At 43.6% G+C, this 573,911-nt stretch overlaps 4 protein-coding genes and 1 pseudogene across 4 annotated transcripts in view; 2 read left to right on the top strand and 3 right to left on the bottom strand.

Annotated features, from left to right (window-relative positions):
• LOC115461991 (pro-interleukin-16-like) overlaps positions 1-93 on the top strand; it is a 121,274-nt gene extending 121,181 nt beyond the window's left edge. The window contains exon 16 of the mRNA XM_030192043.1: positions 10-93. Within this exon, the coding sequence (XP_030047903.1) occupies positions 10-93 (84 nt within the window). The remainder of the gene's footprint in view (positions 1-9) is intronic.
• Positions 94-19,299: 19,206 nt separating this feature from the next.
• Positions 19,300-20,237, bottom strand: LOC115461980 (annotated as a pseudogene).
• A 73,212-nt stretch (positions 20,238-93,449) lies between these two features.
• Positions 93,450-234,215, top strand: IL16 (interleukin 16). The gene is given in 21 exon segments (XM_030192022.1): positions 93,450-93,854; positions 116,143-116,285; positions 119,111-119,243; positions 140,910-141,018; positions 141,361-141,503; positions 151,135-151,245; positions 157,393-157,507; positions 160,425-160,498; positions 163,473-163,689; positions 166,759-166,876; positions 167,015-167,147; positions 169,631-169,718; positions 170,805-171,283; positions 188,415-188,550; positions 192,937-194,041; positions 196,408-196,591; positions 205,648-205,749; positions 210,734-210,896; positions 210,899-210,982; positions 218,616-218,747; positions 233,253-234,215. Coding segments are annotated over 21 exon segments (4,380 nt in total). The 3' UTR covers positions 233,459-234,215.
• A 13,018-nt stretch (positions 234,216-247,233) lies between these two features.
• On the bottom strand, positions 247,234-270,576 carry STARD5 (StAR related lipid transfer domain containing 5). Its single transcript, XM_030189631.1, has 6 exons — positions 270,413-270,576; positions 267,624-267,673; positions 262,287-262,419; positions 256,569-256,686; positions 254,781-254,874; positions 247,234-248,531 (listed from the first exon to the last, which is right to left on the bottom strand). The coding sequence occupies exons 1-6, from the start codon at positions 270,500-270,502 to the stop codon at positions 248,384-248,386; spliced, it is 633 nt and encodes a 210-aa protein (XP_030045491.1). The 5' UTR covers positions 270,503-270,576; the 3' UTR covers positions 247,234-248,383.
• A 7,017-nt stretch (positions 270,577-277,593) lies between these two features.
• Positions 277,594-363,999, bottom strand: TMC3 (transmembrane channel like 3). The gene is made up of 22 exons (XM_030192011.1): positions 363,887-363,999; positions 362,898-363,044; positions 362,370-362,445; positions 343,532-343,613; positions 339,215-339,321; positions 334,484-334,582; positions 334,237-334,379; positions 331,204-331,351; positions 321,172-321,215; positions 318,298-318,445; positions 316,550-316,659; positions 315,684-315,756; positions 315,045-315,302; positions 311,426-311,554; positions 302,883-302,950; positions 300,465-300,593; positions 297,523-297,633; positions 288,100-288,225; positions 285,499-285,577; positions 285,312-285,354; positions 280,661-280,922; positions 277,594-278,471 (listed from the first exon to the last, which is right to left on the bottom strand). The coding sequence occupies exons 1-22, from the start codon at positions 363,997-363,999 to the stop codon at positions 277,619-277,621; spliced, it is 3,348 nt and encodes a 1,115-aa protein (XP_030047871.1). The 3' UTR covers positions 277,594-277,618.
• Between the last annotated feature and the right edge of the window lie 209,912 nt (positions 364,000-573,911).

Genomic DNA, 573,911 nt, shown 5'->3' with positions numbered 1-573,911 from the left:
TTCTCGCAGGCACTTCATATATTTGGAATGAGGATATCCAGTAATGAATTGGAGCACATCAACTGGAGGAAAGAAACTGATGGAGAAGTCTAAGACTACTTTCTGGAAGTCTGCGAGGGCTGCATTAGTAGTAATGATTGAACTTTGTTTCAAAATAGGGACACCTAAACAGAAAATTTAAAAAAGCTGACAGGTGCCCTCAATTCTTTGTCTAGATTTCAGCCTATTTTCCTCGTTTCATATGAGGCCTTCCAAAATTAGGGTTCTATATGGCTGCAGGGGTTGGCACTATAATTATATCTCGGAGCAATCCTCTTTGCGCTTAATTTCATTGCTGCTGTATCATACATTGTTCTTGTATAACACAGCAGCTGGATCCCCACAATGTCTAAAGATGAATGAAAGCTACCTGCTTTGTTCAAGGTACAGGACGTCTTGGAGAAACTTCTGCCTAGAAACAAAATCTTGAAATTAGGCAGATCCATATTCCAAGAAGGGTTTCTTCAGTGGCGTACCTAGGGTATTTGACACCCGGGGCCGGTCATTTTTTAACACTCTCCTCCAAAATCCAGTACTAGGCATACTGAAAATACAAAACACTCAGGACCTATAAATCAATTCTACCATACCATAAGCAGTAATTTCTATGAGTCACACAAGGATATACCTAGGAAAAGGAAGCATGTAAACACTGCAGTGAGCACTAGAACATCAATTCACCTATTGTAAAACGAAGATCGTCGATCCTGCACAGTCAATGCCACCTGAAAGCCATGTCTTTTTCATAGACACAGATACACCCTAATCCACTATAGGATAAGTAACCATAAACTTTCTATTTAGACAAAAATTAAACTGAACACCCAAGAAGCCAGATTCTGCATACAATGCAACACCACAGAAACAACATGTCCCCTAGTACTGTTCAAAATATAAAGATAGCAGATGTAAATTTCACCACTTTACAAATTAACAAATAGAAATAAAACAAATATAGAAAATACCATTTTATTGGACTAATACATTTAGCTTTCAGAGGCCAAAACCTCCTTCCTCAGGTCATTACAGTATACTGCTGTTAAAATATCCTCTCCTGACCTGAGGAGGGGGGTTTTGTTCTCTGAAAATTAGTCAAAATGTATTAAAATTAGTCCAATAAAAAGATTACCTTATTTCCATGTGCTGGAGGTTGACTGGAAAGCTATCGTTTTTCCACCACCACTTGGACCCTGAAGCAGCATTGCTCTACTAAGCACAAGCGAAACGCTGGCCATCGTCAGTCTGGAGGAATGTTGGCCGTTAAGCAGCTTAAGAGACTGCAGGAAGGACGATTCTTTCAAAAGCAAAGCTAAGTGCTTCAAGTTTTTCAAGCGCACTAAGAATTTTTCTTGATACTTAACATTGATAGGTGAATGGGAAGGTTTTTTGCCCATGATGAGGAGCAGATCCGTTTTTTTGACCACTTGATAGGTCAGCAGGATCTGTAGCTCTTTAGACTTGTTGTTCAAGAGCTCCGTGATGCTTTTTCCTCCCATTAACCTTAGAGTTGAATTGTTACACTTGTTACTTTTTGTGGAGTATGTGAGTTGTTTATTTTTCAGTTATTGAATTGTTGCCTCCACAACCACATTGCTTGTTATTTAGTGTAAACCCAGATATCCAGAGACAGAGCTGTAAAAATGTATGTATGTTTTTGGATTTATAGAATTATTTTCTACTGGAGCTCTAGGTGATGTCCAAAATTAGATATAAATCAGAACATCATGATAAAATGAACACAATTACAAAAAAAAAAGTAAAAATTTTTTGGCTAATTTTGCTTTGACTAAGAACAAGGTCCTGTTTCCTTCAGCAAAGCATATTATTGTATAAACTCCAATTTTATATGATCCAAATTGAAGATGCCATGTGTGTTTTGTATTCAATCTCCAACTGAAGTTTCAAGCAGATTCATTTGAGTCTTCCCCCCCCCCCCCCCCCCAAAAAAAAAAAAATCATTAACATAACGAACATTGTGCATATTAGTCCTCTGAATATCTGGGACTGTAGAAAGAGCTAGCAAAGAGCATTTAGGTTCATAAAGAAATAACACTTCAGGCACTGAGGGCCATCCCCTCAAATGAACCAAATACAGCATTCCGTAGTGTCCTCCTAGACTGGCACAGATGGGTTATGCACTCCGACCAGCAGATGGAGACTGAGAACAAACTGAGCTTCAAGTGAGCCTAAGTGGACTGTGCAATCCTCGGGAAACCAGTCTGTTCTCAGTCTCAGCAGATGGAGGATTGGTAAGCCTGTGCAGTCAGTTACTTGTGGGCCCTGAGATTTCTTTTTTGTCTTGAGTTTTCTTCCTGGGGCTTCTGGGTAAGAGAAAACACTCTCTTTATTTAAAAAAAAAAAAAAAAAACATAAAAAAATAGGGAAAATAAAAACGTCAAAGGTAATTTCAGGTTTTGCTTCTCTGTTGTCTCTGCCTGTTGGATAGGGGTTGAGGCCCACTGGGGTCTTTTTTTTTTTTTTTTACCCCAGGGGTGTTAAACCCAGGTGGCCAGCTCCCCCCACGTGGACCCTGCTGCGGGTACCTTTGGTTTGTGAGCCTCAGCTGTCTGGCTCTTTGGGCAGACCGGCAGTTTGGAGTACTGTGAGATCTGCCTTACTACTTCTTTCTGGCCTGAGTGTCGGTAAAAAACCCCGTAAGTGTCACCAGAGCTTTACTGCAGGGAAGCCGTGTGCAAAAAAAAAAAAAAAAGTAGCAGACTTTTTTTTTTCTTTCCCTTCATCAGTTGTTTTTCTTCTGCCTTGACACTTCTTCAGGAAGCTGCGGAGTACCCACTGTTTTTTCTTTCTTGGCTATATCTCTGCACCTAAGTGCTGTGCAGTTTGCCAGTGCTGGTGGGGGGAGGGGTGTGGATGCAGCAGGGCATTGTGGCCTTTGCACAGCTCTGGAGCGCACCGAGTTGGGATGTGGGGAGTCCAGACAGGTGACTGTGCCAACTCCAGGGTTTCAGCGGCCCCATCCACGGGGGAGCCCATGGTTGCCTCATTTTGTCCCCGATGTCTGGCCTTGATCTCCCTCTGCGCTTGGAGTCCTTTTCTGTCCTTCGACCCAACACCGCAGAGAGCTTTGGCCTTTTGCCTGAAGCAGGCTGGGGCTGCTCCGCAGAAGGGAGCTGTGCTGCAGGGAGACTTCTCTTCCTTCCCCTCTTCTAAACACAAGCATGGGGTGTGGGAGGAGGAGGAGGAGGAACTCTTGGACTGTGCTTCTTAGGGGTCGGAGGATTTACCTGGCTGGTCTGAGGAGAATGACCTCGGGGACCAGGAGCAAACCGGGAGGGGGGGGCACAACTTCTGGCAGGATGGAGCTACATCCAGGGGAGGACGCTTTGGCTGTCCGCATTTTCCATCGGGAGGTGCTGCAGGAACTGATTTCCCAGGTGTCTTCCATGCAGTGGTCCAATGAGGCTCCCCCAGAGGCTCCTCAGATGGTGGATCCCTTGCTTAAGGGGGTTCTCGGATCCTCCTGCTTTTCCCCCATGCACCAGGACATTCAGGATGTCATCCAGGTGCAATGGACTTCTCCCAACGCCCCTTTTTGGGGTTGCAAAGTCCATGTTTGCCTTTATCCCATTCTGGAGCAGTTTCAGGAGTCCTTGTGTCCCCCCACAGTGGACACAGTAGTCTCGGTGACCACCAAGAAGAATATGGTGCCTGTGGATGGTGGCTCCGCCCTTAAGGAAGTGTTACTTAAGCAGAGTTTCGATGTGTTGGATAAGGGAGGCAGTGGTCTTGGCCTATTTACTTTGGAAAGAGTCTATTCCTTCCTTCTTGAAGGCCCATTCTACTCGGGCTTTGGCAGCTTCATGGGCGGGAACATTCATTGGTTTTTCCAATGGAAATTTGTAAGGCTGCAATCTGCTCTTCGTTCCTTTATATGCCATTATCACCTTGATGTGTTTGCTCATCAGGATGCACCATTTGGAGCCAGGGTGTTGACAGCGGTACTCCGTGAGTCCCACCCGTGATGGTCACTGCTCTGGTACTTCCCATCTGTGCGGGTCTAGAGGGATGCTGTAGAAGGAGGAATTAGATCTTACCTGCTAATTTGCTTTCCTTTAGACCAGGGGTTCCCAAACTTTCAGTTTGTGGCACCCCCATGGCCACAGGGGTCTTCGAGGCACCCCCAGCCACATGGGTCTCCGTATCCTCCCTGGCCTGGCCACATGGATCTCTGAACCCCCCTGGCCACATAGGTCACCCTGCCTGATCTTTGAACTGATTTCATGGTGGACCTGCTCTCTTATGAGGGACACACAGGAGAAAGGTGTTAAGTGCATAAGGGGGCAAAAGGGGATGTCTAAGATTGGTGTCTAGAGTTGGCATCAGGGGTATACTGAAGGATTCAGAGAACAGCCTCTGCCACTCCCACCTCCATGGCAGATAGAAATTTTTTGTCTGTGAAGCTGGGAGTAGGTGAGCATGACAAATAGTGTACTTAATGTTGCCATGCTGCTGCCAATCCCATCCGTGCCTAGGTGTCAGAAAGGAGAGGCCACCCGGGCCTAGTCTGACTAATTTTTCTGCCAGTCTATTTTAATTACCTCACTAGTTACTCTCATCTCTAGGTCATTTATAAATATGTTAAAAAGCAGCGGTCCCAGCACAGACCTCTGTGGGACCCCACTTACTACCCTTCTCCACTGAGCATACTGACCATTCAGTCCTACTCTCTGCTTCCTATCTTTCAACCAGTTCTTAATCCATAGTAATACCTACCTCCGATCTCATGACTCTCCAGTTTCCTCTGGTGTCTTTCATGAGGCACTTTGTCAAACGCCTTTGAAAATCCAGATACACAATATCCACCGGCTCCCCATTGTCCACATGTTTGTTCACCCCCTCAAAAAATGCAGTAGATTGGTGAGGCAAGACTTCCCTTCACTAAATCCGTGCTGACTTGTCTCATCAGCCCATGTTTTTGTATGTGCTCTGTAATTTTATTTTAAATAATAGCCTCTACCATTTGCCCGGTACCGATGTCAGACTCACCGGTCTATATTTCCCGGATCTCCTCTGAAACCCTTTTAAAAATTGATGTAACATTGGCTACCCTCCAGTCTTCCCGGATTTTAGGAATAGATTGCATATTACTAACAGTAGCTCTACAAGTTCATTCTTCAGTTCTATTAATACTCTGGGATGAATACCATCTGGTCCTGGTGATTTACTACTCTTCAGTTTGCAGAATTGACCCATTATATCCTCCGAGTTTACAGTGAATTTGTTTAGTTTCTCCAACTCGTCCGCTTTTGCAAATAACGTGGAATGCATCTGGTCTGGGCTTCCAAAGTGGTATTTTTGAATAATGTCCATGCCTGATTTAGTATCCTAACTTTTGCAGCCAATCCTTTTAGCTTTTTTTTAACCATTTTCCTAATTATATTATAGTCGCCCTTTTGAAAATTAAATGCAGCTACAGTACAAAATGCCTTCCCCCCTCTTGTCAGTTCCTGGACCAGTTGCTCCAAGAAGCAGTCATTTATTACTTATGGAAATTTTATTTCCCTGGCACTCCCTAATGTAACATTTATCCGGTCAACATTGGGGTAATTGACATCACCCGTTATTATAGTGTTACCCAATTTGTCAGCTTTCCTAATTTCTGTAAACATTTCTTCATCCGTCTGTTTGTTCTGTCTGTCGGATGGTAGTACACCCCTACAAGAATACTCCTTCCCTTCACACATGGAATTTTTATCTATAATGATTCCATGTGGAATTCTTATTTTATTTGACTCAATTCCCTCTTTAAAATGTATCGAAACCCCTCCTCCAATTTGATCCTTTCAATGTGATACAATTTGTACCCTGTTAACAGTGTCCCCATTGATTGTCCTCTTTCCACCAAGTCTCTGAGATTATATCTAGCTATTAATTTAGTGCTATATACTCTCCCATCTTATTTGTTAGGTTTTTGGAATTTGTATACAGGCACTTCAAATTGTGTTTTTTCCTTTGATCTACAAGCTGCTTAGAAGTTCACGGGGATAATATGCATTCTTTATCCTGCTCTCTCATTAAGCACACCTAGCTTACTTTCAGCATTGTTGAAACATCTACTACTTGGATTCCCTAAATGTCCTGTTTCACTAGTAGCCTTCAAGGATATTCACTGTGAACCATGCACTCATGGGCAACTATCTGCTCCCCCCCCCCCCCCCCCCCCCACCATTCTTACTTAAAAACTGCTTTATCTCCTGGTTCCATCCCGGTTAAGATGGAGCACATCCTTTGGAACAAACTCCTCCTTTCCCAGAATGTTGCCCATTTCCTAACAAATCTAAATCTCTCATCCCTGCGCCATCGTCTCAACCATGCATTGAGACTTCAGAGTTCTCCCTACCTTTTAGGTCCTGCGCATGGAGCAGGGAACATTTCTGAAAATGCTACCCTGGAGGACCTGGACTTTAGCTTCTCCGAGGACAAGCAGGCTGCTTGTTCTCGCGATTGGGTGACGTCCACGGCAGCCCCCAGGATCGGAAGATCTTCCTAGCAACAAAAGTTTGCTAGCTCTCGCGTGATCTGTGCGCATCGTGCATGCGCGACCGTCTTCCCGCCTGAATGCGAGCGTGCCCGCTAGTCTCTCTTTTTCCGCGGTCAGAACAGACGTTTGTTCTCTCCCCCAGAGAGGCCCCCGTCACGTTCTTTGCGTGGTTTTCGTGCCTTTTTGGCATCTTCTTCTTACTCGTGTGTTCCTGTAAAAAAAAAAAAAAAAAGTAGGTCCGCTACGTTTTAGAATTTTTTCCCCATAAGTTTCCTTTTTTCTTGCGTTAGCGGCTTTTTTCGCTGCCCGTACGGGTTTTCCCTTTTTTTTGTGCCTTTTTCCGGCATTATTGCTTTTGACCTCGCTGGCGCGATTTTTCCGCCCATGTCCTCGAAGCCTGGCAGCGGCTTCAAGAAGTGCATGCGGTGCAATCGGACGCTATTGTTGACTGATAGGCACGTTTCGTGTCTTCAGTGCCTCGGGGCTGGTCATCGCCCTAACGCCTGTGCTTTGTGCCTCCAGCTCAAGAAGAGGACCCAGGCAGGGAGATTGACTCAGTGGAACATCCTGTTCGGAGCCTCGTCTGGTATTTCAACGTCGACGGAGCCAGTGGTACCGAGGTCATCGCCGGTATCGATGTCGGCATTGGAGGGAGCATCGACGTCCGGAGCGCAGGTGATGGCTGTCCAAAGATCCCACGCTGGTAGCAGTGAGCCATTGAGTGGGTCTCTGCCTGCCTCGAGGGATCCTGCGGTGCTGGCCCCCTGGGACCGACCACCTTCGGACCCGGCCCCAAGGAGATGTTTGGATTCCACGTCTTCCTCATTGGTACCAGGAGGTTCCGATGCCATGCTTCGCGCGAAGGAGCACCATCATCGGTCACCTTCCTGACACGGTACCGAGAGCTCCGGGACACCGAAGGATTCGGTACCCGTGAAGCGTCGACGCCGGGAAGACCGCTCGCCTCCATACAAGAGGTGTCGATGCACTCTGCTCCGGACAGCCCGGTACCGCCTCCGCGCTCCAGACAGGTTCTCAGCTCGCCGCCGGTACCGGCCCCTCTGCCTTGCTCGACAGCCACTCTGGACGAGCGCCTCAGAGCCATACTTCCAGAGATTCTGGAAGGACTGCTGCGACCTTCTGCTCCGGTACCGCCGGTGCCTGCGCTGGTGGTACTGTCGAGAGATGTGGCAGTTGGCTCTCCGCTTGCAGCATCGGTGTCTGCTGCCACCCAGGAGGACTCCCCGCCGACGTCGCTGGAGGGAGCTTTGTTGCTGCCGGTGCGGGAGTCTTCTTCTCGGCACCGCCATAGAGGACTGGGTTCCTCGGCGTCGAGATGGGCTCGGCTTCAGACTGAAGTTCATGAACTTGTGTCCGATACCGACGGTGAGGCCTCGTGGGAGGCGGAGGAGGACACCAGGTGTTTCTCTGACGAGGAGTCTTGTGGTCTTCCTTCCGATCCCACTCCACCTGAGAGAAAGCTTTCTCCCCCCGAGAGTCTGTCTTTCGCCTCCTTTGTTCAGGAAATGTCTACGGCCATTCCCTTCCCAGTGGTTACTGAGGACGAGCCCAGGGCTGAGATGTTCGAGGTCCTGGACTACCCTTCACCACCTAAAGAGTCGTCCACTGTTCCCCTTCATAATGTCCTCAAGCAGACATTGATGGCGAACTGGGCAAAACCGTTAAGTAACCCCCTCATTCCCAAGAAGGTTGAGTCCCAGTATCGAGTCCATGGGGATCCGGAGTTGATGAGGACCCAGTTGCCTCATGATTCTGGAATTGTGGATTCGGCTCTCAAGAAAGCCAAGAGTAGTAGAGATTACGCCTAGACTCTTTTGGGAGGAAGACTCTAGACTCTTTTGGGAGGAAGGCGTACCATTCTGCTATGCTCATGTCCAAGATCCAATCCTACCAGCTCTACACGAGCATCCACATGCGGAACAATGTGCTGCAGTTGGCGGACTTGGTCGATAAGCTCCCGTCGGAGCAGGCCAAGCCTTTTCAGGAGGTGGTCAGGCAGCTGAAGGTGTGTAAGAAATTCCTGTCCAGGGGTGCCTACGATACTTTTGATGTAGCGTCCAGGGCTGCTGCTCAAGGTATAGTGATGCGCAGACTCTCATGGCTGCGTGCCTCTGACCTGGAGAATAGGGTCCAGCAGCGGATGCTCCTTGCCAGGGGGATAATATTTTTGGTGAGCGTGTCGAACAGGTGGTAGAACAGCTCCACCAGCGGGACACCGCATTCGACAAGCTCTTCCACCGGACACCTTCAGCATCTACCTCAACAGGTAGACGTTTTTATGGGGGAAGGAGGAATGCTTCTTACCCTTATAGTAAGCATAGGTACAATCCACCTGCTCAGCCCCAGCGCGCTCGTTCACGTCAACAGCGTGTGCCTCCTCAGGCCCCTGCAGCTCCCCAGCAAAAGCAAAGGATGGGCTTTTGACTGGCTCCAGGCGAGCATAGCCGAGATAAAAGTGTCTGTGCTGGACAACCTGCTGGTCGGAGGGAGGTTAAAGTTTTTTCACCAAAGGTGGCCTCTCATAACCTCCGACCGGTGGGTTCTCCAAATAGTCCGGCTAGGGTACACCCTCAATTTGACCTCAAAACCTCCAAATTGTCCTCCGGGAGCTCAGTCTTTCAGCTTCCAGCACAAGCAGGTACTTGCAGAGGAACTCTCCGCCCTTCTCAGCGCCAATGCGGTCGAGCCCATGCCACTGGGGCAGGAAGGGCTGGGATTCTATTCCAGGTACTTCCTTGTGGAAAAGAAAACGGGGGGGGGGGGGGGGGATGCGTCCCATCCTAGACCTAAGGGCCCTGAACAAATATCTGGTCCGAGAAAAGTTCAAGATGCTTTCCCTGGGCACCCTTCTTCCCATGAGTCAGAAAAACGATTGGCTATGCTCTCTGGACTTAAAGGACGCTTATACTCATATCCCAATACTGCCAGCTCACAGACAGTATCTTCGATTCCGTCTGGGAACACGGCACTTTCAGTACTGTGTGCTTCCATTTGGTCTCGCACCCAGAGTGTTCACGAAATGCCTGGCGGTAGTGGCGGCGTCTTTACGCAGACTGGTAGTGCATGTGTTCCCTTATCTCGACGATTGGCTGGTAAAGAACACCTCGGAGGCAGGAGCTCTACAGTCCATGCAGGTGACGATTCAACTCCTGGAGTTACTAGGGTTTGTGATAAATTATCCAAAGTCCCACCTTCTCCCAGTCCAAAGACTAGAATTCATAGGAGCTCTGCTGGACTCCCAGACTGCTCATGCCTACCTCCCCGAGGCCAGGACAGACAATCTTCTGTCCTTGGTCTCCTGGGTACGAGCGTCTCAGTGGATCACAGCTTGGCAGATGTTGAGATAGCTCAGCCACATGGCCCCCACAGTTCACGTGACTCCCATGGCCCGTCTACACATGAGATCAGCTCAATGGACCCTAGCTTTCCAGTGGTTTCATGCTGCGGGGGATCTGGAAGACGTGATCCAGTTGTCCACAGTTTTTCTCCAATCCCTTCATTGGTGGACGATTCGCTCCAATTTGACCTTGGGACGTCCCTTTCAAATTCCTCAGCCACAAAAAGTGCTGACTACGGATGCATCTCTCCTGGGGTGGGGAGCTCATGTCAATGGGCTTCACACCCAGGGATGTTGGTCCCTCCAGGAGACAGGTTTCTAGATCAACCTCCTGGAGTTACGAGCGGTCTGGAACACGCTAAAGGCTTTCAGAGATTGGCTATCCAACCAAATTATCCAAATTCAGACAGACAATCAGGTTGCCATGTATGACATCAACAAGCAGGGGGGCACCGGATCTCGCCCCCTGTGTCAGGAAGCCGTCAGGATGTGGCTTTGGGCTTGCCGTCATAGCATGTTTCTTCAAGCCACGTACCTGGCAGGCGTAAACAACAGTCTGGCCGACAGGTTGAGCAGGATAATGCAACCTCACGAGTGGTCTCTCAACTCGAGAGTCGTTCGCAAGATCTTTCAAGAGTGGGGCACCCCCTTGGTAGATCTTTTTGCCACTCAGACCAATCATAACGTCCCTCAGTTCTGTTCCAGACTTCAGGCCCACGGCAGACTAGCGTCTGATGCCTTTCTCCTGCATTGGGGGAAGGGTCTCCTGTATGCGTATCCTCCCATACCCTTGGTAGGGAAGACTTTGCTGAAACTCAAGCAGGACCGTGGAACCATGATTCTGATCGCTCCATTCTGGCCGCGTCAGATCTGGTTCCCTCTTCTTCTGGAGTTGTCCTCCGAAGAACCGTGGAGGTTGGAGTGTTTTCCAACTCTCATAACTCAGAACGAGGGGGTGCTTCTGCATCCCAACCTCCAGTCCCTGGCTCTCACGGCCTGGATGTTGAGAGCGTAGATTTTGCCTCCTTGGGTCTTTCTGAGGGTGTCTCCCGAGTCTTGCTTCCAGGAAAGATTCCACGAAGAGGTGTTATGCTTCCAAGTGGAAGAGGTTTGCCATCTGATGTGACAGCAGGGCCCTAGATTCTCGTTCTTGTCCTACACAGACCCTGCTTGAATACCTTCTGCGCTTGTCTGAGGCTGGTCTTAAGACCAACTCTGTAAGAGTTCATCTTAGCGCAATTAGTGCTTTTCATTACCGTGTAGAGGGTAAGCCTATCTCGGGACAGCCTTTAGTTGTTCGCTACATGAGAGGTTTGCTTTTGTCAAAGCCCCCTATCAAGCCTCCTACTGTGTCATGGGATCACAATGTCGTTCTCACCCAGCTGATGAAACCTCCTTTTGAGCCATCTGAAGTACTTAACCTGGAAGGTCATTTTCTTGGTGACAGTCACTTCAGCTCATAGAGTCAGTGAGCTTCAAGCCTTGGTAGCTCATGCTCCTTATACCAAATTTCATCATAACAGAGTAGTCCTCCGCACGCACCCTAAGTTTGTGCCAAAGGTGGTGTCGGAGTTCCATCTTAACCACTCAATTGTCTTGCCAACATTCTTTCCCCGTCCTCATACCCGCCCTGCTGAACGTCAGTTGCACACATTGGACTGCAAGAGAGCATTGGCCTTCTATCTGGAGTGGACAAGCCCACACAGACAGTCCGCCCAATTGTTTGTTTCTTTTGACCCCAATAGAAGGGGAGTGGCTGTCGGGAAACGCACCATCTCAAATTGGCTAGCAGATTGCATTTCCTTCACTTATGCCCAAGCTGGGCTGACTCTTGAGGGCCATATCACGGCTCATAGTGTTAGAGCCATGGCAGCGTCAGTGGCCCACTTGAAGTCAGCCACTATTGAAGAGATTTGCAAGGCTGCGACGTGGTCTTCAGTCCACACATTCACATCTCATTACTGCCTACAGCAGGATACCCGACGCGACAGTCTGTTCGGGCAGTCGGTGTTGCAGAATCTGTTTGGGGTTTAGAATCCAACTCCACCCCCTAGGCCCATTTTTATTCTGTTCCAGGCTGCACTCTCAGCTAGTTGTTGTTGTTTAGGTCAATCTCAGTTATGTCCTCGCCGTTTTGAGGCCCAGTTGACCAGTGTTTGTTGTTTTGAGTGAGCCTGGGGGCTAGGGATACCCCAATCGTGAGAACAAGCAGCCTGCTTGTCTTCGGAGAAAGCGAAAGCTACATACCTGTAGAAGGTATTCTCCGAGGACAGCAGGCTGATTGTTCTCACATAACCACCCACCTCCTCTTTGGAGTTGTGTCTTCCGTGGTCTTTTGCTTTCTATTTGACTAGCGGGCACGCTCGCGTTCGGGCGGGAAGACGGTCGCACATGTGCACGGATCACGCGAGAGCTAGCAAACTTTTGTTGCTAGGAAGATCTTCCAATCCTGGGAGCTGCCGTAGACGTCACCCAATCATGAGAACAATCAGCCTGCTGTCCTTGGAGAATACCTTCTACAGGTATGTAGCTTTCGCTTTTCCCCCTAAGATCCTAGATTTGGCTTCCAGAACCTCCATCCCATATTTACCTATGTTATTGGTACCCACATGTACCAAGACAGTTGGCTCCTTCCCAGCATTATCTTAGATCCTGTCTAGATGATACGTGAGGTCTGCCACCTTCACACCAGGCAGGCAAGTGACCATGCAATCCTCATGTCCACCAGACACGCAGCTGTCTACATGCTTAATGATTGAATCACCAACTACAACAGCTGTCCTAACCCTTCCTGCCTGAGCAGAAGTTATTGGAGACATATCCTCAGTGTGAGAGGATAATGCATCCCCTGCTGGGCAGTAGCTCCTGCCTACAGGAGTACTTCCTACGTCACTAGGGTGAACCTCCCTTTTCCAAGGCAGCACAGTGGCTGCCAGACTGGAGGTGTGACTTCTCTACAACGTCCCTGTAGGTCTCCCCTATGTACCTCTCTGTGTCCCTCAGCTCCTCCAAGTCTGCTACTCTAACCTCAAGAGAACGGACCCATTCTCTGAAAGCTAGGAGCTCTTTGCATTGGGCGCACACACATAAACTCTCACTAACTGGGAGATAATCATACATATGACACTCAGTGCAAAAGACTGGGTAGTACTCCTCTTGTTGCTGGACTGCTATCTCCATCTTAGTATTTTTGAGTTTTCAATAATTTAAAACTTAATAAGGTACTAAGGATATTAGTCTCATATAGCTTATACGGAATATTGTGTGATTTATTTAGTGTTTTCTTCTTAGAAAGTAATGACATATAATTAAAACTCTGTAAGAGGACTCCTTCCTTGTTATCCTAATTAGAATAACTGACTAAATGAAGAGTTGTGGGAGGGGTAGGTGGGAGTTGTTGAGTGTAATACTTGGTAATTTTTGAAATTGCACAAATATAAAATCAATAACTAATATTTGCTTAACACGAAGGAGAAATTTTTGCCCAGCACTAAAAATTTTTTTTTAATTTTTAATAAATAGCCTCACAAGCCCAGGGTACCAAATATATATAGGACACCCTTTTATATGGCTATCATCATTGGCCCCACCACAAACCTAACCCACCACAGAGAAAAACTCTCCTAACTAGCTGAGAGAAAAGTCTGTGGTGAAGGGTCAGTAGGGAATACAAAATTTTTTTTTATTTTAGTGCAAATAGCAAAATCCATTCATTATATTTGCTGATGCAGTATTGAATTTTTGACAAATATAAAATACATTTTTATATAATAATTGTAAAATGTTTTCTATTCACAGTGTAATATATATTCAGTTCTAGCACAATTTAATGACTTTGAATATTTCTACATTAGGTTTTTGCTAAAGTGAGCTTATGACAGATGCAGATACAGTGAACTCAGTTGGAATTACCCAGAGGTCCGGAGCGCTGTCAGTCTGCCCCTGGTTTGGACCTTGCATAGTTTGCTGATGCCTTATCTGGCTCTGGTTCTGGATCCTAAGTGCTTCTCCCAATTCCTGGCTGGCTGGGAGGATTGAAAGACAGGATCGAAGGTAATGCAGCAATGCTGTAAATACAATGCATTTTGACCTCTCAGCCCACCATCACCTCCCAGCAATAGGCTTTAGTTGGCAGCATCTGGTTTCTTATCAGATTCATTCAATGGTGGCTATGGCAGTCACTGTCTCGCCAAACTTAATTCAATTTAATTTGGCATTTATAATCTGCTTAGCCAGTCTAAGGCACATTACAGTTGCAACCATAAAAATAACAAAAAAATATAAAAATACAGTCAATACAATCTCCTAACCACTAATACAGTAAGTTCTCAAAATAATAAATATACAATCAATACACTCCCCAAATAAAATTAAAAAACAACAAATCCTTATAAAAATAAACTATCTAAAAAATAGCATTTGCCAGGTTTAATATTTTTAGCTGCCTAAATACCATTACAGTCTGTTCTAGCTATTCACTGGTGTTGGGTTCCTAGAAAACCCTTTGAATACCAAAAATGCAAATACAAAACAATTTAATCCTATGGGAAAAAGGGGGTAGGTTCTTGTGCAACCCTGTTCACTATACACCTTTGCTACCTAACACCATAAACTCATCATTTCATGTACTCTTCTTATATTGTGTATTTTAAAAATGTATTTTATATACGATATTTCTTTGTAAAAATACAGTAAATGCAGTTTTTTGGTGTAACAGTAATCATGTACAGTTCTATGAATATCTTCATCCTCATGGGAACACACTCATTTACACTTGCACTACACTGTGCATGGCCATGAATAAGTGAAAATGCCCGTGACTAGCGAAAATGAGTGATACTTTATTTTGCTTAAATATGCAAATCCATGAATTCAGAACATGCGGATAGCGAGAATGCACTGAGCTTTCGTCCCTAAAAGTCAGATACTGTAATTCAGCTCCAATTTAATATCAAAAGGAAGAGCATTCAGATCAATAGGGCTTGTCCTTGTTCATACAGTGTTTTGCAAGGAGATGAGCCTAAATTATTTAAGGGCGGCAACTCTAAACAAAGGTCTTGTTGAGACCCATATTTAATATATCTTGGAGATTTTTTTTTAAAAAGAGGAGTTTAAAAATAATCCTTTGGTCAATGCAAACTGAAAAGGAAAGATGTGGCCCTTTTCCATCGCTTACTGCCAGAGATAATCTCTGCTGAAGTATTTCTGGTTAATTGTATGAAAGAGCACTTCAAACAATATCACACTCCTTTTCAGGGACTTAAATATGAATATCAAAATTGACTGCAAGTAATATTTTTGAGATGTTGAAAGACCCAAAATTTCATTGCCGTTTTCATTTCACTTTTTTACTTTTTTTTTCTTTTTTTGGCTTTTTTGCTTCGGAGGAAAAGGTCTCAAAATTGCTCCAGTACCAAGACGAACTTCGTCATCAATGTATCCCAAGGCACACTCTGGGCTGAACTCATCAAAGACCAGAAAAACCTCTGTTTTTTTAACTGTGTGGTTTTAATTAGAATGTACTACGGTTTCCAAAATTTTCATAACAAAATTATAAACCAATCACTTAGCTTTTTCGCTTCAGATGCGAGTCTGGCTGTCAAACATCTGATCATAAGCCTTTGGGGGGTGAAGCTAGCAGTACCCCAGCCCAGCACAAATAACTACAGCCCCTAACTCTGCTGAGTGAAATGAGAGGTTTTCATGAGGCAATTTTAAAAGCCATTTAGCCAGGTAAAGAAACTTAAAATTTCCCACCATTTACCCAGGGAAAAGTAAGTGCAGGGATCAACCATTGATGCCCTTTTACCAATGAGAAAAGTAGGTGAGGTTGGGGTGGGGTTAGACTGAGGGGACAACACCACATGGGGTATTGGCATTTTTGCATTTTCAAAATTGCAAGTTGTTTTTTTTTTTTTTTGAGAAAAACATGTCTGCCAAAAAGGAGCGGGAAATCGGTGTGAGTACATGTTCCTTAGGCAAATTTCAAAGGAAAGATATAAATAAATAATACTTCCTTTTGAGAACTTGTCCCAGGTTTGTTGGCAAAAGTAGCCATGGGCTTTGCAGCTACCTGTGTCGTTTTGAAAATCTCCAGATCTCTGTCTCTTTCCCTGAAAGGAATTTCCTGATAGGGTTTCTAGTTTTAAGCTATGTTATTTTTTGTTTTATAACACTTTCTATCTATATTTTTACTTTTTATTTAGAGGAGTGTGGTAGCCGTGTTAGTCCACTCTTAAGGTTATCAATAGAAATCAAACAAAATAAAACATGGAAAAGAAAATAAGATGATACCTTTTTTATTGGACATAACTTAATACATTTCTTGATTAGCTTTCGAAGGTTGCCCTTTTTCCTCAGATCGGAAATAAGCAAATGTGGTAGCAGATAGTATATATAAGTGAAAACATTCAAGCATTACTATGACAGTCTGACAGGGTGGGAGGATGGGGGTGGGTCGGAGGTATGCATGGGGACATCAAAGCATATCATTGATATTCTAACAGGATGGGTGTGGATAGGTGGAGGGGTGGGGTGATCAACAGAGACATACAGCTTTATGGTTTATAATGGGCTAGGAACCGCAGATCCTTGTTAAGTCCTTTCTGTTGGGTGTTAAAATATTCAATCATTCTGACTTCAAAGGTCTTACGTTCTTGTATGGTTTTAAAGTTACCTTTCAGGATTCTCACTGTGAAGTCACTGGTACAGTGTCCTGGTCCTGTAAAATGTTGACCAACAGGCGTGGGAACCCTACTGGCACCAGTATTGTTCATGTGATGTCTATGTAAATTGAATCTTGTCTTAAGCATCTGGCCTGTTTCTCCAATATAGCATCCTTCGTTACATTTTTTACACTACATAAGTACATAAGTAATGCCATACTGGGAAAAGACCAAGGGTCCATCGAGCCCAGCATCCTGTCCATGACAGCGGCCAATCCAGGCCAAGGGCACCTGGCAAGCTTCCCAAATGTACAAACATTCTATACATGTTATTCCTGGAATTTTGGATTTTTCCAAGTCCGTTTAGTAGCGGTTTATGGACTTGTCCTTTAGGAAACCATCCAACCCCTTTTTAAACTCTGCTAAGCTAACCGCCTTCACCACATTCTCCGGCAACGAATTCCAGAGTTTAATTACGCGTTGGGTGAAGAAATATTTTCTCCGATTTGTTTTAAATTTACTACACTGTAGTTTCATCGCATGCTCCCTAGTCCTAGTATTTTTGGAAAGCATGAACAGACACTTCACATCCACCTGTTCCACTCCACTCATTATTTTATATACCTCTATCATGTCTCCCCTCAGCCGTCTCTTCTCCAAGCTGAATAGCCCTAGCCTCCTTAGTCTTTCTTCATAGGGAAGTCGTCCCATCCCCGCTATCATTTTAGTCGCCCTTCGCTGCACTTTTTCCAATTCTATATCTTTCTTGAGATGCGGCGACCAGAATTGAACACAATACTCAAGGTGCGGTCGCACCATGGAGCAATACAACGGCATTATAACATCCTCACACCTGTTTTCCATACCTTTCCTAATAATACCCAACATTCTATTCGCTTTCCTAGCCGCAGCAGCACACTGAGCAGAAGGTTTCAGTGTGTTATCAACGACGACACCCAGATCCCTTTCTTGGTCCATAACTCCTAACGTGGAACCTTGCATGACGTAGCTATAATTCGGGTTCTTTTTTCCCACATGCATCACCTTGCACTTGCTCACATTAAACGTCATCTGCCATTTAGCCGCCCAGTCTCCCAGTCTCGCAAGGTCCTCTTGTAATTTTTCACAATCCTGTCGCGAGTTAACGACTTTGAATAACTTTGTGTCATCAGCAAATTTAATTACCTCGCTAGTTACTCCCATCTCTAAATCATTTATAAATATATTAAAAAGCAGCGGTCCTAGCACAGACCCCTGAGGAACCCCACTAACTACCCTTCTCCATTGTGAATACTGCCCATTTAACCCCACTCTCTGTTTCCTATCCTTCAACCAGTTTTTAATCCACAATAGGACATTTCCTCCTATCCCATGACCCTCCAATTTCCTCTGTAGCCTTTCATGAGGTACCTTGTCAAACGCCTGAATGATATATACCACATTGGAAGATGAGCAAGTGAAAGATCCCTTTATGTTGAATATCTTTCCTTTGTGGATGACTTTGGGGTCCTGTGAAATATTTTGGCATAGTTTGCAACTGGATAAATTACAGGGAAGTGTGCCCTTCTGTTCCTTTTCAGTCTGTGATGGAAGTTTACTTGAACATGGCTACCACACTCCTCTTACATTTTGGAAAGTGAAAGTCAATATTTCTGCATATTTATTAGGACATGAACCATTTTAAAAAAATAATTTTATTGGTGATATAGAGCACAAGAATCAAGTATAAAATAAATTCAAACTTAATAAATAAATGAAATGGTCTATTTCACGGGACTCTAGTTTGTATGTACCCCCTGACAGTCCTATCTCTACCATAGTCATGGCCAGGTAACAATGCAATTCATTATAGGGGTCCTTTACTAAGATGCTCTAATGGATTTAACATGCGCTAAATGATAAGCCACCCAATATAGTCCTATGGGCATCTTATCATTTAGTGTGCACTAAATATTTTAGTTCACCTTAATAAAAGGACCTTTTTGTGACTGTCAATGCTTTTTAGATCTAAATTGTTCTGTCATCTATTCTGCCCCTTTAAAGAGTGTATGAGATCAGAGACAACCAGTGGCGTAGCCACAGGTGGGCCTAGGTGGGTCAGGGCCCACCCACTTAGGGCTCAGGCCCTCCCAACAGTAGCACATGTTTAGTGGTAGTTGGTGGGGATCCCAAGCTCTGCTAGCTGAAGTTTTTCCCCTGATGGTAATGAAAATGCTACTCTCCATAATACTGGCATCTGCGCTTGCTCAGTTTTCAGCGCATGCCTGCTGCAGACTGCCAAGATGGAAAGAAGAATTTTTCCGCCAGCTGAGATATTTTTTGGGTAGTGGTGGTGGGGGGGGGTAACACTTGGTCCCCAACCACTTCTTGCCTAGGCCCACCCAAAATCTGTTGTCTGACTACGCCCCTGGAGACAACAAGATAGTCTCAGAAGTGAGGGCTAGAGAGACACTCAGAAGAACAGTCTATAGCTCCCCCCCCAGAAGACTTAGGGGCCTCTGAAGAAGATGCAATGTTCAGTATTAATACAAATTATGTTAAATACTTACATTCTATGCCTTATAGTTCCAGGTTTGTAAGGAGGGGCTGTGCCAGCCCTGCTCCCCCCCATTGTAATTATGGCCTTTTAGTTCATGATTCATAAGACACAGGAACTACAAGTTCCAGCATGCAACAGGCAAGAAAAGCAGGACTGGCTCGGCCTCTCCCTCCAGCTATAGAGCTAGAAGGTAAGCCTATTGCGAAGTTACCTTCTTCATTGTGAGTTTGGTCAAAGCATTTTTCACATCCTTGTTTCTCAGACTATAGATGATGGGATTTAGCATTGGAGTCACAACACTGTAAAACAGAGTTGACATTTTATCCTGCTCAGAATGGCTGCTTGACCCAGGTCTCATATACATAAATATAATAGTGCCATAGAATAAAGTAACTACAGTTAGATGAGAGGCGCAAGTAGAAAATGCTTTCTGCCTCCCTGCTGCAGAACGGATCTTCAGGATACTGGCGAGGATGCGGATGTATGTAATCAGGATTAGGAAAAAGGGGATCATTACCACCAATATTGCACATACAAAAATTACAGTTTTATTGGTGGAGACATCGGTGCAAGCCAGTTCTATCACTGCTGGCACCTCACAAAAGAAATGGTTAATCACATTGGGACCACAGTAGGGTAACAGCAATGCAAGCACCGTGTGTATCGCCGAGTTCAAAATTCCCCCTAGCCAGGAACCAACTGCCAACTGAATGCAGAGTGAACTGTTCATGATATTTGTATAATGTAAGGGACTACATATAGCAACGTACCTATCATAAGCCATTACCATCAGAAGGTAGCATTCTGTTCCTCCCAAGGCTAGATGGATGAACATTTGGGTTGCACACCCTTGAAAGAAATGCTCTTCCTCTCAACCAGGAAGTTTACCAGCATTTTGGGGCTTATACTTGACGTGTAGCAAATGTCTAAGAAGGAGAGGTTGCTTAGGAAAAAGTACATAGGTGTACCAAGTCGAGGATCAACTTTACTTAACAAGACGATGAGGAAGTTTCCCAATAAGGTTATCAAGTAGAAGATGAGAAACACCACGAAGAGAACAGTCTCTGTCTTTGGCTGAGTGGTAAGTCCCAGCAGAATGAATTCGGTCACCGAGGTGAAATTTTCCATGTCCATCTCATTTGCTAGGCTGTATCTGGAAGGCTAAAAAAAAAAAAGACCAAAAATAATGATATACTGACTGAGATTTTTTTCTTCACATATACTTCTAACATATGTTCTTAATTATCATCCATCTTTAGTTACCTGCTAACTCATCAAATATCTGCGCTAGCCAACCACAGTCTAGCCATAAACAAGCAAAAAAAAAAAAGGAAAGAGAAATGGTTTATATAATGTATTAAAAATTAGGCAGACAGCAAATTCTGATGTCATCAAGAAATGCTTTCTTCATTTCCTGATCACATAGATAAAGTTACAGGAAAGAACTTGCATCACTTATCTCATTCACTGAAAGAGGTAAATGAAATCTTTTCTATGGAAAGCCTTACCCTTGGAAGGATTTTAGTACTTGAGAAATAAGTTCTGGTAACCCTATTGATCCTGGAGTAAATTGGAGTCTTTGTAGGCTTTGATACCTTTCTCTTCAATCTGTATATTTGTCCAGTTACTTCACTGATTAAGGTCATTTGATCTTCAACCTTACATCTAGGCAGTTGACATACAGATCTTTCTTTGCTTAGTTGAGAATGTATCTGAGAACCTAGCCTTGTTAAACAAGTATCTTTCTGTACTCAACAGCAGTTTGACGTTATTAGACTTGCAATTAAATATGGATAAAACTGAAGTGATGTGGGGAATGCTTTTATTGTCATTCAGTTGGAAGTTCAGGAGCCCTTTTGCTAAGCAGCGTAGGCACTTGCGTACGCCCAATGCACGCCAGTTCTGAACTACTGCCCGGCTACCGTGTGGCCATGGTGGTAATTTAATTTTTTACACACATCCACTATGCATGCTGGAAATTTTCCGATGCGTAGCACTAACTGGGTGGTAATCGGCAGTATACGTGTGCTGATAATTACTGCCTGGTTAATGTGTGAGACCTTACCGCTAAGTCAGTGGGTGGCGGTAAGGTCTCAGGCCCAAAATGGACACACACCAATTTTAATTTTCCTGCGTGTCCATTTTCGTCCAAAAAAAGGCACTTTTTTGCAGATGCGCTGAAAAATGGACCTGCGTGTGTCCCATACATGCATCTATACCAGCGCAGACTATTTTTCAGTTCACCTTAGTAAAAGGACGCCTCACAGTCTAAGAGTGATCTTAGGTTCTTTTATGACCACAGAACCACACAGATTTCTGCCATAGTCCAATAGGCATAATTTCAATTGAGGCTGATGTGCCTACTACAGTCAGTGCTTAATCCCCAACATTTCAAAATGACTATGCAGCCAGTGGTTATCAGCAACCTTCACTTTTCTACTTATCTGTTTGTAATTTTAGCACAATTGTGCAAGCTTCAATAAATTCAAACGTTGGCTACCCACAGTAGCTGATGAGGCAAGGTGATCCCTTTCCTGTAAGCCGATGGGTTTCCTTCAACTTCCTTGTGTTTGGCATTTTGGGTTACACATGAAGGAAGACATGATTATTTCAGGGACAAATTTTCAAGGCACATTTCTATATGATATTTTATCTCTTGAACATGCTTTTAATTTGTCATTACTGGGTCCTAAGGATTTTGGAAAGATTACCACAGCGATCCGGACTTTTACAGAGCATGCCAGACCTGTGGAGCCAGCTGTCTCCTGTTTTGGAATTAGAATGCAATACGTTAGATTTCACTGTGTTTTGATACCTGGGATCTTTGGTCGATTACCTCAGAAGTATTTGCTTGTGGGATCAACGAAGGGTTGTACTATGTTTTGATTAGGCTTTTAAGCATTTTTATATACTATGTGGCTGTCTTGTTTTTATATTGTATGAATTTTATACCACTCTATTCTCCTATAATCTGCCCTTGTGTACCCTACTGGATGAATGGGTGAAATAGAAATTCTTTTAAATAAATTAAATTAAACTTTAAGGATCAGTTAAAATTGGGTTGTAGTATGGGAACTTTTGAGACCTCACCTGTTCCTCTTTATATCTGCTCATGTTTTAGAAAGGTCATTATTTTATTTATTGTATTTCTTTGATTCTAATATGCACCCCTCTTTGAATACAAGGGGGAAAAACACTCGATTATAAGATACACCCTCTGGTACTACTTAAGGAAAGGATCTGCTGCAATTGAGCCTTTTCTAAAATAAATGCAGGAATGGATGTGTATGTGCCGGCTACATATGGCAGCAGCCCCCATTTTCCAGTTGTCGTTGTCTAAAACATCAATGAAAGCAACACAGCAACATACATATCTAAGCAGAAATCGGCCACCTTTTCTTGGTATTTGAGAACATACCTGTCTGGGTTCTGACACTTAGTTGTATGTATATTTGTTCAATTGTGGATTAAAAACTGGTTAAAAGATTGAAAACAGAGAGTAGGGTTAAATGGTCAGTATTCTCAATGGAGAAGGGTAGATAGTGGGGTTTCCCAGGGGCCTGTGTTGGGACTGCTGCTTTTTAACATATAAAAGTACATAAGTATTGCCATACTGGGAAAGACCAAAGGTCCATCAAGCCCAGCATCCCGTCTCCAACAGTGGCCAATCCAGGTCACAAAAACCTGGCACGATCCCAAAAAAGTACAAAACATTTTATACTGCTTATCCCAGAAATAGTGGACCTTCCCCAAGTCCATTTAATAATGGTCTATGGACTTTTCCTTTAGGAAGCTGTCCAAACCTTTTTAGAACTCCGCTAAGCTAACCGCCTTTACCACATTCTCTGGCAACAAATTCCAGAATTTAATTACACATTGAGTGAAGAAAAAATTTCTCCGATTCATTTTAAATTTACTACTTTGTAGCTTCATCGCATACCCCCTAGTCCTAGTATTCTTGGAAAGCATAAACAGACGCTTCACATCTACCCGTTCCACTCCACTCCTTATTTTATAGCCCTCTATCATATCTCCCCTCAACCGTGTTTTCTCCACGCTGAAGAGCCCTAGAGATGGGAGTAACCAGTGAGGTAATTAAATTTGCTGACGACACAAAGTTATTCAAAGTTGTTAAATTGCAAGAAGATTGTGAAAAATTATTAGAGGACCTTATGAAACTGCGAGACTGAGCATCCAAATGGCAAATGACATTTAATGTGAGCAAGTGCAAAGTGATGCATGTGGGAAAGAGGAACCTAATCTATAGCTATATAATGCAAGGTTCCACATTAGGAGTCACTGACCAGGAAAGGGATCTAGGTGTCATCATTGATGATACGTTGAAACCCTCTGGTCAATTTGAGGTGGCAGCTAAGAAAACAAATAAAATATTAGGTATTATTAGGAAAGGAATGGAAAACAAAAATGAGGATGTTATAATGTCTTTGTATCGCTCCATGATGTGACCACATCTCAAATATTGTGTGCAATTCTGGTCACCGCATCTCAAAAAAGATATAGTGGAATTAGAAAAGGTACAGAGAAGGGTGACAAAAATGATAAAGGGGATGGGATGACTTCCCTTTGAGGAAAGGCTAAAATGACTAGGGCTCTTCAGTTTGGAGAAAAGACAGATGAGGGGAGATACGATAGAGGTCTATAACATAATGGCCACTGCTGGAAACAGGATGCTGGGCTTGATGGAATTTTATCTGTGCCAGTATGGCAATGCTTATGTTCTTAATAAAATGTATTGAGGCCAATATTTGGCCATAATGATCCTTGTCATGTCTGGAAAGTCAGAAGATGTTAAGAAGACTGGAACAGAGCACCTACAAGTGACAGGAGATCCTCACAACAGCACAGCACCCAAAAACGTTATAAGAAACCCTGCAAGTGGGACACTAGAGAAATGTAATGAAAAATTGAGCCGTCCCTAAAAAAATTGTTTTTACAACCCATTCCCCAGGGTTTATTGAGCACATAAAAATATTTCTTACAATGGAAAAATGACTGCTATTTGAATTGTTCAAATGAATAGATCTTTCAACTAGATTAATAAGTCTTTATTCTTGGAACTTAACCATCAGTGATTTGGAAACCACACCTAAGATGTCCAGTATATTGATTTCCGGTGGTCATCTGGTCAGTTTGGGCACCTTTTTGAGGCTTGGTCGTAAGAAAAAATGTACCAAGTAAAGTCGCCCAAGTGCTCATCAGGGACGCCTTTCTTTTTTCCATTATCGGTCGAGGACGCCCAAGTGTTAGGCACGCCCCAGTCCCACCTTCGCTAGGCTTCCGACACGCCCCGTGAACGTTGGTCGTCCCTGCGATGGAAAGCAGTTGAGGATGCCCAAAATCAGCTTTCGATTATGCCGATTTGGGCGACCCTGGAAGAAGGATGCCCATCTCCCGATTTGTGTCGAAGATGGGCACCCTTCTCTTTCGAAAATAAGCCTGTTAGTGGGGTTTTAAAAAAGCTTGGATAGCTTCCTAAAAGAAAAGTCCATAAACCATTATTAAGCTGGACTTGGGGAAAATCCACTGCTTATTTCTGGGATAAGCAACATAAAATGTATTGTACTGTTTTGGGATCTTGCCAGGTACTTGTAACCTGGATTGGCCACTGTTGGAAACAGGATGCTGGGCTTGATGGACCTTCGGTCCGTCCCAGTATGGCAATACTTACGTTCTTATCTACATGTCTATGTTCTCCCAGTTAAGTATAGATCTTGCAATCATGTTGTGATTGGAAATAAAAGCACTGGTGGGGGTGGCGGTGGGGGTAGCATCCTCTAATCCTAGATGTCCCTGGTTGTAAATCCTGCGTTGGTGTTAAGATTATAGACTTGCATTGCTCTTCTGAAATGATGAATACAAGAGTATTTTTTGGCCTTGTACAAAACAATCTTCTTTGCGATATGCTTGTATTTACGGTTTATAGATGTGAATTCTGGTTCTCTAAAATTGGGTTTTCTATATATATGTGAGAGGCACATGTAAATACCAGTATTGTATGTATAAATCACGAATATGACTTCTAAATTAATCACCTTAATGTATGCGAAACCACAGGAAGAATATGAAATGATATTTAATAAAATCTGAAAAGTAATATTTAAATGAAAAATGCCTTAGGAGAGTTTGGACCTCACAGGTTTAAAAAAACCTTTTTTTTTTTTTTATTAAGAGGATGTACAGGATGTTAGTTCTTCTAGGATGATGATGTCTGTGACTTTAACATCTGAGAATGATAAAATATTAATTCTGAAATCTTATTTAAAACAAAAGGATTCTGTTTTTTTTTTTTTTTTTGGGGCTAAAGTTCAGATATTTCCAGACATGGCAAGGACAGGAAGGCTTTTATGTTACTGAAAGCTTGCGTGCTCTACGAGAGGGTTCAGTAGTTGTAGCTGGTAAGGAGTTACATATTTATTCATCCTGTGAAACATGAGCAGCTCTTGATGAAACCTGTGAAAACTGTTTCTGGGAAAGTGTCTTAATTGGAGGATTTAGGATATTGACGGGTGTAGCTGTTGGGTGGGAGACTGAAATTTTCCTTTTTTTCCCACTATGCTTTTCCTTTTTTAAATTTTCTGTTCTTTTTTTGGTCTGTGTCTTTCCTTGATGTGGACTATTTTTCTAGTTCTGTTATAGAATGTATAATGTTTAAATACTCAATTAAAAAATGAAAATTATATTCAATAAAAAATGAAATGAACCATGCACAGATCGTCTCTGTCCCCCTTCTTCAGACACTGCATTCCATGTACATCCAAGGGGTGCCCTGGGCATGGAATGTGCCTGTGATGGGGACAGTGGCACTAATGAAGAACCCTGACAATCGTGTAAATATGCCTATTTCTTAACAGAGTGCATGAGTGTGTAATGCTCTGTTTCTGCAAAAATCAGAGGTGTGCAAAAATAATTCACAGGTATAAATCCAAAGCTGGCACCATTAACTTATTTGTAGCATGAAACTAAATGGACATATAGGACCATTGACCTGGCTTAGGAATTGAGCAGAATAGAAGCATTTAAGGAAGCCCAATTACACCCAGTGTTCCTAATTTCTGTGTGCTGAAAACAAAATTCAATAAACAATAAAATAAAACTCCACCAGTCCCAAATATAGCCAGATAGCTAAAAACAACTAACAGTAATAATGCAGAGTTTAGTGGATTTACTTCTTGATTACACTCATGAATAGTCTGCACAATAATTCAGTTTGATTTTTTTTTATTCATTTTCAACTAGCAAAAGGTTTGTTTTCAAGAACAGACTGACTTTATCTCTCTTACTGCTGCAAAATGAAAAAAAAAAAAAATCAGAAACCAGCATTATTTAATGTGCAATCGAGGCTATAGGTTTAACGGCATCCTGATGAAGGTGGTGGAAGTGAAGACTGTGTCTGAATTCAAGCAAGGTTGGGAAAGGACATAAGATCTCAAAGGGAGAGGAAGGGACAGTAGACTGTATTGATGGGCAAAATGGAGGTGAATTCTATATATGGCGCTGAAAAATTGCTATTCTATAAGTTGCACTTAAAGGTAGGCATGTTTATAGAATAGTACTTATGCCTGGGAATCTCACCTAACGTTTGGCGTGGCCATTTGCACCAACTGAGCAAATGTATGCACCTAAATTGGGCATGTACTCCCCCATGTTCTATAACAAAATGTGTAAGTGCTAGGAATGCCCCTGTTCTACCCATGCCCCTCCAATTTCTGCACCCATTTTTTTACTCGCGCGTAAAATTTAGGTGCAGATCCTGCATTTAAATTTATGCATGTAATTTTCAATTAAATTAATTAGTGCCAATGTCAATTATTGGAGCTAATTAGCTTGTTAATCAGTTAATTGGCACGTGCAATCTGTGGTGACTTTTATAGAATTAGGGGGATGATCTTTGCCTTCATCTTTCTATTACCAAAAACAAAATTACAGAGCACATCCGAGGACATGGATTACTGAGACCAAGTCAGCACGGCTTTTGTGTGGGGAAATCTTGCCTGACCAATTTACTTCAATTCTTTGAAGGAGTAAACAAACATGTGGACAAAGGGGAGCTGGTTGATATTGTGTATCTGGATTTTCAAAAGGCGTTTGACAAGGTACCTCATGAAAGGCTACAGAGGAAATTGGAGGGTCATGGGATAGGAGGAAATGTCCTATTGTGGATTAAAAACTGGTTGAAGGATAGGAAACAGAGAGTGGGGTTAAATGGGCAGTATTCACAATGGAGAAGGGTAGTTAGTGGGGTTCCTCAGGGGTCCGTGCTAGGACCGCTGCTTTTTAATATATTTATAAATGATTTAGAGATGGGAGTAACTAGCGAGGTAATTAAATTTGCTGATGACATAAAGTTATTCAAAGTCGTTAACTTGCGACAGGACTGTGAAAAATTACAGAAGGACCTTACGAGACTGGGAGACTGGGCGGCTAAATGGCAGGTGACGTTTAATGTGAGCAAGTGCAAGGCGATGCATGTGGGGAAAAAAGAACCCGAATTATAGCTACGTCATTCAAGGTTCCATGTTAGGAGTTATGGACCAAGAAAGGGATCTAGGTGTTGTCGTCGATAATACACTGAAACCTTCTGCTCAGTGTGCTGCTGCGGCTAGGAAAGCAAATAGAATATTGGGTATTATTAGGAAAGGTATGGAAAACAGGTGTGAGGATGTTATAATGCCATTGTATCGCTCCATGGTGCGACTGCACCTTGAGTACTGTGTTCAATTCTGGTCGCCGCATCTCAAGAAAGATATAGTAGATTGGAAAAGTTGCAGCGAAGGACGACTAAAATGATAGCGGGGATGGGACGACTTCCCTATGAAGAAAGACTAAGGAGGCTAGGGCTTTTCAGCTTGGAGAAGAGACAGCTGAGGGGAGACATGATGGAGATATATAAAATATTGAGTGGAGTGGAACAGGTGGATGTGAAGCGTCTGTTCACGCTTTCCAAAAATACTAGGACTAGGGGGCATGCGATGAAACTACAGTGTAGGAAATTTAAAACAAATCAGAGAAAATATTTCTTCACCCAACGCGTAATTAAACTCTGGAATTCGTTGCCGGAGAACATGGTAAAGGCGGTTAGCTTAGCAGAGTTTAAAAAGGGGTTAGACGGTTCCTAAAGGACAAGTCCATAAACCACTACTAAATGGACTTGGGAAAAATCCACAATTCCAGGAATAACATGTATGTTTGTACGTTTGGGAAGCTCGCCAGGTGCCCTTGTCCTGGATTGGCCGCTGTCATGGACAGGATGCTGGGCTCGATGGACCCTTGGTCTTTTCCCAGTGTGGCGTTACTTATGTACTTATGTTTCTGTCTATAACCTTTATGTCAAAGATGTTTTAGGGGCCCTTTTACTAAGCTGTGTAAGCGCCTTCATGCACCCAATGTGCACCAATTCCAAATTACCACCCGGCTATCGCATGGACCTTGCGGTAATTTCATTTTTGGCACGCATCTGCTGCGTGAGTCCGAAAAATATTTTTTATTTTCTGGCGCGCGTCAGCTATGCGCACCAAGTGGCATTTGACACATGTAGGTTATTACTGCCCGGTTACCGCGTGAGACTTTACTGCTAGGTCAATGGCTGGCAGTAAGGTTGCAGACCTAAAATGGATGCCTGGCAATTTTCATTTTGCTGCAAGTCCATTTTTGTCAAAAATTTTAAAACGGCCTTTTTTTACAGGTGCTCTGAAAAATGATTCTGCGCTGCCCAAAACCTGTGCCTACACTACCGCAGGTCATTTTTCAGCGCACCTTAGTAAAAGGACCCCTTAATGAATCAGTTTTAGACGGCAAGTAATTCAGATATTTGTTAATAGTATGAAATTACTGCTGCTTTATTATAAATATTCTTGCAAAAATGAAACCTTTAGTCCTACAGTGCAATAACTCTTCAGTTAAGGTATGAAGACAAAATAATAGAGAATCTGTACCCTCAATAGACAGGACGATGATCTTAACAGGGTGAACACGGAATCGATCATTGAGCTATTTTGTATCCATAATTCTGCTATTCTATTTCATGCTCATGGACAGTGGATATGTTCAAAGTGATGTACTCAATAACTTGCTACCTTCAGACCACCGGCTTCAGCTCCAAGGACAACTGCCTGGGGTGCAAAAGGTATCCTATAGGTCCCTTCCCTTCTGTACTTCAAATATTTTCTTGGAAACACACAAATGATACATGACAAAAAAAAACAGCAATCCAGGATGTACATTAGATGGAAAAGATTAAGGCAATGCTTCTACTATATTATTTTCTCCATTTGCTGTGAATAATAATTTCCAATTTGGTAAATGACTACAATGATGAAAACATTACAACTTGATAAGAATAATGTAGTATCAATAAAAAGTTTAAACTTACTTGTCTCCATTGTTGTCTTCTTACAGTAAAAAAAGGGGGTCAGTAGATCTTGTAGATAAAGCGGTTCTGATTAATGTTAATTTTTGGAGGTTCATCACTTCCTTATTGTTGAAAAATATAACTAAGCAAGTTTGTGTGTTTCGTAATCAAAGTGAACTGAAAATAATGAGATTTTTAAATGTGCTGTTGTAATACAAATTATGAAAAAAAAAATACTGTCCTGTGCTTATTACCGTTTGAGGCTTGTGCTCATCTTAACAGGTTCGTGAAATGGAAGAGGTCTAGATTACCAGAGCACATTATAAAGAAGATCAGCAAAGCTGAAGGAAAACTGGCACGCTTTGAAATATAGATGCAACTCTTCTTAGCAGAAATTCTGGCTCTCACCGATTCAAATCGCCCAGCCTTTGTCATACTATGGAAAACAACTTTTGTTGCTGACTTCTAACGATCAATGCTTTGATCCAGAAAACTGTTTAACATATCCTAGGCAGCTCTGTGCCCCCAAGGTAATTTCAATATTCATAGTCAATATTTTAAGACGGGCACAGTTTACTAACTTTTTGGTGCTGTAGGGATTATCTCCCCTATCACACAATTAACACAGAATCAACAATTAAAACAAAGTTGGCGTGCACTAATATGTGTGTACTTAGTTTTGAGCGTGTGCGTATGCTTTTTGTTTTTGAAAATTTATTTTTCTTGGTTTGAAAATAGATATTAATGTCGAAAACAGAACTGGATGTTTTTTTTTACATTGTTATGTGAAATGTAGGGGGTTTCACACATGCCTTTTCCCTATATTTTTAGGGAACTTTTTTGGCACAAAATTCTGGTAGAATGTCATAGAAAACCAGAAATGAATTTAGAAAAAAATCATAACGGTTCAAAGGTACATTTTCTATCAAACCGTCATGAAGCAAACCATGGCATTTCTGTGCTATCTTAGGGGCCTTTTTACCAAAGGTTAGTGTGCTCTAACCAACATTAGTGCATACTAAATGTTGCGTGTCCTATTTTATGAGTCATGATGCTCTTAGTGCATGCTAATGTTTGTTACTGCGCTAAGCTTTAGAAAAAGGGCGCCATAGCAATACATTTTTAAGACCATGTCATCTTATATTTCTTATATAGCACCATCAGCATATTTGGCACTGTATAAGTGAGGCAAAATAAACATTGGGACATTGTTATCTCCTGGCTTGCACGGTCAGGAGAACATGGGCAATGGATAGCAAAGCAGGAGTGACCTTTCCTTGGGGAGGGGGGGGAAGGCCAGAGAACAATGGGTGCCTCTGATAGTGCATAAGAGCCAACAGTATGTGTGTATGGTATCCCGTTGCCTGAGGAAAGGCTGTGTATAAAGAATTTATTTAGATTTTGCTCACATCTTTTTCAGTGGTAGCTCAAGGTGGGTTACATTCAGGTACACTGGATATTTCTCTGCCCCAGGAGGGCTCACAATCTAAGTTTGTACCTGAGGCAATGGAGAGGGTTAAGTGACTTGCCCAAGATCACAAGGAGCAGCAGTGGGATTTGAACTGGCTACCTCTGGATTGCAAGACCGGTATGCTAACCACTAGGCCACTCCTCCACTCCAGGTAGCTAAGTTGCCCAACATTTAGGAATTATGTAAAGTATGCTGCATGCTGTTTTCTTGATGTTATATAAAAAGCAATTGTAATTTGTGTTCCTGGATGCAGCCTTAATAAACTTCCACATATTCTCGAAAAAAGTCTGTTGTCTCTGAATTTTGAGCAGGGCCGAGCATGTGACGTGTGCCCAATTTGTGTATTTTAAAGACCATGTCATGTTATAGTTTTTATATAGGACCATCAGAATATATGGCACTGTAGAACAGCAAAGTCAAAAAGAAAAAAAACAGGAACACAACCTCTACGGAGATCCAAAAGGGAGGACGACGCAATGATTTCTACTCGAAGAGTTGCAAAACATACAAGTTTTTTTATTTTGGCAACCACGATGAGAACTGACATGGGTCAGGGTTGCCAGATTAACAATGGACCTTTGCTTGATAGAGAGAGAGATTAATTTTCAACAAATTGGGTTAAGTGGTCCTTTTAACCTATCTGGCACTATAGGCCCCTGACGCAGCCCTTATATCTATTTATTTATTAGGATTTATTTACCACCTTTTTGAAGGAATGCACTCAGGGCTTCTTTTACAAAGCAGCGCTACCGATTCCTGCATGGCAAATGAGGGGAAGCCCATAGGAATTGAATGGACTTCCACTCATTTTTTGCATCATGAATTGGTAGTGCGGCGTTGTAAAAGAGGCCCTCAAGGCGGTATACAGTAAGAATAAATCAAACGTAATCAATAGACAATTACAGTAGTAAAAATATTCAAATATCAATACAAAGCATGGCTTAGTATGCTACTTACAACGTCAACACAATATGTAATAAAATATTTTAATAGACAGCTTTGGGTTTAAGCAAAGATGGAACATATAGATAGGCAAGAGAGTCCCCGTCTCTTCAGCCCGCAATCTCGGAGTCATCTTCGACTCCTCCCTCTCCTTCTCTACCCATATCGAGCAGACAGCTAAGACCTGTCGCTTCTTCCTCTATAATATTAGCAAAATTTGCCCATTCCTCTCTGAACAGACCACCCGAACCCTCGTCCACTCGCTCGTTACCTCTTGTCTTGACTATTGCAACCTTCTTCTCGCTGGCCTCCCGCTTAGCCACCTATCCCCCCTTCAATCTGTCCAAAATTCCACCGCACGGCTTATCTACTGCGTGAACCGATACGCTCATATCACCCCTCTCCTCAAGTCGCTTCACTGGCTCCCGATCCGCTACCATACACAGTTCAAGCTTCTCCTATTGACCTTCAAGTGCACTCAATCTGCAGCCCCCCATTACCTCTCTACCCTCCTCTCCCCGTATGTTCCCACCCGTAACCTCCGCTCTCAGGACAAATCACTCCTATCTGTACCCTTCTCTACCACCGCTAACTCCAGACTCCGCCCCTTCTGCCTCGTATCACTTTATGCCTGGAACAGACTTCCAGAGCCCATACGCCATGCGCCCTCCCTCCCCATTTTCAAGTCCTTACTCAAAGCCCATCTCTTCTCCCTTGCTTTTGGCGCCTAATCACCCTCCCCATTCATGTTACCTACACTGACTACATAGTTTGTAACCTTTAGATTGTAAGCTCTCTTGAGCAGGGACTGTCCTTCCCCATGTTAAACTTGTACAGCGCTGCGTAACCCTGGCAGCGCTATAGAAATGCTAAGTAGTAGTAGTAGTAGTAGTAGTAGTAGAGTTCAAAAATAAGGGGATTAATTTACAGAAAGTTGCACATGAGGTCTGAGATATGATTAAATATTATCTCAGCTAGGGTAGGAGAGGATAAACATGTCCTGCTGCAGTATGTGCAGCCCGTGTCACTCCTTGTGTGTGTGAGTGAGACTAAGGAGTTAGTTACTTCTTCCATTAAAGGCCTGGTTGAAGAGCCAAGCTTTCACCTGCTTCCTGAAGTAGAGGTAGTCTTGTGTTGTTATAGGGTGAAACTTGGACAAGTCGAATGCAGTTTTTACCCCTTTTGCTGCTGTTCTTGCTGATAAACCTTTCTGGATCATCTTCTGGACTTTTGGCATCTCTTTTTCTGGCCGTTGTAGATTGTCTGCCTGTCTGCTTTCTGGGTTTGCAAAATGGGACAGCTTCACATGGAAGTAACTGCCACTTGCACACATAAAGTGCTGCCACCTCTATGTGGAAGCTGCTGGGTTTGTGACAGTCATGTTTTCAACATGTATATTTGTAAAATGGCTGCTTCTGCTGACAAATTCACATAAGTACATAAGTGTTGCCCTACAACAAATCACACAATTCAATTATGCAGACATTGCCAACCCGTTTTATATGATCCAAAGTGCCTTTCTAACTTTATCTAACACAACCAAACTAAAGCACGTAATGGACATAACACAACTCTTCCGTTCTCCGATTCCCTAATGTGGCTGTGCCACATGAACTTGATCTTACCACAACATCACCCTATATTTGTTCACACCGGAGCCTGCAAAGGCCTCTCCGGTACTATGTAAGCCACATTGAGCCTACAAATAGGTGGGAAAATGTGGGATACAAATGTAACAAATAAATAAAATAAACAAATCCCAGGAAAGGAAGATGTACACACAGTGTTCCTACTTTATGCATACATATACCCCCTGGAAATTTTACAAACTCAGATGAGTTCATATACAATGCTGTTTTATATGTAAACGTTCTTATAAAATTATCTCCAGACCCCCAGATTCTATATATGGCACCCAAAATTGGGCACCAATCAAAGATGTGCACCCAACTAACACCCCCTTTTACAAAGCCACACTAGAGGCTGCCGCGTGGCAATGCCGACAAAGCCCATTCTCTTTGAATGGGCTTTGTCGGCATTACCGCATTGGCAGCCTCTAGCATAGCTTTGTAAAAAGGGGGGGGGGGGGGGGTAAATTGGCTAACAAGCCAATAGTGGCCTAGTGGTTAGGGTGGTGGACTTTGGTCCTGGGGAACTGAGTAACTGAGTTCAATTCCCATTTCAGGCACAGGGAGCTCCTTGTGACTCTGGGCAAGTCACTTAACCCTCCATTGCCCCATGTAAGCCGCATTGAGCCTGCCATGAGTGGGAAAGCGCGGGGTACAAATGTAACAAACAAAATAATGAGCTGATAATTGGCACTAATTGGAGCCAATTTGAATCTGCACACACATCTGGATACACTCACAATGCACACCCAAATCCCATAGCGTGCAACCCAAAAGGGGCATGGCCATGGGAGGTGCATAGACAGATCGGGGGCATTCCTAAAATTTGTGTGCAGTGTTATAGAACCGTGTTTCCCAAGTCCAGTCCTGGAGCATAGGAGCAAACGTTTCAAAATGTTTGGGGTGCTGAATTATTTTTTTTTTTACAGGTGGTGCATTCCCCACTCCCCCTTGTCCCCCCTCTCCCTCCCTGTCCCTCTCCCTCTCTCCTTTTCCCCCTCCCTTGTCCCCCTCCACCTCCCTCCGAGTTCCAGGCCCCCCTCCCTCCCTCCCTCCCAGTTCCAGGGTCCCATCCCTCCCTTCGAGTTCCAGGCCTCCTCCCTCCAAATTTTAAAAGTCATCTATTTTACCTCGTCGGGGTTAGGGCGGCAGCAGCAGTAAAAACCATGCAGGCTCGGCTCAGTGCTTAGTTCAGTTTTCCCTTCTGTCTCTCTCAGATCTGGACCCCGCCCTTGCGGAAACAGGAAATGAGGGCGGGACCAGAGCAGAGAGAGATAGAAGGGAAAACTGAACTAAGTACCGAGCCGAGCCTGCATGGTTTTTACTGCTGCTGCCGCCCTAACCCCGACGAGGTAAAATAGATGACTTTTAAAATGGAGGGAGGGGGCCTGGAACTCGAAGGGAGGGAGGGAACGAACTTCCAGTGGGTGCAATATTGGGGGTGCTCGAGCACCCACAGCACCCACAAAGTCAGCGCCTATGTCCTGGAGTATCTCTTGCCAGTCAGGTTGTCACAGTCAATATTTATGAAAGAGATTTGCATATAATGTAGGCAGTACCTGATTGGCAAGGGGTACTCCGGGACCAGACTTGGGAAATATTGTTAAGGAATATCAAGGATATGCGCCCAAATTGGGTGCTGGGAATTACCCCTGATTTCAGCAGGCATCAGTTCTACTGCCCAAATTTGTGCTTTGGAATTGGTACTCGATGCTATTCTATAATGGGTGCTCATTTTTGAGTGCCCATTATAGAATTAGCTACTGAATTTAGCCATAAGTGTACATGGAAAGCAGTAGCCCCTACCTTAGTGGTCAGTTGTGATATAAAACCAGTGCAACCACCATACTATAGAATGTTCTTAACAACTCATTTTATAAAAACAGTTGATTTCATTAACGTATTTAATAATTTCAGTGAACCTCCTGGCTGCTCTGGGACAGATTTGTTATGGTTTTCTCCAGAATTCTATATAGGTTGTCCAAAGTTGGGCGCCTAGGGCAGATGCACGTGCAAAGTAATTAGTTAATGACATTAATCAGCAACCATTTATAGTTACGCAGGCATCTGCCTAGGTGCTATTCTACAACATCTGTACCTAAATTTTATAGTGTTATTGTAGAAGCATGGGTGGATTGGGGGTGCTCCCAGAAGTTAATCATAATGTTATAGAATACTAAAAAATGCTTGCCATTTGCCTTAAATTGGGCACCAGCGTTTATAGCAGGTTTCAGCAAGTTTAAGTACTGGGGCGTAGCCAGACTTCGATGGGAGGGGGGTCCAGAGCCCGAGGTGAGGGGACACATTTTAGCCCCCCCCCGGTGCCGCCGACCCCCCGCCATTGCCAACACCCCGTCGCCGCCAACTTTGACCCCCCTGCCAACGAACCTCTTGACCCCCCTCCCGCCGCCAACTCTCCCCCGCCGCCACCGTCACCTACCTTTGCTGGCGGGGGACCCCAACCCCCGCCAGCCGAGGTCCTTTTTTTCCTTCGTTCTGTTTCTGTGAGTCTGACATCCTGCGATGGCGAGTTGGCGGCAGGAGGGGGGTTGAGAGGGTCATCGGCAGGGGGGTCCAGGGCCCATGTAGCTATGCCACTGCTACTGATGCGCAAAGTTAGGCATGAAGTCCACACTAAGCTAGCAGTCAGCAAATGGCACTCAGCACCAAGTACTCCTTGCTGAATACGGTCTTAGGGGTCCTTTTGCTAATGCGTGGGAGGGCTAACACGTGGGTATCATGTGCCAAATCAGCAGTACCATTAGGCTAGCACATTCACCCAGTGGTAATTCTGAGTTTAGCAAGCGCTGAATCCCATGCTATAAAATAAGTTTCTATTTTCTACTGCAGGGGACATTCCCGATGGTAATCAGCAGTTGATGCGTGCTGCATGGTTACCTAGCGTGAGAGCTCTTACCGCTAGGTCCAATGAGTGGCAGAAAGGGCTCAGGCCATAAGTAGGTGCACTCTAGTTTTAATTTCAGTGCACACCAATTTCCTGGCCCATTAAAAAATGGTCCAGCAAGCGCAGAAAATGCGCTCCCACACTACCGCAGGCCACTTTTTACCACAGCTTAGTAAAAGGACCCTTAGTGCATCAATAACTGAATCCCCCCTTTTCAATGTTACATAAAAACATAAGAGTAGCTATACTGGATCAGACCAATGGTCCATCTAGCCCAGTATCCTGTTTCCATCAGTGGCCAAGCCAGGTCACAAGTACCTGCCTGAAACCCAAATCGTGGCAACACTCCATACTACAAATCCCATGACAAGCAGTTGCTTCCCCATGTCTGTCTCAATAGCAGACTATGGACTTTGCCTACAGGAATTTGTCCAAACATTTTTTAAACCCAGATATGCTAACTGCTGTTACTACATCCTCCAGCAAAGAGTTCCAGAGCTTAACTATTTGTTGAGTGAAAAAATATTTCCTCCTATTTGTTTTAAAAGTATTTCCATGTAACTTCCTCGTGTGTCCCCTAGTCTTTGTACTTTTAGAACGAGTAAAAAATTGATTTACTTCTACTCATTCTACACCACTCAGGATTTTGTAGACCCTCAATCATATCTCCCCTCATCCGTCTCTTTTCCAAGCTGAAAAGCCCTAACCTCTTCATCCTTTCCTCAAATGAAAGGAGTTCCATCCCTTTATCATTTTGGTTGCTCTTCTTTGAACCTTTTCTAATTCCACTATACATTTTTTGAGATACGTTGACCAGAACTGAACATAATACTCAAGGTGCGGATGCACCATGGAGCGATACAAAGGCATTATAGTGTTTTCAGTCTTATTCACTATCCCTTTCCTAATAATTCCTAGCATCCTGTTTGCTTTTTTGGCCACCTCCGCACACTGAGCAGAAGATTTCAGTGTATTATCTACTATCAAGCTTATTTTCAAAAGAGATCGCCGGCCATCTTCCGACACAAATTGGGAGATGGCTGGCCATCTCCTGAAGCCGGCCAAATCGGTATAATGGAAAACCGATTTTGGCCGTCTCCAACTGCTTTCCGTTGTAGAGCCAGCTAAACTTAAAGGGGGCATTCCGGCAGGGTAGCGAAGGTGGGACGGGGGCGGGATGGGGCGTGGTTACAAGATGGCCGGCTTCGCCCGATAATGGAAAAAAAATGGCCGACTCTGACGAGCATTTCGCCGGCTGCACTTGGTCCATTTATTTTTAGGACCAAGTCTCAAAAAAGTGCCCCAATTGACCAGATGACCAACGGAGGGTATCGGGGATCACCTCCCCTTTCTCCCCCAGTGGTCACCAACCCCCTCCCACCCAAAAAAACACAACTTTTTTGCCAGACTTTATGCCAGCCTGAAATGTCATACCCAGCTCCCTGACAGCAGTATGCAGGTCACTGGAGCAGATTTTAGTGGGTGCAGTGCACTTCAGGCAGGTGGACCCAGGCCTATCCCCCCTACCTATTACACTTGTGGTGGTAAATGGGAGCCCTGCAACCCCCCCAAAAAACCCACTGTACCCACTTGTAGGTGCCCCCCTTCACCCATAAGGGCTATGATAATGGTGTAGAGTTGTGGGGAGTGGGTTTTGGGGGGGATTTGGGGGGCTCAGCACCCAAGGTAAGGGAGCTATGCGCCTGGGAGCTATTTTAAATTTTTTTTTTAATTTTTAGAAGTGCCCCCTAGGGTGCCCAGTTGGTGTCCTGGCATGTGAGGGGGACCAGTGCACTATAAATGCTAGCTTCTCCCATGACCAAATACCTTGGATTTGGCCGGGTTTGAGATCGCTGGCATTAGTTTCCATTATGGGCGAAAACCGATGCCGGCCATCTGAAACCCGGCCATCTTTGACATTTGTCCAGCCCCAACCGTATTATCGAAATGAAAGATGGGCGGCCATCTTGTTTCGATAATACGCTTCGGGACCGCTTTTTGTTTGATTATGCCCCTCAATGACACCCAGATCTTTTTCTTGAGTGCTGACCCCCCAAGGTGGACCCTAGCATCAGGTAACTATGATTCAGATTATTCTTTTCAATGTGCATCACTTTGCATTTGTCCACATTATATTTCATCTGCCATTTGGATGCCCTGTCTTCCCTCTACCATTAGTGAGGGACAGGCGGAAACTGCTTGTCCCTTTGAATTGAAACCACAACATTGAAGCACCCCCCCCCCCCCCCACCACTGGCAACAATGCAGTTGGTGGACTCCTGTTCCGCTTAGAGGGAACAGTGATTTATGTCCATGGGAAAAAGCTTAGCAAATCCAACCCTTGGTGAGCCATAACTGAAAAAAAAAATAGATGTATTGGCACATGCCAAGTAACTTATATAAATGGGATCCTTAGTATCTGTATGTGATGTGAGTATAAATTACATATAATCTGAAAGTCCTATGCAAACTATGACTAAAAACAAAGACTGCACAGAGGGAGTAATTTTATTACAGTTTTACAGAGTGTAAAGCAAGTGTTCCGCATGAAACAGACTCTTATAATATTGGTTAGCTAAATGTATGTACAGTGGTGGAAATAAGTATTTGATCCCTTGCTGATTTTGTAAGTTTGCCCACTGACAAAGACATGAGCAGCCCATAATTGAAGGGTAGGTTATTGGTAACAGTGAGAGATAGCACATCACAAATTAAATCCGGAAAATCACATTGTGGAAAGTATATGAATTTATTTGCATTCTGCAGAGGGAAATAAGTATTTGATCCCCCACCAACCAGTAAGAGATCTGGCCCCTACAGACCAGGTAGATGCTCCAAATCAACTCGTTACCTGCATGACAGACAGCTGTCGGCAATGGTCACCTGTATGAAAGACACCTGTCCACAGACTCAGTGAATCAGTCAGACTCTAACCTCTACAAAATGGCCAAGAGCAAGGAGCTGTCTAAGGATGTCAGGGACAAGATCATACACCTGCACAAGGCTGGAATGGGCTACAAAACCATCAGTAAGACGCTGGGCGAGAAGGAGACAACTGTTGGTGCCATAGTAAGAAAATGGAAGAAGTACAAAATGACTGTCAATCGACAAAGATCTGGGGCTCCACGCAAAATCTCACCTCGTGGGGTATCCTTGATCATGAGGAAGGTTAGAAATCAGCCTACAACTACAAGGGGGGAACTTGTCAATGATCTCAAGGCAGCTGGGACCACTGTCACCACGAAAACCATTGGTAACACATTACGACATAACGGATTGCAATCCTGCAGTGCCCGCAAGGTCCCCCTGCTCCGGAAGGCACATGTGACGGCCCGTCTGAAGTTTGCCAGTGAACACCTGGATGATGCCGAGAGTGATTGGGAGAAGGTGCTGTGGTCAGATGAGACAAAAATTGAGCTCTTTGGCATGAACTCAACTCGCCGTGTTTGGAGGAAGAGAAATGCTGCCTATGACCCAAAGAACACCGTCCCCACTGTCAAGCATGGAGGTGGAAATGTTATGTTTTGGGGTGTTTCTCTGCTAAGGGCACAGGACTACTTCACCGCATCAATGGGAGAATGGATGGGGCCATGTACCGTACAATTCTGAGTGACAACCTCCTTCCCTCCGCCAGGGCCTTAAAAATGGGTCGTGGCTGGGTCTTCCAGCACGACAATGACCCAAAACATACAGCCAAGGCAACAAAGGAGTGGCTCAGGAAGAAGCACATTAGGGTCATGGAGTGGCCTAGCCAGTCACCAGACCTTAATCCCATTGAAAACTTATGGAGGGAGCTGAAGCTGCGAGTTGCCAAGCGACAGCCCAGAACTCTTAATGATTTAGAGATGATCTGCAAAGAGGAGTGGACCAAAATTCCTCCTGACATGTGTGCAAACCTCATCATCAACTACAGAAGACGTCTGACCGCTGTGCTTGCCAACAAGGGTTTTGCCACCAAGTATTAGGTCTTGTTTGCCAGAGGGATTAAATACTTATTTCCCTCTGCAGAATGCAAATAAATTCATATACTTTCCACAATGTGATTTTCCGGATTTAATTTGTGATGTGCTATCTCTCACTGTTACCAATAACCTACCCTTCAATTATGGGCTGCTCATGTCTTTGTCAGTGGGCAAACTTACAAAATCAGCAAGGGATCAAATACTTATTTCCACCACTGTATGATCACCACAAAAAATATATCTCTCTTTGTATAGATTGCACGTATACTACTATGTTCCTGTGAAGTGCAAAAAGGAGATTTATGAGAAAGGGAGAAAGCCTCTGTACCCAAACCTCCATCCACTATAAATCTCAAAAAGGTGAAAAGGAATTACCATGGGTCACTTTTCTTCATCGGCATAAAACTCTCTTATACTCCATATTGCTAAAATCTTCACAGGAATACCAAACTCCTGGATCCAAAAAAAAAATTTTTTTGAAAGTGAAAAAATACTTAGCTTAAACTTCCAAATCAAGTAGACACAAACATGCAGAATAAGTCAGTCACACATGCATACACCCCTTGAATTTTACACACTAAGGACTAGATTTAGTAAGTGACACTCAAACATCAGTGCTGGAAAAAAATTGGTGCTCAATGCCCACTTATAGAAAATAGCATTGAGTGCCAATTTCAGCGCCCAAATTTGGATGCCAAGACTTATGCCTGATGAAACCAGATGTAATTCCCAGCACCCAATCTGGGCACACATCCCTGGTATTCTATAACCCTGTATCAAATTTTAGGAACCTCCCCCCTTTACCCACCCATGCACTTCCCATGGGGGCACTTTTGGGTTGCATGCTATGGGATTTGGGTACACATTGGTATAGAATAGCACAAAGCAAGATATGCATGCAAATTCAAATTGGTGCCAATTAGAACCCAATTATTGCCACATTAGCCATTTATTTGACCGCCCTTTCATGCCTGTGACCTGTAATGTTGTTTTATTTTTCCCCTTCAAAGCATTTCCCTTGTTTGGCCAGAAGATGCTGTCTGTCCTCTGCTTTATAACTGTAGCAGAGTGCTCTGGGCCATGGTTGGCCCATACTCCAGTTTCAGAGTGGTAGTGTGGAGGGAGTAGACCTCTGTACTGAGACCCTGTTCAAATCCTATGAGCGTTTTTTTTTCTCCTGAACTCCCCAGGTACTACTTAGGTAGCAAGACTGTTTAGTTAGTTTTAATGTTGATTCCTATTATTTTTACCTGTTACTGTTTGTTGTTTATACCTTTTTACCACTCACTGTTCTACCTTTTTTTTGATAATGAATCTAATAGTTTGTTAGCTCTGTTGTCATGGACTGACTAAGAATCCTGGTGGTTGGTGTTCTTGGTCTGTTGGTGTTTTCCCAGGAACTGTGAGACCCCTGGTATTGTGACCCCAGTGTAGGAGCATATGTGCAGGTGTGAGTGGGCCTGGGTAGTGCTGGGACAGACCCTCTAGGTGGCTGCAGGGTTATCCCCAGGTGAGTGCTAGGGATAGCAGGCATTATGTGACAGGCACCCATCTTGGATGGGCACCCAAATAATGGCACTCAAGTGTGAGCACCATATATAGAATCTGGGGATTGATGTGTTATTTTTTAAATGTATTTATTTTAGCACAGAGCCATTAACGCTGGAGCTGTTACCTTCACCTATTTACTAGGTGGTAAGGGCTCCTGCGCTAAACTCATGCTAATCTGTGGCATATGGTGATTTGCCAATTAGCGTAGGGTACATCTACTATCCACCCCCAAAACACCCCTGCGTTAATGCTTACCACTGTTTACTAAAAGGGCCATTAAGGCTTCTTTTCTTTTTGGTGCCTATGGGAAGACAGCTTGGTTAATCAGGCTTTTAAGGTCTTATGATTCTCATGATTTCTGTAGCACATGCCAAATGTATACAGTACCATGCACAGTCACAAATCAACAGTCCCTACTCTGGAGCTCACAGTCTAGTCAAGGTAGATGTACAGGACATAAGGGACAATAAAGATGAAACATTTAATTAAACAGGGGAGGACTGAGAGTACTCTAGGCCCCCCCCTGCCATGCTGCTGCTGCTGTCCCCCACTGCCACCAGTGCCCCCACCCCTGCCATGTTGCCTCCCTCACACTGTGTTGCTGCTGTCCCCCCTACCTTGAAGGGCCCTGGTGATCTAGTGGCTGTGGCTTCTTTGGGGGCAGGAAATAAATCCCCACTTTCCTGCCCACCCACTACCTCCACTCTGCTCAGCACAGAGCAGTGCTTACAAAATGGCTGCCGAGACATTTTGTAAACACAGTGGTGCAACCAGGGAGAATAGTGGCAGTGGTCACTAGACCACCAGGGCGGCGTGGGGGCTGTAGTGTGTGGCCACGGGCAACTGGGCAGAGCCTCTGGCTCCTGAGCGCTGCCCAGTTGCTCGAATGGTCATTCCACCCCTGGAATTAAGACGCTAAGGTCGTGATGATGCAGTAAATGATGGCAGATAAAGACCCACAGAAGGTGATCTCTCCACAGGAGAAGCAAAGCCAAACACACAAACAGTGGATCCAAAAAAGAATCCTCTCACAGTTGGTGTCTTTCCAAACAAGGTCTTTATTCAAATCAATAAAAACAACCCGACACGTAACGTGTTTCGGCTGTAAAGGCCTGAGTCAGGGGTCAACTGCTTTACAAGTTATTTTGCATCAAAGATCAATAGACCCCTGACGCAGGCCTTTACGGCCGAAACATGTTACGTGTCGGGTTGTTTTTATTGGATCCACTGTGGCAGATAAAGACCAGCATGGCCCATCCAGTGTGACCAGAAATGTGGCCAGGAATGAACCTGTCAATCCATGCAAGTTACCCCTCCTCCCCACCATGCTCTCTTTTGTGAGAATCAGTTACATTATACTGAGCTGAATTACTCTATACTTTTATTCCATCCTCTTCCCATATAGGGGTCCTCTGTGTTTATCCCATGCCTTTTTGAATTCTGTCACTGTTTTCATCCCCACCATGTCCTACGGAAGAACATTCCAGGCATCCTCCAGTCCTCACCATGAAAAAATATTTCCTGATGTTGCTTTTCAATTTACCCCCTAGTGGTTTCATTTCATGTTCTCTATTTCTATTTCTTTCCCATTTTTTAAAAAGGTTGTTTTGTTCCTTACTCTCAAGAATTGAAATGTCTGCATCATATTTCCCATATCCCTGCTCTTCTCCAGGGAATACGTGTTTCAGTCTTCAAGTCTCATTTCATGTGTCTTCTGGCAGAGATCCCATACCACTTTACTAAGTGCAGTCTCACCAATGACTTGTACAGGAGCATTATCACCTCTTTCTTTCTGCTGGTTATGTTTAATGGTATTAATACAGAAACAAATTTTGTTCAGAGGTGAGGAAGCTGTAGAAGTAAAGGATATGAACTGAAGTTGCAAGGCAGTCATTCTGGATGACATTCTGTAGAAGTGTTTGGAATTTGGTGATGGCAGGTGATTTTAATATAAGAACATAAGCAATGCCATACTGGGATAGACCGAAGGTCCATCAAGCTCAGTATCCTCTCTCCAACAGTGGCCAATCCAGGTCACAAGTACCTGGCAAGATCCCAGAACAGCAGAACAGATTTTATGCTGCTTATCCTAGAATATGCAGTGGATTTTCCCAAGTTCATCTTAATAATGGCTTATGGACTTTTCGTTTAGGAAATTATCCAAAACCTTTTTTAAACCCTGCTAAGCTAACTGCTTTTACTACATTCTCTGGCAATGAATTCCAGACTTTAATTACTCTTTGAGTAAAGAAATATTTTCTTTGATTCGTTTTAAATTTACCACTTAGTAGTGTCTTTGCAGTCCTAGTATTTTTGGTCAATGAACCGAGGGTTGATAGATTTCCCACATTAGGAAAAAGCAAGCAAACAGATGCAAAGGGCCTACGTTACTTAAGTGCTAGTTTGGGTCTAGTAGATGTATGATGGATGCTGCATCCACTGGAAAAGGGATTCATTTATATAGCTCATGCCCATGATATGGCCTCCAGTCTGAATTACATTTTAATATCTCAGGACTGGTTTGAAAGGGTCATAGACCCAAGATATGAGAGAGTTGGTGATCTCTGATCATGCCCCCATTTATTTTATTTATTTAAAAGGTTTCTAGCCTCCCTATTCCTAGGCAAGTTATAATAAAAAGTACATAAAATCACTAGACCGGGGGTCTTCAACCCAGTCCTTGGGGCACAACCAGCCAGTCAGGGTTTTCAAGATATCCTGAAAACCATGACTGGCTGGGTGTGCCCTGAGGACTGGTTTGAAAATCTCTGCACTAGACCAGTGTTTCCCAAATTCAGTCCTTGAGTACCCCTTGCCAGTAAAGTTTTCAGGATATCCACAATGAATATGCATGAAAGAGATTTACATATAATAGAGGCAGTGTATAAAAATCAAGTTCATGCATATTCATTGTGGATATTCTGAAAACCTGACTGGCAAAGGGTACTCCAGGACTGGGACTTGGGAAACACTGTACTAGACAGTACAAACACAAATGTATACTAGCTTCAAAATCCAACACGTTAAGAGCATCAATAAAATAGATGCCTGAATAAATAGATATTGGATAGATAAAAATGAACAGACATTGAAGGGGATTTAGGATATCAGGTAAAGTGGCATAGGATATTCCTAAAATATTTATAGATAGATCAAAGGGTTTATATATATTTAGTTAAGAAATGGATAAAAGCAGTTCTCAGGGAAGGTATTATTTCCTATGTAGCCCAAAGAAGATTGGAGAGTTATTTATGGAAGGCCAAAAGAAAATTTGAGGAGGCCCCCACAAAGGCACACAAGGGTGGATTTATGACAGCACAAATACTGATTAAGAAAACTATGACTTATTACAAATATGGACTGTTTGAGTTTGGTTATAGGGCAGGGAAAATGATAGCAAGATTGGTCAAGCCATGGTTGGGTTCTAAATTTATAGACATGATACAGTATGGGAGACAGAGGGTTTTAATAGAGATTACAGATATCGAAGAACATTGTATGGGACATTATGAACAATTATATGAAGTGATGGGGGGGGGGGGGGGGGGGCGGGCACCCAGGGAGTTAGAGGCATTGGGACTTCTGCAGTTGATACAGGAACAGAAGAAGTGTTTAAATGCACCCATACGGGGGGAAGAGAATAGGAACACAATTCATAATGCAGCAGATCCAGATGTTTTTTCTGGAGAGTGATATCATTTACTGGAACTCCAGCTATGTGGCTCCTTGGAAAGTTACTATTCTCAGGTGATCAAGCGTGAGCAATTTCTCAGGGAGACAAGCAAGGCATTGGTGGACGTTTTATCAAAGCAGTGTGGGGACGCCATGAAGGTAGACTCCTATAAGCCTATATAATTAATGAATATAGACTGAGAAATTTTAGCAAAAGTGTTTGCAGAAAGATATGCAAGAATACGCCTAAGGGTGGTGAAGGAGAACCAAGTTGGATTTTTTGGAGGAGAGTGGTGGATTCCTGGGGTACCCTACTCAGCTTTGCAATGGTAGAAGAAAGTAAATCCATTCTGCAAGTGGGAAAATAGATTTTTAAAAAACATGCTTTGCTTGGTATTTCTGCAATGATCTTACTGCCTTTTGCCTCTGAAATATTGGGATCCTGAAGGGACTATGCAGAAGTCCAATATACATTATGATAGGACATAAATACAGATAGGTATTTAACTTACTTTTGAGCATAAGTTGACTTAATTCCTTCTGCCATTGTAGGGCAGCACTGGAGGTGGTGGGGATAGGAGCATTGATGGAATTGAAAAAAAATGCATGAGATAAACACAGAAGTTCCCTATACAGTAAAAAAATGGAAACAAAGCAAATTTTAAATGGCCTTCACACTTTAAACAAGGAAGGATGTGACCTGCACGAGCTCCAGGTACAAGCTCAAACAAGGGCACAAAGGGATGTAATTTGCACAGAGTGGCAGGTACAACTCTATCACCTTACTGGGCATAGATGGGCCATACTTGAGTGGAGGAGTGGTGTAGTGGTTTGGGTGGTGGACTTTGGTCCTAGGGAACTGAGTTCAATTCCCACTCCAGGCAGAGGCAGCTCCTTGTGACTCTGGGCAAGTCACTTAACCCTTCATTGCCCCATGTAAGCCACATTGAGCCTGCCATGAGTGGGAAAGCACAGGGTACAAATGTAACAAAAAAAATACTGGTCTTTATCTGCTGTCATTTACTATGTTATTATATATATGGTCCCAATTAAGTGGGAAAGGAGAAATTTAATTGAGCAAAGTTGCAAGAACTTTGGTTATTGTCCCCATGACCACACATGGGGTGGGCGAGGGATGGGATGAGGGTCTCCAGTCATTCCTTTGTAGGTTAATAACAACCAGCTGCCTTCCAATAACACTTTTGCACACAATATTGCAACATATTGCGAAGCAGCTTTTGTTTCAGATAAATACCTGATTGAACACAACTGAATTGGGACTTTAATATTGTAAAAATGTGATAAAAAAATGTCAAAATACTAAATAAATACAGAACCAATTTGATAGGAGGGTTTTTTAAGGACTGATGAAGAAATAGGGTGGGTCATTTGTCCAAGTTATATTTCAGGTGTGACCTAAGCCACTGAAGTCCTTTTTCCTCCTTTTCCTCTTATTCTTAGCAGATTGGATGTTACTTGCTAGTACTTTATAGTAACACCATTTAAACAAACTCCTACTTTATTAACCAAGACAAAAGCCAAATCTTTACATCAAACCTTTCAGATTTTGTATTTTCCTGTTTCACAGCTAGATGCTTTGAAAACACAGGGTCTTCCAAGAGCAGAAAGAATAGCTTTTACATAGTAGGTTTCAAAGAGCTAGCAAAACAAAGAAAATAAATAAGTAATAAATAAAGACCTCAAGGCCTGCTGAATGGGACCTACTGCCAAGCATGGTTAATGCCAAGAGAGACCCCAGGCACCTTCTAATAAATCTCATCCCTGAGCGCCCATGACAATACAATAGAGAATTAAGTACAGTACATGGTTTTACAGTATTTTGAAAGAGAAAACTTTGATAGATGTTTGCAAGAACTTGACAATGTAACTTTAAACTTTTAGCAGACCCATATATTGCCATGTAGGGCCAAGACTAATGCCCTGAATGTTGTTAATTATTGAGTTAAATCACACTGGGCCTTATTATAAAACAAGTGATTTTAAGCCAGGTGGTACTAAAAAGTACTAATAAGATACACTGGGTATTATTACAGCATGTATAAACAAGTTGACAATGAATAATTAAAAGTTTTTTTTGTTGCCTTGAAGGCATTTAAAAAGTATGTATGCACATCATGGAACGTTTAATGTGGTTTGGAAGTACCCCGCACCATTAATTTCCAATTAAAAGAAGCAGACAATATTCCCCTGTTGCAAGGTCCTGACAGAGCACTATAGAAAGATTGGGCTGTACTGTAAACATCTGAGTCTGCTTTAGACATCATAATTGCATCATCTTTTTCTAATTAATTAGAGTTTTTAAGGGGGAGGGTTTGACCTGGTTGGACTTCTAATTCAGAACTGGGATCTACGTCAGAACTGGGATCTGGCCACTGTTGGATACAGGATGCTGGGATAAGTGGACTCAATATATGAGTCTGACTCAGCATGGCTTATCTTATAAGAATAGCCATACTGGGCCAGACCGATGGCCCATCTAGCCTAGTATCCTGCTTCCGTTAGTGGTTGGTCCAGGTCATACATATCTGGCACAATCCCAAACAGTAGAAAGATGCTATGCTATCACTTGGGGATAACTAGTGGCTTCCCCCTTTGTCTGTCTTAATAGCAGATTATGGACTTTTCCTCCAGGAACTTGTCCAAACTTTTTTAGAAACCCAGATATACTAACCATTGTTACTACATCCTCCAGTAACAAGCTCCAGAGCTTAACTATTCATTGAGTGAAAAATATTCCCCCCTGCCCTATTCATTTAAAAAGTGTTACAATGTAACTTCATTGATTGTCCCCTAGTCTTAGTACTCTGTGAAAGAATAAACAAACAATTCACGTTTACCTGTTCTACACCACTCAGGATTTTGTATTGTAGACCTCTATCATATTTCCCCTCAGGTGTCTCTTTTCAAAGCTGAAGAGCTCTAACCTCTTTAGCCTTTCCTCATATGAGAGGAGTGTCATCCACTTAATCATTTTGGTCGCCCTTCTTTGATCCTTTTCTAATTCCACCAAATCTTTTTTTGTGATACGTTGACCAAAATTGCACAGAATACTCATGCATCTTCTTATGCATCTTCATTTACCAGTTCCCCGGGCTATTTTTCCGTGTTTGATATCACCTTCCAGCTTAATGTTTGTCCAGTCACTCCAGTGACAGTCCTCGGTTAGGAACCATGCACCAGAGCTTCTTCTGGAATGCTGAATCATAGACTCTAGACTCAGCCATTAAATGTTGCCATTGTGCAGCAGCTATGACTTCCTGCTACCTGCTCTAGGGACTGTGAATGCTGTCGCTATAGCATCCCTGAAAGACAAACACATGGAAATTCTGAAAAGAAAACATAGTAAATGACGGCAGATAAAGACCTGTACGGTCCATCCAGTCTGCCCAACAAGATAAACTCATTTACATGGTATGTGTTACTTTATATGTATACCCGAGTTTGATTTGTCCTTGCCTTTCTCAGAGCACATACCTTAGAGGTCTGCCCAGTACTGTTCTTGTACTAAGTTCTGAAGCTAACATCGAAGCCCCTTAAAATGTACACTCCAGCCCATCCCTATCTATTCAGTCATGATCAGGGCGTAGACCATACAAATCTGTCCAGCTCCCGTTTTGTTTACAATTACCAGCGTTGCCACCCAATCTTCGCTAAGATTCCACGGAACCATTCCTTCTAAACAGGATTCCTTTGTGTTTATCCCACGCATGTTTGAATTTCATTACTGTTTTCATCTCCACCACATCCCGCGGGAGGGCATTCCACATATCCACCACCATCTCCGTGAAAAAATACTTCCTGACAATTAGTCCTGAGTTTTCCCCCCTTCAACCTCAATTCATGTCCTCTAGTTCTACCGCCTTCCCGTCTCTGGCAAAGGTTTGTTTGCAGATTAATACTTTTCAAATATTTGAACGTCTGTATCATATCACCCCTATTTCTCCTTTCCTCTAAGGTATACATGTTCAAGTCAGCAAGTCTCTCCTCGTAGGGTTTGCAATGCAAATCCCATACCATTTTCATAGCTTTTCTTTGCACCGTTTCCAGTCTTTTTCCATCTTTAGCAAGATACGGCCTCCAAAACTGATCACAATACTCCAAGTGGGGCCTCACCAACAACTTGTAGAGGGGCATCAACATCTCCTTTCTTCTGCTGGTTATGCCCCCTCTATGCAGCCCAGCATCCTTCTGGCCACGGCCGTCGCCTTGTCGCATTGTTTCTTCACCTTCAGATCCTCCAACACCAACACCCCAGGGTCTTTCTCCTGAGTCGAGCTTACTAATCTCTCCCCTCCTATCCGGTATCTCTATTTTGGGTTTCCGCACCCCAAATGCATCACTCTACACTTCTGGGCATTAAATTTTAACTCTGCTTTTGTCTATTAGAAACCCTTGTGTTACTTTTTTTCTTTTTTTACACATGCTCTTAATTATTATTATTATTTTCATGTACAATTGTTGATACTTAAATTTAAATTTAACAGTGCTCAGTTGTGCATATTACATATCACTCCAAGTGCTTGACTTACCCACACATCACTGCACTGTGACCCTCCCTACCTCCTTATAATCTCTTAATGATTTCTTTTGCTTGTAGAATCTCCTTCACTTCATTAATATTTATGATTTGCAAATGTACTTATCTCGAGGTGGGCCTTCGGGTCAACGTTTTTCCGTTTTCGTGATGTGATAAAATCTTCAGAGTAGATAATTTACGTGACGTTGTGCTCGTGCCGCTTTAAAAAGCTTCCTCTTAACATCTAGAGTCCATATATTCTGCTCACTGTGTACAGTATAAACATATTTTATTACCGTCCACTCAACTCTTATCCACACTGAGCCTTAATTTTCTTTATTTCACAATATTTCTTTAAACCACCTCCTCACTCCATTATTTCTTCATTATTCTTTTATCATTTATCATACGAATCTTGGCATACCTGGTGCGGATCATCCTCTCTACTCATGACTCTCCAATCGAAAAGACGCCAGCTCGTGCGCTGTGCTCCTTATTTTGAATTCTATTTTGCTCCTCCCTTACGCTTATTCCTGTAACCAATCAATCTCTCGATTTAGGCCCCATGGTATTACCGTATCCCATTGAAAAATCATTCTTTGTTCTTTGTTTTTCAATGCTTTTGCTATATCACCATCATAAGGTAAACTGATTTGAGTTAATACGGTATATTTTACATCCTCCAAGCTATGATTCATGATGTTCCAATGTTCTACCAGAGGGGCTTCCCTCTTTTGAATCCTCAGGTTGCTGATGTGTTCCGTTGCTTAATGTTTCCTGGTTGTGTAGCCTATGTACCATTTCGTACATGGACATACTATACCATAAACTACCTGGGATGATTCATAATCCGTATCGGATAAAATCTGATAGGGTTTTACTGATACAGGATGCAGTACCTGTTGTGTTTGCCATATGAATCTGCAATAAGCGCATCTTAAACATGGTCTGTGTCCTCCTTCAGTCGAATTCATCATCCTGCTAGCACCCCTTGAGCCATTGAACACAGCTTGTGTTGGGAACAAACACAGTGAGCGGAATATAAGACTCTAGATGTTAAGAGGAAGTTTTTAAAAGCAGCATGAGCACGAGCACAACGTCATGTAAATTATCTACTACAAAGATTTTATCACATCACAAACACGGAGAAACGTTGACCCGAAGGCTCACCTCGAGATAAGTACATTTGCAAATCATAAATAGTAATGAAGTGAAGGAGGTTGTACAAGCAATAGAAATCATTAAGAGATTATAAGGAGGTAGGGAGGGTCACAGTGCAGTGATGTGTGGGTAAGTCAAGCACTTGGAGTGATATGTAATATGCACAACTGAGCACTGTTCAATTTAAATTTATGTATCAACAATTGTACATGAAAATAATATGTAAGAGCATATGTAAAAAAAGTAACACAAGGGTTTCTAATAGACAAAAGCAGAACTGAATACATGAAACCAGAAGGAAACAAGATACCCCAGGAATAACCCAATTAAATTTTAACTGCCAGACCCTCGACCATTCTTCTAACGTTCGGAGATCCCTTCTCATCGTTTCTACTTCCTCCAGGGTATCCACTCTATTAGCTATTTTCGTGTCATCCGCAAAAAAGCACACCTTTCCTTCTAACCCTTCATCAATATCTCCCACAAATATATTAAACAGAATAGGCCCCAGCACCGACTCCTGAGGAACTCCACTGCTCACCTTCCGTTCCTCCGAGCGGATTCCATTTACCACCACCCTCTGTCACCTGTCGGTCAACCAGTTTCTTATCTAGTTCACCACTTTCGGTCCTAAGTTCAACCCATTCAGCTTATTCACGAGTCTTCTGTGGGGGACCGTATCAAAGGCTTTGCTGAAGTCCAAGTAGATTACATCTAGCGCACATCCCTCATCCAGTTCTTTGGTCACCCAGTCAAAAAAGTCAATAAGATTCATTTGGCAGGATTTTCCTTTGGTAAAGCCATTTTGCCTCGGGTCCTGTAATCCGTCGGTTTCTAGAAAGTTAACTATCCTTTCTTTCAGCAGCGACTCCATTATTTTTCCTACCATCAACGTGATGCTTACCGGTCTGTAGTTTCCCACTTCTTCCCTGTCTCCACTTTTGTGAAGAGGGACCACATCCGCTCGTCTCCAATCTTGTGGAACCTCTCCCGTCTCTAAAGATCTATTAATAAATCTTTAAGAGGTCCCGCCAGGACCTCTATGAGCTCCCTCAGCATCCTCGGATGTATTCCATTTGGCCCATAGCTTTGTCCACCTTCAGATTCTCAAGCTGTTTATAAACTCTTTCTTCTGTAAATGGCGCAGTATCCACTCCATTCCCAGATGTTCCCTCGGCAGCCAACCGTGGTCCTTCTCCAGGATTTTCCTCCGTGAACACCAAAGGCACGTAATCGTTTAGCATGTTTGCTTTATCTTCATCACTCTTTACATAGCCATTCTCATTATCTTTCAGTCTCGCAATTCCATTCCTATCTCTTCTCCTTTCTCCAATATATCAGGAAAAAGGTCTTGTCACCTCTCTTTACATCTTTAGCCATTTTTTCTTCCACTTGCGCTTTCGCTAGCCTTATTTCCCACTTCACTTCTTTCAGTTTCAAAGGACATGCAGAACTTATCTTTCATAAACAGGCACCTGAATATCTTGTAAAGTTCACATATCTGTGAGACCACTGCTTGTGGATGTCAATGAGGGACAAGTTAAAAGCAGAAGATGACTACATTTCCTAGACTGGAAATATTTTGCCTTAAAACAATAATAACAGAAAGAATGGGTCCCTAAACATGAGCCCCTGAAGAGAGATAATAAGACAAGAGGGGGCACACTAGTATCAGCATAGTAAATACATGCATCGGAGAAAGCAATAACTCTTTGAGATTGGTTTTCATAACACATTACTGACCTGAGGGAAGAAACGAAAGATTGTGATATTTGAACTAGCCACTAGATGTCAGCACTTGATTGTTGCTTATTCGCTTAAGTATTTTTGCCAGATGGTAAATGGTCTTTTTATTTATTTAATTTTAGCTAACAGGCAAATTGTGATCTCTCTATGTCTCATTTTAAACAGCAGGCTGTGTACTGTATGAACTATATTTGTTAAAGTGTTATTCTTAAAATTACAGCTTCTCTGAATTATCGTTTTTTACTCCTTTGGGACAAAACAAAAAATGTGAAAACGGTGCCATCTTTTCTATCAAGGGCAGCAGAACACTTTTTTGTTGTTGAAGGGACCAAACAAGCCAAACTCTAGCCTGGCCCCAAGCTTTTTAGTTGTTGATGCTGTGTTGGCCAAAATATTGGTGGGGCCATGGCCCCAGTGGCCCACCCTGCTCCACTGCCTATGCTCGCAATGGTTTGAACTGGAGAAAACCCAAAATGCGGAGCTTCTGAAACACACACATTCTGACATGTGCAATGTATTATGATGTGCACAGAAGCACCAAACACAGAGTTGCTGGTTCACCCAAGGCTGATAGGACAGACCGATCCAGTTCTGAGTTTGCCACATTGGAGTCACGGATTTGTACCTCTGATTAAGAGAAACCACTTGGAACTTCATGCTTGCAACAGGGCAAAATTAGGACTGAATGAGCCTGTTTGGTCAAGATTGATCACCTGACCCCCCCACCAAGCAATGCAGTCCCTCCAGTGGTCTTTGAGCCTCATACTGTCTCCCATGGTCAAAAATTCCAATTTCAACCACCTTGTAAAACTACCATTATCATTGTTTGATAGCATCATTCGACAAATTCTTCTGTGTGGCAGTGAAATCTGAATCCTGTACAGGACTGGAAAGAATGTAAATACGTTGAATCTTATACCTCTAGTTCTTTAATGCATATTCCACATTCTCCAACAATGACAGTAGGATGTTTCTCCTTCTAACTCAGCATACAAACATATTTAAATATTTAAACTGTGCTATCATCTTGGGGATGATAATACCGATACAATACCAGCAGGGCTTTTTTCAGGGGGTACATAAGTACATAAGTAATGCCACACTGGGAAAAGACCAAGGGTCCATCGAGCCCAGTATCCTGTCCACCACAGCGGCCAATCCAGGCCAAGGGCACCTGGCGAGCTTCCCAAACGTACAAACATTCTATACATGCCATTCCTGGAACTGTGGATTTTTCCCAAGTCCATTTAGTAGCGGTTTATGGACTTGTCCTTTAGGAAACCGTCCAACCCCTTTTTAAACTCTGATAAGCTAACCGCCTTCACCACGTTCTCCGGCAACGAATTCCAGAGTTTAATTACGCGTTGGGTGAAGAAAACTTTTCTCCGATTTGTTTTAAATTTACTACACTGTAGTTTCATCGCATGCCCCCTAGTCCTAGTATTTTTGGAAAGCGTGAACAGACGCTTCACATCCACCTGTTCCACTCCACTCATTATTTTATATACCTCTATCATGTCTCCCCTCAGCCGTCTCTTTTCCAAGCTTGGGGGTACTAAGTACTGGCACCTTTTCCATTGCTCACTAATGGACCCATGGTCCCCAAGTTTTAATGGAAGACCCAAGGCTCTGCACACCAGGTCTGCCTTTTCAAAGATTTTGTAGCTGGTTATAGAAAACCTGACTATTTTGGGGCAGGTCCTCAGTGATTACTCTACCCCTGAAGGATGGCCTGGTATTTGAGTACCGGCATCTTTGTTTACTAGAAAAAAATACCGCAACTACCAAATCTTTGCTTCATTGCAGATTTGCAATCAACTGTACCAGCCATTTCTGGGAATATTACAGTACTTCCACTAAAATCGGATATTTTAATACTTTGAAAATAAAACAGTTTTTAGTTTTTCATGAAACTTCATATAATTAGATTCAGACAATGGTAATATATTCCAAAGTTTTGCAGCTGGTAGGAAAAAACAGTAGAAAATTTTTGTTTATATTTTATGTTTTTTTTGCAGAGGGAAAATTCAAAATGAATTGATCCCTTGAACAGGCTAACAATCTATTTACTAGAGGTGTATTTACCATCTGCGAAATGTATGATGGTGCTGTCCTGAACATAATTCCATATACTAGAGAGCAGATCTTAAAATTAATATATGCTTCTATCGGTAGCCAATGTAACTTAATCAAAAAAGGAGTTCACATGTTTGAATTTTCTAGCTGAACAAGTTAGTTTTGCACTTGTGTTTTGCAAAGTTTGAAGGCGCTTAAGTAATTTATGGAAACAACCTGAATTTAAGACATTACAGTAGTCTGTGATAAATAGAAACCATGTGTTAACTCTCTAAAGCAGGGGATCTCAACCCAGTTCTCGGGACACACCTAGCCTGTCAGGTTTATAGGATAACTAACTACTATAAACGTACTCTAAATTTATATCAAACATAGTTTTTATTTGTTAATACATGTACATATAACAACTTTCCCTAATCAGATTTCCAGTGCGCACCCATTCAGTCTACCTGTCACACAATCACACATTCATCATATTTTCACAAGCCAATACCCCTTCCAAATTCAATAGATGATGGATGTATTTTTGACTATAGTTAATGGTATCTTATACAGTTTCTCACTATTTTCCCCGCTCTGACGGGCATCATAATGTAGAGACAACTTTCAACATGGTTTCTTTTTTTTTTTTCATATCTTCCAAAGAAGGCGTCTTTATAATGAAAAGTCAACCAATACACCACCAACCATCTTTAAGAAAAATTTCATCCGTATTGAACTCAATTCAAGCAGATGTAGATCCAACTTTTTTCAGTGTTAGGCAGTTCAATTGGACTGAAGGGGAAACTCTGTGGAACCCATTCAAACCCAGGCCAAGGACCTTCAACGATGGCTCAAATTCAAAAGTCCTATATTTTAAGTGAGGTGATTAAATTTGCAGATGACACAAAGCTTTTCAAAGTTGTTAAAATGCATGCAGACTATGAGAAATTACAGGAAGACCTTAAGGTTATCAATAGAAATCAAACAAAATAAAACATGGAAAAGAAAATAAGATGATACCTTTTTTATTGGACATAACTTAATACATTTCTTGATTAGCTTTCGAAGGTTGCCCTTCTTCCTCAGATCGGAAATAAGCAAATGTGCTAGCTGACAGTGTATATAAGTGAAAACATTCAAGCATTACTATGACAGTAAAATAGATACCATTGGAGATTCTACATGGAATGTTGCTACTATTGGAGATTCTACATGGAATGTTGCTATACCACTAGCAACATTCCATGTAGAAGGCTGCGCAGGCTTCTGTTTCTGTGAGTCTGACGTCCTGCACGTACGTGCAGGACGTCAGACTCACAGAAGCAGAAGCCTGCGCGGCCACGTTGGTGATCTACAAGGGCCGACTTCTACATGGAATGTTGCTAGTGGAATAGCAACATTCCATGTAGAATCTATAGAAATCAAACAAAATAAAACAAGGAAAAGAAAATAAGATGATACCTTTTTTATTGGACATAACTTAATACATTTCTTGATTAGCTTTCGAAGCTAGCACATTTGCTTATTTCCAATCTGACGAAGAAGGGCAACCTTTGAAAACTAATCAAGAAATGCATTAAGTTATGTCCAATAAAAAAGGTATCATCTTATTTTCTTTTCCATGTTTTATTTTGTTTGATTTCTATTGATAACCTTAAGAGTGGACTAACACGGCTACCACACTCCTCTACTTAGGAAGACCTTAAGAAACTGGAAGACTGGGCACCCAAATGGCAGATGAAATCTAACATGGACAAGTGCATAATGATGCAGATCGGACAGAATAATGCAAATCATAGTTACTTGATATTAGGTTCCACTTTAGGAGTCATCACCCAAGAAAAACATGTACAGAAGGTGTCATTGTGAGCAATATGTTGAAATCTTCTGCTCAGTGAGTGGTGGCAGCCAAAAAAAAAAAAAAAACCCCAAACAGAATGCCAGGAGTTATAAGGAAAGAGTAGAAAATAAGACAATTTATAATGTCTCTTTATCACTCCATGGTGTGACCTCACCTTGAATATTGTTTACAATTTTGGTTGCTGTATCTCAAAAAAAGAAGCAGCAAAATTAGAAAAGGTTCAAAAAAGAGCAACCGTAGAGCCCCTTTTACTAAATCGCGCTAGCGATTCCTGCGCAGCCAATGTGATGAAGCCCATTGAATGGACTGTGTTGCATTTGCTGTGTCGGGAATCACTGACACGGTTAGCAAAAGTGGCCCATAATGATTAAGGAGATGAAGCTCCTACCATATCAGGAAAGGCTTAAGAGGTTAGGACTCTTCAGCTTGGAGAATAGATGGCTGAGTGTGTGTGTGTGTGTGGGAGGGAGGGGGATATAAAATGCTGAGTGGAGTAGAATGGATAAACGTAAAGCGATTGTTTACTCTTTCAAAAGTAAAAAGACTAGGGGACATGCCATGAAGTTACATGGTCATACTTTTAAAAGAAATAGAAGAAAATCATTTTTTCACTCAATGAATAGTTAATTGCCGGAACTCATTGTCAGAAGGTGTGGTAACAGCAGTTAGTATATCTAGGTTTAAAAAAAGGTTTGGACAAGTTCCTGGAGGAAAAGTCAATAATCAAGCAGTGACACGGGCTGAACATACTGCAGTAGGACATGTTTATCCACTCCTACCCTAGATGAGATAATTAGGAAAGAGATGGTGAATATGACCAAAAATACTATAATGCCTTTGTATTGCTTCATGGTATGACTGCACCTTGAGTATTGTGTTCAGTTCTGGTCACCGTATCTCAAAAAAGATATAACGGAAATAGAAAAGGTTCAAAGAAGAGTGACCAAAATGATAAATGGGATGGAACTCCTCTCATGAAGAAAGGCTAAAGAGATTAGGGCTCTTCAGCTTGGAAAAGAGACAGATGAGGGGAGATATGATTGAGGTCTACAATATCCTGAGTGGTGTAGAAAGAGTAGAAGTAAATCGATTTTGTTTTTACTTGTTCCAAAAGTATAAAGACTAGGGGACACTTGAGGAAGTTACATGGAAATACTTTAAAAACAAATAGGAGGAAATATTTTTTCACTCAGCAAATATTTAAGCTCTGGAACGCTTTGTCAGAGGATGTAGTAACAACAGTTAGTGTATCTGGGTTTAAAAAAGGTTTGGAAAAATTCCTGGAGGAAAAGTCCATAGTCTGCTATTGAGACAGACATGGGGACGCAACTGCTTGCCCTGGGATTGGTAGCATGGAATGTTGATGCTAGTTGTGTTGCCAATTCACACACCAACCAGCAAAGCGCATAAAAAATGGTGCATACTTTTCGGCCAATCAGTATCTTGTAAGAGGTCTGTAAGAGCTCTTAGAAGGAATACAATGGAAGGGTAAATCTGGCTAGTGGATCCCAGTAATTGTATACATGTTATACTTTGTAACTACCCTTAGGTGTTGATGCCTAAAGATATACAGTAGATTCCGGTTAACTGGGACACATTGGGACTCCTATATTTTGCCCCAATTAAGTGGCTGCCCCAGATAAATGAAGTTGTCAGGGTATCATGAAAAAATGAGTACACTGCAAGCACACAATAAAAGTACATTTTTCATTTATTCTGAAACACAACCTAGCAAACACAAAAGTTGAACATAACCAGATGCGGTAGCATTTTTAGTGTGTGCTAAATGCTAGAGATGCCCATATATTCCTATGGGCGTTTCTAGCGTATAATGCATGCTAATCATTAGCGCACGCTAAAAAGACTACCCTGCAAAAAACAAAGCACAGATAAATATAGGTATTCACTGAAAACAGTATTAATTTGGCGCTCCAGTAATCTCTGCCAGTTGGTGTTGACTGGTGTTTGGCAGTTGTTTTTTCAGTTGTTCAAGCAAGTCAATTTTGGGGCCCTTTTACTAAGGCACGCCTAAAAGTGACCTGCACTGGTGTAGGTGCGTGTTTTGGACGCAGGCAGGTCCATTTTCTCAGCGTGTTTAGAAATAAGGCTTTTTATTTATGGCCGAAAATGGATGTGTGGCAAAATTAACCAGCATGTGTGCATTTTCGGTCTGAGACCTTACCGCAACCCATTGACTTAGTGGTAAGGTCTCATGTGCTAACCGGGTGGTAAGCAGCCAGCACGCGTAAACTGCCGATTACTGCCGGGTAAGCGGCATGGGGTAGAAATTAGAAAATATTTTCTACCACGTGTTTTGGACACGCGTCAAAAATGGAATTACTGCCCAGGGCACGTGGTAGCCGGGTGGTAGTTCCAATTTGACGTGTGCTGGATGCGCGTTTGCGCGTTTGTAAAAGGGCCCCTTTGTCTGTGAGTGTTAGATCTTTCCTAGGCATTTTAAATGCACACGTCACAGGTGGTAAATAGCGCCATGCTCCAAGAAAGAGAAACTTTCTCCCCTTTTAATTGTGCTTTTATTTTTGTTCTCCTGGGTTTGGACCAAATACACAGGTGCCCAATTAACCAGAATCGACTGTATATTTATAATTACCTAGCTCTACCTGGTCACACGTTCATTTATCACTTGGCTGTCCTTCTCGAAGGGACAGATCTCTCTGTAAGGACTTCCAGTGACTAAAGGTTCCTCTACAAAATCAATATACTGGACATCTTAGGTGTGGTTTCTAAATCACTGATGGTTAAGTTCCAAGAATAAAGACATATTAATCTAGTTGAAAGATCTATTCAGTTGAACAATTCAAATACCTAGCAGTCATTTTTTCCATTGTAAGAAATATTTTTATGTACTTGATAAACCCTGGGGAATGGGCTATAAAAACAATTTTTTTAGGGACGGCTCAATTTTTCATTACATTTCTCTAGTGTCCCACTTGCAGGGTTTCTTATAAGTTCTTTGGGTGCTGTGCTGTTGTGAGGCTCTCCTGTCACTTCTAGGTGCTCTGTTCCAGTCTTCTTCTGACTTTCCAGACATGACAAGGATCATTGTGACCAAATATTGGCCTTAATACATTTTATTAAAAAGATAAGACCATAAGCGTTGCCATACTGGGACAGACCGAAGGTCCATCAAGCTCAGCATCCTGTTTCCAACAGTGGCCAATCCAGGTTACAAGTACCTGGCAAGATCTCAAAACAGTACAATATACTTTATACTGCTTATCCTAGAAATAAGCAGTGGATTTTCACCAAGTCCATTTTAATAATGGCTTATGGACTTTTAGGAAGTTATCCAAACCTTTTTTTAAAATCCCGCTAAGCTAACTGCTTTTACCACATTCTCTGGCAACAAATTCCAGAGTTTAATTACACGTTGCGTGAAAAAATATTTTCTCTGATTTGTTTTAAATTTACTACTTTGTAGCCCCCTAGTCCTAGTATTTTTGGAAAGAGTAAACAGGCGATTCACTTCTACCCGTTCCACTCCACCTATTATTTTATAGACCTTTATCGTATCTCCCCTCAGCCGTCTTTTCTCCAAGCTGAAGGGCCCTAGTTGCTTTAGCCTTTCCTCAAAGGCAAGTCATCCCATCCCCTTTATCATTTTTGTCACTCTTCTCTGATACCTTTTCTAATTCCACTAGATCTTTTTTGAGATGTGGTGACCAAAATTGATGTATGATCCACTAACTATATTTTGTGTGGGGAAAAAAATAACTGGAATAATTCAAATTTGTCTTTGAAATAGTTATTCCATAAATCTCAGTCCTGTGACTATTAAAATAGCCTCTTTGTTTATTGACTGCGAGACACCCACTAGGCGCAATGCATCATGGCCTTTGGGGAGCCGTGAAGTAGTCAGTGTGAACATCCTACCCGCACAGACTCTCTGTATCATGTGATAAAAATTGGGAACATTTTAGAGAGCTGACTATCCTCGCTGAGCAGAGATTTACAGAAACTCCCCACACTAGTTTGAGCTTCGTCTAAAACGAGCTTACAAGGGACCAATCCTTTGTATGAATATCTGTAACTTTTTCCCTTCCAGCAATTATTTTGCAGAACACAGCAGGCATTCATTCCAGGAAAGGAGCTCAGGGAAAGCTGATTTGCCCATAGTATCAGATCTCTGACCTAACACTGAGTTCTTTACATTAACAAATGAAACACCACGTCAACCTATGTAATACAACAGTCTCTTTATGTCTCTGACAACCTACAGTGCTGCAGCGTGGGCACCATTTACAAGTTATGAATTCAGAGCCGGCCTGACAAGATGATCAGCATTTAAAAAAAAAATACCTCAAATATTGTGAACATTAGTCCCTCTTTTATACATATGAGTACTGCCCATCCGGTGCCAGATTAATTTGTAGCAAAAACAATTCTTTAACATGTTACCTGGCTTTTATCAGTGAAAGTAATCTGGAATACGATTTGATGCTCAGGCAGCTCAAGTTCTTTCCTTAGCTGAAATAGGCAGTTGCTTGGAGTGTCTTTTTCTTATGCTTGACCCAAGGCTTGATGCCTCAACTACCTCCCACCTCTTACATCTCTCTTCTTATGGTCTTCCAGACCACCCAACCACCCTTAAAGCATGACCCTGGATAAAGAAAAAAAAATCTCCTCAGGTCTGCCACCCCCACCTCCCTGTCCTCATGCCGCCCACTTAGCCAAAGTAAGAAAGCTCTACTGAACCACCCAACACTGTGCCTCCTGCCTTATCAGATGCTTCACATGTCCCACTTGTGACCACCAGAGGAATGGGTCTGATATGTCTTAAACTGTTCCTCCTCCTACTACTAGTGCCTGCTTTTGAGACAGACATGGGGAAGCCACTGCTTGTCCTGGGATTTGTAGCATGGGATGTTGCTGCTCTGAGATTCTGCATGGAATCTTGTCACTCTTTAGGGTTCCAGAATCTTACTATTCTTTGGGGTTCTACATGGAATATTGCTACTATTTGAGATTCTGAATGGAATCCTGCTACTCTTTGGGGTTCTACGTGGAATGTTGCCACGATTTGGGTTTCTGCCAGGTACTTGTGACCTGGCTTGGCCATTGTTTGGAAAACAGGATACTGGGCTACAGGGACCATTGGTCTGACCCATTATGGCTAATCTTATGTTCTTATGCCTCTTCTCTCCTTTTCAGGAGAGGACAGGCTGATGACAGGAGGAGCAGTAGAGTTGGGACCACTAGGCAGACAAGAGGTGAAGGAAGAAAAGGACAGAGAGAGAGGCCAAGGAGGCAGGCAGGAAGAAGCAGCTATGAATTTAGGTGGGAAGACATGGGGGATCAAGGTAGTGATACTTAACAACTGTGGAGGACAGGGAATCTGAGAACTCCAGGATTAGGTAAGAGAGGAAGAGAATAGGAACTTGGGAAATGGGATGGGAAAGGGAGAGAGTAGGGGGCAGAAGACTGGTTGGTGGAGGAAGGAAGGAATTGAGGAGTCTGCATGGGAATGTGGGAAAGTGGAGATTTGGATATGGGGAGGGCAGTGGAGTTTTGGGAATTGTGGCAATACATTTCTGTTTCTGGTGGAAATTCCTCCAAAACAGTTTATACATTTTTAAATTAAATTAAATTTCTGTGCTGTTGCATTGTATGCAGAGTGTCATGGAGTTTAGAATTAGGAGTTATCTTTTAGGGGCTTCCAGAGAGCAAACCTTAGCTGATACATTTCCTATTTTAGTCTTAGGTCACAATGGACAGACAGAGCCAGTCCTGGTTCATTGTACACATGGAGATAGAGTACTATTTTTAGTTTAGTTTAGTCTAGTCTTATTACAGTCAATATACCACCTACATTTCCATATCAAAGTGGCTCACAATGATTAAGATACATAAGCAGACCATAGGCACTGTCCCCTCTAAGCTGAGTGGGAGTCCGCCACCTAAAGTCCTGCCAGCGGGAGGTGCTGTTTCACTATCACATTTTCAATAGTGAAGGACTGGCAAGCTCTTCAGGACTCCAAGGAACCTGCCTGTCCCTATTGACTGAAAACACAATATTGTGGCATCACCTCCCACTGGCAGCAATGTAGCTGGAGGACTCCAGCTCAGCTTAGAGTAAACAATGACCATGGGAAGTGGAATGGTGACACTGGGGCTGTGGCACTATCAATATTTTTCACAATACTGCATCAGGAACTAGATAGCCTAGATCAGGGCCAGAGGTTGGTCATGCTGCCACTGAAGCAGACACATACCAGCCAATTTAGAAAGGGAGCTGAGGAATGACAGTCCATCCCCAGATCATCACTACATAGGGCAAACGGACCAGAAAGGAAGCTGGTGGTTGGGAGGCGGGGTTGGTGGTTGGGAGGCGGGGATAGTGCTGGGCAGACTTATACGGTCTGTGCCAGAGCCGGTGGTGGGTGGCAGGGATAGTGCTGGGCAGACTTATACGGTCTGTGCCAGAGCTGGTGGTTGGGAGGCGGGGTTGGTGGTTGGGAGGCGGGGATAGGGCTGGCCAGACTTATACGGTTTGTGCACTGAAGAGGACAGTACAAATAAAAAAGTAGCACATATGAATTTATCTTCTTGGGCAGACTGGATGGACCGTGCAGGTCTTTTTCTGCCGTCATCTACTATTTTACTATATGGAGATCAAGTGCTACTTTTCTGAAGGAAATAGAATTAGAAGTCCATGCCTGGAGAAAGCCAGAATTGATTTAACCCTTTTCTTGTCACATGGAACTATTGGTAACCTTAGAAATACAGCAATAAAATGCCACATTCTCAGCACAACAGGTATCGGCTGCTTCCTTTCTGGTCCGTTTGCCCTATGAAGTGATGATCTGGGGATGGACCGTCATTCCTCAGCTCCCTTTCTAAATTGGCTGGTATCAGAGGATAATTTAACTTCTACTGCCTACATTAGAGATGGAAAGGCAGAACTGCTGAGTTGCTCGGTTCCAGGAGGGGAGATGTTCATAATATGTTATATCCCAAAGTAATGTGGTATGGTAATTGTAGTCCCTAATTCTAAGTATTGAAATCAGTGCTGCAGGTCATAGTGCACCAGGATGGGGCAGGACTGACTCGAAATCTCCCTTCTTAAACTGGGACGCTCACAGCTCTGGAAATGATATCTGGCATGGTGTTCTAGAAATAGATGCCATGTTTGTATTCAGTGAGCGGACCAGGAATTCCATCTGTGCTCCAGTGGGTGTGGTACATGTCATTTTTCTGGGCTCAGAACTTTATAAGGGTGTTTGGGGACACAGTGCTGGTTACTGGCTTCACTCACACAGTTCTAAAGCCCAAACTGTGGGAAGCATTTTTGGGAATGGTCTGCAGAGTTGACAGCTCTCCAGCTTTAGAAAAGGAACTTAAAAATTATTATTTTTTTCCACTGGAATTGAACTGCATATTAATAAAGAAAATTCTAACAACTCTTCATGAAAATTTTCACTCAGCAATCAGTAATCATCATCATATATAATCTCTGTGTTTTTTCACGTCCAGCAGAAGGTCTGAATTCTTGCTTTGTCCGCTATGGGTTAACTTTTTCCCCTAAAGTAAGCAGTGCTGTTCACCACACAGACTTAATTCACAGAGAGATCTCTCCCAGAACTCTTGCAGACTCTATGAAAGTGTTTCCACTTTGGTATAAAAAAAGAAAAAGAAAAAAAAAGAACTGAATGAATCATTTTAACTGAAGCAGATAATTTAGGTAACTGTTCTGCTGCCTGAAATTATAAACATATTAAGGAAGCCCGTTATCCAATAGCCATTAGGAATTTAAGCCTCTGAGATGATCTAAATATCTTAGCACATTTTCCACATCCTGTTGGCGTGTGGGGCAGCTCAGCTTTGCTTTCTGTGGCACAAGTTAGAAAAAGCTCAAAGGGAAAGTTTGAATTTTGGCATTTCTGCATGTGGTACAAGCAGATGGTTTGCTCTCGCTGGTGGAGTTTGGTGAAATCACACCTCCTTTATACAAGCAAGGCAACAGTTGGAATACCCAAGGTGAGGTGTTCATGATTTTTCTAACCGAAAATCTTTCCAGCTAAGGAGAAAGAGTTTCTAAGGCTGATACTTCATGGACAAGAAACACTCAGCATCATACCAATACTGGCAATGTGGAACTGCATAGCGCCTGACAGAACTGGCTGAGAGATCCCGGGAAGTTACTGCAGTGGCCGACAAAAATGAAAACAAACTGATATATCGAAAGTTGAACTGGTAAGTACTGTTTCTGAAACAATCATGAATAGAAAAACTGACTGGGATGAAGAATGATATCCTGCAAGTGATTTATTTATTTTAGTAGATTACAGAAGTGTAATCAAGGCGATCAAGCTTCTTAAAGGAGGCAATTCTACTATATAATGGCCCCCAAAATTTAGGCATGCCCGTTTATGCCCGTTCTAGGGCTGGTGTAAATGGGCATGCCTAAATATGGCATTTACTCATGCAACTTACAGTATTTTGTAAGCAGCCTGCATAAATGTCAGCCCTCCCTAGGGCACGCCCGTGCCCTCCTCTGTCAATGTCACCTTGTATTTATAAGCTAATAGCGATTAGGTGCACTACTGTCATTTACATGAGTATGTCTACAATTATGTGCATAATGGCAGTATTCTATAAATGTAAGCATGCAAATGAAACTTAAATATAGGCAGCCTGTGACTGAGAGCTGGCTTGAAAAGTGTAGAGTGAGCAAGCAGGCAGACTGATGGGTTAGTTTGTACTTATCTGCTATCATCTGTGATGTCACAGTGCTATCTGTTACTATGCTTCCTTTAGAATTTAACAACAATGGGCCCGTTTAATACACTTATTTAATGTTCTACTTCAGGAGCAGATGCTCAAAACACCGCTATTATACCACCGAAAAAGAACTTCCCAATGCTCAGCATTAATGATATGCAAATTTTATGCATGCTGTTCACGCCGAGCATTAGGAAGTAAGGAGGAGGGGATGTGCCCAGCAGATGCGTACGAGATCTGTGCGTCCTACTGAACAGCTCCTTCCGCAGGGTTTGGTGAGTTGGTTATTATTGGCAAACTTTCTATTTCCCTTCTTGTTATGGGATTCATCAACAGATCGTACATGTAAAACAAGAACTTAATTCCAATCAGAAAGGGAAAAGTACCCCTCCCAGTCCTAGGAACCTGAATTCCAATCCGACATTTAAATGACAGGCATCCCAAGGGGAAGGGCTAGGGACAAGCAAGTCCCTGTCGGAGCCGTGACTTGAAGGATCCCGAACTGCTCCAAACCAGAGCCACTTTCATTGTATGTATCCAACGGGCATGATGGTGGTCTAAGGACAATCACCCTCTTTCCTGCTGCTGAGGCTTCCCTGCTTCTTCAGAAACCCTAATGCCAGCTCCGACCTGGTGTAGGGTTTACTGCTTTGTTTTTCAAGCCTGAGGGGGGATAGGGAATGGCCTCATTTACATGTGATTTGAATGCGACTTGTGCTATCCCTTGGCGTATTCGTTATTCCCTGCAGTGGGGGCCTTTCAGCATGGTGAACCGGCAAACGCAGGTACTAGTTCAGCGCTAATGGTCTCTAGTGCCCGCATTTGCTTCTGAGCATTGGGGCCTCGGGGACGCTTTAGATGAAGAGGATCTTCTCTGTGCAAATTTATGTTTTGATGTGCATTGGACTACATATCTGGCTGCCCCCATGGTAGCCCATTTTAGGGTGTAGTAAGCATGCATTAATGCTTACCACATCTTAGTAAAAGGGCCCCCTTTAGTAACATGAATGTGTGAAATGAACCGAAGTTAACAAAGGGGATAGGTTGTTCCCACACACTAAGGCCATTTTTTCTACAGCAGTAGAATGCCTGATTTTCCATTTTTTTGTATTAATGTCCATGAACTGATGTTGCCATTTGAGCACTAACCAACACCTATTTTGTAGGCAGTAAGGGAACACGTGGTAATCCTGCGCTAACCAGCTGGCATGCGATAATGTAGCTGCCCTAAGTGATTAGCGCAGGAATGCCCACTCTCCACTCTCTGACATGCCCCCTCCATATATAAATCACCATTTGACACAGAACATAGTAACATAGTAGATGATGGCAGAAAAAGACCTGCACAGTCCATCCAGTCTGCCCAACAAGATAAACTCATATGTGCTACTTTTTGTGTATACCTTACCTTGATTTGTATCTGTCCTTTTCAGGGCACAGACCGTATAAGTCTGCCCAGCACTATCCCCGCCTCCCAACCACTAGCCCCGCCTCCCACCACCGGTTCTGGCTGTACTTCTCCTACCACTTGACTTGACAGCTGCCTTTGATCTAATTGATCACAATCTTTTACTCATTCGACTACGAGAACTAGGAATCACGGCTACAGTTTATGACTGGTTTTGTTCATACCTTAATAACCAGACTAACACAGTTGTATGGCAAAACACTCAGTCGGAAAGGTACACTCGTCTCTTCCATGTGGGGTGCCACAAGGGGCCATACTCGCCCCTATGCTTTTTAATATATTTATGTCACCCCTGCTCACTCTAGTACAATCATTAGATTTAACTTCCTATGTATAAGTGGATGACATACAAATTCTGGGCATTCTTGACCACATCTCGCCTTAAGATATTAACGCACTAAATGCTAAATTAGATCTTATCTCTCAGTGGCTAACAACACAAAGGCTAAAACTAAATCCTGGTAAAACCCAAGGTTTTCTGTTCTCTTGGAAGGGTGATCCAAAACCAGCTATAAACCTTGGAGCTGGGACCCGTTCTCCACCAAGCCCCCCCCCCCACCCCATCTTCCCCCCCTCCCCTTCACCGTAATAATTCTCTTGAAATCATTGTTGGGAAAACTTAGGCCACAGCTTACTTTATTAACAATTCAAATTAGTTAACTTGTACAACTTATCATCCCCCCTTCACCCGAGCTACGTGGGTCCGGCCATGCCATAAGCCTGGACCCCCCCCCCCCCCATCCGCTGATCGCCCGTCAGCAAATCGGCACGCTCGTCTAAGCCCCGCCCTCGCAGCAGGGGCCGACTCTGTGTGGACCTCCACACTTGTCTCCGGGTCACCCGACCCACCTTCCATGCTCCGGCTCAGCTCCCCCATGAGCCATGTCTTTTGTAGCTCGGGTTTTCGTTCTTTATTTTTGCAGCTGCGACATCACCTGCTCAACCTGAAAAACAAAAGACACACACATCCCCCTACAACACATCCCCCTCCCCCCTGTCACCTGAGGGCGGGTGGGTGGGAAACAGCCTCCGCGGATCACCAGCACCCTGGTATCCGACGTCTCACTCCTCCCTTTATGTCCTCGCCCAGCCCCGCCCCCTTCCCGGACAATCAGCAGCCTGCCCTGCCCCAGAACCCGACTGCATTCTTTGTTTTAGCCAATCCGAGCTGGCTGCTCTCCTGCATGACCCCTCTCCCTCCCAGCATGCTCATCGCTGGCTCGAACAGGCCCAGCCCGCGTTTAACTGGGCCCTTCGAGACCAGCTCTCGGGCCTCTCATTCTTATCAGTATAACCAGTACCGTTGTGACACTTCAGCCCACCATTAGAGTCTTAGGTGTAACTTTAGATCAACACCTTACATTTAGGCCACAAATTTCTGCTACTACATTGCTCCTGCTTTTTTAAGCTCTGTATGTTATATTCTGTCAAAAATCTATTTTCATAAGCAGCTCTTCGGGTGCTAATACATGATGTTGTTATTAGTAAGCTCGATTACTGCAACACCCTGAAATACGATCATGTAACTCTACTATTGAGCCAGGAACACTGGCTACCGGTTGTTCATTGAGTGGGTCTTTTACTAAGCCTTGGTAGCGTTTTTAGGCCGTGGTAGAAATCAGCTGATGGTAAATGCTGAGACACCCATTATATTCTTATGAGCTAGTTGATTTCTACTGCAAGCTAAAATGCTACCACGGCTTAGTAAAAGACCCCCTGAATAACCTATAAAATCTTGACCCCCTATTCACAACATTCATCATTCTGAACAACCAATGTACCTCTTCCACCTGTTGACCTTCTCATTCTCGCCGGTTGTCTCAACAATTTCACTTTGTAATTCCTTCATTCTGGTATCTTAGACCAGACACTATTTGGACCCAAATCTTCAGTGTGGTGGCCTCCACCTTGTGGAATTCATTGCCATTGCACTTAAGGTTAGAAAAATCCCACTCCGCTTTTAAATCGGAGCTAAAAATTTCTTATTTAGAGATGCTTTTCCCACAAACTAATCTGACTTTCAAACCTGCCTTTCGGCTTTGGGCTCCTTTGTCTTGCTCCCTGACGAGTGGGGCATCAACCACCAGCAGTATGTTTTCAGTGGATGTATTTTTTAAAAATGTTATTATATTCTTATTTTATCATACTACTTTCTTATCATTATTTGCAGTTCCTTTCATTTTTATGATTGTACTTTACTTTAAACTGCCCAGACTTCCTTTCCCACCTTACTCCCCTCTCCATTACCTTTTTCTACCTTCTCATCTCATCAATTATTCTGGTATAATTAACTTTTACCCTCTCTAACAATATTCTGTATTCCTTTTACTATGTAAGCCGCGTTGAACCTGCTTTGAGTGGGAAAGCGCGGCATACAAATGCAATAATCTCTCTATATAAAACGCACCTCCAACGTTCTAATGAAGCCTCACTTTCCCAACGTTCTAAAAGTGAGGCGGCAGAGACCGATTTTAGTCCAGGAGTGTCTGCCCCGCCCACGCGTCAAACGTGATGACGTCGAGGGCGGAGCTATGACACTCATCGACCGTGTTGCACTGCTGATTGGCTGTGCCTTGGGTGAAGCCTCGGATGACGTCGTAAGCACAGACGCAAAACAGAAAATCTCCCAGGCAGGGGGAGGAGTAGTTTCCCTACTCCTCACCCTGCCTACGAATCAACTGTCAGTGCCCCCCCCCTCCCTTGGCGACAAACCGCAAAAACAAACCAGTCACTGAGTCGCTCCAGGCCAGCCAGAAAAAGTCTATCACACTCCTCCACAGTGTACCAGCACGGGGATCAACCGCAAAGAAAGCGCAGGCGAAGACCACAAGTAACCCACCTCTACATCGCCGCCCTTACTCTGGAAGCTCTGTCTTGATGCGATGATTCTCCAAGCTGGCGTTCACGCGACCCAGGAAGGAAATCAGCTGACAGAGATTCCTGCAAACGCCAGCACTACCAGCTCGAGCCACCGCATCCGCACCCAGTTCAGCTCCCCCTCCCAAACACTCACACGGACTTCTAAACCACCTTGCTTTAATCGGCGCCACAGAGGAGCAGGAGGAGGACAGGAAGAAAAAGCAGCAGCGGCGTTTAGATAAAAAAAAAAACACAAGTCCCGCCCCTTCAAACAGGGGAATGCACGGCTCCACTCCCACATGTGATTCAAAATTCGCTGTCCAGAGACGGAGGAAGTTTCGATGGCCCCAGCACTACAGCAACCGAACCAGACCCGATGTACAGCAACGGAGCATGCCCATCTGCCGGGCCGATACAAAGAATTCAGTACAGAAGCAACAAAAGAGAAACAGCTCTCCCAAGCCTGACAAAAATAACGATACTGTCTCCAAAATACATCCAAGACCACCTCAAGGTCCCAGACAGTGCCAGACACAACCAAGCAGCACCAACATGACTGCGTGACAGAAGAGGGAGGAGGAGGAGGGGGGAGGGGTACTGAGACCACAGAGAGGGAGGGGGGGGGGGGAGGTATCTCTAGAAGCAGCAAAAGAGAAACAGCTCTCCCAAGCCTGCAAAAAATAACGACACTGTCTCCAAAATACATCCAAGACCAGCTCAAGGTCCCAGAGAGTGCCAGACACAAACAAGCACGAACATGACTGTGTGAGAGAAAGAAGAGAGGGGAGGGATACCGAGACCAGAGGGGGAAAGGGGGTGTCCAGAGACATGAGAGGAAGGGGAGAGTGGAACCAGAAGGGGGAGGGGTCCTGTGACCGCACAGAGGGAGGGGGGAGGTATCTCTGCCACACACACAGTGTCTCTCTCACTGTCATACACTGACCACCACACACTCTGTCTCACACTGTGTCACATTCACACACTCGCATACACTCTCATTCTCACACAAACACTCTCTCACAGACACACTCACACCCACACTCTCTCTCTCACACACACACACATTCACACTCTCATTCACACACAATCACTCTCAAACACACTCTATCAAACAAACACACACCAAGGAAACCCTTGCTAGCGCCCGTTTCATTTGTGTCAGAAACGGGCCTTTTTTACTAGTAAATAAATAATGCGTTCTAGGGCGGTATAGCAAGACTGTTAATGCATGCCGATTTGGCAGTTACCACAAGACACCTGAGTACATTCCACAGTATACCAGTTTAAGCCGTAGTGAGGGGCCCTTTTACTAAGGCAAGGTAGGCCTACCGAGCGGTAAAAGAGCACTACCATGGGACGTGCTGAGGCATCCAACGGTAGTGTTCTGCTTCGCTCACGCTAATCCAGTGCTGGAAAAACATTTTTTATTTTCCAGCATGGAAGGTGTGTCTGGGGGGGGGGGGGGGGCAGAAAGTAGATGTGCCTGCGCTAATTGGGTAGCGCGGACATGTTACCACGCGCTGCCTGATTAGCTTGGGATCCCTTACCGCCTCCAAACTAGGTGGCGGTAAAGGCTCCCGGCCATAATGGTCACTCGCTAATGGGGAAATTAGCATGTGGCCATAACACAAAACACCCAAATGTGGCCATTTTACTGCCATGCTAAAAGTGGCCACAGTGTGTGGGAAACCCACATGCTGACAGCACCACTGGCCACTTTTTAGCGTGGCTTAGTAAAAGGACCTCTAAGCGTGCAGTAGCGCTTACCACAGCTTAGTAAGAATCAGTGGCATACCAAGGGGGGGCGGTCCGCCCCGGGTGCACGCCACTGGGGGGGTGCCGCGGCGCGCGCCTGTTGCCCTGTTACTTCCTGTTCTGGGGAAGACTCAAAGGGAGCAGTGAACACATGTGAATTGCGAACTTGGAGACAGGGCAACAGACGCGCGCTGCGGCACCCCCCCCCCAGCGGCGTGCACCCGGGGGGGTGTCATTTCACCGGGGGGGGGGGAAGAGGGGTCATTTCGCCGGGGGGGGGGGGGGGGGTCACGCGGCACCTGGGGGGGGGGGGGCGCATCGGCAATCCGCCCCGGGTGTCAGCTAGGGTCGGAACACCACTGGTAAGAATGCCCCCAAAACTACAAAATAAAATGTTGTGCCTGTGGAATCCCCTAGAAGGAAGGAACACGTTTAAGGTCCTTTCCATACAGAGAAGGTTGAGAAGCAACTCCTTTCTGTGCCCACATTTCAAAGAACACTCCGGTCTGGCTCTCTCTCTTGCTCTGGTAGCTTCTGCAGAGATTTCAAGGCATTACATCTGGGAATACTGGTATATAAAATGAAATTAACTTAAAACAGAAAAGCCCTATGGTTCAGAGCACACACATACATTCCACAAAACACATTGGTCTAAGGTCACACACCATACGTGCTGAGACTGAGCCTGTATGATACGACACCAGTACCACTGATTTCTTTTCACATGCATGCAAATTTATATTCCATGAATCCTGCATGCATGAACACAGCACATAATACAATAAACCTGGTCTTGGAGTAATCCCTAGCAGGACTGAGTTTCAGGACATCCTCAATGAATATGCATGAGGTAGATTTGCATACACTGTCTCCTTTGCAAGCAAATCTATCTCCTGCATATTCATTGTGGATCTCTTAAAAACTAGATTGGCTGGGGGTGCTCAAGGAATGGCTTTTGAATCACCGCTGCCTGCAACATAAAAAACAAACAAACTCAGTGCATGAAATTCACAAGTACTATAACCCTCATACCTATAGGCAGATTTTCAAACACCAGTTATCCTAGTAAAATAATGCATGTCCTTGCGCCTGATGCTTGATCAGTTTAGAGCCAGAAATAAATGACAAGTTGATTTTTTATGTTTGTAGTATGTTCTTGTGTTATCATTCCATTTTAATTTAGCTTTCTTTTTCTGCTCAGATTTTTCAATGTCTTCATCTTTGAAATTTTACATTTTTTGATATTATGTTTATATTAACTGTCGATGTTCATTTTTTATTTTATTTTGTTGAGCTTTCTTTTCAATTTTATGTGACGTTTTAAAGATTTTGTCCATTAATTATTGATATAATCCCATTGCAGTGTGTGAGTGGAATTCAAATGTTAAATTTGAATTAAATGAAAATTTGTTGAGTTGAATTACTTGGAAAATACTATCCCACGGTTTTCTCTCTTGTTGTAGATGCCTCCAGGTACCCTTATTTTTAAGAAATGCACATTGGGGCTCTTTTACTAAGATGCGTAAGGGCCTATGGGCATACAGCATGCGCCAAATTGTCACTTCTGCCTGGCTGGCATGTGAGCCAGGCGGTAATTTTGAATTTGGCGCTTGCTGAATCCCGCTGTAGAAAATAATTTTCTATTTTCTACCTGGGCTGCTTACCTGGTGGTAAACAGCAGTTGGCGTGCAATGCATAGCTTACCGCGCGGCTAGCACATGAGACCTTACTACTAGGCCAATGGGTGGAAGTTAAGGTCTCGGGCTGAAAATGAATGCACGCTGGTTTCAATTTTAGTGCACATCTATTTTCTGGCCCCTTAAAAAAACACCCTTTTTCCTAGATGTGGTAAAAAAAATGACCCAGCACATGCTCAAAAAGTACGCTCGCATTACCGCAGGCCACTTTTTACCGTGGCTTAGTAAAAGGGTCCCATTGTGAAGTACATTCTTACTTTGCACCTATTAAGTGGAGTTAAATTTTCTTTTAGTTGACTTTATCCATGTAACACCCAAAGTTACACAGGTAAAGCCCAACTAACACTTTTGAAAACTGTCATTCATACATTATCTATATCTATAGGTCTAGTCTGCCATGAGCCACGCTCACATCCTGTTGATACAATGTGTCTGTATCTATATAAATACTGTACCAACAGGGACCCTAGACCCTTTTATCCAATCCAGTTAGTGTTGTGGGGATGAGACATGAATATCTCAGGCTTTACTACTTAAAGAGAAGGTCTAAAACACTCCTTTAGGTGCAGAATTTGAAGGAGCAACCATGATTTGGGCTGAAAGTGTATTTATTTATTTGCAACACTTGGACCCCATATTTTCCCACCTATTTGCAGGCTCAATGTGGCTTACATAGTACCGTAGATGCGATCGCCAATATCGGTATGAACAATTACAAAGTGAAGTTGTGGTAGAGTAAAGTTCGTGCATGACAGTCAGATTTAGGAATCATAAGGAGGAAGAGGTAATTTATGTCCAATCGAGTTTTGGTTTTGTTGTGTTGCAGAGTTGAGGCATTTAAGTTGGGTTGTTCGGGTATGCCTTTTTGAACAGGTAAGTTTTTAGTAGTTTCCGGACGTTTATGTGGTCATATCTTGTTTTCACGGCACTTGATAGTGCGTTCCATAATTGTGTGCTTATACAGTATAGGAGAAGCCGGATGCATAGGTTGATTTGTATTTCAGTCCTTTGCAGCTTGGGTAGTGGAGATTTAGGTATGTTCGTGTTGATCTTGTTGTATTTCTGATTGGGAGGTCTATGAGGTCTGACATGTATCCTGGGGCTTCAGCATTGATGTTTTTGTGAATAAGGGCGCAGATTTTGAACACAATATGTTCTTTGATTGGGAGCCAATGTAGTTTTTCTCGTAGAAGTTTTGCGCTTTCAAATCTTGATTTTCCATATATATATTTTTTTATTTTTTGTTACATTTGTACCCCGCGCTTTCCCACTCATGGCAGGCTCAATGCGGCTTACATGGGGCAATGGAGGGTTAAGTGACTTGCCCAGAGTCACAAGGAGCTGCCTGTGCCTGAAGTGGGAATTGAACTCAGTTCCTCAGTCTGGCTGCTGTGTTTTGGGCAGTTTCGAGTTTCTTTATGATTTGTTCTTTGTATCCCACATAGATTCCATTGCAGTAGTCTAGGTGGCTTAGTACCATTGATTGTACCAATTTGCGAAATGTTTCTCTCGGGAAGAATGGCTTCACTCTTCTGAGTTTCCACATAGAGTGGAACATTTTCTTTGTTGTGGCTTTCGCTTAGCTTTCAAGTGTGAGATTATGATCGATTATAACTCAGAGTATTTTCAAGCTATCTAAGATAGGGAGGGTGTAGTCTGGGGTGGTTATGTTGGAGGGTATGTTTGTGTTATATTGGGATGAGAGGATTAGACAGTGTGTTTTTTCGGTGTTTAGTTTTAGTTGAAATGCGTTCGCCTATGAGTTCATGATGTTCGAACTGAATGTGATTTCTTTGGTGATTTCTGTTAGGTCATGTCTGTAAGGGATGTATAGTGTGACATCATCTGCATATATGAAGGGGTTGAGACCTTGATTGGATAGGATTTGGCTAGTGGGATCATCATTAGGTTGAAAAGGAGTGGTGAGCCTTGAGGTACTCCACAGTCTGTTTTCCATGGTGGTGATATATTAGAGTTTGATTTCACTCGATAAGTTCTAGTTGTTAGGAAGCCCTTGATCCAGCTAAGTACACTTCCACCAATCCATAAGTATTCTAGTATGCTTAGTAATATATTGTGGTTTACCATGTCGAATGCACTAGACATGTCGAATTGTAGGAGAAGTATGCTTTTGCCTGTTACTTGGCTAGTAGAGTGATTAGTACTGTTTCGGTACTGTGGTTGGAGCGGAATCCTGATTGTGATTCGTGTAATATTGTGAATTTGTTTATGTAGTCAGTAAGTTGTTTGGTTACTAAGCTTTCCATCAGTTTGACTACCAGTGGGATTGATGCTACTGGTCGGTAGTTGGTGACATCATCTGTTTTTTTCTTGGTATGACAACATCCACAGCCCAAATCCTACAGTTGATTAATCCCCACCTGCTGCTATGCATTTTAGAGGTCTATAAATTTAACAAAATACATGAAGCCAGTTTAAAGGTTCTGATTGGCAGCTGTAGCTAAATGTCAAAAGAAAACAGGGGTAGTAATTACGGGGCAACACAATCAACTACTCTCACTGAAAAAAAACATTTCAAATTTTAATTCTTATTTTTATAACTACTTTTTATATTATTTTATTTTGTGAATACAAGGCAAAGGGGCATCGGATGTTCATAACAAAGTAGGCTATAGGATCTCCTACAGCGCACAGCTATTCCAGATCCAAGCTCTTAGAATTTCATCAATCATTTGCCTCAGTTGTCTTATTTTTCCTTAAAACAGGCACATCATAAGCCATGAACATTTCTTGCAAAGAAAATTAAAAAAAAAAACTACCAAAAACCTCTACAAAGAGAAACAAGAAAGTAACTACTTAACTTATCTGTATATAATTCACAGCACTTTTAGAACTTGTTCATAACAAGTCCCACATCAGACAAATGGCATTTCAGACCACAAGACCTGCTTCCCCATTTGCAAAAAGATGCAGCTCAGGGCTTTTTGCAAACGGTTTTACATGTGATAATTTGTGTGTTGAGATGCTGTATGTTGATTATTTTATGCATGGTTTTACGTAAACCGTATTGAATGAGTACTCTGTGTTAATATAAGTGGTATACAAGAAATTTAATAAAGAATATAGGTAAAGATAAAGTACAAAAGACCTTTTATTTTTTATTTATTTGTAGCATTTGTATCCCACATTTTCCCACCTATTTGCAGGCTCAATGTGGCTTTCATGTCTTCTCTAGACTGCTCTGGGACACTTACATCCTTTGGAGAGTTATGAGATATGAACCTCCCCCCCTCTTGGTTTTGTTTCTTTGATTTTTGCGAGCATGTTGCTTCATTACAGTACAACAGGCGTACAACAGGCGTACAACAATGTACTGAATGGGATTATTGAAGGCACATCATGTGAGTGTGCGGGTGTGTTTTCAGTTCTGCACTCTTTCATGCTTAATCAAAGCCAGCTTTCTTCTCAAGTTCAGGCTTTCGCTTTCCCGGTCGGTCGTGAGTCCTGAGCATTTTGTTCTATTTGGTTTCTTTACAGTAACAAGAGCCCTCCAGTGTGAAAAGTAAACAGCCGATGTCTTAAGTCCACACTGTAATGGACCATAAGCCCGGAGAGAAAATGAGGGTGCAAGAGATCTTTTCGTTAAGACCAGGTATCCTGCATCTTGTTTTCTTTCTAGAAGTAATTAAACGCAACTGTTCTATTTAATTTGTGGAATTAATATTGTGGCACAAGCTAATTCTTTCTTGTAACAGCGTTGAATTGATATTTGCCAAAGGTAATCACACTACATGACCACACTTCATAGTCTTTTAACCGCTGCATCCCTGGACACTTTCTTCCAGTATAGGAGCTACAGTTCAAAGCACTGTGGGATTTGCTTCAACTGACTGTCTCATTCCAAGAAACCGTGCTTTGAGGAGGTTTTGTTTGAATAGCTTATGGAGTACCATGGAGTATGTAACTTGTCCGTAGGGGATTCTAATATGCCCAAGCTGCAGATCTGAATTTACTGGGATATGCAGGGTTTTTTTTTAATGTTGTTTTTGTTTTCATTTGATTGATGGGGTGTTTTATGTTGTTTACCTAATTTGTTTTTCATTTATTTTTAGAGCACTCTGTTTTCCAGTAGCAGCCACAGACCATCAAGCTCCATGAGGAGACTGAAATTTGGTCTCAAAAGCTTTGGTTTTTAAAGTGTGTTGATTTGATGGGAAATGTGTAGGTGGTAGTTAATATGCTCATCTAAAATAACTAAAGGGTTAGTTACTAACATGCATTAAAGGGAATAATACGTGAGGTTTTCCCTTAATGTGCATTAAATGGCAATGTCATGCACTATTTTAACATAAAGTACTTCCCACTGCTTATGTATGGAAGAAAAGCAAAGAAAACCTAACCAAAGTGGCTATATATTATATACACCACCACGCCGGTATCGAAAATTGGGGGGAAAAAGCCTCAAGGTGCTGCAGGATCAAAATCTGATTTCACCAGCAACACGTACTCCCATTGACCAATCGCTGATCATAAGGGGATTCGTACCTCATCATTGGCAAAAAAACACCCCAATATTTTCACTCTTTAATTCAACAAAATGGAGCACTTGTCATGCTTTCTAATTTTAAGAAAAATTATCGCTTCGTAACTGTTCCTAAACAAATTCAAACAAGAAGTTCATAAAACACTTAGCTTCTTGTTCGGTGTTTTGATACTGATGGTTGCCTCTTCCTCCTCTTCCTTGGCAGTCTAGACACTCATACCCCTTGTAGTCCTGGGTTCAACATGGTGCTGAGACCCATATCTCTAGGGGTCAAGCTGAAATATAAGAGATTACTAATAATACAGCACCAGACCCTTTAAGACTGCTTCCCTGGAGCACCGGGCTGCACATTAGTGGCCCAATGCTCCCAGGGAGCAGAATAGGTTGACCACAAGTTGTGTTATTCATTTACTGTAGGAGTCACTAACGTGCAGTATTAAGAGCCCCTTTTACCAAGCTGTGGCAAAAGGGGGCCAGTGCAGGCGTCGGCGTGTGTTTTACACATGTGCCCAGGACCCTTTTACTACAGTTGGTAAAAGGGAAGTCTCCTTCCTGCAGGAAATGGCCATGCAGCAAGTAAAGCATTTGCCGTGTGGCCATTTCAGGGGAAGCCCTTACCACCACCCATTAAGGTGGCTTTAAGAGCTCCCGTGTTAACCCAGCAGTAACTGGGCAGTGCGCAACACTGCCCGATTACCGACAGGTACATAGCACGCTAGGGGTGGGAAGTACCACTGGGCTGCTGCGGTAGCCTGGCGGTATTTCCTGTATAGCGAGCGGTAAGCCTTCATTGGGTTTACTGCTGCTCAGTAAATGTAGCCCTAAGTTACCACAGTTAGTGATTCACATGGCAAATTTTATCGCAGTTTTATAACTTTCCCTCTCATTCTCATAAATACTTTTATTTATGGTGAATGAACATGTATGTGTGTCTGTGTAATCCTGTCAAGATTCAAATCAATTACAATCAAGGAGTCAGTTTTTATTTGTGTCATACTATCCACTGACAGAATTAATTAAATTACTTTTATTTATTTACTTTAAATTTTACATAGCACAAGCCTAACAAACTTGTACAGAAAGTTCAGTTAAATACGATTAAATTCAATTGAACAAAGTTCAAGGAAAAATATAAATAAAAAGGAAAAAAAAGAAGAAAACTTAACCTCACATAAGTCCACAAGTGGAGTCCAATAATGCTTTGTTGGAGTTAGAGGAAAATAATTAAACACTAAACATCGGTTGTGCTCACATTCGCATTGAAATAAACAAAGGTTTATTTATTTCTTGCATTTGTACCCCACATTTTCCCACCTCTTTGCAGGCTCAATGTGGCTTACAGTACATCATGACTAGTGGAAATATATTAGAAAATATACATTTAGTGTTACAGAAGGATCATTGGGCAACATGATAATGAAGAAACATGATAGTAGTATAACAAGCAGATATTATAAGACAGTCCTGAATATACGTGGAGGAGTTGTGTATGTTCACATTGGTTGATCTTTGTGGTATGCCTTGTTAAAGAGATAGGTCTTCAGCAGTTTGCGGAAGTTCATTAGTTCGTCAATCGTTTTTAAGTTTTTAGGTTGTTACTCTACTATATTAATTTTTGATGTTATAAAAGAAGAGAGTTGGGTAGGATCATAATATACATATTTCGTTGACTGATGTGTGACCAAGCATTTACATGGATACTTAAGGGAAAATGTAGCTCCAATTTTCAGTGTCTCTTGTTTCATCTGAAGAAATTTCTGACGTCGTTTTTGCGTTTCCCTCGAAACATCCGGGTATACTCAAATTTTTAGTCCTTTAAAGATTTTGTCCTAATTTTTAAAGAACATCTTTAATATCCAGATCTTATCTGGTGTTAAAGCTAAAGTAGCCACCAAAGTAGTTGCTGTTATTTGATCTATATCAGATGTTTCCAACAAGGCTGTAACATTTAACCCTTGATTATCCTGATTGTTCTGTTTCTGTTGATCCATTTTCTTCATGGGAAGGTAAAAGACCTGTGAAAATGGGGGGATATTCTCTTCCCCTATTTCCAAAACTTCTTTAAAGTAATTTTTTAACATCTCACGGGGAGAGATCAGGGATTGTTGTGGAAAACTTATAAAACGCAAATTATTGCTCCTTGAGCAATTTTCCAAAATCTCTGTCTTTCTCCTAAGATTAGTTAAGTCTTTAAGCATAGTCATTTGTATTGACTGCACATGTTGCAAATCAATCTCCTGCTTATTAACTTGTATCTTCACTGATTTTGTATCATTTTCTATTGCATTTACTTTTTTTTTTTTTGTTACAGTTGTACCCTGTGCTTTCCCACTCATGGCAGGCTCAATGTGGCTTACATGGGGCAATGGAGGGTTAAGTGACTTGCTCAGAGTCACAAGGAACTGCCTGTGCTGAAGTGGGAATTGAACTCAGTTCCTCAGTTCCCCAGGACCAAAGTCCACCACCCTAACCACTAGGCCACTCCTCCACTTTCTTCTACTACTACTACTACTACTACTACTACTACTACTACTACTACTACTACTACTACTACTACTACTACTACTACTACTACTACTACTACTACTACTACTACTACTACTACTACTACTACTACTACTACTACTACTACTACTACTACTACTACTACTACTACTACTACTACTACTACTTAACATTTCTAAAGCGCTACTAGGGTTACACAGCGCTGTACAGTTTAACAAAGAAGGACAGTCCCTGCTCAAAGGAGCTTACAATCTAATGGACAAAATGTGCAGACAATCAAATTGGGGCAGTCTAGATTTCCTGAATAGAGGTACAATGGTTAGGTGCCGAAGGCGACATTGAAGAGGTGGGCTTTGAGCAAGGATTTGAAGATGGGCAGGGAGGGGGCTTGGTGTATGGGCTCAGGAAGTTTATTCCAAGCATAGGGAGAAGCGAGACAGAAAGGGCGGAGCCTGGAATTGGCGGTGGTGGAGAAGGGTGCAGACAGGAGGGATTTGTCCTGTGAGCGGAGGTTTCGGTTAAGAGCGTAAGGGGAGATAAGGGTAGAGAGGTAGTGAGGGGCTGCAGATTGAGTGCATTTGTAGGTTAGTAGGAGAAGCTTGAACTGGTTGCGGTACCTGATCGGAAGCCAGTGAAGTGACTTGAGGAGAGGGGTGATATGAGCATATCAGTCCAGGCGGAAGATAAGACATGCAGCAGAGTTCTGAACAGATTGAAGGGGGGATAGACGGCTACGTGGGAGGCCCGTTCATTATCACCATATCTTCATTAATTTTCTTTATCTGGGGACATAACGCCTTCCCTAATTCAGCTATTAACAGCCATAAATTGTCTACAGTCACTTCTGGAGGTTTAAAAAAAAAAAATTGCAAATGAAATGTTCACTGCCTCAGTCTGTTGTAAAGTTTTCGCACCTTCAGCCAGCTCTCTTGTCTCCTTCATTGAAATCTCTGCCAATTGTGCAGTTGAATTGGGAGTTCGCAAACTTCTCAATTCCTCCGGCGTGATTGAATCTGCTCCCTGTCCTGCTTCACTTGACAACTCTTCGGTATTCAGGTTTGCAGGTGCTGCCATTGGAGAACTGCTTCCACATGGCTGTGGAGGAGGGACTCTGTCGTCGGGGCTTAGTGAAACTTCCAGCCCAAATCTCTGCCGTGGGTCTCCAACCACCCTAGGCTGAGTTAGCAGGCCGCTCACCGACGCTAACGAATCTGGAGTTCTCTGTAAATATAAATCCATCGGACCCGAAGCAGCTGGGGATCTAAGCTTCAGCTTTTCTCCTTCTCTTCGGCATTGAAGGAAAACGAAATCAAACTCTAACGCACGTCCGATTCATATGGCAGCCATCTTGGACTCCCTTTGTTTTTTAAATTAACAAAGGGGCCCTTTTACCAAATGGTGCTAAAAGGTGGCCCACGGTGGTGTTGGCACATGGGATTGCCGCACATCGAGGCCACCTGTTACCGCCGCTGGTAAAAAGGCCTCTTTTTTTAAAGAGCTGGTAAATGGCCATGTGACAATTAAAAAATTGCCACTTACTGCTGGAGTCTTCACCGCCTCCTATATAGGAGGCGGTGAGGGCTCTGGCGGTAACCCAGCAGTAATCAGGCAGCAAGCAGCGCTGCCCGATTACCACCAAGCATGCCCCTTGGCAATAGAAAATAAAAAGGTATTTTCTAGCACCAGAAATGGCTTGTGGAAGATCTGGAACTACTGCCGGTCTCCTGGGTGAGTTCGGTAGTAGGGCCGATTTGCCTCATGCCAAGCCGGCGGTAACCCTACCGCTCTTTAGTAAAAGGGCCCCAAAATTTCTAGGCCACTGTGAAAAATCCAAAGTGGTAATACAATATAAATTAAAAAGTTATAAAATATGTGAGCAGTTAGGCACGTAAATGATAATATTCTATAACATGAGTGCCTAACTGCCTGACACGCCCCTGACCTGCCCATGCCCCTCCCATGCCCACAACCCCTTGAAGCTGCACACTGTGGAATTTGAGCAGGCAACCAGTGGCGTTCCTAGGCTGGCTGACACCCGGGGCGGATCGCCGATGCGCCCCCCTCCGGTGCAGCGTGGCCCCCCCCGGCGAAATTACACCCCCCAGGTGCAGTGCGACCCCCCGGGTGCATTTTTACCTGCTGGGGGGGGGGGGGGGGGGTGCCGCGCGCCTGTTGGCTCTGAGTCCGCTCGTTCCCTGCTGCTCCCTCTGCCCCGGAACAGGAAGTAACCTGTTCCGCGCAGAGGGAGCAGCAGGGAGGGAACGAGCGGACTCGGAGCCAACAGGCGTGCGGCACCCCCCCAGCGGCGTGCACCCAGGGCGGACCGCCCCCACTGCCCCCCCCCTTGGTACGCCACTGCAGGCAACTTCTAAAATAGTGACAAAGGGAAGTTACATGTATAACTACAAAGTGATGCCAATTACAGCCAATTATTGAATTAAGTTGCACACATAAATGATTTTATTCTATTAATTCCACCTGCAACTTTGCATGCTAAGCATAAATTTGAGTGTCCAGCTTTATAGGCTTTGGGGGTATATGTTCATATCCTTTTATTCACAGTTTCAGAGGGCAGTTTTCAGAAATAGCATTCCACCTGTGTAAATGCTTTGAAGATTGTCCTTTGTGTATATTTCAACATAATAAATTGATTTCCTTTCTTAATAGATGGATATCCCTGTCATTCTGAAGTAAATGCATGTTATTCTGAAAGATTGCAATTTGCCACAGAATACAGTTTCCACCAGGAAGCAGTTTTGTCAGCAAATCTTGCATATGTAAATTCTAATTAATAATGTAGAAATATTCTGGTGATGGCACTTGGTTAGGACGGGCACAGTGCTATATATTAATGAGATTGTACCATATTCATATACAAAATGCAGATATGAGATAAACAGTGGGCATGTTAAATAAGTATTGTATTTATCAATCAATACATATCCCCTGTTCCTCACAGTTTCTCTGAGCAATTTCAACTTCCCTTGTAGGCCTAGGGTTAGAAATGCAGGGATGGATTAACACTATACACTTGCCCCTACCATAGACCTCTATATACTTATTTTCTTAAACAACTTCCCTCATACCCAAATCACATTCATGCTTTCCTAGCCCCCCGTTGAGGTCTTTTGTTAATGGACTTCTCCCAACACTTCAGCTGCACTGCGGATGAAGTTGCAGCAGACAAGTCCCTCAGGCTGGCACAAAGCAGGAGTCAAGGCAAAATGAACCAAGGCAGGAAATGAAGCAAGGCTGGAACCTTGGCAGGAACTGACATCAGACAGGAACTTGGACTGGAACTGAGGCTAGGCAGGAACCCCGGCAGGAACTGAAGCAAGGCTGGAACTGTGGCAGGGATAAGACTAGGCCAGACAGAACTAAACAGGACAAGATAGATGAGACAAGGCAGACATGACTAAGCAGGACAACAGGACAAGAACTGAATTTGGACAAGTCAAGGCAAGACAGGAACCGGATACAGAAGAGGCAAGGAAGGTGAGACAACAAGGCTAGAACTGAACCCAGTCAGAACAAAACAAGACAAGGATACAAGGCTAGAACTAGTTCCAGACAAGGCAAAGCAGGATCTGGACCTGACAAAACACTACACAAGACAAGGCAAGGCTATGACTAGAGAAGACAAGGTGAAACAGATATAACAGGACCGGCAATGGGCAAGAACTTGGAGACAAGGCAGGGCTGGAACTTGGCAGGAACTAAGACAATGCATGACTGCACCTTGGCAGGGTTGGAGCTTGGCAGTAACCTGGAGACAAGGCAGGAGCTTGGCAAGGCAGGAACTCATAGACAAAGTAGGGCTGGAGCTTGGCAGGGACTCAAAGACAAGGCGAGGCTGGAGCTTGGCAGGAACCAGGAGACAAGGCAGGAGTTTGGCAAGGCAGCAACTTAGAGACAAGGCAGAGCTGGAGCTTGGCAGGAACTCAGAGAAAAAGCAGGGCTGGAACTTAGCAGGAACTCAAAGTCAAGGCAGGGCTAGAAATTGGCAGGAACTCAGAGACAAGGCAGGAGCTTGGCAAGGCAGGAACTCGGAGGCAAGGCAGGAGCTTGGCAAGGCAGGAACTCGTAGACAAGGCAGGAACTTCAAAGCAAGGCAGGGCTAGAACTTCAAGGCATGGCAGGAACTCGGCAGGACAAGACACACAAGGCTGGAAGAAGACCTTGTTAGCAAGGTCCAAGCAGACCCATTGCAAAGGCACTCAAGGAGGTCTTGGGCTTCCCTTAAAAGAAACCTGGCTCATGCCATCGCTTCTAATGCACCCCTCAGAATTTCTGCCGCTAGCCCTATAAACAGTGGACTGCAGCATGTGCGTGCCTTAGGAGGGTGTCGCACGACAGCAGAGGAAGAGAAGATGCCATCCATTAAGGCACCGCCAAAGCAGTAAGTCCATTGGGGTGGTGGGGGGAGGTTGGGGCAGAAGTCATGGCAGAGCCATGACATCACCTCTACAAATTTAAGAATGAAAAACTACAGGGTCAGTTCTGGGTGTAGTGGCAGTAATAGGTTGTGGTTGTAATTGGGCATGGGCTCATGGAGGCACACCTAGCTAATCATGTTTTCAAGATTACCACAATGGATCTGCCTGAAATAAATAGGCACATATTGGAGATCCATTGAATGTCAGTCCAGCTCATGCATATTCATTGCTGTGATCCTGAAAACCTAACTGAATAGGGGTGCCTCCAGGAGAAGATTGAGAATCACTGGCCTAGTGGTTAGAGTAGGGGTTCTCAACTCAGTCCTCAGGACACACCTAGCCACAATGAATATGCATGAGATAGATTTACATGCCTTACCTCCATGAAATGCAAATTTATCTCATGCATATTCATTATGGGTATCCTGAAAGTTTGACTGGCTAGGTGTGTCCCGGGGATTGGGTTGAGAACTCTGGGTTAGAGCACTGAGCTAAGAACCATTGCTTCTGGGACAAACTGAGATGCTGATGGGATGGATCTCCTCAAAGAATGAGATTTGAAGACAATGTGCCCAAGATATGTCTAGAAAGATTTAAGAGTCAAATAGTCTTCACAAAAGAAACAACAGAAAATGAGATTTAGCTTTCTTTGGTGCCTCTGAAAAGATATAGACAGAATGGGGACATTATTAGGATAGTTTTCAAATGTAATAAAGGCATACATGCACAAAAAACCTTTGCAAAACTACCTTTTTAAGGCTCCACCTCTTGTCAAAGATTACGTTCATGGCAAAACATCTGATCATGCTATTCTGTAATTTATATATTAAGCAAAGTACCGGTATCATGTGCTTGAAAAGTGGAAAAAGCATGGGTAGGTCTGAGATTTCAGTCATGAGTTTCAGACCAGGGAGGCATTCCACACTGACTGAACCCACATGTCAGACTCCGACTTTTATTCCATCCAAAAATAAAACAAGTCTTGGACAATCCAGTGAGCCTAATGTGCCAGGCTGAGGTCTAAACCTCAACTATTTGCTTAATGTTATTAGAAACCCCTAAACCCAGTCAGTTTTGAAAGAAGCTTGCACACTGTTATGTAGAAAGGAAACCGTGATTAGCAGTATCAATATCATTTGAATATATCCCGATTTCATATGTGGTTTTGGCATCTAAACAATAGAAAATACAGGTCTCTAAACACAGTTAGGTTAGTTAGGTGGTGAATGGAAAGGCAGAACAAAGATGTGTAGAGTAAACTTTGTTATGGAAGTTTATTTATCTGCTAAAACTCAAAAATGTCTGTAACAAATGGTAACAAGCTATAAAAAAAAAATTAAAGAATTTAAAACTACTATTATGGCTATATATAATTTTTATAAATTTTCTCACAATAAATACTCAAATGTTAAATAGTAGTAGTAGTAATAACGGTCTATGGACTTTTCCTTTAGGAAGCCGTCCAAACCTTTTTAAAACTCCGCTAAGCTAAGCGCCTTTACCACATTCTCTGGCAACGAATATAAACTTGTAATGAGGACTCATTTTTTTAATTTCTATTCATCATTGTGATTTTTAGTTGACTGATAATGATGTAACTGGGACAGACTATGTTGGCACCCTTAGCATATTGGTATTTTCCCCTTTCTTCAGAAGGCTTAGGGGCCCTTTTACAAAGGTGAGCTGAAAAATGGCCTGCAGTAGTGTAGACACGTGTTTTGGGTGCACCTGTAAAAAATGCCTTTTTAAAAATTTTGCTGAAAATGGATGTGCGGCAAAATGAAAATTGTCACGTCTCCATTTTGGGTCTGAGACCTGATCTAGCGGTAAGGCCTGATGCAGTAACTGGGTTGTAATGGTCTATGTGCATAGAATGCCAATGATCTCCCGATTACTGCCTGTGCACCGGAAAATAAAAATATTTTCCGGCACGCATTTCGGACAAGCATTAAAAATGAAATTACCACAAGGGCCACTGCGATTGCCAGGTGGTAACTCAAAACTGATGCGCATTGAGCACACGTAGGCACCTTCGCAGCTTAGTAAAAGGGCTCCTTAATTTCTAAAAAGTCAGTTCTATCAATGGGCACCTAAAGATAGGCACCAAAAAAATTGGTGCTGAAGCGAATAATGCCTACATTTCTGCACGGTTTATAGAAAACGCTGAGCGCCCATCTGCATGACTAACTAAGAAACTTCAGACCGCACAGAATACAGCAGCCGGACTGATCTTCGGAAAATCAAAATATGAAAGTGCCAAACCCCTTCGTGAAAAATTGTATTGGCTTCCCACCAAGGAACGTATTGCCTTCAAGGTTTGCACCCTGGTCCACAGGATTATTTACGGCAAAGTTCCTGGATGCATGTTGAACCTTATAAATCTACCACCCAGAAACAGCACCAGTCTATCCCGAACTTACTTAAATTTGCATTATCCAGACTGCAATGGACTTAGATACAAATCAATTTATGCATCCAGCTTTTCTTACATAAGTACACAACTGTGGAACGCTTTGCCCAAAACCGTAAAATCTATCCACAACCATCTTAACTTCAGGAAGTCCCTGAAAACCAACTTGTTTAAGAAGGCCTACCCCCATGACCCAAATTAACTTAGTAACATAGTAACATAGTAGATGATGGCAGAAAAAGACCTGCACGGTCCATCCAGTCTGCCCAACAAGACAACTCATGTGTGCTACTTTTGTGTATACCCTACTTTGATTTGTACCTGTGCTCTTCAGGGCGCAGACCGTATAAGTCTGCCCAGCACTAGCCCCGCCTCCCAACCACCGGCTCTGGCATAGACCGTATAAGTCTGCCCAGCACTATCCCCGCCTCCCACCACCGGCTCTGGCACAGACCGTATAAGTCTGCCCAGTGCTATCCCTGCCTCTCAACCTCCAGTCCCGCCTCCCACCACTGGCTCTGGCACAGACCGTATAAGTCTGCCCCGCACTATCCCCGCCTCCCAACCTCCAGCCCCGCCTCCCACTACCGGCTCTGCTTTCTACTTCCTGCAACACAGCAAAACTATGGCCCGTATTGGACTTTTATTACCACCCCCTCTTTATTTCTTTGTTGTTTTTATTTATATTTCTTATATGCCTACTACTATATTGTGTATTTGTATTTTACCGAACTGGAGCCTGCCTCTACGGTATTGTGTAAGCCACATTGAGCCTGCAACTAAGTGGGAAAATGTGGGGTGTATAAATGTGTTAAATAAATAAATAAATTTAGTTATGGGCAGTTATGTCAAGTAAAACTTGGTGTAGATGCTGATGCCTCACATTACCCATGATCCGTCCATTCCACGCCCTTGGCCCCCTTTCAACCATTGCTTGTTGAATGACAATTATTGGAGCTGATTGGCTTGTTAACTAATTAAGATGCACGCGCAAATCCAGAATACAACTGGATTTGCATGCACAAATGAAGTCGTGCTATATAGAGTCCGAGGGCAATTGGTGTCTTGGCTTGTGTGTGATTGATATTTTTACATGCATAAGTGTTAGGTGCTATGTTCTATAACATATGAGCCAAAATTGCTTAGTGTGTAAGTCTGGTGGAGGTGAACATGTGGGTGGGTCATAGATATGTCTCTGAGATCCATGAAGAACTAAGGGGCCCTTTTACTAAAGTTTTGCCGCACGTCAATCCGGAGCTGCTGCCTGGCTACAGCAGAAGGCTGACAGTAGTTCCCAACCCCAGCGCATGCCATTTCTGGAGCTACAGTAATTTTTTCGATTTTTGAAAGTGCTGGAACATAACCGGTGGTGGTAAGGGCTCCCCACTGAACTGTCCAGCCTTTTACACACTGCGGTAAAAGGGGGCCTCAGCGCACATCAAAAACATGAACTGACGCTAGTGCAGGCCCCCTTTTACTGCAGCTCAGTAAAAAGACCCCTTATAGAGTACTTAAGTTATGCGCACTTCAGGGCACACTTAGGCACCACCAATTACGACTACCACTGACTTGGCATAACTGTTGGCGCACCACTACTGACTTATGCTTGTATTTTATAATAGAATCTTGGCACCCAGATACCATTATAGAATTAACACTAATCCCTAGATTTTATATGTGGTGCCGAAACTTGCACATGGATCAATGATCCACATGCAAATTAATTAGCTTACAAGCCAACTAATTGTAATTGATGTAAACAATCAATTATTGCAGTTAATTGGCAATAATTGAAATGTGTGTGCACATCTCCCCATGCCCTATTCTATAACTCCCTAGCATGGAACTCAAAATGGGGTGTGGCCAAGGAAGTGACAGGGGTATTATGAACAGTTGCGTGCAGATTATGGAATAATGCCCAGATTTGAGTGATGGTATTTACACCAGGTTTCAGCTGACATAAATACCAACGCCCAACTTTTGGTGCAGAAATGGGCCCTAAGCGCTATTCTATAAATGGCGCTGAACCTGGAGCACCATTTATAAAACAGTGCTTTCTGCCATTTTTTTCCAGTGCTGAAATCTTGGCACCATTTCTAGAATGCCCTCCTAAGTGAATGGCATTGGGGTACCGAAGTCTTGGCAACAATTGATATAATTGCAACCTGAGGGGCCCTTGTACTAAGATGTGCTAATGGATTTAGCACACACTAAATTATAAGACGCCCATTATATTTCTACGGGCATCTTATCACTTATTTATTTATTTATTTATTTTATTTGTTACATTTATATCCCACATTTTCCCACCTATTTGTAGGCTCAATGTGGCTTACATAGTACTGGAGAGGCGTTACAGACTCCGGTGTAAACAAATACAAAGTGATGTGTTGGTAAGATAAAGTTCACGTGGCACAGCCACATTAGGGAATCGTACAACGGAAGAGTTGTGTTATGTCCATTACGTTCTTTAGTTTTGTTGTGTTGCAGAGATCAGGCATTATATGTGGGATCGGCAGGGTATGCCTTTTTAAACAGGTTAGTTTTTAGTGTTTTCCGGAAGTTTAGGTGGTCGTTTGTAGTTTTCAAGGCTTTTGGTAATGCGTTCCACAGTTGTGTGCTTATGTAGGAAAAACTGGATGCATAAGTTGATTTGTATTTGAGTCCTTTGCAGCTTGGGTAGTGCAGATTTAGGTACGTTCGTGTTGATTCGGATGTGTTTCTAGTCGGTAGGTCGATCAAGTCTGTCATGTATCCTGGAGCTTCACCATAGATAATTTTGTGAACCAGAGTGCAGATTTTGAAAGCAATGCATTCTTTGATTGGGAGCCAGTGAAGTTTTTCGCGAAGGGGTTTTGTACTTTCAAATCGCGTTTTTCCGAAGATAAGCCTAGCTGCCGTGTTTTGAGCCGTCTGTGTGCGCTAATCATTAATGCTCGTTAAATCTGTTGGTGAACCTTAGTAAAAGGAACCCTTAGTTTCTATCTGAGGCAATGGGTGCTTAAGCAAATTGTCCAAGACCACAAGGAGCAGCAGTGGGATTTGATTTGGTCATTGTTGGTTGCCAGCCTGGTGCTCCAACTACTAGCCCATTCTTCCACTCCTTAGGTGCTGATGCTCAGAAGTAAACATAAATATAAAATACTATATGTCCCAAACATTTTATCTTATATGCAGGATATTAACAACATCTCCACATCTCTGGGGAAAATCAGATTAACTGCTTACCACAACCATATGAACACTCATGTTCTATCGCACAGGCGAAATGGTGTGAGGCAAATCCTCATATATTTCCCCTTTAAAATATTTTAAAGGGGAAATATATGAGGATTTGCCTCACACCATTTCGCCTGTGCGATAGAACATGAGTGTTCATATGGTTGTGATAAGCAGTTAATCTGATTTTCCCCAGAGATGTGGAGATGTTGTTAATATCCTGCATATAAGATAAAATGTTTGGGACATATGGAGGGGCATAATGGAACAGAAACGCCTATCTCCATGGGCGTTTATCTCCGAGAACGGGTCCGTGAAGGGGCGGGGCGGATCGTATTTTTTAAAAGAAAAAGACGCCCATGTTTTATTCGTCAAGGTGTGAGCTGGGCGTTTTTGCTTTTCAGCGATAATGGAATATGAAATCGCCCAGCTCAAAAACGAATAAATCCAAGGCATTTGTTCGTGGGAGGGGCCAGGATTCATAGTGCACTGGTCCCCCTCACATGCCAGGACACCAACCGGGCACCCTAGGGGGCACTTTTACAAAAACCAAATAAAAGGTAAAAGAGCTCCCAGGTGCATAGCACCATTCCCTTGGGTGTTGAGCCCCCCAAATCCCCCTCAAAACCCACTGCCCACAAGTCTACATCATTACTATAGCCCTAAGAGGTGAAGGGGGGCACCTACATGTGGGTACAGTGGGTTTGGGGGGGTTGGACGACTAGTAGCATTAAGCAGCACAATTGTAACAGGTAGGGGGGGATGGGCCTGGGTCCACCTGCCTGACGTCCACTGCACCCCCTAACAACTGCTCCAGGGACCTGCATACTGCTGCTTGGGAGGAGGGTATGACATTTGAGGGTGAAAGTAAAAAGTTGTGAAACATCATTTGTTGTGGTGGGAGGGGGTTAGTGACCACTGGGGGAGTCAGGGGAGGTCATCCCCGACTCCCTCTGGGGGTCATCTGGTCATTTAGGGCACTTTTGGGGGCCTTATTCGTCAAAAAACAGGGTCCAGGAAAAGTGTCCTAAATTCTAGCTCAAAACTGTTCCATTATCGGCGAAGGGCGCCCATCTCTGTTCGCCCGATAACCACGCCCCAGTTCCGCCTTCGACACGCCTTCGATACGCCCCCGTCAACTTTGTCCGCATCCGCGACGGAGTGCAGTTGAAAGCGTCCAAAGTTCGGCTTTCGATTATACCGCTTTATTTGTTTTTGTGAGAAGAACGCCCATCTCCCGATTTAGGTCGGAACTTGGGCGTTATTCTCGTTCGATTATAAGCTGGACAGTATTTTATAGCTATTTTTGGTCCCCACATTGTGTGATTAGGGTAATAGTTTATTTAAGATCAGAAGTAAACATAGGCACTAGCCAGATTACAGCCTGCATTTACTAGCGCAAAATGCTCAGAGCCGACGAATGTGGGAACCAGAGGAAGGAGAGGCATTTCTGAACCCGCTGATGAAGTCTGTAATTGTGTCAGTTTTATTTCCCCTTGTTTAGCAAAAATCAAAGTCAATCTGCTTTGAAGGCCCTGAAGTGCACCATCAAACATGATTTGTGTGAGAGGCTACCCATGTTTAAAGTTTCAAGTTTATTCAGAAATTTACTACCCCGCCCATCAGAAACATCTAGGCAGCTCACAATCTAAAATTTAAAGTGAGAGCAGAAGAAACACAATCACAAGACAAGAGAAAAAAGAGGGAAGAAAGAGGAACTACAATGTAGATGGGAAAGAGGGGGAGGGGAAAACACACGAGGGGTACTGTGGTACACAGGCACCCTACACAGGTAAGCTTTCAAAAATAAGTGAGTTTTAAGGTCGGCCTTGAAAAGCGCAAAAGTGGAATGAAGCCTAAGCGGGAGGGGGAGTGCGTTCCACAGTTCTGGGCCTTGTATAGAGAAGATAGAGCATCTAACAGACTCATGAGAAATTTTGTGAAAGGAAGGAATCACAAGTTTATTCTTCTGGAGGGTATGAAGGTTGCGGGATGGACAGTAAGGAATAAGATACTGAAAGAGAAACGAGGGATAACCAGTGGTACAAATCTTGTATACCAGGAAGAGCTTGAACAGGATGCGGTGAGAGACAGGCAGCCGGTGGGCATCTTTCAAGAGTGATGTAACATGGTCGTATTTTTTATACTCATGCTCACACTCAATTTAATATTCCTCATAACTCAAATCTTCTCCAGGCTAAAACTGGATAAACTAGTTTATTTTTTTTTCCATCCACACAATTCTTAACACTGCCCTTAGATTAAAACAAAATAAACACACCACAGAACCGTACTTATGGAAAGGGCATGCGTACAAGAGCTGTGCTTGATGTACAATTCTTGAGCGCATGCGCCAGGCACAATCTCCCCCCACCCTTTACTCCCTAATGCTCAATGCTAATAGTGCACCTATATTTGCATATAATTAGCGTCGAGCATTACAGAGTAGTTTCGCCGCGCTGTTCCGGCAGTAAGTTTCTGGCACTGTTCTGTACAGCGCTGGAAGTTTTGATCATCAGGCCAGCACTATGTAGCTGAAATGATGTCATGAAGCACTTTCACTTATAACAGAAGATTTTTGTGATGTTTTACAGATGAATTCATCTGTTTTACAAGCTCAGGAATTAAACAATTAGTCATCAGATTTGAAATAATGAAACATTTGTAAAATCATCACAGATTTATATTGGAATTGCCTATTTATTGTGAGGAAATTTAAAAATCATATATAGACATAATATTAGTTTATTTAACTAGTCATGAGACCTCATGTACTTGCAAAAACATTGTAAGCTCATTGTAGATTTTTTTCGCATAGTATATACTATAAATATATAGAAAGCTACACTAATTATCTTTGCTATTTTATTTCAAGGAGAAGAGGTTTAATGAAGAAAGAAGAAAGATCTGGCAAAGACATGTCAGCTAAATATTATCAGGAGAAGAAGAAGGGCAGCCTGAGACCCTCCTCATTAAAAGTAGAACGGCAAAGCAGTGTGGGGAGAAAGAGCCGGAAATCAAAAAAGTTACGGTCCATTTCTAGGTCTCTCATGCTTTGTCATGCCAAGAACAGCGATGATGGCTCCAGCCTGGAGGAAAAATATTCAGATTCCACCGAGTATTCTAGTGATTGTGCTGGGGAAAGAGCTTTGCGTTGCCCTAAAGTACAACTTGGTCTCACATCAAGTGCAGAGATGAAAGTTCCTAATCCCATGATGCCCTCCGTGACATTTCAGTCAAAGACTACTCCAGGTGACTGTGGCAGAAATACAAGAGGAAAATATTCGCTCAAGGTAAGGACTACAACATAACCATAGAAAGGGAATAGAGAATCTACTGCATAAAGAGTTAACTGATAGAAATTGGACCCATTTGCAGAAAAGTTGCTTGAATAGAGAAATGCATCGTGATAGATTTTCAAGATGCTTTGCAACTGCTACAATCACGTACGTCATTATTAATCACAGTAAAACACAAAACAGAACAAAAAAAACCTGGCTCTTTCTCCATCGACTGAGTGAATATATGGAGGGGCACTTTTGAAAGAACTTCTTAGTCAGAATCGGAACGTCCCGCTCATAATGTCCAAAAAAACCTGTCCGTTTAACGGGGGTTTCTTGTTCAAAAATAAGTGAGGACATCCACAATGAACAGCCATTTTCCAAAATAAAATGATCACATTATGAACACCAACAAACCAGGGAAAATGGACAAGGATGCCTGGCAGCCTTTGTACAAAATTGGCCACACAGACATCCCTGCAGAGCAGAGGGGCAGCCTAGTGGTCAATGTAGTGGACTTTAATCCAGGGCGCCCAGGTTCGTATTCCACTGCAACTCTGTTATTTTAAATGGTGAGCTCTCCAGAGACAGGGAAATACCTACTGTACCTGAATGTGCACCATCTCAACAGCCCTCAGGCTTGCAGGCAGTGGTGTGCTGGAGCCGGCTCGCACCGGCTCGCAAGAGCCGGTTGTTAAATTTTGCACTGACTTGCGAGCCGGTTGTTTCCTAGTGCGAGCCAGCTCTCCTCCCTCCCACCCGCCCGCCCGATCGATCGATCGCCCGCCCGCCTGCCCAATCCGGTCCCTCACTGTCACCGACCTGACTCTTCTAATTCTTTGGGGCAGGCAGTCTTGCCTGCCCGCTACCAGCGCTTACTCTCCCCTGCCGGTTCGCGCTTTAAAAATGGCCACCGAGACTTCCAGAGGCGGCCTCGTGAGACTTCTGCTGAAGTCTCGGAGGCCATTTTGAAGTGCGAACCGGCAAGGGAGAGTCAGTGCTGGTAGCGGGCAGGCAAGACTGCCTGCCCCGAAGAATTAGAAGAGTCAGGTTGGTGAGGGACGGATCAGGAGGGAGGGAGGAGAAGTCGCCGGTGAACAACTCGGGAGGGGTGGCAGGGGAGAGAAGGGAGTCGCTGGGCATGGGTGGATGGAGGGGAGAGAACTAAGGGTCGTGCTGGGTATGGGTGCATGCAGGGCAGGGGAGAGGAGAGGAGGGTCACTGCTGGACATGGGTGGATGAAGGGCAGGGGAGAGGAGGGTCACTGCTGGACATGGGTGGACGGAGGGCAGGGGAGAGTAGGGTCACTGCTGAACATGGGCGGATGGAGGGCAGGGGAGAGGAGGGGAGAGAGAAGAAATGCTGGACATGGATGGAGGGGAGGGAAGAGTGAGGAAGGAGATGAGATGAGGGAAAAGGAAGAGAGGAGAAAAACTGCACATGGATGAAGAAAATAGGCAGCAGCTGAGGACCAGAAATGAAGAAGAAAGGAGGAAAGGAAAGAAATAAATGGAAAGGAAGCCCTGGAAACGGAGTTAAGAGGACAGATAGCAGCAGAATTGGATTCTGGGCCAGCATGATCAGAAAAACAGTCACCAGACAGCAAAGGTAGAAAAAAATCATTTTATTTTCATTATAGTGTTTGGAATATGTTCACTTTGAGAATCAGGTGCTCAACATTAAAAGTTTATATTTATTTACTTATTTATGGCATTTTATCACATATTAAACATGAATTAGATTGGAATCTGGGATCATTTCATTTTTTTTCCTGGAGTAATGCATTGCCACCCCCCACCCCCAGGCTCTCTCCCCGGCTATAGCCAGCTCTGCAATTTGGGGGGGGGGGTACAGAGGGGGAGAGGGGGACTGGGGAGAGAGCCTGTTGTTAAACATTTACCAGCACACCACTGCTTGCAGGTGTCTTTAATATTTAGGTACAGTAGGTATATCTCTGGTTCTGGAGGGTTCACAATTTGAAAGTTAAAAAAAAAGAGCAAGACTTGAAGTGAGATTTGAACCTGGGCTCCCTGGTTTACAGTCTACTACACTGACCACTAGGCTTGCTGCTGTGTTCAGAATGCCCATAATACCAGATGTTGTCAGGGAGCTTTCAGGCTTATTTTTGAAAGAGAAGGGCGCCCATCTTTTGACACAAATTGGGAGATGGGCGTCCTTCTCCCAGGGTCGCCCATATCGGCATAATCGAAAGCCGATTTTGGGCATCCTCAACTGCTTTCCATCGCGGGGATGACCAAAGTTCATGGGAGTGTGTCGGAAGTATAGCGAAGGCGGGACTCGGGTGTGCTTAACACATGGGTATCCTCGACCGATAATGGAAAAAGAAGGGCGTCCCTGACGAACACTTGGACGACTTTACTTGGTCCTTTTTTTTTTACGACCAAGCCACAAAAATGTGCCCTAAATGACCAGATGACCACCGGAGGGAATTGGGGATGACCTCCCCCTACTCCCCCAGTGGTCACTAACCCCCTCTCACTCTAAAATACATTTTTGTAAATAGTTTTTCCAACCTCTATGCCAGCCTCAAATATCATACCCAGCTGCATGACAGCAGTATGCAGGTCCCTGGAGCAGTTTTAGTGGGTACTGCAGTGCACTTCAGGCAGGTGGACCTAGGCCCATCCCCCTCTCTACCTGTTACATTTGTGGAGGAAACAGCGAGCCCTCAAAAACCCACCAGAAACTCACTGTACCCACATCTAGGTGCTCCCTTCACCCGTAAGGGCTACGGTAGTGGTGTACAGTTGTGGGGAACGGGTTTTGGGGGTGGGGGGCTCAGCACACAAGGTAAGGGAGCTATGCACCTTGGAGCTTTTTCTGAAGTCCACTGCAGTGCCCCCTAGGGTGCCCGGTTGGTGTCCTGGCATGTGATGGGGACCAGTGCACTACGAATGCTGGCTCCTCCCACGACCAAATGGCTTGGATTTGGTCGTTTCTGAGATGGGTGTCCTCGGTTTCCATTATCACCGAAAATCGGTGACGACCATCTCTAAGGTCGACCTAAATGTTGAGATTTGGGAGTCACCGACCTTATTATCGAAAGGAAAGATGGCCGCCCATCTTGTTTCGATAATACGGGTTTCCCCGCCCCTTCGTGGGGACGTCCTGCGAGGACGCCCTCAGGAAAACTTGGGCGCCCCGTTTGATTATGCCCCTCCACGTTTCCCTTTCTGGTGTCACTTTCAGAGGTGAGGGAGGGGGGCAGTATCTACTGGAGGATTAAGGAGGGGCCATGCCTTAATCCCTCCAGTGGTCAGCTACTCTACTACTACTAATCATTTCTATAGCGTTACTAGACATACGCAGCACTGTACACATTATATGCAGGTACTTTCTCTGTCCCTAGAGGGCTCACAATCTAAATGTTTGTACCTGGGGCAATGGAGGGTTAAGTGACGTGGAGGGGCATTTTCGAAAGAAATGTCTAAATCAGAATTTGAACGTTTTACAAAGATGTCCAAATTCTGAACAGGAAAGAAGGTCATTATCGAAAAAGATGAACATCTATCTTTTGTGTTTAAAATACTATGGACGTCCTGTGATTTGGACATCTTTGTGATTTGGACGTCCATTTTTTGGGTTCATATTCGAACAAAAGACATCCAAATGGAAGATGTCCAAAACAGAGGAGGAGTGACTTAATGGTTAGTGCTGCTCCTTGTGACTTTGGGCAAGTCAAATGCACAAGGGGCATTTTTGGATATGACATCTAAGTCTGAATGTGAACATTTTTTTTGTAAAACATCCAAAAATCAGAATAGGAAAGGTCATTTTCTACAAAAATAGTCTATCTTTTCCTTTTGAAAATGCTGTTTGGAAAAATGTTTTGTGATTTGGAGGAGTAAGGGAAAGTGATTCCCGAGTCCCTCCAGTAGTCATCTGGTCATTTGGGGGACCTCTTGTGTGGCATAGAGGAGTAGCCCAGTGGTTACGGCAGCTGACTTTGATCCTGGGGAAGTGGGTTCAATTCCTACTGCAGCAAATTTTTTTTAATAAAAACAGATCTAGCTCAAAATGTCTAAGTTTTAGTCTTGGACATTTTTGTTTTGTTCCATTATGGCTGAAGGACGTTCAAGTCTTAAGAACACCCAAGTCCCACCTTGAACACGCCCCTGACACACCCCCTTGAGATTTGGAAGTCCTTTTGACGAACTTCAGAGAAAGACGTCCAAAAGAGGTTTCGATAATACTGATTTGGATGTTTCTGTGAGATAAACATCCAAATGTTGACTTATGTCACTTTTTGGACGTCTATCTCTTTTGAAAATGAGCCTGTTAATAACATTGTTTTTGTGTCAGTGTAATAAGGTTGATCAATTATTAGTTTGTATTTTTTTTTTAATTTTAATATGTATGTAAAAGTGAACTCTGCTTAGAATTATTAGATAATGTGGGTTATAAATACATTTTTTAATTAATATTATTATAATTGTTATGGTGAGTCTTATTAGGGCAGGAAGCAAGTCCCTGGAGTAGTCTAGTGGTCAGTGCAGTGTACTGTAGAGAAGGAGATCCAGGCCCATAACCCACTCTGTTACTCTTGTGGTGGAAAGTATGATCCCTCCAAATCCCAATCAAAAACCTACTGTACGTACATATAGGTGTCACCTGCAGTCATAAGGGCTATTGTAGAGGTGTATAATTGGGTACAGTATGTTTTTGGTAGGCTTTGGAGGGCTTATCATAGAATATAAGATGGTAATGGTGAGATGTATACCAGGGACGTTTTATGTGAAGTTCACTGCAGTGCCTCCTAGGGTGCTCCACAGCTCTGCTGGGATGTCTGTGTGGCCAGTCTACTAAGAATGATGGCTCCTCCTACATCCCAATGGCTTGAATTTGTGCATTTTCACGTAGTTGTGTTTTTTTCTAAATGGTCCAAAAAGATAGATGGACCGAGCACATCAACATCTAGGAAATGGCCATTTTCGAAAATAAAGATGTTTTTCTGGTTCAATTTTTTTCTGTTTGCTACTGGATTTTTGGATGTTTTCCACAAAATGTCCACAGTTGGATTTAGACGTCATATCAAAAGTGTCCCTCCACATGTGGTTGGCATAGTGGCAAATTACTAATTGTCATATTTCTGATGTCAGTATTTGATCATGAAGGAATGTAACCTGTATGGAGTGGCAGCTGTGGCTCTGGCCACCCTGTTGGGCAGACTGGATGGACCATGTGGTTATCTGCCATCATTTATTGTGTTATTACTTTTATGTATAAACATTTACACCTGTTTGTGAGCAGGTATAAATGTCCATGGCTTCATTTCAGCCATGATTTCTGTGGGATTTGTGCTGGTAGGTTATAAAGGTATGTAGGTGCCTATGGGGCTCATTTTCAAAAGAGAAAAATGTCTAAAAAGTGGCATAAAGCAGCATCTGGATGTTTTTCTCACAAAAATGTCCAAATTGGTATTTTTCAGACGTTTTTCTATGCTGTTCTTCTGCAGTGCATCCAAATCTCAAGAGGGTGTGTCAGGGCAGTGGCGAAGGAAGGGGGAGCGGTGGGGCGGTCTGCCCCGGGTGCACGCCGCTGGGGGGTGTTGGCTCTGCTGGTTCTCTGCTTCCTCTGCCCCGGAACAGGTTACTTCCTGTTCCGGGGCAGAGAGAGCAGAGAACCAGCGGAGCCAACGCAGCTCCCAGCGACATGCACTCGGGGTGGTTCGGCCCTCCCACCTATCCCTCGCCGCTTTCCCTCATAAGTACGCGCTCCGGGGGGGTGCACTCTGGAGGGGGAGGGTGTGCCGTGCTGCACCCGGGGAGGGAGGGGGGTTGCGCAGCGGCGACCCGCCCCGGGTGTCAGCTGCCCTCACTATGGCACTGTGTCAGGGGCATGTTAAGGATGGGAATTGGGTGTTCCTAAGATGTGGATGCTTTTCAGCCATAATGGAACAAAACAAAACCGTACAGGACTAAAACAACGAAGATGTTTTGCCCTAAATGACCATTGGAGGGAATCAGGGATGACCTCCCTTTACTCCCCTAGTGGTCACTGACCCTCTCCCTGTTGGAATGTAATTGTATTTTACATGCATTGCCTGTCACCTATTATTTCTCTGTGATTACTCTGTGACCTCTGATGTGAATTACTTAGAGAGGTCACACAGCTATGCAACTTCCTGTGGGGGTTAGATGCAGCACATGGAGCACATGGAGCTCATGATCTCTCCTAACCTGAGAGGATCTATGGTGGTGTGAGCATCCATTACCATCTAAGCACATGGAAGGAGCTGATAATACAAATGTATAGTAATATGTATATATAAGCCTGTCTGATTATAATCTAACTACAAACTGTGAGTAAACAGATGTTTTGTTACTTCAACTTTAAAGTGACTCAGCAGTGAATTATTCAGGGGTGAATGAGAGAGAGATGAAGAAAGAAATTAACATTTCTAAAGCTGAAGCTGTGTGTACTAAAATCTGCTAATTATTTACTACAAATAATCCAACAAAAGGGTTATGGGCCCAGGCCCAGGAATTGAAAAAGAAGAGAAATATTACCAGGCAGAAAAAAAGGCCACATTTTTCTCTTAAGTTTTAAAGGAAAGATTCAGTCTGTCTCTCTCTCCCCCCACACAGCAGACAGAAGGCTAAGAAAATGGCTGAGGGAAGAAATTCACCATTGTTCTATTCTCTCAAGGTGCCTAAATTAACTGAGTTTAATTATCGGCAGTGGGAACTAAGATTCATATGTCTCCTTCGAGCAAAAGGATTAAATATATGCTTAGACCAAGACAGAACAGCTGAAAATATGGCTGAATGGGACAATGCAAACTATTATGTGAAGTGCATGCTTTTGGAAGCTCTCTCAGAGAAACAAGCCATATTAGTGGAGGGAAAAGATACACCAAAGGACATTTTATATAAGCTGAGAACTATGTATGCAACTACATATGCAAAGCAGCAACCAATTTGGTTGGCAGAGTTGAATGAAACCAAATTAAGGGATAAAAGTAAATGTAATGATCACATTATGCATCTTATGTCTTCATTTCAAAAGCTAGAACTTTCTGGAATTCCCATGTGTGATGCATTGAAAAGAGCATTTCTTTTTACCTCACTATCAAAGAAGTTTGATGTTTTTAGGTCTGTAAATGAGGCCATTGAAGGGCAATCTTTTGAACAGGCAACATCAAAACTAAGGCAGGAATGCATAATAAATGATTCTGAGGAGATGTGTTCTCAAAGCAAGTCAGAGAGAAATGAAACAAATTTCTTGGCAAAGAACAGAGGAAGGCGGAGCTATGGGAAAACTCCACCCAAGGGCAAGCTGATTTGCTACTCATGTGGAAAGGAGGGACATGTATCTAAATGGTGTAAGGAAACACAAAACACTCCCTCTAGCTCACCTAAGCCAATGGAACTAAAGAATTTTCAAACCAGGAAATGTATGAAGGACAAAGATAAACACAAGGGTTTTCTAATGGCAGAAAAATCTTTGACTATGGTAAATAATAATTCAAATGAAAGTACTTGGATTTTGGATTCGGGGAGCACAAGCCATTTAACCAATTGTAAGAATTTCTTTCAGGAAATGTGTCCAGAGGAAGGTATTCTTAAAACTGCAAACGCAGGGACTGCTAAGATCCAAGCAAAAGGGATTGGATTCTTAAAATGCAAAGTGTCTAATGAAGTTAAAGAAATTCCTGTAAGTGATGTCTTGTATATTCCCCAAGCAGTTTGCAATATGCTTAGTGTATCTACATTAGATAAGAAGGGATTTGTGATTCATTTTGAAAACAGTAAGTGCACAATCTCTAAAAATGATGAAGTGTATGCTGAAGCTTTTATGCATAATGATGTTTATAAACTGAGCATTTCAGGTGAAGCCTCACATCTGGCGCAAGTGGGGAAGAATGATGGTAAATGTAGTCTGGAAATCTGGCACCGCCGCCTGGGACATCGTGATTCTAAGGTGATCCAGGATCTTTACAGTAAGCAACTGGCCACCGGCATTCAGATAAGTGCAGATGCTGGTAAAATGGAGAAATGCATAGACTGTGTTACTCAAAAAGGTGTAAGACCCTCATTTCCTGCATACACAGGAAATAGGAGTAATAAAGTGCTGGACTTAATACACAGTGACTTATGTGGACCGTTTAATATCCCATCATTGGGAAATAACAGATTTGTGCTAATATTCTTGGATGATTTCTCTAGATATTGTGTGGCCTATTTGCTGAAAGAAAAAAGTCAAGTCACAGACATGCTGAAGAAATACGTAGCCATGGTGAGAAATAAATTTGAAAGAAAACCAAAGGTTCTTCAGACCGACAATGGTGGTGAGTTCACTTCACAAAGCATGCGCACATTTCTAGAACAAGAAGGCATTCAGCATATCACAACAGTAGCTTATACACCAGAGCAAAATTCTGTTGCAGAGAGAAAATTTAGGTCACTTGTGGAAATAACCAGATGTATGCTGTCAGATAGCAATCTCCCTAAAAGACTATGGGGGGAAGCCATTCTCACAGCAGTGTACCTACAAAACAGAATGCCAACTAAAGGCGCTGAGCGCACACCACATGAGACATGGCATGGTAGGAAGCCAAACCTGTCACACATAAGAACATTTGGAAGTACAGCATATGCTCATGTACCAAAGCAAAGAAGGCATAAGCTGGATTCCACAACAGAAAGGGGCATTTTAGTTGGCTATGCTCCAGGACACAAAGGATATAGAATTTTGAATCTGAAAACTGGCATTGTTGGCATAAGACATGTTACATATTTTGATGAAAACAAAAGGGTTGATAAAGGCTGGATTATCCCAGATGAGCCTTATCATCCAGAATATGAAACTAGAACCATAATAGACATGCCAGTGTATATAAATGCCATACCAAGGCAGATGTCTGAAAGCAACTCACCTGTATCTAACGAGGAACAGGCAGAGGAAGCAGACACAGAAAGGATCATTGAAGAAGACAGTACAGTTGGAGAAGGGGAATCAATTGGAGAAGAACTCTCAGATTTAGAGGATGCGGAAAGGTCAGACCAACCTGTTGTCAGACGCTCATCCAGGGAAAACAAAGGTGTTCCACCCCCAAGACTGTCTTACCTAACAAAGTCAGCAGAAGCTCAAGAGCCCTTAACATGGGATGAGATTGAGAAAATGCCAGCAGAAGAAGCTGCTGAATGGCATAAAGCTGCACAAGAAGAAATTGATGCATTGGATAAAAATAATACTTGGATTCTTACAAAATTACCTCCTGGCAAGAAAGCTATAGGATGCAAATGGGTATTCAAGTTAAAAAGGAATGCACAAGGAAAAGTGGAAAGGTATAAAGCCAGATTAGTGGCAAAGGGATATCTTCAAAAATATGGAGAAGATTTTGATGAAGTGTTTGCACCTGTAGTGAAACACACGACAATCAGAACACTTCTGAGCATTGCAGTCTCAAAAGGCATGCAAGTCAACCACATTGATGTGAAAACAGCGTTTCTTCACGGAGATATAACTGAAGATTTGTACATGGAACAACCAACAGGTTTCATAAATACAAAACAAAGACAGCTAGTGTGTAAATTAAACAAAGGTCTTTATGGATTAAAGCAAAGTGCAAAATGTTGGAATGATAAATTGCATGAAATATTGACAAATTTAGGATTTAAGCAAGGTGAAGCAGATAAATGCTTGTACACTAGGTGCACAAATGGACAATATGCATACATTTTAGCTTTTGTTGATGATCTGCTCATTGCAAGCGAAAGTGAGCAAGAGTACAAGGACATTGTAAAGTGTTTAAACCACAATGTTGAGATAAAAGAACTTGGTAATGTGTCATACTATCTTGGTATAGAAATTGAGAAACAAAATGATGGTTCTTATCTTCTAAGCCAGAAGCAGAAAATAAATGAGCTTATTGAAAGTTTAGGTATGCAAGATGCCCAAGTTGTAAGCACTCCCATGATCACTGATTTTCTGAAGGATGAAACAGTAAGAGAACCTTTACCAGATAACATCCAATATAGATCAGCCATAGGTAAGCTTTTATATCTAACTACCACATACAGGGCTGATATAGCAAATGCAGTAGGAATTTTGAGCAGAAGGGTCAGCTCACCTACCAAATCAGATTGGACTGCAGTTAAAAGGATGGTAAGGTATTTAAAGGGTACCATTGATTGTAAATTAAAGATTTCAGCCAATAGTAATCCAAAACTAATATGTTACTGTGATTCAGATTGGGCAGGGGATCATTCTGATTATAAATCCACAAGTGGATATGTGTTTATGTATGGAAATGTACACATTTCATGGGCCAGTCATAAACAAAGTATTGTGAGTTTGTCTTCTACAGAAGCTGAATATGTGGCCGTATCGGAAGCGTGCAGAGAACTGATGTGGATTGAAAAACTTTTGCTGGATTTCGGAATAGCTGAAAAGAGACCAATCCAGATAATGGAAGATAATCAGAGCTGCATCCGACTGTCACAGAATGACAAGGTTCAGTCACGCACCAAGCACATCGCAACGAAATACCACAACGTGCGAGAGTTGGCGAAAGAAGGGGTCATCAGTCTACACTATTGTCACACAAGTGATATGACAGCTGACATCATGACCAAACCGTTACCCAGAGAACATTTTGTGAATTTGCGTATAAAGCTTGGACTTTGTATGAATAAATAATTGCATGACAGTTATGCATGAGAAGGGGTTTGTTGGAATGTAATTGTATTTTACATGCATTGCCTGTCACCTATTATTTCTCTGTGATTACTCTGTGACCTCTGATGTGAATTACTTAGAGAGGTCACACAGCTATGCAACTTCCTGTGGGGGTTAGATGCAGCACATGGAGCACATGGAGCACATGGAGCTCATGATCTCTCCTAACCTGAGAGGATCTATGGTGGTGTGAGCATCCATTACCATCTAAGCACATGGAAGGAGCTGATAATACAAATGTATAGTAATATGTATATATAAGCCTGTCTGATTATAATCTAACTACAAACTGTGAGTAAACAGATGTTTTGTTACTTCAACTTTAAAGTGACTCAGCAGTGAATTATTCAGGGGTGAATGAGAGAGAGATGAAGAAAGAAATTAACATTTCTAAAGCTGAAGCTGTGTGTACTAAAATCTGCTAATTATTTACTACAAATAATCCAACACTCCCACCCCCCAAAAATGTGATTAAAAATATTACTTACCAGTCTAGTGGAGGGTGAAGTACACTGCAAACAGGTGGACCCAGGTCAATACCTCCCCTTTACCTGGTACACTTGTGGTGGAAACTGTGAGCCCTCCAAAACTCACTAGAAATCCACTGCACCCACATATAAGTGCCCCCTTCACCCATAAGGGCTATTGTAGTAGTGTACAATTGGCAGTAATGGGTTTTGGGGGGCTCAGTAGACAAGATAAGGGAGCAATTGTGAGATGTGTACCTGAGAGTATTTATTTGAAGTCCACTGCATTGCCCCCTAGGGTGCCCCATTGCATTCTGGGATGTCTGGGGGACCAGTCTGCTAAAAATGCTGGCCCCTCCTACATCCCAATGGCTTGATTTTCTATATTTTTCATTTGGACTTTTTTTTTTTTCAAAAATGGTCCAAAAAACAAAACATACAAAGCACAAAACCTTGTTTGAAATTATATTTTTGAAAAAAAAAAAAGACATTTTTCTTTTTTTGAAAATGACCTTTTTTATTTGGATTATGGACGTTTTGTGCAAAATGTCCAAAGTTGGACTTAGACATCATATCGAAAATGCCCATCCATGTGTCGTTATACAATCGGGAATGCCTTTAAAAAGCCTTTTGGTGAAACACGTGTCGGCACTGCATCCCCTTTGAATTCTTATTGAAAAAAGACAAGTGAATTCATATCCATACAATTTTTTAAAAAAATGGAATATTAAAAAAATGATGAGTTTTTCAAATAAAAAATTAGACCGATGAAAATCTTGATGCATGTTGACTCCCTTAAGCATATATGGGATATGCATCATAATACTGATGGTCCATATCTAATGAATATATTTAATTATTATGGTATGGGATTTGCATTACAAAACGTATGAGGAGAGACTTGCTGACCTGAACATGTATACCATGGAGGAAAGGAGAAACAGGAGTGATATGATACAGACGTTCAAATATTTGAAAGGTATTTTTTTTTAATCATTTATTTATAATTTTTTTCATTTTACAAGGATCACTTGCAAAACAGTAAAACAGAGATGATTGTACATTAAAACAATATTAGAAGAAAACAAATCTCAACAAGATAAATGGATTTTATACAATCTTTCTCTTTCTTAGACCACAAAATAAATAGGGAGAGTGAAACAAGACAAGGAGATCAATTTAAACAACAGCAAACAAAGAAAATGTGGTATTAACCCGATTATCCCCAGTTATTATTTATCTAAATCATTATTCCACATTAATCATCTGGCTGGTTTCTTCAAGACCATAACGGTGCATAGTCCATCAATTTCATTGAAAACATACTTATTGTCCAATATTAGTGAAAGTAATACACCTGATTTCATTTTTTTCCCTTTTAAAACCAGAAATTGTTTAACAATACAAACCCTTGAATCTCCAATCCAATTCCTGCTGATTAAAGTAATCCCAGTTTCACAGGCTTCACTCCTTTTGAATTAATATATTAAGAGGAATCATTTTAGAGGAAAAAAAACATTAGGAGTCATACCCGGAACTCTGGGAAAACAACAATCTCGATATTAATCATCTGTAACAATATTAATTTTGTTCAAATTTTTCTGGTCTTTTATCATTTTCAAATCTTAACCGTTTCTACCTCAGTAGAACTTCATTTGCTGTATATTCTCAAAGGATTCGATTAGATTATCCATGTGGCTCATTAACAAGACTATCTGAAGCAAAGTCATTCTCTACCACCGTCAGGTCCTGGAGCACCCTCCAGATGACATTCAATGCAACCTCCACGGGAGCCAAATACTCCAAGCTGATAACTCTTAAGGGTTTAGGAGTAGCACCGCCGACATGGGTTCAGCTGTAAACGACTTCCGTTTCAGCATACACTCCTGACTCACTCCTCCACTCCTTTGGGCATGGTGGTTAAATGATTTTTGAGCGATGAAGTTGTTTCCAGGTCCAAGAGCATCGACGCTCCTTCGTCGGCGCTAATCAAAGGACTCATCAACCCAGTCATCTATGGGCAGCTCGTCACACAGCGGTCCCACACTTGCTGCACAGGGGACAAAATGCTGGTCATCGGCGGCTGACCCCCCATTGTCCCCTTCCTCTGTTAAGACAACTGCGATGCAGAGAGGAAATTTCAAGTGAACAAAAACTGAACTTCAGAGGACAGCTGGGCCGTTGAGTGTACAAGCTTCAGGTCACCATCTTTCCCCTCTCCCTATTTGAAAGGTATTAATCCGCAAATGAACCTGTTCTGGAGACGGGAAGGCGATAGAACTAGAGGACATGAAACGAGGTTGAAAGGGGGCAGACTCAAGAAAAATGTCAGGAAGTATTTTTTCACGGAGAGAGTAGTGGATACTTGGAATGCCCTCCCGCGGGAGGTGGTGGAGATGAAAACAGTAACGGAATTTAAAAAATGTGTGGGATAAACATAAAGGAATCCTGTTCAGAAGGAATGGATTCTCAGAAGCTTAGCGGAGATTGGGTGGCAGCACTGGTGGTTGGGAGGCAGGGCTAGTACTGGGCAGACTTCTACGGTCTGTGCCCTGAAAATGGTAGATACAAATCAAGCTCAGGTATACATATAAAGTAGCACATATGAGTTTATCTTGTTGGGCAGACTGGATGGACCGTACAGGTCTTTTCCTGCTGTCGCTTACTATGTTGCTCTGTTAATTATGCTCTATATTGTCAGTTGATGGGATTCTTGTTGAGTATTTTATACAATAGGTGTCATCTTGCCCTCTCAGTCTAAGCAACACGTCATAATATTACCCTGCAATGTTGACTGAGAAAATATTTTCTAAGATTTGTTTTAAACTTATTGTTTATTAGCTTTGGGGAGTGTCTCCTAGTCTTAGTTCTAATTGAAAGGGAAGTCAACCATTCTTTATTCATCAATTTGATTCCACCCATGATTTTATAAACCTCTATCATATTTCCTTTCAGCTTTCTCTTCTCTATGCTGACAAGCCTAATCTCTTTAGTCTTTCTTCATAGGGAAGCCATTCCATCCTCTTTATCATTTTGGTTACCGTTTTCTGTATCTTTCCTAGTTCTGTTATATGTTTTTTTTTTAATGATGCAGTGACCAGAACGGTACACAGTACTCAAGGGACAGCTGCACCATGGATGGTTACAGAGGCATTTTGATGTTCTCTGTTATTCTCCTTTCCTTTCCAAATAATTTCTAATGTTTTGGACAAGTTCCTGGAAGAAAAGTCCAAAAACAATTATTAAGGTGGACTTGGGAAAACTCTGTTGGTTATTCCTGTGATAAGCAATATTGAATCTATTTGCTTTCTTTGGATCCTGCCAGGCACTCGTGAGCTGGATTGGTCACTGTTGGAAATAGCATACTGGGCTTGATGGACCTTCCCAGTATGGCAATGCTTATGTATTTCTGTAACAGTCTATTTGTTTTTTGGACCTTTGCCACACACCACACTGAAGATTTCAACATATTGTCTGCATGGCTCCAAGATGCTTTTCTGTTATATTGTGAGTGCTTTGCTGCTTTGTGACTCTTAATATGTAAATCTACTTTTAGAATTGTGTTTCTTCAGTTAGAATTACATTTCCTTCTGTGCATGACTTTGTACTTGTCTGGAAAAGGTTCAACGAAGAGCGATCAAAATGAGAAAGAGGATGGAATATGAGGAAAGGCTAAAGAGGTTAGAGCTCTTCAGCTTGGACAAGAGATGGTGGAGGGATATGATTCATATCTATAAAATCTTCAGTGGTGCAGAACGTGAATCAATATTTCACTCTTTTAAAAAGTACAAAGACCAGGGGACACTCAATGAAATTACATGGAAATGCTTTTTAAAACAAATAGGAGGACATTTTTTCACTACACGAATAGTTAAGCTCTGGAACTCGTAGCCAGAGGATGTGGTAACAGCAGTTAGCATATCTGAGTTTAAAAAAGGTTTGGACACATTTATGGAGGAAAAGTCTATAATCTGTTATTGATGGGGGCAGCCATTGCTTGCCCCGGGATTGGTAGCATGGAATGTTGCTATTCTTTGGGATTCTGGAATGTTGATTCTTTTTGGGATTAGTAGCATGGAATGTTGCTACTCTGTGGGATTCCGGAATCTTGCTACTATTTGGGTTTCTGCCAGGTACTTGTGACCTGGATTGGCCACTGCTGGAAGCAGGATACTGGGCTAGATGGACCATTGGTCTGACCCAATATGGCCATTCTTATGTTCTTATGCTTTTACATCATCTGCAGATTGGTATTCCCAGGGATAGGCATAAATGTCTATTGCTTCATTTTATATTATATATTCCATTGTCCACTACTATTTTTATTTTATAATATATATGTAGAGTATACAGAGTATATAACATTCTTCAGCTCAATCATAATCTTTGTGGGTAAAAAGACACTTATCTTTTCATGGCCATCCCAACGGGGACCCGTTTCACTCCTGCTTCGTCAGGGGATGTCAATTTGTGCCTTTATCTCTGAAACATAATACAACATCTTAACCCATTTTACCAAGTTTTAGATACCAAAAAGAGCTGATTGTATTTATTTATTGCATTTGTATCCCACATTTTCCCACCTATTTGCGGGCTCAGTGTGGCTTACAATATTTTGTGAATGATGGAAATACAATTTGTTGCATTACGATTATGGGTTACATAGTGAAGAGTAATGGGAAGACAAAGTCAAAATATCATTTGGGAATGGAACAGTGGAATATAACAATGGGGAATTGATAGGGCGATAAAACAATAGCAAGAGGGTAGAGTATTAGGTGTGATGAAAATGCGGGGGAAGAGAACTCAGAAGAGAGTGTACTGATGCATTTCTATTAGTGTGTGTGGTCTTCATGTGTTTTGGTCCTTGCAGTATATTTTCTCAAAGAGATGGGTCTTCAATAGTTTGCGGAAGTCGGTAAGTTCGTAGATCGTTTTCAGGTTGCGTGGTTTCTAGCATAGCACTAGCTTCTTAGTACTTTTCAGACTTTTTCCCGCTTGCGATAATGTAAAATGGTTCCTGCAAGTTTAAATAAACGCCAGAACATGTGCAGTTCTTACAGTGGTTCTTAATATATATGGAATATCTAATATAAAATGAAAGCAGTCATAGAAAATGAATAGATGATTGAAAAATATTGTTGTAGATTTGTATTAGAGGTTTTTTAAGCCAATGAAAGAGACTAGACTAAAGAAAGGAGAGAAGAAAGAAGGATTTGTGACCTGGATTGGCCACTGTTGGAAACAGGATGTTGGGCTTGATGGACCTTTGGTCTTTCCCAGTATGGCAATACTTATGTACTTATGGCAATTTTCTCTTAAGATGCCATTGAGTATTTCCAGCTTTGACTGAGGCTTTTTCCTCCAAATACATACAACAAAAGTTTTATGAATGAAAATTAGATGACTATCCAGCTTATTTTCGAAGGAGATCGCCGGCCATCTTCAGACACAAATCGGGAGATGGCCGGCGATCTTCTGATCCTGGCCAAATCGGTATAATCGAAAGCCGATTTTGGCTGGTGCCAACTGCTTTCCGTCGCAGAGCCGGCCAACCTTCCAGGCAGGGTACAGAAGGCGGAACGGGGGTGGGGACGAGGTGGGGGCGTGGTTATGAGATGGCCAGCTTCGCCCGATAATGGAAAAAAGATAGTCGGCTCGGACGAGCATTTCGCCGGCTGCACTTGGTCCATTTATTTTTAGGACCAAGTCTGAAAAAAGTGCTCCAATTGACCAGATGACCACCGGAGGGAATCGGGGATGACCTCCCCTTACTCCCCCAGTGGTCACCAACCCCCTTCCACCCAAAAAACATTTTAAAAATTTTTTCCCCCAGCCTGTATGCCAGCCTCAAATCTTATACCCAGCTCCCTGACAGCAGTATGCAGGTCACTGGAGCAGTATTTAGTGGGGGCAGTGCACTTCAGACAGGTGGACCCAGGCCCATACCCCCCCTACCTATTACACGTGTGGTGATAAATGTTGAGCCCTCCAAACCCTCCCCAAAACCCATTGTACCCACATGTAGGTGCCCCCTTCATCCCTAAGGGCTATGGTATTATTATTATTATTATTATTACATTTGTATCCCACATTATCCCACCTTTTTGCAGGCTCAATGTGGCTGTGGTGTAGAGTTGTGGGGAGTGGGTTTTGGGGGGCTGAGCACACACGGTAAGGGAGCTATGCATCTGGGAGCAATTTTGGAAGTCCACTGCAGTGCCCCCTAGGGTGCCCAGTTGGTGTCCTGGCATGTCAGGGGGACCACTGCACTACAAATGCTGGCTCCTCCCACGACCAAAGGGTTTCCATTTGGCCGGGTTTGAGATGGCCGGGCCTTGTTTCCATTATGGCTGAAAACCGAAGCCGGCCATCTCTAAACCCCGGCGATCTCAACATTTGACCTAAATGTTGAGATTTAGCCGGCTCCAACCGTATTTCGATAATACGGTTGGCTCCGCCCCTTTGCGGAGCCGGCCCCAAAGATGGCCGGCGCTGTTCGATTATGCCCCTCCACGGAGCTCATTTTCAAAAGAGGAAAATGTCCAACAAGTGGCATAAATCTGCATTTGGACATCTCTTCCACAAAAACATCCAAATTGGTATTTTCAAAACCAATGTTTAGACGTTTTTCCTATGAAGTCCAGTAGAAGTGTGTTTGAATCACAAGGGGGTGTGTCAGGGGCGTGATAAGGGTGAGGGTCTGGGCATTCCTAACACTTGGATGTTTTTCAGCCATAATGGAACAAAACAAAACTGTCCACTACTAAAACTAAGACATTTTGAGCCAGACCTGTTTTTATATTGAATAAGGCACAAAAAGATGCTCTGAATGACCAGATGACCACTGAAGGGAATCAGAGATGATTTATTTATTTATTGTGCATTTATATCCCACATTTTCCCACTCATGCAGGCACAATGTGGCTTATAAAAATTAACCTGATCTCTCCTTACTCCCCCAGTGGTCACTAATCCTCTCCCACCCCCCAAAAATGTGATTTAAAACATTACTTGCCAGCATTTATGCCAGCTTCAGATGTTATACTCACGTCCATTAGAGCAGCATGCAGGTCCCCGGAGTAGTATAGTGGTGGGTGCAGTGCACTGCAGACAGGTGGGCCCAGGCTAGGGTTACCATATGGCTACAGAAAAAGGAGATAAAGCTAGACCCAATTTTCTCTCTCTTTGATCCTCTCACTTACATGCAAGTGGAGTTTTCAGACCAGTGATAAGAACGGAGTCGTTTCAATGCTGGCACTGAGTGCTACGGTATTATGACACGCAGTCGTTTTTCTCCACTTTAAATAAGAAAAAAGTGAAACTCATTTCATTGATTTTGCACATTTTTGAACAAGACTGGGATAGTCAAACACTTTTCAGCTTGCTATTAGTACAGAAAAAGGAGGACAGATTGAGCCAATCTGGGTTTTATTTCCATTGCTTTCAATGGCTGAAGGGGTTGAAAGACTAGGTTCTCGTTTTTGAGACATAAAGGGGCACACCTTGAAAAAGCTGAACAAGTGAAGCACGTGTCAGTTTGCAGCCCCGATATATAGCCTGATAAGATACCAAGACCAGTTAAAAGATAAGTAAAGATGATTTTTTTCTAGACGTGAATGGCATTTAAAGAAATCTATTTATGAAAATTATACAGTAAGAAATACATATAGGTATTCTATACCATGACCAATGACGAGAAAGGTGGGAAATATTCACCATATGAGAATATATAACGGTGTACCGCCAACAAACGGAGTACCGCCTCTGATGGTACAATAATAATCAAGTATATATATAGCAGTGTATCATATACAGTATCGTGATTACTGAATAGATAATTAAAGTGGGCATTTGACTTGGCTCCTTTTTCTGGAGCCATATGGTAACCCTAACTCAGGCCCATACCTTCCCCTATCTGTTACACTTGTGTAGGAAACTGTGAGCCCTCCAAAACTCACTAGAAATCCACTGTACCCACATATAGGTGCCCCCTTCACCTGTAAGGTAGTGGCATAGCCACAGTGGGCTTGGGTGGGCCAGGGCCCACCCATTTATGGCTCAGGCCCACCCAACAGTAGCACATGTTTAGTGGTAACTGGTGGGAATCCCAAGCTCTGCCAGCTGAAGATTTTCCCCTGATGGTAACGAAAACGCTACTCTCCATGACAACGGCATCTGCGCATGCTCAGTTTTCAGTGCATGCCTGCTGCCAAGGTGGAAAGAAGCACTTTCCCACCAGCTGAGATAATTTTGGGTTTTTTTTTTTTGAGGGGGGGGGAGAACACTTGGTGCCCACCCAATTCTTGCTTAGGCCCACCCAAAATCTGTTGTCTGGCTACGCCCCTGCTGTAAGGGCTATGAGTAGTAGTAGTGGTGTACAGTTGGGGTTACAGGGCTTTGGGGGGGGGGGGGAGTTGGGGGGATCAGGAGACAAGATACGGGAACACTAGTGAGATGTGTACGTGGCAGCATTTTATGAAGTCCACTGAAGTGCTGTCTACTACTACTACTACTACTACTACTTAATATTTCTAAAGCGCTACTAGGGCTACGCAGCGCTGTACAATTTAACATAGAAGGACAGTCCCTGCTCAAAGAGCTTACAATGTAAAGGACACGTGAGCAGTCAGTCTGATAGGGGCAGTCAAATTTGGGCAGTCTAGATTTCCTGAAAGAGTTAGGTGCCGAACGCAGCATTGAAGAGGTGGGCTTTAAGCAGCGACTTGAAGATGGGCAGGGAGGGGGCTTGGCGTAAGGGCTCGGGAAGGTTGTTCCAAGCATAGGGTGAGGCGAGGCAGAGTGAGCGGAGCCTGGAGTTGGCGGTGGTGGAGAAGGGTAATGAGAGGAGGGATTTGTCCTGTGAACGGAGGTTTCGGGCGGGAACGTAAGGGAGATGAGGGTAGAAAGGTAGTGAGGGGCGGCAGACTGAGTGAGTCTAGGGCGCCCTATTGCTTTCATCCAAATCACAAAACGTTGTTCGGAACAGTATTTTCGAAAACAAAAAGATTTATTTTTTTTCTTTTTTGAAAACGACCTTCTTTCCTATTCGGAATTTGGGCGTTTTTTTTTTTCAAAACGTCCAAAGTCGGACTTAGACGTCATATCAAAAATGCCCCTCCATATGAACAAAGTTCTAAGAGTTATATGCAGGGTAAACCAATCCTATAAGAGACAAATTTATAAATTCCACATTGTTTCATTTGAGTTAATATTGAACTGAGTGGAGTGGAATATACTGTTCAGTAACAAATTGTATTGCGTCATTTTTAGTCATGATTTCTGCAGTTTTTATAGGCACTTTTATAAAGACAAAAGGTTATTTTATAACAGGGCTCCTAGGTTAATTGGGCAGGAATGTGCCTACTTTTGGCTTATTTTATAAAGGAACCACTAAACAAGCAATGGGCGAAATGGGAACAACAAGTCGCTAGAATATAATAATAGAATCTGAACTGTCCCCAGGTGATATGAATAAACAAAAAGCTGCCTGAACTGACTATTATTCAGAAGGAAAAATGGCCTCAAAGAGCTCACGGATATAATGTATCTACAGAGCTGAACCGGATCACAAAGATCCTCTCTTCATCATCGGCACGTAGAAAAACCTTCAGAAATGGAGTGTACACCACGAAACTAAAGACGTGGCAAAGCAAACATTAATTGTGCAACTTAGATGAACTCCATTATTAGCTAAGCTATATAGTTCAGGCTGAGCAATCAATAGAATGTGCTAAATACACGAAAGGCACTTATCTTAATGGCTAGTGCCAACAGGCTTATCTTGTGCCCTTGTCTGCTGAACGAGTCCGTGTGCAATGAGTGCACTGTCTGCTGCTGCGTCAGTTTAAGTCTTCACGCCCCAAGCCGACGGTGGCCAGTGTTCCGTTTTTGCTGCATCAGGGTCTTGGAGGCTAGGATACTGCTCTACTGTGTCAGACAGCGACCAAAGACAAGTGCTGTATGGCGTCATTTGCAATTACATAGTAACATAGTAGATGATGGCAGAAAAAGACCTGTACGGTCCATCCAGTCTGCCCAACAAGATAAACTCATATGTGCTACTTTTTATTTGTACCTGTCCTCTTCAGGGCACAGACCGTATAAGTCTGCCCCACACTATCCTCTCCTCCGAACCACCAGTCCCGCCTTCCACCAACGGCTCTGGCACAGACCATATAAGTCTACCCAGCACTAGCCCCGCCTCCACCCACCGGCTCTGCTACCCAATCTCGGCTAAGCTCCTGAGGATCTATTCCTTCTGAGCAGGATTCCTTTATATTTATCCCACGCATGTTTGAATTCCGTTACCGTTTTCATCTCCACCACCTCCCGCGGGAGGGCATTCCAAGCATCCACCACTCTCTCCGTGAAAAAATACTTCCTGGCATTTTTCTTGAGTCTGCCCCCCTTCAATCTCATTTCATGTCCTCTCGTTCTACCGCCTTTGCATCTCCGAAAAAAGTTCGTTTGCGGATTAATACCTTTCAAATATTTGAACGTCTGTATCATATCACCCCTGTTTCTCCTTTCCTCCAGAGTATACATGTTCAGGTCAGCAAGTCTCTCCTCATACGTCTTGGAACGCAAATCCTATACCATTCTCGTAGCTTTTCTTTGCACCGCTTCAATTCTTTTTACATCCTTAGCGAGATACATCCTCCAAATCTGAACACAATACTCCAGGTGGGGCCTCACCAACGACTTATACAGGGGCATCAACACCCCCTTTCTTCTGCTGGTCACACCTCTCTCTATACAGCCTAACAACCTTCTAGCTATGGCCACCGCCTTCTTTGGTCGCAACATTAAGTTGCACAATTAATGTTTGCTTTGCCACGTCTTTAGTTTCGTGGTGTACACTCCATTTCTGAAGGTTTTTTTACGTGTCGATGATGAAGAGAGGATCTTTGTGATTCGGTTCAGCTCTGTATATACATTATATCCGTGAGCTCTTTGAGGCCATTTTTCCTTCTGAATAATAGTCAGTTCAGGCAGTATTTTTGTTTATTCATATCACCTGGGGACAGTTCAGATTCCATTATTATTTTATAAAGGCATTGGTAAAACATGAAGTTCTGGGACATATAAATTGTTAACACTATATTACCTGTTCTTGTGTCCCTTAGGCACAGGATAACAATATCTGGAGACTGTGTATTCCTGCAGGGAAGGAAGGTTTGGGTATCCAGATTTCAAGAAATACCAATTGTACCTCTTTTGAAAAATGCTTCACTGTCAGCCATCTGATTAATGGAGGGGCTGCTCACAGGTACGTACTTTGCTTATTGTTAATTTATTGAAACTCAAACTGAAGAGCGTCCACATGTTGGCAGCATTCTTCAGAGGTCAGATGAAGGGTGCACAAAGGTCAATTTTCAACAGGTTCTAACCAGTTAAGCAAGACAGCCAGATAGATCTGTCATTTCCCTTTGCCGAATGGCTATATATAACCACCTAGAAAAGTTAGGCAGGCTCAAAAAATAGGTTAGCTGCCTATTCCTGTGAGCAAGGATAGAAGAGTTACATCTGTTTAAATTTAATGGGCTATAACTGGTTAAAACCCAGCATTCAGCAGCTTTTCTAAATCTTATTCCTATAGTTATAAGTTCAGAGGCTCTGGAAGTGTCCTCACTTGTGGAGCTATAAATTAGCAACTGGAAGGAAGGGACTAAACCTATGATAAACAAGATAAGAAATAATTCAGAGCAAAACCCCTTTTATATGTTTTGATATTACTGGCACCAAAACCTGTTTTGAGGCTTTGAATCTAAATCTCCTCATAACTATTGGGGGTGACTAAATAGCCCACCCAATGTGCTAACAAACTCTGGCCTCCTGCGCTAATTACTCCTGAGCTCACCCTGCCTATCTCGTTGTCCCTAAAAATCCTGGGTGTCCTGGTTGATCGAACTTTGTCATTGGAGCAGCATGTGAACTCTACAGTCTAGCAAATGTTCTACTCTCTCTGGAGACTTAAGCGTATCAAGCCATACTTCCCTCAGGGTGTTTTCCGCAATCTAGTCCAGTCCCTGGTGATTAGCCGTCTTGACTACTGCAATAGAATCAACGGAGGATGTGCAGGTAGGCTCCTAAAAAAATTGCAAATGGCCCAGAATACAGCTGCCCGGCTCGTCTTTTGGAAATCCAGATTTGAAAGCTCGAGACCATTGCGTGAACGGCTGCACTGGCTTCCTGTGAAGGACCGCATCGCGTTCAAGACCTGTGCATTGGTGCACAAAATTATCTATGGAGATACCCCTTCCTACATGGACCCTCTTGTTAACCTACCCCCCAGGAACTCCCGAAGCTCAGCCCGCTCGTACCTTACTCTCCATTACCCTGCTCCCCCTGGCCTCAAATATAAGGCCATCTATGGCTCCTCTTTTCCTTATCTCAGCACTCAACTGTGGAATGGGCTGCCTCGTGAGATCAAATTCACTTCAGATCACCCGACCTTTAAGAAGCGTCTCAAGACCTTCCTTTTTGGCAGAGCGTTTACCACGAGTCCTGCTGGAGCCGCAGCCTTTTAGCCCACAGCTCACTCCGTGATACCCTATCACACACCTTCTCTTCCTTTCCCTTATCAGTCATCTCTTTCTCCCTCCTGTGGCCCTTGTCCACTGTACTTTATGTTATTGTATTATGGTTTGTTTATTAACTATTGTACGCCACATTGAGCCTGCCCATGGCCGGGAATATTGTGGGATATAAATGTTATAAATAAATAAATAAATAAACATGGACACTTTGCGTATATTAGACCAGAGGTGGTTAGAAGGTCATGGTCTATATCACTTTTGGTAAAGCTGATGGGTTAATGGAGGCAGTACCAGATCACATTCACTGCCAAAGAGCATCAGAATTTATGGGTAGTTAATGTAGTGTTTTATTGCTGCCAGTATGGGTTACTACTCTTGCATAGTTACACCTGTTGTGCAGCTCTGCATGTACTCTATGCAGGTATACATGCATATCTTGCAGCTCTGCCCCAGTTCCACTCAAATGCCACAATCGGAAATACCCATATGCCGTCTGCATAAAAGTATGGGTGCTACAGTCAGTATGGGGGTCTTTCACTAAAGGTTAGTACATGTCATCTACCACAGGACCCATTTTATTCCTATGAGCCCCAGTGGCGTTCCTAGGCTGGCTGACACCCGGGGTGGATTGCCGATGCGCCCCCCCCGGGTGCAGCGCGGCCCCCCCGGTAAAATTACACCCCCCCCGGGTGCAGCGTGAACTCCCCCCCAGGTGCATTTTTACCTGCTGGGGGGGGGGGGGTGCCGCGCGCCTGTCGGCTGTCAATCCGCGCGTTCCCTGCTGCTCCCTCTGCCCTGGAACAGGAAGTAACCTGTTCCGCGCAGAGGGAGCAGCAGGGAGGGAACGTGCGGACTCGGCGAACAGGCACGCGGCGCCCCCCCAGCGGCGTGCACCCGGGGCGGAACGCCCCCTCTTGGTACGCCACTGATGAGCCCCGCTCTGGATAACATGTGCTAATCTTTAGTAAAAGACCCCTATTTATACTTATACATGTGATATACCTGTGCAATTTTATGAGTCATTTTCCACATGAAAAACAAGTTTCACATGCGACAATGCTTTATAACCTTGCTCCCCCCCACCACATGTGTTATTTTTTAATCTGAAATGTCTCAGGAGGACATCCTCTAAAGTGGAGCAACGTGTCTTCTTTTATCCCTATAGATGGAGGGTAATTTTCAGACAACTAATGTACACATTTAAATTTCTATTTACCTGAGTAAAGAACTGTGAAAATTGTCCTCAGAGATATTTTTTTTCTTTGAAATGACGATAAATACAAATTTTTAGAGTTGGACAAAATTACCTTTTGGCACCGATTTCAGTTTGTTTTCTTCATTGAGCGGGTTTATAAACTCTATTGGTTCTTCTGCCTGTAAGTTTAAGGGAGTATATATTTAAAGTCCTAAGCTTGCATTTTGAGAGACATATGGATAAGGCATCAATTATATTAAGAATAAGAGGAAGGTGGGAGAAGTTTGTACTGTGTATATTGTACATCAGCATCTCATGCAACTTGATTCTGGGACTCTCCTGCAAGTTTTCTCTTTGCAGAGATGGGCGCCTGGCACAGGGAGATGAGCTGCTAGTGGTGAATGGCCAATCCCTGAAGGAACTTCCAAGCAAAGAAGCTGAATCGCTCATTCAGTCTGCAACAGGCCTGGTTGACTTAGTTGTTGCTGTGAAGGTAAGTTATAAGGGGCTCATTTTTGAAAGAGAAGGGCATCCATCTTTCGACATAAATCGGAAGATGGACGTCCTTCTTCCAGGGACGTCCAAATCGGTATAATCGAAGCTCGATTTAGGACGTCTTCAACTGAATTCCGTTGCAAGGATGTCCAAAGTTCAAGGGGGCATGTCGGAGGCGTAGCGAAGGCGGGACTTGGGCATGCCTAACACTTGGACATCTTTTACCCATAATCGAAAAAAAACAAGGACGTCCCTGACGAACACTTGGACGTTTTCACCCGGACCTGTTTTCTCACGACTACAAAATGACCACACGACCACCGGAGAGAATCAGGGATGACTTCCCGTTACTTCCCCAGTGGTCACTAACCCCCTCCCACCCTCAAAAAACATCTTTCAAAATATGACGTGTCAGCCTTTATGCCAGCCTCAGATGTCATACTCAGGTCCATGACAGCGCATGCAGGTCCCTGGAGCAGTTTTAGTGGGTACTGCAGTGCACTTCAGACAAGCAGGCCCGAGCCCATACCCCCTCGTATCTGTTACATTTGTGGAGGAAACAGTGAGACCTCTAAAACTCACTGTACCCACATCTAGGTACCCCCCTTCACCCGTAAGGGCTATGGTAGTGGTGTACAGTTGGGGACAGTGGGTTTTGGGGGGGGGGGGGGGTTGGGGGGCTCAGTACACAAGGAAGGGAGCTATGTACCTGGGAGCAATTTATGAAGTCCACTGTAGTGCCCCCTAGGGTGCCCAGTTGGTGTCCTGGCATGTCAGGGGGACCAGTACACTACAAATGCTGGCTCCTCCCATGACCAAATGGCTTGCATTTGGTCATTTTTGTCATGGACATCTTTGGTTTCAAAAATCACCAAAAGTCAGAAACATCCAAATCTAGGGATGTCCAAATCTAGGTACGTCCCAATTTAGGGATTTGGACGTCCCTGATGGTATTTTCGAAACGAAAGATGGACGTCCATCTTGTTTCCAAAATATGGGTTTCCCCTCCTCTGGATTTCGCCGTTTTGCAAGGATGTCCAAATCTCAACTTGGACATCCCTGTCGAAAATGCCCCTCTAAGGGTCTGAATTCACAAAATGGTTTATTGGTTTCTATTTTGTATACCTTTACATGAGACACATAGCATGTAGAAACATCTTTCTTTCCTTCCTTGCAAAATACATCATGTTTTCAGCTGTAATCCCTGTTCGACTATAGAGGGATGAGTCTGGGCTTGTTGTACATGTGAGGATATGGCCCCTTGATAATTGTGGCTGAGAACATGAAATGAATCTGCAGTTAATATGTATTTTCTTTGTAAATAGGAGTACACCTATATGGTCAGAGTCAGGCTGTACATTCAGACCATGTATTGCCTTTTTATAATCAGTTCTGTGTGCTCTGTGCAGTTTGGTGACATAAACTTTTAAAAGCAGAAGGAAGGTTAGTTAGCTTTTAATGAGAAATTGAAAATTAATTGAAAAGGAAAACAGACATTTTGCTTGCACATCTACTTTCTGGGGTGAGCTAGTTCACTGGTAGCAGGGAGTCAGTACTGTTCATCAGTTAAATGCTCAGGAAAATGTAATTTCCTGCCTTATGTTTTACGATCTGAAAACCTTCTGTGTGCATCTGGTTTCAATCCTGGTTGGACTATTGATTTTAGAATTCGAGGTCAGCCTGCAAGTAGTCTGTGGGCAAGTCATGGTGCTTGAATCAACAATTGTGCTATTCATCCATAGTATGATGAGGTACATGGTGAGGTGGTTTGTAGATTCAGTTGTGTATTGGGAAGACTGAAATGAACAAGATTTGCATTTTGTGAACCATCTGTCCTGTTTAACTTGATGTATTTATTGAAAGGTGGCATAGCAAACCGAGAATTTATTTCAGCGATCTTAAGTTTGATAGGAGCAGGGTTTCTCTTTTTTGAGAACTAAGAGAAAGTAAACTGCAGCCCCTAGGAGGATAGGAGCTACTGGTATAGTATGATCTTACTTTGGCTGAGTTCATTATGCTCTGCAGTTTTAATATTTTGTGTTATTTTACATAAAAAATGCATGATTAATTGTACGTGTTGTGTTAATATGTTATATGTGTTGCTTCAACTGGTGAAAATCATGAATCTGACCACTTCTTTGCTTGATCCCCTCCCATCTAGATAGATGGCTGCTGTCATCTAGGTATGGTTTATTACCTCTGGCACTACATATGGTTTGTCAAAGCCTGACTCTGAGTTCAGTTCCCGCGATCTGGAAGCATGCTGTGTGTACACTCAGTTCTTAAGAAGGTATCACTAGATCCCTCCCTTTCTGAGAACTACCCATCCAAACTCCAGTCTCTGCTTCATGTCTAAGATCTTGGAGAAAGATGTTTTTGTTGCTATTAAACTAGAAGGTGGCGGAGTATCATATAACAAGGAAGCAAGAACAAAAGGAAACTCACTCATTAAATGTCATAAACTCTACTTGCAAAGTAGAGTGAGGAGAAACCTCTGTTTAATCTATCACCATAAAGGAATGGTGGGGGAAAAGACCTCAGGTGATTGCGGTACCCTTGCAGATGTCCAATAATGTAATATTACGGCATCCAAGTCGCAGGTCACAGCTTCTATCATCGGTCATAAAACTCCCCAACCAAACCCCCAACTACTCAACTGTGGCCGCCGCAGCAACACAAAAGACTTGATTGCAGTATTCAGTCCCCTGACGAAGCTGCTCGGTGAAAAGGGTCTCCGTTGGGACCAAGATCCTACTGCCTTAGACTGCCACACAAGCTAAGTTCAACTTTCAGTTCCCTTTTAATGGGTTATATTAATGTCATCATATACATTTTTGTTCATGAAATTTGTTTGCACCATTAGTAAAAAAAACTTTTTTCTGATAAAATTTGCTCATTGGTTTGGTTGGGGGGTTTTATGACCAATGATAGAAGCTGTGAACTGCAGAATACCATATAAACCATAAACAAGAACCCTCACACCAAGAACTTCAAAGTGGTGTAATAGTCACTCATTAACTCAAGAAAGTGAAAAAAGGAGAAAGAAGTCTTAGTGTGCCCAGACTTGTTGCTAAACTGTAATGGGTCAATAAGGGCTAAGTCCAATTATCGGCATAAAAACCTGCTATACAGTCAGTTTTCATATCTTCAGCATTTAGCTTCAATTGTTTATTTTATTTGTATTTTTAAAAAGCACAAAGTCATATACTTAGCTTTCAAACTGAATAGAACTCTGCTGAACTTCACCAGAAATGTCCTCATTTTTTCACTTTTTTGAATTAATGAGTGATTATTGCACCACTTTGAAGTTCTTGGTGTGAAGGTTCTTGTTTACGGAAAGTTGTTTTTGCTCAATTGTCTTTGCGGGTTGAGCAACGCTGTACTTCACTCTAGTCAAACCAGTTTTCATTCGATACACAGCACTGAAACAACGGCTTTAATCAGTAAACTACACTCTTGATTCTGGGGCAATGGTTATTATCACTCTCTTCTCTCACATCTTCACTTTTTGGGCTTCCCTGGATCAATGGATGTCTGACATTAAACTTATCTTAAATCCCTCCGAGACCACTGCCTGTTGGGTCTCTGGGATTCTAACCCCTCCATCGTTTGTCGGGTACTCTTTGGTGTTCCTATTCCGACAGGCTCTTCTTTCCGATACATTGTGGTTATCCTAGACTCATGCCTTTCTTTTGTTGATCAAATTTTTCAGGTTCTCAAATGTTGTTTGCTCTCATTGCATCATTTATGTGCCATTCGTAATCATTTAGATTTTCAGTCCCTCCATACCCTTATTATTTCACAAATTGATTACTGTAATTCTATTTATACAGGTATTCCTCAGTCTCAATTACATTGATTACAAAATACCTGTGCATGCTTCCTCTGCAAGGCAAAGAAGTCTGATCATGTTTCACTCCTCCTGATATACCTCTACTGGTTACTTGTTGAGTTTCATACTTGCTTTAAGGTTTTGTCTTTAGTCCAATTCTTATCTGTCCTCAGTGATCATTTCATACACACCCACAAGGGCCCTATGCTCTCTTGACTCCAATCATCTTGTTCTGCCTCCACCCAAACGAGCCCAAAATGAAACAACACGGAAATCTGCCTTCTTTTTTATTGCCCCAAAACTCAGGAATGATCTTCCATCTGAGGTTCGTTCTGAGTTGTCTTTTATTAAGTTTAAGACTTTGTTAAAAAAAACATTTTTTTTCACTGTGCATTTGGTGTTCCATTAGATGTACATCAACTGTGAACTGAATAATCTCCTGTAACCTGCGAATTATGATTTGTTATGATTGTTTTTATGAGTTGAATTTTACTCTGTTCTGTCTCTTGCCTTCACCTAATCTTTGCTCATATCATTGGCGTTCCTTTCCTTGTTTTATTTGTTGTTTTTATTGTGAACTGCTATGTTCCTCCTTTTGGTAATTGTGGTATATCAAATATTTTAATAAACATAAACATAGTAAGTATTGATAGATTATTGTGTTAATATATTTTAGTGTGATGTCCATAATCAGCTCAGAACCTTTGGTCAGGGAAGACTAGAAATGCTGGAATTAAATTATATATTCAAGGTTCTTGTGTATGGTAATTGGTCTTACAAGCAAAAATACATAAAGGCAGTTCTGTAATTGAACAGGATGAGACGTTTAGCCCATACCAGTTATCACATATAGTGGCTATAGACTTTGATGGATGTTCTGTAGTTTTTTCAAGTGACCCCACTGTCTTGTTGATTTGATAGGTCCCTCCAAGTTCCAACCATTGTTACCTTTGAACATAGTGAAAAGAAAGTTGGTTCGAGGTCATGGGGCAATATAGCTTTTAGTCCTCCTCCTGTTGATGGCTGTAATGATCTGGTTAGTGTATGTAGGTTCATATCAATTACTTGTGTACCAGAAGAGTATGCTGAAAGGTTGATGATATGCCTCTTGGTGAATATTCACTGTTAGAAAAAAGATGATCTTAATTGATCTTATTGTGGATTCTGGTATGGATGTGGCTTGTTTTATGGAGTTCTAGTTGCTGAATCAGGACTTTGTTATCTCAAAACAAACTCTACTCAAATGGTTTTGCAGTCTTTTATACAGCACAAGAATAGAAGAGAAGTGGAGAAGTGGTTCCAATTGTTTGAGAAACACTTAAGGGTGTGTCTCTTCCACTATGGAAGATGAGAAATGCTGAATGCTTGTTAGTATTTTACTTGCTTAGGGAGCTCCAAATAGTAATGTAGTGGATTCCTATATATAAAGAAGTTGAATCAAAACAATACTTAAATGATCTCGTGGCTGCTGATGTGTTATGATGGACCGTAGTTAGGAAGTAAGACTAGTGTTGGGCAGACTTCTACGGTTGTTTAAAAATACTATCTTGAAAGCATAGACTTGATGCATTCCAAAGAAAGAACAAATGAATGGCAGCAAGATTAAAGAATGAGATGAAAAAGAGTCTTAAAGCTAAAAGGATAATGGGAAGCAGATTTAAATGATGAAGATAGAAAAGAAGATAGGCACTGGCAAGTATGGTATAAACCATTAAAAAGGAAACTCATTGTAAAAAACATTTCAAAGTTCATTAGAAGCATGAAACTGTGAGAGGGTTGGGCCATTTTATAAAAATGGGGAAAAAGGGGCATTTAGGGAGGATATTGGGAAAACTAAATTATTTGCTTTAGTATTTACTGAAGAGGTTTGGAAGATACCCATTCTGGAAGGAGTCTTTGATGGTGGTGATTCAGAAGAACTCAAAAAAATCATGGTGAACCTGGAAGATATAGAGGATTATTTTCAAAGCAGATAGACTTACATAGGTTACCACATAACTTTTTTTAGTTTATGTGCTTTGAAAATAAGCATAATAATAGAACAAATTGACATAATAAAGACTAGAAAATCACCTGCACTGGATGGTATATACCCTAAGATTCTGAAAGAACTCAGAAATAAAATTGTAGACCTATTGGTAGCAATCTGTAACTAATCATTAAAATCAGTAATGGTACCCAAGGATTGGAAGGTAGCCTATAGAACACTAATTTTTCAAAAGGGATTCAAAGTGGGATCCAGAAAACTATTGACCAGTGAGTCTGACAAATGTATCAGGTAAAATTGTACAGGCTATTCTGAAAAACAAAATTACTAAACATATGGATAAACTTGGTTTAATAGTTCAGAGCCAACATGGATTTAGCAGAGCAGAAGTCTTGCCCCAAATACTTTTGATGGCGGTTAATAAACATATGGTTAAGGGTGAACTGCTTGTTTATTTTATTTATGGGGTGATGAATTGATCTTTGAGTTTTACATATTTTGTTATTTACTCTTTATTGCTCATTGCATCAAGTAATAAGGGAACACGGTTAATGAGTCTAAATCATTGGTTCTCAACCAGTCCTCAGGACACACCTAGTCCATCAGGTTTTCGGGATATCCACAATGAAAAAGCTTGAGATAAATTTGCATGTGCTATCTCCATTCTATGCAAATCTGTCTCATGCACATTCATTGTGGGTATCCTGAAAACCTGACTGGCTAGGTCTGTCCTGAGGATTGGGTTGAGAACCCGTGATCTAAATATACAAATAAAATCTTTCCTTGCTGTGCTGTTGGTCCATGGTGGTGGTAGGAGCCTTTTCTGTCTATGATTCTTCCCCTTCTCTTTTATTCTACCCCCAGCATGATCTTGTCAGCAGGGGAAGAGTAGCATTTCCTACCTGCATGTGCTGCCCCTTCTACAGGCTTCAGTCTGAATCTGATGCAAGGTCCTAGAAGCTCCTGTGAGACTATTGTAAGCTCTTTGAGCAGGGACTGTCTTTCTTCTATGTTTGTGCAGCGCTGCGTACGCCTTGTAGCGCTATAGAAATGCTAAATAGTAGTAGTAGTAGTAGACTATCCAGCTTATAATCAAAAGACAAAAACGCCCATATTGCGACCTAAATCGGGAGAGAGGCGTTTATCTCCCAAAAACGAATAATGCGGTATAATCGAAAGCCGAACTTGGACGTTTTCAACTGCACTTTATCGCGGAAGCATACAAAGTTGATGGGGGCGTGTCGAAGGCGTGGTGAAGGCGGAACTGGGGCGTGGTTATCGGCCGATCAGAGATGGGTGCCTTTCACCGATAATGGGAAAAAAATATGCGTTTTTAGCGAGAATTTAGGGCACTTTTCCTGGACCCTGTTTTTCCACGAATAAGGCCCCAAAAAGTACCCTAAATGACCAGATAACCACTGGAGGGAATCGGGGATGACCTCCCCTGACTCCCCCAGTGGTCACAAACCCCCTCCCACCACAAAATATGCCGTTTCACAACTGTTTATTTTCACCCTCAAATGTCATACCCACCTCCCTGGCAGCAGTATGCAGGTCACTGGAGCAGTTATTAGGGGGTGCAGTGGACTTCAGGCAGGTGGACCCAGGCCCATCCCTCCCCTACCTGTTACACTTGTGCTGCTTAATGCTTATTAGTCGTCCAACCCCCCAAACCCACTGTACCCACATGTAAGTGCCCCCCTTCACCCCTTAGGGCTATAGTAATGGTGTAGACTTGTGGGCAGTGGGTTTTGAGGGGGATTTGGGGGGCTCAACACACAAGGAAAGGGTGCTATGCACCTGGGAGCTCTTTTACCTTTTTTTTTGTTTTTGTAAAAGTGCTCCCTAGGGTGCCCGGTTGGTGTCCTGGCATGTGAGGGGGACCAGTGCACTACGAATCCTGGCCCCTCTCACGAACAAATGCCTTGGATTTATTCGTTTTTGAGCTGGGCGCTTTCATTTTCCATTATCACTGAAAAACAAAAACGCCCAGCTCACAAATTGTCGAATAAAACATGGACGTCTATTTTTTTCAAAAATACGGTTCGGTCCACCCCTTCACGGACCCATTCTCGGAGATAAACGCCCATGGAGATAGACGTTTTCGTTCAATTATGCCCCTCCATGGGGCTGCAAACATTGAGATCGGAGCTGGAAGAAGGGGTAGACTCAAGTAAGACGTGTAGATCTACTACTGCTGGTGGGAAGGAGGAGAGAAGACTGCATAAGTACATAAGTATTGCCACACTGGGACAGATCAAAGGTCCATCAAGCCCAGCATTCTGTTTCCAACAGTGCCCAATCCAGGTCACAAATCACTGGCAAGATCCCAAAAAAGTTCAATACATTTTATGCTGCTTATGCCAGAAATAAGCAGTGGATTTTCCCCAAGTCATTTTAATAATGGACTATGGACGTTTCATTTTGGAAGCCGTCCAAACCTTTTTTAAACCCCGCTAAGCTAACTGCCTTTATCACATTCTCTGGCAACGAATTCCAGAGTGTAATTATATGTTGATTGAAGAAAACTTTTCTCAGATTCATTTTAAATTTACTACTTTGTAGCTTCACTGCATGCCCCCAAGTCCTAGAATTTTTGGAAAGAGTAAACAAATGATTCATGCCGACCCGTTCCACTCCACTCATTATTTCATAGACCACTATCATATCTCCCCTCAGCCGTCTTTTCTCCAAGCTGAACAGCCCTAGCCGCTTTAGCCTTTCCTCATAGGGAAGTCATCTCATCCCCTTTATCATTTTCCAATTCCACTATATCTTTTTTGAGATGCAATGATCAGAATTAAACACAATAGTCGAGGTGCAGTCGCACCATGGAATGATACAAAGGCATTATGATGTCCCATTTTTCTTTTCCATTCCTTTCCTAATAATACCTAACCTTTGCACCTGGAAAGGTTTGTTGGTTGGGAGAAGAGATGAAGTGGGGATGGGGGAGGGGTTAGAGTTCTGTGGATAAATCTCTCTTGTCTGTCCCCTTCTCCTCTACTGCTAATTCCAGACTCCTTTACTTTTATCTCGCTACACCTCACGCCTGGAATAGACTTTCCGAGCTTGTACGTCTAGCCCTGACTGTGGCCGTTTTCAAATCTAGGCTAAAAGCCCACCTCTTTAACGCTGCTTTCGACTCCTAACCACTACTCACTTGCCCTGTACCCTTTTATCCCCACCTCTTTAATTCCAATGCCTCTTCGCTGTTCTGTCTGTTTGTCTGTCCTATTTAGATTGTGAGCTCTTTGAGCAGGGACTGTCTTTTCATGTATGGTGTACAGCGCTGCGTATGCCTTGTAGTGCTATAGAAGTGATAAGTAGTAGTAGTAGTAGTAAGTGAGTTTTAGGGGAGGATAGAAAGGTACAAGTGTGTATGTGGGTGTATGTGTGGGGGTGGGGGTGGGGATGGGGGGATAGGGGAGAGAGGAGAGTGAGGCCCCATACAGGCTCATTCATCCTGGGACCTGGACCCCAGCACAGTACACCCTATGCACTTGAGACTTCAAGTGACTGCCAATGTGGTTACAAAATGTTTAAATCATAGATTAAACCTTTGGAAAAAAAGATATATTTCAGCTGCAGCTAATTTGCATGCATAGATGAAATAGTAGAATATAATAAAAGACCTTATCAGTTCCAAGAACAATAGACATGGTTTTTGCTAGATCTGGTGGTGTGTGAAAGATTATTCAACAGGATATTCCTGGAGGATATAAAATTCTTGAAGGTAACTGCTCTCTATAGATCTATACATCGTGTCTGTGGCCATCTCTCATCATCTCCCCAGCATAAGAAATGGGCATGTAGGAAGGTTTGCTTCCGGACTGCTAGTGTGCTGGCTCTGGAACTAAAGTAATTTGTTTCTGTAAAGAGGTTATTGCCATTTTGGTAATAAGAATATGAAGAGAAGGTGTCTGACTAGAGCTAGAGCTACAACTGAGTTGTGAGTTAAGGTTCTCTCTGGTACTGAGCGATTACAGCCTTGACAAAGGAAAAAGATGTCGTTGGTGTATCACTTCCATAAAGGCAATTTGTTAGGGTAAGCCTTTTCAAATTCTCCACAAACAGATTCATAATTATTTATTATTTGTTACATTTGTATCCCACATTCTCCCACATATTTGCAGGCTCAATGTGGCTTACATAATACCGTGAAGGCATTCGCCAAATCTGGTATGGGATAGGTACAAAATGTTGTATTGGGTAGGGAAGATAAGATTCAATCAAGTTGGGTTGAGGTAAAAGAGTTCATTAATGTCCAATACGATCTTTAATAGTGAAGTGTTGCAGGGTTGAGTCATTTAAGTTGGGTCATTCGGATATGCCCTTCCGAATAGGTGAGTCTTTAATGACTTTCTGAATTTTAGGTAATCATAAATTGTTTTCACCACTTGTGGCAATGCGTTCCACAGGCACGTGCCTTTGTAAGAGAAGCTGGATGCATGGGTTGTCTTGTATTTTAGTCCTTTGCAATTTGGGTAATGGAGATTCAGATAAGACTGTGATGAACTGGTACAATTTCTAATTGGGAGATTGATTAGGTCAATCATGTAATCTGGGACTACTCCATAGATAATCTTATGGACTAAGGTGCAGATTTTGAAAGAGATGCATTCTTTGATAGGAAGCCAGTGCAATTGTTCACAGAGTGGTGTGGCACTTTGGAATCATGTCTTACCAAATATCAATCTGGCTGCTGTGTTTTGTGCTGTTTGGAGTTTCCTTGTGAGTTGTTCCTTACATCCTGCATAGATTCCATTGCAGTAATCAACGTGGCTTAATACCATTGATTGAATTAGATTGCGGAAAACATCTCTTGGGAAGAAAGGTTTTAAACGCTTGAGTTTCCACATTGAATGAAACATTTTCTTTATCCTCAGCCATGGTAGCTCCCATGGGCATAACTTTGATTGGTGTGAAAAATATATTGTGAAACATTAAGAAAAAAAATCTCAGTAAATGCATTTGCTGCTAATTTACAAATAGACAGTAGGAATTCATTAATGCCCTAATTCTATGCATGGCACTCAAAATTACATGAACAAATACTGGTGCGCATCCAATTTGTCCCCACAATTCAATTGATAAATGAGCCTATTAGCACTGATAATTGAATGCTAATCAATTATCGGTGGTAATTGCCATTAATTTAAATTTACGTGTGCAACTTTAAGCACCAGGATTCACACATAAAAGTTACATGTGGAAACCAAAAGGAGGCATGGCCATGGGTGAATCTATAGAACTGTGCTTCCTGGAATTCACACGCAGTTTATAGAATAAGGGAGATCTGTGCCTAATTTAGGCATGAGAAGTTACACCAGGCTTTTACGTGGTGCAAATCCTCACGTCCAAAATCGAGTGCAGATCCTGACACCTAACTATATTCTATAAATGGCTCCCATCTCTGAGCAACCTATCAAAATTACGTTTGCCCTTAAGATGAAGAGAAAGGACACTAATTGACATCATAGTCTTTACCCAAATGAGCCTCAAATGCTCGGGGAAAGTCCTAGACCCAACCACTTAAGGGCTAACTCTCATCGGCTCTTGTGATTAACTGCAAAAACTATAGCGGAAAGCAACTCCCCATGAGGAGAAAAAACCACTGTAGAAAAAAGCAGTCTCTCACAACACACAATACACAAAGCAACTATGGTGGTGTCCTCTCTACTTAATCTTCTATCATTATAAAAAACAGTTCCATAGGATAGAATTAGGCATGCCAAAAATCTCATACTTAACTTATATTGCTGTCGTTCTTGTAGCTTTGCTATGTCTGATGCACATCTCAAAATCAAAGGGCCTGCCAACTATTCAAATCCAAAACCCTGACAAGGGCCCCCTTGTTCTGTTGATCTGCTTCAGGAACAGAAACTTCCACGTGGAATAAAGTTCCTCTTTATTATTGATATTCACACTGTCTTTCTCCAGGTAACACCTCTAGTCTACAAAGTCAGAAGCTTTGTCTCAATGGTTTTAGTATTGTGCTCCAAATCAGAGAATTTATTTTTCAAAGCCAATGTTTCAATCACAATTAAACTATGGTGTGAAGATAAGTTCTGTATCTGAGCTCTCGGTGACAGTGGCATATTTATTCAAGGTGTGTGTGTTGCATACACACCTCCAGTCAGACCCACCCCCTGCCCCCGGTACCTTAAAATCATCCCTGCTCCAGTCTTCTCCCAGGCAGCAGCAGTGGCACTCATAGGCTGCCTGTAGCCTGCACCGGGACTTCCTCTCTGAACCATCCTGCCTCTTCTGACATAACTTCCTGTTTTGTGAAGAGTGGGATGATTCAGAGAGGAAGTCTCGATGCAGGCCGCAGGCAGCCTATGAGTACCACTGCTGCTGCCTGGGCGAAGACTGAAGCAGAGATGATTTTAAGGTACTGGGGGAGGGGGAGGGGGGAGACAGGGGGGACATGGGAGATGTACCCCCCTGTAAAAAAAATCCTGGCTACACTATTGTCCAGTGAGGACTGAAGGGAAAAATTGCCTTCCATATTGATTATCAGTGCTAGTTTTCAATTTGATTTTAGCACTTGGGGTCCCAGCTTATGTATTACAATGGTGCTAACAAATGTGTGCTAAAAGCTTAGGAGACATTTTTCAACAAGCTGCTCAGGAGCAGCAAAGCAAGATATGTTATAGTCTGATAAGTTTAGGCAGCTAGCTAGCCAGGCTGTGGCTGAAAATCTTCTGAAATCTAGAGGGTTTTTACATACCTGAAGTCACCTAAATGTAAGCCGATCTATGTATATAAATAAAGGTGCTGAAAACTCATAGTACCTAGAAAAAGTTTCTCCCTAACCAACCACACCTTGGGAACACCTACTCCTCAGTAGTTAGATAGAACTGCCTAATGAAAAAAGTGGTTATATTTAGCTGCTCGGAAAGCAATTTAACCAGCTAAGTCTGAAAATCAGGAAGTTAGGAGCTTTTGAACGGTTACCCCTTACGCATACATTTCAAGACATATATGTTAAAAAGAAAGGATAACCACCTATTTACCAAGTTTTGGAAAATCAATGCTGCCTTGTGTGGCAATCACAGACATACCAGTGGTAATGTTATGATGATGCCTATCAGGCTCATTTTCGAAAGAGAAGGACACCCATCTTTTGACACAAATCGGAAGATGGGCGTCCTTCTTCCAGGGTCGTCCAAATCGGTATAATGGAAAGCCGATTTTGGACATCCCCAACTGCTTTCCGTTGCAGGGATGGCCAAAGTTCAAGGGGGTGTATCAGAGGCGTGGTGAAGGTGGGACTTGGGCGCGCCTAACACATGGACGTCCTCGACCCATAATGGAAAAAAAAGGACGTCCCTGATGAGCACTTGGATGACTTTACCTGGTCCTGTTTTTTTACGACCAACGCACAAAAAGTTGTCAAAAATGACCAGATGACCACCGGAGAGAATTGGGGATGACCTCCCTTTACTCCCCCAGTGGTCACTAACCCCCTCCCACCCTCAAAAAACATCTTTCAAAATATTTTTTTCCAGCCTCTATGCCAGCCTCAGATGTCATAGTCAGGTCCATCACAGCAGTATGCAGGTACCTGGAGCAGTTTTAGTGGGTGCAGTGCACTTCAGGCAGGCGGACCCAGGCCCATCCCCCTCCCTACCTGTTATGTTTGTGGAGGAAACAGCGAGCCCTCCAAAACCCACCAGAAACCCACTGTACCCACATCTAGGTGCCCCCCCTTCACCCGTAAGGGCTATGGTAGTGGTGTACAGTTGTGGGTAGTGGGTTTAGGGGGGTTTGGGGGGGGCTCAGCACACAAGGTAAGGGAGCTATGTTCCTGAGATCATTTTATGAAGTCCACTGCAGTGCCCCCTAGGGTGCCCGGTTGGTGTCCTGGCATGTCAGGGGGACCAGTGGCACTACAAATGCTGGCTCCTCCCATGACCAAAGGGCTTGCATTTGGTTGTTTCTGAGATGGGCGTCCTTGGTTTCCATTATCGCCGAAAATCAGAAACGACCAAGTCTAGGGACGACCATCTCTAAGGATGACCAAATTTTCAAGATTTGGGCATCCCCGACCGTATTATTGAAACGAAAGATGGACGTCCATCTTGTTTCGATAATACGGGTTTCCCTGTCCCTCCATCGGGATGTTTTGAGAGGACGTCCTCAACAAAACTTGGGCATCCCTTTCAATTATGCCCCTCCACGTCTAATAGCAAAAAGGCGCCTGTTTTATAAAGGCAATGTAAATGGATGTGCAGGTTTATAAATCAGCATTATGCACAGAAAATCCTTTATAAAATTATGCTTATACAGTGGGGGAAATAAGTATTTGATCCCTTGCTGATTTTGTAAGTTTGCCCACTGACAAAGACATGAGCAGCCCATAATTGAAGGGTAGGTTATTGGTAACAGTGAGAGATAGCACATCACAAATTAAATCCGGAAAATCACATTGTGGAAAGTATATGAATTTATTTGCATTCTGCAGAGGGAAATAAGTATTTGATCCCCCACCAACCAGTAAGAGATCTGGCCCCTACAGACCAGGTAGATGCTCCAAATCAACTCGTTACCTGCATGACAGACAGCTGTCGGCAATGGTCACCTGTATGAAAGACACCTGTCCACAGACTCAGTGAATCAGTCAGACTCTAACCTCTACAAAATGGCCAAGAGCAAGGAGCTGTCTAAGGATGTCAGGGACAAGATCATACACCTGCACAAGGCTGGAATGGGCTACAAAACCATCAGTAAGACGCTGGGCGAGAAGGAGACAACTGTTGGTGCCATAGTAAGAAAATGGAAGAAGTACAAAATGACTGTCAATCGACAAAGATCTGGGGCTCCACGCAAAATCTCACCTCGTGGGGTATCCTTGATCATGAGGAAGGTTAGAAATCAGCCTACAACTACAAGGGGGGAACTTGTCAATGATCTCAAGGCAGCTGGGACCACTGTCACCACGAAAACCATTGGTAACACATTACGACATAACGGATTGCAATCCTGCAGTGCCCGCAAGGTCCCCCTGCTCCGGAAGGCACATGTGACGGCCGTCTGAAGTTTGCCAGTGAACACCTGGATGATGCCGAGAGTGATTGGGAGAAGGTACTGTGGTCAGATGAGACAAAAATTGAGCTCTTTGGCATGAACTCAACTCGCCGTGTTTGGAGGAAGAGAAATGCTGCCTATGACCCAAAGAACACCGTCCCCACTGTCAAGCATGGAGGTGGAAATGTTATGTTTTGGGGGTGTTTCTCTGCTAAGGGCACAGGACTACTTCACCGCATCAATGGGAGAATGGATGGGGCCATGTACCGTACAATTCTGAGTGACAACCTCCTTCCCTCCGCCAGGGCCTTAAAAATGGGTCGTGGCTGGGTCTTCCAGCACGACAATGACCCAAAACATACAGCCAAGGCAACAAAGGAGTGGCTCAGGAAGAAGCACATTAGGGTCATGGAGTGGCCTAGCCAGTCACCAGACCTTAATCCCATTGAAAACTTATGGAGGGAGCTGAAGCTGCGAGTTGCCAAGCGACAGCCCAGAACTCTTAATGATTTAGAGATGATCTGCAAAGAGGAGTGGACCAAAATTCCTCCTGACATGTGTGCAAACCTCATCATCAACTACAGAAGACGTCTGACCGCTGTGCTTGCCAACAAGGGTTTTGCCACCAAGTATTAGGTCTTGTTTGCCAGAGGGATTAAATACTTATTTCCCTCTGCAGAATGCAAATAAATTCATATACTTTCCACAATGTGATTTTCCGGATTTAATTTGTGATGTGCTATCTCTCACTGTTACCAATAACCTACCCTTCAATTATGGGCTGCTCATGTCTTTGTCAGTGGGCAAACTTACAAAATCAGCAAGGGATCAAATACTTATTTCCCCCACTGTAAGTGGCAGATAACTTTATATTGATAATTAGAATGACTGAAATGTGCTTTTTTGTGGATCAGTTATGAACAGTTTGGTTGTAAAAACTGCTTGGTATTAGCTTTGGGCCTCTTTTTAGAAAGCAGCAAATCAGCCCTACCACTGGGCTAGTGCAGGTTCCGGTCTATTCAGTGTGCCATTAATGGTGCTCAGAAAAAAAAAAAAATTACCACTGGGGTGCTGCCTGGTTAGCGCTGGGAGGCGGTAAGTGCTCCCACAGGAAAGGAGGGCCATTTCCTTTTTTAAAAGAAAAAAGCCTTTTACCCGCTCTGGTAAAAGGGGGCCTCGTTGCACAGCAGATCCACATGCCGATGCCACCACAGGCAGCTTGATGAAAGGACCCCTTAGTTAGAAAAGGTGCTCTATATAGTTGGAGGAGTAGCTTAGTGGTTAGAGTGAAAATTATTGGGATGTTTTTCTGCTGTAATTGATTGTGGACAAACAGTGGGGTGGAATGTGTTAAGCTCTGGGACAGAGGCAGAATTACAAGTTTTTTTTCTTCCTCGGCACTGAATTCTTCTGAAAGACTAGCAGTGGTATTTGGAGACCTGCAGAGAATTAGTTTAATTTAATTGAATATAAGCACTTCACTTTACCATGAAATTCAAGGCGGATTCTAAAAAGTGCAGAGCAAAAATACAATACATTCTTTTCGGAAATTCTTTGTATAAGCTTTTACCAGGAAAGGCAGAATGCATAATAAGTTTCACAGGTAACTTGCTTATATCACCTCCAGCTGTTTTGAAAGATAATTACAATCCGATAGCAACCCGTGGATCCATCCTTCAGTTAGGTCTCAAGATGTGTGTTTTCCTTTCCTACCCAATTCTTTTGTCATGTCATTCCCCACCCAAGAAAAGAAGGACCACCACAAGGGTGGAGGTACACTGAGATCCTAGGGAAAACGATGCACAAAACAGAGAATAGGAAGGGTAGGCTCTTCCAATGACAACCGGAGACGACGTATGTAGGAAATCAATTCTTTATTCAATTAAAAACACTGACATACTTGACTCTGACTCGACACAGATGTGTTTCGGCGCAAAAACGCGCCTTCATCAGGAGTCTTGTAAAATACAGTGGATGGTGTCTATTCACTTGGCAACTGTATGAAGATGTAGCGTGCAAATGCCTCTGACGAACCGCTACGCTGGAAAATCAGATGCAGGAGATAGTTTTTATATCTGGGGGTTTTTTTGGCACTACCGTTTTAATGCAAGAACATTTTTCTTTTCAATAAATTTGATTGTGAACGATTGTGGAGCCAGAATGCTTGTAAAATTGGGTTAGATTTTGGCTAACACAAATTATTCTCAAATTATCCTTTCCATTAATTCTCTTTGTACAGCAGACAATATCCTGAAAATGTTACCAACTCATACAATAACATATTGTGTCAACAGCAATCATATTTGTAGCTATTCTGAGATGCATTTCAGTTATAAAGTACATTGGGTTTATATTAGAGTCTTTTGCTGACAATGTATAAGCTACTTCTCTAACTGAACACTCAGTAGCTCTAAGGTCTGTTTGGAACCATTACCTATGAGATATTTCTTAGGCTGTTTATACCCATGGTTTCTTCATATATTATTTATTTATTTATTACATTTGTACCCCGCGCTTTCCTACTCATCGCAGGCTCAATGCGGCTTACATAGCAACAAGTGAATACAATCAATAGTAACAGAATCAACAAAGGGGTATGTGATAGGGCAAATGAACAAGAAGTAAATGGGATAGAAGAGGTATGAGAAAAAGGATAAGGATAGGTAAGGCAGAGGAGCAATTAAGGAGAGGATGGGAAGAGCATGGAGGGTAAGAAGGTTGGTAGGAGATGTTTCTGAGTCATTGTAGATTAGAGCTAAAACTGGGCTAAAGGCCTACCTGTTTGATGCTGCTTTTAATTCCTAACTTGTCACCTGCTCGTAACCTTATCTTGTCTTCCTCTCTTCAATAGTCCCTTTCCCTATGTGTCCTATCTGTCTGCCCTACCGTTATTCCTTATTGTCCTGTCTGTCTGTCCTGATTTAGATTGTAAGCTGTTTTGAGCAGGGACTGTCTTTTTTTCATGTTCAACTGTGAAGCGCTGCGTACGACTGGTAGAGCTATAGAAATGATTTGTAGTAGTAGATTGTCATCCAAATTATGAGAACTTCGATGGACATTGTAGAGGGAAGTTATGAGTCAACAGGGGCTATTGTTAAGACATGTTATTTTATTGTTAACCCCAGTTATTAATAGCTAGGTCTCATTGCATAAAATAACATGATGGTCTTGAGCAAGACCTTTGTGATGTACAACACGAACAAACAAATCAGATTTGTATGTTTATGTTGTACATCATTGTCAGGATTGCAGGAGGTCAAAGGCCTTTCTCAAGACCATCAGACTGATTTATTTTGAATATACCAATTCTGAAGATTTAGAAATCCTTTTATTAAGAAACTCCTGATGCAGGCCTTTTGGACCGAAACACAGCATTGTGTTGAGACTTTGACCAATAAAGCTTCCTAAGTACAAGATTGTCCTTTTCATCTCTGGAGTCTGTGATCATTCTCCTAGTTCTCTTTTCTTTTGGTATACATACATGTGTGTGTATGTGTGTAAGCTGGTGCATGTAGCCACAACATACATATGCATTTCTGCATATATCTATTTCTAAAATATTTCCAGAATTGTATGTGTCCAATTTTTAAAATGAGCCTTCATACTTTTAGTAGGAAAGATATCTCAGTGTCAGGTAAAAGGATATCTATTCCAGGGTAATTCTTTCATGGAAGGTCAAGAATTTAAATCAGTTTTGCCTACTTAGACAGTATCTCTATCTTCATCTCTCTTCCTCTCTTAATTATCTACAATGTTCACTTAGACTGATGGAGAGGACAATGGAATAGTGGCCCTGCTCTATGGCAATTCAACAAGAAAGCAATCATGGGTCACAAGAATCCGAGCGAACAGTACAATATAAGGGGTGAAGTGCTTCTGTGTACAAAGGGAAAGTGGGATTTGGGGTTGATTGTGTCTGATGACTTAAAGTTTCCAAAAAGGCAGAAAAAGCGATGGTCATAGCCAGAAGGATGCTTGGGTGCATAAGGAGAGGGATGACCAGCAGGAACAAAGAGGTGATAGTGCCCTTGTATAAGTCTCTGTTGAGGCCCCATTTAGAGTATTGTGTGCAATTCTGGAGACCGCACCTAAGGAAGGAAATAAACAGGATGGAGTCGGTCCAGAGGGCGGCTATGAAATTGGTAAACAGTCTTGGGCATAAAACATATAGGGACAGGCTCAGGAACCTCAACATCTATACGCTGGAAGAGAGGAGGGAAAGAGGAGATATGATACAGATGTTTAAATATCTCAGGGGCATTAGTGTACAAGAAGTGCTTTTCCAAATGAAGGAAAACTCTGGAATGAGAGGGCATATGATGAAGTTAAGAGCAAATAGGCTTAGGAGGGATCTAAGAAAGTATTCATTCATAGAAAGGGTGGTGGAAGCGTCGAATGGCCTCCCGGTAGAGGTCGTGGAGACGAGGACTGTGTCACAATTTAAGAATGTGTGGGATAAGTACTTGGGGTCCCTTAGGAAAAGGAAGAAATAGTGGTTACGGAGGATGGGCAGACTGGATGGGCCATTTTGCCTTTATCTGCCGTCATGTTTCTATCCAAATCGTTAAGGCCTTTAACCTATATTCCATTAATGTTTGATTAAATGAGGTATAAACTGTACATAATATGATTATGAGAGTCTATTTCCAATTCACAAAGCATGTCTGTGTGTGTCATTCTCTTGTTAGTCTATCTAGATGTGGAGAAATGTAGAGGTCAATATTCTAAAGCACTTATGGAGCCAGCATAAGTACTTTCATCTGAATTTGCTGGCAAAGACAATGGATAAATTTTGGCTGCATAAATTGCTACGTAGCCAAAATGTATCTGTATAAAGTGGGATAGAATTAGAGGCAGATCCAGAAGACATATGGGTGAAAGGTACTTCTATAACTGGGCATGTGCAGTTATGGGTGCCTCACACACATAAGTGCACAGACAAGCAGCACTTTTGCGTGTAAGTGCACTATGCGCCACTCTACATGATAACAGGTAAGTGCTATAATGGGCAATTCTATAAATTGGTGCTTCAGTCTAGGCAACCCAATGCCAGGTACTTAATGCCAATTTTATAATGGCATCTTAGTGCCAAGATTCTATTATAGAATACTAGCGTAAGGTTGGCATAGGTGCGCCCATCTGTTGGCATACTTTCATATATCATATCAATGGCAGGCATAGGTCGGGGTGCTAAGTGACATAGGTAATTGATAGTATGCTATTAGCAATGCGTATAACCTGAAGACATGCCCATGGCCTGCCTATACTCCGCCTAGGTGTATGCTCCCTTGCAGTTAGGAGCCCATAGGTACCTAAATATGAAGTTAATGGCAGCTTTGATACATATAGATGGTCCGTACCTCTAGGTGTAAATAGCATCTAAAATCTAGATGTATCTGATTAATGTGCCTAGCGTTACTCTATATAATGTGCCTGTGGTTCGGCGCGGTATATAGAATAGCACATAGGACTGAGGCGCAGCCATTTATGTTACTGAAAACCTGGTGTAATTCCCACAGCTAAATGTTGGCATGTTTTTCTGAATTCTATAACAACACACATAAATTTGAGTAACACCCCCGACATGCCCACACTTCTGCTATGACCACACCCCCTTTTCAGCTACACACGGAATTTAGGCCTAAAAAGAAGCACATGTAAATTTCAATTATTGCCAATTAGTGATGATAATTGGCTATTAATGGCAAATTATCATCACTGATTGGTTCGTTACTCAATTGAGTAGCATGCGTAAATTGGCCACCCACACAATTTAACACACCCTACTCATGTACCTTATATAGAATCTGGCCCTCTGTATGTAAATGCAAGTGGGCATACACATGAGTAGAGCATGAGGGCATAGGCGTGTCTCCAACTTATGCACATGACTTACATAAGTACATAAGTAATGCCACACTGGGAAAAGACCAGGGGTCCATCGAGCCCAGTATCCTGTGGTGCTCATAGGCACTCCTATTTACGCCAGCCATAGACCTAGCATTAATGCCCAATGGTGGTTTAAGCTAGTATTCCATAACAGAATCAAGGTACCCAGATGTCGTTGTAGAAAAGTATCTGCCCATGCTGCACCGGGGCAGATAAATGGAGGTGTCTTGTTATAGAATTGCCCCCATAATGGTGATATTTATGGGCTATGCATACAACTTATACACAGCAGACTGAATGCAGAGTGCAGGCAGAACATTATATAAAAATTATATGTATAAAGTTTAGTTTAGCTTATTATTCAACTTGATTTCTCACTTTTGATTCCACAAGATCTCAAAATGAATCACATAAACCAGTACAAAATACGATCAATTGATATCTTGGTGGATCCCTGAGTTTTCTATCATCTCTTTCTTTGGTCATCACCACTCCTTTGGTATCTGCAGAGACTTCTCCTCTTGTTCCTTCTGGGTTACTGACTGGCTTCAGATTTTCAGGAACAGCCTGATTCAGACCTGGTTTTATCCCACTGCATGCAGAGACATGCAGTCTTACTTTTCTTAGGCAATGCAATCAGGGAATAAGAATTACAAGTCCCTACATGCACTGAAGTAAAGCTAGGACTGGATTCTCCAGTCTTGAAAATCTGGAGCCAGTTAGCAATCCTAGCTTTCTGCAATCAGAAACATACTTACATGGAGTTTTTACTGAGACATTGGTCATCTTGCTCCAGTAGCACAAGAATCCTGTTCCTTTCTAATTCTGTAAAATACATTTGATAAGCAGTAGCAATTTTAGAATGAGCAATTTTCAATGAACAGATAGTTCTGTACTGAAATTGTTGTTATTTTTTTCAGGATGGTAGTGCAGCTGCTTTTAAGGACAGAACAAGTAAGCTGGAAGCACGGAGTCCAAACGCTTTCCATCCCAAAGCCACCTGCCTAAGGACTCGAAGCAATTCAACAAGTAAGTCTGCCTTCTTGTCTCAGTATCCTCAGTGTTTCCAAACCTTTTCATGATACACAAGGAAGTGGGAACAGAGGAAGGCTAGACAAACCTCAGGAACAATACAATTAAAATTTATTACTGAAAGTATGTGTAAAAGTAACATAAAATCAATGCTCAAAAAACCAATATGTATAAAAAATAATACAAAATAAAATAATGTCAAGGCTCAAAACTCGACATGGCACTTGTTTCGGCATTCTGAACTGTTGAGTCAGAAGCGGAATAAATGAAATGAAAGTTCAGATTCAGAAATATTTTAGAAAAGTAATGTAGTATATTTTGTATCCATTCTTATTCCAGGTGTAAATCCTTACTGGATTAGTGAAATTGGATCTCAATTTGCAAAGAAGCCAACCCTATGCAGAGATAGGCAAACACATTGTCTTCACAGTGCGCGGAAATCGTTGTCTCAACAACTGGCTGGCTCTGGAGGGGACGTACAGGTACTGTACAGTGTGAAAGGCAGGACGCCCATCATGTAATCTGTCATTCCATAAACATAGGAGGCCTGATAGTCAGCTGGCGGTGATGAGCTTAAAACTACACGCATCCATTTACACCAATGAAAATGGGGCATAAATCCCAGTGCGTAGATTTACGTGCACTGGGCCATATTCTATAACAATGCAAGTAAATTTTGGAACACCCACAAAATGCCCATTTCCCTGCCCATAACCATGCCCCTTTTGAACTGCATGCTTTAGAATTTAGGCGCAGTTCATTACAGAATCCGCTTAGTGACCTATGTACGTAAATTCTAATTATTGCCAATTAGTGCTCATTATTGCTTGTTAAGTGCTGTTAAATACGCTGATTGGCTTGTTAAGCCAAATTAAGTTACACGCGTTGTTATAGAATATGCTTGGATTTTGGTGCGGATCTCTAGGCACGCTATATAGAACCCGGCAGTTAAGGGCTGAATATCAGCACTTAAGCAGTCAAGTGCTGACTCTAACCCTGGAATGCCCCAACATAGTCAGCTTTGAGTTAGGCGCTAACCACAAATTTCAGCGACACTTAGCTGGTTAAGTGTCACTGAAAATTAGCGACTAGCCCCTAGTCAGCAGCCAGCTAAATTTCTTTGAATATTGGCCAGATGGTTCTTGTACAGATTACTAAGAAGCCTTTGACTAAGCTGTGCTGGTAAATGGGCTTAAAGTCCTTATGCAGGTTTTTCCCACACACTAAGAACTAGATTCTATAAATGGTGCTGAAATAATTAGCATTTAACCATGCTTACAGTTAGGCGTGGTTTATAGAATAGATCTTACCGCCGGGAACCATGACTACATTAGATGCAGCCACTTACACCAATGAAAACCTGGTTTAAATCCCCATGTGTAAATTAAGCACGGATCTTGCTAATTCTATAATAATATGCATACATTTTAGGAACATCCCTGGCCTGCTCATGCTCCTCCCATGGCCATGCCCACTTTTCAGATTCACGCACTAGAAATTATGCTCCCCTCTTTATAGAATACACCTAAAAAGATGAGTGCGTAAATTCTAATTATTGCCAATTAGTATGAATAATTGCTTGTTATTGTCCAATTATCAGTGCTGATTGACTTGTTAATCAATTAAGCTGAACACAAAAATTGAATGAGCGTCCAAATTTGCATGTGCGACTCAAAACGCCATGTATAGAATCCTGGGTAAGCCCATTTCTAGTGTGGCTGTCAAAAAGGGCTTTTTTCTGTATGTTGCCTTTCTGACCATGTGCTAATGTTAGTATTAGTGCAGCCATTTAAAAAAATTAAGACAGAAACACTTACCATCTACTATTTAGGAGGCACTACGGGTTCCTGTGGACCAGTTAGTGCGGTGGTAATGTCAGCATGCTAGCTGATTAACGTGTCCACAGCCATCCTCCACCCTTGACATGGCCCCTCCAAATAAATAAATACTACATGCTTAGCATACACAGATGGCAAGTCTAACGCAGAATGCTTTATTTAGCACATCCTGCATTAAGGTCATGTTGCCTGTGTTAGGTGCACATTAGTATCTATCACAGCTTATGTGTTATTCCACACTTAGTAGAAAAGCACCAAAGGTAGGGTCTGGGAAAGCAGATACATTAGCAACACAGTCTGGGACTTTCCTATTTTTACTTCACATTTGTGGATCTAATCATAGCAGTTGGGGAGTACAAGCCAATAAACTGCGGTTAGCTTGGCAGAGTTTAAAAAGGGGATGGACGGTTTCCTAAAGGACAAGTCCATAGATTGCTACTAAATGGACTTGGGAAAAATCCACAATTTTGGAAATAACTTGTATAAAATGTTTGTACGTTTGTGTAGCTTGCCAGGTGCCCTTGACCTGGATTGGCCGCTGTCAGGGACAGGATGCTGGGCTTGATGGACCTTTGGTCTTTTCCCAGTATGGCATTACTTATGTATGTATGTACTTAAGTAGATATGGGACAGTTCCCAGACCTGAGGCAGAGATGGACTAGAGGGGTAGAGTCAATCCCCATACAAAACAAATGCCGGTAGGGATGAATTTCCTGCAGACAGTGGCAGCCCTTACTCCCCTTTACCGAATTAAGGGCCCCTTTTACTAAGATGTGTAAGCATCTATGCGTGCCCCACGCGTGCCAAAATGGACTTACCGCCTGACTACCGCGTGGCTCTTGTGGTAATTTCATTTTTGGCGTGCGTCCGCTATGCGCGTCTGGAAAATATTTTTTATTTTCTGGCACATGTAGCGGATGCACGCCAAGTGGCATCTGACGCACGGAGGTCATTACCGCCCAAATTCTTTACCACTAGGTCTATGGCTGGCGGTAAGGTCTGAAACCCAAAATGGACGTGCGACAATTTTGATTTTGCCACTCATCCATTTTGGGGGAAAAAAAAGAGGCCTTTTTTTTTACAGGCACACTGAAAAATAATTATGCGCGTGCCCAAAACCTGCGCCTACACTACCGCAGGCCACTTTTTACCGCAGGCCACTTTTTACCGCGGCTTAGTAAAAGGACCCCTAAGTTTCTCAAGGCTGAGAAGTGCGTTTTGAACTGCTTGAGGGCCTGAGACTAACGTATGCAGTCTTTGATGGAAGGGGTGGAAGATCTGAAACCCCGCAGTTTTCCCACATCATTGAGGGGGCAGGGCTGAGCCCCATATATAGCTTACACCAGCAAAAGTGTTGTGCCAAAGAGGCAAAGGGGCATGTTTTTATGTGCCCTTTCCTGCTTATAATTGAACGAGAAAAACGCCCAAGCTCCGACCTAAATCGGGAGATGGACGTTTATCTCACAAAAACGAATAACGCGGTATAATCGAAAGCCGAACTTCGACGTTTTCAACTGCACTCCATCGCGGAAGCGTACAAAGTTGACGGGGGCATGTCAGAGGCGTGGTGAAGGCGGGACTGGGGCATGGTTATCACCCGAACAGAGATGGGCGCCTTTCGCCGATAATGGAAAAAAAGTATGCGTTTGTAGCTAGAATTTAGGGCACTTTTCCTGGACCCTGTTTTTTCACGAATAAGTCCCCAAAAAGTGCCCTAAATGACCAGATTACCCCCAGAGGGAATCGGGGATGACCTCCCCTGACTCCCCCAGTGGTCACTAACCCCCTCCCACCACAAAAAAATGATGTTTCACAACTTTTTATTTTCACCATCAAATGTCATACCCACCTCCCTGGCAGCAGTATGCAGGTCCCTGGAGCAGTTGTTAGGGGGTGCAGTGGACTTCAGGCAGGTGGACCCAGGCCCATCCCCCCCTACCTGTTACAATTGTGCTGCTTAATGCTTATTAGTCGTCCAACCCCCCCAAACCCACTGTACCCACATGTAGGTGCCCCCTTCACCCCTTATGGCTATAGTAATGGTGTAGACTTGTGGGCAGTGGGTTTTGAGGGGGATTTGGGGGGCTCAACACACAAGGGAAGGGTGCTATGCACCTGGGAGCTCTTTCACCTTTTTTTTTGTTTTTGTAAAAATGCCCCCTAGGGTGCCCGGTTGGTGTCCTGGCATGTGAGGGGGACCAGTGCACTACGAATCCTGGCCCCTCCCATGAACAAATGCCTTGGATTTATTCGTTTTTGAGCTGGGCGCTTTCATTTTCCATTATTGCTGAAAAACAAAAATGCCCAGCTCACAAATTGTCGAATAAAACATGGACGTCTATTTTTTGCGAAAATATGGTTCAGTCCACCCCTTCACGGACCCGTTCTCGGAGATAAACGCCCATGGAGATAGACGTTTTCATTCGATTATGCCCCTCTTTGTGTGCCAGTTTGGTGACCTTTTGGGGGTTCCTCTGGGGTTAACTCTGAGGAATGTATGAGTGTGATCGATTGTAGTTAAATGTGAGTGATGTCAATTAGATTTTTTGGGGAAGGGCTGGAGTGAAGGAGTTAAGCTCTATTTCTATATGTCGGGGAAGGAGGAGATGTAGGGCAGTTGGGTCCTTAGATGCAGTGAAGGAAATTGAAACGTAAGAGGGCATGCTTAAACATGGGCACGCCTATGCCAACTTAGTATTCTATAATGCAGTGGTTCCCAAACTTGGTCCTTGAGGCACCCCAGCCAGTCAGGTTTTGGGATAGCCACAATAAATATTCATGAGAGATATTGCACTGCATGCAAATCTCTCTTATGATGCTGGTATGCGATTCGATTTTAACTCGCTTTGAGCATTATTTTATTTATTTATTTATTTGTGACATTTATATCCCACATTATTCCAAACAAGTTTGAGTTCAATGTGGTTTACAATAAACAGTATAGGATACATAACAAAGAATAATGCATAAGAAAGTAATTTGTTGTAAGAATCCAATTTTACAATACAGTATCATAAACATACTGGGATAACTATGGATGTTTAACATTTAGAAAATCTATTATGAATGAGAAATTGTACGTGAAGCAAAGAGAAAGTTCATGGTAAATAGAGTAATAACCAATTCAGGTAATAATTAGTTGTTTGAGATATGGTTGTTCTATGTGAGGGTTTGTTTGAATAGGAACAATTTGCGGAATCTAGTATATTCCTGTATATTTCTTATTTTGGGTGGTAAGGTGTTCCACCATTTGGTTCCTAGGTAAGTGAAGTCTGCAGAGTGGACAGTTTTGTATATCACTTTTTTTTTGCAATTTGGGAGGTGTAGTCTGAGATAATTTCTTGCCTCATATTTAATATTTCTGGGGGTCTTTTTCTTAGGTGTGCTGGTGTTTTTAGCGTGCGTTAAAAATAGACGAGTGCTAAAAGCTAAAGGCGCCCATAGGAATACATGAGCATCTTTAGCATTTAGCGTGCGCTAAAAACACCAGCACACCTAAGAAAAAGACCCCTTCTTTGAGGTAAGTTTATTAATGGTACCATATAGTCTGGAGCTTTGCCATTTAGGATTTGAAAGATAAAGGTACATCATTTGAAGGTGATTCTCACTTTGATGGTGAAGAATATAATCAAATGTAGTAAATGAATAAATTGCACCCAAACTGCAAAAGAAGAATTATTCAGTGAAAGTTAAGATAAAAACATACTCTATGAACTTCTGTGTCAACCAAGAACATATGTGTTTTCTACTGTCCTCCATGATTTATAAATGAATGGCTCTGTGAGGTACAATTACAAGGTAGAGTGTATGGCCTCAGTTATTTTCCAGTGGAGGTGATGACCATGATAGAATTCAAGAAGGCGTGAGATGATGAGGCTTGAGAAGATGTTAGGTTGCAGCTTAAAATCGGGCATTGCACATCTAATGAGCAGGCTAGATGGGCAGTGTGACACATAGTTTCTGAAGTCACTTCGCTGGCTCCCTATCCGTTTCCGTATACAGTTCAAGCTCCTCTTATTAACCTATAAGTGCATTCACTCTGCTGCCCCTCACTACCTCTCCACCCTCATCTCTCCCTACACTCCTTCCCAAGAACTCCGTTCACTAGGCAAATCTCTCCTAATCGCTAACTCCAGACTCCGTTCCTTTTATCTCGCCACACCTTATGCCTGGAATAGACTTCCTGAGCCATTACGTCAAGCTCCATCCCTGCCCACCTTCAAATCCGGGCTAAAGGCCTACCTGTTTGATGCTGCTTTTAATTCCTAACTTGTCACCTGCTCGTAACCTTTGTCTTGTCTTCCTCTCTTCAATAGTCCCTTTTCCCTATGTGTCCTATCTGTCTGTCCTACCCTTATCCCTTATTTGTCCTGTCTGACTGTCCTGATTTAGATTGTAAGCTCTTTTGAGCAGGGACTGTCTTTTCTTCATGCTCAATTGTGAAGCGCTGCGTACGACTGGTAGCGCTATAGAAATGATTTGTAGTAGTAGTAGTAGTTGCTGTCATGTCTATTGCATTGTCCAAGTCTTAGAACAAAGCCACTTCGTTTTGTAATACTCTCACCCTTGCACCAAGAGCCATCCTCCTCATAAGTTTTCCTCTGATGGAAAGAGAAATTTATTGTATAGAACAGCACAAACATCTCGTCTGCTCATTCAGCTGCTGATTACATAAACACCTCCTTCATGTACTGTCACTTTTGCCAAACAGATTTTGTAGATGTTTGCAAGCAGTGATATATAGACCTATTGCATCTCAAATTGTGTGCCTTTTTTTAATTATTATTTTTGCTAGCAAATGCTGCAGCTCTATCAGAGACAGGGCTTCTACCCTGCTACATTTTTATTCATTAGTTTCTGTCCTTTACATACACAGATTTATACCAAATTGGAAGTCTGTAATAAATATGATATACAGTTTCTACCTTGCCTATTTCAGTACGTTCGCATTGCTGTAGCGATGGGTCATAACATATCGCATAGCTGAAAAGAGATTTTGCAGTAACAGTTCAGTGAGACTTAATGAGGCTTCAGGATTCCGCATCACTAAATCATTCTTAGCTGCTGAGTAAAACAAACCATGTCTGCTGATGTGGAATCAGTGCTGAAAAGGGTTATTATGGCTTTCAAGGAAGCGTGAAGGAATCCAATGCCAAGGTGCCCATGGTCACTGCTCCTTGGCTCTAGATTTTAAATGAAGTTGTTGAAAATTTCTTGGGTCTTCTTAAGGTGTGTGTTTAGTTGTATGATATTACTTAAAGAGAAAACAATTGACCTTTAACCTCAATTCTGCTTCATAAAGGAATTACACTCTCTTACTATGCAGATCTTGGGATCTCAAATAGGTCTGGCTTTCAGGACACCCCCAAAGATGTATGTAAATGTATTTGAAATATCTTACTAAGCTGCGTTAGGCACTAACACACACTAATGCAGCAAAAATGGCCTAAATGCAGGATACATAGTTTTGCCATGTGTGCTTGCTAATCACATGATAAATATCTTTTGCATTTTTGATGGGGCATGTCAGGGGCAGAGAGTGGGCATTCCTGCACTAACCAGTTAGCGTATCTACATTACTGTGGGCTAACTGGCTAGTAAGTGCTGCTGCAGTCATTTTTTTAAATGACTATGTACTAATGGCAACATTAGCACACAAACGTCCAAAAAAAAACCAGGAAAGTACCCTTTATGGAAAGTCTGAAGAAATCGAAGAAGTAGAGGATAAACACAATGACTTCCAATGGAGAATGTAGTCAAAATTATTCTTTATTAGGCAGCCATCTACCTAGCACTATCTCGCCTCTGATATTCATGATATATGGGGCAAGCAGTAGTGCAAATTCTGGCCAAGTAGTCCCTGTGAGCCAAATATAGGGCAATCAAGCCATTGCGACATCACTGATGGGGTTGGCTCTTATGCATTGGTGGAATGAGGCATTATGACATCACAATATCAGCTCTGGTTACCAGAGTCTGAAATTTTGCACTCTAAGGTGTGTAGTTATCAACATGGGCTACTGTTAAAAAGACATGTTATTTTACCTCTAACTCATGTTATTTTAGCACAGGTCTCGTTTTATACAATGAGACCTAGTTACTAATAACTGGGGTTAACAGTAAAATAACCCATCTTAACAGTAGGCTACATTGATAACTTCCCCCCTTAATTAAAGAAAAAAGAAATGTCTCTAGAAATCAAAATCACTGTTATATGTAATAACTAGTAAAAAAGGCCCGTTTCGTTATGAAATGAAACGGGCGCTGGCAAGACAATCCCCCACCCTCCCTCGCTGATCACTCTGTCCCCTCCGAGTTCCAGACCCCCCTCCCACCCTCCCTCCCAGTTCAAGGCCACCCTCCCTCCCTGCCTTTCTCCCTCCCTCCCTCCCAGTTGAAGGCCTGCCTCCCTCCCTCTCTCCCAGTTGAAGGCCCCCCTCCCTCCCACCCACCCACCCACCCACACAGTCCTCCCAGCCTCCCACCCACCCATTTCAAGGCCCCCTCACGCTCCTCCCACCGAGTTCCAGACTCCCCCCTCCGTCCGATTTCAACACCCCCCCTCCGTGTTACGGACCCCTGGACCCCCCCTGCTGCGACCCCCTTGACCCCCCCTTCCTGACGAAAACACTCCCCCGCTGCCGTCACGTACCTGTGCTGACGGGGGACCCCGACAGCCGAAGTTCTGTTTTCGTCTGTGCCGGCGTGTTGCTTGCTGAATGATTATCTGTTGAAGTTTCTGTGCGTGTGTCTGATGTCAGACGCACACACAGAAACTTGAACAGCTGATCATTCATGAAGCAACGCCCCGGCGCAGCCGAGAAAAGAACTTCGGCTGTTGGGGGTTGGGGTCCCCCGTCAGCACAGTTACGTGACGGCGGCGGGGGAGTGTTTTCGTCTGGAAGGGAGGCTCGAGGGGGTCGCGGCAGTAGGGTCCAGGGGTCCGTAACACGGAGGGGGGCTGTTGAAATTGGAGGGAGGGCGGAGTCTGGAACTCGGTGGGAGGGGCGTGAGGGGCGCACGTCATGATGGTGCCTAGCAGACCACAGGAGCCACAGTTCCAGGCAGGACAGAACGTTGGAGGTGAGAATTATATATGTAGATAGTGAGCCAAGTATAGGGCAATCAAGCCATTGTGACACCATTGATGAGGTTTGCTCTTAAGGCATTGGTGGAATGAGGCATTATGACATCACAATATCATCTGGTTACCAGATATTTAAACTTTTCACACTACGGTGTGTGTGTGTGTGGGGGGGGGGGGAGTTATCAATATAGGCTACCATTAAGAAATGCTATTTTACAACTAGCTAGTGCTATTTTAGGACAAGTCCATTTTATGCAATGATCCCTAATTACTAATATCTGGGGTTAACAGTATTGATAACCCATGCTACAAAATTCCCCACTTAATGAAAAAAAAAGAAATGTTTCTAGAAATCAAAATCACTGCTATGTAATAAAGTGAGCCAAGTATAGGACAATCAAGCCATTGGGAATTGGTGGAATGAGGCATTATGACATCACAATATCAGTTCTTGTTACCAGAGACTGAAACTCTTCACGCTAAGAGGGGGAAGTTATCAATGTGGGCTACTGTGCTACTTTATCACCAACTCGTGCTATTTTAGCACAGGCCCCATTTTATGCATTGAGACCTCGTTACTAATCACTGTGGTTAACAGTATAATAACACATCTTAATGGTAGGCCACAATGACAACTCCCTCATTTAATTAAAGAAAAGAAATGTCTCTAGAAATAAAAGTCAAGTATAGGGCAAACAAGCCATTGTGACATCACTGAGACTTAGTTACTCATGACTGGGGTTAACAGTGAAATAATATGTCTTAACAATAGGCCATGATGATAACTCCCCCCTAAGCACTATTCTGTAAGAGCGCTCATATGTAGTGTAGCGCATTTTCACATGGGTGGAGCACAGGAGGGGCATAGGTGGTGCTACCACTTACATTTGCAGCTTACAAAATACAGTATAGTGCCTACAGTTATACCAGGTCTATAGCTGGTATAACTGCAGGTGCTTACATTTTAGATGCACTGATGTCATTATAGAATAGACTCGCACTACATAGCATCAGGATGCCTAAAGGATGCACCCACTTACAGAATTTTCCCCATAGAAGACATAAAACACCATTCTTATACTTGGAATGATTGAAAACTTGATGTTAGAAGTTACCAGGCAAAAAAGTTCATGTATTATATGACAGAGTTGCCAGTGTCTGCTCTGATTCTGGCTTTCTTGGATGCAGGCTGTTTGCAGTCCCACTCGATCGCTCAGCACAGCTCAGCTAATGACTGTATCCAGTGGTTCACAAGCCTCAGTCATTTCCAACGTGGTTTTAATGAAAGGCCAAGGCAAGGTAAGGACTGAATTCCTTGCTTATAGGGTTATAAAGATTTACAGAATTACATAGGCGGTGCTTGAGTTGTAACTTGCAAAAACGCTGAGATTTCTAATGAATGCCTGCACCGCAAGATCCTGTTATTAACAATCTGAATGTTGTCTTATAAACGCTGCGAGGCCCAGTATAACACTTACTTGGGAGTAATTTTATAACAAGATACCTATGTGAAAAGTCCAAAAAGGCACCTATTTAATAAACCTTTGTGCCTTTATAAAATAGACTAGTACAATGACCCCCAGTACTGCACAAATGACCTCGCACAAATTTACACCTGGTTTGATGCAGGTGTAAACATGGATGTGCCCCTGCTTCTCTACAGGTTGCCCAAACTTGGATGCCCAAATTTGGGTGCAGAGCTCAGATGCATGCAGAAATGAATTAGTCAATTGGATGCTGACAACAATTAGAATTAATTGGCACTAATTTAGATTTATGCACACATCTGCCTACAAGCCACTCTGTAACACTGTGCACCCAAGTGTCTTGGGTGCAACTCAAAAGGGGATGTGGCCATGGAAGGGTCCATGGGCAGGTCAGGGTCATTCCCAGAAATTAAGTGCAATATAATAGAATACCGGGGTTGTGTGTCCAACTTATGCACCAGGATTTACACCAGGTTTTAGCAGGTGTAAGTCCTCATGCCCAAATTTGGGTATGGGAATCAGAGCTAAGCGCTATTCTATAAAAGGCTTCAGCCTGGAGAGTTCTTTTTAGAATAATATTGGTATGCATTTTTCCCAGTGCCCATTTTTGGTGGCCATTTATAGAATTACCCCTATAATGGCAATTCTATAACTAGGAGGTTGCATTTATACGCCACTTGAGTGCATAATTCTACAGGATTTTGCTACTTTCACAGGTAAGTGTACACTTATGAGTGTGAGTGGTGGCAGGACGACTAAGTGCTATTCCGTAAGGGTGCATTTAAGTGGCAGAGTATGTAAATGCAAGGGGACATTCACATGGGTGGAGCATGGAAGAAGCATGGGTATGGCTACCACATATATGCATAATTTACAGAATATTGTCAGTTACATGTACATCTGCCATGTTTACACAAGCCCAGTTATGCCAGGTCTATGGCTGGTATAACTGTGGTGGCATACATGAAGGTACACCAGTGCCAGGTTACTATAATATTCTATATTGGAATCCAGTCACCCAGATGTCTTTATAGAATAGGATCTCACTGCATGGCGTTGGAGCACCTAAAAGGAGATGCCCACATACACAATTCCCCCATATCCCCTAATTCCATAATTGGATGCCTATGTGCACAAATTTACAGAACTCTAGTACTTTCATGAGTAAGTGCATACTCACCATGCTTAGACACTTCTTCTCTAAGGGCATACAGAAGTGGCATAGCCTGTAAATGCAAGGGGGGGTACACATATGAAGAACATGGGTAGGGCTCTCATTTACATGCAAAATTTACAGAATACTGTACGTTAGTTACATAGCCATCTCCTGCATTTTTGCATCTGCATGTCTCCAGGTCTGTGGTGGGTGAAAATGTGGGCATGTAAATGTTACACATTAAGATACTGGGTTATGCTAGCATTCTGTAACTGAATTTCAGTGACCAGATGCTGTTGTGAAATATGTCGCGTCCCTCACCGGTGGCACGCTCCTCGCTCCCGATCCGTTCTCTGGCTCCACCCCAGTAGGGGGGAGCATCGGCCGCTTCGGCCAGGCTGGCTGGGCCGATGCTCCGATTCCCCCTTTCGCTCCTGGCTTGCCTTTCTGGGCGGTGTGGTGGTGCTGACGCCCGTGTTTGCCCTGCTGCTGTGGGGGAACACCGGCCATGTTGGCAGCGCCAGCGACCCCAGGGGGAGGGTTTCTCTTCTAGGCGCGAAGCCCGGGGACCTGGGCCACACCTCCAGCACCTGGATTGGTCGCCCGTGGCTTGTCGCTGCCTCCTTCTTTGGGCTGACCAATTTAGGTCTCCTAGCCTGCTGATACCTGTCATCCGGTCTCCGGTCCTCCCTGCCTCCTGTCAGCTGTTACTTACCTCCTTAACTGTAGGGGATATTTAAACAGCAGCATTTCCCCACAAACCTTGCTTCAGCTTCTACATTGGTAGAGTTACCTGTGCTTCTGGGAGACATTGTCTACTGCTTACTGCTTGACTTGACTTGACCTCTGCCTGGAACCCGACTACCCTCTGCTTGCTGCCTGACCTGACCTCTGCTTGGAACCCGACTACTCCCTGCTTGCTGCCTGACCTGACCTCTGCTTGGAACCTGACTACTCTCTGCTTGCTGCCTGACCTGACCTCTGCCTGGAACCCTACTATTTCTTGCTTGCTGCCTGACCTCTGCTTGGAACCCGACTGCTCTCTGCTTGCTGCCTGACCTGACCTCTGCGTGGTCCTGATCATCCACCGCTTGCTGCTGGACCTGACTGCTACTCGAGCCTGATTCTCCTTTGCTGGTTACTGGACCTAACTTTCGCTGTTGTCTGAGCCCAGTCTTGCCTGCTGTCTGCGGCCGTCTGACCCCGGCAGTATCTGGAAGTCCTGCGGGCCGCCTGCACCTGGGGGCTCAACCCTCAGGGAACGGTGGTCCTCCCAGGTGAAGCCTCGGGGTTTGCTTGGCTGCCCGACAGGGCACAGGCTAATACTTCATCACTGTGCTCCGTCTGGGCACAAGGGCTCACAAACATGTCAGAATAGGCTTTCATGTTGCAATATCAGAGCACTTAAAAGGGAGTGCCTAGTTATAGAATAGCCCCAGGTCTGTGTATATGCTCATACTTGATAAAAATATATATGCAAATAAAGAGTTCTGCCCCTGCTCCTCTGAAACAATGCCCACAGGAATGCCTATATACAGATCATGTAATAGTAGATGCTGTTTTCCACTGTGCTTACCTTTTGTGTTAAAATTGTCATTTTATGGGCAACTCTATAACTAGGTGACCCAATTTAGGTGTGTGCTAATTCTACAACAGTATCTGGGTGCCAAGATTCCATTATAGAATTTTAGCGTGAATCAGCATCAACATGCTTTCATTTATTTAGATTTAGCTCACACCTCTTTCAGTAGTAGCTCAAGGTGAGTTACATTTGGCTACACTGGATATTTCTCTGTCCCAGAAGGGCTCATAATCTAAGTTTGTACCTGAAGCAATGGAGGGTTAAGTGACTTGCCCAAGATCACAAGGAGCAGCAGTGGGATTTGAACTGACCACCTCAGGATTTCAAGACCAGTGCTCTAACCCACTAGGCCACTCCTCCACTTACAGCATGTCAATAGCAGGCGTAAATGAGCACACCTAGAGGTGGCACTTTAGTGTATAACTTAAGTATTCTGTAATTTAAACACCTTAATGGTCTTACCCATGTCCCACCCATGCTCCTCTTCCGTGAATGCCCCCTCCCTTGCATCTATGCATTAAGGGATCCTTTAACTAAGGTGTGCTAATGGATTTAGCATGCGCTAATGAATCAGTGTGCATTGAGACATGAAGCCCATTGGTATGCAATGGGCTGTGGGGCATTTAGCATGCCTTAATCATTAGTGCTAAATCTATTAGCACACCTTAGAAAAAGGACCCTTAAGTGAGTTGTGAGTGTCATTTATAAAATAGTGCTGAGCACTCACCTAGCACTTACATGGGAAAGTACACACTAGCGTAAGTGCTAGTGTTCTATAAATTTAAGTGTGTAAATGGTCCTTAAATTTAGGTACCAAGTTATACAATGAGGGGCTATATATGTGGAAAAAGCTTGATAAAGTAGCCCCCAGTATGACAAAGCATAAAGCGAAGGTTCTCACTGTGCAGCTGGTCCAGGGCTGCAGAGAGACTGAGCTGGGCCCACCATCCCCTCCAGAATCACTGCTGCCCTCCCAGGATTGCCGCCGCTGTCGCCCACCCAGGATCGCCACTACCGCCCCTCCCCCCCCCCGCAGCAACTCCAAATACCTTGGCTGGCGGGGATCCCCAGGATCCGCTAGCAGAAGGAGTCTTCCTCCAACATTGGTTTTCACTCCACCACATTGCCTGTCCTGCCTCTGTGCAGCTTCTTTTTCTCTCACATCGCACACGCTTGGTTTCAAAACCGAGCATGCGCCACCTGAGGGGGAAAGCAGCTTGCTTGGCAGGCAATGCGGCAGAGTGAAGAACATCACTGGAGGAAGACTTCTTCTGCTGGTGAGGCCTGGTGACCCCCACCAGCCAAACCAGAGGCTCCAGGCCAAAGCACAGTGTCTGCTCCTCCCCAGCTTCCAAGGGTTGGCCCGGCACTGGAGTTTTCTCTCTTATGCTCCTGTTGGGACGCAATCACCCGGGTCCCATGATGAGAAGGAGAGAGAGAAAGAAAGAAAGAAAGAGAGAGAGACCCCCAATGCCAGGCCCCCTTTGGAGGCCGGGACCAAGGTAATTTTGCCCCCCCGCTCCCCCTCTCGGCAGCCCTGAGCTGGTCCATTTTTGGACAATGATAGTGCTAAGCCTTGGGCAATTGTATAATTATGGTGCTCATTTTCAGAGCAGATGGACATCTCAAAATGCCCTCAAAACCCATCCATCTGCCCAAAACATCCAAATTGTGATTTTGGAATGGCTGAATTTGGACGTCCTGCACTGCAGGGCGTCCAAATAGCAAAGAGATGTGTTGTGAGGAGGGCCTAAAATTATGACGTCCAACAGTGATAATCAAACGGGAAGAAACGTCTTGCCTCATCCTTGGCCACCTTTAAATCTAGACTGAAAGCCCACCTCTTTAACATTGCTTTTGACTCATAACCACTTGTAACCACTCGCCTCCACCTACCCTCCGCTCCTCCTTCCTGTACACATTAATTAATTTGATTTGCTTACTTTATTTTTGTCTATTAGATTGTAAGCTCTTTGAGCAGGGACTGTCTTTCTTCTATGTTTGTGCAGCACTGCGTACGCCTTGTAGCGCTATAGTAGTAGTAGTAGTAAGAAATGTCCAACAAGGATGTTTTTATCTAGACCTGTTTCAGTCACGTCCAGGGTAAAAAAAAGAGTTCTGATTGAGCAGTTGACCATTGGAGGGATTAAGGTATGATCCACCATGAATCCCCCAGTAATTACTGTCCCCCTCCCTCACCCCTGGAAAGGGAAACAAGGGAAACGGCTCCCTGACAACATGTGGTGTTATGGGCAATCTGAACACAGCAGGGACGTCTGTGTGGCCATTTTCATACAATTTATTTATTTATTTTATTTTGCTGCATTTATATCCCACATTTTCCCACCTATTTGCAGGCTCAATGTGGCTTACAATATAATACAACTACAATCACATTGATGGAATAGAGAATCAGAGTATATATAACAGATAAGGTGCATAGGAATATTATGGCAATCATATTAACGGAGAAGAATTTCAGAATTATTGCTATTATGTCTTGTCCCTGGTGTTGATGTTTATAATTTGGACATTTTATTTTGGAAAATGACTGTTCATTTTGGACTTTCTCATGGATTTTCAAACCCTGATATTTTTCCTGTTCAAAAATGTCTGTGAGATAGACTTTTTTTTGGACGTTATGAGCAGGATGTCCCAATTCTGTCTTGGATGTTCTTTTGAAAATGCTCTCTATGTATGATGAGGGGAAGATTACCCACCTACAGCTGTCTATGAATGGGTAGCACATAAATAAAATCTACTATAATAAAATTCACCCTCAACGTTCTGAGGACACTGACGTCAGTGAAGCCAAGCCCTGACTTCCTTCAAAAAGGTTCGAAGGTTCGTGGTGGTGAAGCCACCAAAACCGCTCTGGGCTCCGCCCTCGAGGGCGGAGCAATGGCAGAACAACGAACGGGTTGGCAGGGAGGGAGGCAGGGAGGCGGGAGGTGAGTGGGAAATCGCTCCGGCCCCGCCCTCGCGTCAAACGTCATGACGTTGGGGGCGGAGCAATGGCAGAACAACGAAGGGGTTGGCCAGGGAGGGAGGGGGGGGTGTTGGCGACGAAAACCTTGCTAGCGCCCGTTTCATTTGCTCTGAAATGGGCCTCTTTTACTAGTTATAAATAAAACAATTGATGTTATTGTTCAATATTCAGCTCCACCCAGCTACATAAATACATTAAAATATATCTATTTTCTTTCTTCTCCATAAATTAGGGACTGGGATTCAGCATTGTTGGAGGGAAGGACAGCATTTATGGACCTATAGGAATCTATGTCAAAACCATTTTCCCAGGAGGAGCGGCAGCTGCTGATGGGCGACTGCAGGAAGGTGAGGACTTGCTTACAGCTGTTTGTAGACAGGGTTACAGAATATTTCTGAATTTATTATAGACTCTACTCTTCTACTTTTTGCTATCTCAGATTAATATCCAAAAGTGCTGAGCTTTTTAACTTCTCTTCACTGGTAACCTGGATGTCTACAGCGTGCATCATGCTTTCAGAAGACTCACATACTTCTATTCAGCCCCTTTACCAGCTCTTATACTGACTTATTCTGGTATTTTATAACAGAATCGTAGCACCCAGATGACGCTATATAATTAGGGCAAGATTCAATAATTCAAAATAAATCGGCGTTCAACGCTGTTCTATAATGGACACTCAAAGATGAGCGTCCATTATAGAATAGCATTGAGTGCCAATTTTGGTGTGTAAATTTGGGCACCATGCAGTGGCGTAGCTATGTGGGGCCACGGGGGTCTGGGCCCCCATAGATTTGTCCCTGGACCCCCCTGCCAACGACCCTCTCGACCCCCCTCCTACCGCCAACCCTCCCCCGCCTTCGGCTACCTTTGCTGGCTGGGGACCCCAACCCTAGCCAGCCGAGGTCCTCTTCTTCCGGCGCAAGGCTTCGTTCTGTTTCTGTGAGTCTGACGTCCTGCATTGGCTGTCGGCTCTGCAGCCGCTCCTCCTCTCGCCTCCATGTCACTGCCCCTGGAGTAAGACCCCGGAGGAGCGCAGCAACGTAAGAGGCGAGAGGAGGAGCAGCTACAGAGCCGACAGCCAATGCCTGATGGCTGTCTACGGTGCCACGTTTCAGGTTTGAAAACATTTATTGCTTTTTTTCTTTTCGTAGCAGCTGCTGCTGCTCAACAGGAGAAGTAGCAGTGGCCGGACAGTGGCAGCTGCGGGTGGTGAGGGGGTTTGATGCGCCAGGGAGGGTGGAGAAGGGGAGGGGAGGGTTGCTGGACATGGGTGGCTGGAGGGGGGCAGGGGGAGGGGAGGTCCGCTGGACATGGGTGGCTGGAGGGGGGGCAGGGGGGAGGAGGAGGGTCGCTGGACATGGGTGACTGCAGGGGGGACAGGGGAGAGGAGGGTTGCTGAACATGGGTGGCTGGAGGGGGGAGGAGGAGGGGAGGGTCGCTGGACATGGGTGGCTGTAGGGGGGGCGGGAGGAGGGGAGGTTCGCTGGACATGGATGGCTGGAGGGGGTCAGGGGAGAGGGAGCTGGGGAGGGGGTCCTGAGATCAGAGAGGTGGGGATGGGGAGGGAGGGGGGCCCTGTGAGGGGGGGGGGGGAACACAGTCACTCACTGTCTCTCACATACACTCTCTCTCTGATACACTCTCTGTCTATCACACTCTATCTCTCTGTCACACACACAGTCTTACACACACAGACACTCTCTCACACACTCTCTCTCTCACACAAACACACACACACACACACACACACACACACACACACACACACACACACACACACACTCTGTCTCTCTCTCATTCTCTCTCTGACACACATACTCCATCTCTCACACACACTCTCACTTTCAAACATACACACTCCGAGAAAAACCTTGCTAGCGCCCGTTTCATTTCTGTCAGAAACGGGCCTTTTTGTTTTTTACTAGTATTCTATAAAGGAACGTAGGTACCTACTTTCCTCTATAGAATAAGTGCAGTGTCATGGAATTACCCCTACTGCATTCTTCTAGTTGCAAGTATTCCTTTTTTGCACCATGTCAGTTTTCATTAAATATTTAAGGGTTAGTATATTAAGTAGCAGTATAATCATCTGTTAATGCATGCTAATGGATGATTTTACATGGGTGTTATCTCCCAGAATATATGGCATTAAAAGTTTGATGTACTAAAACGTATTAATCTGATATTCTGCAGGAGATAATGCTGATGCATTGCTGCCAACAATAATGCATTCAAATTAAAGAGACCTCTATTCAAACGTGTGGAAATTATACATCAACCCTTCTGTAAATATCTCAAACACTATAGTTAAAAATTTCTTCCAGATTAGTCAGTGGCATTTCTCTTCTCTCTCCAACGTATATTCATAACACAAAACTAAGCGATAAATGTGGATCTTCAGATTTAAACTGGCAGCATACACCTTCTAGGAGACTTGTTCCAGCATTTTTGGTGTTCATTAATCACATCCTCATTGATCCGACATTTAAAATTTTTCTTCAAATCTTCACGATCTGTTTTTTCAAAAACTCCATCTTATTCCCCTAAAAGACTTTTTTTTTTACTTTCTTATTTTAGATTTTATACAAATATGTAATAATCATGACACTTAGCTTTTAAATAACATTCAGCAGCGATTTTTCTCCTGAGTCAAACCCCCGCCAACATGGCCAGGTTTCGAATATCTTCGTCAGGGAAGAGGTTCGCATTTGAAAACTTGTAAACACATATCGAAAAAAATGGCTGCCATTTGATGGAGTTTTTGAAAAAACAGATCGTGAAGATTTGAAGAAAAATGTTAAATGTTGGATCAATGAGGATGTGATTAATGAACACCAAAAATGCTGGAACAAGTCTCCTAGAAGGTGTATGCTGCCAGTTTAAATCTGAATATCCACATTTATTACATAAGTGTTGTGTTATGAATATATATTGGAGAGAGAAGAGAAATGCCACTGACTAATCTGGAAGAAATTTTTAACCAATAATGCATTGGCATTAACATCACACCCAACACCATCTAACAGCATCCATAAGGGGGGGGGGGGGGGGAGGAATGTTATCTCCCCCTGTCTGCCAATCAAAATGGTGCCAGCTGACCTTCTGCAGGTCCACTGGGTTTAACAATGGGTTTTCTGTTACAAAACCTGGAAGATAAAAAAAAAAATCTGTGTCTAACATTTATTAATTCACAACAGAATGCTGTGATAGACAATGCGGTGTTTTATACTGATTTTTACATGTTCTGTTGATTCTTTGCAGGTGACGAGATTCTGGAACTGAATGGGGAGTCTATGTATGGGTTAACGCATTATGAAGCTTTACAAAAGTTTAAGGTCATTGTTGGTTCTTCTTATATAATGACTTTATCTTCCTCAGTTTCCCAATCTTTTAAACCACATGCCCCAGCTGGCCTGTCCCGGCAGCTCTTGTATCCAGAGGCCTGGGGAAGGAGAGAGAGAGATTTTCTCTGCCATGAACCCTCAGTATTGCTCACTAAGGGCCAGATGCACTAAGGTCCTCGGAAGAGCCCTTCCCTTACCGATTCCATAGCGAATTGTTAGGGAACGGTCATGCATCAAGGAAATGGAATGCAAATGAGCTGCTCGTTGTAGCTCACTTGCATTCTCTATTCCCTCGGAAGCCAGTTGGCTGGTCGGCCGGTCAAGCATGCGCAGAGCAACCAAGCGTTATGCTGGCTGCTCTGCGCATGCCAAATACGTCCAAAAAGGATGTACCTGATGATGTCCGCCTTTTCCGCTTTGCCTGTGGCTGTCCCTGCGCCTCCATGTGGTGCCCTGGAAAGGAAGGCACCGCGCCGCTCACCCCCTCCATGGCCTGCTGCAGGAAGGCTCCGATGCGGCTCGAGTTTCTCCCTTCCTTGATCCTAGCAGGAGAGTGCAGTTGAGGACGTCCATTGTCCACGTCTTCGACACCCATCCATCTTCGGCCCCCAGGTCTCTCTCAGCCAATCACAGCGCGTTTAGCTCAGCTAAACATGCTGTGATTGGCTGAGAGACCTCCAGGTCTCTCTCAGCTGAGCTAAACGAGATCACGCAGTGAAGGATGTCCAAAAAGGGCGTCTTTTTGGAGTGAGGTTTTTATTATTATAATAAGTGAAGGACGTCAAAAAAGAACGTCTTTTTGGAGTGTTTTTTTTGTTGTTACAGGTGAAGGATGTCCAAAAAGGACGTCCCTGACAACATTTTTTTTCTTCCGATTCTTTCCTTTGCCCCAACGAGAGGTGTAGGCCTCCCATTAGGTTTTCCACGGTAAGGGAATTGGAAAACGGTAGTGCATCTCATTATAATAGCCTTGCAACGGTAGTGTAGCTCATTATAATAGCCTTTGGATCATTTGCATTCCGTTTTTGTTAGCTGCTACCGTGACAGGAAAATGCCCTTTTGTGCATGTCCCCGGTTTACTACTTGCACGTTAAACTGGCTAAAACCAGTTTAAAACCCACGTTGCTGGCTTGGAAAGCTTAGTGCATCTAGCCCTAAGGCTAGCAAGATCACCTTTCCTCCCTTTCTGCACTTGATTATGAGTTCTTACAGACCTGTCACACTTGATTCAGCTGCTTTTCAATGCTACGAGCTCACCCAGGGATCTAACCTCAACTCTTTTATCTTTAACCATTATCAATAGAAATCAAACAAAATAAAACATGGAAAAGAAAATAAGATGATACCTTTTTTATTGGACATAACTTAATACATTTCTTGATTAGCTTTCGAAGGTTGCCTTTCTTCGTCAGATCGGAAATAAGCAAATGTGCTAGCTGACAGTGTATATAAGTGAAAACATTCAAGCATTACTATGACAGTAAAATAGATACCATTGGAGATTCTACATGGAATGTTGCTACTATTGGAGATTCTGCATGGAATGTTGCTATTCCACTAGCAACATTCCATGTAGAAGGCTGCGCAGGCTTCTGTTTCTGTGAGTCTGACGTCCTGCACGTACGTGCAGGACGTCAGACTCACAGAAGCAGAAGCCTGCGCGGCCACGTTGGTGATCTACAAGGGCCGACTTCTACATGGAATGTTGCTAGTGGAATAGCAACATTCCATGTAGAATCTATAGAAATCAAACAAAATAAAACATGGAAAAGAAAATAAGATGATACCTTTTTTATTGGACATAACTTAATATATTTCTTGATTAGCTTTCGAAGGTTGCCCTTCTTCCTCAGATCGGAAATAAGCAAATGTGGTAGCAGATAGTATATATGAGAGAAACATCAAAGCATTACTTTGACTGTCTGACAGAGTGGGAGGGTGGGGGTATGCATGGGGACATCAAAGCATTTCATTGATATTCTAACAGAATGGGTGTTGGTAGGTGAGAGGAGGGTAATAAACAGAGAAATAAACCGAGAAATACAGCTTATGTTTTATGAGTTAGAAAACCCAGATCCTTATTAAGTCCTGTTTGTTGGGTGTCAAAATATTCAATCATTCTTATTTCAAAGGTTTTACGTTCCTGTATTGTTTTAAAATTACCTTTCAGTATTCTTACTGTGAAATCACTGGTGCAGTGTTCTGGTCTAGTGAAGTGTTGGCCCACAGGGGTGGGGGCCTGACTGGCACCGGCTATTTTCATGTGATGTCTGTGATGTCAAAAATCAAGAAATGTATTAAGTTATGTCCAATAAAAAAGGTATCATCTTATTTTCTTTTCCATGTTTTATTTTGTTTGATTTCTATAGATTCTACATGGAATGTTGCTATTCCACTAGCAACATTCCATGTAGAAGTCGGCCCTTGCAGATCACCAATGTGGCCGCGCAGGCTTCTTCTTCTGTGAGTCTGACGTCCTGCACGTACGTGCAGGACGTCAGACTCACAGAAACAGAAGCCAGCGCAGCCTTCTACATGGAATGTTGCTAGTGGAATAGCAACATTCCATGTAGAATCTCCAATAGTAGCAACAGAATCTCAATAGTAGCAACATTCCATGTAGAATCTCCAATAGTAGCAACATTCCATGTAGAATCTCCAATGGTATCTATTTTACTGTCATAGTAATGCTTGAATGTTTTCACTTATATACACTGTCAGCTAGCACATTTGCTTATTTCCGATCTGAGGAAGAAGGGCAACCTTCGAAAGCTAATCAAGAAATGTATTAAGTTATGTCCAATAAAAAAGGTATCATCTTATTTTCTTTTCCATGTTTTATTTTGTTTGATTTCTATTGATAACCTTTAAGAGTGGACTAACACGGCTACCACACCTCTCTATCTTTAACCATAAAAGTACTCTTCAATGCTGCTGCATACTGACTCTCCTTTTCTTCTTTTAGCAAGCAAAAAAAGGACTTCTTATGCTGACCCTCCGGACAGGCCTCAGTCCTCCCCACTCTCCATTAGGCTATTTTCCTGCCCAGCTGAGCCGCTCCCTGAGCTCCAGTACTTGTGCAATGAAGGAAAACTGCTCTTTCACCTCAGAGAATGCGGCATTTTTATTAAGCTCTGCTAAACCCAATGACAGGATCCTAATGGAAGTTTCTTTGAACAAGGGTAAGAGCTCAGTGCTAGGACACAGATGAACAGTTTTTAGTGATTTAGTGATATGATCTCAACTGGGAGATTTAATGTAACATTTCAGTCTAACCAGCTCAAAGGTCAGCTTCCTCAATGGTGTGCAATGAGGACAAATAGTGTGAAAAGTCCTTCAAAGTGTTTTCACACTGCAAAAGTCACTTTGTGAGACCTGACAGAGGAAAGTTTGGCCTCCTAAAGCTAGTTAAAAAAGTATTTGCTCAGTCAAAAGGGTATCACTCTTTCTTTTGTTTTATTGTTATTTATTGACCTTTTTGAGATGAGGTACTCTGGTTGTCTTTTACACCAATGTGTTTATGGACTTGTGGTGAACGGTCCTTCCAGGCTGCACAGGCGTTTTCCATTTGCATTCCTGCCAGTGGAGGGGTGGTGCATTTTCAATAGCAAGGGATAAGCACATAGAAGTGGGCCAAAGGGGCCATGACTCACCAATATTTTGCCCCAAACAGCATCATCAATTACAGAGCTTTGGGGCAGGGATAGAGATTGGTGTGTTGGTCTTTCCAACCAGAAAGATGTTGTGCTGCCCCTGATGCAGGTTCTGCAGGACTTCTAGGATACTTCATGGTCCCTTGGTATGTTATTGATCGGAATTTTGTTAAGAGATGTGTGAAAAACGTAAATAAAAAACAAGTGATATTGAAGCTGGAATTTTGTTAAGAGATGTGTGAAAAACGTAAATAGAAACAAGCGATATTGAAGCTTTGCTGGCAGGAAAGCGGGTGGAGGACTCCCATGCAGCTTAGCCGGAACATTGCTTGTAATGCTTTACTTAGAACTGGAATATTTTTTTTAGAGTGTACAGCACTACATTTTAGGGAAGGATGTCAATCAGTGATCTCTGAGCCTTTTAGGTTGAAGTGCTGCTTTAAAAGAACTTGTCTTCTCATTCCTATATACAAACATCATGGAGATTTTGTAAATTCTACTACTACTAGTAATCATTTCTATAGTGCTACTAACAGTGCTGTACATATTATACACAGGTATTTTCTCTGTCCCTAGGGGGGGCTCACAATTTTTTTTGTACCTGAGGCAATGGAGGGTTAGGTGACTTGCCCAAGATCACAAGGAGCTGCAGTGGGAATTGAACCCAGTTCGCCAGGAGCAAAGCCTGCTGCACTAACCATTAGGCTACTCCTCTGCTCTGTTAAGGTGCCACTTCTCATGAGTTTTAATTCCTATATGTTGATGGTGCTTCTGTCCTGCTATCTTCTCTCTTCATGTCTCTCTCTTTATGTTTGACCGTACAGCGCTGCGTAAGTCTGGTAGCGCTTTAGAAATGTTGAGTAGTAGTAGCAGTAGTTCTTTTCCTGTGTTGATGGATGTTGTTATGTAAGTGAAGTTGCATTCACATGTAAGTCATGCTGCTATATACAGTTAGACCAGGGGTTCTCAACACAGGCCTTGGGATACACCCAGCCAGTCAGGTTTTCAGATACCCACAGTGAATATGCATGAGAGAAATCGGCATATACTACCTCCATTGCATGCACATCTATCTCATACATAGTCATTGGGGGTATCCTGAAAACCTGACTGGCTAGGTGTGTTGTGAGGACTGGGGTTGGTAACGCCTGAGTTAATCAACTGATTGCTACCCTATTTCTCTGTAAAAGATATACAAGATGATTTCTTCCATTAGTACAGTGAATGACCAGAGCAGGCTGGCCCAGTGACTATGCAGAGGGACCTGGGTTTGATTCTTGGCTCATCGCTTCTGCTCTCCAGGATAGGGATACTACAGAGGCATTCACAGCTCTTAAGGGACAGAGGCACAGCAATCACACAGATGCCTGATTTAGGGCCCGCAACTGAGAAGTTCTAGAAGAAGCCATGGTGCAGGGCCCTGGCTGAGGAGTGTTGTTGCAATAACTGGACTAATGCAGGGCTTCTCAAACCTATCCTTGGGACCTTCAGTCAGTCACTGTTTCAGGATACCTATAATGAATGTGCATTAAATAAATTTGCATGCATTGGAGACCAGTATATATGGATGTATATCATGCGTGTTCATAGTAGGTATCTTGAAAATCTAACTTGCTGGGCTCCCATAAGCAGGTTTTGAGAGGCCATGCTTTACTCTTCCGGAACCTTCTAGTCATGGACCCTAAATCTAGCCATTGAGATGGTAACTGTTTTACTATATCACCCAGAGGACACTAGTAGGAGTCTACTCTATAAAGGAATGCAGACCCCCTGCTTTCCTTTATAGAGTACCTACATAACAGGTCAGATATTTGCCAATGTTTTAGGTGCGAGCACTTACGCTGGCCATAGGTTTGGTACCTAAATGCTCATGTTGAAGTTAGCCATTTAACCTATTGTATGCTATAACTGTGAGTGCCCCATCTATTTCCTGCCCATGTAAACACCCACCTTCCACTTATGCACTATTAAGGATATGTGAATAGTTATAGAATATTGTGTTTGATGCTTACATATATAGTAACATAGTAACATAGTAGATGACGGCAGAAAAAGACCTGCATGGTCCATCCAGTCTGCCCAACAAGATAAATTCATATGTGTATACCTTACCTTGATTTGTACCTGTCTTTTTCATGGCACAGACCGTATAAGTCTGCCCAGCAGGATTCCCCGCCTCCCAACCACCAGTCCCGCCTCCCATCACCGGCTCTGGCACAGACCGTATAAGTCTGCCCTCCACTATCCTCGCCTCCCAACCACCAACCCCTCTTCCCCCCCACCTTACTTGTGCACCTATGTGGGCAAATACTGATATTCTATAACTTATGCATGTCTATAGTGCCTAAGTGCCCTCTTTATTTAATTGTCCCCTATATGTTGCTATTGTGTGATAACTGTGATTCCCCCATTCCTAGAGGCAGTGAACCCTGCCTGCACTCATGGTGCCAGCCGAGCTCTGGTTCTGATTAAGCCAGAAGCCACAAAGCTTGAGCAACAACAACAACAAAAAGAATGATCATAGTCAAGACCATAATTCATAAAACTGTCAGTGGATACATGTACTTGGTCTCGTTCACTGTGTTTGGATTCTTTCAGAGGCTGGTGTGGGTCTAGGAGTGGGCTTGTGTAGCATTCCCTACTGCAGAGGAATTGCTGGGATATTTATCCATACTCTCTCACCTGGTTCTGTGGCTCATATGGACGGAAGACTCAGGTATTGTGTATTGCTATCAGCACTATATTAAATAAGACATGTTTAGGTTGTGCAGGGGAACAGGAGAGGGTGATGCCAATCATGAGGGCAGGTGCAGAATGCATATGCCATTTCATGCAACTTGTGTTACTTTGTCAGGTGTGGAGATGAAATCATAGAAATCAATGAGGCATCAGTCCAAAATATGACCCTTAATGAGGTGTACGCCATCCTAAGCCACTGCAGTCCTGGTCCTGTTCAGATCATTATCAGCAGACATCCGGATCCACAGGTAAAAATAAAAGATGTTCCTTCATTTAAATGTATCAAATGAGCTAGCCTGATGGCTGAATGGTAGCAGTGGGTGCTCAAAAAAAAACATGAGCTAGAAACATAAAAACGAAGCTCCCATAAATAGTTTTTATAAATCTGCCGCTCAGCTTCACCTAACCCGATATTGGACCAAAACCAGTCCTAGAAAACATCACAAAAGGTGGAGAAAAAAGACCTCAGCTTACCAAATGCTTTAGCACTTCAGCTCTGTGTCATATTTCACAGAGTCTGCTTCCAGAAACACTCATGCAGCAGCTTCAAAACGGTGTTTCTTTTAAAATATGCATGTTGCAATATCAGCAGCTCTTCTGGGGCAATTTTATAAAGACACATACCCCCCCCCCCCCCCCCCCCCCCCGTTTACTAAGCCGCACCAGTGGCTGCTGAGCGGCAATGCCAACACAGCCCATTCAAAGTGAATGGCCTGCGTCAGCATTAGCACACAGCAGACGCTAGTACGGCGTAGTAAACAGGAGGATAGACATCTATGTATCTTTATAAAACAGGCTAAAAATAGATGCCTGCATGACTTCCAAAGTTAGGTGATCTATGTTATACTGACTGCTGTGCTTTTAGGACATGAAGACAGATTATCAATGACCGATGGCATTGCAATAGTCTGTAATACCATCCCACAATAACAACCTACATCATAAAATCAATCACCCTGCAATTCAGCCAGTGGCAGTGGCGTACCAAGGGGGGGGGGAAGGGGGGGCGGTCCGCCCCGGGTGCACGCCGCTGGGAGGGTGCCGCGCGCCTGTCGGCTCTTCGTTTTCATGCTCTCTCTGCCCCGGAACAGGTTACTTCCGGCATTTACACTAGCATTTACACTAGCTTTTCATTGGCATTTAATGGCTGTGCCTAAATCTAGGCACATCCACCCAGCCTATGTGCTATTCTATGATCCGCATCTGAATGTAGACATGGCTTATAGAATACCACCAGGCACATGAATTGGACGTGCCTACATTTTAGTCGCCATATATAGAATCCAGCCCACTGGGGGTAATTCTATAAAGTACAACAAAAGTTAGGTGCCAAAACGTGGGGCACTATACACGGATTTTATAACGGCATCTGGGCACCCAGATTCTATTATAGAATACTTGTATGTCAACATTTAAGCACCAAATCAGACAGAGGAGTAGCGTGATCAACAATACTTTTCCAATAACACCAGGGAGACCGAAGATGTCATGTATACTTTATTCCATAACATTCTTTCATTTGTAGAATAAAGTGTATATGACATCTTCCATTCCCTGGTGTTACTGGAAGAGTTTTGTTGATCATGCTACTCCTCTGTCTGATCTGATATATTCGTAATAGATTTTGTTCCTCCCAGAAGCATAGCTAGGTTGAGGGCACGGGGGAATGGAGAGCAGACTACCGATGGCACCGGTGCTTAATTTAAACGTGACAGATCGCATAAAAAAATTGGCTTTTGCACCATCAGAAGTCCATTTGGTGGAATAGCCGTTCCCTTGGCGACCCACCTAGCTATGTCTATGGTTCCTCTACCTTGGTGGTTGACCTCAACATTTAAGAACAGCCACTTATGGCATGTCTATGGCAGGTGTAAATGTGCGAACCTAAGTACGGCACTTCAGCATGTAAATGACAGTCTTCCATAACACTATTCAAAAAAATAGAAGGAAGTGGAGTACAAAATATATTGAATCATCTCATAAACAAGTCCTCACACTTATCAAACTAAAGAACACATTATAATCTGTTATGCATTAGGAGGAAAAAGCCTCAGTACACCTAGACCTACACAACAGATTATAATGTGTGTTTTTTTATTTGATGAGTTTGAGGACTACTCCATAACATAATTGTGGGAGATGCCCATGACCTGCCCATCTGAATGCCCCTTTGCATTTGCTCGCTATGCAAGTTGCGCACTAAGATTATAGAATACTGCTTAGGGGGCCTTTTACTAAATCTTAACGCATGCTAATGAAAATTAGCGTGGCCCATAGGTGTAAAATAGGACATGCAGCATTTAGCACGTGCCCAACTAGCACTTACATGTGAATATGTAACATTCATGTGCGTAAGTACTAGTGTTCTATAGACCGAGTGCACAAAGGCACTTACATTTAAGTGTTCACAATATAGAAGGAGGGGGATTATTGGACAATAGGGGACACTGTTTAAGCAGTAGTACATACTACTGATAAAATTGCCCTGAAACAAAAACAAAACAAGAAACATCCCCATAAATGACATGGGGCACTAAGCAAAATGAAAATGTTTGGCCTTTACATGCCTGATACTCATTCTCTCTGTATGCCAGTGCAATTTCTGCTTGGTTTTCTGATAAAGACTGACAGAAACACCTTGCTACACATATTGAAAAGTGGAAAAATAGGACAAGAATTAAATAGAGACCAAGCATAATTGAACTGATGGTCCTCTCTATGCATTCTATAGGTTTCTGAGCAACAGCTGAAAGAAGCCGTGGCCCAAGCCACTGAAAGCAGTAGGTTTGGAAAGGAGCGGCATCAATGGAGTATCGAAGGTAACAAAAGGGAAGAATTTTCTAAATTATCCTAGGATGTACCATGCCCGGAGTGATCTCTACTTTCAAATTTCCATCAGCTGTTAGAATGCATGAAAATAGAAAGTAGATTTACATTGTTAATAATGAAATCTTTTCTCCAATTGGGAAGTCTTGTTTCCAATTAGAATGGATCACTTTACAAATGGCCTGAATTCAGTGAACAATATCTCTCTTTGGGTGGGTACTCGAACACTTAGCGCTCACCTAAGTGGTCCCCTTCATGTCTGTTGATACAGTACAAAGATCTAGTATGCTGAGAATGGTTGAAAAGGCCATATGCATTTGCTACCTGCTCAGTGGGTCAGGCAGGGGCTTAAACAAGAATTTAAAACCAAGCTTGCTAAACCTTAATTCACCCAGGACATTAGGAATCATTCATTCACTCTTACCTCTAAGGATTCTGGAAGTCCTGCATCTCTTTTCCTGTCTCATAATAGCTCTCTAGTCAGGGGTGTGCTGGTAAATTTTTAACATCGGGCTCTCTCTCCGGACATAGCCGGCCCTGAAATTTGGGGGGAGGGGGGAATACATGCCTCTCTCTCCCCTCCCTTGTGCGGGCACACTAGGCATACCTTTGCCGAGCCCCACCAGCCAATCAATGGACTGCCACCATTCTCTGCTGCTTGTTTCTGGCTCTGAGCAGCATGATGGAACCTTCTTGCGCTTGCATGAAAAGTCCCAGCCTGATGCTCAGAGTCAGAAACAAGGAGCAGGGAGCAGCAGCAGTCTATTTACTTGGCTGGTGGGGCCAGTATCACTGCCAGCAAAGTAAAAGAGAATTCAGGAGGGGGCCCAAGCCTACATTTTGGGAGTCAGTTGTTAGAATAGCCATGGGGAGGCCTACTTTAACAACCGGCTCCCCAAATTCTTAAAAACTTAACAAACGACTCTCGCGAGCCCGTGAGAGCCCGTGAGAGCCCGCTCCAGCACACCACTGTCTGTAGTCCATTATGTTCTCAGGTGTAAATATTCACAACAGCTTTAATTGAATGGGTATTTTTCATAAAGATATTTTAAATATACTTATTCCTACCCCAAATACAGGTATTAGAAGGTTAGACAGCTGCTGGCATGGAAGGTGTGAAAACTGTGCCATGAGGAATGCTGCCTTCTTGTACAGAACGCCGAAGACAATGACCCGTTCCAGCAGTGATAGCAGTTCCAATCTCCGATCTTCTTACAGCAATGCTGCCCCTTACCAACTCTCCGGTTTGACCTCAAGGGTTCGTAGTGTTGATGTACCGGTTACCAGACAGCCAGACCTGTTGCTTTCATGCTCCCGGAACAGTTTGGAGACTCATTCCCCTGTGAGCAATGAAGCAGGCCGTTCACCCCAGAACTTTAAAATACCCAACGGAGATATGGCAGGCATAGTTGTTAAAAAATCTAAGGTATCAAAACCAAAACCTCCACCCAGAAAGTATTTTAAACAAGACTCAAGAGACAGTGAGCCATGTAGCATTCATGTGACAGCAGACAGGACTTCAGAAGAGGAAAAGAAGCTTTCTACCATAAGTATTCAGGTAAGACAAATCTACTACTACTACTACTACTTAACATTTCTGAAGCGCTACTAGGGTTACACAGCGCTGTACAATTTAACATAGAGGGATGGTCCCTGCTCAAAGAGCTTACAATCTAAGAGACAAGTGAACGGTCAGTCCGATAGGGGCGGTCAAATTGGGGCAGTCTGGATTTACTGAACGGTAAGAGTTAGGTGCCAAATGCAGCATTGAAGAGGTGGGTTTTAAGCAAAGACTTGAAGATGGGCAGGGAGGGGGCTTGGCGTAAGGGCTCAGGAAGGTTGTTCCAAGCATAGGGTGAGGCGAGGCAGAATGAGCGGAGCCTGGAGTTGGCGGTAGTGGAGAAGGGTACAGAGAGGAGGGATTTGTCCTGTGAACGGAGGTTACGGGCGGGAACGTAAGGGGAGATGAGGGTAGAAAGGTAGTGAGGGGCAGCAGATCGAGTGCATTTGTAGGTAAGAAGGAGAAGCTTGAATTGAATGCGGTATCTGATTGGAAGCCAGTGAAGTGACCTGAGGAGAGGGGTGATATGAGTATATCGGTTCTGGCGGAATATTAGACGTGCAGCAGAGTTCTGAACAGATTGAAGGGGGGATAGATGGTTAAGTGGGAGGCCGGTGAGGAGTAAGTTGCAGTAGTCAAGGCGAGAGGTAATGAGAGCGTGGACGAGAGTTCGGGTGGTGTGTTCAGAGAGGAAAGGGTGAATTTTGCTGATGTTAAAGAGGAAGAAGCGGCAGGTCTTGGCTATCTGCTGGATATGCTGGATCTGATAGAACAATAGAAAAAAGACCCCATCAATGGGGTACTTAGGCAAAGCTTTCAAGCCGTTATGCGGCTTCATTTTCTTTAGCCAGCTGTAATGTCACATATGCTCAAATTCTATCAACAATCTGACATGACAAGTGGATTCACAATTAGGAGTGAATCATGAGTATATGTAACACTCATAATTAGAGCAGTGTGCATGGGTGCTTCTTCCTTGCTGATCTTAAAAATGATTAGGGAGAGCTGTTAACACTGGAAAAGGGATATCGGTGCATTTATGGAGTCCGAGTGCCTTGCCAGTGATTCTAGTAGTGACAGAGTTTAAAAAGGGGTTGGACGGTTTCCTAAAGGACAAGTCCATAGATCGCTACTAAATGGACCGGAAAAATCCACAATTTCGGGAATAACTTGTATAAAATGTTTGTACGTTTGGGTAGCTTGCCAGGTGCCCTTGACCTGGATTGGCCGCTGTCGGGGACAGGATGCTGGGCTCGATGGACCCTTGGTCTTTTCCCAGTATGGCATTACTTATGTACTTATGTACTACTACTACTTATCATTTCTATAGCGCTACAAGACGTACACAGCGCTATACATTTGAACATGAAGAGACAGTCCCTGCTCGAAAGAGCTTACAATCTAATTAGGACGGACAAATAAGAGATAGGGAATTACTAAGGTAGGAATGAAAAGAATGGGTACTGAACAAGTGAGTAAGGGTTAGGAGTTAAAAGCAGCATCAAAAAGGTGGGCTTTTAGCCTAGATTTGAAGACGGCCAGAGATGGAGCTTGACGTACCGGCTCAGGAAGTCTATTCCAGGCATGTGGTGCAGCAAGATAAAAGGAACGGAGTCTGGAGCTAGCGGTGGAGGAGAAGGGTGCAGATAAGAGAGATGCACTAGGGTGGTAAGTTCATTCACACTAATTGCAACAGTGACAGCATGCAGTAAAGTACCATGTGCTAACGGTGGATGCAGTCCATATGCATTCCCTGCCTATAACCCTTTCCATTTCCTGCCCCATAACAGGCTCTGCATTTAGTATGTGGAGTAGCATGCACTGTAATGCCACCAGTGCGTTAACAGTTGATGCCTTCTAATTCACAATCAAGCTTCTTGGCACACTTTAGTAAAAGAACCCCATTCACTGCTATATAAGGTTTGACCCATAGTATAATTAACACTGGACATGATCAGGGGTAGGCAAGTGAAGGGCAATTCTATAATTTATATGCCCATATTTAGGTACCCCTTTTGAGGTGTAGATATCTAGAATGCTAGTGCTTATGTGGCTGCAAACCAGGGGCATAGCCAGACTTCGGCGGGAGGGGGGTCTGGAGCCCGAGGTGAGGGGGCACATTTTAGCCCCCCTGGTGCCGACGACCCCTCCCCCCCCGCCGCCACCACCACCACCAATGTTGACCCCCCCCCTGCCGACAACCCTCTCGAGCCCCCCTCCTGCTGCCAACCCTCCCCCGCCGCCTACCTTTGCTGGCGGGGGACCTTAACCCCCACCAGCTGAGGTCCTCTTCTTCCGGTGCAAGGCTTTGTTCTGTTTCTGAGTCTGAGGTCCTGCACGTGCAGGACGTCAGACTCACAGAAACAGAACAAAGCCTTGCAGATCAGCCAGCAATGTGGCCGCTGGCTGATCTGCAAGGCTTCGTTCTGTTTCTGTGAGTCTGACGTCAGACTCACAGAAACAGAATGAAGCCTTTCGCTGGAAGAAGAGGACCTCGGCTGGCGGAGGTTGGGGTCCCCCGCCAGCAAAGGTAGGCGACGGCAGCGGCGGGGGAGAGTTGGCGGCGGGGGGGGGGGTAGAGAGGGTCATCAGCAGGGGGTCCAGGGACAAATCTACGGGGGCCCAGGCCCCAGTGGCCCCACGTACCTACGCCACTGCTGCAAACACTTACCCATGGCACATGTAATTTATATAGTGCATAAATGCAAAGGTATGTACACATGGGCAGGGCTTCTAGTTAGACATGTAACTTACAGAATTCTGTAAGTCACACATGTTTCTGCTGCATTTAGGCTCCTGCACGTCTGCTAGTTCTATGGCTGGTGTAACTGCAGGTGTATTAAAATTGAGCAAGCTGTTTTTCAGGTGCTGATCCTGGCCAGATAAATGCTTTTTGAATATCGGGAGGCAAGAGTTCCTTGATCTTAAAGCAAAGTACTAACAAAACACTCAGCATGCCATGCTTGAGATTTTATAGATAGATAACACACAGAGTTATTATGAATTCTGTAATTCACTTCGTTCTTTGCAAGGCTTGAAAAGGAGGAATGCAATTTTTTTAAAATTAAATTACATAATTAAAATTTACTTGCCAATATTTTTAATATAATAAATCCATATAATGAAGTAAAACCGGAGAGGACCTAACTTTAGAATGATGTGCATCAGAAGCATTATTAAATCCATTATGAAAGGTAAAAAAACCACTATGATTCATGCCTCATACACTTTCTTTGCAGCGATATGACTATAGTTTCAACCCAGCTTTAAATACATCAGCCTGCATTCTTGTTTGTTTGTCTTGGATTCGTACTGAAACCAGTCTCCAAGTTATAGAAGTTAAATAAGGGATCCTGTGCAAAGCAGCATGGATTATAGTTTCCGAGAAAGACTGAACCTCAGCAATGTGTTTTACTGCTAATCTTTAATTTATGTAGTTTTTTCTTCAGCCTTTTGCATATATATAAAAAAGTCTCCTTGACATGCAATTTTTTAAACTTCTGGAGTCTTCAACGCAGGTTGGTGTAGGCACTTTGAAGCAACACGAGGATGTGGTTGGGTTGAAGAGGAAATGCACATTGGTACAGGCTCTTTGCACAATGGTTCATGTCAAATGGCACAGAAGTATCATGCAAATACTTGTTAGGCTGCTCTGTTTGAGCACCTGCCATGAACTCTGCCAGGTTGCAGTGGCCTGACTGCAACCAAACTGGTATACTATATTATCAACGGTAGAAGAGCAAACCACAAAAAATAAAGCTTGTACACCCAATTGCTGAAGTAGCAGGCTGTCAGAATGTTATGTCATTGCATTTGCAGACAGAAAGTTCAGGCCCCTGCTCCAGAAATCAGATGTCAATCAAAGAATAATAGTAGGTGGTCCAAGCAGAAACTCTAATCCCAATAGGATTTAAATAGGAATTTCAAAGGGATGTATAAAATCCAGTTCTAAGGGAGGAGCCATGTCTTTCCTTTCAGGAGGGAGTCCAACTAAAAAGGATGTAGTAAAGCAGTGAGTGAGGAACAGGGCCCACCATGAGCTTAGCTGCCAGGGGCTGCCAGTTTGTTTATCAGCTGTTCCCTGGAGCCTGAATTTGTTTCTGTTCTGTAGTAAACTGTTCAAAGAAGTTGGTCTGATCCATAGCCGCTGAGAGGGGGTGGGGGCAGGGGGGACAAAATTCCCCTTGCCCGGGCCTCCAAGGGGGGCCCGGCGCCGCACTCCCACCCGCCCTCCGTTGTCAACCGCCTGGCACCGGGCCAGGCCCCCTGCAATGAAATCACAGCGCCTCTCACCTCCGTGTGCAAGTGCTGCAGGCAGCAGGGCAGCAGATCGCCTCCCTTCGGGCCTCCTTCCCTCCCTGTGACCCACCCTCGTCTGACGTAACTTCCACGAGGGCGGGACACAAGGAGGGCCAAAGGGAGGCGATCTGCTGCCCTGCTGCCTGCAGCGCTTTCACACAGAGGAGCTGTGATTTCAATGCAGGAGGCCCGGCCCGGTGGCGGACGGAGGGGGGCGGATGGAGGGGGGAGGCCCCAGGGCCGGCCTTGCCCCGGGCCCGGCCCAGTCTTCTGGCAGCCCTGGTCTGATACACAGCTTTCCCTCTGAGGCAAAGACTGCCCCAAAGCATTAAAGGGGCCCCTTTTACAAAAGGGTTGGAGTGCGGCAAAAGGCTTGCCGCATGCCAATCCGGAAGTACCGCTGGGTTACTGCAGCATCTTGGTAGTAATTCTGCCCCAGTGAGCGCCATTTCTTGCAGTATGTAAATGTATTTCCAGTGGCAGCACCGTGCACTGCTTGGTTACCATTGGGTTAGCATGGGAGCCCTTTCCGCTACCTCAGTGGGTGGTGGGAAGTGCTCCTCACCGAAATGGCCATGTAGCAAGTGCAAACTTACTGCAGAGTCATTTCTTTTTTCGGCCTTTTAATCTCTGCAGTAAAAGGGGCCTTGGTGCACAGCAAAAAGACGCTCTGCCACTAGTGCAGGGCCCTTTTACCCAGGGCCGCTGAGAGACTGGGCCAGGCCTGGGGCAAGGCCGCCCCCGAGGCCCCGCCCCTGTCACTGCTGCCACCCCCCCGAGGTTGCCACTCCCCCCCTCCTCCGTCCCCCTCCGTCTGCCACTGGGCCCCCTGCATTGAAATCACAGCGCCTCTCACTTCCATGTGAAAGCGCTGCAGGCAGCAGATCGCTTCCCGTTGGGCCTCCTTCCCTCCCCGTGTCCCGCCCTCGCGGAAGTTACGTCAGACGAGGGCGTGACACAGGGAGGGAAGGAGGCCCGAAGGGAAGCGATCTGCTGCCTGCAGCGCTTTCACACGGAGGTGAGAGGCACTGTGATTTCAATGCAGGGGGCCCGGCCCGGTGGCAGACGGTCGACGACGGAGGGTGGGTGTGACTGCGGCGCCGAGTCCCCCTTGGAGGCCCGGGCCCGGGGAATTTTGTCCCCCCTGCCCCCCTCCTCTAGGCAGCCCTGCGTTTACCGCAGCTTGGTAAAAGGGCTCCAAAGTCTGGTGACAGGGAAACTGTATCCCAGACCTTAGAGAAGAGCAAAGGTTGAAGCTGCTGACATAGACTGTGAGTACTCCAGGGGCAGTGGCGTAGGAAGGGGGGGGGGGCGGTCTGCCCCAGGTGCACGCCGCTGGGGGGGTGTTGGCTCCGCGCTGGTGCACTGCCCTCTCTGCCCCGGAACAGGTTACTTCCTGTTCCGGGACAAAGAGAGCAGTGAACCAGCGCGGAGCCGACACACCTCAGCAACGTGCAGTCGGGGCGGATCAGCCCTCCCGGCCGTCCCTCACCGCAGGTATGCGCTCCGGGGGGGGTGCACTCCAGCGGGAGGAGGGTGCGCCGTGCTGCACCCGGGGGGGGGGGGGGGGTGTGCAGCTGCGACCCGCCCCGGGTGTCAGCTCCCCTCGCTACGGCTCTGTCCAGGGGCAGGGAAATATTTCCTGAACGAGAATGTAACTCACCTTGAGCTACTACTGAAAAAGTTGTCAACAAAATCCAAGTAAATAAATCATCTGTAGAATCCTGTTGGGGAAGGATTGAAGGCTGGAAAATTTCTCATATCTTGTACATACAGTGGGGGAAATAAGTATTTGATCCCTTGCTGATTTTGTAAGTTTGCCCACTGACAAAGACATGAGCAGCCCATAATTGAAGGGTAGGTTATTGGTAACAGTGAGAGATAGCACATCACAAATTAAATCCGGAAAATCACATTGTGGAAAGTATATGAATTTATTTGCATTCTGCAGAGGGAAATAAGTATTTAATCCCTCTGGCAAACAAGACCTAATACTTGGTGGCAAAACCCTTGTTGACAAGCACAGCGGTCAGACGTCTTCTGTAGTTGATGATGAGGTTTGCACACATGTCAGGAGGAATTTTTGTCCACTCCTCTTTGCAGATCATCTTTAAATCATTAAGAGTTCTGGGCTGTCGCTTGGCAACTCGCATCTTCAGCTCCCTCCATAAGTTTTCAATGGGATTAAGGTCTGGTGACTGGCTAGGCCACTCCATGACCCTAATGTGCTTCTTCCTGAGCCACTCCTTTGTTGCCTTGGCTGTATGTTTTGGGTCATTGTCGTGCTGGAAGACCCAGCCACGACCCATTTTTAAGGCCCTGGCGGAGGGAAGGAGGTTGTCACTCAGAATTGTACGGTACATGGCCCCATCCATTCTCCCATTGATGCGGTGAAGTAGTCCTGTGCCCTTAGCAGAGAAACACCCCCAAAACATAACATTTCCACCTCCATGCTTGACAGTGGGGACGGTGTTCTTTGGGTCATAGGCAGCATTTCTCTTCCTCCAAACACGGCGAGTTGAGTTCATGCCAAAGAGCTCAATTTTTGTCTCATCTGACCACAGCACCTTCTCCCAATCACTCTCGGCATCATCCAGGTGTTCACTGGCAAACTTCAGACGGGCCGTCACATGTGCCTTCCGGAGCAGGGGGACCTTGCGGGCACTGCAGGATTGCAATCCGTTATGTCGTAATGTGTTACCAATGGTTTTCGTGGTGACAGTGGTCCCAGCTGCCTTGAGATCATTGACAAGTTCCCCCCTTGTAGTTGTAGGCTGATTTCTAACCTTCCTCATGATCAAGGATACCCCACGAGGTGAGATTTTGCGTGGAGCCCCAGATCTTTGTCGATTGACAGTCATTTTGTACTTCTTCCATTTTCTTACTATGGCACCAACAGTTGTCTCCTTCTCGCCCAGCGTCTTACTGATGGTTTTGTAGCTCATTCCAGCCTTGTGCAGGTGTATGATCTTGTCCCTGACATCCTTAGACAGCTCCTTGCTCTTGGCCATTTTGTAGAGGTTAGAGTCTGACTGATTCACTGAGTCTGTGGACAGGTGTCTTTCATACAGGTGACCATTGCCGACAGCTGTCTGTCATGCAGGTAACGAGTTGATTTGGAGCATCTACCTGGTCTGTAGGGGCCAGATCTCTTACTGGTTGGTGGGGGATCAAATACTTATTTCCCTCTGCAGAATGCAAATAAATTCATATACTTTCCACAATGTGATTTTCCGGATTTAATTTGTGATGTGCTATCTCTCACTGTTACCAATAACCTACCCTTCAATTATGGGCTGCTCATGTCTTTGTCAGTGGGCAAACTTACAAAATCAGCAAGGGATCAAATACTTATTTCCCCCACTGTATTAATTAAATACTGAAGTGCCCGTTAAAGGGGCTTTTTTTTTTTTTTTACCTTAAAGGCATTCTGGTTTCTGTGCCTAAATTTTTACTATTACCTTAGTAAGCTATGTAACTAGCAAGGGAATCTTTTATGGTCAGGTTTAAAGAAAAGAGGGAAGATGAATATTGTAGGCCACAGACATTAAATTGATAATTATGAACCCACCACCTCTGTGGGGACCCTGATCATGATTATTGAGGAGGATGGTAAACTAACAAAGCAGTATTTCCTCTATTCATTGATCTGAAGGAATGTCACTATCTCCCAATTAAATAAAGAATTCAATTCAGTGTCTTAGGTTTTGCTAACTAATATGTGCCATCGCGTTCTTTGAGATCAGTTAATTTAATCTTACAGATGACCTCATCTTTATTGAGTGTCCCTAGAATTGCATGTAGTTACCAGGCTCCAACTCTATGGAACTCTCTGTGGACTAATTTACGAGCAGATTTGACCTACTTTGTTCTCTGTGCCAAGATAAAGCTTAGCTATTTACGCTTGCTCCTATGCATGACGAGATATGTTTGTTTTATGAAGTTAATTTGTTTTATATATGTATGTGCGATTATAGATGTTAATTGACTTGTCTATAATGTAATAAATAAATGTAACCCTTACTTTTTATATGGAATTGTAATTACTTTTATATCTTTCTTAGCCTTCTGTCATTTGTGAGCACTTTGTCTTTATTATACATCTCTTATGTCTCCCTTGTAAACCGCCTTGATGTTAACTACTAACTACAAACCTAATCCTAAGCCTAAACACCCCCTCCTTCTGGAGACCTTGTGCTACATGTGTGCCTGAGATACTCTTGCTTATGTGTTTTGGAGTCTTGGGAGATTTACTGCAGAATAGTTTGGTTCTGCATAGTGTACAATACTGTCATTAGCATAACCATTTCAGATATTTAAATAATCCTGTTTAAGTATTCAAACTGTCACTGTAAAATATGCCACAGTTCCCTTTAGCTCTATTTAAGAGCCCTTAACTTTGCCACTGCAGCCTAATAGCATCAAGACTGCAGTGACTATATTTTATAGTGACAGTAAAGATCTACAGCATGCCAAATAGATAATCGGAAGGCTGTACTCTATAACCAGACGTCTATCAATTTTGCCTTCAGTGTTAACCCTTCCTTAGACAAGCCTTAAGAAGGGTCTACCAATGGGAACCTACATTAAACTATAGCATGGTTCTCAACCCTGTCATTGGGGAACACTCAAGTCAGTCAAGTTTTCAGAATATCTAAAAAGCAATATGCTTGAGATAGATTTGCATAAAAAAGGCAGTGCATGCAAATCTATTTCATTCGTATTCATTGTGGTTATTCTGAAAACCTGACTGGCTATGTATGCTCTGAGGACCGGATTGAGAAACGCGGAAATATGGCGCAATATGAGAAAAAAATGCAGTGTTTTTACCAGGAGTAAAAGGATTTCGTTAAACAAGAAACAGAAGCCAAGAACCAAGTATGGCCTTAAAACACTGAAAAAAACCATGCCGGGTTCCCTTTTACTTGTTCTTCTAAATGCACATATGGACTGCATTAAGGGGACAATTTTATAAAGTCATTTTATCACATATGTGGCAATAAGCACACATAAACTCATTATAAGGAAAGGCTACAGCAGCTAGGGCTCTTCAGCTTGGAGAAAAGACAGCTGAGGGGAGATAGAGGTCTAGAAAATAATGAGTGGAGTGGAACCGGTAGATGTGAATCACTTGTTTACTCTTTCCAAAAATACTAGGACTAGGGGGCACACAATGAAGCTACAAAGTAGTAAGTTTAAAATGAATCAGAGAAAATATTTCTTCACTCAATGTGTAATTAAACTCTGGAATTTGTTGCCAGAGAATGTAGTAAAAGCAGATAGCTTAGCAGGGTTAAAAAACAAAGGTTTGGATGGCTTCCTAAAGGAAAAGTCCATAAACCATTATTAAAATGGACTTTGGGGAAAATCCACTGCTTATTTAAGCAGCATAAAATGTACTGTACTGCTTTGGGATCTTGCCAGGTACTTGTGACCTGGATTGGCCACTATTGGGAAACAGGATGCTGGGCTTGATGGACCTTCAGTCTGTCCCAGTATGGTAATACTTATGTACTTATTTCTATAAAATAATGAGTGGAGTAGAATGGGTAGTCGTGAATCACTTGTTTACTCTTTCCAAAAATACTAGAATTAGGGGCATACAATGAAGCTACTAAATAGTAAATTTAAAACAAATAGGAGAAAGTATTTCTTCACTCAATATGTAATTAAACTCTGGAATTCGTTGCCAGTGAATGTGGTAAAAGCAGTTAGCTTAGTGGGGATTAAAAAGGGTTTGGATAACTTCCTAGAAGAAAAGTCCATAAGACATTGTTAATATGGACTTGGGGAAAATCTACTGCTTATTTTTTGGATAAGCACTATAAAATGTATTTTACCGTTTTGGGATCTTGCCAGGTACTTATAACTTGGATTGACCACTGTTGGAAACAGGTTGCTGGGCTTAATAAACCTTTAGTCTGTCCCTGTATGGCAACACTTATGTTCTTATTTATTTGTTGCATTTGTATCCCACGTTTTCCCACCTATTTGCAGGCTCAATGTGGCTTACATATTACCATGATGGCGATCGCTAATTCCGGTATGAGAAATACAGAGTGGTTTTGCGTTAAGGTTCATAAGTGACAGAGTAAATTAAGTAGTCAAGGAGAAAGAGTTAAGTTTTGTCCAGTTCATTTGTCCAGTTCTGGTATGAGTTTCGTTGTGTAGCAGGATTCAGATATTTAGGTTGTGTTATGACTGGGGAAATGTGAGCCTTTGTGCCCCGACTGAGCACGGCTAGGATGGAGTGACACCGCACTCGGTCAGGCAGCCAGACAACCCCTAGCTTCACCTGGGGAGTGACTGCCGTTCTCTGGGAGTTGAGCCCCCAGGTTCGGGCAGCCACCAGGACTTCTGGAACAGGCGGGGTTGCACTACCACTGACCAGACAGGCAGGCAAACAGACAGACACAGTCCAAAAGCCAGGTAAATCCGTAGGGTAAAGAGTAGTCAAAAACATTCCAAGGTCAAGGCAGGCAGCAAAACAAGCGAGGTCCGGGAAACAAGCCGAGGTCTGGAACACTGGAACTGAAAGCAAGGAGCACCGGCGTGGACCTCAAACACAATTGAAGCCGAAGCAACGAAGGACTGAAGGCAGGGCCTTAAGTAGTGGAGGAATTAGGCTCAAGCATGTGCAGCTGATTCAAGATGGCTGCCCCCATCAGCAGAGGTGCCTACATCCAAATATGGGCTTCCTTCCCATAGGCGTAGTTTGACTGTTTCATTTGGGGGGGCAAAGAATGGGCGGAGCATATTAGCATATCATTTGCATATATAAATATGCAAATGAATATGCTAATATGGAGGAAGGAAATGAAATTTACAGGCAAAATATCACAGATGCACATTTCAAAAAGCTGACACATTTCATTTAATAAATTATGAATAAAATACTTTTATTTACCTTTGTTGTCTGATCATTTAGTTTTTCTATTCGCTTTGATCCCAGTGTCTTCTGTTTTATGCAGTGTCTTCTTTCCAGTAGGCTTCCCTCTGCTCCCCACCCTCCCAGTCCCATCCATCTCTTGCTCCTTCCCTCTGCTCCCCAACCCTCCCAGTTCCATCCATCTTCTGTTCCTTCCCTCTGCTCACCATCCCTCCGTCCCATCCATCTTCTGCTCCTTCCCTCTGCTGTGCCTGACCTCTCCCAATCCCATCCATCTCCTGGTCCATCCCTCTGCTCCCCACCCCTCGCAGTCCCATCCATCTCTTGCTCCTTCCCTCTGCTTCCCACCCCTCCCAGTTCCATTCATCTCCTGCTCCTTCCCTCTGCTTCCCACCCCTCCCAGTCCCATTCATCTCCTGCTCCTTCCCTCTGCTTCCCACCCCTCCCAGTCCCATCCATCTTCCCTCTGCTCCCCACCCCCCACCCCCCCCGCGAGGTCCAAGATGGGACTCCGTTTACCCCCTCTCTTCCTCCCTCCCTCCGGCGCAGGCAACAGTCTTCAGCTTTTTCAGCGTTCCTGGCAGCGGTAGCGATGTACACGCTGCCTTCGGTCTGCCCCGGAAGCTTTCTCTTCAAGTTCCTGTTCCCACCTATGCGGGAACAGGAAGAGAAGGCTTCGGGGCAGAGCCAAAGGCAGCGTGTACAACGCTACCGCTGCCAGGAACGCTGGAAAAGACTGCTGCCTGCGCCGGAGGGAGGGAGGAAGAGAGAGAGGTAGACGGACACACTCCTCTCCATCCGCTTGGCTTCCCTGCCCTCTCTGTCTGCGTCCCGCCCGAAAGGAAATGATGTCAGAGGAAGGCGGGATGCAGATAGAGAGGGCAGGGAAGCCAAGCGGATGGAGAGGAGCGTGCCTGCATGTTTTTTTTTTTTTTTTTTTAAACTAATGGCGCGGCGGCGCCTCGCGTCGTTTGGGGGGCAATCGCCCCCCCCCAGTCTACGCCTATGTTCCTTCCTGACCTCGTTACTCCAAGATGGCTGCCCCCTCCTGAGCTGGCCAAGATGGCTGCTGTCCTTGATCCAACCAAGATGACAGCTGCCAGAAACAGGAAACAGAAACAGACCCATCCTGGAGAAACCACCTCCAAAATAGCCGGCTATCTCAGCCGGACCGCACCTCGCCAGCGAATCAGCCGTGCAGGCCTGGAACCAGGTGAGGAACGTAACAGGTTGGATCATTATGGTATGCCTTTTTGAACAGGGTGTTTTTTTAACGTGGTTTTACTACATCAATTCGTCATCAGTTAGATCGCAACAGATCGTCAGCATTTGACCTAGTAGACCATACTCTGCTTCTAGATAGACTTTCTTCAGATAGGATTAGGGATTTAGCTGTTGAATGGTTTAAATCTTACCTTTCCTTATGACTCTATATATGGTGTGCAAATTTCCATGCACAAAATTGCATACTGTCCTGAGATGCACACACAACTAAATTGGCTAATGAGCCAATTAAAGCCAATAATTTGGAGCTAACAATCAATTATTGGTGTTAATTAACAATAATTTGGATTTGTGCGTGCATCTTGCTACATACTGTTCTATAAAGATCCATGCACAGAGCTTATAGGACTCAATTCTGTAAATGGTGCCCAAATATGGGTGCCAAAAAAAATAGAGTGTTAAGTGCTGTTCTATAAACGGTGCTCCAAGTTGGACGCTGTTTATAGAATAGCGCTTAGCGATCGGATCCGCGCCCAATTTGGGGTATGAGAATTTACACCAACTGAACTATGGTAGAAATCCTCATGTCTAAATTAGGCATGGATCCCCTGAATTCTATAACACTGTGTGCAAATCCTAGAAATACCCCTGATCTGCCCATGACCCTCCCGTGGCCTTTTTGGTTCCACGTGGAAAAATATGTGCACACATCTTTATAGAATAGCCACTATAAAGATGCATGTGTAAAATAAAATTATTACCAATTAGAGCCAATAATTGATATTTTTACTGCCTAATTTTTGGTGCTAATTGGCTTGTTAATTAAATTGTGTGCACTGATTGAGTGCACATCCAAATCTGTGCATGTCATTTTGAGTGCTATATATAGAGGGGGGTCTTTTAGTAAGCAGTGGTAAGCCCAACATGGCTTACTGCTCACTAAACCGGAAGTACTATAGGGCTACCGTAGCAGCCTGGCAATAGTTTCTTCCCCCAGCGTGCGCCATTTCCGGCGCTACAAATGTATTTTTATTTTTGTAGCACTGGTGTTTACCCAGCAGTAATCAGGCAGTGCTGTGCACTGCCCGTTTACCACTGGGTTACCACGGGAGCCCTTACCACCACCTCAATGGGTGACAGTAAGTGCTCCTCCCAAAATGGCCACCTGGCAAGTGCTTTACTTGTCGCATGGCCATTTAAGCACATAAGCACTGCCACGCTGGGAAAAGACCAAAGGTCCATCAAGCCCAGCACTCTGTTTCTGACAGCGGCCAATCCAGGCCCCAAAAAACCCAAAATTTAATAACGATCAATGGACTTTTCCTTCAGAAATCTGTCCAGACCCCCTTTAAACTCAGCAAGGCCAGCTGCCATCACTACCTTCTCTGGCAATGAGTTCCAGAGTCTAACTAGGCGCTGAGTAAAGAAAAACTTTCTCCGATTTGTTTTAAACCTACCACATTCTAATTTCATCTTGTGTCCTCTGGTTCTATTATTGTTAGAAAGCGTAAACAAACGCCTCTCATCTGTCCACTCTATCCCACTCATTATTTTGTAAACCTCTATCATTTCACCTCTCAGCCGCCTTCTCTCCAGGCTAAAGAGTCCTAGCCATCTTAACCTCTCCTCATAGGGTAGTCGTCCCATCCCTTTTATCATTTTTGTTGCCCTTCTCTGCACCTTCTCCAATTCCTTTATATCTTTTTTGAGATGAGGCGACCAGAACTGAACACAATACTCCAGGTGCGGCCGCACCATGGAGCTATATAATGGCATTATAACATCCTCATGCCTGGTTTCTATCCCTTTTCTAATAATACTCAACATTCTGTTCGTCTTTTAGCCGCCGCAGCAAATTGAGCTGAAGATTTCAACGTCCTATCCACGATGACTCCCAGATCCCTTTCTTGGTCCGTAACTCCTAACGCGGAACCTTGCATAACATAGCTGTAATTCAGGTTCCTCCTTCCCACATGCATCACTTTGCACTTGTCAACGTTGAACTTCATTTGCCATTTGGACACCCAATCCCCCAGTCTCACGAGGTCTTCTTGTAATTTTTCACACTCCTCCCGTGACGAGATGACCCTGGATAATTTTGTGTCATCTGCGAATTTAATTACCTCACTAGTTTCTCCCATCTCGAGGTCATTTATAAATATGTTAAAAAGCAGCGGTCCCAGCACAGACCTCTGAGGGACCCCACTAACCACCCTTCTCCATCGAGAATAATGGCCATTTAACCCTACTCTCTGCTTCCTATCCTTTAACCAGCTCTTAATCCATAATAATACACTGCCTCCAATCCCATGACTCTCCAGTTTCCTTTGGAGTCTTTCATGCGGCACTTTGTCAAACGCCTTCTGAAATTCTAGATATACAATATCCACCGGCTCCCCTTTGTCCACGTTTGTTCACCCCCTCGAAAAAATGCAGTAGATTTGTGAGGCAAGACTTCCCTTCACTAAAACCGTGCTGACTTTTTCTCAGTAGCCCATGCTTTTGTATGTACTCTGTAATTTTATTCTTAATAATAGCCTCCACCATTTTTCCCGGCACCGACGTCAGACTCACCGGTTTATAATTTCCTGGATCGCCTCTGGAACCCTTTTTAAAAATCGGCGTTACATTGGCCACCCTCCAATCTTTCGGTACCACACCTGTTTTTAGGGATAAATTGCATAAAATAGCCAAGACTTTTACCCACTGCACTAAAAGGGGACCTCAGCGGATGTCAAAAACAGACGTTAATGCCAGCGTAGACCCCCTTTTGCCACAGCTTAGTTTAAGGACCACAGAATTATGGAGATAGTATGCAACTCGAAAGGGGGCATAGCCATGGGTGGGGTATGGGCAGGTCTGGGACATTCACTAAAGATGCATTGCAGTATTACTGAATACCAGAGATCTGTGCCTAAGTTATGTACCAGGATTTACACTTGGAGTATTGTGTCCAGTTTTGGAGGCTGTATCTTGCTAAGGATGTAAAGAGACTTGAAGAGGTTCAGAGAAAAGCGACAAAAATGGTATGGGGTTTACGTAGCAAGATGCACATGGAGAGACTTGGTGACCTGAATATGTATACTCCGGAGGAAAGGAGAAATTGGGGTGATAGGATTGAGGTTCAAATATTTGAAAGGTATAAATTCGCAGACAAACCTTTTCCAGAGATGGGAAAGTGTTAGAACTAGAGGACATGAATTGAGTGGAGTGGAACGGGTAGATGTGAAGCGTCTGTTTACACTTTCCAAAAATACTAGGACTAGGGGGCAAGCTACAATGTAGAAAATTTAAAACGAATCAGAGAAAATGTTTCTTCACTCAACATGTAATTAAACTCTGGAATTCGTTGCCAGAGAATGTGGTAAAGGCGGTTAGCTTTGCGAAGTTTAAAAAAGGTTTGGACGGCTTCCTAAAGAAAAAGTCCATAGACCATTATTAAATGGACTTGGGGAAAATCCACTATTTCTGGGATAAGCAGTATAGAATGTTTTGTACTTTTTTGAGATCTTGCCAGGTATTTTTGACCTGGATTGGCCACTTTTGGAAACAGGATGCTGGGCTTGGTTGACCTTTGGTCTTTCCCAGTATGGCAATACTTATGTACTTATGAGATTGAAAGGGGGCTGACTCAGGAATAATGTCATGAAGTATTTCTTCACTGTGAGCAAGTGCAAAGTGATGCATGTGGGAAAGAGGAACCCGAATTATAGCTACATAATGCGAGGTTCCACGTTAGAAGTCACCGACCAAGAAAGGGATCTAGGCGTCGTCGTTGATGATATGTTGAAACCCTTTGTTTTGTGTGCTGCGGCAGCTAAGAAAGCAAATAGAATGTTAGGTATTATTAGGACAGGAATGGAAAACAAAATGAGGACGTTATAATGCCTTTGTATTGCTCCTTGGTGCGACTGCACCTTGAATATTGTGTTCAGTTCTGGTCGCCGTATCTCAAAAAAGATATAGTGGAATTAGAAAAGGTACAGAGAAGGGCGATGAAAATGATAAAGGGGATGGGACACCTTCCCTATGAGGAAAGGTTGAAGTGGCTAGGGCTCTTCAGCTTGGAGAAAAGACGGCTGATGGGAGATATGATAGAGGTCTATAAAATAATTGAGTGGAGTGGAACAGGTAGATGTGAATCGTTTGTTTACTCTTTCCGAAAATACCAGGACTTGGGGGCATGAGATGAAGCTACAAAGTAGTAAATTTAAAACGAATTGGAGAACATTTTTCTTCACTCAATGTGTAATTAAACTCTGGAATTCGTTGCCATAGAATGTGGTGACGGCGGTTAGCTTAGCGGGGTTTAAAAAAGGTCTGGACGGCTTCCTAAAGGAAAAATCCATAGACCATTATTAATATGGACTTGGGGAAAATCCACAGCTTATTTCTGTGATAAGCAGCATAAAATGTATTGAACTTTTTCGGGATCTTTCCAGGTATTTGTGACCTGGATTAGCCACTGTTGGAAACAGGATGCTGGACTTGATGGACCTTTGGTCTGTCCCAGTGTGGCAATACTTATGTACTTATATCTGCCTTTTTAATTCTTTTTCAGAGAAAGGTTGTAACTCGAGAGATTGGTTACTGCTGCACAGTTCTGCTTATGTTAGGAACAAAAGAGTGAAAAGTGTCTTTCTTTACATCTGTGCTTTATGTGGTTTGTGTAATGATATTTTAACCTGTCTCTACTTCCTGCTGTTTCTTTAACAGGAAGCAGGAAATACGCTATTGAAGGGAAATAAAACTCTTGTAACTCACAGCATCTCTGCAAATTCTTCAGCATCAAGATCCCCAGGAGAGTCATTTACAGAGCGCGTGGAGACAATCCAACAGGTGACAAACTCAGGTAGGAGCAGTATGAATTTGTTTAGACATTTTAAATGTAAACAATATTATTTAGTTGCACATGGAAAACTAATGATTGTTTATCACTTCTGAAATGGGTTCAAAAAGACCCTAAAGCTTTAGGGCCTTTTTGAACCATCAGTATTACATGACCTGGGTTGTTCTTTTGTATCTTTCTCAATGGCCAGTAATATCTATGAAGAAATTACTGGCCATTTTCTGGGGGCTGTTTACTAATTTGCACATTAACAGCCAATACTAAGGTATGTTAAATGTTATTTATTTATTTTATTTATTTGCATTTGTATCCCACATTCCCCCACCTATTTGCAGGCTCAATGTGGCTTACATAAAATTTGTTAGCATTGTCAAAACAGGATATCAGATACAGTTAGTAGTGTGGAGCGACTGAGGAAGGGAAAAGTGAAGAGGGAAGAGAGTTGTTAGGGTATTTATAGAGGTGGGTGTTCGTAGTTGAGTGGTTGTTGAGGTGACTCAATTAGGTTGTAGGTTCTCGTTGTAGGCCTTGTTGAAGAGGAATGTTTTCAGAGATTTTCGAAAGATAGTTGTGTCTTTGATTGCTTTCAGGTCTTTAGGTAATGCATTCTACAACTGCGTGCTCTTGTAAGAGAAGGTAGTGTCATGCACCAGCTTGTATTTAAGTCCTTTGCAGCTGGGGTAGTGTAGGTTGAGAAATTTGCGGGATGATCTTGTGGCGTTTCTGGGAGGTAGGTCCACGAGGTTTAGCATGTAGATTGGTGCATCTGCATGAATGATTTTATGTACAATCGTGCAGATCTTGAATGCAATGCGTTCCTTAAGTGGGAGCCAGTGAAGTTTCTCTCTTAGGGGCTTTGCGCTTTCATATTTAGTTTTTCCAAATATGAGTCTGGCAGCTGTATTCTGGGCAGTTTGGAGTTTTTTGATTGTCTGTTCTTTGCACCCAGCGTACAGTGCATTGCAGTAATCCAGATGACTTATTACCATTGATTGTACCAAGGTACGGAAGATGTATCTCGGGAAGAAAGGTTTTACTCTTTTCAGTTTCCACATGGTGTAGAACATCTTTTTTGTCGTGTTTTTCACGTGGGTGTCAAGAGTGAGGTTTCGATCAATGGTGACTCCAAGGATCTTCAAGTTTTGTGAGATCGGAAGGGAACAGTATGGTGTGGTTATGGTGTTGAAGTTTTTTTGTGTTATGTTGTGATGTGAATACAAGACATTGTGTTTTTTCTGCGTTTAATTTTAGTTGGAATGCATCTGCCCAAGTATGCATTATTATTATTATTGCATTTGTACCCCACATTATCCCACCTTTTTGCAGGCTCAATGTGGCTTACAGAGTGTTGTTATGATGCAGTCATTACATGATCTTAGATAAAGTCGAAAATAAGTTAAGGTTGGTAAATTTAGAAGTAAGAGCTAGGTAGGTATTGTGAGAGGTATTTTGGATGCACCTGGGTAGTTTGGGAATAGTCAGTTAGTGAGGATGTCCTTAATAGGCTTTGTTAAAGAGGTGTGTCTTCAGAGATTTGCGAAAGCTGGTTAGGTTGTTCATTTTTTTCAGGGCCATTGGTAGTGTGTTCCAGATCTGTGTACTTTTGTACTCAAAAGTGGTAGCATAGTAAAAAACATAGTAACATAGTAGATGACAGCAGAAAAAGACCTGCACGGTCCATCCAGTCTGCCCAAGAAGATAAATTCATATGTGCTACTTTTTTATTTGTACTGTCCTCTTCAGTGCACAGACCGTACAAGTCTGGCCAGCCCCATCCTCGCCTCCCAACCACCAACCCCGCCTCCCAACCACCAGCTCTGGCACAGACCGTATAAGTCTGCCTAGCACTATCCCCGCCGCCCAACCACTAGCCCCGGCACAGACCGTATAAGTCTGCCCAGCACCAGGGGCGTATCTGCGTGGGGCCTCAGGGGCCTGGGCCCCCGCAGATTTTGCCCTGGACCCCCCTACCGCCATCAACCCTCCCCCGCTGCCGTTCTTACTTTTGCTGGCGGGGGACCCCAACCCCCGCCAGCCGAGGTCTGCTTCCACCTGCCGCTGCCGTAAAAACTTCTTCTTCAGCCGGCGGGGGACCCCAAACCCCCGCCAGCCGCCCCGCGGTGTTTAAAATTCATCTTCGGCCTCCGTGGCCGTGCTGCTGTGATAGGCGCTGTTGAAATCCACTTCGGAGTCTGACGTCGCAGCACGTACAACGTACAACGACGTCAGACTCCGAAGTGGATTTCAACAGCGCCTATCACAGCAGCACGGCCACGGAGGCCGAAGATGAATTTTAAACACCGCGGGGCGGCTGGCGGGGGTTTGGGGTCCCCCGCCGGCTGAAGAAGAAGTTTTTGCGGCAGGTGGAAGCAGACCTCGGCTGGCGGGGGTTGGGGTCCCCCGCCAGCAAAAGTAAGAACGGCAGCGGGGGAGGGTTGGCGGCGGGAGAGGGGTGGAGAGAGTCATTGGTGGCGGTGGGGGCTCGGCGGCGGGGGGGGGGCTAAAATGTGCCCCCTCCCTCTGGCTCTGGCCCCCCTACCGCCGGAGTCCAGATACGCCCCTGCCCAGCACTAGTCCCGCCTCCCAACCACCAGCCCCAGCACAGACCGTATATGTCTGCCCAGCACTAGCCCCGCCTCCCAACCACCAGCTCTGCCACCCATTCTAGGCTAAGCTCCTGAGGATCCCTGTTTGTATTTGATTCCTTTGCAGCTGCACTAGGTCAGGGGTAGGCAACTCCGGTCCTCGAGAGCCGCAGGCAGGTCAGGTTTTCAGGATATCCACAATGAATATGCAGGAGATAGATTTGCAAGCACTGCCTCCATGGTATGCAAATCTATCTCCTGCATATTCATTGTGGATATCCTGAAAACCTGACCTGCCTTCGGCTCTCGAGGACCGGAGTTGCCTACCCCTGACCTAGTTCATCTTTTGGAGATGTTTTTTTTTGTCTCTATTGATGTTTCAAAGTTTGTTAAAAATTGGGAAGTTTATATACAGTTGGTTAGAAACATCAAAACACTACATTTTTAGTTTGTTGTGCTTAATAATATTGACTGAGGCTTTTTCCTCCTAAACAAAGTTACATTCTCATAGTTAGAGTATGGTTTGGTTGATCTAGGCTGTCTTTGATATCATGAGATTCCATATTAATTATGATTTCACCTCTCATATATATTTGAAATACAGGTATAAAGCTAAGTAAATGACTATTGGTGGTTCCTTCTCCTGGCATGCAGTATGGCCTTTTCAATTGCTGGGCCACAAGTGTGGAATACCTCTCTTTAGATATTAGTGAGAATCTAATTATCTAATTTCTGAAAAAATATTAAAAGGTCTTCTTGTTATGGAGGCCTATGGTACTGACTCAGCTGTTATTTTTCCCCAGCCTGATGGTAGGGAAGTTCTTTTTATAGGTGGTTAATTTAGAATGGTTTATAAGGATATGTTTTTTGGTTTTAAATATTTATCTTATTTTAATCTATTTTATTATTTTACCCAGTTTGTATGTCTGCTCCCTTCTTTGTATCCCTTCTTTGGCTATAGTTATATTTTTGTTCAATTGTATTCCACTTAGAATTAGTTTAATCCATGCCCCCTGATATTCAAAATCATTTAACCGTCCAAGAATGGCACCTAGTTGGTTAAATGGCACTTAACCAGATATCCAGAGATAGTTAGCGGGGGATAGCCGGTTATCCCCTGCTGAAAGTTCCTATTTAGCGCATAGGATATAACCGGGTATATTGCGTTATATAGCTGGCTATCTCTGTATATGCAATCCATATTCGGATATTGTAAGTAGCCAAATCGGGCTGCTTAAATAGCTGGTATATGTTTAGCTGGTTTAAAGTTAACCGGCTATCTTTGAATATTGATGTAGCTGGTTAACTTTAAACCAGCTAAAAATAAACTGGATATTCACGGTCTAGCACTGAATATCTGGGCTGACGCCGACTGCGGGAGTTAGCCAGGTTTCCTCCCCTGTTCTGAATATCGGCCCCATGTTCTTTTTACCTGTAATTTTCAAAGTTGTACAGTGCAGGGTACAACATAAAAATAAAAATATAATCCACAACAAACGATTCCTCCTTCCCCTCCTCAACCTTCCAGAAATCAACCCCACACCCCACCTAAATCCCTCTCACTTACCCAAGATTAGCATAAAAAATACTTACAAAAGAGTCAGGTTTTAAGTTGTTGCCTAAAACAAACATAATCCTGAGCAACTTTCAGTTCTAATAAGTTTTCTTAAACCAGGGAAATATAAATATTTTATACATAGCAAACACAAACGTACTTGTAAAAACTGTGAAGTGCCCCACAGTGCAACCCGTTTCTGTTTATTTACAGTGTGCTATAAATATCATTATTTTTTTTCAAATTTAGGAAATCATATTGCAAGAGCTAATAGGCCATTACTTAGAAGACAAGCAAAGGTTGATTATAGTCCTGACCCGACAGCAGAAGACCCTTGGGTCAGAATTTCAGACTGCATCAAGAGCCTGTTCAATCCGACAATGAGCAACAACAACAACCATTTGGCTTTGGAATCTAACATTGACACAAATGAACAAACTCAAAATCTTACATGTCCAGATATATCTGTGCAACGGCAGAAATCAGAATCTGGCATTATTCTTCAAAAAGCATACAGTTCAGATGATGCTGCCAGCCTGAAGAAGGGTCCTCCAGTGGCACCTAAACCAGCCTGGTTTCGCCAGAGTTTAAAGAGTTCAAAGAGTGGAAGTACAAATACCAAAACATTTGGAGATAGAATCTTAACTGGACAATGCACGGGTTCAAGCAGAAAACTGGATTCCGATTTGCCTACTTCAACCCGAATTTCACCAATAAAGGAAAAGATAAGTTCCTTTGAAACCTTTGGCACATCTCAGTCACTGGAGAAAGGAAGCAGGAGATTTACTCCTAAGATATCTGTATCTACAGCAGAAAAATGGAAATGTAGAAAAGGACCAGAATCAATTTCCTGCTTAAGTGAGGTCACTGTTAAAAAGGAATCTCATGATGCCAAAGATATCCAGCATCAATTAAACCTTACTCCAGCATTGGGCACAAAGTGTGCAGAATTGACTCCCTCTCTACAACAGAATATTTTGCCTACTCCAAGAAGGAGCAGTAGCACAAGTGATGAACTGCCTTCAGACTTATTACACTCTCACTCAGATGATCTTGTAGTCATAAAGGCGCCGAGCCAACGAACAAGGAGTTTCCCATTGACTACTACCCAATCTATGGAGCTGATGAAGACAAATACTGAAAAATACAGCAAAATCTATTCCATCAGCAACCAAGTTTCATTTGCTTTAATGAAATCATTTCTTTCCCTTCCCCAGTCTCCTGCAGCATCTTTTTGCAATAATAGTCCATGGAATACTTCGGTAGAATCATCTGAGTCCTCCACAGAAGAAGAAACCACTCCTAATTCTCCTACTACGGAAGGACAACACTTGGACACAGGATTTTCTGTTAAGTAAGATGCACAGTTTTGATCATTTGTAGGGTTTGTCTACTACCTATTCCTGAATTTAATGTTGTTAACCAATGAAGCAGGATGCATAATTGACAGGTACAATTATTGATCACTAGTAAACACCACTAGGTCAGTGTCAGTTGGACAATGTACTGTTTAGAGCCCTATTGGGCATTTCGGCATGTCCTGATGGACTGAGTTCTACCAGGATTCAGGCCGAAGAGCACCTGAAGGCTGGGCTGCCAATGAAAAATCAAAGAGAATGTTAAAAATAAGTGTGAGGCCCCTGTATTCCTGCAAGGCTCATGGCCATGCCATATTTCCACTTTCTCCTGCAGCATGGACTTACTGTATTAGTAACATCATTGGGATTCTTCTGGTCGAGGGTGAAAGGTGAGGTAAAGGGATGGGCTGGTTTGAAAAATAATGTCCTGGGTTGGTATTTTGGTACAGACCACCTCTGCACACTATCAGGCTTATTTTTGAAAGAGAAGGGCACAAATCGGAAGATGGGCGTCCTTCTCACAGGGTCACCCAAATTGGCATAATCGACGACCAAAGTTCACAGGGGCATGTCGGAAGCATAGCAAAGGCGGGACTGGGGCGTGCTTAACACATGGGCATCCTCGGCTGATAATGGAAAAAAGAAGGGCGTCCCTGATGAACACTTGGATGACTTTACTTGGTCCTTTTTTTTTTACGACCAAGCCACAAAAATGTGCCCTAAATGACCAGATGACCACCGGAGGGAATCGGGGATGACCTCCCCTTACTCCCCCAGTGGTCACTAACCTCCCCTCTAACCCTAAAAAATTTAAAAAAAAAAATATTTTCCCAGCCTTTATGCCAGCCTCAAATATCATACCCAGCTCCATGACAGCATTATGCAGGTCCCTGGGTACTGCAGTGCACTTCAGGCAGACGGACCCAGGCCCATCCCTCCCCTACCTGTTACACTTGTGTTGGTAAATGTGAGCCCTCCAAAACCCACCAAAAACCCACTGTACTCACATGTAGGTGCCTCCCTTCATCCCTAAGAGCTATGGTAGTGGTGTACAGTTGTGGGGAGTGGGTTTTGGGGGGGGGGTTGGGGGGCTCAGCACACAAGGTAAGGGAGCTATGCTCCTGGGACCTTTTTCTGAAGTCCACTGCAGTGCCTCCCTAGGGTGCCCGGTTGGTGTCCTGGCATGTGAGGGGGACCAGTGCACTATGAATGCTGGCGCCTCCCATGACCAAATGGCTTGGATTTGGTCATTTCTGAGATGGGCGTCTTCGGTTTCCATTATCGTCGAAAATCGGGGACGACCATCTCTAAGGTCGACCTAAATGTTGAGATGTGGACGTCCCCGACCGTATTATCGAAATGAAAGATGGCCGCCCATCTTGTTTCGATAATACGGGTTTCCCCGCCCCTTCGCAGGGACGTCCTGCGAGGACGTCCTCAGGAAAACTTGGGCACCCCATTCGATTATGCCCCTCCACATTTTTCTCTAATGATATTTATATAGCTGTGATGTGTGCTTGAGACCCCTACAGTTGATTGGATTTATCCCTGGTTTTCAAAAACTACTTTTCTTTACATTATCTGCTTTTAAAATGTTCTCCCTACAATCTACATGTAGAAATTCTATATCCAGAATCAAGATTTGTGCTTGACATCCAGTAGCTATCATAAATGGGCAGAGGGCAACATTTTTAACATAGGGCATGAGGCTTAACAGGTCCCTTAGAAGGTGAATGAGAGTAACCATCTCTTGTCTAGTCACAAACTGTGGGAAATATCTGTAGCATTTCTTTTCTGATGCAATGCCCATAAAATTGCTTATTCTGTGCAGTGCTAATGTTCTCATAATAAGTGAAACCTTTCAGTTGCATTCCTTCATTTGGCTGTAACTGATAGGTGATAGTTCTTTAATTCATCAGTTAAAGTCAAATTTTGCACACAAAGAAAACACCTCACCTACAGCTCATGATGCAGTCTCCCTGCTTTGCTCCACTGTGCCTACAAAATGGTTGTCTGAAGAATTTATGTGCAGAGCAACCAGTGAGCTGAAGAAAGAGTGAATTTTAACTAGTCCACCTATGACCTTAGTGAATCAGACTCCAACAGCAGGAAATCAGAGAAAAAAAAAAGACAAATTATGAACCTGATTATCCAATTTTATTGCTACTTTGATGAAGAGGACTCCTTTCTTTTTCCTTGCAAAGTACAAATAATGTACAGCTCTTTGAGCAGGGACTGTCTTTCTTCTATGTTTGTGCAGCGCTGTGTATGCCTTGTAGCGCTATAGAAATGCGAAATAGTAGTAGTAGTACATGGGCACAGGCAAATCCTGGTTCTTAACTCTGCTTTCCTACTCTTTCAGTCTTTCCAAACTGAGGGAATATAGTGTAGGCCCTTCAGATGAGGGGAAGGAAGAAGATACACGGGAACAGTTTTCATCCCTGTCTTCTGGTATATCCGGTCAGTCAGTTATCTCTCTGCTTCCTCCTGAAGAACTGGAGAAGCTTATTGAAGAAGTGAAGGCTCTGGATGAGGAGACCTTAAAGGTATGTGCTTTGTATGAAGTGCATTGCAAATCCGTGAAGCTTGCTTAGTCTGGGTACAACACATGTATTTTGGGGACCAAAACTATGATTGGGCGTGATTTGTCTTAAGCAAAATTTAACTTAAGAACTTAAAAAGAGGTAACTCGTTTATACAAATAGCAGTAATCCTTCAAGTTCCTCAGCCCACGACTTAAAGCAGTTCATCTCCAGTTAAACCATAATTGTCCCCAAAACAGGTCTGTCTTTCAAATTAAGTACCTGCCTGACAGTGGCGTCGCGAGGGCAGCTGACACCCGGGGCGGGTCGCCGCTGCGCACCCCCCCCCCGGGTGCAGCGCGACGCACCCTCCCCCCTCCGTAGCGCAACACCCCCCCTGCCCGCGAGAACATACCTGGAAGGCGGTGAGGGGCGGGTGGGAGGGCCAATCCGCCGAGAGCACGCCGCTGGGGGGGGTGTCGGCGCCTCGCTGGTTCCTTGCTCTCTCTGCCCCGGAACAGGAAGTAACCTGTTCTGGGGCAGAGAGAGCAAGGAATCAGCGAGGCGCCGACACCCCCCAGCGGCGTGCACCCGGGGCGGACCGCCCCACCGCCCCCCCCCTTCCTACGCCACTGCTGCCTGATATACTATTTCATGGCAATGGGGAAACTATTTTGTAGATATATGTAAGGAGTATTAGGGATTTGCATTTGTTTGAAATGACATAGGAAATGTCAATGACATGTACCATAAATCCAATTTAATTAGGCGAGGGCATCAGATCAAGAATATCAAAAATATATCCAAACATCCACACACATTAAATTCAACAGAAAGCACATGACTCCTCAGTGGTGACTCATTTTATTTATTTATTGCATTTGTATCCCACATTTTCCCACCTTTTTGCGGGTTCAGTGTGGCTTACAATAAGAAATGAATGATGGAAGTACAATTTGTTACAGATTGGTTATGGATTACATTGTGCAGAATTATGCGAGACAATCGAAGTGTCGTTAAGGAGTGCAACAATGGAACACAAACATTGAACATTGGAAGGAGACAATGGGAGCTTGAAGGGCAATATTAAGGCGTAAAGACATATGGTATACATATTTCTGTGAGTGATGTGGGATTACGGGGGATGAGAGTTCAGAAGTGGATTTATAGTGCATTACTAAACAGTAAGTGTGGATTTTATGTGTTTTGGCTCTTTCCGTAAATTTTTTCAAAAAGATGGGTCTTCAATGATCTGCGGAGGAAGCTTTCTATTTATTTCACATGAGCCTACCACTCATGGCTCACCTTGCCTCTTCATAGAACTAGATTTTATATATCACACCTAAAAAATAGATGCCGAAATGAAATACTCCTAAGCACATTCTCTAAAGTACAACTTAATTTAGGTGTACTTTATAGATTAAGCCTAAATTTCCACGCAGTACTCAAACAAGTTAAGTGCTCCTGTTTTCGAATTAAGATATTTATTTATTTTAAAAACTTATACCCTGCCTATAACCTAGGTGGTTTACAAAAATACATACCCAATAAAAACATAAAACATACAGCTGAAGACTTTCAAATTAAACATCAATACTGCTACACTTTCTACAAGTCCATTACATAGAAATACTCAAAAGAACGCTGCAACAAACAGGTGTGTCTTGAGTAATTTTCTAAAGTGCAGTCTATCTGCACATTAGCGCATCTGATCAGACAACTCAGGCCTAGCTGCACAAAACTCTAACGACCCTTTAATGACCCTCTAACGACAACATTTGCGACCGTTGCATGCATTATAGGCCTTTTTCTGAAGCCGCTAGCAGATAATGAAAACGGAATGCAAACCAGAAACTACCATTGAAATGTGGACAATTCGCTATGCACTAACCATACCGACGATTCTAACAAATCATTTAACGTGACAAATTTAGCGAGCTCTCAGACCTGTTGTTCAGGCCTCAGCTGTCATCTCCCCGCTCCCTCCTGCACCTTAAAAATGCAAGCTGGCATGTAAAAAAAAAAAGTTATATAAAAACGCAAACTGGTAGCTCCCCACTTCCCCCTGCACTAACCAAAACAAAAAAAAAATTTGAATAGTTCGGAAGGGGGCAAAGGCGCTCGTCAGGAGCGTCCTGTATGGGCGCCCTTTCCCCCTCCGAGATCGCCGCTGCTCCCCGCTTCAGCCGGTTTTAATAAAAACAAATCTCCACATTTTCTCATCCCCAGTCCCCCTCCCTTCCTGTGTTTCCTGTCCCTTGCTCCAGGGCTCCACCTCCCGCCATCCTCCACCTCCGCCCCCGTGCCCCGCCCCCCTTGGATCGTTGCCACCGCTCCCACCCTCCACCGGACCCCCCCTCCGCATTACCGTCCCGCGCAGCGCCTTTCACCTGTATGTGGAGGCACTGCACAGGATAAAACATCTGATCGACAATTGCTTCTTCCTTCTCCGACGTCAGTCTGTTGTTCCTGGGCCCGCCCTCCATTGACGTAAGTTACCTACATAGATAACTAACGTAGGTAACTTACGTCAATGGAGGGCGGGCCCAGGAACAACAGACTGACGTCGGAGGAGGGAGAAGCAATTGGTGATCAGATGTTTTATCCCATGCAGCACCTTCGCATACAGGTGAGAGGCGCTGCACGGGACGGTAATGCGGAGGGGTGGTCCGGTGGAGGGTGGGAGCGGCGGAGACTATCCCAGGGGGCGGGGCACGGGGGCAGAGGCGGAGGATGGCGGGAGGTGGAGCCCTGGAGCAAAGGACAGGAGACACAGGAAGGGAGCGGGGATGAGAAAATTTGGAGATTTGTTTTTATTAAAACCGGCTGAAGCGGGGAACAGCGGTGATCTCGGGGGGGGGGGGGGCAAGGGCGCCCATACAGGACGCTCCTGACTAGCGCCTTTGCCCCCTCCCGATCTATTTGGATTTTTTTTTTGTTTTGGTTAGTGCAGGGGGAAGTGGGGAGTCATGTGTTTGTGTTGTGGTTTTTTTTGGACGTTTGTGGCATGCGCAGAGCAGCCAGCATAATGCTTGGCTGCTCTGCGCATGATTTAGGGGCCGATTAACGACGGGGATTACGATTCATTGATACATTGTACTTCTCGATACCGCAACGAACATGTTTGACCTGTTTTTTTGGTGCATGCTTCGTTTTTTCAAAATCGTTAAGGACTTTAACGATTTAGATTTTTTTACGTTTGTTTGATGCATCTGGGCCTCATTCCTTAGGGAAACACCAGCAGTACTCTTGTGTCCGCATAATGAACTGAAATCACTGCATCTACAGATAAACATACTCACACCTTCCAAACGCAATGCAAACAGACAACATCTTTAAAATACTGCGGTGCTTGAGAATATATATATATATATATGCCTAATGGCCAATGAATATTTACTTAAGTCATCTTCTATATATATAAAAGGCAACCCCAACGTTCTATGAAGCCTCCAGCCGGAAGTGTGAAGCGCCAGAGATATCCGGTTTCCCCATGAGTGAAGGAAAACAGCACAGCACGAAATCCCTCTCTCTGTAACAGTGAAGGACTCAGAGGGGGGAGGGGAGAGAGACCCCCTCACTCTCTCGGTAATACAAACACAGCACAGCAGGAAACGTAACACTGAAGGACTGGACTCGGAGGGGGGAGGGGGGAGGGAGAGAGGGCAGAGGGCAGGGACACTCCCACATGCACACTCTGAAGAAAACCTTGCTAGCCCCCGTTTCATTTGCATCAGAAACGGGGCTTTTTTACTAGTATATACATATTTTTAAGAACTTCACTGCTTAAGATTTATATATAAAAATTTGGGTGAAATACCTATTCCCCAGATTCTATATAGCGCCACTTAATTTGCGAGTGCAAATGCTGTCGTATTCTGGATTTGGTATACAACTTAATTAGTTAACAAGCCAATCAGCACTGATAATTGCCAGTTAACAAGCAATTATTGAGAATAGTATTAATTAGAATTTACGTGCAAACCCATCTAAGTATATTCTATAACGTGATGCACACAAATTCTAAGTTGAAAAGGGGACATGGGCATGGAAAGGGTGGGTCATGGGCATTTCTAAAATCTATGCACATGGTTATAGAATACACCCAGTCCGTGTGTAATTTAGGAGTCTGCACTTGCACCAAGTTTTACTTGGCGTAATTGCCCGCGACTAAATTTAGTCACGCGGATGGGTACTCAGCGTATTCTATAACCTGTGTGGAAATTTAGGCTTATTCTATAAAGTACATACTTTATAGAATATGCCTAGGTGTATTTTTTGTGTTTTTTGGTGCTGATTTTTTTAGGCGTGATATATAGAATCTAGTTCTATACAACCCGATGAAGAGGCAAGGTGAGCCATGACTGGTAGGCTTATGTAATATGAGTCACCATTGAGGTGTCATGTGCTCTCTGTGGGTGTTGGGATATATTTTTGATATTAATGACATATACCATGTCATTTCATGTCACTGGCAAATGAATGTGAGCAGAAAGAAAGCGCAAATTTCATGTTTTTTTGTGCAGACTCTTTCAAACAGTGTGGACTCTGCAAAGAATGTGTTCTCTTTCTATAAGAGCATGCTTTCTTAGCAACATTTTTCCCATCACAACAAAATAAAAAAAACAAAAGAAAACAACAAAAGAACATTCCCAGAAACAACATGGGAAACAACATGAAATTACATTTTCTGGCTGCAAAACCCTAATGAATATGCAAGATTGATATCTTGAAGGTGAAACAATATACCGTAGAGAAGTGTATTGCTCTTTAAATTCTGACCAAAAACTGTAACCGATAGCATTATAAAACATTATAGGAATCATTTACTAAAAGCACATGCTACCCTCATTAATATGCATTGTCACAGGGCCCATCGCATAAAATAGGTGCTGCAGTAGATAACACATGATAATGACATTATAATGAGCTGTTAGTAAATGTGCCTGATCTATTAAAATCCATTTGCCATAGACACAGGCACTGAGAATAAAGAAATCAAATTCAAATAACAAATTGTGGGGTCCTTTTACTAAGGTGTGCCGAAAAATGGCCTGCGCTGTTGTAGACGCATGTATTGGACGCACACAGGTCCATTTTTCAGCACGCCTACAAAAAAGGCTTTTTTTTTCTCCTTTTGGCTGAAAATGGATGTGCGGCAAAATGAAAATTGGCCCGCGTCCATTTTGGGCCTGAGACCTTACCGCCACCCATTTATTTAGCAGTAAGGTCTCACGTGTTAACCAAGCAGTAATCGTCAGCGTGTGTACAATGCCGATTACTGCCCGGTTAGTGCTGCATGCCGGAAAATAAAATATACTTTCTGGCGCGTGTACTAGATGTGCGTAAAAAATTAAATTATCATTCGGGCCATGTGCTGAATTGGCACACGGGCACACGTAGGTGCCTACACGGCTTAGTAAAAGGACCCCTGTAAGTAATACATTTTTGTTAAACTTTATTTTTGTTATATATATACATATATCCAGCCCTTCCTGAACATGGGGGGGATCGTCGGGGGGGGGGGGGGGTTTGGTGGGTGCCACTAGGCCACCAGGGACCTCTTGCTGGGGGAGTTAGGGGGGGCTGGAGACCCACTGGATCTCCAGTCCTTCCTGAACCTGGGGGAAGATCGTCGGGGGGGACTGGAGGTCCAGTGGATCTTCAGCCCCCCTGTCACTAGGGGGGGGGGCGGTTTGGTTGGTCACCACTAGGCCACCAGGGACCTTTTGCTGGGGGAGTTAGGGGGGGCTGGAGGCCTCCAGCCTGCTGTCGCTGGCAGGTTTGCAGTTGGGGGGAATGGGGGCCTGCCAGCATGCAAATGCATGCTGGACAGGGCTCACCATTCTTTCCCAATTATCTGCAAACCCTAACGCCAGCTCGGAGCTAGCGTAGGGTTTGCCACGGCCAGCGACCCAATCTTTGGCGCGCTGGCCGCTGATCATTGGGGATGAATATGTTTAGTCCTGTTTAGCATGCATTTGCATGCTAGTTGCGTTCAGAGCCCTCGAGCGCGTTGTTTCACATGCTCGAGGGCTCTGATCATGGAGTGTTAGGAAATGCTGGTGCTAGTATGGCGCTAACAGCCTCTAGCGCCGGCGTTTGCTTCTGATCATCCCCTTGTCAGCGTCTAACTGGATGTTTAGCACTTAAGTTTGACCGCATAAATAGCAGTCCTATTTTTAACTACTAACAACCAGCTGAATATCAGCATAACCAGTTAACTCTTTGGCGACCAAAACCCCCAGATATTCAATGCTGGCGGCCAGATGTGGCCTAGCATTGAACATCTGGATTTAATGCTGGCGTCGAACAGCAAAAGCACTGCATATTGCTGGCTGAATATTGGATCCTATATTATTATTACTTCTCCTTAGCTGAAAAATACTGCATGATAATGGAATGCCATGGTTGACATAAGCTACATCCTAAAATGAGAAATGTGTGCTTGAGCTGTTCTTAAAGTTACTTTTGTTCTGAGCTGAGAAATGCAAAACATGTTTGCCACTACACAATCTGCTCATAGTTCTCATTTCCTGTGTTTGTATTTCGGAAACCTCTGCTAACCTGTATGTGTGAAAACAGAGCTGCTGTGGCTTTGTTTCAAGCTTTTGTTCACCATGAAGTCTTACCTGAACTTTAATATTAACTTGAGAATTGGGGTGCTGAAAACCCTTTTTGATTTCTACATCATGAGAGCCAGTGCTGTTTGCAGTTCACCAGGTGGTGCCAGGTCACCACTCCAAGTGTCAGCACACATGGTAAAACAATTCTACCAATCAACAACCACATAGGCGGTCGGTGGCCCAACTGTTTGGGGAGGCTAAAGGGGGTGGGGTTAGGGGTGGGGCCAGGGGTGGAGCTTAAATCCATAATTGTCTGATAACACACAGAAAAAAATAAATAAATAAAAATAAAAGTCACAATTAATACCTTTTATTAAATTTAGATATTAGATATGTATCATATGTCAAAGAATAAAGTGGTTGCTCAAGGCATATTCTAAGCACAATCGCTCAACTGCAAAACACTATGCACAACTTTGTGCAAAAACACACTCAGAACCTTACTGTACCATAAATATTACACTGGGCAGAACCTAATACACCAATATACCACCCATACGGAAAATGCAGACCGTCAACTATATGAAACAAGGGATCATATCATCACAATTCTCATGTAGAGCCACAAAACACCCTAATTCATGTTTAATGTGGGATAAAATGCCATAAATAAGTAAATAAATATAAACTTTTAATGTTGAGCACCTGATTCTCAAAGTGGACATATTCCAAACACTATAATGAAAATAAAATGATCTTTTCTACCTTTGTTGTCTGGTTGTCCGATTCTGCTGCTATCTGTTCTCAGTGCAGGTCAGGGAGTCATCCTCCTTAAATATCTGCCTGGCAACCCAGCTAACCCCCCCTCCCCCTGCTCTTCCAGCAGTAAGGTAAACAAACCATAAACCAATTTCTACAATTGGTTACACAAGGCTAGAGGGCTTTCACTGCAGCTCCTGCTGTGAGGATGGAGGTAAATCAACAATTTAAACCTCTCAGAGCACAGCAGGGGAGGCTTAGCCTGTCCAAGCCTCTTATACCGGGCGCCTATGAACAACCATACAAATCATCTTACAAAAGCACGCTCGTGCATTATAGACCCCTAGGGAATATGATCAGAGTTAATCACACCCAAATATTGCAAAGGATTGCCTGACAAAACAAAAAAACCCTCAGGAAACCAAAACTCTTAAAAAAAAACAAACCAAAAATTTAAAGCAGTGTTATTTGAACTTCTAAAAAATTTATAAGTAAACACGTGAAAAAGTGCATGCAGTGAGCTTGTATCCAACGTTTAAAATGGATGTCAATGTCTTAACTGAAGAGACAATCCAAAGGATCATGAGCCTTCTTTTAAATATCCAAATGGTTTTAATAAGCATCCAATAACTAATTTAGAATTCTTGAAGGGTTCTGACAAAGGGAAGTGACATTCATGGGAACTGGGATAAGAACATAAGAATAGTCATACTGGGTCAGACCAATGGGCCATCTAGCCCAGTATCCTTCCAACAGTGGCCAATCTAGGTCATAAGTACCTGGCAGAAACCCAAGTAGTAGCAACATTTATGCTACCAATCCCAGGGCAAGCAGTGGCTTCCCCCATTTCTATCTCAATAACAAGACTATGGACTTTTCCTCCAGGAACTTATCCAAACCTTTTTTAAACTCAGATACGCTAATTTCTGTTACCACATCCTCTGGCAATGAGCATCACTGTTCTCTGAGTGAAAAAAATATTTCCTCCTATTTGTTTTAAAAGTATTTATATATAATTTCATTGAGTTCCCTGGTCTTTGTACTTTTGGAACGAGTGAAAAATCGATTTACTTCTACTCATTTTACACTGCTCAGGATTTTGTAGACCTCAATCATATCTCCCCTCATCCATCTCTTTTCCAAGTTGAAGAGCCCTAACCTCTTTAGCCTTTGTTCATATGAGAGGAGTTCTATCCCCTTTATCATTTTGGTCGCGCTTCCCCTGTTTGCAAAGCCGTGCGGCAATGCCGACACAGCCCATTCAAAGTGAATGGGCTTTGTCGACATTTCCGCACCACCAGCCTCTAATGCAGCTTTGTAAACGGGGGGGGGGGGGGGGGGGGGGGGGGAGTAAGTGACTGAAAAGTATTATAAGGGTTCTCTTCAAGAACAGCAGCCAAATATCTAATAAACAGTGGAAAAAGGGGTGCGTCCTTGCTGATCAGCAGTGACCAGTTTAGGTAGAGCAGAAGTTGGTATATACCACTTGGTTTTGATGCATCTAGAGCACTGGTAGCATAACCCATAATAGTGTATTGGTCAATCAGAACTATACCAAGTTATTCCATTCTAGAGGAACTATATCAAATAGTATTGAAAAGCATAGTAACTGATGGCCTTCCTGTTACTAAGCAACAAAAGAATGGATCATATGTTCTAGTAGGGTTCGATGATTCTGATTAATCTAAGAATTTCAGCATATTGTTTTGCTATTTTCTTAATGCAAGCTATGTATGTGTGTGTTGATTTGCACAGCAATTTGATGATATTCACGTGGTAATTCTACATAAAGAAGAAGGAGCCGGTCTTGGATTTAGTCTCGCTGGAGGAGTCGATCTGGAAAGCAAAGCTACCACTGTAAGCACCAGTGCGGGCCAGGTTTGGGAGAAACTGATTGGCTTTACTTTGTGCATGCAGTTTTCAAAAACAGGGGGCAGGTTGTATTATTTTCTTACTAGTAAAAAAACCCCGTTTCTGATGCAAATGAAACGGGGGCTAGCAAGGTTTTCTTCAGAGTGTGCATATGGGAGTGTGTGTGTCCCTGCCCTCTGCCCTCTGCCCTCTGCCCTCTGCCCTCTCTCCCTCCCCCTCCCCCCTCCGAGTCCAGTCCTTCAGTGTTGTTTCCTGCTGTTCTGTGTTTTTATTACAGAGAGAGTGACGGCATCTCTCTCCCCTCCCCCCTCTGAGTCCTTCACAGTTTTGTGGGATTTCCTGCTGTGCTGTTTTCCTTCACTCATGGGGAAACCGGATATCTCTGGCGTTTCACACTTCCGGCTGGAGGCTTCAGTGGTGCCTTTTATATATATAGATAATTTTTCACTTATTTTGGATACATTGTTTACCAAAACAGAAATTTTTGTAGGGGTAAAACTTTTTCTTGTGTACAAATTTTGATAGTTTTATCAGTGATGGACTTGAACTTGAATTAAGGAGGACAGACCAAGCCCTATTTTTAAAATTTAATTTCTAAAACTTCTAAATGGATGGATATTCTTTGTCCTGCGGTAAAAGTTCAGGGAATACTGGATCTGACTGAATTTCAAAGTGCAGTTCTGTAGCTTTTACTTATATTGAGTTGTAGGATGCCTGGTCTGGAGATTTGCAAGAACTCCCTTAGCATTTTAACATTTCTCCAGAAATATACTTGAATACCTCCCTTAATAGTAACCACAATTATATTTTATAAATTTTTGTTACATTTGTACCCCACACTTTCCCACTCATGGCAGGCTCAATGTGGCTTACATGGGGCAATGGAGGGTTAAGTGACTTGCCCAGAGTCACAAGGAGCTGCCTGTGCCTGAAGTGGGAATTGAACTCAGTTCCTCAGGACCAAAGTCCACCACCCTAACCACTAGGCCATTTACCTTTTTAATTTCCACTTATAATATATTATTTATGTTTAACAATTTCCCATCACCATATCATATCCATCTTTCCTTCAACAGTCACACTATGTCCAATCATTCCATACTCCTTCAATTATACTCATTCATCATATACAATCTTATTCAATCCTTTATAATATTTATCTATGATACCAAATCGTACAGGGTTGACAGAGATAAAAGTCCAACACCTTGTTATCTCGTTCTCTAACAATTTTTCAACAATAAGATATATCAACATTGAATTCTCTATGTTCCGTGAAAGATGTTGAACCACTTGCTGTGGTGTGTTATCCAAAACTTTTCTTCTTTTATACATGCGCTCTCAGCTCATGTCCATATGATCTCATAATGATCCGCAGTCCTTAGTCATTAGACTCAATGATTCAAATGTCTTTCGGATCTGCTGAGTAGCTCCTAAAACTGTAACCACACCCCGCTATCGCGGATAGCAAATTCCTCCAAATTGTTATTAAACTTTCCTTTGATTCGTCAGTCCCATGCAGCATTGGTATCCAAGGTACCACCAACAACTTTCCATGTGTTCTTAAGCTCTCAGTTGGTCAATTTAACATCTTCTTCCAGCACCGTCAAACCCAACGCACTCGGCGCGTTTCACCCGAAGGCGTCATCAGGGGTTTAACTGCGAGGAAAATAGATTTGATACATGGGATTGTATCTATTCTAACTAAACAATGCTACATGTTACACATTCTCAAAGTTACTCAACATCTTTATACATAAATTGTACCTTCAAGATTATATCGGCTGCTCCCGCAGGTCAGACCCCACTCAGGAGTCATAGAGTAATGGCACTGCTGCTGTGAAACGCCAGCGCTTGCGCTCATCCTGATTAAATACGTATCCGGGGCTAGTTCTTCCATGCTAACTCCAAGCACAGTACCGTGTACTATCCGCAAATTTAACATGACACTTATGACAGTAAACTCTCCAGTGGTTGCCACATTAAATTTGCAGCTACCACATGATCAAGTCCTGTTTCCAGACACAAGTACTGCAAGTTTTACTGCTGCTTAGTAAAAGGGCCCCCAAGTTTTTGATTCTGAGCCCACTTTCTGCTTCTTAAGTTGAACAAGGTTTGACTCAACTGGAGGTAGCGTTCACAGCCACTGTGAAGGGAGAGTCTGCCTTGTCCGACATGATCCCCTGGATTCTATAAACTTGCTTGTCCAACTTTACACTTAGCACTGAAATTTGCATATGAAAGTTAGTTTAATAAAGAGCTGATAATTGGTGTAAATGAGCAATAATAGGCTACAATTGGCCTTAATTGCCACCAATTAGCTCAATTGCTCTTAGTCAGTGTTCTTCAATCTATGCACGCAAAATTCTATCAAGTGCACCTAGCAGAGGGTGTGGCCATGGAAGGGGCTTGGGCAGGTCAGTGGTTTACCTTATAGAATACTAGCTTATACATGCCTAACTGCCTTCAATTAGGCGCGCCTACTTCCCCCAGCCTTTGACATGGCGTAAGTGTTCACGCCTAAAATTAAACACATATATGCAGACTTGCACTAGTATTCTATAATGGCAATTGCATGCACAATTGGCATTATAGAATTTGCATTTAGGGGTGACTTTTATAAATCACATCTAAAAAATCAGCGTGGAAAAACCCTGCTTAATCTCTATTATATAAGTCCTGCCTAAAGTTAGGCACGGTTTGTACAATAGTGCTTAAGCACAGGGGTTGTGCATAAATTTAGGTACGTCCATTTGCACCAGCAGGGGCCTAAATGTACATGTGGAACCCGCTTATTCTATAATTGTGCATGTAATTGAAATCCACCCCCACACTCTGCCCTGAAATGACCCTCCCATTTCCATGCCACCTTTTCCAGGACACGTGTAAAATTTAGGTGCGGATCACTTGCCAAACTTTTTGCATGTACATGTTAATTGAGTTCAATAAGCACCAATAATTGCTTGTTAAAAAGCCAATTATTGGCACTAATTGGCTCATTATTCAATTAAATTGTGCACACAAATTGGGCACATGCCCAAATTTGCATGCACAATTTTTAGCGACTTTTATAGAATTCAGGGGATAGTGTGCTGTATCCCGGTGCCTAAATTTAGGTGGCCTTTCTTGACTCTACCCCTATATTTGCACCAGGCTCAAAAGGGAAATGCAAGCGATATGTCTCTGTTGAGCACCAACGTTCTTTCTAAGCTGCGTGGAAGTCTGCCTATTTCCTACCATCCGTGCTGCAATTTCATGGAGCAAGCAGGTTCCCTGGGAGTCCCAAAGAACCTGCTTGTCTCGTACAATTGAAATCACAAGATTGGAGCACCATTTCCAACAGCAAGAACACTTTGGCAGTGGATTTCTGTGCTGTTGAAAGGGAATGCTGTTGAAGGTTGGTGTTGATGCTGGCAATCTGGAGAGAAGTGAAGGAGTGGGGGAAGGAGGGATAAGGAGGAAGAATGCTGTTAGCTGCACAAAATGAGAAAAAGACCTTAGTAAATCTGGCCCATAGAAGCTTTGTGAGACACTCTTCATGAACAATCATAGAGTCTACTCAGAGTGTCTCACAAAGCTTCTATGGGCCAGATTTACTAAGGTCTTTTTCTCATTTTGTGTGAGTGGGCAAAATGCTTAGGCCCCGATGCTCAGTGGCGATCCTGGGTCGGTTGCCACCCGGGGCGGATCGCCGCTGCGTACCCCCCCCCCCCCCAGGATGCAGCGGCGTCCATCCCCCCCAGGGTGCAGCAAGACACCCCCCCGCCCGGTGCAATGACACCCCCCTCCCCGGTGCATCAAGCCCCCCCCCCCCGGCGCAATGATACCCCCCCTCCCCCCGGGTGCATTCTTGGCTGCTGGAGGGTGCAGAGAGCAGCCGCGCGCCTGTTGGCTCCACTGGCTCCCTGCTTCCTCTGTCCCGGAACAGGAAGTAACCTGTTCCGGGGCAGAGGGAGCAGGGAACCAGCAGAGCCGAGAGGCACGCAGCTGCTCTTTGCACCCTTCAGCAGCGTGCACCCAGGGCAGATTGCCCCGCCCTTCCTACGCCACTACCGATGCTCAAAATTAATCGTGGGTGCTAGAGGCCATTAGTGCTGTAATTACTTGTGCAGAATGTGTAGGGGAGCAATGCAAGTAGCATGCTATTGTAGTCAAGCCCATGTCAATGAGGTCATTTTATATTCCTCCCCAAAAAAAGAGCGCCTGAAACAAAACTGCCTTACTGCTGCAAAAAATAACGCTAGGTAAGAGCAGGCGTTAGGCTGTTGGAAAAGAGGATTTCTCATGATTCTCATGCTTCTCTCATGAATCTTTCTGCAAAATCTGCTGGTTTTGATTGCTTTTGGAAGCAGAAGGAAGCCTGCGCAAGCCTTTAAGCGATGGTCGTGAGAAACAGTAGACTCATGCGAAAGCACGCATTGGTGTCTGTTTCTTGCATCTAAATTTAAAGCATCCATGCTAAAAAAAAAATTAAAAATACCCAAAGTGAAAACATACATTGGTGTCTGTTTCCTGCATCTAAAAATAAGCATCCAAGTTTTAAAGAATTAAAAACGTTTTATTTAGGCCGCAGAAAACAGACGCCAATGTGTACTTCACATTTGGGTTTTACCAGGCGCATGTGCACTGGAGCCGAGCTTACCACGGAACTCTTCTGCGCATACACCAATCACAGTCTTCCCGCGCCAAAGCACAATCCTTCTGCCGAACTCCCTAATGCTCAGTGCTATGAGTGTGCCTACATTTGCATCTCATTAGCGTTGAGCATTAGGCCCTTGTTCTTCTGTGCTGTTCCAGCGATATTTTTACAGCACTATTCAGAACAGCACTGGAGTTTTGAGCATCGGGCCTTAGTAAATCAGTCCATCAGGCGCTGAGGTGAAATATTTACATTTCTTATACACCAAAAAGATGAACTGAAACTTATGCACTGGTAATGACAAACCATTCTTTCCCAAATACTGAGCAGGTTCACAGGGTGTTTCCTAATGGCCTTGCTTCTCTGGAAGGAACAATTCAGAAAGGAGATGAGATCTTATCGATCAATGGGAAGTCTCTCAAAGGTGCCACTCATAAGGAAGCACTGGCAGTTCTGCGCCATGCTCGACATCCAAAGCAAGCAGTTGTGGTCATTAGAAAGTTAAGGAGGGAGAAGGGGGCCTCAGCACGTCAACTGATTCAACTTCTTCCACAGTAACCGATGTCTCAACAGCTTCAAGTGAGTAATTCATTCATTCATTCCCACTGTGGTTTTATATATTGTGAGCATTAAAAGAAAGTCCTGTGTTTGGAAGTATAGACTAGTGATACAGTATAAATTCAATTTTAAACCTTTTATATAAAAAAATTGAGATTGAAAAATATCAGAAGCTTTCTGGACGTGGCAGTGGCGTAGCCACAGGTGGGCCAGGGCCCACCCACTTAGGGCTTAGGCCCACCCAAGAGTAGCACACATTTATCAGTAGCTTGATGGGGATCTCAAGCTCCGCCAGCTGAAGACTTCCGCCTAATGATAATAAAAACGCTACTCTCAACGATACCAGAACCTGCACATGCTCAGTTTTCAGCGCATGCCTTCTGCAGACTGCCAAGGTGGAAAGAAGCGTTTTCCTGCCAGCTTAGATAATTTTTTTTTTTGGGGGGGGGGGGGGGGGGGGGAAGAACACTTGGTGCCCACCCACTTCTTGCCTAGGCCCACCCAAATCTGTTGTCTGGCTACGCCCCTGGTACATGGGAAGTTATTTGAAACGATATCAGATCTTGCTGCTGCGGAACCTTGTACTTACAAATCCTTTCCTCTTCTAAATGGCTTTCCCTTATTCCTGAGTATTCAGCCCTGACTTGAACAGTAGATGATTTGGAATGGTACTATATAAATACTAGGAAAGAAGGCCCGTTTCTCAGAGCAATGAAACGGGCGCTAGCTTTTGGGGGGGGGTGGGGTAACTCACATACGGAGAACAGTGGCGATTTTCCTGGGCCGCCCCGTGGCTCATCGCGGTTGTAGCTGGTTCGTGCGCCGCCGCTGTTGTTAGCATTGTTGTAGCTCTGTGTGGGTGGCGATTTTCCTGGGCCACCTTCGACGTCATCGCGTTTTGACGCGAGGGTGGAACATAGGTACAGTAATAAAACTCACCCTCAACGTATTCTCCGCCTTCGATGTCATGACGTTTGACGCAAGGGCAGGGCCCGGTGGCTTCACCACCACGAACCTTTGAACCTGAAGTCAGTGTCTTGGCTTCACTGACGTCAGTGTCCTCAGAACGTTGAGGGTGAGTTTTATTATAGTAGATGTGAAATAAATAAATATCAGATACAATATGTAATAGGATTGAATAGGGAGAGCTCCTTTCATGACCTGCACTACCTACACACAGGGTTGATAATAAGGTGCACCCAGAGACAGAATAACGATTGCACCCGGGCAGAACATAAACTGTTCCAAAAATATCTGTTACAACAGCACACCAGCAGATGTTGTTGTACTTTTTAGAGGTACAGAGTGACTCTTACGAAACAGCAGGTCTCAGCAGCAGCGTTTCTCTTGGGAGTGTGCATGGGACAGGGTGAATTCCGGTGTAGATAGGATGAAGCCGCAGAGTGATACTGAACTGATGCAGAACAGTGTGGGGAACTTAATCTTAAATTTTCATTCTACTTTTATGAGAGAAGTTTATTGGGTAGGTTTTAAATAGTATTAATACCGTTTTAAATGTATTAATCAAGAAAACAGTTCACTGGAAATGACAACTAATTGAAAGAAATACAAACAGAATGAAAAAAGAAACAGTTAATTCAATTAGGTGCCTTTTTACAAAGGCGTGGTAGGCTCTGCGCGCATGCAGCGCACGCCAAAACGAGACTACTGCCAGGCTAGTGCGCCCTCCTGGCAGTAATTTTGGATTTGGCACACGCCCATGCCACCAGGACAAATTATATCTTATATTTCCTACTGTGCGTGGTGTTTCTGGTGTTAATCGGCAGTTGGTGCTGCAACTGGTCATCGCGTGTGTAGTGTGTGAGCCCTTACTGCTAGATCCGTGGGTGGCGTTAAGGGCTCAGGCCGTAAATATTTTACCGTAGTGCCTTTTCCCGGCCCATTGAAAAAAAGCCCTTTTTCCCAGACGTGGTAAAAACCGGTCCGGTGTGTGCCAAAAACATGTGCCCACCCTACCACAGGCCACTTTTTGCTGCGGCTTAGTAAAAGGACCCCTTAATGTCCCATCAAGCTCATTTATAAAGATGAGGACAACAAGACAAAAGAAGAACTAAAAAATAAAGTTACATTTGGGGAAGCACTACAACTACCTATAGTACAGAGAGCCTTAATAATGATGATCGAAATCACACAGGGCTGTGTCAGCTGATTCTGGAGGTGGATAACTAATAGGTTTTCTTCTGAAAAGAAATTATGAACTGGGATGGATCAAATAAGTGTTGCCATGGAAAATCAAACATTTGCAAAGAAATCTGAAACATTTGGGTACTGTTGTGTACTACTTTTAACCTCAAACCCAAGAGAAAAATCTTTTATGCTTTTTCTGTATAGTCCTAGCTGGCGGTGGTTGGTGACCCTGCCAGTCAAAATGTACAGCGGCGGCGGTGAGGCAGTGGCGGTGGAGGGGGTGGCGGCGGGGCAGCAACCAAAATATGCCCCCCCCCACCTAGGGATCTGGCCCCCTCCCACCTCGAGGTCTGGCTATGCCCCTGTGCCTAACACAGTTTAAGTTCTTGCTCCTGCATCACAACATCCACATCAGTGCTGCCTTTACCTTCTCTCCCCTCCCCTCCAAAAGATTTTCTCGCCACGACTCAACCAGGATGAGAATGAAAGGAAACTGAGGGAAACGTCTTGAGAGTTCCCAAATACCCTAAGTTCTACAGAACGCAAAATCGAGAACAAATACGTGTAGCAGTTAAAAAAAAAAATCAAAACAAGAACAGAACAGGGTAAGTTAGACCAGGAGACATTCACTAAGTACAGAATAATAAAGGCACAAACATGAAATTTAAAAAAAAAAAAAAAGAAAGAGATGTTATGCATAGTCACAGCGATCTTCAAAGCTTCCACTCATGTGATATTAATGAAAACAAATTCAGTGTTCGTGCTTTCATCTTGCCTTCCACAGAATACTGCAACTCTACTTCCCTGAGGCAGACAGAAAATACTGTGCTAATTTACCAGAAATAGGATTGTTTAAAAGAATAACAAAACTCAAGAGTGCTTAGGCAGATCCGATACTTTGAAGTTGTCCATCTCTCCCAGTGCAGTTATGAGTTTGTCGGCCGCTGGTCTTCATAAAGAACATTTATCGCAAATGCAAAAGGTTATTTTCAGCTCCATAAGTTATTAGCTGTGCTAGTCTAGTGCCAATCCACACAACCCCCATGCAGATGAGAAGAGCAGAAACCTAATCAACCAGTGACTCAGTCTGCAGGGGAAAGTGAGTCTAGTGGGTTTGGCTTGTGGCAGAGGAAATGATTAATGCCAGTGAGCCTTCTCTTTTTGCCAAAAAATAAAAATAAACATGAAAGAAAACACAATTACTGGAGAAAGCTTAGAAGAGTCATTCTGCATTGCAAACCCAGCCGCATAGATGTTCCAAAGCATGAGAGCCAGCTGTCTGGGTGCAGTGCCGATCACCCCATTACAGAGCAAGCTCCTTCAGTATGTAAAAAGATGTGTAATTTGTATTTAGCACTCTCAATCAATGCCAAAATTTGGCACCTATGTCCCAAAGTGAGCCCGTGACATAGTCTGTTATGAAATGCATATCAGGAACAATGTGCAGTTGGCTTTATGGGATGGGGATTGGCAAGTCAGAGGAATCAGAGAAATCAGCATGACAAACTAAATTGCCTGTTCCCTCTTTTCTGAATCAGCTTACTTGAGCCAAGCCTCATCTTCTCGCCTCAGTCAATGTTGTAGCACAACGAGGTAACCACAGTCCTCAATGGCACAACCCAGCCGGGTTTTTAAGATTTCCACAATGAATATGCATGAGATTGATTTGCATGTAGTGTTTCCATTGTATGCAAATAGACCTCATGCATAGGCATTGTGGAAATCTTGAAAACCCGACTCGGCTATGGCCCTTGAGTACCATGATTAGCCACCTCTGCATTAAGGAACACTGATAATAAGCAAGTCTGTGCAGACCAGCAACCATTTATCTGGTACCAGGTTAAGGCAATGCTTCTTAACCCTTTCCTGGAGACACATCTAGGATCACCACAATAAATCTGCATGCATGAGTGATATTTGAATACAAGAGGCCTCCGTTATATGCAAATCTTTCTCATGCATATTCGTTGTGGATATCGTGAAAAATGACTGGCTAGGTGTGCCTCCAGGAAAAGGTTGAGAAGCATTAGTGAAGGTCTCAAAAATCGCTACAGAGCCCACGATGAGACAGATGTTGAGGCCTCAAATGCTATAAACAGGCCAGATTTTCAGGATATCCCTAATGAATATACATCTATCCACTCTTAAAATCTATTCAAAAAACTTTATTAAACATTTCTTGTACCACTTACAAAATATATGTATCTTTATAAAACACAGTAGTCTCCTCACTGCTCACAACCTTCATTCATACCACTCACACTCAAACATCTCTCTTCAGAGCTCCAGATCAGGATATTTCTATTCAAACATTTATAATTCAATATCTCCTCCGATTTACACTGTGTTAATATAAGAATTAAGCATTTAAGCTGAAGAAAGTTAGTCCAGCGTCACATTAACTCATTGGACAATATTGTTCCCTTCATAAGTTGTTACACAGGATCACTAATAGAAATTGTTCATTCATGCTCCCGAACTGTGCTCAGAAATTCAATTCAATTAACCACTGTGTCGCAATTTAACTTCTTACAATTCGTAACACTGCGAGTTGCCAATCCGAAAAGCACCGCCAGATAAAGTTCGACAGTGTTACTTCATTGCTTAAATCCTTGCACTGGCTTCCTGTCCCTGCTAGGATAGATTTCAAGATTCTGTGTTTGATCTTTCAAACAATAACCCACTGGATTCTATATATGGCACTCAAATTTGCACGCGATCCTGAGATCCATGTGTAAATAAATTAGATAGTGAACTATTAACAATCAATTATTGATATTAACTGGCACTAATTTGGATTTTACACAGATCGGGCTGGGTGTGATTCTATAAAGATCTGCACCCAAATCCTCTCATGGGAGGGGCATGAGCATTCACAAAAGATGTATGCAGTGTTACAGAATTCCAGGGATCCGTGCCCAACTTACGTGCCAGGATTTACGCCAGGTTTCATTTGGTGTAAGCCCTTGTGCCCAAAGTTGGGTGCATAAATCCCCACTAGGCGCTATTCTATAAAGGACGTTCATCCCAGAGCATCCTTTATAGAATAGTGCTGCATGCTGATTTTTCATGGCGCCTACCTTTTGGTGCCATTTACCGAATCCGGCCCCAAATGGATGGATACTGTCCTGAATACTTGGATTCTTCAGTTTCCATCTGCTCCATATAGATTGTGTCACGGCTTCCGCCATGACTTGCACCCCAGCTCACTTTCTGGGGCTATTGAGGCGTCGGGGTTGGTCGTGTGCTGTTCTTTGGCACTCCTCTGGCTGTAGCCTGCTTTGGTATGTCAGCTTCCTGCAACTTTGACCTCTCTAGGGTGCACACACATGCTGATGATCTGTCCTTAAAGGGGAAGTACACTGCAGTTCCGGTGTCACCTGCTGAGACACTTTTATGACCTTGGGGGTATTTGAGGGCAGTGCCTGCCTTCTTCCAGCGTCTTTGTAATGAGGTCCCCAGCCATGTTCCTTTTCCAGCCTTGCCTGTTTTCTGACCTTGCCTTGGACCTTGGACCATGGACATTGCCTAGCCTTGCCTTGGACCCAGCTTTGCCCTGTCTTCTCTCCAAGCTCCTGCCAAGCTCCAGCCCTGCCCTGCCTCTGAGTTCCTGCTAAGCTCCAGCCATTCTTTGCCTCTGAGTTCCTGCCAAGCTCCAGCCCTGTCTTGCCTCCAAGTTCCTGCCAAGATCCAGCCCTGCCTTGTCTATCTTGCTTATTGCCTTGTCCAGTCCTGTCCAGTTCCAGTTTTTGTCTTGCCCTCGTCTTGCCTGTCTGGACCCAGTTTTAGCCTAGTTCCTTGTCTTGCCTTGTGCCGTCTGGGTTCCAGTTCTAGCCCCGCTGCCTTGCTTTCCTTGCCCTGTTTGAATCCAGTTCTTGTCCTGTCTAGCCTTGCCTTGTCCTGCCTTGTCTAGCCCTGCCTTGCTCAGTCTAGCCCTGTCTTGTCTAGTCTTGCCTTGACCCCTGCCTTTTGCCAGCCCAGGGGACTTGTCTGCTGCAGCTCCGGCTGCAGCCCAAGTGCTCACTGCCCTATGGTTGTGACAGATTGATACATAGAAACAAATTGTCAGTTTCCTCACCGTTTTCCATAAGGTTACTATCTTCATGTTAGAAATTACTTTTTTATGCACCCGTTTTAGTATAGAATTCATTACCTACAGAGTGTGATTACTTGAAATTTTGCAAACAATTGAAATTTTAATTAGGAATGTGTTCTATTCAGTTAGCAAATTTGAGATACTTTGAATTTATTGCTATGTTTATTGGTTTTAATTGTTATAACCTGTTATTACTTTGTAAACCATCCTGAGCTATTGGTTGTGACCTTATATAAAATCCTACTGGTCAATATTCAAAACAATTTAACCAGCCAGAAACAGCTACTGACCGGGGTTATCCATTAATTTGTTCTGGGCTATCCATTAATTTTCAGCAGTATTTAATCAGTTCTCGTCACTGAAAATTAGCGGTTAGCGCTTAAGTGAAAACCAACTATTTTGGGGGCTTTCTGAGGGCAGAGTCAGCACTTAACCGGCCAGGGTAGCTGCATAAATGGGACCACATAAAACACAATTTTATGTTTATGTGATAGCCCATGGACAGTTAAGTTCTGAATATCAACTTAACCGGCTATGTGTTAGCCAACACCACATAAACTGGATATTCAGTGTCGAAGCTCAGACATGGCCCCGGCATCGAATATCTGAGAATAACACTGGCAGTGGTCAGCAAAATGCTCACCACTAGCAGCTGAATATTTACCCTCATATGTTACATTATTTATTTATTTAAAAATTTCTATTCCTCTTATAACTAGGTGGAGTACAAATCAACATACACAATAAAATCAAACAAAACATTCAAAAGCTGATCAAAAACCGTCCCTCCCTAAACAACCAAAAGCTTAACCGAGATTGGATAGCAGAGCCGGTAGTGGGAGGCGGGGCTGGAGGTTGGGAGGCGGGGATAGTGCGGGGCAGACTTATACGGTCTGTGCCAGAGCCAGTGGTGGGAGGCAGGACTGGAGGTTGGGAGGCAGGGATAGCGCTGGGCAGACTTATACGGTCTGTGCCAGAGCCGCTGGTGGGAGGCGGGGATAGTGCTGGGCAGACTTATACGGTCTATGCCAGAGCCGGTGGTTGGGAGGCGGGGATAGTGCTGGGCAGACTTATACGGTCTATGCCAGAGCCGGTGGTTGGGAGATGGGGCTGGTGGTTGGGAGGCGGGGCTAGTGCTGGGCAGACTTATACGGTCTGTGCCCTGAAGAGCACAGGTACAAATCAAAGTAGGGTATACACAAAAGTAGCACACATGAGTTGTCTTGTTGGGCAGACTGGATGGACCGTGCAGGTCTTTTTCTGCCGTCATCTACTATGTTACTATGTAATCTAATGCATTTTAGTTCCAACTATCCTTTGTGCTGCTACTAGAGTGTTTTTCAGTATAACTTGTACAAACATAGAGTTGTGCACATGTGCCACCCTTGTATTCTTTTCTGCATTTGACAGCAAATGAAAGTACAGCTTGCACTATCACCGTCACTGTGGAAAAGACGTCGGCCGGGTTAGGATTCAGTCTAGAAGGAGGGAAAGGCTCTATACATGGAGACAAGCCTCTAACTATCAACAGGATATTTAAAGGTACAGTATGGAAAATATTTATTTATTTATTTATTGCATTTGCATCTCACATTTTCCCACCATATGGTAGATTCAGTGTGGCTTTCATATTGCCAAAAAGCGCTTACAAAAAAAATTTAGTTTTTATGATGTTTGGCGTAGAATACAGATGTACAATGATCGCTTGGGTTAGAGTAGTATAGTAAGATTGGCATTTTGTGATATCGGGATGGTGTCGTTGTTTTCCATTTCTTGGCGGTTCGTGATGTTTGGAGGTGTAGAGACTTTAAAAAATCCATGGGGTTGATATTCAGTGATTTAAACGGCCAACAGAGGCTTCTGTCTGCTTAAACCATGCTGAATTCTGATATTCACTGGCACTGCCACTGAATATTGGATCTTACTGCCTCGGCGCAAGCCAGGCAGTGCTGGGGTGGCCCGTAGTGGAGTTGGGGCAGACTGGGAAATTTTGTGGGCACTAGCAATATTCACTGCTGGGGCCTGGATACCTACTTGGCAGATAGGAGCACATAAACCTCCTAATTCTGTAAAAGGCGCCATAAATTAGAGTGCATGCACAATTTGTATGTGCGATTTAATCAAATACCATGTTATTTAGCCCCAATAACTGTGTTTTTAAAAAGCAAATATTGGCACTAATTAAATTGAATTGAAATTTACATCTGTAAATTTAGGTGCGGTATCCACGCCTAAATTTTACACACAACTTGAAAAAGGGGGGCACGAAAATGGGAGGGTCATAGGCAGAACAGGGGCGTTCCTAAAATTAAAGAATAACAGGGATACACACCTAATATAGGCACATGTATTTATATCATGTTTCAGTTGGTGCAAAATGGTCATGCCTAAAGTTAGGTGCGATTCCCGGGCGTGCTATTCTATAAACCGCGCCTAACTTTCACAGCTTATATAGAATCAAGCCCAAAATGCAGTTCTATCTTTGCCCAGTTACATATGCAGATACTAGCACTAAATATCGGATGGTACTCACATAATTTCTGGGTTTGTCAAAGATCCCAAGTTTCCCTGCCAGTGCCTGGACATGGCCAGGCACTGAAAATCCAGGTCTAATTTAGCTAATGCTTACCACCGCTGGATGACTCACGGATCTGTAAGTGTTTGGTGAATGCAGTTCAGCCACTGGTACAGTAGCATACAGCTTGGTGACACAAACTCATTTTTGATAATGCCGTTATCAGCAATGTCAACTCTACCATTGAGTGACTGTATTTTTTTTCCACTTGGTCCTGATTTTCTGCCCTTTCTGTATAAAATAAATTCAAAATAGGACACTTGAATAAAGTAAATAAAATATACATGTCAGAATACCATACAAATGATAATAGGTGCAAACAAGCCACCCATTTAACTGTGAAGAATTCACAGATTAAAAACTCAAAATAACAAATCAATGCAAACTCAATCTGATTCCCACCTCAAACCATGCACCCCTTCAGAAATAATTATTTAAACTTCATGGATTCACTTGACTGACAACAGTTTCCTCTGATTGTACAAATGAACTCCACTGAAGATTACATTTTCTTTCCTCCTCCAAACTATCTGTTCCTCTGATCCTATTCCCATCCATCTATTTAGCACTGTCTCTTCTACTGTCATCCCTTCTATCCAGGGGAGTAGCCAGACTTTGGCGGGAGGGGGGGTCCAGAGCCTGAGGTGAGGGGCACATTTTAGCCCTCTCCCCAATGCTGCCGACCCCCCGCCACTTTTTACACCCCCCTTGCGCCGCTGCCCCTCCCCCATCCCTTTCAACCCTCCTGCCGCTAACCCTCCCCTGCCACCGCCAGGTACCTTTGCTGGCAGGGGTCCCCAACTCCCGCCAGCTGAAGTCCCCTTCAGCGCCGGTCTCTGAGTCCGGCGCATTCGCTGATCTGGATTCTGTTTCTGTGAGTCCTGACGTCGTGCAGGATGTCAGGACTCACAGAAACAGAATCCAGATCAGCAATGCACCGGGCACCGGTGCTGAAGAGGACTTCGGCTGGTGGGGGTTGGGGACCCCCGCCAGCAAAGGTACCTGACGGTGGCGCCGGCGGAGGGTTGGCGGTGGCGGAAGGGGGGGGATCAAATGTGGCGGGGGAGGGTCGGCGGCGGGGGGTGTGTGAGGGCAGGGGGGCCAGGGCTAAATCTGCAGGGGCCCATGCCCCCGTGGACCCACCTAGCTACGCTCCTGCTTCTATCTGTCATATCCTCAATCTTTCACCTTCCACTGCACCTGTTCCCGATGCCTTCAAACATGCCGTAGTTACACCACTCCTCTAAAAACTTCACTGGACTCTAGCTGCAGCACATCTGAGAATGCATCAAGCAATAAATCCCCCAAACGTGTTTGTCTAGACTTTTTGTCTATGCACATGTTTACAGATGCATTCTCGGACGTGCTGCAGTATCTACAGTTTCCTACAAGTTTAAATAGAACACCGTTCACCAGTTGTGTTCTCAGATGGCAGATAAGGTCCAAATGGCCCATCCAGTCTGCCCCTCCTCAGTAGCCACTAACTCCTCCTTTTCCTAAGGGATCCCACATGTCTGTCCCACGCTTTCTTAAATTCTGACACAGACCTCATCTCCATGACCTCCACCGGGAGGCCATTCCACGCATCCATCACCCTTTCCGTTAAAGAATATCTTCTTAGATTCCTCCTAAGCCTATTTCCTCTTAACTTCATCCTATGCCCTCTTATTCCAGAGTTTTCCTTCATTTGAAAAAGGCTCATCTCCTGTACACTAATGCCACTGAGGTATTTAAAAGTCTCTGTCATATCCTCTCTCTCCCGCCTCACTTCCAGCGTATACATGTTGAGGTTCATGAGCATGTCCCTATATGTTTTATGACCGAGACCTCTTACCAATTTTGTAGCCACCCTCTGGGCTGATCTTTCTGTAGGTGCAGTCTTCAGAATTGCACGCAGTATTCTAAATGGGGCCTCACCAGAGACTTATTCAAGGGTACTATTACCTTTTTTTCCTGCTGGTCATCCCTCTCCTTATGCACCCAAGCATCCTTCTGGCTTTGACTATCACCTTTTCTACTTGTTTGGTTGCCTTAAGGTCATCAGACACAATCACCTCCAAGTCCCGCTCTTCTTTCGTATACAGAAGCACTTTACCCCCTATACTGTACCGTGCCCTTGGATTCTTGTAACCGAAGTGCATTAAATCTTGGTTGCCAATTATTGTACCATTCTTCAAGCTTGGCTAGATCCTTCCTCATGCTATCCACACTCTCCGGAGTGTCAATTCTATTACAGAGTTTGGTATCATCCTCTAAGAGACAAACCTTACCAGACAGTCCTTCCGCAATATCAGTCACAAAGAGGTTAAAAAGAGCAGGCCCGAGGACTGATACCTACAGTACACCACTGATAACATCTCTTTCCTCAGAGCAAGTTCCATTTACCACTACCTGCTATCTCCTTCCATTTAATCAGTTTTTAACCCAGTCAGTCACTTTAGGTCTCATACCGAGGGCACTCAGTTTATTAATCAGTCGTCTGTGCAGAACTGTGTCAAAGGCAGTGGCTTAGCCACAGGTGGGCTTGGGTGGGCCCATTTATGGCTCAGGCCCACCCAACAGTAGCACATGTTTAGTGGTAACTGGTGGGAATCCTAAGCTCTGCCAGCTGAAGATTTCCCCCTGATGGTAATGAAAACGCTACTCTCCATGACATCGGCACCTGCGCATGCTCAGTTTTCAGTGCATGCCTGCTGCCAAGCTGGAAAGAAGCATTTTACCACCAGCTGAGATAATTTTTTTTTTGGGGGGGGGGGGGTAGAACACTTGGTGCCCACCTAATTCTTGCCTAGGCCCACCCAAAATCTGTTGTCTGGCTACTCCCCTGGTCATAGGCTTTGCTAAAATCCAAGTACACCACATCTAGCACCCCTCCCACATCCAACTGTTTGGTTACTCATTCAGAGAAATCAATCAGATTCATTTGACATGACCTGCCTGTAGTGATGCCTCGGGTCCTGCAGTCCATTTGATTCAAGAAACCTCACAATCTTCCACTTTAGAAGCATTTCCATTAGTTTACTTACTGCTGAGGTCAGACTGACAGGTCTGTAATTCCCAACCTCCTCCATACTCTGCTCTTGTGCAAAGCGACCATGTCCACCCTTCTCCGGTCCTCCGGGACCACTCCAGACTCTAAGGAAGCATTGAAGAGGTCAGACAGCAGAGCTGCCAGAACATCTCCGAGTTCCTTGAGTATTTATTTATGACATTTATATCCCGCATTAGCCCGAGTAGAACTCAGGCTCAATGTGGCTTATATAACAATTAGAAAAGTATGAACAAGTTCAAAATTTATTAACAGAAAGTAAAATACATAATATAACATTAGAACAATAAAACTTGAGTTCGGAATAGATGTAAATAAATATTTAGGGCCCTGTTTACTAAGCTGTGCTATGGTGCACTAGTGTTTTTAGCGTGTGCTAAAAATTAGCGCTCGCTAATGCTACAGACCCCCATAGGAATATATGAATGTCTCTAGCATTAGCGTGCACTACAAACACTAGCTCACCTTAGTAAACAGGGCCCTTAGTGATTTAAGCTAGATAATTGAAATATGGAGGAAAAAGATAAAGGGCTAGGATTAGCTGGGATACACAGGAGTAGTGGGAGATGGGATGAGGTAAAAAGTAATGCCATGAGTTTATTAAAAAAGAGTGCTTATTTTCTTAAAGGCTAGACTGAAGAAGTGAGTTTTCAATCGACTTCGGAATAACAAATAATCATCGGTGGTTTTGATGGTTTTAGGTAAGGACAGCGTGTTTTTTCTAGCAAAAAAGGTGCCGGTACTCAAATGCTAGGCCACCCTTCAGGAGTGGGGTGATCACTGAGGGACCCATCCCATAATAGCCAGGCCCCCTGCAACCAGTCATAGAATCTATGACAAGACAGAATTGGTGTGTAGAGCTTGAGCTCTATCATTAAAACTTGGGGTCTATGGGTCAATTTTAGCAGACAGTGGAAGCCGCATTGAGCCTGCCATGAGTGGGAAAGCGTGGGGTACAAATGTAACAACAACAAAAAAGGTGCTGGTACTCAGTACCCCCAAGTACTCCCTCAAAAAAAGCCCTGGGTAAGGAGTTTCAAATTTTAGTGCCTTGATATGAAAATTTAGCAGTATGGATTGTTTTGTAGGTTACTTTCTTACGATTCAGGAAATGTAGGATAAGATATTCTCTAGATGATTTAGAGGCATTACATAAAGGCAGTTCAATGAGGTTGTTCATGTATATTGGGGCCAAACCGTACTAAATTTTGTGAATGAAGGTATATAGCTTGAATGATATTCTATTTTTTATTGAAGGCCAATGCAAATCATACAGAAGGGGGGTTGCTTTGGCAAAGTGTGGTAGTCTGAATATGAGACATATGACAGTGTTTTCAGCGGTTTGTAGTTTTTTCAGGAGATCCCCTTTAAGTCCTGTAGTAATCAAATTTTATTAGGACTATGGATTGAACTAGGGTACAGAAGACTGATTTTGTGAAGAATGGTCTTAGTCTCCTCAATTTCCATAATGGATTGAAGTAGGGTTACCATATGGCTCCAGAAAAAGGAGGACACATTGATCCAGTCCGGGTTTTGCTTCCATTGAAGGTAATGGAAGTAAAACCCAGACTGGCTCAATCTGTCCTTTTTTCTGGAGCCATATAGTAACCCTAGATTGAAAACACTTGAGACTACTTAGGAAATTTGGTTATCTAGAGTGAGGAATTGGTCAATTTTGACTCCTAACATTTTCATACTTGAATCAAGGGGATATGTGATGTTCTCGGTGGTAAATGATTTAAGATTTATAGCGTGATAAGGATTAGTAACTGTTAAGAGAGATGCCCAAGATTCCGTTAGAGAGATACCTACTCTGATGATATGAGTAATTTCATTTATTTCTTTAGTGAATGGAATATAGATGGTAACATCGGCTATATGAATGTTGGGAGGCCATTTTTATCCAGTAAATTGCCTAATGGAATCAACATGATGTTAAATAGGATGGGGGATATTGGAGAGCCCTGGGGCAATCCACAAACAGGGGACCATGCCGATGAAATTGTACCTGATTGTTTCACTTGGAATGATCTAGACCTTTGGAAGCCTAAGAACCATTTTAATACTTCTCCACAGATTCCGTAATGGTCAAGGTTGTTTAGAAGGATATTATGATCAACAGTGTCAAAGGCACTGGACATATCAAACTGGAATATTAATATTTTATTCACAAAGCTAAGTTCTCATCTAAATTTAGTTAGGATGGTGGTGAGAATAGTTTCAGTGCTGTGAAAAGGTCTAAAACTGGATTGTGAGCTATGTAAAATGGAGTGAAGTTGAAGATAGTCCATTGGTGCGTGACTAACCCCTCCATTACCTTTATCAATAATGGGATTGAAGCCACTGGTGTGTTGTTAGAAACTACACTTAGGCTGGTTTGGGTATTCTTCGATATGCGAGTCAAAATAATGTTGCCATTTTGAGGGGGGAATAGGCCCTGAGATACCATTAAAGTTATGTTTGACTGCAAATAACTTATGAGTAAATTAGGGGCTGATTTGAGAAGGTAACTAGGGCAGTTATCAAGTAGGCATTGTGATTTAGCGTATTTGTGAAGAGTGCATTTGACTCGGTCAGTTGAAAGTGGCCGACCAGATTCTGTCTGCTTGGAAGCATAGTGGTGAAGGATCATATAGATTAAGAAAATGATCTATTGATGTTAGGGAGTTATTTATTTCTTGTCTGATTTTAGTTATTTTCTGCTTGAAATATGACACCAATTGATCAGTTGTTGGAGTGGGTTCATTTGTAGTAGTTACAGGTTGAGTATTCAATTGTTTATTTACTAGTGTGTAATGTTTTCATGGATTAATTGCTTTTTTTACCTATAAGTTTTGAATAGTAATTGATTTTTGCTTTGATAATCATGCTCTTGTATCTGAGTACCCTCAGATGTATCCCATCAGGCCCCATTGCTTTGTCTACTTTTACTTTAGCTAGCTCCTCACAAACACAGTCTTCTGAGAATTGGTCCTGGTCTACCATACATCCATCCCCATTTCCATTTGTTTTCTGCAGTCCTACTCCAGGCCTTTCATCTGTGAACACAGAACAGAAATAATTGTTAAGCAGTTCAGCTTTATCCTTATTGGCTTCTACATATTTCTCTCCCTCAGCTATGAGCCTCACTCATAGCATTATAGCACTTCCTCCTGTCACTTACATATCTGAAAAAGTCTTGTCCCCCAATTTTACTGAGTCAGCTATCTTTTCTTCCATTTGCCTCTTTGCTTTCCTGAGAGCTTTTCCAGGTTCTCTTAGTTTTTCCAGATATTTTTGCCTGTCTTCTTCTTTCTGAGTCCTCTTATATTATATGAAGGCTAATCTTCTTTCCCTTATCTTTTCAGCTACTATGTTTGAGAATCAGAGTTGTCTTCTTTTCCTCTTACTTTTGTGTAATTTTCTAACATAAAGGTTTGTCGCCATTAAAATGGCTTCTTTCAGTTTCGCCCACTGCTGTTCTACTTCCTTCAGCTGTTCCCATCCAATTAACTCTTCCTTGAGAAATTTCCCCATCTCAGCAAAGTTAGTTCTTTTGAAATCTAGGACCTTCAATCTTGAATAAGCCCTTTCCTCCTTTGTCTTAATATTGAACCACACCATTTGGTGATCACTAGATGCCAAATGATCTCATAAGTACATAAGCACCGCCACGCTGGAAAAAGACCAAAGGTCCATCAAGCCCAGCACTCTGTCTCCGACAGTGGCCAATCCAGGCCCGAAGAACCTGGCAAAAACCCCAAATTTAATAATGATCAATGGACTTTTCCTTCAGGAATCTGTCCAGACCCCCTTTAAACTCAGCAAGGCCAGCCGCCATCACTACCTTCTCTGGCAATGAGTTCCAGAGTCTAACTATGCGCTGAGTAAAGAAAAACTTTCTCCGATTTGTTTTAAACCTACCACATTCTAGTTTCATCTTGTGTCCTCTGGTTCTATTATTGTTAGAAAGTGTAAACAAACGCTTCACATCTGTCCGCTCTACCCCACTCACTATTTTGTAGACCTCTATCATATCACCCCTCAGCCGCCTTTTCTCCAGGCTAAAGAGTCCTAGCCATCTTAACCTCTCCTCATAGGGTAGTTGTCCCATCCCTTTTACCATTTTTGTCGCCCTTTTCTGCACCTCCTCCAATTCCTTTATATCTCCCACCGTAACATCAGAAACATTGTCCCCGTTTATAAGCACTAGGTCTAGAATAGCTCCATCCCGTGTCGGTTCCGTTACCCACTGCTGAAACAATTCTTCCTATAGAGAATCCAATATTCCTTTGCTTCAAGATGACCCTGCAGCAGGGACACCCCAATCGATGTTTGGTATATTAAAATCATCTAATAGTACTACTTCCCCTTGCCTAGCTATCTTGTGGATGTCTTCAATTAAGTCTCTGTCCATTTCTTCTGAGTATGAAGGTGACCAGTATATTATACCAATGTAAATATATTTTCTTTCCCGTCTTAACAGTTTAACCCACAGCGCTTCTTCCTTACCCTATATGTCCTGCGGTTCTGCCACTTTAATATTATTCTTAACATATAATGCCACTCCTCCACCCTTTTTACCTACCCTGTCCTTCCTGAATAGATTATAGCCAGGTATTACTATATCCCAGTCATGGTACTCCATGAACCATGTCTCCGTGACTGCCACTAAATCCAAATCTGCTTCTATCATTGCAGTCTCTAGATCTAGTATTGATGCAAGATGTTTATTACTAATCTTACTAACACGAGGAAAAGACCTCAATACACCCGAACGCCGACTTAAGTTCTAGCGTCTTTCACTGGGGTTGTGGTGATCGTCATTGGTCTTAAAATCTCATAGTTTATTTTTTCAATTTTTTGAATCCATTTTTATTTATTAAACTTTAGTCCTTAGTTTAAAACATATATTTGTATTTTTGTATATTTGTTTCAGTTTCTTACTGCAAATAACTTTTATTCATTATTTATTCCAAAAACACTTATGTCAGTCTTATTTCGAAAAGAAACAAAGTCGAGCACTTAGCTAAGTGTTAGTAAGATTAGTAATATATATCTTACATCAATACTGGACTCTTCAACATTTTTGTCTAATTTGATTCTTTAGAGCCACAGTTATTTGTTTCTGTTACGGAGTCTCTAGATCTAGACATTTGCTTACCATACTATAGGCATTGGTATACAAGGCTCTTTTTTCCCCTTTCTTTGAGGGTATTGATGTCTTATCTTCATGATGGTTATTAATGCCTTTGGGGCCTTTCTCACCCATCCCCAGCAAATTTAAAGCCCTCTTTAGTACTTTAGCCAGTCTGGTACTGAAGACATGTTGTCCTTTCCTTGAAAGATGGACACCATCACTGCTAAGTAGCTCTTGGAAAATCATCCCATGGTCCAGGAAACCGAAGTGCTCACTTTGGCACTTTCCACACAGCCACACATTTAGCTCTAGGATGTGAGCTTCCCTCATTCAGCCTTTACCTTCAACAGGAAGGATAGATGAGAACACTGCCTATGCACCTAGGTGTTTTACCTTCTGACCCAGAGCCATGATGTTCAGTAGGATACCTAGCAGTATCATTTGTGCCAACTTGGATGAGCAGCAATAATTCAGGTGAGACAAGATAGTAGCTTCAGCAACTAGTTGCAATGCGTCTGTTCTAAATGTGGTATAATTTGATGTCTTTTGTTCAAATTATAGAATATTTTCTGCACTAACAACCTAACTTGAGAATCTTTACACAGACTAGAGTTCAAAACAATACCATGAACCTTGGATTCACTACACAATAAGACTTTAGCTTTGTCAGGGTTTAATTTCAAGGCACTCATCTGCCTTCATCATATTATGCAGTTAATGGAAGTGTATATACACTCAAACGTTTCTTGTAGAGTTGTCATTAATGAAAAAAAAAATCAATAGAATATCTTCTGGCACTCCCAAAGGTTTCAAAATCAAACCCAGTGGAGTAGAGGAGTGGCCTAATGGTTAGCGCAGCGGGCTTTGATTCTGACAACCTGGGTTTGATTCTCACTGCAGCTCTTTGTGACCTTGGGCAAGTCACTTAACCTTCCATTGCCCCAGGTACAAAAAACTTAGATTGTGAGCCCCCTAGGGACAGAGAAAGTACCTGTATATAAGGTGTACAGTACTGTATATGTCTAGTAATGCTATAGAAATGATTAGTACTAGTGGAAATTAAACGAAATAGGGGATAAGGGTGGACCTTGGGGAACTCCCTGATCTGTTGGCCAAGCTGACAAATAATTCCCATGCCAGTTAATCTGAAATCTAGTGAACCAATTCTAGACTGAACTAGCAACCTTTGCTACACTAAATGATAAAGCCATGTTTCATGAGGAACTAAATTAAAAGGCACAGACAAATCTAGCTGCATTATGAGTGCCTAATGCCCTCCATCAACAAGAACCCTTAACTCTGTTACCAATGCAGCTACAGCTTGAGCTATGAAACTCAGACTGAGTTCAGCCAAATAACTCTTTATCAGATAGATGTTATAATTGGACTGCAACTATAGCCACTGTCTACCAGATAATGTAAGTTTCTTAGATACTAATAAAGATTTAATCCAACTGGTTACAATTCATCTCATCCATCTGGCCCTAGTGACTCCAAATTAAAAAATGATGCCGTGCGACCTCATATGGTAGCATAAAGTTACTGGGGCCAGAGACAGTAGTGGCCCTTACCCCTATTGTCATTGACAGCTTCAAATGGGGCAGACAGGAGCAAAAAGTAAAAGGCCAGTAGAAGGGAAAGATATAACTTGCCATGGGGGTCCTCTGATGTTTAACAAGGCACGTGGTGGAGAGGGGGGGGGGGCAGGATATTCAGCCCAGAGGAGCAAGAGGATGCAGAGTATCACCACTGGCAAAGTACACTTGTTACCAGCAGCAATAATTCATACACATTAACCCCCAAACTCTATAAATGGTGTGCAAATTTACACCTACAAAATTACGCACTAGTCTGATATGTGCTTGCAACTAAATTGGCTAATGAGCCAATTAACACCAATAATTGGGTTTATATACTAATCTAAACCATATTCTAATAATAAACACATTCTTTATTTAATACAAAAGAAACTTGAAAAACAGATGATGCGGTGACCAGAATTGAACACAGTTACACCATGGAACGATACAAAGGCATTCTAAAACAGAGTGGAGGAGTAGCCTAGTAGTTAGTGCAGCAGACTTTGATCCTGTGGAGCTGGGTTCAATTCCCACTGCAGCTCCATGTGATTCTGGGCAACTCACTTAACCCTCCATTGCCCCAGGTACAAATAAAGTATCTGTATACAATATGTAAACCTCTTTCAACATAGTTGCAAAAACCACAGGAAGGTGGTATATCAAGTCCTATTCCCCTAATTTCTATTTTCCATTCCTTTCCTGGTAATACCTAACATTCTGTTTGTTTTCTTCGCCACCACCGCACACTGAGCAGAGGGTTTCAGCGTATCATCAGTGATGGCGCCTAGGTCCCTTTCCTGGTCAGTGACTCCTAGTGTGGAACCTTGCATTACGTAGTTACAATTCGGGTTCCTCTTTCCCACATGCATCACTTTGCACTTGCTCACATTAAACACCATCTGCCAATTAGCAACAAATTCTACAGGAAAAGTCCATAGATCATTATTAAATTAGACTTGGGGAAAATCCACTATTTCTGTGATAAGCAGTATAAAATGTTTTGTACTTTTTTGGGATCTTGCCAGGTATTTGTGACCTGGATTGGCCACTGTTGGAGACAGGATTTTGGGCTTGATGGACCTTTGGTCTGTCCCAGTTTGTCAATACTTATGTACTTATGTGCAGGCAAAGGCATAAGGTTAAGGTCAAGGTCACATAGGCTAGGGAAGACAAGCAAGATATCATTAGTGAATTAATAGAAATTATTACCAAAACCTTCAATGGAAGTTGTCAATGAACTAAGAAATTTATTAAAAATTAGGGGAGACAAAATGGAGCTCTGAGGAACACTACACTGCAAATAGTAAAAAGCAGATGGAACTTAAGAACAGAGCCGGGCAGACTTCTACAGACTATGACACAGAAACACCAAAGAAAGACCATGATCACGTATATAATCTCACTTTCATTGTTGATTTAATCTTGAATTGATAATGAATGTGACTATTGGGCAGACTGGATTGGACTTTTCAGGTCTTTATCTGCCATCATTTACTATGTTACTATGTAGATGTAATTTAACATAAAATACAGACAACCCTAACCACACGCCATCCTCAGTCCCATAGAGACAAAAATCCAGAAGATACAGTATGACTCCAGTACTTATTTTAGCACCAACAAAAGTCCAAGAAGGAAACAATAAACGACAGCATACTTGTACAAGAAAGCCACAAACACTGCTTGTCACAGAGCCAGCTCCATCTTCAGCTCTGCCATAAAGTTTCAAATCATTCTGGCTTTATCCAAACACCACAATTCTCCCAGCAAAAATGCCAGGAAGCTGGGGATATGAAAGCCATATTAGAACAAACCAAGGAGCACAACATTCAGTGCACAGCTAATCTTCAAAGAAAAGTCCCAATTTGCCTTGCCTCAGTTTGGTGCATCAAAATAAAAGCCCCAAGGTCCAGGGAACATGCAGGAAAGAGTGTCCTCAACTGGATTCCAACACGACTGGACTCAACACAGACCTATGTTTTGCTAAAATATTGCATCATCGGGAGTACAAGCTGGAAAAAAAACATACACATAACACCATAATAACACCAATAATTGGGGGCTAACAATTATTGGTGTTAATTGGCAACAATTTAGATTTACACGCACATCATGATAAGTGCTATTCTATAATGATCCATGCACAAATCTTATAGCATACGATTCATAAGGGGGGATGGGCATGGATGGGTCAGGGGCATTCACTAAAGATGTGCACAGTATTACTGAATACTTACGTGCCAGGATTTACAATAGGTTTCTGTTGGTGTAAATCCTTGCACCCAATATGTGGTGAGTTGGCTCTAAACGCTATTCTATAAATGGCTTGCAACTCAAAGTGCTGTTTATAGAGTAGCACTCCGCACAGATTATTTTTGGCGCCCAAATTTGAGTGCCATTTACTGAATCTAGTCTGAATGGCATTAAAAGCTCCACTTAACACAAGACTATCTGTACTTCAGGAAGCAGGTGAAAGCTTGGCTCTTCAACCAAGCCTTTAATGGAAGAAGTAACTAACTTGTTAGTCTCACTCACACACACAAGGATTGACTCGGGCTGCACAAACTGCAGCAGGACATGTTTATCCACTCCTACCCTAGCTGAGATGATATTTAACCATCTGTCTGACCTCATGTGCAACTTTCTTCAAATCAGTCACCTTACTTTCTAATTCTTCCTACTTTTTTACTCATCTATATGTTACAACTTTGCCTTACCCTTCACTACCAATTATAATGTTCTATTACGTATTGTGTTGTCATTGCAAGTAGTATTGGAACCTATGATAGTAATGGACTCCATAAATTATAAGGATAGATCTTAATACACAAGTATTTCCCTATTTGGAGATTTGAGGTTCCTATTTGAGTAATTTAGTTATATTGATTCCCGTGTTGGAATCCTTAAGCATACTCCCAAAAAGACCTGCAAACTGATGTTGATATTTTCAAACTTCTTTGAGGGGTTTTATAAGTAGTATACCATGCCATACTTTGTATTGTTACTTGAATATTTTTACTGTTGTAATTGCCTATTGCTCACGTTTGATCTATTCTTACTGTACACCGCCTTGAGTGAATTCCTTCAACAAGGCGGTAAATAAATCCTAATAAATAAATAGTCCTAAGTCCATTTTAAAGCATTACAGTATTAAAAGGGGTAATTCTACTTATTAAATGGGGTAATACATTAGGATCAGGCATTAATGCTCTTACAGGCCCTTTTACTAAGCAGCGGTAGGGCTAATGCATGGGTAGAATGCGCCAAATTGCCACTGCAGCAGGGGTAGTGTGCGCACCCTGCGGTAGTTTCAAAGTTGGCGTGCGCTGTTTCTTACGGTAGAAAATAATTTTCTATTTCTACCACCGGGACATTCCCAGCAGTAATTGGTAGCATGGCCACATTGGCGCGGGTTGCATGATTATTGCACTAGTAGCATGTGATCCCTTACCGCTAGGTCAATGGGTGGCGGTAAGAGCTCAGACAATAAATAGCCGTGCGCTACTTTTAATTTTAGCGCACAACCATTTACCGTCCTCATTAAAAGAAGCCCTTTTTCCTAGCCGCGGTAAAAAATGGCCCAACGTGCGCCAATTTCGCGAGTCCACACTACCGCAGGCCACTTTTTACCGCAGCTTAGTAAAAGGACCCCTTAGTAAATAGACCTTTTAGTCATGATTTAATCAAATGGAGTCAAAATAAATCTAACCTTTTCTCCCCTTAGGGTCTTTATCAGAATACAGTGGCCTTATTCGGCCTGGAGATGAGCTCCTGCAGCTGCACACAACTTCCCTGCAAGGGCTCACACGATTTGAAGCTTGGAACATCGTCAAGTCCTTACCCGATGGACCCATCCAGGCCACCATTAGGAGAAAGATCCTGGATTCTGTTCCAGTCACTGGTACAGGAACCGCCCCGAAAGAAAACTGAAATATCTGAAGAAGGAACTTGTCCCTGCATTTCTGTACTGAAAGGTATTTTTATCCACATAACCCACAGAGAACGAATCTACCAACCAACAGAGGTCTTCACCTCTCAGAAAGCAGACTGCAGATTGTCCTAATTCAAAGAAGGATTGAATGTATAATTATGTGTAAAATCTGGATTCAAATATTCATAAGCAGCTGTCACAGATTCACATTGTAAAACTGTCCAAAGGCAACTAATAATGTACCAGAGCAGTAAAATACTGGCTTATATCCATTCTGTGCAAATCTGCTTTGGTACCACAAACTGATGCAAACGTCACCTGATTTAGCTAAGGGTGTGATTAGAAGATTATATCTCTGTGGAACCAGCTGTTCATTTGTGACACTGCAAGAATATATAAATATTTTACAAGCACCCATTAGGGCTTGTTTTATAGCAGAAAGAAACTTAGTTTACCAGGTTTTATAAGGTGTTCAATCATTTGTTGCAGTAATAAAGAACCATCTGCTAAATTCCAAAAACAATGTTTCACCGACAGCAAACATCTATAAAACATATGAAGGAGTTACGTTCAAATGAGCCTCTACAGAGGTGAATTCAATAAAACCATGTATATATATTTTTTCTCTCCTTGTTCTGTCAATGTCCAAAGAAAAACTGTACAGCACTGAGCAATGGAAACCTGTTTTGTGGTTCCATATTCTTTTGCAGCATTAAAACATGTTTATAAGAATAAATTCATAGCCATCCAAAATTGAGTAATTTATTTATTTATTTATTATTTATTTGTTGCATTTGTATCCCACATTTTCCCACCTCTTTGCAGGCTCAGTGTGGCTTACAATACATCATGGATAGTGGAAATAAGAAGAGAATAATCATTTGGTATTACAGAAGAATTTTGGGTTACATGGTAGTGGAATATATGATAGTAATATAACAGAAGGCATTATTAAACATTTATTAATAACTGAGGGGGTCCTTTTACTAAGGTGCGCTGAAAAATGGCCTGTGGTAGTGTAGGCGCATGTTTTATACGCGTGCAGATCCATTTTTCAGTGCATCTGCAATTCTGCCTTTTTAAAATACATTTTGACGGCTCGAGCTGGAGGCTCCGCGGTTAGCATGAGCTGAAACTCTGTTTGTTCAACCCTATTTTGTCTCTCTACATGCCGCATACTAAGAGGAAGGGGGTGTTAAAGGGTTTACTACCGTCAGCCCGATTACCTGCCCCCGGTCAGCAAACGCTTCTGCGTTATGTCTCCAGCACCCCAGCGAGAACCGGTGAGAGGGACCCCGCATTTGGATTTGTGGAAGGAGCGACATCTCCATTAGGGGTAGAGACATCGTTATCCCCACCGGACTTTAACCCACCACTTTGTCCTGCACTCCAGCGGTCGAGTATTGAGGACCCGAAGGAACCGGAAGTCGGGGACCGAAGGCCCTCAGACGGAGGTACTCTGCCCCAGGAAGCAGACGTTACAACCATGGAACAAACGGTTCCACAAGCGGTAACTCTACAATCCATTTGGTCAGCTATTCAACAACTGACGACTCTGGCTACAAAAACTTCTCAGGATATGACTTTGCTGGTAAATAAAATAGATGCTTTAACGCTAGCTCATGAGGATGTTAAAATAGATTTGTCTAATCAAAAATCTGAAATCTCATCTCTGAAAGCAGTAACAGATAAAATTAAGGTTTCCTTAAAATTAGAAATTCTTGAAAACTATAATAGACATCTGAATCTACGGATTTTAAATTTTCCTGTTTCACCTGGAATCGCCCCGATTGATTTCTTGAAAAAATATTTGATGGAAGTTTTGGCTTATCCTCAATCCGCAATTCCGCCGATAAATAACATTTACTATTTACCTGAACCTAAACAATCTAAGGCGAATCCAACAGAAAAGATACAGACACCTGAACTGAATCTACAAGATTTGTCAGCATTATTAGAGGAATCTATATCAGAAATATCAACGCGAAGGACTCTTTTGGTATCATTCGTCTTTGAGCAGGATATGAATGCCTTATTAAGACTCTACTTTAAGAACTCAAATAAAGAATTTTGTGGCCATAAAATCTGGATCTTTCCAGATGTGGTTAGATCCACACAAGATCGTAGAAAAGCATTTCTTGTCTACAGAGAGGAGGTTAAAGCATTGGGAGCTTCCTTTGTATTGGCTTATCCATGCAAATGTTGTATTAAATACCTGGGAAATAAATACATCTTTTTTGAACCAGGTCAGCTTAAAACGTTTATAGATAGTAAGAAACTGTCCAGATAGTGATTGATGAGTATTAAGAAATAGTATAAAAAGCTGGGGGTTGTATAATTATACTACAGCAAGATGCCCACCGGAAGGGTGGAAGGCCAGATTTTAGGACTCAGGCTGTAAAAATACCAGCTAGGTTTAAAAATCTATGACTGGCTGAGCAAGGACTTGCTCTTCCTGCAAGTTAATAGAATCTGAAAAAAAAAAGCAGATGATACAATGATACAGAGGTAATACAGAGTTCATGAGATGGTATGAAAGGTATTGAGATGGTATGAAAAGTATTGCAGCCGGAAGATGTGAAACTGTTATCTCAACGCTTCCCAAAACATGTTGATAATTAGCAGTAGCTGAGAACGGAAGGAGGTGGGCACATCCGACAGCAGACAGCATGGGAAAGTATGCTCTCAGAAATGCGAAATATTAGCTAGGTATCTCACCATTCACTTCTATGGAGAGGATAGAGTATAAAAGAAGGAAGATTTTGGCTTGGTTAGAGAGTCCTCTCCAAAGCTCCTGTCAGACGGCGAAGCTCTGTCCGGTTGTACCCAGAATCTGTCTGCTGAATGTACCTGATTAAAGTCTGATGTACAAATAAAATCCTTATTCGAAATGATGATTTGTGGGCTTAACTTAATGATGAAAGGCTGTAAGTATAAATGCTTCTGCTGTATCAGGCTATCACTCGCTGCATTATATAACTTGTAACCTAAATCCAGTTTGTCATAAGGCTGGTATCTGTTCCTTGCCAGTGCTGAGAGGCGGACTAATGCGGGTCTCTTAGATCTAACGTCTCTTTCAGTGGCAACTCCTCTTAGAACTTCACAACCCCCTGATTGCCCCAGTTCTAGGGCTATTCAGAGATGGAGTCAGATTAAGGTCATTTAAGCCTTCTTGGGGGGGCTCAGGACCCCTTAATTCACGACAGGGTATACGAGCCAGGCCATTTACTTTAATGCATTACTTTCATGTTTCTCCTTTAATTTAGATTCTCCTCTCCTTATATAATTGTGGTCTAAGAAAGCGATATATCTTTTCTTTTTTTTTGTTTGTTTATTTTGCCTATTTTTTTAGAGAAGCAAAATAGTTGTGGAGACTAACATTTCTCCTTTTTGGATTTGGATGAATGATGCTATTTCTCTAATTACATTGCTGTATTTCCGATTTATAAGTACTATCTTGTAAATTTTGAAAACTTAATAAAGAAATTTAATAATAAAAAACATTTTGACCGAAAATGGACGTGCAGCAAAATGAAAACTGACGTACATCCATTTGGGGTCTGAAACTTTACCGCCCCACCCATCGACTTAGCAGTAAGGTCTCACGCATGAACCTGGCAGTAATGGTCTACGCATGTCAAATGCCTTTACTGCCCGGTAGCACCGTGCACCAGAAAATAAAAATTATTTTCTGGTGCACGTAGGGGATGTGCATAAAAAATGAAATTACCGCCCGGGCCACGCGGTAGCCGGGTGGTAACTCGGAACTGGTGCGTTGGGTGTGTGTAGGCACTCACACAGCTTAGTAAAAGAGCCCCTGAATCATAATTGAAGTGGAACTTGTGCATATGCTCCAGACAGGTAATAAACACTCTGCTGACTCAGCAATAAATTTTAGCTCCATGAAGATCACCAATCGGCTATTAGAGAGCTCTCCCTTTCACTCACTATTAGACACATCCATTCAGTGCATGTGGTAGCAACATCACTGCTTTTTTTACTGAGACCCTTCAGAGGCAATTTCATAACAGGGTGTCTGTGGGCCTTTTTACAAATTCTCCCGCTCCAAGAGAAAGCCCAAGACTGTAAACATGCTCATGTAGTCTATGCATGCACATACATGTTTATAACATATGCATGTATTCCAGGGGTTCTCAACCCAATTCTCAGGGCACAGTTAGCCAGTTAGGTTTTCAGGATGAAGTGGGTGGTAGTTTCTCTATTATGGCTTTTAGCCATGGAAGGTTTATTTGAGGGTTTGTTAGGAGTGAATGAAGAAATTTCCATTCTTGTTTCTAATTTTAGGCAGGGGAGATTTGTTCCTTTAAGATTACGAGATAGATGTTTGGGGGCCCTTTTCCTAAGCTGTGTAGGCGCCTAGGTATGCCCAACGTACGCCAATTTGGAGTTACTGCCCGGCTACCGCGTGGCCCGTGTGGTAATTTCATTTTTTTAATGCACGTCCGCTATGTGCGCCAGAAAATATATTTTATTTTTTAGGCGTGGTGAAAATCGGGTGGTAACTCCGACTTGACACGCGCAGGCAATTACTGCATGGTTAACGTGCGAGACCTTACCACTGTCATTGGCTGGTGGTATGGTCTCAGACCCAAAATGGACGCTTGGCAATTTTTATTTTGCCGCACATCCATTTTCGGCAAAAATAAAAAAGTCATTTCTTGTAGGCGCGCTGAAAAATGGATCTGCGCGCGCCTAAAACCTGTGCCTACAGTACCGCAGGCCATGTTTCAGCGCACCTTAGTAAAAGGACCAATTGGTGAGTTGTTCAGAAAGGATGAGCCAGATTGTTGAAGTAGTACAGAGTGAAAACAGAGTGGTTAAACCTAAGGGGAAGGTACGATCTGATCGTTCTTCCTTGCGTTATGTCTCTCTGGACCCACCCTATGTAGAAATGACCACAACTCCTATCCCTTGTTCTTATATGAATGCAAGGTCAGTTTGTAATAAGACACAGTTGTTACGGAATATGATTGGGGATTCAGAGGTGAGAATTACTTGTATTGTGGAAACCTGGCTAAGAGATAACTCTGAAAGTATATTATAAGAATTATGTCCTCCTGGTTTTAAGATTTTATGTGTTAATATTTATTTATGTTGATTTATATATATTTATGTTGATTTATATACCGTGTCTTATTGCAACTGCAAAACAGAACGGTTTACATATATATTAGTGTATACAAATAAACAAACATAGGAATTCCATTCATGACAGGAAAGCACAGCAACCAGGATAGACTACATAATAAATCAATACAAATTAAAAATCTAATATACAGTTAAGCTACCCCATTTTTCTTAGAAGGAGGAAGGATGGAAGTTTAGCAGTTATTTATAAAAGTTTTTTTTTTTTTAGATATTATGAAGGTGAAATCTTACTCTGAGCCTGGATTAAAAGCTTTATGTTGTCACCATATATTGTTTTGGACTCTGCTCACACCTTTTTCAGTAGTAGCTCAAGGTGAGTTTCAGTCAGGTACACTGGATATTTCTCTGTCCCAGGAAGGCTCACAATCTAAGTCTGTACCTGAGGCAATGGAGGGTTAAGTGACTTGTGCAAGATCACAAGGAGCAGCAGTGGGATTTGAACCGGCCACCTCTGGATTGCAAGACCGGTGCTCTAACCACTAGGCACCCGGCTCATGCGCTAAGATCTCATCAAAGTTATATGAATGCATTTCAAATGTTGTTTTATCCTGTTCTTCTCTAGTTATGGGGAATTTTAACTTACATTTGAAAAATGGGCTGTGTGAGGATGTTAGTGATTTTTTAAAACTTTTCTGAGAAATCTTTTTTCATTCTGAGATTTGTACCATCCCATTAAAAAGGTCATTCTATGGATTTTTGTGAATTTTGGTGAATATTTTTGTGCATAATCAGCTGATGTCTTTGTGTAAATAGGTACCTGTTCCTTGGTCAGACCATTATGTTTGTACTTTTTCTTTGAATCTGATATTGTCTCATGTGTCTCAGAGACCCCAGAAAAAAAGTTGTGAGCAGTAGAGGTAGAATTGATTCACAGAGGTTTCGGGAAGGGGTTGGTTCATCTCCGAATCCAGAATATTCTGACTTTGATATCTCCTGAGGGATGTGGTTAGAGAATGTCTCTTCTGTCTTAGATGTAGTAGCACCATAGCAGGAGAAACAAGTACTGAGTAGGGTCAAACACTCTTGGTTTTCTTCTGCTTTGAATATTCTTAAGTAGGAGTGGCGACAGAATGTATCTGGAGAAAATCTGGTGATTCTGTACTTTAGAGATCAATGGAAGAGACTATTTGCTCAATATAAATCTCAGATCAAACAGGCTAAGAAAGAGTATTACTCTAATTTTAATTGGCCTAGATAGACCGAACTTAAATAAATGATTTCGTATTATGAGACAGTTAACAAATTGCTCATTTAGGGCCCTGTTTACTAAGCAGCGTTATAGGTGTGTTAACGTTTTTAACATGTGTTAACCATGTATACACGTTAACCATGTATGTGCCTACAATATCCCTATAGATGTCTACATGGTTAGCACGCACGCTAAGTGTAGGCACGCTAAAAACACTAACACACCTTAGTAAACAGAGCCCTTAATGTTAAACAGGCTACAGCAGGGGATCTTGCATAGTTTTGCTCTGATAAAATAAGCACTATATTTAGATCTTTTGATTGTACTGAGGGAGATTGTGTTCATTGTAGAGTAAATGCCTCTACTGTTGTTATGTAGATTATCAGAGATCGGGGGGGGGGGGGGGGGGGTGTCTGCCACTGTATTGCTATGGTTTGAAGGTTTTTTGAAGAACAGGCAATACAAAGTGTTGAAAGATGGCATTTATTCAGATCATTGGATAACCTCATGTGGTGTGCCTCAGGGATTGCCAATATCCCCCTTATTGTACAATCTAGATATAAGTACACTGAACAAAGCTTCTATGATTTGGTCTAAAGAAAAATGTTATTCCAGCTTCCAATCAACTTGATGGTACGAGTTTTAAAAGTGAGACTGTTTCCAGAGTGTTAGGTACTTTATTAGATTCCTCTTTGAGTTTTGAAGCACAGATTAATTCAGTGGTTCAAAAATCATTTTATAAACTAAAACAACTACGATTGATCCGTTCCTGTTTTTATCAACAGCATTTTAGGGTGTCAGTTCAATCGATAGTTTTGTCTTCATTGGACTACTGTAACTCTTTGTATACTAGGTTACCTATGAAAGTCATGAGGAAATTTATGTCTGGTTCATCTTTGTTCATCTGTCATTTTTTCTAATCTTTTGCGTTGTTACCAGTGCGCTTTGTTCTGTGTGTTTGTCTCTGTTCGTCCGTCATTTTAGCAATTCTGTGCCTTTCTAAATCGGCGTTTCTTTTTCTGTTACTTGCACTTCCCTCATCAGTCATCTTTTGTATCCTGGACCTCTTCCTTGCAGTGGCTTGTTGACTTTCACGTGCCTTTTCGTCTTCACTCAGAGCTGCACGCCTTTTTCGTTGTGCTTCAGCCTGCTGCTCAGCAGTTAGTGTTCTTCTCCTATGTCGTCTCCTTCTCTTGCCTCCCATGCCATCCATATCCTGCGATTCACCTGTGTGAGAGTGTGGTGTGTGAGAGAGAGATAGAGAGAGAGTAGTAGAGACAGAGAGAGTGTGTGTGTTTGAGAGTGTGTGAGAGTGAGAGGGAGAATGTGAGTCTGAGAGAGAGAGTGTGTGTATGAGAGAGTGAGTCTGTGTGAGAGAGTGTGTTTGAGAGAGAATGTGTGTGAGAGAGACTCTGTGCAAGTGTGTGAGTGTGAGAGAGTGAATGTGAGAGAAAGTGTGTGAGTGCGAGTGAGAGTGAGCATGAGAAAGCGTGAATGTGTAAGTGTGTCTGTGTGACACAGAGAGTGTGTGACAGAGTGAGTGTGTGTGTGACAGTGTGAGAGACAGAGGGTGTGTGTGTTTGAGAGATAGAGAGTGTGTGAGACAGAGTGTGTGAGAGAGAGTGTGTGTGAGAGAGACAGAGAGTATGAGAGAGAGAGTGTGAGAGACAGAGAGTATGTGTGTGTTTGAGAGTGTGAGTGTGAGAAAGTGTGTGTGAGAGATAGAGTGTGTGAGACTGTGTGTGTGTGAGTGTGTGTGTCTGAGAGTGTAAGACAGAGAGACAGTGTGTGTGTGTGTGACAGAGAGATGAGTGTGAGAGTGTGTGTGTGAGACAGTGTGTGTGACAGAGAGATAAGTGTGAGAGTTTGTGTGTGAAACAGTGTTTGTGAGAGTGTGTGTGAGAGAAATAGTGTGAGTGTGTGTGTGACAAAGAGAGTGTGTATGTGAGTGTAAGAAAGAGTGTGAGAGAGATAGACTGTATGAATCCATGTGAGAGTGCGTGTGAGCCCCGTGCCAGCCTGTGTGTGTGTGACCCCCGTGCCAGCCTGAGTGTGTGTGTGTGTGTGTGAGAGAGTGTGTGATAGAGACTGTGAGAGACAGAGTGTATGAATCCCTGTAAGACAGGGAGAGAGACCAAGTGGAAACCTATTATCTTCCCTTCCCCCCTGCCAGCCTGAGTGTATGTGTGAAAGAGTGTGAGAGACAGTGTGTGTGTGAGAGAGCGTATGAATCCCTGTGAGACAGGGAGAGACGGAGTGGGTACAATAGAGTCCGTTCGGTGCAGGAGTCGGAATGTCAGTGGCGAGTTGTGTGGTACCGCACTCGCCCGCTTCCCGCCACCGTACTGATTACGATGCAGTTGTACTGGCGCTGGACTGTTGATGTAAACGGGCAATTTTTTCCGCTAGTTGCTGCCTCGTGGCCATTCTGATTTTCACACGGTGCTGGGCGAGCAAGGTAAGCCTCACCCTTATTTCGCTGGCTGTCTTGTGTGTGTTGCTAACCTCCCCTGACGTCAGCTGGCTGCACAAATTGTACCTATGGGTTTGCTGTTTCCAAAATTGACATATCCCAATCACTAAATTGAAAATGAAATTATTTTTCTTCCTTTTGTGCCTTCAGCACACCAACAGGGATTCAGGGAAAGACATTATTACTGCCCTGAGCACAGTGACAGGGAGCCCGAGAGAGACATTATCACTGCACAGGGACAGGGAGCCTCGGTAGAGTCATTATCACTTCCTCAAGCATAGAGACAGGTGAGCCTTGGAGAGACATTATCACTGTCTTCTGTACAGAGATAGGAAGCCTGTGAGAGACATTATTATTGCCCTGAGCATGATGATAAAAAGACGTGTGCAGTAACTACTCTTTGTGATCTAAGGGCTCTTTTCATTTCTCCTCTTCCCTGCCCTGCCATCCATCTCCTGTGATTCTCTCCTGTAATGTCCTCCCATCCCATCCATGTCCATCAATTCTCCTCTATCCTGCCCTCCCCTTCCTCCCTCCCTCCCCTCGATGTCCTGCGATTCTCAACTCCTGACATCATCTCGCCTCCAGCGTTCTCTTCCCCCTCATTGTTCCGCCCTCTGACGTCATTATGTTTGACGCGAGGGCGGGGCAATGAATGGGAATGGATGTTACGAACCCAGGCATCCAGACTTAGAATGTTGGAGGTGCAAATTATTATATAGGATATATTCCCTTTGAAAGTTGGTGTAATGGATACATATATGGACTGCACAAGTCAGGCAAGTTATTAGCATATTACCCTCTTAGAGGGCAACTTTCAAACAATGCACCTATATGAAAAGTCTGTGGGTACTTTTTACTTCACACTGGTTTTCAAAAGAAAAACTGTCATTTTGAAACCAATTTGGAGAAAAGGTACAGGCACAAATGTGCACCTGTTTGTTCAGGCATTGTTTGCCACGAATGCTTATGGGTATCTTTTTGTAAATGTACAAGGATGCATGTGAGTGAATTCTCTGTCCCAACCCCTTCTTCAGCGATACATACATACATACACGTAGGTGTGGAGTAATTTAAAAAAACAAAACAGATTTCTGGGCAAACTAACTAAATCCTATATAATAATTCTCACCTCCAACTTCTAATGTGCCTGGTACTGTGGCTCCCTTGGAGGTGGTCTGCTTGGCAGTTTAGAATGCACTGATAGCTGATTCCAAGGCAGAGGGGCTTGGGTGTTGCGCCGAGGGGGGGCACTGAGAGTTGATTCGTAGGCAGGGGGAGGAGTAGGGAAACACTCCTCCCCCTGTCTGGGAAACAGCTGTCAGTGCCCCCCCTCAGCGCAACACCCAAGCCCCTGCCCTGCAAAACTGCGAGCCAGGCAGGGGGAGGAGTAGGGAAACACGCTCCGCGTGTTTCCCTACTCCTCCCCCTGCCTACGAATCAGCTCTCAGTGCCCCCCCCCTCGGCGCAACACCCAAGCCCCTCTGCCCCGGCGCAGCACCCAAGCCCCTACCCCCCCTTGACGCATCACCCAAGACCCTCCCCTGAAACGCGGCTCCGTAGACAGCCATCTGGCATTGGCTGTCGGCACTGCAGCCGCTCCTCCTCTCCTCTCAACGTCACTGCCCCTGCAGGAAGACCCCGGAGGAGCGCAGCGACGTCAGAGGGGAGAGGAGGAGCGGCTGCAGAGATGTCAGCCAATGCCAGATGGCTGTCTATGGAGCCGTGTTTCAGGTTTAAAATCTTTTTTTGGCTTTTTTCTATTTGTACCGGAGGCTGCTGCTCAACAGGAGATACAACAACGGCCGGACAGCGTTAGTATTGGTGGCTGCGGGTGGCGAGGGGGTTGATGTGCCCGAGGGGGGGGGGGGTAGGGGAAGAGGAGGGTCGCTGGACATGGATGGCTGCAGGGGGGGCAGGGGAGACCGAAGGGATGCTGCAGGGGGGGCAGGGGCTGACGAGGGTCACTGGACATGGGTGGCTACAGGGGGGGCAAGGGGAAACGAGAGGAGGGTCATTGGGCATGGGTGGCTGCAGGGGGGCAGGGGAGAGGAGGGTTGCTGGACATGGGTGGCTGCAGGGGGGGGCAGGGGGAGAGGAGAGTCACTGGACATGGGTGGCTGCAGGGGGAGCAGGGGAGAGAGGAGGGCCGCTGCACATGCGTGGCTGCAGGGGCAGAGGAGGGTTGGTGGGGAGGGGGTCCTGAGACCAGATGGGTGGCTGCAGGGGGGGCAGGGGAGACAGGAAGGACACTGCGGGGGGGGGGGGGATTACCTTGCTAGCGCCCGTTTCATTGCCTACCGAAACGGGCCTTTTATACTAGTAAACAAATAAAAATTTAGGTGCTGAAATGTCTTTGAAGGCCGTCCCCTTAGAGGGCAGTTTTTTATGGCCTTTAAGTCATTTCTATTCCGCTTTACCTGGGAGGCTCAAGGCAGATTCCAAAAGAGAAATAAGTGGACAAATTCACCATAGTACAATGAATCAATCAAAGGATCTAACTATTAGCAGAGAAATCCATCAGATATTGATTGAACAGGAGAGACTTAATCGCTTTTCTAAGATAGAATAGCAAGTGATCTCTCTGACGCCCTTAGACTACTTATTCCAAAGCTCTGGGCCTTGGCCAATAATAGATCTGCTCCTAGTTAGTACATAAGTACATAAGTAGTGCCATACTGGGAAAGACCAAAGGTCCATCTAGCCCAGCATCCTGTCACCGACAGTGGCCAATCCAGGTCAAGGGCACCTGGCACGCTCCCCAAACGTAAAAACATTCCAGACAAGTTATACCTAAAAATGCGGAATTTTTCCAAGTCCATTTAATAGCGGTCTATGGACTTGTCCTTTAGGAATCTATCTAACCCCTTTTTAAACTCCGTCAAGCTAACCGCCCGTACCACGTTCTCCGGCAACGAATTCCAGAGTCTAATTACACGTTGGGTGAAGAAAAATTTTCTCCGATTCGTTTTAAATTTACCACACTGTAGCTTCAACTCATGCCCTCTAGTCCTAGTATTTTTGGATAGCGTGAACAGTCGCTTCACATCCACCCGATCCATTCCACTCATTATTTTATACACTTCTATCATATCTCCCCTCAGCCGTCTCTACTCCAAGCTGAAAAGCCCTAGCCTTCTCAGCCTCTCTTCATAGGAAAGTCGTCCCATCCCCACTATCATTTTCGTCGCCCTTCGCTGTACCTTTTCCAATTCTACTATATCTTTTTTGAGATACGGAGACCAGTACTGAACACAATACTCCAGGTGCGGTCGCACCATGGAGCGATACAACGGCATTATAACATCCGCACACCTGGACTCCATACCCTTCCTAATAACACCCAACATTCTATTCGCTTTCCTAGCCGCAGCAGCACACTGAGCAGAAGGTTTCAGCGTATCATCGATGACGACACCCAGATCCCTTTCTTGATCCTTAACTCCTAACGCGGAACCTTGCAAGACGTAGCTACAACACAGAAGACACTATCAGTCTAATCTCTTGCAAAGAATGAAGAGTTCTAGAGGGAGAATACATTAAAATACATTAGCAAAATTATCTGGTACCTGGCCATATAAGTGTTTCCATTTGTTTATAGAAAGGTTGTCAGCTGTTTTGAAGGAGACTCAACGTTGGTCATTAAAAAATAGGTTAAAATTAAATGTGGATAAAACAAAATTTGTATGGTTCAGTATGAAGGTAGATAATATTCCATCCTCTATTCAATTATTAGAACATAGTAACATAGTAGATGACGGCAGAAAAAGACCTGCACGGTCCATCCAGTCTGCCCAACAAGATAAACTCATATGTGCTACTTTTTGTGTATACCTTACCTTGATTTGTACCTGTCCTTTTCAGGGCACAGACCGTATAAGTCTACCCAGCACTATCCCCGCCTCCCAACCACCAGCCCCACCTCCGGTTCTGGCACAGACCGTATAAGTCTGCCCAGTACTATCCCAGCCTCCCACCACCGGCTCTGGCACAGACCGTATAAGTCTGCCCAGTACCATCCCCGCCTCCGGCTCTGCCACCCAATCTCGGCTAAGCTTCTTAGGATCCATTCCTTCTGAACAGGATTCCTTTATGTTTATCCCATGCATGTAGAAGGTATGACTTTTAATGTGGAAACAGTGTCTAGAGAATTAGGTGTTTGGCTGGACTCATCTCTGACTTCTGAACCTCAGGTAAATTTGGTAGCTAAGAAGTCTTTCTTTAAATTGAAACAATTACGGCTTATACGATCTAATTTTTATCAGAAACATTTTAGAGTGTTGGTTCAGGCAGTCTCTTTCTATGCAGCAAATTTAGATAAAAGATGTTCCATCAACACACGACTCATCGGGCATTAGAAATGTAAACTGCATGTATCGTTCTTTAGTTACAAGCAGAGCATTCAATCAGTACACAGGGGATAGAGTAAGCACAAGATATATGGGAGGAGAAATGATATTTCCATTTCCGTGTGTGATCTTTCGCTACAGCTTTGGAATCACTGCCATGGGGAAGATAGATTCTATACCACATAAAGCAGACACATGCTACAATCATCCTTCAGTCGTTTATTTATGGGTTGCTTTGCCTTGACAGCTCAAAGTGACTAAAAGAATACAGCAGTTACATAGTTCAAATTGCAATAAATAAGTAAAAATTCAATAATACAGAACAATTCACAATGGAAAATAATTCAAAACAATAGAACAGTTAAACAAAGGGTTGACATATAAAACTAATTGTCTAACTAGCGCTCACCGGGCCTAGTCAGTGATATTCAGCAGCACCGTCTGGCAGGGCCGCCATGAGACTTAGTCGGGTCCGGGGCAGGGCCGCCCGGGGCCACCGCCCTCTCCCTCAGGATTGCCACTGCTGCCGCCCCCCCCCCCCCCCCCCCCGCTGCAACTCCAAATACCTTGGCTGGCAGGGATCCAGAGGCCACACCAGCAGAAGTCTTCCTCCAGCGCTGTTCTTCACTCCGCTGCACTGCCTGCCCTGCCCCTTCTTTTCCTTTCACGTCGTGCATACTCCTTCAAAACCGATCATGCATGGCCTGCGGGAAAAAGCAGCTGCTTGACACGCAATGCAGAAGAGTGAAGAGCAGTGCTGGATGAAGACCTCTTCTGCTGGCGGGGCCTGGTGGGGGGGGGGGGAACCCCTGCCAGCCAAACCAGAGGCCCCGGCCCGAAGCCCGGCTGTGTCTGCTCTTCTGCAGCCTTCAAGGGGGGCCCAGCGCCGAAGTTTTCTTCAGCAGCAGGAGAGAAAGAGACCTAGGCACTGGCACCGGCCCCTCCTTAGAGGCTGGGCCCGGGAAAGTTTGCCTCCCCCAACCCCCCTCTCGGCGGCCCTGCCTTCTGGATAATACTGCTCACCATGGCAGACTGTCTCGGCTACATGTGGGTATTGCTAGGGTAAACTGGGGAGTTGAGCTAGAAGTTACCAGAGTACAAGTGACATTCAGTGCCGGTACCTCTGTAGGCTATGGGTTAGTTTATTTGATTGGGAAATAGCTGCCCTAACTTGCCGGACATCTCTCTGGTGGCTGCCGAATACGAATATAGACCAGCACTGAATATCCAGGTACAGAAAACCCTGCGGTGGCCATCGTTTAAAAAACAAAAACCCCAACAACAACAACAAAAAAAACCCATACTGACCATCATTATTTTAATATTACCACCCAAAGGGGATAAAAGCCCAGGGAAAATCAGATCAGAAAGTAAAAACTCGTGTGAAAAAGCCAGCCTTCACCGATTTTCTGAAAACTAGCTATTCTTCCATCAGTGTAAACATTCTTTGCAGATAATGCCACAGTCCAGGAACAGAAGAAAACTGGCACATTTCTTGCTCTTGAAAAAGCTGGTTTCAGAGAGGAGGTATAGCCAAAAGAACAGTATCTGAAGATATACTGGCCATAAGCCAGGATGAGTAATTTAAATTTAACCCAATATATAAAACTAGCAACCAACACAGATTCATGTCAATAAGAAACTAACTGCAACCTTCTCTTTATTCTCATCTGAAGACCAGTGGTTTTTTTTTTTTTTAATTCCTTAGAGACTGACACCTACATTCAATTATTCAGATTACGAATCAGATATTTTGCGTCCTTACAGCCTTTATAAGGTTGGTGTAAAACTGAGCCATGCTGAAGGGGAAGAATGAATCCACCACAGATTGAGGAAGACAGCCACTGAGATCAGTCTGAAAGACACTCACAAGCTGGGTCTTTCCTGGATCCCTGGAAAAACAAAACACCATGTCAGTGACAATTGCTTTACCATCGTCGATGCCCAGCAACTTAAAATCGGATTCTTTTCCTAGTGCACAGCACCACATAGACTTTATAATGACATGGAGAAAGGGAACATCTAGATAGTTACGGCACAATCATGTGATCTGGATTGACCAAAGTCATACTGTACAGTTGAAATCTCATTTCCTGGTCATTGCCAACTCTTGTCTCAGAATCCAGCGATGGAATAAGTTAATTGGTCAAAGTAGTTGTCAATCAAGATAAGCAACATTCCATTACAGAACTTTCAGCGGTAATCTGGCAAGCCAAGTACACAAGAGAAATAAAAAAATCTTCCTTGTATTTTTTTTCACACTTTCCATAGGGGCCCTTTTACTAAAGCTTAGCACATGTTAACAGGCTGCATGTCCTATTTTATATCTATGGGAAACATAGAACTTAATGCAAGCTAAGCATTACTAAAAGGGCCCCTTAGTTGAGTGTTCGGCCATATAATGCCTCTGTATCGTTCCATGGTGCGACCTCACCTTGAGTAATGCACTCAGTTCTGGTCGCCATATCTCAAACAAGATTTAGCGGAATTAGAAAAGGTTCAAAGAAGAGCAACAAAAATAGTGAAGGGGATGTAACTTCTCTCATATGACATAGACATCACATGAAGAAAGCCGGTGCCAGTCAGGTTCCCACCCCTGTGGGCCAACACTTTACAAGACCGGAACACTGTACCACTGATTTCATAGTAAGAATCCTGAAACGTAACTTTAAAACAATACAGGAACTTAAGACCTTTGAAGTCAGAATGATTGAATATTTTGACACCCAACAGACAGGACTTAACAAGGACCTGGATTTTCTACCCATTATAAACCATAAAGTTGTATTTCTCTGTTTGTCACCCTCCTCTCACCTACCCACACCCATCCTGTTAAGACTATCAATGAAATGCTTTGATGTCCCCATGCATACCTCCTACCCACCCCCACCCTCCCATCCTGTCAGACTGTCAAAGTAATGCTTTGATATTTCTCTTATATATACTATCTGCAACCACATTTGCTTATTTCCAATCTGACGAAGAAGGGCAACCTTCGAAAGCTAATCAAGAAATGTATTAAGTTATGTCCAATAAAAAAGGTATCATCTTATTTTCTTTTCCATGTTTTATTTTGTTTGATTTCTATTGATAACCTTTAAGAGTGGACTAACACGGCTACCACACCTCTCCACTCTCATATGAGGAAAGGCTAAAGAGGTTAGGGCTCTTCAGCTTGGAAAAGAGATGGATGAGGGGACATATGATTGAGGTCTACAAAATCCTGAGTGGTGTAGAATGAGTAGAAGTGAATCGATTTTTTACTCATTCCAAAAGTACAAAGTCTAGGGGACACTCAAGGAAGTTACATGGAAATACTTTTAAAAACAAATTTGTATTTATTTATTTATTTGTTACACTTGTATCCCACATTTTCCCACCTATTTGCAGGCTCAATGTGGCTTACGTAGTACAATAGAGGCGATCGCCAATATCAGTATGAACAAATATATATATTTTTTACTCGATGAATAGTTAAGCTCTGGAACTCTTTGCCACAGGATGTAGTAACAACCGTTAATGTATCTGGGTTAAAAAAAGAATTGGACAAGTTAATGGAGGAAAAGTCCATTGTCTGCTATTGAGACAAACGTGTGGGGAAGCCACTGCTTGCCCTGGGATTGATAGAATGGAATCTTGCTACTATTTGAGTTTCTGCCAGGTACTTGTGACCTAGATTGGCCACTGTTGGAAACAGGATACTAGGCTACATGGACCATTGGTCTGACTCAGTGTGACTATTCTTATGTTCTAATCTGGTGCACTAGAAAGTGGCCAAGAACCTCTGGAATCTCATTTCTGAGTGCAGCCTTTCCAGTATTCACAAGCAGACAGCTATGGCATTGGAATAGGATTTAGATTTAATTACTCTTGTTTCTGAACCTATGCTCAAGGTGAATTACAAATTCAGGTACTTGGTAGGTCCCTTTCCCAGAGAGAGCTTACAATTAAGAGCTCAATGTAATAAAGCGGGAATGCACTAAAGGGTCAGATTCTATATATGGTGATTAAAATGTAGGCGTATCCAAATAATGCGCCTAGCGCTATTCTAAACACAGCACCTATATTAAGACGTGGTTTATAGAATAGTGCATAGGCCAGCGCCTACATTTAGGTGCAGCTATTTACGTCAGTAAAAACCTGGTGTAAATCACATGCGTAAATGTGATTGATGGCCCTGACACACCCACACTCCTCCCGTGACTGCGCCTCCTTTTTGGCTGCGTGTGCTGGAATTTATGTGCGTCTCTTTTTAGAATACATCTACAAAGAAGTGCATGTAAATTCCAATTAGTGTTGATGATTAGTGTTTAATTGGCTGATGACGACCAATTATCTCATTACTCAATTGAGTACCGAGCGTAAATTGGTTGTGTGCACAATTTTACACGCACTACTTGACGCGCCAGATATAGAATCCAGGAGAAATGGGCATCTTAACATTTAGCACATGCTAATATCATTAGCGTGCGCTAAATCTGATGAATTCCTCCCCCAAAACGAGCTAAAGTGCACCAACTTTAGTGTACATTTTTGCTCACATATTGTAGTGTTAATTTTAGTTGTCCCTGATTTAATACATGTTTTCATGTCGAAATACAAACAATAGAAGTCCTTTAAGTTGTATTTTGAAACATGAATTTTACCAAATCTGAAAAAAATTTGGTCATAATGTGTTACACTCTAATCTAGAATTATTTCCAGTACAAAAATGTGTGCTAAACCTTTTTACTTCACTTCTTAGCACTGATTTATAATGCTAGTCCACAATTTAAATCTTCCATTTATTTCAACGGAAACAAATGAAAAAAAAAGGCAATTTATTATCCTAAGACCCGAGCTCTGCCCCAGGACACTCCCACACATCGCCAAACTGACCCACTCCACACGATCAGCACCACATATTTACCAATGCTGGTTAATGCCTCCTCTTCCTCCTCCACCGGCTGTTTGCCACTGGGTGAGCTGCCATTTTCAAAACTGCACAGATTCAGCTGAAGGGTGACAACATCCACCAGCACTGGTTAAGTATGTGGGAGCACTGTGGAGGGGGGGAGGGGTGAAGTTTGAGATGCTTTTTGTCATGAGGTAGAGACTAGAGACCCTCTAGCTTGGAGAGAGGAGAGAGGAGAGAGCATCTTCAGCTGGTCCAGAGAGCCTCCAATTGTTTAAACTTAAAAAATGGCAGTAAAAATGTTTAAAAAAATACTAAGATCTTGAGATGCTAATTTGAGATTTTGGCTAAAAAAAGTTTTATGGAAGCCAAGAGAGATTTTGGAAGTGAAAACTCTCAGTAATTATATAACAAAGAGGTCCTTTTACTAAGCTGTGCTGAAAAATGGCTTGCGGTAGTGTAGGCGCGGGTTTGGGAGCGCGCCGATCCAGTTTTTAGCGTGCCTGTAAAAAAGGACTTTTTTGGCTGAAAATGGACGTGCGGCAAAAATCAAAATTGCCGCAATCCATTTTGGGTCCGAGACTTTACCACCAGTCATTGACCTAGCGGTAAAGAATCTGGGCGGTAATGACCTATGCACGTCAAATGCCACTTGGCGCGTGGCCAAAAACAAAAAAAAATATTTTTCAGATGCGCGTATTGGACACATGCCAAAAATGAAATTACCACAAGAATCATGCGGTAACTCCATTTTGGCGCGCGTTGATGCTTACGCGGCTTAGTAAAAGGGCCTCAAAGACACCGGCATGATGGAATTTATTCATTGAGATCTACATATGGAACATTAAAGACTGGATCAGTTGATGGACTAGTAGTTTCGTATGATGCACTCTACCCTTTTTTTTTTTTAAGTACAATTATCAAAGACTCAAGATTACATAAACAGCACAAGAAAAGCATTTGCAATTGATTTAAACATCAGTAATAAGCTAACTATATGTATTTTTTGAATTAGAGATTTATTTGTCTTAAAAATACTACATCTTGTAAAAGGGTACAATAACTCAAATGTTGAATAACAATGCATCTCAGGTAACCTGTGGGTTTGGTGATTGAAACATTTTGTGTGTATTAAAGGGTGGGATGATAAGAGATTTTTTATATTTATGGTTGGAAAATAAAAAGTTTTGTGCTTTTAAATATTGGGTACAAGAGAAGTCTTTATAGTGATTTATGAGTAAAAATGTTAAAACATTTCAGAACACATTTTCACTTAGGTTTTAACGTGGAATTTTTGCCCAGTGAATTAGCATATCATTAGCTTATTGCAGTGCAGTGTTGTAGCAAGGGCGGGGCGGTGGGGGCGATCCGCCCTGGGTGTCAACGGGTGTGGGGGGGTGCTCCGTCCACCCCCCCCCCCCCCGGCGTGACACGGCACCCCTCCGACGTGGACTCCCCTGGCGCAGTGCCTCTCACTCCCCACCCCCATCCAACAGTCCCCACCTGCCTATCAGCTGAGCTCCGTGCACCCGGCACCTCGAATCTGCAGCGCTGCTGACTGTAAAAAAAAAAAATTGTCTCGTCGTTGGCCCTTCCCTCACTGTGTCCCGCCCTTGAGGAAATAGGAAGTTACATCAGAGGGCGGGACACAATGCGAGGGAAGGGCCAACGACGAGACAATTTTCTTCTTTTACAGTCAGCAGCGCTGCAGATTCGAGGTGCCGGGTGCACGGAGCTCAGCTGGTAGGCAGGTGGGGACTGTCAGGGGGGGGGGGGGTGAGAGGCGCTGCGCTGGGGGGGGGGTCCACGCCAGGGGGGGGGTGCTGTGCCACGCCGGGGGGGGCGTGTTGCACTGCACCCGGGGGTGGGGTGCGCGCAGTTGCGATCCGCCCCGGGTGTCAGCCAACCACGGAATGCCACTGTTGCAGTGAGAATTAACAGGACTGTTTTTTAAAATTTTTTTTATTTACCTATAAAGTACAAGATGTATTGTAACTCATGTTTTTTTACATTGGGGTCTAAGTTTTGTACTTGAGGAAACGGAGGGTGATATGACTTGTCCAAAACTACAAGGTGCGTCAGAGAGACAGGACTTAGATCCTGTGCTTCCCTGGCTCTCAGTCCACTGCTCCACAAACTCCAGGAGAGGCAAACTTTGAGGTTACAAAGAGTTAAATACTATCAGTGAACTTTTAATCTGCAGGAAATCAGAAAGTGCCATCAAGCTGCTATGCTCAATATGGTCAACCACCCAAAGATGGTTTATGCTGTTAACTCCATACCCGTGAAATGCATATCTGTGGAATAAAAAGGTTACTGGGAATAGGTACTTCAAGGACTTTTATCGCTAGGGGATCTCACCTTTAAAAGATTTTCGGAGGTTAGTACTCTCATTTTTTTCTAAGTATTTGCCTGTGGTACACTGCAGTACCTATTCTTATCCTTTTTTATAACCACATAAATCCAGATATGTGGTTAGCATATCTGAGTTTTAAAAAAAGGTTTGGACAAATTCCTGAAGGAAAAGTCCATACTCTGCTATTGAGACAGACATGGGAAGCAACTGCTTGCCCTGGGATTTGTAGTATGGCATGTTGTCATGATTTGGGTTTCTGCCAGGTACTTGTGACCTGGCTTGGCCATTATTTGGAAAACGGGATACTGGGCTAGATGGACCACTAGTCTGACCCAGTATGGCTACTCTTAGGTTCTCATTTTGTTCTTTTGCTGATTCAGGCTCAGAGAAGAAGGCTCCTCTGAGACCGAGCCCCAGCACTGCTCCCTCCCCTCCCCTCCCACCTGGCGCCCTAGTACCACCTTACAGCAACAGTTCACACTGTTTTCAAACATGTATTTGTTTCTGTTCCATTTACAAATTCTCTTCTGAATCAAAGGTCTCACATGTTAGGAAAATCTATTCACTGTAACGCATCTTCAGAAAGTCACTGTGAAACCTGTGAACAAAACTAACACATACAGATACAGTGAAATGTATTAAAACAGAAGTACTTTGCTTGTTGCGTTTATCCGGGTCTTGCCGTTGTCTGAGTATATGTAAGTGCAAAACCTGGACCACAACAATCATGACACCAGCCACAGAAGCTTAAGAGAGCAGTACTAAGTATTAGCAAAGATAGTGGAAATTGCTTGCCTGGCATTTTCATCTGAAGTCATGGCTAATCCTCAAATGCTATCCGACATCAGAGCTGGCAGCTGTATTTACAAATAAGGTGAGACTTGTTCTTACCCTGGGGCAGGGATGCACAGGCACCCGCATGGATGGTTCAATCCTCTCACATAACCTGGTTGAGGAGGGCATGATGGATGCTGGACATTGGTTGCTAGGAGAAATTATTCAAGGAAATACTTTAATGCAAGATCCTAGCTGGACTCTACAGCAAGCTGAATAAACACTATAATCTGTTCTGATAAAGTGGATGGGACAACTTTCCTATGAGGAAAAGCTAAAGCAGCTAGGGCTCTTCAGCTTGGAGAAGAGACGGCTGAGGGGAGATATGATAGTGGTCTACAAAATACTGAGTGAAGTGGTATAGGTAGATGTGAATCATTTGTTTACCCTTTTCAAAAATACTAAGACTAGGGGGAACGCAACAAAGCTATTAAGTAGTAAATTTAAAACAAACTGGAGAAAATATTTCTTCACTCAACATGTAATTAAACTGTGGAATTTGTTGCCAGAGAATGTGGTAAAAGCAGTTAGCTTAGCAGGGTTTAAAAGAGGTTTGGATCATTTCCTAAAAGAAAAGTCCATAAACCACTATTAAGATAGACTTGGGGAAAATCCACTGCTGATTTCTAGGATACCTGTCAACTATATGTGGCTCTTCTCTACTTATAATGTCAACAATTCTAAATTAAACTGAAGCAGAGGAAGTAATTAGAGTAATACGCGCCTCTGTAGTGATCATTCTTAATATTAACTAATAATGGAGGGGGAGTCCCATAAGTCTACACAGCTGATTTCACTTCACCACACGGTGAATCTTGGCTTGTGTTTGTGCTTATAATCATGGACTCGCCTATCTCCTCCTTACTATCAATTCTGTGCTACTCGTGTCTTTTGTAACACTGACTTAACACTCTCTGGGACGAACTTAACAATCCTGATGGCTACACATCACTTATCTGTATCAGCCGGTGTGCCCTCTTTCCCCAAGGGGAAACCATTTATTTTAAACCACAAAACACAGACCTGGAGAGTACTCAGCTGTGTAGAGTGCTGCTCACAAGACTGTATCACAGGGAAAGACGCTCCATTTCAACCAGTGACAATGAAATAAACAAGTGGTTTTGTTCCATTTAAACTCTCCATTTTCTAGCACAGCCTTTTTGCAAATGCTTTGTCGCCATTGACACAGAATCATGAGCAAAGATAACAGAATATTTGGGAATATGGTTTCGGATGTAGGCAGGGACTCTTGGTAGGAATGTTAACATATGTAGCAGGGGCGTAGCCAGACCTTGAGGTGGGAGAGGGCCAGAGCTCAAAGTGTGTGTGTGTGTGTGGGGGGGGGGGGGGGGGGGGAACATTTTGGGCTGCTATCCCACTGCCCTCCCCCCACTGCCGCCCTGCCACTCCTCCTCAACCACTGCCGCTGCTGGCGGGGGTCCCCAACCCCTGCCAGCTGAAGCACTGCCACCGAACATACCTTGGCTGGCGGGGGTCCCCAAGCCCCACCAGCCGAAGCCTTCGTCCAGCACTGGTCTCTGGCGCCGCCGCATTTACTGTCCTGCTCTCTCTTCCCCTCATGTCTGGCATGCTCGTTTTAATGGAACTGAGCATACACGCACGTTCAGTTTCACCACAACGAGCGTGCCGGACCGTGAGGGGAAGATAGAGCAGGGTAGGAAATGCGGCAGCGCCGGAGATCAGCGCTGGACAAAGGCTTCAGCTGGCGGGGGTTGGGGAACCCTGTCAGCCAAACCAGGGGCCCAGAGCAAATTGGGAGGGAGAGGCAGGCCCCCGTGGCCCTCCATAGCTACACCACTGATATGTAGCACTGCAGTGGCTTACCGCTGGATGCTATAGTTCCATCCTCGTACTGATTGATGAGTACCACGTCTACAAAATCTCTGGGAGAAATGATCTTCATTGCAGCAGCTGGAGTCACTGTTCTACATACAGAGAGAGTCTAAAAATCAAAACAAAACAGAAAATACGTGAGCATCTGCTCTACAAACTTCCCAAGCCAATATCTGGGCCAGTGCAGGTAATAGTTGGCTCTTCCAAGGAGAGTTACTCCTTTTCCTAATCTTTTGTAGATCTCCACACTTGAAGGAGACTAATATTTGATGGAGAAATTACACCACATGCTTTTCTCCTCTGTTAATAATAAGGGCAACTTCCAAACCTTGTGTTCATTTCATGATTTGGACTGACTTAGAGAGAAATCATTGAAAATCTTCACATTCCTGCTTAGACACAGCAGTCCAGAAAGAAGAGGGGGAGGGGGAGGGGGTGGAAGGGTAAACGTGTTCCAAGAAAATCAAGCAAAACGAAGTCCATGCTTCTAAAGATAATTTATTCTCCAACAATGCACCAACAGTATTTTTAATATTTGTATAATGTCAAAATATTGATACATTTTCTCTGTATATATATTTTTTTTTATATTTTGCTCTGTTAATGCCATTAGACCCCGCAGGAAGGCTTCTCGTGTAGGGTCAGTTTTTATACTGTTGGTGCATAAATTATCTTTAGAAGCATGGACTTCATTTTTGCTTGATTTTCTTGGAACATTTTTGCCCTTCCACTCCCACAGGAATATAATGGGTGTTTATAATTAGCGCGCGCTAAAAAGTTAGTGCGCCTACAGCTCGGCTTAATAAAAAGAGCTCAAAGGTTTGTACCTGGGGTTATAGAGGGTTAAATGATTTGCCCAAGGTCACAAGGAGCTACAGTGGGACTTGAACCCAGTTCACCAGGATAAAAAGCCCACTGTACTAACCATTACGCTACTCCTCCACCTGTATATATTTAGTATGTAAAAATGCTTTGACCTTACCACAAAAAGACGATATATCAAATCCCTTCCCCTCCCCTCCTTATAAGGCCAGTTTCCCTATAAGAAAAACTTTTAGTGATTTTCCTTTCTCTCAGCCAAGCAGCTTTCCAGTGACTCAGTCTCCTTTTTTCCCAATACTCAGAAAAATTCTTAAGGCAGCAGTGCCTCCTATTTGCAGCAAAAGATGAAATTTAAATAATTTGTGCATTTCCAAATGATGCTCAAAGTAATTTACAGCATTTTTCAAATTCAGGTGCAAGTGCCTGCCTCATACGGCTTACCTCAGACGTCCACTTAGACTGTAGCAGGAGATAGAAATGTTTTGCTCAAAAACAAAATTATTATTGGTGGGATTTGAATCAGAGAGTTCCACGGGGACAGAAGTCTTATCCATCCCTGTTGGAATCTTACCTGTCTCCACTGGAATCTTGCCCATCCCTGCAAGAATTTAACCTGTCCCCACTCAGTCCCACAAGAATTTAATGGAACATAAAAAAATATGCCAGTTGGCTCTCTCGGTCTCTGGGTTTGAGCCGCAGCACTGCAGGCAAGGAAGGAACAGAAGTTGGAACTTGAAACACTTTGGTGAGCACATGTAAGACTTGTCTCCGATTCACTGGCACTGTGCTGACAGGTTGCCACATGCATGCGCCTGTAGGTCAGGTGACATCTGAGGCTTGTGCCTTTGTCAGAGCTGAGGTCTGCGCATCAGCCTGGGAGCAGAGAGGATCAATAGTAACATAGTAAGTGACGGCAAATAAAGACCTGAACGGTCCATCCAGTCTGCCCAATATTCACACTCACCAATTCATGATCAACAATTAACATGATATTATATTCTTGATTATGGTCTTTCCGCTCAGCGCTATTCTTATGTTCCAACTGCTGGAGTTGCTGTTGAAGCCCACTCCAGCCTATTAGTCTTCTCATTTACGGGACACAGACCATAAAAGTCTCTCCACAACTGTCCTCATGTTCCAGCCCATCCTAAACCAGATTTGTCATACATGAGACACAGACTATATAAGTCTGCCCCGTATTGGCCCTAGTTCATCATGACCAGAGCCACCATCTAAGCGTCACCCGACACATCCACCCACATGCAACTATTTGCAGCCATTTAAGTATAATTTTTTTTTATAACTTTCATTTTCTAATTAGAGATCCTCTGTGTTCATCCCACACCTTTTTTGAATTCCGTCACTGTGTCTCCACCACCTCCTTAATGGAAGGCTTTCCCCATCTGTGCTGTTAAAGCAAGGAGGAGGAGACAGCACTCAAAGAACTTGGTACTTGGTAGGTGAGAGGCAGGTGCAGCTTACACTTCTACGGGAACACCGCAGGAACTGCTTCCGTCCCCACAGGAACCCTGCAGGAACTGCTTCCGTCTACTACTACTTATTTCTAAAGCGCTACTAGACGTACGCAGCGCTATATACTTGAACATGAAGAGACAGTCCCTGCTCGACAGAGCTTACAATCTAATTAGAACAGACAAACAGGACAAACAAGAGATAAGGGAATATTAAAGCGAGGATGATAAAATAAGGGTTCGGAGTTAAACGCAGCATCAAAAAGGTGGGCTTTTAGCTTAGATTTGAAGACGGCCAGAGATGGAGCTTGATGTACCGGCTCAGGAAGTCTATTCCAGGCATATGGTGCAGCAAGATAAAAGGAACGGAGTCTGGAGTTAGCAGTGGAGGAGAAGGGTGCAGATAAGAGAGATTTACCCAGTGAACGGAGTTCCCGGGGAGGAATGTAGGGAGAGATGAGAGTGGAGAGGTACTGAGGAGCTGCAGAGTGAATGCACTTATAGGTCAATAAGAGGAGTTTGAACTGTATGCGGAAATGGATAGGAAGCCAGTGAAGTGAATTGAGGAGAGGGATAATATGAGCATAACGACACTGGCTGGCGGAATATTAGTCGTGCAGCAGAATTTTGAACAGATTGAAGAGGAGAGAGATGGCTAACTGGGAGACGTGTGAGAAGCAAGTTGCAATAGTATAATCGAGAGGTGATAAGAGTGTGGATGAGGGTTCTGGTAGTGTGCTCAGAAAGGAAAGGGCGCATTTTGCTGATATTATAGAGAAAGAAACGACAGGTTTTAGCAGTCTGCTGAATATGTGCAGAAAAGGAGAGGGAGGAGTCGAAGATGACCCCGAGGTTATGAGATGATGAGACAGGAAGGATGAAAGTGTTATCCACAGAAATAGAGAGTGGGGGAGGAGGAGAGGTCGGTTTAGGGGGAAAGATGAGAAGCTCAGTCTTGGTCATGTTTAGTTTCAGATGGTGCTGAGACATCCAGGAAGCAATGTCAGACAGGCAGGCTGATACTTTGGCCTGGATTTCGGCTGAGATTTCTGGTATGGAGAGGTAGATCTGGGAGTCATCAGTGTAAAGATGATACTGAAAACCATGGGATGAGATCAGAGCACCAAGGGAAGAAGTATAGGGGTCCCAGGACAGATCCCTGAGGTACACCAACTGACAGTGGGATAGAAGTAGAGGAGGATCCACTAGAGTATACACTAAAGGTACGCTGGGACAGCTAAGAAGAAAACCAGGAAAGAACAGAGCCCTGAAATCCAAGTGAGGACAGCGTATCAAGGAGTAGGCTGTGATCAACAGGGTCAAAAGCAGCAGATAGATCGAGAAGGATGAGGCTAGAATAGAGACCTTTGGATCTGGCCAGGAACAGATCATTGGAGACTTTAGCAAGCACTGTTTTAGTTGAATGAAGGGGCAAAAACTAGATTGAAGTGGATGAAGAATAGCTTGAGATGAAAGAAAGTCAAGGCAAGGGTGGTGAACAGCACGTTCAAGTATCTTGGATAGGAAAGAGAGGAGGGAGATGGGGCAATAGTTGGAAGGACAGGTAGGGTCCCACGGGAACCCCACAAACCCCATTCCCATGCAGGTCTCTAATTTGAATCCCAGTTTCTCTGGTTCTCAGCCCGTTGCTTTAACCAGTAGGCCAATCCTCCTTCCAGCTAAAATTCACAGAAAGCATAACTGGGTTTGTTTTAAAGATCAGCATCAAAAGCGATAAATACCACTCTGAGGCCCAGAAGTACAAAACTTTAACGACCCTTTAACAACCCTCTAACGAGGAAAATTTGAAATGTAGCATGCATTAAAGGCCATTTTCCGATGACGCTAGCAGCTAACAAAAACGGAATGCAAACGAGAAACTACCATTGAAATGTGGACAATTCGGAATGCACTAACCATACCGACGATTGCAACAAATCATTTTCCATGAGAAATTTAACATCAGCTCAGACCTGTCGTTAAGGCCTGAGCTGTCATCTCTCCACTTCCCCCTGCACCATGAAAATCCAAGCTGGCATGTTTAAAAACAAAAATGAGATAAAAACACAAACACGTGACTCCCTGCTTCCCTCTGCATAAAATAAAAAATGAACACAAAATCAAAAAATGATCGGGAGGGGGCACAGGCGCTCGTCAGAAGCGTCCTGTATGGACGGCCTTGCACCCCCCCTCCCCGAGTCACCACTGCTCCCCGCTTCTGCTCATATAAAATAAAAAATTAAAACAAAACTAAAAAGTTTAGCAGCCCCTCTCTCTGTACTCCTTCTCCCATAGCTCCGCCTCCCTGCATCCTCCGCCCCGTGCCCCGCCCCACTGAGCTCGTCGCCACCGCTCCCCCCCTCTACCGGACCCCCCTCCTCTTTACCAGCCCGCGCAGCGCCTCTCACCTCTGTGTGAAGGCGCTGCACGGGATGGAACAGCTGATCGGCGATCACTGCTGCCTCCTCCGACGTCTCTCTGTTCTTCCTGGGCCCGCCCTCCTCTGACGTTAGTTATCTACGTAGGTAACTTACATCAGAGGAGGGCGGGCCCAGGAAGAACAGAGGGACGTCGGAGGAGGCAGTGATCGCCAATCAGCTGTTCCATCCCATGCAGCGCCTTCACACAGAGGTGAGAGGCGCTGCCAGGGCCGGTAAAGCGGAGGGGGGGGGTCCGGTAGAGGGGGGGAGCGGGGCACGGGGAGGAGGATGCCGGGAGATGGAGCTATGGGAGAAGGAGTACAGAGAGAGACAGGAAGGGAGGAGGACCGGGGCTGCTAAACTTTTAGTTTTGTTTTAATTTTTTATTTTATACGAGCAGAAGCGGGGACCCGCGGCGACCTTGGGGGGGGGGGCAAGGCCGTCCATACTGGATGCTTCTGACGAGCGCCTTTGCCCCCTCCAGATCCTTTTTTGATGTATGTTTATTTTTGAATTGATGCAGGGGGAAGCGGGGAGCCACGTGTTTGTGTTTTTTTTTTGTTGCTGTTTTGGACGTTTGTGGCATGCGCAGAGCAGCCAGCACAATGCTTGGCTGCTCTGCGCATGCTTTAGGGGCCAATTACCGACAGGGATTATGAATCTTTGACACATTGTACTTTTCAATACTGCATCGAACATGTGCGAGTTGTTTTTTTGGTGCATGCTTCGTTTTTTCAAATTCGTTAAGGACTTTAACGTTTTAGATTTTTTTTACCTATGGTTGATGCATCTGGGCTGGGCCTGAGTCTGTAAATCACTTTCAAGGAGCTGAGAAAATGCAACACATTCAACCCATTGTGTCAGCGATTATGCAATCTATTGGGGGGCCCTAGTTTAAAACTCTTACTAGCAGCACCTTGACATTTCTTCTACTTAATCATTCTTTACTTTGCAATTAGTTCTAATGCTGAACAATAAAATCTTCCTGAACTTACATCAGTAACAGCTTCAATAACTTCAAATTCTTTGACAGTTTTGTCCCATTTCACTCGTAGTCCTCCGGGTTCTGGTTTTAAATATTCCCAGAGGTGTTCAGGGGCTGTATTCACTATCCCTTCCCCTTTATACCTGCAGGAAGACAGCAAGAAAAAAATGACAACTCCCTTAATGACAGAGGGGGGGGGGGGGGGGGGGGGGGTCAGACAAATCAGCCATGCACTAGATGCAGGCAGTCATGTTTTTCACTCAGCAATGCACATGTATCACACACTACGTCAGGCCTCAACTATTTCTCTTAGGATCTAGAAGCCAGCCCAAAAATCTAGGAGACAGACTTAACAACTGGAATATTTATTTATGTGCATCCTAGTAGCCTCAGCCTCTGCCCATTGTCCATCCCCCCGTACATCCCAGCAACCTCAGCCTATCGTCCATCCCTCCATACATCCCAGCTGCCTCAGCCTCTGCCCATCCTCCCCAACAGACTCTGCCCATCTTCCCCATGTATCCCAGCAGCTTCAGCCTCCAAATATCATCCATCTGCCTACCCATCCACCATCCGAATGCTCTATAGCATCAGAAGCAGAACCATCTCCAAGCTCCCACCTTTCTCCCACCTGCCCCCTTGTCAACCCCCAGCCACTGCTTCAGCCTCTTATTCCCCCCCCCCTCATGTCTCTTCTTCCAGTTCCAGCATTAGTTTTTTTTGTCAGCTCCAGCATGAAACTCCTACCCCCCCCCCCTCAATCTACCAACATGAATTCCATTCTCCCATCCCCACCCCTTGGCATTTGCCTCTTCCATCTCTGGCCCCCTTCTCTCACTCTTATCTATCAGCCTCTGCCCCTTCTCCCCATCCTTAGTGTCAACCCTTCTACCAGCCCCATTCCCAGCATCAGCCCCCTTCTCCTACCTGGCCAACACCCCTAGATCCCTTGCTGAGTGGCAGGAGCTTGTATTTGTGCTACAACCACTCTGCCTCACCTCAGCAGGCTCTGTCTACCAGCAATGGACAGGAGTTTAAAGTAGAAAGCCTTAAATACTGCCAGCTATCTTGTGATATCAGAAGTTGCTACACTGCTGCTGAAGTGCTCTGAACTCTGGGCACCAGGTCTGCTTTTCCAGTGACTTGGTGCTCGTTGAACCCTACATTACATGGAGTTCAGGCACAACACATCCCACTCAGTTTGCATCAGACGCAGTGGACTACAAGGAGCAGCTGTGTTAAGGTTTTATGAACGCAGGCACTTACATGTCTTGGCACCAGCTCAGAATAAAAATTCTGTCCCTATAGGTTCACAATTTTGCTCATCCATTGAGTGCAATACTTCATGGCTTGTGTTCTCAGGTTGTTACGATTAAGACACAACCTAGAACACAGAGTCTGGGCACCAATTCAATTAAATGAGATTTTCTTTGCTGGTAACAGTGCTAAATATTTACTATATGGTCACTGTAGCCATGGTGGCAGGGAACCCAGCCCTGAGGGTTAATGTGGCTCAGCTGGAAAAAAAAAAATTAGGATAAATGAATAGCTATAATTTGCTGCATTGAGCTCACTACCAGGTCCCTGAGAAACTCTGCAACCGTTCCAAGTCATCTAAGCAACTCCAAGTTCTGCACATCCACTAAGTGCACATAGAACGGGCTTCCAACTCCTTTCAATTCACTCTCCTAAAGCAGAAATGTAGTTAAAACAAATGTTGCTTTCCAGCCGAAGCTTACAGGTCAAACTGCACTAGAAGAAAAAATATTTTTGGTCTTTCCACACACTTCACTTTAAACATGTGAATCTGGCAAAAAACCCCACTTGAATCTGTTATGAGTGGGTGGGAGAGTTTCACATCCTATCTAATAAAACGCACCTCCGGGTACGTCAGCCGTAGCACTGACCAACAGCACGACACCAGCATGAGGCCCTGCTCCTGCCGCCCTCGCCGAAACGCCAACCCCCAGGTCGCCGCCCCCAGGCGTGCACGCTCGGCCCTTCTCTCTCTGTTAGCTCTGGTCCCGCCCTCATTTCCTGTTTCTGCAATGAGGGCAGGACCAGAGCTAACACAGAGAGAAGGGCCGAGGCTGCACACCTTTTAACGCTGCTTTCGTGTGAAGATGATTTTGACAATTTGGAGCGAGTGCGCCTGGAACTGGAAGGAAGGGAGGGAGGGAGGGACGACGACCCTAGAACTGGGAGGGAGGGAGAGGAACCCTGGAACTCGGAGGGAGGGGGGCCACCCTGGAACTCGGAGGGAGGAAGGCGACCTGGGAACTCGGAGGGAGAGAGGGAGGGGGCGACCCTGGAACTCGGAGGGAGGGAGGGAGGGGGACGACCCTGGAACTCGGAGAGAGGGAGGGGGGCCCATGGCACACACTTTCATTCTCACACACACTCTCTCTCTCACATACACACTCGCACCTGGGCTCACTCTCTGTCACACACACACACTCGCACATTCACTCTCTCTCTCACACACAGTCAGTCTCACGCACACTCTCTCAGACATACACACTCCGAGAACAACCTTGCTAGCGCCCGTTTCATTTGTGTCAGAAACAGGCCTGATTTACTAGTCTTCTAAATAATTCAAGGTAGATATTATACTAAAACTTTATTGGCATGAAAATAGAAGATCATAAAAATGTATTTCAATACATCCAAGCCAAGTCTGGCTGTTTTGAAATGTATAGAGTCACGTGACGTAAATCACGTGAGTGTAGTGTTCACCATTCATCAAAACTCTCTGCATAAGCATAAGCACTTCAGTATGACCTTGCAGTAGGGGTTAAGTGCTTGGCAGAAAGGGCTAGATTCAGTAAATGGTGCTCAAAATGTATTCTATGAAGGCCTTTTGGGATGGGCACCCTTTAGAGAACAGTGCACAGTGCTGGGATCTGCGCTCAACTTTGGGCGCCAGGATTTACACCAACTGAAACCAGGTGTAAATCCCGGCATGCAAGCTGAGCGTGAATCGGCACTATTCTATAACACCGAGCGAGTGCCATCTTAAGGGGTCACTCCTGATTTAACCATGTCCCTCCAATCATTACGCCCATTTTGTATATCTGTGCAAAAACATTTAGGTGCAATAAGTGTTTTCACATGGATCTGCCATTTCTGCCCCATTTCGGCGCCTTGCATCCACTAGAACGCTTTTCCACGCCCGTAACATTAGGTGCCATATATAGAATTCTCCCGAAAGAGTATATTCTTAACACAATACAAGTAGCAAACAACCAAAGGAAAGAACTTTTTCAACACCTTAATTGGAAATCCCAGAGCACACACAGTAGAGAGCAGTGGCCTAGTGGTTAGAACAGTGTGCTGAGAATCAGTGAAACCAGGGGGGGGGGGGGGGGGGGGGAAATCCCATTTCATCACCGATACTCCTTTGACTGGGGTAGCAGACAATCTTTTTCATTGGAGGGGCCAAGCAAACCAATCACCAACTCTGCCCAAGCTCTCTAGTTGCTGATGCTATGTTGAGCAAAACATTGCTAATGTGGCCCACCCGTTTCAGCTGCCTATGCTTGTGACCCTGAGGAGCATGTCACTTTCTCCGCTCTGCCTCAGGTACTCACTTAGGGCTAGATTTACTGACCTACATTAACATATCTATCTATATACATAAAAGGCAACCCCAACGTTCTATGAAGCCTCCAGCTGGAAGTGTGAAGCGCCAGAGATATCCGGTTTCCCCATGAGTGAAGGAAAACAGCACAGCACGAAATCCCAGGAAACAGTGAAGGACTCAGAGGGGGGAGGGGAGAGAAATGCCCTCACTCTCTCTGTAACACAAACACAGCACAGTAGGAAACTTAACACTGAAGGACTGGACTCGGAGGGGGGAGGGGGAGGGAGAGAGGGCAGAGGGCAGGGACACTCCCACATGCACACTCTGAAGAAAACCTTGCTAGCCCCCCGTTTCATTTGCATCAGAAACGGGGCTTTTTTACTAGTTATTTCATATTAATGCAATTTAAAATGTTATTTAATGAAAGTCACATTACCGTTAATGGGGTTTGTTTACTAAGTTACTTTAATTATACTAGCGTATATTAAATGCAAATTACCATGCCTTAAGGTTAGTAAATCTAACCCTTATACTGTAAGCTCTTTGGGGCAGGAAATTATTTTGCCTAAACTATTAACAATGCTGTAAGCTGCCTTGACATTACTTGGAAAGGGGAAAGGGGATGGTATTTCATATATTGCCTTTCTGTGGTTACACATTATATACAGATTCCTATTTTGTACCTTAGGGCAATGGAGGGTTAAGTGACTTGCTAAGAGTCACAAGGAGCTGCAGTGGGAACGGAACCCAGTTCCCCTGGTTGTAAGGCCACTGCACTACCTTTAGGCTATTCCTCCACTCCAAGACAAGCTTAAAACAAACAAACAAGCAAGCAATGCCCATAGTCGAGATTTATTATGATGATGATAATAATGTCTTCTTGAGCCAGTCAGCGCATAAAGAAGACAGATACATTATCTATACTGGTCGGTCTTGGGTTTCATTATAGCTGATAACAGGGATACACTTCCTACTGTCACCAAAATCCATGACAGACCCATGAATACCTGATACACAAATTTCTATGAATTGTATCAGATCACTCCGAGGTTCAAGGAGGAAAGTTCCACCTCATGTTCTCAGCTGATATTGGTGAAAGCAGGAAATTTGGTCAAACAAGGATTTCACTTAAGTTTCCTTCAGAAAGTTCATACCTACTTGAGCACTATATCATAGGCATTGCTTCTTCTATGAGAGTACTAAACAGGTACGATAAAGAAGACCTCAATATGTATACACTGGAAGAAAGGCGGGAGAGGGGATATGATTGAGAAGTTTAAATATTTCAGTGGCTTAATGTACAGGAGGCGAATCACTTTCACATGAAGGAAAATTCTGGAATGAGAGGGCATAGGATGAAGTTAAGAGGTTAATGACTCAGGAGTAATCTAAGGAAATACTTTTTTTTTTTTAAAGAGTAGTGGATGTGTGGAATAGCCTCCTGGAGGAGATGGTGGAGACGTGGATTCTATCTGAATTTAAGAAAGCGTGGGATAGGCATGTGGGATCGCAGAAGAGGAGGAGGAGGAAGGGCAGGCTTTATCTGCTGTAATGTTTCTATCTATCTAAGTAAAGCTCAAATTAGCCACACTAATTTTTCACCAAGTAAAGGGAAGACAGCAACACTGCACTGTGCTGTGCTTTTTACAGAAATCTTAGTTTAATGTATTTGCAAAGTCAGAGATGCTAATTTGCAAGCTGTATAGTGTTTCTGCTTTGATTCAGAGACAGCTGCTCTAATCATTAGGCTATAGGAATACTCACACATTCCCAGGAAATTCAGATGATGGTCTCCAGTATATACAGACTTCATCCTATTAAAGAGAAAATAAAGCTACTTTCAAATTTTGCTAACATTGCAATTTAATCTCTTCACTGATTCTTCCCACATTATCCAGTGAAATGCTGCAGAGCATCCTATATAATAAAAAGCACCTCCAACGTTCTGAGGCTGACTCCGTGAAAGTGAAGCCTTGAAGCATTCGTGCTCTTGCTGTATCCATCTCCTGAATTGACGTCACGTACTTCCGGGTTCATCACAAACAGCAGTGACCAGTCACTGGAAGGGAACGCTGCAGAGTTCCCAGGCAAAGGAACGTGACGTCACACGCTTGAGGGTGTCGTCGTCCCTCCCTCCTTCCCTTCCAGTTCCAGGCCCCCTCCCTCCAAATTTTAAAAGTCATCTTCACTTACCAAGTCGGGTTTACGGCGGCTGGCAGCAGCGTTAAAAGGCATGCAGGCTCGGCCCTTCTCTCTCTCTCACTCAGCTCTGGTCCCGCCCTTGAGGAAACAGAAAATGATGGTGGAACCAGAGCTGAGAGAGAGAGAGAAGGGCCGAGCCTGCACGCCTTTTACCGCTGCTGACGGCCGCCATAACCCCAACTTCGTAAGTGAAGATGACTTTTAAAATTCGTAGGGAGGGGTGCTGGAACTGGAAGGGAGGGAGAGAGGAAGGGAGGGACGACAACCCTGGAACTGGGAGGGAGGGACGAGGGAGGGAGACCTTGAAACTTGGAGAGAAGGAAGGAGGGGGGACCCTGGAATTTGGAGGGAGGGGGGACCCTGAAACTGGGAGGGAGGGAAGGAGGGAGGGGGGAACGACCCTGGAACTCAGAGGGAGGGAGGGACGGAGGGGATGACCCTGGAACTCAGAGGGGGGGGGCGACCCTGGAACTCAGAGGGGGGGGGGCGACCCTGGAACTGGGAGGGAGGGAGGGGGGGGGCCCATGGCACACACTCTCATTCTCACACACACACTCTCTCTCACAGACACACTCGCACCCAGTCTCACTCTCTCTCTGTCACACACACACACTCGCACATTCACCCTCTCTCTCTCTCACAGTCACTCTCATACACACTCTCTCAAACATACACACTCCGAGGAAAACCTTGCTAGCGCCCGTTTCATTTGTGTCAGAAACGGGCCTTTTTTACTAGTCCATTTATAAAGAAAAATGAATACAGCAACATGAGCCCACACATCCTCCTAAATGACTGAATATAGGAATATTCAGGAACTGAGTTTGATGTGGCATCCAGTTAGGGCTCCTTTTACTAAGCTGTGGTACAAAGTGGCCTTAATGCACCGTTACACAGGTTTATCCTGCATGCAAAAGCCATTTTTACCACTCCAATAAAATAGCTGATTTCCCCTTTTTTTTGCATTAATAACCATGTGCTAATGTTGCCATTAAAAAATATTAGTACGTGCGTTAAAGAGGTTAGGGCTCTTCGGCTTGGAAGAGAGTTGGAGGAGGGGAGATATGATTGAGGCCTACAAAATCCTGAGTGGTGTAGAACGAGTAGAAGTGAATCAATATTTTACTCATTCCAAAAATACAAAGTCTAGGGGACACTCAAGGAAGTTACATGGAAATATTTTTAAAACAAATAGGGTGAAATATTTTTTCACTCAACGAATAGTTAAGCTCTGGAACTCTTTGCCAGAGGATGTGGTAACAGCGGTTAGCGTATCTGGGTTTAAAAAAGGTTTAGGCAAATTCCTGGATGAAAGTCCATAGTCTGCTATGGAGACAGCCATGGGAAGCAACTGCTTGCCCTGGGATTTGTAGTATGGAGTGTTGCCGCTGTTTGGGTTTCTGCTGGGTACTTGTGACCTGGCTTGGCCACTGTTTGGAGAGTGGGATGCTGGGCTAGATGGACCACTGGTCTGACCCAGTATGGCTATTCTTATGTTCTTATGAGCGCTTACCAACACCTGTTCTGTAGGTTGTAAGGGCTCATGTGTTAATCCTGTGCTAATCACCAGATCACGCACTGTCCATACCTACACATGCCTCCTCCGTGATACCATAGGAAACCTGAGCACATCCTACGGTAAGCCAATTTAAGTTGCAGTAAGCGTGCACTAGTGTTTACCGCAGCTTAGTAAAAGAACCCTCTGTGCCCTAGTCTACAACAACTGAGCAGGAGAGGGGGACACCTCATATCTTAACTAAACCTATATTTGACACATTTAAAATACACTTTTTAAAACTGAACCTGACAAAACATTCTTTGAAGTCATCTTTGCCCAAGTTTTGTATTTTGAAGGCAGTAGGACAAGCTGCGGGCTTAAGTACATGGTAGCTCTTGAGCAGACCCTCATCAAAACCTTAAGTAGGTATGATACCTACAAATCTAAAAGCCTCATTATGATGAGCATTACCAGCAAATTGACCCACAGAGGTTTAAAATAACTTACTGACTACAAAACGTTACAATTTGTTTTTAAGTGAAAACAAACTATGACAGAAAAGAAAGGAGACCTAGGATGAAGATCAAAAGAGAGAAAAACGCAAGAAGCAAGCAGGATCTGCACAACCTGGCTGGTACTGCTGCTGTTTTATGAATCACAGCAGCACTGAAGTTTGAAAGCAGGAATTTAAAGTGGTGCAAGGCAAGGTGGATGCCGGTATCCTGTGTAAGCCCCAGGCATAGGTCGAACAGCACACGGGACAGGTACAGCTCAGCTCATGATGAGGGCAGGCAGGCCGAGGCCAGAAGGCGCCTCTTTTCCCCCCACTCCCCGCAGCTCATTCCTTACTCACGGTGCTCTTGCACAGCCTCCAGCCGCCCCGCTCTCGGCTATAGCTCAGCACCTTAGCGGCAGCGGCACGGGCCAGCTCGAGGTAGTCCATGGACCAAGGATGGAGAAATTGCAGCAACCAGGCTTCCCCTTCCGCAGGAGGAGCCACGCCGCTTCGCTCCACCCCTCACCTCATCCACGCCCCGCCCCAGGCTCCTCCTCTATTCCATCTTCGCCTCATATTCCGCATCCGCTCTCCTCCTTAGACCGGTCTAAGCCCCTCCTCCTATATCTCTGTGCCCGCCTACTTCACTTCTCTCTTCTCAACCTCAGCCTAAGCCCCGCCTCCAGCCTCCCCGTCTCCTCCCCTCCTTCATCCTTGCTCTACCCCACTTTATCCGACCTCCAACTCTTCCTCATCCACACCTGGGCTCGCCCTTTTTCTCCAGCTCTATCAGCTTCTCAGCCACAGGCTAGCCCGCCCCCGGCGGAGTCACATCACCTCTCTCCTCATCCATAGTGCGGTCTAGGCTCCTCCTTTCCAGCTATTTGTGATTGAAACTAGAGCAGGCTTTCTCATCTCTCTCCACATCCTGACAGATCTTCCCCTCACTTCCCTTCAGTCACAGTCCGTCCCAAGTTGCTTCTCCCCATTTCTTACATCATCCTCAGCCTCCATAGAAGTGGGGATGGCCCACCCCATATAACTCCACAGTCCACACACCCTTCTTCCCGTCTCCATAATCCGTCGTTCGCTTTGGTAAAGAGAGACGTGCCCCTCTCCTCCAGAGCTGAGCAGACAAGCGTAGGAGCCAACTCTGTGGGTGCTTGAGCACCCTCAATATTGAGAAAATTCCTTGTTTATGTCCAGGGAAGGGTTATTTCTACTGGATTTAGCACCCCCAATAATTCTGAAAAGTTGGCTCCTATGCTTCCCTCACCGGTGACTGTTTTGTCTGTATTATTTAGATTGTAAGCTCTTTTGAGCAGGGACTGTCTCTTTGTATCAGGTGTTCAGCGCTACGTGCGTCTGGTAGCGCTATACAAATGCTAATAATAATAATAATAATTGTGAACTGCTCTGTCTACTTCAGAAAGGGCTGTATAGTAAATCTAATAAACGATAACTGAGCTCCAGGAGGGCGATTTCATTTTCAACCCACACTTGCATTTTTATCCAGCCTACCTGGACGCATTATGGGATCAATAGTCAGAAACAGGGACTCTAAATCCCACACTGCTCTGGAAAGTAAGTTCAGAACCAGGACTGGCCAAAGAATTGCCTTCATGAAACTGGGTAACTTGGCAGCTCTGCTCTGGTCTGCCCTATTCTCTATTGAGGAGGCTTTTTCAACCCAGTCAACTCTCTCCCTCTTTTATTGATTGACTAGTAAAAAAGGCCCGTTTCTCAAAAAAATGAAACGGGCGCTAGCAAGGCTATCTTGTAATGGTGCTTGTTTTTAAGGCTCTTGTTGAAGCGACTTCTCTCTCCCCTGCTCTCCCCTCCATGTTCATTGTCCAGCGATTCTTACCTCCCCTCCCATCCCCTCCGTATCCCGCGATTCTGACCTCCCCTACATGTGCAGCGATTCTCCTGTGCCCTGCCGTTCCCTCCGTTTCCAGCGATCCTCCTCTGCCCTGCCGTCCCCTCCGTGTCCCGCAATTCTGGCCTGTCCTCCATGTCCAGCAATTCTCCTCTGCCCTGCCCTGCCCTCCCCTCCCCTTGGTGTCCCGCGATTCTGGCCTCCCCTCCATGTCCAGTGATTCTCCTCTGCACTGCCCTCCCCTTGGTGTCCCGCGATTCTGGCCTGTCCTCCATGTCCAGCGATTCTCCTCTGCCCTGCCCTCCCCTTGGTGTCCCGCGATTCTGGCCTGCCCTCCATGTCCAGCGATTGTCCTCTACTCTGCCCTTTCCTCTGTGTCCTGTGATTCTCTCCTCCCATCCCCTCCATGTCCAGTGATTCTCTTCTACCCTGCCCTCCCATCCGTTTCCTGCGATTCTCTCCTTCCATCCCATCCATGTCCATCGATTCTCCTCTGCCCTTGCCTCCCCTCCATGTCCAGCGATTCTCCTCTGCCCTGCCCTCCCTTCCGTGTCCCGCAATTCTCCCCTCGCCTCCCATCCCCTCCATATCCAGCGATTCTCCTCTGCCCTGCCCTCCCATCCATGTCCCGTGATTCTCTCCTCTCATCCCATCCATGTCGATTCTCCTCTGCCCTGCCCTCCCCTCGATGTCCCTCGATTCTGTCCTCCCCTCCATGTCCAGCGTTCTGTTGCCTTCACTTGTCTTGCTTGCGTTCGTAACATCCTGACGTCAGCTCACCTCCAGTGTTCCCTTCCCTCTCGCTGTTCCGCCTTCTGATGTCATTTCGTCTTTACGTGAGGGTGGGACAGTGAGAGGGAATGGAACGCTGGAGGCTTGCTGACATCAGGATGTTACGAACCCAGCCAGCCAGCCATGGAACGTTGACGGTACAAATGATTTATTGATTGATTGGGATTTATTAACCGCCTTTATGAAGAGATTCACCTAAGGTGGTGTACAGCAGTCACAGGTTAACATAAAACTTACAATTTTTGTTAATAGCATAACAATAGTAAAATCAGCAAGTATAATACAATGAATGAGGTAAACTTGAAAACAGTAAATTGAAACCTAATAATAGGACTACCATGAAACAGGATCAAAAATATACACATTTAACAGCACTAAAATTCAAATAACAGAGATATAATAGATATCAGCATAATGCAAATGAAATATCTAATAAGTACACAATTAGAACATTCAAATAACATTGCTATGATACTAATGCTTTTCTACAATACAGCTTACCATATACAGTGGGGGAAATAAGTATTTGATCCCTTGCTGATTTTGTAAGTTTGCCCACTGACAAAGACATGAGCAGCCCATAATTGAAGGGTAGGTTATTGGTAACAGTGAGAGATAGCACATCACAAATTAAATCCGGAAAATCACATTGTGGAAAGTATATGAATTTATTTGCATTCTGCAGAGGGAAATAAGTATTTAATCCCTCTGGCAAACAAGACCTAATACTTGGTGGCAAAACCCTTGTTGGCAAGCACAGCGGTCAGACGTCTTCTGTAGTTGATGATGAGGTTTGCACACATGTCAGGAGGAATTTTGGTCCACTCCTCTTTGCAGATCATCTCTAAATCATTAAGAGTTCTGGGCTGTCGCTTGGCAACTCGCATCTTCAGCTCCCTCCATAAGTTTTCAATGGGATTAAGGTCTGGTGACTGGCTAGGCCACTCCATGACCCTAATGTGCTTCTTCCTGAGCCACTCCTTTGTTGCCTTGGCTGTATGTTTTGGGTCATTGTCGTGCTGGAAGACCCAGCCACGACCCATTTTTAAGGCCCTGGCGGAGGGAAGGAGGTTGTCACTCAGAATTGTACGGTACATGGCCCCATCCATTCTCCCATTGATGCGGTGAAGTAGTCCTGTGCCCTTAGCAGAGAAACACCCCCAAAACATAACATTTCCACCTCCATGCTTGACAGTGGGGATGGTGTTCTTTGGGTCATAGGCAGCATTTCTCTTCCTCCAAACACGGCGAGTTGAGTTCATGCCAAAGAGCTCAATTTTTGTCTCATCTGACCACAGCACCTTCTCCCAATCACTCTCGGCATCATCCAGGTGTTCACTGGCAAACTTCAGACGGGCCGTCACATGTGCCTTCCGGAGCAGGGGGACCTTGCGGGCACTGCAGGATTGCAATCCGTTATGTCGTAATGTGTTACCAATGGTTTTCGTGGTGACAGTGGTCCCAGCTGCCTTGAGATCATTGACAAGTTCCCCCCTTGTAGTTGTAGGCTGATTTCTAACCTTCCTCATGATCAAGGATACCCCACGAGGTGAGATTTTGCGTGAAGCCCCAGATCTTTGTCGATTGACAGTCATTTTGTACTTCTTCCATTTTCTTACTATGGCACCAACAGTTGTCTCCTTCTCGCCCAGCGTCTTACTGATGGTTTTGTAGCCCATTCCAGCCTTGTGCAGGTGTATGATCTTGTCCCTGACATCCTTAGACAGCTCCTTGCTCTTGGCCATTTTGTAGAGGTTAGAGTCTGACTGATTCACTGAGTCTGTGGACAGGTGTCTTTCATACAGGTGACCATTGCCGACAGCTGTCTGTCATGCAGGTAACGAGTTGATTTGGAGCATCTACCTGGTCTGTAGGGGCCAGATCTCTTACTGGTTGGTGGGGGATCAAATACTTATTTCCCTCTGCAGAATGCAAATAAATTCATATACTTTCCACAATGTGATTTTCCGGATTTAATTTGTGATGTGCAATCTCTCACTGTTACCAATAACCTACCCTTCAATTATGGGCTGCTCATGTCTTTGTCAGTGGGCAAACTTACAAAATCAGCAAGGGATCAAATACTTATTTCCCCCACTGTAGCTGAGGGGTCAAGTGCAGATATTTAAATGGGGACAAGATGGCTGCAGGGGCGTAGCCAGACAATAGATTTTGGGTGGGCCTGGGCAAGAAGTGGGTGGACACCAAGTGTTCTCCCCTCCCCACCACCAACACCACCACCACCACCAAAAAAATATGTCAGCTGGCAGGAAAATGCTTCTTTCCACTTTGGGAGTCTGAAGCAGGCATGCACTGAAAACTGAGCATGCGCAGGTGCCAGTATCATGGAGAGTAGCATTTTCATTGCCATCAGAGGGAATTCTTCAGGTGGCGGAGTTTGGGATCCCTACCAGCTACCACTAAACGTGTGCTACTGTTGGGTGGGCCTGAGCCCTAAGTGGGTGGGCCCTGGCCCACCCAGGCCCACCTGTGGCTACGCCACTGGACGGCTGGTACACAGTCAGTTGGGATAAATAGATGGGCAACTAAAGACAAGTTCTTTATACTGTTAAACAAGATATAAGGAACTGATCTAAGTTACAGTGTGGGTAGCAAGCTAGTCCAGGTGCGGAATGAGTGTATAGACAACAGGGCTTTTTTTTGAGGGGGTACTTGAGGGTACTGAGTTCCAGCACCTTTTCCATTGTCTGCTAAAATTGACCCATGGTCCCCAAGTTTTAATGAAAGATCTCAGGCTCTATACACCAATTCTGCCTTGTCATAGATTCTGTGACTAGTTGCAGGGGGCCTGGCTATTGTGGGGTGGGTCCATCAGTGATCACCCAACCCCTGATGGGTGGCCTGGCATTTGAGTACTGGCACCTTTTTCGCTAGAAAAAACACTGATAGTCACCCTATGTATTAAAGGCTTGGGAGAAGAGTCATGCTTTTACCTCCTTCTTGAAGTATAGGTAGTCTCTAGTTATGTCAGATATCCTTCATTATTCACCCTCCCCTGTGGTAAAGACGCCTGTCTCATGCCACTCTTCCATTCCCTTCCTCACTTCTTCATAGTCTGCCTTCCCTCTGGTAAAGAGGTCCATCTGTGTAAGTTGTTGGTGAGGCCCTATCTGGAGTATTGTGTTCAGTTTTGGAGGCCGTATCTTGCTAAGGACGTAAAAAGAATCGAAGCAGTGAAAAGAAAAGCTACGAGAATGGTATGGGATTTGCGTTACAAGACTTACGAGGAGAGACTTGCTGCCTGAAGTGCAGTGCACCACTAAAAACTGCTCCAGAGACCTGCATACTGTCAAGGAGCTGGGTATGACATTTGAGGCTGGCATACAGGCTGGCAAAAAAAGTTTTAGGTTTTTTTTTTGGGTGGGAGGGGGTTGGTGACCACTGGGGGAGTAAGGGGAGATGATCCCCGCTTCCCTCCGCTGGTCATCTGGTCAGTTGGGGCACTTTTTCCAAACTTGGTCCTAAAAATAAATGGACCAAGTCCGGCCGGCGAAATGCTCGTTCGAGCCGGCCTCTTTTTTTCCATTATAAGGCGAAGCTGGCCATCTTGTACCCACACTCCTGCCCCGCCCCTCGTCCCGCCTTCACTACCCTACCAACATGCCCCCTTGTAGGTTGGCCGGCGCCAAGACGAAAGAGCAGTTGAAGCCGGCCAAAATCGGCTTTCGATAATACCAATTTGGCCGGGATCAGGAGATTGCCGGCGATCTCCCGATTTGTGTCGGAAGTTCGCCGGCGATCCCTTTCAAAAATGAGCTTGATAGCCATTTTTGAAATAGCAAAACATCTTTTTTTTTTTTTAAATGTCCACATGCTAGATGTGTTTGTGTTCGCTGCATTTATCTTTTTGGTCCATTTTCAGAAAAAAAGGTCTAAGTACAAAAAGTCAGCATTCTCAGTAGACTGATCACACAGACATTCTAGGAGAGCAGTGGGGCACCCTAGGAGGCACTCCTGTGGGCTTCATATAAAAGCTCCCAGGTACACATCTCGCTGTTGCTCCATTATCTTGTCTGCTGAGCCCTTCAAAACCAACCCAAAACCCACTACCCCCAACTGTACACCACTACAATAGCCTATATGTAGATGCAGTGGGTTTCTGGTGAATTGTGGTGGAATGTGTCAGCTCTCCTTAATCGTAACAGGAAGAGTGGGATATGGGCCTGGATCCCCTTCTCTACAGTGAGTGCATTGCACCGACCACTAGGCTACTCCAGGGACCTGCTTGCTGCACTGATAGGACTGGCTATAACATCTGAGGTTGTCATAGAGGCTGGTATGTACTGTTTCTTTTACATATTTGGGGGTTGAGAGGGGGTCAGTGACCACTGGGGGAGTAAGGGGAAGTCATTCCTTTATTCCTTCAGTGGTCATCTTGTCATTTAGAGCAGTTTTTTTAAAAAAGGCTTAGTCGTTATTAAACAGGTGTAGTTCAAAACATCTTAGTTTTAGTCCTGGACATTTTCGTTTTGTTCCATTATGGCTAAAAAATGTCCAGGTCTTAGGAATGCCTAAATCCAGCCCTTAACACCCCTCAACATGCCCCCTTGAGATTCGGATGCACTGCAGACGAACTGCATAGAAAAACATCTGGAAAATGGGTTTAGAATACATATTATATAGAGCAAAGTATATATATATATATATATATATAGCTGTTTTATGCCACTTTTTAGAAGTTTTTCTCTTTTGAAAATGAGCCCCCATCGAAAAACTGTGACATGATATTTATTTATTTATTTATTGAGATTTCTTTACCGCCTTTTTGAAGAAATTCACTCAAGGTGGTGTACAGTATTCATTAAAATGAAATGCACATTTACATTCACATGGATATTGTATTTCTAACAACATAAAATGGAGCTGTTTCCCTAAACATTTGAGCAGATCAGTTCATTGGAATCAGAAACATTTAGCTCCATACTGGTCTTTGATTTTTTTCTGGTGAGCTTCGCATTAGATTTCACGTATTTGTCTTTGTTATGAATGACTTGGATGTACTGGTCTGTGCTGCTGTTTTGTTGGTCGCTGCTGGAGCCAATTGAGACAGAGTCTGACTCGGTTAAAGATGGCTCTTGCTTATGTTTTGATTTGGCTTTTAAATGTTGCTGTACATAGTAATCATCCAGTTCAACGTTCTTCGCGTTTGACCTTTTGTGAGCATGTGGTCTGTCTAATTCCAGCTCAAAGCCATCTTCCCATGATTTGTACTGCATTTTTGCTAGATCTCTGCTAGTTAAAATGTGACTGTCAACGCGATCTCCAATGTAGAAACGAGGTGGCCGAAGGTCCGAAAGGGAGCGAGGGCGATGGGATCGATTTATCTGATCTCTCCTTAGCTCCTCCTCTTCCTCTTCTTCATCACTATATTGAGGCGAATATGAGCGATGGGGAGTTCGCACTATATATCTTCTGACATTCCTTGGATACAACTCAACTATATCAGCTGAATCATCCACCCTAAAATGTCGTGGTAGGCGGGAGGTTGAGCGAAGCAGCTTCTTGCGGGATTCATGCTCATTAACGATAAAGTACCTTGTATGTGGTCGTCGACCTACAAAACTCTGAGCTCCTGCTCCCAGGCTATCAGGAATTACTTGCTTAATACCTTTTCTGAACAGAGGATCAGAGTGAACATCTTCTACCCTCCTCTTGATAGCCATCGGGGTGTGAATTTTGGTTCTACACGTATCATTTGTGCTTCCCAGTATGACACCTGGATGCCTGCAAAAAAAAAAAAAGCAGTGGGAATACAGCATTCATGATGGTAAAAGAAATAAACATTTCAGAACTCAGACTGAAACATAAATCCATGCATGGAAAGGATATTTACAGGTGGATATTCCATCGTGTGAGGGAGTCTATAGCAGTGGCGTACCAAGGGGGGGGGGGGGGGCGGTGGGGGCGGTCTGCCCCGGGTGCACGCCGCTGGGGGGGGGGGGGGGGGGTGCCGCACGCCTGTCAACTCTTCGTTTTCATGCTCCCTTTGCCCCGGAACAGGTTACTTCCTGTTCTGGGGCAGAGGAAGCATGAAAACGAAGAGCCGGCAGGCGCGCGGTACCCCCCCCCCCAGCGGTGTGCACCCGGGGGGTTCTTTCGCCGGGGGGGGGGGCATCACACTGTTCTGGGGGCGGGGCGCATCGGCGATCCGCCCCGGGTGTCAGCCCCCCTAGGAACGCCACTGGTCTATAGGAAGTTACTGCTCCCCCTTAACAGCACTTCCTCACAGTCACAGATCCACCTTAAAAGTCAGGCTACAGAGCAGGGAGCACATGCCTCAGCAGGAGGAGAGAAGGGAGGACATGGTCAAAGCAGAATAAAAACCCCTCAATCTGGGAGAGTACATCTTAGTCAGGGAGGCCCAGAGGAGAGGATTGAAACCCTGCAGCATATGTCTCCACTGTGTACATGCAAGTTACAGAAGCTCCACTCAGTTTATCTTGGAACTCTACTGAAACTGTAACTTGGGAACTTGGGGCCAAGCCTGGCCCAATTGTGCTGAATTTTGAAAGACAGAACTTTAACACTGGGACTCCAGGCCAGAGACAAGCTGTTTGTGCTGCCTTTTGAGAAATAGAGTAGTGCATGCTGTGGGCTATGGGCGAGAATTTATGAATACAAAGACTGATTTTGTGTTTATTTCCTCCTGACTTATGAAGGGAACCCATCACCCATTTCCCTTCACATAAATAAATTGTTTTATTTCACATTTAAACCTCTGTGTGGTTTATCAAGGCTCCAGGGCCTGCCCTTGCTCGTGTTGCTACACACGACAAGACACATCTTACTGTCAATCCTGTTGACCCATTCGCATGTTAAACCAAGATGATCCCAAAGTGCTTGGAAAGCTATTCTACTCCAAATTGTAACACAAGTGTCACACCATTAGAAGGATTCTGATAATCACAGGATTCTGCCATGACATATTTCTGTGTAGTATTTTGACAGTGGTTGGTTTGATTTCTTACATACAGCTCAGTAAAAACATAAGATAATCAGGATTTTCAGAATGACCTTGCAGGGAAGGTGATGGAGGCAATAACAGATATGGTGTTCAAGAAAGCCTGGGATCCACTGTATTTTGTTGCAAGGGATGGCCAATTCTGGTCCTTGAGAGCTACACACAAGTCTGGGTTTCAGGATACCACAGAGAAAATGCATGATCTATTTTTGCATTCACTGCCTCTGTTGTATTCAAGTATATCTCATACATGTTCATAGAGGCCAATATTCAGACCGCATAAGACAGCCCAGCTAACTCCCGCAGTTGGCGGCGAAACCGCAAATTCAATGCTAGGCCATATCTGTTGACCGGCATTGAATTTACGGGGTTTTTTTGGCCGCTATGAACATAGCTGGTTAAGCCGATATTCATCGGGTTACTGGCTATGTTATAGCGGCCAAAGATAGACCTGCTATTTATGGGGGTCCATCTGGCTGCTAAAATTAGCCAGTCAGCCGATGAATATTGGTTCTAACCGGCACGTCACGCAACATAGGCGTTGACTGGGCTAATTGCTAAGTGCGAATATTCAACTGAGATAGCCAACTATCTTACGCTGAATATTAGCACTTAACCAGATTAAGGCTATTTAACTGACCAGGAGACATTCCTGGCTGGTTAAATAGTACTGGATATTGGTGGGATTGTGTTTTCAGGACATCCACAATGAAAATGTATGATCTATTTTTGCATGTATTGTTTCTGTTGTATTCAAGTAATACCCTGAAAACTAGTCGGCTTTGCAGCTCTTGAATACTGGAGATCAATGGCATATATTATAACGAGGGAAGATTAGATAGCCCTTATAGTCTTATTTACCACCATGTTGGCTGTATCTAGAACCCCTCAACATATGTGGCAGTGACATCGTTTATGGCTTAATTAAATCAAATATCAAATACATTCCTACCTATTTGGAATGTGCTCAGTTTTGTGCTTTTGTATACCGGGAATTGAAGGGCTTGGGGTTATGGTCACTGGCTTGGCATTCTCAGCATGAGGTACTGATTGTGAGATGGTTTGTATCCTGTTGCTTTTGCTCACTGGCGATTCGAAATTTATTACACTGCCATTCTTTCTGGGTGTTGAGGAACGAACTGAAGACTCCTGGCTCGTTATGTCACTCTCCTGCTCCGGTCTTTTATCATTGCCTTCGAGGTTTTTGAATCTGGCTAAAAGGGCAAGAAAATATTGGTAGTATACAAGAAAACCACCATTCTCAAGAAACCGAAAGACTACAAATTAGCCTACCTTGGAGTTTTGTAACTTCCTAAAAGGAATATGTAATTGAATTATGTGTCAACTAATGATGATAAAAATACATTTTTCTAATAAAAAAAAATCCACTAAAAGTGGGTCTAGCGTAATGTGGGAAGCCCTGGCTTGGGTCTCTGTGCTAATGATGTTTGATTATGTAATTGAGATGGTGCACTTAGCTCCTACTGTTAGCCCCTCCCATCTCAATTAACTTTTGCAAAGTGGTGGTAGGACTACTGCACATGTAGTGCATACCAAATCAACACTACCGCCTGGTTAATGCACCCACCTGGCAGTGATTTCAAAGTTGGTGCATGCTGTTTCTAGCAGCAGAAAATATTTTTCTATTTTCTACCGCAGGGGGCATTTCTGGCGGTAATTGGCAGCACAGCCACATATGCATGTGCTACATGAATACCATGTGTGTAGCGTGTGAGCCCTTACCACTAGGTGAATGGGTGGCGGTAAGGGCTCAGGCAGTAAATAGCTGTGTGCTACTTTTAATTCTCACGCACAGCCATTTACTGCTCCCATTTAAAAAAGCCTTTTTCCCCAGCTGCGGTAAAAAATGGCCCAGAGTGTACCAAAAACTCGCACCCGCACTATCACAGGCCATTTTGTTTTACTGCAGATTAGTAGAAGGAACCCTCAATTAGCTAACAAGCCAATCAGCACTGATAATTGCCAATTAACAAGCAATTATTGACACTAATTGGAATTAATTAGAATTTACATACACAACTTGCTAAGCGTATTCTATAAAGTGATGCACGTAAATTCTAATGCATGCTGCCGAAAAGGGGGCATAGCCATAGGCGTGGAATGGGTGGGTCATGGGCGTTTCTAAAAATGATGGGACCCTTTTACAAAGCGTCAGTAAGCCAAGCACGGGCGTTCCGCATGCTAAATTGGAACTACCGCCGCTCCAACGCAGCTGCCAGCTATAGTTCTGGCTCAAGCATGAGCCATTTTTGGCATGCTGTAAAAAAGGTTTTTCTAACGCAGCGCTAACCTGGTGATATTCAGGCACCTCAGTGGATGGTGGTAAGTGCATTGCCATGCAGTAAGAGTTAACTTGCTGCAATGCCATATTTTTTTTTTGGGGGGGGGGGGGGGGCTTTTTACCTGCTGAGGTAAAAAGGGCCACGGAGTGTGGGATAAACAGCTCCTGTTGCTACCACAAGGCCCTTTTCCCCACAGCTTGGTAAAAGGACCCCTATGTTAAACATAGTAAATGACGACAGATTAAAAGATCTGAATGGTCCATCCAGTCTGTCCAACAAGATAAACTCATTTTACATGGTATGTGTTATATATGTATACCCTTGTCCTTGCCTTTCTCAGGGCACAGACTATAGATGTCTGCCCAATACTGTTCTTGTACTAAGTTCTGAAGCTAACGTCGAAGCCCCTTAAAATTTACACTCCAGCCCATCCCTATCTATTCAGTCATGATCAGGGCGTAGACTCAGTGGTGATCCTAGGTCGACTGCCACCCGAGGTGGATCACCGCTGCGCACCCCCCCCAGGTGCAGCGGCGTCCGTTCCCTCAGGGTACAGCACGACACCCCCCCTGGTGCAATGACAGCCCCCTCCCCGGTGCATCAAGCCCCCCCCGGGTGTATTCTTGGCTGCTGGAGGGTGCAGAGAGTAGCAGGGCAGAGGGAGCAGGGAACCAGCGGAGCCGACAGGCGCGCGGCTGCTCTCTGCACCCTCCAGCAGCGTGCACCCGGGGCGGACCGCCCTGCCCTTGCTATGCCACTGCGTAGACTGTAGAAGTCTGCCCAGCTCCCATTTTGTTTCCCCAATTACCGGCGTCGCCACCCAATCTCCACTAAGATTCCATGGAACCATACCTTCTAAACCGGATTCCTTTGTGTTTATCCCACGCATGTTTGAATTCCATTACTGTTTTCATCTCCACCACTGGAGGGCATTCCACATATCCACCACCCTCTCCGTGAAAAAATACTTCCTGACATTACTCCTGAGTCTGCCCCCCTTCAAACTCAGTTCATGTCCTCTAGTTCTACCACCTTCCCGTCTCTGAAAAAGGTTCATTTGCGGATTAATACTTTTCAAATATTTGAACGTCTGTATCATGTCACTCCTGTTTCTCCTTTCCTCCAAGGTATATATGTTCAGGACAAGTCAGCAAGTCTCTCCTCGTACGGTTTGCAACGCAAATCCCATACCATTTTCTTAGCTTTTCTTTGCACCGCTTCCAGTCTTTTTACAATGACTTGTAGAGGGGCATCAACACCTCCGTTCTTCTGCTGGTTATACCCCTAGCATCCTTCTAGCCACGGCCGTCGCCTTGTCACATTGTTTCATCACCTTCATATTTTCCGACACCAACACCCCAAGGTCTCTCCTGAGTCAAGCTTACTAATCTCTTCCCTCCCATTCTGTATCTCTCTTTTGGGTTTCTACACCTCAAATGCATCACTCTGCACTTCTTGGCATTAAATTTTAACTATATACTTTTATCAGAAACCAAGTAAGGTAAAAATCTAAACAACTAAAAAAATAAAAACCAGTGGTGTAGGAAGGGGGGGGGAGGTGGGGCAGTCCGCCCCGGGTGCACGCCGCTGGGGGGGTGTCGGCTCTGCTGGTTCCCTGCTCCCTCTGCCCCGGAACAGGTTACTTCCTGTTCCGGGGCAGAGAGAGCAGGGAACCAGCGGAGCCGACGCAGCTCCCAGCGACGTGCACTCCGGGCGGAATGGCCCGCCTGCCCCGTTTTCTGTGGTAGTGGTAAGCCGACACGCCCCGGGTGTCAGCCGCCCTTGCTACAGCACTGATAAAAACTAAACTGAAACTACACAACATAAATGTTAATACTAGTGAAATGTGCTCAGTTTTTTTTGTTGTATTGCAAGAGACCCGAAGACTCGAGATAAGTACTGTGTATTTATAGATTGTCAGCTGACTCAGAAGCGCGGGAAGTCTTATAGATTGCCAATCTATTTCCCTATTCAGGCCACTAGATGTCACTGTATTCCACCTAAAAATAAGTTCTTGTTCCCTTTTCAATAGAATACGGGGTACATCACCACCCTGGGGCAAAAGAATTTCAATAAGCACAACGAATTTCAAATCTTGGGTTGTGTGGTGGGTTGATGCCCAGTGATCCACGAGAGGTGCCTCACGTTTATGATTCCTTAAATTGCTCAAATGCTCTCCTATCCTTTGTTTCACCCAATGTACCACTTGTCACATGGGCAAATAATACCGTAGACAACTTGGGCGGAATTACAATCCGTAGAATTTTTGAGAACGAAAGGTTTACCAGTTTTTGGATTGTTTAACATCGTGGTATGCCAGGCATACTGGCGATATACACATTGCCCACAACTCTTATGACCCATTTCCTCATGTGTATTTATGTCACGGTGGGTGTGCTGAACCGATGATAAAAATTTTCCCAAGTTGTGATCCTTAGTGTAAGCAAATAAGGGTGCTTGATCAAAGCCGTGTACAGATAGTATCGGCCAGTGCTTATTAAGGATATTCCTAATCGCCCAGGTCTGACGGGAATGAGGCAACACACAAGTCAGTCTATCTATTGTGGTAGATCAATTAGAAGATGGATTTATCAGCCAATGACGGTCAGCATTTATGTTGTGTAGTTTCAATTTAGTTTTTATTTTTTTAGTTGTTTAGATTTTTACCTTACTTGGTTTCTGATAAAAGTATATGGTTCATTGATTGAGAAACCGAAAGTTGACTAAAACCCGGGTTTTAAGTGAATTCAATTTTAACTGCCAGACCCTCGACCATTCTTCTAACTTTCGGAGATCCCTTCTCATTGTTTCTACTCCCTCCAGGGTATCCACTCTTTTGGCTATCTTTGTGTCATCCGCAAGAAGGCAAACCTTTCCTTCCAACCCTTCAGCAATATCTCTCACAAATACATTAAACAAAATGGGTCCCAGCACCGACCCCTGAGGAACCCCACTGCTCACCATCCTTTCCTCCAAGCGGATTTCATTTACCACCACCCTCTGCCACCTGCCGGTCAACTAGTTTTCTATCCAGTTCATCACTTTCGGTCCTAAGTGCGTGTTGTTATAGAATACACCCAATCTGTGCCTAATTTAGGCATAGTCATTTACACCAAGTTTTACTAAATATATAGTCATGCACACGGACGCTAGGTGTATTCTATAAACTGCACCAAAATTTAGGCCTAGTTTATAGAATCCACCTAGGTGTATTTTTCGGTGCCAATTTTATAGGCGTGACATATAGAATCTAGCCTGATGTGGGCAAATACCCAAGAACTTCCCACATTCTGGACCTACCGACCGCCATCTGGAAAACCTTTTTCTTGTCTTCCGTTCTTTCCTGAAATATAACACAATCAGAAGATCATGAGAGAGTTCTCGTCTATTGCTTCCTACAACCAAGCAAGCATGTGAACAAAGCGCCGGAATTAAGGTTCCAACAGTCACCAAAAGTGTGGAATAAACTCTGTTGCTGAGTGCTTACAGTTTGGATCTGCATCCTCAGTTGATTGTTGGTGAATTTTAATGATCTTGCAATACTTTGCAGGTAGTAAATTAGCATGCTGAAAAAGAAAGGCAAGGCAGGACATAAATCTGGTAATCTTAAAAATATCTCTAGCCGTTTTAATTCAGAAGTATCTGTGCCCATAAATATAAACTGCAATTGGAATTTATTTTAGACATTAGTCTTTGTAATTAAACACAAGAGAATAAAGTGAGAGGCTTTAGAATGAATAAATTAGCTGATTATTGCTTTACATGTACATTGAATCATATGCTAATGTTGGAGGACAGGATACGGGGGAGAGAACAAAGCACTGATGTCAAAAGAAAGAAAATAATCAGAAGCAATCATTGTTCTCACGACTTAAATAATTACGATATAATTTATGATTGACACGTCTTCCACTCCTCCTCAATGGGAGATTGTTTGCAAAATCATTGAGCATACATACTGGATCAAACTTAAGAGTGTATGTCTTGTATGTGTGTACAGAAAAATACCTATTACACCTGGTCTACTGGGTACATCTGCACAGAGAATTGAGATTATGTGGAATATTTGTTGTATATTAAGTATTTATGCTTTAATTCTTAAAATACAATATAGGCTAGATTACAAAAAGGTGCTGCTGCATTACCATAAGCTAACATGTATTAATGTGTGTTATTTACTGCAACTCCCAAAAAGGGACCTATTTATTAATAATGAAGGGCATTTTAGAAAGGATGTCAAAATCAGAAGTCAGATGTCCAAGTCAGGAAGTCTGATGTTCCAGTAGTATTTTAGAAAAGGATCTGCTGACACAGAACCTGTTCTACAATTCAAGGTGAAATGGACATGCAGAAGGAACGTTGATTTTACAAAAAGAAAAAAAAACATCCAAAATATGGATGGCCAAAATGTAGGCACAGCACATGATCGTTTATGTTGTGAAATAACAACATAGATGTTCATAACACCCCATGCTGTCACTTGACCCTCCCCAGCAAGAGTGTCTGATCCTCCTCCCGACCCCCCTCAAGTGTTCTGATTGCCCAACACCAAACCCAGCCCCAGATAAAAAAAAAGTGTGGCACCCCCAAGTGCTTCCTTCCTCAACCTTCCCTCCACCCACCTGGGACCTACTGGAGATGTAGATTGGGGGTTCCAAGTGGTCCCAGGCCGCAGTGTCTTTCTTTACTACAGCTCATGATGGTACCAGGATCAAAGATGGCGCCTCTGTCTTCCAGCACTGCTAGAAGACAGAGACGCCAGGATCTAAGATGGTGAAATTCATATCCTTTTCTGCTATCGGCTTTGACACCAGTGCCAAATGACATGGTTCCATCTGGACACTGAAGTACACATTTCAGCCAAACCCTAAGTATCAGAAATATTGCAAGGTTATATTCTGATTCGGAGTTGTAAATTCTATTAGATTAACCCAAATTTGTAGAAGAAACAAACATTTTCCTGAAATGTGTCCTCCAGTGTAATACATAACACGATTTGATTCAGGAATGACAAGAGGCTTATAATAGCCCTTAGTCATATCACCTACTTTATAAAATAACAGAATGAAACCAGTATATAAGTTTGCTAAAAAAAAAATCTAAGATTTAACTGTGGTTAATGGACACTTCAGTTGCTCTCTCTTTTATTTGTGTGTTTTTCATAAATCATTGACAAGATATGCAACAGAATTCACAGGTTCCTAGGAAAGTGATAGGAGCTAGGACATGAATATTTGTGATCTGTCCCCGGCACTGAAATGGAATGGCCATCTCATTTCACTTAAAACCACTTTGACTGGGTTGCAGCTCACAGTGTCACTCCAGATATCCTAAATCACCAACTAAAGTGCAAAATCTGATGGAGTGGCCTAGTGGTTAGGGTGGTGGACTTTGGTCTTGGGGAACTGAGGAACTGAGTTCAATTCCCACTTCAGGCACAGGCAGCTCCTTGTGACTCTGGGCAAGTCACTTAACCTTCCATTGCCCCATGTAAGCCGCATTGAGCCTGCCATGAGTGGGAAAGCGCAGGGTACAAATGTAACAAAAATAAAATGGATACTATTGGAGATTCTACATGGACTGTTGCTATTCCACTAGCAACATTCCATGTAGAAGGCTGCACAGGCTTCTGTTTCTGTGAGTCTGACGTCCTGCACGTACGTGCAGGACGTCAGACTCACAGAAGCAGAAGCATGCGCGGCCACATTGGTGATCTGCAAGGGGCCGACTTCTACATGGAATGTTGCTAGTGGAATAGCAACATTCCATGTAGAATCTCCAATAGTAGCAACAGTGGAGGAGTGGCCTAGTGGTTAGGGTGGTGGACTTTGGTCCTGAGGAACTGAGTTCGATTCCCACTTTAGGCACAGGCAGCTCCTTGTGACACTGGGCAAGTCACTTAACCCTCCATTGCACCATGTAAGCCGCATTGAGCCTACCATGAGTGGGAAAGCGTGGGGTACAAATGTAACTAAAAAAAATGTTCTGTGTGAATTTGGCAGTGTATCTTTTGGTACCTGAAATCCAGCCAGCAAATCCTGGGCATGTATGAATTAAGACCGCATGGCACACAACATGAAACACTTACAAGAGAAGAAGTAAAGCAGGGAGGACCACCACAGGACTGCTGATGTAAGTCATCACCGAGTTAAACCACAAGGGGAAATCTGTCTTTATGGTTTCAGAAATAATATCATAAATTTTCTCCTGTCCACTGCAATTGAGAAAGAAAACAATGTGGGCTTGGCAGACAACATTGGTTTTGATTATGGTAGCAAGAACATAAAATTATTCATCATAGATATGCTCAGTTATTGGTAATCTTTAATGATGCTTTTTATTTGTTAAACAAATATTTTTATTAGCAAGTTTGCTACATATATGTAATATATTTAATATATTTTCTAAATGATTTAGAGATGGGAGTAACTAGCGAGGTAATTAAATTTGCTGATGACACAAAGTTATTCAAAGTCGTTAACTCATGAGAGGATTGTGAAAAATTACAGAAGGACCTTACGAGACTGGGAGACTGGGCGGCTAAATGGCAGATGACGTTTAATGTGAGCAAGTGTAAGGTGATGCATGTGGGAAAAAAGAACCCGAATTATAGCTATGTCATGCAAGGCTCCACATTAGGAGTTACGGACGAAGAAAGGGATCTGGGTGTCGTCGTCGATAATACGCTGAAACCTTCTGCTCATTGTGCTGCTGCGGCTAGGAAAGCGAATAGAATGTTGGGTATTATTAGGAAAGGTATGGAAAACAGGTGTGAGGATGTTATAATGCTAATGTATTGCTCCATAGTGCAACCGCACCTTGAGTATTGTGTTCAATTCTGGTCGCCGCATCTCAAGAAAGATATAGTAGAATTGGAAAAGGTGCAGCGAAGGGCGACTAAAATGACAGCGGGGATGGGACGACTTCCCTATGAAGAAAGACTAAGGAGGCTAGGGCTTTTCAGCTTGGAGAGGAGATGGCTGAGGGGAGACATGATAGAGGTATATAAAATAATGAGTGGAGTGGAACAGGTGGATGTGAAGCGTCTGTTCACGCTTTCCAAAAATACTAGGACTAGGGGGCATGCGATGAAACTACAGTGTAGTAAATTTAAAACAAATCAGAGAAAATATTTCTTCACCCAACGCGTAATCAAATTCTGGAATTCGTTGCTGGAGAACGTGGTGAAGGCAGTTAGCTTGGCAGGGTTTTAAAAGGGGTTAGACGGTTTCCTAAAGGACAAATCCATAAACCACTACTAAATGGACCTGGGAAAAATCCACAATTCCAGGAATAACATGTATAGAATGTTTGTACATTTGGGAAGCTCGCCAAGTGCCCTTGGCCTGGATTGGCCGCTGTTGTGGATAGGATGCTGGGCTCGATGGACCCTTGGTCTTTTCCCAGTGTGGCATTACTTATGTACTTACTACTTATGTACTTATACCATGAGTTTTATTTGGTATTAAGTAGGCACGTGCCCTGAAAATGTTTTCACTTTTTTTTACATTTTAAATATTTTGTTTGTTGTTTTTCACTTTGTTTATTCAGAAACAAAATAAATAATACCAATTGAGTAATAACTGAAGAAACATAAAAGCAAAAAAAAAAAAAGGATGCAAAGTCCCATCTAAGACTTGTGGTTAGCCCTCTATGATCCTCCCTGAGAATGTGGCCAGCCCTCTTCAATGCCCCAACCCCCTAAAAAGCTGCTTTCCATCTGTAAAGTCTTCAGGGGCAGGAGCTCTTGTTCTGCTGGTCCTGATTTTCAAAATGTTGTCGGCAGACCTGATGCTGGCGCAATTTCAAATAATGAACGAGAAAGCAGAGGAGAACACAAGCTGAATTCTTTCACAACAAGGTTCAAAAGATAAACCTTGCTTTCTCTACCTCACCAGCTCTCCCTCCACTAGTCCGTTCCCCTCTCTCTCCTTCCCCTCATTCCCTTTCCTCCTTTCCTGAAGTTACTATTGAGGAAACTACACTTCTCCTTTCTTCCTCAAAATGTACCACCTGTTCCTCTGATCCCATTCCCACCCACCTTCTTAATGCCATCTCTCCTACTCTTATTCCTTTTATCTGTTACATTCTCAACCTCTCACTTTCCACTGCGACTGTCCCTGCTGCCTTTAAACATGCTGTGGTCACACCTCTCCTTAAGAAGCCTTCACTTGACCCTACTTGTCCCTCTAATTACCGACCCATCTCCCTCCTTCCTTTTCTCTCCAAATTACTTGAGCGTGCTGTTCACCGCCACTGCCTTGATTTTCTCTCCTCACATGCTATTCTTGACCCATTACAATCTGGTTTTCGCCCTCTCCACTCAACCGAAACTGCGCTTACTAAAGTCTCCAATGACCTATTACTGGCTAAATCCAGAGGTCAATATTCCATCCTCATTCTTCTTGATCTTTCCGCTGCTTTTGACACTGTCGATCACAGCATACTTCTCGATACCCTGTCCTCACTTGGATTCCAGGGCTCTGTCCTTTCCTGGTTCTCTTCCTACCTCTCTCTCCGCACCTTTAGTGTTCACTCTGGTGGATCCTCTTCTACTTCTATCCCTCTGCCTGTCGGCGTACCTCAGGGTTCTGTTCTTGGTCCCCTCCTCTTTTCTATCTACACTTCTTCCCTTGGTTCATTAATCTCATCCCATGGCTTTTCCTACCATCTCTATGCTGATGACTCCCAAATCTACCTTTCTACCCCTGATATCTCACCTGCATCCAAACCAAAGTTTCAGCGTGCTTGTCTGACATTGCTGCCTGGATGTCTCAACGCCACCTGAAATTAAATATGACCAAAACCGAGCTTCTCATTTTCCCCCCCAAACCCACCTCCCCGCTCCCCCCATTTTCTATTTCTGTTGATGGCTCTCTCATTCTCCCTGTCTCCTCAGCTCGAAACCTTGGGGTCATTTTTGACTCTTCTCTCTCCTTCTCTGCTCATATCCAGCAGACCGCCAAGACCTGTCGTTTCTTTCTTTACAACATCCGTAAAATCCGCCCCTTTCTTTCCGAGCACTCTACCAAAACCCTCATCCACACCCTTGTCACCTCTCGTTTAGACTACTGTAATCTGCTTCTTGCTGGCCTCCCACTTAGTCACCTCTCCCCTCTCCAGTCGGTTCAAAACTCTGCTGCCCGTCTCATCTTCCGCCAGGGTCGCTTTACTCATACTACCCCTCTCCTCAAGACCCTTCACTGGCTCCCTATCCGTTTTCGCATCCTGTTCAAACTTCTTCTACTAACCTATAAATGTATTCACTCTGCTGCTCCCCAGTATCTCTCCACACTCGTCCTTCCCTACACCCCTTCCCGTGCACTCCGCTCCATGGATAAATCCTTCTTATCTGTTCCCTTCTCCACTACTGCCAACTCCAGACTTCGCGCCTTCCATCTCGCTGCACCCTACGCCTGGAATAAACTTCCTGAGCCCCTAAGTCTTGCCCCATCCTTGGCCACCTTTAAATCTAGACTGAAAGCCCACCTCTTTAACATTGCTTTTGACTCGTAACCACTTGTAACCACTCGCCTCCACCTACCCTCCTCTCTTCCTTCCCGTTCACATTAATTGATTTGATTTGCTTACTTTATTTATTTTTTGTCTATTAGATTGTAAGCTCTTTGAGCAGGGACTGTCTTTCTTCTATGTTTGTGCAGCGCTGCGTATGCCTTGTAGCGCTATAGAAATGCTAAATAGTAGTAGTACAAGCACAAATTTAGGGGCCCCTTTACTAAGGTGTGCTGAAAAAATGGCCTGCGGTAGTATAGACACGTGTTCTGGGAGCGCGCAGAATTATTTTTTAGCACACCTACAAGAAATGGCTTTTTTCTTTTGACGAAAACGGACGTGCGGCAAAATGAAAATCGCCGTGTGTCCATTTTGGGTCTGAGACCTTACTGCAAGCCATTGACCTAGTGATAAGGTCTCACACGGTAACTGGGCAGTAATGGTCTATGTGCATCAAATGCCACTTGACACGTGCAGCTTCTACATGCCAGAAAATATAAAATATTTTTCAGACACGCGTAGCGGATGCGTGCCGAAATTGAAATTACCGCAAGGGCAATGCGGTAACCGGGCAGTAATTCCAATTTGGTGCGTGTTGGGCATGTGTAGGTGCCTACGTGGCTTAGTAAAAGTGCCCCTTAGTAACATACCAAAAAAGTGCAGTCAGCCATAAGTAGATATGGAAACAATGTTTATTGCAAACCAAATCCAACATGGCCCATGGAGAAAGGAGGAGAGGCTCTTACTGGAGAGCGACAGAAAGAACTTGATGCATGGAAGCTAACAGGTGCTAAACAACCCCAATTTTTGAACAAGCTCCTTCATTGTGTCCAGGGAGGGACCCTTGATGCATTCAATTTGCCAAAACATGGGCCATGTTGGGTTATGGTTTACAATAAACATTGTTTCCGTATCTACTTATGGCTGACTGCACTTCTTTGGCACAATTTCAAATTATAGCAGTACAACAGTTATTCAAAATAATATCAGCCTCTGGTCTGCTGGTATCATTTTGAAAGGTAAGTCTAGCGGCGTAGGAAAAGCTTGGGTTTATTCAATGGATGGTGTAACATTTGGGTGAAGAGAAGAACTGGACATGACCGTGAAGGGTGGACCTCAGAAAGCATGCCACAGTCTGGGGGGGGGGGACGCTTTTCTCATATATTCAGGCTATGGGAGTTAGCCTGGCTAACACCCGCAATCAGCTTCAATGCCGGCCATTTCCGGTGATCAGCACTGAATATCCGGTTTATTTTTGGCTGGTTTGAACTTAACCAGCCAAGTCTATATTCAGTTAAGTTTAAACTGGCCAAAGTTATAACACCTATATACTGTGATAAAGTCACCTCCAGGATAGTTGGGTTAAGGCAGTTTCAGTCTGAAATACAAGTCCCAGAAGGCATTGCAGGCAAGGAGCCAGAGGGTGAGATGAGGAACCCGGACTGGACTTCTAGCTGCAATAGGGGAAGACAAGGGAATAAGCTGGCAGGTTGTGCAGAGTGGCTGCCACTAGGGGAAAGAGAGTTAGGAAACCCTGTGTGCAGGAGCTCATCATTGGTCTCATTAGTTTAATGCTCAACTCAGCTGGTGTGGGTGTGAGGAAGTTAATGGAAGGAGAATGTTTGGGGGTGGTAGCTGAAGCCAGGGACTGATTAGGCAGGTGGGAAGGAGTCCCAGCAGTGGAGTTCAGTTCAGGAGAAAGAAGCAGAAGGAGAGAAGTATTTGCAGGCTGAAAATCCTTGGGCAGGGAGGTCCCTAAAGTACTGAAGCAGGCTGAGATTCCTTGGGTGAGAGGAAGTCCCAAAAGTATTGAATTCACTGTGAAGCTGATGCAGGGGGAAACCCTTGGGTAGAAGGAGTCCCTAAAATATTGAACTCTCCTGAAGGTAAGAGGATAGAAGGTAGAAAATGCTGCTTGGTGACTGAACTGTGATGATGAACTGAAAGAACTGTTTGTCTTGGGAACTGAATTGCTGTTTATTTTGCACTGGATAAAGAGCCCAGACTGGAGCCTGTAAGCCTGCATTGAATCCTGGTATGTGCTATGCTGCTGTTGGAACTGTGTACTAGAAACCTGCATGGAATAAAAGTCCTTAAGATTGAAGTTACTGGTGGACATCTATTTCTTCATTGTACCGGGAGCCTGTGGCTGGAGGAGATTGTTCTATCCTTTGCTGCACAAGAGAGGTACCTGGTTACAATACGTTGCCAAAGATGACCTCCAAATCCATGCTTAAAATCGGCGGATAACCTGTTATATTGTGTGATATAACCAGCTAGCCACTAACTGGTGATATTCAATGGGAGATAGCTGGCTATCTCCTGTTGAATATCGCTGGATAGCCGGCTATGTACCATTTAACAGGCCAGGTGCCATTCCGGGCTGGTTAAATGGTTTTGAATATTGGGGGGGGGGGGGGGGGTCTCTCTTCTAGTGCTGTGCTACTGCTCATGTGCTCACTGAGTGTCTGATGCAGAAAGCCACACAGTAGAACTGTGCGCTGATGGCTCAGTGTGTGGCTTTTACTGTGAAAGTAATGAGGAAACATACTGAGGCCATGCGTGAGAAATGAGCATTTAAATTACTATGGCAGTAATGTGAAGCTCATTGCAAAATGTCTCACTTGCTGTCAGTGCGTGGGCAGTGATTGGCTCACACATTGACAGGAAAGGTGACAATTAAAAAACAACAAACAATAAGCTACCTACATAGTTTCTGCATGGGCCCCCCTCCTATCCTGAACTTGCTGCCCCTAACTTAATAAAAAAAAAAAAATCCCTAGTGTGTAGTGGCACTCCTCTCTCTGCCTGACTTCCCCCTTTCCCCCAAGATTTAAAAAAAATTCCTGGTGTCACCCCTGACCCCTCCTCCTAGCTCACCAGACCACTCCACCCACACATTCTTGGCTCCACACTGCCATCTTGAAAAATGGTGGCTCCTGACCTTGAGTGGTGCATCCTAGGATGCACTGTGGGGTCAGTCTGCCTCACTTGGTGTACCCCAGGATGCACCAGATGAGGGTCAGGTTCCATTGGGGAGGCAGTAGTGATTGGACACAATGGGGGGAGGGGAGTTCTGTGGGCTAGGAGAAAGGGTCAGGGGTAGAGGGTATTGCTAAACACCAGGTATGATAGGGCCAGTTCAGATAGCTATGTTGGGGGTAAGGGGTTCAGTGAGGGAGGGGAGAACTCTCTTTTTTTTGTTACATTTGTACCCCACGCTTTCCCACTGATAGCAGGTTCAATGCGGCTTACATATTGTATACAGGTACTTATTTGTACCTGGGGCAATGGAGGGTTAAGTGACTTGCCCAGAGTCATAAGGAGCTGCCTGTGCCTGCAGTGGGAATCAAACCCAGTTCCCCAGGACCAAAGTCCACCACGTTAACCACTAGGCCACTCTTACCCTTCTATGTCACCAAAGATCTGGTGGTAGACTTCTTGTGTTGTACTTGCCTGGCAGACAGCCCACAGCTCTGCATTGCTGTTGATTGACAAATGGGCCTCTTTACCATACCTTTTAATATGCTGTGAACTGATGTCTACAGTGTGAGTCAACTTTAGTGCTAACTCCTTTTCTGCATCATGTGGCCAGTAACGAGCGCATAAACTGACCATTAATCATCCCCAGTGACTTTCTGCATCGGCCCCTAAGTCAGTACCTCCCTCCCCCCCCCCATAATCAGCTCTGTCATTCATGTAAAGTTCTTGTGTTTGTTGCCAGTTCTTTTTCTGAACCTGCAGCAGACCCTCTTACACTTTCCCTTTTACTGGTACATTCCTACTCCTTCTCAACAACACCCTCCCCTCCAGGATATTCACTGGCTGTCTCCCAGGTTTGCCATGTCTCCTTTACAGAACCTAGAGGCAGATGCACTAAAGCTAAATGAGCCTTTAATGACTCTCCAAGGAGGAAAATTTTATCCGTTGCATGCATCAAAGGGCTTTTACCGAGGAAGCCAGCAGCTAACGAAAACGGAATGGAGATGAGCAATTAGTGTGAAAACCCCATTGAAACCACATGCACTAACCTTTTCCGATTGCCTTTACGCAGGAAAAAGGCAGGAAATCTAACGAGAGGTCTGGACCTCTCGTTAGGACAGCTCTGTGCCAGGAAAAATCATTAAGTGAAAAAATAAACAAACTTTGAGCCAATCCCAGTGCATTAGCAGAGCTAAAAGCGCTGTGATTGGTCCAAAGGACGTCAGAAAACACATCAAATAAAAAAAATAAAAAAAGGATCGGGAGGGGGCAAGGGCGCTCATCAGGAGGTTACCGACGTCAGACAGGGGCGGGCCCAGGAGGAGAGAGACGCGCGACAGAAGCTGGGCGAAGGCAGGCATCAGCTTTCTTCTTGCCCGTGCAGCGCCTTCGCACAGAGGAGAGAGGCGCTGCACGGGCCCGGTAAGAGGGAGGGGGGCCCGATGGAGGAGGGGAATGGCGGCGACGACCCCAAAAGGGGGCGGGACACAGGGCGGAGGATGTCGGGAGGCGGAGCTGAGGTGAGACAGAGTAGTGAGGAAGGGAGGGGGGCAGGGGCTGCTAGAATTTTGCTTTTTCGGGGGGGGGGGGGGCGGCAGAAGGTGGGGAGCAGCGGGGGGGGGGGGGGCAAGGCCGTCCGTACAGGACGCTCCTGATGAGCGCCCTTGCCCCCTCCCGACCTTTTTTTTTTTATTTTTGTTTTGATTTGGGAGCCATGTGCTTGTGATTTGACTGTGTTTTGACTGTTTGTGGCATGCGCAGAGCAGCTAACATGGCTGCTCTGCGCATGATTTGGGGGCCGATTAACGATGTGTATTGTGATTCTTTGATACTTTGTACGTTTCAATACCGATCTCAGCATGTGTGACTTTTTTTTTTGGTGCATTTTTCGTTATTTTAAAATCGTTAGGGACTTTAACATTTAGATTTTTTTACGTTTGGTTGCTGCATCTGCCTCTTAGTCTCATCTACCTCGCAGAAACCTTTCCCAGCGCCACCTAGCCTTCCTTTGACTAGAGCACCCATCCCTTTGGCTGGATCCTACTGCAATCTCTGCACTGGACGTGGGGAGGATTGGAGAGCTATAGAGGGCTGAAAAATATCCAGATAATTCAGCTATCCATGGCTTTGAGACAGTTAATAGACCGTCTCAAATAGACTTAGGAGTGATCTGTGGAAATACTTCTTTACAGAGAGGGTAGTGAATTCATGGAATGGCCTCGAGGTGGAGATGGTGGAAATGAAGACTGTACCTGAATTCAAGGAATTATGGGACAAGCACATAGATTCTCTAAGAGAGAGGAAGGGATAGTAGATAGTATGGATGGGCAGACTGGATAGGCCGTATGGTCCTTATCTGTTGTCATTTCTATGCTTTGTATGTAGAATGTTGAAAAAAATCAGGTTGTTGGCATTCCTAGCCTTTTAAGTTTTGAGCATATCTGAGAAGCCCCAGCTCCTAAACTTTGAGCCCTTTTTAATTTCTAGTTTGATAGTTAAAGGGGCCCTTTTACTAAGGCGTGTAAGCGTCTATGCACGCCCAATGCGTGCCAAAATTGAGTTTCTGCCTGGCTACCATGTGGCTGTTGCTGTAATTTCATTTTTGGCACACATCCGATATGTGCGTCCGAAAAATATCTTCGGACGCACGCAGGTCATTACTGCCTGGTTATGTGTGAGTCTTTACCGCTAGGTCAATGGCTGGAGGTAAGGTCTCAGACCCAAAATGGATGCGCGCCAATTTTGATTTTGCTGCATATCCATTTTCGGCAAAATTTTTTTAAAAGGCATTTTTTGCAGGCACGCTGAAAAATGGATCTGCGCGCACCCAAAACACCCACCTACCCTACTGTAGACCATTTTTCAGTGCACCTTAGTAAAAGGACCCCAAAGTATTTGAGTTGTGCTGAATGCATATTGTTCTCCTAGTAATTTCGGCCAGTCTGTATCCTGCTTCTCTTAATGCCTACAGCAATTCCGATACAATCAGTGTTGAATGAATGTAATAAAAACCTACCTAAATGGGCCACAGTTTATAGATGGTTTATATCTTGCAATTGCAAAAACTGTTGGCAGCATACACAAGAACAGCATGAAGAGAAGCATTGCCAGGTAAAAGTTATTAGATCTGTAAGAAAGCATGACATTTCACATATTACTAATTGTGAATCACAGGCATTCTCAAGGATACAAATCTACAGCATGCTGAACTGACAGGTACAACAGAGTCTACAGACTCTGCAGTTTGTTGGCTAATAAATGGAAGACACACTGGTAGGCATTGGATGTAAATGCTGTCTCTATTGGTTTTTAATACAGAAGCCAAGCCATCTGACTCATATGAGGCAGGGGAGTAGCCAGACTTTGGCAGGATGGGGGTCCAGAGCCTGAGGTGAAGGAGCACATTTTAGCTCCCCCCCGGCACCGCCGACCCCCCCTGCCATTGCCGACCCCCCGCCACCAACTTTGACCCCCCCTACCGATGACCCTCTCGACCCCCCTCCCACCGCCAACCCATCGTTGCCTACCTTTGCTGGCGGGGGACCCCAACCCCCGCCAGCCGAGCCGAGGTCCTCTTCTTCCCAATCCCACGCAAGGCTTCATTCTAGTCTGACGTCCTGCACGTTGTATGTGCAAGGACGTCAGACTCACAGAAACAGAACAAAGCCTTGCAAGGTAGGCGACGGCGGGTTGGCGACGTCGGGTTGACGACAGGTTGGCGGCGGGAGGGGGGTCGAGAGGGTTGTCGGCAGAGGGGTCCAGGGGCAAATCTACGGGGCCCCAGGCCCTCGTGGCCCCATACTGGCTACGCCACTGATATGAGGAGAGAAAGCCACAACCTGGCAGACAGTTGGACACCCACTCAGCAGTAGACCCCTAATTTTTATATATGGTGCTCAAAATTGCATGCGGAAATTTGGGTGCATGCCAATTTCCATATGTAATTTAATTGAATGAGTCAATTAGCACCAATAATTGGGCGTTAATAATTATTGACGTTAATTGGCAACAATTTGAATTTATGTGCACATCTTGCTAGGCGCTATTCCATAAAGATGCACATGTAAATTTTTATGTGCAGATCTAAAAAGGGGGCGTGGCCATGGGAGGAGCATGGGTGGGTCATGGGCATTCCAAGAATTTGCGCGCACTGTTATAGAATATGCCTGATCCATGCCTAATTTCAGCAGGGGGATTTTACACCAGGTTTCAGTTAGTATAAAAGTTAGGCGTGGATTCCAGAGCTATTTTATAAACAGCACCCACCTCCATAGCCGCAGAGAGGAGGGGCGGGGGGGGGGGGGGGACAAAATTCTGACATAACCTCCATGAGGGTGGGACACAAGGAGGGAAGGAGGGCCAAAGGGAGGCAATCTGCTGCCTTGCTGCCTGCAGCACTGTCACACGGAGGTGAGAGGCGCTTGATTTCAATACAGGGGGCCCGGCCCGGTGGCGGACAGAGGGGGGTGGGTGGAGGGCGGGAGCGGCGGCGGCGACCTGCGAGGGTGGGGGGTGGAGGGGGATAGCAACGGCGACCTCGGGGGTGGAGGGGGGGAGTGGTGGTGGGGGCGGGGCCCCGGGGGCAGCCTTGCCCCAGGCCCGGCTCAGTCTCACGTCGGCCCTGCCGAATTCTGAGCACCATTGATAGAATAGCACCAATTTTTCAGCACCATTTATAGAATTTGGTCCAAAATGCCCAGTTCGGCATTAGCCAGTTTCCCCACTCCCCCCTCCCATTAGTTTTCCAAGTGGTGGTTGAACAGGGGTCAGGTGATAGATGTTGCTGGGCAAAGGCCTAAACTGGTTCCCAATCCAGTGACAGGATTTCCCTGCCCAGTCCATGCCTTGTAAACCATATACAAAGGGGGTGGGCATAGTGGCTGGACATATCAGCCACTTGTCAGAGCAAGATTTGTGAGAGAAAAATCATGGCACTGAGGTTGTCCCACTGCATTGGGAGCAGAAATAGGAAGTGGGTTTTATGGCTTACTTCTTAGAGCCAGATGTTACTTTTCTGAGAGGTAATCCATAGTACTGATCATATGAGCTGTATTTCCCAGTAAATGCTTGGGCCATTCCCCAGTAATTGAGTGAGAGTAATTGATTAATATGCTGTTGGTTTCAATGCTTTAAAAAAAAAAAAATCCTTGGGGGCCTTTTACTAAGCCGCATAAGCGTCTACATACATCCAATGTGCGCCAAAATGGAGTTACCGCTTGAGTAGCGTGTGGCTCTTGCAGTAATTTCATTTTTGGTGTGCATCCGATATGCACGTCTGAAAAATTTATTTTTGGACGCACACATTAGACGTACGCCAAGTGGCATTTGATGCATTCAGGTCATTACCGCTCGGTTACCGCATGAATTTTTACCGCTAGGTCAATGACTGGCGATAAGGTCTCATACCCAAAATGGATGTGTGGAAATTTTCATTTTGCCGCACATCCATTTTCGGCAAAAATAAAAAAAGTCATTTCTTTACAGGCACGCTGAAAAATGGATCGGTGTGAGCCCAAAACCCACGCCTACACTACCGCAAGCCATTCTCAGCACGCCTTTGTAAAAGGACCCTCTTGTTCATTTAAGTTATGCTGCAGCTATAAACAATGCACATATAAGGAATAATCTCATTCAGATTTACCAGTGCCTAGTTCCTTGATGGGGGAAAGGGAGGGCAGGGAAACCTTTCAGGGAGTGTGGGAGGGTTTGATCAAGTACCCTCTAGAACTTGATCATGCCAAGCATGATAGAATTAACTAGTAGCTGTGTCTGGCTGGCTGCAGATACTCTAGTAGCTAGAAGCCCTGACAGAAATACATGCCCTCACGTAGCTGAGTTTGTTTAGCAGAAAGATTTAATCAACCATTTTTGAATCTGTCACTGTGTTATTATTAGGAATAATATTTTATTACAGTTGTGTTACTTCCATTTGTTACTGCATTAATTTTTTTTACTGACCTTGAAGCTCGGAAGACTTGCTGATGTGGAACATTGCATGTTAACACTGCCCAGCTCCTCAAATACATGAGTCCAATTAATTTAAAGACATTGAATGCCGGGAGGCAAGGTGAAAAAAAGGCTCCCATCCTAAAAAGGAAGCAATATTGTTACAGATCAAAGAAGACTGTGCTACCATGTATTTGCATTTCTTGCAAAATACCTAAGTAACAGAGATCAAAGGGGGGCTCCCTTAGAGCCTATGCAAACACAACAGTTGTCAAAGAAAACAAGCCTAAAGCCAGTATAGGTTCAGCAAGTAAAAAGTGGAAAAACGGGGGAAAAGACCACAGAAAGTCATGACCCACAGCAACGATGCTGGAACTTTTCCAAACTTGGAAGTCACAGTTCAATTTCTTTAATCATTGGTCAGAAACCCCTCCCCCCGATCCGACCTATATGTGTTTTGACAGCATTTCAAATGTATTTGTTTTTTGTTTGCTCAAGTGTCCAAAAATAACGTGGTTGCAAGATCAAAATGCTCCGCTAAATTACTATAATGAAAAGCATGAAAAAAAGCAACTTAGCTGACTAAGCAGAACTGTGTGCAATGTCTCAGGCAGGCATCCACACCCGACGGACCCGTTTCGCCGTGGGGCTTCTTCAATGGATGGAGGACGCCAAAGTCCTGACTGGAGATCGCTGCTCAAGTAGCTCTATAGAAGAACCTCTCTGAAAACTCAAGACTACACTACTGCACAAAGTGCCTCGGAAAAATGGCGTCTATTATACGCCGGACGCCCACACATACGTCGGGTTCTGCTGGCATTAGGCGCACTTTCTTTGACAACTGTTGTGTTTATATTTCTTGCAAAAGAAATAATATTGGTTCTCCCTCATTCTATAATGTGCTTTATCTTGGGCAAATGAATTTACACTATTTATTTATTTTTAATTTGTAGACCGCTCTATCATACCATTCTCGGCAGTTTCCAAAAAGTACATACATAATAAACATTCTTAACAAATAACAAACAAAACTTCAAACACAGTAAACAAAAAAACGTATTAAATATAGCAGATAAAAATAATAAATCAAAATTCCAACAGCAGTCACTAAACACCAGCAAAAGATTGTGTAAACATATATGCTTTCAAACACTTCCTAAATTGCACGATGGAACAAGTTTTGTGGAAAGCTTCAGGTAGTGCATTCCATAAGACTGGTCCTTCTATATAGAAAATACAGGATTGACAGACATCTCATCTGACGTGTCAGAAAGAAGGAACTTCAAGTAGTAATTTGTCTCCAGATCTTAATGTTCTAACTGGTGGTTGAATTTTCAAAGCACTAGCCAAGATCAATGGACTGTTATCATTCAAAGGCTTGTGGACCAAGGTTAAAACTTTAGACTTGATCCTCCAAGCAATGGGTAGCTAATGCAGGTTTTGAAAGGTAGGGGCAATATGATCAAATCAATTAAGGTTTTGACAAAATTGGCAAATTTGTAAAGCACACAGTTTATAGGCATGCAATCCTAGATATAAAGCATTACAATAATCCCATGAGGATGTAACAGATGCCTGGACCACTGTCTGAAAATTTGATTGTGATAAAAAACTTTCATCCTGCAAATCAACCTGTTTGAAAAAAAAACTTTTTCAATTGTATGTTTTAACTGCTCAGTCATAGAAAGAGCAGAATCGACTCAGACCCCCAAATATTTCAAACAATTAACAATAGGTATCTTTAAATCATCAAGTATAAAGATACTACTGATGGAGTGACTTTGTCAGACAAAAAGAAGATTTGAAATTTAGACAAATTCAACTTGAATCTATTCGCTGTAAGCCAGACCGTAGTTGACTGGAAGCAAACACCTAAAAATTGAAAAGCCTTCTCTAAAGTAGTAGTAATTGGAAAATAAAATTGGAAATAATCGGCATACTTCTGAAATTGAACATCCAAATAGGACAAGAGGTAACATATTAAGCTAATAAAAAATATTGAACAGGATAGCAGAAAGTGCCGATCCTTGAGGTACCCTACATGAGATTTCAGACCAATCAGAAAACTGATCTTCCACTTGAACTCTGAATTTCCTTTGAGATATAAAGGGTTCAAACCAGCTCAATACACTGTCTTCTATCTATCCCTAATGATCTCAGTTGTGCAATCAAAATGCCATGGTGAACAGCATCAAAGACAGCCAAAATATCTAAAGTTAACATAAGATATTCAGTGCCTCTGTCAAATCCTGCATGCAAAGAACCAAACACAGATATATGAAGGGTCTCAGTAGAATAATGTGGCTTAAAGCCAAATTGATACATGTTGAAACAATCATTTGAATCCAAAAAAATCAGTATAAATATATGTATAGCTATTGTACAGCAACATATAATCACTGGTAATATGTGAACCTAAATGTTACTTACCAGATCATTCCTTGATTGTAGACCAAATGAAGCACATTCTCAGCAATTTTGAATTCCCCATATTCAGGCTACAAGAAGTTGATAAGCTCTCATTAATTGGCAGTAATTCATTCTTTCATTTTTCTAAAGAAAATTTTTTCATTTATGTGAGTGTTGTGTTGGGCAAAACATGTAGCGGGTAATAGTTCTTGGGTGACTGTCCTTTACTATTTTTTTTTTATGGAGTTCTTTTCTTGGGATTATTGAAGTTGCTATGGTAGGGAGGCAGTATATCAAGTCTGAATAAACCGTAAACTGTTAAACATTCTTATAAAATTAGGCCACACCTAGAGGTCTGCACAGTGCAAGTAAACTTGTAGAACAGACATGCTCAGGGGTGGTGTCACGATTTATACGCAAACCCCCAGATTCCATATATGACGCCCAAAATTGGGAGCTCATTTTTAGATGGGCACCCAACGTTTCATATTTAATTGGAGAAGTGGTCCTATTGATTTACAACTTTTGAGGAAAGAACAATTCATTTTTGATCTGTTTTTTTAAAATTGTTTAATGTATTTGAAAAGGTACTTTCTTCTTCATTTATTTATTTATTTATTTGCTGCATTTGTATCCCATATTTTCCCACCTCTTTGCAGGCTCAATGTGGCTTACATTATGCAGTAATGGCGATCACCATTACCGGAATGAAAAATACAGAGTATTATGCATTTAAAGTACAGAAAAACAATATAAGTTAGACATGAATAGATATACAATTCACTAAAACATTCAATAATGTCAATGAGATTAAAGTAAACAAATAAAAAGAGTTCAATGTTAACTTGTTCTTGTAAAGTTGTAAAGTTCATAACTTTTCAATATAAATAGGACACAGTTCCATTTTATTAAGGGCCCTGTTAACTAAGCCTCGATGTAGGCATGCTAACATTTTAGCATGCGCTAACAATTAGCGAGTGTTACCTAGAGACACCCATTACATTTCTAAGGGTGTCTCTAGCATTAGCGTGCACTAATTTACAGCATATGCTAAAAGGTTTGCACGCCTACAGCGCAACTTAGTAAACAGGGCCCTTAGGAGCCCTTTTAATAAGGCACATAGGTGCATCAAATTGGAACTACCGCCCAGCTACTACATGCCCCGGGCAGTAATTCCATTTTCGACGTGTGTCCAAAGCATGCGGTAGAAAATATTTTCTATTTTCTACCGCATGGCGTTTATCCGGCGGTAATCGGCAGTTTATGTGCACTGATGATTACCGCCTGGTTAACACGAAAGACCTTACCGCTAAGGTCTCAGGATGAAAATGGACATGCACTGGTCTTAATTTTGCCGCACGTCCATTTTCAGCCACAAAAAAGGCCTTTTTTTCCAGGTGTGCTGAAAAATATACATTCAGGTGTCCAAAAGATGTGCCTACACCTGCACAGGCCATTTTTCTTCATGCCTTAGTAAAAGGGCTCCTTAGTTTTAATGTTGGCACTGTGCATGATTTTTCATTGAATTATTGATGCTATGTAATTAGCATTTTTAAAGTTTTTAAAGTTAGATTTTACATTTAAACTTGCTTATGGCAGCTCCATTTTGATATGTTTTTAGACTTTTTGATACTAGGTTGTATATAATCTCAAATTATGATGTGAGTATATGTGTCAATGATGTACTATTAAATGTATGTATTGTCTAGTGATCTATTTTTCTTTTAGCAATTTTTAAGGGGCCCTTTTACTAAACTACGTAAGTGTCTATGTGCGCCCAACGTGCGCCAAAATGGAGTTACCGCATGGCTACTGTGTGGCTCTTGAGGTAATTTCATTTTTGGCACGCAGCTGAAAAAATATTTTTTATTTTCTGCCACACATATCGGACGCACTCTAAGTGGCATTTGGCATGCGTAGGTCATTACCACCCAGTTAACACGTGAGACTTTACCACTAGGTCAATGACTGGCGGTAAGGTCTCAGACTGAAAATGGACGCGTAGCAATTTTCATTTTGCTGCATGTCCATTTTTGGCAAAAATTTTAAAAAGGCATTTTTTACAGGTATGCTGAAAAATGATTCTGTGCGTGCTCAAAACACGTGTCTACACTACTGCAGGCCATATTTCAGTGCGCCTTTGTACAAGGGCCCCTAAATGGTTTGAGTCCTTTGAAATAGATATGTTTATACTTGTGAAATTGAAGTGTATATATTTGCCTGATTTGTTTTGAGCATTAAAGTTTTTTTCCCCCTTTTTGGCGCCAGCTTGAATTTGACCTCTAACCTCTATGTGGTTCTCCTTACTTTTTTCAATGACATTGCTGTTTGTTGTAGAGCAAGCTATTATTTTCTGGTGAACGGTAAGTTCACGCTCCTTGTGGTTAATGGTATTTGATTTTGTATGAACGCTGTCATCTTTTCCAGTGCAGTGGTTTGAATTACTGATCCACTGTTTTTATTCTGTTTGTATATGAGTAAGTTGCCATCCTATGTATGTTGTGCACACACGGTTATTTTTAAAATGTAGCAAAGATTTTTGCATATTTTCCTTCAGTTTTGCAAGTTTGAAATATTTTTTTAGACACCAGTTTGTATATATTTTTCAACTATGACATGGGCATATGTGTCATCATTGCATTATCAAATTTGCATGTTTTTGTTCCTGTAAATTATATATTGACTGGTTTGGCTTGAGTAAGAAGGTTTGTTTTAGCGCCAGTTTGAATGTTACTTTTAACTTTTATGTGGCTATAAGAGCTACTGTTTTGCTGACTGTTCTCCCTACTTGTTCTAATAACACTGTTGTATGCCAGGGAGCATGCAGTCATTTTTTTTAGAGCAGTAACTTAACTTTTCTTGCTGTTGGTTCTTCAATGAATTGTTTTTGATTTTGCATGATGGCTGTATTGCCATTGAGTGCAGTGGTTGTGAGTTGGGGATCTGCTGGATTTCTTTTTGTATTCTGTTATTAGAATGTTTGTTATCCTATGGATTCTGTGCACTTGCTGTTGTTCTCTTAAGTGCAGCAACTGAAGTTTTTTTTAAGTGCAATAATCTTTTATTTATTTTATTTAACACATTTATACCCCACATTTCCCCACTAGTTGCAGGCTCAATGTGGTTTACACAATAACATGGGAAGGCTACAGTTCAGTATAATATCATTAAACAATGTCATAGCTGGCCCTACTGCCTGATAAGCAGGGACTCTTTAAGATGTTTTTCAAAATCAAGGATAAGTTATTCTTGGGACTGAAAATCAACTTGTTTCCTGATGTTTCATGAGAGACCCAGAAAAGGCGGAAACAATTCTTGTTACTGAAACCGGCTGTTCTTCAGATGGGAGGTGTATTTTACCTAAGATTTCCCTGTAAATGTATCATAAGATACAATTCATTTAAATATGTTTTTATGGAGCCTTCACATTTGACATCATTTGTTGCCTCAAAAAGGGTTGAGATAGCTCAAATATAAGAAAAAAAATTGTTTGTCCTTAGTTCTAGGTGCATATCCTTGAATTTGATTTCTTTCTTTCTCCTCAAATTGATTATATTGGAATCCAATATTATATGGACTTCAGTATCATTATTGGGTTATAAACAGTTCTTGTATAATTGTCTTTAGATACTGTTCTTGATCAAGTGTTGATTCTTGATAATGTAATGTGAAAAGATAAAAAACCAAAACAAAACAATGTCATAGTAAAAAATTAATCGTAAACGTATCGTCTAAAACAACAAAAATAATAAAAGATAATGGAAAAAAACCCCATTAGAGTCCATAAATTTTGTTAAACAGATAAGAAATAAACTAAGTAACGTGTGGTTGGTACGTCTTCTTGAACTGGGTGGTCTTCAATAATTTCCTGAAGTTTATATGATTCCGAGGTGATTTTAAGAGTTTAGGCAGTGCATTCCATAGCTGAGTTCCTCTGAAGGAGAAGCTTGATGCATAGGTAGATTTGTTTTAAATATAATGATTTGCTTTCTTTGTGGTTTTTTTTCCATTCTGTGCTTTTTTGCTGCCAGCGCCTTTTTCAAGAAGTGTCTTTGTATATATACGGTGGTGAAGAGTTTTAAGTACACTCAGGGGCGTAGCCAGACTTCGGCAGGAGGGAGGTCCAGAGCCCGAGGTGAGGGGGCACATTTTAGCGCCCCCCCCCGGCGCCGCCACCCCCCCACCATTTTTGACTCCCCCCGCCGTCGCCATCACCACCAACTTTGACCCCCCCCTGCCAACAACCCTCTTGACCCTCCCTCCCACTGCCAACCCTCCATTGCTGCCGCTGTTGTCGTCGGCTACCTTTGCTGGTGGGGGACCCCAACCCCCCGCCAGTCGAGGTCCTCTTCTTCCGGCGCAAGGCTTCGTTCTGTTTCTGTGAGTCTGGTGGGGGTTGGGGTCCCCCGCCAGCAAAGGTAGCCGACGGCAATGGTGGCAGCGGGAGAGGGTTGTCGGTGGGAAGAGGGTCAAGAGGGTTGTCGGCAGGGGGGTCCAGGGCCAAATCTATGGGGGCTCAGGCCTCCATGGCCCCACGTAGCTACGCCACTGAGTACACTGTATAGGTATGTGTCCTGTTTCTATCAACATATTCAGATGAAAATTGTTTATGTTTTAAGTAAGTTATTATAAGATATATAAGTCAGACATATTATTGGCTACACCACTATTATGTTCATAAGTTTTATATATACAGTATATATTACTGTTAGTGTTTGTTATAGATGTGCATATACTATAAGTAAATGCTTTCTACTGATTTGGTCTCTGTGATTCTATTGTTCATGTTATATTTGGTTACTTATGATAATGATTTATTTATTGCCTTTTTGAAGGAATTCACTCAAGGTGGCGTACAATAAGAATAAATCAAACATGAGCAATAGACAATTACAGCAGTAAAAACAGTACAAAGTATGTATACTACTTACAATGTCAACACAATATGTAATATAACATTTTAATTGACAGTGTAGGGTATAAGCAAAGATGGAACATATAGATAGGCAAGAGAGTAAGAGGAGTTAAAAAGTAAGGTGACTAATTTAAAGAAAGTTGCACATGAGGTCAGGGAGACAGTTAAATTTTATCTCAGCTAGGGTAGGAGTGGATAACATGTCCTGCTGCAGTATGTGGAGCCCGAGTCACTCCTTGTGTGTGTGATTGAGACTAACAAGTTAGTTTCTTCTTCCATTAAAGGCTTGGGATTAGAGCCAAGCTTCCACCTGCTTCCTGAAGTAGAGATAGTCTTGTGTTAAGTGGAGCCTTTCAGGGATTGTGGGGGCTGTCCTGACTCGAGTGGAGGAGTAGCCTAGTGGTTAGTGCAGTGGGCTTTGATCCTGGGGACCTAAGTTCGATTCCCACTGCAGCTCCTTGTGACTCTGGGCAAGTCACTTAACCCTCCATTGCCCCTGGTACAAAATAAGTACCTGAATATATGTAAACTGCTTTGAATGTAGTTGCAAAAACCTCAGAAAGGCCATATATCAAGTCCCATTTCCCTTTCCCTATTTGAGATTCTAAATGGAATGTTGAGATTCTTTGGAGATTCTACATGGAATGTTGCTACTATTTGAGATTCTACATGGAATGTTAATGTAGCTATTCCACTAGCAACTTTCCATGTAGAAGCCTGCCCTTGCAGATCAGCAACGCGGCCGCACAGGCTTCTGTTTCTGTGAGTCTGACGTCCTGCACCTACGTGCAGGACGTCAGACTCACAGAAACAGAAGCCTGCGCGGCCGCGTTGCTGATCTGCAAGGGCAGGCTTCTAGATGGAAGGTTGCTAGTGGAGGAGTAGGCTAGTGGTTAGTGCAGTGGACTTTGATCCTGGGGAACTGAGTTCAATCCCCACTGCAGCTCTTTGTGACTCTGGGCAAGTCACTTAACCCTCCATTGCCCCTGGTACAAATAAGTACCTGAATATATGTAAACCGCTTTGAATGTAGTTGCAAAAAACCTCAGAAAGGCGGTATATCAAGTCCCATTTCCCTTTCCATATAAGTGAGATTCAACATGGAATGTTGCTACTATTGGAGATTCTAGATGGAATGTTGCTACTATTGAGATTCTGTTGCTACTATTGGAGATTCTAGATGGAATGTTGCTAGTGGAGGGTAGCCTAGTGGTTAGTGCAGTGGGCTTTGATCCTGGGGACCTAAGTTCGATTCCCACTGCAGCTCCTTGTGACTCTGGGCAAGTCACTTAACCCTCCTTTGCCTCTGGTACAAAATAAGTGCCTGAATATATGTAAACCGCTTTGAATGTAGTTGCAAAAACCTCAGAAAGGCGGTATATCAAGTCCCATTTCCCCTTGCCTAGATAGCCATCCAGGTACCGGCACGGAAAATTGGTTGGACCTGGATAAGTTCCAACTGCTGCCGATGTACGAGATATTCAGCATTGGTATCTGGATTTGGCCCCAGATCTGTCTGTTGTGATCAACATTTGAAAAAAAAGGTGCTGACTGTTACGGAGTGAATATTGATCAGTATGTTTCTATGTAACAACAATATCCTTATATATAGGCAGCTTAAATCAGGAACTATTGCATTTTCCTATGGAAGCAGAACCATGAGATATTCTTTGTTCACATCACAGGATCACGTGGTGACCAGCAGCTGACACTACAGCTAATGTTACCATATTTTACACCAAGAGCCCTATTTGCTGATGTGTCCTACTGGTGTAAAAGTACACGCCAAGCCATGATGGTGTGTTCTTTGCAGGTAAGCGTGTACAGGGGTGGAGATTGGGAGGAGCATGGGTGGAATTTGCAAGTATGTAAGTAGATGATAGAATGCACTAATCTGCAAATTAAAACTATATAATGGTTCATTAACTCATTAGTATGCATGTGGATCTGTGATCCATGCCCAACTGTGGGCAACCTATACAGAATCTGGGGTTTGTGTCTATATAGTAGCACCTATAGGTAAGTGGCACCTACTTGCCCTCTTAAACCAGGTGATCTGTTATAAAATTACATTCTTACTCCCAGAGTAGCCTAATGGCTAGTGCAGTGGGCTTTGATGCTGGCAACCTGGGTTTGATTCCCAATACAATTCCTGGTGACCTTGGGCAAGTCTCTTAACCCTCCATTGTCTCAGGTACATCAATTTAGATTGTGAGCTCTCCAGTGACAGAGAAAGTACCTGTATATAATGCGTATAGCACTGTGTATGTCTAGTAGCGCTATAGCAATGATTAGTAGCAGTAGTATTTATGGTGCCCCCATCTGCACGCACAATTTACTTGAGTAATGAGCTGATAACTAGCAATAATTGGGCACTAACAACCAATTATTTCAGTTACTTGGCTCCAATTAGGTTTTGTGCATGCATCTTGTAAGCTCTTTTGAGCAGGGACTGTCTCTTTGTATCAGGTGTTCAGCGCTGCGTGCGTCTGGTAGCGCTATACAAATGCTAATAATAATAATCTTGCTAAGCGCTATTCTGTAAAGATATGCACTCAAATCTTTTAGCTTGTAACTGGAAAGGGGGTGTGGCCATGGGAGGGCATGGGCAGGTCATGGGCATTCACTAAAGATGAGTGCAGTATTTTAGAATTTGGGGGATCTGCGCCTAAATTACATGCCGGGATTTATACCAGGTTCAGTTGGTAGAAATCCTTGCGTCCAAAGTTGGGTGCGGATCCCTGTGCTACGCACTATTCTGTAAATGGCGTCCAACATGGAGCATCATTTACAGAATAGCATTCAGCGCACATTTTTTTCAGCACCCAAATCTGGGCGCCATAGAGTGAATCTAGTCCTCAATGTGAGAATTAGTGCATCCAAGCGGCGCATTTTAATTCCAGTATGTCATGATCACTCACTGCACTTACAGGGCTCTCCAGGGCGCATGTCTCTTTGCACTTCTACAGACCTGCTTACGGTTCATGGTGGGACACACAGAAGCAAGTAAGCTGATGTCAGATGCCTGCCCTCTTGCTGCCTACCCTAATCTGGACTGGATCTCAACGCTGCCTGCCCCGACCTGGACCAGATCTCAATGCTGCCTACCTTCTGCCTACCCTGACTTCGACTGGATCTTGACGCTGCCTGCCTGCTGCCTGCCCCGACCCTTACTTGGACTCACAACTGTCCATTTGCTGCTTATCCTGCCTATTGCTAGGCTTTGCTGGTCTTCCGCCTGTCTCACTTCTTCCCTATCCCCTCTCAAGTTCTGCTGGCCATCCAAACCTGAAGGTTCAACCCTTGGGGAACAGTGATCAGTACAGGTGAAGTTTCTTTAGGCTTGATGACTGCCGACCTCCATTTCTGGAGGCAGCACAGTGACTCACTATCATCCTGTAAGGGCGTGATGTGGTGCTAATTTCATAAGATGGAATAGGTAGGTAGTGGGTGCGGATTGTGTGCTTTACAATTACAATGGGGGGTAGTTACAATGCATTAATTTTATCAACAGATAATTCAGAGGTTTTGGCAATTAATGTGCAGTAACTACAAAACTTTACCCCACTTCAGTAGATCATGTAAACATAAATTTGGTTAATACTATTGGTCACCACAGTACTTACAACTTTAAATGAAATGTACTTACAAATTTGCTTTCCAGATCCCAACACCAGCAATTACTTAAGTATCGAACAAAAAGTCCCCGAAAAAAGTCAATCAGAAGAATGCTTGCAACTGTAAAAATCATATCAATGATGGAAAGCTTCAGCATTTCCTGAAACATAAAAAAGGAGATATATAATCAACATAGTTCAGTCTAAGAAGCATCCTTTATCACTGCTCAGACACATGTGCACAGAAACACACATATAATGAGGCTCATTTTCAAAGCTTGACTTTCTCATTGCAAATTTCCACTCTCTGTAAAACAGGCTTTTTTTCTGTTTCGACAATTAAGGTCTGTTTGCAATTACTTCGACAAAAAATCTTTTCATTCTCTGGTTTTGTCCCTTTTAATTTCCTGACTTCATAACTGCAACATAATTTACTTTGGTTGTTCAAAAGTTAACTTGAAGTGACTTCAATTATTAGAAAACACCACTGCTAAACTCATTTATCGTGCACATAAATACGACCATGTTTCTCCTCTGTTTCAAGAACTTCACTGGCTACCTGTGGATAAACATTTGATTTTTAAATTACTTACACTCACATTTAAAGCTCACAGAATTGGTTTGTCTACTTATCCACATTCACTATTCCATATTCTCCTGTTCATCTACTCTGCTCCATAAATAACAATTGTTAGGTTCTGCCAAGTCCAAAGCAAGCACAACTAGAATGTACCATCATCACATTTTCTGTTTCCTGGTACCCTCTTACTGGAACTCTCTTCCATTTTCCATCCATGCAGAAACATCTTTCAAAAAGTTCAAGAAAGCCCTAAAAACATGGCTTTTTGAGGAAGCCTTTAGTCAGGTATAGATAGATCACTTGGGTTGGGAGTGTGTCACTTCAGCTGCCACAGATTGCTCCTTTTATGCTTTTCTCTTCCTTCTTGGATTAAATTCACTTATCTCTAATCATTCTACTGACATTATTGATTACTACTACTACTACTACTATTTAGCATTTCTATAGCGCTACAAGGCATACGCAGCGCTGCACAAACATAGAAGAAAGACAGTCCCTGCTCAAAGAGCTTACAATCTAATAGACAAAAAATAAATAAAGTAAGCAAATCAAATCAATTAATGTGAACGGGAAGGAAGAGAGGAGGGTAGGTGGAGGCGAGTGGTTACAAGTGGTTACGAGTCAAAAGCAATGTTAAAGAGGTCGGCTTTCAGTCTAGATTTAAAGGTGGCCAAGGATGGGGCAAGACATAAGGGCTCAGGAAGTTTATTCCAGGCGTAGGGTGCAGCGAGACAGAAGGCGCGAAGTCTGGAGTTGGCAGTAGTGGAGAAGGGAACAGATAAGAAGGATTTATCCATGGAGCGGAGTGCAGGGGAAGGGGTGTAGGGGAGGACCAGTGTGGAGAGATACTGGGGAGCAGCAGAGTGAATACATTTATAGGTTAGTAGAAGAAGTTTGAACAGGATGCGAAAACGGATAGGGAGCCAGTGAAGGGTCTTGAGGAGAGGGGTAGTATGAGTAAAGCGACCCTGGCGGAAGATGAGACGGGCAGCAGAGTTTTGAACCGACTGGAGAGGGGAGAGGTGACTAAGTGGGAGGCCAGCAAGAAGCAGATTACAGTAGTCTAAACGAGAGGTGACAAGGGTGTGGATGAGGGTTTTGGTAGAGTGCTCGGAAAGAAAGGGGCGGATTTTACGGATGTTGTAAAGAAAGAAACGACAGGTCTTGGCGGTCTGCTGGATATGAGCAGAGAAGGAGAGAGAAGAGTCAAAGATAACCCCAAGGTTTCGAGCTGAGGAGACAGGGAGAATGAGAGAGCCATCAACAGAAATAGAAAACGGGGGGAGCGGGGAGGTGGGTTTGGGGGGGGAAATGAGAAGCTCGATTTTGGTCATATTTAATTTCAGGTGGCGTTGAGACATCCAGGCAGCAATGTCAGACAAGCACGCTGAAACTTTGGTTTGGATGCAAGGTGAGATATCAGGGGTAGAAAGGTAGATTTGGGAGTCATCAGCATAGAGATGGTAGGAAAAGCCATGGGATGAGATTAATGAACCAAGGGAAGAAGTGTAGATAGAAAAGAGGAGGGGACCAAGAACAGAACCCTGAGGTACGCCGACAGGCAGAGGGATAGAAGTAGAAGAGGATCCACCAGAGTGAACACTAAAGGTGCGGAGGGAGAGGTAGGAAGAGAACCAGGAAAGGACAGAGCCCTGGAATCCAAGTGAGGACAGGGTATCGAGAAGTATGCTGTGATCGACAGTGTCAAAAGCAGCGGAAAGATCAAGAAGAATGAGGATGGAATATTGAGTGCTAGAACCTGTCCTTTCATTTATATTGTAGTTCCTTTCCAAATTTTCTTCTAAATGTTATTTTAGATTGTAAACCGCTCTGATGTGCGAGTCAGTTTGGGTGGTATAGGAAGTTTCAATAAACTATAAACTATGTGCTAATTTACATGCTGACTGTTTAGCATACTTTAGTAAAAGGGCCCCTTAACAGAAGGCAAAAGTAAGAACCATTTTGTTGATGTGCATTTTTAAAAATATTATTCACCCTCTCTGTGGTAAAAAAAGGAAATGGGCTGGGTTGATGGGAGATAACATGATCGATGATGAATTTTTATTTGATTTTATATTATAACTCACCATAAGTGATTTGGAAAGGAGAGTAATCAAGTTAAGATAAATAAATTATGTGTCTTGTTCTACAGTCAATGCACTTTTATCCCACATACAGTGGAGGCATTCCCAGGGGTGAGGTTAGGTGGGGGAAGCAGCATTAGATGTCATTTTGGATTTTCAAAAGTATTTTGCTTGGAAACATTTTCCACAGGAAAAGCAGGTGCAAATCTCTGCAGATATTTCCCCCCACAGCAAAATAAAGCGAAACTAGGAGATTACTTGTGAAAATTCTGGTATAGGTGTTAGCTGTGGGTACATGGGTCCTGTGCCTGAGTCTGTTTTCAAGGTGCCCCAAGTTCTGACTTTCTCCTGGAGTGTTAAGTTTGCTTTGGCTCATGATCCTACCTTGTCTTTCTGTCTCACTGCACAACTCCATGTTAGCTCTGGCAATTTTAAAATATAGGTATCTTCTGCAGTGTACTGGTTTCTCAGCACTGCCTACATGGATTTTTAATCCTGATGTTCTTAGGGAGATCAATAGGAATGACAAAAATACAAATCCCTGCAGGCAATAGGGTAAAACCAGGACTGAAGCAGCCTGTCTTGAAAGCCAATTGTCACCCCTAGCTGACCCTGAATGAGCTGTTAATGATGAACTTATCTACAGGCATTTTCATGCCAATAACACATCTGTTGCAGTCTCTAGGGATCACAACTCATGTTGCTGTCGTTTTTAACTTCTCACGTGCACTACATTTCATAGTATAGAAGATGGGTTCTCAACCCATTCCTCGGGACACATCTAGCCAGTAAGGTTTGTAGGATACGCATAATGAATATGTATGAGATCAATTTGCATGCACTTTCTCCATTGTATGCAAATCTATCTCATGCATATCCATTGTGGGTACCCTGAAAACCTGACTGGCTAGGTGTGTCCCAATGACTGGGTTGAGAACCCCTGGTATAGAAGCAATTGAGAATATTATAGAATGTCATTTTATTTACCTGACCAACATAAGTTTCCCAACACTCACTCTTCTGACTTTGCATGTTGTAATTCAATGAAGTCAATGTCTTGTTCAATGTCAATGAAGTCAGTGTCTTGTTCAATGTCAGAATGGGTTTCGTATTGTTCTCTTCTGGTTCCAGAGTGAATGTGGTGTTTCTTTGCATTCTGGCATCAGGCATTGTTGTAGATAAGACAGTAAATGCTTTTGTGGCCAAAAATGGAACAGAATGTTCAGTGCTTGCATTATTGCTATTCTGAAAGATCAACAGAGAAGAGAGGGAGTCCACAGTACAGGAGAACAAGTCAACCAGAGAAAAGAGTACCAAGATCCTTCAAGATTGGGTAACCATCAAGCTTTTAATGAAAGACCCGATACGGGCTTTGTTTTGGCATAATGCCTGTGTCAGGAGTCAACCTTGATTATACACCTTGAGTTAGATGTTGTAACATGCCCCAAATAGAGCAGTCACTGAACAAACTAGCACTCACTTCTGTTGAGTTACTCGGCCTTGAAGGCCCTTGGTGCTCTTTTCTCTGATATTCTGAAAGAACAGATTGCATATTATAGTGTGTGCCTGGATTACAGGGACTTCATGCCAACATTTCTCTCATTGTAGAAGCCTCATGGTACTTACACTCATGATGTTTACTTTGTCTAGAAGGGCGATAATTAAGCTGTAGAGGTTTCCCAGATATAAAACAAGAACCCTGAGAACAGAAAACATTGCCTTATAAAATAATCAAATATAACTGACAACTTGTTTCACACGTAGACGAAGCTTTATAAAATTAACCACTATGCAGAAAATGGTTCTAACAAAGTAGCGTGGAGGTGTACATAAGTATAAATTAGGCATGCTGAAAGTTCACATAGATGTTCCAAGGAGCATAGTTTCACTGGGGCTGAGGGGGAGTTAAGATTGTCATGTGTATTTTATCAGAAAAGAGGAAGTCCACAGCACAGAAGAACCAGCAAACCAGAAAAAAGGCATCATGGGCCTCCAAGAATGGATAAACATCAAACCTTTAATGAAGGACCCGTGTTTTGGCATAATGCCTGCACCTTGGGGGAAATACTGTAGAGTGCCCTGATTAGGGCAATCACAACATTAGAGAAATGGTCATAAGCTCTCGTTGCAATTGCCTTAATCTGGGTACTCTACAGTATTTCAGCCAAGGTGTATTATAAAGGCTGACCCCTGATGCAGACATTAGGTGGCACCATGACCCGTGTTGGGTCTAACATTTGAAGGTCATTGGTGCTTTTTTTCTGGTTTGTTCATGTATATTTATAACATGCAAGTGTACTTGCATGGGGCACTTACATATTTTTCACCTTCTGTGGAGCAGGTGTAATAATTTGTAAAAGAGATTTATGAAATAGGTGCTTTTTTGGACATTCCAAGTGGACAAGTAACCCCCAATATGGATGCAAATTGGCCATTGAAGGCTGGTATCTATAGCAGGACTTAATTTGCATTGAATATTCTGTGCACTGTACCTTGCAAGCTGAAACCGAAGAGTTGTTCTGGGGTGATACATCTCCAGCGCAGCCACAAGCTCAAAAGCTGAGGGTGCAAGCATTGTGATGAGTGAAACGACAACACTCACCTGCAAAATGGGGCATTACAGAATCACATTATTATTTGATTATTCAAATCAACAGTTAAACCAGGACTTCTTAAACCTGTATTTGGTTCAATTTGGTTTAGTTTTATTTGTGAGCTGCTTTTAGCCTTTTTAGATCTGCTGGATCGCTAAAGCATGCCATTGTGTCTCATGCACATTCTTTGTGGACAGCTTGAAAACCCATTTGAAGGTGGTGTCACTAGGACTGATCTGGCAAGACTATCAACCTACAAAAGTAATTTTTTTTAGTTTACACTTCTCTACCACCTTATGCAAAAAGCCTCAAAGTGGTTTGAAATTAAAAATATAAATCAAATGAAACTAAATACATGTTTCCCTTATTTCACAGCTTGACCTCTTAGCGGAAGAACTGTGAGCTTACTACTGGGGGTCACGGGCACCATATTAACCCAAAGACATGGAAAAGCAGGAGTCACTGGGCATTACTTCTGCTTCTAGATATCAGGGACCATTAGATCCTGTAAGAACCAGGGTAGTGAGGGATCTACCAGAGGGCATTGGGGTGGGGATGGGGTTCTTTAGGCTGGGTGAAAATAGATGTTGGGGGGAGGGACTTCTTGTTGCCAGGAGGGAAATTGGGTGGCAGATCTGGCCTCGGCCTTTACACCTGCCTTTCCAGCAAGCACTTAATTTGTGCCTCAGGACAGGTATAAAGGCCATCATCTATATTATTTAGATAACTACAAGTACTGTGTTCTCCTGGTAAAATGGGGAATATAAGTTGGTATTTTCAGCCTTCCCACACCCTTTCCATTCCCTAACCATGTCCTCTTCCCATCTAAACTTTGTGCCATGTTTTCCAGCCATTAATAGCAGGTACCAAAATCAGAGGCGTAGCCAGAGCTCAAATTTTGGATGGGCAAACTGGGTGGGCATATGTACAGTAGTCTCCACTCCCCCCATGCCAAGTCAAAACTTTACAGTAAATACTTATGCTGGAGGGGATCCCCAAGCCCCACCACCTACAGGGTTCCTCTGGCGGCAAGAACAATGTCCTCTCCTTCTTGCTCCAACTGGTGGCAGTATTCACGTGCTGCCGTTGCCCCGCCCCTTTGTGCATGCTCGGTTTTCACGCATGCATGAAAACTGAGCATGTGCAGCAGGGGGAAGCCAGTGCAACGGCAGCATGTAGACAATGCCATTGGCTAGAGCAAGTAGGAAGGGAGCTGTTCTTGCCGCTGGAGGACCCCTGTAGCTGGTGGGGCTTGGGGATCCCCACCAGCCAATAACAAGTGTGCAAGAATTTTGGGTGGGCCTGAGGCCAAAGTCACCCGTGGCTATGCCACTGGCCAAAATTGAGCCTATTTTCTCCATGATTTGAGCTTCCCAGCGTCAGGGTTTTGATCTCTTATTTACTTTTATTTATTTACTTTATATTTAAGCGGTTTACACAGCTGATGCCAGGAAGGGCAAGGAGAGAAAGGGGAAGGGGCATGAGGGACACGGGGGAGGAAGTGGGAGGAGGGACACATGATCCCATTTCTTCTGATACTTCTCTTTTCACATGTCACAGAAGCAGACCAGACAGTACTTTGATAGCTTGGACATTGATTGGATTGGCAGATCCTTGTAGCTTTCGGCAGAGACAGACAGGCTTACCTCATTTTTTTCCCAAAGTGTCAGTTCCACTTTAGTACGCTCTAACTTTTGGGAGCGATCCACAACGAAATAGATAATATAAATACTTCCAGCGAGTGAAAGGAGAACAAGAATGTTTGCGATAATCCTTAAGCTTATTGTCACTGCCCTAAAACAAAGAATTATGTTGTACCAAATATGTTAATATTAATTGCCATTCTTGCTATACCGCAACTGTAGAAGTCAAAGAGGTTTACACTCCTAAAATCAAAGCATCAGAATTAGAGGTAACAGAGACATATTTCAATTTTTTCCTTATTCCTTTTGTTTAGATTAGTACAAATAATAATATTGGGCTGTGGGTGATAACTTGAGCAAGACGTATGAACTTAAAAGCAGTGGCGTACCAAGGGGGGGGGGGGCGGTGGGGGTGGTCCGCCCTGGGTGCAGGCCGCTGGGGGGGGGGGGGGGTGAACACATGTGAATTGCAAAATCGGACTGAAACAGGGCAACAGGCGCGCCCCGCGGCACCCCCCCCAACGGCGTGCACCTGGGGGGGGTGTCATGTCGCTGGGGGGGGGGAAGAGGGGGCTGCGCTGCACCTGGGGGGGGGGACGCATCGGCGATCCGCCCCGGGTGTCAGCTAGGGTCGGAACGCCACTGCTTAAAAGTACTTGTTTGAAACACCTCCCACTGTCTCACCTTGTTCTAACATACAGACAATTTCATCCATTGCTATACCAGCATGATTTCTGCTAACCATTAAGGGAATTTAAACAACCCTGTGTTTGCTATATGAATTTAAACGTCTAATAACTCAATGGCAAACAGTGCTATCTCACACAGTCTCTTTATAAAGAGGTAAAATGACTTCAGATCCCCGGTGCTACTTTAATTAATTATTAGCAGCACCGCTCCGCTCTGCCGCTGGTTCTTTAACATTCCAGTGCGGTTAAAGGCGGAAATCCTCATCAGTCAAAAAAATCCTCTATTTATTGACTCGCATTCAGTTGTTATACTTTTATGCTTTTCGTTGCACTTATCTTGTTTACTGGGCGTCTTTAGATGGGTTTGCTCTACAGCGAAGCAGAAAACCAGCGGAAACCGCGAGAGGGCATGAAAAATAGAGGTTCGGCTCCTTAGGAAGCGAAGGCGAAACAGGAGCTCGCTGTACAGTGAACCCATCTAAAGACGCCCAGTAAACAAGATAAGTGCAACGAAAAGCATAAAAGTATAATAACTGAATGCGAGTCAATAAATAGAGGATTTTTTTGACTGATGGGGATTCCCGCCTGTAACCGCACTGGAATGTTAAAGAACCAGCGGCAGAGCGGAGCGGTGCTGCTAATAATTGATTGAAGTAGCACCGGGGATCTGAAGTCATTTTACCTCTTTATAAAGAGACTGTGTGAGATAGCACTGTTTGCCATTGAGCTATTAACCATTAAGGGAAACATTTTTAGTGAAATTTCAGTAGATAAATGGGCCTTTACCTGTGGAAAAAGCCATTTAAAAAATCATCCCAGGCCCTCTGCGGGGAAAATGGGTGGAGCTGGGATATCCAGGCCATAGGGGAAACAGGAGGGTAGTTGTAGTATAATTTCATTTTGAAATCCCTGTGCCTGCTTCTGTCTTATTTTCCTCATGTTTGTGCCTGCAGCCCCCTATACTGGTGGCCAGCTGATTTTTGGAAGGGAAACTCAGCTGAGAGCTTGCCAGCCCGTGGGTAGCAGTTACATGTAGACTGCAAGGTAAGTGGGATGACTGAAAATCATTGTACTCCATATTTATGTTTCTGTATTGCCAATACTAGATAGAATCTCTTAAGGATGTTGAGTGAAATTACATGTTGAATGAAATGGCCATAATGTCAATTTAGGGGCCTTTTACTAAGGCCCTTAGGTGCCTACGCATGTGCAACACACATCAAATTGGAACTACCACCCAGTTACCATGTGCCCCGAGCAGTAATTCCAAAACATGCGGTAGAAAATATTTTCTGTTTTCTTCCACGTGGCACGTACCCAGCAGTAATCGGCAGTGTATGCATGCTGACACATGAGAACTTACCGCTAAGTCAATGGGTGGTTTTAATTTTGCTGCATGTCTATTTCTAGCCAAATAAATGCCTTTTTTGCAGGTGCACTGAAAAATGGATCTGCGTGCGTCCAAAACACCGCCTACACCAGCGCAGGCCATTTTTCAGCATAAGTACATATGTAATGCCACACTGGAAAAAGACCAAGGATCCATCGAGCCCAGCATCCTGTCCATGACAGCGGCCAATCCAGGCCAAGGGCACCTGGCAAGCTTCCCAAACGTACAAACATTCTATGCATGTTATTCCTGGAATTGTGGATTTTTCCCAAGTTCATTTAGTAGCGCTTTATGGACTTGTCATTTAGGAAACCGTCTAACCCCTTTTTAAACTCTGCCAAGCTAACCGCCTTCACCACGTTCTCTGACAACGAATTCCAGAGTTTGATTACGCGTTGGGTAAAGAAATATTTTCTCCGATTTGTTTTAAATTTACTACACTGTAGTTTCATCGCATGCCCCCTAGTCCTAGTATTTTTGGAAAGCGTGAACAGACGCTTCACATGCACCTGATCCACTCCACTCATTATTTTATATACCTCTATCATGTCTCCCCTCAGCCGTCTCTTCTCCAAGCTGAAAAGCCCTAGCCTCCTTAGTCTTTCTTCACAGGGAAGTCATCCCATCCCCACTATCATTTTAGTCGCCCTTCGCTGCACCTTTTCCAATTCTGCTATATCTTTCTTGAGATGCCTTAATAAAAGGGCCCCTTAGTGTAGTACTATAGTCATGGTCCCTGTATGAAATATATGCAAACTTCTGCAAGTGGGATGTAGAAGTAATGATGTCAATACATACAGATTTGTGTGTTTCTTCTTCTCTTGTTCCTCCAAAATTGCTTCCTTGAAACAAAATTTAAAGAATTTAGTAAAGTATAGGTGATTACATACCACTATAAAAGCACAAAAAATTGTGCACATGAATTTGGGCATGTGCCCAATTTGTGCATGCAATTGAATAACAAGCCAATTAGCACAGATAATTGAGAACTTAAGCAATTTCTAGTGATAATTGGATTTAATGAACATTTATTGCATATAAATGTAGGTGCAGGATCTGTGCGTAAATTTTACATGCAGGTCCAGAAAGGGTGTGTGCCCACGGGGGGATCAGGAGCATTCCTTTAATTTACATGCATTGTTATAGAACAATACGATATCGTTTATTAGTTTTACTATACCGTTTCTCTTGCAAGACAAATCAAAACGGTTTGCAATAAGTATCATACATAAACCATAATACCTAAAGGAAATCCATAAAATTATAGGAAAGTAAAAACAAGCATTACATTCAAATGAGAAAGAACATACAATTCTAAAATAAAAAAAAATTACAACAGAATGTCTATAAAACATAAGTCAACATTCCAACATAGATCAACATTTCTACATTGAGGGATGTCTGCCAGATCTCACAAGTACCTTGCAGAAACCCAAATAGTTCCCTATCTATGAATTTTCAGCAGCACTGTATGGTTAGTGCCTGAAATCCCTCTAAACACTCTAGTGTGATCTAGTTAATGCCAGGACAGAACAAGGGTGTTTTTCCTAGCTACAATATATCTATAGAGGTGATCCAGTCGCTATCCATATAGATAAGCAGTTTAATTTAGGTCAGAAAAAGTGCTGTCCTAAATGAATCTGTTCAGCTTTATGTAGAGTGGCTGAATATCACTGCTCTATTCTAATTACCTGCCTGCCACAGGAGAATATTAATCTGAGCTTCTGATCAATATAGATTGGAATGATATGCATTAAATTCTTGAGCAATCTCATTATCCTTCTAAAATAAGTTATCATGTAATGATTACACACCTTGAATTATTTCCCTGTTTTTTTTTTTTGCTTCTAATATTGTGCTAATATATAGTCACTTTTATTACTCTGTATTACCTAACATTCTGTAAGAGACATCTCCATTAAGGCACCCCAAGAATATGTGATAGGAGTCTAGACTCCTAGTCTAGTATTCTGCTTAGAGAATGCAAGCATAGAGTGCCACTGGTGCAGGGGCATAGCCACGGGCGGGCCTGGACGGGCCCAGGCCCAGCCACTTTTGCTCCAGGCCCGCCCGCCCTAACTAGCCCCAACCTAACAACATCGCTGCTTTTGGGTCTGGTCCGGGAGTGTTGCCTGCCTGAAATTGTTCTCCTCGCTGCTGCCTTGGTCCCTGCAGCATTCTTTTTTTTGCCCGTCGGCATCGCCGGCAGCGCTATGATTCACAGAGGCCGCTCCGCTCCCCCCTGCTGCGTCCATCTGGCCCTACAAAAACAGGAAGTGCATCAGAGAGGGCCGGATGGATGTGGCAAGGGGGAGCGGATCAGCCTGTGTGAATTGCAGCGCTGCCGGCGACGGGCGGAAAAAAGAACGCTGCAGGGACCGAGGCAGCAGCGGGGAGAAGAATTTTAGGCAGCAGGCACCGAGCAGTGGAAGACGCTGAGGTTTCTTGAGGTAGGAGCAGGAGGACAAACTGATGTGATAAATGTTTGGGAAGGGAGAGGGGAGATTCAAATAAAGGATCACAACAAAGGTAAAGAACTGCTTGGAGGGGAGGGGCTGTAAGAGGTGCTGCACATTGGGAGGGAAGAGAGCGGATTAATTTTTTAAGGTGAGGGAGGAAGAGATGCTGCATGGGGTATAGGTAAGAAAAAATAATTATTTGGGATGGGAGGGAAAGAGAGGTGGGGTGGGAGGGAGAGTTGCTGCACAGGGGGGTAAGGAGTGAGGGAGAAAGTTGGACATGGAATGGGAGGGAGAGATGCTACATGGGTTGGGGGAGACAACTGTTGGAGGTGGGGTGGGAGGAAGAGCTGCTGCATGGGATGGAGAGAGGAAGAGATGCTGCACAGGGGGGTAGAGGTGAGAGAGGGAGAAATGGACATGAGGATGGAGGGGGAGGGAGAGATGCATGGGGAGAGAGAGGAAGAAATGCTGGATGTGGAGTGGGAGGGAGGGAGAGAGAGATGCAGAAGAAAGAGGGAGAGAGAGAGAGAGAAATGTTGGACATAGAACGAAGTAGGAGAGAGGGAGAGATGCTGTATGGGGAAGAAGAAGGAAGAATGAGAGAGATGTTGGACCAAGGGCACAAGGAAGGGAGACAGTGAGAATGATGTGGACAGAAGGAGAGAGGGAGGAAGAAAGAGAGGTTGAACATGGGGGTGGATGAGAGGGTGAAATGTGGGGGTGACATGTGGGAGTAGGACAGGGGCAGAAAAAATGTTGTGCTCATCCAATTTGGGCTCAGGCCCACCCAAAATTGGCTGTCTGGCTACGCCACTGCACTGGTGCCTCACATTTATGCGCCTGCGGTTACACCAGCCATAGACCTGGCATAACTGTGGTTGCAAAAATGTGGCAGGAATAACTTGAAGCCACACCTATGCTCTGTCATGTTTACACGCCCCCTTACATTGACCCATGATGGGGCTCATTTTAAAAAAACACCCTTTTACCACAGCGGGTAAAAGATAGGTCTTTCTTTTTTTTTTCAGGAAATGGCCATGTGGCAAGTGAAGCACTTGCCGTGCGGCCATTTCGGGGGAACCTCTTACCACCACCCACTGAGGTGGTGGTAAGGACTCCCGTATTAGCCCAGTGGTAATCGGGCAGCGCATGGCACTGCCCGATTACTGCCGGGTACACACCAGCGCTAGCCCGGCAGTACTTCCTTTTTACTGAGCGGTAAGCCCGCGTTGGGATTGCCACCACTTTGTAAAAGGGGTTCTCAGGCATTTTCGATATGACATCTATGTCACACTTTGGATGTTTTGTGCTTATCTACGGATACTATATTGTGCTGAGATTTTTGCATGGAAATCAAAGCATATACCATAACAATGTACATAACCTAATTGGTTAACAAGGCAATCAGCATTCGTAATTTCCAATTAACAAGCAATTATTGAAACTAATTGGCATTAATTAGAATTTACGAGCAGAACTGTCTAGGTGTATTCTATAAATCAAATTTACAAGACCTGATTTTATAAATGTGGGGATCCTTTCATATATATCACTATCGGCTCCCAAACATTCACTCTTTTACATTCTATAAGTATATTCCATCTGCTTCCCAATATATGTTAAAGAGACTTTTCTTTATGGGGATCATCAGAATCTTCATCAGCAATCCCTTACGGGCACAGCGTCCCTCATATTCAGTGCGCCGTGTAACTTCCTTGTCAGGTTCTCAGGTTCAGAGCCCGCGGGGCCGGGCTCTGGAGCAAACGTGAGCCCTTGGGCTGCTGACGAGGAGCGACAGCAGCAGGCAAAACCCACCAACCAACGCTGGGCAAACACACTGGCACCGGCAGGGACTGCAGGCACCGCCCAGTGAGCCGGAACACACAGACTGGAATCCCCCGGACTGGAGGACACAGGACTGGAACACTGGACTGGAACACACCAGACCGGAACACACTGGACTGGAGCACCCTGGACTGGAGTACACTGGACTGGAGCACACTGGACTGGTCCATACAGCTTCACCTGCACTTAGTCACTGCCCCCCAAGGGTTGAGTCCCTGGGTTCGAGTGGCCAGCAGGACTTACCGGATACCGGATGACACAGGGACCAGGACTAGAACAAGCTGGAAACAGCAGTACTCCTGAATCCTAAGCTGACATAAGTGCTCCCAAGCCCTAACCAACAGAAGAACTCCAAACAGAAGCCAACAAAAGTGTTCCTAACAATAAACCAACAAAAGGACTTCCTAAGTCCTATACTAACAGAAGTGCTACCAATAGCACCACTAGGAAAAGCAGGGGAGCCACAGGGAAAGAGCAGGGAACCTAAACACATAAACTAGCACAGGTGCTCCTAAGCACCAAGCTTAACAGCTCTACAACCCTAAACTAACTACGGTGCTCCTAAGCACCAAACTACCAGCAGAGCTCCTAGCACTAAAAGGGAAGACAGGGGAGCCAAAAGAGAAAAAAACAGGGAAGCTAAACACAGAAGACAGCAGTGCTTCCAAAGCACTAAACACAACAGAGCTTCCAAAGCCCCAAACACATAAGTGCTTCTAAAGCAGCAAACCCAGAAGTGCTTCTAAAGCACCAAAAGGGAAAGCAGGGGAACCACAAGGGAAAAGCAGGGAAGCTAACACAGATCAAAAGTGCACACTGCACTACCACTAACCTGGACCTAAAGCAAACGACTAAGCAAACGTTGCAAAGGCCCTGAAGGGAAGAACGCCACTTCCTTATCAAGGCCCTGCCTGATGATGTGACCACTACCAGACACAGGCCAGCAGCATACTGAAACAGAGCTAGAGCTAACTCAGGCTTAACCCCCACAGCTGCAGTATAGCAGAGCAATTAGAGCCACGCTGGAAGCAACCAGCACACAGAGGCAGCTAGCTCAGGTAACACACAGCTGCAATATAGCAAAGCAGTTAGAGACATGCTGCTGGAAGCAGCCAGCACAGAGAGACAGAGCTAGCTCAGAAAGGACAGACAGAAGAAACAGAAGCCAGCTAAGAAGCTGACCACCAGAAATAAGGTAAGTTTGAGAGGGGTTCTGACCATAATCATGACATTCCTCATAGATCAACCCAATATTATCCGTTTTTTCTTTTTTCTTTTCTTTTCTGTCCTTTAACTCTTCATAATTTCCACAGCAATTTAAACAAATACTAGACTGTTTCACTTTTACTTATAAGTAACAAGGTACTTAGCTTTTTAGCAACGATTTTTGCAAACGAACCAAACCTCCTCCAGGATTTGATGGCAGCCTAGTTCTTAAACTCCAGAGCGAATCTCCCCTTATGTGCATCCAATGACTGAATTTTTTGCACGGGAGTGACAGAGATTTGAGGAGCATTTGTGGCACTATGAAAAAAATCCCAGAATTGTCCTACAAAGGAGAAGGTGAAGTCCTCTGCTAAGACTCCAGTGAAAACACTGTGCTGCCATGTGGTATCAGGTGAGGCGTCTGAGATTGAGGTGTATTTGGCAGCTTCAGGATATAAGTTGAATGCAACTAAGTCTGTAGGTTTAGCAGTTGGGTTGGCATCTAGCGTAATGGACACTTTGCACTCTTCCTTCCCGTTTAAATGGAACTCTCGAGAGATCAGTTACCTTGGGGTCCAACTCACGCGTTGTGTACGTCTGGTAGCGTTATACAAATGCTATTAATAATAATAATAATAATAATAATGTCTGGGACCTCTTTGAGGCTAACTGCTCTTCAGAGGGCATTGATTCGTGACCTGGATTGGTGGGCATCTGTGGAACTTTCGTGGTTTGGTAGGATAGCGACTCTTAATGAATGTACTCCCTCATTTGTTATATTTATTCCAAGTCCTCCCACTTCGACTACCTAGATCCTTTCTATCTGGTCTTCAAGATAGCCTTATTCATTTTGTGTTGAACAACAAATGACCTCATTTGCCCCAGGAGGGGGGGGGGGGGTTGGTTGTCCCTAAGTTGTTATGATATTATTGTGCAGCACAGGCCCGTTCTGCCATTGAATGGCTCCATGCTGCTGATCATAAGTTGTGGATTCATCTTGAGCAACACTTGGGGGACCCTCGTTTGTCGAAACATCTTATGTGGCTTCCGGGAAAGAGTTTGCCTGGGGATTTATGTCCCAGTATTTCTACTACTTTTTATTACTGGGACTTGTTATTTACGGCTTCATATTCTTCCTTGTCTCAGCATACTCCGATTGAGCATAACCCGCTATGGGTGTAAGTTCTTTCGCCTGCTGGTCTGGGATTGGATACTGTCAGACTCTCTTGGCTTATCTAGACTCGTGAACCCTAGGGCCACTGCTGAGGAGTGGCAGTGGCAGGGGAACCACCCAAACAAGAGACAAGGCAGAACACAGATGAACTGGTAAAACCAGGACAGGAACCGCTGGGCTGAAGCTGCAGCGGAGGCAGAGCAAGCTGGAACAGGCAGGGCAAGACAACTAGGCTTCACCTGCGCTTGACCACCGTTCCTCAGGGGTTGAGCCCCTGGGTGCAGGCGGCCGGCAGGACTATGAGACAAAAGGAAAAACCAGAACTGCAGGGTCCAGCAGGCGGCCAGCAAAACAGCCAAGTACTCCAGGAAACAAGCAGGGACAAAGGCAGGCAGCAACAGTAGAATACTCCAGGAAACAAGCAGGGTCAAAGGCAGGCAGCAACAGTAGAACACTCCAGGCAACAAGCAGGGTCAAAGGCAGAATAAGAAATAACAGGGTAGCACTGCAACAAACACTCACCGACGAGAAACTCATCAGACGACCTCTGTTGCAAAGGCCAAGCCTGAAAGTTCCCAGGTGCTTAATAAAGGAACTACAGATTAGGTCACCAGTAAGGGTGGGGCTTGGCAGCAACAACAGCAGAGCATGGCTTGGCTGGAACAGGATCCCGGAATGGACTAGACTGGACTGGAACGGATTTCAGGATTTTCACACAGGCTTCAGGATTTACAAACAGACCTGACTTAGCTGAAGGAACCCCAAAGCAAGTCAGACATGGAATATAGTCACAATCGTGACAGATACGTGGGGGCAGTTGTTTGATGAACAGGACATTGTTTCCTTTGATGTTTTATCTGCAGATTATCAGCTCTTGTCCTCTGATCATTATGCTTATATCCAGGTGAAGTGTTTTTTGAACACACCGTCGGTGTGTTCTAGCATTTTGTGAGAGGAGTCTTACTCGGAGGATTTGTGTGAGGACTCAAAGAGTACCCATGGGTTATTACTTGTCTCTATGCTTACTTGACTAGACAAATTAAGATGTATGTGCTACGTAGAGTCAATTGGGAGAGGGAGTTGGGTGTCACCATTTTGGCTGATGATTGACTTACTATGGAGAAGGCCCTGTTGAAGTCTTCCTTGTCAGTTTCCCTTAAGGAAAATACGATAAAGGTTTTTTATCACTGATATCTCAGTCCAGCGAGATTGCATCATATTTCTCCAGGTACTTCTCTGAATTGTTGGAGGTGCTGTGCAGTGTTGGGTACTAAGGGTCAAATTTGGAGAACCTGTTCTAAGGCACAGGCATACTGAAAGGCTGTGCAATCTCACCTACAGGTGTGGCTTGCTCCTCCAGTGCAATGGCACCCTGCTGTCTTCTAATTGGGTCAAACACTTCTAGGTCTAACTCGTTTGCAGTCTTTGCTGGTTAGACAGGCTCTTCATGTGGCTTGCCTAAATTTGGCGAGGCATTGGAAGCACCGCACTGTGCCTTCTTTGATCCAATGGATAACCAGGTTGTGGTATATTTGTGAAATGGAGCGTTTGACTGCATTGAAAAGAAAGACTTTACATAAGTGGGAAGTGTGGGCTTCATTTTTGAAGGCTTGCTTTGTTTAAGGGACAAGGGAATTTGTGTGCTTGCTACTGTGATTATTTAAGTTTTACTGGGAGAGGATGGGAGCTGGGGGGATTTCTATTTTGTGTGGTTTGTGTGGAGGTGGGGGTAGAAGATGGGGGGGTTACATATAAAAATACTTGTGTTAAAATATAGATGCTTGTTATTGTTGCTTTTCCTTGGAAAATCCAAGGGGGGGGGGGGCTATGCCTGTTATTCTTATTGTAAGGTTACTATTCTGTTACTTGGATTTTCAATAAAGTGTTTCTACAAATTAAAAAAAAAATAACTGTGCAAGTTGGTGTACCACTGATGGCATTTTTAACTTGCAAGTGTCACTGTGCAACACAGCCATGGCCTGCCTATGATATGAGTTGTGTTTTGAAAATCTAGAAGTACTTCACCACCTTCTATTTATTATTGATAGTGGCAGCCTATGATCCTTCCAAGCGCTTGGTCTGTGATCCTGACGCAGAAGGAATTTGAAACGCTGGCCGCCGTAGATCACAGCCAACGTTTACAGAAAGGCATTGAGACCAAGATCACTAAAGATTACTAAAGCTAAGTTTGAAAGCTTTTTGTTACTAAATCATTGATATTAAACACCGATGATGAGGAAGTCCAACTCCGACTAAACTATTTGTTTTAGTACAATAGGAGTTTGCTTGAGGCTTTTTTCTCCATATACACACATGTGCCATACTTAATTAGAACCCTGCTTTCATTTGATGTTTCAATTTAACCTGTACAGTGGTTCATTCCCTAATATGATTTCTGAATCTCTTCCTGTCCCTGCCATATAGCATCTAAAAAATAGCATTGCAATATTGCTGTTAGACATGCTCTAAGTCTCATTTAAGGGGCATGTTTAGTAAAATGCATTATTTATTTAGATTTTGCTCATACCTTTTTCAATAGTAGACCAAGGTGAGTTACTTTGGGTATTTCTCTGGCCTGGAGGGGAATCTAATTTTGTATTTGAGGCAAGGGAGGGTTAAGTAACTTGCCCAAGATCACAAGGAGTAGCAGCAGGATTTGAACCAGCCACCTCTGGATGTCAAGACTGGTGCTCTAACCACTAGGCCACTCCTCGTGTACTAAAGGCTACTGTACTCTAAAATAGCCAATGTGGCAAAAGTTCTGTGCTAACTGCTTAGCGCGAGATGGGGTGGAAAGTAATAGGAAAGGGAATAGGATTTGATAAACTGCCTTTCTGTGGTTACAATCAAAGCAGTTTACATATTATATACAGGTATTTATTTTGTACCTGGGGCAACAGAGCGTTAAATGACTTGCCAGAGTCACAAGGAGCTACAGTGAGAATCAAATCCAGTTCCCCTGGTCCTCAGGCAATGGAGCATGACAGAAAATTGGTCATTGTAATTAATGCAGGGTAATTACCATGTGTTGTCAAATTTGTAGTTACCGTGGGTGCACTTGACGTCACCTCAAGGGGTGATATTAGGTGCATCTAATCACACAACATCAATGGGTGGTAGGAAACTTGGCTATTTCAAAAATATTTGTTGATCTAAACTTTTGATATGCGATTTTTTACTTAGGTTTTTATTATTTTCTTATCTTTTATATTGTGTTTTATTTCATGTTGTTATTTTTTAAATGTTGTGACCCGCTCTGGAGGTTGAGTGGGATATAAGTGTTTGGATTAAATTAAATTAAATTGTTTTTATGGTCACTGCAGGGGAAATGCTGGACATGCCCTCAACAGTTACCAGACAACCTTTTCAATTACTGCATACTAGTTTATGCAGCTACCCATGTTAAATGCAAAATATTACATTAAACAGGCTCCTGATTGCTAACCTTTAAAGCATGCACGTTAGTGCACAAAATCATTCACGGTGAAGCCCCTGCATACATGTCTGACTTGGTAGACTTGCCACCCAGAAATACCAAAAAATCATCCAGGACTTTCCTCAACCTCCACTTCCCAAAGTGCAAAGGCATAAAGTATAAAGCACTACACGCATCAACCTTCACCTACAAGAGCACGCAACTCTGGAACGCACTGCCACGCGGCCTGAGAGCGGTCTATGAGTTGACAGACTTCCGCAAACGATTAAAGACCTATCTCTTTGAAAAAACATACCGCAAGGATTAAAACATATAAATCCCATATACGTCATAATGATGCCTCAAGACATTATCTCACGTACTCCACTTCCCCGAACTCTCTCCCACTCAACAATCTACCCACAAATAAAAACTGTCTACCCATCACTCTCTTGCTATTATTCGATCACCGTAGTAATTCCCCAACGTCATATCCTATAGTTTCTACGCCCCAAAGGTGACCGATATAACTCTGTCTTCCTTAACTATTCACAATGTAACCATAATCGTAATGTAACCAACTGTATTTCCATTATTTACAATGTATTGTAAGCCACACTGAGCCCGCAAATAGGTGGGAAAATGTGGGATACAAATGCAACTAAATAAATATAAATAAGAGGCAATAGACCAAAGGATAATGTGAGGTCAGATGACTGGCTGCTCACCCTGATGCTGTTAACTATTGCAGCAGATTTGCTTTCTGCAGCCTCAGGGTTTCCTATCAGATAGTCCCATGCACAGAACAACCTCCAGCAGAAAGTGTAATTCTCATCCGATGCACTCGCAAGACTCAGTCTTGAGTTCTTTGCCATTCTGAAAAAAAGAAAAGTCAAGTTGAAAACTTTTTTAGAGGAATGAAATGCAAAAGAATATGAATGTAAATTTAATTTGATTTATGTTGGTAACCAGACAGTGTAGAAACCGGGTTGCTAGTAAGGAGAGAGCCCTTCAAACGTTGTCCATATTCACTCAACTACATAAGGATCTTCTGTTCACCTCTAGGAACCTACTTAGGAATATATTTATTCCTGCCTGAAGCTGGGACAAGTTTGATGCTGAGCTCTGCTGCTGTCCTGGAGCTCCTATCATTTTAAAGATGCTGGGAGAGGGATGTGGAAATCATTTTTTACTCTGTCATGTTATCTCACAAAAATGTTAAAGCCCTGTTCTGTATTTAAACACTTAAGTTTCCCAGACCAAATTGTTTTTTAAATGGTTTGTGTTGCTGTTCCAACGGTAGATTGAGTCATAAATTTTTAAAAGACCACTTTGGCCTACCCTGATGTTAACATTACCCTATACAACATTCAGCTCACGTTTCTTATCCTACTGAAAGCTTGTTCCCCTTTCGGTCACAACATTATGCTCTCTCTTTCTCATATTCATTATTTTAGGCATCACACTGCATTCCTAATCACACATAACACACATCCATGATAGTATGGCGATCAGGATTGTGTTTGAAATCAAAAGACAGATGCAGTACTGGCATACTCTCCTGCTATATTAGCAATCCAGAACCAGATGTGCCTTTAAGTCAGAGTTGATTCCTGGCAATCACACAGTGAGGGATCTCCCTCTTGGTTTTCCTGGAATGATATAGGAATGGTTTGGCATTGTCTTGTCCTGAAGCATGGAGGCTTAAGTGACTTGCCCAAGGCCACATGGGATTTGAACCGGTTCCCAGCCCATTGCTACTCTTAAGCTACTCTTCCACTCCTACATTAGCAAAAAGCAGGGCCGCCGAGAGAGTGGGCCGGGCCCGGAGCAATGCTGCCCCCGCTGCCCCACCCACCTGCCCCCCTCCGTCCACCACCGGGCCAGGCCCCCCTGAATTCAAATCATAGCGTCTCACCTCAACCTCGCTCCATGTGAAAAAAGCACAGCAGTGGCAGTCTGCAGATCATAAGTACATAAGTAATGCCACACTGGGAAAAGACCAAGGGTCCATTGAGCCCAGCATCCTGTCCCCAACAGCAGCCAATCCAGGCCAAGGGCACCTGGCAAGCTTCCCAAATGTACAAACATTCTATGCATGTTATTCCTGGAATTGTGGATTTTTCCCAAGTCCATATAGTAGTGGTTTATGGACTTCTCCTTTAGGAAACTGTCTAACCCCTTTTTAAACTCTGCAAAGCTAACCCCCGTCAGATGAGGGTGGAACACAGGGAGGGAAGGCCCGAAGGGAGGCGATCTGCAGACTGCCGCTGCTGCACTTCTTTCACATGGAGCGAGGTCGAGGTGAGGCGCTATGATTTGAATTCAGGGGGGCCCGGCCCGGTGGTGGATGGAGGGGGGGCGGGTGGAGGGGACTGCGGCACCAGGACCCCCTTGGAGGCCCAGGCCCGGGGAATATTGTCCCCCTTGCCCCCCCTCTAGGCAGCCCTGGCAAAAGCAGTTATTTTATATTATATTAAGATTATATTTCTGATTTCTGATTATATTAAGATGGTTAGTTTAGAGTAGGGATGCTCAATGTCGGTCTACGAGGTCCGCAACCCAGTTGGATTGTCAGGATTTCCCCTGTGAATATGCATGAGATCTATTTGCATGAACTGCCGCCACTGTATGCAAATAGATATTTTACATATTCATTGGGGAAATTCTGAAACCCCGACTGGGTTGCAGACCTCAAGGACTGACATTGAACACCCCTGATTTAGTGTATCTCCTTGTGTAAATAGCGGCATTATATATATATATATATACATGATATGATATCTTAACTGGATAGTGCAGCTGAAAATTTATTTATTTGTTACATTTGTATCCCACATTTTCCCACCTATTTGTAGGCTCAATGTGGCTTACATAGTACCGGAGAGGCGTTTGCAGACTCCGGTGTAAACAAATACAAAGTGATATTGTGGTTAGATAAAGTTCATGTGGCACAGCCACATTATGGAATCGTACAACGGAAGAGCTGTGTTATGTCCATTACATACTTTAGTTTTGTTGTGTTGCAGAGACCAGGCATTTATGTTGGATTTATAGGGTATGCCTGTTTAAACAGTGAGTGTTGGAGAACCTGCTGATCACCCTTGCAACTGTATCAACTGTAACCATTTAGTGCCAAACTAAAAACCGGCTATTTTTTTTTTTTGGAGGGGGGGGGGGGTCTGGGGATGGAGTCGCCACTTGGCTAGTTTTTCTTTTACTTATTTCATTATAAAGTTATATTCTGATAGTTTTGCTTCTTTACTGGATAATCTGCCCCTCACATTGTTGGCTTTAGTTATAGTGACTGGATGATTTTCTTGATTCTGTTCTTATGTGATGATTGCTTAACTTTAACAGTACTTTCTTGTAATTAGGGGTCTTTTTACTATGGCACACTAACAGATTTAGTATGCGCTAATGATTAGCATGCATTAAATGATAGGATGCCCATAGGAATATAACGGGTTTCTTATCATTTAGCATGTGCTAATCATTAGCAAGCACTAAATCTGTCAGCATGCCAAAGTAAAAAGGACCCCTTAGTTGCTAAACTTCATAAATGTAAAACAAAATGTAAAAATTGCCAAAAAGGTGAACTTGCCAGATTCTCTTCAAATTATTCACAAAGCCCATTCTTAGCTATCATTATTCCCTAAGCATACTAATAGCCCTGGATGACCCAAAACCCTTACTAAATACCTCAACAAAAATAGATTTTTGCATATATGTATCATTAAATTAAAAAGATAGAGTATTACTTTCTCAAAAGGATGATGAAGCTGTAAGCAAACACTGCCATGCCAACAAGGAAATATGCCAGGGGCAGTCGATACCCCGCTCTGCCAATCTTCCTGTCCCTGCCATAGTATCCGTAAAACAAGACAGAGTACTGGAGGTAGCCCTGCAAAAAATAAACGCTGGGTCATGAAAGATAGTTTTTAGCAATAGCAAAAGTCTGTATAATAGATGAAAAAATGTTGAGAATATGAGGAAGGAAGTTCTTGCCCCAAGTGACCAGATAGTGTCGAGGTCCTGTGCTGATGGAAAGTCCTTCTCAGGAATGGTCTTGCTGATTGTGCTTCCAAAAGCTGCTCCTGCAAGAAGCTGATAAGACGAAAAAGTAGAGATTTAATGACAGAGAGAGGCAAAAATACATTTTTGTGACAATATTACTGTTGCATTTCCATTTCAAAATCTGTGCTTTAACCAACAAGATTGTGTACGGAGAAGCCCCAGCTTACATGTTCAGCCTGGTTGACCTCCCTTGCAGGAATTCCATGAAGTCTTCTCGTACCTATCTCACTCTCCACTACCCTAGCTGCAGGAATTTGAGATACAAATTGCTCTTCAGCTCCTCCTTTTGCTTTGCGAGCCCTCGTTACTGGAATGGTCTACCATCTACTTTAAAGGAGACTGCCGACCACAATCTGTTCAAGAAGTCCCTTAAGACTTATCTATGTGATCAATCGTACTCTTCTGTTATCTAACTTCCTACTGACTCTCATTTGTGTCTCCTGTTGTTTGCTCCCCTCCCTTGATGTTCCTTAATCTCTGCCTCGACCTTGAATTTGTATGATGTTCTTTTCAACCTAACCTGGCCTCCTTCTCCTCCTTCCCTGCGATCAATGAAGAGGAAAAATTCCTCATTTTTAGGTATAACTTGTCTGGAATGTTTTTACGTTTGGGGAGCGTGCCAGGTGCCCTTGACCTGGATTGGCCACTGTCGGTGACAGGATGCTGGGCTAGATGGACCTTTGGTCTTTCCCAGTATGGCACTACTTATGTACTTATGTACTTATGACACTGCTCACCTTCTTTCTTCCTCTAAGTACACCACCTGTTCCTCTGATCCCATTCCCACCAATCTGCTTAACAACATCTCTCCTACAGTTATCCCCTCAATCTGTCACATCATCAACCTCTCTCTCTCCACTGCTACTGTCCCTGACACCTTCAAGCATGCTGTAGTCACACCACTTCTCAAAAAACCTTCACTTGACCCCACCTGTCCCTCCAACTACCGCCCCACCTCTCTTCTACCCTTCCTCTCCAAATTACTTGAACGCGCTGTCCAAAGCCGCTGCCTTGATTTCCTCTCCTCTCAGGCCGTCCTCGATCCGCTTCAATCCGGCTTTCGCCCACTACACTCGACAGAAACAGCACTCTCTAAAGTCTGCAATGACCTGTTCCTTGCAAAATCCAAAGGTCACTATTCCATCCTCATCCTCCTTGACCTATCGGCCGCCTTTGACACCGTTAATCATAATTTACTTCTTGACACACTGTCCTCATTCGGGTTCCAGGGCTCCGTCCTCTCCTGGTTCTCTTCGTACCTTTCCTAACGCACCTTCAGAGTATTTTCTAATGGCTCTTCTTCCACCCCCATCCCGCTCTCTGTTGGGGTTCCTCAAGGATCTGTCCTTGGACCGCTTCTTTTCTCGATCTACACCTCCTCCCTGGGCTCGCTGATCTCATCACATGGTTTCCAGTACCATCTCTATGCTGATGACACTCAGCTTTATCTTTCCACTCCCGACATCACAGTCGAAACCCAGGCCAAAGTTTCGGCCTGCCTCTCAGACATCGCTGCCTGGATGTCCAACCGGCATCTGAAACTGAACATGGCAAAGACCGAGCTCCTTGTCTTTCCACCCAAACCCTCTTCTCCTCTACCCCCACTTTACGTCTCTGTTGACAATGCCCTCATCCTCCCCGTCTCTTCAGCCCGCAATCTCGGAGTTATCTTTGACTCCTCCCCTTCTCTGCCCATATCCAGCAGACAGCTAAGACCTGTCGCTTCTTCCTCTATAATATTAGCAAAATTCGCCCATTCCTCTCTGAACAGACCACCCGAACCCTCGTCCACTCGCTCGTTACCTCTCGTCTTGACTATTGCAACCTTCTTCTCGCTGGCCTCCCGCTTAGCCATCTATCCCCCCTTCAATCTGTCCAAAATTCCGCTGCACGTCTTATCTACCGCGTGAACCGATACTCTCATATCACCCCTCTCCTGAAGTCGCTTCACTGGCTCCCGATCCGCTACCGTATACAGTTCAAGCTTCTCCTATTGACCTTCAAGTGCACTCAAACTGCAGCCTCCTCTCCCCGTATGTTCACACCCGCAACCTCTGCTCTCAGGACAAATCACTTCTATCTGTACCCTACTCTACCACCGCTAACTCCAGACTCCGCCTCTTCTGCCTTGCATCACCTTATGCCTGGAACAGACTTCCCGAGCCCATACGCCATGCGCCCTCCCTGCCCATCTTCAAGTCCTTACTCAAAGCCCATCTCTTCTCCCTTGCTTTTGGCGCCTAACCACCTTCCCCATTCATGTTACCTACACTGACTACATAGTTGTAACCTTTAGATTGTAAGCTATCTACACTGACCACATAAGTTGTAAGTTACCTACACTGACAACATAGTTTGTAACCTTTAGATTGTAAGCTCTCTTGAGCAGGGACTGTCCTTCTCCATGCTAAACTTGTACAGCGCTGCGTAACCCTGGCAGCGCTATAGAAATGCTAAGTAGTAGTAGTAGTAGTAGTCATAAATGTTGTGAGCCACATAGAGCCTGCCATGGTGGGAATCTGTGGGATATAAATGTTCTAAATAAATAAATAACACTATTTTTTAGACATATTAATAGGACATTGTGAAGAATTGTGTAAGCAGGAGCATCCCAAGCCTATCCGTGGATGCACCCATGTATGAGGAAATGAGAGAGCCAAGGAACAAGCATTTTGATATTTTGAAGAATACAGTTAATAGTGATCCCTTAAATAAAAAAGTGTTTCTTTGCACAGGATATTATTACAGTGATTTTAAACAGACCCTTATCCACACATGATGTATCAACCTAGAAGTAACTCAGATTGCTATGGGCAATATTCCTTTGTTTTGTAAGATTTTAGAATCACTGGAGTCTATACTACTTTGTTAAACTATATTTCACATATGTAATATAACATATAATGGGGATCATTTTTGAAACAGAAAAACATCCAAAAAGCAGCAGATGGACTTAATTTTTGTCCAAAATGTCCAAATTGCTATTTTTGAAACCCATTTAAAGATGTTTTTCTATGCAGTTCATTTGCAGTGCATTCAAATCACAAGTGGGTGGGTCGGGGGTGGGACATGGGCATTCCCAAAACTTGGACGTTTTTCTGCCATAATGGAACAAAACCAAAACATCCAGGGCTAAAACAGTTTGGTCTACACCTGATTCAATCATGACTAAGTCACAAAAATGTGCTCTAAATGACCAGATGACCCCCCCTTACTCCCCCAGTGGTCACTGATCCCCCCCACCCCATGATGTGAAAGAAACAATATATACCAGTCTCTATAACAGCTTAAGATGTTATGGCCATTCCTAATAGAGCAGCAAGCTGGTTCCTGGAGTAACCTAGAGGTCGGTGCAATGCATTGTAGAGAAGGGGACCCAGACCTTTATCCCACTCTATTACACTTGTGGTGGAAAGTGTGAGCTCTCCAAAACCCATTAAAAACCTACTGTATCCACATATTGGTGAGAACTGCAGACATAAGGGCTATGGTGTATAATTGGGTACAGTAGGTTTTTGGTAAGTTTTGGAGTATAGGACCACCTACGCATCCACCTTCTCCTATATTAGCGCTCATTTGTGGAATGGTCTACCTAAATTGGTCAAACGTACCCCCGATCACCCGACCTTCAAAAAGCGCCTCAAGACCTTGTTATTTGGAGACGCTTACGTTCCAAACCCGCCTGGCATCTCTTACTTCTGAACTGTAACTGTCATAGCGGCATTTTGATCACCACTACTCTTTCTCCTTTTCCCTCCTTTGCTATTACCCTTTCTCTCTTTCACTCCTTTGCAATTGATTGTTTTGTTTGCTGAATTGTTGTATGTTTTTGTAAACTGTTGTAAGCCACATTGAGCCTGCCCGTGGGTGGGAAAATTGTGGGATATAAATGTTATAAATAAATAAATATTGGTGAGAACTACAGACAAAAGGGCTATGGTGTATAATTGGGTACAGTAGGTTTTTGGTAGGTTTTGAAGGGCTCCCTGTACAGTATAAGGGGGTAATGGTGAGATGTGTACCTGGAATCTTTTATATGAAGTCCACTGCAGTGCCCTCTAGGGTGCCCCACTGCTCTGCTGGGAAGTCTGTGTGGCCAGTCTACTAAGAATGCTGGCCCATGGCTTGTTTTGTGTATTTTCCCTTGGACGTCTTTTTTTTTTTTTTTTTTTGCAAGAATGGTCACAAAAGAAAAACGCACTGAGCACAAAATGTCTACAAAACATCTAGGAAATAGCTATTTTCAAAACAAAAAGATAGATGTTTTTCTGGTTTGAAAATCGCTAGGTTCGCCACTTAATTTTTAGACGTTTTCAGCAAAACGTCCAAAATCGAATTTAGACATCATATCGAAAATGCCCCTATGCTAGTTATTGGAATAGTATATACTCTTATATTTAGTTTCATAGAAATATATTTTACAAGATTTGCAGACAGATTGTACCTAGCAGGAGGATGCAATGCTGCTGATGTTGTTATGCTCTGCAGAAGAAGAAAAAACAAGACACCTAACAGGTTTTTTTTAAATTAAGAAAGAAAATAGCAAGTTGCTCCCATTTTTTTATATATAGTTCTATCCCCCTTTTCTTGTATTAGAAAAGTCTTTCAAGATCACGATGGGAGTGTTTCTCTGTTGACAATGTAAAGCAAATGCTATCTTACCTCTGGTAATACAACAAAAGCTCCCGTCATAATGGTGAGGACAATGTTGATTCCAAATAACCATCTTAAGAAGATGAAGTAGGATGCCACACCTGACCCAAAGTGACCTTAAGCCAGAGGTAACAGTCAGTTATCTTGTGTTACTCTGCCACATGCACTAACACATTTTAGAAGCTCTGATTACTCACTTTTGCACTTCATTACAATACGGAATGTTTCATTTGAAACTTCATTTCATAGTTCAGTTCAGAACAATTGCCATTGGAGCACACACAAAGGTGGCTATTTTAGAAGTCTTATTCACAATTTGGATGTGCATAAACTGTTGTAGATGTGTATATCACATAAAATGTTTAAATCTCAATTTTAACATAGGAACAACCAAAATGGTTCAGACCAATGGTCCATTTCTAGGAGGTTGGATAAATGCTGGTTGTTCACAGGACTGTTCACCGACATACGGCATGTTTCGCAAATAGCTGCGTCAGGGTTCAATCCACTGCAATTTCAAACACAAATATCTAAAATTGAGTCAAGATTGATTTTGAGACATGTTTGGGTGAGTCATTGTGGAGCAAGATATTATATTTTTTGATTTTTATTTTGGAGACATACTGATATTTATGTTTGAAATTGCAGTGGACTGAACCCTGACGCAGCTATTTGCAAAACATGCCACACGTTGGCAAATGGTCCTGTGAACAACCAATACAAAAAAACAGAAGAAACCAGTCTTTGCAGAAACCAGATAAAAAACAAAAACAGAAAAGATGACTAAAATTGAAAATGAAAAAAGACGACCTTACAAAAATCAATTTTAAAAAGTTTATTGATTTTAAAAAATATTAAAAAGGGAAGGTGATTGAGACTCGACAAGCTGTGTTTCGGCCTATCAGGCCTGCATCAGGAGTCTTTAGACGCAAGACGCTGACCGGAGCTTAATTCATTGCTACAGCTTTAGCTATACCTTTAATGAGATAAGTTCTCACGAGAAATCTGAAGAATAGACCGAGCAGAAGCTTCGGCTCAAGTTTTTCAATTTAATCAATCGTGAATGAAAACAAGATTTTCTGTATGGTGAAAAGACTCCTGATGCAGCCCACCTCTTTAACATTGCTTTTGACTCGTAACCACTCGCCTCCACCTACCCTCCTCTCTTCCTTCCCGTTCACATTAATTGATTTGATTTGCTTACTTTATTTATTTTTTGTCTATTAGATTGTAAGCTCTTTGAGCAGGGACTGTCTTTCTTCTATGTTTGTGCAGCGCTGCGTATGCCTTGTAGCGCTATAGAAATGCTAAATAGTAGTAGTAGTAGTAGCCTGATAGGCCGAAACACATCTGTGTCGAGTCTCAATCACCTTCCTTTTTAAATATTTTTTAAAATCAATAAACTTTTTTAAATTGATTTTTGTAAGGTCATCTTTTTTCATTTTCAATTTTAGTCGTCTTACCTGTGAACAACCACCATTTAAAGCTAAGTAACATTCATAATTTGTTGAACTGGACTGAAATTTTAAATACATAGAGAAAATATTTAACAAAAATGTTTGATTAAAGAAAAATTGGACCAATGAAGACTTGAGCGAGTCAAGAGCATTTATTTAGCTCTTGTGAAGTACATTATTGCTGAGGTCCTATATACAAAGAAATTAAAGTAATGTTAATCCTTTGCTCTAATGTGAATGAGATTGAAGATATTGATGCTGGGTATTTGTTTGAGATATTAGAGATTTATCGCCGCTTCAAGATTTATCGCAAGTACTGGCCATGTAATTTAAATTATAAATACATGCATATTGCAAAGAGGTGTGGTCTAGTTGTGTTCTGAGTGAAACAAGGGTGGGGCTAAAAGATACACACACATTCCCCATTTGTTTTTGTTACATTTGTACCCTGAGCTTTCCCACTCATGGCAGGCTCAATGCAGCTTACATGGGGCAATGGAGGGTTAAGTGACTTGCCCAGAGTCACAAGGAGCTGCCTGTGCCTGAAGTGGGAATCAAACTCAGTTCCTCAGGACCAAAGTCCACCACCCTTACCACTAGGCCAGTCCTCCACTACAAAACATGGAAATGCATGTTTATGTCTGCCAAGGTAAATATCAGAATTTACAGCTGCTCCCGGGAACATCTAGGTTATATAAAGATGCTCATTTTATATAGCGCTCTACTGGAGATATTAGAGGAGGTTGCCCCCTTAATCTCCCAGAGTCCCTCTCCCTCTGAGAGCAATATTGGGCTCTGTGACAGCTTAGGGAAGCACAGCCATGTAGGGGCCGATTTTCAAAATTATTTAAACGGCCAGGAGAAACTGAATTGAGACCAGATATTCAATGTTGGGCCATGTCTGGCCTCTGCTATTGAATATCCAGGTAAGGGTAGTCACTTGGAAGTTAATTGGACACTGGCCGATATTCAGACTGATGCCTAGTTAGCCCAGCAAATAAGTTTGGAAGCCTTTTTGTTTTCCTAACTTTATGTACTTATTTAGGGCTCCTTTTTTTTTATTGATTATTATTATATTTTGCAACTCAAACAGAGATGATACAGAAATTTATAATTAACTCAAACCAATTATCTCCACTAACATTAAGATGAAATTTGCTTAAATCTTTCGACCTTTATAATTAGGCAAAATAGATCCAAGAAAAAGAAAAAAAGAATAATACTATTAAAGTATACTTTAAAGAAATCAACACAGGAGGTACTGCTGACCTATCTCTGCTTCCATACAGTGTGCATTCTGTTAATTAACATTCACATTCACATTCTCTTCTTCTTTAGAAAGCAAAAACTCTTCTAATTGCTTAAGATCAAAAAATTGAAACTGCTTAGTTTGAAATAACACTCGGCATATACAAGGAAATTTAAGTAAGAAATTGGCCCCTAAAGCCAAAGTCCTCTGGCGCATAGCCAAAAAGGCCTTACACCTCTTCTGCGTTTCTCTAGATAAATCTGGATATATTCTTATTTTGGATCCTAGGAACAGAGAGTCTATACAGGCTTATTTTCGAAAGAAAAGGGCGCTCATCTTTCGACACAAATCGGGAGACGGGCATCCTTCTCTCAGGGTCGCCCAAACCAGCATAATCAAAAGCCAATTTTGGGCATCCCTAATTGCGTCCCGTCGCGGGGATGACCAAAGTTCCCGGGGGCTTGTCGGAGGCATAGTGAAGGCGAGACTGGGGCATGCCTAACAGATGGGTGTCCTCAAGCGATAATGGAAAAAAGAAGGGTGTCCCTGACAAACACTTGGCCAACTTTACTTGGTCATTTTTTTTACGACCAAGCCACAAAAATGTGCCCTAAATGACCAGATGATCACCAGAAGGAATCAGGGATTACCTCCCCCTACTCCCCCAGTGGTCACTAACCACCTCCCACCCCCAAAAAAACAACTTGAAAAACTTTTGTCTTTTTTAGAGTATGGGTGAAGGATGTCCTTTGCTATGTCTCTGTCCCTGCAATGGCAGTTGAGGATGTCTAAAATGTGGATGTTGTCCATGCCTTTGCTTTGCCTCTGACACCCCCTTTATTTATTTATTTATTTGGATTTTGGATCACAAGTAGCAGCAGTGGGATTTGAACTGGCCACCTCTGGATTAAAAGACCAGTGCTCTAACCACTAGGCCACTCCTTCACTCCACCCCCTTGAAATTTGGCCGTCCCTGGGGGGGGGGGCAGTGTGCAGGTCCCTGGGGGGGGGGGAGGTATGTGTGTGTCAGCAGAGGCATAACTAAGGTGTGGACATCCTTCTTTCAAACATTTTGGATGTCCTCTACTGCCCTCCCCACCACAGGGACAGCCAAATTTCAAGGGACTGGAGTGGAGGAGTGGCCTAGCAATGATATTCAGTTTGTTAACCAGTTAAGGGCCCCTTTTACCAAGCTGCGGTAAAAGGGGGCCTCGGCACATGTGTAAGACACATGCCAATGCCAGCGCCGGCCCCCTTTTGCTGCAGCTTGGTAAAAGGGGCCCTTAACTGGTTAACAGACTGAATATCATTGCTATCAAGTTAAATGCCAGCTCCACCCAAGTTCCACCACCAGACCACACTGACACTAACTGGGCAGTGCCTGGGTGGTCACATGAAATATTCAGCAGCACTACCTGATTAACTGCTGCTGAATATTGCCAGATGACCAGCTCAGCAGGGTTTAACTGGTTAAACTTTTTGAACCTCGACCCCTAACTTGCCCAGTTGTAAGACATTCTAAATGTTGAAAAATCAGTTCTTCCTCCAATCCATGCATCACTTTACTTGGTTTGATTCTATTCGTCGTTACTGCACAGTCTCCTGTGTGCAGGTACTTACTTTCTATTTTCTTTATTCTCATTTCCCATGGAATGAAGAGAACCACAAAGTTATACACTAGTCGTAGAAATTTCTTCCAGAGCTGAAAGAAAAAGTGCTGCGTATTAGGGATGGCACAATTCCCAATTTCTCAAGTGTACAACTCAGGGAAAATGTCTTAATCTTGGCAACCTGGGATGAAATTTAACATCTGAAAAGTAATCCTAAATTACTGTTAAAAAAATCAGGTCAATATTCAGCCAGGGTGGTCAGTAGTCAGTGGTTAAAAACAAATGTTGTCCATGCAGTTGAATTAAATCTGGATATTCAGTGCTGGTATCTAGATAGTGGCTGCCGCTGAATATCCAGATTCAATGCTGACTACAGAAACTATCCAGATAGTGGAGATATTAATTAATAGTGGAGATATAAATAAATAAATTAATTAGTTATTTAGTATTATTCGCTATACTGTCCATTGTTTAGGGCCATCAGGGCAGTTCACATAATTGATACAAAAACAGCAAAAATGATTCACAAATAATAAAGTAATAAAATATTTATTTATTTATTTGCTGCATTTGAATGGTTATGTTATAAAAACATAACAAGAGAAACATAAGGAGAAGTTGTATAGAGCAACAATTTAAACCGGTAACTCATGATAGCTGTAACACAAAAGGGATTAACACAAAAACAGTAACACTATTGGGCTCATTTTCAAAAGAGAAGGACGCCCATCTTTTGACATAAATGGGAAGATAGGCGTCCTTCTCACAGGGTCGTCCAATTTGGTATAATCGAAAGCTGATTTTGGACATCCCCAACTGCACTCCATCGCAGAGACGGCCAAAGTTCAAGCAGGCATATCGGAGGCATAGCGAAGGTGAGACTTGGGCGTGCCTAACACTAGGATGTCCTTGGCCCATAATCGAAAGAAACAAGGACATCCATGATGAACATTTGGACGACTTTACCTGGTCGTGTTTTTCTTACGACCAAGGCACAAAAAGGTGCCCAAAATGACCAGATGACCACCGGAGAGAATCAAGGATGACCAAAAATCAGAAACGACCAAGTCTAGGGAAGACATAGTAACATAGTAACATAGTAGATGATGGCAGAAAAAGACCTGCACGGTCCATCCAGTCTGCCCAACAAGACAACTCATGTGTGCTACTTTTTGTGTATACCCTACTTTGATTTGTACCTATGCTCTTCAGGGCACAGACCGTATAAGTCTGCCCAGCATTATCCCTGCCTCCCAACCACCAGCCCCGCCTCCCAACCACCGGCTCTGGCACAGACCGTATAAGTCTGCCCAGCACTATCCCCGCCTCCCAACCTCCAGCCCCGCCTCCCACTACCGGCTCTGCTATCCAATCTCGGTTAAGCTCCTGAGGATCCATTCCTTCTGAACAGGATTCCCTTATGTTTATCCCACGCATGTTTGAATTTTGTTACCGTTTTCATCTCCACCACCTCCCACGGGAGGGCATTCCAAGCATCCACCACTCTCTCCGTGAAGAAATACTTCCTGACATTTTTCTTGAGTCTGCCCCCCTTCAATCTCATTTCATGTCCTCTCGTTCTACCGCCTTCGTATCTCCGGAAAAGGTTTGTTTGCAGATTAATACCTTTCAAATATTTGAACGTCTGTATCATATCACCCCTGTTTCTCCTTTCCTTCAGTGTATACATGTTCAGGTCAGCAAGTCTCTACTCATACGTCTTGTTACGCAAATCCCATACCATTCTCGTAGCTTTTCTTTGCACCGCTTCGATTCTTTTTACATCCTTAGCAAGATACGGCCTCCAAAACTGAACACAATACTCCAGATGGGGCCTCACCAACGACTTATACAGGGGCATCAACACTCCCTTTCTTCTGCTGGTCACACCTCTCTCTATACAGCCCAACAACCTTCTAGATACAGCCACCGCCTTGTCACACTGTTTCGTCGCCTTCAAATCCTCAGATACTATCACCCCAAGATCCCTCTCCCCGTCCATACCTATCAGACTCTCGCCACCTAACACATATGTCTCCCGTGGATTTCTATTCCCTAAGTGCATCACTTTGCATTTCTTGGCATTGAATTTTAATTGCCAGACCATAGACCATTGTTCTAGCTTCTTCAGATCCTTTTTCATGTTTTCCACTCCCTCCAGGGTGTCCACTCTGTTACAGATCTTAGTATCATCCGCAAATAGGCAAACTTTACCTTCTAACCCTTCGGCAATGTCACTCACAAATATATTGAACAGAATCGGCCCCAGCACCGATCCTTGAGGCACTCCACTACTCACCTTTCCCTCCTCTGAGCTAACTCCATTCACCACCACCCTCTGGCGTCTGTCCGTCAACCAGTTCCTAATCCAGTTCACCACTTTAGGTCCTATCTTCAGCCCATCCAGTTTATTTAAAAGCCTCCTGTGGGGAACCGTGTCAAAAGCTTTGCTGCAATCTAAGTAGATTACGTCCATAGCTCGTCCCTGATTCAATTCTCCTGTCACCCAATCAAAAAACTAAATGAGATTAGTTTGGCACGATTTCCCTTTGGTAAAACCATGTTGTCTGGGATCTTGCAACTTATTGGCTTCCAGGAAATTCACTATCTTTTCCTTCAGCATCGCTTCCATTACTTTTCCAATAACTGAAGTGAGGCTTACCGGCCTGTAGTTTCCAGGTACTTCCCTATCACCACTTTTGTGAAGAGGGACCACCTCCGCCATTCTCCAATCCCTCGGAACCTCTTCCTTCTCCAAGGATTTATTAAACAAATCTTTAAGAGGACCCGCCAGAACCTCTCTGAGCTCCCTTAATATCCTGGGGTGGATCCCGTCCGGTCCCATGGCTTTGTCCACCTTTAGCTTTACAAGTTGTTCATACACACTCTCTTCTGTAAATGATGTTGTATCCACTCCATTTTCATTTGTACTTTTTCCAGTCCATCGCGGTCCTGCTCCAGGATTTTCTTCTGTGAAAACAGAACAAAAGTATCTATTTAGCAAATTTGCTTTTTCTTCATCACTATCTACATAGCGGTTCGCAGTATCTTTTAGTCTCACAATTCCCTTTTTAGTCATTCTCCTTTCACTAATATACCTGAAGAAATTTTTGTCACCCCTCCTTACATTTCTAGCCATTTGTTCTTCCGCTTGTGCTTTCGCCAGACGTATCTCTCTCTTGGCTTCTTTCAGTTTCCTCCGGTATTCCTTCCCGTGTTCCTGTTCTTGAGTTTTTGTGTATTTCTGGAATGCCAACTCTTTAGCCTTTATTTTCTCAGCCACTTGTTTGGAGAACCATATCGGTTTCCTTTTTCTCTTGCTTTTATTTACTTTCCTTACATAAAGGTTTGTTGCCCTATTTATAGCTTCTTTCAGCCTGGACCATTGTATTTCCACTTCTTGTACTTCCTCCCAGCCCATCAGCTCCTTCCTCAGGTATTTCCCCCATTTTAGTAAAGTCAGCATGCTTGAAATCCAGGACTTTGAGTTTTGAGTGGCTGCCCTTCACTACAGCAGTCATATCAAACCAAACCGTTTGATGGTCACTGCTGCCCAGGTGGGCACCCACTCGGACATTTGACACGCTATCCCCATTTGTGAGCACCAGATCCAGCATCGCTCCCTCCCTCGTGGGTTCTGTTACCATTTGTCTGAGCAAAACACTTTGGAAAGCATCCACGATCTGTCTACTTCTCTCCGATTCCGCCGACGGAACCTTCCAATCTACATCCGGCAGATTGAAATCTCCCAGCAACAGCACCTCCCTCTTCTTTCCTAACTTTTGAATATCTGCGATCAGATCCCTATCTAGTTCCTCCAGTTGTGTTGGGGGTCTGTAGACAACACCCACGTGGAGTGAGGTTCTATCATCTCTTTTTAAGGTGATCTATATCGCTTCTTCTTTTCCCCAGGTCCCTGTCATTTCAGTTGCCGTGATATCATTTCTCACATACAGAGCTACTCCTCCACCTTTACGACCCTCTCTATCCTTCCTAAATAGATTATAGCCTGGTATGTTTGCATCCCATTCATGGGACCCATTTAGCCAGTCTCTGTGATTGCAACAATGTCTAAGTCTGCCTCCACCATCAGGGCTTGAAGGTCATGAACTTTATTGCTTAGACTGCGAGCATTTGTGGTCATCGCATTCCATCTACATTTTCTGGTATGTGTTTTAACATTAGTGATTTGGGGGTGTCTTAACCCTTTAGGTACCTTCCTATCTTTTTGTTCCACCTTCATTCCTTTTTCTTCTGCATCCGTTCTATTTTCAGGAATATCACAGTGCTGTAATGGCGCAAAAGAATTCTGTAGGGGCAACACTTGTGAGGGTGGATGCTTGTGTGTCACATAACGAACTCTATTTTTAGGTGGTTTTATCCTTTGAGGCAGTGGTGTGAATTTGGTTTGATTCTGAGCAGTATGATTTTGGGGCGTCTTTGACGCTGCTTTAAGTGCATCTAATTCCTCTTTTAGTTTACTAAGCTCCTGTTCTAAACTAGCGAGCTCATGACATATAGGACAAGCTTTTAGTGTCCAGATGATTGGCCTTGAAACTAAAGCACCACAATTATTACAGAGAATAAGAGTCATGCTGATTTATTTGGTATGAATAGGTATGCTATGATGGCGTTAAGAGTATGCAAGATTTTCTTTACTCTTAAGCCAATCAGGCAGAGAGATTTGTATTTGGGTGGAGTTAATTTGTGATAAGTAGTGTATTTAGGAAAGCTATTTAGGAAGTGGAAGTCCTGGGGTGGGTGGGATGAGGGGCATGGTGGGGGTGGGGGGGGGGGGGGGTTAAAATTTAAAACGTGTGGAATGTGTTTGTTGTAAAACCTATCTCTAGAATTGTATTAAACCACTTATCTACACAGCTAGTTAGGATAAGGGGAAGACAAGGTTACAAAATGCACCAGAAATGTCCAAAAGCACAGTTTTAGAGTTCTAAGGACGACCAAATTTCAGGATTTGGGAGTCCCTGACCATATTTTCGAAACGAAAGATGGACGTCCATCTTGTTTCGAAAATACGGGTTTCCCCACTCCTGGATGGGGACGTTTTGCGAGGACATCCAAATCGAAACGAGGATGTCTCTTTTGATTATGCCCCTCCATGTTTCCAAAATTTCTGTCTAACTCCCATGTTAATATGGTCTAATTTCAAGAAATCACAAAGGCCACAAGTTTATAAATTGATTGTCTGTCGAAACAGCCATGTTTTAAAACTGGACTTATGCAGCTCCAAAGGAACAGAATTCCAGAGAATTGGTGCAACACATCTAAATGTGGTGTTGAGAGTTGAATCAAGTCAGGGCCTCTTATAATTAGGTATTATGAAGGGGTCCTTTTACTAAGCCACAGCAAAAAGTGACCTGTGGTTGTGAGTTGTGGTTTTGGCGCACACAGGGCCAATGTTTACCACGTCTGGGAAAAAGGTCTTTTTTTCAATGGGTTGGGAAAACGGCCTGCAGTAAAACTGAAACCAGTGTGTGCTTATTTACAGCCTAAGCCCTTAACGGGCTGAGGGGAGACGGCTGAGGGGAGACATGATAGAGGTATATAAAATAATGAGTGGAGTGGAACAGGTGGATGTGAAGCGTCTGTTCACGCTTTCCAAAAATACTAGGACTAGGGGGCATGCGATGAAACTACAGTGTAGTAAATTTAAAACAAATAGGAGAAAATATTTCTTCACCCAACGCGTAATTAAACTCTGGAATTCGTTGCTGGAGAACATAGTGAAGGCGGTTAGCTTGGCAGAGTTTAAAAGGGGTTGGACGGTTTCCTAAAGGAGAAGTCCATAGACCGCTACTAAATGGACTTGGGAAAAATCCACAATTTCGGGAATAACTTGTATAAAATGTTTGTACGTTTGGGTAGCTTGCCAGGTGCCTTTGTCCTGGATTGGCCGCTGTCATGGACAGGATGCTGGGCTCGATGGACCTTTGGTCTTTTCCCAGTATGGCATTACTTATGTATTTATGTACTTATGATCTAGCAGTAAGGGCTCTCGCACTACATAAGTACATAAGCACTGCCACGCTGGGAAAAGACCAAAGATCCATCAAGCCCAGCACTCTGTCTCCGACAGCGGCCAATCCAGGCCCCAAGATCCTGGCAAAAACCCAGAATTTAATAACGATCAATGAACTTTTCCTTCAAGAATCTGTCCAGACCCCCTTTAAACTCAGCAAGGCCAACTGCCGTCACTACCTTCTCTGGCAATGAGTTCCAGAGTCTAACCACACGCTGAGTAAAGAAAAACTTTCTCCAATTTGTTTTAAACCTACCACATTCTAATTTCATCTTGTGTCCCCTAGTTCTATTATTGTTAGAAAGCGTAAACAAACGCTTCACATCTGTCCGCTCTACCCCACTCATTATTTTGTAGACCTCTATCATATCACCCCCTCAGCCGCCTTTTCTCCAGGCTAAAGAGTCCTAGCCGTCTTAACCTCTCCTCATAAGGTAGTCGTCCCATCCCTTTTATCATTTTCATCGCCCTTCTCTGCACCTTCTCCAATTCCTTTATATCTTTTTTGAGATGAGGCGACCAGAACTGAACACAATACTCCAGGTGCGGTCGCACCATGGAGCGATATAACGGCATTATAACATCCTCATGCTTGTTTCCATCCCTTTTCTAATAATACTCAACATTCTGTTCGCCTTCTTAGCCGCCGCAGCACATTGAGTGGAAGATTTCAACGTTCTATCCACGATGACTCCCAGATCCCTTTCTCGGTCCGTAACTCCTAAAGCGGAACCTGCACGGAGGTCGGACGGCACATGCCAATTAATGCCGGAAACGCCACATGTGGTAGGAAATTTAAAAAAAAAAATTGCCCCGGCAGTATGGGTGTGCTCCAAATCCAAAATTACCGCCAGGGGGTGTGCTAGCCTGACGGTAGTCTAGATTTGGCATGCACAGTAAGTGCATAGAGCTTACCATGCCTTTGTAAGAGGGCCCCAGAATTCTGTTGCGATGACCTTAGTAAAAGGAGCCCTTAATGTTTTTAGAGTATCAGTCTTTATAGAGTTTGATTCATTTTTTATGTTAGGGGTTAGACCCATTATTTTTATACATAGCTGTAATCTATTGGCTGTGATTCTCATTAGCACTTTGTATTGTTTTATTCATTTTTTATGTAACATTTGGATATTCCTATCTTTAATTTTATGCTTTTTATCGAAACATTTCATTTAGATGTAATTATACAGTGGGGGAAATAAGTATTTGATCCCTTGCTGATTTTGTAAGTTTGCCCACTGACAAAGACATGAGCAGCCCATAATTGAAGGGTAGGTTATTGGTAACAGTGAGAGATAGCACATCACAAATTAAATCCGGAAAATCACATTGTGGAAAGTATATGAATTTATTTGCATTCTGCAGAGGGAAATAAGTATTTAATCCCTCTGGCAAACAAGACCTAATACTTGGTGGCAAAACCCTTGTTGGCAAGCACAGCGGTCAGACGTCTTCTGTAGTTGATGATGAGGTTTGCACACATGTCAGGAGGAATTTTGGTCCACTCCTCTTTGCAGATCATCTCTAAATCATTAAGAGTTCTGGGCTGTCGCTTGGCAACTCGCAGCTTCAGCTCCCTCCATAAATTTTCAATGGGATTAAGGTCTGGTGACTGGCTAGGCCACTCCATGACCCTAATGTGCTTCTTCCTGAGCCACTCCTTTGTTGCCTTGGCTGTATGTTTTGGGTCATTGTCGTGCTGGAAGACCCAGCCACGACCCATTTTTAAGGCCCTGGCGGAGGGAAGGAGGTTGTCACTCAGAATTGTACGGTACATGGCCCCATCCATTCTCCCATTGATGCGGTGAAGTAGTCCTGTGCCCTTAGCAGAGAAACACCCCCAAAACATAACATTTCCACCTCCATGCTTGACAGTGGGGACGGTGTTCTTTGGGTCATAGGCAGCATTTCTCTTCCTCCAAACACGGCGAGTTGAGTTCATGCCAAAGAGCTCAATTTTTGTCTCATCTGACCACAGCACCTTCTCCCAATCACTCTCGGCATCATCCAGGTGTTCACTGGCAAACTTCAGACGGGCCGTCACATGTGCCTTCCGGAGCAGGGGGACCTTGCGGGCACTGCAGGATTGCAATCCGTTATGTCGTAATGTGTTACCAATGGTTTTCGTGGTGACAGTGGTCCCAGCTGCCTTGAGATCATTGACAAGTTCCCCCCTTGTAGTTGTAGGCTGATTTCTAACCTTCCTCATGATCAAGGATACCCCACGAGGTGAGATTTTGCGTGGAGCCCCAGATCTTTGTCGATTGACAGTCATTTTGTACTTCTTCCATTTTCTTACTATGGCACCAACAGTTGTCTCCTTCTCGCCCAGCGTCTTACTGATGGTTTTGTAGCCCATTCCAGCCTTGTGCATGTGTATGATCTTGTCCCTGACATCCTTAGACAGCTCCTTGCTCTTGGCCATTTTGTAGAGGTTAGAGTCTGACTGATTCACTGAGTCTGTGGACAGGTGTCTTTCATACAGGTGACCATTGCCGACAGCTGTCTGTCATGCAGGTAACGAGTTGATTTGGAGCATCTACCTGGTCTGTAGGGGCCAGATCTCTTACTGGTTGGTGGGGGATCAAATACTTATTTCCCTCTGCAGAATGCAAATAAATTCATATACTTTCCACAATGTGATTTTCCGGATTTAATTTGTGATGTGCTATCTCTCACTGTTACCAATAACCTACCCTTCAATTATGGGCTGCTCATGTCTTTGTCAGTGGGCAAACTTACAAAATCAGCAAGGGATCAAATACTTATTTCCCCCACTGTACATATATACATACATACTTAAATTCTGTATTTATGTTTATGACTCATAAAGGTGGATGTTCTTTTTTGTAGTACTGCTGACCAGTGGCGTACCAAGGGGGCGGCGGTGGGGGCGGTCCGCCCCGGGTGCATGCCGCTGGGGGGTGCTGCGGCGCGCGCCTGCTGCGAGAGTTCGCTAACTTCTCTCGTTCGCTGCAGCTTCCTCTGCCCCGAAACAGGTTACTTCCTGTTCCGGAGCAGAGGGAGCTGCAGCGAACGAGCAAAGTTAGTAAACTTGCAGCAGGCGCGCGCTGCGGCACCCCCCCCCAGCGCCATGCACCCGGGGGGTCTTTCGCCGGGGGGGGTCCGCACTGCATCGGGGGGGGGGGGGGGGGCGCTGCACCTGGGGGGCGGGCCGCCGCCCCGGGTGTCCACCCCCCTAGGAACGCCACTGCTGCTGACTCCTGACGAAGGCCTCGTGCTGAAACATGGGCCGCGTTGAGTCCCCTGTGCCATGGATTGATGTTTATTGTCATTATAGACTCCCCTCGTTGGAGATGACATGTTTTAAATAAATACTGAATCCGTCATCTATTGTTGCTCCTCACTGCTTTTATCCATGTTCTATCACCGTGGGGACAATATCCTTCTCCTGTTTGTTCGAAATAAGGACGTGGCCATTATGAGGAAAATAGAAATGTACTGCCACACTAAAAGTGGCTTCAGCGCGTGGGAAACCTACTCACTAAAAATAGCGCAGGCCATTTTTTAGCACAGCTTAGTAAAATTACTCTTTAGTGTTGATATTAAGATAAGACTGTTTGTACTTTGGTTTAAACAGGGATTTGAATGTCGGATCTGGTCCATCAGATATCAAAATGGCAAAGGAAATATCTTAAATTTCTGAAAGCCCCAGCAACAGCAGGCTGAGATTTTAATAAATGCATCATCAATCTAAATGGTAAAAGTTAATTAATTTTTATAGAACCATTTCAGACTTTAGTGCCTGACTGTAGTGTTTTAATTAAACAAAGAATTAACAGAGGCTATAAATTGCACCAGAGCCTTTTGAAAAAAAAAAGTTGTTTCTTTAATTTAAAAGCCTTGCCGATGATGCCGAGAAAGAGACTCATAAAGCTACAGGGGCTGCACTATACGAATATAAATAACAAAGGCATGTCACTGCAAAGAAGCCTGGGCAAGAGCTGATAAGAACTTCCCGGCACACCTGCACCTTGATAAATGGAACACAGGGACATTTTGATTTGCACCTGGGCATGGGGAATTCTGTGAACGTTGTATACTTAGACAATAAAGACTTGAAATTTACATCTTTAATTCTGGGCACACAAAACAATTAGGATATTACAACGGAACGGACCTTTTTCACAGGAAAGAATAATGGAACATTAATGTGGTCTCCGGTGTACTTTTATTAGAAGGTTTTAGGGCCAGATGTATTGAGCTTTTCCCTCACAGAAACAGAATGGCAAAAAGCCTTAGGAAATCCCGTTGGTACTCTGGTCTCCCTGCTCCTTATACACTGATCCCCTAATATTCAAAACCATTTTACTAATCAGGAATGGCAGCTGGCTGATTATATGGCACGTAACTGGCTATCCGGCAATATTCAGTGGGGGATAGCCGGCTATTCCCTAATAAATATTCCCAGTTAGCAACTAGGAGATAATGAGATGTATCCAGTATGTTTTTTATAGCAAAAAAGGTGCCGGTACTCAAATGCTAGGCCACCCTTCAGGGGTGGGGTGATCACTGAGAGACCCACCCCACAATAGCCAGGCCCCCTGCAACCAGTCACAGAATCTATGACAAGGCAGAATTGGTGTGTAGAGCCTGAGCTCTTTCATTAAAACTTTGGGTCCATGGGTCAATTTTAACAGAAAATGGAAAAGGTGCTGGTACTCAGTACCCCCAAGTAGCCCCTCAAAAAAGTCCCTGGCTATATCGCACGATATAGCCAGCTATTGTAAGCGGCCACATTGGGCCGTGTAAATAGCTGTAATACCTTTTGTCAGTTTAAACTTAACCGGCTGTCTCTGAATTTCAACCTAGCCGGTTAAGTTTAAACCAGCCAAAAATTAACCAGATATTCAGTTCCGGTCACCGGAAATGGCCCTGCATTGAGTATTTGGACTGATCACCGACCACGGGAGTTAGCCGGGCTCCCTCCCGCAGTCTGAATATCGGCTCCTGGATATTGTGTGTGCAAACCTATGTAATATCAGTGCTTTTTTCATGGGTAAAAGGTGTTGGTTCTCACAGAGGACCAACTTTAGGGGATACTATCTATGGCTAACTGCACTCCCTGTTATCAGCTGCAGAGTATATAAAAAGGCAGCGTAGCAAATATTACACCAGTCCCTAGAACACCAACACACCTATTATTTGGAACAAGCACCTCATTCACATATATGCAAAATGCATATAAAACCTCACCACACACAAAGTAAATGACCACAAATTACAAATAGAAACGTATGTTGAAAAACTGAACTGGAAACCCCAAGAAGCCAGACTCTAAAGCAGTGGAATAGGCCCACCCAAAATTGTGGCTTCCTTGTTAAGGCTTTAGGGGATCCTCAAGCTCCACCAGCTGAAAAGGTCCTGCTCCAGTGGCCCAGAACACTCCCATACTCACTGTAGCCGGCAGCACTCTCTATGGGCTGCTACTGCACTGGCTTATCCCCCTTCCATGCATGCTCAGTTTTTGTGCATATGCAGAAGGGGGGAGGGCAGACTTGGCAGCAGCCCATAGAGAATACTGCTTTCTGCAGTGAATATGGGAGTGTTCTAGGCCACTAGAGCAGGATCTCTTCAGCTGGTGGGACTTCAATTTGGAGTCATGGGGGGGTGGGGGGGGTGGGGGAGGGAGGAATAGTGCATGCAAAACTCTGGCCACAGTTGGTGGGGATCCATAGAATATAATTTCCTAAGCATGAATTTGAAAAAGATAAGCTGTTTTTTCAATTTTTAAGTCACATTTATTGGATTACCAAGTTGTAATGCTTTTTTGTGAGGAGGTTTTTTGCCGACGATCTGAAAAATATCCTACAACGTTGTGAACGCAGGGTTAAACAAGGGTTCTGAGGCTTTTTCCTCCCTTTTGAATATACTTTGGTGCTTAATTTATCACTATAATTCAAGCTGAGAAATGCTATACACCTATACACCTGTGACCTTCCCTCCCTCCCTTCTCTTCCCACCCAAGAAATCCCTGTCTCCTGGTATACTCGGGGGTTCTGGGAATGACTGCTCTCTGTGGGAAAGGGATTTGGCAGTCAGGTTCAAGGGTTGGGGCTCATGCAGCTTTCTGAATATGACACAGTATATGCTTGAAAAAAATGTAACGCCGATTTTTAAAAAAGGTTCCAGAGGAGATCCGGGAAATTATAGACCGGTGAGTCTGATATCGTTGCCGGGCAAATGGTAGAGACTATTATTAAGAACAAAATTACAGAGCATATTCAAAAGCATGGATTAGGGAGAGAAAGCCAACATGGATTTAGTGAAGGGAAATCTTGCCTCACCAATCTACTACATTTCTTTGAAGGGGTGAACAAACATGTGGATAAAGGTGAGCTGGTTGATATTGTGTATCTTGATTTTCAGAAGGCGTTTGACAAAGTACCTCATGAGAGACTCCAGAGGAAATTGGAGAGTCATGGGATAGGAGGTAGTGTTCTATTGTGGATTAAAAACTGGTTAAAAGATAGAAAACAGAGAGTAGGGTTAAATAGTCAGTATTCTCAATGGAGAAGGGTAGTTAGAGGGGTTCCCCAGGGGTCTCTGCTGGGACTGCTGCTTTTTAACATATTTATAAATGACCTAGAGATAGGAGTAACTAGTGAGGTAAATAAATTTGCTGATGACACAAAGTTATTCAAAGTCATTAAATCATGGGAGGATTGTGAAAAATTACAAGAGGACCTTACGAGATTGGGAGACTGGCCGTCTAAATGGCAGATGACGTTTAATGTGAGCAAGTGCAAAGTGATGCATGTGGGAAAGAGGAACCCAAATTATAGCTATGTCATGCAAGGTTTCACGTTAGGAGTCACGGACCAAGAAAGGGTAGGTGTCGTCGTTGATGATGCGCTGAATCCTTCTGCTCAGTGTGCTGCTGCGGCTAAGAAAGCATATAGAATGTTAGGTACTATTAGGAAAGGAATGGAAAGCAAAAATGAGAATATTATAATGCCTTTGTATCACACCATGGTGCGACCGCACCTCGAATATTGTGTTCAATTGTGGTCAATGTATCTCAAAAAAGATATAGTGGAATTAGAAAAGGTGCAGAGAAGAGCGACAAAAATGATAAAGGGGATGGGACGACTTCCGTATGAGGAAAGGCTAAAGTGGCTAGGGCTCTTCAGCTTGGAGAAAAGGCGACTGAGGGGAGATATGATAGAGGTCTATAAAATAATGTGTGGAGTGGAATGGGTACATATGAAGCATCTGTTCACGCTTTCCAAAAATACTAGGACTAGGGGGCATGCAATGAGGCTACAATGTAGTAAATTTAAAATGAATCGGAGAAAATATTTCTTCACTCAACGTGTAATTAAACTCTGGAATTTGTTGCCAGAGAATGTGGTAAAGGCGGTTAGCTTAGCGGAGTTTTTAAAAGGTTTGGACAGCTTCCTAAAGAAAAAGTCCATAGACCATTATTAAATGGACTTGGGGAGAATCCACTATTTCTGGGATAAGCAGTATAGAATGTTTTGTACTTTTTTCGGATCTTGCCAGATATTTGTGACCTGGATTGGCCACTGTTGTAAACAGGATGCTGGGCTTGATGGACCTTTCGTATGTCCCAGTGTGGCAATACTTTTGTACTTATGTACTTAAGATGATATTCATCAACTGACCGGCTAAGCTATAGCGGCCAAAGATAGGCCTGCTATTCACATGGCCCGATTTGGCCACCTAACTTATCTAGCCAGCCAGCCACTGAACATCAGCATTGACCAGCTATAACATGTGACATAGCTGGTTATCTGGCTAGCTGCTAAGCACTAATATTCAGCCGAGATAGCCGGCTATCTCATGCTGATTATTGGCACTTATCCAGCTTAAGGCTATTTAACTGACCAGGAGCCATTCCTGGGCGCTTAAATACCATTGAATATCAGGCAGAATGTGTTTTTATTTTTTATGCATGTTTGGGTTATCCAGATCTGAAAGCAGAATTCATTCTAGTTTTGTTTGTTATTTATTAAAACAAATCTTTAAAACCACTCAATAGGGTAACTGTTGGTTTTTTTAAGGCAGGTCAATTAAAATACTAATTTTTTGTTTTGGATATCAGAGTGGTTCTTAGTGAAGACTCAGTTTTTCTCCACAATTGGGAGTTTTTTTCACACTGTTCTATTTTTCCTGGCTTATGACTAAGCCACTGATGATGATGGATGCTCCAGTACAGCCAGCCAGTAATTTCTAGATAAACTGGCATACCTGTGGAGTTGTTGAGACTTTTGTTTATTGAATTATTATATATGTTGCCCTTTTGCAGTTCTCGCTGATACCAGGTATTTGCAAGCATTTTTTGAATACTACTTAATTCACTCCACCATATAGAGTATACATATGTTAATTTTATAATAGGACACTTGGTTTAAGAGGGCAATTACATAGAGATATTTTATAAAGACACCTAAGGGGCAATCCTACAACTGGGCACCTCCATTTAGGAGCCACAAGGATGCATGGTAAGAACCTATTGTATAATAGAACTTGAGTGCTCAGGTTCCACTGTAGAATATAGAATACTAGTAAAAAAAGGCCTGTTTCTGAACACAATGAAACGGGCGCTAGCAAGGTTTTCCTCGGAGTGTGTATCACTTTGAACTTCTTTGCATTAAATTTTAACTGTCAAACATTTGACCATTCTTCCAGTTTTTTTGTAGATCCCTTCTCATATCATCCATTCCCTCCAGGGAGTCCACTTTGTTGCAATTCTTGGTGTTTTCCTTCTAACCCTTCAGTAATGTTACTTCCAAATATGTTGAATATAATCGGCCCCGGTACTGATCCCTGAGGCACTTCACTAATTACATTTCTATCCTCTGAATAGATTCCATTTACCACCACCCTCTGCCGTCTATCTGTCAACCAGTTCGCAATCCATCTCACCACTTCATGTCCTAACTTTAGCCTGCTGAGTTTATGAGTCTCCTATGAGGGATAGGATGTTGAAATCTTCCGCTCAATGTGCTAGGGGACACAAGAAGAAATTAGAATGTGGTAGGTTTAAAACAAATTGGAGAAAGTTTTTCTTTACTCAGCGTGTGGTTAGACTCTGGAACTCATTGCTGGAGAAGGTAGTGATGACAGCTGGCCTTGCTGAGTTTAAAGGGAGTCTGGACAGATTCCTGAAGGAAAAGTCCATTGATTGTTATTAAATTTTGGGATTTTGCCAGGTTCTTGAGGCCTGGATTGGCCGCTGTCGGAGACGGAGTGCTGGGCTTGATGGACCTTTGGTCTTTTACCAGCGTAGCAGTGCTTATGTACTTATGACCGTGTCAAAGGCCTTACTGAAATCCAAGTAAACTACATCCAGTGCATGTCCACTATCCATAAGTTCTAGTATTTGAGATATTTATGCATACAAGAGGCGCATAAATGCAGATGCCTAGATAGAATTGCCCTTATAGATGCCTATCCAGCTTATTTTCGAAAGAGATAGCCGGCCATCTTCTGACACAAATCAGGAGATGGCCGGCCATCTCCTAACGCCGGCCAAATCGGTATAATGGAAAGCCAATTTTGGCCGGCTCCAACTGCTTTCCGTCGCAGAGCCGGCCAAAGTTAAAGGGGGTGTTTCGGAAGGGTATGGGAGGCGGGATGGGGGCATTGTTAAGACATGGCTGACCAGCTGATAATGGAAAAAAGAAGGCTGGCTCTGAGGAGCATTTCGCTGGCTACACTTGGTCCTAAAAAAAGTGCCCCACTGGAGGGAATTGGGGATGACCTTCCCTTACTTCCCCAGTGGTCACCAACCCCCTCCCACCCAAAAAAAAGAACAAAAACAAAACCTTTTTGCCAGCCTCTATGCCAGCCTGAAATGTCATACCCAGCTCCCTGACAGCAGTATGCAGGCCCCTGGAGCAGTTTTTAGTGGGTGCAGTGCACTTCAGGCAGGTGGACCCAGGTCCATACCCCCCCTACCTGTTACACTTGTGGTGGTAAATGGGAGCCCTCCAACCCCCCCCCCAAACCCACTGTACCCACATCTAGGTGCTCCCTTCACCCATAAGGGCTATGGTAATGGTGTAGAGATGTGGGGAGTGGGTTTTGGGGGGATTTGGGGGGCTCAGCACCCAAGGGAGCTATGCACCTGGGAGCTATTTTAATTTTTTAATTTTTAGAAGTGCCCCCTAGGGTGCCCGGTTGGTGTCCTGGCACACCAGGGGGACCAGTGCACTACAAATGCTGGCTCCTTCCATGACCAAATGCCTTGGATTTCGCCGGGTTTGAGATCGCCAGCATTAGTTTCCATTATGGGCGAAAACCGATGCCGGCCATCTCAAACCCGGCCATCTTTGACATTTGGCTGGCCCCAACCGTATTATCGAAACAAAAGATGGCTGGCCATCTTTTTCGATAATACGATTCGGGACTGCTTTTTGCGGCACCGGCCAAATAGATGCATATTGTGAAAAATTACAGGATGAACTTAGGAAGTTGGAAGACTGGGCATTCAAATGGCAGATGAAATTTAATGTGGAAAAGTGCAAAGTGATACACATTGGGAAGAATAATCCAAAGCATAGTTATTTGATGCCAGGTTCCACCATAGGAGTGAGAACACAAGAAAAATATCTAGGTATAATTTTGGACAATGTGCTGAAATCTTCTGCCCAGTGTGTGGCAGCATCCAAAAAAGCAAACAGTGCTAGGAATTATTAGGAAAGGGGTAGAAAATAAGACAAAGAATATTGTAATGCCTCTGTATCACTCCATGGTGCAACCACACCTTGCATGTTGTGTGCAATTCTGGTTACTGTATTTTAAAAAAGATAGAGCAGAATTAGAAAAGGTTGGAAAAAAGGCAACCAAAATGATTAAGGGTATGGAACTTCTCTTGTATGAGGAAAGGCTAAAGAGATTAGGACTCTTCAGGTTGGAAAAGAGATGGCTGAGGGGTGATATGATGGAGGTCTACAAAATACTGAGTGGTGTAGAATGGGTAGAAGTGAATCAATTTTTCACTCTTTCAAAATGTACAAAGACTAGAGGACTCTCAAGGAAGTTACATAGTACTACTTTTAAAACAAACAAGAGAAAATATTTTGTTTACTAAATGAATAGTAAAGCTCTAGAATTCATTGCCAGAGGATGTGGTATCAGAGGTTACTATATCTGGGTTTAAAAAAGGTTTGTACAAGTTCCTGGAAGAAAAACCTATAGTCTGCTATTGAGATAGACATAGGGAAATCCACTGCTTGTCTCTGAGATCAGTAGCTTGAATCTCGTTACTATTTGGTACTTGTGACCTGAATTGGCCACTGTTGGAAGCAGGATACTGAGCTACATGGACCCAGTAAGGCTATTCTTATGTTCTTATGTGAAGTCCACTTCACTGACCACTAGACTACCCCTCTGCACTGCCTGGATGACTGTGTGGCCAGTTCACTTGGAATGGTGCCAGACAGATGTCCCCATGGCTTGTTTTTCCCGGAGGCATTTTGTTTCTCCAAAAAATGGTATCTATAGATGGACAGGTTCAGCCTGAAAATGTCTAGCTCAAACCCATAATCAAACCAGAAATGCAGACATTTTCTGGGTTTGATTATGACCATGAGCTAGACTTTTTTTTGAGACATTTTCAGCAAAATATATCAATTCGGACTTAGATATCATATCAAAAATGCTCCTCCACCTGTCTGTAAAATAATGCATAAACAGCAGGGATTTTATCCACCTTGTATGTTTTCTTGAGCAGGTGTAAACGTTGGCACGTAGATTATTCAAATACATGACTAGATTCGCATATTTTGCAATCTACATGCTTCATATTTGTCAAGTCTAATCAAACTTCACCCCTGCACATTTCTATCAGTAAAGTATGCAATATTATGCCATCATATGTACTTTTATGCCAGCAGGTGTTTTATAAGAGGCCTTTTGCCTGCATGATGTATTGCACACAACATTTGGCATAATCTTTCTGAGCAGATTCTGACTGGTTGCATTTTGATTTTTCTCACACCTGAATGTCCTGGTATATGTGCACAAGAAGAATCAGAATCAGCTATAGTATTTAAAATATGTTCTCTGGAACAACTTCTGTTTGAAATGGAAAGTCTTAGGTCCCAAATATCAGCATAAAAATAGCATTTTTTCTTGGTAATGTAATTAGTGCACTATAATACCAAGGTCTCCCTTTCATACAACTAATTAGCCTACAGACAATTTCATTCTCAAGTCTTTCATGCAAAGAAATTACAATGTGGCTACATAAAAAAAAATGTTTTCCCTTCTGCACTCCATCTTTGTTCCGCTTTATTCAGATGGCTGCATGAACCCTTGGCACCCTGATGTCAGGAGGGGCATCTCCTCTAATTAATACTTTTGGTAATGCTTATTGGTCTACAGGGACTAACACTAGCAACAGTCATCTGCCTTCCCTCCCTGTATCTGAGTGCACCATTGTTGCACCTCTGCGGCATTCCCAAATCCAATCAGAACCAATGGAAGGGGAATCTAAACTTGGATCCCCTGAGGCAAAGTACAGCACTCTGGGTCTGGAGCAACAGTGTACTTTTACATTTTGGAGGGCTCTGAGTTCTTCTACATTAAAGTGTTAGACAGAAACACAGTCTTCTATGGATTAGCATACCCTGCAGTAGCTATTCCATGAAGAGTCAGAAGCCATGAAGCCATTTTTATTCTTTGCTTATTTATGGTTATCAATTTTCATTGTATTTTATTGAATTTTTTTTATTGTACTATAAACCACTTTGCTGGCTTCTGAAAGGTGATATATCCAGAATCTAATAAAAAAATAAACATTTTTTTTTGTTAAATGTACCTCTGCACCAGCTGCTTGGTAACCTCTTGTTCTTGTCAGCCTGCCTTCATACTTCAGCACAATCTCTTTAGCTTGTCTGCAAAGGAAGACACATTTGAAACTGGAAAAACAAAATTGGCTCACTGTAGTTTCCAGGCAGTATGATAGTGAAAAGAGGCATTGTCCAACATTGTAGAGTGTTTGCATTCAGCAGCAGACAGGGATTCCATATTCTGCTAGTTTTATAGGATTGACAGCACAACCCTGGTTTGCAGCATTAGGTCCTTCTTGTGGGTGCTACATTACATTACTGAAACTGCACTGCATTAAGCTGCCACTAAACTGAGTGAGATGGTGTGAGGGAGTGAGAGAAAAAAAACAACACTTTTTTTGTGTCCATAAACAAAAATGTTGTATTGACAAGATTACCCCAAAGTGCAGAAATGTTCAATTATTTTCATGGCTCGTTCTTTTCTGTGAAATTCCTGTTTTCTTTGAACAAACATTTCCATGAAGAAATACTTTCATTTAAACAGGTTAGTAGCCTACCTGAGTGCCTTTAACTTTTGTCTCATTGGCCAAGGTCGACAGCGAATGTCTGCCATAATCTCTTTTTGAAACTGTATATTCTGGAAAATTGTCTCTGGGTCATTACTATCCTCTTTTCCATCTCCATTCTCATCGTCATCTGAATTACTGAAATTCAGGAAGATGGAAGAGTTAGAATAAATGAGATATCTGCATTTTCTTAATTTGTAATTTTCCTAATTTTCTGTAAGCCACATTGTGCCTGCATGTGTGGGAAAATGTGGGATACAAATGAACCTTAAATAAATAAATATATTTTAATGACGATTTTTACAGTATTTTGAATCCAGGTATTATTATTATATGAATCTACTTAATTCCATTAAACCTCATAAATCAGATTGCAACGACAGTGTGTGGTGTTTATATCCAAATCTCACAGCAAGGCAAAGTGATGAATCCAGTACAGGCACAGAGTTCCTAGGAAAATTCCACCTGATATTTTCAGGATTCTTTCATGCTGCTTGGATTTTCTTCTGGGTAAGCTGTTGAACTTCAGTCTTCTTAAAACAAATAGCTTTCTGCTCATTAATCTGTTTTTTTAAAATTATTATTATTATTTTCTTTGTAGGTTGCCTTGCCTTATTCCAGGAACAGAAGTTACTGTCCGTGGTCCTGAATTTCACGATTTTTTTTTTTTTTTTTGCCACACGTTGCTAGTACCAAATGACCCTTTGACAGCAGCGCTAGGAACTGTCCCAGAAATAGGCAACATCTTTGCTAAGAAGTTCTCTTCCAGAAATACACAACATTCAGGTAGAAATCACATTTATCCTGCATTCAGACGAGTCTAGAATGAATATAACTTTAAGGAAAGATACAACAGACTTCCATTCTTTCCAGAACATCTTTCAAATATAAATTGGAGCAAATGTGAATTAAACTCTTCTCCTAGATGTGTTATGTTGATTTGAATTGTAGAAAAAAAATGAAATTAGAACATTTCTTACCTGTGAGGTGGCTCCTGGTATGAGGTGTATATCCGACTGGCTTTCCTCTTCACACTTTTGTACCTTTTAGATTTGAGAGGTCTAAGAGTAGTAGATCCACTTACTGTTGTCATTAGCAGAATCTTAGATCTTTCCCAGCTAATTGGATATTAGAAATTTCCTGGGTGCAGGGGGTTCCCATGCAGTTGCAAGACTGGACAGATTGTAACTCTGTGTTCAGAAAGCAGGAGAGCAGAACAGCTCGTCAGTGGGGTGGGCAGGGGGTGGAGGGGAGGGAACGAGTAGCCAAAGCCTTAAAGGGCCAGCATGTACTATACCTCTGCAATGCAATGAACTTACAAGACAGTTCAAGAAATAACTGTGGGATGCATCTTATAATTTAGTGAAGATGAAAGGCTTGATTCTAAAAGTGTCTTCATACAGGCAAAAAAATTGATCAAACCCTGTAAGATGGGAACTGTAGCAGATTGGCCTTTCAGACACGATGAAAACAATCAACCTTAAGAATGAGAAAGAAATAATCTACTCAAGTAAAAAAAAAAAAAAAGCCTAATATCAGTAATTATTAATTTGGAAACAGCTTCTTTGGAACTCTGATTTTCTAGTGGTCTGAAACTTGTTACTTTAAAGAAAAGTGAAACAACACCTATGTTATGCAGACAAAAGGGCTAAATTACCAAAATGTGGTACGGTTTTGTAGTTACTGCATATAAATCAATGCATGATAACTACAAAACCTCCCCAGTAACTGTCAGTCACTCCCATCATCTCACCATTCAATTAATGCACTGAATGAGAACAATTCTTATTTAGTTATTTATACTTTTATAACTTTACACAAGCATAAATCTTGTTACATGTAACTCAGGACACAAAAGAGATCAAATATATTTACATCAAAATATACTCTTCACAGAGATTATGATAGGTAAACAAAGAACTTTCACTTTTGTCCCTTCCTTAGACCTCAATAATAGCAAGGGGAGTGATAAAAGAGATAATCAGGGAGATCAATAAAGAAGGGAGAAGAAAAGGAAAGGCTATATGCCCGAATGAGAACAATTCTATAAATTAGGCACTAACATTAATGCACTCTTTGTACTACTACTACTAATAGCATTTATATAGTGCTACCAGACACACGCAGTGCTGAACATTTGACATAGAGAGACAGTCCCTGCTCAAAGAGCTTACAATCTAGGTAAAACAGACAGATAAGACATTACGAACAACGGGATTACAGGGTAAAGAGGAACAGGGGAGCAGGAGGGCAAATGAGTAGTGGTTAGGAGCCAAAGGTGAGCTTTCAGCATAGATTTACAAACAGGTAGAGATGGAGCTAGAGGTATGGGTTCGGGAAGACGGTTCCAGGCATAAGGTGCCGCAAGATACTAGATTCTGTAAATGACACCCAAATTTCAAAATAAATGAATGCTGGGTGCTATTCTATAAATGGTACTTTGAATTGGGTGCTGTTGATAGAACGTCATGTAGCACTAGGATCTGCACCCAACTTTTGACATAAGGATTTACACCAACTGAAACCTGGAGTAAATCGTGGTGCATAATTTAGGTGCAGATCCCCCATATTCTATAATAATGTGTGCACCTTTAGTGAACGCCCCTGACCTGCCCATGCTCCTCCCATGGCCACTCCCCCTTTTCAGTTGAACACTGAAAGATTTACACTTGCATCTTTATAGATTAGCACTTAGCAAGATGTGCTCATAAATCTATATTGTTGCCAATTAACACCGATAATTGATTGTTTTCATCTAGGTAGTGGCACTGAATTAAATTGTGTGCACAAATTGGGTATGTGCTTACATTTGCATGCACAATTTTGAGCACCATACATAGATTCTGAGGGAAAATGCCCATAAATATTTATAAAACTAGCATATACATGCATAGGTGCACACTTAACACACTTACATGCCAGCATGCCACCTAAGCGCTTTTTGCAAGTACTGGTTTAACAGGCACAGCACATATTGGCAAGGGGGCAGGAGTGGCCCGATCATTAGGCCACCTTAGGGAAGGGCCTCAGGTGGCACTCTTCAGGGGCAGCATCTCTCCACTTTTCAGGGAGCGGCCACCCCGTTTGCGGCATTTACTTGTTTCATAATGTTCCAAACCCGGCTGCGGTAGTGATTTCAATATGCTGCCCTGTTGCTGGTACCCGCCTCTTCCCTTTACTGCGGCCTTCTCTCTGTTGCAACTCAGGAAGCTGCAGTAAACGTGTTCAATTCTAGTCACCATATCTTAAAAAAGATATAGTGGAATTAGAAAAGGTGCAGAGAAGGGCGACGAAAATGATCAAGGGAATGGGACAACTTCCGTATGAGGAAAGGCTAAAGTGGCTAGTGCTCTTCAGCTTGGAGAAAAGGTAGCTGAGGGGAGATATGCAGTGGTGTAGCAAGGGCAGGGCGCTCCGCTCCCGCTGCTCCCACCCTGTCCTCTGTTTAAATAAAAAAATCGAAGCGCCGGAGTGGCAGGCAGCACCAGTGGCGTAGCAAGGGCGGGGCCGGTGGGGGCGGTCCGCCCCAGGTGTCAGCAGGTGGGGGGTGCTCCACTCCTGCTGCTCCCATCCTGTCCTCTTTTTAAAAAAAAAATTGAAGCGCCGGAGTGGCAGGCAGCGCCAGTGGTGTAGCAAGGGCGGGGCGGTGGGGGCGGTCCGCTCCGGGTGTCAGCGAGTGGGGGGGTGCTCCGCTCCCGCTGCTCCCACCCTGTCCTCTTCCCACATTCAGTCCCGCCCGCCCTCGCGGTAATAGGAAGTTACCTTAGAGTTGGGCGGGACTGAATGTGGGAAGGCCCGACGCGACGTTGAAGAGATTTTTAGAAGCAGGGCAGACAGGAGGCGCTGCCTGCCACTCTGGCGCTTTGATTTTTTTTTTTAAAGAGAGGACAGGGTGGGAGCAGGCGAACGGAGGTGCCTGGTAGGTGGGTCGGGTGGGAGGGGGGACTCGGATTGGGGAGGGGTGGGGGAGCTCAGAGGGGAGAAGGGGATTGGGGAGGGGTGGGGGTGCTCAAAGGGGATTGGGGAGGGGTGGGGGAGCTCAGAGGGGAGAAGGGGATTGGGGAGGGGTGGGGTGCTGAAAGAGGATGGGGGAGGGATGGGGGAGCTCAGAGGGGAGAAGGGGATGGGGAGGGGTGGGGGAGCTCAGATGGGTGCTCAAAGGGGATTGGGAAGGGGTGGGGGGAGCTCAGAGGGGAGAAAGGGATTGGGGAGGGGTAGGGGAACTCAGATGGGTACTCAGAGGGGAGAAGGGGACTGGGGAGGGGAGTGCTCAGATGGGAGAAGGGGTCTGAAGCTGGAACTGGGGTCTGACAAGGGGGCAGGAGGGAAAATGGGTCCATGCCTGGGGCAGGTGGGAGAACGGGTCTGGGGCTGAAAAGGGGGGATGCAAGGCATGTGGTGGATGAAGGGGGCTGGAACTAGGAGCTGAAAAGGAGGGTAGTTGGGATAAGGGGGCTAGTACTGGAACTGGGGGCTGAAAAGGGGCAGGGGCTGAAACTGTGGGGACTAGGGGCTTTAAAGGGGACAGGGAGAACTGGCTAGGGCTGAAGCTCGGGACTGGTGAGAGAAAAGGACTGGGGTTGAAACTAGGGGCTGAAAAGGGGACAGGGAGAAGTGGCTGGGGGCTGAAGCTTGGAACTGATGGTGGGATAGTGGGGCTGAAAAGGGGGGCAGGTGGGAGATGTGGGCTGGGGCTGGAACTAGGGGCAGGTGGAATAAGGGGGCTAGAACTGGGGGCTGAAAAGAGGGGGCAGAGAGAGAGGGGACAGACCCTGGATGGAAGAGGGGAGTGTAAGGGAGGGCAGACCCTGGATGGATGGGAGAGGGAGGGCAGACAGATTGAAGGGGCAGAGAGAAAGGGCAGATGGTGGGTGGAAGGGGAGAGAGAAAGAGGGCAGACTGGGGCAAATGGTGGATGGAAGGAGCAGAGATAGAGGGCAGATGTGGATGGAAGGAAGAGAGAGAGAGAGGGCAGATGTTTATGGAAGGGGGAGAGAGATGGCAGACTGGGGCAGATGGTGGATGAAAGGGGCAGATGTGGATGGAAGGAGCAGAGAGTGAGGGCAGACAGTGGATGGAAGGAACATTAGAGAGGGCAGACACTGGATGGCAGAGAGAGAGCGAAGACAGATGCTGGATGGAAGGAAGACAGTGAAAAGAAGATGAGGAAAGCAGAAACCAGAGACAACAAACTGTAAATATATATTTTTATTATTTTGCTTTAGGATATAGTATTGTAGCCATGTTTAATAAATGTTTATAAATAGAACATGTAAATAAGGTAATCTTTTTATTGGACTAATTTTAATACATTTTGACTTAACTTTCAGAGAACAAAACCCCCTTCCTCAGGTCAGGATAGGATACTGTAACAGCACTATACTGTATTGACCTGAGGAAGGAGATTTTGGCCTCTGGAAGCTAAATGTATTAGTCCAATAAAATGGTATTATTTTATTTTCTGTATTTGTTTTATTTCTATTTGTTAATTTGTAAAGTGGTGATTGGTATTTGTTAGTTTTTTCAAATTTACATCTGCTGTCTTTATATTTTGCATAGTACTAGGGGACATTTTCTGTTTCTGTGGTGTTGCATTGTATGCAGAGTCTGGCATTGGGGGTTCAGTTTAATTTTTGTCTAAATAGAAAGTTTATTATTACTTATTCTATAGTGGATTAGGGTGTATCAATTGGCTATGACTGTGCAGGATCGACGATCTGTACTATTCTGTCTGGTTTTGTTTTACAATAGGTGAATTGATGTTCTAGTGCTCACTGTAGTGTTTAAAATGCTTTCCTTTTCCTTGTGTGACTCGTAGAAATGACTGCTTATGGTATGGTAGAATTGCTCTATAGGTCCTGAGTGTTTTGTATTCTCGGTATGCCTAGTACTGGATTTGGGGGGGGGGTGTTAAAAAATGACCGGCCCCGGGTGTCAACTACCCTAGCTATGCCACTGGAGATATGATAAGGGTCTATAAAATAATGAGTGGAGCATAACGGGCAGATATGAAGCATCTGTTTATGCTTTCCAAAAATACTAAGACTAGGGGGCATGCGATGAAGCTACAATGTAGTAAATTTAAAATGAATCGGAGAAAATATTTCTTCACTCAACGTGTAATTAAACTCTGGAATTCGTTGCCAGAGAATGTGGCAAAGGCGGTTAGCTTAGCGGAGTTTAAAAGAGGTTTGGACGGCTCCCTAAATAAAAAGTCCATAGACCATTATTAAATGGACTTGGGGAAAATCCACTATTTCTGGGATAAGCAGTATAGAATGTTTTGTACTTTTTTGGGATCTTGCCAGGTATTTCTGATCTGGATTGGCCACTGTTGGAAACAGGATGCTGGGCTTGATGGACCTTTGGTCTTTCTCAGTATGGCAATACTTATGTACTTATGAATGCACCATCATGTCACACTGTGCTAATTATTTATGATTGGTCTTAATAAGTCTTCTGATATTAAAACTCATCCACATTTCTTCCTGAGCTGCACATTTGTCATCTTTTTGACATTAATTTTTGCAAAGCATTATTTGTTTTTGCTTCCTGGACTCTTGCCCCAAACCTGGAAGTAGTAACAAAAGGGAAATAACATAGAAAATTCCTCTGTAAAGATCATAAATCTTAAATAGTACATCAAACATGTCTAGATTTTGTAACATTTATGCATCATTATCTAGTGTTTTGTATGCTTATATTTTATAGAGAGCATTGAATATGGGGCCAATGTGTTGAAGCATGTTAACACTATCACCAACATGAATACATATTAAATGCCCAAGTCATAGATTGATAATTGGTTAACACACAGTCTTACCATTGTTAATGAAATTTTAACACAAAACCTATGCTGATAAGGTAAAGAAGTTCAGAACTATGCAGAATAGCTTATTACCTATTAATTTAGTACAAAACTTTTTGTATTAAAATGTGCAAAATTCACAACATGTTTCTTAATGCAACAAAACAAAACCAACAACCCTTAAATCCAAATCTGTGAGGTGTAGTTTAGTTTTTGCATTACTGTGTATATGTTGCTATTTGCAGTAATACATGCCTCATTTGCATCTCATTAACATCAGTCATTGATATTCACGATAAACAATGCATTTACATGCCCTAATGGCTGATGTTAGCACACTTTAGTAAATTAGCCCCTAAGGGCCAGATTCTATATATGGTGCCTTAAAAATCCATACAGAACTATGCATATTCTGTCAAATTTATGCACAGTTTATAGAATATGCTTAGTCAATAACATAGTCCTGGATTCTATATCTGGCGTTTAGATTCCATGCGGAGATAAGCGTATACTTTAATTGGAGGAACAAGGTAGTCAGTGTTTTTAACAGTACGTAACAAGCAATAATGCGCACTAATTGGCAATAATTACAATTTTTACATGGAAATCGTGCAGTTTAAAATAAATGCACATAGATTAAAAGGGGTGTGTTTATGGGTATATTTACAGGCATTTTATGGGTGTTCCAAAATTTCCATGCATAATTACAGAATACGGGTGAGTGTGCTTAAATCTACGAGCACGGATTTACACCAGGTTTTTATTGGTGTAAATGAATACACATAGATTTAGGCGCTATGCTATCGACTAAGCAAATTCAATATACCACACCTAAATTTTACAGAATATGCTTAGTCCCGCATGGAATTTTTAGGTGCTGTATATTGAATCTGGCCCATAGTGCCTACATCTACGTGTGTTTATTTATGGCAATAAAAACCTGGTGTAAATCTGTGCATGTAGGTTTAGGGGCACTGACCCGTATTCTGTAATTACATGTGGAAGTTTTGGAACGCCCATGAAACGCCTATACATACACCCATAAACATGCCCATTTTAATCTACACGCATTTATTTTGAACTGTACGTTTTGCAATTTAGATGCAGTTCTTTATAGAATACGCTTAGCGATTTCCGTGCACAAATTAAAGGTAAACAATAGAAATAAAACATGGAAAGGAAATAAGATGATACCTATTGATTTCATGTTTTATTATGTTTTATTTCTATTGATTACCTTTAAAAGTGGACTAACACGGCTACCACACCTCGTGCACAAATTGAAATGATTGCCAATTAGTGCTTGCTATTGATTGTTAAATGCTGTTAAAGCACTGATTACCTTGTTCTGCCAACTAAAGTACGCGCATATCTCGGCATTGAATCTAGGCACCATATATAGAATCCAGGGGTAAAAGTGAGCTTTCTCAAGGTATAAATATGCACCATCATGGCATTATGAGGCCCTCTGCTCCTTGAGGTACTGACCACCCTATATAATTTTGGAGTCGAATGGAGTAAGAATGTTAACTGCAGCAGCCAGGTTAAATCCCAGTCTGGATGTATAATTTACTCTTCCTATCTTTTCTGCCTGGAAATGCAACATCTGCTTTCAGAGAGGAACAAAGAGATCATTATTTGAAACATTATGCAGAAAATATATTTCCGTAACCATTTCTATCCTCTAAGGGAGCTGCTTCATGCTATTTAGCATCTGTTGCAAATTTGACACATTATCCTGTTACAGGATTGCTATGCAGTGCGGTATAAATGTGATTTTGTAGATCTGAATATTAATAGAAAAGAAACAAAAAAAAAGGAAAATAAGATTCTGCCTTTTAAAGCTTGTCAAAAAATATTTTTAGTCCAATAAAAAAAAGGAATCATCTTATTTTCCTTTTGTGTTATTTTTATTTAGCATCCAATCTATCTAGGGCCAATTGGCGAGTGGCAGTCCATATCTACAAAAAAGCTATAGCTTTAGTTAGGAAAAAATATTATTCAGAACTGATTCAAAAAGTGGGATTTAATATGAAACAATTGTTTTCCATTGTCAATTCACTTACTACACCTTCAAAATCTGATGACCTTGCGAAAGAGGAACTTCCCTTAGCAAACTAATTATCCATGTACTTCTAAGACATGGTTAATAAGTTTAGAGTTAGTCTCTCCTCTGCCACTGAGAAACATTTTGATTCACTAGTGACCTTCTCCCCTAAAGAAGGCATCCCTGCAAATAGAGCCCTAATTTGATACTACACAGTGGTCTGTCTTTACCAAAATTATTCTCAAAGTATGTTCCTTCTTATTGCATACTAGATATCTGCTCTTACTACTTAATGAAGATGGCCAATCAACATTCCATGCTAATGTTAACTCATGGATCTAACAACAATCTTTCCTCAAAGCTTGGCCAAAATCATCATTACACCAATACCATAAGATCCCAACTGTTAAACTGTTCGTGAGCACTTGTGCCCAGGCCGAGGCTAGGAAGGACTTTGGCCAAGGCCTAGGATGGACCAAACAGGTGCTAAGCAAAACCCCGGCCACAAAGCCCCGTACACTCAGGACAAACAACTAGCACCACCAGAAAAGGGAGATAGACCACTCGGGCGGGCCTCATGGTCAAATGGGAACCCACTCATACAGAGACCAAGCGTGCGGGCCTCACGGCCAAACTAGAACCGAGTCACACACTGGGGAAGGGAAAAAGAGCAATGAGGGGTCCCAAAAGGACTGGCGGACATGCAACCTACACAGCGCTAGCTAGTGACACAAGGGAAGGGTGACAGACAAGAATCTGGCAGGTACAAGCTATGACCAGGGGAAGAGAAAGTCAAGGACAGAATGGGACGCAGACTCTATAAGAGTGAAGCTCCATAGGAACACTCTAGGCTGTATGACAGAATCAGATAACAGATACTAGAGGCAAAGGGAAAAGCCAGCAAACAGGAAAGGCTACCTTTACATACACCAAACAGATAAGGGCAATGTTCACAAGAATCAGGAGACAAGCACAGCAAACAAAGCATAAAAGCAGGCTAACGGGAAAGGCTGCTAAACACAAGTCAGGGAGAAGCAGGCTTACACTGCAGTTAAAGGATAAAAGCTAACAAAGGGGAAAAACAAACAACGTTCTTACCAGAACTCAGTCAGCACACAGAGACAGAGCAACAGAGCACCCACAGGTGCAGGGAAGCAAGGAAAGCAGCTTAGCTAGGGAAACAAACAAGCATACGCAGGGAACAACCAGCACACAGAGAAGTAGCAAAGACAGGAGTAAACAAACTCCCACGAAAGCACGGTGTGCTACTAGTACAGACATAGAGAGGGTAACAGGCTTCAGATGGCAGGGATCAATGCTAAAGCATGGACTGTAGGGAAAGGTAGGTTTAAATAGATCTGACTTCTGACGTCTGCTGCCTCAGATGTCAGCTCAATCCCTAACAGGCCAATTAGAAGCGAGTCCCAGACATTCCCCTGCCTGTCTAGCAGAATCATAACATCAACCAGCTTAGACAAATGGTTTCTAACTATAGACTGGTGGCCTCCATTCCATTCTTTACTAAATTAATGGAGGGAATTGTTTTTTTGTTACATTTGTACCCTGTGCTTTCCCACTCATGGCAGGCTCAATGTGGCTTACATGGGGCAATGGAGGGTTAAGTGACTTGCCCAGAGTCACAAGGAGCTGCCTGTGCCTGAAGTGGGAATTGAACTCAGTTCCCCAGGACCAAAGTCCACCACCCTAATCACTAGGCCACTCCTCCTCCTACTTTACAGTTCACTCACTACTAGGACTTGCATGATATCCTTCCAGCATCTCAATCCAGATTCCATGTGCTTTTTAGCATAGAAACAGTTTTGTGCTCCATGTTGGACCATATCCAATTACTGTTAAGTGAAGGAAAAAGCACATTACTACTCCAATTTGATTTGCCCTCAGCATTCGACCTAGTGGACCATACTCTCCTACTATGGAACTTCGAGGAAATGGGAATTACAGGAAATGTTTTAAAGTGGTTCAGATGCTTCTTTGAAAGTAAGTTGTACATGATTAAATTGAACACAGTCATACCTAAACTGGAGTAATGGGTGTGGGGTCCCACAGGGCTCCCCTCTTTCTCCGGTACTGTTTAATATTTTTCTCCAATCACTAAGTTCACTGTTAGAAATAGCTTTGTCTGTTACATCTACGCTGATGAAATCTCAGTGTTAATCCCCATCCAATCAATTTTCAAAACTGACGTATCTAGGGCCCAACAATGTATCAACTTATTTAAAAAAAATGGTTGTATGCCCATAAGTTAAGACTTAATATGGAAAAAAACCCCCAAATGTTTATGTTTTAGCTCAAAGCCAGAACAAATCCCTATGAGGATTACCATCAATCAAGCGGACTTTACTCTTTCTCCAACCATTAAACTCCTAGGCATTCAAATGGACTGAGCCCTTTCCCTGAAGACTGTGACAAGGCAAGCCCCAGAGACTCCCCAGTGAAGCAGTTGAGCCCAGAACTACTGATCCCAGAAGTCCTTGCAAGAATGAGTGAGGAGAGTAGTCCTTAAAAGATGGAATGGATTCCCAGTTCCAGCAGGGGGAGTAATGGCTTGAGGCAGGGTGAACCTGTTACTCCCTTTCCCACTAGAGGGCGAGGGAAGGATGAAGCTCAGTTTCCCTGGCTTCACCATCAGTATATAATTCCCCCCAGCTGTGAGAAGAGGAGAGCAGATTTCCTGGAGGCTCTCAGTCACCAGAAGAGAAGGGAGACGAATGGAGAGAGAGATTCCATGGAGTATGTGGAGGAAGGAAGTAGCCTGCCACTAGAGCTGCCCAAGGGAGAATTCCAAGGTTGCCCTGCCCAGCACATGAAGGCAGTGGAGGAGGCCACACTGGGCATGGTGTTGAGAGGTGGGAGAAACTGCCAACCCTGCTTCTGACAGGGTCCCTCTGTGCTGTGTAAAAAAGCAGGTGATTTAGGGTATTGATTTGATGTGCAAAGACTGTCAATGAAGACAGTGTGCCGGAATCTTACTGAACCCTTCTGAAGGAGGGGAGGAAGGGAAACTAAGGCCTAGTAGAGGGCCTGAACTCGTGAGGAGCTGAACATTTGCGGAGGGATTTAGGACCTGGACTGTACCTTTTTCTTTTGAAGATTATCTTATGAGGACTGTACCTTTTTCTTTTGAGGATTATCTCATGAGGACTGTACCTTTTGTTTTGAGGAATATATTATGATTTTTGGTATGAAATTGCCTTGATAATAAAATACTTTGTCCCCGAGTCCCAGTGTCAGCAGTATTCTGTCCTGGAACCCTGGGAGCCCGCAGGCTTGCCGGCTCCACCCAAGAGGAGGAAGCGGACCCCCATAACAAGACACAAGTTAATGCCTTGGCCAAAAATGTTTATTCCTAATGAGAAAGCTCCATACCATTCAGACGTACAATATGAACAGTTGGTGCATGCACTATTACTATCATCTCTCGATTACTGTTACTTGGGCTGCACAAAGACCTTACTTAAAAGAATTCAAACCATTCAAAACACGGCAATCAGACTAATCTTCGAGTTATAAAAATTTGACAGTGTGTTCCCTTTTTATATCAAACTACATTGACTACCCATTGAGGTGAGAGTGTTTTTCAAATTGGCATGCTTCCTTTTTTAAAACACTACAAGAACTGATCCCTATTTGCTAGCTCATTTCTGCTTCACAACCTGTACCAGAACTAGGGGTCAGGAAGCTGCTAATTTTTTCACTTCCCCTCATCTAAGGGTAAGAAGAGGCTAACGCTCTTTGATAAATCTCTCTTGCCGTTCCAGCAGCCCGACTTTGGAAAAATATTGCTGGGATGTTTCTCCTTCACAATCTTATCTCATGTTTCGAAAGAAGATTTAGTTTTAAACATTTTTTTAATGAAGAACAATAAAATATTACAAACAGATTTCAGAGCACGTGTTCATTTTCTTTTGTTCCCCCCTCCATGAGTACCCACCCCCCAGCTCTCTTTTACAAAAACAGTATCCATTCTATATACCTAAAATCATGCCCTGACAATTTTCACTTCAAGTCCAGATATTGAGTACGTTAATGAGGGATTCCTGGTTTTGTTCTTTCCCCCAGCCGTTCCTATTATTCTCTAAGTAGCTTGAGTTTATGTTTTACCGTGTGGCTACCTCTCATCAACAATGAATACATTTCTCCAGTGAATCATTCCCCCCCGACCTCCCCTCCTCCCTCCCCCAGTCTCACCCTTGCCGGTAGCCCCCAGTCCTTTACCTTAGCTACAGCACCTTAAGTATTAAGTTCCTACTCCTAGGTGTCAAAGAGTCCAGGTATCCGCCCCAAATCTTCAGAAATTTAATACATTTTTTGGGGCCACTCCTAGATTCTTTTGCCTCCCACATCACCAATTGGTGAACCAGATTCCGCCAGTGCCAGAATTCGGGTCCCGTTTCTGTCGTCCAGTATAGCAGAATACATTTTTTCGCCAGCAGCGTCAGTTTACCAAATAATATATTGCCCCTTGATAACATTCCTCTACCTGATCCTGGGAGGTTCAACAGCAACTGCTCTGGTGTGCATGCTACCCGTTGTCCCATAATTGTAGTCAAATACTGGGCTATTTTCCCCCAGAATGCTTTAAGTTTCCTGCAACTCGAAAATCCATGATAAAAGGTATTTTCTTCTCCCCCACACCTCCTGCAGAGCGCTGATTGTGTCCCCCCCCCCCCCCCCGAGCCTCGCCAGCTGTGCTTGAGTCATGTAAGCTATATGGATGAATCGGAATGCGCATTCCCTATATTGTGCTCCATTTAACAATCTGGAAATCCTCTGCAATTCCTTAGTAATGTCCCATGTTACTAGATTGACTCCAAGATCTTTTTCCCAACATTCTTTAGGTGTGTTAGATCTTTTGGTTGCTTTCCTTCCCACAGGGCCCTATAAATTCCTGAAATGGAGGGATTTGTCTCTGAGACTTTTTCGAAAGAAGATTAAAAAAAAATTTCTTATTTAAGAAATATGTATTATAATTAGATTTCTATTTGCCTCTAAAGCAACCTTCTCGGAGGAATGTTCTGATCTCTATATCCCTTCAAGTTGTAAACCACTTAAGAACTGAAAAGGTGTTAGCGGGATATAAGCCCAAATGTAATGATTAACATGGCAGGCCACTACTTTAGCTGTAGATTTCCATGGCATCATTTTAGTGGCCTTGACTCTTTACTGCTCTGTAATGAATCTAAGCTATAAATTATTATACGGAATATAATAAAGTGAAGACTCTTATGTTGGTTAGAACCTGTTATTGATTTATATTTTTCTTTTGCTCAACAATTATAGAACTGGATAAGTGGCATAAAATATAGATTACACTACAATTAAATCTTCTCTTTGCACTTATCCGAGAACTGAAGACAAGATATCCTGACAATTAAAAGCTTTAGCTTGAATACATCTCTGGATATATCCTGGACACATGGGGTCAATTCCATAACAGCTGCCCAAATTTGAGTGCCAAAATGCAGCAAGCTGAGCATGAATTGTGTAATCACACACAAAAAAAGCACAAATGGACCCCCAGGAGCAGGACAATGAGAAGTTCTTTATTAATGAGAAAGCCTGCAATAATTTGTGGTAAGCTGGGACACTGCCTCATGGTAATTTGTTTTAGTTGACTGGATTTGTTTTTACTGTTTTGTTTTTACTGTCCATTTGAACCCATATGAGCTCTGACAGGTTATTTATTATTTTGTCAGGATTTATTACCTTGGACTACAATTATTTATATATGTACTGGGAAATGATATTGATCTGTTTGGTTATCAGATATGTATTGTAATAAAAGAACTATATACATATGTAGATTGTATTCACATGTATATTATATATGTATGCATTTTTTCTGGTTCATCACATATATACATGCTTATTTATTATTATTTTATGATATTTTTATATTGTATATATTTTATATTCATTATGATTGTTATATTTTGTTAGATCCCTGTTGGAGGCAATTAGTCGCTGAAACACAGCTTGTGTCGGGTTTCACTGTCCTACTCCTGGAGGTCCATTTGTGCTTTTTATGTGCTTTCTTGGTCGGTGTACTTTAGACATGTGGAGGGGCATAATCGGAATGGGGCCGTTTTCTCAGGAATCTTCTTTCAGATTCATAGGTCCCGCTCTCAGAAATGCCCTCCTGTGCCTTCTCCACATGGAAACCTCTTGTAGTAAATTCAAATCACAATTAAAAACCCACCTCTTCTCTGAAACTTTGGATAATCTGCATTCCGTTGTCACCCCTCCCCCCTGTCTCCTCCTCATTTATTTTATGTTAGTATTGTGAACCGCGCAGTAGCCATGCTGGACCTTGTGCAGCTTATCAAGCCTCTGAAAATAAAATAATTAATAAATAGAAGGAGAACTATGTAATAGCATCAAAAGATTTTTTTAAGGCTAGAAATAGAAGGTGTCTGTGAAGTTATTTTGGAATATTTTCCTTTAGAATATTTCTAGTTGTTGTAGAAGCAAAACCCAATGGATCAGATGATGCTGAAAAATAATGCAAATTGTTCATTTTCCTGTATCTGTCTGATCTGAATTAAAGGTTAATGGAAGTCCACTCTAAGGAAGTTACTATAAAGCAAATTTAAATAACATCAACGTCATAAAAGCATCTCTGGTCTAAACCTGCACAAATGGAAATATTTCAGTTAGTTGTATTAGTTATTTCTGAATGTCTGAAATGTATTTGGTAATTTTATTTTAGGTGCATTCTTAAATGTGTACATGTAATGGAAGAGCCAAGGTTGCAGTTATTACAGTTGATATACAGAATCCAGAGCTGGCTTTTGACTATTGAGCACAAAAGGCTATAAAGTTTTGACTTAGAGGCCCTTTTACTTAGCTGCTTAGGTGCGTAAGTATGTCCTACATGTGTCAATTTTGAACTACCACCCGGCTACGTCGTGGCCTGGGTGGTAATTTCATTTTTTACACGCGTCCACTAAGCGCGCTGGAAATTTTCCAGCATGTACCGCTAAGAGGGTGGTAATCGGCATTGTATGCACGTAGACCATTACCTCCCAGTTCACGCATGAGACTTTACCACTAGGTCAATGGCTGGCGGTAAGGTCTGAGACCCAAAATTGACGTGCGCCAATTTTTATTTTGCCAAACTTCCATTTTCATCCAAAAAAAGGCCTTTTTTGCACATCCAATACACGTGTTTACACCAGTACAGGTCATTTTTCAGCACACCATAGTAAAAGTACCCCTTAGAGCTTTCCGAAAGTCAAAATTTGCACTTTTGCCATGGAACAGATAAACAATGGAAGAGAAGCAGGAGAATTGTAAGTAGGCAAGAGAATTGTGGTGAAACCATATGTCAAGCCATTGTGCCACACCACTCTCCACAACTCTACACCATTACCATAGCTCTTATGGGTGAAGGGGGGCACCTACATGTGGGTACAGTGGGTTTCTGGTGGGTTTTGGAGGGCTCGCATTTACCACCACAAGTGTAACAGGTAGGGGGTGGATGGGCCTGGGTCCACCTGCCTGAAGTGCACTGCACCCACTAAAAACAGACCTCATAGATCTACCAGCTAGAAACAGACTCGGATCAGCACAATCATACCCAAACTGTAAAGGGCTAAACTACAAAACACTTATGCATCTAGCATCTCCTACATAAGCGCACAACTATGGAATAGACTCCCATATGCAGTGAAAACAATACATGACCACCTAAACGTCAGGAAATCATTAAAAACCCACTTCACAAAAGTTTATCCCACCGATCCAACATAAATCCTCACACCCAGCAACACAACATAATCAATGTTCGTACTGGACAATATACTTTCCCCTCGACCCCAGGACGCCTGATTCACTTTTACCTCATCTGACCTCAACACAATCTTGTATTTGTTATCAACTGAAATGGCAAACGCCTTTACGGTACTTTGTAAGCCACATTAAGCCTGCAAATAGGTGGGAAAATGTGGGGTATAAATGTAACAAATAAATGAATAAAATGGATGTGGAGGGATATTTTTGATATGACATCTAAGTCCAACTTTGGACATTTTGCTAAAAACATCCAAAATTCAAGTAGGGAATATAGCCATTTTCAAAACAGAAAAAAACATCTATCTTTTTGTTTTCCAAAAAATGTTATTGTCTAGATACTTTTGTGCTCTGTGCATTTACCTTTTAGGTCCATTTTCGAGAAAAAAAAAACATTCAAGTGAAAAACGCACAAAATCAAGCCATTGTGATGTAGGGGGAGCTAGCATTCTTAGTAGACTGGCCACCCAGATACCCCAGGAAAGCAATGGGGCACTCTAGGGGGCACTGCAGGGGGCACTGCACTGGACTTCAAATAAATGCTCCCAGGTACACATCTCACCATTGCTCCATTATCTTATCTGCTGAGCCCCCAAAAACCCACTCAAAACCCACTACCCCCAAATTTACACCACTACAGTAGCCCTTATAGGTGATTGAGGTTTTACAAAATCCTGAGTAGTATATAACGAGTAGAAGTAAATCGATTTTTTTCTCGTTCCAAAAGTACTAAGACTAGGGGACACTCGAGGAAGTTACATGGAACTACTTTTAAAGCAGATAGGAGTTAAGCTCTGGAACTCTTTGCTGGAGGATGTGGTAACAGCGGTTAGTGTATCTGAGCTTAAAACAAGTTTGGACAAATTCCTGGAGGAAAGTCTATAGTCTGTTATTGAGACAGACATGGAAAGCAACTGCTTGCCCTGGGATTTGTAGTAAGGAATGTTGCCACGGTTTAGGTTTCTGCCAGGTACTTGTAACCTGGCTTGACCACTGTTTGGAAAACAGGATACTGGGCTAGATGGACCATTGGTCTGACTCAGTATGATTATTCTTATGTATGCAGCCTCTGGGGTAATTTTATAAAAGCTCTTTTACACTAGTGTAACATCATCAAGGTGGGTATAGTATGATCAATGATCCACAAGATCCTCCATGGCGAATCTCCAAGCTACTTGACCAACTTGATCGATCTTCCAACCAGGAACGGGTCCAAATCTTCTCGTACATATCTCAATCTTCATCTTCCCAACTGCAAAGGCCTCAAATACAAAACCTACTATGCGTCCAACTTCTCCGTTATAGGCAGCCAACTTGGGAACGCAATACCCCGACACATCAGAACAACCAGTGAACACCTACCCTTCCGAAAGCTGCTGAAAACTTACCTCTTCAAACAAGCTTACCCAAACAACCCAACTTAACTCTTGAACTTAATTCCTCACCATCAGCACTACCTATAATCCAATCCTCTCCCCCACATCTCTTCATCCTGTTCTACTCTTTATAACTTTAACATCTCTTGATACTTTGTACCATACTTTGTGTCATCTATGTGAGACTTTGTACCGTAACTTGTACCATACTTTGTGTTATCTCTGTGATACTTTGTACCACACTTTGTAAGCCGCACTGAACCTGCTATTGAGAGGGAAAGAGCGGGGTATAAATGCTATAAATAAATAAATAAATAAAACTTTCTCATATTCAGTAAAAGATGCATCACTGAATTTGAGCAATCTGCAAAGCCCTTGTCAAACTTACAAGCATACCCACCAATACTGAATTAAAGTAGTCCAAGTGGGGGAGGCTGAAATGTAGAAACCAGGCATCTACACCTGATCACTCATCCTTTTTAGAAGCCTTTTCCAAACCATCTGTTCATTAGAGAGGCTCTTGACTGCAAGGGACCACTTAGCCATGATCTACAGATCTACCAGAATGCCTTTCTGATAGATGGAGAAATTTTTGAAAGCTCAGTGATCTAAAGTCACTAGAGATGATGATAAACCACTCTGTGAAAGAAAAGAATTCCTGTGAATCATGCATAAATAACTTTTTTAAATGAGTCAAATAGCTGAGTAGCTCCTCTTCCATTCTGCACAACCAGAAGTCAATTCCCCAACAAAAGAAACCATGCTTTTTCATAGCATGCTTCACTGCACAGAATTTAGAAGATAAAGCGTTAGGCAACATTTTGTAACTTTCATGGAGAATGCACTTGCCTGTGGCCATGCAGATTCAATTCAACTTTTGAAATAGAATGAAGAATGCCATTATGGTCATAGGCCCCAATATTTCAAAATGATTGGGGAGGCCAAACACAATACAAATTATCTCCCCCCCCCCCCCCCCCCCAGACACAATGAAGGAGCTTGCTCAATATTGGGGGTGCTCAGAACTTACTGGCACTGACAGAGCTCCCTTTGGCATTTATTACCTATAAAAACTACGGCAGATTTTGGATTGTCTCAACGCCACCTGAAATTAAATATGACCAAAACCGAGCTTCTCATTTCCCCCCCCAAACCCACCTCCCCGCTCCCCCCCCCCCTTTTCTATTTCTATTGATGGCTCTCTCATTCTCCCTGTCTCCTCAGCTCGAAACCTTGGGGTCATCTTTGACTCTTCTTTCTCCTTCTCTGCTCATATCCAGCAGATTGCCAAGACCTGTCGTTTCTTTCTTTACAACATCCGTAAAATCCGCCCCTTTCTTTCCGAGCACTCTACCAAAACCCTCATCCACACCCTTGTCACCTCTCGTTTAGACTACTGCAATCTGCTTCTTGCTGGCCTCCCACTTAGTCACCTCTCCCCTCTCCAGTCAGTTCAAAACTCTGCTGCCCGTCTCATCTTCCGCCAGGGTCGCTTTACTCATACTACCCCTCTCCTCAAGACCCTTCACTGGCTCCCTATCCGTTTTCGCATCCTGTTCAAACTTCTTCTACTAACCTATAAATGTACTCACTCTGCTGCTCCCCAGTATCTCTCCACACTCGTCCTTCCCTACACCCCTTCCTGTGCACTCCACTCCATGGATAAATCCTTCTTATCTGTTCCCTTCTCCACTACTGCCAACTCCAGACTTCGCGCCTTCTGTCTCGCTGCACCCTACGCCTGGAATAAACTTCCTGAGCCCCTACGTCTTGCCCCATCCTTGACCACCTTTAAATCTAGACTGAAAGCCCACCTCTTTAACATTGCTTTTGACTCGTAACCACTTGTAACCACTCGCCTCCACCTACCCTCCTCTCTTCCTTCCCGCTCACATTAATTGATTTGATTTGCTTACTTTATTTATTTATTTTTTTGTCTATTAGATTGTAAGCTCTTTGAGCAGGGACTGTCTTTCTTCTATGTTTGTGCAGCACTGTGTACGCCTTGTAGCGCTATAGAAATGCTAAATAGTAGTAGTAGTAGTAGTAGATTGAATCCATGGAGACTTGTCTGCTTGGGAGAAAGTATAAAGGTTTATACATGAAGTAAGTGCATCAATCTCAACTCCACCGATGCTCTGCCCAAAATCCATTCCCCAAAATACCTGCACCTGTTACTATGTATATTTTTACATGTGTAACCCCTGGGGTAAGTTTATAAAAGCACGTTTATGTCTGAAAAATCCTTATTCAAATGACCCTTTTAGAGGTCTTATATTTCCAACTCTTATATTTCCAAGTTACTCGCTTTAACGTCCTCCTTTAATCTCCAACTATGCTCCACCTCCCCCACTCATCAAAATGGTCACTGTCTTGATCTCATCTTCTCCTCCAACTGTTCACCTTCTAGTTTCCTTGCCTCTGATCATCCCTCCTCTGATCACCATCTTATAACTTTCACACTTAAATCTCCTCCCTCCCAGTCCCGTCCTATCCTATCTAATTTATCTAGGAATCTTCACGATATTGACCCTTCATCTCTATCCTCCCATGTTTCAAACCTCCTCTCTACTGTGGCACCATCCACATCTGTCAACGAGGCTGTTTCTTCTTACAACAATACTCTATCCTCTGCCTTAGACACTCTTGCGCCTTTGATGACCCGCCCTGTAAGGCGTACAAAACCCCAACCTTGGCTGACTTCTAATATCCGCTACCTACGTTCCTGTACCCGCTCCGCCGAACGCCTCTGGCGGAAATCTCGGGCCCTTGCTGATTTCTTACACTTTAAGTTCATGCTGACCTCCTTCCAATCTGCTCTTTTACGTGCCAAACAGGATTATTATATCCAACTGACCAACTCTCTTGGCTCTAATCCTCGACTTCTCTTCACCACATTGAACTCTCTCCTCAAGGTGCCCCCTCCCCCAACTCCCCCTTCATTATCTCCTCAGACCCTTGCTGAATTCTTTCACAACAAGGTTCAAAAGATAAACCTTGCTTTCTCTACCTCACCAGCTCTCCCTCCACTAGTCAGTTCCCCTCTCTCTCCTTCCCCTCATTCCCTTTCCTCCTTTCCTGAATTTACTATTGAGGAAACTACACTTCTCCTTTCTTCCTCAAAATGTACCACCTGTTCCTCTGATCCCATTCCCACCCACCTTCTTAATGCCATCTCTCCTACTCTTATTCCTCTTATCTGTCACATTCTCAACCTCTCACTTTCCACTGCGACTGTCCCTGCTGCCTTTAAACATGCTGTGGTCACACCTCTCCTTAAGAAGCCTTCACTTGACCCTACTTGTCCCTCTAATTACTGACCCATCTCCCTCCTTCCTTTTCTCTCCAAATTACTTGAGCGTGCTGTTCACCGCCGCTGCCTTGATTTTCTCTCCTCACATGCTATTCTTGACCCATTACAATCTGGTTTTCGCCCTCTCCACTCAACCGAAACTGCGCTCACTAAAGTCTCCAATGACCTATTACTGGCTAAATCCAGAGGTCAATATTCCATCCTCATTCTTCTTGATCTTTCCGCTGCTTTTGACACTGTCGATCACAGCATACTTCTCGATACCCTGTCCTCACTTGGATTCCAGGGCTCTGTCCTTTCCTGGTTCTCTTCCTACCTCTCCCTCCGCACCTTTAGTGTTCATTCTGGTGGATCCTCTTCTACTTCTATCCCTCTGCCTGTCGGCATACCTCAGGGTTCTGTTCTTGGTCCCCTCCTCTTTTCTATCTACACTTCTTCCCTTGGTTCATTAATCTCATCCCATGGCTTTTCCTACCATCTCTATGCTGATGACTCCCAAATCTACCTTTCTACCCCTGATATCTCACCTTGCATCCAAACCAAAGTTTCAGCGTGCTTGTCTGACATTGCTGCCTGGATGTCTCAACGCCACCTGAAATTAAATATGACCAAAACTGAGCTTCTCATTTTCCCCCCCAAACCCACCTCCCCGCTCCCCCCGTTTTCTATTTCTGTTGATGGCTCTCTCATTCTCCCTGTCTCCTCAGCTCGAAACCTTGGGGTCATCTTTGACTCTTCTCTCTCCTTCTCTGCTCATATCCAGCAGACCGCCAAGACCTGTCGTTTCTTTCTTTACAACATCCGTAAAATCCGCCCCTTTCTTTCCGAGCACTCTACCAAAACCCTCATCCACACCCTTGTCACCTCTCGTTTAGACTACTGCAATCTGCTTCTTGCTGGCCTCCCACTTAGTCACCTCTCCCCTCTCCAGTCGGTTCAAAACTCTGCTGCCCGTCTCATCTTCCGCCAGGGTCGCTTTACTCATACTACCCCTCTCCTCAAGTCGCTTCACTGGCTCCCTATCCGTTTTCGCATCCTGTTCAAACTTCTTCTACTAACCTATAAATGTATTCACTCTGCTGCTCCCCAGTATCTCTCCACACTCGTCCTTCCCTACACCCCTTCCCGTGCACTCCGCTCCATGGATAAATCCTTCTTATCTGTTCCCTTCTCCACTACTGCCAACTCCAGACTTCGCGCCTTCTGTCTCGCTGCACCCTACGCCTGGAATAAACTTCCTGAGCCCCTACGTCTTGCCCCATCCTTGGCCACCTTTAAATCTAGACTGAAAGCCCACCTCTTTAACATTGCTTTTGACTCGTAACCACTTGTAACCACTTGCCTCCACCTACCCTCCTCTCTTCCTTCCCGTTCACATTAATTGATTTGATCACTTTATTTATTTTTTGTCTATTAGATTGTAAGCTCTTTGAGCAGGGACTGTCTTTCTTCTATGTTTGTGCAGCGCTGCGTATGCCTTGTAGCGCTATAGAAATGCTAAATAGTAGTAGTAGTAGTAGTAGTAGAGAGGCTTTTGAAAATGTGTTGCCAACTTAGAAACTGATAAAAAGAAGTGGGAAGTGGACCAATGACTCCAGGACACTGAGACTGTGGTGGTATATAAAGGAGCAAACTTTATTGTAGACTCAACACAGTACTGTGTTTCGGCCACAGGCCTGCCTCAGGAGTCTTGAGTGATGTGAAAAAAATGTTCCCAATACAGGTTGGTCTTGTCAAAGACCTTCGCGATTTAAAAACTGAAGTATACCTTCAGAAGGTACAAGCAGATACGCTCCGCTATCTTTACCTCGTGGGATTTTGTGTTCATCCACTTAGGATATTATGTTGCCTACTTAGAAAGTCAGAGTAGATGTCTATTTTAGGAATATTTTATTAAGACAAAACATGCAACAATTGTGGGTAAATGCACCCGTGCTCAGTTACACAAATCCTTTCACTTCAAAAATGTGGCAAAGCCCATGCAGAAAAAAAGAATCATTATATACATGAATATTTTAAGCATCCATACAGTTATGAAATAATCCCTAAATAAGGATTGTGCTGCACACATTGAAAGCTCATGATTGTTTTCTGAATGGGATAGATAGATTTAGAATAATTTGTACCTGCTGCTGGCACTGTCTTTGACTTTTTGACTGTTAGGGAAAACTTAAATGCTAACTTATATAACAGACTATTTTCATTGTAATCAAATATGGCTGCCTTTTACAACATTTGATAGCACCGTCCCAATAACAAATACCTGATTGTTTTGATTATTGTTTCAGTTTTCTTTGCTATACTGTAGTATTAATATTTGGATGATTTTAATGTATTTTGTATTACCTCCAGCCCCTATGTTGGGTTAAGTTTGACAGGTTGGGCCCTTTTTTTTGAGGATGCCCTGGCACAGTCCTCCCACAGTAGTACCCTGATGACCAAAATGAATAGTGCGCATAAATATGCATGTTATTGGTTTTGATCTTTGGGGGTGTTGTTTCCCTGCGCTGTTCTGGTGCTAATTTTACAGCGGGGAAACTGATCATTAGGGCCTTAGGCAGGGGTGTGCTGGTAAATTGTTAACAGGGGGCTCTCTCTCGCCAGGAAAGTAAAAGAGAATTCAGGAGGGGCCCAAGCCCACATTTTGGGATCCATTTGTTAAAGTAGCCATGGAGAACCGGCTCCCAAAATTCTTAAAAACTTAACAAACGGCTCTCAAGAGCCTGTGAGAGCCTGCTCCAGCACACCACTGGCCTTAGGGGGATGCTAACTAAGGTGCGGTAGCGTTTGTAATGCGCCTTAAATTTAAGGCGCATAAAATGCTAATGCACCTATACATTTCTATGTTACTACTTAATCAAGGGTTTAAAAAATCTATCAATTGGTCAATGATAGCTTAACACCAAATTACATATGACCTTAAGCAAAATCACATAACTTGCATACATTTATTTAAGAGGTATATGTACACTATGTTGAGTTATTAACGTGTATTGTATACATTTTTACAAAGGATCTCCTGAAGAAGTAAATTTGAAACACGGCCTGTGTTGGGATCCATGTATTTGTTTCAAAACAATTGGGACATGGCACAGACACTTGCAGCTGGATACCTCAGTCGGTTTTTCTACTAGTTGTGATTGGAAATTGCTGTAGTTTACCAATACCTGGACATTTGAGCCTGTTGACAGTTAACCACGAAAGTGGTAGAAGAATTGGAGTATCGTTTGGGCCTCCACAATGAATAAAGATCTGGCATTAGCTGTCAGTAATTGGACTCTTTGACATCTGATTGGACATTTAAATGGTGTTGGGTTCACTCGACGGTGGTTGAGGGGCATGATTTTGATTAAGAACTTTCTGCAAGGTTTAATCTGTTCATGTTTCAAAAGTAGGAATAAATTTATTGAGAAATATATTGAGTTCATGGTATGTGAATAAATGTATGAAAGTTATGTGATTTTGCTTAAGGTCATATGTAATTTGGTGTTATACATTTCTATGGGCGCATTGGCGTTTAATGCGCGTAAACAATTTACGCACGTTAAAAATGCTTACACGCCCATAGCGCCGCTTAGTAAACATAGGTGTAAACTAAAAACTAACCTGTTTAAAAAGGCATACCCTACCAATCCACCATAAATGCCTGATCTCTGCAACACAACAAAACTAAAGCACGTAATGGACATAACACAACTCTTCCGTTGTATGATTCCCTAATTTGGCTGTGCCACATGAACTTTATCTTACCACAACATCACTTTGTATTTGTTCACATCAGAGTCTGCAAACGCCTCTCCGGTACTATGTAAGCCACATTGAGCCTACAAATAGAGTGGAGGAGTGGCCTAGTGGTTAGAGTGGTGGACTTTGGTCCTGGGGAACTGGGTTTGATTCCCACTGCAGGCACAGGCAGCTCCTTATGACTCTGGGCAAGTCACCTAACCCTCCATTGCCCCAGGTACAAAAATAAGTACCTAAGCCGCATTGAGCCTGCTATGAGTGGGAAAGCGCGGGGTACAAATTAAAAAAAATAGGTGGGAAAATGTGGGATACAAATGTAACGGAAAAAAGCTACAAAAAGTGGAATATGAATATTAATCATGGAGGGGGAGAGGACCTCAGACTCGTGCCACTTTCTGATAAATAAGATTATAGCAATATAGTCACGTTAATGTAATCACTGGTCCTCTAACACCAACCTCCTCCTGAATGTTTCATACATGCGCTTCTAGCAACCAATGCCTATAAATATATGTCACAGCTGAATAACAAAAACCACAGTTACTTAGCTTGTTTGCTGCTTTAATTACGGGCCTCCCCAACGGTCCCGTTTCGCCAACTGGGGCTTCATCAGGGAAAGAGAACCCAGCAACACCCAACTGTGATATAAACCCAACAAGCTGTTAGTGACGTGAAAGGAAGCTTCCGAGTCTGAGGTCCTCTCCCCCTCCATGATTAATATTCATATTCCACTATTTTATTGCTTTTTTCCGCTATTTTTTGAGCTGTTATTTCATATAATTGAGCGGAGTTGTTCCCAAAGCCTTTTGTTACTTGGATACAAATGTAACAAATAAAATAAAAAGTCCAGGGCTGTTTCCTTGTTGTCTGTGCTGTAGTGTCTTTGAACTGTGACACACTGTGCTGGTCTGTCTCAGTTAAGTTATGGTGTGTATTGGTGTTGTTAAGGGATGACTCTACACTCTATGCAAGGCTCATTTAGTAGATATTGTAGAAAAGAAAGTGACATGATGCTTCTCTCCCGTTTGATTTATATCATTGCCTAAACACTTCTGCTGACAATTTCCACATGTCAAAATAATAAGTATTAAGAGGAAATGGAAACCATCAACATCCAGAACAGAAAAACTAAACTTCTCTGTTCAAATACCAAGAAATGTGCACTTCTTCTAAACAAGAAGTGCTGTACTGCATGGAAACTTTTACATCTTCAATCACAGAGCAGCACACTTGGCAGTGGATGCCAGAAATGATTTACTTACTTAACCTTTTATGTTGACAAAGCTTAGTATGGGAGGTCTGGATTTATATCATGCCAGTTTATGGATCATAACGGAGGCAGTTTTCTGTAAGGCACAGCTATACATATTGTTTTCATTCTCTAATTTATATTGCAACTTTGCCTTTTCCTACTATAGTAACATAATAACGCAGTAAGTGACGGCAGATAAAAACCAGAATGGTTCATCCAGATTGCCCAACAGCAGCGGCGTACCAAGGGCGGGGCACTGGGGGCGGTCCGCCCCGGGTGCACGCTGCTGGGGGGGTGCAGAGAGCAGCCACACACCTGTCGGCTCCGCTGGTTTAAGGGGCAGAGGGAGCCAGCGGAGCCAAGAGCCGCGCGGCTGCTCCCAGCACGTAAAATGCACCCGGGGGGGGAGGGGGGTTTGATGCGCCGGGAGGGGGTCATTGTGCTTGGGGGGGGGGTGTCGTGCTGCACCCGGGGGGAGGGGAGTGCGCATCGGCGATCTGCCCCAGGTGGCAGCCGACCTAGGATCGTCGCTGCCCAACAGTCACACTCATTATCAATTTAAGATTAAATCAACAATGAACGTGATATTAGATACTTGATCATGGTCTTTCTTTGTTGTTTCTGGGGCATAGACCATAGAAGTCTGCCCAGCTCTGTTCTTATGTTACAACTCCTGGATTTGCCATCAAAGCCCACTCTAGCCTATCCAAATCCATCTTGTCATTTGCGGGACACAGACTATAAAATTCTGCCCAGCACTGTCCTCACATTCCAAATTGCTGGAGCATCCGTTGAAGCTCTCTCCAGTATTGTGTTAATACTTTTCTTAGTTTTATTTTGTAAGCAGCTCAAAAGGTTGGTCCAATAGGTGGAATAGCAAGAAACTAAGAAACTTGAAATTTAGGACAAAGGCCAAGCATACCTAAGCAGATAAACATCGCCATACTGTGACAGTCCCAGTGTCCATCAAACCCATTATCCTGTATCCAACAGTGGCCAGTCCAGTCTTTTGAGAACCTGGCAGGATGTGTTTCGAAAATGAGCCCCATTATCTCTATGTGGTTTTTGAGAATGAAAAATATATTACCATCTTACTGAAAGGGTCATATCTATGGACAGATTGAAACATCAGTTGCTACTAATCTGTACTACAAACATCTGGTAGAACATAAGAATAGCTATACTGGGTCAGATCAATGGTCCATCTAGCCCAGTAGTGGGCCAATCCAGGTCATAAGTACCTGGCAGAAACCCAATTAGTAGCAACATCCCATGCTACCAATCCTGGGGCAAGCAGTGATTTCCCCCATGTCCATCTCAATAACAGACTATGGACCTTTCCTCCAGGAATATGTCCAAACCTTTTTTTAAACCCAGATATTCTCTAAACCCAGATAAGTACATAAGTACATAAGTGATGCCATACTGGGAAGAGACCAAAGGTCCATCGAGCCCAGCATCATGTCCCCGACAGCGGCCAATCCAGGTCAAGGGCACTTGGCAAGCTACCCAAACGAACAAACATTTTATACATGTTATTCCCGAAATTGTGGATTTTTCCCAGGTCCATTTAGTAGCGGTCTATGGACTTGTCCTTTAGGAAACCGGCCAACCCCTTTTTAAACTCTGCCAAGCTAACCGCCTTCACCACATTCCCCGGCAACGGATTCCAGATATTCTAACCACTGTTAACACATCTTCTGGCAGTGAGTTCCAGAGCTTAACTATTCTTTGAATGAAAAAATATTTCCTCCTGTTTGTTTGTATTTCCATGTAATTTCATTGAGTGATCCCTGGTCGTTGTACTTTTCAAAAGAGTGAAAAATCAGTTATAGACTTCAATCATATCCCTCCTCAGCCATCTCTTTTCTAAGCTGAAAAGCCCTAACCTCTTTAACCTTTCTTCATCTCCCTTATGGGAGGAGTTCCATCCCTTTATCATTTTGGTCACTGTTCTTTGAACCTTTTCTGATTCTGCTATATATTTTTTGAGATACGGCAACCAGAAGATGAGGTTGCACCATGGAGTGATACAGACACATTATAATGTTATTTGTCTTATTTTGGACACTGGGCAGAAGATTTCAGTGTATTGTCTACAATGACACCTAGATCTTATTCGTGAGTGTTGACTCCTAAGGTGAACCTTAGCATCAGGTAACTATGAATCGGATCATTCTTCCTAATGTGCATCACTTTGCGTTTGTCCACATTAAATTTCATCTGCCATTAGGAAGTCCAGTCTTCCAATGTCCTAAGGTCTTCCTGTAGTTTTACATGGTCCTCATATGTTTTGACAACTTTGAATAGTTTTGTGTCATATGCAAATTTAATCACCTCACTCGTCATTCCATTTTCCAGATCATTTATAAACATGTTAAATAGCACCGGTCCCAGTGGTACTCCACTATTCACCCTCCTCCATTGTGAAAAATAGCCATTTAACCCCACCCTCTGTTTTCTGTCTAATAACTAATTCCTAATTCACAGAAGGACATTGCCTCCTGTCACATGACTTTTTATGTTTCTCAGGAGGAACTTTCTCAACAGCTTTCCGAAAATCTAGATACACTACATCAACCGGCTCAACTTTATCCATAGTTTATTTACGCCTGGCAGAATCCCAAATAGTCGCAAGATTCCATGCTACCAATCCTAGGGGCAACAGTGACTTCCCCCATGTCTATCTCAATAGCAGACTATGGAATTTCCTCCAGGAACTTATTCAAACCTTTTTTAAACCTAGATATGCTAACTGCTGTAATAATCTGGCAACAAGTTCCAAAGCTTCTCTATCCATTAAGGGCGTCTTTTACTAAGGCGCGCTGACGTTTTTAGCACATAAACACAATTTATGTGCTAAAATTGTGGGCACGTTAAACATTAGAGACGCTCACAGGAATGCATTGGCATCTCTAATGTTTAGCGCACCTACAATTTGGGCGTGCGCCAAAAAGGTTAGCCTGCCTTAGTAAATGACCCCCTACGTGAAAAATATTTTTTCCTATTCATTTTTAAAAGTATTACCATGTAACTTCATTGAGTGTCCTCTAGTCTTAGTACTCAGGATTTTGTAGACCTCTATCATATCCCCCCTCAGCTGTCTCTTTTCCAAGCTGAAGAGCCCTAACCTTTTTAGCCTTTCCTCATAGCATGTGCTAGTTTTAATTTTTGCACAAGCCCATTAAAAATGGCCTCTATCCCAGTCATGGTAAAAAGTGGCCTAGAGCGCGCCCAAAAGACACGCCTATACTACCGCAGACCACTTTTTACCGTGGCTATGTAAAAGGACCCTTTAGTACCTAATCTGTATACGCTACCCATGCACTAAAACATTTTTTATTTTTGCAGAGGGGGCATGTCTGGGGACTGAGAGCGGGTGTGTCTGCACTAATCAGCACGGCTACATTACTGTACGTTATTTATTTATTGAGATTTATTAACTGCCTTTATGAAGAGATACACCCAAGGAGGTGTACAGTAGGTATAGTTTAACATCAAAACTTACAATTTTGTTAACAGTAAAATGAACAAGTATAGACATAGACACAATGAATTGAAACCCAATAATAGGACTACCATGAAACAGGATCAAAAACACACATTTAACAGCACTAAAATTCAAATAACAGAGATATAATATGATGTAAGCATAATAGCGATGGAATATCTAATAAGCACACAATTAGAACATTCAAATAACATTGCTATGATACTAATGCTTTTTCTACAATACAGCTTACCATATAGCTGAAGGGCCAAGTGCAGATATGGGTGGTACAGAGTCAGTTGGGATAAATAGATGGGTGGCTAAATTAAAGTCAAGATCTTTGTACAGTTAATCAAGCTATAAGAGTGAAGGAGTGGCCTAGTGTTTAGAGCACCGGTCTTGTAACCCAGAGGTGGGCGGTTCAAATCCCGCTGCTGCTCCTTGTGATCTTGGGCAAGTCACTCAACCCTCCATTGCCTCAGGTACAAACTTAGATTGTGAGCCTTCCTGGGACAGAGAAATATCCAGTGTAGCTGAATGTAACTCACTTTGAACTACTACTGAAAAAGGTGTGAGCAAAATCTTAATAAATAAATAAGGAACTGACCTAAGTTACAGTGTGTGCAGCAAGCTAGTCTGGTGCAGAATGAAAATACAGTCAGTTGTTGAGATTCCCATATGATGTGCCATATGTGGGGCAACATAAAGACACAATGCAAAATTGTACTGTAATTCCCAATAACATATGCTCTCTGTTAGGTGCCAAATATTCAAAACTTAATCTTAGCACATGAACCTATACTGTCTACAAAATGTCTACAAAATGGGTGGAGGTAGGAGCTGACATGCTAATTTCTATTAATGGCTGCACAGTAATGGCAACATTAGCCCATAGCTATTAACTCCCAAAACTGGCCATTTTACTGCTACTGTAAAAATGTCCTTAGTGTGTTGGAAAGACCTATTGTATGGACGCGGTTTGACCACTTTTTACTGCAGCTTAGTAAATGGATCCCTATGGGGGTCTTTTACTAAAGTTTAGCTCAAGTTATCTGCAGCAGGGCCCATTTTATTCCTATGGGCCCTGCTGCAGATCACTCGAGCTAAGCTTTAGTAAAAGACCCCCCTATAGTTCTACTTCTTAGGCAATTTGCAGTTTTAAAGTGTTTACATTCCTAATCAGATCCACATACTATAGCAGCGAAATCTTCCAGTAGTAATATCAAAATCTTAATATGTTAATTAGCGCATCTTGAATGCTAAACAGTGCAGCCCTGGAAGAAGTGGTCTCTAACTTCTAATAATAAAAATACTGGAAGTGACAATCTAATGCACTAATGGACCTTGTGCCACCGATAAAGATCATCTAGTCTAAACAAAATACGGAGCGTCTTCTTCCAACTGTCTGGAAATTAAACAAATGCCTGCCCTTTTATTTATATAAATGCCATTTAATGAGCCTTGGGAGGTTATTCAACATGTTCTTGTATGACCTTGTTCGACAGACTCTTTGCTGAAGGAATATTTTTGTGTGTGCTGGGTTTTAAGCAATTTCCACAGACCTCAGTATTACCCTTTTACCATAATTACTGGATGATTACACATCCATCAAGATGTTTTCTAACAGTTGTACAAATAAGCTTGACTTCGGAGGATATTTTAATGCATCAGACAGAGTTACTGTAAATCAACTTTTGCTCTTGAGCAGAAAAATAAGCACTCTAGTTGCATTCATTTTATGACTGCTATATCTTTACTGGAATACAACAAATACTACTAAGTACATAAGTATTGCCATACTGGGAAAGACCAAAGGTCCATCGAGCCCAGCATCCTGTTTCCAACAGTGGCCAATACAGGTCAGAAATACCTGGCAAGATCCCAAAAATGTACAAAACATTTTATACTGCTTATCCCAGAAATAGTGGATTTTCCCCAAGTTCATTTAATAATGGTCTATGGACTACTGCGATATATCAACCGTCATGAAGTAGAAATAGTAAAATAAACAAGGGGGTCAATATTCAAAAGTGTTTATGTGGCTAACCTTGGGAGTTAACTGGTTAATTCTACCCCTCCCCCCAGGAGACCTGTTAAATTTTCATTGGACAAGTCAGTGTCATAGCCAAAATTTAAGCGGTTAAAAGGGACTTATATTAAACTGTGTTAAGCACTAATGCGCGCTTACTGTGGGAAAAAGGCTTGTGGTAATTTGCCTGTCAAACACGGCCGTGTTGGGTAGTCTTTTAAGCTGTTCTTCCAATAAAAACTACTTGATATCCTTCTTGGATCTACCTCACAGTTTTTTTGGCTTTTGTCGTTCACGTTCACGTGATGTTTGCTCCTCCTTTTTGTTTATCTCTGTAATTTGCCTGTCAGCTTGTGCTATTTTATTTTCTTTTTGTATTTTTGGGGGATGAGGCAAGTGATAGGTGGGGAATAGGTGTGAAAGCGTTATCCAGCTAACATGTTCACATTAGTATGCACTAACTGGATACCACAGGGTTAGTGCGGGAGCACTTAAAGTCCTGCTTGCTAAGTGCAGGGCATGTAAAAACAGTAAACAAAAACCCAAACAAACCCTAAAGGGGTCCTTTTACTAAGCTGTGGTAAAAAGTGGCCTTAGTGTACCCTTGAGCAGGTCTTTTTTTTTTACGCCCCCTCCTCGTGCGCTCCGTTCTGTAGATAAATCTCTCTTATCCGTCCCCTTCTCCTCTACTGCTAATTCTAGACTCCGTTCCTTTTGTCTTGGTGCACCTCATGCCTAGAATAGACTTCCCAAGCCTGTGCATCTGGCCCCGTCTTTGGCCGTTTTCAAGTCCAAACTTAAAGCCCACCTCTTTACCACTGCTTTTGACTCCTAACCTCTACTCACTTGCCCTGTCCTTAACCTCACCTATTATTCCCTTACCCTTAATTGTTCTGTCTGTTTACCTGTCTTATCTAGATTGTAAGCTCTTTGAGCAGGGACTGTCTTTTTTGTGTTTGGTGTACAGCGCTGCGTATGCCTTGTAGCGCTATAGAAATGATAAATATTAATAGTAGTAGTCTTTTTCCCATGCGCTAAGACCATTTTTCTGCAGCAGTACTAAAAATGGCCTTTTTCTATTTTTTGTAATAATGGTCATGTGCTAATATTGCCATTAATGAGTGGCCAATAAAAAGAATTGTGGATGTGCACTTACCATCACTCATTATGTAGGCATCAAGGGCTCATATGCTATTCCTGCACTAATCAGTTAGCATGCGGGCAAGAATGAGTGGGGTTTGTTTCTGCCCCCGAAGAGACCACTAGACCACCAAGGCTAGGCAGGGGGAGGGAATATTTGCAGGGGGGGGGGAGGCCAGGAGTGATTGGGGGGGGGGGGGCTGAACTTCAGTTACAGCCAAAAATGCACAGCCATTTTTGGATGAAACCTGAACCTGGATTTTGAGTCACTAAGGGGCTTTTTTACAAAGTAGTGGTAAAGCTACTGCCGCTTTTTCACGTGCCAATCTGGCACGTCTGCTGGCCTAATGCAGGAGTCAGCAGTAGTGTCACCCCCGGTGTGCAAAACAAAATCCATCAGGCTGGAAGAATGCTAAATTCCCACGAGAGATACCAAGGAAATGATGGACAGTGGGAAGGTGACCATGAGCCCAAGAGACAAGGGCAACGGTCTGAAGTTTCCGGATTAGGTTTTATTAATCAGAGACTCGACACAGTACTGTGTTTTGGCCACAGGCCTGTGATGGGATGTGAATCTGGTCTTGAAAAATACCTTTGATTATTTGATAATGAAGACATGTAGTGTTGTCATTGCGTGGAGAAATTTAAATGCCATAGAGTACGGTGAAACCTCGGTTTTCGTCGATAATCCGTCTGAAAACAATCGGTGAAATCCGAAACCAATGAAAACCGAGGCAATTAACGAGGACGGCCAAAATCGGGAGAAGGACGTCCATCTTCCGATACAAATTGGAAGATGGACGTCCTTCTTTTTCAACGAAATCCGAGGCAACCAACGAAAGCCAAGACAAATTTCTCGTCGGAAAAATCAACGAAATCCGAAACCGACGAAAACCGATGTCAACGAAAACCGAGGTACTACTGTATATTAAAGCCTCTACATACCACACAAGGCTTACAAGACTCCTGAAGCGGGCATGTGACTGAAACACAATACATTGTTTGCATATGCTCGATGGTTCACGCATGCATTCATTATCAGGAAACCATGTGTACCCATTGGAAATAATCCACACTGTGTTAGCCTCAGGTCAGCCTAATGGCTCAATGGCATTGCTGTGTTGCCCAATGCTGGATGAAGGGACTGAATTTCATTGACTCTTGACTCAGTTCTTCCACTTCCTAAGTAGCCTGGGCTGGTAATGCTGCAGAGGCACTCACTAACCCCCCCTGTTTACTAAGTCGCTCTAGTGGCCACCATGTGCTAATGCCGACAGCCCATTCAACAAATAGTTTGTGCTGTTTGCAAAAAGCATACACTCTTTCCAAAAGCGCAGGTACTCTTGACAACATAGCACCAATAATGAAAAATAAAAATGCCCAGAAAACCCCGAAACAAAGCGAACATTCCTGTAACCAAAACGGGAAACAGCAGGAACTGGAAATATTCTGGCTTTCCAGCCCTAATACATTTCAAAAGGAAACATAGTACATTCTTTCCCTAAACGGCTTTCTCTATCCCACTGCTGCCAAGAAGAAGGATGAAAACATAGACCTTGTCTAATACATAGTAAATTTATACTTAACCTAACCATTTGCTGGATCATTAGTGCTTTATAATATTCATGTCTTCCTGAATGGAATGATAAAAACCAGTAGTTTGCATTTATCAAATAAACAGAGAACAAATAGTCTATGGTTTCAAGAGAAAGGAAAGGCAGCTTGGTGGAGCACTTAAAGAGGCATTAACTGATAAACAACATTAATATAATTTTGCTAAAAATCAGCCTTGCTGGGTTAATCTAATAAAAATTCTTAGGAAGGAGAATGCAGTTTTGAATAACAGAGCTGCCTTCGATATTTCACATTTAGGATTCAGGGAAGCATTTGTTACTGGGAACCTAAATGATGAACTAAAATATTCAAGATGAGAACTGGAAAGGAGACACGCCATACATTAAATGAAATGATTGTGCAGGATAAAAAAAAATCAGGCTTGCATAATGTAAAAAAAAATTCAAGTTCAAGAGTTGGAAAGAAAAGCATCACACGTTTCATAAGTACATAAGTACATAAGTAGTGCCATACTGGGAAAGACCAAAGGTCCATCTAGCCCAGCATCCTGTCACCGACAGTGGCCAATCCAGGTCAAGGGCACCTGGCACGCTCCCCAAACGTAAAAACATTCCAGACAAGTTATACCTAAAAATGCGGAATTATTCCAAGTCCATTTAATAGCGGTCTATGGACTTGTCCTTTAGGAATCTATCTAACCCCTTTTTAAACTCCGTCAAGCTAACCGCCCGTACCACGTTCTCCGGCAACGAATTCCAGAGTCTAATTACACGTTGGGTGAAGAAAAATTTTCTCCGATTCGTTTTAAATTTACCACACTGTAGCTTCAACTCATGCCCTCTAGTCCTAGTATTTTTGGATAGCGTGAACAGTCGCTTCACATCCACCCGATCCATTCCACTCATTATTTTATATACTTCTATCATATCTCCCCTCAGCCGTCTCTTCTCCAAGCTGAAAAGCCCTAGCCTTCTCAGCCTCTCTTCATAGGAAAGTCGTCCCATCCCCACTATCATTTTCGTCGCCCTTCGCTGTACCTTTTCCAATTCTACTATATCTTTTTTGAGATACGGAGACCAGTACTGAACACAATACTCCAGGTGCGGTCGCACCATGGAGCGATACAACGGCATTATAACATCCGCACACCTGGACTCCATACCCTTCCTAATAACACCCAACATTCTATTCGCTTTCCTAGCCGCAGCAGCACACTGAGCAGAAGGTTTCAGCGTATCATCGACGACGACACCCAGATCCCTTTCTTGATCCGTAACTCCTAACGCGGAACCTTGCAAGACGTAGCTATAATTCGGGTTCCTCTTACCCACATGCATCACTTTGCACTTGTCAACATTGAACTTCATCTGCCACTTGCACGCCCATTCTCCCAGTCTCGCAAGGTCCTCCTGTAATCGTTCAAATTCCTCTTGCGACTTGACGACCCTGAATAATTTTGTGTCATCGGCGAATTTAATTACCTCACTAGTTATTCCCATCTCTAGGTCATTTATAAATACATTAAAAAGCAACGGACCCAGCACAGACCCCTGCGGGACCCCACTAACTACCCTCCTCCACTGAGAATACTGGCCACGCAATCCTACTCTCTGCTTCCTATCTTTCAACCAGTTCTTAATCCATAATAATACCCTACCTCCGATTCCATGACTCTGCAATTTCTTCAGGAGTCTTTCGTGCGGCACTTTGTCAAACGCCTTCTGAAAATCCAGATATACAATATCAACCGGCTCCCCATTGTCCACATGTTTGCTTACCCCCTCAAAAAAATGCATTAGATTGGTGAGGCAAGACTTCCCTTCACTAAATCCGTGCTGACTTTGTCTCATCAGTCCATGTTTTTGTATATGCTCTGCAATTTTATTCTTAATAATAGCCTCCACCATCTTGCCCGGCACCGACGTCAGACTCACCGGTCTATAATATTCAATTAATTCTATTAATTCAATATAAACACAACCAGCACTTTTTTTTTTCTAATCAACTTGGAAAGTTGGAAGTAAATATTCAGAGGTAGCGCCTGTTCATTACTTTATACCAAGTTTATGCTTATGAAGTAATACATGCAAATGGAACCACTGAACATATACTGTGAAGGATCCCTCTGCTCCTTTAAGGAAAACTCTGGCCTCCGGCCCAAGTTTTATATATGACAATCCACTGAGATACAACACCCTGTAATCCCCAGATGTGCCTTCCGACCTGGGGTACGTCAGCAGCACTGTTTCAGCACAGCTCCTGAAATATACAGTCAGTAAAATAACTCCAGCAGTTTTAAGAATGTAATTCCAAAAAACAAACAGTTCAAAAAACCCCCCAGTAGTTTTAATAATGCAGTTCCAAAAGCAAAACAGTTCAGGAATTTCAACAGCTTCAAAAATGCAGTTCATAAACACCCAGCTCAGAAATCCCCCATCAGTTTCAATAATGCAGTTCAACCCAAACAGGGCATGAATCTCAGCAGTCACAATTCAAAATAAGCAATTCCAAAAACAAAAACCGTTCCAAAAAAACAAGCAGTTCAAAGAAAACAAGCACTTCCAAACAGGGAGTTCAAAAACAAGCAGTTTAAAAAATCCCCCCAGCAGTTCAGAGGGAGACAGCCTCCAGGGGTCCCACCCTTCTCTGGCCAGCTCTATCTCCTGGCTTCCTCCCACTTGACCCAGTCGCTTCCTGGCTTCTCCACGATAGCCACTGCCCTCCTTTTTTTACCAAGACCCCGCACCAAGCGCTTACCTGCTGTTTGAACTTTCCACCTTTGGATCTTGCCAGAGCTGCAATATCCATCGGCTCCTCTTGCCTCACTTCCTCCTCCTTTTCTTCCCCCTTCCATTCCATGGGCTCCTCGCCCCACCCATTCTCCAGCTGATCCTCCTCCCCCTGATTAGTTCTGCTTAGAGCCCCCCCCCCCCACATTCCTGACCTCCCGGACCGTGTCTTGGGTTTCACCTTTACCTGCCTTTCCCTTGGGCTCCACTGGGGGCTGCTGGGATAGGAAGTCTTTGATTCTGTTGTAAGACCTCCTCAAGGGCTGCTGGGATTCATAGTTTTTACCCTGCCTCCAGCCCTCTGGGGAAAATGATCTACGCCTTCTCCTGACATGTGGAACTCCCTGAGCTAAGAATTCTGGTTGTCCCCTCCTCTGGGCCTTATCTTCTCCTCCACCGGTACCCCCCTCTCTCTGTTCCCCTATCCCCTTCTTCTCAATACATATATCAGTATGGATTAGATTCAATAAATGGTGTCTGAAGTTAGGCACTGGAATGATCTGCGCTAAGCTAGTATTCTGTAAAGGACGTTCTGCACAGAGCATCCTTTACAGCAGAGGTTTTCAACCCAGTCCTCAGGGCACACCCAACCAATCGGGGTTTTCAGAATATCCCCATTGAATTCAATGAGGATATCCTGAAAACCCCATCTGGCTGGGTGTGCCCCAAGGACTGGGTTGAAAACCTCTGCTTTATAGCATACTAGCTTAGTGCATATTTCCCCCAGAATTCTATATATCTTGCAGAGATTTCTGTGCAGAAATCAAAGCTTATTCCATAATAAGGTGTATAACTTTGGGGGGGTCTTTTACTAAAGGTTAGCTCGAGTTATCTGCAGCAAATCTCATTTTATTCCTATAGGCCCTGCTGCAGATAACTCAAGCTAATCTTTAGTATAAGACCCCCTTGATTAGTTAACAAGCTAATCAGCGCTGATAATTGGATGTCAACAAGCAATTATCAGCACTAATTGACATTAATTAGAACTGTCTTAGGGCCCTAGTTACTAAGCAGTGCTAAGGATGCACTAGCATTTTTTAGTGCATGCTAAATGCTAAAGACACCCATGAGAATATATGGGTGTCTCTAGCATTAAGTGTGCTAAGTTTAAATGTGAGCTAAAAACGCCAGGGCATCTTAGTAAACAAGGCCCTAAGTGTATTCTGTATTATGGTGCGCTTAAATTCTAAGTTGCATAGTTGAAAAATGGGTGTGTTTACGGGTGTAACCACATCCATTGATGCTGCTTTTAACTCCTAACCCTTGTTCACTTGTTCAGAACCCTTATTTCATCATCCTCACTTTAATATTCCCTTATCTCTTGTTTGTCCTGTTTGTCTGTCCTAATTAGATAGTAAGCTCTGTCGCGCAAGGACTGTCTCTTCATGTTCAAGTGTACAGCACTGCGTACATCTAGTAGCGCTATAGAAATGATAAGTAGTAGTAGTAGTAGTAGTAGGTGGGTGATGGGCATTTCTAAAATCTATGCGCAGTTATAGAATACACCTAATTTAGGCATCGAGATTTTCACCAGGTTTTAGTTGGCATAATTCGCTGACTAAATTTAGTCACGTTGACCGGCGCTTGGCATATTCTATATACCGCATAGAAATGTAAGCCTATTCTATAAAATTAGACGTACTTTAGAGAATACGCTTAAGCGTATTTTTTTTTCCGCGTAGAATTTTCAGGTGCCATAAATAGAATCTAGCCCTTCATGCCTAACTGTGGGTGTGAGCACTTATTCCCGCCAAAGGCTGGTGTGAATGCTAGAAACCAACTGATGACAGTTAGGCGTGCAAATCCAGGTATCTATAAAATCATGCCTAAATTCTGGCAACACCCCTGACCTAGCTGAAACTTCAATACAGGCAAATACTTCAGCAAAATAGCCAATGTGATAACAATCTATAGAACTGAAGAATATAGTTGTTTCTAGATCTTATTCTCAGTGTTAAACAAATTACTTAAAAAAAAGGAGGAAAAAGACCTCATACATCCCAGCTTGGCAGCAAGTAATAAATTCTTCATGTCAGCATTCAATGGACTTCAGTCTTATCATCAGTCGTAGTAAAAGGAACCCTAAGTGCTTACCTCCAGCGCTTTTTTGTAGGAAAAAAGGTACCAGTACTCATTATGGGCAACCTTAGGGGTGGGGTCACTATCTATGGTTCTGCCCATATGGTAACCACACCCATAGTAACCACACCCCTTTTACCAGCCATGGCGCATATAAGCAGGCATCACTGAAAATATTACACCGGTATAGGAGAAGAAAAATAACTTGTGATTTTTTTGTTTCATTATAAATAACTTCTGTAACCTGTTACAGCTCCAGTATATCTAAACTGGCACAAACCATATTAGTATACAGACCAGGAATTAGGAGAACAGTCTTGCCAAATCTGAAACACAATATGTTATCAAAATCTCAGAACCTAACAAACAGATCTCTATTCAGACACTTGGCCGTGCAGTCACACATGCAGAACAGAGATAGCCCTTTTTCAAATTCTTCAAAAAATTAACCTGAAATCCTAAGAAGCTGGACTCTGCATGCAGCACAATACCAGGAAAACAGAAAGAAACACGTTTCCTCCTGTTCAGTGCAAAATAAGACAGCAGATGTAAATTCTCAAATAGGACATATTCGAAACACTAAAATGAAAATAAAATGATTTTTTTTCTACCTTTGTTGTCTGGTGACTTTGTTTTTCTGATCATGTTGGTCCCAGTCTCTGATTCTGCTGCTTTCTCTGTTCTCTTAACTCCATTTCCAGGGCTTCCTGTTCATTTATTTATTTACTTTCCTCCTTTCTTTTTCATTTCTTGGCCTACATCCATGTAAAAGCTGGGTCCTCTGCGGATTTGACTTCAGAAGGTATAGAGTGGATTCAGGTTTTTCCTATTTTCTCCATCCCTGTGCAGTTTTTCTCCTCTCTTCCCTTTCCCTCATCTCCATCCATGTGTACCTTCATCTTTTCTATTCCCTCCCCTCCATCCATGTCCAGCATTTCTCCTCTCTCCCATCCCTCACATCCATGTCCAGCATTTCCCCTCCCCTCTATCCATGTGCATCACCTTCATCTCTCTTCCCTCCCCTCCTTCCATGTCCAGCATTTCTTCCATCTCCCCTGCCCTTCCCTCCATTCTTGTCCAGCAATTCTCCTCTCTACTCTGCCCTCCCCTCTATTCATCTTTGTCCAGCAATTCTCCTCTCTCCTCTGCCCTCCCCTCCATCCATCCATGTCCGGCAATTCTTCTCTCTCTTCCCCTCCATCCATGTCCAATGATCCTCCTCTCTCCCCTGCCCTCCCTTCCATACATTTCCAGTGAATCTCCTCTTTCCCTGTTCTCCTTCCATCCATGTCCAGTGATTCTCCTTTCTCCCCTGCCCTCCCCGCCCATCCATGTCAAGCAATTCCCTTCAGAAGACGTCAAGAATCTCTCTCCCCAGGTCAAGGACCAGGACCTGGACACCCCCTCTCTTTCCTGCTAACACTCTTGTCTGGTGCAATTCTATAAGAAGAAGAAACTGAGTCCTATACTCTGCTGATACCTAATCCTCTGTGCTGACACCAGAATGTCCCTTTACCACAGCCCACCCAACAGGAAGTTACATCAGAAGGTGGGCAGGCCGCAGCACAGAGAAGTTCAAGTGTCAGTGCTGCGGATTGGGTAAGTGCATCATGTGGACTTGGTTTCTTCTTCTTCTTCTTACAGAACTGCACCAGACAGCAGGAGAGAGAGTGGGCGTCGCTGTTTTGGACCCGGACCAGGAGAGTATGAGAGGGGCCACATGGGAGGGAAGCACTGGGCCTCCCATTGCCTTGGGCACTCGAGCACTGTCCAGTTGCCAGAATGGTCAGTCCACCCTGAGAGGAAACGGGAGGTAAAAAAGGTTCCGATATGCTGTTCCAGCACCTACTGGTACAAAAAAAGCCCTGGTTAACTCCAATTATTAATTGCTAGCACCTAATTAGATATTTATGCACACATCCAGGATTGGTACCCAATCTGGGGGTATATGGCCATGTTACACATATAAAGTTATATATATGCTACTCTCCTAGGGTTACATTGGAAGGAGCTTTATTCAGTTCTCTTTCTATGTTGGGAGGGAGGAACTTAGGTGCAAAGCTCTTTCTAGGGAAAGCATACATTTTGGGGAAAAATGTATTCTCAATCACTGGTTATCCGACTCTCCCCCTTCCTTCTGGTACTGGCGGAATAAAATATATGAGCTAATGCTATGGGAATCCTGGGGGGGGGGGGGGGGGGGGGGGGGCTCCACCTTTCTCCAAAACAGCAAAAGACATTTTTGATAGTTTGGGGTCTTTATAAACAGCACTTGTCTCCCAGAGCGCATAGTCAGGTCTTTAAATCGTTTACTGATTTTATTGTAAGTATCATACTATTTTGTATATTATCTTATGCACACTGGTTCATGTAAATTTACGAATTTAATATTTTGACCCCTGACACAGGTAATTTTGCCAAAAACACAGACCATATCTGGTCTGTCCAATAAATTTTGAGTTGATGCCCCCAATCTTGAAGACTCCTTGTGCTTTTGTTCTCTGCTCCTGTGTGAGTTTACTTTTATTTAGATTTTGCTCACACCTTTTTCAGTAGTAGCTCAAGGTGAGTTACATTGAGGTACACTGCATATTTCTCTGTTCCAGGAGAACTCACAATCTAAATTTGTACCTGAGACAATAGAGAGTTAAGTGACCTGCCCAAGATCATAAGGAGCAGCAGTAGGATTTGAACCGGCCACCTCTGGATTGCAAGACAGGTGCTCTAACCACTAGGTCACTCCTCCACTCCACTTTGCTTTTTCTCTCTTGTGTTTACTTAAGTCATTTTAGCATAGAACAACCAGTTTAATATTTCTCCAGATTTCCCTTGGAGAGGGGTTGGAATCTGTTGTTAGCGGAGTCTGGGGGGGGGGGGGGGCAGACTCAAGAAAAATGTCAGGAAGTATTTTTTCACAGAGAGAGTAGTGGATACTTGGAATGCCCTCCCGCGGGAGGTGGTGGAAATGAAAACGGTAACGGAATTCAAACATGCGTGGGATAAACATAAAGGAATCCTGTTCAGAAGGAATGGATCCTAAGGAGCTTAGCCGAGATTGGTTGGCAGAGCCAGTGGCGGTAGGCGGGGATGGTGCTGGGCAGACTTATACGGTCTGTGCCAGAGCCAGTGGTGGGAGGCGGGACTGGTAGTTGGGAGGTGGGGATGGTGCTGGGCAGACTTATACGGTCTGTGCCAGAACCGGTAGTGGGAGGTGGGGCTGGTGGTTGGGAGGCAGGGATAGTGCTGGGCAGACTTATACGGTCTGTGCCCGGAAAAGGACAGGTACAAATCAAGGTAAGGTATACACAGAAAGTAGCACATGTGAGTTTATCTTGTCGGGCGGACTGGATGGACCGTGTAGGTCTTTTTCTGCCATCATCTACTATGTTAGTATCACATTTTCAATAGTGAGGGACAGGCAAGTTCTGCAGGACTCCAGGGAACCTTCCTGTCTCTAGAGATTGAAAGCACAATATTGAAGCAACCCCCCCCCCCTCCCCACACCACCACTGGTAGCAATGCAGTTGAAGGACATCCGCTCAGCTTAGAAGGAACAGTGCAATTCAGCCCTCCATAGTTCCATCATGCTGCAAAACAACATTCAACCTGGCTCATGGTCCTAGATGACCATATGAAGTCAGCTCCAGCCCTATTCTGATTATAACCATGAAGAAATCAAATAAAATGGTTATGCACAAATGAGACCATATCTGCACATGAGATACCAGTGCTAGCCAGCATTCAGTGCAGCTTCTTTTCAAGGGGAATGAATAAGAAATGAGCCAGAAAGGAAATAGGTTTTTAATTTTTGATTTCTGCTTGGGCCGTATGTTTTAGAGTAGCTGGATAAAGATAATTGAAATAGACAGCTGAGAAACAGTTCATTCAGTTTATTACAAGATGTTTTGGCTCAGTAACAATGAAGAAATGCAGACATCAGCTGTCCCCAGGCACATACTGTTTGATCAATAAACAATGATTTGCTTGATTGCACAAGCAGAAGAAGGCAGAGAAATATGGAGCATTTCCTTTTCAGCCTCGGAAATACCACTGGTGACCAGTAGCAAGAGGGCCTTATCCTACCCCTTCCCAACTGCATTTTGACAAAATAGGTTGATCTCAGGTTCTTCCAAGCAGGTTGCCAGAGGCGTAGCTAGGTGGGGCACCAGGGGAGTGACCACTCCCCCAAATGGACTTCTGACAGTGCCTATTTTTCAGGCAGTGCGTTGTGCCTGCGCAGTGCGCACCTACGCAGTCCTTTCTCCGCTCCCCCTGGCATCACAACGTGGCTATGCTTTTGCCTGTTGCTGTGTCATTGCAGTTGTTCGGCCCCTTCATCTTCATGCACCACTTTATTAAAATAGATCCCCTCCCCCAAACACAAAATCAATCAACAATGTCTTCAACTTTTTATGTCTAAAATAATAAGCTTAATATCCAGCCTGCAGTGTTCAGTGGTTTTAAAGCCTCTGACAGCTGAGGGCTGAATTAGACACAGATATTCAATTCTGGACCTATTCCAGGCACTGTCATTAAATATTCAGTTCAGGAGTGCTGCTGGTAGTTATCTGGGTGCCGACCGAACTTCAGACCAGTGCCCCGAGAATTAGGTGGATCTAGCTGGAACAGGTTTTGTGCTGCCCTAACTTTATTGAGGCACTTATTCTGTTAAAATCACCACTAACCCCCTTAAGTCTATAAACATCACCAAAAATTGCACATGAAAATTTAGGGTGCATGCCCAGTTTGTGCGTGCAATTTAATTGAAGAAGGAGCCAATTAGTGCCAATAATTGGCTTTTTAATACTCAACTAGTAAAAAAGGCCCGTTTCTGCGTGAAATGAAACGGGGTCTAGCAAGGGCTCCCCCCTCCCTCCGTTGCTGTCTCCCTCTCTCCCGAGTCCCACGCCCTCCTTTCCTGCCCTCAGGGCCGTCCTCCCTCTCCTCTCCCACTCCCCTGTAACTCACCACTTTGTCCGGCGTTCCGGTGGCAGACGGAGAGGGGTGAGTGGAGGGTGGGAGCGGCGTTGACGACGACGGCGATTGTGGCGGGGCCATTTGTGGGAGGGGTGGTTGGAGGTTAGCTGGGCCTTTGTGGTCACTGTAGGGTTCGTCGGTTGAAGCCATCTCTCTCTGGCCATGTCTCCGTCCTCGACGTCATAACGTTAGACGTGAGGGCGGGGCTAGGAGACATGGGCAGAGAGAGATGGCTTTATTTCGGCACGTCCTCGGGCGGTTTTCTTTGTTTGGCAGTCTGCAGCGATTCGTTGGAAGGGGAGGAGTAGGGAAACCTCCCTGTTCGTTCTTTTTCGTTTTTTTGTAATTGTTCCGCCCTCAACGTCATCAGGTGTGACGCGAGGGCGGGGCACGGAGACATGGTCAGTGTTGTGGCTTCACCACCATGAACTTACGAACCGGTGTCTGAGTGCCTGCAGTGACGTCAGTGTCTTCAGAACGTTGAGGGTGAGTTTTATTATAGTAGATTATTGGCACTAATTGAAATCAATTAGCATGTATGCATGGAAATTTAAGCACATGATCTGCACCGAAATTTTATGCATGTCCCAGAAAAGGGGGCACAGAAATGGGAGGGTCATGGGTATTTCAGGGTGGAGCATGTACATGGATTCCAGTTACAGACGGAATTATACAATAAGGGGGTTCTACACATAAATTTAGACAGGGCATTTGCGGCACATTTTCTTTGGTGCAAATGGATGTGCCTAAATTTATGAGCGACCTCTACGTTTAAGTGTTCTTCTAAAAACCATGCCTAACTTTAGGCCTAGCTTATAGAATAGTGCTGTGTTTTTTTTTTTTCAATGCTGATTTTTTAGGCATGATTTATAGAATTCACCCCTCACTGGGTTAGTCCTGGCCCTGCTTTGACTCTGCCCATGGACCAATGTTCCTTGTAAGCAGAGCGCATGAGTGATTGCTCATACATTTTAGAAGTATGTCTCACAGATTTTATATGGTTGCTCATAAAAATGTTTTTTTTTTTTTGTGTGTGTGCTATATATAGAAATGTATTACTAATACTGGTGCTCAAAAATTGTTCAAAATTTTGTTTATTATTTATTTATTTATTGCATTTGTATCCCACATTTTCCCACCTATTTGCGGGTTCAGTGTGGCTTACAATACATTGTGAATGGTGGAAATACAGTTTGTTACAACTCGGTTATGGATTACATTGTGAGGGTTATGCGAAAACAAAGTTAAAGTGTCGTTAAGGGAATAAAACAATGGAAAGAAACAACGGGAGCTGATAGGGCAACTAAACAGTAGTAGGAGAGCAATTCGGTATAACATTTTTCTATGAGTAGAGGTATAAATATGGTAAAATTTACGGGGGATGGGAATTCAGAAGAGAATGTATTGTTGCATTACTAACAGTGTGTGTGGACTTAATGTGTTTTGATTCTATCAGTAAATTTTATCAAAGAGATGGGTTTTCAATGATTTGCGGAAGTTGGTTAGTTCGTAGATCATTTTCAGGTTGCGTGGTAGTGTGTTCCAGAATTGCGTGCTCATATAAGAAAAGGTTGATGCGTGTAGCGTTTTGTATTTTATGCCTTTGCAATTGGGGAAGTGAAGGTTGAGGAAAGTTCGGGGTGATCTTTTAGCGTTTCTAGGTGGTAAGTCTATTAAGTCTCACATAAAAAACAATTTGCACGCACCAGGCCACTCCTTAGAGGAAACATTGTCCTGGACCACCCCGGCACAAATAGGATAGAGCCACTGCAGTCAGAGCACATATCCAGTGGTGCTAGCCTTTAAGAGCTGCTGAATTTGTGCTCTAGGGGTGCTCAGCAGGATTTAACCGGCCTGGAGTCTCCCTACCCAGTTAACTCATTTTATATGATCAGGCCCAACATTTTTAAAAGAGATGTTAAAGTTCTAAATAAAGTGTAATTATATTTTTGTAATGTCATCTTTAGTGCTCTGTACGTAATCAGTCATTGAAATGCTGTATATCTTTCTTTACCAGGCATAGTGGTATATTGGGAATATTTAAACTAAATCCTACCATAAAATTTCAATGTGAAGAAAATATACCATGTTAAACAAACTGAAAAATGCTTTTCAGGCCTGTAACGAGCACGGCAACTATGTATATTGTTTGTTTAAAAATTAGTAAAAAATGAAGTAAAAAAAAAAGTAAAAACAAAAAGAAAATGGTATATCACTCTAACTTAGATCACCTTTAAGGAAATCATAGCAGTGGTGAATAACAGTGTAACATAATAGTACTTAAAATAATCTAGAATTTGTGAGTTAAGCTTAAACCTATTCCTGATCATGACTCTTCCACAGTGTTTTGTCTTAACAAAGTGTGATAAGGATTTGCAGCTGTCAAAATTAAAACATGGTAACTGCAAAACCTCTGTTAATTTTTTTTTTTTTTTTGGGGGGGGGGGGGGGGGGGAGGGTTGTTTCCAAACATTTTCCCACAGAGTTAGCGCACTCGCATATATTTACCAGCAAATAACATGATTATTATTTGTTACATTTGTATCCCACATTTTCCCACCTATTTGTAGGCTCAAAGTGGCTTACATAGTACCGGAGAGGCCTTTGCAGGCTCCGGTGTGAACAAATACAGAGTGATGTTGTGGTAAAATCAAGTTCATGTGGAATTCTTGTTTGTTTATAGGATTTATAATCTTTCTTAATGCAATGTTTTTTTGATACAAGATAGTATTTTAGCATTGTGTAGTGTTTGATTGAGTGATTCTCTGATGAGTGTGAGTTAGGCCTGTCCTTTCAAATGATGGAGGTCTTTTCCTTCTTTAATTATATTTGGAATATACTTTGTTAACTGCTCTGATCTGGAAAGGCGAGTTTTAATAAAGATAAAGACTCATAGAACAGTCAATCTATGGCTCTATATTCTTATATTTGGCCATCAATCAACTATACTGTATTTTATAAAGTAGTTAAGAGTCCTTATAATTACTTATTAATATGAATAAACTCTAGTTGTTCTGTCCAGGGAATACAATCTATTTCTCAGTAGGATGACACCAGATCAATGTTTACTAAGATGGTGAGACATTTCCCAACTGTCATGATCTGAAAATTGCTGTGTCTTCCGACATCGGCCATCATGGATGACCTTCAAAATATCTGAGTCATTCTCTCTACAGTCCTAAGCAACCATCTTAAATCTTACATGATCTCATAGCTTATACTTTGTACTTTCCTGTCTCTGAAAGGTTTTCACATAAATTATATAGGAAATGAAGCGAAATGTAATTACAGTGTCCAGCAGTCCTGAGGCAGATGAATAGTAAATGCAAGGGAAGGCAGCTCAACAGTCGGTTTTCAAAGAAATGTAGTCTGGAATGCAGGGACCACAGAGAGAGAGAGAGAGAGAGAGAGAGAGAACACTACACCACCTATATCTCAACGATATCATTACGAAAACATGTGACATCCCCCTCCCTAAAGTCAGTTATGATCATATTGAATGATCAGTGTAAACAGACTGCTCAAACACAATTATTGAAGGAATGGGACTTTCTTTCCCTGCATTAAAACATCACCATTTGCACTGCAGAATGCATCAAGAAATCACATTGTACTGCTTCAAATTGGATTACCCAAAGACAATATTTCCACAGAGGTTAGATCAGATGTTTCATAATCCATTTGCACGCTTATTGTTGACCACATCAGACTTTTTCTTGATATTGATATTTTTACAAAGGAGGAAATGATTGCTTTGTTTAGGCTGGTTTGGGCAGGGATTGGATTGTTTTCTTTGAGCAAAATGTGTGTCTGCTAATGCTAATATACAAACAGAAATGATGAGCACCCCTGAGGTTGTATTTGGTACTGGAAGTTTTAATTTATGCTTGAATAAACATTTGGTACGGACCTGTACCACTGTTAGCTAATCCAAAACTGAATATATTTTGGAGTTGTTGAGGAATAGAAGGATTGGTATTATTATTATTATTATCATCATTAACATTTGTATAGCGCTACCAGATGCGCGCAGCGCTGAACACCTGACACAGAGAGACAGTCCCTGCTCAATAGAGCTTACAATCTAAAAATACAGACAGACAAGACAATTAAGGGCGAGGAAAGTACTGGGTGAGAAGGAACAAGGATAGGGGAATTGAGTAGTGGTTAGGAGCCAAAAGCAGTGGCGAAAAGGTGGGTATGCATAAATAAGGATGAACCTTGCCCCAGCGCACCTCAAGTTGAAGTTCTGGACCCAAATGTGAAGTCCTGAAATCTTGCTGGTTGGTCATGAAATAAAGCCCCGGTGTGGGTACCCAACTGGCAAAATTGAATGGCCATGAGCCGGGCCACAACCACAGCTCACAGAATAAAACCTTTATTAATAAACTGCCCTGACACGGCCATGTTTCAGCACAATGCCTGTGTCAGAGGTTCTATCCAATGAAATAAATATGCATAGTAAAACTGTCATAAAAAGTACAAGATTATAACACATTAATTATTAAAAAAATATGCTTTTTCATGCTTTTTAAATTTTATTATGTCATTTTTAATTTTAGGTTTTTATGTTTTTTTTTAAATGTTAGAGGGAGGGAGGAAGATAAACAAACTCCAAGTCCCAAGATGTAGGGACCTCTTATTAAGCTGTGTTAAACAGCTAGTATGAGTTTTAATGCTTAGTATACAATACTGCAGACCTGTGCTAATGCCTACTGGACGTTAAAATCAACCAGTGTGGTAAAAATCCCACATTAGCTGCTTAACACAGGTAGGAATAGAGAATAGGTATGACAGGGGTGAGGCTGAGGAGAGGAATGTAGCTGCTAAGTGCAGCCACACTATCAGCAGTCCAGCAGCACAGCTGTAATCATATGTAATCATTTATTTATTTATTTTATTTATTTTCGTCAATTTATATACCGTATCTTATTGCAACTGCAAGACAGAACGGTTTACAATTTGTAAAGTAAAAAAGAACAATACAACATTATATGTACAGTTTAGACAAACAATGGAACTCCAATCATTACAGGAAAGCACAGCAAAAATCACAATGATGTGCTGGTGTACCCCTCCCCCTGATCTGGTGCCCCTTCTTCATTCTCCCCCTCTGATGTTTGATTCCCCTCCTACACTCCCCCAGATCGGAACCCCCTCCTGATCCTTCTCCCCAAATTGATACCAGCCCAGACACATCACCTATCAAATACAACCCCGTCCCCCAACAGAATGCCTTGCACTTAACAGAAAAATCCCACCCCTCTCAGAGCCCTCTGGGACGTACTCAGGGGTTGGCTTTGGTGGTTCAGTGTCCAGGGCAGGGATGTAGCTATGTGGGATCATGGGGGCATTGCCCCCCACAGATTTAGCCCTGGCCCCCTCTACTTTTGACCCCCCCACCACTGACCCTCCCTGACACTTTTGACCCCCCCCCCCTCCCGCTGCCGCCAGGTACCTTTGCTGGTGGGAGTCCCCAACCCCCAGCAGCCGAAGTCTTCTTCAGTGCCGGTCTCCTGCGCGTTCGCTGATCTGTTTCTGTGAGTCCGATCAGCGAATGCGCCAGAGACCGGCATTGAAGACGATTTTGGCTGGTGGGGGTTGGGGACCCCCACCAGCAAAGGTACCTGGCGGTGGCGGGAAGGGGGGGTCGAAAGTGGTGGGGGTTGCTTGTCATCGGCAGGGGAAGGTCGAAAGTGGCAGGGGGGTCGGTGGGCTAAAATGTTCCCCCTCCACCTTGGGCTCTGGACCCCCCTCCTGCCGAGGTCTGGCTACACCCCTGGTCCAGGGTGGTTGAGATCCCCCTCCACTGCTGGGTTGGTATCGGGATCCAAAATGATGTCATTGATCCATAGCGGTACTGTCACAGTACTAACACTAGGGATTTTCCTTTCCCATAGGCTTTGTGCTTCCTGCACTTTAAGATTTCATTTAAGGTACAGTAAGCGCAAAAACTTACCGCACTTTAATAAAAGGTCCCTGTAGTGTTCTTAACATGAGAAAACAGCACAAAGGACCTTGAAGACTGAGGTAGACAACAGTTCTTTATTCAAAGAGCAAAAGAACAAAACAGTGGACTGTCATAGCTCACAATAATAACATCGAAATTTCTTAAATTTTTTAAATTTTTGAGGAGAAAAGTCCTCATATGGGTGTTTGTGTGTTACAGTTCACTTGCCCGTTAGCATTACAGTTGTTACATTGACCATGTGAGGTCTTTTCTCCCAAAAAATTTAAGAAATTTAGATGTTATTATTACGAGCTGTGACAGTCCACTGTTGTGTTCTTTGCGTTTTGCATTGTTTGATTTATTCAGTGGTTTTTGTTGCCACTTTTTGTTTACATGATTCTTTATTCAAAGAACTATTATCTGCTCCAGTCTTAAAGGCCTTTTGTGCAGTTTTCTGAAGCTTTGTGCTGAGTACTTTGTCCCTAGCGTTCTTAACCAAAAGAGACCTGATACACACAGGTATGCAATTACCAATTGAAAATCTTTATTGAGAAATATCCTATTTAGCTCTGCGGTACTGAAGACTTGCAGTTAGGTCATGAAATAAAATTACCAACTCCAATATCGAATGCATTTGCATCCACAGAAAGAGAAAAATGCAGGTTGGGTGTTAGAGCCTAGTTTCACTAATCTCTTCCTGACTCATGGGAAATCCTCCTTCCTTTCCACTTTGGAAGTCTTTTTTGGGCTTTTTCATTTCTCTCCCTGGACCCCCAACACCCTATTGTAGTACCTGACCACCCACCAGATACATTTCTTACCAGTAATTCTCTCGACTCCTCTCCTGGAATCCTAAGCAGCCCTAGCCTGGACAGCTTCCTTTTAAAATCAGTACATAGATCCCTGGGTAGAAAGCAAGCTCCCTATGGGCCTTGAAAATTGCCCTCCTCCCCCGGATATTTTTCAAAAGCTAAAAAGGCTTGATGAAAACTTGTCATTCTCTACTTGGCTAAAAGTGCATGCAGGCTTCCATTATACATACATCTCTAACCTGGTTAAAAAGAGCTTAATTTACCATGAGACTAGCTTGCAGTAATGCAGTACCATAGGTCAGTGACTTCCGCTGTAAAGGAATAGAGCAAACATGCAAACCTCACAAGCTCCAATATTTAGCTTCCTGAAGGGTATTGGACCACTAGTGCATGGCCCAGTGTTCTTGGAGAGCTTTTCTTATAGGGGCCGGCGCTGTAAAAAACACACATTCCCCTCCAGCAAAGACCCACCTGAAGATACCATTCAATGGCCAGCCCCACCCAAGACACATTAGTTCCAAAGGGTTTAAGCCTGCGCCACCTCGCATTGGCTCCTCTAGACCTCCACAAGATCCCTCAACCTCTAGGCCTACTTGTAGTAATCATTAAGGGCCCCTTTTACCAAGCTGAGGCAAAAGGGGACCTGCGCTGGTGTCGGTATGTGTTTTTGATGTGCGCTGAGACCCCCTTTTACCGCAGCAGGTAAAATGTAGGTCTTTCTTTTTTTTTTTTTTTGAGGAAATGACCGTGCGGCAAGTGAAGCACTTGCTGCGTGGCCATTTTAGGGGGGACCCTTTACCACCACCCATCTAGCGCTAACCTGTTGGTAACCAGTATATCTTTGTAGATCTGGATATGATGGCGTGCTGGGGATGGGAAGTACCACCGGGCTGTAGCGGTAGCCCGGCAGTACCTCCTTAAGCCCACACTTTGTAAGGATCACCAGACAGGAATGATTCTCAGTCACCCCTGTCCTTGCTGGTGTGGAAACTACCACTAGTGGTCATGGGTACTATTTTAAATGACAGTGCTGGAAGTGCTGGGAGCAACTGGGAATTTCTCCCGTTCCATAACTCCTACATCATCAGTGATTCCTTCAGGTAGGTCTGGGGATGTGGGGATTGAACATATCAGAACTGATTTGTTTTCAGAGAGTGAGAGTATGGGGGATGGGATATCTTTGGTGGGGGGGGGGGGGGTCCTCCTGGACTGCATATCTTTTTTACAGCACTTGCCCCTTTAAAATGGCATTTGGAGTACTGAGCCACATGTTAGTGGTCTGATACTTCCAGGCAGGTAAAATAACACAGCTTGTGATGTTCATTATTCAATTTACATAATAATGAGGTGTTTTGCATGCTTGTGAATGCTTTCATCTCATTATTATATGCATTATGGTAAAATAATGGACATTTTTGCCATTTAACACATGTTAAGAAGCAAAAATCATGCATAATTCCCTTAGTGAACATTAACAGCTCCCCCCCCCCCAACAAATAGTACTGAGATATTTTAAGGATGTGAAAGGACTTAGCAAAGGTTGTGTGAATCAGATTATATGTTGCAAATGTGATACTGAATAAATGTCAGTAGGTGGTGCTGTTTCACTATCACATTTTCAATAGTGCAGGTCAAGCAAAGTCTGCAGGACTCCAGGGAACCTTTCTGAGAAGTTCTGAGAGAAGAGGACATATCTCTGGGTAAGTGACATTATTTTGCTCTGTGCTTGGTAACTTAAAGATTGGGTTTAAAAGAGGAATTGTATGTTATTGATAAAAACAGTTAGAATTTAAAAAAAAAAGAAGAAGAAGAAGAAGCAAACTTTATTAACTAGTCTTCATACCCTTTTCACCATACTTTTAAAACTTGAATTTTCTGCCACAGCATTAACAGATAGACTCTAGGAGGCACAGTAGGGCCTAGTTCAGTCTTAGAAAAAAAAGAGAGAAGCAAGCATTATTAACTAATTTCCATAGTGTTCAACCCTCTTCCCCATAGTTTTAAACTGAAACTTTCTCTAGAGGTAAAAACTTAACAGCCAAGAGTATTAAAAAGGATAGTGGCAAGGCTTAAACTCTCTTCTAAAAGAAAGTTATTTTCTGTTCTTTGCTGTCTGGAGAGGTAGCACTGCTACTGACCTAAAATACGTGTTAATTAAGGTGTGAGGAAGTAGAATATTTTCAAAGGTTACCAAAAGCAATCTGATTACTGGGTTAGTTTCAAAGGGTTTGTTTGAAGCAGTATCTTTAGAATCCAAATTATACAGAGAGGAAAGAACTTTCTGAGAAGTTCTAAGAGAAGAGGACATTTCTATAGGTAAGTGACATCATTTTGCTGTGTGCTTGGCAACTAAAAGATTGAGTTTAAAAGAGGAATTGTAGGTTATTGATAAACACAGTTAAAATTAAAAAAAAAAAGAAAAAGAAGCAAACTTTACTAACTAGTCTTCATACCCTTTTCACTATAGCTTTAAAACTTGAATTTTTAGCCACAGCATTAAAAGATAGACTCTAGAAGGCACAGCAGGGCCTAGTTCAGTCCTCACCCCCCCCCCCCCCCCAGCTCCTACCCACCTCTAGCTCAACTCTTCATTTATAGTCAATTCTAATTAGGACAACAAGAGGAGAGTTTTCATTAGAGTTATAATTACATTTTTTTAAATTTAATATTTATTCATTTAATCAATATTTACAAGAAACATCTTGCTTAGGAAAGTGTCAGTTAATTAGGAATTTTTACATAGGTAAATGAGAGAAAAAAAAAAAGAAAGAGTAAATAAATCTTTACACTTTCAAAATCCTAAGACACTCAAATCCATAAATGGAGATACAAGATTTAAATAATCTATGGGAGAAATATAACATAGGAACAAATTATAAGGTAATTCTATCTCTGCTAAGATATTGTACACCATTTTTAACTGAGGCTATTAGTGATGATACATGAGCAGGTTCAGTAAACACATACTTCTTACCCCCAAGCCTTACTATGCACTTGCAGGGGTATCTTAAAAAAAAGGTGCCCTCCAGGTGCAAAATTTCCGGCTTAAGGAGCAAAAATTGTTTCCTCCGTTGGCGTGTCTCCTTAGAGACATCAGGAAATAACATTATTCTAAAACCCAAAAAGGGTTTCTCCTTATTTCGGTAAAACAGACGGAAAATCCAATGTTTGTCAGGCATTAATGCGACAGTCGCCACCAAAGTAGCGGCCATCGCTAACTCAGAGTCAGAGGTCTCAAGCAAAAGAGAAACGTCCATCGATTTTTCAGTCTCTTGATTCAAATTCTTCTCTGGGACATAGTATACTTGGGAAAAGGGTGGAAAATCCTTTTCCAAGATATTCAAAACTTCACAGAAATAACGTTTCAACATCTCAAGAGGAAGAACCAGTGGCGTACCAAGGGGGCGGTCCGCCCTGGGTGCACACCGCTGGGGGGGCTGCCATGCGCCGGTCAGCTTCCTTCGTTTCCATGCTCCCTCTGCCCTGGAACAGGAAGTAACCTGTTCCGGGGCAGAGGGAGCACAGAAATGAAGGAAGCTGACCAGCGCGCTGCACCCCCCCCCAGCGGCGTGCACCCGGGGGATTCTTTCGCCAGGGTGGGGGGGGGGTGTCCTTTAGCCAGGGGAGGGGGGGGGTCGCGCTGCACTGGGGGGGGGGGGGGGGGAGCGCTGCAAGCTTTCTGAGGTAGTGAAATGACTACTGTACCTGAAAGGAACTCACCTGGAGCTACCACTGGAGAGGCATAAACTAAATAATAAATTCAATAAAAATAAATAAATTTCAAAGCTTAGGGCTCAGAACTGATGTGAAAACAATCATTTCTTGCAAGGGAATCTAGCTCAAATCAATAGAGATTTGCTCTGCTATGGCAGAGCAGCATAACAGCTAAATAGCTCTACCTGGTGGTCATTTGTGCAAACTACAACAACCGTAAGTTATTGCATGGTTCCACTGACTTCTGAGTGATATTAGAATTTCATGACTGAGCTGTGTGTGAGTGTGTGTGTACATATGCTGGTGTGTAACAATTACATCTGTAATATCAGTCCTAGCCCTGACTGTGACAGCGGTAACAACAGCACCAGGTTTTGGAAGTGTTGACCAGAGTCTGCCTCAGCACATGCTCCTCTTCCAGGCCCTCCGGAAGGTTCTGCCCCTTCCTGACTTCTAGATGGGGAATGTGGCTTGAAAGCAGGTCGCGCATTGGCTCAGTATCTAAACTGCACTCCTTTACAATCTATTGCTGCCACGGTCAGACTTAAGACTGACATTTATATCATAAGAAAAGGTTGAGGTGGGAAGCGGGACTGGTGGTTGGGAGGCGGGGATAGTGCTGGACAGATTTGTACGGTCTGTGCCAGAGCCGGTGGTTGGGAGGCGGGGCTGGTGGTTGGGAGGCGAGGATAGTGCTGGGCAGACTTATACGGTCTGTGCCAGAGCCGGTGGTTGGGAGGAGGGGCAGGTGGTTGGGAGGCGAGGATAGTGCGGGGCAGACTTATACGGTCTGTGCCCTGAAGAGCACAGGTACAAATCAAAGTAGGGTATACACAAAAAGCAGCAAATATGAGTTATCTTGTTGGGCAGACTGGATGGACCGTGCAGGTATTTTTCTGCCGTCATCTACTATGTTACTATGTTTAGTATGCAGGAGAGGAGAGGAGTTCAAGGGGGAAGAGGAGGAGAAGAATTTGCTACCACTGAAAGCTGGCAATTGGCAGAGCTCTGGCACAATGCCAACAGCTGGCCTTCAAAATAAAATGGGAAGAAATAATAGGCCATAGATAAATTTCAAAGATGGCACGAATATTAGTAAGAATACTGGTGTGCTCTTAGGGGAAATATATGTTTTATGTTGTTTATCGTTTATTTCAATGAATATACTGTTTCCCTTGTAGTCATGCCAAAACGGTTTACAAATATACCAATAAAACAAAAATACATAAAACCTATAAACATTGGAAATCCATAATTGATAGGAATGTTCATGCACTCCAGATCAATCATCATAACGCAGGCACACCCCATATTCAAACCACTGGCAAACAGCTAATTAAAATCCAGATTTCATTTTGTGACGCATATCACAACTAATTAAATTAAATACAGTTTCATGTTCCCATTGCAGAATGATGTAGCCAGGTAGACTGAACACCCTCGTAAACCAGATGGTAGAAAAATTAAAGTCCAAAAGCCAGATTCAAAAAAATAAGTTTTCAGCAAGATTCTATGTTAAAAAGTTCTAGCATATAGTAAAGCATTTTTATTCAAATGAATGTGTGAAACAAATTTTAAAAAGTCCAAAAGGTAGGAAAAATTATGAAAATGACCAAAAATGAACTAAAAAAGTTTTTTTCATTCACATTCTTAAGGCTCATTCATATATTAATAAGGTAGATAAGGCCTTCTCCTAAACAGGCTTTTTACAAAGTCACTTGGTAGTTTGGCCATCAGCGAGCGATACTCATGCGGTAAAAAAAATATTTGTTATATTTTGCCACAGGAGGTGTGTCTGGGGTTGGAGAGTAGTCATGGCTGTGCTAATCAGGTAGCACAGACAAATTACCGCATACTACCCGATTAACATGGGACTAGCGCGGGAGCCCTTACCACTTTCTAGATTGATGGCGGCAGGGGCGTAGCCAGACTTCAGCTGGAGGGGGGTCCAGAGCCCGAGGTGAGGGGGCACATTTTATCCCCCCCCCCCCGGCGCTGCTGACCCCCTTGCCATTGCCGACCCCCCCGTCGCAGCCGCTGCCACTACCACCAACAACAACTTTGACCCCCCTGCTGACAACCCTCTCGACCCCCCCCAACGCCAATCCTCCCCCGCCGCCGCCTACCTTTGCTGGTGGGGGACCCCAACCCTCGGCAGCCGAGGTCCTCTTCTTCCGGCGCAAGGCTTCATTCTGTTTCTGTGAGTCTGACGTCCTGCACATTGTACATTCAGGACATCAGATTCACAGAAACAGAACGAAGCCTTGCAGATCAGCCAGCAACGCGGCTGCTGGCTGATCTGCAAGGATTCGTTCTGTTTCTGTGAGTCTGATGTGCAGGATGTCAGACTCACAGAAACAGAGTGAAGCCTTGCGCCGGAAGAAGAGGACCTCGGCTGGCAGGGGTTGGGGTCCCCCGCCAGCAAAGGTAGGCGACGGTGACGATGGCGGTGGCGGGGGAGGGTTGGCGGTGGGAGGGGGGGTTGAGAGGGTCATCGGTAGGGGGGTCCAGGGCCAAATCTACAGGGGCCCATGCCCCAGTGGCCCCACGTAGCTACACCACTGGGTGGCGGTAAGGGCTCTCAGCGATGATGACCACATGCTAATGGGGAAATTAGCACATGGCTGTTACAAAAAAATCCCAATCATGGCCATTTTACTGCCATGCTAAAAGTGGCCGCAGCGCACAGGAAACCCATGCGCTGACAGTGGCGCTAGCCACTTTTTAGTGTGGCTTAGTAAAAGAACCCCTAAATGTAGACTGATTTGAATGCACAGTAAGGACTCAATTCTATAAAGGGTGCCCAAATTTAAGTACCAATAAAAGTTAGCATTAAGCTTTATTCTATAAATGGCACTTAAAGAGTTGGGTACTGTTTTTAGAACAGCTTTTGGCACTGGATCTGTGCATAATTTTGGGCACGAGGATTTACAGCAGGTAAAACCTGGTGTAAATTCTCCACCTAAATTAGGTGCAGATCTCTCTTATTCTACTAAACTACGTGTAAATTCCAGGAACGCACCTGATTTGCCCATGTCCTTCCCATGGCCGTACCCTATTTTCAAATCCATGCAGGATCCTGGCACACAAATTTTAATTATTGCAAATTAGCAGTGATAATTGATTATTACTGCCCAATTATCAGCACTAATTGGCTCATTAATCAATTAAATTACACATGATTGAGGTCTACAAAATCCTGAGTAGTGTATAACGAGTAGAAGTAAATCGATTTTTTCGCATTCCAAAGGTACTAAGATTAGGGGATACACGAGGAAGTTACGTGGAAATACTTTTAAAGCAGATAAGAGGAAATATTTTTTCACTCAACGAATAGTTAAGCTCTGGAACTCTTGGTAACAGCGGTTAGTGTATCACCACAGCAATTGAATGGTATTGGCTTGGGTCTCGATCTTTCCTATGATGTGTTCAGCCCATGCAGAACAGGAAGTTGCATTAGAGGAGGCAGGACATATCATAGGGAAGACCGAGATCCTGAGGCAGCTCCTTTTAATCGCCATGGTGCCTCTACCGGCAGTGAACCGCGGGGCGTGGGAGAGCTGCCATCAGCAGGACAGTACATGGAGTGTTGCACTTGCCATGCCACCTATGTCAGGCCCCAAAATAATGGGGGTGCTCGAGCACCCACAGCACCCACAGAGTTGGTGCCTAAGCTATGCAATATCTTAAGTGCATTATTTGCAATCACATTACACAAAAGAAAGAATGCATAGAATACTCCCCCCCCCCCCCCGCCCAAACTACCTTAAAATCTCTGGTGATCTAGTGATGTACTCAGGGCAAGAGTGATCCCCAGTCGCCCATATCAGCTCTATTCTCACAATGGCTGTAGTGACCTCTTGTGGCAGTCTTGCAAGATTACCACTATAAATCATGGCAGTAGATCGGGTAAATATAAATCAATTGTTTACTCTTTTAAAAAGTACAAAGACTAGGGAATTCTCAAGGAAGTGACATAATACTACTTTTAAAATGAACAGGAGGAAATGTTTTTTCACTCAATGAATAGTTAAGCTCTGGAACTCATTGCCAGAGGATCTGGTATCAGTGGTTAGTGTATCTGGGTTTAAAAAAGGATTTGACAAGTTCCTGGAGGAAAAATCCATAGTCTGTTATTGAGATGGACTTGGGGAAGCCACTGCTTGCCCTGGGATTAGTAGCATGGAATGTTGTTATTAATTGGGTTTCTGTCAGGTACCCATGACCTGGATTGGTCACTTGTGTAAGTAGGATACTGGGCTAAATGGACCATTGGTCTAACCCAGTATGGCTATTCTTATGTTCTTATGTGTCAGGTGCTGCCATTTTAAAAGATGGCGGCAGCAAAGACAGGGGCAAGTTGGCTTCGCCTCTGCCTCCTAGCATTTGGAGGTGCAAGGGGAGAGAGTTGGAGGCTTCATGGCATCTGAGAGGCATGCCCATTTGGGCCACGAAGGCATTTGTGTAGTAGGGGGTGAAAGTTGGGGAGTATGGCCTGGTTTTTTCCCATATTTCCCCCTTCTGAGCCATTTGCCATTCAGGAAGGAAGATATTTATTGTGATTCTGGAAATGGCTGCATATTACTGCAGTAGTGTGCATTGTTTTGTTTTGTTTTCCTGGCAGCACCTATGCATGCCTGTAGTTTACTACACCAGGAGTCAAAACATTTTTTAGCTTGTGCATTAGATGCTATGCATAGCAACTTAGTGTAGTGTTCTAATAAAGTGCTTACTAAATCAAGATCAGCTCTCATCAAATAGTTATGTGATAAGTTGAATGGATGCCTGGCCTCCTGGATCCACCACCTTGGCAGCTGGTTGAAGAGAATATAATAAAATGAAGCTTTAGCTTGATTTTTGTGATTTTTCATGGGTTTTTATTGAATGCTGAAGCTTCCCCTTTTTTTCTTAATTTTTTGAAGAGAATAAAATGACAGATTTGCATTAGTAGACTGATGGCTCCATCTAGAGGACAGAAGGAGAAACAACTTGCAATGGTCAATCCTCATCACCTTGCATTTCGTTTTACAAGATTCACAGTTTAGTCAGCCCAAAACACCTCCTTATATGCCTGCCTATTCTGCTTTCCGATGCTGACCTTTTTTGGTCTCAGAATGGTATTTAACATATTCATCTGTCCCTCCCAAATAGCTAGTAATTATTTTCTTCTTTCTGGCTGCTAAAGGGGTGGAATGAACCATTTGCCTATACCAGCCCCCTGGCTTCCTGTAATTTTACATCTGTAAGAAAAGTGCCATACAAAATTAGCTGGTCTCCACAGAATAGAGGGAGACTAGGTGCAGTGACTGGCCAAGAACATACATGCCATTGTGCATCTTCCTCCAACCTCTGATCCCTCTTTACCCCACCCACTCATGCTTATCTGGACCTGGAAGAGGAGAATGTCTATAGTCTCCTTCTTTGCTGGTGGAGGGTCCAACTGGTGTTGTGAACCATATAATTCAAAATACAACCTTCTGCCTCCATGTGGAAGAAGAGGAGGGCATGTCCAGAGGCACAGTCACTCTCCTCCTCCTGCCACCTAGATCAGTGTAAGGATTGAACAGAAGAGGCATGAAGAGGGATCAGCAGTGAAAGAAGGGCTTGGGGATCAGTAGGGGGAAGAGTCATGAGATGCTGGGGGAAGATGAGAGAGATTAATGTAGAAACACCCATTCTTTGCACCCCAGACATGCCCCCCAGACAAATTAGAAAATATTTTTAGCATGTTGTTTGTGTGCACAAAACCAAAACTTACTGCAGCTTAGTAAAAGAACCCCTTAGTTTTCCTGAAGTTTATAACCCTCATCTTTAAATGAACCATCTCCGTGCATGCTCTAATATTAATCATAAAGAACACAGCGAAGATGACACAAGGATATTGTCTTTAGACGATGTTAAAAAAAAAGTCCAAACTTATTGTGTAACTCAAAAGACACGCCAAGTCCAGATCAATTGAGCAACTCAAAAAGACTCGACACGGCCGTGTTTCGGCCAACCGGCCTGCCTCAGGAGTCTTTATAGTATAGAATCGACAGTGAAATGTCGCCTCCTCCACATTTCACTGCCGATTCTGTACAACGTTGTTTTCTGAGCATTGAGAAGGCAACTTCTTATTGCCAATCTTGCAAAACATAGCTTCTTGAGCATTGAGCTTTATACACACGGTTTCTATCTGGTAGCATATCGACAGATATACGTTTTTTCCCCACAAACAATCTTAAAAGACTATAAAGACTCCTGAGGCAGGCCGGTTGGCTGAAACATGGCTGTGTCGAGTCTTTTTGAGTTACACAATTGATCTGGACTTGTCGGGTCTTTTGAGTTACATAATAAATTTGGACCTTTTTTTAACATTGTCTAAAGACAATATCCTTCTGTCATCTTCGCTGTGTTCTTTATGATTTTGAGTCTGCAAACGCTGATGTTCTTCTGTGTTTACATTGCCCTAATATTGAACCACAGAAATCTTCTGATCACTGGATGCCAAACGATCACCCATTATAATATCACAAACACTTCTCCTATTCATGAGTGCTAGGACCAGTAAGACCCCTGTCCATATGAGATTAATTACCAGTTGCTGGAATAATTCTCCCTGCAAAGAATCCAGAATCTCCAGATTTCTATATGACAGTGTAGCTGGGATGACTCAATCAACATCCAGCATATTGAAATGACCTATTAGTACTACTTCCCCCTTGCAAATGTCTTCAATTAAATCTCTATCCACTTTTTGTGCTTGTGAAAGAGGTCTGTATATCACATCAATGTAAACAGATGTTCCATTTTTTTTCTTTCCAGATTCACCCCCACTACCTCCTCCTTATCTTGTCCTGAAATTCTGTTGATTTAATATTATCTTATTTATTTATTTGTTACATTTGTAGCCCACATTTCCCCACCTATTTGCAGGCTCGATGTGGCTTACAATGTTCCGTTATGGCATTCGCCATTCCAGAGTAAAAGTTATAGTTGGTGTTACATAGAGAATAGGTTGACATGATAAAATTAAGCAGACAGGCATAGAAAGAAACCAGTCAAAATAAAGGTAGAGTGGTGATGTGTTGCGGTTATAGTTATTGAATGTTGTGGTATGCCTTGTTGAAGAGATATGTCTTCAGAGATTTTCGAAAGTTAGTTAGCTCGTAGATTGTTTTTAAATTACGTGGTAGTGCATTCCACATCTGTGTGCCCATGTATGAAAAGCTGGACGCATGTGTTAGTCTGTATTTCAGTTTTTTACAGCTTGGGAAGTGTAAATTAACATACAGTGCCCCTCCCCCCCTTTTCTTTCCACCTTACCCTTCTAGAAAATATTATAACCAGGAATAGCTATATCCCTGTCATGGGGGCCCTTTTACTAAGCCACGTAGGTGCCTATGCACACCCAATATGCACCAAATTGGAGTTACTGCCTGGTTACCACATGGCCCTTGAGGTAATTTCAATTTTTGCGCATGTCTGCTACATGTGTCAAAAAAAGATTTTAAATTTTCTAACGCATGGCAGTTATGCATGTCGTGGCATTTGACACGCGTAGACCATTACCACCTAGTTACCTTGTGAGACCTTACCACTAGGTCAATGGTTTGTGGTAAGGTCTCAGACCCAAAATGGACACGCAGCAATTTTCATTTTGCCACACGCCCATTTTTGGCAAAAAAGGCATTTTTTGTAGGTGTGCTGAAAAATAATTCTGCATGCACCCAAAACACATGTCTACACTACCGCAGGCCATTTTTCAGTGCACCTTAGTAAAAGAACCCCATGGTTCTCTGTGAACCATATTTCCATGACCAACACTAAGTCTGAAAATCACTATCACCAAGGACCAATATACTATAGATAATTTAATTCAATCCCAACGCAGTCCACCTATCTCATAAACATTCATACCAGCTTTCCAATGGTTACAATCTTCAGAAACCTTCGGCAGGTGACTCATTTTACACAAGTAAACTCAGCCTTGTGTCTCACCTAAATCTTCATCGGTTTCACTACCTTTTCATTTTAATTTATCAATTGAAACAAAATTGTTTAAAAATCAATTTATATCAAAATTTATAAATATTTTACTTAGCTTCACAGAAGGACCCACTGCCAAAATGAGCCCTGAAGTTACAATATGCAGCTTGATATTCAGTCTAAAGGATCATGCCCTGAAGCAGCAATTTCTGGTGCGAAACATGACCCCTGTCGACAACGGATCTCGCAGTGTGAGGGGTCTTGCAGGGAGAAGGAGTCAGAAAGGGCGGCAGCAGGGGGGGTCAGAAGAGGGATCCTTGGATTGCAGAGGGTGAGGGAAGTATAGAGGGTTGCAGGAAGGGGGCCAGACAATTTTTATTTTGTGTCATCTGTGATGATAAAAGGGAGGGGGAACCCCCAAACAAAGCAGTGATTCCCGTAAATGACGAGAGAAATGACACAGAATGAAATTTGTCTGGTTGCTCATCCCTACTTACTAATAACTGGGGTTAATTGTAAAATACCACATCTTTACGGTGTTGATAACTTCCATCCTGTATATACTATTATCACTTATGATCCTAAACATCTATGATCAATCCTGGTTTGTATGGCCTAATAGCTGTTTTAATTTTAGAGCTGGTGTTTTAATTAGTGGTCATAGAATTGATGTTTCATTGGTGTTTTACAAATATGCAAAACTCGAATAATTGTCTTTCTTTTTTACAAAAATAATAGAACTTCTCCCACTTCACTCTTAAATTCTCATTCAAATCCATAGTGGTTACACAATATGTTCCTGCATGCCAATTATGTCATATTCCTTTTAGAATGATATATGAACTATGATATCGCCAATCATCTGAAAAGAAGACCCCCAAACGGCTTTGGGTTTCCCTTCCAGATTTGTGATATTTTAAGATTTATCAAAGATGGGAAATCTTTGTACGGGAAAATGCCTCTGTGCTTCAGCGGACTGAATTCCTTTTAACTTTCACAGACTCGCTGAAATGACTCTTCATTGGCAAAAAAAACGATTTGATGTTTGCATACGTTTTATATTTTTTTCCATTATTTTTTTAAATTTTTTAAATATTTTAAATAATGGAAGCAAATCAAACTGAAAACAAAAGAAGGCCCTAAATTTTACTTATTTTTAGGTCTCAACCAGCCTACGTGGTCCTGTTTCGCCCTTTCATTCACATCGGCTTCGTCAGGGAAAGTTTCGTTGTTCAGACTGTGCTTCCAACATTTGTTCAGACTGTGCTTCCAACATTTATCTGTTAGCGTCCTTGTCCAACATTTCCTACAAAACCCAAAGATACCTCGTCAATTTCTGAAATGCATTTCTGCATACAGTCCTGTAAAGCCAATTCTGCTGCCCAATGATTAAATTTCTTTTTTACACCCATTGGAGTATCCTAGATATATCAGTTAAAGGAAACATTGTACAGCATCAAGCACATACACAGGTTTGACTATTTGGTTTACTGTGTATACATTTATGTCTTTGTTTATTTGTTTTATATATTTTTAATTATTTAATTTAATTTGATTTAAAATTATATAAATATGCACTTTAAAGTATTTTTATTGTATATTTTTTACATTTTTAAACTGTTTTTATATATGCCAAGCAGTCCTAGACCCCTGAAACAGGTGAACTATGCTGAAATGGGACTGCATCAGGTCACTGTGATTGGACATTACAATAAATCTTTGCAACTATGGTGGATTCTTGAGTTTCCTTCCTCCTAGGTCATCATCACTCTTTTGTGTTCATAAATGTTAGTGCCTAAATGTAGGCACATTCATTTGGAAGTGTTGTTATAGAATACGCTCATAGCCTACATGAGGTATGTGCCTAATTTGTGTTACCCAGTTTTAGAATCACCCCCTATATGATTAGTAGTGTTGACTATAGGTATGGATCTGTGTATTCTTTCATCTACATATGACATTATTTCAGTACTTTATTCATCTTATTTCACAAATGGGGTCTTTTACTAAGCTATAATAGTGTTTTTAGCTTGCGGTGGAAGTCAGCTGGTGGTAAATGCAGAAACACCCATTATATTCCTTTACAGGGCCGGTCTTAGCAAGTGCAGGGCCTTGTGCAGACCAATTTGATGGGGCCCCATCCTAGCTCCGCCCCCACCCTAGCTCCACCCCCACCCTAACTCTGCCCGCACCCTAGCTCCACCCTACCCTAGCTCCAGGGCCAGCCACCCCTCCCTCCGAGCTCCCAGGCCATCCCCTCCGAGCTCTCTCCCTCTGAGCTCCAGGGCCCCCGGCCCCCTCCCTTTGAGCTCCAGGGCCCCCTCACTCCCACCCAGCTCCACGGCCCGGCCCCCCTCCAAGCTCCAGGGCTCCTCCCTCCTTCCCAGCTCCAAGGCCCCCCTCCCTCCTTCCCAGCTCCAAGGCCAGCCTCCCTCCTTCCCTCCCAGCTCCAAGGCCCCCCGTCCCAGCTCCAAGGCTCCCCTCTTTCCGAGGCCTCCCTCCGAGCTCCAGTCCCCCTCCCTCTGCATTTTAAAAGTTACCTTGTCGGGTTACAGGCAGTGGCAGGAGTGAAAAACGTGCGAGCTGCTCGGCACTTCAGGAGCCTTCCCTCTCTCAGCTCTGGTCCCGCCCTCACACGAGGGCAGGACCAGAGCTGAGAGAGGGAAGGCTCCTGAAGCGCCGAGCAGCGCGCACGCTTTTCACTCCTGCTGCTGCCTGTAACCTGACGAGGTAACGTTTAAAATTCAGAGGGATGGGGACTGGAACTTGGGCGGTGGGGGGCAGGGTGGAGGCGTGCTGCACTGGGCTCCCTTGAGTGTGAGGCCCTATGCGGTCACCTTGGTCACCTCGCCCTAAGACCGGCCCTGTTCCTTTAGGTGTCTCAGTATTGACTGCCAGCTGATTTCTACCACAAGCTAAAAACACTAATGTGGCTTAGTAAAAGGAACTCAAAGTTTTTGACAATAAATGTACCATCATTGTACAGAGCATGGTCTTCGTCAATTTTTAAACTGGGGTCACTTTTGATTCTAATGAGCTGAAAGAGCCGCCAAATATTTTTCCATGCGGGGCCATGCTGACCAGTGTGTGTCAATGACATTCATCCCCATCAGCCCAACTTCAAACTTCATTGGGGGTTTCCTCAAGATTGTGAGCATTTCAAAATGCATTTTCTATTGTCTATTGAGAAATGCCTTGTCCTTCAACATGTGGCTTTTCCCTCTATCCTCAGGTCACTTCACTGGCTTCCGATCAGATACCGCATTCAATTCAAGCTTCTCCTTCTTACCTTCAAATGCACTCAGTCTGCTGCCCCTCACTATCTTTCTACCCTCATCTCCCCTTACGTTCCCGCCCGTAACCTCCGTTCACAGGATAAATCCCTCCTCTCAGTACCCTTCTCCACCACCGCCAACTCCAGGCTCCGCTCATTCTGCCTCGCCTCACCCTTTGCTTGGAACAACCTTCCTGAGCCCTTACGCCAAGCCCCCTCCCTGCCCGTCTTCAAGTCTTTGCTTAAAGCCCACCTCTTCAATGCTGCGTTCGGCACCTAACCCTTACCGTTCAGTGAATCCAGACTGCCCCAATTTGACTGCCCCTATCGGACCGACCGTTCACTTGTCTATTAGATTGTAAGCTCTTTGAGCAGGGACTGTCTCTCTTTGTTAAATTGTACAGCGCTGCGTAACCCTAGTAGCGCTCTAGAAATGTTAAGTAGTAGTAGTAGTAGTAGTATCCACTTCCCCTGTCTGTTCTGAGCAGGGTAGAGAGGCAGAGTAGCAGGAAAAATCCCCAGAAAGATAATGGGGGCTGCCCTAAAGGTTTCTGGGGAGGGGGCCTCCATTAGCCCCTGGGCCTTGCACTGAAGAACACTGATATACAGCATTTCGAGCCTGCATGTATTGTTCCTTAACTCTGGATGAAATTGAGGTGTATTCTGGAATGCTCTGTAGATTCTTCCATTCCTTTGAAGCTTGCAGTAAATGGTCTGGAAAATTCATGTGTAACATTGCTTGGTAAGTCTTATGGTGGCCTAATAAAGGGTATTGGAAGTTCCCAGGACATATTTTGCCTCCGCCACACAACCAATATGGCTACAGTACTCTGCATACAAGTTAAAGGCACCAGTACTTCTGGGGAGCAGAAAGCTGCCCACTTCGGGGAAAAGTTCATGGGTACTTTTTCTCCATCGTCATTATGCCAAGTTCAAAACTGGCAGTACTTTCTTGCTTTAATTTTGAAACTTGTTATGGAAATTTGCATGGGAAATAGTGAGCACAGATTTGAAAATGCAACCTCTGTGTGAAATGTTCTGATCCTGCCTGAAACCAGTCCCCGACAATGCATTCCTTAAAGACAGTTAAAAGAATGCAACAAAGGAGGATGATAGTCAGACAACTAATCAGTGCCGTAGCAAGGGCGGCTGACACCCGGGGCGGGTTGCCGCTGCGCACCCCCCCCCCGGGTGCAGCACAGCGCACCTCCCTCTCGGTGCACACCCCCCGGAGCGCATTCTTACTGCCATACAAAAGCGGGGAGGTGGGCGGGAACGCCAATCCGCCCCGAGTGCACGTCGCTGGGAGCTGCGTTGGCTCCACTGGTTCCCTGCTCTCTCTGCCCCGGAACAGGAAGTAACCTGTTCTGGGGCAGAGGGAGCAGGGAACCAGCAGAGCCGACACCCCCCCCCCCAGCGGTGTGCACCCGGGGCCGACCGCCCCACCGCCCCCCCCTTCCTACGCCACTGCAACTAATTTAGGGGCTCTTTTACTAAGCTGCGGTAGGACTACTACTGCCGGGGTAGTACAGGCACCTTGCAGTAATTTGAAAGTTATCATGCACTATTTCCCGAGCTAGAAAATACTTTTCTATTTTCCACCGCAGGGGGCATTTCCGACGGTAATTGTCAGCATGACCACACTAATGCGCGCTTTCTGATTACCGCAGGAGTAGTGTGTGAGCCCTTACTGCCAAGTAAATAGGTGATGGTAAGGGCTCAGGCAGTAAATTGCTGTACACTACTTTTAATATTAGTGCATGGACATTTCCCACCCCATTAAAAAAAGGCCTTTTTACCCGCCACAGTAACAAATGGCCCAGCACGCACTAATTCCACACGTCCAAACTAACGTAGGCCACTTAGTAAAAGGGCCCAAATACTCTTAACCTACACCTACGGCTTTGAAAATTGCCTCCTCCCCTTTGACACAGATATGGGAAGGGGGAAATGTAAGAGTAGTATTGAAAGAAATCAAATCCACCCACCCAAACCTGTGTGTAGTTAATCCCAGCGAGAGAGATACTGTTTCCCATTTTATTTCCATTTTCATGGGGTTTCCAGATGTGTAAGGACACCACATTTATCTATTTTGATTCAGCTGGAGGATATTTAAGGATTAATGCCGATCCAAGCAGTCTATTTTATAAGGAAGGAAATCGGTGCTAGCAGCCTGTAATTTGTTTGGCATGTTACCAAGATTGCGCCGTTTCACAGCTCATGTCTTGTGCAAAGTGCTTGTAATTTCTGACGGTCAACAGATTATAAAGATTTTGTTGGCTTCATCTAATGGAAGATGTTCCTTTAATGGAAATACCGAGCGTACACTTGAGAAGCCTGAGGCTGGCTACTCCCTTTAATTAAGTCGTCCTGTACTGTGATGGCTTAATTTGGAAAGTGCATTTGGAATCCAGATGCTGGTACTCTGCTTTCTGTACTATGTCCCTTTTGTATTAAAAGTAGCAGTTCCACTTTCCATTAACCATTGCTTAACATTTATTGCTGTCTGGTACTTATCCTTCACTGGTAATCACTATCATCACTCAGGAGAAACAACATGTTAGTTTTTTTTTCCCAGATGAGAGAGTTAAAGCAGACAAAAATATTATACTGTACAGCTACAGAAAGGTTGCAGATTCTCCTAGACCGTCTGTGGAGCCTTCTCCGTGGTGCATTAGATCGAAAAGCAAGAATTCAACATTAGAAGTTGTTATGACAAGTGTTGCCTTCCACAGAGCCTTTTCTCACAACCCAGGCACTTCACACACACGCACACCGGTCCCCTGCTCCCTTTTCCCAAATTTCCTACCTTTCCCCATGCCCTTACATTCCTTGCCCCCTCCCACCCTCCAAGGGAAATTAACAAAGTGAAACCATTTTTGTCTGAAGGAAAATTCTATTTTTATGGATAAGCACGGCCACAGCTGCTTCAAAATTGAAACCATTATGACATCAAAAAAACCCAACCATAACATAACAATTATTATTATTAGCATTTGTATAGCGCTACCAGACGCACGCAGCGCTGAACACCTGATACCAAAGAGACAGTCCCTGCTCAAAAGAGCTTACAATCTAAATAATACAGACAGACAAGACAGTTACGGGTGAGGGAAGTAATGGGAGCTAAAAAGCAGCAGTGAAAAGGTGGCCCAAACACATCTATTACAATAATTCCTAAGCAAAGTTAAAAACCTGACTCGTGGATGGATGGCCACACTCTTGGCCCACAGCTTGCCTGAGAAAAATGGTAATTAAGACTGGGTACTGGTCATTAAAGTGGTACCACCATCCTGACACCCGAACCCATGAAGTCAGGAACAAGGAGAGCAAGATTCTCACAACGAAAGAAGAAAGTGAGGTCCAGAACAACAAGACTAAGGCATACAAAGGTTATTGTAAAATCTTCTGTTTACTCAAAATTGAAGATAAAAGTTCATAAACAAGGTCAGAACTTGCAGTAGGATTTAATGTCATCAAGGGAGTTATTTAAGAAGCATTTTGTGAAAGTGCGACAGTTATCAAGTGGCTCGATGCCTACGATTAATAAGATCTATTACCTTCCTTTCAAAAAGTTATGAAACCTGCAGATGTGTCATCCAATGCAGATGTTGTCCCAGTTTGTCCAGATAGTCTGAATATTTCAGAATTTTTGGAAACATCTGAGGACTTGGTGGAGACTCGTGCTACACTGCTGGTTTCATTTGTGCTCGAGACTGATACTTCTTAAACAATTTTTCCATCATTGTTTAGAGTAGTTTATGGGTCAAATAATTTGGTGTTTCCCTAATGTAGATCTAGAGATGAAGGAGTGATGTAGTCATTCTTGGCTTTCTGCCCCTCACCCCCGGGTATTACAAAATAATGTTGATTTTCTTTCTTCCCCAGCAGAGGAGTGGAGGAATATCCTAGTGGTTAGTGGAGCAGACCTTGATCCTGGGGGGCTTGATTCCCACTGCAGCTCCCTGTGACTCTAGGCAAATCACCTAACCCTCTGTTGCCCCAAGTACAAATGTAGTTGCAAAAACTACTACTACTACTACTATTTAACATTTCTAGAGCGCTACAAAGTGTACGCAGCGCTGTACAAACACAGAAGAAAGACAGTCCCTGCTCAAAGAGCTTACAATCTAATAGACAAAAAGTAAAGCATTTAAATTTAAAATATTTAAGCAGTCAAGCACAAGAGAACAGTCACAGAAGGACAGAAGATGTTGAAGGGTGGTCAGTGTGATTAGGTGTAACTCTGGTTGGAGTAGTGGGAGAAGGTGATAGAAGAATAGAAATGGGTGAGGTAAAGTAATGAGTGGGTTGATAGGGAGGTTATATAAGACATGTCACTCTAGGGGTGGGTGGGTAGAGGGGTAGGGTGGGTGGAAGCAGGAGAAGGTATTCTCTGCAGCCTATCTGTGAGATGGAAAATGCTCTCTGAAGCTGCTGCTATAAGTTATACAAAAGGCAGTGTATTGTATCCCATTTCCATTTTTCTTCTAACTGTATGCTTAAAATTCAGAATGTGAGATATGTATTTTATGATCCTGCATATTTAAAGAATTTTCTAGATAATAACACCCCTGGTTACAAAGCCGCATTAGCGACAATGCCGACACAGCCCATTCAAGGTGAATCGAGATGTGTCGTCATTATCGCACTGGCAACAACTAGTGCGGTTTTGCAAACAGGGGTGTAAGATTCCAGTTCAGTCTGTTGGTAATCTCCCAGTACAGAAAAGGACATTCGGACATTATGACAATGTATATACTGAAGGGTTTTGCTTTATGTGGAATTTCCTAAATAATCTCTCCCTCTTTCTCTGTACTATCTGAGTGCTCTGCCTTCCCAAACTGAGGGCTAAGATTGGATAACTTTCCTAATGTAAAATGTGTTTTCTTCTTAGGTTGTTATTTCATGATACGTATAATTCTAGAAATGTTCTCTATAATTTCTATAGCAAGTGATTGCTTATATATTTGTTAAAACTTTAATAAAAAGAAAGCAAGAAGAAAAAAAAAGGAACTTGCAACTGGAGAAGCACAACTCAACACAGTGACCATAAAGCAAACTGGATTTTTTTATTTTTATTTTGCTCACACCTCTTTTAGTAGTAGCTCAAGGTGAGTTACATTCAAGTAGACTGGATATTTCTCTGTCCCAGGAGGGCTCACAATCTAAGTTTGTACATGAGGCAATGGAGGGTTAAGTGACTTGCCCAAGATCACAAGGAGCAGCAGTGGGATTTGAACTGGACACCTCTGGATTGCAACTCTGGTGCTCTAGCCACTAGGCCACTCCTCCACTAGGAGCTATTAAGAAAGGGATGCAAAATAAGACCAAGAATATTATAGTGCCTTTTTATTGCTCCATGATGCGATCTCACCCTGAGTATTGCACTCAATTCTGTTTGCTGTATCTAAAAAAGATATAGCGGAATTAGAAAAGGTTCAAAGAAGAGCGACCAAAATGATAGAGGGGATGAAACTCCTCTCGTATGAGGAAAGGCTAAGGAAGTTAGGGCTCTTCAGCTTGGAAAAGAGATGGCTGAGGAGAGATATGATTGAGTGGTGTAGAACAGGTAAAAGTGAATCGATTTTTCATGCTTTCAAAAAGTACAAAGACCAGGGGACACTCAATAAAATTACATGGAAATACTTTTAAAACAAATAAGAAGAAATATTTTTTCACTCAAAGAATAGTTAAGTTCTGGAACTTGTTGCCGGAGGATGTGGTAACAGTGGTTAGCGTATCTGAGTTTTAAAAAGTATGGACAAGTTCCTGGAGGAAAGGTCTAGTCTGCAATTGAGACAGATTGTAAGCCACTGCTTGCCCTGGGAATGTTGCTGCTAATTGGGTTTCTGCCAGGTACTTGTGACCTGGATTGGTCACTTTTGGAAGCAGGATTCTGGGCTAGATGTACCATTGGTCTGACCCAGTATGGCTATCCTTATGTTTAGCTGGATGCTTGATTAAGGTTTCCAATGCACTAAAATTTTGTGGGTCTCAAGTTATGAACTGGTGAAAAACAACATGTAATAATAATTGCAAAGAGGCCAGCTATGCCTGAGTAGTTCTGCTCAACGAAGATCTGCACTGCCACAGATCATTAACATGGCCCCTTTTTATAAGGATAATATTGAACCATTCAATCAGATTTTCAGCCCAGTACTATCCATATAAGGTTTGAAAATTCATGCATCGAGACCACATCACACCATTTTTGTAAAACCTTTATTGGCTACCAGTACAATACAAGGCTATATTTAAAACTCTTTCTGATCTTCAAGGCCCTTAAAGGAAATGGCCATGAGTACCTGAAGAATAGGATGGTCCTCTACACACCTCCAAGGACACTAAGGTCCTCTCAAGGACTAACCACACCCTCTCCAAAAGACATTACACAATGTGATACCCGCAAACTAGCCTTCTCCGGAGTAGCCCCTACACTCTGGAATGCACTGCCTGAAAGGATCCACTTAACACAAGCCTATCTCTACTTCAGGAAGCAGGTGAAAGCTTGGCTCTTCACCCAGGCCTTTAATGGAAGAAGTAACTAACTTATTAGTCTCACTCATACACACAAGGAGTGACATGGGCTGCACATACTGCAGCAGGACATGTTTATCCACTCCTACCCTAGCTGAGATAAAATTTAACTGTCTCTCTGACCTCATGTGCACCTTTCTTTAAATTAGTCACCTTACTTTCTAACTCCTCTTACTCTCTTACCTTTCCATATGTTCCATCTTTGCTTATACCCTACACTGTCAATTAAAATGTTCTACTACGTATTGTGTTGACATTGCAAGTAGTATACTATGCCATACTTTGTATTGTTATTTGAATATTTTTACTGCTGTAATTGCCTATTACTCATGTTTGTTTTATTCTTACTGTACACCGCCTTGAGCAAATTCCTTCAAAAAGGCGGTAAATAAATCCTAATAAATAAATAAAAATATATGTTTACTGGTGAATGTATAACTTCTTTTGAATTGTGGCCCTCAGAACTTGTTGCTCCTTACTAGTGCTTCTTAACTAGTCATAAAGATAGCTTTAAATCTCTTTGTATAGATGTGTTTTGCTTTTCCAAGAGCCATTTACCTGGGTAAATTGGCTGTCTGAAAATTGACTATACTTTCCTTATGGTAAATGTATGCAGGGGCATCACCAATATGTAGATATTGACCAGGGGAACCAATAGGTAGCTCAGAGGCAGGATTAGGTTAGCTGAGGCTACAGTTTGTGCCGTTTTGCATTTTCAAAATTCCCTGCATTGTAAAAAATGGGAAAAATGAGTTGCAAAAAGAGAAGATGCCAATCTCTACACCAGGGGCGTAGCCAGACACCTAATTTTGGGTGGGCCTGGGCCCAAGATGGGTGGGCAGAAGAACTCCGCCTTGTCCCACAAGTGATTTGGTCTCTCCCTCTCTCGCCTGCATTCCATATGGTCTTTCAAACATCCCTCCTCCCCCGCATATCTTTTAAATAGCAGATTTTCACCAGCAGCGAGCAGCAACTAATACACACTGCTCATGTTGGCCCCACAGCCTTCCCTCTGATGCAACTTCCTGTTTCCGCATAGGTGGGAAGACATCAGAGGGAATGCTGTGGGGCCGGTGCAAGCAGTGTGTATCAGTCGCTGCAGGCAAAGATCTGCTATTTACAAGGTATGCAGGAGGGACAGTTGTTGGGAGTTTTCGGCTGGTGGGGATCCCTACCAGCCACATCATAGGTGTGCTGCTACTGGGTGGGCCTGAGCCCAAAGTGGGTGGGCCTGGGCCCACCCTTGTCTACGCCACTGCTCTACAAAGGGGTGTTTTCATGGTAGTTTTTGAAGGGAAAGCGTGCTTGTAGTTTCCTTGTCAGAAATGGTACCAAGTGTGCAGATAACAGTTCTTGCAACATTTGAAAACTGCCACTGTTATTTTCAAGGAATTCTTGTTGGGAATATTACAGAACAGCTCGGAGTAACAACCGTTTTCCCCCCCTTTTAACTTCTATTCCTATATTTTTCACCCTCAGATTTAGGCATAAGCAATGTAGGCAGCTGCCTGTGGTGCCTAAAATTTCATAGCCGGTAGATCCATGCCCTTTATCTGGATCTGCCCCTGTCACCAGGGTTCTCTTCAGTTGTTGAGTCAAGCATAGCAGCCACAGCTCTAAACCTCAGAGAAAGCTCTGCCCAGGACCTTGGAACCAGTGCACAACCTCAGACCCTGTGAAAGGACACTCTTGCCTAGGTTTCCATGACAACAGGAAGCCTGTGGTGAGAGGAATATGGTTTCTACAGGGCTGCATGCTGGTTCTGAAAGTCTGTGCACAGCTTCCTCTAAGTTTACATTGCTGCTGTTCATGAGTCAGCAATGGAAAGACTGTAGGGACAGGGGCACTGACAGGCCTGAAGGTTAAAAAGATTTAGATATTTATTTATATAGATTAAGTAGAGGAATGTGGTAGCCGTGTTAGTCCACTCTTAAGGTTATCTTAATGTGGTATATATCATTCAGTGTAAATAATATAAGAAAGGATGCTATATTGGAGAAACAGGCCAGATGCTTAAGACAAGATTCAATTTACATAGACATCACATGAACAATACTGGTGCCAGTAGGGTTCCCACACCTGTTGGTCAGCATTTTACAGGACCAGGACACTGTACCAGTGACTTCACAGTGAAAATCCTGAAAGGTAACTTTAAAACCATACAAGAATGTAAGACCTTTGAAGTCAGAATGATTGAATATTTTAACACCCAACAGAAAGGACTTAGCAAGGATCTGGGGTTCCTAGCCCATTATAAACCATAAAGCTGTATTTCTCTGTTGATCACCCCACCCCTCCACCTATCCACACCCATCCTGTTAGAATATCAATGATATGCTTTGATGTCCCCATGCATACCTCCTACCCACCCCCATCCTCCCACCCTGTCAGACTGTCATAGTAATGCTTGAATGTTTTCACTTATATACACTGTCAGCTAGCACATTTGCTTATTTCCGATCTGAGGAAGAAGGGCAACCTTCGAAAGCTAATCAAGAAATGTATTAAGTTATGTCCAATAAAAAAGGTATCATCTTATTTTCTTTTCCGTGTTTTATTTTGTTTGATTTCTATTGATAATTTATATAGACTTAAACTCACACCTTTTCAGTAGTAGCTCAAGCTCCATATCTGTGCTGATGATTTCTGGGGGAAGGGGGGGGGGGGGGGGGGGGGGAGAGGACATACATTTCTCCCTCATTAATTTCTGAGGGAACCAACCCCCAACCTTTCCATTTAAGTCCAGGCCTGCATATTTTATAACACAACTGATTCTGAGTCATCTGAACATTGAGAATGTCCTGGAAGGGATACATTCAGATCCCAGAGGAACATATTATAGTATGTGGTTATGGTAAGTGACATTCTTGATGTCAGCACCGGTCTTGACATCCAGAGGTGGCCAGTTCAAATCCCATTGCTGCTCTTTGTGATCTTGGCCAAGTCACTTAGGGGATCTTTCACTAAGCAGCGGTAAGCTCAATGTGGGTTTATCGCTTGCTAAACCGGAAGTACCACCAGGCTACTGCAGCAGCCTAGCGGTAGTTCTCACTCCCAGCATGTGCCATTTCTGGTGCTACAAAAATATTTTAATTTTTGTAGCGCCATATTTACCTGGTGGTAATCAGGCAGTGCCACGTGCTGTCCGGTTACTGCCGGGTTAGTGTAGGAGGCCTTACCGCCATCTCAATGAGTGGTGTTAAGTGCTCCCCCAGAAATGGCCGTGCCGGCCATTTCTTTAAAAAAAAAATAGCTTTTTACCCACTGCGGTAAAAGGAGGCATCTGAGTACGTCAAAAACACACTTTGATGCCAACGCAGGCCCCCTTTTGCCACAGCATAGTAAAATGACCCCTTAACCCTCCATTGCCTCAGGTACAAAATTAAATTGTGAGCCCTTCAGGGACAGGGAAATACTCCAGTGTACCTGAATGTAACTCACCTTGAGCCACTACTGAAAAAGGTATGAGCAAAATCTAAATAAATAAAACCATGTGGAAGAAGGCACTTCTTCAGCTCTCTGCAACTACAAAAGAATATAAAAGTAACATAAAGGTGAATAAGTCAGAGTTGACAATCCAACAGGAATCAACTATAACTTGGAGTCACAGTGCTCCTACTTCAGCCAATGAGAAAACAGTTCTGTCTGACAACACAAGTAGACGAGGCAGAGTCTTTCCTGTCCAGGAACATTCTGACTAGAGCTGTACCAAATAGCATATTTAACTATTCAGCCAAATACGAATAATGAAAAATATTATTTGACTGAATACGAATACCAAATATGCATAAAGGGCATTGAGCCTTAACATAACAAATAATAAAAGAAACAACCTGAAATCAGAGATCAAGTGTTTATTTCAGTTACAGGATTTAGCACAGTAGAGTCCAGGATTATTGGTATTCGAATATAAATCACTATTTTTTTTTTTTATTTAGATTTGCTCACACCTTTCAGTATTTGGCCGAATACAAATAATACATCTCGGACAGAGCCGAATACGAATATTTGGTACAGCCCTAATTCTCTTTCTGGATGAGGCCAGAAGCTGGTAGAAACATCCAGTAGAACACAGAAGTGTCCAGTATAATCAGTATTAGCTTTACATCATTGGTACAAAGACTTTGCACCTGAGCTCAGATTACCCTGAGGCTCAAGCTCTATCTTCAGAACTGTAAGTGATATACTATTGATTTACCACTTAAGTAGCCTGGCTGCCTCCTGCAGTAGGACAGAGGAGAGAAAGAGGAATTGTGATAAAACCCTGCCACAGGCTGTGCTAGAACAGAGGAGTTTAAAAGAATCGAGTGGGTGGGACTTTGTAAAGACTGTTGTTTATAGTTATCAACTGTATAGCTGCTGCTTCTGCCACTTGTGATGCTTACATATAAAAGAGATTTGGCCCAGAATATCTGTGGAGGTTGGCTGAGTTATTTTGAGAAAGTATAATTACACGTGGAGGTGCATAATCGAACGGGGACAACCATCTCTAAGGGCGCTCATCTCTAAGGACGTCCCAGCGAAGGGGCGGGGAAACCCGTATTATCGAAACAAGATAGGTGTCTATCTTTCATTTAAATAATACGGTCGGGGACACCCAAATCCCAACATTTAGGTCGACCTTAGAGATGGTCGTCCTTAGGTCGTCCTTAGAGATGGTCGTCCCCGGTTTTCGGCGATAATGGAAACCGAGGACGCCCATCTCAGAAACGACCAAATCCAAGCCATTTGGTCATGGGAGGAGCCAGCATTCGTAGTGCACTGGTCCCCCTCACATGCCAGGACACCAACCAGGCACCCTAGGGGGCACTGCAGTGGACTTCACAAATTGCTCCCCGGCGCATAGCTCCATTACCTTGGGCGCTGAGCCCCCCAACCCCCCCAAAAAAAAACCCACTCCCCACAACTGTACAACACTACCATAGCCCTAAGGTGTGAAGGGGGACACCTACATGTGGGTACAGTGGGTTTTGGGTGGGTTTTGAATGGCTCCCATTTACCACCACAAGTGTAACAGGTGGGGGGGGGATGGGCCTGGGTCCGCCTGGCTGAAGTGCACTGCACCCACTAAAACTGCTCCACGGACCTGCATACTGCTGTCAGGGAGCTGGGTATGACATTTGAGGCTGGCATAGAGGCTGGCAAAGACATTTTTTAAAGTTTTTTTTGGGTGGGAGGGGGTTGGTGACCACTGGGGGAGTAAGGGGAGGTCATCCCCGATTCCCTCCGGTGGTCATCTGGTCAGTTCAGGCACCTTTTTGAGGCTTGGTCGTGAAAAAAAATGGATCAAATAAAGTCGGCCAAGTGCTCGTCAGGGACGCCCTTTTTTTTTCCATTGTCAGACGAAGACGCCCATCTGTTAAGCACGCCCCAGTCCCGCCTTCGCTATGCCTCCGACAAGCCCCCGGGAACTTTGGTTGTCCCCGTGATAGAAAGCAGTTGAGGGCACCTAAAATTGGCTTTCGATTATGCTGATTTGGGCGACCCTGAGAGAAGGACGCCCATCTCGCAATTTGTGTCGGAAGATGGGTGCCCTTCACTTTCGAAAATAAGCCTGAAAAATAAGATGGAAAATAAGCCTGAAAGTCATTACTGCTTATTTGGCCCTCTCGTATAATTCAACCCCAGCCTTTGTTCCAACAATCAATGAATTTATTTATGTACCTGGCTCTCACTCCATGGGGCAAGTGCTAGGCAGCTGCCTGGGCACACACACCAACCCAGGGTTACAGAAATGAATTTATAATCACACCTTTATCCATGTTCTAATGTTTAACAATGTGTTTTATTTTGGAGATGCCTTTAATTTAATTGAACAGCCAAAACAATATGAGGGGTTTTTCTTAACCTAGCCTGTTGGTTGCTGTTTAATTTAATTGAAGCATTAGAAAAAAAAATAGCATTGCAAAAGAAACTTCATTTCTTGTATTGAATATTCAGCCCTTCATAAGTGCTTAGCTTCACTCATGTCCAGCTGTTTTGTAGGGCTGTATTAATCTCATTACAAAGAGTATGCCACTTTTCTTCACTGTCCCAGCATGAGGCTCAGGACTCAACAGTCTCTGAACTGAGGCCAGATGTGTTTGTAGTGATTAGCTGATAAATTAGCAATGTAGTCAGACTATTAAAGTGAGCAGTCTCTCAATTAAACTGCAGAGCGAATGACTTCATTTGTTTAAACAATGATTAAAGGAATAATGCAATGTAATAAGCTAGTGTACTCATAATGTATGTATCTAATATCTCATTCACTGTGGCAGAAACAAACTATAATTAATAATTAAAAGTGACAGTGTGCAGTGTATGAAATGCCAGTATCTGTATCTTCATTTCCGCAGGCCTAACGAGGGTCACGTTAAATTAGAATCTTCTCTCATGGAAGAAGAGAGGCGCAAATGACCAGAAATGGCCGCAGTTTAATTTTATAGCCATTTAAACTGACAGGATGGATATATTTTTACAAGTCATTCCTTGAGCGCTGTAGTAGCACGCTCAGTCTAAAAACAGCATACAAATGGTCGATGGGATCTATATGACGTCATGCTAATGGTTATCGAAGAATGTAAATAAAGCAAAGAGGAGACAGTGACCCTCCAAGTTACAGAACAGCAGACTTTGAAAATGGCCAAGTATTTATTCTTTCATTACTTTTTCCTGTGTGTATACAGTTTCAGGGGGTACTCATCAGGGAGAAGGTGAAAGAGATGTTGCATCAGCAAAATGAGAAGCCAACTTGTAGATTGGGAATCTTCCAGTTTGATAGGACAGCAATACTGATGCCAAGAGACAGAAATAAGACTGATTTGAGGAGGCCATTGTTACCTATTTACTGATTTGCATAGAATAGGGTTAAATTTTCATATGATTAGGATACGCCTGCACACACTGCAGATTAGGGGAGGGTCGATTTGCCTTGCCTATTTTGGAACTCTGGGGCTGGAATATTGTTAGAAATTCAGGTGTGATCAAGGAGCAACTTTTGTATCAGTAGATTTGCAGGGTGGACCCAACCTGATTCAGCATGTCTCCAGAAAGGAAATTTGGGGTACAGAAGGGGCAGAGCCTCTTCGGGGTAAATTCTATAAATAGTGCCTAAAACATTGGCACCAAAACCCCGCTTAAACAGTATTCTATAAGCCATGCCTACACGCATTTGGTTTTTTGGTGGTTTTCTTGACTGATTACGGCATCAACGATATGAATAACTACACGTTTTATTATTTCCCATGCAGGAAGTGGGACAGCATTTCTGTTTTCCTGATCTGAGGCGGGACTACCGTGTGCTATTTAGAGGAACATATAGAAGATGTCTTTCCATTATTTAAGAGTTCTAAGTTTCCAGTGACCCCTGATGCAGGTGCTTGGTCGCCGAAACACGGCAAATACAGAATTATAAGAGATGCCAGGTACAGAGGGAGACCTGTTCTAAAAGACTAAAAAGTGAGCATAAGAGTTTAAAATGTTGTACATTGTTCAATTGGAAGCCAGTGATGTAATTGGAAGAGAGGACAGACATGATCATATTGACGGGCATAGCAAAGAAGTCTGATAGCAGTATTCTGTAAAGATTGCAGTTTCTTCAGGTGGGAATGGGGGACACCCCAAATAGATTATGTTGCAATAATCCAGTCTAGTAACAAGTAGGGAAGGAATGAGGGAATGGAACATATCTTGGTTCAGATATTGTCTAACTGAACACAGCTATAGAAAGCTATAAAACCCAGTTTTGCAAACATTAGATATGTGGGCAGTGAAGGTCAGATGGGTGTTGACGAGTAGCCTAGTGGCTAGTGCTGCAGCCCTTGATCCTGGGGAGCTGGGTTCAATTCCCACTGCAGCTCCTTGTGACTCTGGGCAAGTCACTTAACCCTTCATTGCCCCCAGGTACAAATGAGTACCTGTATATACTATGTAATCACTTTGAATATAGTTGCAAAAACCACAGAAAGGTTGTATATCAAGTCACTTTCTCTTTCCCTATGGGGTGTCTTAGTGTACTAGCATGCCTTAGTAAAAGGACCTCAGTATTTACAACGTGATTCACAAGTAACAACACTTGTTTGAAGCAACTCAGAGCAGCTACAGTGGTGGAAATAAGTATTTGATCCCTTGCTGATTTTGTAAGTTTGCCCACTGACAAAGACATGAGCAGCCCATAATTGAAGGGTAGGTTATTGGTAACAGTGAGAGATAGCACATCACAAATTAAATCCGGAAAATCACATTGTGGAAAGTATATGAATTTATTTGCATTCTGCAGAGGGAAATAAGTATTTGATCCCCCACCAACCAGTAAGAGATCTGGCCCCTACAGACCAGGTAGATGCTCCAAATCAACTCGTTACCTGCATGACAGACAGCTGTCGGCAATGGTCACCTGTATGAAAGACACCTGTCCACAGACTCAGTGAATCAGTCAGACTCTAACCTCTACAAAATGGCCAAGAGCAAGGAGCTGTCTAAGGATGTCAGGGACAAGATCATACACCTGCACAAGGCTGGAATGGGCTACAAAACCATCAGTAAGACGCTGGGCGAGAAGGAGACAACTGTTGGTGCCATAGTAAGAAAATGGAAGAAGTACAAAATGACTGTCAATCGACAAAGATCTGGGGCTCCACGCAAAATCTCACCTCGTGGGGTATCCTTGATCATGAGGAAGGTTAGAAATCAGCCTACAACTACAAGGGGGGAACTTGTCAATGATCTCAAGGCAGCTGGGACCACTGTCACCACGAAAACCATTGGTAACACATTACGACATAACGGATTGCAATCCTGCAGTGCCCGCAAGGTCCCCCTGCTCCGGAAGGCACATGTGACGGCCCGTCTGAAGTTTGCCAGTGAACACCTGGATGATGCCGAGAGTGATTGGGAGAAGGTGCTGTGGTCAGATGAGACAAAAATTGAGCTCTTTGGCATGAACTCAACTCGCCGTGTTTGGAGGAAGAGAAATGCTGCCTATGACCCAAAGAACACCGTCCCCACTGTCAAGCATGGAGGTGGAAATGTTATGTTTTGGGGGTGTTTCTCTGCTAAGGGCACAGGACTACTTCACCGCATCAATGGGAGAATGGATGGGGCCATGTACCGTACAATTCTGAGTGACAACCTCCTTCCCTCCGCCAGGGCCTTAAAAATGGGTCGTGGCTGGGTCTTCCAGCACGACAATGACCCAAAACATACAGCCAAGGCAACAAAGGAGTGGCTCAGGAAGAAGCACATTAGGGTCATGGAGTGGCCTAGCCAGTCACCAGACCTTAATCCCATTGAAAACTTATGGAGGGAGCTGAAGCTGCGAGTTGCCAAGCGACAGCCCAGAACTCTTAATGATTTAGAGATGATCTGCAAAGAGGAGTGGACCAAAATTCCTCCTGACATGTGTGCAAACCTCATCATCAACTACAGAAGACGTCTGACCGCTGTGCTTGCCAACAAGGGTTTTGCCACCAAGTATTAGGTCTTGTTTGCCAGAGGGATTAAATACTTATTTCCCTCTGCAGAATGCAAATAAATTCATATACTTTCCACAATGTGATTTTCCGGATTTAATTTGTGATGTGCTATCTCTCACTGTTACCAATAACCTACCCTTCAATTATGGGCTGCTCATGTCTTTGTCAGTGGGCAAACTTACAAAATCAGCAAGGGATCAAATACTTATTTCCACCACTGTAGTTATAATAACAAAGTAGCAAGAAATTCAATTTAAACAGGAAAAATATGGTCTTCATCAGACCACAAGAATGAGGGGCAAAAAAAGAAATGTAAGGAGAAACACGAAAGGAATAAAGTAGGCTATTACACGATGCAAAAATATCCTACCTATATTAATTCTGCTTATTGCTCGAATCAGAAACTATGGACATCCATTTCATGTCCAAAAATTACTTCTACTGCTCTGGTATAAAGAAATAATGAAAAGAAACCAGTCCCTAATATATACCATGAACTTCAAGTACTAAAGTTGACTAATATTTGATGTAAGGCAATAAGGGAGAATTCAGTATAGCACTGTTTTCAATGAACCACACAGTGAATAACGGCTGACATGAACGCTCTATACATCATAAGTCTCCCTATGATTTGTGCAAAATTTGTGCCATTTTTGCCCTTTTTTGAAGACAATGTATAATTATTTTAAATAATAATACTGAAGCCTCTAAAAACGTTTCTTGAAGATGCCATCATCAAGCATAATAGTCTGCATTAGTAGGCAAAGATCATATACTATCTGTATAACAGCACCACAACACATTAAACAAGGCAGAAAAAGCATCTTATGCTGCACTGTGATGTTAAACGACTTTTGCTGCCTCCTCCGCCAAGAAAATCAGCAGGCTCTCCAACTCCGAGCGAGGTAGGAATGGCGGTTGCATAACGCTCTATTGTTCTCTGCATATGTGCAGAAGTAAATCCCGCACAGATCCCAGGCTTCACTATTCCTTTACGCTTGGTGTGGAGCATAATGAATAAACCTTGTAATTAGGCAACCAAAGAAGAAATGCATAAGTGCAGCAAAGCTCCTCGAGCAATGCTCATAAGAACACATGAGTAACCATACTGGGTCAGACCAATGGTCCATCTAGCCCAGTATCCTGTTTCCAACAGCAGCCAAGCCAGGTCACAAGTACGTGGCAGAAACCCAAATCATAGCAACACTCCATGCTACCAATCCCAGGGCAAGTAGTGGCTTCCCCACGTCTATCTCAAGAGTAGACTATGGACATTTCCTCCAGGAACATGTCCAAACGTTTCTTTAAACCCAGATACGTTAACCGCTGTTACTAGATCCTCCGGCAACGAATTCCAGATCTTAACTATTCATTGAGTAAAAAAATATTTATTCCTATTTGTTTTAAAAGTATTTCCATGTAACTTCCTTGAGTGTCCCCTAGTCTTTGTACTTTTGGAATGAGTAAAAAATCAATTTACTTCTACTCGTTTCACACCACTCAGGATTTTGTAGACCTCAATCATATCTCCCCTCACTTGTCCCTTTTCCAAGCTGAACAGCTCCACCAATCATGCCACCATCTTAATTTCTGGCAGCATGGTCTTATGATGAAAGTTACTTTTAAAGAGACAGTACTCCAATGTGGCTTCTTGACTTTTTGACTGAGATTGAATATAAGATCTGAGTTAAGAGCTGAGGATGGTCTCCTTTTCTTTTTTTTTTTTTTGGCTGTGATGGAGAAATGCACCCCAATATTGATCTAGAATTGGATGCAGATAGGTGGACTGGCATTAGTGGTACAGTACTAGAAGCATGGTCCTGCCCTTCTTTCTACCGTATTATAGACGTTCTCAATCAAGTAATGAGCAAAGGCAGGTGAGCCCAGCAGGATTATTTCTTTTTGTCTGTGTGGCAGCTCTTTTGAAGAATAAAAGCTAGTTCAATTAGATTTATTGCCCTCAATATTTAGGAGCCCTTTTACCAAACTGTGGTAAAATGTGGCCTCAGGGCGCTCTTACGCTGGTCTTTCCTGCACGTTGAGGCCATTTTTACCACGGCAGTAAAAAGGCCAAAAATCCTATTTTCTGTATCAATGGCCACACACTAATTTTGCCATTTGCATGTGGTAAGGGTTCAAATGCTAATCCCATGCTAATCAGTTAGTGTGCTGCAATGTTGCTGTTCTAATCGATTAGCACAGAACACACCTACTCTCTGCCCCTGACCTGCCCCCAGCATGTGTGAGAAGCATGCACAGAGTGCAAAATGACTGAACATGCCCTGAAGTAAGCACTTTATTTTACTGCGGTAAGCTACTGCTAGTGTTTTCCGCAGCATGTTAAAAGGGCCCCTTAAATTGCAAACATGTTCCCTTAGAGATAGTACCGCTTGACTACTGCTAGGAGCACGATTTTGGGAGACAGTACCAGCAAGGACAGGGCTGACTGGGGATCGCTCTCTCCTAGGAACACACTATACCACCAAGTACGGACTGAGGCCTCCAGGGGTGAGGTGGGCGGGAGGAGTCCTTGCGGGAGATGAGGGTCTGATTGGGGGGGAAAGTCATGATTAGGGGTGGGGGTCTGATCAGGTTAGGGTGCGAGTGCTGTTCAGGAGGTGAGGAACAGCACCAAAGCCCCTTTAGGTTGTGGCCTGGTAGCATCAGTCCATGCTTGGAGGCTTGATACTCCTGAGACAGTAAAATATCCCCTGTCTTTTGCTAGGGTTATTTTCCACAACTTGCAGTCTTCACAAGTTGTGCTATAGTATTTACATAGTAATGAGCTGCTTTACATGCATTTGTATGTTTTGCATTTCATTACTATGCAGCCTGCAGTTATGACTTTTTGCAATAATCTACTGCATTACAGTAATTTTGTTGCATTAATGCCCAGTAACACACATTAAGAGGCAAACACCATGCCTTACAGCCCTAACACAGGATGATAACGTCCCCCCTTAATAAAGGTGTTCTTGATCTTAACCTTAAAAGTGATCTAGAAGTGTAAAGCATACAGAACGCCACTTACCCAAGTTGAAACGGCAAGGCACAACTTCCAGTGAAGTAGTGCACAGTGCTGCTCTCAGCTCAAAGTTTCTAAACTGTGCCCGTGTCCCTAGTCGCCATCTTAAATTGGATTTCTTGTGCTTCCTCATGATTGACAGCTGTGTCCCAACTTGGACTGTATGGAGAGGCATAATCGAACGTGAATGCCCATCTCCATGGGTGTCTATGTCTGAGAACAGGTACGTGAAGGGGCGGGCCAGACCGTATTTTTGAAAAAAAATGGGTGCCCATCTTTTTTTTTTATAATACGGTTTGTGCCTGGCAAATGCATCGAATTTCTGCGGATTTGAGCTGGGCGGTTTTGTTTTTCAGCGATAATGGAAACCGAAGGCGCCCAGCTCAAAAACGAACAAATCCAAGGCATTGGGTCGTGGGAGGGGCCAGGATTCGTAGTGCACTGGTCCCCCTCACATGCCAGGACACCAACCGGGCACCCTAGGGGGCACTTGTAACAATTAAAAAAAAAACAAATTAAATACCTCCCAAGTCCATAGCTCCCATCCCTTGGGTGCTGAGCCCCTCAAATCCCCCCCCAAAACCCACTGCCCACAACTCTACACCATCACCATAGCACTTATGACTGAAGGGGGCACCTAGATGTGGGTACAGTGGGTTTTGGGGGCGGTTTGGAGGCCTCTCATTTACTACCACAAGTGTAGGGGGGGATGGACCTGGGTCCACCTGCCTGAAGTCCACTGCACCCACGAAAAACTGTTCCAGGGACCTGCATACTGCTGTGATGGAGCTGGGTATTGCATTTGAGGCTGGCATAAAGGCTGGCAAAAACCATTGTTAAAGTTGTTTTTTTATGCTGGGAGGGGGTTAGTGACCACTGGGGGAGTCAGGGGTGATCATCCCCGATTCCCTCCGGTGGTCATGTGGTCATTTAGGGCACTTTTTTGGGACTTGTTCGTGAAAAAAAGGGTCCAATAAAAATGACCCAAATTTGCGCTAAAAACGCCTTTCTTTTTTCGATTATCAGCCGAAGGCGCCCATCTCTCCTCGGCCGATAAACACGCCCCAGTCCTACCTTCACCACGCCTCCGACATGCTCCCATCAACTTTGGCCGTTTCCACGACAGATTGCAGTTGAAGATGCCCAAAATTGGCTTTCGATTATACCGATTTGGGCGCCTTTGTGAGATGGGCGCCTATCCCCTGATTTGGGTCGAAATCTGGGCGCCCATCACTTTCGAAAATAAGGCTGATGGTGTCCCAAGGAACCAAAGGGTTCATATCTTATCTTTAAATGTATTTTATTTTCTCATCGTAAAACCACCTTGGACTAAATTCTGTATATGGTGCTGGAAATAAATGAGCAATAAGCGCTATCCTATAAGTGACACTCTGAGTTGGGCGCTGTTTATAGACTAGCGTTTGCCCCCAGATTCTATATAGTGCACCTAGAGATCCACCCTGAAATCTAGGCGTATTCTAATAACAACTTAACATAACTCAATTGGTTTAACAAGTTAATCACCATTGATAACAGCACTTAACAATCAATAATGAGCACTAATTAGAAATTACGCGCACAACTCACTAAGAGTATTCTGTAATAAACTGCGCCTAAATTCTAATGTGTGCAGTCAAAAAATTGGCATGGCTATGGGCAGGGAAATGGACATTTTGTATACATTAGAACATTTACGTGTGCAGTTATAGAATACGGCTCAGTGTGCGTAAATCTACGTGCAGGGATTTAGGCCACATTTTCATTGGCCTAAATGGTTTGGATTTCCACCTAAGCATATTCTATATACTGTGCCTAAATCTAGGTGCCACTTACAGAAGACGCTTTGGCAGAAATCTTTACCGCATGGATTTTTTAGACACCATATATTTATTTATTTTTTTTTATTTTAGTTACATTTGTACCCCGCACTTTCCCACTCATGGCAGGCTCAATGCAGCAGGCAATGGAGGGTTAAGTGACTTGCCCAGAGTCACAAGGAGCTGCCTGTGCCGGGAATCGAACTCAGTTCCTCAGTTCCCCAGGACCAAAGTCCACCACTCTAACCACTAACCCTAACCACCCTAACCACTAGGCCACCCTTGGATTTATACCAACTGAAACCTGGTGCAAATTCTCGTGATTAAATTATTTATTTATTTATGTATTACATTTGTATTCCACAAATTCCTGCATAGCATAAGGCTCAATGTGGCTTACAGGTTCCGGAGAGGACAGTACCAACTCCGGGAATATATGTAGGCATTGATCTGCCATATTCAGTAACACTGCACACAAATTTCAGGAATGCCCCTGACCTGCTTATAGCCCTCTCTTGGCCTTGACTCTTTTATGATCCATACATAAAAATTTACATGAGTATCTTTATAGAATAGCGACTAAAATATACACATGTACATTTTAATTTTTGCTAATTAGCATTGATAATTGATTATTAGTGCATGATTATTGGTGCTAAGTCGTTCATTATTGAATTAAACTGTGCACGCAAATTAGGTGTGCGCTCACATTTGCATACAAAATTTTTAGCACCATATATAGAATTAGGGAGGTTGTGAATAAATATAAACTGAAAGTGTATTTGTAGATTGAATTAAAATCCAAGAATGGCAGTGCAGAGTGGCAAGTTGATAAGTATTCTATATACCATAGTAAGTACACTTGAAATCCTACACTCAGCCAATTAGAAAATTATTTTATCCAACAGTCTATCTACCTCAGGGGTCAACATCCAAGGTTCTCATGGGCCATGAGATCTATTTGCATACAGTGGAACAGGGGCATAGCCAGACAACAGATTTTGGGTGGGCCTAGGCAAGAAGTGGGTGGGCACGAAATGTCCCCCCCCCCCCCCCCAAACCACCACCAAAAAATATCTCAGCTGGCATAAAAATGCTTCTTTCCACCTTGGCAGTCTGCAGTAGGCATGCGCTGAAAACTGAGCATGCGCAGGTGCCGGTATCGTGGAGAGAAGCGTCTCCGTTACCATCAGGGGGAAGTCTTCAGCTGGCAGAGCTTGGGATCTCCACTAAATGTGTGCTACTGTTGGGAGGGCCTGAGCCCTAAGTGGGTGGGCCCTGGCCCACCCAGGCCCACCTGTGGCTACGCCGCTGCAGTGGAAGCAAAGCATGCAAATCAATCTCTTGCATATTCATTGTGGAAATCTTGAAAGTTTGACTGGGTTGTGGCCCTTGAGGACTGTAGTTATCTATCTATCTATCTATCTATCTATCTATCTATCTATCTATCTATCTATCTATCTATCTATCTATCTATCTATCTATCTATCTTGAGGCTCTTGAATAAACTTGACAAGCTGAAGATAGGACCCGACGTGGTGAACTGGATTAGGAACTGGTTGACGGCAGACACCAGAGGGTGGTGGTTAATGGAATTCGCTCGGATGAGGAAAAGGTGAGCAGTGGAGTGCCTCAGGGATCGGTGCTGGGGCCGATTCTGTTCAATATATTTGTGAGTGACATTGCTGAAGGGTTAGAAGGTAAAGTTTGCCTTTTTGCGGATGATACTAAGATTTGTAACAGAGTGGACACCCAGGAGGGAGTGGAAAACATGAAAAAGGATCTGCGGAAGCTAGAAGAATGGTCTAAGGTTTAGCAATTAAAATTCAATGCGAAGAAATGCAAAGTGATGCACTTAGGGAATAGAAATCCACGGGAGACATATGTGTTAGGTGGTGAGAGTCTGATATGTACAGACGGGGAGAGTGGTCTTGGGGTGATAGTATCTGAGGATCTGAAGCAGGGGCGTATCTGCGTGGGGCCACAGGGGCCTGGGCCCCCGCAGATTTCGCCCTGGCCCCCCTCCCCGCCGTCAACCCTCCCCCGCTGCTTACTTTTGCTGGCGCCGAGGTCCGACCCGCAATCTCCGTTTTTCGTCTTCCTCCGTGGCCATGCTTCCAGGAAGTAACGCTGCAGTGCTGATTCGTTGAATCCAGTTCGGCGTCTGACGTCAGACGTCGAACTGGATTCAACGAATCAGCACTGCAGCGTTACTTCCTGGAAGCATGGCCACGGAGGAAGACGAAAAACGGAGATTGCGGGTCGGACCTCGGCGCCAGCAAAAGTAAGCAGCGGGGGAGGGTTGACGGCGGGGAGGGGGTGGAGAGAGGCGGCGGCGGCGGCGGCGGGGGGGGGGAGGGAGGCAAAAATGTGCCCCCCCTCTCTGGCTGTGGCCCCCCCTACCGCCGGATTCCAGATACGCCCCTGATCTGAAGGCGACAAAACAGTGTGACAAGGTGGTGGCCATAGCTAGAAGGTTGCTAGGCTGTATAGAGAGAGGTGTCTAGCAGAAGAAAGGAGGTGTTCATGCCCCTGTATAAGTCATTGGTGAGGTCCCACCTGGAGTATTGTGTTCAGTTTTGGAGGCCGTATCTTGTGAAGGATGTAAAAAGAATTGAAGCGGTGCAAAGAAAAGCTACAAAAATGGTATGGGATTTGCGTTACAAAACGTATGAGGAGAGACTTGCTGACCTGAACATGTATACCCTGGAGGAAAGGAGAAACAGGGGTGATATGATACAGACGTTCAAATATTTGAAAGGTATTAATCCGCAAATGAACCTTTTCCATAGATGGGAAGGCGGTAGAACTAGAGGACATGAAATGAGATTGAAATGTCAGGAAGTATTTTTTCATGGAGAGAGTGGTGGATACTTGGAATGCCCTCCCGTGGGAGGTGGTGGAGATGAAAACGGTAACGGAATTAAAAAATGCATAGGATAAACATAAAGGAATTCTGTTCAGAAGGAATGGATCCTCAGAAGCTTAGTGGAGATTGGGTGGCAGAGCCAGTGGGGGGAGGCGGGGCTAGTGGTTGGGAGGCGGGGCTAGTGCTGGGCAGACTTCTACGGTGTGTGCCCTGAAAATGGCAGATACAAATCAAGATCAGGTATACACATAAAGTAGCACATATGAGTTTATCTTGTGGGCAGACTGGATGGACCGTACAGGCACCTGCACATGCTTTCTCTGCCTTCATCTACTATGTTACGTTACTATCTATCTATCTATCTATCTATCTATCTATCTATCTATCTATCTATCTATCTATCTATGTACAGTACCTGGCTACAGTCTGTGAAGGTCTGCCGGGGCGGAGGAACACCAAGATCCCACAACGAAATAACAATGACACAGCGAGGAGTGGGAAACAGACTAGACCAACCAGAGGCAAATGAGGAAACTACAAATGATGATAAACAGTTTATTGATGATGACTCAGCAAAGTACCGTGTTCCGGCTGTTAGCCTGCTTCAGGAGTCTAATTAACAATGAAAAATATTAAAATTATGACTAGGATAAAAAGGATAATAAAAATATATATAAAAAACATCAGAATTAAGACATACATTATTTTACAGAGTACTGTAAGGATAAAAGAGCAGAATTTAAAACAACCCAATGTGATACTTTAAAAGATAAAATAAAACAAGGACTGACCTTTTTGTACAAAAAGTAAATATATCAGTTAGTCAATGAAAACTGGTACATTAACATGTAGAAATATGATCTGAAAGAAACAAATATATCTATATAAAAACATGTAATTTGTACATCGTGCGCAATTGACAAATATGTTGATATAATTATGTAGTATAAAAAATGGAATAGCAAAATAATAAACTGGAAGGAAATTAGTGATAAACACAACCATAAAAGAAATAAATCATAAGAAATTTGATTTCTGAAATAGGTACACATCTATCTGATGTTTGTTCATAAAATATTGTAGTGGGGAAAAATAATAATATTACAAACTGGGAGAAGAGGGTATATGATAGAAAATCGTGTATATAATAAAAATGTTTATATAGAGATTAGGATTTTTCAGAACATAAAAGTAAAAAATATGTATGTAAAGAAGTCTAAAAAAAACCAATAAAGTGTGATAGAGTGGCTTATTCTCTATAAAAACATAAATGAAGGAATTTTGCGGCATGAGTATATGCATAGTGAATAAACAGTGCCGCATGTGGCACTCTACATGATTTGATATTTGAAAGAGCGCAATGTATATTGTAACGTGGAAGGGCATAATCGAACGGGCCGGCCATCCATAAGGGCGGCCATCTTCAAGGCCGGCCCCATAAAGCGGCGTCCCGACCATATTATCAAAACAAGATAGCCAGCCATCTTTCGTTTCGATAATACAGTTGGAGTTGGCCAAATCTCAACATTTGGGCTGGATTTAGAGATGGCCGGCATTGGTTTTCAGTGATAATGGAAACTAATGGCGGCCATCTCAAACCCAGCCAAATCCAAGGCATTTGGTCGTGGGAGGAGCCAGCATTTGTAGTGCACTGGTCCACCTGACATGCCAGGACACCAACCAGGCACCCTAGGGGGCACTGCAGTGGACTTCAAAAATAGCTCCCAGGTGCATACCTCCCTTACCTTGTGTGCTGAGCCCCCCCAAATCCCCCCAAAACCCAATCCCCACAACTGTACACCACTACCATAGCCCTTAGGGATGAAGGGGGGCACCTACATGTGGGTACAGTGGGTTTTGGGGGGGGGATTGGAGGGCTCACATTTACCACCACAAGTGTAACAGGTAGGGGGGGTGCGCCTGGGTCCACCTGCCTGAAGTGCACTGCACCCACTAAAAACTGCTCCAGGGACCTGCATACTGCTGTCTTGGAGCTGGGTATGACATTTGAGGCTGGCATAGAGGCTGGCAAAAAAATGTTTTTACATTTTTTTAGGGTGGGAGGGGGTTGGTGACTACTGGGGGAGTAAGGGGAGGTCATCCCCCATTCCCTACAGTGGTCATCTGGTCAGTTCGGGCACCTTTTCGAGGCTTGGTTGTGAAAAAAATTGGACCAAGTAAAGTCGGCCAAATGCTCATCAGGGACACCCTTCTTTTTTCCATTATTGGCCGAGGATGCCCATCTCTTAACCACGCCCCCGTCCTGCCTTCAGTACATTGCCGACTTTGGTTGTCCCCGTGACGGAAAGCAGTTGAGGACGTCCAAAATCAGCTTTCGATTATGCCAATTTGGGCGACCCTGAGAGAAGGACGCCCATCTCCCGATTTGTGTCAGATGATGGGCGTCCTCTTTCGATTATGCTGCTGCTAGTGTATAACCCTTTTCCCATAGTTTTAAACTGAAATTTTCTCTACAAATAGGCATTTTCCCATAGTTTTAAACTGAAACCTTTTCTAGAGGTAGAAACTTAACAGCCAAAAACTCTTGTTCTAAAAGGCAGTTATTTTCTGTTCTTAGGTTGTTGGAGAGGTAGCCCATCCAGTGACCTCAATTAGGTGTTAATTAAGGTGTGGGGAAGTAGAATATTTGCAGAGGTTGCTGAGTTAGATTGAAAGAGTCTGTTTAAAAAAGACCCCTTAGATTCAAAACTATATAAAGAGGAAAGGTCCCACTGAACTTTCTTTAAGAGAAGTTCTGAGAGAAGAGGACATTTCTCTGTTAAGTAAACACTATTTTGCTTTGTGCTTTTGGGAACTTAAAGATTGGGGTTAAAGGAGGAATTGTAGGCAGAATAAAAATATAAAAAAGCTAATTTTATCAACTAATCTCCATAGTCTTTTCCCCTTAGTTTTAAAACTTGAACTTTGTACCACAGCATTAACAGATAACCTCTAGCAGGCACTGCAGGATCTAGTTTAGTCTTCCCACCCACCCATCCCTAGGACAACTCTTCATTTATAGTAAGTTATTGTAATTAGGGTAACAAGCAAGGAGTGCTCTTACAGAGTTGTAAATACATTTCTTTACCATCTAAGAAGGAAACACTAAACAAATCACAAAATATACCATATAAACTAAAAGACATTTTTATATTAGGCTAATATCCGTAATACTTTAGCAAATTTTAAATTATTGAAAAACTCAAAAACACTAAGATGGAGTCAGCAGTCCAGAAGCGAGAGGGGTGCTATCCAGTCTTTTACATTGAGTGTCACATGTATGATTATCTCCCAGTTGGTGAGCAGTTATATGTGTGTGCCCGATTCAAACAGCTCCTGGTTCTCAGAGAATGTGTCTGTTCTCTTGAGGCTAGAGTAGCAGACTTGGTGGAGCTGAGGGAGACAGAGAGGTACATAGAGAAGACCTACACGGATGTTGTAGAGAAGTCCCACCTCCAGTCTGGTAGCCTCTGTGCTACCTTGGAAGAGGGAGGTCTCCTAGAAGAAGAGCATTACCCTGGTGAAGTAGGAAGTACTCCTGTAGGCAGGACCTGCCCACCAGAGGATGTACTATCCTCTCCCACCAAAGATATGTCTCCAAGTGCTGCCCAGGATGAAAGGGTTAGGACAGCTGTTGTAGTTGGTAATTCAATCATTAGGCATACAGATAGCTGAAATCTTCTGCTCAGTGTGCGGGTGGTAGCCAAAAAAAAACCAAATAGGATGCTAGGAATTATTAGGAAAGGGATGCAAAATAAGACCAAGAATATTATGCCTCTGTATTGCTCCATGGTGTTGTTACAAGAAATGATTTACTTGGGGGAAAGAGCTCTAGAGCACTCGCTACTGTTTATGATTTAAGAGCAGGTGCTGTATTTATAAGTTTTAGGATATTAATTTCTCCACCAATCACCAAAGGTGATAATTGCAATAAATTAAATAAAGTAAGTATATATAAAAGATACCATATACTCAGAACACAAAGAGACCGTATTTTTAGCTTCAAAAAGGTTGATTTAATATACAATTGCACACGAGAGGTAGGTTTTAAAAGATCTTTACAGATAATCTGTGCTTAAGTAAGGTAAAGTAGAGTAGCAGGTCTAGATCAAAAGTTATAACTTACAAAGCAGTCTGTTGCAAAGCATTTTGTGGTCCATTGAAGAGCCATGAGGCAGGTGGACTGCAGATCAGGAGCAAAGCATCTAGATTGGTGCTGAAGAGAGAATCTCCTGGAGGGAGAGTCTTGAAGAGAGAAGAGAGTCTGCTTCTTGGGGAAACAGCTTTTGCTTTTATATCTTGCAAGCTGCAGGAGGATATGATCACAGAGTCCCAGCACCTGCTTCCTGGTTTGCACTGGATAACTTGCAAGGCATTATGGTTATTGTAGTCTGTTCACATGATCTGCATTATAGGTCTCTCCTTTCTGCAGATGTCCTGGCGTCCATTTGTCTGATAGTTGATGGGAGGGGCAGGTATACCTGTGACAAGCAAATGTCCTGTCTATGCTTTTCCTCTGAGTTCTTTGTCTTCAATGGGTTCTCCAGACTTTCAGTCTCTTGGGTCTTTGGTTTTCAGAGTTGTCCTGATGAGCGTCCAGGTACCCACCTTAGTCAAGCTTTTGTTAGGTGGGAAGGCAGAGGAAGCTATATATCTCTCTTTTGTCTTTGTTAAGTGTTTGTAATTGACTATCCCTGCTATCAGAAGTTCCCAGAAAAAGGGATGGGGAGAGAGGGACTTGAAATGAAACTATTTTCTCTGCTGCAGTGTCAAATATATATATTTAAAAGCTGCACAAATATATTGGTGTATATATATGTATCTGATCCAACACAACATCATGCTACACATTTAATTCTGATGATTGGCTTATACCATAACAGTGTGACCTCACCTTGAGTATTGCGTTCAATTATGTTCACTGTATCTCAAAAAGATATAGAAGAACTAGAAAAGGTTCAAAGAAGATTGACCAAAATGATAAAGGGGATGAAACTCCTCCCATATGAGGAAAGTCTAAAGATGTTAGGGCTTCTCAGCTTGGAAAAGAGAGGGGATATGACTGAGAGGGGATATGACTGAGGTCTGTAAAATTCTAACTGGTTTAGAATGGGTAAAAGTGAATCAATTTTTCACTCTTTCAAAAAAGTACAAAGACCAGGGGACACTCAATGAAACTACATGGCAATACTTTTAAAACAAATAGGAGGGACTATTGTTTTTTACTCAATGAATAGTTAAACCAGAGGATGAGGTAACAGCGGTTTGCGTATCTGGGTTTAAAAAAGGTTTGGACAAATTCCTAGGAAAAGTCCATAGTCTATTGAGATAGACATGGAAAAGCCACTGCTTGCCCCGGGATTGGTAGCATGAATGTTGCTACTATTTGGGTTTCTGCCAGGTACTTGTGACCTGGATTGGCCACTGTTAGAAGCAGGATACTGGGCTAGATGGACCATTGGCCTGACCTAGTATGGCTGTTCTTATGTTCCTATGTTCTTATGTTTCCTGTAGAGGTAAGTGGGTACAACTCTAAACAAAGGCATTGAAGGGTCTATCCTGCATGGAGCAGCAGGTATAACCCTACCACCTTACTGGACAGATTAGATGGGTTCTGTTCTCGGTCCTCCCCTGTTCTCCATCTACACTTCTTCCCTTGGCTCTCTGATATCATCCCATGGCTTTCAATACCATCTTTATGCTGATGACTCCCAAATCTACCTCTCTACCCCCAAAATCTCAACCAGCATCCAGACTAATGTTTCAGCCTGCCTATCTGATATCATTGCCTGGATGTCTCAATGTCATCTGTAACTTAACATGGCCAAAACTGAGCTTCTCATTTTTCCCCCTAAACCTACCTCTCCTCTCCCCCCTTTCTCTATTTCTGTGGATAGCACTCTCATTCTCCCTGTCTCATCAGCTCGTAACCTTGGGGTCATTTTTGACTTCTCTCTCTCCTTCTCTGCTCACATTCAGCAGATTGCCAAAACCTGTCATTTCTTTCTCTATAACATCAGCAAAATCCGTCCCTTCATCTCTGTACGCTCTACCAGAACCCTTATCCACACTCTTATCACCTCTCATCTTTATTATTGTAACCTACTTCTCACCGGCCTCCCTCTTAGCCATCTGTCTCCTCTTCAATCAATCCAAAACTCTGTTGCGCGACTCATTTTCCACCAAAGTCGCTATGCCCACGTTAGCCCTCTCCTTAAGTCACTTCACTGGCTCCCTATCCATTTCCGTATTCAATTCAAACTTCTCCTTTTGATCTATAAGTGCATTCACTCTGCCGCTCCCAGTATCTCTCCACGCTTGTCTCTCCCTACGCCCCCCCTCGAGTACTCCGTTCTGTAGATAAATCTCTCTTGTCTGTCCCCTTCTCCTCTACTGCTAATTCAAGGCTCCGTTCCTTTTACCTTGCTGCACCTCATGCCTGGAATAGACTTCCCGAGCCTGTACGTCTAGCCCCGTCTTTGGCCGTCTTCAAGTCCAAACTCAGAACCCACCTCTTTACCACTGCTTTTGACTCCTAACTCACTTGCCCTGCCCTTTTATCCTCACCTCTTTATTCCCTTACCCATAATTGTTCTGTCTGTTACCTGTCTTATCTAGATTGTAAGCTCTTTGAGCAGGGACTGCCTTTTTTGTCTATGGTGTACAGCACTGCATATGCCTTGTAGCCCTATATAAATAATAAGTAGTAGTAGTTCTTTATCTGCCATTATTTTATATGGGATCCTTTTACTAAGTTATGGCAAAAAGTGGCCTTAGCACTTCCTTACCTGAGTCTTTCTCGCATACTAGGGTCATTTTTACCAGAGCTGTAAAAAATGGTTTTTTTCCATGTTGAAAGCATGTACTGCAATACCTGCATTTAAAAGCAAAATGAGGTCCAATGTCAAACTTTTACTCTGACCATCAAAACTTTAGGCGATCATTAAAGACCTATCTGTTTTGCAAGGCCTATCCTACTGGCCCTACTTAAATGCCTCAACTCTGCAATGCATCAATACCTTACATCGCATTGGACATTATATATTCCTTTATTTCCTTGTCCCTTTTTGTACCTGTTTACTCTAACCTTACCTGACCCTTATTTTAAACTGTATTTGTTTAACATCTACCGGACTTGGCGATCGCCTTTACGGTATAATGTAAGTCACATTGAGCCTGCTAATGGGTGGGAAAATGTGGGATACAAATGTTACAAATAAATAAATAAAAGTAAAACAATGCAGCCAACAGCATCTGCATAAAAAAAGCTCTGGTTACTGACTTTTGGAATTGGACCAGAGCATTTTTTATGGAGATGCTGTTGACTGCATTGTTTTACGTTTGACATTGGACTTTATTTTTCTTTTAAATGCAGGTATTGCAGTACATGCTTTAAATCTGTGAATGTATTGTGGAAACCTGTGACCCCTGACAAAGTTTTTTTTCTGAAACTTGGCCAGGTTGGGTCTTGTTTCCCATTAAAGTTGACATTTGGATGTATTCTTACTGTGTTTGCCATTCCTTGGATTGCTGCTGCTGTTTGGTTGTCTGTTCTACGTCTACAGTACTTCTACTACCACTACTACTTATCACTTCTATAGCGCTACAAGGCATATGCAGTGCTGTACACCATACATGAAAAGACAGTCCCTGCTCAAAGAGCTCACAATCTAAATATGGAATGTTGCTAGTGGAATAGCAACATTCCGTGTAGAATCTCAAATAGTAGCAACAAAATCTCCAATAGTAGCAACATTCCATGTAGAATCTCAAGTAATAGCAACATTCCAGAATCTCAAATAGTAGCAACATTCCATGTTCCACTGCACTAACCACTAGGCTACTCCTCCACTAGCAAGATTCCATCTAGAAGCCTGCTCTTGCAGATCAGCAACGCAGCCGCGCAGGCTTCTGTTTCTGTGAGTCGGACGTCCTGCAGTGCGTGGCCGCGTTCCTGATCTGCAAGGGCAGGCTTCTACATTACTACTACTTATCACTTCTATAGCGCTACAAGTCATACACAGCGCTGTACACCATACATGAAAAGACAGTCCCTGCTCAAAGAGCTTACAATCTAAATAGGACAGGCAAACAGACAGAACAACTAAGAGGTAAGGGATAAAAGAGGTGGGGAAAAAAAGGTACAGGGCAAGTGAGTAGTGGTTAGGAGTCAAAAGCAGCGTCAAAGAGGTGGGCTTTTAGCCTGGATTGAAAACGGCCAAAGACAGGGTTAGATGTACAGGCTCGGGAAGTCTATTCCAGGCGTGACAGTAGACTGTCTCCTGTTTGTTTCTGCTAATAGCATGTCGCCATTTTTTAAAACTACCATGTGAGCATTTCAGTTACCACCCCCCCATTTGTAGGCAGTAAAGGCTCCTGCTTTATCCATGTGCTAACCAGTTAGCACACAGTAGTGTAGATGCATTAACTGGTTAGCGCAGGAATGCCCACTCTCTGCCCCTGGTATGCCTCCTCAAAAAAAACAAAACAAAAAAGAAACACCTTTTACCATGCATTTAGCATGCACATATTTCAGCTTAGCACAGAATGCCTGAGCACATCCCACATTTTTGCTGTGTTGGGCATGCATTAGCGCCTAACAGGGGTGTAGCTATGTGGGGCCACGGGGGCCTGGGCCCCCGTAGATTTGGCCCTGGACCCCCCTGCCACCCTGGACCCGCCTGCCGATGACCCTCTCGACCCCCCATCCCGCCGCCAACCCGCCGTCGCCTACCTTTGCTGGCGGGAGAACCCAACCCCCGCCAGCCGAGGTCTTCTTCCTTCATTCTGTTTCTGAGTCAGACTCAGAAACAGAACAAAGGAAGAAGAGGACCTCGGCTGGCGGGGGTTGGGGTCCCCCGCCAGCAAAGGTAGGCGACGGTGACAGCGAGGGAGGGTTGGCGGTGGGAGGGGGGTCGAGAGGGTCGTCGGCAGGGGGGAGTCAAAATTGGTGGTGGTGGTGGTGGCTGGCAATGATGGGGGGGGGGTGTCGGCGGCGCTGGGGGGGGGCTAAAAGTGCCCCCTCACCTCGGGCTCTGGACCCCCCTCCCGCTGAAGTCTGGCTACGCCCCTGGCACCTAATGCAGCTTAGTAAAAACACCTTTATGTTAACTATGTCAGGGGCCCTTTTACTAAGCCGCGTAGGCGCCTACATGCACCCAATGTGCACTAAATTAGAGTTAACGCCCAGTTACCACATGGCCCAATTTTGGCTCTTGTCTGCTACGTGCATCCGAAAAATATTTTTTATTTTCTGATGTGCGCCAGCTATGTGCATCAAGTAGCATTTGGTGTGCCTAGACCATTACCGCCTGGTTGCCGTGTGAGACCTTACGCTAGGACAATGGCTTGCGGTAAGGTCTCAGACCCAAAATGGATGCACAGCTTTTCATTTTGCCGCACATCCATTTCCGTCAAAAATTTTAAAAAAAGGCATTTTTTATAGGTGCGCTGGAAAATAATTCTGCACGCACCCAAAACACATGTCTACCCTACCGCAGGCCATTTTTCAGTGCACCTTAGTAAAAGGACCCCTTAATGTTGTAAAATTTGCTGTTTGGGTTTTCCATAAAGGAAAACTGAAGATGGCGCTAAAGAGTCAGGACAGAACAGAGAACAAAAAAACGTTCCTTCCTCTACTGTAAATATCATTTGTGTTAAATCTGGACAAGCCCAGTGTCAGAGGCTGTAATGTTCATCTGCCCACCAGTCTCTCAGCTTCTCTCACTTTAAATTAACAACAAATAATTGTGTCTTTTTGGATTGAAGTCAGTTATATAACTCTTGAAGGCACCAGCACAACTGAACATTACATATCTGCAGTTTGTCTGGCAGCCGTCACTTAGGGGTAATTTAGCTGAAAGAACACCAAACTCTTGCAAAGCAAATTGGGTGGTTTGTTTGCTTCTAAATGACAGTACTATAGTCTGCAGGGCTATTCTCAGCCTCCCAGAATACTGTCATTTAGGTAAGAGTCACAGTGGGTTAGATAAGCAAAAGGTAGGGCAGGGGATGTGGCAGAAGAACATGTCAACCGATTGCACTAAGTTGATTTTCTGAAGAATTCAGAACCACAAAAATAATATTTAGATGCAATCTTCTAGGAGAAATTTGGGGTTGGTTGCACAGTAATAAGAACATATTGTCATACTATGCAGCTTATAATAAGCACTCTGACTATTGCATGATTCTCACATGAAGTGGAGGAGTGGCCTAGTGGTTAGGGTGGTGGACTTTGGTCCTGAGGAACTGAGTTCAATTCCCACTTCAGACATAGGCAGCTCCTTGTGACTCTGGGCAAGTCACTTAACTCTCCATTGCCCCATGTAAGCCACATTGAGCCTGCCATAAGTGGGAAAGCGCAGGGTACAAATGTAACAAAAATAAAATAGATACTATTGGAGATTCTACATGGAATGTTGCTATTCCACTAGCAACATTCCATGTAGAAGGCTGCGCAGGCTTCTGTTTCTGTGAGTCTGACGTCCTGCACGTCAGACTCGCAGAAGCCTGCGCAGCCACATTGGTGATCTGCAAGGGCCGACTTCTACATGGAATGTTGCTAGTGGAATAGCAACATTCCATGTAGAATCTCAAATAGTAGCAACAGTGGAGGAGTGGCCTAGTGGTTAGGGTGGTGGTTTGGTCCTGGGCAACTGAGGAACTGAGTTCAATTCCCACTTCAGGCACAGGCAGCTCCTTGTGATTCTGGGCAAGTCACTTAACCTTCCATTGCCCCATGTAAGCCACATTGAGCCTGCCATAAGTGGGAAAGCGCAGGGTACAAATGTAACAAAAAAATATATATATATATCCATCCTGGTCTTTAAAAAGCAAGGGATAAATTCTGTATTTCTGATTTGTTTCAAAGATGACATGCTTAATTATAATAATGCCTGCAGAATTAAGTCATGATTTATATTCAGACCCAGAAAGAAATATTCCTCTAGCTGATACTCTTTTATTATACAGTATTACCATAAGATAGTTTTGAAGAGACCATCCTCGTACCCATTTACGCCCCTCGTTCTGTAACCTTAGGGACAGATTCTGTAAATGGCATCTGAAAAATAGATATGTCCACAAATTGCGCCTAAAGTTGAGGCAGTTTATAGAATAGTGAATAGGGCCGGGGAACCTTTTGGTGTAAATACCTGCACATTCCCCCAAATTTTATAACTATGCGTGCACATTTCTTGAATGCCCCCAACACCCACACTCCTACGGCCACGCCTCATTTTCAGCTACACACATTAGAATTTACACGTGCTTCTTTCTAGAATACATCTAAAAAGATGCACACGTAAATTCCAATTATTGCCAATTAGTGCTGATAATTGGTTACTATCGGCCAATTATCATCACTGATTGGTTCAATACTCAATTATGGTGCTCAAATAAATTGTGTACACACCCAATTTAAAGCTCACAACTCACTGCACCTTATATAGAATCTGAGGATTAGTGCCTAAATGTAAGTGCCATTTGCACACTGAGGGGGTCCTTATACTAAGCTGCAGGAAAAATGGCCCTGCGGGAGTGGTGAGGGCCATTTTTCCCGTGTGCCAGGGCCCTTTTTACCGCAGTGGGTAAAATGGTCACAAAAAAATGGCCACATGGTAAGATAACTCTTACCGCATGGTCACGCGTAAGGGAGCAATTGCCGCCACCCATTGAGGTGGCAGTAAGGGCTCCCACGGTAACCTAACAGTAACTGGGCAATGCACGGTGACGCCAGGTTAGCGCCATGCTAAAGAAAAAAAGATTCCGAAGTGCTGGAAATGGTGCACACTCCTGCCAGAACTACTGCCAGCAGCCGCGTTGGGCTGGCGGTAGTTCCGGATTAGTGAGCGGTAAGTCTGCATTGGGCTTACCGCCGCTTTGTAAAAGGCCCCCTAAGATTATAGAGTACTATCACTTACACAGGTGAATGTACATTTGCACGTGTGTTAGCTGAGTGCTCAGCACTATCCCATAACTTAGGTGCATAATTTCTTGGGGTCCTTTTACAAAGCGGCGGTAGACAGTGGCCTTAGTGTACCCTTATGCGGGTCTTTCTCATCTGCAAAGCCATTTATATTGCAGCTGGAAAATAGCCGATTTTCCATTTTCCAAATTAATGGCCATGCATTAATATCAAACATATAAATGGCACGTGACCGACTCACCTGAAATGCGCAGTAGAGACTTCCCTCTCTGTCCCGCCCTTGCGATCTGCTGCTGCCTGCAGCACTTTCACACGGAGGTGAGAGGCGCTGTCAGGTCAGTGCAGGGGGTCCGGCACGGAGGGGGGAGGGAGCGGCGGCGAGGAGGGTAGCTGGAAATCTCGCCCGTTTTAACGGGCTTAACGGCTAGTTACACTATAATCTTAACAAGAAGATATTCATCAACTTATTATAACAATGGTGTGTTGTTCTTTTTAAAAGGAGGAAAAGCCTCAAATAAAGATAGGATACTCCTTTGTTGATTGTTCAGTCAACTTTAGGGAGTTTCATCCGTTCATCATAGGCTAAAATACCTCCTAAATTTGAAATACACAATCCCCAAACCACACTTTATGCTGCTTTATGCTAGTGTTGTAGGGTTCACTTATCTCTCCAGCTCTTCAGTCACTGTTCACTGTCCACGGCTTCTTGTTAAGATTATAGTGTGACATACTGTGATATTCCATTAGCTCTAAACTGTTGTTTACATGCATTAATGTTACCATTAGCGCACAGCCAATAACAAAAATTAGCACCAAGTGCCAAGTATTTTATAGGCAGTAAGGGCTCAGATACTAGTCTTGTGCTAATCAGTTAGTGTACAGCAATACTGACATGCTAAATAATTAGCGCATAAATGCCCATTCTATACCCCCTGACAAACCCCCTTGGCCAAAAACTAAAAATCCAGTTTAGGATGGGCTGGAGAGGGCCTTCAATGGCAACTCCAGTATTTGGAATGTGAGGAAAGTGCTAGGCAGACTTTTATGGTCTGTGTCCCGCAAACGACAAAATGGATTCAGATAGGCTGGTGTGAGCTTCAACTGCAACTCCAGTAGTTGGAACCTAAGGACAATGCTGGGCAGACTTCTAATATCCCAGAAATACCAAAGAAAGACCATAATTAAGTATTTTATATCAGCAAAGGAAGAAAAAGTAAGGTACAAATGATGAATCCAAGTGGGTAAAACAATGACACACTTTATTGTAGGGACTCGACACGGCCGTGTTTCGGTGATGATGCCTGCATCAGGAGTCCGTCAACCTTAGGCCCTCCTAGGATCCACAGCAGGCAACAGCCACCATTGGTAGGTTTAAGAACAGCACCAGAATTGGGGAGAGCCCCGGATTCACACACGTGCTGGGCTTCTCTCATCAGCCATTCCAGCAAGCACAGAGTTGCTAGCTATCCCCACTTAATGAGGGAGGCACCTTGTTTTTCAACCAGAAACACTTCTCTTTTTCTCTTTTGCCTTCCTCCTAGAAAGTTAGCATGCATACAACCCAGATAGAAAGGTACAACTTCTGGGGAAAACCCAAACCACTCTTTGTTCTCTTGCTGTACCTACACACATGAGGTCCTGCTTGCTCCTTCTTTACGGTTCCCAAGTATTTTATATCACATTCAATGTTGGTTTACTCGTGCGTTGATAATGAGTGTGACTGTTGGACAGACTGGATGGACCATTCTGGTCTTCATCTGATGTCATTTACTATGTTACAATAGGACATAAATGGCCTTGATTGGTGCTATAAGATGTATGCACAAAATCTATTGCACGCAACTTCTAGGGGGTGTGGACATGGGAGGGGCAGTGCCAGGTCAGGGATGTGCCCAGTGATTAGCATACTCAGGTTATAAAATATTTCATGTATGCGCAAATTGACATCAATTAGATGGGCACACTTGCGCCAGCCATTGAGCTGGCATAAGTGCTTGCACCTAAAGTTAGATGCGTAAATGGACACTTACTCGTGTTATTCTACATGGAAAGGGTGGTGAATTTTTGGAACGGTCTTCTGGTGGAAGTGGTGGAGACGAAAACAGTATCTGAATTCAAGAGAGCTTGGGAGAAGTACATAGGATCTCTAAGGGAGTGATAGGGAGAGCAGATGGCATGGATGGGTAGACTGGACAGGCCATATGCTCTTTATCTGCCTACATTTTCAATGTTGTTCTTCTGTAAACAAGTGATTATCATGCACAGCGCACATTTGCAAGGGGATGTACACATGGGTGGAGCATGGAAAGGACATAGGCAGGACTCCCAATTACTTGAGTAATGTATAGAATACAGTTAGTTACACCTGTCCCTTCTGCATTTAGGTGTCTACACTTTCACCAGCTTTGTGGTTGGTAGGCACATTGATAGAGCTGGTGGAACTGCTGGCATGTAAATGCAGTAAGGCACATGTAACTTAAAGTATTCCAGAATTTATGCACATAACTGGGAACCCTGGGTTCTCCTCTTACAGTTGCATGCCATAACACTTACATACACCCTTATAGAATGGCTATTGGAGCACTTGAGCGTGTAAGTGCTAATTTTTTCAGTATGCATGGCACGAAGATATAGAGGGCAATTTTAGAAATAGGTGCCTATGTTTAGGCAGGCAGAATGGAGCGTATCCTAAACAGAAAATTAGGTGCATGCTTATAGAATAATGTATAGTTGGAAGGTAGCTACTTATGTTTATTAAAAATTTGATATACTGCCAAGCCAATTAACATAGAAACAAGAAAATGATGGCAAAGAAAGGCCATATGCCCATCTATATCATCTGCTATCTCTTCCTTCCCCTAAGAGATCCCACATGTTTGTCCTATGATTTCTTTGAATTCAGATACACTTCTTATCTCCACCACCTTTACTTGGAGGTCGTTCCACGCATCCACCATCCTTTCTGTAAAGAAGTAATTTCATAGATCACTTTTAAGTCTATCCCCCTTCAACTTCATCTTAAGCCCTCTCGTTCCAGAGCTTCCTCTCAGCTGAAAGAGACCTGCCTAGAATTTAGGCAGTTTACAGAGACTACATACTTATCAATCAGAAATAGAAAAGAAATTCATAAAAATAATAGGAAAGGCCTATTATAGTCATACAAGAACATTTATTTATTTATTAAGATTTATTTACTGCCTTTTGAAAGAATTCACTCAAGGCGGTGCACAGTAAGCATAGATCAAACATAAGCAATAGGCAATTACAGCATAAAAATATTCAAGTAACAATACAAACTAGGCGTGGAGGGGCATAATTGAACGAAAACGTCTATCTCCATGGGCGTTTATCTCCAAGAACGGGTCCCGAACCGTATTTTTGAAAAAAATAGACGCCCATGTTTTATTCGACAATTTGTGAGCTGGGCGTTTTTGTTTTTCAGTGATAATGGAAAATGAAAGCGCCCAGCTCAAAAATGAATAAATCCAAGGCATTTGTTTGTGGGAGGGGCCAGGATTCGTAGTGCACTGGTCCCCCTCACATGCCAGGACACCAACCGGGCACCCTAGGGGGCACTTTTACAAAAACAAAAAAAAAGGTAAAAGAGCTCCCAGGTGCATAGCACCCTTCCCTTGTGTGTTGAGCCCCCCAAATCCCCCTCAAAACCCACTGCCCACAGGTCTACACCATTACTATAGCCCTAAGGGGTGAAGGGGGGCACCTACATGTGGGTACAGTGGGTTTGGGGGGGTTGGACGACTAAGCATTAAGCAGCACAATTGTAACAGGTAGGGGGGATGGGCCTGGGTCCACCTGCCTGAAGTCCACTGCACCCCCTAACAACTGCTCCAGGGACCTGCATACTGCTGCCAGGGAGGTGGTTATGACATTTGAGGGTGAAAATAAAAAGTTGTGAAACATCATGTTTTGTGGTGGGAGGGGGTTAGTGACCACTGGGGGAGTCAGGGGAGGTCATCCCCGATTCCCTCTGGTTGTAATCTGCTCATTTAGGGCACTTTTTGGGGCCTTATTCGTGAAAAAACAGGGTCCAGGAAAAGTGCCCTATATTCTAGCTACAAACGCATACTTTTTTTCCATTATCGGCGAAAGGCGCCCATCTCTCCTTGGCCGATAACCACGCCCCAGTTCCACCTTCGCCACGCCTCCGACACGCCCCTGTCAACTTTGTACGCTTCCGCGATGGAGTGCAGTTGAAAACGTCCAAAATCGGCTTTCCATTATACCAATTTATTCGTTTTTGTGAGATAAACGTCTATCTCCCGATTTGGGTCGAAATCTAGGTGTTTTTCTCTTTCAATTATAAGGTGGATGGTATACTACTTGCAATGACACAATACGTAATAGAACATTATAATTGGTAGTGAAGGGTAAGGCAAAGTTGTAACATATAGATGGGTAAGAAAGTAGGAAGAGTTAGAAAGTAAGGTGACTGATTTGAAGAAAGTTGCACATGAGGTCAGAGAGATGGTTAAATATTATCTCAGCTAGGGTAGGAGTGGATAAATATGTCCCGCTGCAGTATATGCAGACCGAGTCACTTCTTGTGTGCATACTTATTAAGACTAAAAAAGTAAAATATTTTTTAAAAATAGTAACTAATTTCTAGGTCAACGTTCACAGGGATGCTAATATTTATTTGTTTATTATTTATTAGGATTTGTTTACCACCTTTTTGAAGAAATTCACTCAAGATGGTGTACAGTAAGAATAAATCAAACATAAGCAATAGACAATTACAGCAGTAAAAATATTCAAATAACAATATAAGTATGGCATAGTTTACTATTTACAATGTCAGCACAATATGTAATAAAACATTTTAATAGACAGTACAGGCTATAAGCAAAGATGGAACTTATACCTTTCCTTCATCCTCTAACCAGATATCAAAAGCTTGTTCAGAATAGAAGGTTTTTAATAACACTTTGAATTTTTTTAAACTGTCTTCAGACCTAATATATCTGGATGCTAACCAGAAAAAAGCCCTCTCTCGTGTAATTTCTTATGGTGCTTTTGCTATGGGGTTATTTTACGAGGTTGCGGCAAAAGGGGGCCTGCACTGGTGTCGGTGCATGTTTTTGATGCGTGCCAAGGTCCCCCATTTACCGCAGCAGGTAAAGGGCAGTGTTTTGTTTTTTTTTAAAGAAATGGACGTGCAGTAAGTGAAACACCCATTTTGGGTGGGAGCACTTACCACAACCCATTGAGGTGGCGGTAAGGGCTCCTGCACTACCCCAGTGGTAACCGGGCAGAGCGCAAAGCCCGATTACGACCAGGCACACACCGGCACTACAAAAGGGCCCCAATATTTATTGATTTATTTATTTGTTGCATTTGTATCCCACATTTTCCCACCTTTTTGCAGGCTCAATGTGGCTTACATAAAGCCGTAGTGGCTATCGCCATTTACGGAATGAGAAATACAAGGTATTATAAGGTTTAGGGTACAAACAGTATCAAATAAATTAAAGTAAGTGTATAAACAGTTCATAACAGGTGTAAGAAATAAGGGAGTAATGCGTAACGTTCACTTAGTGACAAAGTAATTGAAGTAAACAAGTATAAAGAGTTCAATGTTATCTTGTTCTGCTAGGGGTGTAAGGGACAGTGAAGGAACTCAATTTACATTTACTTAATACATCTAACGGGCAACCAATGAAGAGTGGAATGATGTGATCAAATAAATTCCCAGCCAGCTTTGGAACGCTCTACCAAGATGCATCCGAACAATCAATGATCATCTACCCTTCAGAAAAATGTTGAAGACCCATCTCTTCAAGAAAGCTTACCCTAATGACCCAACTTAACTTTTTAAGCCCACCCGCATGATTCCTGTCCTTATGATTATTATACCTTAGACCACGTCTCCCAATCTCCTTATGCTCATCCCTCAATTTTTACCTCTCCATCCTTGCTACTCCTTACCCCTCCCAATCTCTTTACCTTTTGATCATCCTATCTTTGTTTACATGTTCAATTTACATATCTTTAAAACCCCACTCTTACTATCTACAACTTGTATTATTCTCCTTCAAGACTTTGCAATTCCATTTACTATGTAAGCCGCATTGAACCTGCTATGTGTGGGAAAGCGCGGGGTACAAATGTAAAAATAAATAAATAATCTAAGAGCTGTATTATCGTGTATTTGTATTAATATATGCACAGCAGATGCATGATAAGAACACTGGCATTCATCTGCATGCTTGCTCTTTAAATCTAGCTGGCTCCTTATAGATTTACCCCTGGTGTTCTCTGTGCAAACATAGCCACATTTTCGAAGTGTGCACATTCTTCTGCTTTAAAAATTACTCCAGAGAAACTATGCACCTACATTTACACGTGCTCCCTAAATTTTCTGGGTTAATGCACATGCATTCAGATGAATGGGAAGGCCTTTGCTCAGTGCAGGTAAACGTATGTGTTTACAAGCTCTAATCATGTAAGTTTATCTACTTATTGGGATGCACATTTTATATATATTTTTTAAAAACCCATTTTCTCAGATACCAACTGAAATGCTTTTGAAAAATACTCTTTTACAAAGCAATCTGCTGCTTTAGAATTCACACGATCAGTGTAGCCACAAAGCGAGTCTGGCAACCACTAGCCAGTTATTCCCAATTGTAGGATAACAGGTGTCACGCAAGGAAGTGAACCATTGGATACCATTAAAAAGCTGGGAAAATTATCGCTTTTTCTTACAATAAAATTAAGGGAAAATCTTACCCGGGGAAAAGGTATATTTTAAGTACACGATACATTTGGCAGGCATAACCTTTAATATTATTTTTATTATAAACATGCATTTTAAATCCAGTTTTTTTATTTACTGTCATTTGCTTCTCCTTCTCTTGTCTAGAAATCACTTCACGGTAACATAGTAGATGACGGCAGAAAAAGACCTGCACGGTCCATCCAGTCTGCCCAAGATAAACTCATGTGTATACTTTACCTTGATTTGTACCTGTCTTTCTCAGGGCACAGACCGTATAAGTCTGCCCAGCAGTTTTTCCTGCCTCCCAACCACCTGTCCTGCCTTCCATCACCGGCTCTGGCACAGACCGTATAAAAAAGTCTGCCCTCCCCTATCCTCGCCTCCCAACCACCAACCCCTCTTCCCCCCACCTGCTCTGCCACCCAATTGTAGCTAAGCTTCTGAGGATCCATTCCTTCTGCATAGGATTCCTTTATGCACATCCCATGCATGTTTGAATTTGGTTACTGTTTTCATCGCCACCACCTCCCGCGGGAGGGCATTCCAAGCATCCACCACCCTCTCCGTGAAAAAATACTTCCTGACATCTTTTCTGAGTCTGCCCCCCTTCAATCTCATTTCATGTCCTCTTGTTCTACCGCCTTCCCATCTCCGGAAAAGATTTGTTTGCGGATTAATACCTTTCAAATATTTGAACGTCTGTATCATATCGCCCCTGTTCCTCCGGTCACAGCATATGATGAAATTGCTGTACTCAATCCACTTGGAGTAATTTTAGGTTATCTCCATATAAACCTATTTAAGGATTATCTTCTACCCAAGAACATTATCATTTTTTTCCAGTAACTTCATGAAGAAAGAAACACCTCTGAATGTATTTCACAAAGAAATTGCTGCAATTTTCCTACCCTGTTCCAGCACATAAGTAAAGCCCGGGAGACTGGCCTAGTCCACAGTGCACAGATCGTTGGATTCTGAGACACAAACAAAGGAGTCCTGTTTAATCTAATAAAAATATCATTTATGATCCAACGTTTGCAGGGAGCAGTCAAAAACTTGGCAGAGCAGAAGTGGTTTGAGGAAACGAGAAATGTTTTCTTTGGCTATTCTTTGTGCACTAAGGAGTATAATATATCTTCCATTGCTAATGCTAAAATTGTTCAGTGCTCTGATTATTTATTTTTAGTCTCTGGTCGTTAACTTCCTTAATGTTTCCATGTACTAAATGAAGAATGGTGCTTGGCAGTGCCTCCGCTGTTACCTGATTACTTGTACTACATACCTTGTAATGTAGCGTAGGTCAGGAAAATGAAATGCTCTTAAAAAAGCTATCCTAAAACCTAGTTTAATTTTAGGGTTATTGTATGAGTGGTTGATTGATTTTTATGGGCACCACTTGGATAGATTTAACTGACTGCTGAACAGTATATAAAAAAATTTGATACCAATAATAATAATCATAAAACCCAATATAGATTATCATGATTGAGGATTGTTTTTCCCCCACCACAATAAGGCTGATATTTCAAAGCAGTTATGTGGTTGGCGGTGACAACGACCACGTGATTGCATTAAAAAAATGTCTGCACCACTTGAGTGGATATATTGGCGTTGTGGAGGGCAATTCTACAAATGGAGCCCCTATTAGGAGTCCATTCTATGAAAGAAAGAAGACGCCTTTTTCCCCTTACAGTACATGGGCATAGCATTGAGTATTGTGTGCAATTCTGGGCACCACCTCTCAAAAAAGATTTAGGGGAACTGGAAAAGATACAGAAAAGGACGACCCAAATGATTAAGGGATGGAATGACTCATATGAGGAAAGGATAAAGAGTTTAGGGCTCTTCATCTTGGAGAAGAGACAGCTGAAGGGAGATAAAATTCCTCAATGGAGTGGAATGGGTAAACATAAATTGATTGTTTATTTGTTTATTTATTTGTTGCATTTGTATCCCACATTTTCCCACCTATTTGCAGGCTCAATGTGGCTTACAATGTATCGATTGGTAAATACTAGATTGGAAGATAACAATTAGCATTGCATAGAGAGCATGGATGACATAACAGAGATAACCAATTGAATTAAACATGAATTTAAACAGCAGATATAAGAAAAAAAACATTTCTGATTGTAGTTAGATTGGAGATGTGTACAAAAGTACAAAAACTAGGAGACATCCATGAAGTCATATAGTAGAACATTTAAAACAAATAGGAGAAAATGTTTTTTGTTTCATTCAATGTATAATTAGGCTCTGGAACTCATTGCTGGGGCAAGTGGTAAAATCAGTTAATGTAGCAGGGTTTAAAAAAGGTTTGGCCAAACCCCTGGAGGAAATTTCATAAACCGTTGTTACGATAGACTTGAGGAAAACCACTGCTTGGTCTGACATTAAGTAGCATGGAATCTTGCTATGTTGGAGGATTCTATCAGGTACTTGTGACCTAAACTGTCCACTGTTGGAAACCAGATACTGGTCTAGGTGGACCCTTGGTCTGACCCAGTAGGGCAACTCTTATGTTCTGTATATGTGCATATGTAGTGAGGCATGTGCACATACTCCAGGCATAGAGATGGCTTAAATGTTTCACGTAGATGCTAGAAATATGTGTGTAACATACAATATTTCATAAGCAATGCACAAGTGGATCCTGCCTGCTCCACCCAGATTCTGCCTATGTGTCGAATACGTGCTATGTAAGATGTGTGTATTTACAGAATAGTGCTTAGGCACACAAATGCATGTATCTGCCAGTATTCTAATCATTTATTGCATATTGGGCAGGTAATTGTTAGTACTGTCATGCCCCTCACCTGTTTTCAGATGCTTCCGATCAGCTGCAACAGCCTCCTGTGCCTGAGTAATCTCTTTTACTTCCTGGAACTCATCACTTTCTTTTAAAGCCCTGCTAGCTGGCACTGATTGATGACATCACGTCCTGCTTAGGAGTAGAAGTTTCCCACTCTCAGCTAGTGCCTAAGCAATAGGCTTCTTGATGTCCTGCTGATTCCAGTGGTGGTGCCTTGTTCCAGTGATCCTGCCTGCCTGGTCCTGGCTTGCCTTTTTCCAGTGTCCTTGTCTGCCTGTTCTTGCCTTTGCATTGTTCCGGTACTCCTGCCTGCCTGCCTGTTCCTGCCTTGCCTTGTTCCAGTGTTCCTGCCTGCCTGTTCCTTCCTTGCTTTGTTCCAATGTTCTTGCCTGCCTCTTCTTGCCTTGCCTTGTTCCAGTGTTCCTGCTTTCCTGTTCTTGCCTTTACCTTGTTCCAGTACTCCTTCCTTGTCTTGTTCCAGTGTTCCTGCTTGGCTGTACTTGCCTTTGCCTTGTTCCAGTACTCCTGCCTGCCTGTTCCTGCCTTGCCTTGTTCCAGTGTCCTTGCTTACCTGTTCATGCCTTGCCTTGTTCCAGTGTTCCTGTCTGCCTGTTCCTGCCTTTGCCTTGTTCCAGTGTTCCTACCTGCCAGTTTACTCTACACAAAGGCTCTTTTAAGAACCACTCTCTGGCCTTAACCTCTGGCCTGTTCCTGACTTTGTCCACCTGATGCCTGTCTTGATCTCTGGCTTGTTTGTGACCTTGTATGCTTGTGCCTGCTTTGACCCCTGGCCTACTCCTGATCTGGCCTGAGTAGACCCTGGTCCTGGTTCAGTTTGTGTCAGTCTGTGGCCTATCCTGGACTTTGTCTAGCAGTGGTATCAGTTGTCATCAACGAGGGCCTGTGCTTCGCTTGTGTTGTATGGGTAGTACCATCCTCGCTATGGCCCAAGGGCTTACCTTCCTCACACCAGAGGGTCATTTTATAAGGGGGGGCCTAGTTAAAGTGCCCTTTAAGATGCCTATGTTCAACCTAATTACAAGCATTACATAGATAAGTAGGCACCTACCTTTTTTTTATAAAATACTAGCATGTAGCCCTTGCCACCAAGAACATTTTGGATTGCACGGGTTACTAAATGATGCAAATAAATAAATAAATAAATACATACATATATAATACATAAAGCTGGTGTAAACGTCCATACTAATATTTGTCAAATATGTGCACAAATTTATAAAAGTTTAGCCCCGCCCAAACTCCACCCCTGTGCACGCCTACCTGCAATGTATACACCATCATATCATGGCATGTACTTTTCCTCTAGTTGCTATTTATAAGAAGTCATTTATACACAGATGCAGTGATGCAGCCATGAGCAGGCCCATCCACTTTGGACTCAGGTCCACCCAACAGAGGCACTGCTATGATGTGACTGGTGGGGATCCTCAAGCACTGCCAACTGAAAAAAAAACCAGCCAAATCCAATCCTAAAGGGTTGTAAAAAGTAGACATACAATACTAAAAAGCATGAAAATTACCCTCAGAAACCAAGGCATTAACCAAGGTCTGAGCAACAGGACCCTGATATCTATTTTAGATTTTGGTGTCCGTGGTCTGATCTCTTTCATTGGGTAAAATTTTCTCACATGCTTTCAATGTCAATTTTTCTTATTTCAAAAGCAATTTCAAAAACTTTGCTGAAACTACAAACATTTCCAAAACACAGCTTAGCATAGATCAACTTAGCTTATCTTAGCTGTCTTAATAACCCCTCATTCCAACAGCTCATTTTATTCAACGGGGCCCATATCGTTTCACCCGCTTCTGGGCTTCATCAGGAACTACCCAGTTTAAATACACTTATGCAGGGGTATTCATCTACAAAGAAACACACAAAAAAGCTCAGCAAGTTATACGCATACACACAATACACTCACAAACTACTTCAAAAAGTACAAAATTATACAAAATCTAAAACCCACCCAATTCTCCAGCACTCACCTCGCTGACAAGCACCTCAGGAAGTTTTCTAAATTCATCTTTATACTATGCTGCATCATATGCGGATGATATTTTTATTTTGTTGCCAATACTACTACTATTTACTACTACTATTTAGCATTTCTATAGCGCTACAAGGCATACGCAGCGCTGCACAAACATAGAAGAAAGACAGTCCCTGCTCAAAGAGCTTACAATCTAATAGACAAAAAATAAAGTAAGCAAATCAAATTAATTAATGTGAACGGGAAGGAAGAGAGGAGGGTAGGTGGAGGCGAGTGGTTACGAGTCCAAAGCAATGTTAAAGAGGTGGGCTTTCAGTCTAGATTTAAAGGTGGCCAAAGATGAGGCAAGACGTAGGGGCTCAGGAAGTTTATTCCAGGCGTAGGGTGCAGCGAGACAGAAGGCGCGAAGTCTGGAGTTGGCAGTAGTGGAGAAGGGAACAGATAAGAAGGATTTATCCATGGAGCGGAGTGCACGGGAAGGGGTGTAGGGAAGGACGAGTGTGGAGAGATACTGGGGAGCAGCAGAGTGAATACATTTATAGGTTAGTAGAAGAAGTTTGAACAGGATGCGAAAACGGATAGGGAGCCAGTGAAGGGTCTTGAGGAGAGGGGTAGTATGAGTAAAGCGACCCTGGCGGAAGATGAGACGGGCAGCAGAGTTTTGAACCGACTGGAGAGGGGAGAGGGGAGAGGTGACTAAGTGGGAGGCCAGCAAGAAGCAGATTGCAGTAGTCTAAACGAGAGGTGACAAGGGTGTGGATGAGGGTTTTGGTAGAGTGCTCGGAAAGAAAGGGGCGGATTTTACGTATGTTGTAAAGAAAGAAACGACAGGTCTTGGCGGTCTGCTGGATATGAGCAGAGAAGGAGAGAGAAGAGTCAAAGTTGACCCCAAGGTTTCGAGCTGAGGAGACAGGGAGAATGAGCGAGCCATCAACAGAAATAGAAAACGGGGGGAGCGGGGAGGTGGGTTTCTGATAATATAGAGAGACGTTGATTTCAGAATGTATTGACAGGACTCATTCCTGGGCATTACAACATTTGTTAAAACTTACTACAGTAAAAACTAAATAGCTTTATTTTGACATATCCTTCACTAATGCTCCACATAATATAGTACTCAGGACAGGGGAACGTTTAATTTTTGATACTTCCTCCCCTGCCCTGGGTTTTATATTAGGTACACAATTAACAATGGAACAACAGATTAATAATTTAAGCAAGAGGATGTTTTTTTAAGTTGAGACAGCTCAGGGCAATTAGATCAACATTTTTTCCAGCTCAATTTACGTTATTGGTACTGGCTATTATTCTGCCTCAATTGGACTTCTGCAGCTCTTTATGTTGGTATTAATCAAGTTCTTCAGAAGAGGCTGCAATTTTTGCAGAATTGTGTGGTTAAATTAATCTTCTGTCGAAAGAAGTTTGTAAATCCTTGAGCAACAGTGGAATATATATTCCACTGTTGCTCAAGGATTTACATTGGTTGCTGATTAGTGCCAGAGTTGAATTTATGATGGCATTCTTGGTTACAAGATATATTATGGCTGTTGCCCTATAGTATAGACCATATATATTTTAGTGTCCTACCTATTATCTTGTCGGGCTTCCCGGTACAACTGTTCTTTAAATTTAAATCTTCCAGTGTTTATTAAGATCCGATATAAATGCTTGTATGATAGTTCTTTCAGCTGTTCTTCAGTTAAGGTATGGAATTCGATCCCAATCCATCCTCATGGTATTGCAGATTACTTTCTGTTTAGGAAAACTTTGAAAACCTTACTATTTGATAAATATTTTGAAGTACGAAATTTAAATTGTACTGATTTTTACTGTAACTTGCTATGACTCCTTTTGGGAAATTTGCGGGATAAAAAAAGCCAGGAATGGGATGGAATACACTTCACTGTTGAAAGTATGCACCTCCATTAAAATTACCTTCTTAGTAATAAACAGCCAAAGGTATCCGTTTAAGAAAGAGGTTTGGTTGTGGAATTCCAGAGCTGGTCAACTGTATACATGTGAAGGGCAATTCTATAACTGGATACCTATATATAGGCAATGTTATCCCTATCCCCCCCCCCCCCCCCCTGGAAACAGCATCTGGACTTCCCTTCCTGATCCCTGCTCTCTCCCACGCCCCTGGAATAACATCTGACCCCAGCCAACTCTGATCCCACGTCACTGCCATCTCCCAGAACAGCATCTGCTCCTATCCCTTTTAGCCCCCCCTCCCATTGCCCTACCTTTTTTATACCTGATAGTCTAGCAGAGGAAGGGCAGGAGTGATTTCTACTTGTTCTTGCCCATTGCAGTTCTTCCTTCAAAATGGCCGCTGCAACCTCTAGCAGCAGCCACATAGTACTACGGAAGTACCCTGAAATTGCCATTAGAGATGGCAGCAGTCATTTTGAAGGGTGAGACATGATGGGTAGATGTGAGTGAGTATTGCACCTGCCTGTTCTCTGCTAGAACACTAGAGATCAGAAAGGTAGGTTGGGGAGAGTTACAGGGGTGAGGAAAACCTTAGGGGAGCCAGATGCTGTTCTGCGGAAGGATAAGAGTCAGTGGGTTAGATAGTGCTCCACGACACATCAGAAGACAGGATCAGATGCTATACCAGGGGGGTTGGGAGGGAATGAGGAGGATTGTGTAAAGGGTTGGAATAAATAAAAAATAAGAGTGTGTCCCCTTTAAAAGGGGTTTTACCTGGGTTTAGAGTGTTGAAGGCTTGTGCTGGTGGCTTGAGCTGGGAAGTGGGTTCTAAACCTTACAGTTGGCAGTTGGGAGGTAGGTTAAGAGCTGACAAGACCTGTAGTCATGGTCTCTGGTCAGCTGGGGGTGAAAACTCTGGGTTAAACCGATTAATAGAGTGTTGAAGTACTTAAAGTGCATTGAGTGATGTGACTGAAGTAATGAATAAGTTTTGAAAGCCTTCCGCGTATTTATGGCTTTAACAGGTGTGACTGGAAACTTGATGATAATGCTGGGGTTGTAATACTAAGATAAACCAATTTATTAGACAAGCATTAATAGTTTGAATAAGCAGGGGAGGCTGGTTCACGTAAGAATTCATCACACTGTGAGTCCCTGACAGATGTGACAAATTTAAGTGCGATTTCATTTCTGTCTGGTAAAAAAAGGGGTTTTGACGGAGACTTATGAGTGAGGGAAAAAAAACCCTGGATAGTTTAAATTAAATTACCCCAGAAAGTAATAAATGATTACAGGGATTAAAAGTTTTGGTGAATACAGAACAGCTGTGAGAAGTTCAGAAATAGAGGATTCTAAGATCTCTGAAGCTGTTTAATGGTCTCAGTGAGCTTGGTTGTAAAGGAATTCTATGCTGAGACATTTCAAGACTCTGGGAAAATATTATGTGTGGGAGGGATTAGAATAGGGTAAATAATTATATTTTTTTTATTATGGGTAAGCTAGTTAGGGAAGTGGCTTAAAGGTCATGTGAAAGGGTTATGTAATCTCCTGTATTAGATAGGGTTTAGGTTTTTTTTTATTAATTTTTAAAGCATACTGTAGTAGGTGTTCAAGTTCCAGGGTCCTGCTCCCTGGCAGAATCTAATCAGAGTACTGAGGCGACTGAACAACTCAGGAGGGGCAGCATCAGATCTACAAGTGCACCAATGTCAAGAAAGACCAAATGTTTTGCATTCAAGAAAGGGCAACAAAAACAGCTAAGTGCATGCATCACGGTCGACAGTGTTGCAGGGATACTACATTTAGGAACATATACTTACCTGGGAATTGAAGCATTTGCTCATTCAAAGTGGTGAAGTTTGATCCCTGGAAAAGAAAAGTGACACAAAGGATCAAATTCTTGGATGGGGTGTTATAGCTGAAATAAATTCTAAGAACAATATAGTCAATCAGCAGTTATACTTATCTGATGGGTTTTGATGAGGACTTGAGTAAATGAGAATTCGTAGTTAACAATACACATGTCTAGAATTTAAAGGGATAAGTTGCAGTTAATATTTGCTTATAACATATATAAAACTTTTCACATCCGTCGCTCCCTCCGGCTGCTCCTCCGCGGGAAGCAGGAGCCGGCGTCCGCCACGGCGAAGGCCGGCTTCCTTGAGGCTGCGGCGGGGAGCCAGGGCTCGCCGCGGTGATGGCCGCCCAGTCCGGGGCCGAGGCTGGGGGCCGGCGAACGCGGCTGCCAGACTCTCGATCGCCGGCTATGGGGTCTGTGCTTGCGCCAGTGGGGGAAATGGCGCCGAGGCGCGATGGCCGGCGTCTCCTTCACTCTCGGGCGCGGGAACCCGAAGCTCCGCCTCTGAGGAGTTAGATTGGGAGGCCAGTACTGTAGTCCCGCCTGGGAGGTCGGACAGAGCCAATCAGCAGGGTTCTGTCGATAATCAGGTTCTGATTGGCCGGCTATGTCTACGGGGGCTGGGCGGTTGAATGCTGACAGTATTTAAGGAGCAGGCCTGAGATAGGACATTGCTTCAGGTTCTGTTTCCCGAGGCCAGTCTCCGTTCGTTCTTGTTCTCAGTTGGTTTCCTTGCTCTACTGGTTCTGACTTTTGGACTGTTCCTGGTTTACTCTGCTAGCCGCCTGCCTTGACCTTTTGCCTGATTCTGACTATGCTGTGAGCTGCCTGCCCTGACCTGTTGCCTGTTTTTGGACTTTTCCATTTTCCATCTGCCCTCTTCGCTCCTGGTTCCAGCCTGTGTCAGTTCATCAAGCCCGCGGTTCCAGAAGTCCCGTTGACCGCCTGCAGCTGGGGACTCAACCCTTGGTGAATGGCGGTCGCCGCGGGTGAAAACTTGGGGTTGCACGGCTGTCCTTTGAGGTCCTTCGGGGCCTTGCGGGACCTAAGGGTCCCTTCCTTGCAGATAAGACAAAACTGTTTATATTTTAGAATTTGTATTTACATATAATTGAACATCTTAATATTATGTTGAAGATACAGTTGTTTCTTTTAAAAAAAAATCTATTTATTGTAAGCATTTTAAGAAAACATCTGATGCCGTAAATTACATTAAGTTCATCCAACATTTAGTGTGTAATGCTGTCAGAATTTTTTATAAATTGAAACATCAAAGGAAATTCCTATGTCATCTTGAATTGCACACTATAGCAAATACAGAATTTCCTTATTTTTCTCTGTATTTCCCCAATTGGTGAGTGTTGAATGTGGGGCCTTTACACCGTGACTACATCCTTTTACCATCCGCTTCACACCTCACCCATAGGGGATCTACAATTGGAATCATAGTGTGTGTGTGTGGGGGGGGGGGGGGGGGGGTCAGGACTTGGCCAGATACCCTTATGCAGGTCCTGGCTGATATTCAACCCAGACCCACATAAGTGTCCTATGTGGGTGCCCAGCTGAATCTCAGCTGTAACGCGCAGAAGTCCCAGCGGCTGCTTCTTCTCCTGTCGTCCAGATATTCAGTGCTGTTGCCTGCACATGGCCAGTATTAAATATGTAAGTCTAACTTAGCTGGTGATGGTAACCATTTTTTAAAAAATGCTTACCGTCACTAGTTAAATATCAAACAGTAAGTTTCTAGGTGACTAATGGAGCATATGATCCTGTCTACTTTAGATCTACTCAGTGGAATGCAGGACTTAGTGCAAGGGTGGTGAAGCTGCTTGGTAATGATGATTATAATAAAATCAAATTTGACATAATCACTGGAGTGAGAATAATAAATGAAACCAGTGCAGCAGCTGTTAACTTTGAAATTAAGATAACATGATGAAACTAGTTAGAAGGACAATAAAATAAGTAGCTGGTTTGATTAAAAGTCCGCTGGAGTCATGAAGACTGTAAGAATACCATCTTGGAAGCACAGATAAAATGTATTCCACAAGTTAAAAGAGATCAAAAGAAGAATAAATATCTGCCAGAATGGCTAAATGGAGCTGTGAAAGAGGCTATTAAAGTAGGGGTGGGGATGTATTTGCAGAGGTTATGGGAACACTAGGGTTGTATCTATGTATGTGAATGTATGTTTGGGGGCAGGGAGTAGGGATCTGTATTCATTAGTGTGCCATTGGTTCTTTAGCATGTCATAAAACTTTACTGCCAACAAAAGTGATTTAACGCACATTAACTTATTGTGCACATTAATAAATCTAATGCATATTTTTAAAAGGTTTATTAAAAAGAACATCTGAAATGAACCAAAAAAAAGCACACCCAACATAGGACAATGTCTGAAAAATCTGAAGACAAACCAACATTTTTTTTGGACTGTCTGCGTGTGTGTGAGGGGGGGGGGGGGGGGGGTGGGGACAGCTTTCCAGGTTCCCTTTGGTGCCATCTTTTGCCAGATATATCAATTATTTTTCCATCTATTCTGGCTGTTATGGTATAGTGTTCATTTTACAATAAGCTGTTTTGAGTAGCTTAAATATTTACACTGGTTGCATCAATCTTGAAAAATTGAATATGTTAGCCAATCGGCGGTAGGCTTCTCCATTTTAGTTTTTAGGTCAGGCTAACCCGGGTCTAATTTAACCCTCTTGCAGCCTGGAACTTATGATATGAGCTGCGATTTTGCAGGTGGTGTCTATCACAATGATTTACTCAAAGCAAAATACACTTAGAAGTGTTCATTACACAGGGAAACCAGCCAGGAACAAAATATAACCTTCACCAAGATTTTAGTTTTATGGCCACCTGCTCTGAGTGAACTACCACTATTCTATGATTCTACAGGTATATGTTTACTTATATATACACCTAATCAATTATATGGATTTCTTTCAGAATGAGAGCTCTAGTTAGCAGGAACATGATCGAGGTCTACAAAATCTTGAGTGGTGTAGAACGAGTAGAAGTAAATCAATTTTTTATTCTTTCCAAAAGTACAAAGACTAGGGAACACTCGAGGAAGTTACATGGAAATACTTTTAAAACAAACAGGAGGAACTATTTTTTCACTCAACAAATAGTTAAGCTCTGGAACTCTTTGCCGGAGGATGTGGTAACAGCGGTTATTGTATCTGGGCATAAAAAATGGTTTGGACAAATTCCTGGAAGAAAAGCCCATAGTTTGCTATTGAGACTGACATGGGAAGCAACTGCTTGCCTCAGGATTTGTAGTATGCAGTGTTGCCACAATTTGGGATTCTGCCAGGTACTTGTGACCTGGCTTGTTCACTGTTTGGAAAACAGGATACTGGGCTAGATCGACCATTGGTTTGACCCAGTATGGCTACTTTTATGTTCTTATGTGTTGGTTGGCATGCAAGCAGCTTGGCATGTGCTAAATCAATTTAACTCACTAACCTATGAATTAATGCACAATAAGGGCTAGATTCTATATATGGCATCAAAATATTAGTTATGCGTGGTTTATAGCACAGGGCTTATGCCCAGGAATCATTCCTAACTTTAGGCGTGGCCATTTACACCAGCTGAAATGTGGTGCAAATTTACATGTCTACATTAGGTGCATATCTACATTATTCTTTAACAACACATGCTATTTTTGGAACACCCCGTTACATGTATAACCCTTCCATTTCCTTGCCCCCTTTATCAGATCGCATCTAAATTCATGCGCCTACATTTATGTATGTAAATGACAATTACTAGGACTAGGGGGCATGCGATGAAGCTACAATGTAGTAAATTTAAAATGAATCAGAGAAAATGTTTCTTCACTCAAAGTGTAATTAAACTCTGGAATTTGTTGCCAGAGAATGTGGTAAAGGTGGTTAGCTTAGCAGAGTTTAAAAAAGGTTTGGACAGATTCCTAAAGGAAAAGTCCACAGACCGTTACTAAATGGACTTGGGGAAAATCCATTAACACACATTAGTAAAAAGACCCCTTGGAAAGTTAATCCTATATAATAATTCTCACCTCCAACGTTCTGACTTGCCTGAGACCGTGGCTCATTCCGAGTTGGTTTCTGGGATAAGCAGTATAAAATATTTTGTACATTTTTGGGATCTTGCCAGGTATTTGTGACCTGGATTGGCCACTGTTGGAAACAGGATGCTGGGCTCGATGGAACCTTTGGTCTTTCCAAGTATGGCAATACTTATATACTTATGTACTTATGTAATTAAATTTAATTAGTGCCAATAAAAATTGCTTCTTAAAAAGACAATTATTGGCACTAATGAGCTCATTATTCTATTAAATTGTATGTGCAAATTGGACACATGCCTAAATTTGCATGCGCAATTTTTGGCAACTTTTATAGAATGAGGGAGTAAGTCAAGAAGTGTGCATTAAATAGATCTAAACCATTATCATTTTTTAAATGTAAATGAATGTGTGAAATGAACAGAATAAATATTTCAGAAATGAAGACAAATGCTCAAACAGAATAATGAAAATAGTTGCCCTGCGCAAATCCTTTACGCCAGTATTCTATAATGGCTTAGGCGTACCTAAATGCCATTATCAAATTGGTGTTAAATACATTCTATAATGGGGCCCCATATATGAGTATTCCCCACTATACAAAGGGAATACCCAGCTACGGGGAAAAAAAATCTCCATGTTGGGAAATACACCTGCCCAAAGACATGTATTAGTAAGAGGAGCTCATTTTGGCCAGGGCTTTACATGAAGGATTAATTCATTCTCCTTAATCCTATGTAGTTTCTATTCGCCTCAAAAAATTAGAGCACGTTAAAAAAATCGCAGCCTCACCACTTAATCGGCAGCACTTGCATGTATAGGTTTGTAAAATGGGGAGCTCTACATGACATGGCGACACCTCTACAAGGGAGATACTGGGTCCGGGCTGTTCATTTTTTCAGTGCGTATCATTGTAAAATGGCTGCCTCTGCTGTTTGTGCTGGAAAATCCATACAAATTCCTGCAGGTGTTCAAGAAAAGGCTCTGCTTCAGAACAGAGCACGTCCCGACCTGGATGTCTTAATTCTGATCGCTATGTTCTGTCTACTATAGGACTCAATATGAATGCGAACTTCTAAAAAGAAATCTTGCGTCCCGCAGTTCCTGGTTTCTGCATGACATTTTCAAGGCTTGTAATGAGATCGTGTGAAATTGTATATGAACTTGACCTCACCCCGATCCTTTGGCCTGTAGAATGATCTCTGTTTGAAACTTCCTCACATTTCCTTTCATGTGCCAAAGCAAGACTGAGACAAATCAAATAAAACAGCATGTCCTAAAGACTTGACTCTCAGCTGTCAAGATAGTAACCCTGACTAGGGTGAGTCACACAGAACCTGTTTCATGTGTTCTCCTACAGTCTCCTCTGTATCAAATGATGAGGTGCCACTCATCTTCTTCTGATGTTTATATAAAGAGTGACACTTGAAATTAAAGTAAGTCTGCACTGTTTGACAAACCCCTGGCCATAAATGTGCTCTACAAAAGATATTGTGCTAGGGGATTGCTAGTTAATATTTATATACAGTGGTGGAAATAAGTATTTGATCCCTTGCTGATTTTGTAAGTTTGCCCACTGACAAAGACATGAGCAGCCCATAATTGAAGGGTAGGTTATTGGTAACAGTGAGAGATAGCACATCACAAATTAAATCCGGAAAATCACATTGTGGAAAGTATATGAATTTATTTGCATTCTGCAGAGGGAAATAAGTATTTAATCCCTCTGGCAAACAAGACCTAATACTTGGTGGCAAAACCCTTGTTGGCAAGCACAGCGGTCAGACGTCTTCTGTAGTTGATGATGAGGTTTGCACACATGTCAGGAGGAATTTTGGTCCACTCCTCTTTGCAGATCATCTCTAAATCATTAAGAGTTCTGGGCTGTCGCTTGGCAACTCGCAGCTTCAGCTCCCTCCATAAGTTTTCAATGGGATTAAGGTCTGGTGACTGGCTAGGCCACTCCATGACCCTAATGTGCTTCTTCCTGAGCCACTCCTTTGTTGCCTTGGCTGTATGTTTGGGGTCATTGTCGTGCTGGAAGACCCAGCCACGACCCATTTTTAAGGCCCTGGCGGAGGGAAGGAGGTTGTCACTCAGAATTGTACGGTACATGGCCCCATCCATTCTCCCATTGATGCGGTGAAGTAGTCCTGTGCCCTTAGCAGAGAAACACCCCCAAAACATAACATTTCCACCTCCATGCTTGACAGTGGGGACGGTGTTCTTTGGGTCATAGGCAGCATTTCTCTTCCTCCAAACACGGCGAGTTGAGTTCATGCCAAAGAGCTCAATTTTTGTCTCATCTGACCACAGCACCTTCTCCCAATCACTCTCGGCATCATCCAGGTGTTCACTGGCAAACTTCAGACGGGCCGTCACATGTGCCTTCCGGAGCAGGGGGACCTTGCGGGCACTGCAGGATTGCAATCCGTTATGTCGTAATGTGTTACCAATGGTTTTCGTGGTGACAGTGGTCCCAGCTGCCTTGAGATCATTGACAAGTTCCCCCCTTGTAGTTGTAGGCTGATTTCTAACCTTCCTCATGATCAAGGATACCCCACGAGGTGAGATTTTGCGTGGAGCCACAGATCTTTGTCGATTGACAGTCATTTTGTACTTCTTCCATTTTCTTACTATGGCACCAACAGTTGTCTCCTTCTCGCCCAGCGTCTTACTGATGGTTTTGTAGCCCATTCCAGCCTTGTGCAGGTGTATGATCTTGTCCCTGACATCCTTAGACAGCTCCTTGCTCTTGGCCATTTTGTAGAGGTTAGAGTCTGACTGATTCACTGAGTCTGTGGACAGGTGTCTTTCATACAGGTGACCATTGCCGACAGCTGTCTGTCATGCAGGTAACGAGTTGATTTGGAGCATCTACCTGGTCTGTAGGGGCCAGATCTCTTACTGGTTGGTGGGGGATCAAATACTTATTTCCCTCTGCAGAATGCAAATAAATTCATATACTTTCCACAATGTGATTTTCCGGATTTAATTTGTGATGTGCTATCTCTCACTGTTACCAATAACCTACCCTTCAATTATGGGCTGCTCATGTCTTTGTCAGTGGGCAAACTTACAAAATCAGCAAGGGATCAAATACTTATTTCCACCACTGTAGTACTAGTAAAAAAGGCCCGTTTCTGACACAAATGAAATGGGCGCTAGCAAGGTTTTCCTCGGCTCCCCTGCAGCCACCCATGTCCAGTGACCCTCCTCTCCCCCTGCACCCACTGCAGCCACCCATGTCCAGCGAACCTCCTCTCTCCCCTGTCCCCCCCCTGCAGCCACCCATGTCCAGCGACCCCCTGCCCCCCCTGCAGCCACCCATGTCCAGTGACCCCCTGCCCCCCTGCAGCCACCCATGTCCAGTGACCCTCCTCTCTCCCGTCCCCCCTGCAGCCACCCATGTCCAGCGACCCTCCTCTCCCCCTGCACCCACTGCAGCCACCCATGTCCAGCGAACCTCCTCTCTCCCCTGCCTCCCCTCCTGCCACCCATGTTCAGCGACCCTCCTCTCTCCCCTGCCCCCCTCCAGCCACCCATGTCCAGCGACCCCCTGCCCCCCCTGCAGCCACCCATGTCCAGCGACCCCTGCCCCCCTGCAGCCACCCATGTCCAGTGACCCTCCTCTCTCCCCTGCCTCCCCTCCTGCCACCCATGTTCAGCGACCCTCCTCTCTCCCCTGCCCCCCTCCAGCCACCCATGTCCAGCGACCCCCTGCCCCCCTGCAGCCACCCATGTTCAGTGACCCTCCTCTCTCCCCTGTCCCCCCTGCAGCCACCCATGTCCAGCGACCCTCCTCTCTCCCCTGCCTCCCCTCCTGCCACCCATGTCCAGCGACCCTCCTCTCTCCCCTGCCCCCCCTGCAGCCACCCTTGTCCAGCGACCCCCTGCCCCCCCTGCAGCCACCCATGTCCAGTGACCCTCCTCTCTCCCCTGCCCCCCCTGCAGCCACCCATGTCCAGCGACCCTCCTCTGGACATGGTTCAGCTGTGAGGCTTGTTTTTTTTCCCCCTGGGTTCTGAAGTTGACATCATAATGGCTACGGTGATGTCAGCCTGATCTACGGAGCCTAGCAGACCAACTCGGAATGAGCCACGGTCCCAGGCAGCAAGTCAGAACGTTGGAGGTGAGAATTATTATATAGGATTAACTTTCCAAGGGGTCTTTTTACTAATGTGTGTTAATGAATTAATTCTGTGTTAAACAATTAATGCAGGAATTAGCACAAGCTGTCAGCACATGTCCGCACCAACAGTTAATGCAACAGTTACACATTTAGCACACTCATTCCCATGTTAACTGAGAAACGAGGAATGAGGAGGGGACTGTGTCTTGCACTTAATTGGGGAAATGTTGAAAGGTGGCACCTACTTTTAGATATGAACAATGAACATAAATGTCAATATTTAAGACATTTATATGTGCGTTATTTGCATAGTATGTACTATCACTGAGGTCCTGAAAATGGGCGGAGTTTGGGCAGAGCATGGGCAGTGTGAGGGAGTATGCGCATGGATTATAGAATACTATGATTTATGCATGTTCTTGCAAACTCTGGACATGTTCATTTACACCAGCTCTAGGGCTGCTGCAATTGCATCTTAATGAAGGCACAATTTCAGCTACTTTTAGCTAGGATTGTATAAGGTAAAGTAGACCACTATCTTTATAGAATAGGTTTAAGCTAGGTGGGCTTATGTTCCCTTAGGCTTGGTGCGGTGCAACATGTTAATTGTTAATGCAGCAGATAACACAGAGCAGTTAATGCCGCCTCAGTAGATGGTGTTAAATGCATCTGTTTTATCTGCAATACAGTTACATTACACTGGATTTCTAGACCAGCTGACCCATAAGTTTCTAGGTGGTTTACATTAAAATATTATGCAAAAAAAAGCCAGAACCTCGAGAATTACAATTATATCAAAAATTAAAAAGAAAAATTAACTAGCAAATCTTTTAAAAAGAATAGTCTTCAGTAGTTTTCTAAAACTATCATAACTATTCAAATCTTCCAATTTTAAAGCAAGTGAGTTCCAAATATTAGGAGCCTGAGATATAATCAACTGCTTAAAAAACCAAATCTTTTTGTGCCCATGGGAGAGGGAACTGCAAAAGATGATCTTCTACTCTTCTTGAAATCTTTAAACTCCACATGCTCTATTAAGTAGCTCTAACAATCTCCAGTTAGGCTTACTGGTCTATAATTTCCCCGATCGCTCCTGGAACCCTTTATAAAAATCAGCATCACATTGGCCACCCTCCTATCTTCAGGTACTATGGATGATTTAAAAGACAGGTTATATATTATTAACAGCAGATGAGTAATTTCATGCTTGAGTTCTTTGTGTACTCTTAGATATATGCCATCCGGTCCAGGTGATTTACTACTCTTGAACTTGTCAATTTGGCTCAGTATATCTTCCAGGTTCACCGAGATTTCTTTCAGGTACTGCGCATTATCACCCTTGAAAACTATTTCCGATACAAGCAGATCTCTTACATCTTCTTCTGTGAAGACCAAAACAAAGAATTCATTTAGTTTCTATGTTATGTCCTTGTCTTCCCTGAGTACCCCTTTTGTTCCTTTGTGATAATATTCCCTCTTAAACCACACTAAATATCAACCCCAGTAAGTATAGCCTGCATTGAATCTAACCTGTCCATTTTCATCTCTATTTCCAAGCCTAATTCTTTATCTAGACATTACTTTACCTCACGATAGTAGTCTAAAAACTTTTAATCAATTACCATTCACTCTTCTGGGACTACCTCTGGCCCAACTCAGCCACCGGTGGTAGTCCTGCCTCAAGTGTGTGCCATTTCCAGAGGGAGGGGGAACACCAGAAATGGCTTGCATGGCTGTAACCCGGTGGTAATTGGGCATTGCCAGGTGCTGCCCAGTTAATGCCGGGTTAGCGTGGGAGCCCTTATCGCCAACTCAGTGGGTGGAGGTAAGGGCTTCCTGCCACATGGCCATATGGTAAGAGTTTTCTTACAGCATGGCCATGTCTGCCTGGGGTCTTTTTATCCTCTGCAGTAAAAAGGGCCTTGGTGCACAGGAAAAACGACCCCTGCTGCTAGCACTGGTCCCTTTTTCTCACAGCTTTGTAAACAGACCCCTAAGTAATGTAATCCAGGCCCAGGGTTTTGTACAGTTCACCCGTTTTACATTGACAACCAAGTGACAAGCCAGCAACTGAGTGAATGTATGATCAAAATGAAAAGCTTTCTTCTGCAGAATCCAACTGTGTTATCATGCAGGGATAAATATTCTTTGGAACTGTCTCTGACAGGATAATCAGTGATATAAATACACCAGGCTTAATCAACCTATATTTTTAACTTACAATAATTTATGATTTAGTTACGTGTTGAGTAAATACAAATAATCACTTCTCGTGTTAAAAAATAATATAGCTCAGAGGACTTGCATATTTCAGAAAAAAAAAGCATGAAAATTTTTAAATAGAATTCAAGAATGTTTTGGTGTCAAGAATCAGGAGAAAGCAAAGTTTTTATGGTTGGGTGCATCTGGAGTTATAAAGGGAAAAGAGAATTTTATTATGAGAAACTTGCAATTTAAATATGATTTCGCAACTCGAGTCTTAGGAGTATAGGTGGATAGCCAACTAACTATGATTAATCAGGTAAATAAGACATTCCTTTGTGTTATTGAGAAAATTAAGATCTGTATGAAAATTCTTTGAATTGTCTGCTTTTCACTTAATAGTACAGTCATTGATACTTTCAAAGATGGATTACTGTAACATCGTATATATAGGCTGTACAAAATGAAAAATGAAGAGGTTAAGAACAATACAAAACCTGGCAATTAGAGTTAAAGTAGATAAGAATTTGTGATACCCTATTATTATAAGATACATGGAGGGGCATAATTGAACGAAAACGTCTATCTCCATGGGTGTTTATCTCCGAGAACGGGTCCGTGAAGGGGTGGACCGAACCGTATTTTGGCAAAAAATAGACGTCCATGTTTTATTCGACAATTTGTGAGCTGGGCGTTTTTGTTTTTCAGCAATAATGGAAAATGAAAGCGCCCAGCTCAAAAACGAATAAATCCAAGGCATTTGTTCGTGGGAGGGGCCAGGATTCGTAGTGCACTGGTCCCCCTCACATGCCAGGACACCAACCGGGCACCCTAGGGGGCACTTTTACAAAAACAAAAAAAAAAGGTAAAAGAGCTCCCAGGTGCATAGCACCCTTCCCTTGTGTGTTGAGCCCCCCAAATCCCCCTCAAAACCCACTGCCCACAAGTCTACACCATTACTATAGCCCTAAGGGGTGAAGGTGGGCACCTACAAGTGGGTACAGTGGGTTTGGGGGGGTTGGACGACTAAGCATTAAGCAGCACAATTGTAACAGGTAGGGGGGGATGGACCTGGGTCCACCTGCCTGAAGTCCACTGCACCCCCTAATAACTGCTCCAGTGACCTGCATACTGCTGCCAGGGAGGTGGGTATGACATTTGAGGGTGAAAATAAACAGTTGTGAAATGGCATATTTTGTGGTGGGAGGGGGTTTGTGACCACTGGGGGAGTCAGGGGAGGTCATCCCCGATTCCCTCCAGTGGTTATCTGGTCATTTAGGGCACTTTTGGGGGCCTTATTCATGGAAAAACAGGGTCCAGGAAAAGTGCCCTAAATTCTCGCTAAAAACGCATATTTTTTTCTATTATCGGCGAAAGGTGCCCATCTCTGATCGGCCGATAACCACGCCCCAGTTCCGCCTTCACCACGCCTTCGACACGCCCCCATCAACTTTGTACGCTTCCGCGATGGAGTGCAGTTGAAAACGTCCAAGTTCGGTTTTCGATTATACCGCGTTATTCGTTTTTGGGAGATAAACGCCTATCTCCCGATTTAGGTCGCAATATAGGTGTTTTTGTCTTTCGATTATAAGCTGGATCGGCTACCATTAATCGCTCGATCACAGTTTAAATTATGTACATTAAGTTTCCGGTCTTTAAAGGGAAACGTACCCTCTTATCTTTTTCACCTTATTAGGTTGACAGTTGTTGAGAGGGCAGGTTTATTTACAGTTTCCATTGTCTTAAAATAGTCCTGCCATCCCTACCTCCCGACCCAGTCCCCAAACTTACCAGGGGCTCTAGGTGGCTTGTATGGCAGAAGCAATGCCCACTGGCTCTTGCTTTGTGGACTCCTACTAATCAAAATGGCCACTGAGACCTCTAGTGGTAATACTGTGATATTACTCAATAGGAGCCAGGCATCCAGTTGCCTGTGTGGTCAGCATCTGTATTTTTGCCATATGATTTTGTGAAATGAGTGCTCCTGCTGGATGTCCATGCAGGCATTTATTTTAGAAGAAAATCTCCTTTGGCAGACCCTTTTCTAAAAACACGTGCCTGATTATAGACGTCCTGACCTGGATGTCTCTAATCAGGCTGGTGTGTCATTTCTAAAATGCCGTTCACCTCAACAGGTGTCTACTGAACCTCCAAAACCAGATGGCATATTATAAACAGGCCTGGGTCTGGAGATGAAGAAGGTATCTATTTTAAATCTAGCACAAATGCTGCAGATGTGTGCCTAAACTGAAGGCATAGAGATTACACCTGATGGATAGCAGAGGTAAAGATAAAGGTTGGCACATACAGTATTTTAAGGGAATAATTACACAAGGAAGATGGCCTGGATTGGCCACTGCTGGAAACAGGATGCTGGGCTTGATGGACTTTTGGTCTTTCCCACTATGGCAATACTTATGCACTTATGCACATACACACATAGATGCCAGTATTCCAGCTACACCCTATTCTACAAAATGGTACCTAAATGAGATGGTGCATAGTTTGAAGGTGAGCGTACACCTGGGCAAAGTTTGGGTGGCGTGTGGGCGCGTACACGTTTATGCACTTTAGGGAAATTCTATAAATGATACTCAAAATTTGGTGCTGAAAAAAATCAGTGCTTACAAGTACATAAGCACCGCCATACTGGGAAAAGACCAAGGGTCCATCAAGGCCAGCATCCTGTCTCCGACAGCGGCCAATCCAGGCTTCAAGAACCCGGCAACCCCCCCCCCCCAAAAAAAAAATTTAATAATGTTCAATGGACTTTTCCCTCAGGAATCTGTCCAAACCCCCCTTAAACTCCGTAAGGCCAGCTGCTGTGACTACATTCTCCGTCACCAAATTTCAGAATCTAACTACACGCTGAGTAAAGTAAAGCTAAGTGCTATTCTTCAAAGAGAGCTCACCTTTTATAGATTGTGAGCCCAGTAGGGACAGTACTAGTACCTGTATGGAAAACTGTGCTTGTTAACTGTTGTTTGTCTATGTGAAGGCCTCAGCAGTATATCAGATGTGCTAAATAAATAAAATAAATAAATAGCATTTAGTGCTGGTATTCATACCCGATTCTGGGTGCCAGATTTATGCCAGCTGAAACCTGGTGTAAATCTAGCATCCAGCTTGGGCATAGAAATCCATTATTCTAAACACTGAGCACAATTTTTTTCGGAACACCTCTGACCCTCCCATGTCCCTCCCATGGCCACACCCCTTTTGAGTTGTGCGCTATGGGACGTAAGTGCCCAGTGTTATAGAATAGTGCACATTCAAATGCACATGCAGATCCTAATTGGTGCCAATTAATGTCAATAACTGGTTGTTGGCAGTCAATTATTTGATCGTTAACAGCTCATTAGCCAAGTTGCATATGCATCTTGGAAGTGCACCCAAATGAGGGAGCCATATATAGCATGTGGGAATAGATTATAGAATACTATGATCTATATGTATTCTCCAGCAATTTACGATTGTCTATAGCTGCGGTAATGGTGCATACTTTATAGAATATGCCTAGGCATATTTCATTTCAGCGCTACTTTTTTAGACGGCTTATACAAAATCTAGTCCATAGGAGGTGATTCTCTAAAGTTAAGCTCCAGGATGATGCTCACTACATGTGAATTCTGTATCAGAATTTACGCACTTAATTGCCATTATGGAATACAAGCATAAGTCCTAAGTTATGTGCTTACCTTTAGGCGTGAGCACTTATGCTAGCTCGTACCCAACTTTGCATGCTAAGGGCCCTGTTTACTAAGGTGAGCTAGCATTTTTAAATTAGCGTGCACTAATGCTAGCGACACCCATAGGAATATATGGGTGTCTCTAGCATTAGTGCGTGCTAAAAACATTAGCACACCTGCAGACGGCTTAGTAAACAGGGCTCTAAGTCTCAAAATGTGTGCACAACTTTATTGAATGAGGGGATATTGTATAAAATATTCACGTATACACAGAGTATATGCACACATTTATACCTTATTGAAAGCAGATGTTGGCTCCGTGATCAGAAGTTTTGAACATATTCACATTGCAGGTGTAAATTTGGTGTAGGATGTCATTGTAGGAATCTGTTTTATGGAGACCTGTAGGCACCTATGTTGTTTTTTTTATAAATCTTCAATGAAAAATCAACCGTCCATTCAACAGTCAGAGAAGGGAGTATAATCCAATTTCTATCCATAAATCTCCCTGTCCATCAAAACCTATTTAAGATGGACCATCAAAACAGTAAAATGCAAACATGGAAGAATCTATTTCAGTGTAGCTTAATTATAGAGAATAATACTGAATCTTCTCTCTAAGAACTCTTGATTAGGACTTAAGGTTGATATTGAATGAATGCTGCCTTTTTGATTTGTATCACTGAATTTCAAATATTGCATTGTGATTGGAGCGACAATGTCATGTGATGCATGCATACAAGACCCTAGCACCATGTTTTTTCCATTACAGAGATGAACTACTATGGGAAGAATTGTGATCAGAAAAGTAGGTGTGAACTGTGTTGGACCACAGTGTCAGACCTGTGAGTTCTTGTACCAAGTAGAGTGCTGCCGAGCCCTGTACTTGGACCAGGTTCTGCTTGGCGGCCGGACAACCCCAGGTTTCACCTGCACTGACCACCGTTCCCCAGAGGTTGAGCCCCTAGGTGCGGGCAGCCTGCAGGGCTTACGAGATGGAGCAGGAAGCGGGGTGATGAATGTGATGGCCAGACAGGCAGCAGGCAAGAGAGTGATCCAGGTATAGGCAGAGTTAGTAGGCAGGCAGCAGGTCAAGAGAGTAATCCAGGTACAGGTAGAGGCAGTAGGCAGGCAGCAGACACGACAGTAATCCAGGTACAGGCAGAGTCAGTAGGCAGGCAGCAGACAGAAGAGTAATCCAGGTACAGGCAGAGTCAGTAGGCAGGCAGCAGACACAAGAGTAATCCAGGTACAGGCAGAGTCAGTAGGCAGGCAGCAGACACAAGAGTAATCCAGATACAGGCAGAGTCAGTAATGAAGAACAAAGTAGAGGAGAAGCACACTACTGAGCAAGTAACATCTACCAAAGTAGAAGCCGAAGCAAGGAGTCTAGGGAGAGCTCAGCAGATAAAGTACTGGCGTCTGACATCAGCAGGGAGAATGGGCACAGCCATAGGACAAGAGCAGGGGAAGGAGGAAACAGAAGACCAATAGGAGAGAAGCATGGGAAGCCAGGCAGAGGAAGAGCAGACCCAGGTGGGTGGAAGCAAAGCAATCAAGGAGCCTGGAAGCCAGGCAGAGAGAGAGAGAGAGAGAGAGAGAGAGAGAGAGAGCAGAGCCAGGTGCATGGAAGCAAAGCAATCAAGGAGCCTGCAGCCAGAGAAGAACTACACACACACATGGCTCAGGGCTATGCCAGTCAAGTGTGTGTGTCGACGGGACCCTGCACAGCCCGAGGACGCCACTTGCATTGAGGTAGGGGACATGACACACAGTATTTGAAAACTGTTGTGCCGAAGGAGAATATATCCCTGATGCAGACCTGACTCGAAATATAGTCTAATGTTGGATAATTGTTAAAATTTGGGGCCCTAATAAGTTATTTTTAAATTTTGGAAAGTTTTGATAGATATAAATAAGATATTTTGAAACTTGGATATAGACTTATTTGAGTTAATGATCCTTTGCTATTTTGGGTGATACATACATGAAGTATTTTATTGACTGAAGGACTGATGATGAAATTTATGGACAGGCTACACTGGCATAGATTACTCTGTGTTGTGGTTTTCTCTCATGTTGATAGTCCATCACAAATAGTTTTTGAAGGCAGGGAGATTTTTGGATTGATTTGGATTTTATAGAACAGCCATTAAATATGCTCCTTTTTGGACTTTTCATATAAGCACCCTATTATTTATTTTATTTATTTATCATGATTTATTTACCACCTTTTTTAAAGAAATTAACCCAGGGCAGTTTACAGAGTAGACAATTACAGAGTAAGCGTCAGTACACATTCCCCCAAATTCTATAAAAGTCACTAAAAACTGCATACGCCAATTTGTGAGCATAATTCAATTGGATAACAAGCTAATTAGTGCCAATAATCGGTTTGTTAATAAACAATTATTGGCACTAGTTAGATTTAATTGGAACATACCCCTGTAAATTCACCTACATTTTATACTCGAGTTCAAAAAGGGGGGCACAGAAATGGGAGGGTCATGGGCAGAACAGGGATGTTCCTAAAATTAATGTGCATAGTTACAGAATAAGGCAGAAATGCGGCTAATTTAGGTAAGTAATTTTGTACCATGTTTCAGTTGGTGCAAATGACTGCGCCTAAAGTTAGGCGTGAGTCCCAGGTGTAAGTGCTAGTCGATAAACCACGCCTATCTTTGAAGGCGGCTTATAGAATGGCACTTTCTTTGGCAATGATTTTTTTTTCAGCACCATATATAGAATTCACCCCATTATGGTGTAGTATGGTAGTTACTATAGTGTAACAAAGAGAGGGAACTAAGCAGAAGCAAAGTCCAAGGAAAAAAACAGCACAAAGGGCCTTTAAAAACAAAAGGGACACAAAACTTATGTTGAAAACCTTTGTGCGTGAGCTCAATATTGTATAACATATGGAGGAATACATTTATGGACAACTTTGAAAGTCAACAGATGTTCTGAATTTGTCTGTATAAGCCTCCCTGTCATTGGTGTGACCCCTGATGCAGGTGCGGTAGTACCGAAACACGGCCCGTGTCGGGTCTCCCTTCAATCAGATTTGATCATTAAAAGGTTTTCAATAGAAGTATTGTGTCCCTTTTGTTTTTAAAGGCCATTTTGCTTGTAGTATGCTAGTTACAACATCAGCACAATACATGTTAAAAAATCTTAACAGCATAAAGTGAATACAATTAGCCCTCATGTGTCAGCAATACTGGTGAAGCATAATTTGTTTCCCTGAACGTGGGACAAAAGTGTGCTGTTATTCCCAGCCATGAGATGGAAGAAAAGGGAAAAAAGTATAGGCTGAACAATAATTTTATTCAGCCAGCAGATGGTGGCATTCTGTATTATAAAAAGGCACATTCTTAAGATAAGATCACTCATTGACCCTGAGGTGTGCACAGGTTCTTTCTCTGTCCCTGAGGATGAGAGAGGGGTGAAAGAGAAGAAAAGGGAAGGGATGGGAATTTATTTCCACCTTTTTTTCTGTTCAAAGTGTTTACTACAGTGTAGTTACTCCCACAGGAAATTAAGGTGCAGTAAAAACCCAACTTTTACTCCACCTTAATAATCCCCCCCCCCCCTTAATTTATTGTGGAAATGGTTAAAAACAACATAAGTATGAACAGGAGGATAAAAATTTAAAAACAGCCTCAAAATAATGGGCTTTTAGCCAAGGCCGTGCCTAGGGTCTCTGGCGCCCCCCTGCAGACTATCAGTTGGCGCCCCCCCCCCCCATGAAAATGATCGCTCACCACTTGCCATGCTGAAAGGAATTGTCAGCAATATTCTTAGAAACAAATTGCTATACATTGCAAAATAAGATAGCAGATGTAAATTCTCAAAGTGGACATATTCCAAACGCTAAAATGAAAATAAAATAATTTTTTTCTACCTTTGTTGTCTGGTGACTTTCTGTTTTCAATCATGCTGGTCCAGTATCTGATTCTGCTGCTATCTGTCCTCTTAACTCCATTTCCAGGGCTTCCTTTCCATTTATTTCTTTACTTTTCTCCTTTCTTCTTCATTTCTTGCTCTATATCCATTTCCAGCAATTTCTCCTCTCTCCCTGGGTCCTGCCCTCCCATCCATGTCCATCCTTGTCCCTCTCTGCCCTTCCCTCCTCCATCCATAGCCAGCAATCCTCTCTCCCCTCCCCTTCCAGCAATTTGTCCTCTCCCTGGGCCCTGCCCTCCCATCCATGCCTCTCTGCCCTCCCATCCATTCAGGGTCTGCCCTCCCTCTCACTCCCCATTCCATCCAGGATCTATCCCCCCTCTCTCACTGCCCCCTCTTTTCGGCTCCCAGTTCCCACCTGCGGCTGCCCCTAGTTCCAGATCCATTGATTCTCCCATCCACCCCTGCCCCAGGCATGACCCCATTCTCCCTCCTGCTCACTTTTCAGACCCCAGTTCCAGCTCCATGCCCCTTCTCCCATCTGTCTCCCACCCAGTCCCTTCTGCCCATCCGAGTCCCCCTCACCCCATCTGTCTTCCACCCAGTCCCTTCTGCTATCCAAGTGCCCCCCACCCTCACCCCATCTGTCTCCCACCCAGTCCCTTCTGCCCATCCGAGTCCCCCTCACCCCATCTGTCTCCCACCCAGTCCCTTCTGCCCATCCGAGTCCCCCTCACCCCATCTGTCTCCCACCCAGTCCCTTCTGCTATCCAAGTGCCCCCCACCCTCACCCCATCTGTCTCCCACCCAGTCCCTTCTGCCCATCCGAGTCCCCCTCACCCCATCTGTCTCCCACCCAGTCCCTTATGCTATCCAAGTGCCCCCCACCCTCACCCCATCTGTCTCCCACCCAGTCCCTTCTGCCCATCCGAGTCCCCCTCACCCCATCTGTCTCCCACCCAGTCCCTTCTGCCCATCTGAGTCCCCCTCACCCCATCTGTCTCCCACCCAGTCCCTTCTGCTATCCAAGTGCCCCCCACCCTCACCCCATCTGTCTCCCACCCAGTCCCTTCTGCTATCCAAGTGCCCCCCACCCTCACCCCATCTGTCTCCCACCCAGTCCTTTCTGGCCATCCGAGTCCCCCTCACCCCATCTGGCTCCCACCCAGTCCCTTCTGCCCATCCGAGTCCCCCTCACCCCATCTGTCTCCCACCCAGTCCCTTCTGCTATCCGAGTCCTCCCCCACCTTCACGGTCACCCCATCTGTCCCCCACCCTCACCCTGCCTCGTCTTCTCCCTGCCACCCATCTTTAAAAAGAAATTACCGACGCGATAGCGAGCGCAGCACCTCGTGTGCAAGTAAAAGAAGCGAATCCGATCATCTCATTGGGCCTTCTTTCACTGTCCCGCCCTAGAGGAAATAGGATGTTGCGTCAGAGGAGGGCGGGACAGTGAGGGAAGGCCCAATGAGATGATTGGATCCGCTTCTTTTACTTGCACACGAGGTGCTGCGCTCGCTCGGCAAATAAATTTAAAGGGCTGGTGCGGGAGGGGGGGGGGGTGCCAGGATGAAGAGCAGCGGGAGCGGCGGCACCCCCCTCTCTGGTGCCAAAAGATTTAAAGTCCTCGCGGGGCGAGGGTAAGCACCGCGGCGGCGCCCTCCAGAGGTGGGCGCCCCCCTGCGGCGCTTACCTCGCTTACCGCATCGGCACGGCCCTGCTTTTAGCTTAGATTTGAGAGGGACCATGACGCACTGACTCGGGAAGTTTATTCCAGGCATACAGCAGAAGGAAGTGGAAAGAACAATCAGAGAAGGGTCCAGATAAGAGAGATGTACTCTGAGTGGAGAAGTACAGAGAGGGATAAGAGAGAAGAGGTAATGAAGAGATGCAGAATGAATGTGCTTGTAGGAGAGCAAGAGAGTAGGAGAAACTACTACTACTAATACTACCTAACATTTCTAGAGCGCTACTAGGGTTACGCAGCGCTGTACAATTTAACAAAGAGAGACAGTCCCTGCTCAAAGAGCTTACAATCTAATAGACAAGTGAACGGTCGGTCTGATAGGGGCAGTCAAATTGGGGCAGTCTGGATTCACTGAACGGTAAGGGTTAGGTGCCAAACGCAGCATTGAAGAGGTGGGCTTTAAGCAAAGACTTGAAGACGGGCAGGGAGGGGGCTTGGCGTAAGGGTTCAGGAAGGTTGTTCCAAGCATAGGGTGAGGCAAGGCAGAATGAGCGGAGCCTGGAGTTGGCGGTGGTGGAGAAGGGTACTGAGAGGAGGGATTTATCCTGTGAACGGAGGTTACGGGCGGGAATGTAAGGGGAGATGAGGGTAGAAAGATAGTGAGGGGCAGCAGACTGAGTGCTTTTGTAGGTAAGAAGGAGAAGCTTGAATTGAATGTGGTATCTGATCGGAAGCCAGTGAAGTGACCTGAGGAGAGGTGTGATATGAGTATATCAGGAACATTGATTCTGAATCACATGTACTTCTTTTTGCTGTATTAATAACAAGTTACTCCCATGGGCATGTTCAGATAAAAGGAGAAAAACAGCTTGCATATATTCAATATTGAAATATCTATGTGTGAATTTTGCTCCCAACACTTGCCACACACACACGTATAGGTGTAAAATACAGAAAGATCACAAGTCTGCACACTCAGTATTTGCTAATTTTCAAAGAGGAACAATGTGGGTAGTTTCTGTTTGCAAATATATGCAAAGTATGAACATTAAAAGCGTCCATATGGTTTGCAACTCCATGGATTCCTTTAAAACTGCTTCTTGAACATTTCCCCCTTGATATTGAACCCTCAGCGGTCACCGATTTTTTTAAAAACACCGACCGCCACAGGCAAAATAATCTGGATTTGTAGCAGCCGTATCTGGATAGTGGCCGCTGTCGAATTTCTAGATACAGCAGAGAGATGCTGGCGCTACTTGGGTGATGGTGATATGCAGCTGCTATCTGGATATGTTATCTGGAGAGATGTGGATCAGCCTTTTTACTGTCATAACTTATTTGGATAGTTCTCTGAAGAGTGGTGCTACCAAGATAACTCCGGTCTCCACCCCCCGATTGCCACAGCACTATCCCCCCCGGATTCTATAAATGGCACACAAAATTGTGTGCGCAAAATTTCTGCACATGCCCAGTTTGCTTGCACAATTTAATTGAACAATGAGCCAATTAGTGGTGATAATTGGGTGCTAATAATCAATTACTGATGCTAATTGGCAATAATTAGAATATGCACATGCATCTTGCTAGGTGCTGTTCTATAAAGATGCACGAATACATTTTTATGTGCAGATCTGAAAAGGGGCATGGCCACGGGAGGGGCATGGGTGGGTCACGGGCATTCTAACAATTTGCATGCAGTGTTACAGAATACGGCAAGTCAGAAACAGAAAGAAGGAAGCCTTTTGCGGGAAGCAGAGAGGACCTCGGCTGGCGGGGGTTGGGTCCCCCGCCAGCAAAGGTAGGCGATGGCAGGTTGACGGCAGGAGGCAGGTCGAGAGGGTCGTCGGCAGGGGGTCCAGGGCCAAATCTACGGGGGCCCAGGCCCCACGTAGCTACGCCACTGGGGGTGGCGGTAAAGGGCTCCTGCGCTTAACCCCCTATAGAAATATTTTTTCAATATTTTCGCTAGCACCAGAAATGGTGCACACTGGGGTGGAACTACAGCCAGGACCCACGTTGGGCCAGTGGTAGCTCCGGATTGCCACACGACAACCCTTTAGTAAAAGGGCCCCTTAAAGAGTTTAAAACTGCCCTTAAGACCTGGCAGTTTGAACAAGCCTATAACAAAGGTTAAGTTTAGTATCTCTTTTTCTGGCAATACACTTTCTTTTTGTAAAGATATTCTTTTGCTTTTATTGTGTTTCTGGCCAAGTAGTCTTTAAGTATGTGAGAATTGCTGTCCTTTTTTTATAGTTTGTAGTTTTTTTTTCATATATTTATGTTATTTTGTGCACCACCCTGTTCTGCAAGTCTGTATGGCCACTATAACAAGTTTTAAATAAATGATCAACTTTAAGACTTGCTGACACCATCTGGGGCCTGGTTTGTATCATTGGCTCATTTCTCCTCTGTGATTTTTCCTTACTGAATTATGTATACAGTATGCTGAACTCCTCCAGCTGAAAATTTGTGCCAGATTTATTTATTTTTCTATTCAAGTCTCAATGCTTTGATTCCCTCTCAGCTATAATAACTCTGGGTCCCTATATGCCCTTTGGTGAAACAATTCTGTAAGAGTTTTTGCTGCACTGAAATATGAGCAACTGAAAATTCACCAAAGATATGTTCCAGTAAGGTTGCATTCTACATTGAGTAGAGTGAAAATTCATATTTATTTTTGTTAATACAGGTGTGCACAGATTTTTTTGTTTATTTTATTATTTGTTTAATTTGAATTAAAACAAAAACAAAACAAAACAAATAAAGGTGGAAAAAGAAATGATAAACAACACAAAATTTTAAAAAATGTTGAGTCTAACCTTCGTTGAAAGACAACAACAGCAAACCTCCTAGGCATTATTTTCATAGCCCCTGGCTCACCTCTCGTACCCCATTCATCATGCCCTTTGAAGCCTTCATGGGGTAGAAGTGATCCCTAGGCGTTCCTGCCCCCAGATGCAGCAATATCAAATAAATCTCTGATTTCTAGAATCAAACTCTTGCTTATTTTTCAGTTTTGTAAGCGATGCAATGTTTGAATCACCCCACTAGCATCAGTGGTTCTATTGCAGCGAGTGGACATTCTGCATGGAGCCCGGCCAACGCTACTGGCATAATTATTCGTGCAAATAAGGGATCATCAAGACCTGGAGTGAACTGTTTCATGCTGGATTCAAAATAGATGTAGAGTTAATGGCCGAGGTGGGGAAACAGTTCAAATAACTAGAAACAAATTAACCTGTCTCTCAGCGTATTTTGTACAAAATTTGACCTTCAGTGCCTTCCAGTGGCGTACCAAGGGGGGGGGGGGGCGGTCCGCCACGGGTGCATGCTGCTGGGGGGGGAGGGGGGTGCCATGCGCGCCTGTCCTTCATTCACTCCATGTTCCCTCTGCCCCGGAACAGGTTACTTCCTGTTCTGGGGCAGAGGGAGCATGGAACGAATGAAGGACAGGCGTGCGCGGCACCCCCCCCCAGCGGCGTGCACCCGGGGGGGTTTCTTTCGCGGGGGGGTTGTCCTTTCGCCGGGGGGTCCCCCTCCATTCGGGGGGGGGGGGGCGCTGCACCCGGGGGGGGGGGGCGGGGCGCATCGGCGATCTGCCCTGAGTGTCAGCCCCCCTAGGAACGCCACTGGTGTCTTCAGATCTCCAACAGGCCAGAATTTCAGCTGGTCTGTTTTTCTTTTCTTATGTAGCTAGGCTGGGTGCCTACTAAATGGCAGTTTTGAACCGCCGTTCTCCTGGTGCTTGCCAACTGTGTTAAAAAGCACACCGTGGTGGGTGAGCAACAGGACTACGATGACTGAAGGACGTGGGAGGAATTTGCCGATTCTCCCATCACCTCTCCTTCCCTTGCATTAACAGTGAAACAGTGGAGGCTGAAATGCAGAAAGGAGTTGTCCCCTCTCTGCAACTTACAGGCCCCGCGCTGTTCCAAACAGCGCTCTAAAAATAGCACTGGAACAGCATGGGGCATTATTAGACCTATGATCAGAGATAATGACATGCAAATTTAAGCACGCAGTTATCTCTGATCATGGGGTATAAGTGCGGGAGAATTGTGCCTGAGCATGTGCTCAGCACAATTCTCCCGCACTTGTTTGACAGGTCTGGGCTGTCAAAAGCACAGACCTGTGAAACATAGGGGCTGGAGGTCCATGGGACCACCAGATCCCAACTACCCCTGTCCCGAGCATGCAAAACGGGGGCTGGAGGTTCAAGGAGGGCTGGAGATCGATGATGCCCTTATATGGTGTGAAGCTCCACCCAACACATCCCAGAATACACTGAGCAGGGCTGGGCATTGCCAGGGCCGTGCCTAGGGTCTCTGGCGCCCCCCTGCAGACTATCAGTTGGCGCCCCCCCCCCCCCCGTGAAAATGATCACCCCCCCCCCCCATGAAATGATCGCTTACCACTTGCCACACTGAAAGGAATTGTCAGCAATATTCTTAGAAACAAATTGCTATACATTGCAAAATAAGATAGCAGATGTAAATTCTCAAAGTGGACATATTCCAAACACTAAAATGAAAATAAAATTATTTTTTTTCTACCTTTGTTGTCTGGTGACTTTCTTTTTCTGATCATGCTGGCCCAGTATCTGATTCTGCTGCTATCTGTCCTCTTAACTCCGTTTCCAGGGCTTCCTTTCCATTTATTTCTTTACTTTTCTCCTTTCTTCTTCATTTCTTGCTCTATATCCATTTCCAGCAATTTCTCCTCTCTCCCTGGGTCCTGCCCTCCCATCCATGTCCATTCTTGTCCCTCTCTGCCCTTCCCTCCTCCATCCATAGCCAGCAATCCTCTCTCCCCTCCCCTCCCCTTCCAGCAATTTGTCCTCTCCCTGGGCCCCCATGTCCATCCTTGTCCCTCTCTGCCCTTCCCTCCTCCATCCATAGCCAGCAATCCTCTCTCCCCTCCCCTTCCAGCAATTTGTCCTCTCCCTGGGCCCTGCCCTCCCATCCATGCCTCTCTGCCCTCCCATCCATTCAGGGTCTGCCCTCCCTCTCACTCCCCATTCCATCCAGGATCTATCCCCCCTCTCTCACTGCCCCCTCTTTTCGGCTCCCAGTTCCCACCTGCGGCTGCCCCTAGTTCCAGATCCATTGATTCTCCCATCCACCCCTGCCCCAGGCTTGACCCCATTCTCCCTCCTGCTCACTTTTCAGACCTCAGTTCCATGCCCCTTCTCCCATCTGTCTCCCACCCAGTCCTTTCTGCCCATCCGAGTCCCCCTCACCCCATCTGTCTCCCACCCAGTCCCTTCTGCTATCCAAGTGCCCCCCACCCTCACCCCATCTGTCTCCCACCCAGTCCCTTCTGCCCATCCGAGTCCCCCTCACCCCATCTGTCTCCCACCCAGTCCCTTCTGCTATCCAAGGTGCCCCCCACCCTCACACCATCTGTCTCCCACCCAGTCCCTTCTGCCCATCCGAGTCCCCCTCACCCCATCTGTCTCCTACCCAGTACCTTTTGCCCATCCGAGTCCCCCTCACCCCATCTGTCTCCCACCCAGTCCCTTCTGCTATCCAAGTGCCCCCCACCCTCACCCCATCTGTCTCCCACCCAGTCCCTTCTGCCCATCCGAGTCCCCCTCACCCCATCTGTCTCCTACCCAGTACCTTTTGCCCATCCGAGTCCCCCTCACCCCATCTGACTCCCACCCAGTCCCTTCTGCTATCCAAGTGCCCCCCACCCTCACCCCATCTGTCTCCCACCCAGTCCCTTCTGCCCATCCAAATCCCCCTCACCCCATCTGTCTCCCACCCAGTCCCTTCTGCTATCCGAGTCCCCCCCCACCTTCACGGTCACCCCATCTGTCCCCCACCCTCACCCTGCCTCGTCTTCTCCCTGCCACCCGTCTTTAAAAATAAATTGCCAATGCCGACGCGATAGCGAGTGCAGCACCTCGTGTGCAAGTAAAAGAAGCGAATCCGATCATCTCATTGGGCCTTCCTTCACTGTCCCGCCCTAGAGGAAATAGGAAGTTGCGTCAGAGGAGGGCGGGACAGTGAGGGAAGGCCCAATGAGATGATCGGATCCGCTTCTTTTACTTGCACACGAGGTGCTGCGCTCGCTCGGCAAATAAATTTAAAGGGCTGGTGCGGGAGGGGGGGTGCCAGGATCATGAAGAGCAGCGGGAGCGGCGGCACCCCCCTCTCTGGTGCCAAAAGATTTAAAGTCCTCGGCGGGGCGAGGGTAAGCACCGCGGCGGCGCCCTCCAGAGGTGGGCGCCCCCCTGCGGCGCTTACCTCGCTTACCGCATCGGCACGGCCCTGGGCATTGCCATTTTGCAGACGGCGGCGTCGAAAAACGAGGAAGGAGGCAGGCTACCTCCCTCCCTCCTCCAACTCAAGGTAGGGGGATTGACACTGGACCACCAGGGACACCTTGTTAATGCAAGGGGGTTGGGGGGGGGCTAGAGGCCCACCAGATCTCCAACCCTCCTTGAACTGTGTTGGGGGGACCAGAGGTCCGGCAGACCTCCAGCCCCGCTGTCACAGTGGGGAGGGGTTGGTCGCCCACTGGGCCACCAGGGACCTTTTAGAAATGCTGAGGGGAGTTAGGGGGGGCTGGAGACACAACAGACCTCCAGCCCTCCTTGAACCTAGTGGGGGGATCTTCGGGGGGACCGGAGGTCTGCCGGACCTCCAGCCCCCTGTTGCTGAGGGGGGTCTTCGGTTCCGGGGGGTTTACTTTGTTGGGGGGAATGGGGGCCTGCTAGCATGCAAATGCTTGCTGGACAGAGCTCACCATTCCTCCCCAATGGTCTGCAAACCCTAATGCCAGCTTGGAGCTGGCGTAGGGTTTGCCACAGCCGGCTACCCAATCTTTGGCACGCTGGTCGCTGATCATTGGGAATAAATAGGTTTAGCCCTGTTTTGCCTGCATTTGCTTACTAGTTGCGTTCAGAGCCCTCGAGTGCATTGTTTCACGCGCTCAGGGATTCTGATCATGGGGCTGTAGCAAATGCCAGCGCTAGTATGGCACTAACAGCCTCTAGTGCTGGCATTTGCTTCTGATCATCTGTATGTTAGAGCTTACCATTCTTTTTGTGGCTGTGACCCCCTGGAGGTGCTAAATACACCTATGGAGATCCCACCCAGGGTCGTGATCTCAAATGAGAGTTATGTTACCTTATTTAGGGGTCCTTTTACAAAGGCACACTGAAAAATGGCTTGCAGTAGTGTAGGCGTGGGCTTTGGGTGTGCCGATCCATTTTTTAGCGTGCCTGTAAAAAATGCCTTTTTAAAAGGTTTGCCAAAAATGGACGTGCATCAAAATGAAAATTACCGTGCACCCATTTTGGGTCTGAGACCTTACCGCCAGCCATTGACCTAGCAGTAAAGACTCACGTGGTAACCGGGCGGTATTGACCTACATGCGCCAAATGCCACTTGGCGCGCACCCGTTATGCGCGCCTGAAAAAAATTTCAGATGTGCATATCGGATGCGCGCCAAAAAGAAATTACCGCAAGAGCCACATGGTAGTTGGGCGGTAACTGTATTTTGGCGTTCGTTGGGCATGCATAGACGCTTACGCGACTTAGTAAAAGGGCCCCTTAGAGTCTCGAACCATAGTTTGGGAAGCTGTGCTGTAACGCCATCTCCTCTTTTAGTTCCCTGTATGTGCTGCCTGTCACCACAGGAATAGAAGGAGAGAGACTAAAATGGGTACAGCAGCTGTTTTGTCCTGTTTCATGGGCTCAGTAACCATATTGGTTATAGCTATGTGATACAAGACTCCATATTAGGAGTCACCACCCAGGAAAAGGATCTAGGTGTCATCGTTGATGATACGTTGAAACCCTCTGCTCAGTTTGCAGCAGTAGCTAAGAAAGCAAAAAGAATGTTAGGAATTATTAGGAAAGGAATGGAAAACAAAACTGAGAATATTTTAATGCCTTTGTATCGCTTCATTGTGCGGTTGCACCTCAAACCGTATCTCAAAAGAGATATAGTGGAATTAGAAAAGATACAGATAAGAGTGACAAAAATGATAGAGGATTTGACAACTTCCCTATGAGGAAAGTCTAAAGAGGCTAGGGCTCTTCACCTTGGGGAAGAGACAGCTGAGGAGAGATATGATAGAAGTCTATAAAATACTGAGGGCGTCTTTTACTAAGGCGCGCTTATGTTTTTAGTGCACGCTAAATTTGTGGGCACGCTAAACATTAGAGATGGCCATTGGCGTCTCTAACGTTTAGCGTGCCCACAATTTTAGCATGCGCTAAAAACGTGAGCGTGCCTTAGTAAGAGACCCCCCTTAGTGAAGTGGAACGAGTAGAGGTGAATTGTTTGTTTATTCTTTCCAAAAATACAAGGACTAGGGGGCATGCAATGAAGCTACTGAGTAGTAAATTTTAGAACAAATTGGAGAAATATGATAAAAGTAGTTAGCATAGCAAGTTTTTTAAGAAGTTTTTTTCTAGGCTAAGTCGCAAAAAAAATCTGTTTTAATTTTGGGAGCTTGCCCTGTACTTGTGACCTGGGTTGGCCACTGTTGGAAACAAGATACTGGGCTTAATAGACCTTTGGTCTGTCACAGTATGGCAATACTCATGTTCTTATGTTGTTATTAGGGTAGTAAAGGAGGTTGCCACTAGACAAGCTGGAACTGATATAGGGGTGAAGAGGCAAGATCAGTTCAATTTTCTAAGTGAATGAGGTGAAGAGGGGAGTGAAGGCAGGTAGAAGACACAAGAAGAAAGTGAATTTTGGAGGCTGGGCACTGGGAGATGGTATAAAAAGGGTGGGGGCAGGAGAATATATGTACGTGGTAAGAGATGTTTCCTTAGAATTAGCAACCCTGCTTTTCCTTGACTCAAAATACAACCAATCCTGAACCTACTATAATTTCCATTTTTAACTAAAAGTATTTCGTAAATAATAATAATAATAGCAACAGCAAATATTATATGTCCAGTATTTAATTGATTAAAAGGCTTTCTAACATATAGGGTAAAAGTTCAGGGTTCTCTATCTGAACCATGGAGTGTGGACTGTGGTGTCCTGTAAGGTTCACCACTTTCCCCGATTTTGTTCAATCTTATGATGCAATTCTTGGGTGTTGAATTTGACAAGATCAATATCTCCTGCTATATATATGCTGATGATATTTCAATTATTCTTATTAGCATTTGTATAGCGCTACCAGACGCACGCAGCGCTGAACACCTGACACAGAGAGAGACAGTCCCTGCTCAATAGAGCTTACAATCTAAAAATACAGACAGACAAGACAATTAAGGGCAAGGGAAGTACTGGGTGAGAAGGAACAAGGGGAGGGCAATTGAGTAGTGGCTAGGAGCCAAAAGCAGTGGTGAAAAGGTGGGTTTTCAGCATAGATTTGAAAACAGGTAGAGATGGAGCTAGATGTACAGGCTCAGGAAGTCTATTCCAGGCATAAGGTGCCGCAAGGGAAAAGGAACGAAGTCAGGAGTTAGCAGTGGAGGAGAAGGGGGACGACAAGAGAGATTTGTCCAGTGAGCGGAGTTCATGGGGAGGAATGTAGGGAGAGATGAGAGTGGAGAGGTAGTGGGGGGCTGCAGAATGGATGCATTTAAAGGTCAGTAAGAGAAGTTTGAACTGAATGCGGAAGCGGACAGGGAGCCAGTGAAGTGACTTGAGGAGTGGGCTCCCTGACCATTTTCAAGTCCTTACTCAAAGCCCATCTCTTCTCCCTTGCTTTTGGCGCCTAACCACCTTCCCCATTCATGATACCTACACTTACTACATAGTTTGTTACCTTTAGATTGTAAGCTCTCTTGAGCAGGGACTGTCCTTCCCCATGTTTAAACTTGTACAGCGCTGCGTAACCCTGGCAGCGCTATAGAAATGCTAAGTAGTAGTAGTAGTAATAATGATTTTGGCGAAAAATAAGTCATGCTGCAGAATTTTGGACAGACTGGAGAGGAGAGAGATGGCTGAGTGGAAGACCAGTGAGAAGCAAATTGCAATAATCCAAGCGAGAGGTGACAAGGATTTGGTAAGTTTTCTGGTAGCGTATTCAGAAAGGAAGGGGCGAATTTTGCTAATGTTGTAGATAAAGAAATTACAGGTTTTGGTGATCTGTTGAATATGCACAGAGAGGAATCAAAGATGACTCCAAGGTTATGAGCCGAGGAGACAGGGAGGATGTGAGAGCCATTAACGGAGATAGAGAATGGGGGAAGAGGGGAAGTGGGTTTAGGGAGGAAAATGAGAAGTTCAGTTTTAGTCATGTTTAGCTTCAGATGGCGTTGAAACATCCAAGCAGCAATGTCAGACAAGCAGGATGAAATTTTGTCCTGGATTATGGTTGAGATTTCAGGGGTGGAGATGTAGATCTGAGAGTCATCTGCATAAAGATGGTACTGAAAGCCATGGGATGAAATCAGGGTACCAAGAGAAGAGGTATAGATGGAGAAAAGGAGGGGTCCAAGGACAGAACCCTGAGGTACACCAACTGAAAGCGGGACGGAAGTTGAAGAGGAACCGCCAGAGTGAACACTGAATGTGCAAAGTGAGAGGTAGGAGGAGAACCAGGAAAGAACAGAGCCCTGGAATCCAATCGAGGATAGCGTATCTAGGAGTATGGTATGGTCATTCTTCTTTTACCACAGGATTATATTAATGATTTGTCAGGGATCAAACAATGTCTATTGTTGACAAATGGGTATCTACTCATAAACTGAAATTAATCAAGGACAAAACAAAATTTCTCTGGCTAGATCCAGCACCAGAGGTAATAAAAAATCTATCTTTTATGCTTGACAATCTGGATCTTAAGTTTGAAAATTCAGTCCGAGTATTAGGAGTTCAGGTAGATAGCTTGTTTACTATGGCTAATCAGATTAGTTTATTAAGATAAATTCTTTTTTAGTATTGTGGAAATTAAGAAATATTAGAAAACTCTTTGACCTTTGTATTTCTCGTCTTTTATTACAAGTCCTTAGGATGGACTATTGTAACTTAGCATATCTGGGATGCTCTGCTTCTCTTATAAGAAAATTACAGACTGTAGAAAACACTACTGTTTGGTTGATCTATGCAGTTCCAAGATTTGACGTGAAGGGACATAATCAAACGGGGCACCCAAGTTTTCCTGAGGACGTCCTCGCAGGACGTCCCTGCGAAGGGGCGGGGGAAACCCGTATTATCGAAACAAGATGAGCATCCATCTTTCGTTTCGATAATACGGTCGGGGACGCCCAAATCTCAACATTTAGGTCGACCTTAGAGATGGTCATCCTTAGAGATGGTCATTCCCGATTTTCAGCAATAATGGAAACCGAGGACGCCCATTTCAGAAACAACCAAATCCAAGCCATTTGGTAGTGGGAGGAGCCAGCATTCATACTGCACTGGTCCCCCTGACATGCCAGTACACCAACCGGGTACCCTAGGGGGCACTGCAGTGGACTTCACAAATTGCTCCCAGGTGCATAGCTCCCTTACCTTGTGTGCTGAGCCCCCCAACCCCCTCCCAAAACCCCCTCCCCACAGCTGTACACCACTACCATAGCCCTTAGGGATGAAGGAGGGCATCTAGATGTGGGTACAGTGGGTTTGTGGTGGGTTTTGGAGGGCTCACATTTAGCACCACAAGTGTAACAGGTAGGGGGGGATGGGCCTGGGTCCGCCTGCTTGAAGTGCACTGCAGTACCCACTAAAACTGCTCCAGGGACCTGCATACTGCTGTCATGGAGCTGGGTATGATATTTGAGGCTGACATAGAGGCTGGAAAAAATATTTTAAATTTTATTTATAGGGTGGGATGAGGTTAGTGACCACTGGGGGAGTAAGAGGAGGTCGTCCCCGATTCCCTCCGGTGGTCATCTGGTCATATAGAGCACATTTTTGTGGCTTGGTCGTAAAAAAAAAGGACCAAGTAAAGTTGTCCAAGTGTTCGTCAGGGCCGCCCTTCTTTTTTCCATTATCGGTCGAGGACGACCATGTGTTAAGCACGCCCCAGTCCCACCTTCGCTATGCTTCCGCCCCCCCCCCCCATGGACTTTGGTCGTCCCCGTGACGGAAAGCAGTTGAGGACGCCCAAAATCGGCTTTCGATTATGCCGATTTGGGCAACCCTGTGAGAAGGACGCCCATCTTCCGATTTGTGTCGAAAGATGGGCGCCCTTCCCTGAATATGTCTTCATTTTACTGTAAAGTTTACTAGTTGCCAGTTATGGCTTGGATTCTATTCTAAATACTTTTAATAATCCAGAAGGCTCTAAATGGCATGCATCATCTTACATGTCTCACATTTGATTATCACACACATGGGTGTAGCCTGGGGGGGGGGGTTGAGGGGGGTCATTACCCCCCCCCCAAACACTGCTGGACCAAGTGCCCCTCTCCTGTCGGATGTGTTCCAGAATCTCACGCTCTTTCTCTCTCTCTCTCTCAACTACTGCCCCATTCTGCTTTGTCCCTTTTTGTTCCCTCTCCATGCATCCACTCCCTCCCCTCAAACCTGTCCTAGTCATGTAGCTCCTGCCCAATGCAGCCAGCCAGTGCAGGGTCCTGTGCTGCAGTGCTGAGCTGTATCTATTTATTTAGGTTTGCTTAACACCTTTATTAGTAGTAGGTTGAGGTGAGTTACATTCAAGTACACTGGGTATTTCCCTGTCCCTGGAGGGAGCACAATCTAATTTTATAGCTGGGGCAACAGAGGGTTAAGTGACGTTCCCAAGATCACAAGGAACAGTAGTGGGATTTGAACCAGCCACCTCTGGATATCAACACTGGTGCTCTAACCACTAGGCTACTCCTCCACTAGCAAGGGATATTGAATTTCATTGTGGGGGGGGGGGGGGGGCAGTCTGAACATAGTGGCCTAGTGGTTAGGGTGGTGGACTTTGGTCCTGGGGAACTGAAGAACTGAGTTCGATTCCCACTTCAGGCACAGGTAGCCTCCTTGTGACTCTGGGCAAGTCACTTAACCCTCCATTGCCCCATGTAAGCCGCATTGAGCCTGCCATAAGTGGGAAAGCGCAGGGTACAAATGTAATAAAAAAAAAGTTGATATTACCCCTTAGCCAGCTTTGAGCTATTTAACCGGCCAGGAGCCATTCCTGCTGGTGAAATATCGCTGAATATCAGGCAACCAGTGCCCAACTAGCACTTACAAGTATAACTGTAACAGTCCCCGTTCATAAATGCTAGTATTCTATAACTTATGCCGCACTTGGCACTAAACTGTAGGCGACCTGTTATAGGATGAGGGGAAAGAGACTAGAAATGTGCTTCAGATGACTGTCTACCCTGTAATGTTTCCAGGTGTCAGAGGAAAATGGTATAGAAACCTGGAAGTGCTGATAAGTAGAATGAATTTCTAGTTAAGAAACTAAGCAATTCATTGCAAAGAAATTCTGGAGGAATGAAATGTGGAAGATAATCAAGATGCCTGCAGCGGTATTGTGTAGTTGAACCCAGTAGTAAGGGGGTTAGTTCAACCTGTTTGGTACTGATAACATTTTAGTATTTTGCATTTAAATCTATGTAAAACCTAATTTCAGCACCAATTACCTCCCTCTATCGTTGAATGTCTTCATGCAAAAATATATTCATAGTAATGCAAATTTTATGTTGTTAAGTGTCTGCGTTTGAATACCTAATGAGAAATATGTGAGAAAGACTACATTATGTTACATTATATTTCTGACTTATATCCCGTTAACACCTCACAGTGCTAAGTGGGTCACAAAGGTCAAGAGACCAGGACAATCCCTGGGAATTACATAAACCCAACATCAAATACCATTAACCTAAAATATCTAAACTTCTCGTAACATAAATCTCTTAAATAAACACATTTTAATCCTCCTTCTAAATGTAAGATACTGTTGGGGAAATACATGACATTTACCAAAATCCTTCCAAAGCCTTGCTGCTTGGAAAGTCAATGATTTCTCAAAAACTGTGAATCATTTTGTTTTCCTTTAGCCGAGGGAAAAACAAACAACATAAATGAGACAAAAAGTAATTTGGAACCAAACCTTGCAAAACTTTAAACAGAAAACAAACATGTTTAAAGATAATCCTGGTCTCTATTGGCAACCAGTGTAACTTAACATAAAATGAGGATATAATCTCATACTTGGAACGTCCAAAGATCAGACGAACCACCATATTGCTTTGGGTTGTATGAACAAAACTCAGCTAAATTGTATTAGAATAGAAGATTTTTTGGCTTGACACTTATATAAGATATTTCTACCACCACCATACTTTGAGAGGTTTCTGAAAGTGGAAAAAGGTGTGACAATATGCTTTGTGAGGCTGATAGTCTGTTTAGTCAGCAATCTGACAAAGAGAAAATTTCATTCTCTCAGCAGCAAAGGGTAGAAGCGACTTTGGAGATAATGTGGGAAATTCTATAAATCGTACTCAAAAATGGGTACCAGATTGGCGCTAAGCACAATTCTGAAATTTGATGGCTTTTTCCCAATGGTTCCTCTGGTTCATATCATTGGTACTTTTCTCGAAAAAGGGCTCCTTGAGTAGAAGATTATCATCATGTTACCCAAGCTTCTTCTATAACACTAAACGTATATCTTCTATAACACTAAATGTATATCTTCTAACATATTTCCACCATTCGTGATGTATTGTAAGCCACATTGAGCCTGCAAAAAGGTGGGAAAATGTGGGATAAAAATGCAATAAATAAAAATAAGATCTTGCAAATGTGCATCAGTGAAACTGAGAATGTTGCACCAGGGTGAATGGGACATCTTGAGGGGCATAATCAAATGGGGGCGCCCATCTCTAAGGATGGCCCCATAAAGGGGCAGGGCAACCCGTATAATAGAAACAAGATGGGCATCCATCTTTCGTTTTGATAATACGGTCGGGGACGGCCAAATCTCAACATTTAGGTCGACCTTAGAGATGGTCAACTTAAATGTTGAGATCACCGACCTTAGAGATGGGCGACCTCGGTTTTCGCCGATAATGGAAACCAAGGATGCCCATCTCAAAAATGACTAAATCCAAGCCATTTGGTCATGGGAGGAGCCAGCATTCGTAGTGCACTGATCCCCCCCTCACATGCCAGGACACCCTAGGGGTCACTGCAGTGGACTTCAGAAATTGCTCCCAGGTGCATAGCTCCCTTACCTTGGGTGTTGAGCCCCCCAAACCCCCCCTACAACCCACTCCCCACAACTGTACACCACTACCATAGCCCTTAGGGATGAAGGGGGGCACCTACATGTGGGTACAGTGGGTTTCAGATGGGTTTTGGAGGGCTCATATTTACCACCACAAGTGTAACAGATGGGGGGGGGGGGGGGCTGGGTCCACCTACCTGAAGTGCACTGCAGTACCCACTAAAAACTGCTCCAGGGACCTGCATACTGCTGTCATGGAGCTGGATATGACATTTGAGGCTGGCACAGAGGCTGGAAAAAATGTTATTTAATTTTGGGTTTTTTTTGGGTGGGAGGGGGTTGGTGACCACTGGGGGAGTAAGGGGAGGTGATCCCCGATTCCCTCCAGTGGTCATCTGGTCAGTTTAGGCACCTTTTTGAGGCTTGGACGTGGAAAAATATTGGACCAAGTAAAGTCGGCCAAATACTCATGAGGGTCTCCATTCTTTTTTCCATTATCGGCTGAGGACGCCCATCTCTTAACCACGCCCCTATCCCACCTTTGGTACACTGCCGACACACCCCCATGAACTTTGGTCATCTCCACGATGGAAAGCAGTTGAGGAAGGGCCAAGTCGGCTTTCGATTATGCCGATTTGGCCGACCTTGAGAGAAGGGCGCCCATCTCCCAATTTGTGTCAGAAGATGGGCGCCCTTCTCTTTTGAAAATGAGCTGGCTTGCCACACAGGTAAGAAAACAAGAGGCATCAAAAAATCTGCTCAGATACATGTATAAAAAAGGCAGATCAAGTAAAACAATAGAAAATAGTGCTGATAAATACTCATTATTAACGTGGCTATATTTTGGATGAACATGAGTTCTGATACTCTATTGTTAAGTAGATGACCATTTTCTTTTAATGAAGGAATACTAGATAGTAACCAAGGATCGATACTGTCACCTAATCTGCTGATTTGGTCAATGGACACTCAGTTCAACATCTATGCGGATGATGTGCAGCTATTCATACCCCTTGAACCTGACTTACCTACAGCCTTGAATAAACTGATTACTTGTCTAACATCAATTCAAGAGTGGGCTAAACACAACAAACTTTGCCTGAACCCAAGTAAAACGGAGCTTCTCTGGGTCCCTAACACAAGTGGATACATACCTGACATTAAAATCCCTTTTGGGAAGTATGAACTCCCCCTCAAATCACAAGTCAGGAACCTTGGAATACAGTTAGACTCAACACTTACTGTAATTCCCCAAATCCAAGCAACCTTCAAGAGCTGCTTCTACTACTTGCGACAGCTACGCTGCCTCTCTCCTTACATCAAGAAGGTAAATCTTATCCCAGTTGTGCACGCCATGGTAACATCAAGACTGGATTACTGCAATGCACTATACAATGGTCTGACCACAAAGGGCCTTCACCAGCTCCAGTTGATTCAGAATGCTGCAGCAAGACTCATAGAAGGTTGCAAGTGACGTGACCACGTCACACCATTTCTGCAAAAACTTCATTGGCTACCAGTACAATACAGGGCTAAATTTAAAACTCTATGTTTGATCTTCAAGGCCCTGAAAGGAAATGGCCCCAAGTATCTGAAGAACAGGATGATCCTCCACACACCACCAAGGACACTAAGGTCCTCCCAAGGACTTTCACTAACTACATCCTCTCCAAAAGACATTACACAATGTGATACCCGCAAGCGAGCCTTCTCCGGAGTAGCCCCTACACTCTGGAATGCATTGCCTGAAAGGCTCCGCTTTACACAAGACTATCTCTACTTCAGGAAGCAGGTGAAAGCTTGGCTCTTCAACCAAGCCTTTAATGGAAGAAGTGTGCATTCCTTAAAGTGCCCTCTGTGCACATAGGGCCATATTTTATAAAGGTTATGCTCCTAAATTTACGTTCCTGAAGTTTATGATCCTAAATTTATGAACATAATTTATACTCCTAAATTTTAAGCATACTCTATGCTCCAAAATAGATTAATCATCCGGGTTCTAGGTGGCAAAAAGGGGCAGAAGAGGACAGATCCGGAAGCAGGCAGAAAGAACTTACTGGTGCTGGGCCCCCCTTGGAGGCTGGGCCCCTGGAATTTTGCCCCCCCCCCCCTGGCAGCCTTGCCCATAATCTTGTTAATAATCAATTATTGGTACTATTTAGATTTAATTGAAATATACATGTGTAAATTTAGGCATGGGATCCACGCCTAGAGTTTACATGCGAGTTCAAAAAGGAGACGCAGAAATGGGAGGATCATGGGGTTCCTTACACTTACATGCGTTGTTATAGTATGAAGGTGGATATGCACCTAATGTAGGCGTGTGCATTTATACCACATTTCAGTTAGTGCAAATGCCTAAAGTTAAGAGCAAGTTCCGGATGTAAGCATTATTCTATAAACTGTGCTTATCTTTAAGTATGGCTTATAGAATAGAGCTTTTTTCAATACCGATTTTTTTTACGTCATCTATATTAATGGCAAATAAGAGTTCTTGCAAAGTTTGATTTAGACTACTGTAACATTGGGTATGTCAGATTGCCTGCTATGCATATTCATTCTTTGCAGGTTTTTTTTTAAATTACATTTGTACCCCGCGCTTTCCCACTCATGGCAGGCTCAATGCAGTAGGCAATGGAGGGTTAAGTGACTTGCCCAGAGTCACAAGGAGCTGTCTGTGCCAGGAATTGAACTCAGTTCCTCAGTTCCCCAGGAGCCAAAGTCCACCACCCTAACCACTAGGCCACTCCTCCACTCTACAAGTTGTCTTTTGTATGGTTTGTTTAAATATGTTCATGTTACTACTTTTCTTTTAAAAAACTACACTGGTTACCCCTGACAGAACAGATCAGAAGTCATCTCAGTACCTGACTGATTGTCTTCACTAGTATAGACCACAATGAGCCCTCTGTTCTGAGGACTCTTTTATGCTGGAGGTGCCTAATTTTTGGCTCTCTCAGCTTGAATTCATGCGGAGGAGGATTTATTCCATTGCTGGTCCAACGGAATGGAATAAGTTACCGATCGCTCTTAGGAAGCAGAGGACTTTGCTAAAACAGCATTTGTTGCCTCAGGCTGGTTATTGAATTACGATTGCAATGACTGTAAAATCACTGCCTGATTGACTGTCTTTTGCTTTGTTTTTATTGTTGTGGAATATGTTTTATTATGGGCCCTGTTTACTAAGCCGCGTTGTAGGCACGCGAGCGTTTTTAGCTGGTGCTAAAAATTAGCACATCCTAACGCTAGAGACACCCATATATTCTTATGGGTGTCTCCAGCGTTAGCATGCGCTAAAAAAGCTAGTGCACCTTAGTAAACAGGGACCTATGTATGTTATTTTGTGCTCTGCTGTGTATGCTAAGGTACCATGGTATTTTAAGACTGTCATTAGCTTATCTTCTGGTAAACTGCTTAAGATCTGATTTTGCCATGCGGTTAGCTTTGGATTTGGTTTCAACTATGTACTATGCTGTGACAAGAGCTTTCAGTAGCGTTTTCAATAGCGGAACCACAGTTGCGAAATGCGCTACCTGGCCAGTTGTGTTTAAGCTCTAGTGTTTTGCAGTTTAAGAAACTTAAAAACCCAGGTTTTTGTCCAGGTCTTTTTTTTCTTAGGGGTCTGTTTACTAAGGTGCGCTAGCATTTTTATATTTGTTCTTTTAATATGTATGTTATTATGGTAGCTGCTTAGATTGTAAGTGGGTTAGAAGCAGGGGCGTATCTGACTTTCCCTGGTAGGGGGGGCCAGAGCCCGAAGTGCGGGGGCCGTTTTTCGTCCCCCCCCCATAGGCTTCCATTGGCGGCACGGGGGGGTTGGCGGTGGTAGCGGGGGCCAGGGCCAAATGCAGGGGGGCCAGGCACCCGTTGGCCCCATTACAGATACGCCCATGGTTAGAAGTTTTAAAAATAAAAATAAATAAATAAACTAACTTACAATTATCTATAGAGATGCCTTGTCCATTTTCTTTTCGTGATCAGTGGTCCAATTTTCAGAATGTATCTGCTGACCAGGGGTGCACCAAAAACTGGCCTGTGGCAGTGTGGGCATGTGTTTTTGGCATGTGCCAGACCCTTATTGTACTGTGTCTGGAAAAAAAGGGATTTTTTTAATGGGCCAGAAAATGGATGTGTGGCAAAATGAAAACCAGCACGCGTCCATTTTTGGCCTGAGACCTTACCACCACCCATTGACATAGTGGTAAGGTCTCATGTGCTGCCTGGGCGGTAAACATGCAGTGAGCGCCAACTGCCATTTACCACCGGGTAGGCGCCAGATTCAGAATTACCGCCCAGTGCACACGGTAGCTGGGCAGTAAGTCCATTGTGAGCTTACTGCTTGCTAATCCAGAACTAATGCCAGGATACCGCAGCAGCCTGGTGGTAGTTCCCACTCCCAGCGAGCACAATTTCTGGCGCTACAAAATATTTTTTATTTTTTAGCGCCAGTGTTTACCTTGCGGTAATCGGGCAGTGCCATGTGCTGACCGGTTACCACTGGGTTAGCATGGGGGCCCTTACTGCCACTTTAATAGGTGGTGATAAGTGCTCCCCCCCCCCCACAAATGGCCGCACGACAAGTGGTTAACTTACCACATAGCCATTTCTTAGAAAAATAAATGACAGCCTTTTACTCGCTGCGGTAAAAGGGGGCCTCAGTGTCCCGCCCTCGCCTGACGTAACGTCCGCGAGGGCGGGGCACAGAAGGAAGGAGAGGTCTGCCCTGCTGCTGCTTGCTGCGAAGGTGAAAGGAGGCGTTTAAGGTTAGTTCCAGGAGCGATGGAGGGTGGGTGGAGGGGGGGGCCATGATCATGCTTATTTTATATTTTAGAGATAGCTGACATCGATCTATTAGCAATTGTATAGCTGCTTATAGTAGATATCTATCTACAATTGCTGATGATAGCGCTTTAATTTAAGCAGCTTTTTGTTTTTATTCATGTTTTGTTTTTGGTTTTTAAATCCTCCCACAATAAAGCATCCAATCTCACCGATTAAGTCCAATTAAGGTTTTTAATAGGACCAATTTGCGAAGTAGTATATAACACATTACATCCATTTTTTATGAGATTAATAATGTGTTTTACACTATTTAGTCTTTATATGTACTAATTATCTATGTTATTGCACTACATTCTGTGTTTATATTCAAATTCACTTTGCAACAATTATTATTTTCTGTCTTGTAATGTTTTTTAAAATGTATTTGGTCTTATTGTATTCCTAGCGCATTCTCAATGTATTTTATGTGTGGCTTGGTTTGCATTCATAACCTGATTTGTTGGCATTGTTGATTGTAATGCACTCTTACTGGTTTTAATATTAATTGGTCTTCTATGTTATATTTATATGTGAGATCTATATTGCCTTTTATAGTTGTTTACTATTGCAACCAAAATTATTATGTTTTTATAAAAAAGGAACACTTTGGGAAACATCAGACGGTTGAACTTAGTCTGTTGAAGCCTCTTTTGCCATTGGTGTAGTGAGTCATTCGCACTATCATCAGTATTACATATACAAATTTTGATATTAATATAAAGCGTATACATATTTTATCTAAGCCTTTTAAATCATTGATATTAGTTTTCAATTCTATTAATTATAGTTTATTATTCATATGTCCCTTTAGAAATTAATATATGTATATATTTTTTATATTTTTTTAAATAATTTTTTACAAAATTATTAAAAATTATTATTTTATTATTTCATAAGTGCATCTAGATTCCAATTATGTGTATTTTTATATGTGTATATATTAAAACTTTTTGTTTTGACTAAAGTGCATTTGCATGTTTATATATGTAAATAATTTATATATTTTTTATATATCTTTATACTAATGAGTTAGTATTAATTTGATATACATGATATTTTATTATTCTATGTATGTATCTATATGCATCTATATATATATATATGGATATATTTCATTTGTTTTGGTTCCTATTTAAGTGTATTTTTATGTATTTTTCTGTATTGATATAATCACTCAGCTTTTGTATATTTATGCATTTTATTGATTGTTTATTGTAATGTGTTTGATGTAGACCCCAGACGTAGGTGCGGTAGCACTGAAACACGGCCCGCTACTATTAAAGGATTATTTTGATGAAAGAACTGTGTTCCCTTTGTTTTTAAAGGCCCTTTGTGCTGTTTTTCTGCTTGCACGTTAATGTGAACATTAGTACACAATCAGAAAAAGATATAATTGAAAGAGGTGGAATTTATGGCCATGCAAGATATCAGCTTAGCAAGCAGAAAAGTCTCGTATTTGGACTTGCCAGTGGTGTAGTCACAGTTGGGCCTGGGTGGGCTAGGACCCACCTACTTTTTTTTTTGTTACATTTGTACCCCGCACTTTCCCACTCATGGCAGGCTCAATGCGGCTTACATATTGTATACAGGTACTTATTTGTACCTGGGGTAATGGAGGGTTAAGTGACTTGCCCAGAGTCACAAGGAGCTGCCTGTGCCTGAAGTGGGAATCAAACTCAGTTCCTCAGGACCAAAGTCCACCACCCCAACCACTAGGCCACTCCTTCAAACCACTGTTGGGTGGGCTTAGGCCCACCCAACAGTAGCACAAGTTTAGCGGTAGTTGGTGGAGATCCCCAGCTCCGCCAGCTGAAGACTTCCGCCTAATGGTAACAAAAATGCTACTCTCAACGATACTGGAACCTGCGCATGCTCAGTTTTCAGTGCATGCCTTTGCAGACTGCTAAGGTGGAAAGAAGCGTTTTCCTGCCAGCTTAGATATTATTTTGGTGATGGTAGTGGTGGTGGTGGTGGGGGGAGAACACTTGGTGCCCACCCACTTCTTGCCTAGGCCCACCCACAATCTGTTGTCTGGCTACGCCCCTGGGACTTGCTAAGCTCATTTACTAGTGCAGCTTATTGAAAAGGCCCCTTTATTATTTAACTAGTAAAAAAAAGGCCCGTTTCTGACACAAATGAAACGGGCGCTAGCAAGGTTTTCCTCGGAGTGTGTATGTTTGAGAGAGTGTATGTGAGAGTGACTGTGTGTGTGAGAGAGAGTGAATGTGCGAGTGTGTGTGTGTGTGTGTGTGTGTGTGTGTGAGTGAGTCTGGGTGTGAGTGTGTCTGTGAGAGTGTGTGTGAGAATGAGAGTGTGTGCAAGTGCGTATGTGAGACAAAGTGTGAGAGTGTGTTTCACACAGATACAGTGTGTGCGAGAGTGTGTGTGTGTGAGACACAGACTCTGTGAGACTGAGTGTATGAGACCAGGAGAGTGTGTGAGTGACTGTGTGACACATAGAGAGTGAATGTGATAAAGTGTGAGACAGAGTGTGTGAGAGACAGTGTGTGTGTGACAGATACCTCCCGTCCTCTGGTGTCAGGCCCCCCCTCTCTCTCTGGTGTCTGAGCATTACTGTGCAGGACGCTGAACTCTGGCTGTGCTTCAAGGAACTGACCAATCCTATTTAATAGAATGCACCTCCAACATTCTGAAGCCAAGAAACCTCATGTGGTTGGTCACTTCTGCTTGTGACAAACCCGGAAGCACGTGATGTCAATTCAGGAGATGGATACAGAGAGCAGGAATGCCTCAGCCATGCAGTCAGCTTCAGAATGTTGGAGATGTGTTTTATTATATAGGATGTTATTTATTTGTTTAAAGAAAATTGTGCCACTTTCTTATTTCAAAGAACCATCCAAAGTGGTACAAAAAGAACAGTGCAATTGCAATAAATAATTCCCATATCCCATGGCCCTCAATTCACATGTCCTGGAGTTGCATATCCACAAACATACGAGGAAATAAGGAGTGTGCACTAGATTTCTGGTCCATATGTTTTGTTTTCTAGTAGAATAAACATATAAACAGGAAAGCCCAGATTTATTGAAAATGTTTTTTTTTTTGCTATAAATTAAAGAACGTTTCTCTTTTATATGTCATATGCATTTCATTTCTTTATATAGAGTAATCCAGTGGGAATGCAAATAGTGCCAATAAATACTTTTCCTATTCCTTGTGCTTCCTTAGGCAATTCTCAAGTAGCAAAGGCAGAGAAAAGATGAAAAAGGGAAGCCGGCCAAAGGAAACACAGAAGTCCACCAAAGTTAGCAACAGCAATCTAAACAGGGATTGTTCCTGGCCAGTGCATGAAGCAATGATTCTTCCTTAACAGGCTGAGGCATCTGTCTTTGATTATGATTTCACGTATACCGTGGACTGCAGTGAACCTGCTGTATGCCAGAGAGAACTGTCATCCTGAGGTATTAAATTCCAATGAAGCAGATGAATCTCTTTCTCTCAGAGAAAGCTTTCTGCTTTTCATGCACTGAAGGATAATGTAGCAGGCGTTTGATGCCAGGAAAAATAGAAGAGAGGAACAAAAGGGTGCTAGTCAAAAGATGCATACAGAAATACTTATGCATCAGGATTCATGCCAGTGCAAAGATTCAGAGGGCTGACTTTGAAGCCCCATGGTTTAAATTCGATTTAAATGACCTCTGGAAAGACAAAATATTTTCCTCCTCTTTTAAATTTTTTTTTTTTTATTCAAGCTAGATTTCAGGAACCTTTTGATAGGAATTGTTTGCAAATGTAAGAAAGCTAGGTCAAAGGAACCGCAGCTGTGTTGTAGCATGGTAGTTGCACCCTGTTGAAAGTGATAAATTAGGCAGGCTGCTGGGAGGAGTCTGCATGAGAAAGTGACACTGAGTCACAAGCAGATAGTGGCTAGTTACCACTTCTCTAGTTTTAAGGCGTAGCAATAATTTTCACTGGTCAGTTTACAAAAAGTCAATGCATCTACGTGATAACCCACTGCCACTAGAAAGACAAAGAACACTTTTATGAGCCAGCAGAACTAGTATAAACCATTTCAGAAGTGCATTGCCCAGGTCCTGCAGAGCCTCAAAACAGCTCTATGTTTCTGGATGAACAAGCTGTCCGCAAAGTGACGTGATTCTCAGACTAAATGCAGATGTGTCTGCTGAATATGGAAAACCTAAAAAAGTGGCCTGATTGTGGTCCTAGAGGACCAGGGGGGGTTCCCCGCTGCTTTCCATGCACCACTTTAATTACAGGTGGCTACTTCCAAATCAGTTTATCTGGATAAATTGCCTTTTCTTGAAAGTACCATCCTCAAAGCAGCAGTAAAGTATGCACAGAGTTTACAAGGTATGTCAATGTGGGCATTCTCACCGGTGTATTTAGAACTGGGGAAGTAAAACAGTGCACATACTTTGTATTTTGAAATGTACACATGGTATGTATCCTCTGTCCTTCACTGACACAAATAGCTGGTGTAAATAAGTGACTTTACTACATATACTTTATTCTAGTTAATTTTCAAAATTAGGCACAAATAAGGAACAGTAAAAGGTACCTGCTTCTGCATCCGTCCAACGCTACAGACGCATTTACTTGGCTGTGCTAGTGTTTTGCACCAGGTTTCCCTGGGTTTTTTTTTTTTAATCTTTGCTTGGCAAGTTGCATTGTTGATAGACCTACCACCCAGGAATGCTAAAAGATCATCCCGCACAATCCTTAATCTGCACTTCCCCAACTGCAAAGGCCTAAAATACAAACTAATGCATGCGTCTTGCTTTACCTACCTGAGCACACAGCTATGAAACGCATTATCGCGCAACCTATATACGATCTACGAACTAACTAACTTCCGCAAACTACTGAAGACCCATCTCTTTAACAAGGCATACCACAAAGAGTAACAAATATGAACATATATAAATCCTCCATATATATTCAGAACTGTCTTACTATATCTGCTTGTTATATTACTATCATGTCTCGTATTATAATGTTACCCAAGATCCTTCTGTACCAGTAATTGTATATTTTCTAACTGTATTTCCACTATTCATGATGTATTGTAAGCCACATTGAGCCTGCAAAGAGGTGGGAAAATGTGGGATACAAATGCAATAAATAAATAAATAAATAAATTGTGACTCCTGAAGCAGGAAGTTTTACCACCGAAACATGGACCATGTCGGGTCCAGTTAGTGGTGCTTTGAATAAAGGACTCTTTGGCTTCATCCTATTGGCTGGTTGTGTTTTGTGGCATCCTCTGCTCTTGCTTTGGACTTTGGACTATACGTAGAGGTTTCTACCTGCTTTGTGTTCTTGACTCATGTTTGCCCCCATGGCAAACATTTTGGGCCCGATAGTGAGCAGCTGCACTACCAGATAAAGTAAAGCACTAACAGTGCTGCTTTGGGCCGGATTCAGTAAATGACACTGAAAGCTAGGCGTCGGAAAGATCCATGCTAAAATCACATTCTATAAAGAGTGATCCACACCAAGCGCCTTTTATAGAATAGTGCTTAGTGTCAATTCCTGTGACCAATTCTGGGCGCACTGACATATACCAAGCGAAACCTAGTGTAAATCCTAGAGCACAAGTTGAGCGTTCAACCCTAGAATTCTACAATATCATGACTAAATTATAGAAATGTTCCTCCCATGGCCACACCTCCTTCAGGTTATGCACGAGACAATTTTGGCATGCAAATTTATAAAACAGCGCTCAGGCATGTGTGTAATTGCCAATTAACACCAACTGTGGTAAAAGGGGCCTTGCGCTAGTGGCGACGTCCGATTTTGCCGCATGCCAGGGCCAAAAATGAAATGGTCGAGTGGTAAGTTCGCACTTGCTGCATAGCCATTTTGGGGGGAGCACTTACCGCTACCCATTGAGGTGGCAGTAAGGAATCCCGTGCTAACCCAGCGGCAATCAGGCAGCATGTGGCATTGCCCGAACTTTGTAAAAGGAACCCTAAGTAATTATGTTGTGCACGCATCTCAGGATCACATCCAAAATTTAGAATCCAAATTTTGGCAACTTTTAAAAGCGGTGAATGTGTCACTCCTTCTACACATTTCCCCTAAGTATATAAAAAGTGTTAAAATATGCGCATGCAAAGTTGGCCACATGCCCAATTTGCACGTGCATTTTAATTGAATAATGAGATAATTAGCACTGACAATTGGCATTTTAACAAGCAATTATTGGTACTAATTACATTCAATTAACATGTACGTGCATAAATTTAGGTGTGGAATCTGTACCTAAATTTTATACACGAGTTGGAAAATGGGGTGCGGAAATGAGCCATGGGTGAATTATTATTATTATTATTTGTTACATTTATATCCCACATTTTCCCACCTATTTGTAGGCTCAATGTGGCTTACATAGTACCAGAGAGGCATTACAGACTCCGGTGTAAACAAATACAAAGTGATGTTGTGGTAAGATAAAGTTCATGTGGTACAGCCACATTAGGGAATCGTACAACGGAAGAGTTGTGTTATGTCCATTACGTTCTTTAGTTTTGTTGTGTTGCAAAGATCAGGCATTTATGTTGGGCTATGCCTTTTTAAACAGGTTAGTTTTTAGTGTTTTCCGGAAGTTTAGGTGGTTGTTCGTCGTTTTCAAGGCTTTTGGTAATGTGTTCCACAGTTGTGTGCTTATGTAGGAAAAACTGGACGCATAAGTTGATTTGTATTTGATGACTTTTAATTTCATGCATAATTACAGAATATAAACGGCAAGTGACCGACTCACCTGCAAATGCGCAGTAGAGTCAGAATGCTGAGAGTGTAGAAGTCCAAGCCCCGCCTCCACCAGTAGTACAGCCCAATAGGGAGGAGGGCTTGGACATGGGCGTGGAAATCGGAGGAGGAGGGAGCAGGGAGGGAAGGAGGGGGCGGAACTGAGGGAAACAGAAGCAGGGGGGAGGGCAGGGGAAACAGCAGGGTTGGTGGACGAGGGGATGCCATAGGAAAACAAAAAACTAGCCCGTTGTTACGGGCTTAACGGCTAGTTATAGAATAAGGGGGCTCTGTTCAATAACAGTACACATTATGATGCTACTTACAATGTCAACATGAATTCACATGAAAATATCTTAATAGACAGCATAAAGTTTAAGTGGAGGTGCAATATATAGACAGATAAGATAGATTAACAGGAGTTAGATAGAAATAAAGATGGCTAACTTAAGGAAAAATTGCATATGGAGCAGGGCTGGTCCTAGGGTCTCTGGCGCCCCCCTGCAGACTATGAGTTGGCGCCTGCGCGCCCCCCTCCGGCACCCGCCCCCCCCCCCCGCCTCCCCCAGCATCTCCTTTCTCTCTTCTCCCACCCTGCCCCTGTCCAGCGATTCTCCTTCGCCCCCATCCCCCGCCGCCCTTGGTGCTTTAAATCTTTAATTTACATCCGTTCTAGCAGCCATGTCATTTGAAAGCCTTGCCCCATCTCTAGCCTTACCTCCCTTCTTGAGTTCGTTCTGCAGTCCCGCCCTCGAGGAAATGACATCAGAAGGCGGGATTGTGGAGCGAACTCACGAAGGGAGGAAAGGCTAGAGACGGGGCAGGGCTTTCAAATGATGCGGCTCCTGGAACGGAGGTAAATTAAAGATTTAAAGCACCAAGGGCGGTGCGGTATGGCGCCGCAGCAGCACCCTTGAAGGCAGGCACCCCCCTGCGGAGCTTACCGGGTTTGACCGGCCCTGATATGGAGCATGAAAAGGTAAAGGGAAATGTTCTCAACTAGAGTAGGAGTGGATAAGGAAGCCCTGCTAGAGTATGTGCAGCTGATGTATGTGTGTGACTAGATAGTTGTTTCTTCTATTAAAGGCTTGAGAGAAGACTACTACTACTACTACTTAACATTTCCAAAGCGCTACTAGGGTTACGCAGCGCTGTACAATTTAACATGGAAGGACAGTCCCTGCTCAAGGAGCTTACAATCTAAAAGATAGGTGTACAATCTAAAGACAATCTAAACAATCTAAAGACAAGTGTAGAGTCCGTCTGATAGGGCATACTATATTTCACGAAAGGTTAGGTGCCGAAAGCAGCCTTGAAGAGGTGAGTTTTAAGCAGAGATTTGAAGATGGGTAGGGAGGGGGCTTGGCGTAGGGGTTGAGGAAGATTGTTCCAAGCATAGGGTGAGGCAAGGCAGAATGAGCGGAGCCTGGAGTTGGCAGTGGTGGAGAAGGGAACTGAAAGGAGGGATTTGTCCTGTGAGCGGAGGTTACGGGCGGGAACATAGGGGGAGATGAGGGTAGAGAGGTAGTGAGGAGCCGCAGACCGGGTGCATTTGTAGGTAAGGAGCAGAATCTTGAATTGTATGCGGTATCTGATCGGAAGCCAGTGAAGTGACTTGAGGAGTGGGGTGATATGAGTATATCGGTTCTGGCGGAATATAAGAGCCAAGCTTTCACCTTTTTCCTGAAGTACAGATAGTCTTAAGCAAAGCCCTTTTGGGAGTGTGTTTCAAAGTGTGTGGGTGTTCGTAGTCGGGTGTCACATTGCATAATTGTGTTTAGGGTAACCATTGGGAAGACTTTACCAATCTCGGTGGCATATATAGAGAGATCCTGTTTCTCAAGTACTTTGGCTCATTATATTTTATGATAGACAAGGACCATCTGCTAGTATTTTGTGGACTGCACACACTTGTAGGGAGGCAGAAGTCTGCCACCATTTTGCTGACTCAGTTGTAAAAAACATTGTTGAGATTTAAAAGTCCAGTTTAAAAGCATTGTACCACTTGAATTCCAGTGAGTAATAGGCTTAGAAAATTGTGTTTATCAGTTCCCTACTAACATGACAAAGGTATGCAAATCACAGAGTCTAGACGAGATATTTTTAGCATGTGGCACAGGATAATTATTTAAGTTTATTCACTAGAACAGAATAATATCCAAGAAAAGCAATTAAAGTAATCAAGTGATTCAGTCTAGTACTCCATGGTATTATTACCCTCAAATCACATGAAAAGCCTAATTTTGCATAGGTCATCTAGGGAGGAAAAGGGATGTCCAAATTGGGATTTTCAAAATGATCAAGATATTTTACCAAATGCTTGCTGAATGTGGAGTCTTCTGTCAAATACTTTTAAGGACACAGGAAAAACCACAGGTATTTGGTAGCACCTGTGAAAAGAGCAAGCATTTTTCAAAAATACATCTATACAAATAAAATCCCCCCTCAGACGTTCTGAAGCTCACTCCATCTGTCCTGAACTCCTGTCCTCCTGGTAGGCTAGGCTATTCGGACTACTCACCCTCAGTCTCAGCCACGCCCATCTGGGCCGTAGGCCACGCCCCATCTGCACATAAAAAGCACCCTCAACATTCTAAAGCACACTCTGAGGCTTCTACAGTTCGTATGTTCGAAGCTCTGTAACCATTTTTAAGCACACTACATCTCTGCCCCGCCCTGACCTATCAGAGAAGGGAGGAGTGTCACAGTCGCACCGCTCTGACCCAGGGGCGTATCTGCGTGGGGCCTCAGGGGCCTGGGCCCCCGCAGATTTTGCCCTGGACCCCCCTACCGCCATCAACCCTCCCCCGCTGCCGTTCTTACTTTTGCTGGCGGGGGAACCCAACCCCCGCCAGCCGAGGTCTGCTTCCACCTGCCGCTGCCGTAAAAACTTCTTCTTCAGCCGGCGGGGGACCCCAAACCCCCGCCAGCCGCCCCGCGGTTTTTAAAATTCATCTTCGGCCTCCGTGGCCGTGCTGCTGTGATAGGCGCTGTTGAAATCTACTTCGGAGTCTGACGTCGCAGCACGTACAACGTACAACAACGTCAGACTCCGAAGTGGATTTCAACAGCGCCTATCACAGCAGCACGGCCACGGAGGCCGAAGATGAATTTTAAACACCGCGGGGCGGCTGGCGGGGGTTTGGGGTCCCCCGCCGGCTGAAGAAGAAGTTTTTACGGCAGCGGCAGGTGGAAGCAGACCTCGGCTGGCGGGGGTTGGGGTCCCCGCCAGCAAAAGTAAGAACGGCAGCGGGGGAGGGTTGGCGGCGGGAGGGGGGAGGAGAGAGTCATTGGTGGCGGTGGGGGCTCGGCGGTGGGGGCTCGGCGGCGGGGGGGGGGGGCTAAAATGTGCCCCCTCCCTCTGGCTCTGGCCCCCCCTACCGCCGGAGTCCAGATACGCCCCTGCTCTGACCTATCAAATGGAACTGAAACAGGAAAAGGGAGGAGCGTCACACCAAATGACGAACCTATCAGAGGGAAGTCAAATAGAAGAAGGGAGGAGCGTCAGAGGCCAAGGGGACGGCCGTATCTACGTCTCATAGGTTTCCTTGCTTTCTTTTCAGTGTATTGCAGCTGCAGCCACTTAGGTAAGTCTAGCAAGCCTGTCAGCTACTGAATACAGAAAGCAAAAGATAGCATGTGGGAACTTGCTCCATTTTGTTCTCTGGAATGCAGTGATTATTATACAAATGGTCTTGCTTTCATTATTTTGGTAGGGGCTGCCTTCATGACTGTCCACAGTCCCCCCAGTCCTGACACCTGACAGGGGGGACAGGGAAGGACACTCACTGTCTCACATACGCACACACTCATTCTCACATACACACACGCTCTCTCACAGACACACTCACACCCACTCTCTGTCACACACATACACTTGCACATTCTCACTCTCACACAGTCACTCTCACAGACACTCTCTCAAACATACACACTCCGCGCAAAACCTTGCTAGCGCCTGTTTCATTTCAGCCAGAAATGGGCCTTTTTTACTAGTGTTCAATAAAGAGAAGCATGACTTGGGATGCTGCATGAGAAAATGCCGCAATTACTTGTGGAGCTGTTGACTTGTGCAACCTACATGTATCAGTGTCTGAATCCACAAAACTGGATGTCCAAAGGAAGCCATTGTAGAAGCAAAGCTATGAAATTCTGCCTGGTATTTAACTGCAGCGGTTGGTGTTTAGGCAAAATGTTGGTCGCCATAGTCAAAATGAAGCTGGATATTCACCAATGATACCCAGATACTGGCCACCACTAAATATATGGTTTCAGTGCTGACCTGGGAGTACTATCCAGATACCCCAGATTCTATAAATGATGCACTCTCCTGAGACGTGCAACTCAATTGGCTAACGAGCCAATTAGCACCAATAATTGGGTGCTAACAATCAATTACTGACATTAATTGTTATCAATTTGGATTTGTGCGTACATCTTGCTAAACACTATTCTATAAAGGTCAATGCACAAATCTTATAGCACGCAGCTCAAAGGGGGGCAAGGCCATAGGACGGGCATGGACAGGTTAGAGGCATTCACTAAATATTATTGAATACCAGTAATCTGTGCCGCGCTGGGATTCACACCAGGTGTCAGTTGGTGTAAATCCTTGCGTCCATGGTTGGGCACTGAAATTGCACGTGGAGGGGCATAATCAAAAGGGGTGCCCAAGCTTTGCTGAGGACGTCCTCGCAGGACGTCCTGGCGAAGGGGCGGTGAAACCCATATTATCAAAACAAGATGGACACCCATCTTTCATTTCGATAATACGGTCGGGGACGCCCAAATCAAGAAATTTAGGTCGACCTTAGAGATGGTCGTCCTTAGAGATGGTTGTCCCTGATTTTCAGCGATAATGGAAACCGAGGACGCCCATCTCAGAAACAACCAAATCCAAGCCATTTGGTTGTGGAAGGAGCCAGCATTCATAGTGCACTGGTCCCCCTGACATGCCAGGACACCAACCGGGCACCCTAGGGGGCACAGCAGTGGACTTCAGAAATTGCTCCCAGGTGCATAGTTCCCTTACCTTGGGTGCTGAGCCCCCCAAAACCCACTACCTACAACTGTACAACACTACCACAGCCCTAAGGGGTGAAGGGGGGCACCTACATGTGGGTATAGTGGGTTTCTGGTGGGTTTTGAAGGGCTCACATTTACCACCACAAGTGTAAGAGGTAGGGGAGGATGGGCCTGGATCCGCCTGGCTGAAGTGCACTGCACCCACTAAAACTGTTCCAGGGACCTGTATACTGCTGTCAGGGAGCTGGGTATGACATTTTTAAAGTTTGGTTAGGGTGGGAGGGGGTTAGTGACCACCGGGGGAGTAAGGGGAGGTCATCTCTGATTTCCTCCGGTGGTCATCTGGTCAGTTTGGGCACATTTTTGAGGCTTGGTCGCAAGAAAAAATGGACCAAGTAAAGTTGCCCAAGTGCTTTTCAGGGACACCCTTCTTTTTATGATTATGGATTGAGGATGCTCATGTATTAGGCATGCCCCAGTCCCACCTTCGCTATGCTTCCGACACGCCCCCGTGAACTTTGGTCATCCCCGCGACGGAAAGCAGTTGAGGATTCCCAAAATCGGCTTACAAGTATGCTGATTTGGGCGACCCTGGGAGAAGGACGCCCATCTCCCGATTTGTGTAGAAAGATGGGCACCCTTCTCTTTCGAAAATAAGTCTGTAAGCGTCATAGTATAAATGGTGTCCAATTTGTAGCACCATTTATAGAATAGTGCTCCATGTGGATTTTTTGACACCATTTTTTGAGCAGCATTTACTGAATCTAGTCCTTAGTGGCCATATTCAGACTGCTACCCGGATAAAGGTAGGAAAGCAATCCACTTAGCTATCTAGTTAATGATTTTAATATAGTTGCTAACCAGATAACCTCCAGCTCTGCCCAAACTCTGTCCCTGGACTGGTCCATCACTAGTTGGTGAGCTACAAGCAATCCAGAAATCTTCATTGATCACATTAGAGATTCTTTGAGACACCATTGCCAGATCAATCTGTGGCTATGCAATTATAAACTGGGTTCAACCACTTGCAGAGCTATTTGGACACCTTTCATTCTTCGACAAACAAGACAGTAGATGCTACTCAGCATTTGGAAGTGGCTGAAATTTCCCTAAAGAAAACTGGAAAATCAGATCTTATTGATGGAAGGTAATATTGATTTGCATAGGAGAACTGAGAATCTGGAGAACATGGGGAGGCCTGGGACTTTGTGGCTTCTACGTTTTCTGCAGTAAACAGCTGCTGCCTCATTACTAGCATTCCATAGATATATGATGGAAATTTTTGAAAATTCTTGAACAGTACCAGGCCAGCTTAGAATATGTCATACTCTAAATACATTTTGGCCAGCAGCAATAGCACACATATGACACACTTTTGGGCTCATTTTCGAAAGAGAAGGACATCCATCTTTCGACATAAATCAGAAGGTGGATGTCCTTCTCCCAGGGACGTCCAAATTAGTATAATCGAAACCCGATTTTGGACGTCTCCAACTGCAGTCCGTCAGAAGGACGTGTAAAGTTCAAGGGGGCGTGTCAGAGGCATAGCGAAGGCGGAACTTGGGCGTGCCTAACACTTGAACGTCATTGACCCATAATCGAAAAAAATAAGGATGTCCCTGACGAACACTTGGACGTTTTCACCCGGACAGGTGTTTATTACGAATAAGGCACAAAAAGGTGCCTGAAATGACCAGATGACCACTGGAGAGAATCGGGGATGACCTCCTGTTACTCCCCCAGTGGTCACTAACCCCCTCCCACCCTCAAATAACATCTTTAAAAACATGTCGTGCCAGCCTCTAAGCCAGCCTCACATGTCATACTCAGGTCCATGACAGCGCATGCAGGTCCCAGGAGCAGTTTTAGTGGGTACTGCAGTACAGTTCAGACAGGTGGACCTGGGCTCATACCCCCCCACCTGTTACATTTGTGGATGAAATGAGCTCTCCAAAACCCACTGTACCCACATATATGTGACCTCCTTCACCCGTAAGGGCTATGGTAGTGGTGTACAGTTGTGGGTAGTAGGTTGGGGGGGGGGGGTTGGGGGGCTCAGCACACAAGGTAAGGGAGCTATGTACCTGGGAGCAATTTATGAAGTCCACTGCAGAGTCCCCTAGGGTGCCCGGTTGGTGTCCTGGCATGTCAGGGGGACCAGTGCACTACAAATGCAGGCTCCCCCCCACGCCCAAATGGCCTGCATTAGGACATTTTTGACATGGATGTCTTTGGTTTCAAAAATTGCCGAATGTCAGAAGCGTCCATGTCTAAGAATGTCCAAGTTTAAGGATTTGGACGTCTCTGACGGTATTTTCGAAACGAAAGATGGATGTCCATCTTTTTTCAAAAATATGGGTTTCCCCACCTCTGGATTTCACCATATATGACCCATGATGCATGCCTATAGCTGAAACATGGCCCCTGTTTCTGGTCTCTTAAAGTGTAATATCTTTTTAAACAGATATATACTAAAATAACCAGACAGTGTAACCTCGGCATGACAGCAAACACAGAAGCCTCTTATCTTTTTCTGAAATTAAAGCTAATTTACTCACAATTAGTAGATTCTCAAAAGTTACTGCCCCAAGGCAAGAGACTTCATAGTTTTGAGAGCTATATCCATGGGTGGAGATTGAAGAAAAGGAAGCTTTATGGTAGAGGTGAGCGAGTTGTCAGGTAGATGAAGATGATTCAGAGATGGGATGCTGATTTGTGCAGTATCATGAAAGAAAGGATGAACGAGCAGAGGTAAAAAGACAAGTTCACTGTAGGGGAGCTGCAGAATGTGCATCCAGAGTCAAGATGGAGAATTTCTGGGCTCATGGAGACAGAGATGTCAAGAAAAAGCACCCACAAAATCAGGAAGAGTGAGACAAAGGGACCAATAGGGACAGAGCCTGAGACCAAGTAACAGAGGTGGTCATAGTAACATAGTAGATGACGGCAGAAAAAGACCTGCACGGTCCATCTAGTCTGCCCACAATAAACTCATATGTGTATACCTTACCTTGATTTGTACCTGTCTTTTTCAGGGCACAGACTGTATAAGTCTGTCCAGCAGTATTTCCCGCCTCCCAACCACCAGTCCCGCCTCCCATCACCGGCTCTGGCACAGACCCCGTATAAGTCTGCCCTCCCCTATCCTAGCCTCTTAACCACCAACCCCTCTTCCCCCCGCCACCCAATTTCAGCTACGCTTCTGTGGATCCATTCCTTCTGCACAGGATTCCTTTATGCCTATCCCAGGCATGTTTGAATTCCGTTACCGTTTTCATGTCCACCACCTCCCGCGGGAGGGCATTCCAAGTTAGTTGCTGTTGAGACTTGGAAGGAGGAGGAAGTGCTGCCAGAGGCTCTGCAGGCTTCCAGGGGGAAGGGAGTGAGGCCTAGCTCCTTCCCCAGAAATGAGGAAGGTCCCTGGGGAGCAGTCCTCAGGAAAGCCCCAGGCCAGGGGGTCTCCTGGGGCCAGGGACCAGAAGGCCAGGAGAAGTAGTTCCCTCTCTGGCAGGACTCCAGAGAGGAGGGAAAGGAGCCCTGTGGATCGAAGAGTGCAGGCTTCCATGGGAGGAACCCAGACCGGTACCCCCCTCACAGTGGCACGCCATCTAGCAGGTGAGGGGGGGAGAGAGCTGGGGGAGGCCCCAGAGAACAGCAGATCGGAGGAGAGAGAGGAGAGAGCAGAGGTAATGGAGATCTGCCGGGAGGCCCTACCGGTGTCAGAGGAGGAGGACGGTGACTCCTCAGAGGAGGAAGATTTCACAGACTATAGTCAGGATCCAGAGGACCCGACCAGTGGCCTGATTCAAATGGTGAGAAAAATAAAAAGCACAGAAAAAGAGGTGGTAGAGTTGGGGAAACGGGTTAAAATGGCAAAAGCCCTGTGCAAACTAGCCCCAGTGGAGCACCGCAAGACTTATACAAAGGAGGTAACCCGTTACTCAAGCTTCTTCAAAAGAAAGAACATTTGCTGGGGGCATTGAAAAAGGGCCCTGGGAACCCTCTGAGAGAAGTTTACATCAACAGAGAAAGAATGGCCTTGGGGGGAAAGGCCCTGACAACCTTCAAACAGTCACAACAGCAAACAGAGAAGGAGAGTAGGAGCTCAGACCTTGGACCCCAGAACACCCAGGGGCCAGAGGAGCTTCCTGGGCCCAGTACCCAAAAGACATTACAGTATATGCAGTACCTTGCTAGTCAGTCTCTGGCAGCTTCTGAAGCAAGCAGGACTGGAGGTGGGGCTGGAGAGGCATGCTCGTTAAGGGAACCTGAGGTTGGAAAAACTGAACAGGAAAAAAGTTTTAAAACCCAGACTTTTCATCTTGTAGAAACAGGGGCTGGAAGTTCAGGAGAGAGACTCTTTTCTACACCAGTGGAAGCAGAACTGAAAAACTTACTTGAGCAAGAAGCAAGAGGTCAGCAGAGGCAGTTGCAGCCACAGGTTTTGTGCCCATTGCCTGCAGCAGGAGTTGAGAGCAGCAAACAAACACTGACTCCATTGCAGCTGGGGAGGCCCCGCCCACGCAGCACTGAGGGGCTGGAGGTCACGGCCAGGCAGGCTGCAGCACTGCCAAAGACTGAGAATGGTGAGGTTTTAGCAGAGGAAAACCTGGTGACAGAGAGTGCTGCAGCTGGACAAACAGCAGGTGAAAAGGAGGGGTTCTCGATAAAGAAAGCACTGGAGGATCAGGAGTGTTTGCAACAAACCAGCCTGGCAGCAGAGGCTCCAGCCAATCGGGCTGTGGGAGCAGGAAAGACTGCAGAACAGCTACAAAGGCTGGCAGGGGAAATAGCTGCAGCGCCAGAAGATTCCCCATGTGTGAGAGGGCAGGCACTTCTGGAGTGTGGGAAGCCTCATCCGCTTGGCGAAACAGCGGGGCTGGAGGATCCGAAGGAGCAGAACGTTGGAGGAAAAATGGACCCGGTCCAGAGAGCAGGTTTTGGGCGGGAGGGAGGGGTGCTTGCCTTGCCATGCGCACCAGAAGTAAACTTAACTGGTGGTACTAGGGATTCTGATTCCGGCCAGGCAGCGGGGTGGTTGGCTCTGGGGGGAGGGGTTGATTCGACGGGAGGGGGGCAGGGGCACTGGGAGGGGACCAGTTATATAGGGGAACCTGCTCTCAAAGTTCCTATGGACCAAATCGATAGGGAGACAGGCAGGGTTTCTGTTGCAGGAGGCATTGAACTGATGGACACTGTGACTACAGGGGATACGAGTGCTCGGGGGGTGAGGGGTGCAGGGGACCAAGGTTTGCTGGTTGAAGGGGTACAAGGCATGTTGGGGGGAGGGATAGGGAGGGAGGGGAGGGAGGCTGAGAAACGGGGAAGGCAAGAGAAGGAGGATATGGTGCATCAGGAGCGGGGGGGTCCCCGCGCTGCAGAAGGGGGGGGACGGTGGGGTGGGGGTCCGTCCTTTGCGGCGGTGGTGGGTGGAGGAGGTGGCCGCAGGGGAACTAGGGGGGTAGGGGGCAGCGGGGAAGGATGGGGAGGGGGGTGGGGGGGAGGCCAGGTTCCCAAAAGGAGGAATGTGGTACAATTGAGATGGGTGGGGGAGGGGGGGATGCCAAGCAGGGATGCGGTCCTGAGATTGGTCCTTGGTCTAGGATTCCTCCCAGAGGACCTCTATGCCTGTATTCATCCGGTGAATATACCAGAATACGATGTCAGCTTTCTAACCCAGCGAGGCATGGAGGTCTTCTGGGAGAGATACGAAGGGGTACGGGGGAGAGGGGACTGGAAGAACTACCGGGCCGTACCGATCAGCAGACCCGACCTGGTGCAAGTAACCCTTCTTGTTCGAAATGAGTCTCTATCAGGGGCGGACCTGGCCTTCTGGCTACAACGGTACGCAGAATTGCGTACCCCCTTGTCCAAACTCCCGGACCCCAGTAGGGTGTGGGCTGGAGGTTGGGGTGCGCAGGTTAGGCTGAGGCAGGCAGGGCATGTCACCCAGCACATTCCCTCCTCGGCGTTCATCGGCAGGGATCGGATTCTCTGCTTTTATAAGGGGCAGCCACGGCAGTGTCACAAGTGCGGGTCGTTTAGACATTTTAGTATGTCATGCCCGGTTGTGCAGTGTGGAAAGTGCGGGTCTAAGGAGCATCCCACGGAGTCCTGTATGTCTATTCGGTGCAACTTGTGTGGGGGTCTGGGGCATGCATTTCGAGCCTGCCCTTGGGCCTCCCATAATGGGGGTGAGGAGGAGATAGATAGGGATGGTTCAGGTCAGGGGGAGGGGGGAGGGGAAGCAGACCATGATCAGGTTCCCGGGGCGGGAGGGAAAGGGTCCAGGGAAGGACAGGGACAGGTAGAGGGGGGGGGCTTGGGGGAGGGTCGGAAGCGGCAGGAAGGGGAGGATGAGGGCTGGACGCGGGTGTCCAAGAAACAGCGGAGAGGAAAGGTGGGAAGGGGGGTGGGAATGGGGATAGAAGTAGGGAATAGATTCAGGGGTTTGGAAGAGGAGGGAGGGGTTGAGGAACTGGCTGGTGAGGAGGTAGAGGATGGGGGTAGCCGGCAGGACGGGTTGGGAGGTAGGGGAGAAGGAGTGAAGGGAACAGCGGGTAAGAGGAAAGAGAAACGGGAGGGGAGGGTTTTGAGGGACAAAGAGGGGGGAAGGGTAGGGGGGGAGGTGGGTGGATCGGGGGAGGTGACGGCTGATGCAGGGAGGGCGGGAGAGGAAAGGAAGGTAAGAAAGGATGTAGTAATGCAGGCCCGTGAGGGGAGGGAGGAAGGGTCGGAGGCGGGATTGATGGGAAGGGTGGAAGAAGAGGAGGTAGTAGGGGTGGAAGAGGGAGGAGAGGAGGGGGGCAGGTCGCTTGATGATCCCCAGGGAGGGAGGGAGGTGGGTGAAGACAAAAAGAAGATAGGGAGGAAGAAAGCAAGGGTGGGGGAAGGGATGTTTAAGCTAGGGGTCCGGGATTGGGCGGAGGAGGAAGAAGAGGGTGGAGGGGAAGGGACCACGGATGATGGTGTGGAGAGAAGGGAAGGCAGCCAGGAAGGCGGGGGGTGTGGTAGCGAGGACTGATGGCGGGACTGCTATTGGTGTTCGCCACACTTAATGTGGCTAGTGTCGCCTCCCAGAGGGCAAGAAGCTTGGCATTTGATGGCCTCTCTGCTGTGGAGGCGGACTGTTTCCTCCTCCAGGAGACCCGGTTGCAGACGCTAGAGGACATCCGGCGGGCAAAGAGGGCCTGGAGATGGGGACCCTCTATTTGGGGTCTGGCCGGGGAGAGGTATGGGGGGATAGGCGTCCTCTTTAAAACCAATAAAGTAGAGATTCAGAGGGTGGTGGAGCTGGGTATTGGTAGGTGTTTGGTGTTGGACGTAATATTGCGGGGGGTGGCCTTGCGGGTGATTAATGTGTATGGACCGCAAAGCAAACAGGGAAGGTCTGCACTGTTCAACAAATTAAGCCTTACCTATACACTTCAAGGCAGTTGGTGTGGGGAGGAGACTTCAACACTATCTTACGGAAAGAGGATAGTGGGGGGCGGGCACCACAAGTACGTTATGATGGGGTTCGACTAGCGGGGATTATGAAAGGAGCAGGGCTGGTGGATGTACATATTGCACTTGGTGGTGGGAATCAGGGTTTCACCTTTTCACGGGGCACCTGTAGGAGCAGAATTGACCGGTTTCTAGTTCGGGAAGGGGCATGTAGGCAGGCACCTAGGGTGGTGGAAGTAGATTTCTCTGACCACAGGATGGTGATGATAGAGTTGGGGGGAGGGGGGGCGTGCAAGCTAGGGAAAGGGTTGTGGAGATTGAATCTCAAATGGTTGAAGGAGGGGGTGTTGCACCAGGAGTACCTGGAATTCCTAGCAGACCAGGTGTCCATTCAGGGTGTCTTCCCTTCCCTCAGGGACTGGTGGGAAGTACTGAAACACCGCACCAGAGGGTTTTTTCTCCGTCAGGCAAGGCGGGAGGGAAGGGAGGCCACCCGGTTGGGGATCGCCCTGAGAAAGCGACGGGATAATCTAATTTCCCGGGGGGGGAGGAGGGAGGATATTGAGGTACTGCAGCAGGAGGTTGAAAGAGTACAGTACAACCGCTACTCTTCCCTCGTCTACGAGCGGGACTTCGGAAAGCTGCTTGGTCCGGACCCGTATGACTGCTGCAAGGAACGAAGGGAGAGGAGGGTGGTGGTGGGGTTTAGGGATGAGGGGGGGGGTGCTCCAAGAATCCAGGGAAGGTATTTTGCGGGTGGTGGGGACGCATTTTGGGCGGGTTTTCTCGGACCTACAGTTGGGGACAGAGGCCATGGGAAGATATATTGAGGGGACCCCGGGGGTGGGTAACTGGGGGCCCCATCTTCAGGTCTTAACGCAGCCGTGGACGCTGGGTGAGGTGGAGGAGGCCATTGGGGCCTTGCGGCGCAGAACAGCGCCGGGGCCGGATGGACTTCCGGCGGAGTTTTACCAACGGTTCAGGGACCAGCTGGCGCCGCTCTTGCTGGAACTCTGGGAGGAGGCGCGAACAGGAGGATCCTTGCCAGAGTCTATGGGAGGATCAGCATTGGTCCTCCTTAGCAAAGGCAAGGATCCTCAAGACGTGGCGAACTGGCGACCAATAGCACTATTGAACAGCGACCGGAAGATCTTCGCCCACATGCTTCATGCTCGCATGAGGAAGGTCTCCGGTGAAGTGCTAGCAGTCCCGCAGAGGTGTGGGGTCCCAGGAAGGGGGGTGCTGGAGGCAGTAGCCTGGGTGAGGGAGGGCTTGGAACATAGCCGGGTGGGAGATGGTAGGTTGGTCGTGGCCTTGGACCAGGACAAGGCTTTCGACCGAGTGCAGTGGGAGTTCTTGTGGAAGGTCCTGGATCACTATGGCTTCCCGGGGGAGTGGATCGCACAACTGCAACTGTTGTATGCTGGGGCGCGATTTTTTCCCCTGGTGAATGGATGGAGGGGGGCGGAGGTGGGGGTCACGGCAGGGGTACGGCAGGGGTGCCCATTGAGCCCCCTGCTGTACGCTTTTGCCATAGATCCCCTGGTGCGGAGGCTGGGAGGGGGGGGGAGGGAGGGCTCAGAGGGGTAGAGGTTGGCAAAGGGAACGTATTGAGAGTCATCGCTTATGCAGACGATGTCACCGTTTGGGTGGCAGACCAGAGGGAGGGGAGGATGCTGCGGGAGACCCTTGAAGAATATTCCAAGGCATCGGGGTCACGGGTAAACCTGGGTAAGTGTACTAGCTTGTGGGTGGGTCCAGAGGAACGGCGATTTAACCTAGGGGGCGGGTTTCCTGAAGGGATTGAAAGAATGCGGGTGTTGGGAGTGTATTTTGGGGGGGGGGATTACGGGCGGGAGAGTTGGGAGCAAAAGATATCGGAGGCAAGGGAAAAGGTGGATCGTTGGAAGGGGTGGCGGATGTCCATGGCAGACAGGGTCCGGTTGTTGAAGACCCAGATAGTCCCCATGTTTCTCTTCTTGAGTTACATCTGCCTTTTGCCGGAATGCTGTTTCACTTCATTGTACAGCGTGTTTTTTCAACTTTTGTGGGGCAACAGGATGAACCCGGTAAAACGCAATATTACTTACCGGTCACGGGAGGAAGGGGGGGTGGGGATGGTAAACCCTGTCCTGCTATTCTCCTCCCTGTTCATCCAGTTTAACCTTGGGCGGGGGGGAGGGCCGGAGGCCCCAGGGTGGGCACAAAGTGTTGTGCAGTGGTGGGAGGGATTTTGGGGCCCTTGGTGGGGAGGGGGGAAGGTGGGGAGGTTGCGGAAGGGTTTCCCGGAGGGGGTAGGCTACTACAAATCCTTAGTAAAGCTGGTCCGGTTGTGGGACATTACATGGGAGGAAATAAGGGCGGGGCAGAGGGAGAGCTGGGTGGAGCGGGTTCGCTCCCAGCATTTCTCATCTCCCCTGACTCTTAGGGATGCTCCAGGGCCCGTGCTGAGGCAGGGCCTGCGCTTTATTTCATCTAGACGACTCCCGAACAAGTACAGGGACATTGCCTGGCTGTCCCTTCACGGTAAATTATATGTTAGGGCAAATATGCACCGAAGCATGCAGGACCGAAACTGCCCGAGGGGGGAGTGTGCTGGTCAGCTGGAGACGATGGACCACTTCCTTATGGTGTGTCCATTCTCCAGAGCAGTTTGTGGAAGAGTGGCCGCCTTGTTGGCCATCCCCAGCTTCACGTCCTACACCTATGCAGACTGGGTGTACGGGAGGCAGCAGGGGACGGGGCGGCTGGAGCCAGGTACCGCCTTCCTCATATCAGTCATTATCAGGTACTGCCTGTGGGTGGCTCGATGCGGGGTGTCTATGCGCCAGGAGTGCAGGTCGGCTGAGCAGGTTTCCTGGGACATTGTCCGAGCCGTCCAGGAATTGGCACGCTGGGAAAAGGTGGAGGGGGGGGTACATAATTTTGGGGTTTGGTGGAAGCATGTCCGCTTGAAGTTGATTTGAATGTATGGTGTGGGGGGGGATTTGGGGGGGACGGGGTTTTATCGGGTTTGTATTTTTTGTATAAAAGTGTAGTGGGGCTGGTTTTACAACGGCATGATGTAATGTCTTGAATATTGGTTTTTTCCGTTTTATTTAATAAAGGAATTCTCCAAGCGTTCACCACCCTCTCCGTGAAGAAATACTTCCTGACATCTTTCCTGAGTCTGCCCCCCTTCAATCTCATTTCATGTCCTCTCGTTCTACCGCCTTCCCATCTCCGGAAAAGATTCGTTTGCGGATTAATACCTTTCAAATATTTGAACGTCTGTATCATATCACCAGAGGTGGTCATAGAAAGCAGTCCTTGATTGGAGGGACAGGTCTTACTCTTACTGATGAGAGTGACCCATTTTTTTATGCGAATAAACAATTTTCTTGGTATCCTCAGTCATTCTCCTCACTTTTTTGTCTTATATCTCACGGTTCCGTGAGGGATTTCACCTCCTTTTTGTTTTTCCTTACTCTTACTGACCCATCAAGACCAAGATAGTAGAGATGATCAGGGAATGACATCAGGTAGACAAAAGAATCAAGCTTGTCTGAGAAAGAGAGGAGGCCTTTACAGGCGAGTAGACCACTAATAATGAACTTTATACAAACATTAAGGGTGGTTGCAGTACATATGAACCTATATTACACACAATGCATTACTTATATATCATTGCAGAAAGCAACTGTAGCAGTAAAAATCCTTAGAAGTGAGAATAACATTACAGGCATTAATCACATTTTAGGGTTACACTATAAAAAGTAGTATAAGGCTGCCGGGGGCAGAACAGCCCCTGTTGGGTCCTTTTCCACCTTGGTGTAATTTTTTATCAATAAATGTATTTTATTATATATCCTCATTTTCTTTGTTTGTGTCTTCTCTGCCCAGTTGTGTGCTACAGAACAGAACAACTTATAACAAGTTCCTAGATAAAAGAATTGGAGAATTTCATGGGACAATTCAAAGTGCAGTTTATTCTATAATTGGAAATATTGAGAAATTAGTTTAGAAACAGGATATGGTTAAAACAATAGACTGGTAACTGGAACCTTGACTTATTGGGTTTACCATTCAAGGGTCCTTGTACTAAGGTGTGCTAATGGATTTAGCATGCGCTAAATGATAAGACGCCCATTATATTCCCAAGGGTGTCTATCATTTAGGGGTCCTTTTACTAAGCAACAGTTGGGCTAATGCGTGGGTAGTGCATGCCAAATTGGCACTACCACAGGGGTAGCGTGGGTGCCCTGCAGTAGTTTTGAAGTTGATGCATGCTATTTCCCATGGTAGAAAATATTTTGTCTATATTCTACCGCAGGGGGCATTCTCGGTGGTAATCGGCAGGTACGGCCACATTGACACACACTACCTGATAACCGCATGAGTAATGTGTGAGACCTTACCGCTAGGTCAATGACTGGCGGTAAGGGCTCAGACAGTAAATAGCCATGCACTACTTTTTATTTTAGCACACGGCCATTTACTGCCCCCATAAAAATGCCCTCTTTCCCAGCCGCAGTAAAAAATGTGCCAGTGTGCACCAATTTAATGCATCCACACTACCGCAGGCCACGTTTTACCACTGCTCAGTAAAAGGACCCCTTAGTGCACACAAATGGTGTGCACTAAGGGGGTCCTTTTTCAAAGATGCACTAGCATTTTTAGCATATGCTAAAATAAGCGTGCGCTAAATATTAGAGATACCCATATGGGCGTCTCTAGAGTTTAGTACACGCTAAAAAAACTAGCACGTCTTTATTAAAGACCCCCTAAATCTGTTAGGACACCTTAGTAAAAGGACCCCCAAATGAGGCTGAAGGTATGATCTCAAATCATTTCAGGGTCACAGTCTTTGCTAATTTAAGTGGGAGAGAGCAGGGCGAAATCTGCACCCTGGTTCACAAAATCATCTACGGAGAAGCCCTGAGTTACATGATAGACTTGATCGACTTACCAATTAGAAATACATCCGAATCAAAACGATGTTATCTAAATCTGCACTACCCAAGCTGCAAAGGACTTAAATACAAAACAACTTACGCATCTAGTTTTTCCTGTGGAACACATTACCAAAAGCCTTGAAAACGACGTACAATCACCTAAACTTCCGGAAATCACTAAAAACCAACCTGTTTAAAAAGGCATACCCTACCGATCCAACTTAAATGCCTAATTTCTGCAACACAACCAAACCAAAGCATGTAATGGACATAACACAACTCTTCCTTTCTCCGATTCCCTAATGTGGCTGTGCCACATGAACTTGATCTTACCACAACATCACCCTGTATTTGTTCACACTGGAGCCTGCAAAGGCCTCTCCGGTACTATGTAAGCCACATTGAGCCTACAAATAGGTGGGGAAAATGTGGGATACAAATGTAACAAATAAATAAATAAATACATAAATAAATACATAAATAAATAAATAAATATCATAATTAAAAATATTCTAATTGGAAAAAATAATTAGTAGGAATAGGCATTACTTTAAAATGATATAGCAAATGTCAACAACATTTCCCACATCAATTCATGTTGCTTTTAATCAGAAATGACAGGAACCCACCCCCCCCCCCAAAAAAAAAAAAAAAAAAAATTTGTTTTCATTTTTTCTGCACGCTTTTTGGAAAATGTTTGCACTAGTTACAACATTGCTCCCAAAATGGACTCCCCCCCCCAAAACATAACACCTAAACTAAACTAAGGGGTCCTTTTACAAAGACGTGCTGAAAAATGGCTTGCGGGAATGTAGGAGTGGGTTTTGGGCACGTGGCAATCCATTTTTAGTGCGCATGTGAAAAAGGCGCGAAAATGGACATGTGGCAAAATCAAAATTGCCATGCGTACATTTTGGGTCTGAGACCTTACCGCCAGCCATTGACCTAGTGGTAAAGAATCCGTGCAGTAATGGCGTATGCACGTCAAATGCCACTTGGCGCGTGTCCATTAATAAAAATATTACGGCAAGAGCCACGTGGTAGTGGAGCGGTAACTTCATTTTGACGCATGTTGGTCACACGTAGACGCTTACGCGGCTTAGTAAAAGGACCCCTAAAATTCTTGTACACAACATGAGAAACTAAACAGAATGAAAATGTTTGGGCTGAAGACCCTAATAACTATCCTTATGAATGGTCTCCTTTGGAAGTGTGAAGCTAAGTTGTATATGCTGCCTGCACTTCGGCTACAGACATAATTGAGGCTACAGTGCAGAAAAGTGAGACAAATTTGTCTCTCTTCTCCAGTCTAATTACCATCTGCTAATGTAAGATTCTGTTTCTTAAAGTGGCTGGGTTTACCTCCAGCGCTGGCAGCTGCCTTCATTTCATGGCAAAGCTGCATGAGAAATTAGCTCAAACACCTGTCAGTTCATTCTGCTCCCAAGAAACAAAGAAAATCTAGGAAGCCGGGGGCTGCTCCGCACTGTCACTGCGCAGTGACAGTTTACAGCTGGAAAGGGCGAAACAAGCAGTATGTGCTGTGAACTGCAGTAGTGAACATGACATAGACAGTGCGTGTGCTGTAGGTTTTACATATGTATTTATGATAAGCAGACATTATAAATGATAAAGGAAATAAACAGGAAAAGATGATGCATACCATGGAGCGTCTTGCTTCGCAGTCTTTACTAATGAGGAAGGCTTCTCGTGTGAACTGTGTCAGCACAGACGCACAGAATAAATGAACGGTATGTCGTTTTTCTGAGTGAGTGACTGCCACCGACTTGTGACCTTGTCACAGAGAAAGACATCGTGGTTATGTGATTGCTACCGTTACTGTTTTAACAGGTTGATGTATTCAATTGCGATTTTTGTGCACAGACCAGGGGCTACATTCATTAAAACAAGCAAAATGGCCCAAAACATGCAAAAGAAAATGCCTGCATTTTGAGCTAATGCGTGTTTTGTATTCACGGCTACGTCTATTTTGCAAAAATATTTGCCAAAGGCCCTCTTACAAGCAGCAACCTTTCATGCATAGTTTGCTACGGGGTAAAGATTACTACAATACTGAGGGGTTGATATTCAAAGTGAGTTAACTGGTTAAGGGGCTCTTTTACTAAGGTGCGGTAGGCCTAATGCAGGCCTACTGCGTGGTAAAAGGGCACTACTGCGGGACGTGCTGAGGCATCCCCTGATAGTTTGGCCATCAGCGCACACTACTCCTATGGTAATTTTTTTTTTTGCTGTGTCTGGGGGCAGCGAGTAGATGTGCCCGCACTTATCGGGTAACGCAGGCACATTACTGTGCACTACCTGATTAGCGCAGGAGTAGCATGGGAGTCCTTACTGCCTCTAAATAGGTGGTAATAAGGGCTCCCAGGAGTAATTGCCATGGGCTAATGGGGAAATTAGCACGTGGCCATTACAATAAAACCCCAAACACGTCCATTTTATTGCTGTGCTAAAATTGGCCGCAGCATGCGGGAAACCAATGCACTGACAGCAGCACCACCCAGTTTTTAGCATGGTTTACCCCTAAGAGAAGCTCTTCTCCTCTAACCAGCACTGTTCCCTCTAAGCTGAGCAGCAGTCCTCCATCTACAGTCCTGCCAGTAGGGGGTGCTGTTTCACTATTATATTTTCAATAGTGAGAGACAGGCAAGTTCTGCAAGACTCCAGGGAACCTGCCTGGAAAACACAATGTTACTACTACTACTAATCATTTCTATAGCAATACTAGACGTACGCAGCACTGTGCACATTATATGCAGGTACTTTCTCTGTCCCTAGAGGGCTCACAATCTAAGGGGCCCTTTTACTAAGGCGTGTAGGTGCCTACACACATCCAACGTGCGTCAGTTTGGCACTACTGCATGGCTACTGCGTGCCCCGAACAGTAATTCCATTTTTTATGTGTGTCCAATACGAATAGCAGAAAATATTTTTTATTTTCTACTGCGTGGCGCTAACTGGGCGGTAATCAGCAGTCTACGCACACTGACAATTACCGCTTGGTTAACGTGTGAGACCTTACCGCTAAGTCAATGGGTAGCAGTAGGGTCTCAGGCCCAAAATGGACACGCACCAATTTTTATTTTGCTGCACATCAGGGGCATAGCCAGACTTCGGCGGGAAGGAGGTCCAGAGCCCGAGGTGAGGGGGCACATTTTAGCCCCCCCCCCCCGGCGCCGCCAACCCCCAGCCATTATCGACCCCCCTCCCCCCCACCGCCTCCAACTTTCACGACCCCTGCCGACGACCCTCCCTCCTGCTGCCAACCCTCCCCCGCCGTCGCCTACCTTTGCTGGCGGGGGACCCCAATCCCCGCCAGCCGAGGAGGTCTTCTTCTTCCCTCGAAGGCTTCGTTCTGTTTCTGACGTCCTGCACATTGTACGTGCAGGACATCAGACTCATAGAAACAGAACGAAGCCTGGCTGATCTGCAAGGCTTCGTTCTGTTTCTGTAAGTCTGAAGTTCTGCACGTACAATGTGCAGGACATCAGAAACAGAACAAAGCCTTCGCGGGAAGAAGAAGACCTCCTCGGCTGGCAGGGATTGGGGTCCCTTGCCAGCAAAGGTAGCCCACGGCGACGGCGGGGGTGGGTTGGTGACAGGAGGGGGGTCATGAGGGTCATCGGCAGGGGGTCCAGGGCCAAATCTACGGGGGCCCAGGCCCCCCATATCTACGCCACTGCTGCACGTCCATTTTCAGCCATAAAAAGGCCATTTTTGCAGGCAAGCTGAAAAATGGGCCTGCGCACATCCAATACACTCACCTACAACAGCGCAGGCCATTTTTCAACGCACCTTAGTGAAAGGAACCCTAAGCTTTGTTGCTGGGGCAATGGAGGGTTAAGTGACTTGCCCAAGGTCACAAGGAGCTGCAATGGGAATTAAACCCAGTTTGCCAGGATCAAAGCCCGCTGCACTTACCATTAGCACCATCCCCTGCTGGTGGCAATGCAAATGGAGGACATCCACTCAGCTTAGAGGGAACAGTGCAGACCAAGCCCTGAAGGCATATTCAGTGGCACTTATTTGGATAGTGCCACTGAATATCACTTCTAACCGCTAAAGCCAAAATCAGCTATTGTGTGGGTGGTCTAGGGGTGGAGTTGGCATTAACCAGATATGTGCTGATATATAGCCTTTAACTGCTTGAGTTAACCAGTCAAATGGGACCACATAAACAGCAGTCGTATCTTTATCTGGTTTAACTTAACTGGTTAAGGGCTGAATATTGGCTCTCATCTGGTTACATGCTGACTGTCCGCACATACCAGATATTTATGCCATGCCCAGACCTGCCAAGTCTCCTGTTTTCAGCTGTTGCGAGTCATCTCCCGCACTCCTGCTGGGGAGCCGGGATCTCCTGCTGAACAGCCTCCTTTTCCAGTGACAGCAGGAGACATCATAAAACTGGTTCCGCGGCAGCAGGAGACGATGTTTTATGAAGGCATCTCCTACTGTCGCTGGAAAGGGAGGCTACTTCTGGTGCCCCTAGCTGCAAATCATTGTGTGCTGGGGTGGGGCTGTGAGTGGCTCTGGACAGAGCTATGGATGGGTTGGGTGGAGCTGTGGGCGGAGTGGGGTGGGGCTATAGGCAAAGTGGGGTGGAGCTATGGGCAGGCCCTAAATCTCCAGCTTGAAAGGTTGACCCCCTTGGCAGCTCCGCATGCTGGTACCCCAGACATAGACCAGAATTAAATATCCAGGCATAATTTCAGCATTTAAAAAAATGCTGACTGCCACTGGCTGAATTTTAACCCCTGAGTTACTGTGACACAACATCATGCAGTGTAGTTTATTACCTGTGAATTCAGCAAAAACCAGTGTATAGACATATTCTCACAGGATGATATACACCAGTGCATTTTGTCTAGCAAAAAAGGTGCCGGTACTCAAATGCTAGGCCACCCTTCAGGGGTGGAGTGATCATTGAGGGACTCGCCCCACAATAGCCAGGACCCCTGCAACCAGTCATAGAACCTATGACAAGGCAGAATTTGTATGTAGAACCTGAGTTCTTTCATTAAAATACGAGACTTGGATATAACAAAAGAGAGGGAACGAAGTACAAACTAAAGTCCAAACAAAAAAAAAAAAAAACAGCACCACGGGCCTTTAAAAATGGAACACAGTTCTTTAATGAATGAGCCTTGACAAAAAGACCCGACACGGGCCGTGTTTCGGTGACTAGCACCTGCGTCAGGGGTCACAGTGATGACGTGGAAAACTTGGGGAATAACTCGAATATATTCCTCTACAATATATTATTCCTTACCCCACGTCTCATGTAGTAAAAGCTACAAAGCACCAAGGCACTTTCACTTTCTGGATCCAAATGGATGAAAAGCTAGTGGAATAGCAACATTCCATGTAGAATCTCCAATAGTAGCAACATTCCATGCAGAATCTCCAATAGTATCTATTTTATTTTTGTTACATTTGTACCCTGCACTTTCCCTCTCATGGCAGGCTCAATGCGGCTTACATGGGGCAATGGAGGGTTAAGTGACTTGCCCAGAGTCCCACTAGCAACATTCCATGTAGAAGTCGGCCCTTGCAGATCACCAATGTGGCCGCGCAGGCTTCTGCTTCTGTGAGTCTGACGTCCTGCACGTACGTGCAGGACGTCAGACTCACAGAAACAGAAGCCTGCGCAGCCTTCTACATGGAATGTTGCTAGTGGAATAGCTATATAACAAAAGAGAGGGAACGAAGTACAAACTAAAGTCCAAGCAAAAAAAACAGCACCACGGGCCTTTAAAAATGGAACACAGTTCTTTAATGAATGAGCCTTGACAAAAAGACCCGACACGGGCCGTGTTTCGGTGACTAGCACCTGCGTCAGGGGTCACAGTGATGACGTGGAAAACTTGGGGAATAACTCGAATATATTCCTCTACAATATATTATTCCTTATCCCATGTCTCATATAATAAAAGCTACAAAGCACCAAGGCACTTTCACTTTCTGTATCCAAACAGACAAGGCAGAATTTGTATGTAGAACCTGAGTTCTTTCATTAAAATACGAGAACCATGGGTCAAGTTTAGCAGACAGTGGAAAAGGTGCTGGTACTCAGTACCCCCCAAAAAAGCCCTGGTATATACACAAAAGATAGCTATACATCTAAAGGCATGTTTAGCTTTTTTAGGCTGCCCTAGAAGCAGATTTTCTTGTGAAAATTTGTTATGGAAAGTTTGTATGTTTGTGAAAGTTTCAAGTGATCGCGTTAGGTATTGTGGTTGAAAATAGGAAATACAAGTATTAGGGGTTAATTTTATAATGAGGTGCCTAAGTGGAAAGTCCAAAAAGGAACTTTTTATGTCTCTTTTAATAAATCATTTCCAAATAATAGAATCTGTATGAAAAATTATTACAAAAAAGATCCAGACTCAGTTTCTATCATCAAAGGTCCATTATAATTATTTCAAAGTTCAATATTCACAACATTTTTTTCTAATGCAAACAAAAATGAAGCAATCTGGTGCTATTCACTGTGATCCAAATTTGGTATAATCTGCTTCAGGAAATTTGTTCCACAATCGTATACTGTAGAGTCTCATTTCACCCCTTGCATCCCAAATTGATAGTCCTATGTGCCTTTATGAAATAGGGAAAGGGAATGGGATTTCATATGCTACCTTTCTGTGGTTATGATCAAAGTGGCTTACATATTATATACAGGTACTTATTTTGTACCTGGGGTAATGGAGGGTTAAGTGATTTGCCCATAGTCACAAGGAGTGGAGGAGTGGCCTAATTTTTAGTGTAGCGGGTTGCTGACCTGAGGAACTGGGCTCAAATCCCGCTGCTGCCTGATGGTTGGTGGTGTGTTGAGATCCTGGAGAACCAGCCCAATTCCCTCTGCAGCTCCATGTGACCCTAGGCAAGTCACTTAACCCTCCATTGCCCAAGGTACAAGAGTAGTACAATGTACTACCTAGACTGTGAGCCCAATAGGGTCAGACTCAATACCTGCAAAACTGTAAACCGCTTAGGTCTAAGCAGTATATAAATATTCAAATGAATGAATGAGTCCTGGTTCCCAGGCCACTGCACTAACCATTAGGCTACTCCACCACCCAGAACAACCCCCAATAGGACACAAATTCTCATCAACAAGTTTACTCTACTTCAAAGAAGGTGTGATTGAGTGTACGTTTTGCGTGTACTTCACTTAACCTTGGCCTAAACTCTTTCCCCTAGAATTTCTACATATGGGGTCTAGTGAGTTCAAGGCAGGAGTGATCCTCAGTTTCTCCTGCCTCTGCCAATGCTGGGTTCAAAACGGCATCAGCAACCCCTAACAGTAGTCTTGAAGTATTACCTCTAAGGGTCAAGTTGCCATTAGACTAATAGTAGGGATTGCTGGCATCGTTTTGAATCTGGCTGTCTGGCAGGGGCAGTAGTAACTGTGAATCACCTGTGCCTTAACCTTACTAGATCCTAGGAATTTGCACAGGTAGGCCAAGAAGAACCTACAGGAAGGGAGGGAAGTTTGGGGGGGAAATGAGGACCCTTTGGAGGGATATATCATGGAGAGGGCGTTGAGTACCATTATGTGCGGCTGAGGGGTTGGGAGGTTGGGTTTCAGAAGGTAAATCATGGCGGGGCTTCGGGGGCTATGTGTCTGTTCAGGGGGCATTGAGAAGGGGAAGTGCCTGCTGGGGAGGCTTCAGGGGGTATGTCATGGCAGGGAACTTTGGGGAGAGGGTATTGTCTGCCAGGGAATGAAATGCACCTGTTTGGGGGGGAGGGGGAGATCGGCGGTACGGAAAAGGAATGCCTGGTCCCTTTAAGAAGCAACCCAAAAGCATTGGGCCATGGCCTTGTGGTCCAATGCTCCTGGCCAGGAAAAGAAACCAGCTTTTAGCTGGCATTATTCAGTTCACATAGTAATAAGGTGTTTTGCATGCATTTGCATCTAGTTACTATGCATTCTGCATTAACTAATATTTAATGTGCATTACAATAGTATAGGACACATTTGCAGGGGCAAATAATGAGCATTATAGTCATAATGCACCTTACTAACTATGCCTTTATGTAAGCAAAATTGGCTCAATGTATATTAACACAAATTAATGTGCATACAATTGGTTTGTGCACATTAAAGAGTTTAAAATTTTTATTAAAATGAATGTGTGAAACAAGCTAAAAAAAAACATAAGTCAGGAAAAAGTCTGAAAATTCCCTAAACGAATGCAATTTTTTAAAATCTATGCACATCCTTTTAAAGAAATGTTTATGCACTTCTCCTCCATGAACTTGTCCAAACCTGTTGAACTCTATTAGTCACCTTGATTAGTCTCTGGAATAGATTCCACTGCTTGATTGGGTGTTGCATGGACAAACACGTCACAGTATTTGCTTTTTAACAATTGTTCCTTATTTAACTGTTCCACCCCACTCATGATTTTATAAGCTTCCCTCATACCCTACCTTCCTGGCATATTCACATCCTTCTGTAACAAAAATCCCTCCATACAGAGATTGTATTCCAGCCATTAGCCAAGAGTTGCAATCGGAACCCACTGTTTATTTTTCTCTTTCAATTATTTCCTTATGCAACCTAACATCGGGCTGAAGAATACATGAGCAGAGATGTACCATTATGGAGAGGTGGGAGAAGACAGGGCAGCATTGGCATTGCAGGAAGTTTAAAGTTCATACACAAGCATAATTGGGTTTGTCAGTTCCCCTCATTATTTCCTCAACTGAAAACTGACATTAAGCAACTACATACATCAGAAGTAATTCTCATCATTTCACTCCCCAAAATATATGAACACAGGTGTTCAGTGGTGTTTCATATCCCAGGCCACAGAAAACATTCAGGCTGTAGTGTGGGGATTTGGGTTTGGCAGTCAGGCCGGGATGAATGTGCAGATGTTCCACTCAGGCCCAGAGAGAGAAGAAAAATTAGCTGCTGCTACTTCGATGACCTCAGCTGGCTAAATGATGGTGAAGATTACAGGCATCTCTCCAGTACGCGGGGTAGTGAGGTGCTGAGTCTACCAGGAAGACCATCCAGAATGGAGGAGAAGGTGAAAGGCAAAATGAAAGGGGGAAGAGAAGAAAAAAATTAATATACTACTGCGTTAGCATGCACTGATTCCATTAATGCCGTTTTACTAAACTGTGATATGTGCTAATGCAGGAAAATGGCTTATTACAAAATGTGTTATAGTGTTTTGGGGTAATTTGTCAGCATGTGCTAATCATGTGTTATTTAGTTTTTATTTTTATTTTTTGGGTGGGGAATGGGTGTAGAAGCTTTATCCAGCTAGCACGTTCACATTAGCACATGCTAACTGGATAACGCAGGGTTAACATAGGAGCACTTAGCAGTTACTAAATAAGCGGCAGTCAGTGCTCCTGCATTTTTTTTCACAGGATCCCAAGGGAAACTTAGTGTGGGACCTGCAAAAAAAAAAAAAAAAAAATCTTGAACTTACTGGCTTTAAATATGAGTTTAGCGCATGGGAAATAGAGTTGCATGGGGACAGAAATTTCACCCATCTCCAATGGAATGTAACCCATACCCACCTGTACCCACTAAGATCCATTCCATCTCCACCCATCCCCACAATTAATCTCCTCCATCCCCACCTGTACCCACAGGTGGGGATGGAGGTGCCCTTGCTCGCGGCCCTGTTTCCTCCCAACCCCAGCAGGCCTCCTATTGTTTTCTGGATGCCGGTATTCGCTATTCAACCAATGAGTGTTCCAAGTCTCAGTCTAGTGTTCCAGCTGCCTCTCTGGACATTCCAAGCCTCATTCTGGTGCTCCAACTGCCTCTCTCCATACATTCCATGCTTCTTTCTGGTGCTCCAATCGCTTCTCTCAATGGATTCCAAGCCTCATTCTGGAGTCACCAGAGATTTTGACTACACTCCTGTGGGAATCCCATGGAAACTTCTTTTATCCCTGCGGGATTCCCTCAGTCCCCATTCCTGTGCAGCTCTCTAATAGGAAAGTCCATATTTTAGCACATTTTAGTAAAAGGACTCCATTATTAGTAACTAGGTACTGTTCTATTGATGAAAAATCACCCACTTTCAATTCTTCATATTTTTAAAGGCTTACTTCTGTAATGGTATCAGTTTATTACTGAAATATGTAGCATATTTGCTGGATATATATACAGCAATATATTTGTGTATCTTTTAAAAATATATATTTGACACTGCAGCAGAGAAAATAGGCTCATTCCAAAAGCCCTCTTTCCTCCCCCTTTGGGGCCTCATCTTGCCTTTTCTCATTCCTCAAACAAAAGACTTAAGACTGCTTTAAAGTTTTAAATTGACTCTATTCCTCTGTCCTCCCACCTAACAAAAGATGGACTAAGGTGGGCACCTGAATAAAACAAAAGAACTCAGAGGAAGCGTAAACAGGACATTTGCTTGTCAAAGGTATACCTGCCCCTCCCATCAGCTTCCAGACATGTGCAGAAAGGAATGTGTATCTGCCCCAGAGACTGAACAGGACATCAAAAGACATTTGCCAGCAAAATCCAGACCGTGATGTCATAAGACATGAGACCAACTCAGGGGTCGTGTGCAGACATGAGACTACATTAACCATAATGCCTTGCAAAATATCCAAGACATGCACACACCATGCTTCTCTGCTAACATTATAAAAGGCCTGGAAACAGCCCAGCTGCCTCTCTTGGGACCTGCCTCTCTGGAAACCTGCCTCTCTTGGAAACTGCTGCTCCTCTTGGGACCTGCCCCTCTTGGGACCTGCCGCTCTTGGAACCTGCTCCTCTTGGGACCTGCCCCTCTTGGGACCTGCCGCTCTTGGGACCTGCCGCTCTTGGGACCTGCTTCCTCTGGAAACCTGCCTCTCTTGGAAACTGCTGCTCTCTTTGGGGTCCGCTCTGCTGATGCCTCCTGTCCTCAACATGTGCTCATCAGTCCTGCTGGACCACAGCATGCTTGTAACAAGGACTTGTAAGTTGATCTAGACCTGCTACTTTGTTCTATTTTAAGCACAGATTACCTGTAAAGATTCCTCTTAAAAACCTACCTCTCGTGTGAAATTGTATATTAAATCAATCTTTTTTGAATCTAAAAATACGGTCTCTTTGTGTTCTGAATATATATATACTTAATATATTTAATTTATTGCAATTATCACCTTTGGTGATTGGTGGAGAAATTAATATCCTAAAACTTATAAATACAGCGCTTGCTCTTAAATTATAAACAGTAGCGAGTTGCTCTCGAGCTATTTTCCCCAAAATAACTCATTTCTTCCAACATATTAATTGCTGGAGAAGTGGGTAGAATTTCTTGTAACATATTAATTCGTGGCGAATGTGGGCAGCAAGTCTAACATATTAATTGGTGCAGAACGTGGGCAGGTATTCTGTGCTAGTAGAATGAGGTAAATAGGTAAATTATATTTTTGTATTTTGCTGCTTTATAGAGAACTGAGTATCAGGTTTCATTAATTAAATTTCCGATTGATAAACTGATAAGGTTTTCAGGTATTCAGAATGCTGTGCTGGATGGATGTTTGGTCTTGTTTAGGTACTTATGCACTCATGTACTTTATGTATCTCATAATCAAATCTTTAGGCATGTTCTGGCATAAAATAAAAAAGAATTTTGCAGTTTCTTTTGAGGAGGACATAGATAACCCCAATTTGCCTAAGCAATGCATAGAATCCTCGGGCCCCAATCCATGGACCCCTAGCGTAGTGCAGGACATTAGTAGCATCTCTGATATGGAGAGCAAATTCGAAAAATATTGTAATTTATATTCAATTAAGGAAGGGAGCAAGAGAATTTCTGCATGCACTTGGTTAATGTGGACCATATATAAGAAAGCCTTAAGGGAACATGCAGAATTGAATGAGAAATTACTAGCCAAAGAGAGAGAATGTATGCAGATAGAGAATGAAAAGGAGTTCTTAATCACAATGACTAGTTGCTTAAGTTATCAAGTAGATTCTCTTAAACAGCAAGTCCAACAGCAGGTAGCCCAAGAAAATCAGATGCAGACCCAAATTTCAGCCTTAGAAATACAAGCCAACCAGGTTCCTGGTTTGAAGCATTTAGTCAGAGAGTTATCACTGCAGACTCCCACTCTAGGTGAAGAGCATGCACATTGTCACAAGGAGATAGAAACCTTAAGACAAAAATTACAGGATGCTCGTATGCAGGTCTCAACCATTACGGGTCTCCCATGTGCTCCTCCAGACCCAAATACAGCTACAGCCATGCATGTTTCAGCTGTGGTAACAGTATCACAGTCCACACCCATAGCAGGAGGTTCAACTAGAACCATTAGTTCTCAGACCCCCTCACAGCATCCAAAACCTCAGCACATATATGCACAACCTGTTCTGCAGTCTGATTTAAATGCTCATGATTCAGCTCCTCAGCACACAGATGCACCACCTGGGCTGCATTCTGATCTAAGCTCCCATAGAAGGGAACCTCTAATAAAGAAATCAGCTCCTCAGTATGTAGCTACTGAAAACCGCCAGCAAGCATGTGACATTTTAGCTAACAATAAAAAGAGAAATTTGCCACCAGATAAACAGAAACCTATAACTGCAGGTCCTACTGGACCAAAAACTGACATTATTCTGTCAGCTCTTCCTGCAATTTAATTCATACTAAACATGAGGAGACGCATCCAGCCTGGACTGGACTTCTCCACAGCATGACCCACTCTACAGATGGCAGTGGGATCCAGGTGGTTGATTTTTAAAATATGTTGGACCGGAAAATAGAAAAAGTTTTTGCAATGGCCCTTTGTAACACTGATAAGAATTAAAGATGTAGCTTCTATTGTTCTTTTAATTTTAAATGTAGCTTTATTGTTCTCTTGATTTAAAATGTAGCTTCTATTGTTCTTTTAATTAAAAATATAGCTTCTATTGTTCTTTTGAACATTTAAGATTTAGTAATGTCTCTTTGCAATAAGTCAGATTTAAAATGTCTCTCTGTGATAGCTTCTGTTGTAATTTGTTTTTGTTATAATATTAAGTAAGGATTTAGAAATGTCTTTTTTTTTCTGATGAGTGACTCCTACTGGAGTTGAAACTAAAATACTGGGTAAGAAGTTTTAAAAATGCTCCTTATAATGAGTAACTCCCGCTGGAGCTGAAACTTAATATTGTGCTTTAATGTGAATTAACAAGATATGCTTACCTTTATAGAAAAGAAACTAAAGCTTAAGAAAGTAAAGCCTGTCTGCACTGCACGCTGCTGCTCGCATACAATGATATAAGATTATGGGAAGGAACTGTGAACAAGAGAGGGATCCCCCCCCCCCCCACCAGAACCGGAGAGCCATGTGACCTGCTAAATTAATGTATAATGTGTTTTTCTGTCTTTTTCAGAGTTCGAGTGTAAATCTAAGATTAAATCTAAGATTTAATGGTGCTAGTAATTAATATATATATGGCTATCTCAGATACTTTTCTAAATAAATAGATCCGATCCTGTTCTACTTATATTTTAAAAATAAACGGATCTATGCTGTTCTACTTGAGATAAAAACCATATATAATTTTGCTAATTGTTGCTTATTTCTAAATGAATGAGACTGCGGTGGTAATCCAGATGGATGCCGCAGGTGCTGCTCTTGGTGCTCTTTGTGCTTTATTAATTTTGCTAATTGTTGCTTAGTTCTAAATGAATGAAAATGCTTTGGCAAATCCAAGATGGATGCCGCGTACGTTGCTTTTGTGTTCTTGTGCTTTATTTGCAGGTTAAGCTCAATCCTGGATCTGGAATGGACGATCGGAGACCTAAGGGCCTAATAGAGTTCTTTGTTTGTTTGTCATGTGGTCTCCATGTTACATGTTTGTTTTATGTTATGGGGTACCATGAAAATAGACACAGACATTCATAGACCCTCCCTACTAACAGTCCCTCCATTAGTTCACATTGTCCAAGAAAGAAAGAAAAAAAAAAAAAAAAAAAAAAAAAAAAAAGAGAGACCATTTTCACTGGCAGGCAAGCTATAGAAAAGAATCATTCAAGCTATGGCTCACGTATATTAAGTTCTACCAATTGCTATCTAAGGTTATATATTCACATGTATATATTTAAAAATATGAGCGAAGGTTTCTCGTTACATGATCTATTAGGTACAATCAGTACAGGGAATGTTCTGACCTTTTTAGTTTATTCTACATTACAGCCAGAACGCACACAATGTCTCTCCCTGGAATGAAATATTGGCTGTGTGCAAAGCAAAATTAACATATCTTTTCTAAATTCTTTATAACACTAAACACATGAGTATTGTCTAATAATTTGCTACATTAAACACTGCTAAAGCAGATAAATATAGTAACCTTTTACCACACTCATTACCCATAAAAGGTTTCTCTCTGAAAAATAAAAAGTTTCTCTCTGAAAGGTTGTTCATGGCACTATACCATGACTCTGTTTTTTTTAATTTGGTCAATGATTAAGTAAATATTATTGCATAGGATTGATAGAATAATTATTTTGTGTGTAATAGTAACCTAGGAAATTATTATAATTGCATACATATGTCTTTCTTGTTTCTAATGAAACAGTAGTATAATAGCTCCACATTTACACCCTTGCTTATGTATCACTGCTGTGAATACCTCAGTTAGCCTCTGAAATAGAGAATATAGGGAGACATTCACAGTGTTAGGAAACATTCATAGAATATTTTTCCTTGGAATGTCAAATGCTGAAAATATGACTGAATAGATTGTTCCACCCCATTGCGGTGGTAAATTGGTCAATTGTGCACTCTCATGTTATTGATTCTGGCTAGCATACTGGGTAAGATATCCTGTGGCATAAACTTGGGAGCAGCCTATGCCCCTGAGCAGGTGACACAAAAAGAGGTGGTCTCTGGAAATAGAGCAAAATGACGCTTGTGTGGCTGAAGTCATATAAAGTGTACTTGCAATCCTATTTTAAACCAGAGCAAAGCCATACTCTGCCACCTGACTGAATGGAAGCCTAATGAAACTGACCACAGAAAACTTAACCCTAGCTACCTAAATGTAAGTCATGAGCAAACAAAAGTAATAATGATGAGTCTTTTTGCTTATAACAGTCATATTCCAGCTAAGGACATATTCCAAGATTCATAGTGATGTGACATAGTAGATGACGGCAGGAAAATACCTGCACGGTCCAGTCTGTACTAGGTTAGAGTTGTTTTTTTTAATTTTAGCTTTTATAGTTCATTTTATGGCTCCTCATTCCAATATATTAAAAATTTATTTTCACTCGGAGCCAAGAGAGGGAATGTAACGGTATCAGTTTATTACTGAAATATGTAGCATATTTGCTGGATATATATACAGCAATATATTTGTGTATCTTTTAAAAATATATATTTGACACTGCAGCAGAGAAAATAGGCTCATTCCAAAAGCCCTCTTTCCTCCCCCTTTGGGGCCTCATCTTGCCTTTTCTCATTCCTCAAACAAAAGACTTAAGACTGCTTTAAAGTTTTAAATTGACTCTATTCCTCTGTCCTCCCACCTAACAAAAGATGGACTAAGGTGGGCACCTGAATAAAACAAAAGAACTCAGAGGAAGCGTAAACAGGACATTTGCTTGTCAAAGGTATACCTGCCCCTCCCATCAGCTTCCAGACATGTGCAGAAAGGAATGTGTATCTGCCCCAGAGACTGAACAGGACATCAAAAGACATTTGCCAGCAAAATCCAGACCGTGATGTCATAAGACATGAGACCAACTCAGGGGTCGTGTGCAGACATGAGACTACATTAACCATAATGCCTTGCAAAATATCCAAGACATGCACACACCATGCTTCTCTGCTAACATTATAAAAGGCCTGGAAACAGCCCAGCTGCCTCTCTTGGGACCTGCCTCTCTGGAAACCTGCCTCTCTTGGAAACTGCTGCTCCTCTTGGGACCTGCCCCTCTTGGGACCTGCCGCTCTTGGAACCTGCTCCTCTTGGGACCTGCCCCTCTTGGGACCTGCCGCTCTTGGGACCTGCCGCTCTTGGGACCTGCTTCCTCTGGAAACCTGCCTCTCTTGGAAACTGCTGCTCTCTTTGGGGTCCGCTCTGCTGATGCCTCCTGTCCTCAACATGTGCTCATCAGTCCTGCTGGACCACAGCATGCTTGTAACAAGGACTTGTAAGTTGATCTAGACCTGCTACTTTGTTCTATTTTAAGCACAGATTACCTGTAAAGATTCCTCTTAAAAACCTACCTCTCGTGTGAAATTGTATATTAAATCAATCTTTTTTGAATCTAAAAATACGGTCTCTTTGTGTTCTGAATATATATATACTTAATATATTTAATTTATTGCAATTATCACCTTTGGTGATTGGTGGAGAAATTAATATCCTAAAACTTATAAATACAGCGCTTGCTCTTAAATTATAAACAGTAGCGAGTTGCTCTCGAGCTATTTTCCCCAAAATAACTCATTTCTTCCAACATATTAATTGCTGGAGAAGTGGGTAGAATTTCTTGTAACATATTAATTCGTGGCGAATGTGGGCAGCAAGTCTAACACTTCTAAGGATTATGTTAGCAGAGAAAACAGACCTCAGACCTCAGACCACAGGTGTTAACCTGTCTGTTGCTTTCTTATAATCTTTAGCCAAAAAGCTCCCCAGTGTATCATCAGTTCTCATTATCTTTACTTAAAATGTAGCTCAAATTGTAGAAGCTCTTATCATTATTGATTCTTCCTTTAAAATTTAGGGAAAACAATTGTCCATGTCCGTTATTACAGTGATCGAAAATAGCTACTGGGCTGCATCAAGCTCAAACCTCAGACCATATCATTAAGCTTTATTTCTTCATTTCACGGTGAATGGTGTCTATAGTAATTCATTAATGTGTGTTACCATGTAGTAGCACTTTTTAGTAAATCTATCCTAAAGTGACATTAGTTCATGCTGACAAAAACAATTAGCCGTTGTGATAGCACATTTCTAATAATAACAAAAGGATGGCAAAACAGACTTCTAACAGCTATTTAACTGCTGATCCATCTATTCTGGTAATCAACAAGCATCTGCAAAGCATAATTTTGGAGGTCAATAAATGAAGCAGGGTGACCAGTGCTGCAGAGATACCCAGATATCTTTAAGTGGAACCTGTGCTTTAAATCAAATCACTGAATATGTGACTTAATTTTCAATTCAATTCAATTCAAATTCAATTCTGTTATGCTGCTAATATCCGCTTTCCAGGGTTCAGTACAGTTTACATTCTAGGCAAGACAAAAGCAGATACTATTAGTGTGAGGCAGGGGCGTATCTGAAAGTTGGCGGTAGTGGGGGCCGAAGCCAGAGTGAGGGGGCACATTATAGCCCCCCCAGCCGCCGCCGCCATTTCCGACCCCCCCCCCCTGCCACCGTGGGTACCTTTGCTGGTGGGGGACCCCAACCCCCACCAGCCGAAGTCCGCTTCCTCCTGCCGCTGCAAGGTTTTTTAAGTTAATCGGGATTCGTCCTCCGTCACTCTGTGCTGCTGTTCAAAGAAGCTGCTAGCTGAATGCAGTTTCTGACTGAGTCTGACGTCGCTGCTGCACGTTGTACGTGCAGGACGTCAGACTCATGTACAACGTGCAGCAGCGACGTCAGACTCAGTCCGAAACTGCATTCAGCTAGCAGCTTCTTTGAACAGCAGCACAGAGTGACGGAGGACGAATCCCGATGAAGAACTTAAAAAAACTCGCAGTGGCAGGAGGAAGCGGACCTCGGCTGGTGGGGGTTGGGGTCCCCCACCAGCAAAGGTACCCACGGCGGCAGTAGGGGGGTCCAGGGTGAAATCTGCGGGGGCTCAGGCCCCTGTGGCCCCACGCAGATACGCCCCTGGTGTGAGGTATGAGAAACATTAGAGACCATTGGTGTAATGCATGAGACTAAAAACATTAAAGGGAAGGATAATGGATGATACTAAGAAGTAGAAGTCATGATGGATTGTTATGAAAAGTTTTCCATTTAAATTTAGGACTGCTATTTATGCAATCCATTTAAATAGATAATGTGGCTGAATATAGCTATTTTCCCCTGTGGCTCCTCCCACAGAAAGGTTCTGCCCCTACTCAACTTTAAAATAATAAATATTGGCTGTCTATGAACTTGAAAGGCAAATGTATCCATTTGCAGTAGGATATCTATTTTGAATATTGTCCAGATTGATTTATCTGGAACAACATCTATAGCAGGACGCCTGCCCCTTCGGTACCACCTATAAAATGGTGCCCTTAACTGTAGTGTTGTATGACTACGTATAGGGGGGGGTCATGTTTCTGTATAAGCACAGAAATTATGAACAACAATATAAATATATCCCAATATAGCAAAGGTAGTCAGAAAATCATAAAGAAGTCTCCATAAAAACAATCCACTTTATATTCATAAGAACATAAAAGTAATCATAGTGATTCAGACCAATGGTTCATCTAGCCCAGTATCCTGCTTTCCAAACAGTGGCCAAGCCAGGTCACAAATACCTGGCAGAAATCCAATTAGCAATTGCTACCCCATGTCTGTCTCAATAGCAGACTATGGACTTTTATAAGTATATAAGTACATATGTATTGCCATACTGGGACAGACCAAAGGTCCATCATGCCCAGAATCCTGCTTCCAACAGTGGTCAATCCAGGTCATAAGTACCTGGCAAAAGTACAATACATTTTATGCTGCTTATCCTAGAAATTAGCAGAGGATTTTCCCCAAGTCCGTTTTAATAATGGTCTATGGACTTTTACAAACCCTCTTTAAACCCCGCTAAGCTAACTGCTTTTACTATATTTTCTGGCAGTGAATTCCAGAGTTTAATTACACGTTGAGTGAAGAAATATTTTCTCCGATTCATTTTAAATTTACTACTTTGTAGCTTTATTGTGTGCCCCCTAGTCCTAATATTTTTGGAAACAGTAAACAAGCGATTCACATCTACCTGTTCCACTCCACTCATTATTTTATATACCTTTATCAGATCTCCACTCAGCAGGTGTGTGGTGCCAGCTTCAATGATTGGGAGTGCTACCATTTACTGCTGTGGTGTTCTAATGGTCGGGGGATAGGTGCAAATATCACTGTTGCAAAGGAGTGAAAATCAGAGCTCAACCAGGGTCAATGGCATAGTACCAGAAATGAACTGGACAGCCTTTGGTCCTTATCTGCAGTGCTCCACAGCTTAGGTCTTGTGCTGTCATCTCCCTGTGCTTTGTCAGTTCATACATGCTTAAGCAGTTCAATAGCAGTAATTTCTAATAAAAACAACAATAATAAACATAATTAATTTAATTTGAAAATGTATACTATATTGTACTTGTGGAGAAGTAGCCTAGTGCCTCTCTTGAAAAAGTTCCATGTAGGTTTTTACACCTGCTGAAAGGCATGTCTAGTTTGAAAAAAGTTTTTATTTTGGTCAGCACTTTACTCAAGGGATGAAGGGAATACCCATGTCTGTTTTATTTATTTATTTATTTGTTGCATTTGTATCCCACATTATCCCACCTATTTGCAGGCTCAATGTGGCTTACAATGTTCCGTCATGGCATTCTCCATTCCAGATTAAAGGATACAATTGGTATTACATAAAGAACATGGATAACATAATAAAATTATGCAATCAAGTATAGAAAGAAAACATTCAGAATAACAGGTAAGTGGAGATGCGATACAGTTCTTATTATGGATCATTGTGGTATGCCTTGTTGAAGAGAAGTATTTCCCTTATTTTTCCTGTTTGTCTGTCCTGATTAGATTGTAAGCTCTGTCGAGCAGGGACTATCTCTTCATGATCAAGTGTACAGCGCTGTGTACATCTAGTAATGCTATAGAAATGATAATTAGTAGTAGTAGTTGTTAATCCAATGTAGCCCATGCAGTGGGCTGAGAACCTGGGGAACTGGATTCAATTCCCATTGCAGCTCCTTGTGACCCTGGTCAAGTCACTTAACCCTCCATTGTCCCAGGTACAATACTCAGATTGTGAGCCCACTAAGGACAGAGAAAGTGCCTGCATATAATAATTGGAAACAGCTTTGATTGTACCACAGAAAGGCAACATCTCAAATCCCATTACCCTTACTCTTACTTCTGCCAGACAAAATGAAGAACTTATTTTCATCTGGAAGCCTGACAAGAAAATATGTTTCCTTGTGGTATTTTCATTATCACAACCGTTGTGGGAACTCAATATGCTTTCTATTTGCTATTAAGCTATGTCTATGAACTGGGCCAGTGATTCACTGGCAGCGCTGTGTGATGCTGTTCCTGGCCAAGCAGGGGGGGGGGGGGGGGGGGGCTGGCTCCTTTTCCAAGGTCAGGTCTTCCAATCCCCAGGATGGACAGGATGTAGGGAGGTTGTAGAGGCAGTTTCCATAGCTCCTGGGGGAGAGTGAGTTATAAACTGTACCTACATAACATACCTTACAAAGACAAAATAAAATATAACAGGAGCAACAAAATAAAATACACAGGTAACCTAGCAACATTACATAACTTAAATAGATATCTTCTAAACCTGACTAGGGTTCAGTACCTAAATTTAGGTGCCTGTAAGAATGGCCAGGAGCAGGTTTGGATCTTGAGTGCTATGGGGGTATTTATTTATTTATTACATTTGTACCCCGCTCTTTCCCACATACAGCAGGTCCAGTGTGGCTTACATAGTAAAAGAAAGCATCTTACATGGTAAAGAATACAGTAAAAACAAGAAAATGTAGGAACAGTATTATAAATTGTGATGGTCAAAACTACTTACATTATGAAAGGCATTACAAAGGACATGTGAAAAGAACGTAATGAACTAGAATAGGGAAGGTAGACAAGGATATGATAGGTGAAAGGGAAGGAGAATGATAGGGAAATGGTAAAGGATGGAGGGAAGAAGATGAAGGATTGAATATAACATTGGGGTCAGAGTCAGCGTCGATGCCTTAGCAGGAGTATCGTAGGTGCCAACATTTAGGTGTCAAAAAAGTGTGTAAATGACCATAATATTGGCATGTAAGCATCTATGTGTGCACATATTTATATACCAATATTCCAAATATGTGTTATTCTATAAACTGACATCGAAATGCAATAGTGTGGAGCTAGAAGGTAAGCGCGCACATGGGCAGAATCCTGGTGGAGCCCTTGTGGGGCATTTATGTGCTTAGATTATACAATACTATGATTTGCATGCACTCTGTAGCAATCTAGGTTTAAATTCAACAAAGATAAAGCAAAATTCTTTGGTTAAATTAAACTGAGAATTCCATCCCTTCAGAATTAGCATTATCAGATGGTTTAACTTTGAAGGTAGAAAAAGTCTCTAAGGGGCCCTTTTACTAAGGTGTGTAGGCGCCTACGCACACCCATCATGCATCAATTTGGAACTACCGCCTGGTTACTGCGTGCTCCGGGCAGTAATTCCATTTTTGATGCACATCAGAAAATATTTTTTTATTTTCTACCATGTGGCGCTAACCGGGCAGTAATCGGCAGTGTACACTCGCTGACAATTACAGCCCAGTTAGCGCGCGATATCTTACCTTTAAGTCAATGGGCGGCGGTAAGGTCTCAGGCCCAAAATGGACGCATGTCAATTTTTATTTTGCTGCACGTCCATTTTCATCCAAAGAAAGGTCTTTTTTGCAGGCGCTCTGAAAAATGGACCTGCGCACATCCAATACATGCACCTACACCAGCAGGCCATTTTTTGATGCACCTTAGTAAAAGGACCCCTAAGATACTTGGGGTCCTTTTGGATACCTTTTTATCTTTAACACCTCAGGTTAATGCCATGGTTAAGATGGTATTTTTAAAATTACACCAACTCAGAAATATTCATGCATTGTTGATTGAGAAACATTTCTCCATTTTGGTTCAGGCAATACTTTTCTCTTATTTAGACTATTGCAATGGTTTATACTTTTATTACTGACCTAATTGATTTCAAGGCTACAGGTCCCACCAAATACTACAGCAAAGATGGTGTTTTGAAAGAAAATGTTTGATCATGCCACCCCATGCTCAATCAAATTACATTGGCTTCTTATAGATGCTTGAATTTCTTTTAAATTAGCCTGTTGCATTTACAAAAATGTGATGGCTCACACCCAGATTATTTGATAAAGCTATTTTCTTTTCCTTTATCCCCTACTTTTTCTAGAGCCAGAGACCATTGTCTTCTTTACTTTCCATTTTCTGTTGCGGTAAAATATAAAAGGTCATTGCAATTATCTTGTCCTTATCAAGCTGTCCAATTTTAGGGATTTTTAAACATTTTATTTTCATTGAAATTTGCATTCATAAATCAAGCATCTACTTGTACAGAAAATGAAAAAATACATTTAAAATAAGAGAAAAAATATACATCCAATAAGAATAAATGTCACCTAACTCCAGTCCTCAATATTAAGGGCAGACCAAGCCAATAAAGTAGAGGAACAAATTCAATGAAAAATAATGAAAAAAAAGTGCTAAACAATATCAAGCTTTAATACAGAACACAATTCCTATTATATGTGATCTTCTATCCCATGTTTGGGAGAAGAGGTCCTACCTCTATCCACAATTTCTGTAGAAGAAACAAAAGCAGAGAGCTGAGTGGAATATAACAAAATAAATATTTGTGTGATCTATACTTAATCACACATTTACAGGGAAATTTAAGAAGAACAAAGCTCCCAACTGCAAAACTGCAGGTCTCAATAGAAGAAATTGTTTCCTATTCCTTTATGTTTCACATGAAAAGTCTTGAAACAAATGGATTTTAAAATTCAAGAAGTTTTTATCTCTGTTTTTGAAATAAAGACATAGAACCTAGTCTTTACCTGAAGCTAAAGCAAAGGTAACCAAAAGAGTGGCTGGTTGGGCCACCTCTGAATCTGACGTTTCTAGTAAAGATGAAACATCAAAAGATTCCATAGGTTGCACTTGTTCCAAATGAGTTCCATCATCAACTGGTTTTAAATGGAGGCAAATAAAAAAACTTTTACTAACAGTGGTAAAAGTTCAGATGATACTTGTAGAGTCCCTTTAAGGTATCTAACAAATAACTCCATAGATGAAATAATTAACACACATTGGAAACTGAGTACTCTTTAAATTACAACTCCTTACAACATTTTCCAACGCTTCTACCTTAGCTTCAAGAATAATATTTTTCTTAATTATAGTAGACTGGACAGATTTCACATGAATCAATGATTCTTCCACTTTTGCCATTGTTCCAGAAATAGATTTGATAGCAACTTGATTTCTAAGTACTTTTTGATCCAGTTCTTGAACTTTACCACTTGTTAGAGCATTTTGAGAGGTCGTGGTCTCACCCAGTTCATTTACAGCTGTCCAGATTGATTCCAATGTGAAAGTTTCAGGTCATGGAATATTAAAGGAAACCGTTTCCCCCCAGACTAGAAGGAAGAAGAGACAAGGTTGCACTGCTCCCAGCAAATGGCAGTTCACCAATCACTCTACTACTACTACTATTTAGCATTTCTATAGCGCTACAAGCCGTACACAGTGCTGCACAAACATAGAACAAAGACAGTCCCTGCTCAAAGAGCTTACAATCTAATAGACAAAAATAAAGTAAGCAAATCAAATCAATTAATGTGTACAGGAAGGAGGAAAGGAGGGTAGGTGGAGACAAGTGGTTACGAGTCAAAAGCAATGTTAAAGAGGTGGGCTTTCAGTCTAGATTTAAAGGTGGCCAAGGATAGGGCAAGATGTAGGGGCTCAGGAAGTTTATTCCAGGCGTAGGGTGCAGCGAGACAGAAGGCGTGAAGTCTGGATGCTTCTGGGCAATCCCTGCAACTCCATGATCTCCTTGGATGTTGCTCTGATGGTTCCCCCTCACACTTCAAAGGATAAAATACCTCCTAGTATCTCCTTTTCTGCAGGGATTCCCTGGGACAAAGATGGTGGTTGAAGTGGGGGGATTCCTCTGTTCTGGGCTCAACGATTGTTCCACTCCAATGGACTCCTCCAGAAGAGACACCAGCAGGGTAGCACCAGAAACAATCTCTCCTGTACCTAAATGCTGCACCCAAATGCTCCATCGTTGAAGAGGGAGGTAAGTTAGAGGGCTCCGAGGAAAAACCCTTGACTTTCCTTTCCTCTTTACCATCAGTAGGGAAACAATCAGAAAGAATCCAGAGTGTTGGAACAGAGCTCACATTGCAGTGGTCACTTTGGTCTGCCCAATTTTGGTGTTTTTTTGCCTATCACATGTAGGACTTAGTGCACATATTCATCTTTTCAAAAAAACTTGAAGACCTATTTATTCCAGAAATCACATTTATACTTCTAAGATTTATAAATATGATTTCTGGAATAAATACTTTTTCAAGTTTTTTTTTCAACTTATTTATTCCAGCCATTAAAGCCTAGAGCCCCCCCCCCCCCCCCCATAGCTACACCACTAAATGTGATTGTGCCTACATTCTACGTGTGTTTTCGATATGTTTTGCTGGTATTCTATAAAGAAAATACATTATATAGAATAACCTACAAGTAGGTGACACATCAATGGTGCCTAAATGTAGGCGTTCCTTTATATAGGTACCTGTAGGTAGATGACTTACTGGCAGTTCTAAATTTAGGAACCTAATGTAAAATGAATTTTCAGCGCTTACCTTTCTTTGAATATTAGCATTTCAAATTTATAATCCTTCATATTCATCACAACTGACAATTTTACAAAACCAATGAGATTAGAAGTCTACTTATTAATAAGTGTAGTATCATAAGACATTTGTTTGTTGGTTTTACCCTCCAAATTAGAAAACTATTAAGCCATAATCACCAAACACGGTTGTCAAGCTGCTAAATGTTATACTTACGGTCACTTTTCATAGTTGGCTGTACTTGCTATGCTCACATTTCATGCAAATAACTTTCACCACTTCAGCTATAAGGTAGCACTTACAACTGACACCCAGGGGCAACCAATCCATTTTAAAAGGCAAATAAGCAATAACTGTACTGTATATTTATTCTCTGGGATCAAATGTTAAAGCATTTTGTATAGACAGAGCATGAAAATCAAGAGTAATGAGAAGTTGGTGGAGGGAGCTGGGAGGGTGGGAAGTTACCGTCCTTGGCTGGAGTACTTTAAGTTGTTTACATTAAATTTTCTATCTAGCATTTAAATAAACTGTTGATGTTAACAGATTTGGAAGTTGGTAATACAGAGTTTGATAGCTGTAATCATTTGTAACATGTGGCACTGTGCAGAGAAATATGGCAATGGCTAAGTAGCTGTTCTAAATAAAGCATGCCTGTATGTTGACCTGCTGTATTTAATTAATTTTGAAAATAAAAGTTCTACTAGAAAGAGTTTTGTAAGTGTTGTTCCATTTGATGCTTACCTTCCACACAGTGACTGCTAGAGGGAGGGGCCTGTACACCAGTGATCTTTATGGATAGCCAACTTGCTTGAATTAAGGACCCCCCCCCCCCCACCCAAGATCTGCAAATGCAATGTGAATGCTGCATACATCAGGTCTGTGACTGATAAAATAAATCTGCAAGTTGGAATCAGTTATACTTACGATACATTCTTACATCTATTTTTTTTCACACATTTCAATGCCACATTTAATTCAGGCTCCCTTTTCATGATCTGTACAGTTTGGAGCACCAAATTACTAAATTAGAAACTTTTTTTAATGATAGAGACTTGACAGAGCCTTGAGAAATAAAATCTGCTTTCCATTATTCTGAAAAGAATACTCCATACAAAACATTTAGCAGATGGCTGCTATAGTTTTGTATTGATGGTATTTCCTGTGGTGAGCACTGGACAGTATTCGCTTTAGAAACTGAAAACAGAACTCATCTGGGTAAAGCAGCATAGCGAGAGGTTTCTGACCGAAGGGCTCTTGGTTTCGTGAATGGCCAGCTGCAGGGATGCCTGCTCATTTCTTGATAAATATTTTACTAAGCTGTGGCAAAAAGTGACCCTGTGCGGGTTTCTTCTGTGTGCTGAGGCCAGTTTTACCGCAAACATAAAATGGCCGACTTTCCATTCGTTTGTATTAATGACCGTGCACTGATGTTCAGAGCAAAAATGAAAGTAGGGGAGGACCAATACAATTCCAGCTCAAGGATAAAAAACAATTTTATTAGTTGGACTTGACACAGATCTGTGTCATGGCACAGGGGCACCTGCCTCAGGAGTCAACAAATCTAGAATCTTACAAACAACAAACAAAATTAATAAATATGAAAACTAAAATACATGTATGTGTGCAATCAACCAATTTGCATATAACAAAAGCAGAAAAGATATGAATAAAAAAGTAACCACGAAATAAATGCACCAGAAATTACAATGACATAGTAACGTGTAGTAACATAGTAGATGACGGCAGAAAAAGACCTGCATGGTCCATCCAGTCTGCCCAAGACAAACTCATATGTGTATATCTTACCTTGAATTTGTACCTGTCCTTTTCAGGGCACAGACCATATAAGTCTGCCCAGCAGTATTTCCCGCCTCCCAACCACCAGTCCCGCCTCCAATCACCGGCTCTGGTACAGACCGTATGTCTGCCCTCCCCTATCCTCGCCTCCCAACCACCACCCCCTCTTCCCCCCACCTGCTCTGCCACCCAATTTCAGCTAAGCTTCTGAGGAATATTCCTTATGCACAGGATTCCTCTATGCATATCCCACGCATGTTTGAACTCCGTTACCGTTTTCATCTCCACCACCTCCCGCGGGAGGGCATTCCAAGTGTCCACCACCCTCTCCGTGAAAAAATACTTCCTGACATCTTTCCTGAGTCTGCCCCCCTTCAATCTCATTTCATGTCCTCTCGTTCTACCACCTTCCCATCTCCGGAAAAGATTCGTTTGCGGATTAATACCTTTCAAATATTTGAACGTCTGTATCATATCACCCCTGTTCCTTCTTTCCTCCAGGGTGTACATGTTCAGGTCAGCAAGCCTCTCTTCATACGTCTTGGAACGTAAATCCCATACCATCCTCGTAGCTTTTCTTTGCACCGCTTCCATTTTTTTAACATCCTTCGCAAGATACGGCCTCCAAAACTGAACACAATACTCCAGGTGGGGCCTCACCAATGTCTTATACAAAAACTTATAGGACAAAAACTATTAAAACATTAAAATATTGAATATGAATAAGTAATGGAAACACTTAAGACCCTGTTTACTAAGCCACGCTTGTAGGCTCACTAAAACTTTTTACTGCGTGTTAAAAATTAGCGCACGCTAACGCTAGAGACACCTATATATTCTATGGATGTCTCTAGCATTAGCACTCTAACTTTTAGCATGCACTAAAAATGTTAACGTGCCTACAGCACAGCTTAGTAAACAGGGCCCTTAATATCAAAAACATTACAAGGATGTATAAAATGATCACATGAAAAAAGGATAAAACATACCAATCCAGAAGGGTGTGGATATCAGTGTACTCATATAGTAACGTGGTAACATAGTAGATGATGGCAGAAAAAGACCTGCATGGTCCATCCAGTCTGCCCAACAAGACAAACTCATATGGAGTGGAAGAGTGGCCTAGTGGTTAGGGTGGTGGATGTTGGTCCTGAGGAACTGAGTTCAATTCCCAGCACAGGCAGCTCCTTGTGACTCTGGGCAAGTTTCTTAACCCTCCATTGCCCGCTGCATAGAGCCTGCCATGAGTGGGAAAGCATGGGGTACAAATGTAACAAAAAAATGTGCTACTTTTTGTGTATACCTGACCTTGATTTGTTTCTGCCATTTTCAGGGCACAGACCGTAGAAGTCTGCCCAGTACTAGCCCCGCCTCCCACCACCGGCTCTGCCACCCAATCTCGGCTAAGCTTCTGAGGATCCATTCCTTCTTTCCTTTATGTTTATCCCACGCATGTTTGAATTCCGTTACCGTTTTCATCTCCACTACCTCCCGCGGGAGGGCATTCCAAGTATCCAACACTCTCTCCGTGAAAAAAATACTTCCTGACATTTTTCTTGAGTCTGCCTCTCTTCAATCTCATTTCATGTCCTCTAGTTCTACCACCTTCCCATCTCCGGAAAAGGTTCGTTTGCGGATTACTACCTTTCAAATATTTGAACGTCTATATCATATCACCCCTATTTCTCCTCTCCTCTAGGGTATACATGTTCAGGTCAGCAAGTCTCTCCTCAAATGTCTTGTAACGCAAATCTCATACCATTCTCGTAGCTTTTCTTTGCACCGCTTTGCACAAACTCATTCAGACACTTTACAAGGCATGTGAAAAAAAAATAAAGAAATTATCATACAGTTATATTAATACAGCAAAACATCTAAATAAGTGACTAGAAAAACCATAAAATAATATTAATACAGTACAGTAAATATAAGCAATATACAAAAACACTTATATACTCATGTCCATGCAAGCAAAGTACAAAGTGCATAAACACCAATGGAGAACATCATACACGTGTTCAGCTACTAAAATTTGGTCTCCTATTGATAAATATTTAGAGTCTTATTATCCTCTGTATCTACTATCAGATTATAATTTTCTGTTACGCAATTTATTTTCGAAAATAGATTGTATGAAAGAGGCGTCTCATTTTAGTGTTATTATATTATTGTAATTTATGTTACATATGTTGTCAGGTTTTCTGATAATTTGATTGTAATGTTTCAAAATTGCAAAATTCAATAAAAACTCATGGACTCAAATTGTGATGGTGTGATATAATCAAACATGTTAAATATGAGAACCAATCTAAAAACGCACATACTTGAGGAATGCAAAAATTAAAATGCAACTGTGGTAAACCTGGTGTCTATAAAGAAATATGTGAAAGAAATGAGTACTGATGCAAATATGAAACAAGGGTGAGGTGAACATGGGGGCCCTTTTACTAAAGGGTTGCCATGCAGCACTCGGAACTACTGCCAGCCCAACGTGGCTGCTGGCAGTAGTTCCATTTTGAGCGTGCACCATTTCTGGTGCAACGTAAAATAATTCCGTACTTTCTAGTGTGGCGCTAACCCTTCAGTAATTGGGCAGCACTGGTTACCGCCACTTTACCAGAGGAGCCCTTACCGCCACCTCAATGAGTGGTGGTGTCCCCCCCCCCCCCAAATGGTCATGTGCTAAGAATCATCTTTTTTTAAAATTATTTATCATCATTTTAAACAGCCAAGTAAATAACTTATACAGACAAGTGTAGCTATCCAAATAATATTTAAAAAATGAAAGAAAGAAAGAAAGAAGAAAGAAAGAAAGAAAGAAAGAAAGAAAGAAAGAAAGAAAGAAAGAAAGAAAGAAAGCTTTATAGATAAACGAGAAAGCAACACTCAAGTTCACATTACTAGAGATCCAAGACTACATAATGTCAAATACCTTCACAGGAAAAAATATATAGTGGAAAAATTACACCTGTCATACTACTGAATTCCATTATTCAAAAACAGAGCAAAATCACAATTTTGAAATTAAACTCCATGACCCGTTTCCCTTCGAGAAACACAGTGAGGTAAGAAGGTTCAAAAAATACATACATTACAAATTGATACCTAACTACACATTTACAAGAATAATGCAAATAAAACATAGTGCCAATCCGATATACTCCTGGTTTAAGCAATAGAAACTGGCGACATCACAACTGAGTGTCTCTTGGTACATCAGGAAAGATCTGAATTCTGAAGCCTGAAAAGCCTTATGTTTATTTTTAAAGTACATTTTCATCAAGCAGTATTTATCTGGTGCAAGAGCAAAATTTGCAAGCAAACTTGAAGCTGTTGCAGCTTCAGTGTCCGAGGACTCTAAAATAGCTGAGACACTCAAAGGTGGGCTATCTTGCTGACCCTCCACAGATTTTAGTGGAAGGTAATAAACTTGAGAGAATGGTGGAATACTGTCCTCTAAAACATCAAAAACTTCTTTAATATATCTTTTAAGCATTTCCCTAGAGGAAACAGAGAAAACCCTGGGAACATATAAAAAGTGCAAGTTATTAGCTCTAACAGTGTTCTCAAATGCTTTGGTCTTCCTACGGACGCCAGTTACATCCTTTATTATGGTAACCCTGGGTCTTCTGGACATTATCCAAGTCCTTCTCTGACTTTTCAACTTGCTCTTTCAATTTAATAACATCAGAGTCAACAGTCCCTAATCTTCCCTCTAAAGAATGTAAACCTTG

The sequence above is a fragment of the Microcaecilia unicolor genome, chromosome 1 (assembly GCF_901765095.1).
Source record: "Microcaecilia unicolor chromosome 1, aMicUni1.1, whole genome shotgun sequence".
Classification (NCBI taxonomy): Eukaryota; Metazoa; Chordata; class Amphibia; order Gymnophiona; family Siphonopidae; genus Microcaecilia; species Microcaecilia unicolor.
Note: the sequence above shows the minus strand (reverse complement) of the source record. Positions and strands in the feature narration are given on the sequence as shown.

What these genes read in the sequence shown, in the direction of transcription:
- STARD5 (XM_030189631.1), bottom strand. Translation starts at nt 270,502, where the DNA reads ATGGACTACCTCGAGCTGGCCCGTGCCGCTGCCGCTAAGGTGCTGAGC. An exon ending in GGAGGCTGTGCAAGAGCACC is followed by an intron (nt 267,674 to 270,412) that starts GTGAGTAAGGAA and finishes TCTCTTTAATAG; the next exon opens with GATGAAGTCTGTATATACTG. An exon ending in TGGAACTATAGCATCCAGCG is followed by an intron (nt 254,875 to 256,568) that starts GTAAGCCACTGC and finishes AATTTCTCCTAG; the next exon opens with CAACCAATGTCCAGCATCCA.
- TMC3 (XM_030192011.1), bottom strand. Translation starts at nt 363,999, where the DNA reads ATGACAACAGTAAGTGGATCTACTACTCTTAGACCTCTCAAATCTAAA. An exon ending in CAAAAGTTAAAGGCACTCAG is followed by an intron (nt 362,446 to 362,897) that starts GTAGGCTACTAA and finishes CTTCCTTTGCAG; the next exon opens with ACAAGCTAAAGAGATTGTGC. An exon ending in CTTTTGTTGTATTACCAGAG is followed by an intron (nt 334,583 to 339,214) that starts GTAAGATAGCAT and finishes TCGTCTTATCAG; the next exon opens with CTTCTTGCAGGAGCAGCTTT.